The following is a 533,196-nucleotide window of genomic DNA, read 5'->3' as shown; positions in this document are numbered from 1 at the left end:
TTGAACACCTACTGTGGGCCTGCCTCATGTTAGATTCTTTCAATTGACTAAAGCATAAATCTAGGTTTCATTTAGCCATTTAGTTTTTTTAAAATATTTTTTTAAAGAGAGAGAGAGAATTTTAATATTTATTTTTTAGTTTTCCGCGGACACAACATCTTTGTATGGGGTGCTGAGGATTGAACTTGGGCGGCAGGCATGCCAAGCGCTGCGGCTTGAGCCACATCCCCAGCCCAAACCATTTAGTTTTAATTCTTTTCTATTAAAGTTCTTCCTGAGACCTTTATAATAGCAAAACTTCATAAAATGGAAACTTAACTTTGGAAGACACAATGATGCTCCATGAAGTTGATTTTGCTAACATTCTCTAGGCCTTCTGCTAGTCTTGGGTTTTTCTCTGAAGCCATTCCAAGGTCTGGGAAGAGATGGTAGTTTTAGAAGACATGTTTGGAAATGTTTAGTAATTCTGAGTTTACATTCCCAAATATGTAATGAGAGTGCTAAGTATTAGGGGATTTAAAAGTACTGAGAAGTAGAACCCAAGTGTTTGTAGGTGATTGGTACCCAAAGCATCAATGTTCAGAGGATTAATCTGATGATGAATTCATAATCTGAATGGACAATTTGGAGGTGGTAGAGATGGTAGGAGGTAGAACCTAACTGGAGGGAGTGGGTCCTTGGGGACTGTATCGTGTCCTAGGCCCCTGTATCTGTCTTTCTCTCTCCCCCCTATTGCCAAGAGATAAAGTATCTTTCCCCTGTCATACTCTTCTACCATGATGTTCTGCCTTGCCTCAGGTCCAGTGCAATGGAGCCAGTGTGGCTTGAAACCACTAGCCAAAATAAATCTTTACCTCTTTGTTTATGTTAGGTATTTTGGTCACAGCAATGAAGAGTTCACTAACACATTAACAAGTGACATAGTGGCAGAAATGTCCATTTCTTCTGTGTAAGAAAGATATTTCCAGTTTAGATTTTCAGCAAGAGCAAAAAATAAAGTTACTATTTACTGAATATTTACCAGGTGCTAACCATAGCGCGCTCTCTCTCTCTCTCTCTCTCTCTCTCTCTCTCTCTATATATATATATATATATATATATATATATATGCTTTATAGGGTTTACATAGTGCTTTATATACTTTAACTCTTTTTCTTCTCCATCAACCTTAGGGACTATTCTTCCATTCAGCAGTATTTGAGGAGCTGGGCCAATGCTAGAGACTGGGAACAACAGTGAACTAAACCAGACACAATCTCAGCTCTTGATGGAAACTACATCATAGTGGGGAAGAAATATACTGATCAACTTATCACCCCCAAAACTCCAATAGTTATGCATGAGGTAAGTGTTCTAGAGACATAGAACAAAATTCAAAGAAATTTTAAAACAAAGAAAGCTGACAGCCTGGGTGTGGTTAGTGGGTGAGGTAGTTCAGGGAAGTGACCTTTCCACAGAGGGAATGTTACTTTGTTATCTACTTTTTGCAGAAAATTTGGACAGAAATCTTCCCGACTTTGAAGCCCCTACTTTTTAAAAGATACTCTTCCTACTAATGGGGGACTCTATCCTCACATGAGGTGTGCAGACCCTCCATGCTCACTCAGGATGTAAGAGCAAAACTTGAGATAGAAGAAGCCATTTCTGGAGTAAACAAGACTAATACTAAATGAGACTTAAGAACTATTTATCTAGTAAAAGAGCCAAGAAACAAGAATGGTCATGCCATGGTAGAACAAATAAAATGTGACTCAGAGGAAAATCGAGGTCAACTGTAGGCCCTACTTACCCATAGGTCAGGCTTATTTTAACATCCCTTAAGAAAACAGAGAATGAAATTGGAGGCAGTTGAATGCCTTATGCTTTATTGTATGTATGTGTATATGTATTTTAAGGACCTAAATTTTCATTTCTCTTTATAGAACTGAGTTTCATGCACTCTACACACTGGTTTTACCATCCTGGTCTCTCAAATTCAAGTACCTTTACAACTTGATAATTTTTTCCTGATTTTAGAATCAGTATTTTGGTGTTCTAGCATCAGCTTCTCTCACAGAATTCTATCTTGGGTTTATTTCAGCGTGAATATGTACACATTGCAAAACACACCCCTAATGTATGGATTGACATTTGGGAAGGAGGTGAAGTTAAAAGAAGTGCATTTTTGGTAAAATAAATGAAGAGAGCAGCTTACTGAAGACATGATTGGATTGGAGGAGTATGGAAAATGATGTTAGGAAGTTTAGGTGATACCAGATATGGAGGGGCTGTGTAAAGGTATAAAGAGCTGGAACTTGATTCTTGATGTTAGAAGTAATGACGTCTTATGGACATAGGATATAACATGATAAAATATTTTAGTGATACATCTAGGATGAACCTACAGGGAAATGGCATGATGTCTTATGGGGCCTCCCTTCAAAAAAAAATTTTTTTCCAGTATATATTTGTAATTTGTAAGCTAAAGCAATTCTGTTAGGCATACTGGAGTGTTGCAGGAAATGTCATTTTTATGGTGAGATTTAACATGGATGTTTCAAAGAAATATTATTCAGTAATGCATTTTATTGCCTGTTTCTGATAAGTAATTAAGAAATGGACTGCTTTAATCCATCAGAGTTTGAAGAGTTGTAATTTTACTCTAAGAGAACTGAATCTATTGACTTTTTAAAAATGTTATTGCCACAAGAAATAATGATAAGAGAGGAAATTGAAGGGCACTTAAAGGAGAGATTTGAAGGAATAAAGGCTAAAAATCACAGAATGGCCATAACATCTAAAATTTGCATAGCAATATATTCCCTGGGTTAAAGAACTATACTTTGATTGTGTTATATGACTACAGAGTAGAATTCATTAAATTTTAAAAGAATGAATCAATTAAGGGCCTGAAAGAGTAAGGGACCCAAAACTGGGACCTTGTTTGATTAGGTAATATAAAAGCAAAAGAGAAGGGTAAATTTTGAGATGGTCAACACCAGAGAGACACAATCTGAATAAAGGCACCATGTGGTAGCCTGGGGCACCCCCAGGGACAGACCAAGAATACTTGGTGCCCAGGGTTGGAAGATGAGTGTAAGGAGAATGAGAAGCTAAGAAAAGTAGAAACTGGCAGTAAAATGCATAATTCAATAATCCTTCTTTGAAACATCCATATTATATCTCACCATGAAAATTACATTTCCCGCAATCCTCCAGTGTAAATGGGCAGAATTGCTTTTGCTTACAAATTGTATATACCTAAAAAACTTTTTTGAAGGGAGGCCTACTATATGACATCATGCCTGCTACACTAATTCCCTTTCTTCTGGAGGTATTTATTTTCAACTAACAGGTCACAGACACTTAGGAGATACAGTAGATTTTTAAATATAGGTTTTTTAAAAAGAGAGAAAACACTCAAAGATTTATAACTATTAAAATATTTAAAATCCAGCTACTTCTTGATTAGGTTTATAAGTACATTAAATATTTAAAAGTGAAGGAGTGTCACCATGTTTAGCTTAATTCACAAATAGTCTCAAATGGATGTTGGTCCTAACGTGATCATCCTGACAGACTCCCTGTTACTAAACTAAACTCTTTAAGGAGTTATGGCACTCAAGCTGCTTTGAGCTATTAAATAATAACAGGCAACACAAGTTTTTTGGATCAGACCAAGTAGAATGATTTAGTAATTGTTAGATTTTGGTTGCTTTCATATTGGGAGGAAGTTTCTGTTGGATACAAACAAGTAATTTATAAAGAAAAGAATAATGTGGGAGAAACTAAAGTTTCTATCATGTCTGTCTATAGCAACCAAAATAGCAAGTTTTTTGATATCAGAAACTCAGAAAATTTGAACTTTCGAAGAGTCCTTTCTTATATTCAACAAAAATCTTTATCTGAAAGTTAAATTTTAAAGAATATTTTTATAATGAGAAAACCTGATAATTTCTATAATTTAAAAAATTGGTTCCTATTGCTTAATTGTAAATTAAATTCTATATTATTATTTATATAGCAATTTTCTGTTTAGAATATCAATTTTTGAATTTGATCACCCATTATAATCCCTTAGTTAATTGACACAATCATTAGTTTTTCCTAATAAACTAATACTTCCCATGGGTAGTTATTATCTGTGAGTTAGAAACATTGATAAAAATAGAGCTCTATGGGGCTGGGGATGTGGCTCAAGCGGTAGCGCGCTCGCCTGGCATGCATGCGGCCCTGGTTCCATCCTCAGCACCACATACAAACAAAGATGTTGTGTCTGCTGAAAACTAAAAAATAAATATTAAAAAAATTCTCTCATTCTCTCTTTAAAAAAAATTAGAGCTCTAAACTGTTGAACATTGGACAAATGAGGCAGGGTTGAAAAGTAGGGTTATTAACCCATAATCTATAAAAATAGAACTAAATGTTAGAAAACCTAAATAAGCTACATGTAGAGACTTTATAAAGAAATGCATGCATTGATAGTGGGAGATAAAGAAAATGGAATCAAAATGTGTTTGATTAAACTATTTTTTCAAAATCGAGGGCTAAATATTATAAAGATTGTTAGAAGTAGTGAGAACCATGCTGTCTGCTTGCTAGCTAATAAATTACTTAATGACTATTTGCCTCATTTTTTTCCTCTGCAAAATAGGGGTAATAATAATACCTAGTTTATGGTGTGGCATATTAGTTAGCTATTGCCAATTAATGCTATTTAAAAACCTACCCCAAAACTCAGTGCTTTAAAGCAATGACAGTTTTGTTCTTACAAATCTGAGCATCGGGTCAGCTCTGCTCCAAGTGTTTCCCATGTCCTCCTGGAAACAGCAAGATAGACACATGTTCTTTGCAATGGTTGGAGCCCAAAAGAAAAAAAACCTAACTGAGGAAGTATATGGCAAGACTCAGTTCATCTGCTTACATTCCATTAAGCAAAGCAAATTATATGACTAAGCCCAAAACCAAGGGTAGAGAATAAATTTCTACTAGGATGTGTCCATATCAAATCTGTGGATGCAGGAAGTGGTGAAGAATTGGAACTGATAATTAAATCCACCATAGTTGTTTTGAGAAGTAAATGAGTTAATATTTGAAAAGCACGTGGAACAGTGCTGGGCCCATTGTAGACACTATTAATGAGTTTTATTGTTGTTGCTGGGTTTTGTTGTTGTTGTTGTTGTTGTTTTGTTAATGCGGCACTGGGGATTGAACCCAGTTCTTTGTGCATGCTAGGCAAGTGCTGTACTGTGGAGCTACTAATGTTTGTTTTAATTTGCCATTCCCATTATAATTCTTCCCAACTCAATTTATATTTTAACGTCCTTCTAATCACAACTTCAATCCAATGAAAATCCAGAACTCAATGTACAGTTGTTTCAAAAAGAAAAGTAGAATATCCCAACTTACTACATAGTAGAACGTAATAGAAAATAATAGTAAGACATTAATAAATGTTGATTAAGAAAGAAAGAAGAGACCAAAAATGGATCTGTCGCTATAAAAATACAATATGTGGAAATAATTTCAAAATGAAAGAAAGGACAAGCATTTCCAGTGATAAACATAATTAAATAAACATTTCCAGTAAATAGTTATGTTTCTACACTAAAAAAAAAAAAAATGATGTGTATCTTATAGAACAGGCCAAAAGAAAAACATGTTTAGTTAAAATTGGAGAGCTAAATGAGAAAAAATAATTTATATTAAATAAATCCAAGCAGAAGATTTAATTGTCAGATATTGTGGAGAAATGACTCTATTTTCAGCACTAAATTATATGAAATTTTCAATGGCAAAAGATTAATTATGAAATAAATTCATCAGGTGATTAGATCAGAAGTTTTAACTGAGGCATCAAGATTCAAAGCTGAGATTTTTCCAAAGAGCTATGTCAAAAGATGCCAGTTTTCAAGGAAGATTATTTAAAACCAGTTGGACAACTCTTAAAATTCTTACCTACACCTGGGGCTGGGGATGTGGCTCAAGCAGTAGCGTGCTCGCCTCGCATGCGTGCGGCCCGGGTTCGATCCTCAGCACCACATACCAACAAAGATGTTGTGTCCACCGAGAACTAAAAAATAAATATTAAAAATTCTCTCTCTCTCTCTCTCTCTCTCTCCTCTCTCTTTAAAAAAAAAAAAAAAATTCTTACCTACACCAAGGTAATGGATGGGTGAGTCACAGTGTGCGAAGATGGGAGAGGATTTGTTAAGAGACATCTTTTAAAAAGCCCTTGATGTGCCCTGCTTACAGGGCTTGAGGTGAGAGTTGCTGACTTTCTGAAAATCAGATGGTCTGGTGCCTGGCTTCTGACTGAGAAAGTCTCAGAATTAATAACTGGTGAGCCAGAGGAAAAGAGGTCACAGAAACTGGTCAGTTCTCTTTGTTAGGGTGAAGAATGCTTGAGTGTTACCTGGTAATCATGTGTGGGCCATGTGTGAAAGAAACCTGATCTCCATTATCTTTGATTCTATTCTCGAGGGCTTCTTATGGACTCAAAGAGACCTCTATAAGGAGCATTGAAGGTATTTGTGCTCTTCACTCAGAGGTGACTCTTAGGAATATGTTTGGAGATGCCTGATCCCATTTCAAGAGAAGATAAGGGATCCCCAAAGGTTGATGGTGGAGCCCATATAAAATAAAGCCATCTTTGAACAAGTGTCAGGCCTAGAGTGCATAACACTGTTCATTTAATAAGTACTTTGCCTCCCTTATCTTTTATTCCTCTCTGCCCACTAATCCTGGAGAAGTTGAGAATAACAAGCTGATGAAGGAGAAGTAGAAATACTAGGCAGGGAAACAGAGAAATACTCTAAATTTCCCAACTGAACAAGTGTTGATCTGGATAAAGGATAAAGGTTTGCTTTAACTGAACCCCAGACCTTAAGTTTTCATAGTTATTCATTATTGGGCACACTATTTCTAAATTGAGATCAGGTTTTGTGATGTATAGCAACCACAAGACTATTTGTTAGTTGAATGACTTCAGAAGTCTCAGAGACAACAGGTTAAGGCAGAATATAAAGGGTCACTGAGGAAAAAAAAAGAAAAAGAAAAAAAAATTGCCTAATGTTCTTGTTGTACTTCTTCAGTATAACAGATATAAAAGTTTTAATTGTGCATAACATTTTTAGTTGTATGAAAATTAACTACAAATTCAAATCAAAAATTAAAATAACCAGGAAAGTATTTTCAGAAATACAGCAAATAGTTACTGTGTATTTTATAAAAATAATTTATCCAAATTTATAAGAAAAATATCCACCAAAGATAAATATATTAATTGGGCAATAACTGATGAAAATAGAAATGGATAAAATAAAATAAAAATATTTTATTAGCAGTGAAAGAATGTAAAATAAGCAAATTGTAGATATTTATAACTATTACATCAAAAATAATGGTAATATTAGTAAGATTGGAGTGAAGTGGTAATTTTCTGAGGTGCTTTGTTCAATTCATTCCTCTTAAGAATAATAGAATATCATTTCAAATAATAAAACACCTCTACATAAGCTCAGTAAGATACCTGTGTGACATTTACAATAAGAAAATAATTCAGCAGAATAAAAATGAGCTATACTTACAAATGTGGTCATGATAATACCAGATATAATAACAAATGTGGAAATAACAATATTAAATAATAGGAAATGGTAAAAACATTATGGAGCATCAACATGATGTGATGCTATGATTAGAAGTGATCATTTGAATATAATAAAATATAATATAATACATAGAAAAAAAGAGAAATATTTTGTATACTAGACCTGTAGCAATATATAAAAATATATAATATATAAACTATATATTGTATAACTGTAATATGTATATGATAGTTGTATTAAATAGGCACATATATATCACCCATAGTTTAAAATGAATGATTTTAAATAATTGGGCAGAGGTAATGTTAAACCGAAGAGAAGTTAAGAAAATAAGGAAGAAAGAAAGAAATTAACTGGAGAGAGAGAAGACTGTTTTCAGGACACAGGGAAAAAGGAAGCCTGAGTTCTACATCTGGTTCTTACTTCCATCTGTGATTTAGGACAATGCACTTAACATTTCTGAGCTTCAGTGACCTCAAATAAATATAAAGAGATAGATGAATTCCAGCCCTATAGTTATGTATTTTGTTTCTTTTTTATATTCTTTTTTTCTTTCTCCTTAATAAAAGAAAGTACAGGATTTCTAGGGCAAAAGTCAGTTGGACCCCAGCTACAATGATGAAATTGGGAAGATTTAAAAGGGAAGCAACTAGAGAGGCTTTGTCTTTTCAAAGGCTACTACACCATCTTCTCATGATTAAATTACACACACACACACACACACACACACACACACACACACATATATATATATATATATATATATATATAAAATATTCACTCTATACATATCTTTTATTTAAAATTTAAAAAATTTTTCTAAATATATCACTTATTAAAAAAAATCAAAGGATTGTTGAAGACTAAGTTCAAGTTCTATTTATGCAATTAATCAAGGTTCAAACTCTTTGAATTTCAATTTTCTCAACTGTAAAAAGGGTAAAGAATAGCTTCCTAGCCAGGTGCAGTGGTGCAAGCCTGTAATCCCAGTGGCTAGGGAGGCTGAGGCAGGAGTTCAAAATCAGCCTCAGCAACTCAGTGAGACCCTGTCTCTAAATAAAATACAAAATAGGGCTGGGGATGTGGCTCTATTTGTGGTTGAGTGTCCCTGAGTTCAATCCCCAGTACCCGCCCCCACACAAAAAATAATATCTTCCCTATTACTTTATAAGGTTTTTCCAAGAATAAAGTTGAGGTAATATATATTACAATGTTTTGTAACCATAGGCATCCTATAAATTCTTTCCCCAATTTTCTCACTTTAGAAAACTCCTTTTCTATTGGATTACTCAGAAAATGAGCGACTCAGTTTTCATCTAAAGTGCGAGTGGCTGTGGAATAGTCAAATTAAGCAGCCTAGGCTAACCTCTAGTGAAAAATCTACAAAGTAGACATCCTGGCCAAGCTCCTAACATTGCAGGGTTGGTACCAATTTTAAGAAACAGAGGACTATATTATCAATAAAAATTTAGCTATAAATCATTCGAATAAATTGTTCAATAATTTAGGCTTTCTCCCCCTATTTTCTACAATGAATTCCTCTAGTTGGTTTCTGTGTGAAATCTCTCAGACTTCATCAGTTGAACTAATATGTAAGTGGTTTCTACCCTAGAAATCTTGCATTCTTTTGGAGTCAAGGGAGAAGAAGGAGTACACATGGAACCTAAGACATAATGGAAGAGCTGGGAGATACGGAAGATCTTTTTAATTTTCAAAATGGTCTGGAAGCCTGGCTCAATATGGTAATTCCTGGACTTGCCAGAGTTCCATGTCATTAGTTGGTGGTTTCTCTTTTCTTTCTATTCCTGCTCCCTCACACTAAGGCCCTTGGTTACAGGGTGTAAGATACCCTAGACCACATGTCCAAATTGTCCAGACCTTCCTCAGCCTCCTCTGCTTGTCTCTGTGATTCAGGGAGCATGCAGTTGCTGTGGGGTCCACCCTCAGGAGGATAGACCTGAAGAAGCATGCCCATTTCTCTTGCTTCAGAAAACTCCTCATGCATGAAGACTCCTGAGAAAAATCAAAGGCCAGTGCTTGTGGAATAGTCTAGTTAACCAGTCAATGCTAAACTGCATGTAGCAAAAGATCATTTTAGAATCATCTTGGGGTCCTAGATATTAAAAAAGTGCAAACTAGAAAAAAAGTATTCTCTGGGTGTTTCGCCCTTTGGGGAGAAACAGGACTGGATAAGTGACAGAGCTGAATGGTGAACACAGAGTGCTTCTACAGGGTAGGACATGGGCTTCTTAGTAAGCTCTTTGATTGCCCAACCTCCTACTTGGCTCCACTTTATGCACTGTTGGGTTTGGTTTTACTTTAGACCTCCTAATCCTGGAAAAGAAATGAATTCAATGAAGGTTTTTCCACTAGGATATTTCAAGGTTATTTATAGCATATTGTCCTAAACTGTCCATTTTTAAAGAAATTATTTTATATTAAATTTATTAGGGTTATAAACTTTATACCATCTTCATGATATCCGGCTCCAAGAGAGCTCTACTTACAATATAGCTCCCCCCCCCCCCGCCCCCGGGCCCCCCGCATTAATTGGTCATGGAGAAAGAAAAGATGCTGAGAAGGCATCATGCACCAGACCTGGCTGAATATGAAGTGCTTTAACACTTATTGAGTGGCTCATTGGTGCCAGGCATTGTTCTTTGTACTTTGTGTATTAACATATTTAATCCTTACATCAGCCTTAGGAGTAGGTAGTCTCTTTACTTCTACTTTATAATTAAGGAATCTGAGCCACCACAGGGAAGCCAAGTAATTAGTAACACAACTAATATATTGGGCTGGGGATTTGAACAGAGTCAGACTGGCTTCTCTCAAAACCATCATTATTGGGTTTTTTCCTGATTTTTCCAATTTTTTTAAATTATTTGTTCTTTTTTGATACACATACAATAGAATATATTTTGACATATTTATACAAACATGGAGTATATCTTACTCTAATTAGGATCCTGGTCTTGTGGATGTACATGTTGTAGAGATTCACTGTGGTATATTCATACGTGTACATAGAAAACTTGTGTCAGAATAATTCCGAATAATTCCGTCTTTTCTGTTCTTCCCCCTTCCTTCTCTTCATTCCCCTTTGTCTAATCCACTGAATTTCTATCCCACCCCCTGCCCCCACCTTGTTGTGTATTAGTATCCACATATCAGAGAGAACATTCAACCTTTGAAAACTATCCCCCCACCTTTTTTTTTTCCAGCACTTTTTCTTTCAGAAATTTTGCTAAGGTTTTTACATATAAAAGTCAAGTAATTCCCATAATTTCTCTCTCAGGTACTATTACTATCTGCATTTTATAGCAATTGCTTAAAGTGTGCTATTTTGGAGTCCCCCCTCTCATTTTTCTTTTAGTAACTTTCCCTTTCACCCTCCCTGCTCTGCAGGGACCAAAAGAGGACCTGCTTCTCTCTTGTGCCAGCCTCACTCCCTGAGCACTCTCACCTGAGCTGCCTGGCACCATCTGGGTGGGGTCTGGCTTGGGCCTGAGGCTTTTCTGATGGAACTGTCTCTTTGGCAGTATACAGGCTCAGCCAGGCCAAAGAGTATATTTATGCATCTTGGGAAGACCTCACCCAGGCTCATTAAACTTGAAAACAGATGGTAAATATTACTGTGTATCAGCAGATGCTTTTCAGATAAATAAAGGCAGGTCTTGAGTTGTTACTTGACCTTCTCAAGGTCACATAGCAAATCAGCATTTAAGTGGCAATAAAAGCAGCCTCTAGCCTCTGGTCTGTGCTTTTGTGCTTTCTTTTGTCATTACCTCATGCCTTTTTATTATTTTTTTAAAAGTGTATGTCTTCTTTCCTCTTGATAAATACAGTCCTGTATAAGTAAATTATTAATGAGGTTAGGTCTTATACTTAGTTCAGAAATAAATTGAATTGGCAATGTTGATGCTTTTGTATTATGATGGAAATCTTAGGGAGTACCCCTGTTCAGCTCTCGTGATGGTTAATCTTGGTTAGATTAAGAGATGCCCAGAAAATTGATAAAGCATAGTTCAGGGTGTTTCTGTGAGGGTGTTTCCAGAAGTGATTGACACGTGAATCAGAGAAATGAGGGGAGGGAGACCCACGCTGACTGTGGGCAGTACCAACAAAGAGGCTGTGGTTCCAAATGGGACAGGAAGCAGAAGGAAGGAAATGCACCATTTTGCAAACATGATTTTTTGAACAGGTACATTTTTGCTACTGTCATCATCCATGGTTATCAGACTTCAGATTCTTCAGCCCTTGAATGTGGACTTACTTGCTCCAGCAACTCTTCAGGGGGCTTCTAAGCCTTCTGCCTTGTATTGGTGAATCATCATTGTTCCTTCTATTTCTGAAGCTTCTTGAACTCAGCAGTTACTACTACTTTGCCTGATTCTCCAGCCTGCAGATGGCCATTGTGGGAAATCCAATGTTGGATCATGTAAGCCAACCTAACAAATCCCTGCTCACAATTACATATACGTTCTATCCGTTCTGTTCCACTGGAGAAACCTGATGAATAAAATTTCCCCCACCTCCACAAGCCTTTTAGAAGCATTTGATTTTTAAGTTCCTGGGTCAGCTGAAGCAATAAAACTGTCATTAGGCAACACTAAACAACACAAAATACAAATACTTTATCATATTTCTTATACAAAATGAGAAATGCTAATTTTGACAAGATTTTTAAAAAATTATTTTAGAACAAAACTGCAGATTTTAAAACATTATTTGTCAGATATTGAAATAATCTTATGAAAAATATGTTGAACACTTCAATAGTTTAAACACTACTGAAGTTGGTGTAATTTCTTTTTGAAATCAAAGATATGGCTCATAAAAATAAGATTTTATAAGAAATAGTTCTCCTCATGATTATTTTGTTTTCTTACCACATTACCACATTAAATAGAAAGACAGATTTTCTGCAGATGTTTCTCTTAGTATAAGAGTAGTCTGAGATGTAAAGTCTGACTTAAGTTTAATTAAAAGTTTGCATCCTTAAAAACTCCTGGAAATAAATTGAATATTTTTGTAAATAAATTGTATTTATGCATTGTATTTCAGTTTGATGCCATATGAAAACTGTTTTGTAACATTCATAAATTTCTTCTTGTATAAATTGATATAAGAAACCTGTGCTTCCTTTACAATGATATTTTAATAATTTTGACAAAAATAGTAAATGTAAATATATATTTACATAGTTTTGGTTAATTATGCTTTTCAACACTTCTGTAAACTTTGATGAGGTTTGAAATCAAAGAATGTTTTGCTTGTAGTCACTTCTATAGTGTGGTTATGGTTTGAGTGTGTTCCCAGAGGTGTCATGTGTTGACATTTGGTCCCCACCGTGAGACTGAAATGGTGGAAAGTTTTTCCTCTTATGGTGTTTAGAAGTGGGGTCTTTGGGAAGTAATTCGGATTAAAGGCAGTAAGGCAGAGCTCCTATGATTGAATCTTGGTGTATTTATAAGAAGAGGGAGAGAGACCAGCCCAGACACACAGGATTCCTGTCTCTTGTCATGTGATGCCCTGTGCCATCACAAGATGCAGCCCCTTGATCTTGCACCACTAGAACTTTGAACTGAAATACTCCCCCCTTTTTTGTTTAATAACTCATCAAGTTTGTATTACTGTGCTATTGACAACCAAAAATAAAGGCATTCAACTTGTAAAGAAGTAAGAGGTGGGGGCTGGGGTTGTAGCTCAGTGGTAGAGTGCTTGCCTAGCACATATAAGATGCTGGGTTCAATCCTCATTGACACATATAAATAAAGTAAAGATACTGTGTCCATCTACAACTAAAAATATTTAAAGAAGAAGAAGAAGAAGAAGGAGAAGGAGAAGGAGAAGGAGAAGGAGAAGGAGAAGGAGAAGGAGAAGGAGAAGGAGAAGGAGAAGGAGAAGAAGAAGAAGAAGAAGAAGAAGAAGAAGAAGAAGAAGGAGGAGGAGGCGACGACAACTAGTAGTAGTAAGAGGTCATAATGCAAGGAAAAGTAAAATCCTAGGCAGGGGAAGTGGTAGATGTCTCTAATCCCACGAACTTTGGAGGCTGAGACAGGAGGTTTGTGAATTCCAGGCTAGCTGGGCAATTTAACGAGACCCTATCTAAAAGAAATAAAATAAAACAAAATGGATGAAGGATATATCTTAGTGGTAGAGCACCCCTGAGTTCAATTTCCAGTTAACGGTTCCCCCCACCCCAAAGTCTTTTTAATGTTAGAAATCATCTAAATTTGAGATTGGATAGAAGTGGCAAGCATATAGTGGTGCTTCAGATAACTCCAGTTTAAATAGCAAAAAAGGAGTATTGGAATAATAATGGAATATTTAAGGACAATATATACAAATAGATGTAAAAGCAAAAATGGGAGATTTGTTTCATTATTGATTATGAAATAAATTTTATTTAAATGGCTTTTAATAAAATTATAATGTTTTCCCCATTATAACATTTTTTAAAGAGAGAGAGAGAGAGAGAGAGAGAGAGAGAGAGAATATTTTTAATATTTATTTTTTAGTTTTCGGTGGACACAACATCTTTATTTTATTTTTATGTGGTGCTGAGGATCGAACCCAGCACCCCACGCCTGCCAGGTAAGTGTTACCCAAGCCCTTCCCCATTATAATATTACCATTTCTATGTCCTATCTATTAGCTGAATTTCTTCAGCCAAGATTATTTTCTGGAAATTAGTAGGTAAATCTAGTATGAGGAGCCAATTTTGTGTTGCAGTTTCTTATAAGAATTCATATTGACCGAATCCTCTGACTCAGAAATAGAAAACAACCAGTTAAATCTGTTCTCACTGGTAACTGTATTTTGAAGCAAATAATTAGAGCAAGTTTAAACAAAGGGTATTTGCTTACCACCCACTCAGACCGTACTCTAGTTAAAACATGCATGAAAAGAATATACAACAAAACATCAAAAGCACTATGAACACAGGGAAACTACCACAACATTATTCGGTTTACAAGTTTCCCATAGAAAATACAGTTTCTTTTATAAAGCTCCAGACAAGTACACATAAAATGAAAATTTTTTTCTGTATACATTTTTATTAATCTAATATAAAAAATTGATTCTTTTTCAAAGTGACATCAGAATATTTTATTTCCTATTGAGTAATTCTTTGGCTTTTTTCCAATTGATTTTCTATACTCAGCAATTATATTTTTTAAAAACTCACACCTGCAATCATATATCTGTTCTGTCCTCTGTGCACCCCATATCTGTTACTTTAGAATGTTTATTTCAGTGTGTAAAAGTGATGTGGGCAATTCATTCACTCCTGCCTTCTCACAACATATAACAGAGAAGGAAATAGGTCAGGTTGGGTTTGCCATTCTATTCTCAGGGCCTACTACAGCACCTGTCCATAGCAAGTGCTTAATAATCAGTAGCTAAATGATGAAGGACCATGGAGACTGGCCCTGATGTTGGGTGGAACAGAATTCTTTAAACATTATGTCTAATTATCTTCTGTTGACAGGGAATGTAAAAGTACTGGGATGTTTAATATTGTGTCCTTGACTTCTCAAAATACTTCATTGAATACTCTCCTCTCCCATCTTTGAAAACCAAAGATTAATTGGAAAACCCTTGATGTTATTGCTATTAAACCCCATTAAATATCCGGCTGAAGAATGATTATTGTTTCCTTTGGCAGGCACACTGAGATAACTCCTAAATTCATTACTCTTTGTATTCAACAGATATTTGAGAAATATGTTCCACTAACCATTGGAGTAGAGGGAGTTAGAACTTTGACCCTTTAGTCAAGTCCCCTTTCACCACTGGCAATATTGCAGCAGACTGCTAAGGCATATTGACTCAGCGGCCACTTCCACTGCTTGAAGGATCCCCCAACTCAAAAGGACTGTGTTACCTTACTAGAAATGTGGGTTGAAAAATTAATGAGCAGTTTTACATGGTCAAAATATTCTTTCTTCTGTAGGAATATGTGACCCAAATTGAAAACAAACCAAAACAAACCCATTACTCCAACCCCTCCATCCCTACTTAAAATGAAGCCATGCTCAAATAAGCTTTAATGGAAACCAGTGCATGTATTTATTTCCTCTTATACACTTTGCTGTGCCCCAAGAGACTAATTTTCTATTAGGAATGTCAACCCTAACAATGAGGAGAGAAGCTGGAAAGTTGTTTGGGTGGGAGCCTTACTCCTTCCTGCTAAAGGCAGTCACTAGAATCATAAACAGACCAGACAGCATATTTGAGAAGGGGCTTAAGGATTACTTCACATTCCCTATAGCTCTAGAGACTAAAGAGTTTCTGGGGGAAATAAAACAAAAATCCAACCAACCAACCAAACAAACAAACAAACAAAAAACCAAGAATGTGAAAACTTCCATAATGTGAAAGAAATAAAAATCTGGCAATAGCAGCAAGAGAGAAGAAAATGTCTCTAATAATGGAAGATACAAGTAAATCGTCTAGTGGCCCCATGAAGAAAAGGGACTAAAGGTAACTGATAATGGTATGTCTCATAGGGTCCTCCTGAACGGTTGTGTACTGCCTTCTTTAAGCATATCTTTGAGAGGTAGGAATAGTGATGGAAACAGTCCAGTTCAAAATCAGATATATACAAGCCTTGCTCTATCAATTGCTAGATAAGACCTTGAATACTTTGTCTCCCAAAAGTCGTTTGTTGTAGCCCTGATAGTATTTAGAGGTTGGACTTTTGGGAAATAAGTAAGTTGGATGATGTCATGAGAGTGGGGCCTCCCTGATGGTATTAATGACCTTATAAGAAGAAGAAAGGCCAGAATGATGCCAGCAGTCACAGTCTCTCTCTCTCTCCCTCCCTCTCTCCTCCTCTTTCTCTTTCTCTGTGCAAGCCCAGGGAGAGAGAGCCTCTACCAGAGATGTAAGTCCATTGGCATCATGATGTTGGCGTTTCTACCCTCCACAACTGGGAGTAGTATTTTTCTGCTGTTTAAGCCGCTCAGTATGTGGTATTGTGTTATGGCTACCTGAGCTAAGACAATGCTTAACTTGTCTAAATGTCTCTTAGTCAATTTGGACTGCTATTACTGAGACTAGGTAATTTCTAAAGAATAGAAATATGTTTCTTGTAGTTCTGAAGGCTGGAAGATCAAGGTACCGGCTTAGCTTATAGTTAGGTCTAGGGTGCAGTCCAGAAAAGACCTGGTCTGGACTACAAGAGACCTTCAAAGGGAATTTTGAGGAAGACAGAGGCCTATACAACTGCAGCAGAGAGCATTGGCCTCTTGTTAAAGCAGGGTCAGGTCCAGGGCATAAATGGGTTTCTTGCTCTTCCCCCAAGATTTTTCATTCACATCTGAGAAAGGTCTGGCTCATATGTGGGTTTGTTCCTGTCTCCCAGCAGCAGGACCAGAAATTTGTATGTGTTTCTCTAGGTATTCCTGTTTTTCTCCTCAGTCTTTAGTAGATGTAATCACCCCTTGGTATCCATAAGGGATTGGCTCCAGGGCCCTGCAGATATCAAAATCTGTGCATCCTCACATTCCTTATATAAAAGTAAATTTATTTGTATCTAGTTATCTAGTTTAAAAATATCTTCCCATGTTTATTTTTTATTGTGGTGTTGAACATCAAACTTAGGGAGTCACACATGCTAGGCAAATGCTCTACCTCTTAGCTACATATTCAGTCCCCCCATATACTTTAAATCATCTTTAGATCACTTATAATATCTAATACATTGTAAATGCTATATAAACTTTTTTTAAATGTAATTTTTTAGGGAACAAGAAAAACAACAACAAAAGGAGTCTGTACATGTTCAGTACTGATGCAACTTAAAAAAAAAATCGATTTCATTGTTGTTGGAGCCAGCACTTTCAGAATTTGCAGAGGTGGAACATGAGGGAAGGCTGTCTGTACTTTGAACTTGGGTTACCCCAGGTTCCCTATCCTTCCCAGATCTTCCTTCTGGGCATCTGGAAGAGGCTTCACAAGCCTCTTATGGGGACCCAGAGATTCCAAACAGTCATGATAACTAATCCTCAACCCTCAATAATTTGTTAGACTTCCTCTGAGTTTTACTTTGGAGACTGTCACCTCTTTCTCTTGTTATGTCCATGCTATGGATTTGTTATAATTGGGATCTGCAATATCCCCCAAAGGCTCATGTGTTGAAGCCATGGTCCCCAGCTGAAGAATTTAATTTAGTGTTTTTTAATGATATCTGGTGACTAATTAATGTTGCCATCTTATATAAAATATTACTGCAAAACGTGGTATTTTAAAGCAATGAACACTTATTCACTTACAATGACTCTAAGAAATTCAGGCACACTTTGACTTCTTGCCTCAAGCAATTACAGTCTTTTTAGGTTATAGTCTTATCCTAAGGCTCATCTGAGGTAGAGATTGGGAGTGATCTGCTTCTAAGCTTCTAAGCTCAGGTTGTTGGCATGCCTTGGCCCCTCTCTGCATGGCCAAATTATGACATGGAAGCTTCTCTGAAAGAATGATCTAAGAGAGAGAGAGAGAGAGAGAGAGAGAGAGAGAGAGAGAGAGAGAGAGAGACTGACTCTGCAAGACAGAAGTTGCCATCTTTGCAGGACCTAATACTGAAAATGATAGTGCATCACTTCTCCCATATTCTCTACATTGGAAGAGAGTACATAGGTGCAGCCCTCTTTCAAGGGTGTAAGTGATGGGAGATGTGGATCAGAAAGGGCCATCTCAGAGGCTGTCAGCCATATCAACTGAATTTCTCCTTCTAACTACTCATGTAAGTAGCTGAAATTCCTATCACTTTCAGAAAAGTTCGATTTTTTTTTTAAAGTTGCATCAGTACTGAACATGTACAGACTCCTTTTGTTGTTGTTTTTCTTGTTCCCTAAAAAAAAAATCCACTTAAAAAGTTCACTGAAAATGTAGGGATGCCTTCAGCTCATTTTGACATATATTTGCTGAAATAGGTACATTTGTGGATTTAATATTCATTAGTGTATTTAACCTTACAGTGTATTTATTTACCTCTTATTGTTATAAATTCACTGCCTTTTTGCTATTTTAATGGCATTTTAATTTTAACATTTCATTCTTATTGGTAGGAGTCCTTCTCCACTTCCCTTGGAAAAGAGACCTCTAAAAAATGTTGGAGAACCACTGGCAAATAAATTGGATAGGAATTTTATTTCTGTGTTCAGTTTAAGGTCATGAGCAATAATAATAGCTTGAACCCCAAATATCTTTTTGTTGTCTAACTTTGAAAATACACTTGGTCAAATTTAGGGTAAATTCTCTCCTTTCCTACTGTGATTATAAACAGGCAACTCATTAGAGCAAAGATATTCAATTTCTCAGTTTTTCCTATGGATGAGATTTAAAGTTGGCAATAAAATCGAAGTAGATAACTGAAAGGAATATCTTAGAGATGATTTACTCATTCTCTTACTTTATAACTACAGAAAGTGAATCTCTAAAAGCTCCAGTTTCAAAGTTTAGTTCGAAAGAAATTACAAACTTTAACACAGGTTGAGCATCCCTAATTTGAAGATGCAAAACCTGAAACATTTTGGGTGGTGACATGATACTACAAGTCTGATGGCTCAATGTAGGCAAATTTGTTCCACGAACATGATAATTAAAATAATGTATGAAATTTCCTTCAAGGTATGAATAGAAGGCATATATGAAAGAAATTAATTTCATGTTTGGACTTGGGTCCTATTTCTGTGATATCTCGTTATGTATGTACAAATATTGCAAAATCTGAAATCTGAAACATTACCAATCTCTCTTTCAGATAGACACACTCATCATGTAGTCTAACAAACTCGATCTTTTCTTGCAAACCTATTCTGCTTTCTAGTCAATGGCAATGTGTAAGTACTTGTTGACAAGATCATTCACTATGTTCAGTCCCTCATGAAGTCCTTTCAGTTGTACTTCTTAAATAGAGAATATCTTGGATCAATTTACTTTTGTCTCTTCCTAATACCACCTCTTTGGTCCAAATGACCATAGTCTACATTCTAAAGGTATCATCCTTCTTTGGCTCTTGCCTTGGTGTAGTTTTTTCTCAACAGGTTGGGCACAGTTGCTCCTTTGAAATGAAAATCTAATGACATCAATTTAATTCTTTCCAATTTCTGTTGGCACTGAGAACAAGATCACAAATTTGTCCTACTAGATCCTGCAAGATCTGCACCCTCACTTCCCCCCGTCATATATGGAACTCTTTCTCTTACCATGGGGCTTATTCTATTGCCTTTGGCTTTTCCCTTAAAAAAATCTTTCCTCTTCTGCTGGAACAAATTTTCCTGTGCCTTTTATCCAACCTGTAGGTCCTATTTCCGGTTAGTTATCACCTCCTATAGGGAACATTCTTGAACCATTCTAATACAGTCAAATTCCCCCACATTCTTATGCACCTACCATATTTGGTCATTATATTTTTATTGCATAATTGATTACTTCTTGCTTTTCCCAACAGTGTCATGAAAGCAGGAACAATGAACATATTGTGCACTATATTATATCAGTATCTGGCACAAAATTTGAGATCTGGAAGCACTTGCTGCAGAATGTCTGAAAGAAGGAGCTGGGATGTAGGCTCAGATACATTCCACTTTGGTCCAGTGTATGTTTTATCACATTTTGCTGCCATTTCTCTTGTTAAACAAACAATTTTAAATTTTAATTGAAATGAAAGGAACATACAGTTTTTTTACCACACATTTTTAAAATGGGAGGTGAGTAATAATTGAAGTCTAAAAAAAGATAGACCATCCAAAATGGGATTGTTTAAGTAGAAAAATTAATCACATACAAATTTCAGAGAAAACCTACAGGAAGACATGGAAGCACCAAAAAGGAAAATTAAGGAATTTGAGAAAATGAAAGTGGAGACTTATATTGTAAGTTGATTCAGTTAAAAGAACAAGTTAGGAGGACACAGGGGATATGAAAAGAACACATAAAGTCACCATTGGCAGCACTCCTGAAGAGAGGTGAGCAAAACAGTGGCTTCTTTTTAGGCTCTAAAGTGTAACTCACAGACTTGTCAATTTTTTTCCAACTTGTTCTTAAAAACTATAGAAAGCAGATCTTGCTGACACTTGGTTATGTCATTTTTTTTTCCTCAACAAAGATGAGCTTAAAGTAAGGGTAAGGAATTCAGTGACCTACTAACCTAGTTAGATCATTAGAGACAGCAGTGTTTGGCTGCAAAACAGTTTCCTGTGATTCACATTCAGTTTGGAGTAAATATTCTAAACCTCTTGGCAGTAGTTTTTTAAAATCACGATTTCTTTTCTTTCTTTCCTTGTAAATAATGAAAAGACCTACCTTGAAAGTTATGGATGTATAAAATTCTCTGTAGAAGAAGCAAATAGAAAAGACTTCCAAAAAATAATGAAGCATTTGGAATGAATAGGCACCAAGCTCTCTCAGGGAACGATTGCACTGTCTCACACTTGGCTGAAGTGTGTGTTTTACTAACATCTTGAGAAGGACTGTGATCTTTTAACCCTGACAAATGAAAGCACTGCTTAGACCATACCCTATTGTAAAATGCTTATTAAGGATGATCACTTTAAACAATAAGAAATTGCTGTTATATAAGTATCACAGATGCCAATTGAATATATTTTGGATTTAATATAGAAGTAATGTCAATGAAAATAGTTTAAAAAACACTTGCATTTGGAAAAATAATACTATGTGTTTAAAGAGAAAAGAAGAAAAAAGAAAGATACCTGTATCTTTTTTTCTCTTCATGAGAAATTTTTTGCATTTATATATGGTGGAAGAAAACATTTCAAATAATAACGTGCATTTGTGTCTGTTAAGTTTTAATGAATGCAACTATCTTGGGTTTGAACCTAAACTCATAAGAACATTGTATCTAGTTGTTTAACCTCAAAGATGCAGAATAGATTAAAATAAAAATAATATTTTAACTTAAAAATCAATAATTGGGAAGAGAAATTCCTCTTGTTATTATATTACATGAAAATCATTCAAGAAATATTTGTGATATTTGGACAGTGAATGTCAGTGACATTATAGAAATATAAGGTAATAATACTAATTGTAAGTTACTTACACATTTTTGTGTTTCAGTTTCTTAATCTACAAAATAAAGACCATGATTCATTACCTCTTAGGGTTATTGTGAGGATTTATATACTATTTCAAGAATATGTTTACATTCTTATCCTGAACAATTTATTACTTGGTATTATAATAAGCATCCAGATAAAACTATAAAGGAAGGCTAAAGAAGCAGGAAATTAAACACACTCAAAATACACATATAAACCCACAAAGAAAATCACTCTCTAGGTTTCTCTGCCTTTATGTTGAAACAAAAGTAAACATAATGGTGGCTTCAGAGTTTATTTTGAAGGTATAACTTTACAATAAGCAAAAAGAAACAGTGATAAACCATCCAGAGCCAGGGAATAATTTGATGTGGGTTTCATAATTTTCTTAATAGATGTTTTCCTATCTGTAGACCCCTTTCTCTAATGCTTTATGAAACAGATCTCGGACACCCTCTGTCCCCACTCCCTCAGCACCAATAAAAATGGTAAAATCTATAGCCTGTGGTTGGGAAAACACAACAGATGAAATAGCCAATGTGTTTTTTGTAACTGGCATTTTTTATGGTGTTGGGAAATAGTATTGCTTAAGTAAAACAAGTATTTGATTCTAACTACTGATTTTCAGAGAAATCTTAAGCAAGACACTAAGTATAACTTAATGATCTGTTAGCTAATTGACAATAATCTTGAGATACTTTTTAGAAATGCCTTGTCAACTTTTCAAATTATAAATGTAAGATTTATAGAGCCATTTACTAAGTTGTTATGCAAAGAGGGCCATCTTTTGACAAAGTATAAAGCTCAGGGAATTCATCCAAACATAACAAATTAGACACATTCTCATTTTTCTTAGCTCTCCAAGGCATAAATAAACTAATTGGTCTTTCTTTTACCTATTAGATTCATATCTAATAACTTGCTCTGAGAAATATTAATATAAGTGACAAACTGGAGAACTTCTTGTTCCTTTTAAATTCACACGTTTCAAGGAAAGATATAAGGTAGGATGGTGCCATTTGGTAATATGCTCTCTTTATCTCCTAGCACCATCCTACCTTATCTGAAGTAAAAGATAAGTTAGCTGAATTTGAGTGAATAATTGTCAGAAATTCAACATAGCTTACATGCCAAATATCTTTCCTTGAAAATTGATGCCATTTACATTAAATCTTGAAATCTTTCTGTTAGCCTTTTTTTTTTTTTTTTTTTTGAGTTCACAAAAGGCATAATACCAAATAACAGGTCAGAGTTGAGAACACAACTTTTTCTACTAAAAGAATGCAAGAACTCATAGACAATAGATATGTCTTTCTTTATGGAAATTACCCCAGCGCCGTGTTTTATGGATGAAAAGAACAAGGCAGATGAATAAATCAGTAACACATAGATTTATCCAGTCTCAATCTCATCTCTAATGAGCATTTCCCAAGCAGGATGCATTTTTCTGGTTTCCCATCTTCTTGGCCCTCCTGATTTAGTGATATGTTTGACTCTCTCCATTCACAACCATCCCAATTCATTTCCTGGCTTTTACAACTCTTTCCTGGCATAATGCCTTCTTGGGCTGCCATCTCAGAAGTACTCTCTTCCTTCTTTGGACTTATTCCAAAATCAACTACATTCAACTCAGACCTTCTATGTGAAATCTTGACCAATCATTACTTAAATCCATTTACTTTGCTCTACACAGATGAAAATACAGGCAGAAGCAACCTAATTCCTTTGGTCTTCTTTACTTTGAACATTAAAGGTCAAATTCTAAATAATTTTATTGCCTTATAGGAAAAAAACAGTGTTGATCAAGAGGATTCTGTAGCAATGGGAAAGTGTTGTAGGAAGAGTGATGTCAGAATCACAAGGCTTTATTATGTCCAGTGAAGGGTTTTCAGATATACATCCTGGGTTTCTCCCTGAATCTTCCAGTAAACTGTTCACTGACTCAGAGGATCATTAGCTATCTCCATATCTCAATTCCATCCCTTATGTAAATGTGGGAAAAATCATGGTTTCAAACATGTTTGGTAAAATAACATCGTAGATGCTCTATTCTTACCTTTTTAATCCATCAGGCTGAAGATTTTCTCACTACTGTAAAACTTCTGGACTTTTTTTTTTCTTCTGGATGTTTTGATGGTACATCTGAATGAATAGTACAAGTAGCAAGGGAAGAAAATATAATCATTCTTTGTATCCCAGTTTACATTGAAAAAATTAATACTGGACTTCAAAATCTCAGAAGAAAGAATGAATGAATTTTGAACCTTGGTTTTAATTGGAATATACTGATAGAGTAAAGTACTTCCTTGTGTTATAAAAAATATTCATGGGACCTGGAAGATGGCGGCGGGAAGTGAGTGAGCCGCTCCGTGCTCCGCGCCACCGCGCCCGCAGCGTGTGTTGCCGCGTCTTAAAAGAAAAAGTAAAGATCATTAAAGGAGATCTGTCGACAAAGACTAAGGGGCCTAGGTGGAGTGAATCCATCACGACTCCAGCCAAGGTGGAGTGAGTCCGTCACGATTCCAGCGCGAGCAGTAAGGCTGCAGCCCCTGAGTTGCCCGGCTCCCTCGGCCCCTTTTCCTTTTCCACTCCGCCTTCCCGCTTTGCTTCTCCCCCGCCATCTCTCCTCCCACGCTCACTCTCTAAATCTAGATCTCAATTTCTTTCCCCCACCCCGCCCGCTCTCTGGCGTGCTCAGACACCCCGTGTGGGCCCCGTGGGGCTGCCTCCCCTCCCCCAGCCCGCACCCCCTCCCCGGGCGTGCCGACGGCCACAGCCACTTCCTGCAGAGCACCTTAGAGCAGACTCTTCACCACGTGAGTAAGCCACTGACCCGCCGAGTAAAATGGAACAGCTGATGAGTGACAATTTAAAATCTAAGTGATCCAAAATGGCGGCAGACGCAGAGAGATCAAGTCTCTAATCCCTTCAGCTGCGCGGGCATAGGGAGAAGTAAACTGTCAAAATGCTGTTTGCTCAGGACCACTAGGCAATGTACAGCTGAAGTGGATCTGGGGCGAACAGTCTGGCCTTCTCAGAACACACCGAGCCCGGATTGGCTGCATTCTAGCTCCAGTTTGCCTGCTTCTCGTGACTCAGCACTAATGATCCGCTGAAATAACTAATTGGCCCACCTGAACTCACAGAGGTAAAGGCCAACTGAGCACGATAGCCAGACCGAGGGAATCTGGAGTGACGCGGGACTAGCGGCGCAGAACTCCCGGCTACCGCTCCCACCAGTGCTGACAACAGAGGTCCCTTGCACCAGCTACCAGGGGAGTTGCTACCTGAGGGCAAACAAATTTGCTGGGGGTCCTCAGCCCCAAGCCCTACAAACTTAGGGTCTGAGGGAGGCAAACAGAAAGAGTGTGCCCAGGCATCCATGGAAACAAGGATCCCAGGAGCAGCAGACCCGGCGTGTAGCCACTATTGTAGTGAGTGTCACAGGTGAGCTGGGCCTGGCTTGAGGAAACACAAGAGAAGGCCCTAGGCACTCAGGATTGGAGACCCGCACAGTCTGGGAGGAAGAGCTGATGCACAGTGATTGGATCCCACCTATCAAGAAGAGAAGCCTGGCCCAGTGGGCATAGCTCCACCTACTGGAAGAGAAGTTAATCGAGCTCTATGACTGCATTTATTATTATTAATTTTTTATGATTATTATTAGTATTTTTTATTTTATTTTCATTTTTTGTTGTTGATGTTGTTGTTGTTCTTTAACTTTTTTATTAATGGTTTCAATTTTTTAATTATTTTTATCTTATTATTATTACTACTATTTTTTAAACTTTAATTTCCATTTTTTTATTATCATTATAATTTTTTTTTGGTTTTAAATTTTTGTTTTTTCATTTTTTCTTTCTTTCTTTTCACTTTTTTTCTTTTGTCTTTTCATTTCTTTTCAATTTTCTTATTCCCCCTTCCTTGAATTCTACCTGCCTACACTCATTCTCTTTAGTGACTTCTTCCCTTCACTTCTAATATCTCTCCTCCCAAGCATCAAATAAATTTATAAGAGTAAACAGTAACTCAGCAGTCAAACAGAACAAGAAGTAACATGAGCATTAAAAAGCAAGGAAGAAAAGGAGTACAAACAATGAAGGACAGCCTAAATATTCAGGAGGACCTAGAGTCATCAGAAAAATGGCCATATAAAGAATTCAAGGAATACCTTAGACAGATGGAAAGAAAACTTAAAGATCACATTGAAAATGAATTACATAATCAGATAAAAGAAGAAGTTAAGCAACTTTATCAGGAGATAGATTATAAAAAAAATCAAACAATAATTCTAGAAATGAAGGAAACGATAAACCAAATTAAAAACTCAATCGAGAGTATCACTAAGAGAGTGGAACAAGTAGAAGCCAGAATGTCAGATAATGAAGACAAAATATATCATCTTGAAAAGAGTCTAGCCAACTCAGATAGACTGGTAAAAAATCACAAGAAAAACATCCAAGAGATTTGGGATAACATAAAAAAAACAAACTTACGAGTCATCGGGATAGAGGAAGGTACAGAGATTCATACCAAGGGAATGAGTAACCTGCTGAATGAAATAATTACAGAAAACTTTCCAGAAATAAAAAAGGAAACAGATATACAAATTGTAGATGCATACAGGACACCGAGCACACAAAATCACAGTAGACCAACGCCAAGACACATTGTTATGAAGATATCCAATATACAGAACAAAGAGAAAATATTAAAAGCTACAAGAGAAAGGAGGCAGATCACATTTAGGGGTAAACCAATAAGGTTAACAACAGATTTTTCATCACAGACGCTGAAAGCGAGAACAACGTATTTCAAACACTGAAAGACAATGGATGCCAACCAAGAATTCTGTATCCAGCAAAATTAAGCTTCAGATACAACAATGAAATAAAAATATTTCATGATAAACAAAAGCTAAAAGAATTTGTAGCCAGAAAACCAGCATTGCAAAGTGTCTTGAGCAAAACACTACATGAGGAAGAAATGAAAAACAATAACCAAAACCATCAGTGGGAAGTGCCTCGGTAAAGACAGAGGATGGGGGGAAACCTTATCATGGAGAAACAAACAAAATTAGGAAAAAAAGAGATAAATTATCAAACATGGCAGGAAGTACAAACCATATATCAATAGTAACTCTAAACGTTAATGGCTTAAACTCTCCAATAAAGCGACATAGGCTGGTAACATGGACTAAAAAACCAAATCCAACAATATGCTGCCTCCAGGAGACACATCTGATTGGAAAAGACATACACAGGCTCAAGGTGAAAGGTTGAGAAAAAATATACCATGCACACGGTCCTCGTAAGCAAGCAGGGGTGGCCATTCTCATATCGAATAAAATTGACTTCAAGACTAAGTTAATCAAAAGGGATAAGGAAGGACATTATATACTGTTAAAGGGAACCATTCACCAACAAGACATAACAATTATCAATATTTATGCACCAAATAATGGCGCTGCGACGTTCATAAAACAAACTCTCCTCAAGTTCAAGAATCAAATAGACCACAACACAATAATTATGGGTGACTTCAACACACCTCTCTCACCATTGGACAGATCCTCCAAACAAAAGTTGAATAAAGAAACTACAAAACAACTACTAGAACTAATAAATGAATTCAGAAAAGTGGCAGAATATAAAATCAACACACATAAATCAAAGGCATTTCTGTATATCAGCGACAAAACTTCTGAAACGGAAATGAGGAAAAACACTCCATTCACAATATCCTCAAAAATAATAAAATACTTGGGAATCAACCTAACAAAAGAGGTGAAAGACTTATACAATGAAAACTACAGAACCCTAAAGAGATAAATAGAAGAGGATCTTAGAAGTGGAAAAATATACCCTGTTCATGGATAGGCAGAACTAACATCATCAAAATGGCGATATTACCAAAAGTTCTCTATAGGTTTAATGCAATGCCAATCAAAATCCCAATGGCATTTCTTGTAGAAATAGATAAAGCAATCATGAAATTCATTTGGAAAAATAAAAGATCCAGAATAGCAAAAACAATTCTAAGCAGGAAGTGTGAATCAGGCGGTATAGTGATACCAGACTTCAAACTATACTACAGAGCAATAGTAACAAAAACAGCATGGTATTGGTACCAAAACAGGCGGGTGGACCAATGGTACAGAATAGAGGACACAGAGACTAATCCACAAAGCTACAACTATCTTATATTTGATAAAGGAGCTAAAAGCATGCAATGGAGGAAGGATAGCATCTTCAACAAATGGTGTTGGGAAAACTGGAAATCCATATGCAACAAAATGAAACTGAATCCCCTCCTCTCGCCATGCACAAAAGTCAACTCAAAGTGGATCAAGGAGCTAGATATCAAATCAGAGACTCTGTGTCTGATAGAAGAAAAAGTTGGCTCCGATCTACATATTGTGGGGTTGGGCTCCAAATTCCTTAATAGGACACCCATAGCACAAGAGTTAATAACAAGAATCAACAAATGGGACTTAATTAAACTTAAAAGTTTTTTTCTCAGCAAGAGAAACAATAAGAGAGGTAAATAGGGAGCCTACATCCTGGGAACAAATTTTTACTCCTCACACTTCAGATAGAGCCCTAATATCCAGAGTATACAAAGAACTCAAAAAATTAGACAATAAGAAAACAAATAACCCAATCAACAAATGGGCCAAGGACATGAACAAACACTTCACAGAGGAGGACACACAATCAATCAACAAGTACATGAAAAAATGCTCACCATCTCTAGCAGTCAAGGAAATGCAAATCAAAACCTCCCTAAGATACCCTCTCACCCCAGGAAGATTGGCAGCCATTATGAAGTCAAACAACAACAAGTGCTGGGTAGGATGTGGGGAAAAGACTACTCTTGTACATTGCTGGTGGGACTGCAAATGGGTGCGGCCAATTTGGAAAGCAGTATGGAGATTCCTGGGAAAGCTGGGAATGGAACCACCATTTGACCCAGCTATTGCCCTTCTCGGACTATTCCCTGAAGACCTTAAAAGAGCGCACTACAGGGATACTGCCACATCCATGTTCATAGCAGCACAATTCACAATTGCTAGACTGTGGAATCAACCCAGATGCCCTTTAATAGATGAATGGATAAAAAAAATGTGGCATTTATACACCATGGAGTATTACGCAGCAGTAAAAAATGACAAAATCATGGAATTTGCAGGGAAATGGATGGCACTAGAGCAGATTATGCTTAGTGAAGCTAGCCAATCCCTAAAAAACAAATACCAAATGTCTTCTTTGATATAATGAGAGCAACTAAGAACAGAGCAGGGAGGAAGAGCAGGAAGAAAAGATTAACATTAAACAGAGACATGAGGTGGGAGGGAAAGGGAGAAAAAAGGGAAATTGCATGGAAATGGAGGGAGACCCTCATTGTTATACAAAATTACATATAAGAGGTTGTGAAGGGAACGGGATAATAAACATGGAGGGAAATGAATTACAGTAGATGGGGTAGATAGAGAAGATGGGAGGGGAGGGGAGGGGGGATAGTAGAGGATAGGAAAGGTAGCAGAATACAACAGTCACTAATATGGCAGTATGTAAAAATGTGGATGTGTAACTGATGTGATTCTGCAATCTGTATTTGGGGTAAAAATGGGAGTTCATAACCCACTTGATTCTAATGTATGAAATATGATATGTCAAGAGCTTTTTCCTGTTGTGAACAACCAATAAAAAATATTCATGGTTATTTTCTGGTAGAAAGATTTATTTAGAATGCTTAGTTTAAAATTTGATCTCTTTATATGAATAATACAATTACATATATTTCATATATTTCCCCTTTCTCTTTCCTCCCTCTTTCTCTCCCTCCCTCCCTCCCTTCTGTTTCTCTCTTTGTCTCTCTCTCTCTCTCTCTCTCTCTCTCTCTCTCTCTCTCTCTCTCTTTCTTTCTTTCTTTGTCAGTTATTGTAAAAGAGTGAGTTGGCACCTCACTATATCTTCCGCATGTGCAATGGCAATTTGAAGGCATCCTTATAATTGTGGTCTCATTGTCTTGGTTTTAATTCTTATGAAAGTGTGCTAGGCCCAAGGGAAAAAAAATCCTATTATGAGATTTAAATTGAGCTACTGGTATTAATTAAACAACTGCTTTTCAAATTGAGGTTGGGGTAGAATTAGCAGGAGAAAGAAGGAGGATAACACATAATCTAGAATGGTTAATATATTTATTATGTAAATAAACTAATATATGGAACACCTCTAAGTAAAATGTACATCACAAAACTGTAAGACTACCTTTCAGTTGTAAAGTGATTCTGGTTTCATGTCAAGAGTGTGATTGATGCCTTGTAAGAGAGGATACAATGGGGTAAGTGGCAACATGTGCAGCACAATGGGTCCCAAAGCTGGTTCACTGTTTGAATCCCTCAGATAGTCCTTATAATCCTTAGAATCAGACTTTCTAATATATGTCCTGAGAATCCTATTTTGGAAATCTCCTAGTATGTAAGCTACATTTGTAATGGCCAGAGTAGTCCTGAAGTCACAGAGGACAAGATCTAAATTTTTTAAGTCATGTTTTTCTTATCATTAAACAGGGTGAAACAATACCTGCTTTAAAGAGTGCCTCCAGACTAGTCTAAATCACATAAAAATACCTATCAAAATTTTTATTCAAGGCTGGGTGTTGGCTCAGTGGTGTAGCACTTGCCTAGCATGTGTGAGATGCTTGGTTGGATTCTCAGCACCCCATATGAATAAATAAATAAAATAAAGGTCCATTGACAACTAAAAAAAATTCTTAAAAATTTTACTCAGAGAATAACCACTACTTAAAAAATCAAGTTGCTTTAATCATCTTACATTTGTTTACACATACGTAAAGCTCAAGTTGTACACTGTAATAAATACAATTTTATTTGTCAAATATACCTTAAGAAAATTGGAGAAAAATAAAATTTAAGAAATCAATAATGAATGTTAAAATGTAAGATGAATAACTTTGACAAGGAGAAAAGGATTTGTCCAGTAGGACTAGAGAAGAGTTCAGAAGAGTGTTGAAGGTTAAGAAAAAATAAGAGGGCTAGGATTATAGCTCAGTGGTAGAGTGCTTGCCTAGCATGTGTGAGGCACTGGGTTTGATCCTCAGAATTACATAAAAATAAATAAAATAAAGCATTGTGTCTATCTACAACTAAAAATTAAAAAAAATAAAAATTAAGAAAAGAAAATGGGGGGTGGGGATATGGCTCAAGCAGTAGCGTGCTTGCCCGGGTTCGATCCTCAGCACCACATACAAAGATGTTGTGTCCACCGAAAACTAAAAAATAAATATTAAAAAATTCTCTCTCTCTATCTCTCCCTCTCACTCTCTCTTTTTAAAAAAAAAAAGAAAAGAAAATGGTAGATGAGGAAATTAATGAAAAATTAATAGTGATAGGGAAGGCGTTAAAGTGGGCATGCTTGAGAGAACCAAGGCATCCAGTAGTGTTGGGGAACACATCAGAGAGAACACAAATCTAGAACTCAGGGAAGAAATTTCCTGAACCCTAGATTGAGAACCAAGACAGGAAACCTGGGCACCATCTTGATCTTGATCCTTAGCTCAGAGAAGGAGGATCCACCACCAGCAAGTGTACAGTCTAGGACTAAATTACTGTTGGAACAGCCCTCCTAGATATAGGGGACAGTAATGGTAACCAGAACATGTGATTATAGATCAGGGTGAGCACAGGCAGTTCTGGACTATGGAGTCTAAAATGATACTCATTTCTCTCCATTTTTTCACATTCTATAGATATGAAGAAACTAATCAAAAGACTAAGGCAATCGAAATTCTTATCAAATTTGCAAAGAATCTGAAGAAAAGATGTATCTTTCATGACAGAAATATGACATCACATTTTGTTTTAATTCACATAGAAGATTTTTTCTCTCAGTACAAAAGTTAAAAAGATGAGAGTATTAGATCTGTTGAGAGAAAAGCAAAGACTTTCCCTGTGAGGAAATTAATGAAAAATTAAGAGTGAAATTAATGAAAAATTAAGAGTGAACTGAGAATTGGAGGCAAGAATGACAGTGTCATTTCAGCTAGAAAATTATTCTATTGAGTTGCCTGTAGACTGGAAGGAGAGGTAATGACTGAAAGTAGAACAATTAAAATGTTGCTATAGTGATTTAGGTGTGGCATTTATTGAAATTTTAGTATCTAGTCCAGATCATAAGACTATTGTGGATTAAAACAAAACACTCTTTAATTCTTTTTCCTTTTGATATTTTGCCTGACATTCTATTTCCTTGAATTTCATTAAAATTGTTCTTATGGTTTTAATCCATCTAAGTCTAAATACTAGACATAAAGATAAATTTGTTTGAATGTTGTATAACAATGTCATTTAATAGAAGCAAGGACTACTTATTTTAATGTTGCTTACTCAAAAGTTTTATCATTCTGAATACTTTGGCTGGGATGTGACCATTGAAAAGCCTTCATAGAATCTGGGGCTCTTGGAGGGTCTCTCTTATATTAAGTATGTTAAGATGCTTTCACATCCCACATTAAACATTGTTTATGTCTAGTTAAATAAACTGAGTTTCATTATGGAGGAATAGTTGACATAATGTATACTGTGTATTTTTTAGTGACCAGTTAATTATAATTTAAGTTTATAATTTTCTTTTCATATTTTTTGAGCCAATATTTTTAAAAATATTTATTTTAGTTGTAGATGGCCCCAATATCTTTATTTATTTATTTTTATGTGGTGCTGAGGATTGAACACAGTGCCTCACACATGTGAGGCAAGTGCTCTACCACTGAGCTACAACCCCAGCCCACCAATAATATTTTTGGAGACATAAATTTTTGGCAAACCCAGGATGCAATGCTTTTTTTTTTAACAACATGTATTAGTTGCACATATTAATTATCAACATGTGTTAGTTGCACATATTAATTAAGTGCAGTGTGATTTTTTAACACACACATATAACCTATACATATGATTCGATCAGGATAATTAGCATCTCCCTTTATCATTTTTTAAAATTTTTTTTTATAAAAATAGTTTGGGAGATTGTTTTATACATGTAATCTAACAGAAAAATCATGTCTACAGACTCATTATCAAAAAATTTGAGAGGATGTCTGTTGACTCATTAAGTATCTCAAAGTAATAGGGTTTACCAATTAGTCTCTTGAGATGGTATAGTTTGTATTTACCTTCTTTTCTGAATTATTCTGAAAACTCTTGAAGACCTCTTGTAACTAACTATTTTTAGATCTCCTTGTACCTTAGACTCAATCAAGTGATTTCTACTTAGTAGTTTATAGATGAATTGTCCTTTGAATTCCAAACACCTCATCATTAATTATTATTGTTGTTTTCATAAGTATTTTACCAAACTTTTGCTTAATATTATAAGTAAAGTTCTTTTGCCGGTGCCAGTTGGCAGAAATCATGAGAATGTATTACTAATAGATTGATTGCACAATATTTAAGAATTTACTGCTGATATTTCTGTGTTCTGACCAAAAGAAAAAAAAATAAAGGTCAGCATTTAGGTTTTTGTATTAAAAAAACCAAAAAACTCTCGAAGTTCATATCTTTGCACATTGAGTTTAATGCCATCCCTGAACTCAAAATTTAAGTAGGAAAAGAACATCTGCCATTTCATGGATTTGCCAATAGAAGTGTTACAAATTAACTGTTTCCTTTGCTGAGCATTTTCTAGTATAAAGAAAATACCTGATGAACTCAGTAAAACCCAACTCACATATAGCTCATCTACTTTTCCTTTTCAGCTGGCAAATCAACTGTGTAAAGTCAGTTGGTGTTGAAAAGCCTTGAACCACTTTGGAGCCTGAGAACTGCAAGTTACTTGGGTGGAGGTGCAAAACCAAAACAGTCCACAGGAAATCTATTATGAAAGGCCATGGGTACCATTCATACCAGTGACGCAGGGCAATCAGAAAGTCGCCAAAGGCTAAAATATTTTTCTCTTTTTATAGTTGAATAAAAAGATATAATTTACAAAATGGTAGAATAATGAGGAGAGTACAAAAGGGCACAAATATCTTAAATTACTATTATACAGTGAAACTGATTTTTATTTATTTTTTTCTATTTGAAATGGTACTTCTGTTTCTGTAATCACTTTGTGTTGTCACATTGTTATAAAAGGAAATGATCAAATCTCCTAAAATGTTACCTATTTGGAAAAATAGAGAAAATATGCAACAGCTGGCATCTACATAGACAGTGAGAGGGATTAATTAAAAATATTATTCTATAAGAAAGCATTTCAAAAAAGAAAAGAATAAAATCGTTTAACAGTTTTTAAACTTGCAAAAACAAGCAAACATATCCATCCATCTTAAACCATTAGAGATTGTTACAGCATATTTTTATTCCTAACCATCAAACCTCCAACAAATGAAAATTATAGAAGGCATATATACAATATTAGTCATAGCTTTCAATACATTTCCTTCACAATGTTTTTGTTATATTTAAATTCTTCCAAATTGAAGCACAAAAACTCATTAGATTTTTGCCTAAGTGTGCGCAGAAAAGCATTTTGTTTTCAGTTGCCTTATTCCTTAGAGAAAAAAGAAAGGAATGAAATAAGGAGCGTAAAGAGATGCAGGGATAAAAACATCTTTGTGGTCTAACAGAGTCATGTGATATGCAGACCTGCAGAGAGCTCCCTATGGATTTGGGAAAGTATTATTACTCTTGAAAAGAGCTTAGTCAGAATAAAAATAAAGACCTTCCCAAATGGAGGGACCACAGTGGTGGGTCCCAGAATATATTTGTTGAACTTAATCGAATAGCTTATGGTATCTTGGAAGATCTGGCTCCTGTTGCAGAGAGAGAAGGGAGGGGGGACAGGGGAGAAACAGAACAGCTAAAAATCTGTAGCCATTGCTGTTCTTCTTCAAAGCTGTTGCCACGGAAATCACTCTACTCCAAGCAAGTATGATTCTTTCAGTCCCGTGGGCTTAATGAAGCTCTTTGGGTGATTTTCAAGATGGTGGCTTTTCTTTCCCAAACATTAAAGCTCAGACTCTGAAGGAAGAAGTCCTGTGATAGAAAACAGTCCTCATCCACTCCTCAGGACTGAAGCTTTGAATTCTTTTGAGCAAAGGGAAAATGGTTTGCAATTATAAATGGAAGGAATTTTGTTGGATGAACAATTTAAGGTGGTGATCTGTGTGTGGGTGACGGCCTGCAGGTAGCATGCTATCTTGCCACAAGCTGGACTGTCCCAGCAGCAGGTTGGGGAAGAGTAGGGATACAGAAACAGTGTGTCCACATCAAAATGTGTCTTGGTACAGACTTTCCAGAGGAAGTTTAATTTCAAGGAAGGTAGTCTGGTTTCTCCAACTCTTGTTTAAAACTTGATCAAGACACTAAAGGTCTTAGAAACTTTTATTAAATGGAGATTAATAGTTGCTACCTGTCAGATCAGGCGAGGTGGCAGTGACCAAAGGAGGCAGATTTAAAAAGGGCTGCCAAAGGGGCTTTATTGAGATATCACTTCCGGGTGGAATTCAATCACACCCACAGAGTGGACAGGAGAATGGTCTGAGGAGAAACCGCATAGAAGCTCCACCGGACTGGACTTTTATGGGGCTTACAGCAGGAAGGGAAGGGCTCAGGACAGGAAAAGGTGTTTTTAGATTCCCTTGTCCCTTTGGAGTTGGTCAGAGGAGTTGGCTGAACTCCAGGATTGGCCAAGGGGTCCTGCTGATTGACAGGTGTTAGTCAGGAGATCTCCCTGTTTGGCAGGCGTTTCTGCTGCACCTGATTGATGTTCCTTTCCTGTGCGGGCCGCTTTGTTCTAAGTCGCCACCAAGTAGCCACCACCGACCTACACTACCTTTCAGTGTAACTAAAAAGATTAAGTCAAACAATATATTTTACACACACACACACACACACACACACAAACACACACATACACACACACACACACACCAGGGAACACAGGGGTGCTTGCCACTGAGCCACATCCCCAACTCTTTTTATTTTGATACAGAGTGTTGCTAAGTTGCTTAAGGGTTCACTAAGTTTCTGAGGTTGTCTTTGAACTTGTGCCTGAGCCCTGCCTCAGCCTCCTGATCCCCTGGGATTACAGGTGGCTTACCACCATGCCCAGGTAAATAAAATGATATTTTTAAATGAATTAATGTAATAAACAGGATTAAAATATTAATAACTATTATGAGCTAAGTTGCACACTTTCAAAATTCATTTATTGAAACTCTAGCCCACTGTTTTGAATATAGAACCTTTATAGGGGTGCAAAATTGCACTGAAGATGTCAGGGTGGGTCCTATTCTAAGCAGCCCCATCTTTGCTATTTTGTGATAGCAGCCTTAGAAAATTAAAGCAATGACTAATAGAGGTTGAGAGCATCCTATAATTTTTATAATTGGTATTATTCCTAGAGACAGTTGCTGATTTAATTTAGAGGGTGGATGAGGATGCTGAATGGAGGATTCTCACACCTTTGCCTTCAACATCTCAAAGGATTAGTAATTTATTATTTCTGTTTTTATTATATGAACAAAGAGAGACCATCTGCAATAGTAACTGAAAGATTCCTTCACAGTTTATCTTTGTTATATGACTTAGTTCTGGATGGAATTTACTTATCAAATTAAATCTGGATATTTTATTAAATTTTTATTTATCCTTCTCTGTATGAAAAAATTTCTTATAAATATTGTGATATTTTGAGCATGAAGTAAATAGACATAAAAATCCCTCCACAGAAGATATAATTTCCTGAGTTTTTTTAAGGCATTCTCTGTATTAGCCCAACTTGGAAGATCTAACATCTTTTCCCCTCTGAACAACTTTAGTCAGTTTTACTTTCTCACATTTTAAAATAAATTTCTCTATTCCAGAAAATTGAAAAAGTCTATTCTTTCTTTGTAAAAAGGAAGTCTGAATCATAATTTGGAATGTAAAGTAGTCTGTCAAAAAAGGAGGAATTACTATTAAATGAGCAGTAGTGTTTTGATGCTCTAAGAATGCCATCAAAATTTCTGTTGGTTATGATTTCTGTATGTGTGTAGTTATATAAGCATGTATGTGTGCATTGTCAACTATGAAATAGATAAGCTATACTTTGTGTTATCTAATTATCATCTATCATCATCTTCTATCATAAACCCTTTAACTTGGGACATATGTGAAGATCTAATAATCAACCTTTAGCAAATCACTAAAATGGGAATTCATTTGATGGGATTATATATACCTAAGAAAATAAGGACCAAGCTACATGTTGTTTTCTGTGTTGCTCTTTTCCTTTAAAGATCAAATTTAATTACCAGTTATGCGTTAATTTGTAGGCAGTTGTTTGACTAACATCTTGGCTCACTTACCTAATTGGGAGAAAAGAGCACAAATGAAGAAGATTCATTTACCATTGACTTCAAACTGAGATAATACTAGAGTTCTTAACAAAAATCGACTCTGTAAGATTTGGTTATACAAGTAAGTAATGCCTAGGGACAGCTTCAACTTACAGAATGTGTACATCTAAATTGTAATTGAGTAAAGCACATTTTTTACTTGCTTGTTTTAGTTTTTGTTAGTTTTTTCATGCTTTTTCCTATGGTTAACTATTTTTTTTAAACATGTAATCTCAAAATTGTGTAATAGTTGGAATAATTGTCTTTCATGGAATATTCTAGTATTACTATAAATTTGGAATAATTGCCTTCATAGAATTTTCTAGTATTACTAAAATTATCATCATTTCATGGACTCTGATCTCAAATCTCAAACTTGTATTCAATACTACTCATTGATCTTGCTGTTTTCTTCTAATGGGGTCATGTTGCCACTTTCAAGATGAAAATTTCATACTTTCTCTACTCTCTTCAAATCATCCATAACTTCCCCTTTATCCTAACTATGACTCATCATTGTGCTCTCACTTTTCCCCCTACCATTTGCTCCTCAGCACACTCAGGCCAGTCTTCTGAGCCCAGCCCTCTGCACCCAGCATTCCACTGAAAATCCTCTTAGCTAGCTCATCATTCACATGCTACGACTCTAGCCCATTCTGCTTCTCACCATTATAAGAAATAGTAGGTAATTCTCCCCCCATAACTTTTTAAAAATTATATCTTTAATGTTTGTGAGTATTGGTGGGGGATAGTATGACAATTCTACCCATGCATACAATGTGCAATGATGAAGTTTGAGTAAATAGTAGTTCTACCTCCTTATTCCTGTTTATGTGTTGAGGACCTTTGGATTCTTCTAGTTATTAAAATATATCATAAATTGTTGTAATTAGTCTACTGTACTCTCCTTTTGCTTTGTTGATTTTCTCTAACCCAATGGTGTGTCTTCATTTACTTGGCTGATAAGCCTTCTTTAATTAGACATGGAATGTCTAGACTGGCGAATTCTCAATCTTAGATCCACTTTGCTTCATCAACATACTTTTTCTAGGTGATTTCATTGATAGGCAATCAATATTTATGCTGATTGATCTTAAATGTTTAGACTTACCACTGAGTTCTTGACTTGCATTTCAAACTTTGTTGTTGTTGTTGTTGTTGTTTGTTTGTATTTGAGGACTGGAGATCAAACCTGGGGCCTTGTGCACACTAGGCAAGCACTCTATCACTGTGCTGCATCCCCAGCCCTTGCATTTCAAACTATTTGCACCACAGTTGTATGCTTTGTATACCTCTTAATATAATCTACCAGAAAGCATGAACTCATGATTATTTATTTTAAATTCTTCTTCAAACTCCTCTTTATCTTTGTCACTTTAATATATAGGATTAACATCCACTTACTTGTTTCTTTGGGAAGTAAAAGGGTAATTTTTTTTCCCCTTTAACCTACCATACCCATCCATCAGTCAGTTCTGTTTATTGTGTCCCCAATCTCCTAATCTAATTCTACTTCCACTTTCCTATCTAAATTCATTCAGATTACTAAACTTTCTTGTCTGGAATGCAGTTTACTAACTTGTTTCTTTATGTCTACTACTGTTTTCTTCAAATCATTCTTCACAAAGCAGCAAGTATGATTTTGATCTCAAAATTAAATCTATTCATACTATTCCTCTGCTTAAAACACAACATTGGCTTCTAATTATAGTGAGAAAAACAGACTTCGTTTCATGACCTACAAAATCATTGCCTGATCTGATCTCTGTCCACTTTAAACCTATTGCAGGCCCTTCTCCCAATTGTTCACTGTGGCACCCAACCTTATAGATGTTTAATGACCACACCAAGATTTTTCCCAGCCAGGTTAAATGCAGTCATTGTAGCATCAACATGAAAGAATTGTTTTGCAAACATCAATGTCAATGGTACAGGACTGTATCTCTGTTTTTCTTATTCATTGTTGATTTTTTAGCATCCAGAATGGTACCTGTCATAGAGTAGAAACTCAGTATGTGTTTGCCGAATTAAGTAAATGAATAAATTTTGCCCCTAAGTCTTATTTGATACTTCTCCTCCTAAGGTGGGCCTTCCCTAACCACTGTTTCTAAAGTAACCTCCATACCAGATGACATTACACTCTATCCCATACCATTTTAATATATCCCACATTATTTTAATTTCCTTAATTTCAGCCTTTACAGTGTGTATTAATATTATTTATTTGTTTGCTTGGTTTTTGTCTATATTCTCTTTTAAAATCCAAATTCAGTGAACTCACCTTCTTTCTTGCTTACCACTGAAATTCCAATACACAACATAATCTCCATACACAACAATCACTGTGTTTGTGGAAAAAAATGAACAAATGAGTAAATGAATGTGTTTATTAGCTTTTCATTACTGTGACCAAGAAAACTGACAAGAAAAACTTAGAGGATGAAAAGTTTATTGGGGCTCATGGTTCCAAAGGTTCAGTCTGTGATTGGTTGACTCCATTGCTCTGAGCCTGAGATGAAGTAGATCATTATGGCAAGAGGTGACAAAGGAAAGCTCCTGTGCCCGGGGCAGCCCAGAAACAGGTAGATAGATAGGTTACTACCCTATTAATTCACTGATTATGTTACACCTCTCATAATATAATCATTTTTCACTTCTGAACATTCTTGTATTGTCTCACACATGAGCTTTGGGGGGAGATCTCATACCCAAACCATAACAATGAACAAAAAGAGCAATACAGAGATATTTCTAAGGGAAAGATGAGGGCAGATTAAGGCAGTCTTTTGCCCTTTATCAAAGCTTAGCCAAAGTAAATGTAAAGAGTCTGTTGTTTACCCCATTAAAATTATTTATAAAAATGCCAGATTGCACAGGTTCTTATATTAACTTTTATTCTTATGTGTTTTAAACCAGAGAGTACAATTTATTCATTTCTTTTATTTTTTCCCCTTGTTCTGAGCCAATTCTTATCCTTGACAAATGTTCCCCCAACTCATAGCCATGTTGGTAAATTGTTTTTGTCTTTGATGTGGGAACTTTTCAGTGGTTTTTGAACATTAAAATAGTTTCGACTGTCAGACTTAAATTTTTTCTCTGTTAAACCATGAATACTTTTCTCCATAGTAATAGTTTTATTTATAGGCTTATTAATTCTATTTTTAACACACGTGTAAATTTATTTATTTATTTATTTATTTATTTTTAGCTGAGTATGGTCTCTTTTTAAATTTTTTTATTGATTTTATTTTTAAAATACATGACAGTGGAATGCATTACAATTCTTATAGAGACATGCCTAAACTTTAAAGTAATAAATCTGAAAAAATGTCTATATGATGTTTTATAGTTATCAAACTTTTCTTGAAAGTTATTAATTGGCATATTTTTAATTTAAAAAAATTATCAAAAAGTATACAAAATTTGAAGATAGAGATCAGTGAATTGTCCACTTTCTAGATCAAGAAATAGAGGATTTCCAGCACTATGAAAAAACTCTTATCTTATGAACTCTCAATTCCTATCTTTTTCCTTCTCCACTGTAGTTTAGTTTGGCCTAACTTGAAATTCACATAAACAGAATCATAAAATATGTTTTTTATGTGACTGACTTCTTTCCTACTGCATTATGCCTGTAAGATTCATCTATATTGTTATGAGTAGCAGTATTTTATTCTTTGTCACTGCTATTTATTGTTACACTAGAGATTTCACAATTTATCTATCCACTTCACTGTTGATGGAAATTGGGATTATTTCCAGTGTTTGATTTAGGAATAATGCTTCTATAAAAAATTCTTCTGTGTGTCTCTTGAGATACATGTGCAAGCAGTTCTGTTGGAGATAATCCTAGCTGTGGAATTGCAATGTTGTAAGGTATGTATATGTTCAGTTTGGGGATATTGCCTCTAGATTTTCAAATTCTTCATAGCAATTTAAACATTAACCAGTGCAGTACGAGAATTCCAGTTGATTCACATTCTTGCCATCTCTTGGTACTAAAAGTCCTTTGATTTTAGTTATACTTGTGGGTATGTGGTAGAATGTCATTGTGGCTGGAATTTAATTTTCCTGATGACTAGTACTGTTGAACATTTTTTATTTGTTTTGGGCATTCAGATTACCATCTTATGTTCATTTTTCTTTTTGGTTGTTCTTTTATTTATTGCTTTTTTTGTATGAGTATTTTATTTAGCCTGCACATAAACTCACTCTCAATTATTTGTATAACAAATATGTTGGCTTATTATTCATTCACGACTTGGTTTTTAGCTTAATCCATGCCATCATTTTGTTGAACAGAGCTTCTACACATTAAAGTGTGGTAATTTTTCATTTCCCCCATATTGGTAGGATTTTTTACTTCATATTTAGGAAAATTTAACTCAAGATTGTGAATATATGATCTGGTATTTTAAAAAAGTTGTAAATTGCTCTTCGTAGCATTTGCATCCCACTCTGATTAGCATTGTGCTTTCTGAGAGTTATGAGATAGGAATCAAGGTTGAATTTTTTTTCATATGGGCCAATTAAACCATCACCTTTCATGAAAAAGTTCATCCTTTCCCCATTGTGTTGTAGGACTGGTTTGACTTTAAATAAATAAATAAATATATATATACACTTATGATCTCATTATTCTGTTACATTAGTTTATTCTTCTGTCCTTGCACTAATACAATACTGATTTCATTATTGAAGCTTTATGATAAGATAAAACAAATTCAATTGATTTTTCTTCCAGATCATATAGCCACACTTGCCCTTTTTGTTTCCATATAAATTTTAGAATCAAATGTCTAGTCCCACAAAAAAAAAGAAAAGTAAAAAATGTATCTTTACCAAAAAAAAAAACTTATTTCAATTTTTATTGGGATTGCATTAACTTTATAAATAAATTTGAGGAAAATTAACTTCTTTATAATATTGATTTCTCTAATATATGATCATAGCGTTTAATTTATGTAAGCCTTTTAAACTACAATCTAAATTGTCCATTAGATGTAAAATTTTTGTTGAAGATCCTTCACATATTTTGTAAATGTATTCCTAATATTCATTATTTTTGGTGCTATGTTAAATGGCATCTTAAAGTTTTAAAAATGATTTTTCTGCTTGTTCTTGTTTAAAAATAAACATAAATTTCTGATAGTTAAGAAGCCCCTTTTCTGAAAATTTAATGGGAAATAACTGCAGGATTATGTAGGGAAGAAATGTAGTCCTGGATATTTTGAAGATTAAATTCACATAGTTTGAGATAGTGTTTATGGATAATTCATTCATTCATTCATTCATTCAGTTATTCAAACCTTAACAACTTTCTTTCATTTACTAGATACCATTGAGAGACACTGGGAACATACAAAACACAATGTATATACCTCTATGATAGAGGTATATAAATAGGACTATGAAATAAATAAATAAATATACATATATTATACAGTATATAGTTATATTATACCATTTAAAAATGTATAAATTGTTTTTTTTTCTCATGTGTACCATCTAATTTAATCCCTAAGTCAATCTTGTGAATTTAGTTCTAATACTCTGTAGTAGGAATGGAGACTTTGACAAGAAAGATACTCTTTTATATCATGACTTATAATTATGGGCCTAGGACTTAAACAGAGGTCCTTGGACCCTGAATCAGGAGCACACTGTACTAAAACTTGCATTGGCACTGAAGATCCCTGTTTGTATGGTGCAGTGTTCTCACTGATATATTCTTATGAATAGACATCATCGAGGAGCTGAGCATGTATTCCCTTGGGAAGTAAACTCCATGAGAACAAGAATTTTAATCTGTTTTATTCATGACTATAAATCTATTACATAAAGTAATACCTGCATCATAGTTAGCAATGAATGATTTTTATATGAAGAAAAATGAAGAAGTAACTTTACTTGGAAGTAGACAAAGATGAGGAAAGACACTGACATTACTAGTTTATATACTTAATCTAAACAGTTAAATTTGGTGCAAGAATTAGAAGGTCATGTGCAGGCAAGGGATTACCAAGATCCTGAATATAATCAGACAAATTTAAAAGCAAGAAGTAAATATTTTTGTTTTATCAATTCATTCAAGTCATTTGCTGTTACTCTGTTGTCATAGACAATTGACAGATAACTGGTTCTTCAACTCACCTATCTGACCCCTAATACATTTTAGAAATGTAAATAAATATGCAAAATCCATCTGAAAGCATATTGGATTATGTTCTTATGCTTGTCTATTAGTTTTTCAAAACCTTGAGGCTATAAGTTCTCTATTTTAAAGCAATGGACTACTTTTATTTGTATTTTTAAAAATTTTTTTTGTTAGTGATATATAACAATAGTGACTGTAAATTTAATTCAGAATTATAATAATTTAATTTACAAGTTTATCATAGAAATGTAATATTTTTATCAAATATAGACTTTTTTTCCCTAGGTTTTCTATTGTTTCATTGGAATGGTTATTTCTTCTCCAGTAACACCAAATTGTCATAATCATTATAACATTTTTCTTTTTTAAAAAATTAAGTTGATATTCACAAAACTTAAAATTTTTATTAAGTTTATAATTTGGTGGTATTTAATACATTCCCAACATTGTAAAACTATGATCTCTTTCTACCTTCAGAACATTTTTAGTGCCAAAAAGAAATCTCATTAAGCATTCAGCTCACATTCCCCTCTTGTCTAAGAAATTGGCAAGCACCAATTCTTTCTGTCTTTATAGATTTATCTGTTTTGGATATTTATATAAATAGAATCAAATAATACGAACTTTTTGTGTCTGGCTTCTTTTCCTGAGCATATTGTTTTCAAGATACATCCACATTCATCGATACTTGATTTTATGATTAAATAATATTCCATTGTGTGTGTATACATATATATGTCATGTTTTCTTTATCTATTTATCATGAGTTATTTTCATCTTTTGGCTGCTGTGAAAGACTGTGGTATGTTCTTCAAAGAATGTTCTTTAAACAATGTAATGTTTTTAATAGTTACTTTATGTCTAATCTCTTACCCACTGCACCATTCCCAATATTGATCAAATATATTTCACAGGAATCTCATAAGGGTACTGCATAAAAAGAAAGGTTGTTCCAGAATTAGTCAGCAGTAATTATTGTGCAATTGTTTACATCCGGCCCAAAATTTGTTTCTTAATTTTATTAAAATCACTTAAAATATATTTGTATATGTAACTCAAAGGATAAACTGAAAAAAAAGACATGTTTAGAATACTCACTGTACATGGTTATATTTTTTAAAAAAATTGATTTGTCTAGTGTCTTTCATTAATTAGAAAAACTTTAATTTCCTTTTACTTTAATCATTTGTTTATGCTATTCTATGAATTTTGATTTTGTTCTCTTCTAGTAACTTCTGGAAGTTTATATTCTTGTAATCAGGTACAATTTTTGAAAATTGTCTCTTTACTTGGAACTGAGAATTCTGAACTATCTCCTAGAAAATCCAAATTTTTGTGTGGAGAAAGAAGAATCAGGGAGTTAGGTAATAATTCAAATCCGATTATAAAAAGTCTATGCTCCTCTCTTCTAAAAATACATGCAGTTACCAAAACTAGTATTTTGTTTTTCACTCTGACCTGAATCAAGTGCATCATATTCTATCATTCACTAATTAGCATGATTTGTCATCATGGGACATTTCATTGTAGCAGTTATGTCCGAGTCAGTTTCTCTAATAGGGAATTTAGTTGGACATGATCTTACAGCAAAACTAAATTCTACTCTTAGGTGAATTGTATTTTTCTGAGCTGTTGAAGTAAAACAACAACAACAACAACAAAACAAAACAAAACAAAAACAAAAACAACTCTCCCCTCTCCCTCTTTGGAAGGCAATGCCTATGCATGTGTTTCTTCAGCAATGCTCTGTCATGAGTTTTTCAAGCTCTGCCTCACCAGGGGCAAAAGCATTTTATACATGCAGGAGAGATGCTTTATACAGCTAAATGAGTTTTCTGAGATTTCTGACACTGACCATTTTGTATAAAAGTAGATGCTGACCCTGTGTAGGAACATTAATAGCAGTGGTCTCAAAGCAATCATTGCTAGAAAGTTCTTTTTTTAAAGAGAGTAATATTATTTTCTTTTACTGGACTTTGTTACAAAGATCTTTTCCTTTGTTGTCATTATTTTTCCAGGCTTAGTATATTTGGATTCTGACCAAAGATTGAAGATGAGTTCTAAGATAGCCTCTGGGAAAATGGTATTTACTTTCCACTTAGTGTCTGCTATATTGTGACTACTGTCACTAAAATGTAAAGAATCTATTATTAACTCTCCAGTCAGTGCATTTGAAGGGCAGCATTATTTATGTTACTTAATTCTTCTCATGTCTGAAATAGTCTTATGTTTTCTTTGGTTAACATAAACCAACTCAGTGTTCTATGGTCTGGGCACAGGCATGGTGGGCATGTTAGGCATGGTGGATGAATGACATCATACACATCTATATAGAGAAACAGAGGGGTCTGGTACATGATGTAGGATTCTAGAAAGGGAAGAATCACTATGGATGAATTCCTTCCACCCTCACATTACAGTTGTGCAGAGACTTTTACAAGATCATAAGTATGTCCAATGACAATATTGGCAGAAACATCATGTCTACAAACCCCAAAGAAGTGTTTCCTCAAACAGTATCTTTGGCATTACATTGTATAGAATTATGTGGTGGAAAACAGGGTGAATGATATTAATTTTGATAGCTGCATCCACCAAGAAATAGAGAAACAGTGGTATCTGTTTTATTATTAAAAATAGTGTGAACTGTAATTCTTAATTTTCTCATAATCAAGGTCCTTTTAATTTATTAAAGAATTGAAGGAAGAAAAGGGAGAAATCTACATTAACTTTTATAAAATTAATGGTGATAGTTTAGCAGAAAACTATCATATACTTCATTTAAGCATCACTCTATTAGCTAATATGTTTAAAAACAAGAGGGATAGAATACACCATCTGGATTTAGGATGAAATCCTAATGTAGGAGAAAGAGGCTTGGTTGGAAGCTTGTACATTAAATGAAAATATTTATACTAGATGAACTTGATTTTTGCATGCATGGTGGCAGGCAATTAATTTCTTGACTAATGACAAAATCAAATGTTTGAATTGAAAGCTAAATATGTGGCATTTGAAAAAAAGTCTTCAAATGCAACACACATACAAACCTACCTAAAATATAAAACTGAGGGAACTGGGTGAGTTATGAAAAATCTATTTTTGAGAATCTTCATGACTTCTTTCTCTGACCTCAGTGCTCTTCCACCCCTTATGCATTTCTTTAGATCTCTTTTTGAGCAATCATTTGATGAGGTGTTACTATGTACCAGGTATTGTAGTAAGTAATCCCCATAGATTCTTTCATTTAAAACTCAAAACAACCCTGTGAGTAAAGTTTAAGTAATGGAATGAAACATCCCCCAGCCAGTAGGTAAGCAAAGTCACAGACTGAATGCAGGCCACCCCAAGGCTAAGATGGAATGATAACCAATACTTTCATTAATGTAGTGAAGAGTTAGGAATTTTACCCACCCACAGACAATCAGGATGAAGTGTCTTGAGGAAGGGTTTCTCCTCTGAGAAGAAGATAATCTTGGAAGTTCCAACTGGACTCAACTCCTTAGAGGTAGGGATAGACATTTGTTGGACTTTATAAAAGTCCATTAAGTTTACGACCATTTTTAGGAGAATAATCTAGACAGGAGATCAATTCCAAGAAAATTTCAGGAGAGTGACAGAAAAGTGGGTACTGCAAGCATTGCCACACAGTGAAAAGATATAAACACGACCCCCACCATGTTTTGGTGAGCCACTTGTAAAAAGACTGAGGAACTATTTAAAAAAAAAAAAAAAAATATATATATATATATATATATATATATATATATATATATATATAATCTGACTGTAAACATGACAGACTGCAGAATAGCTAGAAACATTGAAGGATTCCTTAATTGCAATCAACCTCAATATGGCGTTTTGGAAGAAATATTACTTCAGGAAACAAAGAGCAAGACCAATAGAGAATAGAGTGGTTGGTTCCCTCACCAGAGGTACAATGGTAACGTTTCAAGCTCTATAAAGTGCTGTCATTTAAGGACTAAATATCACTGAAGAAGAGTTGTCATGGCAACTGAAAATAACAAGGGAGGGCCAGGGGAGAGGAGGGATTGGGCCAAGGAAGAAGGGATGAAATAAATCGCACACCTAGTAAGTGCCGGGAACTCTGCAATGGATTTTATATTTACCATCTCCATTTACCTTTTCAGCTCCATTTACCTTACTAAAACTGCACTGCCACTATCTAAAGACTTCCAGTCTGTACTGTAGAACAGGATCCTATTCCACCAGCATCCCTATTTTCCTGAAACAGGCACATTCTCACTGATGGGATTTGTAAGGAGGATATTTACAGAAAGATAGAAGAACATCATCAACAGTGGTGTGGTAATGTGCCCTTAGGAATAGCTAGGAGCTTCTGCCATGACTAGATCTAAAGAGGCTAGGGAAGTAACAGTTAAAAGAATGGGAGGGATGTGGAAGAGGAGCAGGGTCTCTCAGTGTAGAGTGCTAATTTGGGTCAGAGGTGGCTGAGGGAATAGAATCTTGAAGCTTCTCCTCCTCTTGCATTACCAATCTCCTATCCATGCCTCTCTATCCACAGTAGAAACTTCTAATTCCACAAACTTTTTCTGAATCATAAGGTCTAAGTGTCTGCAGACTTTGTGTAACAGCCTGGGCCTGCTGCAAAGCCTCTTCTTGCTATGGAACCCTTTCCAAACTGACAGCTTAAACCAGGTATATCTTGGCCTAAATTCCAAAAAGCCCTCCTAAGCACTATGCCTCTTTTCTTTGCAGCACAATAAAAGGTATGGAAAACCTCTCTTACTTTCAAAGCAATAGTCTGACATTTCCAAGGTCACTGAATTCTTAGAGACTTCACTAAAGTGGAAAACTTCTGGGACATCCTGGGGTTTAGGTTTTCATCCTCTGGTAAGCTTGCATCTTAATTTCACATCTAAGGTTCTTAGTTCTGGATAACCAGAGGCATTTACTATCATATTATCAGCATTATGATCAAGTCAGTATATATAGCAGATAGACTATAAAGAACTTAAACATGAGAATGGCAGGAAAATTGCCTCGTCCACAGACAAAACAGTAAATATACACTTTTGTCTCTGAAGCTTACTTCTGATTATCTTTGTCAGATATTATTAATTGGCCAAATCAACGACTATATACTAACTACTGAGGACTGAAGTGATTTTTTTCTTTAAAATTTGGAATTACAGATTAAGTTTGAGATAATTCTGTAAGACCTAAAAGATTTGAGCACTATCCAAAAAGCTATTTAGAGGATGTATTAGTCAGCTTTCCATTACTATAATAGATACCTGAAATAATTAAGTTATATAGAGAAAAGATTTGTTTGGGCTCACAGTTTTGTAGACTTCAGTCTATGGTCAATTGATCCATTTGCTTCTGGGTCTGTGATGAGGCAGTATATCATGATGGGGAGTGCAGGGTGGACAAAGCAGTTCTCAGCATGACTAGAAAGTGAAAGAGGAAGAAAAGGGCTGGGGTCCCATTTTCCCATTTGGAGGCACACCCACTTGGGGCTGAAGATCTCCCACTTCTTAAATATTCCCCAATCTCCCAATAGTGCCAAGCTGGGGACTAAGCTTTAACACCTGGACCTTTGGGGGACATTTAAGATCCAAACCATGGAAGATGCATAAGTGATATAAACCATCTTCCCCTGAATTAAAAAAAAAACAACTTTTTGTTGTGGAGCTAATTTTTTGATTCACCCAGGCATGTATTGTCACTTTCAGACTGTTGTATTTTCAGAGTTGGGGAAAGAGCATTTCTAAAATAGAGAGAAGAGCTGTATGGACTTATTTTGCAATCAGGAGAGTGTTTAAGCAGCAAATATGATTTGAGATTCCCAAATATTTTAAGACACAATAAGCAGTCCGGCTGCGATTTTATATTTCAAATAGAGGCCCCTCACCAGTCAAATGTTATATGCAGACCACTGAATTTCAAAGAATGCAGAGGAAGTGTTGTTTCAAATAAGTGACTATCCTGGCAAGAATTCCTATGCTTTTTTGAATTTTCATAGAATAGAGGTGAAAAACTAAATGAAAATATAAAGGAAGCATTTTAAAACTTAAAAGTTTCTTCCTATATTTAGACTGAATAGAAAAAAAAAAGAATTAAAATCACTCTGGTAAACATCTGGTTGAATTTTGCTAGCTAGCTCTTTATGTTTTAAGCATTCCAGCTTTCCTCATGTGGATGAATAACATTTATGTGGTATATTTGTTACTGTTCATAACATTGATCTTTAAAAAAAGAACATGACATTGTTTGTGGAGCCTAGTGATGTGGGAAATTGTTGTTTGTCATTCAATTAGCTTGCTCATTTTTGGTGAACATTGCCTATCCTAGCAGAAATGAGGTGGTTTATAGAGTGAATTGTCTTGTTCTTAGTGACTCAACCATACCCAGGGTGGGACGTGTCTATTGGAAACATAGAGCTCTTGTCTAGCAAGAGACCCCTTCAGGAAGGGAATCTGGGCAAGGCCTGGCAGAACTATAAGTAAAACACAGTAATACCAGAGTGGGTTCCCACAGTAATTAAAGGCTCACTTATGCCTTCAGGGAAAACAGCAAGTTTTAAGGTCAAATGAATTTTAAGGCTGTTTAATGGAGAAGAATCTTCTTGTTTGATTTTATTATATAAGTATTTTGTTCTAACAAATGTAGGATTGAATAATTCAATTACTGTTAGTAGCAGTTTTTGCATATTTTTATTCCATTTCATAAAATAAATTCTGAAGATAACAAAGATCATTTCTGAATTACCACTAGTTTTTTTTTGTGTGTGTGTTTTAGTAAAAAATCAGCTGGAATATTGTTCTTCAGTGATAGAGGGTTTTAAAAATCTTTTCATCATGGCAAATTTTAATTGTAAGGGAAAGCAGAGAAAATAAAATAATGAATCCCATTATCCATCATCAAGCTTTTACAATCTTTATCATAGGAAAAATGCTTTTCTATCATAATTTCACAAAATATGAGCTATGAGGTCTCCAAAAGATCAGCCTGATAGACTACCAATATTTTACAGACCATTTATATAGATATTAAGGGTTTTGTAAGTTCTTAACAATTTGGATGCATGTGCAAAACAGTGCATCTGGGTCCTTGGAGTCTTCACCGAGAGTTTTTTCAAGGGCAGGAACTCTCAGGTTCCAATCAAAGGGGCTGGCCTGAAGCTGAGACATGCAGGTAACAATCTAGTTTTATCTAAATACATTAGATTCATTTCTCCACTGACTTCCTTCACACAGTAAACTGAAATAATATGCTAACTTCTATCTTTCTGTTATAAATTAGAAATCCCTATTTATACATTTATTTTTTCTGTATCTTTTTCCTGTTATATTACTCAGTAGATAATAATCTCTTTGGCTTGGCTTATATCTCCAAATTGTCTGATATTATGAAAACTGGATCATTTCTAGTCATGTTCCAGTTTCACAAATGAAAACCATAACATTTTTGTGCAATATCACTCAATAAAACAAAATTACTCAAAATGTGGTCAAATATTTCATTGATTTCCTTCTACTTTAGTACATGTGGATTTTATCAAATCTCAAATCCTGTTATAAGCCCTTGACATATATAAAAATGTTGAATTACAGATTTTATTTGGTCAATTGGTAGAAAATATGTTAATAATAAAATAGTTTGTTGTTTTAGAAACTTTAATCAGCTTATAAGTAATATTTCATTTAAAACACAGGTTTTTTTTTTTTTTTTCAGTTTAGGAATAAATCAAACCAGGCAACAGAATTTCTTGAGCATCAAAGTATCTGAAGTAAGACTTAAGCATTTAAAAAAGTTGTTTTTTATTTCTATACTTGAATAACTCAAAAACATGTGAAGTAATAAACAACCATTAATATATGTTTTGACATAGTTCCTCCCAACCCCAAGTAGCTCCCCTACAATAGCTCACTCTCATCGAAGAATAGAGAATGGTTTACAAGATGTTACATTTTATTTGGGGAAGAACTCTTCATGGATCAGAGAACATGGTTTCTGTTCATGCCAGTTAGCTGTATACTGCTTGTTGGGGTCTGATGGAGAGGTGGGGAAGCCATGGAGACAGACAAGTAGTTGGAGACAGGAAAGTACATGTGGTCCTGCCCACCCAGCTACCCCACGGCCTGGAGGTCCGGAGGAGTAGAGCTGGCTACACCACTCTGTGCCCATGTGGAAAACCACACTGTACCCACAATGCTGGGGTTCCTTATTCACCAAAGCTCCACAGCTCAACATCAGGGTACATATGAGCTTGAGGCTACCACAGCCACAAAACCGGGATATTGCTGCTTGTGTCAGGGGACAACAGTAAGGACCTGGTAAGATGTCACCAAGGTCCCTGGCTACACCAGAGGTTTCTCTACTAGGGGTGCTAACAGTTCTCCTGTTGCTGAGGTAACAGGGAGAAACTTGCATGAGGTTGCCTATCTCTTGTTTCTCCTACTAACAGTCAACTTCTTATGATTTCCCTCTTACTAGACATATAATCTAATATCTTCATATTCTCATATCCTACCTCATAAACATCTCAGCCAAGCCCCAGTACCTACTTCTACTATTGACTGTCTAGTAGAAGATAACCAAACTCATCATTTCTGATTACAGTGACAAAACTGTAATTGTAAAAACAAGAAGCTAACTGATATATGGTTGCACATTGGGCACATTGAGTGCTATAATATCGATCGCCTACTTAAAAGTGAGATATTGGTAACCCACAGGGACACTATAAGATAATAGGGCAGAAGCTGTAATACCTCAGATGTATGCTCCAGAGGAAGACACATAGACATCATGAAAAAACAAGGGAGGAAAGTGCCCCCAAACAAACCATGATAGTACAATAGAATCCCATAGATAGTGCAGTAGGTAAAATATCAGAGAAGAAGTTAAGAATATACATAACTAAAATGATTTGGGAATTAAAGAATGACATAAGTGACCAGATACAGGCAAAAATTGATCACTCCAACAGAAAGATAAGAGAACAAATACAGGTGACCATTAATCACACCAACAAAGAGGTAAGAGAGCAAATACATGTTGCAAGAGATTACTTCAAGAAGAAGATAGAGATGCTGAAAAACAAACAAACAAACAAAAAATCCTTGAAATGAAAGAAACAAAAATCCAATTAAAAAACTCAATAGATGGCATCAACAACAGACTTGGAAGACAGGACCTCAGATAATGAAGCAAAATATATAATCTTGAAAATAAAATTGACCTCACAGTGAAGAGGGTAAGAAACAATGAACAGAATATCCAAGAATTATGGGATACCATCAAAAGATCGAATTTAAGATTTATTGGGATAGAGGAAGGCTCAGAGATTCAGACCAAAGGAATGCACAATCTCTTCAATGAAATAATATTAGAAAATTTCCCAAGAATGAATAATGAATTGGAAAATCAAATACAAGAGGCCTATAGAACACCAAATGTACAAAACTACAACAGATCTACACCAAGACACATTATAATGAAAATGCCTAGCATACAGAATAAGGATAGTATTTTAAAGGCTACAAGAGGGAAAAATCAGGTTACCTTTAAGGGAAGATCAATTCGGATCTCAGCAGATTTTTCAACCCAGACTCTCAAAACCAGGAGATCCTGAAACAACATATACCAAGCTGTAAAAGGTAATGGATGCCAACAAATAATCTTATATTCAGCAAAATTAACTTTCAATTTTTATGAAGAAATAAAAACCTTCCATGATAAACAAAAACTAAAAGAATTTACAGCAAGAAAGCCTGCATTTCAGAATATTCTTGGCAAAATATTCTACAAGGAGGAAATGAAAAGCAACAGTGAAAATCTGAAAAGGGAAGAACTACAATAAAGGAAAAGCCAATCAAAGGAGAAACCAAATCAAGCTAAATACCAAAAATAAACAAAAGTGACTGGCAATACAATTTATGTCTCAATAATAACCCTAAATGTTAATGGCCTAAACTCACCAATCAAAAGACATAGGCTGGTAGATTGGATTAAAAAAGACCAAAAGACCCAACAATATGTTGCCTTCAAATGTCTCATCTCATAGGAAAAGACGCCACAGACTGAAAGTGAAAGGTTGAGATAAAACATTCCATTCACATGATCTACATAAACAAACAGGGGTTTCCATCAAATAAAGTAGACTTCAAGCCAAAGTTAATCAAAAGAGATAAAAATGGACATTTCATACTGCTTAAGGGAAACATACATCACAAGACATAACAGTTATAAATATATATGCCCCCCCAAATGGACCATCTATGTTCATCAAACAAACTCTTGTCAAATTCAAGAGTCAAATAGTCCACAACACAAGAATTGTGAGTGACTTTAACATGCCTCTTTCACCACTGGATAGATCTTCCAAACAAAAACTAAACAAAAAACTATAGAACTCAATAATACAATCAATAACTTATACTTAACTAACATATATAGAGTATATTATCCTCAATGAGTAAATACACTCTCTTCTCAGCAGCACATAGATCCTTCTCTAAAATAGGCCATATATTATGCCACAAAGGAAATCTTAGTAAATACAAAAAAGTAGAGATACTACTCTGCATTCCATCAGACCACAATAGAATGAAATTAGAAATCAATGATAAAATAAAAAATAAAAGTTACTCCAACACATGGAGACTAAATAATATGCTATTGAATAAGCATGGGTTGAAAAAGATATCAAGGAGGAGATTAAAAAAAATATTAGAGGTGAATAAGAACACCAATACAATATATTGAAATCTCTGGGACACTGTGAAAGCAGTTCTAAGAGGAAAGTTCACTGCAGGGAGTTCATTCCTTAAAAGAAGAGAAAGTCAACAAATAAATGACCTAACATTACATCTCAAAGTCCTTGAAAAAGAAGAACAAATCAACCCCCAAAGCAGTAGAAGATAGGAAATAATTAAAATCAGAACTGAAATCAATGAAATTGAAACAAAAGAAACAATTGTAAAAATTGACAAAACAAAAAGTTGGTTCTTTGAAAAAATAAATAAAATTGATAGATCATTAGCCATGCTAACAAAGAGAAGGAGAGATAAACTCAAATCACTAACATCCATGATGAAAAGGGAAATATTATGATGGACACTACAGAAATACAGAAGATAATTAGAAATTATTTTGAAAATTTGTACTCCAATAAAATAGAAAACATCAAAGGCATTGACAGATTTCTCAAGTCATATGATATACCCAAACTAAATCAGGATGATATACACAATTTAAACAGATCAATTTCAAGCAAGGAAATAGAGGACATCATCAGAAGCCTACCAACAAAGAAAAGCCTAGGACTGGAAGGATACACAGATGATTTCTACAAGACCTTTAAAGAAGAACTAACACCAATACTTCTTAAACTATTTAATAAAATAGAAAAAGAGGAAACACTTCCAAACATATTCTATGAGGCCAATATCACCCTGATTTCAAAACCAGACAGAGACACATCGAGAGAGAGAGAGAGAGAGAGAGAGAGAGAGAGAGAGAGAGGAGAAAACTTAAGACCAATATCACTAATGACTATAGATGCAAAATTCTCAATAAAATTCTGTAAAATTGAATACAAAACATATCAAAAAGATAATGCATCATGATCAAGTAGGGCTCATCCCAGGGATCCAAGGTTGATTCAAAATACAAAAATTAATAAATGTAATGTATCACATCGATAGACTCAAATATAAGAATCATATGATCATCTCATTAGATGCAGAGAAAGCATTTGACAAAATACAGCATTCCTTTATGTTAAAAACACTAGAAAAACTAAGGATAAAAGGAACATACCTCAACATTGTAAAGGCTATCTATTCTAAGCCCCAGCCAACATCATTCTAAATGGAGAAAAACTGAAAGCGATCCCTCTAAAAACTGGAAAAAGACAAGGATGCCCTCTGTCACCACTTCCATTTAACATAGTTCTTGAAACTCTAGCCAGAGCAAACAGATGATAGAAATTAAAGGGATACAGATAGGGAAAAAAATAAAATTATCACTATTTGCAGATGATATGATTCTATACCTAGAAGACCCAAAACATTCAACCAGAAATTTCCTAGAACTAATAAATGAATTCAGCTAAATAGCTGGATATAAAATCAACACTCACAAATCAAACGCATTTCTGTACATCAGTGACAAATCTGCTGAAAGAGAAACTAGAAAAACCACCTCATTTACAATAGCCTCAAAAAAAAAAAAAACATTTGGGAATAAACTTCATAAAAGAGGTGAAAGACCTCTGCAATAAAAACTATAGCAGGGTGAAGAAAGAAATTAAAGAAGACCTTAGAAGATGAAAGATCTACCTTGTTCTTGAATAGGCAGAATTAATATTATCAAAATGATCATACTTCCAAAAGCAATATACAGATTCAATGCAATCCCAATCCCAATCAATATCCCAATGACATTCCCCATAGAAATAGAAAAAGCAGTCATGAAATTCATCTGAAAAAATAAGAGACCTAGAACAGTCAAAGCAATCCTTAGCAAGAAGAGTGAAACTGGTGGCATTACTATTACAGACCTTAACTATATTACAGAGCAATAGAAATAAAAACAGCATGGTATTGGCACCAAAATAGACTGGTAGACCAATAGTACAGAATAGCGGACACAGAGACAAACCCACATAACTACAGTTATTTTATATTAGACAAAGGTGCCAAAAATGTACATTGGACAAAAGATAGCCTGATCAACAAATGGTGCTGGGAAAACTGGAAATCCCCATGTCACAAAATGAAATTAAACCTCTATCTCTCATCATGTATAAAACTCAACTCAAAGTGGATCAAGGACCTAGGAATTAAACCAGAGAACCTTGCACCTAATGGAAGAAAACGTAGGCCCTAATCTCCATAATGTGGGTTAGGCCGCAGCTTCCTTAATAAAACTCTTATAGTGCAAGAAATAAAATTAAGAATCAATAAATGGGATGGATTCAAACTAAAAAGCTTCTTCTCAGCAAAAGAAATAATCAGTGAGGTGAATAGAGAACCTACAGAACGGGAACAAATCTTTACCACAGCACATCAGATAGAACCCTATTCTCTAGGATTTATAAAGCATTCACAAACCTTAACACCAAAACCCCAAATAACCCAATTAATAAATGGGCCAAGGAACTGAACAGACACTTCTCAGAAGAGGATATACAATCAATCAACAAACATATAAAAAATGTTCAACATCTCTAGCAACTAGATAAATGCCAATCAAAGATTTCATCTCACTCCAATCAGAATGGCAGCTATCAAGTATACAAACAACAATAAGTGTTGGTTAGGATGTGATGAAAAAAGGAACACTTATACATTGCTGGTGGGACTGCAAATTGTTGCAGCCAATCTGGAAAACAGTATGGTGATTCCTTGGAAAACTTGGAATGGAACCACCATTTGACCCAGCTATCCCACTACTTGGTTTATACCCAAAGTACTTAAAAACAGCATACTACAGGGACACAGCCAAATCAATGTATATAGTATCACAATTCACCATAGCTAAATTATGGAACCTAGATGCCCTTCAGTAGATGAATGGATAGGGAACCTTTGGTATATATACATAATGGAGCATTACTCAACATTAAAAGAGAATAAAATCATGGCATTGCAGGTAAGTGGTTGGAGTTGGAGAATATAATGCTAGGCGAAATAAGCCAGTCCCCCCAAACCAAAGGCCAAATGTTTTCTTTGATATGAGGTTGCTGACTCATAATGGTAATGGGTGGGGGGAGTGTGGGAGGAATGGAGGAACTTTAGAGAGGGCAAAGGGGAGGGAGGGGAAAGGAGGCGGGTATGGGGTAGGAATCATGGTGGAATGAGTTAAGACATCATTACCCTAAGTACATGTATGAAGACACGAATGGTGTGAATATACTTTGTGTACAATCAGTGACTTGAAAAATGTGCTCTATATTGTAATATGAAAAGAATTACAATCTGACATCATGTATACCAAATTAGAATAAATAAATAATTTAATAAAAAAAGAAAGTGCATGTGGTATGCCCAAATAGACTTCACTAGATTCACATTTGTGCCTTTTACTGATCTCATCATGATAGTAACATTTTACAAAGCAGGCTCCACAATTTCCTCTGCACCTAATTTCCTATTCAACAGGCTTTATAATCAAGACATTTGTTCTTTAAAAAATTTCAACTGAGGGCTGGGGTCATGGCTCAGTTGTAGAGCACTGGCCTTGCGCTTGTGAGGCACTGGGTTTCATCCTCATTGCTACATAAAAATAAATAAGTAAAATAAAGATATTGTTTCCATCTAAAACTAAAAAATATTTTTAAAAAGTTTAACTGATACATAAAGCATAAAAGTTTTACATATTTCTGAGGTACCCTATGGGGACATTTATCCTAAGGCCTATTTGGAACTAACTTTCATAAATGTTTTTGTTAATATTTTGACTTTTGTTCTAACCCTAGGGGAATTGACCAACCTTCTCATTGTCACACTTAAAAAACACTTGTCTTTGTCTTTGCTTGAATGCATCCACTTTTCTTGCTCAAATTCATATTAAGAGCACATTAAATGTTTTCCTTTTGACTACTGAATGTTTTCAGATCTTAGTATATATTGGTAGTGAGGACAGAAGGCAAATTACATCACTATTTCTCTTGATCTTACAGTTTTGTTCCAAAGCAGGATGCGTATTCATGCAGGTAGAGTACGCCAAAAGGAAGGGTGGTTCTTTCTGTGGAAAACTGATAATCTGAGCTTTTCTTGGACTAAACTCTGATGATTAAATGAAGGTAAACATATATGGTACTTATAGTATGATGATTTTAAGCCCTTTTGGTATGTGTTCTATTCTTTATTTTGGAAGTTAGATTTCTGATTTAACTCTCTCTAGGTGACCAGGTATTTTGAGTTAGAATTTTAAAAACTAAAAATAGAAAAGGTACTCAGATTATAATAAAAACAAATAACCCGTATGCCACTTTTAAACATCATCCCTTACCTTTGTTTATTTTCCAAGTTACACATATTCACCAGTAATTTCTACATTTGCATTGATCTATTTATGACATTGAGAATTGGGACATTGAAATATTATCATGTTAGATTGTATATCATTAAAAAATATCGTAATAGCTTCCATGATGTGGAATGGAAGTACTGTCCTTTGACTAAAAAGCATTTCTAAATATGTCCTCTTCTTTGAGAACAACTAACAAACTTGGTATCTATATCATTGCTGTTTAGATCTGCTTCTTTTGCTGACATGCTTCCTCTGTATTTCTGTAAATATGTATAAATAAATATACATATGAAATATGTTAAATATATTATAAGTATTACAAATACATAAGAAAGAAAACATGAATTATATTTTATGGTTTCAAATCAATGTCAGTTAAGCATTTGAAATGCATCCTAACATGAATGTGAATTCAATGAAATCAATGGTTAAAAGGACCTCACAGCTTAGCAGAGTCAGTTCTGCTTTTACTTGTCTAATAAGTGAAGAGTACTGTTTCTATGGAAACTGCATTTGGAGAAAATAACTATTATTTTAAGCCTTAAACTATCCACAGTGTTATAAAGTCAGTAGCATAACGAACTCAATGGGAGAGAAATACTTTAACATTTAGAATATATTAACAATTCTGAGCAAATCAAATATTCTATAGTTTAAAACTAAATGTCAAGGGATTTTTTTCTATTAAAATCAGTGTGATAGACACATCAGGGAAAACTTAAGGGCCCCTCCCAGCTCTCTCGTAAGGGCCCCTCCCAGCTCTCCCGTGAGTGCGACAGCCAGCCCGAGGGAATCAGAGGTGGCGCGGGACCCGCGGCGCAGAACTACCGCTCCCACCAGGGCTGACAGCTGAGGTCTCTTGCACCAGCTACCGGGGGCGTGGCTACCGGAGGGCAAGTAAAATTCGCTGAGGATTCTCAGCCCCAAGCTCTACAAACTTAGGGTCTGAGGGAATGGCAAACAGGGAGAGTGTGCCCAGTCGTTCATGAAAACAGGGCTCCCAGGAGCAGCAGACCTGGCGTGTAGCCAGTATTGTGATGAGCAGCACCCGTGAGAGGGGCCTGGCTAGAGGAAAAGTGGGAAGTGACTAGACACAAGAGAAGGCCCTAGGCACTCAGGATTGGAGACTCGCCCAGTCTGGGAGGAGCTGCTGCACAGTGATTGCTTCCCGTATTGACAGGAGAAACTTGACCTGGTGGGCACAGCGCCAACTACTGGAAGAGAAGTTAATCAAACTCTAAGACTGCATTTATTAGTTTTTTTTTTTCCTTTTCTCTTTTTTTTTGATTTGGGTTTTTCTTTCATTTTCATTTTTCTTTCTTGTTGTTTTTTAAATTTTTTTTACAATTTTTTTAAAAATTTTTTTCTTCTAATTTTAATTTTAATTTTTTTATTATTATTTTTTCTTTTTTTATTTTCTATTTTTTTCTTCTTTTGTCTTTTCATTCTTCTTATTCCCCCTTCCTTAAATTCTACCTGCTTACTCTCATTCTCTTTAGTGACTTCTTCCCTTCCCTTCTAATACCTTTCCTCCCAAGCATCAAATAAATTTATAGGAGTAAACAGTAACTCAGCAGTCAAACAGAACAAGAAGTAACATGAGCAGCTTCAAAAAGCAAGGAAGAAAAGGAGTACAAACAATGCAGGACAGCCTAAATATTCAGGAGGACCTAGAGTCATCAGAAAAATGGTCATATAAAGAACTCAAGGAACACCTTAGACAGATGGAATGGAACCTTAAAGAGGATACAAGACAGCAAATTCAAGCAGCAAAAGAACACATTGAGAATGAATTGCATAAACAGATAAAAGAAGAAGTTAAGCATCTTTATCAGGAGATAGAGATTATAAAAAATAATCAAATAATAATTCTAGAAATGAAGGAAAGGATAAACCAAATTAGAAACTCAATTGAGAGTATCACTAACAGAGTGGAGCAAGTAGAAGCCAGAACGTCAGATAATGAAGACAAAATATATCATCTTGAAAAGAGTCTAGCCAACTCAGAAAGGCTGGTAAAAAATCACGAGAAAAACATCCAAGAGTTATGGGATAACATAAAAAAACCACACTTATGAGTCATCGGGATAGAAGAAGGTACAGAGATTCAAACCAAGGGAATGAGTAACCTGCTGAATGAAATAATTACAGAAAACTTTCCAGATATAAAAAAGGAAACAGATATACAAATTGAAGATGCATACAGGACACCGAGCACACAAAATCACAGTAGACCAACGCCAAGACACATTGTTATGAAGATATCCAATATACAGAACAAAGAGAAAATATTAAAAGCTACAAGAGAAAGGAGACAGATTACATTCAGGGGTAAACCAATAAGGTTAACAACGGATTTTTCATCACAGACACTGAAAGCAAGAAGGTCATGGAACAATGTATTTCAAACACTAAAAGACAATGGATGCCAACCAAGAATTCTGTATACAGCAAAATTAAGCTTCAGGTATGACAACGAAATAAAGATCTTTCATGATAAACAAAAATTAAAAGAATTTGCAGCCAGAAAACCAGCATTGCAAAGCATTTTGAGCAAAACACTACACGAGGAAGAAATGAAAAACAATAACCAAAACCATCAGTGGGAAGTGCCTCAGTAAAGACAGAGGGCAAGGGGAAAGATAATCATGGAGAAACAAACTAAATTTTTTAAAAAAAGGATAAACATTCAAACATGGATGGAAGTACAAACCATATATCAATAGTAACTCTGAATGTTAATGGCTTAAAATCTCCAACAAAGCGACATAGGCTGGTATCATGGATTAAAAAAACAAATCCAACAATATGCTGCCTCCAGGAGACACATCTGATTGGAAAAGACATACACAGGCTGAAGGTGAAAGGATGGGAAAAAATATACCACGCACACGGTCCTCGTAAGCAAGCAGGGGTGGCCATCCTCATATCGAATAAAATCGACTTCAAGACTAAGTTAATCAAAAGGGATAAAGAAGGTCATTATACACTGTTAAAAGGAACCATTCACCAACAAGACATAACAATTATCAATATTTATGCACCAAATAATGGTGCTGTGACATTCATAAAACAAATTCTCCTCAAGTTCAAGAATCAAATAGACCACAACACAATAATTATGGGTGACTTCAACACACCTCTCTCACCATTGGACAGATCCTACAAACAAAAGTTGAATAAAGAAACTATAGAACTCAATATAACAATCAATAACCTAGACTTAACTGACATATATAGAATATATCAATCATCATCAAATGGATATACTTTTTTCTCAGCAGCACATGGATCCTTCTCAAGAATAGACCATATATTATGCCATAGGGCAACCCTCAGTAAATATAAAGGGGTGGAGATAATACCATGCATTTTATCTGATTATAATGGAATGAAACTGGAAATCAATGATAAAAGAAGGAAGGAAAAATCCTACATCACATGGAAAATGAACAATATGTTACTGAATGATCAATGGGTTACAGAAGACATAAAGGAGGAAATCAAAAAATTCTTAGAGATAAATGAAAATACAGACACAACATATCGGAATCTATGGGACACAATGAAAGCAGTTTTAAGAGGAAAATTCATCGCCTGGTGGTCATTCCTCAAAAAAAGAAAAAACCAACAAATAAATGAGCTCACACTTCATCTCAAAACCCTAGAAAAGGAAGAGCAAAACAACAGCAAATGTAGCAGAAGGCAAGAAATAATTAAAATCAGAGCTGAAATTAATGAAATTGAAACAAAAGAAACTATTGAAAAAATTAAAAAAACTAAAAGTTGGTTCTTCGAAAAAATAAATAAGATCGACAGACCTTTAGCCATGCTAACAAAGAGAAGAAGAGAGAGAACTCAAATTACTAGCATACGGGATGAAAAAGGCAATATCACAACAGATGCTACAGAAATACAGAAGACAATTAGAAATTATTTTGAAAACCTATATTCCAATAAAATAGAAGATAGTGAAGACATCAATAAATTTCTTAAGTCATATGATTTGTCCAGACTGAGTCAGGAGGATACACACAATTTAAACAGACCAATATCAATGGATGAAATTGAAGAAGCCATCAAAAGACTACCAACCAAGAAAAGCCCAGGAGCGGATGGGTATACAGCGGAGTTTTACAAAACCTTTAAAGAAGAATTAATACCAATACTTTTCAAGTTATTTCAGGAAATAGAAAAAGAGGGAGCTCTTCCAAATTCATTCTATGAGGCCAACATCACCCTGATTCCGAAACCGGACAAAGACACCTCAAAGAAAGAAAACTACAGACCAATATCTCTAATGAACCTAGATGCAAAAATCCTCAATAAAATTCTGGCGAATCGAATACAAAAACACATCAAAAAAAATTGTGCACCATGATCAAGTAGGATTCATCCCTGGGATGCAAGGATGGTTCAACATACAGAAATCAATAAATGTTATTCACCACATCAATAGACTTAAAGATAAGAACCATATGATCATCTCGATAGATGCAGAGAAAGCATTCGACAAAGTACAGCATCCCTTTATGTTCAAAACATTAGAAAAACTAGGGATAACAGGAACTTACCTTGACATTGTAAAAGCTATCTATGCTCAGCCTCAGGCTAGCATCATTCTGAATGGACAAAAGTTGAAGGCATTCCCTCTAAAATCCAGAACAAGACAGGGATGCCCTCTATTACCAATTCTATTCAATGTAGTTGAATAGAAACACTGGCCAGAGCAATTAGACAGATGAAAGAAATTAAAGGCATAAAAATTGGAAAAGAAGAACTTAAATTATCACTATTTGCAGATGACATGATTGTATACCTAGAAGACCCAAAAGGGTCTACAAAGAAACTACTAGAACTAATAAATGAATTCTGCAAAGTGGCAGGATATAAAATCAACACGCATAAATCAAAGGCATTTCTGTATATCAGCGACAAAACTTCTGAAACGGAAATGAGGAAAAACACTCCATTCACAATATCCTCAAAAAAACTAAAATACTTGGGAATCAACCTAACAAAAGAGGTGAAAGATTTATACAATGAAAACTCCAGAACCCTAAAGAGAGAAGTAGAAGATCTTAGAAGATGGAAAAATATACATTGTTCATGGATAGGCAGAACTAACATCATCAAAATGGCGATATTACCAAAAGTTCTCTATAGGTTTAATGCAATGCCAATCAAAATCCCAACGGCATTTCTTGTAGAAGTAGATAAAGAAATCATGAAATTCATATGGAAAAATAAAAGTCCCAGAATAGCAAAAGCAATTCTAAGCAGGAAGTGTGAATCAGGCGGTATAGCAATACCAGATTTCAAACCATATTACAGAGCAATAGTGACAAAAACAGCATGGTACTGGTACCAAAACAGGCGGGTGGACTAATGGTATAGAATAGAGGACACAGAGACTAATCCACAAAGTTACAACTATCTTATATTTGATAAAGGGGCTAAAAGCATGCAATGGAGGAAGGATAGCATCTTCAACAAATGGTGTTGTGAAAACTGGAAATCCATATGCAACAAAGTGAAACTGAATCCCTTTCTCTCGCCATGCACAAAAGTTAACTCAAAATGGATCAAGGAGCTTGATATCAAATCAGAGACTCTGTGTCTGATAGAAGAAAAAGTTGGCTCTGATCTACATATTGTGGGGTCGGGCTCCAAATTCCTTAATAGAACACCCATAGCACAAGAGTTAATAACAAGAATCAACAAATGGGACTTAATTAAACTTAAAAGTTTTTTCTCAGCAAGAGAAACAATAAGAGAGGTAAATAGGGAGCCTACATCCTGGGAACAAGTTTTTACTCCTCACACTTCAGATAGAGCCCTAATATCCAGAGTATACAAAGAACTCAAAAAATTAGACAATAAGATAACAAATAACCCAATCAACAAATGGGCCAAGGACCTGAACAGACACTTCTCAGAGGAGGACATACAATGAATCAACAAGTACATGAAAAAATGCTCACCATCTCTAGCAGTCAGAGAAATGCAAATCAAAACCACCCTAAGATACCATCTCACTCCAGTAAGATTGGCAGCCACTATGAAGTCAAACAATAACAAGTGCTGGCGAGGATGTGGAGAAAAGGGTACACTTGTACACTCTTGGTGGGATTGCAAATTGGTGCGGCCAATTTGGAAAGCAGTTTGGAGATTCCTGGGAAAGCTGGGAATGTAACCACCATTTGACCCTGCTATTGCCCTTCTCGGACTATTCCCTGAAGACCTTAAAAGAGCATGCTACAGGGATACTGCCACATCGATGTTCATAGCAGCGCAATTCACAATAGCTAGACTGTGGAACCAACCCAGATGCCCTTCAATAGATGAATGGATAAAAAAATGTGGCATCTATAAACAATGGAGTACTATGCAGCAATAAAAAATGACAAAATCATAGAATTTGCAGGAAAATGGATGGCACTAGAGCAGATTATGCTAAGTGAAGCTAGCCAATCCCTAAAAAACAAATACCAAATGTCTTCTTTGATATAATGAGAGCAACTATGAACATAGCAGGGAGGAAGAGCAGGAAGAAAAGATTAACATTAAACAGAGACATGAGATGGGAGGGAAAGGGAGAGAAAAGGGAAATTGCATGGAAATGAAGGGAGATCCCCATTGCTATACAAAATTACATATAAGAGGTTGTGAGGGGAATGGGAAAATAAACAAGGAGAGAAATGAATTACAGTAGATGGGGTAGAGAGAGAAGATGGGAGGGGAGGGGAGGGGGGATAGTAGGGGATAGGAAAGGTAGCAGAATACAACAATTACTAATAGGGCATTATGTAAAATTGTGGATGTGTAACCGATGTGATTCTGCAATCTGCATTTGGGGTAAAATTGGGGGTTCATAACCCACTTCAATCTAATGTATGAAATATGATATGTCAAGACCTTTGTAATGTTGTGAACAACCAATAAAAAAAAAGATGGTACCCATTTTTTATGTTGTGAAGAAAATTCAGTGTTGAGACCTATTTGAAAAAAAAAAAATCAGTGTGATACTCAGTGTCCGTTCAGACTTCCAGTAATATCACTTTGAAGAAAAGTATTTGAACATATATGTACAATATTTGATACTATCATGGACAAAAATGTACCTTTGACCAACATTGGCTGTGTGGTAACACCATATATGAACCAAAACAAAAGAAAAACACATCACCACAAAAATTAAAGTAATAATAGATGAAAGAATTTCAGTTAGGGTAATTTCTCTCTCTCTCTAAATACACACACACACACACACACACACACACAAAGAGATTATATGTGACATCATTTTTTAAAGCTTTTTAAATTTGTTCTTTTAGTTATACATGACAGTAGAATATGTTTTGACATATCATACATACTTGGAATATAACTTCCCATTCTTGTGGTTGTACATGATGTGGAGTTAACACTTGTCGTGTATTCATATATGAACATGGGAAAGCTATGATCAATCCCTTTTACTGTCTTTCCCATTCCCATCCCTTCTCCCTTGCACCCATTCCCCCGCCCCTCCAGTGAACCTTCACTCCTCTTTGAACCTCCACCTATTGTGAGTCAGCATCCACATATCAAAGAAAACATTCAGCCTCTATTCTTTTGGGATTGGCTTATTACAATTAGCAGATAGTCTCTAGTTCCATCAATTTACTTGCAAATGCCATAATTTCATTCTTTTTTATGGCTGAGTAATATTACATTGTATATATGTATCACATTTTCTTTCATCTATTGAAGGGCACCTAGGCTGGTTCCATAGCTTAGTTATTGTGAATTGAGCTGCTGTGAATTGAGCTGCTATAATTCATCACTACAGTATGATCATTTTAAGTCCTTTGGGTATATGCTGAGGAGTAGGATAACTGGGTCAAATTATAGTTTCATTCCAAGTTTTCTGAGGAATCTCCATACTGCTTTCTAGAGTGGTTGTACCAATTTGGAGTCCCACCAGCAATGTATGAATATGCAAATAGTGCTGGTAAAACTGGAAATTCATATGTAAAAAAGTGAAATTAAACTCCTATCTCTCACCCTGCATAAAACTCAATCGAGGACCTAGGCACTAGACCAGAAACCTGTACCTATTAGAAGAAAAAGTAGGCCCAGATTTCCATCATGTTGGCTTAGGAACTGATTTCCTCAACAAGACTCTGAAAGCTCAAGAAGTAAAATCAAGAATCAGTAAATGTGATTGTATCAAAAAGGCTTCTTCACAGCAAAGGAAACAATCAAGAACATGAAGACACAGCCTACAGAATTGGAGAAAGTCTTTGCCAACTGTATCCCAGATGAGGCAGTAATCTTCAGAATTAGAAGGAACTGAAAAAACTTAACATCAGGACTGGTGTTTTGGCTCAGTGGTAGAGCGCTTGTCTCTCATGTGTGAGGCACTGAGTTCGATCCTTAGCACCACATTAAAAAAAATAAATAAAATAAAGGTATTGTGTCCATCCACAACTAGAAAAATTTAATAATAATAAAAAACACCAGAAAAACCCCACAATCAAATAATCCAATCAATAAATGGGGTAAGGAACTGAACAGCCACTTCACAGAAGTAGAAATGTGAATTGTCAAATGTGAAAAAAAATGTTAAAATGTCACTAGCAATTAGAGAAATGTGAATTAAAACTACACTGAGATTTTCTCTCACTCCAGTCAGAATGACAATTATCAAGAATAGAAGTTACAACAAATGTTGACAACATTGTTTTTAATGCAATTAAAGTAAATAAACTTAGTCTTTCATTTAGCTAGATATTAAGTATGATCTTCTGAAAAAATGATATATGTCAAAAAATTCTCAATTTCATCATTTTTTATGGCACTCAAGTGAAGTTAGCCAATCCTAAAAAAAACAATGTTTTTCCTAAAAAACCCATGGTGACTGACCCATAATGGGATAGGGAGGGGGAACATGGGAGGAATAGATGAACTCTAGATAGGGCAGAGGAGTGGGAGGGAAAGGGAGAAGGCAGGGGGTTAGCAATGATGGTGGAATGTGATGGACATCATTATCCAAAGTACATGTATAAAGACATGAATTGATGTGAACATATTTATATACAAACAGAGATATGAAAAATTGTGCTCTATATGTGTAATAAGAATTGTAATGCATTCCACTGTCATGTATTTTAAAAAAATAAAATCAATTAAAAAAAAAGAAAAAGAAAGTAGAATAACTTTATAGTCAGTGCAGGTGCATCTTTACAGTTCTGCCCTAAGCTTTTTATAGATCATATTATTCTCTTATGTAGTACAGTGATTAACAAATATTCCTTGTCTTACAATGGGGGGTCACATCCTGATAAACCCATCATGAATTGACATAAGTCACAAATGCATTTAACACATCTCCCCTGTCAAACATCATAACAACAAAATACATGAAGAGTGTCAATTTTTTTCCCCCCTGGTAATCACAGGGCTAACTGGGAGCTATGGCTCAATGCTGCTTCCTGCATCACTAGAGAGTGTGGTACTGTAGATTGCTAGTCCTGGGAAAGATCAGAATTCAAAATACCAAGTACAGTTTCTACAGAATGTGCATCACTTTTTCATCATTCCATAGTGAAACATTGAGGAGAGTGGCTCCAGAAGGCAGTCATGGAAGTCTCTTTTTTTGGAAGGCAATACTTGCTCCTTAAGACACTCTTCAGATTTTAAAAAGTTAAAAGCAGTCGGGATGGCTGACAAGACAAGGAGAAGTTTGTCAGTCAAAAATTGAAGCAGGGGGCCAGGGTTGTATCTCAGTGGTAGAGCGCTTGCTTAATATGTATGAGGCACTGTGTTTGATCCCTGGCACCACAGGAAAGTAAAAACAAATAAAATAAAGGTATTGTGTCCATCTACAACTAAGAAGGAGAAGGAGAAGGAGAAGAGGAGGAGGAGGAGGAGGAGGAGGAGGAGGAGGAGGAGGAGGAGGAGGAGGAGGGGAAAGAAGGAGAAGGAGAAGGAGAAGGAGAAGGAGAAGAAGCCGCCGCCTTCCTTTCTTTCCTTGGGTCTTCCCACTTGCAATAAGACTGACATCATGGAGTTAATGGGATCAATGGAGATTTTCAGTTAAAAGGCTTTACACAAACCTCTATGTTAATGTGAGACCCAATGTGAAAGCTGATAAGTCACTTGGTGCCACAGTCCTTTGGCCTAAAACACATGCATCCTTGCTGAAATAATTGTTAACGAACCATGCATTACCAAATTGTTATACAAAAAACAAGTTAACAAAACAAAGCAAAAAAAAATATTATATGAATCACTTACCTTCACTCATATTGTAAAATATTGATGGGAACTCTAGTTTCTCTTGATTTCTGTGTTACAAACTTTATTTTCTAGAACTGTGCCAAATTATAATTTTAAGTGGGATAGTTAGATCATGTCTGCTGCTAACTTATTTTTGATGCTGACTTCATTTAAATAAAGAGGTATTATGTAATATCACCAATAAGATGTAAAAATATATTTGTGTTAAAAAATACTGAAAAGTACAAAAAAAGAAGAGATTAGTTTTTCAGGGTGCCCCAATTCAGAGGCAAGGCATTCACTTTTGAGCTGAGATTATACTATGTGTTTTGCTGCATTCTGCTTTTTCCAGTCAACCTTATAACGTGAGATTTTTCTCAAATATTTTAAGTGTGTTTAAAAGTTAGATCATATTTAACATACATATGTTATCTTAACTCATCCAATTAGCAATAGATTATAAAATATTCAGATTTACTTTGATTTGTAGAATATACATGCCAAAACTATAAAAATACATTAGAAAGCAAGAAAACACATGAGGCAGGATCCGTATTTTTGCTCTCTTCTTTAACCTTAACACATAGAGTAAAGGCTCAATGCATATCTATTAAATGAAAGAAAGAAGGAATTCATATACTTGAATATTTCTTCTTAACCTGATTGAATAAGATTTCTACCTCTCATCAAAATGAAGTAAGACATTACAGATTCATAATAGACTAGTATCTAGTATGACCTTACTAACAGATCAGAAGAGTGCAGAATTTCTGCAAAATGAAAGGTGGCTAGTCCCCAATTAATGTTGAGACTCATCAGGGCAAAGAACCCACAACAGAAAGCTAAGGGCAGCAAAGCATGGGACTTTCCCCATCAGGCTTTTAGAATAATTTCAAGATTAGAGACTACCCAGTCTGGAGAAAAGTAACTAAATGAGATAAAATAGAATAGTCCTTTTCATGATGGCTGGTACCTGCTGTTTTAATCAGCCTTTCCATCACTGTGAGCAAAATACCTAACACAAGAACAACTTAGTAGAAGAAAGTTTATTCAGGGTTCATGGGTTTAGAGGTCTCAGTCCATAGATGGCTGAATCCATTGCTCTGGGCTGAAGGTGAGGCAGCATATCATTGACCAAGAGCCCCGTGGAAGAAAGCTGCTTACCTCATGGCAATAAAAAGTAGAGGAGGGAGTGTGGGGAAGGGACCACAGGGAAGATAAACCCTCAGTGACCTACCTCCTCCAGCCATGCCCACCTGCCTACTTTACTAACTAGTCAGTTCATTCAAACCAGGATGACTGATTAGGTTGCAGCTCTCATAATCTAATAATTTCAACTCTGAATATTCCTGAATTAACAGGAGCTTTGGGGAGACACTTCATATCTGGAACATAACACCTGTGTTAGCACAGAGACGAGAACAGTGCTCCAAGAGGATAGTTTTGGCAGGAGGACTTACAGTACTTCTGTAGCACTAGAGAAGCAGTTAAAATTGACTGGGGAATTTTAAAAATAATAAAATTCTAGAGGATGGTGGTGTAGCCTAGTGATGTAACTCTTACCTAGCATGCATGAGGCCCTGAGTTTGATCCTTAGCACTACCAATAATTGATTGATCAAATAATATAGTTCAGATCTGAAACCCCAAAATTCTTATTTAAGGTTTTGCTACAGAGGAAGCATTGGGATTTATACATTTAAGAATTATTGCTCTAGGGCTGGGGAGATAGCTCAGGTGGTAGAGTGCTTACATGTATAAGACACTGGGTTCAATCCCCAGCACCACAAAAAAAGAATTATTGCTCTAAATATTTACTGCTTGGTATAAAGAAGGTGGTAGAACCCTTCCACCTCAGAAATGACATATCCACTGAAATATTTAAAATGCAATCACTGAAGGGCTCTTGTAATCAGAACTGTATTATTTCTAAGTTAGCCCACAGGGGTTATGAGTATAAGAAACAAATCCCAGCTATAAGAAGTATTCAAGTGAAGGCCTTATTTATTTGTTTTACAAAGATGAACAGAAAAAACAGGAATTGTTAAATTATCAAAGAACAAATCCTCATGAACAGAATTAATAAAGGAAACAAGACATTAAGTAAACCAAATTCATCTCTCTATAGAAGCATAACAGGATATTATATCCAGAAGACAAAAAAGCCAAAACAGTTGCTTTTAAAAAACAATAACCAAAAAATTTTATGAAAGTTATTGTGAACATAAAAAATAATTATTAGATACATTATATAACTGGAGAATAACACAGAGAAAGTCTGAACTGAGGACAAGGAAGAGCAAGTCTGAGTAAGCCCCTCATCTGCCTTCCCACTTGATAAAGGAGAGAAGTCTGGGGAAAGCTCTTAGAAATGTGGAAGACAGATTCAGGAAGTCCAGCGCTTATCTGAGAGAGGCTCCCAAAAGAAAGCAAAAATAAACTGAAAGAAATTTTTCAAAACCATATGGACAATAGTATCCCAGATGTGAAGAATGATGCATGTTTTTAAGTGGAAAGTGCCCGCCAGGTGCCAAGCAAGTTTAATGAACATAAAGATATCCTGGTAAAGTTCCAGACATAACTTTCCCATGTACATATATGAATACACCACAGTGAATCTCCACATCATGTACATCCGCAAGACTGGGATTCTAATTAGAATAAGATATATTCCAGGCTTGTATAAATATATCTAAATAGATTCTACTGTCATGTATAAATAAAAAGAATGAATAAATTTTTTTTTAAAATCCCCAGAATTCCAAATATAAAGAGAAAATCCTAAAATTATGGAAAGGAAGATAGGTAGCCTACATAAATTATATTAATATTTTTTTTTAAAGAGAGAGTGAGAGAGGAGGGAGAGAGAGAGAGAGAGAGAGAGAGAGAGAGAGAGAGAGAGAGAGAGAGAGAATTTTTAATATTTATTTTTTAGTTCTCGGCGGACACAACATCTTTGTTGGTATGTGGTGCTGAGGATTGAACCCGGGCCGCAGGCACACCAGGCGAGCGCGCTACCGCTTGAGCCACATCCCCAGCCCAATTATATTAATATTATACAGAAATCATATAAAGAGGTCTGAAAGTTCTGAAGGGCAATTATTTTAAGCCTGAAACTTTGTATTTTTCTACAAATTAGAATATGACTGCAAAATAAAGATATTTTCATACTAAGGTTGCAAAACCTTGAAAGGAAAGGAGGAATTTTGTTATATTAAAAATGATAGCATATCCTCGCCAGCACTTGTTGTTGTTTGAATTCATAGTGGCTGCCAATCTTACTGGAGTGAGATGGTATCTTAGGGTAGTTTTGATTTGCATTTCTCTGACTGCTAGAGATGGAGAGCATTTTTTCATGTACTTGTTGATTGATTGTATATCCTCCTCTGAGAAGTGTCTGTTCAGGTCCTTGGCCCATTTGTTGATTGGGTTATTTGTTATCTTATTGTCTAGTTTTTTGAGTTCTTTGTATACTCTGGATATTAGGGCTCTATCTGAAGTGTGAGGCGTAAAAATTAGTTCCCAGGATGTAGGCTCCCTATTTACCTCTCTTATTGTTTCTTTTGCTGAAAAAAAACTTTTAAGTTTAATTAAGTCCCATTTGTTGATTCTAGTTGTTAACTCTTGTGCTATGGGTGTCCTATTAAGGAATTTGGAGCCCGACCCCACAATCTGTAGATCGGAGCCAACTTTATCTTCTATCAGACGCAGAGTTTCTGATTTGATATCAAGCTCCTTGATCCATTTTGAGTTAACTTTTGTGCATGGCGAGAGAAAGGGATTCAGTTTCATTTTGTTGCATATGGATTTCCAGTTTTCCCAACACCATTTGTTGAAGATGCTATCCTTCCTCCATTGCATGCTTATAGCCCCTTTATCAAATATAAGATAGTTGTAACTTTGTGGGTTAGTCTCTGTGTCCTCTATTTTATAACATTGGTCCACCCGCCTGTTTTGGTACCAGTACCATGCTGTTTTTGTCACTATTGCTCTGTAATATAGTTTGAAATCTGGTATCGCTATACCGCCTGATTCACTCTTTCTGCTTAGAATTGCTTTTGCTATTCTGGGTCTTTTATTTTTCCATATGAATTTCATGATTGCTTTATCTATTTCTACAAGAAATGCCGTTGGGATTTTGATTGGCATTGCATTAAATCTATAGAGAACTTTTGGTAATATCGCCATTTTGATGATGTTTGTTCTGCCTATCCATGAACAGGGTATATTTTTCCATCTTCTAAGATCTTCTTCTACTTCTCTCTTTAGGGTTCTGTAGTTTTCATTGTATAAATCTTTCACCTCTTTTGTTAGGTTGATTCCCAAGTATCTTATTTTTTTTGAGGATATTGTGAATGGAGTGTTTTTCCTCATTTCCATTTCAGAAGTTTTGTTGCTGATATACAGAAATGCCTTTGATTTATGCGTGTTGATTTTATATCCTGCCACTTTGCTGAATTCATTTATTAGGGTACACTTGTACATTGCTGGTGGGACTGCAAATTGGTGCGGCCAATTTGGAAAGCAGTTTGGAGATTCATGGGAAAGCTGGGAATGGAACCACCATTTGACCCAGCTATCGCCCTTCTCGGACTATTCCCTGAAGACCTTAAAAGAGCATGCTACAGGGACACTGCCACATCGATGTTCATAGCAGCACAATTCACAATAGCTAGACTGTGGAACCAACCCAGATGCCCTTCAATAGACGAATGGATAAAAAAAATGTGGCATCTATACACAATGGAATACTATGCAGCAATAAAAAATGACAAAATCATAGAATTTTCAGGGAAATGGATGGCATTAGAGCAGATTATGCTTAGTGAAGCTAGCCAAACCCTAAAAAACAGATACCAAATGTCTTCTTTGATATAATGAGAGCAACTATGAACAGAGCAGGGAGGAAGAGTAGGAAGAAAAGAGTAACATTAAACAGAGACTTGAGATGGGAGGGAAAGGGAGAGAAAAGGGAAATTGCATGGAAATGAAGGGAGACACTCATTGCTAAACAAAATTACATATAAGAGGTTGTGAGGGGAATGGGAAAATAAACAAAGAGAGAAATGAATTACAGTAGATGGGGTAGAGAGAGAAGATGGGAGGGGAGGGGAGGGGGGATAGTAGGGGATAGGAAAGGTAGCAGAATACAACAGTCACTAATATGGCATTATGTAAAATTGTGGATGTGTAACTGACGTGATTCTGCAATCTGCATTTGGGGTAAAATTGGGAGTTCATAACCCATGTCAATCTAATGTATGAAATATAATATGTCAAGAGCTTTGCAATGTTGTGAACAACCAATAAAAAAATGTAAAAAAAAAATGATAGCATATATAAAGAAAATATAAAAAACATTAATTTTTTATGCATTTATCATAATTTCAAATTTTATAGGAAATCTGAACATATATTTTTTGGACTTTGGCTGCCTCCCCAGATTTATATGAGCTTTTGGAATTTTAAGAGTTGTTTGCATATATTACCTATTGATAACTCTACTGCTCTTCTATTCTTTTTATGGGTTATTTTCTATATAAAAATTAATTTTCGGCCATGTGTTTTCAAGAGAAATGAAGTCCATAATCATGACTCAAAACTCAGAAATTTTAGACTCTTTAATCAAAATGCCTGCATTTAACTTAAGCATATCTGTGATTGCTTTCTAGTCAGGGCTCAGACGGCTACCTATTCCTTGTATTTTTAAGTCACTGCTCTTAAACTGCCTAATTTCAATTATTTGCTCTCAGAAGATGATAATTCTCTTAATACACATTAAGTATTTCTTGTGATTTTGATAAAACTCTTCTACTCACCATGGAATTGCACAATGTGAAAGAACTAAAGATTATCACTACAAATATTTCTATAAGACTGAACATGCTTAGTGCTATCAGCATTTTGGAGAAGACTGGGAAGAGTCTCAGTGATGGTTAATGCTGGCTGTCACAAAAACTTTCCTCAGCACTAAACTTTCTTCACTTAAATTATCTAAAGAAATACCATACTATATAATAAGACTTCTCCCCTCTATTGTTGTTTGAGATGGAAGAAGACTTTTGAATTTTGCCGATAACTAGAATGCAAGGTCAACCGTTGTTTGATTTTTATTCCATTCAGTTGACCATGAAACAAAGCCTTATGTAAACATTGATTTATTAGTTTATTATGGAAATTTTTAATAAAAGATATGAGAGCTCCCTCCTCAATAATAGGTATTTTCTCAGAAGGTCTTTAAGATGTTTAAGTTTCTCTATACACATTAGCTATTATACAAATATAGAATGTTTATAAAAGTTACCGCGTCAAGTACTTTACCTAGAGCTTTACAACCTTGTAGCAGAAACAGGGCGAGCTGCCAGTGTGTTCCATTGTCTCTTTTAAACTGAGAGTTTTCTTGTATTACATGTCTGATTAGGAAGATGTCTTGATGGAACTGTTATGTAGGAGCTTCTCCACTAATGAAATTTCTAATACTATGCAAATTCCAGTTCATACACAATTACGTTCATGAACTACCACCCAGTTCAAATCTCATTTTAAAATCCTCTCTCTTTGTCGCCCTACAACAATCAAAGTATTTCCAAACCCTGTTATTTAATATCTGTCTTCTATAGGAGACCACAAGTTTGTGGAAGCAAATATTTTTGTCTGTCTCTTGTGTCTAGGAAAGTGTCTTGCCCAGAGGTATTACTCAGACACTAATTGTTAATGTCATTATTTTCCTTTTTTCAAACCCTATATACACCCAAACATAACATTTTCTATACTTTTTTTTTTTGGTGGTGCTGGGGTTTGAACCCAGGGCCTTGTGCCTACGAGGTAAGCACCCTCCAACTGAGCTATATCCCCAACCCCTAATTTCATATATATATATATATATATATATATATATATATATATATATATATATATTTTTTTTTTTTTTTTTTTACCAGTGCTGCTAGGCTGGCCATTCAGCCTTGAGCCTTCGGCCTCCTCCTGTTTCTCCAGCTTACCAAGCACAATTCTGTTCCAGGGCCTTTACAGTCACTGTTCCCTTAGTAGAAGCACCCTGACTCAGAGCACAATACTTCCTTTCCCACCTTTTTGTGGTCTCTGCTTTGATATTCTCACTCCTATGAGTGAGAATAACTATTTAAACTGGCAGCCCCCTTGGTGGCTCCCATCTGACTCTGAAAAAGGTAGTTTTCTATTAAAAAACCCAGCTTAATTGATGTAGGGATACTTTGGGGATCACAGAGTTCATGTGATCAAAGAGATTGGGAGGCCAAACTGTATAAGACCCAGGAAACAATTTTGAGAATTCTTTTACTATGAATGAGATGGAGTCTATTGAGAGAGAGAAAAGTGATCAGGGAAATCAGCTTATAAGGGCGTTGACTACTCCAAGTGAGAGAGAGAAAGGCAGAGAAAATGGTGCCTGGGAATTATTGTAACAGAGGGGGATATAAATAAAAATTGCCTGAGAAATAGATGTTAGAGAAAGAAAGGAATAGAGGATGACCTTAAGGATAATGATTTGACAAGTTAGGTGGAATTTTCATTAACTAAGTTGAGGAAAACTTTGGATGAATGTTTTTGAATAAGAAGATCAGGTTTTCAACTCAAGATATGAAGTTTGACAAACCCACTTAACATCCCAGTAGAACATGATTTTAAAAAACAAAAAACAAAACAAAACAAAACAAAATTAAAAAAAGAAACAAGTAGAGGGATCAGGCAGTTGCATGTAAAATTCTGGCAATTAAGGGAGAAATAGTCTTTGGATATGAATGTAGAAGTTATTGATACAGTTCGTCCTCCATATCAACATGTTCTTTATCTTTGAATTCAAGTAACCAAGGATTGAAAATATTTTTAAATTATATTTGTAGTGACCATGTACAAACTTGGTTTTTATCATTAAACAATACAGTATAACAACTACTTACATAGTATTTACTTTGGATTTAGTATTATAATTGGTCTAAAGATGATTGAGGTATATAGAAGAATGTGTGTGGTTATGCAAATACTATCATATTTTATGAGTACTGCAGATTTTGGCATCAGTAGAGCACTCTGGAACCACCTGGCAGATACAGAGAGACAGCTGTAGGTATGTGGTACGTAACTCTATGAAGCTGGGTGAGGTCACTGAGGGCAAATAGAGAAGAGATCAAAGAGTGAGCCCTGGGATACTGTGATATGTGGTGGTTGTGGAGAAGAAAAAAAACAGCAAAGGAGATTGAGAAAGAACCACCCGTGTGAAAGGAAGAGACCAAGAGAATGAGCTGTCTCAGAAGACAGAGGGGGCATTTCTAGGGGGCATTTCCGATGACTTCAACAAGGTGAGGATTGTAAAATGACTTTTGGAATAGAAACTTGCAGGTCATTCTCAACCTTTAACTTTCAACAGTTTGGGTCACAGTGCCAAAATTCTGGGTTCAAAAGAGCACGTGAAAGAAGGGTATTCCAAGAGAAGCAAATGGTATGTGCAAAGAGGACAAATGCGTGAGAAGAGTTTAGGAGACAGATAGTTCCCTTTAAAAGAAGTAACGTCCATTCCTGGCTCCACTGAAGACTCCTATGAACTGCCTCAGGGTGTGTGTGTCTGTGTGGTATCCTGCAAAAGTTCATGTGTGAGATGATGGAAGAAAGTTCAGAGGTGAAAAGATTGGGAAGCTAAACCTAATCAGTACATTAATCTACTTTAGGGATTAACTGGGCACTAACTGTGGGAAAACAGGGTATGGCTGGAGAAGATAGGTCAGTGGGGGGCATTCCTTGGGGATATATGTTTTATCCCCGGTGACAGAAGCTCTCTCTGCCTCTCAGTTGCTGATTGGGCTGCTTTCAGTTGCTGTCACAAGCTGCCCTCCTCCTCCATATCCTTTGGTCATGGTGTTCTGCCTCACCTCGGGCCCAGAGCAACAGAGACCTCTGAAATCATGAACACCAAATAAATTTTTCCTCCTCTAAAATTGTTCTTTGTCAGGATTTTTGGTCCCAGTGGCAAAAAAGATGATTAAAATAGTGTGTGTGTGTGTGTGTGTAAATGGACCCTAATATATCCAAACAATACTGTAAAGAAACTAAGGAGGCATTATAATCAGCAATGAATTTAGAAGAGGTCCCTTTAAGGCAATAGGTATTGAATTAAAATTGAAAAAGACAAATTCAGCTTACCTGAACATTTAAATTGTTTCTTTTAGATTTTTACCCAAATGAGTAGAGTTGCTAAAACATACTCATGAGAAATTTGGATAGTGAAACAACAATTACAAGCAAATATTTTAAACATGGAATTAAAAAGAAAAACATACAAGACTCAACTTTATATTTGTATTTTTTTTGGAGAATCTTAAAATGCATAGAAAACATTCACTTTTAAATTGTGAGAAATTGTACTTTATGGCAGAGGTGGTTACTTGTTTGTGTGATATAAAAGTAAATGCTGGGCTGGGGGTTTAGTGTCGCTCAGTGACAGTGTTTGCCTGGAAGGTATGAGGCTCTGGGTTAACTCCCTCCACAGAACAAAGGGGGAAAAGTGAATGTTTCATTACAAAACAATTTCACATGTGGTGTAGTGAAACTGCTATGAAGCATTCGACCCGACCCTTAAAATACATTTGTATTTTTATCAAAAAATAAATCCACAAATCACTAATATAGAACAAATTTTTAATCAGTCCTTGTATATTTGGCATAGCAGCCATGAGACTGATGTATGTGTGATTATATATATATATATATATATATATATATATATATATATATATATATTCATATATATATATATTCATATATATATAAATTCATATATTCACATTCATATATAGAAATTGAGTTTATATAATATTAATGAAAGAGATGAGATTATAAACCCGACTTTCCAAGACCATAATATGGTAATTGAATATTTGATTAAATATCAGAGAAACTAGACCTGGATCTCTCCATCTTACTTCATTATCTCAGGAAAATAGTATTTACTGTGCTTTAAAAAATGGCAGGAAGGGTCAAAGTCAAAAAATAATAGATCTTCTTCCAAAATACCACTAGTATTCAGTAATATCTTATAATATTTCTATTTATATGTTAGATTAATAAGATATTAACTTTCATTAATATTCTCAGAATTCTTAATTATACCAAGAACATGTATTTTAGAGGGAGAAAATGTATATGTGTGTGTGTGTGTGTGTGTGTGTGTGTGTGTGTATGATTTAAAGAAAACTTCGTGGAACAAGAAAGGATATTTGGATAGAAGCAGTTGATCTTTCTTTCAAATGACTAATGATAAATGCATGTTATTTGTGCTTATATGTTGGCTAGAGTTCTTCCCCCCCCATATGTGTCCATACTAAAATTCAGTAATTTCTGCCACATTTGGGCCCAGATCTTCACTCCCCCACAAAGTTATAAGGCATGTTATTTGCTTATTAGTATATCTCACACATTCCTTCCCTCCCCTGTGGTTGAACCCCACTCACTAGTTGATGATTCATATTATCTAATAGGAAAGTCAGCTCCTAATCTCACTCTCTGTCTTCTTAATGTGTGGATACATTTGAAGATAATCTGTCATTTTTGCTCCTGATGGATGCTGTTTCCTAAGGCTAATAGACACATCTACTTAGGAAAACAGTCATGAAAAAAACCAAAACCAAACAAATCTACCCCTGGGAAGAAATAATAAAATATAGGTTACTTGCTACGGTTAAAAGACAATTCTCTATGGGTTTCTCACATTTTCCACTATCTCATGAGCCTTAGAAAAGAAAGTATTGCTGGAGCAAAGGGCAGGTATATTTACTGTTCACTATAAAAGATACAGATTCCTTGAACTAAAGTTTTCCCTTCAATAATGCAAAGCACTGCGTATTCAGGTGTCACCTGGCTCTATGCTAATCTCTGTGGGAAATGGGGTTCAAGGAACTTGTACAAATAAGTAGATACACTGGCTATTTGCTGTGCCATAAGTAATGATGTCATTTTTCTCTCAAATGCTGCCAAGCTACCTTGTTAGCTTGCAGGTGGGATAAAATATCCCACACCTTGGAGATTTGATGATAGAGATGCAATGTTGATAAAGACATTGCTCTCTGAAAGGGGAAGCCTCATAGGCCAACTACAGAGATTTAAAAGAAACCTGTAGGAATCAGTAACAAATGTCTTGACCAAGTTCTATGTCATTTGGGAAGTAAGTGTTCCTCTGCATTAGTGGCTGTCGATTAGGAGGAATTGAAGAAGATGATTGAAAGTCAGATGGTCCCCTGGTTGTTGGTAACTCTCCACTGGGTGAGAAGACTTCTGTACCAAATTGGCAGTCACTTTTAGTTCTCTCCTATTATAACAACCAGTTCAAAGATTCTTCCTGCATAGGCAGAAAGTTCTGTCACAATGATGGTTAATTTTGCATGTCAACTTGTCTGGATCACGGAACGCAGATTTTTGTTATATACTGGTCTAGATGTTGCTGTAAAGGTATTTTAGATATGATGTACAAGTAAACTTTGAGTAAAGTATATTAGAGGGAAATATATTCCTCTATAATGTGATGGACTGCATCTGACAGGTTTAAGGCAATAAGAGAAAAGACAGGTCCCCTGAAAATGAAGGCGTTCCCCCTTTAGGCTGCTTTCAGATTCAAGTCTGCAGTATGAACTCTTCCTTGGGTCTCAACCTGGCTAATCTGTTCCTGCACCCTCTTCAGCCTTCACAATACTGAGAGCCAATTCCTTAAAATAAATTTCTCCTTTTCTCTCTCTTTCTACATCTATCTATTATTCTGTTTCTCTGGGGAATCCTGATGAATCCAGTCCCTTTCAGTCAAGTTTGCAGATTCACACCTACACTGAATGCCACTGGAGGGAAATCAGTGACCTCTATTGTTAGAAGCCTGGTGAATCATTATAACTTTTGGTGATTCACCTGGGAGATAAGGAGCAGGCCTGTAATGCTTGTCAAGGAAGAGTGATAAGAACTGGGCAGTGTCATGTTACAGACTATTATGGCAAATTCAGGAGTGACAGCAGAAGTTCTCAAAGTTTTTCGTGTCTGCATGGTTGCTTTACAAGAATTTCAGTATTCTGAGTTTTCCATTAGATAACTAAAATACCTGGGAAATCATACATAAATCATTGACTAGTATTTGAGATCTTACTGTCCTGGACTGAGTTTATAAATCAGATGATAGTGAAATACTAGAAAATGAAATAATGACCAGAAGGAGCTAGGTAAATTTTTAGGGTTAGATTTGCTGCCCTCCTGTAGCTCTTATGTTAAAATGGGTGAAAATTAGAGATGTTATCATAAGGCCATAGCATTAGTTGATGTTATTTGAGTTCAGGCCAAGTCAGCCAAAGGACACATACTTGTAGCTCCAGCCAGAGGGTAATATGGCTGGGGCTGCTTAGTGAATGGTTCCTCAAAGCTGAAATAGCCTTGGTAATGAACTCACTGCCTCATCGAGGGGTTTGGGTAGAATGAGAATATTGCAAGTTTGATTGATCTGTGAATGGTAACAGCACTACTTGAAATTGTATACAGAGAAAGTGAATACAAGTGCACTGGCTTACTTGTACAGAGCCTCTTTCTTCCTCCACATCTCTGATCCCTCGCTTTTTCCTTTAATCTGACCTCATCTACTGTAAGAGAAAGATGATTAGGTTACTCCAAGGTCTTTTTGTCCCTAAAGGATTTCAAAGGCCATGTACAATTATACCAGGGAACTCAAAACATGGGAGTGACTCAGATACTATGGGTTTGCTGGAGACAGATAATCAAGTCTATATTCTAACCAGTATCAAGTTCACCTGATGTGATCTGGACAAGTTTTACAGTAGTGATAGGAAGCCAGAGTGACATTGTAAAACTTGTTCTTTGGGGCCAACTTAATGTTCTATTTCTATAGATTCCTATCTGAATGTGTAGTAGAAATAGTATGTCTTATGCTTACATAACCCTGTCCTATAAGTGCCAGAGAGAAGTCTCCCAATCAAGAAGAGTCACTGGTAGAGAAATGCTAACACCTTTGGGACTTAGACCGAGTGATCATTTTGAGATACAGGTTTTTGTGACTATTTTGAGGATTATAAACTCTGGCTAAGTGAGGTGGCCTTCATTCACAGACACCTTTTGGGGTGTACATTCGTCTCCTCTATGATATGGCTGTCAGGTAAACCCTTCTGAAGAGCAGCTATGAGCTCACTATAGGACCATAGGATCTTTTTATTTCTATTTTATTTTTTTTTGTACCAGAAATTGAACCTAGGGTGATTAACCATGGAGGCACAACCCCAGTCCTTTTTATTTTAAGAGAGGGTCTCACCAATTTATTTAGGACCTTGCTAAGTTGCTGCAGCTGACTTTGAAATTGCCATCCTCCTGCCTCAACCTCCCAAGATGCTGGAATTACAGGCATGCACCACCCCACCCATTTCACCATAGAATCTTATTGAAATTGAATGGCTGACCTGAGGAGGGACTCTGTGGTCTGATTCTCACTTTGTGATGGATCCCTTGGTCTCTGGCTAACAACTCTTTTGTTAGATGGAAATGGAATTGAACACAGCTCACGTAACTTGAACATCTTCTCATCTTCACATAAAAGAGTGATGATTACTCTTTTGAGGGAGATGTTATCTCTTACTCCTGAATTCACAGAGATTACTCTGAATGCTTGAGTCTCATTCACTGATGGTTATGGTGACTGCTATTATTGAATGTTTAATAGTTTTTTCTCAAAAATCAACTTGAAATTTCTGATTTTACCTCTGTCACCCCTCCTGGTTCACATTTTTTTTAATGTATTGCTTTTTTTTTAGTTATACATGACAGTAGAATCCAATTTGATATAATTATACAAACATAGAAGAGATATCATTTTAATTAGGACCCTATTCTTGTGAGCACAATGGTGGGATTCATTGTGGTGTATTCATATATGAACACAGGAAAATTATATCAGACTTATTCCATTATATTTCCTTTTCAAATCCCCTCTCCCTTCCCTTCATTTCCCTTTGTCTAATCTACTGAATTTCTATTTTTCTCCTCCCTCTTCTTATTGTGGGTTAGCTTCTACATATCAGTAAAAATATTTAACCTTAAGTTTTTGGGGACTGGCTTATTTCATTTAGCATGATAATCTGCAGATCCGTCCATTTTCTGGCAAATATCATAAAGTCACTCTTCTTTATGGATGAGTAATACTCCATTGTGTATATATGCCATATTTTCTTCATCCATTCATCTTCTGAAGGGCACCTAGGTTGGCTCCATATTTTAGCTATTGTGAATTGAGCTGCTATAAACATTGATGTGGCCATGTCACTATAGTACACTGATTTTAAATCCTTTGGATATATACTGAGGACTGAGATAGCTGGGTCAAGTTGTGGTTCCATTCCTAGAGTTTTGAAGATCTCCATATTAGTAAGGAGTTTGGTCACTGAGTGCAGCTGTCCCTTAATAGATGTTCTTTTCTTGCCTTCTTCCTGGGTACAGTAGGTTGAATTTTGTTCCCTGAAAATTCATATCTACCCAGAAACTCAGAATGAGACTTTATTAGGAAAAAAAGATTTTTTGCAGATATTATTCATTATGGATATTGAGATGAAATTATCCTGAATTTAGGATAGACACTAAATTCAATAACCAGTGTCTTTATAAAAGAAAGGAGAGGGTGATGTAGACATAGACACATGGGAAATAAGGCCATATGAAGGTGGAGGCCGAGATTAGGTTGACATTTCCACAAGCCAAGGAATGCCAGGAGTCACCAGAAACTGGAAGACACAGAGACATTCTCCCTTAGACTTAAGAGAGGACAAGGCCCTGCCAACACTTTGATTTTGTAAATTTTAGCCTTCAGAATCATGACAGAATAAATTCCTGCTGTCTTAAACCCCCAAGTTTGTGATAATTTGTTATAACACTTCTTGAAAATTAGCACATTGGGTAGTGATCAGGATGAAGGAGAAGAGGGTTCTATTAAACAGAGTCTAAGTTTTGAATTGCAACTTGATCTTCCTGGGTTTGATTTTTTTTTTCTTAATTGTAACCCCAGGTTGGCTTGGTTGGTATAACTTCCAATACATCTAGGCCAAAATGGGGTCTAGTACATTCAAGGTGATTGCTGGTTCTTCCATCTGGATTCTGATGTTGGATTGGCATGATTCTTTATCCAGAAAATAATGACCACTTGATTGAAGATATCTGCTGGATGACTTCTATAGATATCCCTGAGGGTCAAAGCAGGGAACATAAGTTTCTATAAATTTTGTAAAAATACTCTTGCCCCTCTTGAACCAGACTTTTCTAGATAAAAGGGCTAGGTATAATTAGGGGATGATTCCAAAAGGTAAAGTTATAGCTAATGGAATGGGACATATTGATTTTGTGGCAGTGGAGGGAGAATAATAACTTCGGCACCTGGAAAAGAAATTCCTCAGACCTTGGAATTTGCAGAGTAGGAAAGGAGATTAATGATCTCTTTTCTTACAGTATTGACCCTGAAGCTTTTTTCATGAAGGAGAAACAATTTGGTGTGGCTTTTCCAAATTTTACAATTAAATTTATGATACTGCTGTAGTCAAAGCCAGATAGCTTTGATTACAATTTGATCATTCCCCTAAATCTTACTCAGAAGCTTATTGGAAAGAGCAAGGGAAGGCCCCAGCTCCTGCACTTTCCACATAAAACATCTACCACTGCCTCTAGATGTTTGCCTCAGCTCCACTCCTATAGCTGTGGCTCAGTCATCTGTGGGGAACACAAGCTCTACTCGGTGGGTAGTGGAAGGGAAAATGACTGCATGGACTCACTGTCCTCACTGAAGCCCTTCATAAACCAAAGATACAGCTCAGTTATTCAAACCAAACTGGGAACCCCAAGGTCTATCAGCTGGGTTTGAAGCCACACTGGAAATACTATAAACCTGTGCTTCCCAAATGATATGAGGTTCAACAACTGTAAAAAACATATTTTTTCCCAGGGTCAGTATATGTGTCTCTAGGACAGAACTTCTTGTGTGAGGATGGACATTCATTTTTATCTCTCCTGAAAACACAGCTATTTGGATGCTCAAGGTTTTTGTGTGAGACCATCTAAGTATGTAAAAAAATACATCAGTTGACTGTGTCCTCAGATGACTGTGGAGTTTTCTCCAAAATCAGACTATCATTGCTTACTCTGGGGAGCTCCTGGGAGAGATCATTGACTCATTTTCATGTCTTCCTGTTGGCAGTATTTCCTGGAATGTGAGTCACTCACTTGGGGGGGGGGGGATGGTGAGAAATTGATCCCTGTCTTTAGCCAAAGGCCTGGAAGGTATTAGGTTTAGCCTAACTGGGTTTGGTATAGATGATGAGATTATCCTTGTGGGCTAGTGTGGAATCTATAATTCTTAATACATCCTGCTTTAGCTGGATTAATGCCTCAGACCAAGTCAAAAGATGTATTCAGAAAGTTAAGGAGAAACCTACCTCACTTTCTGTTAGAGACTAACTGCGTTACCACCAAATCCATGTGTTGAAGCCTAACCCTTAACACCTCAGATTGTGACTGTCTTAGAAAATATATTCTTTAAAAAAGTGATTAAGTGAAAATGAAACCATAGGGTGAACCATAATTCAATATGGCTACTGTCCTTTTAGAACAAGGACAATGAATACATACAGAAGATACCCCACGTGAACACCAGCATCTAGGGCTCTCAGAAGAAGACAACCCCATTGACCTCTTCATCTTGGACTTAAGATAAAAGACACTGGTGGTGAGGCTCTAATCCCAAATGGCTGGAGGAAGAAGAAGAGGAAGAAGAAGGAAGAGAAGGGGAGGAGGAGGATAAGGAGGAAGGGGAAGGAAAAGAAGAAGATAATGACACCAAGGAAGCATAAGCACAGAGGAAAGTCTATGTGAGGATACATCAAGAAGATGGCCATCTCTGAGACAAGGAGCAGTGTCAGGAGAAACCACACCTGCTTGTATCTTTATTTTGAACTTCTAACCTCTAGAACTATAGAAAATAATTTTTCTGTTATTTAAGCCACACCATCAGTGACACTTTGCTTTTCTTTTTTAAAAAAATTTATTTGTTCTTTTTAGTTACGCATGATAGTAGAGTCTATTTTGACATCTTTATACAAATGCAGAATATATCTTACTCTAATTAGGATCTAACCTTGTGGATGTACACAATGTTGAGATTCACTGTGGTGCATTCATATGTGTACATGGGAAAGTTATGTCAGATTCATTTACATTCTTTCCTATACTTTGTTATGTCAGCTTTAGACTATTTTTTTTCTATTTTTCTATTTTTAAATATACTTTAAAAAATAAATCCTAAAAGTTTATGGCATTTATCAAGCTGTTTCCATCCAAAACCTTAGAGGCCTGGTTGAGGTCAATATTGTTGGTTGCTCTAATTCTGTAATAATAGCATGAATTTAATGTCGTATGGGAAAAATTGAAAAGTTTAGGCTGGAGCCTTTGTTGGTCAGATTAATGAGAAGGATGAAATGATGTACTCATGAAAAAAATTCACCAGAAGTCAGGATAATACAGAAGTGAGCAGACGCTACCGTTGGGACCCAATAGGGTCACTTCATGTTTCTTAACATCTTGTGAGCAGAAGCACCAACTGACCATTGTTCTGGACTGTCCTCACAAAGTTGTTAGTGTAAGAATAGCCTTGAAGTACAGACAAAATCTCTCTCTCTATAGTAAAAGGTAGGCATGCTTACTGTTCAAAATAAAAGATAGGGGGTCCCTTAGCTCAGGTTTCTCTCCTGCATTGTAATCCACAGTGTGTGCAGGTGTTATTCAGTATTTGTGTAACCATCTTGACATGGAGCTTCAGGAACTGAGACAAAATGTGTAGATGCTCCTGCTGCTCATGGTGCCTTGAGTTGTCAAGTCTTTGTCACTGACACAGGAGGCTCATGCATTATGCCAACATCTATGTAACTGCAGCAGGCCAACTGTACATTCAGGGTGAAATAGCACACTCTCCATTACATGTAAAAATTGGAAAAAAAAACCATTCTCTTTATTATTGTAAAGAAAAACATAGGAGGTAACTAAAGTCTATTTGAAATAATCCATTGGCCAGTGGGGAGTTGCAATAGCCCCCTAATATCTGGAAAGTTTGCAAAAGGCAATTCTATCTTCCATTTTCTGCACATGTCTAGTCAATTGAAATGGATGCCTCCTGGACTACTAAATATCCAGATTCAAGCTCTGAATGTTCCTTTTATTAACTGGGGGGATTGTTTAGTGGGTACATAAACATGTCAAATCTTGTAAATTGTACACTTTAAAATATGCAGTTTTTGTAAGTTCATTATACTTCAATAAAACTATAAAAGAAAAAAAAACAAGATCTGTTGTGCTGTTTGGGCTTTCTCATTGGGCCATATGTCACAAAACCTACTTATCTATGTCTACACCTTCAATTAAAAAATAGAGATGTAAAAGCAATTTTGTATGAACACACATTCTTCCTTTTTATTTAATTTTCTGACTAAAAGGTGGGATAAATATAACTTATAGAAGAACACAACAAAAATTCAGAAGGTGAATCAGGTTAGGCAGGACACCAGAGGTGGCAATGTTTTTTTTTTTTTTTTCCTTCAATTTGTGAAGCACGACAAACATCACAATGGACACAAAGCGAGAAATCCCTAAATACACTGCTAATATTTTGGCTTTTGATACTCATTACCTTTTCAAAAATAACTGAAACTTCATAAGAACTTCTTCTAAATCCATCCCATTTTAACCATTCTTCTTCATTCCTCTCCATTGATCAAGATTTTCATCTGTTGTCATCTTTCTTTTGCACTCAAGTTCTACCACTAAGCTTTTGTAAATCCAGAAAAGTCTATTTCATTTTCTTTTTTTGGAAAAGTATTTTTCTTTGAGTATTATGGTTTAGATACGAGGTGTTCCCCAAAAGTTCATGTGTGAGACAATGTAAGAAAGCTTAGAGGTGAAATGATTGAGTTATGAGAATCTTCACATAATCAGTGCATTGGTCTCCTGCGGGGGATGAACTGGGTGGTCACTGGAGGTAGGTAGGGTGTGGCTGGAGGACGTGGGTCATTGGGAGCATGCCTTTGGACTACATATTTTGCCCTTGTTGAGTGGAATGCTCTCTCTCTCTCCCTTTCCCTCTCCTTCTAGGTGTGATGTCCTGAGCTGCTTCCCTCCACTGCATGTTCTACCTTTTCCACCATGACTTTCTACCTCACTGTGAGCCCTGAGGAACGGAGCCGACTGTCTGTGGACAGTTGAAATCATGGACTTCTGAAACCGTGAGTCCTAAAGTAAACTTCTTCTCCTGTAATTATTCTTCTCAGGTCTTTTGGTCACACCAATGAAAAATCTGACTAAAACACCGAGGATCAAATTTGGTTGATATTTTCTTTCAATATTTTAAAGATATTGCTCTACTATTTTATGGCTTGTTCTATTCTGGTATACAAATCTTCAATAATTTGTTTCTCTATTAGAAGTGACATGATGTTTTTTCCTGTAGCTGAATTTAAAATTTCTCTTTGTATCTGTTTTTAAAGCTGATTTTGATGTGCCTTGGTATAGTTTTCTTTGTTTTTATGCTTGAGATTTATTGGGATTTTCAAGATTTGGGGATCTATTGTTTCTATTTAATTTCCTAAATTTTAGGCCAACCATATTTTTTGTTCTATCTTTACCCACTTTCTTGGGGACTCGAGTTATACATAAATTAGGTCATTTGAAGTTATCCAACACTTTTTTTTCTGTTTTTCATTTTTGATAGTTGCTATTGGTATGTCTTAAAGTTTCCTATTCATTTCTTCTGTACATTCTCATTACTGTCAATGCAGTGATATTTAAAAAATTTTTTCCTCTCTCTCCTCAGATGCTATCTTTTCTATACAGTTTGATTTGGCTCTGTATTTACTATTGCTGTACTTAACATGCTTTTGCTACACTCTTTTTTTTGCTTTGAAAAATTTACAATAACTGTTTTTAAAACGTGTATTTTGTTTTCTTAACATAATAATTATACTTAATAATAGGATAACAATGTGGTATTTCAACACATGTATTGATCAAATCAGAATAATAAGCCATTTTATCTCCTTTTCATTTCTTTATTTGAAGTTTTCAAGCTCTTCTCTTTTAGTTCATCATAAAATATTTAATAGGTCATTGCAGTACATTGAGCTCCATAGAGACAGCGCCAGGGCAAGTGAGAGCCAGACGGGCACTGGGCGACTCTGTACCTCACTGAGGAAAAAACTAAACATGGGCAAAGGAGATCCTAAGAAGCCGGGAGGCAAAATGTTATCACTACATTCTTTGTGCATGCTTGCGGGGAGGAGCACAAGAAGAAGCACCCGTATGCTTCAGTCAACTTGTCAGAGTTTTCTAAGAAGTACTGAGAGAGGTGGAAGACCATGTCTACTAAAGAGAAAGGAAAATTTGAAGATATGGCGAACGAAAGTGGACAAGTCCTGGTATGAAAGAGAAATGAAAACCTATATCCCTCTAGAAGGGAAACAAAAAAGAAGCTCAAGGATCCCAATATAGCAAGAGGCCTTCATCGACCTTCTTCTTGTTCTATTCTGAATATCACCCCCAAATCAAGGGAGAACATTCTGGTCTATCGACTGGTGATGTTGCAAAGAGACTGGGAGAGATGTGCAGCAACACTGCTGCAGATGACAAGCAGCCTTATGAAAAGCAAGCTGCTGAGCTCAAGGAAAAATATGAAAAAGATGTTGTTGCCTACGGAGCTGAAGGAAAACCTGTTGCGGCAAGTAAAGGGAGTTGTCAAGGCTAAAAAAAGAAAGAAAAAAAAGGAAGAGGAGGAAGATGAAGATGAAGAAGATGGCATGATGAATAAGTTGGATCTAGCACAGTTTTTTCTTGTCTATAAAACATTTAACCCCGCTGTATACAACTCACACTTTTTTTTTTTTTAGTTCTAGATGGACAGCATGCCTTTATTTTATTTGTTTATTTTTATGCGGTGCTGAGGATTGAACCCAGTGCATCACATGTGCTAGGCAAGTGCTCTGCTTTAGCCTCGGATGTAAAACAAAGAAAAAAAAATTGAAATGTAAGACTGTGTAAGATTTGTTTTTTAAACCATACAGTTTCTTCTTTTATCTCTTTTCTTCTTCCTTTCTTCCTTCCTTCCTTTCTCTCTCTCTCTCTCTCTCTCTCTCTTTCTTTCTTTCTTTCTTTCTTTCTTTCTTTCTTTTCTTCCCACTACCAAATGTGTCTTTAGATAGCCCTGTCCTGGTGATATTTTCAATAGCCACTTACTTTGCCTGGTGCAGTATGGGGTTGTAAATTGCCATGGAAATTTAAAGCAGGTTCTTGTTGGTGCACAGCACAGATTAGTTATAAATGGGGATGGTAGTTTTTTCATCTTCCGTTGTCTCAGATGCAACTTATAACAAATAATTGTTCTGTTAACTGAATACCACTCTGTAATTGAAAAACCAAAGTTGCAGCTGTTTTGTTGACATTCTGAATGCTTCTAGGTAAATATGATTTTTTTATTAGTTAAAAAGTATTTAATAGGTTATTGTGAGCTGTAGTCATCTCACTGTGTTTTAGAACACTAGAACTCATTCTTTTTGCCTAACTGTGTTTTGGTACCCATTATCCAACTTTATTCTGTCCCATGCCCTCTACACTTCCTATACTCTAATAGTCACTATTTCTCTTTCTTCTACTTTGAGACTATTTCAGCTTTCACATATGAGAAAGGATAATTGCCTTTAAAAATATATTTGCCTTTCTTTTTCTTACTTTACTTAACATAATATTTCTAGTTCTATCTATTTTGCTGCAAATGATAGAATTGAATTCTTCTTTATGGCTGAATTATATTCCACTGTGAACAATTTTTTTTTTAACCAATCATCTGTCTGTGGGCAACTAGATTGATTCTATATCTTAGCAAATGTGAATTGTGTTGCAATAAACATAGGAATGTAGGGATGTCTTTGACACACTAATGTCACTTCCTTTGGATGTATACTCAGAAGTGGGATAGATAAATCATATAGTAATTCTATTTTCAGCTTTTTGAGGAATCTTTATATTGTTATTTTTAATGGAAGCAGTTTGGTTTATTTTTATTCTTTCTTCTTGTTCTCCTCCATCTTCTCCTTCTTCTTCTCTTTCTGTCCTTTTTTTCAGGTGGGACAAAGAGAACCTTTTGTCTACAGGTGATTTTGCTAGACAATTTAGGTGCTCTACCTTGTGAACTATGAAGATTTTCCAATGTGACTAGTGAGAATATAAGTCATCCCTTCACCTGTATGAATGTAGGGGTTGGTTTGGTGATTGGCTCTTTCCTGGACCTTGCTGATTCCCTCATTTGTGCTCATCAAAGTCCTTGGAGCTCTCTGTTGCAGACCTCACCTTTGTACTCTTGAAAATACTGGAGTGGACTTTCTGGACTCCCAGGTTGGTCTCTTCCTCCCAGGGATACCTTTGGGGACATCTACCTGAATTCCTCCTGCCTGGCCTGCCATATTGAAACTCTCTGCAATGAATAGTTGGGATAATTCTAGGGTTCTATAATAATTGATCAAATCCTTCTTTCTTTCTCTTTCTCTCTTTCACTGTCCTGTACTTCCTGAGAGTCCTTGTTTCTGGTATTTTTTTCCCCAGATTTTTACTTCTTTCTGAAGGGAGGCCAAATCTGGTCCCTGTTAATCTATCTTGGCTAGAAGAAGCAACAAAGCAATTTAAAATCTCACATTTTCTGTTCTTCGAAAGCTGCTTTCTGGCTTCCTTGCCACTGGAATTTCTTCTTATGGCTCCTACCTCAGCGTAGCCAGTTTTGTTCTTCTCTCTTTTTTATTAAAGTCCCTTCCCTTAGTTCTGGCACAGTTTCTCCTTTTCTCAAAATCCTTGATTTTAACTGGTCCTCAGAATTGCAGCCATACTCCCACCAATAAGTAGAGTCTAAGCAAAGTTGTTTTCCTAAGAATTAATTTTGGCAAAATGTTAAAAAATTCCACTTTGTAAATTCCTAACCAACATCTTCCCTGCCTCTCTCCTTTTTTTCCTCCTCCCCTTTTCCCTTTCTTCCTTAGGTTTATGTTAGATTTTTTTATTCCTTGATTTTTTAAAGTGAGAAAGGAGGAAGTAGAGATGCATTTAAACAGATGGAGAAGCCCAAGAATGAAGTAACAGTGATAAATTGCTTCTGCATGTTCCTATTTAAATCCAACCTCTGAATACAGCAAATCCCATCCCCATCTTGTGCACAAAGGACTTTGTCCCTACAATTATCTCTTCTCTGTTCTCCATGGGAGGAGAGACAGAGTAGGCATTCTCTCAATTTAAAAAAGACCCTCCCTTTCCCATGTGGTTTCAAGTTACTGACCCTTTTTATTGTTTCTTTTTACATAAAAGAGTCCTCAGAACTCACTCCCCCACTTCTTCCATTGTCTCACAAAAACAAAGCAAAACCAGCACATTCACATTAAAAAAAGAAAGAAAGAAAGAAAGAAAAAAAAGAAACCACAAATGATTGAAGGCAGCTCTTTTTTTTCTGCCATATTCCTCTTTGTTATGAGTCCTGTGCCCCCAAACTCATGTCAAAATCCTAAATCCCAGTACCTCAGAATTATAACTGAGTTTGTTGACCACTGTAATCTTCAAAAATGTAATTAGATTAAAGGAGGGTCTTTAAAGAAGTAATTAATTTAGGATGGGCTCTAGTCTGACTGGTGTTCTTATACAAAGAGGAGATTAGGACACAGACCATGAACAGAGGAAACATTATAGGAGGGGACTAGCTACAAACAAAGAAGAAAAGCCCTCGGAAGAAACTCACCCTGCTGACACTTTGATCACCCACAGAATTATGAGAAAATAAATTTCTTTTGCTGTTGAAGCCAACCGATCTGTGACACTATGTTATGGCAGCTCTAGCAAACCCATACATTCTCTCTCCTACTGTTACAACTATGTTGCCTTCTCTGAACACACTGAAATATTCCTGCTCAGATACTTACCCATTTGTAGAATTGTTAAAAAATCTCATATTCTATGTCAACTCAACAAAGTTGCAAAAGTTATCATGGTTAATCTTAAATTTGAGACAAATTCGTTCACACCATATTCAATAGGAATATGTAATTAATGGCACAGATATCACTCATTGAGAATTTATAAACACTGTTTCTTTTTTATGGTTGCTAATTTTAAAATTTCATATAACCTTTTAAAACAATAAATATTATTTAGGAGAGTTGAAGTTACCTTGCTCAGAGATGACAGGCAAGGAGACATAATCTTATTGTGTGTTAATATGTATGGGGCACTTGACGCAGGTTCCCACACTTAGTGCTTATAAAAGCAAGAGAAAATAAAATATGAACATCTATATTTTATAAAGAAATTGATGCTAATTGGATTAACTGCATTACACAGGGTCACAGAGCTGAAAGAGAAAAACTTAATTTTTCTACAATGAAACAATAAGCAAGTATCACTTTTATTTGGGGTCTCATGTTAGAAAAATAATTGTAAAGGTGTCACAAGTGGCACTATTAATACTTAGAGGTGGATTGTCTTTAAATGCAAGCATATATTCTATCACACCAATCTGCAAACACAAACAATTAATGCAAAAAGTGTTGAGTGTGCTGGAGCACCCCAAATAGCATTCTATGCACACTAATTAAACACTACAAACAAATCATATAATCCTAGGGTAATTAAACACTACAAGAAAATCACACAATCCTGGGGCAACTAGGAGCCCCAAAGTATCTCCGATGCCATGTAACTTGTTTTAGCCAAAGAGAAGATGTTGTAGATGTCCAGTGGTACTCTCCAGCCCACAGTTGGAGGTCAGGGAATGGTGGAGTTGATCTGGGGATGGACATCAAGGCAGCCAGTCTCACTCTTGTCCTCAGAATGAAGCTCTTTGATGTGGCAGGACAAGTGGTTTAAATATAGTTCCAAGTTGGTGGTGTTCCTTAGTGATTGGTTACACCCATTGAAAGTCAATGTCCATTGGTTATGTCCAGTGAGATGATGTAATTGCAACAGGGCATGTTCTTTGCACATGTCCATGGAACTGTGCTCCTTATCAATTGCAACCAGTTATTGCTAAGCACGCCTATGGCCAGTATCACTTATACCGCCTTATCAATTGCAACCAGACATGACTAAGCATGCCTATGGCTGCTGTTTCTTACGCCTAGCAAACTTCAAGAGTCCCTGCATGTCTATGATAGTGGTTCCTTATAACAGGGAATAAAGTTTTAGTTAGAAGGGAGAAATATATTTTTTTGAAATTTATTGCATAATATGGTGACTGATGTGTTATATATTTCAAATTTGCTGATAAAAAAGCATGCTTAATAAACTATCCCTTGTGCCAGGCATGGTGGTGCATGCCTGTAATTCTAGCGGCTCAGGAGGCTGAGGCAGGAGGATCTCAAGTTCAAGCCAGCCTCAGCAAAAGCAAGGCACTAAGCAACTCACTGAGACCCTGTCTCTAAATAAAATACAATATAGGACTGGGGATGTGGCTCAGTGGTCCAGTACCCCTGAGTTTAATCCCAGATACCCTTACCCCCCCCCAAAAAAGATCCTTTGCTTATGAATTCTTATGCTGCTTTGTTATTTTCAGAAATACTGGTGAATATCAAATCCATGTATAAGAATTATAGTAAACCAGCTGTTAATTTTTATTAACTACTGCTAAGTTACTATTCAACGTTTTTGCAAAGATTTGAAGGGAATGATAATTTTTCAAGATTCTCTTGTAAAACATACTGAACAAAGAACAGAAACCTTAGTTAATGACATAATCGAAAGGGAGTTTTAAAATGTAAAATAACATTTTAGGATTGATATGAGAAGGCCATTAGAACAAATGGAGAGTCTCATAACTTCCTTACTAAATAATTTCTTTGAACTAAATGCTTTTGGAGAAATGTTCTGCAATGTCCCTCAGAGATAATCCAATTTTTTCATACTTGACTTCAGAGAGCTGCAGTTTGCTGCTAATAGTCATGGTGTCTTACTGCTTTCAAGCATCTGATTTTGCTCTCTTCCCTGAAACCTTCTCTCATGGCTCTTCCCTAGCATTTGTCTGTTTTCCCAGAGCTCACAGCAAGTTCACAGTCCTCTGAGGTCATCTTTCATCATTAAGCAGTTCCTGCAAGGATTTCTTTTTTATATTTTTTATAAATGAGTGAATAAAAAAGGAAAAGAAAAACAATTCTTAAAAAACATATTTCCTTTTCTGCACATATCTAAAGTACATTAAATATTGTTCAATTTTTTTCATAAACCACTTGTTTTACACCGCGATATATAATGTTATTCATATAATCCATGAGCATGTACTTATTTTTTGTATCTTCTATCTTTCTTTAGGTGAATACCCCTAGTTTTTTTTTTGTCTGTCTCCAGGGTTCTGTGTTCATTTTCACCTTTCATTAGTAGGTAATTTCAAAATGCAATTAGAAGGAAATCCATTGAGAATAAAAGTTGATAAGTGACTTCTTTATGTTTAATTTTTACTAGAATTAAATTAAGAGCATGGGATGATGCTTTTAAGCAATATATTTAAGATAGAGGATAAAGAGAGAATTTCTGGATAAGTTACTGGCTATTTTGGCATTAATTAATTATAGCCTGTGAATAGAACATCAAAAAAAATATGCCCCTGCACTTGTGTTTTACATGGTTTTAGGAATAAAAATTAATCCAGTTGAAAGACAAGTTTTTGATCCCTGGGTTTTTATGAGTAAAACTACATATTATGTGTCAGGCTCTCTCAGTTAAAGAAGTGCCAGATTATTTTAATGTCTGTTTAAATGTCAGCATTGAGTAGAGTACATGAAACATGGCTCTTTAGACGAACTTCCCTGTACACCAAAGAATTCAGGATAGATTGATTACAAAATGCAGGAAGATTCCTCAAAGTACTCAAAAAATTACGAATTAGAATCACTTAGAGGCCATTCAAAATGCCTGTGGGATGTCCCAGGGTATAAAGGTCTGGAAGCCTCTAATCACCAACATTTCAATTTCATAAGGACAAATTATCCTGGTGAGAAATGAAGTAGAAAATTTAAAAGGCATGGAGATCTTTATGAGCATGTAAAAGGGCATCCCAGGGAAGCTGCTGATGGCCTTATTAATAATAAAAGGGAGACTTAAAACCAGACAGGTTCTGACTCTTAAAGCTGATCAGATCTTATGGGAAGAAGGTGGACAGTCCATTAACCAAAATGTTATTCTCCATAATTTTATGTTGAAAAGTTTACCGTATTTATGACATGATGTTGTGAAAGAATGGAGGAGTCCAAGAGAAGTCCTAGTAATTTGGCAGTGTCAGGTAGGATAACTGCTCTAGCAGTGATAACAGAGTTAGAGATTGGGTATCACCACCAGGTATCACCACCAATTCCAATATAAATTCAACACGATTCACCATTATGGAGCAAGTACCAGAAACTGGCCAGAGTAGTTAAGAGTACCAGATTTGCTTATTGTCAAACCTTAACTCTGCTAATTTGTAGCTATGTGATCTTGGACAAATTAATCATATCATCTGCTTCAGTTTTTTATATCCGTAAAGTGAAATCACAAGATCATCTACTTTTATATTTTGTTGTGAGCAGTACCAGAGTGCACAGACACAAAGTACTTAAAATAGTTTGGAAGAAAGTAATTAATTATTAATTTTTTATCTGTGACTATTAATTGAAATATACAGATCCAAAATATGATTCTTACTGCAATTTTTTCTTTCTTTTTTTTTTTTTTGAGCACATTTCTGAGTTGACTGGAAACAATTAGTCAACACACGTTTCACAAAGATTTCTCATACATTTCACCCTCAGTATGAGAAGAGGGAGGGTGGAAGGGACAGTGACATCATCCAGGAAGCTAAATTTTCCCTGGAGATACTGACAGGATCTCTTGTTGGTTGTATTACCAAAGCTATGGAGTATTTTGTCTCCTGAATCAGGAGACAAAAGACTTCAGTTCTAGTTCTAACTCTGTCAGTGACTACCTACTTAGCTTGAAATAAATTATGGTACTTAATTTTACTAAGTGATCGTTGTGGCCATAACAATCTATATAGCTTCTCATTCTGTGACATCGATCCAATATTTTCAAAAATATGATTTTTCAATGCTGACACTGAACAAGTCTTTGAAATTCTTTAAATAACAATTTTATAATAAATATATCTTAATTCTATTTAATTAAACTGTGACAACTCAGCTATTAAATCTTTATCCTTAAAATCTCTCCATCATCATTTGCTTTCAAGTAGAGGTGATCATTTTGCACTAATTCATTCATTTAATGCTTTAGTTTTATAACTCCCCCCACCTTCTCTCTCTTTTGTGCTCATTTAACACTGAATGTACTCTAAGGATCCAGAACTACAGTGTCATGTATGTTATTTTATTAAATATCTTCAGTTTTCTCAACTATGCCTGATCCTTACAAGGGTATAAGAAGTAAACAAGTCACAGAAGTTAACATGAAAACAAGAAAGAGGAAACCATCATATGCATTTTAAATAAATAAACTTGAATTGTGAATATGAAGGGAACTTTGAGTTTCTGTAAGAAAAAAAGAAGGTAACATTTTTACAGAAACAAAAGCAGGGAATAAGCAGTTACAAATTCTAATCACACTGCTATCCCTATGATTTTAAAGCTATAAAGCAAGAGCTCATTAAATGTTACTTGCAAGAGCTGATTAAAAATTGACACAGGCCATAGGCATTGGATGGTTGGCACACACACTACTCTTAATTTCACTTCTCTCTGAAGAATGTACAAGGAGGAAACCTCATTGAAGGAAATCTAGGCCGAGCAAACATATGGCAGTGGGATTTCTTTTAGATGAGGTCATTTTGAACTGAGATTTCTCAGAGAAGAGTTTTTTTTCCTTCCCTGAAGACTTTTATAATAGTATCCTTAAAAATCTGGTCATGACAAACTGGAGAAAATGATCCTCTAAAACCTGAGAATAAGCTCAATTCTATTCTCTGAAATTAATTCTGGGAAGATATCCATATCATTTTGAAATAGCAAACAGATTTGTCTGGTGGAATTTTGCCAGCAGAGAAGTAATGTAGACATGTTATGCTTTATTGTGGAAACATGAAACATCCCTCTCTGCTAATGATTCATGAACAGGAAGATGAGGCAACTTTTACCTCCCATTCTTAAGATGAAATATCATACTGTTTATATCACTGCCTACGTGTTCACAGCAGTTAAAACGTCTTGTCACTGTATATTGTTAGGTACAGTTGTTAGAATCCTATTTTGAACAAAATAAAACAAAAATGCCATTACACTGCCTAGCACTAAGTAATTTAGCTACTACATCAAATTAGCCCAAATCTCCCATTAATAGTGCCTTGGTAATATTGAACAGGTTAAATCTTATTAAACAAACAAGATTGGTTGCAATGACCTAATTCTCTGTTCATTTAATAGCCAGACATTGTTATTACAATGGATAACATTAGTAATTACAATGATCATATAATGGGAGATAGTCTTATTGTTGAAAAAAAAGATAGCCTTACTGTTCAATTTCTATTATAAAGTAAAGCACTTTGCTTCTATGATCTCATTTAATCTTTAATATAGTCCCGTAATGTATACATCATACTATCTTACACATAAGGAAAATGAAGCATAAAGAAGTTAAGCAATGTACCCCAAATCACACAGCTAACAATTAGCAAGGTTATGCTTCAAACTCAGGTCAACTGTAAATAGGTTAAAGATATAAAGGCTTGTTGAAGAAAATGGCACATAAATGTAGTATGCAATACTTTTTTCTTTGATCCCATAAGAGAAAGGAAGAAACAATCAGGAGCTAAACAAATAAAATGAAAATTACCTCCTTTTCATGTTTTTAACTTTATAATTCAGAATTTTATCTGGGCTTTGGTGCTTGTCCAGGACTTCTACATGGATCACCTAAAGCTATTTTAAAATATGTATAAGGTTAGAATGTTTACTAGTAATAATTATTATAAGATAGGATAGAGAAAATATAAAAAAAACAAATGTATTTTCAAGTTACAAAAGTGTGTGGTTGTCATTTGTAGTGGAGCAAGATATAATGAAAAGCATGTGGTATTGGACATAAAGTAATTAATGTCTATAAAAATTCTGGTTTGTGTTCTGGATGATGAGTGGATTATATAAACAGTATTTTTTATAGCAAAAGAAATATCATCATATTCCTTTTAAAAAATCTAATATTTCATCTATTTTCAGTTCCCATTCCAATTGGGGATGGAATTAAAAGATATATAGTCTACCAGTCCTCTCCCAATCTCTTTGGTTGTTGAATATTGTTATACTGTAAAATTATCAACATACGCCAGACCATAGGTATATATGAATTAGGTTAAATTATTCAGTTAAGAAAACTAGAATGGGGATAGACTTGCTAGTGCTAGGTGAATGGGTGAAGAGTGGTTAAACAGGAGGCAAAGCACCAGATCTGTTCACAAGAGTCAAAGTATAGCACTGACCCTGGATCCTAAGAGAGGAGACGCTATAATCTAGTATCAGAACCAAATATTGGTGGTGGGGGTGTGGCTCCACTGGTAGAGCACTTGTCTCCCACATGGGAGACACTAGAATCGATCCTCAGTACCACATAAAAGTAAATAAAAAAAATAAAACACTGAGTCCATGTACAAATAAAAAATATTTTTAAACAAAGAACTAAATCTTTTGATTTGTGATTTGTGTATAACCATGGAATAAATTATATATAATTCTTAATTAGACTGTAGGCCAACCCAGAATTAAAATATTTGTTTTTAAGTGAGGAGATGAACAGAAAGAACCCTCCCTAACTTTATAATGCAACAAGAGTGAAGATAATCTCTGTTAAGAAATAGTCTTAATGAAACTTTTTGCTAAGGTTGTCATTTTTCTGCCTCAATTTAAAAACAAAGATGAAGAAGGGGGTTCCAAGACTTATTTCCTATTTAATAACTGGTCAGATTACAATGTTTGTGAAGGAACCACATTCTCTTCTTGAATGGAATACCTGGTTGCTTGTGGAGTCTTGCATTAAAGTAAGTGTAGTCATTATTTTCGGCTACGAAACCTCAATTCATCCATCTTCTCTGACATTGAGTGGTCACATTAAGAACATTCTAGAAAGATGTATTCTCTAAGGCTTTCAATAGAAACAGAAAAAGAAGTCACAATGAACTTTCAAAGTCTGAGTTTAATATTTCTTACACTGTAAAGAGAAAACTGATTTTAGAGTAATTTTAGGAACTGCTAAAGTAAGTGGTTTATTTGCTATGAACTAACATAGAAAAAGTATGTCTTATGTAGTTTACAGTCATCCCCTTGCAAAATGTCAAGTTTATAGCATTTAAGTGCTGTAATTTTCTTCACTTGCAAAAGGTTTAATTATTCCCATAAAAGAAATGCAGGGAAGTTGAAAGAAAAAAAAATGTTCTCCAGTCTGAAAAATTCTATTTTCTTGCTAGACCAGATAAATTTATATGATACCACAGATACCAAATACTATGCATATGGAATACATACTGTGTGATAATAAAGAAATGACAGAAAATGTGTGACTATACTAGACATAAGGTTCTATTTAGTTTCATATCAAATATTTGGCTCTATATGAGAGCATGTGAAATAGGAATTATCAATACTGAGTTAGCGTTTCATCACTGTGACAAGAGTCTGAGAGGAGGAAAGTTTTATTTGGGCTCATGGCTTCAGAGGTTTCAGTTAATGGTTGACTGGCTCCATTGCTTTGGGCCTGAAGTGAGTCAGGGCATCATGGCACGAGGGCAGAGTGAAGGAAAGATGTCAGCTCATGGCAGACAGGAAACAGCATGAGAAAAAGATCAGAAACACCTTGTAGGCCACACCCTCAGTGATCTCCTTCCTCCAACTAGGCCCTGCTTCCTAAAGTTTCCACTATGTCCCACTAATATCACCAGATTATTAATCCATCAGTGGATTAATCCATTGATGAAATCAGAACCTGCATGATCCAGTCACTTCTCAAAAGCCCCACCTCTGAACATTGCTGCCTCAAGGACTGTGCCTTCAACACGTGAGCCTTCTGGGGATGATCTGTTAGGTAGTAGTTAGCAAAAAGCAGTGAAATTCAACCATTAACATGGCAGGGTCATGGGTTTTCTTTAAGTTACTTTTAAGGCTAATGAATAATCAAGTAACATATAGAACAACAACAGGTGTCCTAACCCTGAGAATAGATAGTGTAGACTAAGGGAGCCAATTAAGAAATGCATCAAAAAGGAAAGATCAATGGCTCCTGACAGGGTCTAAAGGTCATTCATTGTACAGTCAGGATTTATGGACATAGGTTTCTCAATGTATTTCAGAAGGGAAATTTCATCCACAGTGTAGTTGCACCAAGATGAAGTCTGTTTGATCATTGACCCCCCTCCCCCCATTAACATGGAATTGACTTGTAGATAAAGCTCCCCTGAATGGGGTGGTTGACCTTATCTAGGGTCAAAAACTCTCCCTCTCAGTGTGAAGTAGAGTTAAACAGTTAGAACACTGCAGAATGTGGAACCCAGTTCTCAGGGCAAACATAAAACAGAAATAAATTTAGAAGTAGCATTGTTTTATTTGTTCCTTTCTTCTCGGAGATGACTCATTCTCTTGAGAATGTTATTTGTTTGAGCCTTCCTTTTACTTTACTTTAACTCATAATCATATTCTCCTGCTTGACTTTAAATTTTCTTCAGAAAACAAGAACTGAACAGGGCGTGGTGGTGCATGCCTGTAATCCCAGCAGCTAGGGAGGCTGAAGCAGGAGGATCACAAGTTCAAAGCCAGCCTCAGCAAAAGCAAGGCACTAAGCAACTCAGTGAGACCCTGTCTCTAAATAAAATACAAAATAGGCTGGGGATGTGGCTCAGTGGCCAAGTGCCCCTGAATTCAATTCTCAGTTAAAAAAAAATCCCAGAAAGAAAACTAGAAGGTTTTAGAGCTTTAGAGCTTCAGCTCCTCACTCTCCTGTGACAAATCCAGATCCAAACCATAACAAATACAATATTTTATTTTAAAATATTTCTCTCTACAAATATGATTTTTAATTTATAAAATCAGCTGAAAGGAAAACAAAATAAGTGGATTTGTAATTGGTAAGATGCAGATTAAATGATGCATTTATTCTTGGCTTGAATATTTCACTACTTACATACAATGAAAGGCAATTGTCAGTATTTCTACTCATTATATTAACATTCTCTAACTATTCTTTTTCATTCTACCATAAAATGAAAGAGAGCTTTGCCCATACAGGTTTCTTGTGACCTTTTCAAAACAATTAGTTATTTCTTGCATTCATTCCTTTGTTAGATTTAAACAACCTCAAACATAACCAACCAACACATGCTTCCCTTATAGTTTAAAATGGCATTTACATTGGCAAAACATTCTATTACTGTCTACTGCATTTCATATGGTCCTCAATGACTAATGATGTGACCATTTTCTAATATGTACATTTACCAGCATCAATAATATCCCAGATGAAAAATTTGTGGTAAAATAACATGAATTGACTTGGGAAGAATTTCCATTAATCTTCATCATGTTTTTGTGTGCATGTATGTACACTCTCATTTTAACATTGATGACTTATTTCAATAGTGTGAAATAAAAATGCTTTTTTCACTCTGGTTAAACAATGTCCCAGTATTTTGTATTCTTTGAAGTAACCTTATATGTCTGTGCTTACCTCTGTTTAATGTACTTGGGAAATAGAGTAGGAAAAATGCTTTCCTTTTATTGCTAACTACTACTTACACTTTTCAAGTTTACTATAGAGGAAGCTAAATTTTTTTATTTTTTTTTCTTTAAAAATGACTGCTGAGATGAGAGAGAAATATCTTTAAGAATTTTCCTTATCTGAAAAATGTTTAGGGTATTTAATTCTAATTTTTAAAAAAGTCTATCATAAAAGTGATACAATCTTATTCTTAATGTAGACATCCATATATTTGAGAAGTAGTAAACATGGCATATGTAACTTAAAGAAAGGAATAAAAAATGTACATTATTTGTTTACTGTTTCTTTAATCATTTTCTTCACGAAAGGAGCTAGAGTTCAGAATCAGGATTTAATTCAGAGAGAAGATACAGAAGATTTTCAGTGGTGAAGTAATTGAGAACACTCCCATAATGCTACAGAATAAACATAAAACATGAATGTATTATTTAATCTTGTAAAATATTTGGTATTTATGTCTTCTTTATTGCTACCTCCTCCCTTACTCTGCAAAGCAAAACCAAAGACAAACAACATGAAATGATTAATCACTACAAAAATACTGTAAGCTGAAAGAAAATTGGGAAAAAAAGGACAAAATAATTTTAGTACTATATTTGAACAAATTTGGGAACACAAGCAAAATTAGTCAAAAAATATAAATTTATTCACAGGGGGTTGCCATTTGGGGATAATTCAAGCGAGTCCTTTCCCCTTTTATGCAGATGGGGAAAAAGAAATTGTCAGTTGACTTTGCATTAACTTCAAATTACTAATATGATTCTTTCAAAAATATGTTTACACCTTAGGAAACTAAATGCTTCATTAAAACTTATTTTGTGAAGTACTTTATTATGTATATTTTTAGGAACATGCTTTCTCAGATTGTTACCTGGCCTTTAAGTTGTGATAGAAACTTGTGCTTTGTAGGAATGCTGAAGGTCTTATTTGTTTCATATCCAAGTGTATGACTTGGTAAAGGTCATGAGGTTTGAGATCAGAAGCTTTTTGTAGACTCTTAATTTTTTGCCAGCAAAATGTGAGGTTTCCTTGTTCTTCTTTCTTCCTGTCTCCATTTAATTCTTTGCCACTTCTTCTGCCCTGCATGGGACAAACTGCAGATAATACCTTTGCCCTTTTCTCTAACCCTCATTTATTCTTCCCAATGGAGTGAAGACTGGCTATTACAATTGGACAAATCCTTTTAAAGCAAGTAGGAAATAACAAATTATTAGGGGTTACATATGACCCAATTTTTCAGTTTTTAGGGTGTATTGGCCTTCAGAAGAGCATTCTTTCTTGACTTCATGCAATATGTTAAGCTCACCAAGGCAGGATCTGTCAGCCCCTTAGAAATAGGTTTCCAGCTTCTTCAAGTGGATATGTTCAATGGGAAGGAGTAAGATGTTTATGTCCAATTGCCTTCTCCAGTCCAAGTTCACCAGAAACAATACTCAATCCCTACCAAACATCTTTGATCAATCAGACACTCCAACTCTGACCTCATAAGTTATAGATATTTTTAAAGTTAATTAAAAATTTTGACACAAAATATTGGTACATATTTGTGGGCTACAGTGTGCTGTTTGGATACATATATACATTGTGTAATGATCAAACCACAGTAATTTGCACCATCTCAAATATTTACCAGATAACCCCATCTTGTTTAAAGCCTAGGTCATTGATCCATTTTGAGTTGAGTTTTGTGACACACTGATTTAATTCCCTTTGGATATATACCCAGTGTTGAGATTGTTAGAACATATACTAGTTCTATGCCTGTAAACATAATTTTTGAGAAACCGACATATTTTTTCCATAGTTGGTGTACTAATTTATATTGTCAACAACACTGTATAAAGATTTCCTTTTTTGCTACATCCTTATTAACACATTATCCTTTGTTTTTTTTTTTTTTGATAATAGCCTTTCTAACTGTAGTGAGGTGATATTTTATGGTGGTTTTGGTTTATATGTTTCTAATAATTAATTATGCTGAGCATTTTCATGCAACTATTAATCACTTATAGATCATCTTTAGAGAAATACTCATTAAGGTCTTTTGCTCATTTTAAAGTGGATTACTATTCTTATTGCAATTGTTTCAGTTCCTTACATATTCTGAATATTAATCCTTTGTCAGATGTATAGTTTTAAAATATTTTCTCCCATTCTGTAGATTCTTTTTATTCTTTTAATTAGTTCCTTTGCTGAGTAGAAGCTCTTTACTTAAATATGTTTGTTTATTTTTGCCCACTCAAATGTTACAGAGCATTTTTGTATGTTTTCTTCCAGTAGGTTCAGTTTCAGATTTTACATTTATGTTTTTATTCCACTTTGAGTTGATTTTTGTATATGGTGAGAGAGATCTAGCTTAATTCTTCCACATGTAGATATTCAGTTTTCCCAGAATCATTTATTTGAGAACTTTCCTTACTCTATTATGTGTTATTGGCAACTTTATTGAAGATAAGTTTGTTGTAGATACATGGATTCTGACCTTCTTTTCTCTTCCACTTGTATATGTGTCTTCTGTTTTTATGTCAGTATCATGTTGTTTGGGTTACAATAGCTTTATAATACCTCCTAAAATCAGGAAATGTAATGCCTCAAACTATGTTCTTTCTGCTCAATATCGTTTTAGCTTTTGGGATGTTCTATGGTTGTGTAAAAATTGTAGGATTTTTTTTCATTTCTGCAAAGAATGCCATTGATATTTTGATAGAAATTTCATTGAGTCTGTATATGGCTTTGGGCTCTGTAGATATTTTAACAATATTAATTTTTCCAATCCATTAACACAGGACATTTTTCCATTTTGGGGGGTCCTCAATAATTTGTTTCATTAACGTTTTATAGTTTTTAATGTAGTATCTTTCATCTCCTTGGGTAAATTTACTTTCAGATGTTTTATTTATTTTTGTAGCTATTACAAAGGGATTATTTTTTTATAAATATAAGGGATCATCTGATACTAACAAATAATTATACATGGACAAACTTGGCAAGTTAGAATAAATGAATAAATTCTTGGACTCATTCAACATACAGACATAAAAAAATGAAGACATAGAAAATCTGAACAGACTAATAATGAGTAAGAAGGTTGAATCAGAAAAAAAGTTCCTATTCTAGAAAATTCCAGAATCTGATAGTTTCATTGATGAATTCTACCAAACATTTAAAGAAGAAATATTGTTAATTCTTTTCAGACTATTCAAGAAAATTAAAGAGGAGAGAATCTTGTTCTATGAGGCCAGCATTGGTATATGTGGAACATACATCTTATTCTATGAGACCTCATATCAATACCAGATAAAGATACAACAACAACAACAATAAAAGGAAGAAAAAAAAGAAGGAATAAATCTACAGGCCAATATTCCTGATAAACATAAATGCAAAAATTCTCAAAAAATGCCTGTAAATATAATTTAACAGTGTGTTAAAAAGGTCATTCTCTATGGTCAAGGAGGATTCATCCTAGAGATGAAAGAATGGTTAAAGTTGCAGAAATTAATAACTGTGATACATCATAATAACAGAAAAGACAAAACCCACTGATCATTTCAATAGATGCAGATAAACCATTCAGCAAAAGTCAACATCCCTTTATGATAAAAGCTCTCAACAAATTGAACATAGAAGGTACATGTACATCAACATAATATAATAAGTACCATATGTGACAAACCCACAGATAACATCATTTTGAAGGAGAAAAATTTGAAAGCGTTTCCTCTATGATCTGGAACTAGAAGGATGCTAACTTTCACCACTTCTATGTAATATAGAACTGGATTTCTAGTCAGAGTTTTAGGACAAAAAAAGAGATAAAAAGCATCCAAACTGGAAAGAAGGAAGTCAAATTGTCCCTGTTTGCAGATGACATGATGTTAATATAGAAAACCCTAAAATCCTACCCCAAATCTAGAACTAATAAATGAATTCAGAAAGATGAAGAATGTAAAATCACCATACAAAAATTAGTAGTTTTTCAATATACCAATAGTGAAACACAAGCTACAAACTTTAAAGAGTGAGATTGTGAGTTCTTAAGATTAATCATTACATTAGTTACATTAATCTTCTTTTATTATGTTCTAGGAATTATGGTAGATGTTTTTTATTCTTATCTCCTTGTTAATGGTCTCTGGGATTAGGAATTAATATAACTATTTTAAAGATAAGAAAACCAAACTATTAGAGTTCAATTAATTTGAAAATAATACTAGTAAGAAATATACATTGAACTCATTTCTGCTTATTTCTAAAGCCTGTTCTAGCCAATGTATTAAATGACACATGAAAATATTTAAAAATCTTTGGGGTTTAAAAAATTTTATATTAAAAAGTATTCATGAATGAGGTAGATATATCTTTAGTCCAGGCCTCTTTCCTGAATTCTGAACATCCAATGTTATATATTTATAATCCATGTTAATTTATGTAGCTACATTTCATTAATATTGAACATTCTTTTAATATGCATCAAAAAGATCATTTCATGCTCACATAACTTCTGCAAATAGCAGTATATTCTTTGCAATGGGAAAATATGTAGAGATTTTGTATACAAATTTAATTTAAAATAGTTGGAAGTTCATGCCTAATTAAAAAATAAAATAACAGAAAGTTTTTTTTGTTTTGTTTTGTTTTTTTAGTTTTTAGGTGGACACAACATCTTTGTATGTGGTGCTGAGGATCGAAACTGGGCCGCACGTATGCCAGGTGAGCTTGAGCCACATCCCCATCAAATCCATCATTTAAATATATATCCTTTTAGTAGAACATGCATTTTATAAAGAAAGTATAATAATAGCATCATAAGACATATTTTCCCCTCTCATTTATTTTTGATTAAATAAAATTTGATGTTTTCTTACATGAGAAAATGTTACAATATTCTAATATTTTCATACCATTTTATTGTAACATTTAGTTAATCCTTTAGTGTAGACATTTAGTTTGTTTTAGAATTATAAACAATGCAGAATATACATTTTGCTCCCTTTTCTCATCATTTTTGTTGGTTTAATTTTAGGAAAAAGAATTACTAGGAGGGGCCTAGCTGCCGCCTGCGCGGTAGACAAACCACCCCAACTGGAGGAGGGGCCCAGCTGGCCGCCAGTGCAGTTACCGGACTGAGCTCTGGACAAACATAAGGTCTCCCCAACATCTCCCACCTCATCAAACACCTTATTGGAAAAACTGATGGAACTCATCTTGGAAAATCCCACCAACCCTTAAAACCCACCAACTGGTGGGTGTGGCTACCAGCTCGGTTCTGCATCGGATCAGGCACCTGGTTTACATCTCAGAGAATAAGAGTAGAGAGGCCACAGGTGGAAGCTCAAGTCCTCTCACACTGACTACCACCACCACCCTGAACCCAGAGACTCAAGCTAGGAATAGACAATGCCACCAACTGGAAGAAAAGAAAACAGAGTTCTGGGAGGCTAGAAATTCCAAAACTAAGGGGCTAGCATTTGATGAGGGATTTCTTACTGAATCATCTCATGGGAAGACGGCGGAATATGGAAGTGCAAGGGAGAGTGAGAGAGCCAACTTGCAGCCCCAGCCCCTTATTATAGTTGGCATTAGTCCATTAATGAAGGCAGATCCCTCAAGATCTAAGTACTTCCTGTAGATCCTGTTTCCTCCCACTGTGGCATTGATTGTGCAAACCATTGCATTCCTTTTATACCACACATGTTTTACTGAAAACAAGAAATGGACTAATTATAAGTCTCTGTCCTTTAGATTCTGAATCAACTGCACATTTTAATTATATGTCATGATGACTACTTTGAACACTAACTTCATATGGTTTATACCCTCCTAAATTACCAGAAATGTTGCTAGATAAACAAGGCAGTTTTACCCTCTTCCCAGATGTTTTAGTCAGCTTTATTGTCGCTGTGACCAAGAGACCTGACAAAACAATGTAAAGGAGGAAAACTTTATTTTGGATCACAGTTTTAGAGATCTCATTCCATAAATGGCTGACTCCATATCTCTGGGCAGAATGTTATGACTGAAGAGTGTGGCAAAGGAAAGCAGCTCAGGACATAGCACCAGAAAGCTGAGAGGTAGTTCTGCTGATCAGGGACAAAATATAAACCCCAAAGGCATGTTCCTATTGTCCTACCACCTCCAGCCACACCCTACCTGCCTATAGCTATTTGCATCCAGTTATTTCATATCAGTGGATTAATTTACTAATTAGGTTACAACTGTCACAATCTAATCATTTCACCTCTGAGCATTCTTGTATTGTCTCAAACATAAGCTTTTGAGGGACACCATATATCCAAACCATAGCACCAGAAAAAAAAATTTAACTGAATTATTGAAATAAACTTAATAAAAATATATAAATATTAGTTTTACTGTGCTGTATTATTAACACTAAATATCTCATGAAGTCCTTATTCTTAGGTTGTCTGTACATCTTTATGAAATTCACACTGAGAACTTTGGAGCAGAGGTAAAGTGGGAATTGGATGATGCACTAGTTCATAACCACCCTGCTATGAACTTCCCTCAAGGTCATGTTCATTTTAATTCTTTCACATTCATTGTCTTGCCTCCTAATTGCAATGCAAATCTAAAAAATAAAATTGCTTTAAGTTTTTATGGCCACTATTATCTTCCATGATTTTCTATTCCTACCATCCTGAGTTCCTTCTTTGTACCTTTTTTTTGCCTTGGTAGAATCAGTTTTACAATTGTGTAAAGAAGAATTCATAATCTCCTTTCATCTTTTGAAAGTATATCAGTCATGGTCCAGTTAGGAAACAGAAATGACTTTATGCATTTAAGCAGAGAGAATTTAATAAGATGAATTCTTAATGAGGCATAAATCTAGTAGCTAAGCTATTGAAATGGTAAAAAAGAGAACTACTTTATAAGTGCTCATGAAAGTAGCAACTGTAAGACACAGCTACTACCCTTAGGGAAGAGACAGGAATCATTAAAACTTAGAAACATAAAGGGGCACTACATGGGGCCTAAGAACCAGACTTTGGAAGCAGCAGAAACATCAGCTACTGGTTGTTTGTGCCTCTGAGGAGGAGTGCCTGATGAAGTTGGTCCTATAAGTGCTGAAAAAAAATGAAACCTGAAATCAATATTTTCCAAGGGAAGGAGCTTCCCTTGTTCAGGTGAAACAAATGCCTTCCGAGGGTGGTACTCATGGAAGGAAGAGGAAGCCAGGGAGCAAATGGTAAGGTACAAGATTCTTTTCCCATTCTCCTGGCTTCTAGTTTCCTCTAGCTCCTCCTATTAGCAGTCTAAGGTAGATCCTTCTGGCAATGCAGAAATAATGTTGCAGCTCGAGCTTCAGTACCAGAATGCAGAGGGGAAAAAAGTCAGGGTTGGAAACTGTCTTAGGCTACTTGAGTTGCTATGGCAAAATTCATTAGAATGGGCAATTCATTAGCAACAGAAACTTAATGCTCACGGTTCTGGAGTCTGGGAAGTTTAAGTTCAGACACCAGCAGATTTGGTGTCTGGTGAAGGTTGGTTTTTCATAGGTGGTCACTTCTATGTGTTGGCACATGACGGAAGGGAGATTAAAAAAAATCTCTGTCAGGCCTCTTTTATAAAAGCACTAATTTCATTCATGAGGCTCAAGCCCTCTTGACCTAGTTACTTCCCATAGGTCCCGCCTTTCAGTACCAACACACTGGATATTATATTTTAACATAGGAATTTTGCAGATACTAAATTATTTACACCACAACAGAGTTCACAGGCAAATATCCCTTCTGCCACTCCATATTTCTTTATTAACTTTTTTATTCTTTTAAAGTCCTTATAACTGACTTCTAACATTCCTATCCACACAGAAATACCACTTCCATCCTGTTTTGCAGGAATCATGATTAGAGTAGTTTGCTTGTTAATTTTATTTACTTTCTAATGATATTTTGTTAATGTATTTGATAACCATCTGTCTTATAATACAAGAAAGTCAACTTTATCCCCATTATGGGATTAAAATTGGGCTAACATAGAGTTGATTGGTTTCCAATTTCCAAAATTCTTTGCATTACCAGGAAAATACCATTGATGTTATCACAGAATAAAGTTTTGAGTAATGATTTGGGGCAGAAAGAATATGCAACTATCAAGAAACTCCTTGTATTAGTTTACTGAACAAATTTTTTTTCTGTATGGATTAAAAACATGGATCATGTAAAGTATGTGCAAAATTTTCCCTCTATGTTGGGATGTCAATTTATTCTACCTAGGAAATTCTTGCTAGAGATAAAGAACCAGGGAGAAAATGAAATAATTTAGTCAGAAAAACATAATGTGTAAGTAGAAGCAGAGACCTTCAAAGAAAAAATGAATCCAAGCCCTGTACAAAGAACATAACCAAAGCCCATGAACTGTAATAAAATTATAAAATGTAACAAAGCCATAGCAATTATCATATCAATTTATCCATAAACTTTTCAAATCTTTTCATATATATTATTCTAGCAAAATACCCAGATGTAATAATTACAGGAAATTTCCAAGTCTGTTGGCAAAAACTTGAAATATTTTGGCCCACTGAAACCTGACTGCATTAGCAGAAGCTGTGCAAGTGGACCATTGTGTACTTACAAAGCAAGACCTATTGGCATTGCTTCAGTTTTTAAGTGACTGTAAGAGAAATTTCTGACTGGTTTTTATTGACTATGAATTACATTCCTGTTTAAATTAGTTTTTGTAAAATATACTTGAAGTATATAGCTTATCATTCATTATCCAACTTAAAAATTGGAATCAATATCTTTGCTTAACATAGGGATAAAATCGGACGCTTTCACAATTAAGAAAATGTTTAGAAGGAGAAAGATAAAGGGGAGGGACAGTGGGAGGAAAAAAGGGGGATCATAACTGAGATCGATTTTCATGCATGTATGAGTTTGTTGGGATGACTCCAACTATGATGTATAATTATAAAACTCTAATAAAAATGAAGACGTTTCATTTTATGAAAAATAGAAAGTGTAAAGATTATATGTAAACATTTTGTTGTTCAGAAAATAAGCAACACCATATGATTTAATATTTTAAAATTAGTGTTTCTAAAAAGCATTCAACTGTGGATTTATTGACATATAATCGATGACTTGAGAGTCTGTAACTTAATCATGTATAGATACTTAGTTGTTTAGTATTTATGTAAGGTAATGGACAGAAAAATAATTTTTGTGAAAACTATTTTATTTAGAGGAAAATTTCAAAAGTATTTCTTGGCCTTCTACAGCTCTTTAAAATTTAGGGACTGGGGGGTTTAATTCAGTGGCAGAGCACATGTTCAGCAAGAAGGAAGCCCTGGATTTAACCCTCAGCACCAGGGAAAGTAGGAAGACTCCTTCATAGGAAAAACAATATTTAATTTAATTATTTATTAGAGGAAGAATCTGAGAAAGAAGGTGAAAACATGCATTTATTTTCATTTTATTATTTAACCATTAATAGTATTAAATGCCCACTGGAAGATGGAACTCTAAAGAGTATCCTCTTTAGTTGGCGATAGCTCTATATACTAATTTAATGACTTGGGTATCATTCAGGGTATAACTAAGAAAAATGCTAGGAATTTTAAACAGAAGGAATTTAATGTAGATAATGCTTAGGAAGGTGATGAAAGAAGAAGCCCTTGGATGCTGTGAAAATTTAGAACTTAACAATTGTCAGAAACCACCAACCCTAGGCTGGAGGGAACAAAGAGAAGAGGCAGTTTTATCAAATCCCAGCGTGCAGGGTCAACTGTGGTGAGATGCAGTCATCACAGGCCAACCAGGAGGGAGTTGGAGAGAGCCAAAATGTATTGAAAATGCCACCCAGAGAAGGCCCAGAGAAGGGAAGATGCTGACTGTCTATTCCTTTCTCCCACTTTGCAATGTCCCACCAGTGCCTTCCTGTGTCAGAGCCAACCAGAAGCCAAGAGACACGGAATCTGGGATTAAATAGGTCTCGGTACTTCCCTCCCGACAGCCCCCTTCTCCTGTGATACAGAGATAAGCAAGGAAAAATCACAGGGATAGGCAATTAATGCAAATGGATTCAGGAAAAAAAATCATGATGATTAAGTAAACCATATCACTTATGTGCCAAAGGCAAATGTTTCATGCATTCCTCACATTTATTCATTAGTACCTGAACACTCAGAATATGAGAAGAGAGTATCTAAGAAATCTAACTTTCCCCTATAGATTACTTAAATTTAAAAAGGAGTAAATATTGATTTTACAAAATATGGAGAGGAAAAAATCATAAATTTCTTCTTTAAATTTTTATAATGCTCTCTACACTTTTTACTGACAATGTGATTTATTTCTCTTTGGTTGAAAAGAGAACCATCTTCTGAATGTAAGGACAAGGAAGACCTCAGCCTAAACATAGACATATTTCTGCTGTTCTATTAAAAAAGAAGCTGTAAGGGAAGGTCGCGGTTCCAGTAAGGAAACCCAGCAGGGTGATTCAGTTTCTCTTTGATCTGGCTGGTATTCTAACTGGAAAGTAGGGCAGATAGAATCACACTTTTTTACTTGACAGAGAGGCATGCACAGCAAAAATGTTGGAAAGTAACTTAGAAATTAGTGCTACAGCTTCATTAAAAAGAGGAACATGCCTATAGAGAGGGAGCTCCCCTTTCAAGCTCTGGCTTCTTGTTGAGGCTTCCAGGCTTACTGAACTGGGGAAGAGAAACTTTCTCAACCAGCCTCCAATCCAAGCTTTACATGTGAGAATAGTGTTGTAATAACACCCAGGGGGTCAGTGGATGGTTCCAAAGCATCCTCTGTCCTGTTTATGGCCAACATCTGGTCTGGATAAATCTCTCTAGAATGAGTCAAATGAGTCACCAAAGGGGAAAAAAAAAAGCCCCAACAAACCGAGGTCTATAGAAATACAGTTAAACATTAAAAGGACTATAATATAGAAGTCAAAGTGTGAAAAAATATGAACTTGAAAAGGTTTTTATGACATAAAAATTGAACTTTTCAAAACTTTTTACATTGAGCTAGTAAAAAAATTCAAGAACTCATGAATGTAAGGAAAACAGTGAGGGAGTATTCACTTAATATTAAAGATAGAAATTAAAAGGAAGCTTTGGGAAATAAAAAAAATAATGTCATTTTTAGTAAGAAACCAGAATTTTAATAGCAGAATTGAAATTTGCACAAGTCATAAAAAATAGAATAAATATTACAGGAAATTAAATAGTAATAAGACAAAATTAATTCCTTGACCAGATAGAAGGACAATTATAAGAGATATTATTATGGATAGAGAGGATTTAACTTAGTGATGTAATATAAGAAAGCTTTTTGTATTTCTAAATGAGAAAAAAAGAAAGGAAAAAAGTCAACAACCAAAATATAATAAAGGGTATATATTCTGAGATAAAGGAAAACTAGACATGATTTTTTAAAAAATTCCCCATTTATCAGAAAAATTAATAATAATAAAATAAACCTTAGGAATTGTGTTAGTGTTCCATCAATCTGATAAAATACCTGAGAAAATCAATATTCCAGAAGAAGGATTTTTTTGGGCTTGTCGTTTCAGAAGATTTAGTCCATGGTTTGGACACATTGCTTAGGGCCTGTGGCAGGACAGTATATTCTGGCAAGAGGGTTTGGCAGAAGAGGCTACCCACCTCAAGTGGGTCATGAAAAGAAGCAAAGAGGGAAAGACAGGAAGCAGGCCAGGGTCCCAATATCCCCTTCAAGGTCATGTCCCCAGTGACCTAACTTCCTCTAACTGGGCCTCACCTCTTAAAGTTCCGCCTTCCAATAGTGCTAGGGACTGGAGACAAATTCTTTAACACATGGGCCTTTGGTGAACATTTCAGATCCAAACTAAAACAGGCATATCATACATTTTATTTTTATTATTTATTTCAAGGATATTAAAAAATTAGCCAAGCACCAAGACGTTTAGGTACAAGATTTTAGACTTGTATCACCAGTGTCTATCACCTATCATCTTATCTCCATTATATAGACGGAAACACTGAGATTCAAAACATTTAAATAACTTTCTCATGGCACATACACTGCACAAATGTTAGTTTGGTAAAACTGGTGGGAAGGATCTATAATGTCAAACAAGTTGAGGAAGGATTCTTGCCATGGGAATAATGTGTGTATTATTAGACCCACAAAATGGGAGCTGAGATACTGTCCAGAAGTGTGTGAAGGAAAGTGAAGATGAAAGGAACACAAAGGTAGGTGTCTGGGTTCAATAAGAATGCCAGACTGCTCCAACAAAAGAAGGTTACTTGAGAATCAGTGGAAGGGAAGGCAAGGTCCTGGGAATTATTCATCAGCAATTAATGGCAAACATGAAGAAATAAAAGCATGGTTGGTAAAACTGTACATTAAGTAGTACACGATGATTTAAAAGAGAAAGCAATAGTTCCCTGCTTTTGTCCTCCTAATGACCAATTCTTTTATGGTAGGCAATACTTTTTAGCATTTTTATTTCACTTATTTAATCACATGACCTTTCACCCCCAATCAGGTGCTCCTAGACTTATGATAAGGTTACAGCACAATAAACCTATTATAAGTTGAAAATATACTAATTAAAACATGCATTAATTACATCTAGCCTACTAAGCATCATAGTTCTGCAACACAGTGTGCTGCAGAGTCCCAGTTGTTTACCTTTATGATCTTGTAACTGGGAGCTACCTCTCACTACCTCTGCCCAAGTATGTGGAGAGAGTATCATATCACATGCTGCTAGCTGAGGAAAATATCAAAATTCAAAACCTGGAGTATGGTTTCTGCTGAATGTGCATAACCTTTGTGTCACTGTAAAGTTGATAAATTCCAAGTCAAACAATTTTAAGTCAAAAACTATCTACATATTCACATGATTATAATAAAAAACTACTACTCTTTTTGATATCTATTTTAGTTAAGTTTAAATTATAGAGGGTAGTTAGATATTTTGAGATCATTAAACTAATATATTTTGTGTTTCCTCTTTTTTCTTTCATAGTAATTTGATCACCATAAGTCAAAAGAGAGAAGTCCAGTGGAATGTGGAGAATATGATGGAGAGTGATCTTTGCCTGGAAAGAAGTAGGATAAATGAAAGCCATTTTCGGCCAGTGGATTGTGGGCAGAAAAGAGAAAGAGAAGCTTCAGAAACATCCATTTCACAATGTTCCCTAGCTTCTCATGAGTTGGGTGAAAGTTATAGTATTTTGTGGTTAAGGGAAAGCCCTAAACAGGTGAAATCTACAGGAATACATTCTGGCACAAGCAGGGCAGGGTGACTCTGGAGGCAAAGTGTGGTTAGGAGAGAAAGGGTGGAATGGGTGACTTCAGTGGCTCCCTGGACCCCTGTGTGAAATAAAGTCAATCCACAAGTTCCTTATTGTCTGGTGGGAACAGAGAAGTAGCTAATTTGAAAACCAGATGGATTGCCATAGGTGTTACTATGGGGTGGCTTGGTGTGTGCGGACATGTGAATTGAGCAAGAGTCAGAGAAAGATTTTGATGAGACCTGGAAGAATGGGCTTGGATGGAGCCAATGTGGGTTTACATCAGAAAGGAGAGTTTACCCAGGTCTGCCAGAGCCCAGAGAATAAAATACAATTCTTCAACACAGCCATTAGCTAAGGAAACCAGGAGGATCACCAGGCACATAAGAATCAACCCTGAGGATCCCAGAGGACCTGAGGATGGGTTAGAGGAACTGATGTGAATTCCTCTACTGAGGTTCTTTTATGTTATTAGGGTTGGAGGGAAGAAAAGTGTTTTGAGGTAGAGGAAATTATTGTTTTCTTCTTATTTTTGTACCAGGGATTGAACCCAGAGATGCTTGACCTCTGAGCCACATCCCAAGACCTTTTTATATTTTATTTAGAGACAGGGTCCTCTAAGTTGCTAAGGGCCTTGCCGCGTCCGGCGAATGGACCGAGTCCGGCGGGAGACGTCGGGGTTAAAAGAGTTCACAGGACACCAAGGTTCTTCATCCAGGGGGAGACTGACTTTATTATCTCAGCTCATCCTTATATATTTCTTGCAGATAGAATGGAAAGTTACTGGTAGGCGGGAGCAAGGATGGAGGGGGACAAGTGGTTCTTGTCGACTCATACTAAGCCTTCAACCAGGAACCTTATCAGACCCAAGCAGGTCGGGACGTTCCCACATGACTGTTATAGGCTGAATATGAAAACAGAAACCACAAATCTTTCAAGGCTTTGGGAGCTGGCCTCTTTGGCGTGCACACAAGAAACCAGGGCCGGTACCAAGCCCCGGGGGCCAGGGGGAATCCGAGCCAGCAGGGCCTCACTAAGTTGCTGAGGCTGGATTTGAACTTGTGATCCTCCTGCCTCAGACTCTCAAGTTGCTGGGATTACAGGCCTGTGCCATCATGCCTGGCCAGAGGAAATCTTAAAGAAACTGTGTTATGTGGGATAAATTGAGATATTGGAAAGAAACAGAACTGGAAACAATGGATTTAATAGGAATTTTGTTAGAAAGGTTAGATCAATTTTAGAAACAAATAATTACATTATCTCTGTATTGCTGAATGGCATAATATTTACCTGCAGGTTTATTAATAATTAATATGAATATAAATTTCTAGGATAGAGTAATTTTTCTACATTTTCTTAGGCATTGATTCATTATGTCTTATCTATACTGTATTAGATGGAAAGTGAGATGCCATTGTGATTCTTGTTGATCTGGATATAACCTGTTCTCTCCCTGTTTCTGGATGATTTTATTGTTGATGTTCTTAAGTTCCAAATAGATTTATCCAATTTTGGGTCTATTTCATTTGTCCTTCTATTTCTTGGTAGTTCTTTTTAATCTGAAGGCTTCTTTTGTTTTCAGCTAGGAGAAATTTGATTAATTTTAAAATATTTCATTTTCTCGATTTCTTGGTTTTTCTTCTGTTGTTGGGACACCCAGATTCTCCAAAAGTGGAGACTGTCTAAGTACTGTCACCAATAGAATTTGTGTCACCCAGTGGAGAACAGTGGAAGTCAATAGAATGAGTGCAACATGAATAAATTTCAGAAATATGTTGAGTGACAGAAGGCAAGTATGAAAGAGCACCTGCAGAATAATTCTAACTATATGAGGTTTAACAAACAAACACAATGACCTCTGTTGTTATAAGCTAAAATATATATTATCTTCTTGGAGCAATGACGACTAGAAGGAATGGAGAGGTTTCTGTGTGGCATATTGTTCTGTTTCCATATGTGGGTGCTAATTACTTGGGTGTGTTCAGTGTATAAAGATTATAAGTGTGTGATTTATATATTATTTGAATTAAGAGTTTAAGAGCATAATAGCATACTGGTAAAATAATATTTGTGGTGTATTTGACACAAAATATTAGTTCCTTAACAAAGACAGCTCTTAAAATGAAAAAAGAAAAATACCCTTTAAAATGCATAAAGAACAAGATGATTTTTTAAAAATCACAAGTGAATATATATTCAAGTGACTAATAAACATTTAATAGGAAAAAACTCACTGGCCAACAAATGCAAAGTAAAACAGACATAATATATATGTTAAGTTGATAAGAATGATTTGGGAAATGCCATGCATTTTGTGAAGTTTGGGGGAAGATGAGCACTTTGAAATGTTGCAGAGGGGATGGATGCTGTAGAGGCATTCAGGGGATGTATTGACTCTGACAATGAAAATCACAAAAAAGGGGATTCTGTGGGGACTACTATCAAACTTTAGGGGTTCATTCTTTTTAAAAATATTTCTTAATTGTTGTATTACAGTCATACATAAAAATGGACTTTATTGGGACATATTCATACATGTACATAACATAGTTTGGTTCATTCCACCCCTCTTGTTCATTCTCTTTCTCATTTCTGTTCCCCCATCCCCTTTCTCTACACCACTGTTCTACTTCTATTTTCATGAGTCTTCCTTCCTTCCTTTCCTCCTTTCTCTCCCCCTTCTGCCTCTCTCTCTTCTTACTATAATTATCTGTAGTTTCACCTATGACAGAGACCATTCAACCCTTGACTTTCTAGGTCTGGCTTATTTCACTCAGCATGATGTTTCCAGTTCCATCCATTTACTAGAAAAAGACATAATTTTATTCTTTATGTCTGTATAAAACTCCATTGTGTATATATACCACATTTTCTTTATCCATCTGTCCATTAAGGGATACCTAAGCCGGTTCCATAACTTGACTATTGTGAATGACTATTGTGAATGAAGTTGGTGCCTGCACTAATTTGTTTAAGTGTTGACCAGGTGTTCATATAAACACTGGTATGTGTGTATCACTACAGAATTCTGATTTTAGCTCTTTGGATAAACACCAAGGAATGGGATATCAGAGTCACGTGGGGTTGTAGTTCTTGTCTTTTGAGGAATCTCCATTCTGCTTTCTAAAGTGGTTGTACAAATTTTCAGGCCCACCAACAATGTATTAGTATACCCTTCCCCCCATATCCTCTCTATAATTTATTACTATTCGTATTCTTTCTTGGGAGGGGCATACTGGGGATTGAACCCAGGTGTGCTTTACCATTTAGTTATATCCAGACCCTTTTATAATTTTTTTTTGTGTTGAGACAAAGTCTCTCTAAGTTACCAAGAATCTCACTGTGTTGCTGAGGCTAGCCTCAAGCTCAATCCTCCTGACTCAGTCTCTGATGTTGCTGGGATTTACAGGCATGTGCCACCACACCTGGCTCATTATTTGTATTCTTGATGTTTGCCATTCTAATTGAAGTGAGATAAAAACTTAGTGTAATTTTTATTTGCATTTTCATAATTCCTAAGTATACTGAACTGTTTCTTATACATTTGTTGGTCATTTGTATTTCTTCTTTTGAGAAATGTCTGTTTAGTTTTTTTGTTCACTTATCAACTGGGCTTTTTGTTTTGTTTTGTTTTGTTTTTTTGGTGTTAAATTTTTGAGTTCTTGTTTTTTGTTTTGTTTTGTTTTTACAGTGTTGGAGATCAAACAGAGAGCCTCATACTTGTAAGCAAGCACCCTACCACTGAGCTACATCTCCAGTCCTTGAGTTTTTTTTTTAATATATTCTGGATATTAATCTCCTATTGGAAAGCTGACAGAATTTTTTTCCCATTCTATATGTTCTCTCTTCATGCTCTTAAATGTTTCATTTCTTATGCCAAAGCTTTTTAATTTGAAGTTATCCCACTTATCGATTTCCAGTTTCGTGTCTTGTGCTTTAGTAGTCTTATTAATGAAGTTGGTGCCTGCACCAATTTGTTTAAGTGTTGACCTTGTTTTCTTCTAGCAGTTGTAAAGTTTCTGGTTAATTCCTAGTTCTTTAGTCCACTTTGAGTTGATTTTTATGCAGAGTAAGAGAGATCTAGTTTCACTCTTCTACATATGAATATATAGTTTTCCTAACATCATTTGTTAAAAATGCATTTTTTCTCCAATGTATGCTTTTGGCACCTTTGTCAAGGATCAGATGACTTTAACTGTGTAGGTTTGTCACTGTGCCTTCTTGTCTATTCCATTGGTCTTTATGTCTGTTTTGATACCAATAGCATATTATTGATCTTAGAGCCTGCTACTTTGCTTAATTTGTTTATCAGCTTCAGAAGACTTTTTGTGGAGTTTTTTGGATCTTCTAGATATAAGAGCATGTTATTAGCAGAGATAATTTGACTTCATCATTTCCTATTTGTATTTCTTTAATTTCCTTCTCTTGCCTGATTGCTCTGGCTAGATTTTCAGGAACTATATTGAATAGGAGTGTTGAAAGTGGACATCCTTGTTTTCTTCCTGAGTAGTATTTATTTTTTTGCAAGTAGGTGCACTGACATTTGGGACATAAATATTCACAATAACTATATCTTCTTGTTGTATAATCCCCTAGCCAGTGTGAAGTGACCTTCCTTGTCTATTTGATTAATTTTGTCTTGAAGTTGGCTTTGTCAGATACGAGTAGCTATTCTTCTTTGCTTTTGGTCTGCAATTACATGGAATACCTTTTTGTCAACCTTTCACCTTTAGCCTATGCATGCATTTCCCTGTACAGTGAGTCTCTTGTAAAAAACATACGGTTGGATCTTCTTTCTTAGTCCACACTACCAGTCATGTCTTTTAATTGGAGAATTGAGACCATTTACATTCAAAATTGTTACAGAGAAGACTGGGGATGTGGCTCAAGCCGTAGCGTGCTCGCCTGGCAAGCGTGTGGCCCGGGTTCGATTCTCAGCACCACATACAAAGATGTTGTGTCCGCTGAAAACTAAAAAAAATAAATATTAAAAAATTCTCTCTCTCACTCTCTGTCTTTAAAAAAATTGTTATAGAGAGATGATTCTTATTTCTTATCATTTTGATTTATTTCTAATGTTTTATTTGGACTTAGTTCTCCTGTATGAAGCTAATCTTCTAGTGAGATTCATTTGTTTGCTGGTTTTCAAGTTGGTTTTGTATTTCCTCTGCATGAAGTATTTCTGTAGTGCTGGTTTGGTGGTCATGAATTTTTTAGTTTATGTTTATCATGGAAGGGTTTTATTTCTTCTTCAATTATGAAAGATAGCCTTACTGTATAATGTATTCTTGGATGGCCATTGTTATCTTTCAGAGCTTAGTAAACATTATTGCAAGCCCTCCTAGCTTTTAAAGTCTGGGGTGAGAGATCAATTGTGATGCATATTAGTTTACCTCTAACTGTGACCTACTATGTTTTTCTTGAAGCTTTTTCAATTCTTTCCTTGTTCTGTATATTAGGCATTTTAATTATAATGTGTCTTTTTTTTTCATCTTGTCTATTTGGAGTTTTGAAACCTCCCTTATTTGGCTATCCATCTCATTCCCAAGGTCTGGGAATTTTATTACTTCATTAAAAAGTATATGCATCCCTTAGTTTGTATCTCACTTTCTTTCTCAATGTTTATATTTTAGCCTTTTTGTATTATTCCACATTTCCTGAACATTTTGGTCTTGCTCTCTTATCATGTTTACTTTATTTCTGGCTGTTTTCAAGATTATATACCTTGTCTTTTGGACCTAAAAATCTGTCTTCTGCATGGTCTTATCTATTAGTGATATTTTCTATTATAATTTTAATTTTTTACATATATATATATTTGTAAATTTATATATATATATATATATATATAAATTTTTTACATATATATTTGTAAAAAATAAATATATATATATATTTTACATATATATTTGTAAAAAATAAAATAAAATTATATATATAAATATATATATAAATTTATTGTAGTTGGATACAATACCTTTATTTTATTTTTTATAAATAAATAAAATAAAGGTATTATTTTATTTATTTATAAAAATAAATAATAAAATAAAGGATGGAACCTAGCACCTGGAACTTGCTAGGTGAGCGCTCTAACCGTTCAGCCAAAACCCCAGTCCCTATAATTTTAATTTGATTTATTGATTATTTTATTTCTAGGATATTTATATGTTTTTCAGAATACCTATTCTCGCCTGCGTCTTGCGCAGGCGATGGAAATGGCGTTTCCCTTGATACAGTGGACTGGCTGAGAAATAAAAGCTAAGAACAATGGAATGATGAAAAAAAACCACAGACTACAGAAAATAGTTTCAAAAGTGGGAGTGGGACGGGCAAGCCAATCAGACAATAGAGCTTCTGTTACTCTGGAAAAATGGAGCCAGTGCTTGCTTTATTTATATTGGGGTACATCAAAGGCAGGGATAAGGTTCTAAGGGCAGTGTCTTGCTTCCTGGTGTCTTTCAGTCAGCAGGTTGATTGATATCTTGGCAGGTCACTCCCATCTCACTTACTGTGTGGGATCTCTGGCAGAGCTTGAGGGGGAAGTTCACCTGCATCAGGTAATCAACTCCTTTAGGAGTGCCACGGGAGGTTCCCAATGCCAGACTTATCCCCTCATTAGGCTACTATGTGCAACACAGCCCATGGATGACTCGTGACTATCTATCACTTTATTTTAATGATTTTTACCAACTGTGCTTTTTCTCAGTTCATTTCTTAAATCTTATTTTAGTTTCTTGAACATCTAATCATCAACTTTCTGAATTATTTGTCTGAAATTTTACCCACTTCACTGTCTAAGAATTCAGTTGTTGGGGAAGGGGCATAGATTTTTGGAGGTATTTTGTTTCCCAGTTTTCTCCTGTTTTCTGTAGTTATGTGTTGAGATTTGCCAATCTGATAAAGTGGATATTTTCCCCACTGTTAGCTGGAGTACTCTTTAGTAGACTGCTTTCTCTTTACTATGTGATCCAAGCAAGGAGAGTATAAATGTGTCAAAGGATCCAGTTATTGTGTTTTGGTAATTGATAAATTACCTCTTTAAAGGGAACTGGTGATCACCTATAACTGCAAATACTGAAGTCCAAATCATATACTGCTAAGTCTTCAAACTGAGTAAAACATTTTCTTCAACTCTAATACATCCTAGTGGAACAGGGGAATAGTACTTCAATGCGCCAAAGAATGCTACAATATACGTTATGAAAATCAAAGAGAAAGAAGAGGCTGGATAAAAGAAGAAAGAAAGGAGAAAGAGAAAAATAATAGGGAGTTGGAAGGAAGAGAGATAGATAATGAAAAAGTGAATAGACGAAAAACAGAAGATGGAAATATAGAACATGGTAAGACAAAAAGGATGTGATATATAAATCAAATTAATGTGTTATGCTAAAGAAGATAGAAATGGCAAACAATCCCCAATTAGGAAGTAAAAAGCAAAATAATCCAAGTAAACAAAACGAAAAAAGACAATAACATAGAGAACAAAGCAGAATGGAGTTACTGTGGTCTAGAGACCATTGGAGTGGTGGTGGTGCAGCTGTTTCCTTCACATTCCATATTGGAAGAGGAGGATATTATATGTGGGGGGAAAAGTATTTCTTTAGTAAATCACACAAAAATCCAGCAGAAATTGTGAAAATTCTGAAAAACAATATTACCATTTTGGAAAAGCAAGACAAAAGACTGAAAAGGCTCCAGAAGAAGTGTCAAAATCTTGAAAGCAATGAAAGAAATTCTGTGTGGTACAAATAAGAAGGAATCCCAAGAGAAGCAGTGGCTCAGCTGGCATAAGAACTCTACAACAGGGGGCTGCTGGTGATGATAGCTGACCTACAGATGGTAGACTTGGAGGGAAAAAAAATGTGACCTAAATATTGAACACCATCCTGAGAAGACAGACACTCAGAATCCTGCTGTGGGGTATATTAGTGCACTTCCTCATATTCTGTTTACGTTCCTCAAGGGATATGAAGCCCCATGGATTGCCTTACATTGTGGGATTATGCTGAGAGAATGTATTCAACATGAAGCACTTGCCAAAACCATCCTATTTTTTCTAACCAATTCAGAGATTTCTTCAAGTATGTGGATTTACATTTGATATTGCTTTAGATGCCTTTGATATTTTTAAGGTACTTGAGGATTTTCTGAATTATCTAGGTCATTTAAATTCAGTTGGCCTCTAAAGAAACATTTTTTTTTGAGGTAGGGGGGATGGAACCCAGGAATTCTCTACCACTGAGCTACATTCCCAGCTCTCCTCCTCCTCCTCCTCTTCTTCTTCCACCTCTCCTCCTCCCTTCTTTCTTCTTTCTTTCCTTCTTCTCCTCCTTCCCCTCTTCCTCCTCCTCCTCCTCCTCCTCCTCCTCCTCCTCCTTCTTCTCATTCTTCTTCTTCTATTTTGAGACAGGGTCTTGCTAAGTGACTGAGGATGGGCCCACTCTTGTGCTCCTCTAGCCTCAGCCCCCTGAGTAGCTGGGATGACAGGGGTGGGCCACCATGCCCACCTGAGGCAATTTAACTTTAAAAAACCCACTTCAATCTAATGTATGAAATATGATATGTCAAGAGCTTTGTAATGTTGTGAACAACCAATAAAAAAAGTTATATTCTTTATATCTGATTGTAGCCAACCATATATAATGTGGATCACAAGAGGCATCAATAAATAAAATGCAGTCTATGAGGCCAGTCTGCACATTGTGGAAAAAACAAAGTACTTGTTACAAGCTCACACGGAATGTACTCTAACACATATAATTAAGTGACAAAAGGAAAATGTATCACTCTGCAAAGCATGTTGTCATATATATTAGAAGCAGATTAAAGGGTCTAAGCTTCCTCTTGAGGTGCATACGCACAAAATAACTCTGGAAAGGTATGTAGGAGACAGCAACAGATGCTACCTTCAGGGAGAGGAAGTGGGTGGTGAAAGGAAACGGAAAATTACATCTTGGAATAAGAAGGACATTTTATTATTCTATTAGTGTAATTTTTGAATTTCTACAGGGTAAATTATATTAGCATTTTGAAAATACAGTTGGTCACATGTATATATTTGTATTTTTGATAGCATAATTATAATCACCTATAATTTAATCATCTGTTATCTATTTTGTCATTATGTGGGAAATATATTTCATCTAACTTAATTTTTTAACTTAAAAAACATAATTATGGTACAAAACACATTACATTTACCATTTTAACCATATTTTACTGAAAATTTTAGTAAGGGTACAGTGTATTTATATTGTCGAGCATCCAATCTCCAGAATATTTTCATCTTACAAAATGAAAACTCTATCTCTTTACCTGTTAAACAATTCCCCATTTTCCCCACCCCCCAACCCCTAGAAACTATTTCACTGTTTGTTTCTGGTGTGTTTTACCTTCAAAAATAAGACCAGAAAGATTGTCAGAAAAAAAGTGTAGCTAGTTTGTGGGAAAAAACCCCATAACTTAACATATTTAAAGTAGAAACTTTAAGTCTTCTACTTTAGAAACCCTTTTTAATGCTTATAATCTTGTCATTACTTAATATATTTTGGTATCAGTGGGTGTGGCAAGTTCCTTCTGCTATAGTGGAAAATCTTCATCCTTTGAGAGCAGATAAGAAACAAGCTATCCAGGTTAGCTATAAGGCAAGTAGTAGTGAACTTAACTAAAACTGTTTTTGGTTTTGCAATAACAATAATTATGATTATAAAAATAAATTTTAAGATGATAAAGAAAAGAACAAAGCAGCCATATATAAATAAAAAATACAAAGAATAAATCTAAAATAAAGACAAATTTTTTTAAAAAAACTAAGGAACTAAACATATCAGTAAAAGAAAAACTGAACCAAAAAAGCAGAACCCATCTACACACACCCACAAACTAAAAACATGTATACTCATACACACATACATATTTAAAAAATAACCTGCAAAATAAAAAATAAGTCTGAAGCAGGAATAGAGGCAAAAGATGGAAAAGCAATGTGTGAGAAAAAAAGAGGGTGAGAGTAAAAGACAGGGTTGAAGAGAAACAGAATAGATAGGTCTGATTAGCACGAAATCTTTCATGAATTTAAAATATTTTTAAAAATCCAGGCGTAAAGACACTGATTTGGAACCCCAGCAATTCAGAGGATCTTTCTGGCTAGCTAGGAGGATCCTGTCCCAACACTAAAAGCAGAAGGGGCTAAGGATGTGGTTCAGTAGCTGAGTACCTGTGGGTTCAATCCGCAGCTTCACAACCATCAAAATGAAACAAACACAGTCAATTATCATAATAATCATAAGGCAAATATGGAGGAAAAAATAGGGAGTTGGGAAAGAGAGTAGATAGAAGAGATAATAGCAAGGAGAGAGACACGAAGGGCAATGAATAAATGAGAAGAACATAGCATAAATATCTCCAATTAACACTTAATAACATTACTGATAAAAATGCATAAAGATGGTTTATGGGATGCAATTTTCAATAGATTGGGGAAAGCTGTCAAATCAGTACATAAAGTTATACCAGTGAAATAGAAAAGTCTAACATTAAAAGGTCAAAAATTAATCTTTGCTGACATCTCTAAGAAGGAGGGAGTTCTTAGTGAGATTTCCTGTTTTGGATTAATATGATATTGGGCTTTGTAGTAGATATTAAAGCATCCACAGTATAACCTCAGAGCAACACTGGGTTTGGCAGCAAACTGCACTGGGCCACTCCACAGTATGTCTATTATTAGAACTTTCTAGATCAGACTTTTGTTTCAAAGGCTTCCCTACACTCAAGTCCTTCTACTTCATTCTGGCCTCTCATTGTCTTCCTCAAAAGTGAGCTTATTGGTTGCAGAGTTTTTATGGTGTTCTAAAAGTTCTGAGGATGGTTTGATGGAACCTCCCAAGTGTCTTCAACTTTGTTGTCTGTGGTTTCCTGTGGAAAAGCATCTTTGTGTTCTGACTGAAAGAGCTCATCCCAGGGGCTAACTTCAAATAAAACCCTCCTCCCTTCTTGAGGGCAGTTCTGCTAGGTCTGAGACACCTGCCCAGCTGAATCTCCTCAACTGAGCAGGGTGCCCTACCCTTCTATGGGAGACTCTTTTTGAAAGACACAGTAAATCCCAGAGGGTGTGGCAGGTGTGCTCACTTGCCCATTTCCCAGGACAAGTAGTCTGCTGGTATGACCCTGTTTGCCCACATGCTAATTCTTCACAGCTGTGGCTGGCTGCTCTGCACTGCATTTCGGTATCAGAATGGGTCTGAGAGTCTCTAATACTTAATCTCTGGCAGGTGGTGGCAGGTGTCTTGTTTGGGTGGGACTATTAAACTCCACTGCTTCAATCGATGTCCATGATAGGCAGTTCTGAAAATCCTGCATTATGTATCACTGTATGGCAGATGCCTGCCCCCCACTTGATAGCAATTCTTGCTCTCTCCACCCCTCTCCTGATGGGCAATATGACTTTGAGAGTCCTTCAGGAATTTTTACCACTCAACTCAGGACCTGACAAATTGTGCCAGACTGTGGGTGCTGCCCTGGGGAATTGTGTGGCACTAAAGCACCAGATTTTAGGGTAGGGCCTTTAGACTTTTAGCCTATTACAGCCCCAGTGGGGCTTACTTTTGGGCTGGGATCCACCAATCCATTTAGACAGAAGGAGAAAGGGAAAGGGAAGAAGAAGGAGGATGATGAGGAGGGGCAGGGGAGGAGGAGGAGGAGGAGAAGGAGTGCGAGGAGGAAGAGAGAAAGGGGAAGGGACAGAAGAAGGGGAAGAAGAAGAAGAGATAGAGACTGGAGTCTGTAGTATCTTTTGGATGTTGAAAACAGGACATTAAAAAAAAAAAAGTTATAAGACAGAAAGAAAATGGAGATCCCTGCTCCCCATACACAAAAGGCACCCTTTTAAAGATGGATTCTGGTTCCAGTGCTCACCCTCTCCAGCTGGTAGTGCAAGTCTGGTCCCCAGTTACACTGGCTTCTGTACTGTATTTAAATCTCCTTTCTGCTCCCAAGAATGATGGTGAAGTTGGAAGATCTTAAGACCTTTAGAGTTCCTCCTTTCTTTTCCTCCAGAGGATTTCCCCTCTCCCACAGAACACTCATGCTCCTGCCGTTGTGCAGAATACAACTTCCCCGGCAAAACTTTTAAACAACAGCAGCAACAACAAAAGCCACTGTGCCTGTGCTTCTGCTGATCACTGCTTCTCTGACTTGGGAATTCTGCTTGTCTCCCAGTGGCTCCACAATTGTTGATCCATTTCAAGTGGGGAGCAGCCAGTGTGCCAGGAATTTATTCTTAAAAATTAATTGTAGATAGTCATAAATATTTTACTATATTGATTATTTATTAAAGATGATTTTTAGAGCTCAAAAAATGTAATAGTTAATCCCAACAAGAGATGGGTAAATCAGTTTGTGTTAAGATTTTACAATGGACTCTTGTGTAGCCTTTAGAAATCCTGTGGTTGAATATTTCATGACATTGAAAGATGTTCAGAATATATTATTAAGGAAAAAAAATTCTCAAAGTATATAAGCTGTTTTTTAAATATGCATGTTTTCGTGTACTCTTTTTCCTCTAAAATGGAAATAGGATGGGAAAAAAACTCATCAAAATGTTAGGTTTATGTCTCACAGGTGGAATTTTAACTTTCTTGATGTATTTTATCTGCTGAATTTTCAATATTTATATAATTAACAGTGTTATATTAAAAGATAGCAGATCTTCTAAAAATACATTGTATTTTACTTTATAAAATAAATTATTCTGATTTATAGAACTTTAATTTTGCCTTTCTATACTAGTGTTTTGATCATCTACCTTCATACAGTGTCTGATGCTTAAAGATTATTTTAAGTACATTATTATTATTATTCCATTAAAATTTAAGTAGCTTTTAGAATGATTCCATAATAAGTAAAGACAGAAAATCTTATATAGAGAAAGAAAACCAAATTACATAATTCTAATACAGCAGTGAGTAGACAGATTAATTTTGGGTTTCTCAGCCATTTAAGCAGGAAACATAAACACTCCATTCACTTCTTGAGCTAGGTACAGAGGCCAGATACAAAACTGACTTAATCATAGGTAGGCTAAAGAAAAGCAAGAGTGAGACTTACCAGACTTTGGAGTCTTTCCTTCTTTCTTTCCTTCTTTCTAGATGATTTAGGATTTAATCAGTAGCATATGTCAGTTCTTGGAATGACATTCCTAACTAAAAGATGAAGATTTAGTTGTACAATCTTGGTAACAGTAGAAAGTGTGATATTAAAATTTAAGCATTATGATTGGAAGACTAATTTTCTTTCGATTTTTGCATTATATACATTTCTCCTAATTTTCCATTTATATGCAATAAAAGCACTGACATAAAACAGTTTTGCTATTCCATAGATACTTTTAAATGTGTACTACAGGTGCATAAAAATCAATATGGGAGAGCCAACAGAAAAAGTTCAAGAAGTAATGTTGATGAGGGCATTTCTTAGAAATTTCTATGTGTTCCAATAGCAGCTGAAATGCTAAATCAAGACAACCTTAAGCCATTTCCCCTGAATTGTCTTTTTTTCCCTTTAACAATATTAAGTACAATGATTATGTAAATGCAGTTTAATTCACCCCAACTTTGAGGTAGTTATTTAATTTCAGTCTGCATTTGCACAACAGGTGCAAATCTATGAAATGTTTCACTTCCTATATTACTTAATTTTAATTTTTTTCTCCCATCTTGATAGCTAAAAGAAATTTAATCTGTCAGTTCAGGGTTCACCAACTCCTTGGCCTGGGTTCCTATTAAGTTGCTTGTTGCTTACAGAGTGCCAAGTAGTGGGAGGGGAGGGCATCTGCTTCTCAGTGGCTCCTTTGATACAGATGGCACTGCTGTGGTAATCTTATTCCCATCTGGTTTTTAGCCATTAGTCTCTGTAGGATGCTGCTGAGTCATTCTTTGTCCCAACCTCTAGACCTCGTCAAATTTTGGTCTACTTTTCTGCCCTTTTCGTAGTTGATGGACCCTTAGTAATCTAGGCCTGGCTAAGGTTATCCTTACTTTGGTACCACTCTGGCATGTACAGATACATACTTCTCTTAGATTATAGAAAACTCTGCCTCCTATATGTTCATAAATTTTGCTCATAGGGATCAAACTGAGACTAATCAATGAGGTCACCTCACAGAGTTTTGTGCATATTTAAAAATGGTGCCATCTCCAAAATGAACAACACTGAGAGCAGAAATGTGCTTCTGTGGATGAGCTTCCTGCAGGTGGGTGTAGTACCACCCCAGACTTAGTGGGAAGAATGTGAGTTTGCTTTATGAGAAGAATGTGAGCTGGAATTCAATCTTCTTATCACCAGGCCTCATGATTCAAATACATTTCCTTTCTTGAATGCACAACATCTGCCTCTTCGTGTTTTACAGTGGTTTAGAATACAGCTGTTCATGCAGCTGTTTAGGCAGCTGTTAATATACTTCGTGGTATTATCATCAAATTTATATTTTTCAAAAAAATATATTTTTCAATTATTTTAAAAAGGCAATTGACACTTTTTTGTTAATTGCTTTGCTAACGTCTTTCTAATATCTTTGATATTACCCTGATTTTCAAGTCAAATATCTATAAAGTGAGACGAGTCTTCTGTGACTTTTGTCTTTATTATTTTTTGATTGATACATAATTGTGCACATTTATGGAGTATATAGTCAGGTTTCCATTATGGTATACACTATGTACCATTATAGTATACACTATGTAATGATCAAATCAGGGTGATTAGTATATTAATATCCTTAAAGTTTTGTCATTTCTTTATGGTGAGTACATTCTAAATCCCTATTCTAGCTATTCTGAAGTATGCAGTGAATTATTGTGAAGTATATTCACTCTACTGTATAATAGAACACCAGAGTTTATTTCTCCTACCTAACTGTAAGTCTCCATTAATCAAACTCTTCCTCTTCTCCTCCTACCCTCCTTAGCTTCTGCATGGAACCATAAAAATAAAACCTTGAAAAACCAAAGTAAAGCTGAGCAAAAAACAGAATGCATTTCAGTACATGACTTGAAATACACTGTAACACTGGTACCCACCATGTTATTCTCTACAACAATAAGACTAACTTTTTTAGATTCCATGTGTAGTGAGATTCCATGTGTGAGATCTTTGCCTGACCTAAGTCACTTTTACAATATACTACAGGTCTATTAAAGTTGTTGCAAATGACAGGATTTAATACTTTTTATGGCCAAATAGTACTCATACCGATCATAAACTTTTAAAATTCATTCATTGATGGATATCTAAGTTTATTTGGTATCTTAGACATTGTGAATAATGCTATAATAAATTTAGGAGTGCAGTTGTCTCTTCAACATGTTGATTTCCATTTATTTGGATGTATAACCTTGAGTGGGACTGCTAGAGTTTACAGTAGTTCTATTTTTAATTATTAAGGAACTTCTATACTTTCTTCATAATAGTTATGCTAATTTATGTTTCCACCAATAATGTACAACGGTTCCCCTTTCTCTGTCCTCATTTATTTTTTTGTCTTTTTGATAATAAACATTCTTACTGAAGTGAAGTGATGTCTCAGTGTTGTTTTAACTTGCACTTCCTTGGTGGTTAGTAAAATTGACCAATTTTTATATACCTGTTAGCCATTTGTACATCTTGCTTTGAAAAATGTCTATTTAGGTTAACTTTATGAAGAGAATTAAAAAAATTGTTATTGAGTTGTCTTATTTCCTTACACAATCTGATTATTAGCCTCTTGTCAGATGTATAGTTTGCCAATGTTTTTGCTCATTGTATAGGTTGTCTCTTCACTGAGGATTATTTCTTTGTTGTACAGAAGCATTTTAGTATGATGTAATCCTGTTAGTCTAGTTTTGCTTTTTTTATTTGTGTTTTTAGGGTTATATCCAAAATGTATTTGACTAGATAATGTCCTGATGTGTTCCCCCTATGTTTTGTTCTACTACTTTCATAGTTTCACTTACATTTAAGTATGTAATGTATTTTCAGTTGACTTTTTTTCTACCTGCTGTGAGATAGGGATCTAGTTTCATTCTTCTACATGTGGATACCCAACTTTCCCTGCACCATTTGTTGAAAATAATCTTCTTTTTCCAATTCATGTTCTTAACGCCTCTGACAAAAATCAGTTGACTACAGATGTGTAGTTTTAGTTCTAGGGTCTCTTCTATCCCATTGGTTTCTGTGTTTGTTTTTTATGACAATACTATGCTGCTTTGATTACTACAGTGTTACGGTGTATTTCAAGTCATGTACTGAAATGCGTTCTGTTTTTTACTCAGCTTTACTTTGGTTTTTCAAGGTTTTATTTTTATGGTTCCATGCAAATTTTAGGATTGTTTCTAGTTCTGTGAAGAATGTCACTAGTATCTTGATAAGGATTGCATTGAATCTATAGATCATTGTAGGTCTTATGGACATCTTAACAATGCCAATTCTTCCAATCTATGAACATAGGATGCATTTCAATTTTTTATCTTCAATTTCTTTCATCAATGTTTTATAATTTTATTATAACAATCTTATACTTTTTATTAAATTTATTGCTATTTTATGTCTTTTTTGATACATGGGATAGCTTTCTTGACTTTACTATTAATGATTTACTATTGGTTTATAACAATGCTACTGATTTTCATATGTGGATTTTGTATACTGCAACATTGCTGAATTGACTTATTAGTATAAATAGTTTCTTGGGGAGTCTTAGGGTTTTTTTTTACATGTAAGATTATGTCATCTACAAACAATGAAAAATTGACTTCCTCTTTTCCAATTTGGAAACTCTTTACTTCTTTCTCTTGCCTGATAACTTTGATTAGAACTTCCAGTATCATTTGAATAAACATTTTGTAAGTGAGTAAAGCTCCAAAATTCTGGAAGTTATTCAAGAGGTAACTCATTTGAGATTGATAAACTAAAAATTAGTCATTGATATTCATTATTTAGTTTCATTTCCCATAGTTATTTTAAAATTTTCTACTCCTTAGAAGAAAGTCTCAGAGAATGAAAAGACTGCAAGAGTGTTTGCAATTAATATATCTGATAAAGGATTTGTATCCAGATTATACAAATAATTCTCATAAAAAGTGCAAGGTCCTGATTTCAACTCTCAGCACTGAAAGATAAAATTCTCAAAAGCAAACAGCAAAATAAATAAATAAACAAATAAATAAAATTAAAAAAAATGAACAAAATATCTAAAAAAAACATTCATCATAAAAGATACAGATGAAAATTAGGACATGAAAAATTCTGCATAACTAGTCATTAGGGAAATGCAAAATAAAACTACACTTAATTGTAACCAAGATCTATTACAATATAGCTCAAATTAAAATGCATGACTATAACAAGTGTTGGTGAGAATGTGGAAGAAATAGGGCTCTGTTAACACCACTTTAGAAAATCAGTTTGCATTTTTTTAAAGTTAAACCTACGCCTACCAAATAATCTAAATATTCCAGTCTTAAATATTTACCTAAAAGAAATTAAATCCTATAGTCCTACAAAGGTATATAATAGAATATTTATAATAGCTTAATTAATAATATCTCCAAATTGCAAACAATCTATAAGTCTATAATAGGTGAATGAATAAAAAGCTCTGTTAGTGCAGTATAATGGAACTATACTCAGAATTTAAAAAATCATCCCTTGAAGCACACAGCAATATGAATGAACTCAATTATGCTAAATGAAAGAAGCTAGACAAGAAAAACTGTTTATATATGAATCCATACAAAAATCCTAGAAAAATTCATGACATAAAGAAAACACTTGTGGATGAGTGTCAGATAAGTGAATATATAGTATTATTAAAGGGCATAATGAAATTTTGGGGGTTAATATATTCATGATCCTGATTAAGAGATTTAAGGGATGAACATATGTATGTGATACAGACAAAGATATATTTAATTTTGGTGGTGGTGGTTTCATGGATGTCTGGGTGTGCAAATATATCAAACCGGACAAGTGAAATATGTGCAGTTTATTCTGTGTCAATTATGCATTAAAACAATTACTACATTTTTTAAAAGAAAGGGGGCTGTGGATGTCACTCAAGCGGTAGTGTGCTCGCCTGGCATACGCGGGACACTGGGTTCAATCCTCAGCACCACATAAAAATAAAATAAAGATGTTGTGTCTACCAAAAACTAAAAAATAAATATTAAAAAATTCTCTCTCTCTCTCTCAAAAAAAGAAGGGAAATTTAAAAATTGCATTTCATCTTAATCTCTGGTTTGAAATGCCTCCATTTCAAACCTTAGATTTCTTTTCACATGAATTCAGGTTGCTTAATGCCTCATTACCTGAACCAATAAAGCTACTTAATGTTATTTCAGGGTGGATTTCAAAGCTGAAAGAATAATTTAGTTAAGCCCTTTTACTATAAGTCTTGGCTTTCTTCTTGGAAATATAAGTAAATGGTCACTAAAAAGTTAAGAGACATACAGTGTCCATTTTTAAAATTTTAATATATGTTTGATTACATACCTTACTTATGTTTCCAATTGCTTTATAAGTGTAAAAAGCACATTTAAATAAACTGGTAATATTACTGTTATGAAACAGTCTCTTCAAAATAGACCTTCACAAAATAATAAAGAAGAGTTAAAATATGAATGTTAATAAAAAGTAAAGATAATTTTTTTCCACATTAACTGTTAACATTAAAAATTTTAATTCACAAGCAGCTATACATATATGAAATAAAGTCATTCTTGAGACATGAAAATAAATATTCCTTAGTTCTGCACTGGTACCTCTGTATGGTGGTGACTGCTTAAGTTTTAAACATTTTTAAAATGAATAATTACACACTGTTTTGTCAGGGAGCTATGCAACTACACACAAGTCAACTACACACAAGTCTGTGGCATTAGTAATTACAAATTTTATTTTGCTAAGTAAAGTTTTAACAAAAGTCCAGAATTCTATTAATTATAAAACACATGACTTTAAAATTATCTTAAAAGATAAAAAGAAGAAAATTTCTTCTTCTAGTAATAAATGCCGCAAACCACCTGCAAAACATTTCTATGAAATTTGGGGGAATGTCCTAGCAAGGTTACATTCTTACAAATATTTGAAATCTATATACAAGGGTAGATTTTTTGAATTCCAAAAATAGTAAAATTGAATTTATTTTTCATGAAGAAGTGAGGTCCTGCAAAGGATAGCAGGTGGTAATAAATAAAAGTTGTGACTCATGAAAAAAATAAAAAAGATTATTATGGAGTTGTGGGTCAGTGGTAGAGCACTTGCCTAGCATGTGTAAAGCCCTGGGTTCAATTCTCAGCACCTCATATAAATAAATGAATAAAATAAATGCCCATCAACATCTAAAACAATATTTTTTTTAAAAAAGAATCTTATGTTCTGGTTGTGTTTTATCATATGAAGGCGGATCAGTCTACCATGGTACCTCTTCTGTTTATACTGTTTTTTTTTTTCTATTTTATTTTGGATGAAGGTATCAAATGTTAGCAAAAATACAAGTCACTTGCACCTACTCACATTCCTGCTCACCTCTTTGATGACCTCTGTAACTACTACAGAGTACAAGAGGCCTTAAGAGAGACAAACTTTTGTTAGTAGAGCTATCCCAGCTATCTTCCAGATATAATTAATCATATTATGATTTAATGATGAAATACAGTCTATTGAATATTTTAAAATAAATATGTAGAACAAAATGGTAGAAAATTCTAAATCAAATAGTCTTAACTCAGGAAGTAAGTGGCTTGGAATGTAATCTTAAGCTAGTCATTTCATTAGCTTCTGGGAATGTTATTCTTTGAATGCAATTTCCAAATACTGACTTCCAGTTCTGAAACAAGATGCCACAGAATCATCTTCCTCTGTTTCTTCAAAGTACAACTAAACATGCTGAAGATCATCCAACAGTGACAGAAGGATTATCAAAGCTTGAAAGAAGAACAGGACTTCCTTGATACCTCATAAATTGAGGCATAACAACGAGGTAATCTATCTCCTCTCCTCTCCTCTCCTCTCCTCTCCTCTCCTCCCCTCCCCTCCCCTCCCCTCCCCTCCCCTCCCCTCCCCTCTTCTCTCTCTCTCTCTCTCTCTCTCTCTCTCTCTCTCTCTCTCTCTCTCTCTCTCTCTCTCTCTCTCTCTATAAAGCACTGGAGAGAACTGCAACCTGGAACCCATAAGCATAGACAAAAAAAAAAAAAAAAAAAATGCCCATGAACCAACAAAACCAAAGAAACCAAAACAAGAAAACCTGCTCTCTATATCCAAAGAAAGGGTAGTTCAACAGAGATTTATTCAGGTCCCATCCTCTACTCTAGAAGGCTATTGGGAAGTCCAGTCCTCTGAGAGCACTGTAATAAAGTCACAGGTCAATCCATTCCCTGTTAGTCTACATACTGTAGCATCAATGGGTGTTCCAGTAAGGTGACAGTAGGGGTGAGGCCAAGAAAGCCAGTGTCTCCTTCCCTTCTACCCATGGACTTGCAGAAACTCAAACCCAATTTCTTTTCCCTTCTAAGAAAGTTGCCCAGCAACAAAGGGGTCCAGGAATGTGACTCTGCCCCTGAAAATGGCCAAGAAAAGTCAAAGAAGAAAATACCCAACATTAGAAGTAAATCCTAAAAAGAAATAAAAGAGGCCAGAAACCACATTCTAGAATCAAATAGAATCAAAAGTCTCTTAACACAATAACCAAAATGTAGATGGTATAATTAAAAATCACTTGTTGTAGCAATAATTAGGAAAACCATTCAAATGAGAAAAGAACAGCCAACTGATAAAAGCACTAAGATAAATCAGATGTTATAATATTATAAAGAGCAGTTGTCATAAAAAAATGCTTGTGGACACACAAAAAAAGAAAAAAAATCAGTCACAAAACAGAGTTAAGTGGAAATTGTAGAATTAAAAATATAATAATTAAAATAAAATTATTGTATGGAATCAATGGTAGAGAGGGGAAGACAGAATATAGAATCAGAAAACTTGAACACAGATAAATATTTACTCAATTGTAAAAATAGGGATAAAACACTGAAAAAAATAAAGAGAACAAGCGTCTCAGGAACCTGTAAGATAACAACAAAAGCAATAATTGTATCACCAGAATTCCAGAAGGACAGGGGAAAGAGTGTGGTTATGAAAAAGTCCTTGAAGAAATAATGATTGAAACTTATAAATTTGGTGAAAGACACAAGCCATAGATAAGCTACATAAACCTCTTTAAAGGGCCATTAAAATTCTTTCAATTAGAATAAATCTGAAGAAATCATCTCCAAGATACAGCATAATTAAACTTCTGAAACTAAATACAAAGAAAAAGTTCTTGAAAATAGCTAGAGAAAAATAATATGCTATGCAATCATATGAGAATTCTCATATGAAAATATGGAGGATGGAGAAAGTGGAGGAATTTTCAAATACTGAAAGAAGAGGATTGCCAACTTTGATTCCCATGTTGGAAAAAAATAGTCCTTTGAGGAAGAAAGAAATAAAGACATTTTCGAAGGAAGGAAAAATAGAACTTGTTATTAGCAAGTCTTCCCTTCAGTAATGGCTAAAGGAATCTCTCTTGAACACAAAGACAATATTAACAGAATACTAGAAACTTTAGAAAGGAAATAATGATGGAGCAGGTAAAAATGGAAATAAACAAAACAGACTATCCTTTACCTTATGAAATTCTTTAATCATCTTTTAGTATTGAAGCAAAAAGTATAATGCCATCTGATATGATGCATACTGTCTGTGGAGAAAATGCCTAAAACAAGCATATTTTAGGTACCTAAACTAAAGTAAGTTTTCTATATGTTATTAAAAGTGGTAAAATACTACCACCAGCAGGTTGTGATAAGTTATGTATACATATGCTAATATCTATAGCAATAATTAAGAAAATTGGACAAAGTGATATAAACAAGTCATGAATGAAACTCAGAATTTTTCAAGTAACCCACAATAACACAAGAAAAAAAAAGAACTAGAAGAATTAAAAAAATTTGATGGAGTGAATAAATAAAAACTCACTTCAAACTTAACATCATTGGTAGGCTGAAAGTTAAACAATGAAAAATGCTGTATGATGAAAACATTATTATTATTTTAAAAAGCAGTAGTAAAGTAGTCTATCAGATAAAGGAGATTTCAAAGCCAAAAATTTTACTATGAATAAAGAGGGACATTGGTTAGAGGACCTATTCACATAATATATCAAAGTTCTATATTTTTATGTACCAAACCACAGAACATTTAGATATATATAGCAGAAACTGAATTGAAAGAAGAAATTGAAAAGTTTAAAATTGTAGTTGGGGAACCAAGGAAAATATTAGATAGCAAATCTGCAAAAATATAGAAAAACTGAAAATCGTGATTGTCACTATTTTCCAATAGGATACCATTGACATTTATAGAATATTTTGCCCAACAATAGCAGAACTAAACTTCTTTTGAATTCTGCCCATGGCACATTTACCATGGTAGACCATATCCTGAGTCATAAAACAAAACGGTAGATTTAAAAGAACAAAAATCTTACACAATAAGTTCTCTGACATTAAAAAAAAAAAACAAGCTAGAAATCAATACAAAAGACAACAGAAGAATCTCCATGCACTTGGAAAGTGAAGAGCACATGTTTACATAATTCATTAGTCAAAAAGGACATATATATATATATATATATATATATATATATATATATATATATTGACATATATTAAGCTGATTAAAACTATATTTAAAAACTTGAAAGACTTCAAATCAATAAGATCTTGTTTGAAGGAACTGAAAAACAAGAGAAAAAATAACCGCAAACAAGCAGAAACAAGGAGATTAAAAGATAGTGATATCAATGAATAACATTGAATTTAGAAAGTCTATACAGAAATAAAACTAAATGTTCATTCTTTAAAAATCTATATAATTGATAAGCTTCTACTGAGATTAACACAGATAATATTGGATTTTAAAGATTCATATTCATTTGTTTTGTCCTGAATGCACACATGAGGAATTCTGCATCAGAGAGAGATTTCATGTTAAATACCTTGCAGCAAGCACTAAGTGCAATGTTCCCTGACCCCACCCACTACTTTGCTCTAGTGCTTTAAGTCAAGAAAATGTGATAAACACACAACCTGTCTTGCATTAGTTGTTGGATTTCCAACAGAGACAAGGCAAATGATTTTTCACTGCTCAATAAAGGGAAAGGAGACAATTATTCCACTTGCTTCTTGTTTCAGTTCTTTATTATATAAATAAAATCATTGCAGAAACCATATAACCTCATTTCTCTAGGACCCACAGATGTCCACATTTCTGGACTCATTGCTTCTTGAAATATGAATACCTAAGGAGATACTATTTCAGAATTCCTGGTAGTTTGGAGCTTAATTCCGTAAACTAGTCTAGTATAATAACCATTGACCCTAGCCAGGAAATAAGTAGTTTTGTTTTCCCTTCTGGTTACTGTAATTAAAAAGGTAAATGGATACAGATATTATCCTTGTAATTTTCCAAAAAATCGTGAGGCTAAAGTTTTATTTTTTGAGTATTGAGAAATCCATGGAAGTTTTATTTCCTCATATAAAATAAGAAAATACAAATAGTCAATGTCAGTAATAAAACAGGACACCACAGAACAAGTTTTGCAGCCATTAAAAAGATATAAGGGAAATATTACAAATAACATTATGTTCATAAATTTGACAGCTTAGAAGGAACAAACCAATTCCTTAAGAACCACAAACTTTCACAACTTGGCCAAAATGAAGTAAATAACCTGAATAGTCCCATTATTATTAAAGAATCGAATTTATAATTTATAAGCTGCTGAAAAGCAATATTTGTGTCCAGGTGGTTTTAATGGAGAATTTTATCAAACTTTGAAAGAAGAATTAATAAAAACATTATGCAACATCTCCCAGAACATAGAAGTGGAGGGAACACTTCCAATTTCCAATTGTATATGGACACTATTACACTGTCAGAAAATAGCAGTATGTACACATGAATAACTCTCATGGGCATGAATGCGAAACTCCTCAATAAATTTTTTGCAATCAGAAGTGACATCATGGTAAATGGCAGCGTAAAACACTATAAAAGTCCCCTTGCCTATAAAAGCAACAAGAACACTGGCAAAATGGTCTAGATCAACTTTTAAGAATCCTGGAAATTTAACAAATCTTTCAACCATCTTGGTGAATTTATTCAAGAAAAATGGTTTTATTGACATGAGATTTGTGGAATTTTATTTTTCTTCATTTAATTCTATTCTCTCCATCACTGATCTGGTAATAGTCTTAAACACAGTCAACTGCCTGGCAGACTACAGAAGGCTAAAAAGAGCATCTGAAGCCTCATTTTCTAAAAAATGGTCATTACTTGACCTATCTGGAATTTCCCTGAAAATTTTTACTTATGAGAATTATCTTTATTTGATGTAAATCAAAATTCATCCACTGTTAACATCCTTTTCCTCCAGGGGCATTTGTTATAAACAAGCAACAATTATTTAACCTCACAGTTTACTGATATAATAAGAATTGGGGTAAACAATTAACCAAAATTTTTAAAAGAAAAACCTGGTGGATGAAATTTCCTTAGGGGTCTTTGAGAAGTTTTGACATATTCTTGGGTATATAAAAGGCCACTGTGTTATACAGCTCTCTGTTGCTGTGACAAAATACTTGAGATAAATCAACTTAAAGGGGAAAAAGTTTATTTTGGCTCCTGGTCTCATAGGTTTCAGTTCAGAGGATTCAATTCCTAGTCACTTTGCCCTATCACTGTGAGACTTTGGAAAGCAGAGCATCATGATAGGGAGTACATGGTAGATTAAAACTGCTTATTTTATGTTGGCCAGGAAAAAGAAAGAAGAAGGATAAGAAGAGGGTAGGAACAAGATATGTCCTTCAATGATATGACCCCACTGACTTATTTTCTCCCATGAGGCCCTACCTCCTAAAGTTTCTACAACCTCCCAATAGTAACACAAGCTAGGGACCAAGATTTCAACACATGAGCCTTTGGTAAACATTCCAGATCCAAATTACAACAGTCACACTGGTGTGCTGAGTTCTGAACATGCTCAGGAAAGACCTGAATTCTCAAGCTCTCACCTTTGGCTGATCATGAGGCTCTGTAGGAAGTGAAGCATAAGTCAGTGGAATAAACTGCATACAGGAAATGCTGATGGCATACTCCATCACATAAACAGAGCTCTTATCAAAAATGGGAGACCTATCAGTTCCATATGTTAAAAGTAATCTCTAGCCAAGAAGGAACTGGTTACTAAGCTAACCATGAAGAGGTTTCAGAGTTCACTCACAACAAAGAAAACAGTTCAGGAGAGTAGCTAGACAAAAGCAACAAGAAAAACAAGAGAGAGAGCAGAAATGGATTTTCAGATTGTCACATTATTAATACTTAAAACATCCAATTTACAACAAAGAATGATAGCATGCATAGAAACAAGAAAGTGTGACCAACATACAGGAACAAAAGAAGTAGTCACTAGAAACTAGCCCCGTGGAAGACTAAATGTTCAACTTAGTATTCAAAGACTTTGAATCAGATACCAAAGAACCAATGAAAAGAAATAAAACTATCTTCCAAAACAAAGAATATCAATAAAGTGGTCAATATTAAAAAAGAGAAAATATGGAGTTGAAGAATATAATAATTAAAATGAAAATTTCACCACAGTGGCTTAATAGCAGATTCAAACAAGCAGAACAACAACAAAAAAATCAACAAAGATCAGACAATGGAGGTTATCTACTCCAAAAAATAGAAAAAGAAGAATGAAGAATGAACGGAGACCCAGAGATCTGTGGCACACAATCAAGCATACCAAAATAAGCATAACTGGAATTAAAGAAGAATATAGGAAGAAAGGGGCCAAAAGAATATTTTAATATTGTGGCTGAAAATTTCTTAAAATTTGATAAACATTAATATGCACGGGGTAACTCAAAATGATCAATGCTGACACATTGTCATTATACAGTTAAAAGCTAAAGACAAAAGCATAATCTTGAAAGCAACAAAAGATAAAAAAAACCTCAAGTGAAATAAGCCAAACTCACAAGGCCAACAGTCATGTGTTCTCTCCATATGTAGAAGCTAGAGAGGAAAAAGGAAAAGAAATGGAAGGAAGATCATGAGAGTAGAGGAAAGGGAGGGAGGAACTAAGACAGGCAAAATACTGAGAGTACATATTCTCAAGAGTGTAGAGCAAAAGGAGAGAGGAGCTCAGGCGGAGGAAATACTGGGGAATAATATTGGTCAAATTATTGTTACTTTGTGTGCATGTACAAACATGTAACACATCCCACCATTATGTACAACTCTAAGTTACCAAAAAATTTTAATGATAAGAATCATCACATACAAATTAATTTAGTAAGATTAACAGCTAGTATAAAATCAGAAAGTATGGAAATCAGAAGCAGTAGAAAAATACAAAGCACTGAAAATTTCATAAAACTACATGTGATGAATTTCCAGACAGGCCCACAGACACACAGACACACACAGTACCTATTCACATTGCTAAAAATGTGTAAGCTCTGTGTCAATTTCCTGGTTTTGATATTGTACTTTAGTTATGCAAGATTGGCAAGAATATGTGGGAACTTCCTTTTATTCACTTTTGCAGTTTTATGTGAATCTGTACTTATTCCAAAATATTTTTTTTGAAAAAAAGTAAGAGTCTTATGAGTCTTTACTTGATAGTAAAGTATTGCTATTAAACTGATAATTCTCAAAGTTTCTGTAATGACTGTCATCAAAGCTAACATTAGTAATTCTAATTACTAATACAATCAACTGGTATCAAGACACTACTGTTACATTCCTAAATCTGTCCTAGAATTGTAATCTGATGTTCAGCAAGCTATTGAATTTATTATGCTTGAGAATCCTCAACTACTGCCTAAGTGATTTAATACCTAACATTAAGTAGCATATATTTTTGTTCTCCAAAAAGTAAGTGGTATTTTATTAAAAAATTAGTAAAATGATTTTCCAATTCAAATTAAATTTTTTAGTTACATTAGAAAATATGTGAACAAATAATGTTAACATGAAACAAAATATTTCATGAATTAATTTCTCACAATGACACTGGACTATTTCATTTTATAAATTATACGAATTTCAAATCTGTGGATCTTAAAAATCTTAGCTATCAATCTTTTATTAATACTTTTTACATGCATTGACTGCATAATTGCTTTCATCCCTAAATATCTCTCTTTCCTCTCTTTGTTTCTACTTCTTTTTCAGCATATGATATTTAGTTTTTACACTTTTTCAACTTAACAATATTTATGTATTATGTTAAGCTCAAGTGTTTTTTTTTATCATTCATTAGTCTCTTACCTTGTTCTTAAAGCAAATCTCAAGAAAACCTGCATTTAGTGCCTGATAAAGAGCATTAAAAATTGAGTGTTTACCTAGTGTCATGGACAGTATTTGATTTGCAGAGTCTTGGAAAAATTTGCTTTATATTGATACTTGAAAAAATTTTGTTGCTTTTGGAGATTTGGGGGATTTCCTTGATGAAACTACATGGCCATGCCTTAAGAATTTTAAGGACACTCTTGTTAGCATGTTTTTATTTTCCCCTTTAAGAATGATAAGACTGATATGATAAAATAATCTTAAAATTCTAGACTTAAAATGTACCTATGATATGACTCAAATCATTTTGAATGTAGGACAAAACAGATTACCTTCAATAGTACTCAGTCAGTGAAAAGTAACAGTGTTTAGAGAAATCCTCTGGTTCCTTGTCCTGTGGGATATCAGCGTCTTCCCCTTCCTTATGTAAACCTCAGCTTTAGACTACTCACTTCTCAGAAATCTTGATGAAATGACTGTTGTGAAAAAGTCAAATTTCAGTTTCAGAATCATAAAAGGAAAGAACTAGACAGAGGTGATTACCTCTAGGATTTTAATGGAGGAAAACTCAATATAAGGCATTATATTTTCCTGAGTCTTTAGAGCAAATATTTTATTTCATATGTTTAAGATTTTTTCTATGCTTCAGATTTGATTCATTTCCCTGACCACATGAGATAATTAGGACAATGATATAGTCATTTCTGGTGAATATGCAATCCAGATGTAGCTCAAGATCCGGGAGCTTTAATAGGTGGTCCTTGCAGGAAGCCAATTATGGAGAAGTTTGTGGTTGGAATCTAGTTTCAGGGAGCACAAGGGTTTGTTTCAGCTTAAAACAAAGATGGGCTTTTATGCACAGAATGATCCTGAGAATTAAGGAGACTGTATTTTTAGTAGGATACGTGTGAAATGTGGTTTCTTATAAAAAAAAATAAAGTGGGGGAGGGATAGAGAAAGAGAGAGAGAAAAAAAATCTGTGACCGCATTTTTTTTCCACCAGAATGACATTTTGTTATAGCATAAGAATGTGATCAGAATGTTTTGAGCCTTTGTTAGGTGGCTATAGGTGAATTGTTGCAAAGGCCTTTATGATTTTAAAGCAAATACATCCTCTTGTCTGGATAGCTACTCCTCTTTTGAGAAAGAGTTTTTGGCTTGCTGCTGGGCCTCAGTAGAGCCTTAACACTTAATTAGAGGCCATCAAATTACTATGAGCCATAAACTACTCATCATGGACTGACTTTTATCTGATCCACTGAGCCATATAGTTGGGCATGCACAGCAGTAATCTGTCATCAAATGGAAGTAGTCGATAGGAGAAGAGACCCTGAAGGTGCATGTAAGTCACATGAAGAAGCGACTCCAAAACCCATTGTTCCCACCCCATTACACTACTTTCTTTTTCCAAACCAATACCAATTGCTTAGAGGAGAGTTAACAATCAGCTAACAAAGGAGAAAAGAATTGGGCATGGTTTACAAATGATTGTGTGGGCATCAAAGGAAAGTGGGCAGTAAAAGCACCATTAATCTTTTCTAGGACATTACTGAGCCACAGTTGTAAAGGGAAATCCTGTGAAGGGCAGCATTTTTGAATAATCAATCTAGTTGTTCACCTTATTTAGAAGGAGAAATGTCCAGACATTCAATGACAGACCCATTCATGAGCTGTGACCAGTGGTTTGGCTGGATGGTCAGGAACTTGGAAGTAACATGATTGGAAAAAAAGGTTAGAAGGAAATTTGAGAAAGAGGGTATATGGAGAGACATTTCTGAATGGGCAAAAACTATAGATTTGTGTCTCGTGTGCATGCTCACTTAAGGGAAACCTCAGCAGAGGATGACTTGATAATTATGTAATAGGATGATCTGTCTGGATATCCAATATCCTTTTTCCTTAATGACCCCTGTCATTGCCCAATGAATTCATGAACAAAACAGAATCCTGTGGTAGTAGAAATAAAGATTATGTATGGCTTTAGAAAAATTTTAGCTATGACCACCACTGCCTGACCAATCTGACAGCCACAGAGATAGTGAGTCCCCAACATGGTGTCATTCCCCAGCAGTGACCAGATGGCTGGCTGGTGGCAGGTTAATTATATTTGACCACGTCCATCATGAAAGAGTACTTTTTGTTCTTACCAGAAAACATGATCACTCAGAATATAGATTTTTCTTCTTCTATGCAATATTGCCATCCATGAACTTCCAGAGTGCCTTCTCTATCATCATGGTATTTCACAGAGCATTGCTTCTAATCATGGAATTTACTTCACAAAGAAGAATATTCACAAGAAGTGCAGCAATGGGCCCATCTTATAGAATTCACCATTTTTACCATACAATCTTCCCTACAATCCTGAATAAGGTCATCTAGCAGCAGACTGATATGTGGGGTCATATATGATATATGTAGCAGTACCTTGCAGTTCTGGGGCATGGTTTTGTAGAAGGCTGTATGCATTCCAAATCAGAATCAAGCCAGGCTTGGTGGCAGATGCCTGTAATCCCAGAAGCTGTAAATGCTGAGGCAGGAGGATTACAATTCAAAGTCAGCCTCAGCAACTTAGAACCTGTCTCAAAATAAAAGGGCTGGGGATGTTACTCAGTGGTTAAGCACCCCCTGAGTTCAATACCCAATGCCAAAAAAAAAAAAAAGAAAGAAAAAAAAAGATAAAGAAAGAAAGAAAAGAAAAATCAATGTGTGCTATTAGTTCCTCCCTAGTCTGATTTACAAGTCCAGGAATCAAGGAGAACAAGAAGTGGGAATGATATCACTCACTATTATTCCTAGTGACTCACTAGAAAATTATTTTGGTTTCCATAGCCTTCATATACTCTGTTGGCCAAGGTTGTTTTTTTTTTTTCCAAAGGAAATATATACTTCCATGAGGAAACACAAAATGAGTCCATTGAATTGAAAGTTAAGCCTGCCTCATAGTCAGTTTGGACTCCTCATGCCTCTGAAGCAACAAAAAAGGAAATTGTTGCTGGCTGGGGTGATTGGAAAAATGCACTGCTGCTACTCTACAATAGAAATTAGGAAGGGATGTAGGAGATATCTCTGGGTGTCTCTTAAGTATTACCCTGGCCTGTTATTAAGGTCAGTGGAAAACTAAAAAATCCAAATCCAGGAAGTACTACTCTTATTCCAGACTTTTCAGGAACGAATATTTGGACAACCCCGCCAGATAAAGAACCAGCAGCTGAATGGTTTGTGTAAGGCAAAGGGAATAAGAATGAATAGTAGGGCTGGGGATGTGGCTCAAGCGGTAGCGCACTCACCTGGCATGCGTGCGGCCCGGGTTCGATCCTCAGCACCACATACGAAGATGTGTGTCTGCCAAAAAACTGAAAAATAAATATTGAAATTTTCTCTCTCTCTCTCTCTCTCAAAAAAAAAAAGAATGAATAGTAAAAGAAAGTAGTTTAAAATGCCAGACTCAAATTTGTGATCAGTTATAAAAACAAGGACTATAATTAACCTGAATATAAATTCTTATTTTGAATGTTATGTGTGTGTATTGTTTTATTACCTAGTTTATTCCCTTGTCATGTAACAGATGTATGGACTTTATATAATAGTATTTAAGAATTGTTAATTTTACAACAGACTATTTAAATTATGGAATAACAAAGAGTAAACATTGCCACCGGACTTTATCTCCTCTTCTGTGCAATAGGTTGTTAGATTTCTGGACTTAAGCAGGATAGTTGTATCATGTTAGGCAGAATTTTGACTTTAGTTTTTTTTTTTAATTTGTAAATTAAGTATGGTTTTTGAGATGTATCGGGGTATCAAGTTGACAAGTGGTAGGATTGTGACGGTTAATTTTGTGTCAATTTGACTGGGATACTAGATGACCAGATATTTGTACAAAGATTGTTCTAGGTGTGTCTATAAGCATGCTTTTAGATGAGATGAACATTGGAGTTGCTAGACTAAGTAAAGCAGATCATGAGACATAACTAAAGGAGTTTATTGCCACTGATATTAGTCTTTTTAAAGTAATTTTTGAATTTATATATGGCAGTGGAATGCATTACAGTTCTTATTCCACATATAGAGCACAATTTTCCAGATCTTTGGTTGTATACAATATATCCTTACACCAATTCATGTCTTAATACATGTACTTTGGATAATAATCTCCATCACATTCCACCATCATTTATGACCCCATGCCCTCTCCCTTCCCCTCCAATCCCTCTGCCCTATCTAGAGTTCATCTATTCCTCCCATGCTCCCTCTCCCTATCCCACTATGAATCAGCCTCCTTATATCAAAGAAAACATTTGGCATTTGGTCATTTGGAATTGGCTAACTTCACTTAGCATTATCTTCTCTAATTCCATCCATTTACCTGAAAATGCCATGATTTTATTCCCTTTTATTGTTGAGTAATATTCCATTGTGTATATCTGCCACATTTTTTAATCCATTTATCTATTGAAGGGCATCTAGGTTGGTTCCACAGTTTAGCTATTGTGAATTGTGCTGCTATAAACATTGATGTGGCTGTGTCTGTGTAATCTGCTGTTTTTAAGTCCTTTGAGTATAGACTGAGAAGAGGTGATATTAGTCTTGATCACCTAGCTAAAGTACTACTTACTCTTTCCCCCTTTCCACACTGTACTCTTTGCTAGGAAGTCACTATGTGCAGCCTGTATTTAAATAGTGATGAGTTGTGTCCCATCTCAGTGTCCAGGCAAGCATCTGCATAAATTGTTTTTAATTCTTCTGCGAGGGTGAGTATTTATTTCTTCTACCTCATTTGTCTGTTTATCCAAACATTTATTTGTATTGGTATGGACTTGTGAATTTGAACCTTGGGTTATAATCCAAAAGAACCTTTTAAAAGCTCTTTCAGTTGAGTGCAATGTCCCATGATTGTGTTTATTTTGAGCATTTACTTCCTGTCATTACAGATGATCCAAGGTCATCTTGCATATTCCCTGCCTCAGTCTTTGAAACAGCCATTTCCCCAAAGATCCCTTTAATTAGTGATCTTTGTTCCTTTTATTAGAATCCAAGAATGGTATCACAAATAAAGATTTAGGGGCATTATAGTATTGACTTTTAATCAGAGTGACCATTTGGAGAGAAGATGCGCTGTGATGTGTGATGTAAAATGTTTCTTCTGGCCACTGTTTTAAAACCAAACTACAGCACAACAAGAATGGAAGCCCGAGGAGGCTGCCCTAGATACCCAGCCCAGAGCTGATGGCTTGTCTTAGGGAAGGAGCAGTCTGAGGTGTGCGAGTGGTTAGATCATGACTCCTTTCAGTTCAAAGAAAGTTTATCTCCATTATTTTCTCTAATTTGTTTTAAATTTGATTTTTCCTCCTCTGGACTTTTACTATTCAGATATAATCTTATCTACGATTCTCCTATTTCTCAAATATTGTATTTTCATTTTCATCCCTTTCTACCATTTTATGAAGGAGCTTCTTAATCCAATCTTCTCACTATTTCATTCTTCAACCATATCCATTTGTTCACTTATCCTATTTTGTTTTTTGCATTTTCATTTCCCCAATTACATTTTATTTCCTTATTATTACTGCTTATTGAATTTCTATCACCACCTTATTCCCTATCCCTAAACCTTGCCATTTATCTTTCTTTATCAATTGCTACCATTTAATGCTGAGAAACCAGCCTCTACCTCAGAGCAAAGCCTGTCCAAGGAAGCGGGACATGACCCTTGACCTTGGAAAGACCCACAGAGCACTCCTAGGCACATACCCACCTGCTGAGTTGTTTATCTACTAATAACAGGGGAAATCTTGGGAGCCAGGTGTCTCTGACTCAGGCTAGGTGAGGATTCATAACAAACTCCTAGCAACCACCAATCAGCATGAGATAGGGAAAATACCTGGGATGCCAGATGACCCTCCCAGGAGTTTACGGTGGTTGACAACATGTTGGGAAACCATGTAGTTCAGCACGTACACCCCTGGTGGCTTAAACTAATCAATTCAAATGAATCCCCCTCTTGTACTAACCAATCACCTTACCCAACTTGTTCCCGCCAGTGACTGTGCTAATCATGTTTTAGAGTTGTTATTTGATTTTCCTGCGGTGTGTGATGATTTGGTAAGAGATGCTATGATGTATGTGAAGTCCCTGCCTTCCCCAAAGAGTGTATAAAACTGCTACAAACCCTGGGCTGGGGCCTCTCAGCTTCACTAGTTGCTGTGTTCGCAGGGAGGACAGAGCTAGCTCACAATAAACACCTCTTTGCTGCTAACATTGATCTTGGTCTCTGGTAGTCTTTTGGGGGTCCCGAATTCGAGCATAACAATGCATTTTATATTTTTCTTATTTTTATCATTAATCATTAATCATCTGTCTCTCATGAGAATATATATTCCATGAGAGTTAGTATCTTTGTGCTTTTTTTAAAATGGCTCTATCCCTATAATCTATCACAGTACTTGAATACAGTGGTGATATTAATGAATAAATTGATAGAATAAATAAACCTATATAATCTTGCAATTATGAGAGTGAGGACTTGATAATTAGATCATGGAACTTATTGGCTACTTTTAGCTTCTGAGGATATAATTTCTTTCTTGAGCTCCCTTGCCAACTATTGTTCAAACTTGTGCTTGACCTTAGGCAAGGTCACCCTTGGAATCTAGCTTTTACATAAAGTGCTGTTCAAATTCACCAATGTTTAAAAAAGGGTGCACAAAGAGAGTGAGCTGTCAAGCAGCAAGGGTAGTGAAAGCCTTGATTTTCTTAAGTGGTCTGTGCTTAACAAGGTCTAAGGCTGTGTAAATTATATTTATTGTTTGAGCACTTTCCAAAGTAGAGAGGAACAAAGAGTCTTTTGCCACTCAGCTAGGCACTATTTAGGGAAACTGGATGGGAAAATCTCTTCTGTTGTATCTTTAGTCTATCATTGATTGGGCTTTTTGTTGGTGGTGGTTGTTGATTTAGTTTTAGTTTTAGTTTTTTGCACCTAGAATTTTGAGAACAATGATAATTTCTTTTTTGTCTAAGAAGTGATTATAACAAGATTCCATTATCTAAGAGGAAAAAAAAACTACTAAAAAGGATGAAATGCTTTTCTGGAAGACTTCCTGCACTGTCCTCTTTTCTCCCCTCCCAGCTCAACTTCTGTGTTAGAGAAGAGCGTTGTGACTTCAGAGTATGCAACAAAATCTGGTTGTTGCAGACAATCAGTTTGTATGTAGGACAGTTTATATTGTGTTAATCTGTCTGATTATTTTGTAATCACACACATAAAGGAACACACAAATATGTATAAATCTATATTTGCCTGTCTTTAAATTTAAAATGGGCTTAGAAGGCTATTTATTCAAAAACTCAACAAGGTATGCCTCTCCTAACTTGTGTATTTATTGCTGTTTTTTGTATTATCACCATTTCTCTTTGATTGCCAATTTGCTTTCCTTCTGGCTTTGCAGTCCTAAAGATTGATACTGTTTTGGGGTCTAATTACCCAAGCCTTTGCCAATTAGCTTTTCAATGTATTTTTTTCTAAAATGCTTGCAGCTTATAGCACTGACCCAAATTGCTTGCTCAGCACAAATGCTTGCTCAGCACATCTTCTTCCCACAAGCATGTCACCTTCAATGAAGCCTCACTTTCCCTACAGAATACTTTTCATTTGCATTTACATATGTCAGCCAAATCCTGTCTTTCCTTTACACTTGGCATTTTAATTACGGTTTATTTTTTCACCATGAAGTGGCCATAATTCATAGAAAATTGGTCAAAGAATGCAATAGGAAATAAACAAGAAGACATTCTAATGTAATTATTTTTCTATTTTTATCTATTTCTGATTAAACTACATCATGCTTTTCAATATAAGAGTGTTATGTTATTTCTTATAACCAAATCTTCACAGATAAAAGATTTAAAATACTTTCATTGAAAATGTGGTAGAAATAGACTTCATTCTCATCTCCCCAGAGAGACAGTTAAAGAGATCCTCAGATATAATTCATAAATTATATTTAGGAATATTTGGGGAAAATTATATGAACAAGGAAAACATGGCCTTGAGTATAAGCTTAGGTTCTAGACTCTAGAAGGGGTTGTTCAAACTGTTCCTGACCAAAGGCACAATAAACAGTGCCGGTCCCCATTTCAGTGGCAATATGTTATAAATAAGAGCTGGGAAACTTTAGAGAGCTCACTCAAAAATTATCAAATCAAACAAATAAAACACATATAAACATATGGAGACTTAATATTAAGATCAATAAACTAATGCATTTATACTTACAAAACTGTATCTTTGTAATGCAACAAATATAGAATTCATATACATTTAAAACATACATAGATTATCCTTAAATATTGAGAATAATCTGCTCCTTTTCCAAAAGTCCCAATAATTTTCCAAAATGTTGATGTTCTATAGGCTCAATTCCCTAACCATAATGGGTAATAAATAGATACATATAAAACATCCTATGTAACGAGAGAGATATTTTTAAACCCAATACAAAACTGCCTAATTAAAGCAGAACTCAGTAGGTAACTTTTTCAATTTTAGATCTGAAGGGCAGCAACAACAACTATATATATATATGTATTTATGTATATATATACATATATATATATATATATATATATATATATATATATAATGAAAAGGCATGTCAAAACATGTGAAATACAATTTTAATGTAGCAGTTGTGAAAAACTGTATAGATCTGATGCAATTTTCAGATACCAAATATGATTGAGAAATGACCAGAATGTTCAAAGAAGACAAAAAGAGAGCAACAGAATAAATACCCCCCAAGAAGAATAAGATATATATGAACAGCAGCAGAGATATCATTTTCCATTAACTAGACTGAGAGAAAATTACTATGAAGTCGGATAATATAAAGTATTGGCAAGGATGTTGGCAAGAGGATGAACAAGGATGTGTTCACTGCTGATGAAATAATGCCTGTTAAAGAGATTCTGAAGAGCTACTTGGCAGTTATTCAGCAAAGCTATATATGTATATATCTTGCAATTGCTTCTTTCGTATAAACTGAAAAAACAAAATTCTTTCAAACATACATACTTAAAAATGTGCAAGAGTGTTCATTGCAGTGTTTTTTGGGGTAAGCAGTTAGAATGGAGTCTGGGAAAATAAACATAGATTTAAAGATCAGATATAAGACATGTTTTTCAGAATAGACAAACCTGAATAAATATATAGAAAATAGAGAATATTAGTAAAAGGTCAAACTGCATCACCAAAAGATTCAATTATGTGGAGACTTAAATTAAATCAAGGCTTTTTTTCTTAGTAAAAAACCAGGGTGTGAATAGTCATGTTCTGGTTCTAACAATTATTACTCGGCTTCCAAGGTTAACTACATCCTTCAGAAAGTAAGTATGTATAATTTCACAGATTTAAGATCACTAGCAGACATTTTACTTCTTTCAGAAGAATGTTTAAGCTTATTTATTGTTCATAAACCACAACAAATCTGTAATGTGCTGTAACAATTGTATGACTATCAATAATGCCCACCCAAGTATCCATTCTTCCATATTTGCTTTCCTATGAAAAACTAACATTAAAATGATACAAATATAATTAATCTGTAAGGCGTTAGAGTTTATGAGGCAAATTTTTGCACATTAACTCATTTGATTTGAGAATATGAGTATGCATGCATTAGTCATTTTGACTTAATGTGTAAAAGAAAATCTGCTACTTGTGCTTGGTCAGTCAGTATACCTCATCCTCCAGTTGAAATGGGGACTCTTGCTGTGACTGATGTTTACCTTCATGGGATAGATGCAACTTGAACAGAACTAAAAATGTACTGGTAATCATAGACATGTACACAATATATGTCATCAGCACTTAGGACTGAAAATGTGTTGTTTTGCACATGAAAAAAGAACCAAAAAGGAAAGGACCCCAGGATCTTTCATCTGCCGCTGTTGCTTTCTTGATAAGGCCAATTGCTATTCCTGTGAAGGAGCTGGGCCTGGCCTAAGCCACTGTGAGAGCACAGACCTGTGTGGGCGGCCATAGGGCTGCTGTGACAGTGACATCTTGCCAACTCCTTTAAACCTAGGGTGTGGATGTAAGAGGATCTGAACATTTGTCAGGCTTCTCCTGTAAGATTCTTTCCTTCAATCTGCACTGACAAAAGTGTCTCACCTGGGAAAAGAAGTAGACTATGTGATTTACAAGTGTAACCTCTCTCTCTCTCTCTCTCTCTCTCTCTCTCTCTCTCTTTTTTTTTTTTTGAAATGTTGAGCTGAAGGCAAGAGGTAACATTGTTCTAATGTAAACACTGAGACTCTTCTTCTTACAATATTATTTCCATTTTCATATGCAGAAACAATTGCTTCATTCACAAAGCAGGAGAGATGGGCTACATTAACAATGTGCCCTACACCTAGCATTGAATTTGCCTTAAAGTAGCCCTTGAAGTGTTTATCCTATGAATATCTGTGCCACCTGTAATAATGAACAAATATGTACATTTGCTTGTGCTTCCTGTAAAAAAGTGAGTTTTTTTCCATATGAATTGTTTTTTCACACATCTTTAAATCACTGATTAAATATACTCATGTTTTATATTTATTAATGACAACTCATATAAATGTTCCTATCATTTTTGACTCCTGAAATTGAGGAAGTGTGCAGATCTTTGGCTCTTCCCAATGTCTGAGAGCATTAGGACTCAGGCTTGGGTGAAGGTGGACTAAGTTAAATGAGAGGCCTATGGTCAGCCAGACCTGGCAGTAGGACTGTTGCTGTCAGCAAGCAGAGGGAGAAAGATGGGTAAGGGGAGGGAATCAGTGATGAGATGATGACAGATACAGGAGCTACTCCAGGCAGACCTGACAGGAAAAGCAGGTTGAAATCTTGACAGAGGAGACGGTGGCATCATGGAGTTCTAAGACAGAGAAGAAGCCACAGAAGCACCAGGGAGACTGTAAAGTGAGGTAGAATCTCAGAGGATCTGCAATACTAAGTATATGTCCAGGCCACTCACTAATACCCAAAGAAAAGTGAGAATGGAATGAGAAAGTTAGATTGGTTCTTCCCACCCCTAGCATACAAATTTAAGTTGAAGCAGAAAAAACCTTTCACTCTAAAACTGGGAAAGTATTGAAGTAATAAGTCATAGTTTAGGGGTGAAGCAGCAAAGGGTTAGAGTGAATAAGCCCCACTATTCTATAGATGAACTTAATGAAGCAACTCCCTCACTCTATGGTGGACACAGATATTTCATGAAGTCACTAGTATTTATTCTATCTATCTATCTATCCATCCATCCATTATCCATTATCTATCATCATCATCATCATCATCATCATCATCTTTAACTATGTCTCACTGCTCCCAGGGTGAGCAGTGAGACATAGTTAAACAAAATTCTTAAGCCCATTTTTTTTATATTCTGGGAGAGTCTTTTCTCATTGTATATTATCAGCTTCTCTTATCCCTGAGCAGTTGTTTCTGTTTTAAAATGTTATTCTCTATTTTCAAGTTGTGTCTCCTAATCTGTCATAGAAAGGGAAACCAGATAGCCAAACTCTGCTGACATATGAACAGCAGACACTCTGGAAATAGTTCAGCAGCACCTCACATAGCCAGAGATTTCTTAATTTGGAAGATATAACAATGTCACAATTGTTTTAAAATTCTATAAGAAAAACTCTCCTAGATGTTAAAAGAAATTTTAGAAAGACTATGCTCTGATCTCTTGTATTTTATTATAGGTGAATCTCTTAGACATATTCTATCCAGATGTCACTAATATTTATGTTTTACATTTTCTATATGTTTCATTGATTCAATAATAAACCCATGCCTTGATGTAATTCAGAATTGGTAATAGGAGAAAATCTAGCCATATTATTTTTTCAAGAAAATGCCTTCTGTTGTGTTTAACATCTAGGCTAATATGAAATTAATTACATCATTTGCCAATTAAAGTTCTGCTTAACTAACAGTAAATCTACATTGGATGCTATTTTAAAATTTGTAATGATAACACAAAGTTATCTAAAAAGACATAATATGTTGCTTGCATCCTGCAAGTACTTAGGATTGAGCCCAACAGAACAGAAACAGACAAAAATAACACCACTAGTGATGATTAATGAGACTAGAGATATTAGCACAAGGAATTACAAAATTAAGCAGTTAAAATTTATAATTAACAGTTTAAAATTTTCCTATCATTTTATTTGCTTTCTTATTTTCCAGTTTTTCTTCCTCCTATCATCCCTTGCTCTTGACTATTTTTCTGTCTATAACTTCATCCTTTTATATTTTCATTGTCCTCTGCCTTCTTTCTTTCAAATAACATTTCCTTTCAATATAGTTCATTCCTTAATCTTGTCCCATTGTACCTCATTTATATAACATTCTAGAGGCTTTTTGATTATATCTTTTCAAAAGCTGTACCATGGATCAAATAAAACAAAACTCAGCAGCAATTCAAAAGTGAAAAGTAATATATAAAAACTGCAAGCCTCAAAGAGATATTTTACATAAATAGGTCTGCAACCTGACCTCAAAGTCAGCCAACTGGGCATTTTGCCTAGCTGAGGGAGGCAGAGATTTGGAGGATGGGAAGGTTTATGACTGCATTTGTAGGCATATGCTTGCATTCTTTTAGCCCAGGGATAGCAATGGGAGAGGGTACACGTGAGACCAGTAAGAGTGGGCTGGTGAAAATGTTGGGAATTTGGTGAGGTTTGGTTTTATGCTTACCTAAAGACACCAATTTGAATTTCATTAGGGATACTGTGACTACCTCCAATGATTAGCATTTAGTTATAGGTATATTTAAGTCCCCAGCATGTCAATCTTGCTTACACTTTTATATTTACCCTTACACCATCAGTCAAACCCAAGATTTTTCTTGTAGACCAGAAAAGATTTTCAGTAAAAAATATGTTTAAAACATGACATTAATTTGGATGACAGAAAAAATGGTGGGAGTGTGAATATTGACTATGACCAAAATTTATTTTGAAGATAATTTCCTTCATGTCAGAAATAGGAGTGACTTGCCACATTGTTTGCCAAAAATATCCATTCAAATAATACCAAGTGCACTTCTGATGAGGATGTCAGTGATAATAAGGCATCATCAGTGGCCCACCCAGTCTGGTTCTTGTCCTGGACACCACTGTGCTCCTGTGCTCATAGCAAGTCTTACATGCAAAGAAGACAAGATGGTGCTGCTTGTGATGAAGTTGTGAAGCACAGGTGAAGAGCGCAGTGGTTATGCAGTCAAGTGGCAAGGAATCTTGTACAGGCTCTGACGCCAGAGGTGTACACATCTGTAAACCGAGGGATGATACCAGATGATTGCAAAAGTTCTTTCTAAATGTGGCATTCTGCAATTCAAATGCAGCAGATAAGAATGATGGAGTCAAGATAGTGTTGCTATCTTGTGTTTTTTAATTTCTAAAATCCTTCTTGAAAGTAAATTAGTACTTCTACTTCCTGAATGGTAGTATTAAGAGTCCTGTAGACTTGGGCTGGGCTTGTAGCTCAGTGGTAGAGCACTAGCCTAGCATGTGTGGCACTGGGTCCAATCCTCAGTGCCACCATAAATGCATAAAATAAAGGTATTGTGTCCATCTATGACTAAAATAAAATAAAATAAAATAAAATAAAAAGAATCCCGGGGCTGGGGTAGTGGCTCAGAGGTAGAGTGTTTGCCTAGCATGTGTGAGGCACTGTGATCGATCCTCAGCACCACATAAAAATAAAAAATAAAGGAATTTAAAAAAAAGAGTCCTGTACAGTGGCTTCAGTAAAACAAGAATAATTGGTAAAACATATTTAAAAAATCATCTAAAAATCTGGAAGTTACCATAATCACAGATAGCAAATGGGAAAACATTTATTTGTAAAAATAATAATAATAATACATATACCAAAGCATAATAATAAAATTGCGAGTCTTTAGCATTTGAACCAAAGAAAAACACTATTTTGCACTCACCCTCTGACTCACAGGCCCCAGCAGATTAAAATCCCCTTCTGGTGGATGTTCCTGAAAAGATGAGACTCTAGGTGCCTTCAGCTCCCAATCCAGGAATACAGTACCTCACCAAGAGGGGAAAGTCACCGGCATTGCTCAAGTGTTGACAAAATTCTGATGAGTGTGGTCATGAGGAGCAGATGAGGGATACTTCCTTGCTTCATTCATTCCCCATGCCTATAGTGGGGGCTCTACTCAAGGAATGGCAAGCTGAGAGTACTGGACTCTGATTGCCCTCAGCCCAGGTCACTAATAGGTCATGTGTTCCATCTTAGAAAAGGAAAGACTAGAGGAATAGATTCAAAAGACACTGTCAAGAAAATAAGAAGAAAATCCACAGAACAGGTAAAAATATTTGCAAACTAGATGTCTGGTAAAGGGAAAATTCTTTAATAATGCAATGCATAAAGACACAATTTTAAGTGGGCAATGGATCTGAATAGATATTTCTTCAAAGAAGATACATGGCAAGTAAACATATGAAACATATGAAAATATTCCCAGTATGATTAGCCAGTAAAAAATGCAAATAAAAACAACAGTGAGCTTACCTTTCATACCCACTATTCTGCTATATAATTCCTCTATATATTTAGAAACAATTGTGATAATGTCATATATGACATAATGTCATATATGACACCTTTGTACACCTTTGGGAGGAATGTAAAATGGTGCAGTCACTATTGAAGACAGTCTGTTTGTTCCTCAATGGTTAATAAAAATAGAATTACCAAAAGACCAACAATCCCACCTTTAGGTCTTTAGCCAAGATAGATGAAAACATAAGTTCACACAAAAACCTGTACAGAAATGTTCTTAGCAGCATTATTTTTAATAGTCAAACAGAGGAACAAATCCAAATTCCATCATCTGATAATGTATAAACAAACTGTGACATACCCATAAAATACAATATTGTTTATTCATTAAAAACAAATGAATTATTGATGCATGTTGAATGGACCTTGAAAACATTGTGCTAAGTGAAAATAGGGAGTCTCAAAAGACTACCTAAATTTGCCATTTGTATAGAATGCCCAGAAGGGGCAGATCTCCAGTCACAGAATACATGTAGACTTGGGCAGAGAGAGAAGTGTCAGGATGAAATGAGGAGTAATTGCTAATGGATGATGAAAATATTCTATACTTTTCATTATAATGATGGTTGTACCACTCTGTGACTATGCTAACTAACAATCATGGAGTCCAATTGTGAATAACATGGCATATGAAGCATATCTTAAAGCTTGTATGAAACATTGTTCTGACTAATATATTGTAATTTTATATTGTTACATTTTTTTCTGTTTTACTCTACTTAGTTTATGATATCTTTTTACCATATGAAATTTTATTTTGTTGAAATTTTCATTGATTTCCCTTAAGGCTTTTGCATATTATGTCTTGCTTAAAATAAATTCATATTGCAATATGAGATGCAAGTTTTTCCATTTTTTATTATGGTATACTTAGCAATTTTTAAAAGGCTAAAAGTGATTTATCTGAAATTATTAAAAACAAAACCCCTAAAAAACAAAGACATTTTTCTCCCTGATTTGCTATGTCACTTTTATCACATACTAATTGCTGACACTTAATTAAGAATATTTATATAAAAAAACTCATCTAATCTTGAAACTGAAGCACATTATTTTAATGACTGTGATCTACAAAATTTATTTTAATAGCGGGTAACCATAGTTATAAATTCTCTCAACTCTATCATTCCAAAATTTGTAGGGTTTTTTTTGTATGCTTATATTGCAACAAAACTTTAAATCAGTTAATCTGTTCAAAAAGTAGACACTGAATATTCTTTTTTTAATTTTTTAGATAAAAACCACTAGATTTCAGTTTCATCTTCATTTAACTGCAAGAATCAAAATGAACCCTTTTGTCTTCCCTGTCTTCTCTCTGATCATGTTGTTTGTCTTTCATTTTCTTATTCTTTGTTAACTGAAAGGTAAAACTAGCTTTGGATGTTTGCAAGTATTTTCTTTCTTTTTTTCTGTTTTACCTATTTCTTCACATTTAATTAAGGTTCATAGAGGGGACTCTGATTTCATTTCTCCATTTTAACTTAGAAATCTGAACTTTATCATCTTTAATAGATTCATGTTATATCATATAATAGATGTTCTGAACTCAGTTAAAATATACCTTATAGGTTGTTAGTTTTATTAATTATATAGGCAATCTTGAGTGGAGTATCTTTGTATCTGTACTTTTGTGTAATTATTCCTATAAATTGGAAACCTAGAAGTATAATTTTAGGGCCAGAGAATCTATCTATCTATCTATCTGTAGATAACTATCTATATGTATGTATAGATAGATAAATCACTTAGCCTTTTAATACCAATTGTTAAGGGAAATAAAAACAAAAGTTATTTTTATACTTATCAAAGTGGACATATCTTATAGATAGATCTAAGTGATTTATCTGAAAGTATTAAACATCTATTATTAAACTGCTTATATTTTTTCTGTGAAATTACATGCTACAAATAAATTGTTTGTCTTTTTAAACGTTGTATAGATGTTTTTGATCTAATATTTTAGTTGGTGTATAATAGAGCATGTCAGTTTTTGTTGTTTATGATTTTTTTTGATAAAATTATAGTTTTTAAGAGCTACCAAGTATCCAACTGACCTATTAGCACAATAAACCAAACTAAAAACTAATATTCAATAATTTATGCATTTTTTTTGATAGTGTAGGCAAATTGCAAAAAAATAGAACGGTTCTAGCACCCTTAATGCTCCATTTCTTCTCCCTAGAGTGGCAGCAGCTGAGGTCAGTCGGATAAATTGCAGTGCAGGTGGAGGGAATTGTCTCATTGTTAAAAGGGACTCATTTTACCAACTTGGAGTCCTCAGGGAAGGAGGGGAGAAGGACTAGGAAGGGGAAAGTATTGAGACATGGCAGAAGGTACAGAGATTTTTTTATCTCCCTCTCTCCCCACATGCCTACCCTTTTCTATTATCAACATCTCTTGTGCCTTTGTTACAACTGATGAGCCTCCATCATCATAACCCAAGTCCACAGTTAACGTTAAGTTCACTCTTGTGTTGTGCATTCTATGGCTGCAGCGTCTGAGTGTTCGTGTCCTCCCCAATTCATATGTTGAAACCTAGTCCCCAGTATGATGGTATTAAAAGGTGGGGCCTTTGGGAGGCGACTAGGTCATGGGGCTTGGTGTCTTGTAAATGAAGCCCAGGGAGTCCATTTGCTCTTCTACCATGTGAAGATACAGTGAGAAGGCTTGGTTCTTAATAAACAGGTCCTTCACAGACACCATATCTGCTGGTGACTTGATCTCAGACTTCCCAGCCTTAGAATTGTAAGATATAAAATTCTGTTGTTTGTAAACCAACCAATCTGAAGAATCTTTTTTATAGCAACCTGAATAGGCTAAGATAAAGGGTTTGGGACAAATGTATAGTAACATATTCACATTTTAGTTCACACAGTGTTGTTTCACTGCCCTAAACATCCTCTTTGCTCCATTTATTTATCCTCCCTTATCACCTTCTTATTTTTTATTGTGGATTTTGTATGATATGGGGAAGGACAGAGCATTCACTTTTGTCTCTTCAGTGAGCAGAGCCTCTAAAGAATTTTGTCCTGTCCTACATGTGTAGTTGTGATAGAATATCAAAATGCAGGGTGGTGTTTACCATATTTTAGTAAAACTTGACTGTTGGAATCAATTTCTCTCCTTTGGTGCAACCACAAGCAGATTGACTCTCCTTACAATGACTATAAAGACACGTGAAGCAAAATGCTTGCACAAGAATTGATCTCAGCTGAGCAAGCAGCCACTGTCTAAGAGACAAGAATCATGTACTGTATCTCTAATGATTTCCAAATGGATTCCTTGGAGAACTAGAAACAATGACTAGAATAGGACTGAATGAAACCTCACCCCAAAATTGGAGTAGACAGGAAAAGATGACGGGGTATAAGAACATTCTATTTTTAAGAAAGTAGTCTAAGCCAAGTGTTCAATGCAGTAGGTCCTATCAAGGACAGAGTTAGTTGAAAAGTAGGAGGCTATCTTGACTAAACTTTAATGTAAATTCTTAAGGTTTCATGACATGCCACAGTGGAGCAATCAGAGAACTATGAAATAAATGCAGCTTTAGAAAAGAGAACATGTTTTCCCAGCTTGAACTTTCAACAAAAAAACCTCAAAATTTACGTAAATTAAACAATTTTTTGGAAGATCAAGTGAAAGAAATTAAAAAATAAAAGACACAAATGAAAAAATCAGAGAGGCAATGGATCCAGGGCTTTCTAAAAAGACATAAGATAGCTGGGCAAGAAGAATGGTGGAATAGATAATGGAAGAAAACTTCTCTGAATAATAGAAAGATTTAAATTTTCAAGTAGAAAGACTCATTGAGTTCAAAATATGATTAATTTAGAAAGCTGTTATGTGGAAAATTTTTTGAATAACAGAAAAAGAAAATTTTAACCTACATATGGAGAGAATAGATTATTTATAGTAGAAAGATAATCAAAACAGCAGCAAGATTTTCATGTAGGCTAAGAAAACATATTTAGAGAAAAGAAGCTTGATCTGAGAATGGTATTCCTAGCAATTTTTAATTCTTCTACAGGACAAAAGACAGAGATGGGGGCAGGCAAGGAACCAAAATTATGCCACTTTTGTCTAATTAACTGAAAAGTTTAGCAGAGTGAGAATTATATCGGAACAAAGATGTGCATAAGAAATGACAAGCAGTGTCAGTCCCCTGAGATTGTCCCCATTGCTCCAGGGGAGCTCTAATTTCCACCCCTTCTTGTTTGGCTTCTACTAGGTATTGTGGATGTGTTGTTTTCCTTTAGCATAAGCATGAATTTTTTTTATGAAGCCTTTACGTCTAGTCTCCTGGAAAACTCCTGGTAGTTGCTGTTATCACAGGCTCACTCTCTGGTGTTCACAACTCTTTCTAGCACCTTGGTGCAGTGCTGGAGTGATGTGGTAAGTCAGATGTTATTTCTTGTATTCTGTTTAGTGCCTTAGATATCTGTTTCTTGGTCATCCACCAACATAGTCTTATTTATCATTTCTACTTTTTTTTTTTTGCAGTATTAGGTATTGAACACTGGAGTGCTTTACCACTGATCTACACCCCAGCCCTTTTTGTTTGTTATTTTGAGGCAGGGTCATGCTAAATTGTCCAGGATGTCCTCTAACTTGTAATTCACCTGCCTTAGCTTCCGGAGCAGCTGGGATTATAGGTGTGCACCATTGCATGTGACTCTAGTTAGTATTTTTTTAAAAGATGGTTTCAATTTTTAGGCCTCTGCATTCTATTTTGGTTGCAGAGAACTAATGTCCACTAAAATTCAAAAGCTTACTAAAGTGTAGTCTTCATTTAAGAAGACTATTGAGTAAGTAGATTTCTTACAGAATTAAAAAGAAAATCTTACATGAGTACTTATCTTTTTGAATATTTCCATATAATGAAGTAAAACTTGACAGATGATAGACTGCAATTTAGTAAAGATCCTCAGTAAGAAGGAATATAAATACAGGGTGTGGCCATAATCCATAGTCACCATGTATTAGAGCACTGCTCAGTATCTCTGGGTTGATGTCTTATTGGTGTTGAAGGATACTAAGAACCTCAGACTCTCTGAAATTGAGAATTAATTTCGGTGCACTTGATCTTTGATGTTAATTTTGTCTTGACATCAGTGACTGGTTTGGGGTGAAGCTCAAGGTGATGGGCTACCTCAAAAGTTGCTACATGGACGTTGTGGTGTAATACTGGTTATTGGGAAATTGTGGCAGGAGAATACCTTGAGCCCAGGAGTTGGAGGCCAGCTTGGACTACACAGCAATAACATGTATCAAAAAAAATTTTTTTAAAACACTGGAGACCACTCAAGCACAACTCCTGCAAGAATGCCTTCCACTCTAAGGCCACCTTTGTGGTGCTGTTGATCTCTTTATGATAGTAACCAAATTATTTTCTCCTCTATTCTCTTACACTTCTCAATACCATTGGTACAACCCCCAGTGACTGTAAGTGAGGCCCAGCTCAGTGACATATCCTTGGAAAGGGGCACTCTGATACTGTTGTGGAATGGATCATACCTCCTGTTAGGGGTTCAGTAGTACAGTCCCTGGAGTTTACACAGTCAAGGGGCTACAAGAAATATACTGACTGATGGGCAGAGGTAGGCATGAATATTGGGAACATGAAGATTCAAGGGTCAATTCTATAGATGGAACACACATGCTAGCTCCCAGATTGATTTTTTTTTTTTTTTTGTAAAACTAATTTATACAAAGTTACCCTGATGCTGCTCTGACTCAGGACAATAGGATGTCTGGCAATTCAGATGTTAGGCATGAGTAATAAGTGAGGAGTATGTGTCTTCTCAGATAAGGGAAAGATAGATTGCTCTGACTGGAGATTAGAGAGTTCAACAGCCTTGGGGGGGCTATAAAAACAAATAAGTTTCAGATAAAATAGGTTGACAATGGGCCAGGATGATCAAAAGATGCCTTCGGTCCTTAACAGAATCTTATTGTAATCATGAATTTTCACCTCTGTGTACGAAAATCCCTACAGGGATTTAGAAACCTGATGCAATCCATTCTCAATTAAGAGCTGGGAGGTAGTGCTTGGGTGGTATTCTCAAAAAATCAACCCCAAACCCCAATAAAAGTTGGGACATGTTATGGTTTAGACATGAGTTGTCTCCCCAAAATATCATGTGAGATAATGCAACAAAGTTTAGAGGTGAAATGATTGGGTTACGAAAACCTAATCTAATCAGTGCTTTACTCCACCATGTGGCTTAACTGCTGCAAGTGTGGGCAGATAGGGTGTGGCTAGAGGAGGTGGGTCATCTGGGTGAGCCTTTGAGGTATATGGTATATATTTTGTCCCCAGTGAGAGGAGCTCTCTGTTGTGCTCGGCGTGCTTGTTGCCATGTTCTGAGCTGCCTTCCCCCCTCCACATTCTTCTGCCATGATGTTCTGCTCAGCTTTGACCCAGAGCTATGAAAGTTAGCCATCTATGACTTGAGTCAAATAAAGTTTTCCTCTTCTAATTGCTCTTATCAGGTCTTTTGGTCACAGAGGTGAAAAAGCGGACTAAAACAGGACACAAGGAAGGGAGTTTTTAATCTCTTTTCCAGGACAACACACTTTCTCTCTTGAAACGCTCTTTATCCTCCTTCTGAATCTTCTAATAAACTTTGCTATACTTTTACTACAATTTGTGTCTTGCTTTAAATCTTCTCTTCAAAAACACAAAAGCCAAGAACAGAACACAACTTCTGATAACACTGACTTCTCTTAGAAAGATACTGTTATGGTTTGAATATGAGGAATTCCCCACAAAAGTTCATGTGTTTGACAGTGTTCAGAGGTGAGATGATTAGATTATGAGAAAGCAGTAACCTCCTCAGTGGATTAATCCATTTGATAGATTTATAATCTCAAGGGTCCATTGGGTGGTAACATAGGCAGGTGGGAGATGGCTAGAGGAAGAAGGTCACTGAGGGGAATGGCCTTGGGAGTTTTATCTTGTCTCTGAATCCTCTCTTTCTCTTTCTGCTTCTTGGCTGTCATGAGTTAAGCAGCTTTTTTTCTTCATCCCCTTTTGCCATGATGTTTCTGCTTTGGAGCCAGCTTGTTGTAGACTGAACCTCAGGGACCATGAGCCCAAATTAACTATCCCTCTTCTAAGTTGTTCTTGTCAGGTATTTTGGTTACAACAACAACAACAACAAACCCACCTAAAATAGACATTAAAAAAACAGTGGGGAAAAGATAATTACATTGAAAAGTGATTAGAGAAGATTTCAGTTATAAGAAACAGAATCCAAGGTATGTGAATTCAAGGTCAAATGCTAAATGGGAAAGATAATGGATTGTTATTTATGATTAAAAAACACTGTGCTTTGGAAATCTTTGGTGAGTATAGGAAAAGAGGAAAGTGTTACCAGATGAACGTGCTGCACTGTTAGGGATTAGCCAAACTTTTAGCTGTATGTATTTCTAACATGAGAGTTCCATAATCAGCTCTGGAAAGTTGTGCTGAGACAAATGCTGTGGTTGAGAGAAACTTGGCCAAAAGGAAAGGGATTAATAATTTACTGATAAAAAATTCACTTTCCATCTGAGTGAATGAGGCTAGCATTTTCAAGGGAAAAATATACCAGCTACCAGAAAATTAAAATGAGAGTGGAAAAACAAATTTGATAAGTGGAAGAATAAAGGTTTTTTCCTACTAAGTGAAAATGTAGCTATAGTTAATGAAATGTTGACCAGTTGGTAAAATAAAAACATTGATAATGAATACTAAATCCAGTAAAATAAGTAGGAGAAAAGAAATGTAGTTGACTAATAAGAATATTAGAAGCTACTCAGTTTCACATATAATTAGGGAAATGAATATAAAGCTACCATGAAATGTTATTTTAAAACTACCAGATTTACATGAAAAATTTAAAAATTTATTGAAATATTTATGCTAATAATAGCATGGGGGAATAAATACATCTATATACTGTTGATGAGACACTGTCAATCAAATTTTGAAGTAAAACTACATATATCTTGAAAATATTCCTTTCAGAAATTTAACAAAATTTTGATTTAGACAAATTTTAATTTGTTTTGTCTATAAGTATAAAATTTTAAAAGTTTAACATTTATTGGAAAAGTTGACATTATAATGATATCAATTCTACTGAAAATAATTAGTAAATTTGAAGAAATAATGAAAGCTGATAATTCTTTCCATAAACTTTAAAAACTTCTAAACTTCATGTATATGTGAAAATATGTAAGAAAAGCCAATAACTTGAAAGAATAACAAAAGAGTCACTACCCAGAATTTTAAAAATAAAATAAAGATGGAACTGAGGTGTTAAATGTTATAGTGTAATACTAGATGGAAAGACAAATAAAAAAACAAAATAGAGCCCAAGACAACCTATATTTATGTGGAGGTATAATTTATTTGAAAAATTACATTTGACATCAGTGAGAAAAGCATGAGATATTCAATTAGAAGCATAGAAACAACTGGTTATAAGTTTGTGAGAAAATAATACATTTCAATGATTCTCAGACTCACTTTTTTGAAACCTGACTGTAATCTTATAGTTAAAGAGGATCATAGTTTAAAAATTGGAGGATATTTTTTCTTTCTTAGAGGTATGTAAATTAAAATAATAATCATATAGTAGAGTTTTAAATATAGCACTATATGATACCTACTTAACACAATGTAGGAAAATTAATTCCAAAAGATGTAAAGAGCTAAATGTTTACACACACATGTACATACATACACACAAACACACACATAACATATAGAAGCAAAAATGAATGCTTAAGTAATCTGGATCCAGGCCAAATCCTGTATGATTGTTTTCCCACATGACACTGGGATTTGGACCCAGCAGCACTCTATGACTGAGCTACATCCCCAGCCCTGTTTATTTTTATTTTTATTTTTTTAGTTTGAGAAAGGATCTGGCTAGGGGCTGGGGATGTGGCTCAAGTGGCAGCACGCTCGCCTAGCGTGCGTGTGGCCTGGGTTCGATCCTCAGCACCACATACAAACGAAGATGTTGTGTCCGCCGAGAATTAAGAAAAAAATAAATAAATATTAAAATTATCTCTCTCTCTCTGTCCCCCTTTCTCTCACTCTCTCTTTAAAAAAAAAAAAGAAAGAAAGAAAGGATCTGGCTAAGTTACTGAGGCTGGCTTTGAACTTGAACTTCTGCTTTAGCCTCCTGAGTTACTGGGATTATAAGTGTGTGCCAAGGCGCCTGGCTAAAATCCAATGTCTTATATTTCAATCCTTATTTAAGAAATTGCAGAGGCTTTACCTTGCCATCTTCATGGGTGAAAATCTGCCCTTTCCAGTTCAAGCTTGGTGCATAGCTAGTGCATTGCTGTCTGTGGAAGTCTTTGCTGTCCAGGACTTGGCCCCTCATAACCTCCCCACCTTTATTGGCCAGGCTCGTATACAAATCTGCTTGAATGCCTCTATTCAGAGGATTCTGTTTTGGAACTTGGAGGAGGGTGTCAGACATTCTTCAGCTATTTCCACTGAGACCTACTTATTGGGTGGGGAAGGATTCTTTTGAAGGCACTTTTCTCCACTCAAATTAGCTGCGAACCTAAAATGGCTCTAAAAATAGTCTAATATAAAACATCATTATAAGAAAGTCCAATCATGTTGCAATCTTCTCATGAGGCCTTAAAACATATCATCAAATACTGTCAACATTTTAATTAATTATTTAAAATATGATAATATTTTAAGCAGGAATTCTGTAATCTTGCCATAAGCATTTGCTTTCTCTTACCAAGAAGTAATCTTCCAAAAAGGGCACTGTATGCATGCAGGGGTGGTTCATCTGTGTGTAGCTTAGGAAACTGCCTGGCATTCTGAACCAGAAAAGTCTAGTAGTGGTGAAATCACAAGTCTTTGCACAGATGCTACCAAGAAGGTATAAATTTTCTTCTAGGTCTGTGGCCCTGAGTCTTTCCGTAGAGAGGAAGTAGGGAAGTCCTGATGCTGCTGACACTGACTGTCCTACTTCTCTCTAAAACGGAAGCTTCAGATGTGCTTGGGAGACCTATGACTTTCTAGGGAGACCTCATTCAGAACACAAGATAAGCTGCCCCTGAGCAGAATAGGGAGAGAAAGTGAGTTTTATATATATGTGCTTAGGATTCATTGACTAAAGATCTATGAAAAAATATTTTCAATATAATTTTAGAAGATATCATTGTCCAATTTCCATAAAATATGATGAACAAAACTCATTTCCAAATTGTCAATTTTCTGTCCACAGAATGTTTTAACATTGCTTTTGTTTACTGAAAAACAAAAACAAAAACATAACCTTTTCCTCAACAACTAGAGCTGACACAGAAAATGATGTCACCTGGAGTGCTTTTTACAATTAAAAAAATGTTCTTCCAAAAAAAAAAAAATGTTCTTCCAGGACTAGATTCAATTAACTACATGGGTTTAATAAGTTCAATTCCAGCCTACCATCTTTGATGTTCAGAATTATATTGAAGTTATCTGTATGAAAATTGGTGGTTAGTATAAGAAATTCACTCTACAATGATTCAAACTCTTGAAATACCAAACTGAGAGTTTCTTTAGAGGTATGGATTAATTGCATACCTGGTATTTTGAATGCTGATTACTTTTTCACCAAAAATTATAAAATGAACATTTATACACTATTCTATCTTATCTATGTCTGCTTTTTCTTCAAACTGTTCATATTCCTATTAGAGAAGAAAGTGTGGCAGCAATGTTGGCTCCTTTCTGGGTTGGTCTCAGGGCATAATTTATCCACATCTGTCTTTTCTCCTTAGTTAGTAAGTTCCAAGTCAGGGTTCTGCACATCATGTCCTCGCTTTTCAGTTGAGTTGAAGGAAGTAAAACTTAACTTCTCATAAAAAAGGATGGGTTAAATGTTGACATTAGGGCAGGACTTTCAAAGATTTTGGCAAGAATTTATTCTCTATGTAGAGAGAACAAGTACATTTTATTCAGTACAATTGAGTAACCCAAATGAGTGAATAATAGTTCAAGAAAAGAGAGCAAGTATCATTCTTTTATTGCAGAGAGAATATTTTTTATGTGTACATTAGAGTACATTGCCTTTAAAATATCTGAGAATGAGATATGCATAATAAATAATCTCAAAACAGAAGAAAACACTTACTATTCATTCCCCATACTCAGTAAGAGGTAAATGAAATCACGTGCAATTCTTCAGTGTGGAGGGTCACTTCCAGCCACAATTATCTCCTAGAAAGAAAGATATCTTTCTGTACTTGGTGAGACTGAAGAGAAGTCATTCTGTGCCATGGCTACAGATCCTGGCTCTGCCTTTTCACTTACCTACAGATCACAGGTAAAACATAACCTCTCTATTCCAATTCCTAGGAAGTGTACTGTACCTTGAAATGAGGTAGGGTGGCTGGATAGGGGCCAGTGTTATGCTCCTCTGTGCTCCATCATAGTTGGCTGTGGTTCTCCATCTGTAGGTAAAGCAATTCAGTTCAACAAGACAAAAGTGAAAAGCCAGATATGCAACCACCCTGAGGCCTTTGCATTTATTGTTCCATCTGTTTTGGAGTTCTATTCCCCCAAATATCCTGTGACCTGTCAGGTGTTTGTTCACAACACCTCTTAGTGAGGTCTTTTCAGACCATCCTTTTCAAAATGGCAGTCTTCTTGCTAGCACCATTATACTTACTCCTCCTTGATTTACCAAAGATTTTATCATTTATTCGTTGTCTACTTTTTTTCCTTCCAACTAGGAATGTAAGACCCTTATAATGTAAGTTAACTGCCTAGTGCTCAGACTAGTTTTTGAAATAGATTTATAAATTATTTTATAAATAAATGAATTAAAGTTCCATTTTGGTCTCTGGATCAAGCTATGCCCTCAAAATCAGATTTATTAAGAAACCTGTACTTTTTAAAATAAATACAGTACCACATTTTAGTTCCTGTACAGAACCTATGTATATATCTCCAATTTGTAATCCCCATCAATTAGAAGAAATGTGATTAATGAATATTCTAGCATCTAGAAATTAATAGATGAAAATTGCAGATTGTGATAGTCCAAAATGGCAAGTTCTGTGGGAAAGTAATCAGTGGGCAAACTGAATAGCAGAATTTGGTAAGTTAACTTTAAAAGTATACATATATGCTATGTCTATAGCAATAGATATAATCCTTTAACTCTGAAATAGTCATTTAATCTGTCATTTGTCTATCTAAAAGTATTTATAATTATATAACCATGTCTGTGTGTATAGATATAAAGCCATGCATGCTCTGAGACAGTAGCTGTCTCAGAGTTGAGGGATTACAAGTTTGCATCTGCATATTTTTGAGGGGTTTATTTCTCCAACATGAACATTCATGATTATTCACTGTGCAGAGAATATTAAACTCTTTTGAAGAATAACTCTAAGGCAAGTGGAACTAGAAGCTTCCTTGGTAATAATGTGTACTATCTAGAATAATGGAGATATCTTTCTGTCTTTAGTTGATGGTGCTCCTGTTTGAATGCTGCTTCACACATTTAATAAAAACAGAACATCTGCCCTGCTAGATTTGAAAACAGTCCCAACAGGATCCATGTTCACACAGTATTCTTTCTCAGAATAATGCTTTCATTATCACATTGATTTACTATTTTCAAGCATAAGAAAGCCTTCTACAGGCAATACTTTGACTTCTAATTAAAGTGACTGAAAGGTTACAGTCTTTTCTTTGAAAGGATTTGACATGACTTAGACTGTACCCATACTCTGCAAAAGGTTTTAGTATCTCAATAGAATATCATGGCAGGTTTTTTGCACTGATTCTTGAAAAAAAATTCAAAAAATATTTTTGATCACCTAGTGTATTATTGGCACTCACTCAAGCAATTAAGCATGGTATTGAGCTCCAGTGGACATGAGTCCTAGCAGACAGTACTATTCTCAAGGGAGCTGCTTAATTCTCGGTTAGCCCTTCCCTCCCACCCATATTATATTTCCTATAGCCTTTTGGTCTTAAAAGTCCCTATGAAATATCCTGAAAATTTTATATTTCTCTTGTAGATTCATGTTCTGTATATTATTTCAGAGAAGCTATGCCAATTTTAGCTGGTTTTTAATGACTTTACCAAGAAAGGGATTTACTTATAAAGGAAAAGTCACTTCCTTTTTTGCTGTCACTTTTTATTGGATCCACGTATCCTTTAAGCACATGTACACATAAGTATCTTACTTTCAAACTGGGAGGCTTATGTTAGCACTTACCTTTGTGTGATGGTATGCTTTAACACTGATTTGAAATTTCTCCCTCCTCATTCCGTTTAATTTCTCTATATCTAATTTAACCCTTAAATCCCTTCTTCTTTCAGAATGAGTCTTCCCTGTTCATCCTATCTCAAACAGGTTCGTCTTTCCTATGAGTTCCTAATGCATTTATACTGTATACCATATTTGACACATATAGTCAAAAGACACTATTGCCTATCATGTTGCTGACAGTTGCTGTCTGTGTAGTGTGCAACCATGCATGGTATCTTTTTTATTTTTTGCAAATTTATTTATTTTTCTTACTTAAAATGGTTAGGAGGAAAGTGTACCTGGTACCTTTCAAAAAATAAATAAACTTCTTGGAAGAATCAATATTATTTTGTAAAGAACTTAAATGTGTTTAATTTTAAATCCTCAGAGCATGAGCAAATTATTTCCCTGATTAGAAAAAATAGCTCTGAAGAAACATAGTCATAATTTTTCACTATTTTTTTGTCCTTGATTATATAAAAGGAATGTTACAAGTTGTCAGTTTCTCCCTTTTGGAGAAACATAGCTAAAATATTTGCAAGAGCAGAGCCTATATAAAGGAAGAATACAGTGCTGCAGACAACCTGATTCATCGGGCTCTTATGTTGGGGCTGATCTGAAGGAGGCTCTAGGTGCTCACAATATGAGTTTCACATTTTCTCTACATAAGATGGTAGTAATCTATGGGGAATGGTGAAGCACTGATAGTGGTTGAGTGTAATGCTGCCTCTCCATGTACAGTGTCAGGAAGAATCTAACCCCATGTTTTCATTCACTGCTGACAGCTTTTAAACACCCTGCTTCTTCCTCCTCTGTCCAAGTTTTGGGCAAGCTGATAAGATATTTTGGATGTTCCCTCTGTCACTGGTGATTCTACCAGGCAAGTTTCATGCATGGGAACCTTCGCTCTGTCCGCAATAAAAATCCAGGATGTTTTCCTGCTTTCTAAAGCCATTTCAAACCTACCCTCTCTCCTGAGAAAAGCCTCAGTTATGAAAGTTATAAACCTTTTTCATATTCTCGTGGTAAATGTGATGTCATTAGTTTCAACATGAGCCAAATTTTGGTTGGGGACTTGCTTTTAAAACAAGCTGGCTATAACTCCCACTGTTTGAATTATAAATATTTTCCAACATTTGTTCAAAATGAATGACCTTAATCTTTATTATATTTTTAATAGTAACAAAGTGAGTTCTCAGTTTGTAATAGCTCTCACTGATTTAAATATATGAGGAAATAGATATGTGGATCATAAAACTCTAGTATATAACCATAACAGTGCCTACCAGATGACTGATTTTTGAACTGCAGTTTCCAAACTTTGAAAGAAATAAGTAGATTTATTCATATATACTCACCCTAGACACTCAAGCCAACACAGATGCTTAAATGTCATACTTACAACCTGGTAAATATTATAACTTGAAGGCAGAGCTCCTGTGAAAGTGCTTGTTAATGGTGAATCTAGAGTGTTAGTTCATACCTTTAAAAGTCACAGATAACCTAATTAATCCAAGGATCCCTGAAGGCAGAGGACCTTGTCAATTTCACTTCTGTATTCCCTAAGGAGAGTCAGTAGTACTTCCATGACTACTACTAGGTAGCATTTAGTATTTATCACTATGATAAACACCTTACATATATCATCAGGTGTAATTCTCTAAAAGTCCCATGTGGTAGATTTTAGAGAGATTACAACAATGAGGAAGGGGATACTTTTCCTCAGATATCTCCAACCCATGATCACACAGCTGGTATATGGAGCCTGGGCTTCACTACGTGCATCTATCCACTATTCTAATATGAGTTTCGTTTCAATATATTGGGTAATTATTTTTGCAAAAAACAACCATACAGTGAATCAAGGTGTGGCATCAAAGAAAGAGTATTCAATAGGTTATTTGTGCACTTAACTCTGAATTTCTACTATGCTACTAATCAAGTAGAAGCACCCCTTTAGTGATCATTTATTAAATTATAGAATTGTACTAAGTCAAGGGTTCTTATTCTGGGATTCAGACACTGTTGTAATTATGTGCAAATCTTATTTTATGTGTGTATGTGCATTTTTCTAGTAACAGTATCCATAACATATCTATTTCTCAAGGGGTTTCATAAAAAATGATAAGTATCTCAACTAGGATGGTTGTTAAATTCTCTTTTAGCTCTAAGCATATTATGACTCCAACTAACCTGAGGGGAGAACAGAAAGGATCAGGAAATGGCAATGAAAAAAAAAATAAGATTCTGTATTTTTTAAATTTAAATAACAGTTGAATCAAATCTTTTTGTCTGAACCCAAGATTTAAATTAAAACCAATAGTACTTTAAAATCTTTTTTCCAAAGTTCAAATCTAAATTTATATATGAATGAGAAATATAACAAATCTGGTCTAATCAAGATTGAAAGAAACAGGTTTCAATACTGTTATGAATTATAATTCATTCCAGAAAAAAATCCCCTAACTATTCCCTGCTTGAGTGAATCTGCAAGTGTCTTCAGTTTGGGAATAAAAAGTCAAGGATTGCACTACACTATCTGACCTTGAAACTTCTGTCCACTTGACTTTACAGCTTATATATACAATAATTAAAAAGCCATTTTCTTTTCTCTTTCAAATAAATAACAGGAAACTCTGAAGCTTCTGATCATGTAGAGCTGTGGAATTTCAGGGTAAATTAATAACTTATTAAGGTTCAATTCCTCATATTTAAAAATAATGATATCCTGGTGGGTTGTAACAGAGCACATAAATTCTGATCACATAACAAGATGACCACAGCATGGATACAGCAGGAAGCGCTAGACTAATCTCCTTGATCATAAAGGTACAAAAGTTTAGGGGAGAAAAGATCTGTTTCTTATTAGGAATTTTTGCAGTCAAATTTTATGGAGGAAAATTTTAGAAATGATAGGTAATACAAGATATTAATGTCTGTATTGTTGTGAGATTATCTGTATCTTCATGATACCTACTTATGAAATATATTTATTGAAATTATACTGTATTCATGTTTGAGAGAAAAACTATCAAATTAGAACCAGTATTACAACTAGTTTAAAGAAATTAAACCAAATATTCAGAGTTAACGGGTATTTATTTCTGAAGCCATTACCTGACACTCCAAAGCTTGTTGTAATTTGGCTCCTCTACCTCCAGCATCCCACTCTTATTTCTCCTTCTCTTTCCACAGCTGTTTTTCCTCAGTGGTGGTCAAATATTCTCATTTTTAACAATTTTTTATCAATTTTAACAGTTGTTTCTGAGTGGCTGACCTGAATATCTATTCAGAAGACTACTGATTTCTCTTTCTTGCAACTGTATCTTTCATTAATTTCTATGATTTTTTTTTAAAAAAACTCTCTGGTTCTTCTTCATCCTCCTCAACCTCTGTCTTCTACCCTCTAATTTTAGGGTTTTCATTAAGATAAACATTTTTAGTCCCTCTTTTATTCTCTCTAAATGTCCTCCTTGAATGGCCTCCTTAAAGGTTAATTCCAAGTGGAATATAACTTATTAGCTCCTCTAGGTTTACTAAAATCGTAAAATATCCTCATCGAAGGGAAATGTGGTGGTTATTGAATAAACAGGACTAAGAGAGTGAAGCAATTTACCCAAGATGCAACTAGTGAGAGGGGGAAATGAGACTCAGATCCGGGTATTCTGGTTCTAAATATAGTCCTGTTCCATTCTATTTGGAGCCAGGAGGCAACAACTCAGAAAGTAGAAATGGAGAAGGAAGCCAAACTCAGACCTAAGCCAAGATGGCTCAATATATTGCTTTGAGTTGAAAGCAATTAGTTAGAAAAAAGGCTGCCCTGGTGACATTTTTTTTTTTTTTAATTATGTGTCTTCTCTAATGAATATCCCATGTCACCCTTTGTTTTCCCTTTTGTAGTGACATTTGCTAAGGCTCAGTTTCTTTTGAAATACTCCAGAGGCCTTCCAGTAAATTTCCTCTGTGCTCTTTTTTAAGATTTATGCTGGTTTTAAAACATAAGCTACTTGCAACAAAGGAAACTTGCCCAAGATATTTATATTTGAGATTTAATAAAATGTACAACTTACTACCTAATTTACAATTCCAATTCCTTTGAATGGCACTGCTAATAAATATATCCTACTACCTACCCTCTCTTAGGATCCTTTACAAATTTCCACCTGGACTTGTTATTACATTACCTGAAATTCTCCATCCCTAATAGACATATACTCAGTCTCTTTATTAAAAAGTCACTTCTTCAGTAGCCTTCCCTGGCCAACTTTTCTAAAATTCCATCCCCCAGGCCTTCATATCCCCTTTCCTATTTTTACATTTCTATAGTAGTTTCTGCTACCTACCTAGCACACTGCATATTTTATTTATTCATTTTTCTTATCAGCTGTCTCCCCTTTTACTGAAAGATGCTGAAGGCAGACTTATTGCCTCCTCTATCCCCAGCACTGGGAGGTCCTAGATGCTAATGTGGGTTCATTATCTGTATTAATGTGTTCTATATGGGAACCAGTTCACCTCTGTATGGTCAAATGCTTCCAGAACAGGATGAAAGAAACTACATTTCTTCATTTAAAGAAAGCAATAAATAAGATCTCATTTTTGGAAAAAAATTAACATCTACCTGCATATTAAATAAAGTCAAATTCTGTCTTCCATGTCAAAAATCACTCACTTTGCTGACAGTCATTGCTCTCAAGTCCTGATTAACAATTCTGTTCTTACCTTTAGTTTTCATTTAAGAAAACCGAACACCTGAGATGGTAAATGTCTGTTTCCACTGCAAAACAAATGGCTTCTGTCAGTGGTGCCAAATTTCCAGAAAAACAGGAAGGAAACAATTCTTTTCTATACCTTTTTATGTTTCTTTTTGAAAAAAAAAAAAGCAAGTAACAAAGAAAGTGTGGGTTGTTTTCTGAATTCATTATCCAGGTATAAACAAATTCGGATGTCAGAAAGCCTTCACAAATCCTCTCCATCTTTGCTCAGCCCAGAGTTGGAGGACAAGGCCAGCTAGCTACTTTTATCATTTTTTTTCTTACTTTTCCCGATGTATCTTCAGAGGGAATGTAAAATATGATTCTCTTCCTTGAAATGTTAAAAGTAAAAATTTTCAGAAGATAAGAAGCACTGTCAGGATTGACTTTCACCTAAATCCAAACTGGAATTTGCAGAGATAGATTTTGATCTCAGAAAAGTCAGAAAGAATTCATGGTATTCGTATATCTTTGAACCCCAAACCTTATTTTCCTTAGTAGAGAAAAGAAGTATAAACTTTGAATCCAGACAGTCTAAGATTTCAATCTCAGCTGCAGAGTTAAATAGCTTTATCTCCATGAGCAATTGGTTTTACTTGTTTGATTCTTCTCCTGTTCTGTAAAATTGTGCTCTACATATCTCAAAAGGCTGTTTTAAGTATTAAATTAAGTGAATTATATTAACTCTGTGGTGGTACAAAATAGGCAAATAAAGTTGTAGGTTTATCCCTAGTGTACAGACAACACACACACACACACACACACACACACACACCTACCTTCTTATGACGTTAATAATTTATTTTATTCAATTACTAATTTAAAGAAAAGCGTTTCAAGGAGTTTAAATTTTGATTATGTTCTAGGCCTGTATTATTTATTTTAAACAGATATTTTGACAATTTGCTGACAATAGCAAAATAACTCTGACATATATTTAAAGGGGTTTTTGTAAGTTTAGCTGCAGTGACTGTGGTCAGAAAATTTGGTCAGTGCTCCTAAATTATTTTTTGTGGCTTGCTGTTGAAATTGTACCATGAATTTTTACAACATCTGTGCTTTTCCAAGATAAGTAAAATTCAATATGATTAAACATAATATCCTTAAGATTACTTCTGTAGTTATTACAAGTAAATTAGTTACCATTTTTTAAATTTTGAGTGAAAATGTTGTGCTTTATTTATTTAAAAAAAAAGATTTAAAATATCTATTCTTACTGCCTGCTATCTTAATTCTTTGGAAGCAGAAAAATGTAATTGCTATAAACCTCAATAATTTAAATAGAAGTCTCACATACAAATATAAGACTATTATAGGATTTCTGATTAAGATGATAATAGAGACTAAACTGGAAACAGATGAAATAGATGCTTTTTAATGCATTCATTATTTTTACTTATTCTTATATAGCCATTTAAATAAATTGTTTGCAGATATAAATATCCCCTACATATATGGTAATTTATGTAAATCTTTGGCTGTTAGGTAACTCTACATTTTATAACATATACACAGAATTCTGATAGGTAAGATTCAGCAACTGTCATGTGAAGAATGTGTTCCTACATTTATTAAAGCTCTAAAGTGTTTCCATCAACATCCTTGAAATAATTAAGTTTGGTTGTAAATTAGTAGTCTTGTCAAACTGTTAAAGGAATCCAAAGATAATTAAAGAAGAGGGAGAAGAATCTAAATATTTATCAGTCAGAAAATAAAAATCCCAAGGCTTATTTCAGACACTTAGTAGACTAAACTCTTTAACCTAGGAAAGATCTTAGAGGTTCTAGCTCTACACCACTGCATCTTCCACCACCATCTTGTACTTTCCCTTCTGTAGGAGTTTGTAGGTAGACTGTAGTGGATGCTGTTACATGGGGTCTCACGGGGATCCCCTAAGATCCCTATTCCAGCTCTGTGTACCCATTCCCCAGCTTCTGGGTGCTTTCTTACTGATGGCACTTTACTATGGTTTCAGAGACTTGCCTTCAGGCAATGGAGCCCCTCAACTGTAGTGGGTCTGGAAACCTTTGGAGTTCTTAGGATCTCTCTCTAGATCCCAAACCTTGTGCCTGCATGGTCAATGACTAGTGCAGAAGTACAAAGTCCTTCGCTCTTTTACCTCCATGTGTCTGACCAACTGTGAAGTATAATTCACCCTCTAGAGTTCCTGGTGGTATTAGGTTCTCTGGGAATTTGTTTTTTTCTGGAAGCATATAATATTCTTTTACTGGAATCTTTGCCTTAGGGTCAGCTTCTAAAAAAAGCCTCCTATAACCCCAATTATAGCATTATATTAAAGAAAAATACTAGTTACTTAGTATTTTAAGCAAGTTAAGTAACTGGATCCTCTCATAAAACTTGCAAAGTGTAAGAGAGAGGCAGCAATTGAATGGCACAAACTCTAACATTTAATGAGCAGCAAACTCCTCAGAGCAATAATTCTAACCTTGGCTATCCTTGAGAAAGAACCATAGGAGGAGTTTACAAAAACATCCATGACATGTGCATTGGAAAGTGACATGTGTATATATTCAATAAGAAACTTTAGATTTCTTATACTATGGCAGTGAGTCTTAAAGTGTCCCCTGGTGACTTCTACTGTGCAGCCATTGAGTTAGACACTTGGTAATATTTTTAATGGAAGTGGCTGGGTAAGGAATAGCAAAGAAGTGCACTTTGAATTTGTCAGTACTAGCATATTCTTTTCATTCTTCAGACTTTATGGTCAAGGGGAGGGGAATGGATACTTTTTTCCCTAGGCTAGGAATGTGTAAATGGATAGAGTATATGAGACTCTACTTCTTTTACTAAACTCTCTTTTACTGTTTGATGTTCAACATGTCGAGACATACCATATGAACTATAGGCTCTTTCCATCTTCATTCTCACTTTATTTTGAAATATATTCAATTTGTTGATCTTCATTTTCCTATTTTTGGCAGAATATGGGCACCAGAAATGTTTCATCTTTCAAAACACCCATCTATGGAAAGATTCCAGTTATCCTAGGAGTGGTCACTGACCCTTGTCCTGAGTCCAGCAGTGGAATGACCAAAGTGTCCTGGAGTCATGAGGAAAAACTGCAGTGTAGCTCCAGTTGATCATGGCCCTTTGGGAACTAGGGATGGAAATGTGATTTCTTGGAAGAGGCCAGGGACACAGATTTTATGAGAATTTAAATATATTTAAATGATAATAAACAATTTTAAAGTACTTAAGAAATTATGCTTGCCATGATGTAGGATAACTGAAATAAATTTGTGGAATGGGTTTTTTTCCAGAAAGTCAGCATTTTTTAACTTTAGGTTTATAAGATTTCTGGAAATCTATAATTTTTTTGAAAAGCACTAATTTATTTCAAAATCTTATTTCACATTGCTTCATCATCTAACTTTTAAATGGTCTATAAATTGTGATAGCTGTATATGATTCTTGCTTAACTTTCTCCTGTGTATTTATTAATGTGTCCTTATGTTATGTACATTTCATATGATATAACCCAAACATGGAAATGAGCAAGTACAAATATTATTAGTTTACTTAATCTAAAGATTAAAATTCTGCCAGTCTTTTGGAAGGGAAAAAACCTAATAACTCTTAAACAGGCTCTGCATAGGCCCAAATAAAAGGACTTTCTATGGGATTTTTTTCTTATGCCCTGTTCTTTTTGCCATTTTCCCTTTTTATTTCACCAAACTTGTTGCAAATCAGCAGTCTGATTAGCTGTTATATATTAGCAAAAGTTCTGGATTTTGTGAGGTTAGGAGTAAAAATAGGGAAAAGAAGGACCCAAAACGTTGAACATATATAATATCTATAATCAAAATGTAGACCAAGATTTGCATTTCTGAAGATAACTTACCTTGGTAAAAAATTTGAAAACTGCTTTCTAGACTTTGTTAATGTACTCCAGTATTATGGAAAAGTAATGCAGTGAATGAAGATCTTAGTAGCTACAGAAGAAAACTTAGATAATGGCTTTTCATGTGTGTGTATATATATATCATTGGAAAATAACTATTACAATATCAGAAAATTGGAGCTCTGTATAAAAACAAGATCAATATAACAGGTTTTTATAAGTTTATGACAAGAATGAATAATTTATCCTGTGAGAAAAATCTTGATGTTGAGGGAAAAAAAGATGAAGAAGATGAGAAAAGGAAAGGAGAAAGGGAAGCTTTCAAAAATCAGCTCTTGCTTAATTACCAAACAGAGAGGAACACAAAATATGAGGAACTGAATAATCTGGTGTGTCCATTAATAAATCTCAGAGTGGGATCAAAGTACAGAGATTTATGCAGCAGAAGGTGTATGTAGTTATTCTAGGCATGTTTCAGTACCCCCATGAAGAGCTTCACTGTAAAGAAATGTATAAAGTAGATGTGATAGTATTTTGTACATACATCAAATATTAAATAATATAATAGTTGATGAGATGTTCCAAGACAGAATATGATTTCTCTCTCTCTCTCTCTCTCTCTCTCTCTCTCTCTCTCTCTCTCTCTCTCTCACACACACACACACACACACACACACACACACACACACATGCAAGATCTATAAGTACCATGAATTCAAAAGACAAAATTGACAAAAGAAGGAGGGGTTGTACTCTATTCCCTTGAGGGACTTAGCAATTTTTAGGTCAAAACACTAATACTATACTTAATCTCTTATTGTTAATAACCTTGTTTGGGTCGGTGCTTCAAGTCTTTTTATACTTTTCTTAGTGGCTTGCCAATTAATGTATATCCCTCTCAGAGTTTTAGTGCTCTCTATTCCTGTTTAAAATAGCAGATCAGGAATCCTGATTCTTTGCTACTAAACACCTATTTATTTCCTATTCCTTTGCCTTCTTTATTTCATTCGTTTCTCCTCTAGTCATCTTCTAGAATTATCTTATAAAACGAACCTACTTAGGAACGAAGACCTGTTATTTCTAAGTGGTGTAGTAGAATTAAGCATTTAATCATGTTGTATAATTTTGGAGAAAAAGTAAGCTGTTGGAGTCACACAGTCAAGCAAGTTCTTTAACATCAGAAATATTTTTAGAAAAATAAGTATAAAATTATAGTTATGTAGTATTTAAATGAATATTAATTCTAATTTCATACCATTTCTAAAATACATATAGATCAGTAGCTGTACAATTTGTAAAACACGTTAACAGTAGACCAATAAACTTGCTATTCCATGTTTAGGCCCTTATATTCTTTAACCTTTAAAATGGCAATCCTTTTTAATTTTTCACAATCTTTTTAATTTTTAAATAATTACTTTTAATACTTAAAATGGCAAAGAAAAGAATAATACCTGATCACTATCTTTAAATTAGTTTTCATTCATATGATAATATACTAATTGCAAAGGACCTATAATTACTATCACAATCTTCTTTTCCATATTCTCTTCTTGTTTTTCTCATTCTCCTCTTTTTCCTCCTTTTCTTCTTTCTTTTTTTTAAAATTTATTTTGTCATCAAGTTTTTAAAATATCTGAGATATGTGGGGTCTACACCTAACTATAAAACATTTGTGCATTTGTCTGGAACATTCTCTGAGTAAATAAATAAATAAATAAATAAATAAATTTTAAAACTCTTTTACATAAAATATTTATTGTTTGTGATATTCACAATTAAAATATTAACACACATAAGTTAGAGATAAATTATGTTTTAATAATACTCATTGAATACAGAAGAAAGGATAAATTCAAACAGAGATAAGCAATAGGCTTTAGTTTGTGACCAAGAGAAACATTCCACAAAGAAGACAAACTTGTAAATGCCTAATGCATCTAATAAAAAATTGAGTGAGTACAGAAGTACAAACCTAATAATTCCCATGAAAATAAATTATTTTGGGATATAAATACAATAAAAACAGACATGAATTATAATTTGGCCTATTTGACTGATAAAACTAATTATACTGAATTATATTGATAGTACATTTATAAATTGAGTCTGTTTTCCATTACTATACTGATGTACCTGAAGCTGGGTAACTTATTTTTTAAAAGGATTATTTAACTCATAGTTTTGGAGACTGACAGTTTAGACAACATGGTTCTGGCTCTGGTAAGGGCCTCATGACGGATGTTATCACCATGACCAGAGCACCTGTGACAGGGAGAGATCATGTGATCAGACAGAAAGCTGCAGAGGAGAGGATCTGGGCTTGCTCTTTCTATAACAGCTCTCATGAAAGAACCAAGAACCAACTCAGAGTCCAACGATGCCCCCAGTGACCCAACTAACCCCCACCAATAGGTATCGCCTCTTAAACTCTCACTACCTCTCAACTCTAGGGGACAAGTTTCCAGCACAAAAATGCTTGAGAGACACACCACATCGAAACCATACCAATATACTTAACCTATCATTTACATATGTATGCATCACAATTCCTATATACTATAAAACCCCCAAATCACATTTTAATATTATAGTTAGTATGTCACTGCCTTTGAATATTAGGAAGAGAATTATAATAATGTATGTTAACTTCTCTTTACTATGGATATGTAACATTAAATTGCTATTTATGTGTGCAGCTGCTGAATTTGGCAGGTTGGATCCGATAGACAATAATATAACACACACTATCTTGAATAACACTCTCTTTATACAAGATAGCATTTATTTTATTAATTATCTGGAAGAAAGAGCAAAATCAAAAGCGATAGGCAACAGAGAAAGAAAAAAAATACATCACCCAGATCAGAGGAAAAGCCAATACCTGAAGTCCTGTAGCTGGGGATCCTTGGGGCAGAATTTCAGGGTCCCAACTGGGAAGTTCTGGGCAAAACATCCTCTCCATGGGTGAGACTCCAAAGACTTATTCTCAGTGGGACTCCTTAAATACAAGTTAGAACAACAACAACAACAAAAACCTTCCAGTTCTACCAGCATATATTACCTAGTGACCCCCTCAAGGAGAATTCATATCCTCAAGGATACTTTATCCCCTTAAGGACTAGACAGATCCCTGAAGGGAGGGAGTGTTTGCCTTGAGATAATTGAATGACTCCGAGTTCTAGTGAGTGAGGCAAACCCACCAGAGAAATCAGCATTCTATATATTTATTTATTTATTTATTTATTTAGGAACATGAGAGAAAGTCATATATTTCTATCAAGGAACAAGCAAGTTAACATGGAAAACAAAGCAAAAATGTAGATATTATCTCATCTAGTTTGCTAATTGCCTTCATTTACTCTCCCCTTGTTATTTTCCTTTGTGATGAATGCAAATGTTCAGAAGTCAGTAAGCTAGCTTGACTTGCTGTATCAAAGATAAGAATGCATAATTGTATTGATGACACTTGGAATTTATGTCATTTTATGGCTTTGTGCTCTAAAATTTTCCTTAATTAATTGGAATCTAAGATAGTAGTAGTAGTAGTACTCTTTTTAAAAAGTCACAAATTATAGCCAACAGCATCAAGAAACTCTGTACTGCTTATTATCATAAACAATAAATCAACATTCTTTAGATACTCCATCAAAGATGTCAAAAGGTCACAGCAGGCATGTGGATAGGGAAGATCTTTAGTATTTTCCTTAACCCTTTCAGTTGGCCCTTTTCTTCATGATAATGGTCATATTTCCATGTGATATTTCTAGGACCCAGTTTCACACCCCACATGGCAGTGTTGGTAAAAATAAAGAAGGAATCAATTTAATTTATTTGTTTCTATGAACTTAATTATTAACTCAGAGAAATACTTAGAGATAATTCTATTTGCAATAAAGAGAAGGGTGAAGCAGACATGAATTATTTAAACACAATAAGATGAAGAGACATTTGAAAAAATACCAAACACAGAACTTCACCCAGAGGGACAATGAATTTCTGCTGATGCAAAAGGAACAATACTAAAAACAAAGAGAAGATAATAGTATTTCCTATTTTTATGTGTTTAATGTGTCAATCCCCACTTTAAGCACTCTATGTATACTAAACAATTTAAGCCTCTCCACAGCTCTGTAAAGTAGATATATGATTATTATTCACATTTTAGGGAAAAGAAAACTGAGGGACAGGGTAGTTAAATGGCTTGCTTTCAATAAAACAGCTGGAAAGTAAAATACCAGTATTCAAAATGCAGTAGTAAAATGTCTCTAGAATCTCCCCTCTACAAGGAAACATATATCCCCATGTTTGTAGAACAAAGCTGATTAGTATAACTGAATTTAGAGAAGATATACTGAAGTTTAAGTTGCTAGCTACTTATATTAGTATTGCTCTAAAATATTCTTAAATAGATTGATAGCCCAGATCAAACAACTCTATATAAAGATGAGTTAAGAAATTAGAAAAATATTTACATAAGATACTATATAAATGGTGAAAACAAACTAAAAGAAATTAATAGACACATCATAAAAAGAAATCAACAAAAACACACTTCCTAAGCTATAACAAGATCTTTAATAAAAGATCTAATAATCAAGGAAAATAGGAAAGGATTAGAAGAAAAATGAAAGATAGAAGAAAAATAAATGATAGCTAAGTGGAAAATATGTTGCTGATATTATAAATACCAGAAGTTAAAATAAAGACATAAAAATAAAAGACTACCTTCAAGAAAGAAAAATAAAATAAAAATACTGGAAAAGTAACTAAGGAAATGGAGGAATTTTGTGGAAAATATTGTATTTACATTTATAACAAAATGAAAATAGCTACAGATGAATTGTGATATTTATGTGAATGATAGATATTAATTTTATATTTGCCCATTGTTTCTAAAAAGGAAAATGAAACAGATGCAAGATAATAGTCAAATATATTATAATATAAAACACTTCCTGCAATAAGACAATGTGTCACAGAAAAAAAAATTGATAAAGAAAAAGTAACTCCTAGGTATATATTTTAGTGAAGCTGTTGCACCTTTATGAAAGAGAAAATTATAAATTGCTAAGGAAAAATTACATAACATCACTACAAAGAGAATAATTAGATTGACCTTAGAATTATTCTTTCTATGCTAGAAGATAGTGGCATTCAAAAACAAGAAATGGTAATCAGATAATTATATAACTAGACCAGCTGTTGTTTACACATAAAGACAACAAATATTATGAAATGCAAAGAACTTGAGAAATTTAATCCACTTGGATCAAGACTGAAAATAAAAATTACTTGATGTTACAATCCATTTAATCAGGAGTTGCATTCAAATAAAGACTGGAATGGAAAAGCCAATGATATAAACGGAAAGGTGAAAAAAATTGATGATTCCTTTCTATACAATAAAGGCTAAGTCTTTAGAAAATAGAAAAAACTATTATAAATATTACAAAAATAAGTGATAAAAATATGGAGATTAAAGAGGGAGGAGACTTAGAACAAGCTAAAACAGTGCAATTAATTTTCTTTCATGTCAGGAATTCAAATGAACTCTCATTTATAAATGAATTGGTACCTAAGTATGTTAGCCAGAGCTACAAAAGAAAACACTGAAAGGAAAAAAAAAAGCAAGCTTTAATTTCTGATAGAAAACCAACATATTTTAGATGTCTAGGGGACACTGAGAACAAAAGAATGTTCAGGAAACTTATAGTCAAGAGACTTATCTCTGGCATGCCAGAGAACTGATAAGACCTCAGAATCTGACACAACTTGCCATAATGAGGAAAAAGTACTCAGCTCTGGCTTCTCCTCTGAGAGAGAAAGAGAAGAGTGAATCATAAATTCAACTTTCAGACATTGGGGCGTACTGTGAGGGTGGGTCCCTGTTGTCTTAACAGGAAAGCTGCATACTTTAGAATCCCAAGGATCACTGATAGAAAAGATAGTTTAGAGGTTGGCGGAGGTTCCAGACAACTTGTAGATAGACATGAGAAGTAGCAAGAAAGTATAAACTCCTGAAAGGAAACTGATAAAAACTCTCTAATATAGAAATTAAATATGAAAGCTAATAGAAGAGGTGAAAAGTTTGAGAAGTTTCTAAAAATTTCAGTTCAAATGATGGATGAAATGTGTTTCCCTGAATTAAGACAATCTGTGAAGACTAAGAAAGGCTTTTTTTTTCCAAATGCAAAAATTACAACAAAAAGCATCCAAAGATTCTTGGAAACAAGTTAGCAGAAGGAAGTAAATAAAGTAAGAGCAGAAATAAACTGATATCTGGGAAACAATAGAAAAAAAAATAACAAAGCAAAGAGTTGTTTCTTCAAAAAGACCAACAAAATTGATGAAACTTTAGTTAGACTTTCTAAAACACACACACACAAAGTTAAAGCCTCAAATAATAAAAATCTGAAATGAAATAGAAGACATTGCAATCGATACCAGAGAAATAAAACAGATTATAAAGGGGATATGAAAAATGATGTGCCAACAAATTAAATAAAGAAACTCATAAATTCTTAGAAACACAAAATTTATCAAGAATTATTGAAGAAATAGGAAATCTAAAGAAACCAATAACAAAGAGATTGAGTCAGTGATCAAAACTAACCAACAAATAATGCTCAGGACAGATGTCTTCACTGGTGGATTCTACCAAATATTTAAAGAATTAAGACCATTCTTCTGAAACTTTCAAAAATTGAAGAGGAAGGAACAGAGCAAGATTATTCTAGGAGGGATACCAAAATGGCAGAATAGAGAAGATTGCTATTCTGATTGCTCTGCGGCATGAAACCCAGAAAACAGACAGGCAGCTTCTCAGCAAGGTAGGACGGAAAAAAATGGTGGAGGGACTTTACTGGGAATTAATTCTGAACATTTAAAGCAGATTATGGACTCAGGATGTTGGATAAAATTAAATAGGAAATCTCCAGTGCTGCCATGCCAGTGGTGAAGCCTGTTGGAGTGTTCCCCCTGCCCATGAAAAAGTGGAGGAATAAGCCAATTAAAGGAATTCATAGTTTTAGGAGGCCTGAGGTGTGTCTGGGTATGGAGAGATCATAGATCAAAGACGTTGCCCAACTAAACTAAGGTGTGTTGAACAATATCCTCGTGTAGGAAAGAAGCCACATCTCTCCTGGATGCCCATGGAGGACAAGGGAAGAAACAGTTTTGCAACTGTGGTGTAGGGGCCTGCAGCTAAGGAAACTGATTCTGGGCAAACTGTAGTTGGCCTGAAATACAGGCCTGGCAAACCCACACCACAGGACACACAGTATGCCTAAGTAACTAGGAGAAAATCAGGCCTGGAGAAGGATTTACAAAGGAGAACACAGGTGGTCATGGACACTCATCAGCTTCCCTCCACCCCCTTCAGGCAGGCCACTTGAAGGACCAGCTGGGAGAGATGAGCTGGCTGGGAGTTCAGAGGGAGGGGTGCCATTGATTGAGTTTAGAGACTGAATCCAAGAGACCAGAAAAGACAGGGTCCACAAGTGACTGAGGGGATTTAGGATTTACTCCTACACTACATGGGTGGATCTCAGGAGAGCTCCCTGGGGGGCAGGATTGTTGTGCAGACCAAAAACTACTCAGCCCAGGAAGTGAGCTGATTTATAATCTTCGGACCCCATCACCATTCAAGGAATAATTGGGAGCCACCTAAGCCTGAACACAACCTCTAGGAGCTCTGCCTACATGTTTTCTTCTCACTCTTTAGCAACCTCACCTAAAAGAGCTGAGAAGGGAAGCCAAGACTCCTTTGAACTTCAACAAAAATGATTCTTTAACTTCTTATTGGTATCTTTTTTTTAAAAAAAATTCTTTTTCTTTTTTTCTTTTCTCCATTCAGCTGTGACCTGAATGGTTCATGGACACTTATATAATTCATATCTATATCTTTTTCCTCATTTATAGCATTTTGAAGGTGTTTATTTTTATAGATCAGTATTTTGAGAACTAGGATGTTTGATTAGTATAATTCGGTTTTGTTCTTGTATTTCTTTATTTTTTATTTTTTTAAATTTATTTTATACATTTTTCTCTCACTTTTTTCTTTTGCTAACAACCAATTTTATTATTTTCTCTTTCTTTTTTTATCTTAACACGACCATTTATATTTATTTATAAGATAAAGATATTATGAGAGGAGATCCAACATGGCCGCCGACGAGGAAGCAGCGATTCTAATGTCTCCATAGTAACGGGATCAAAAAGACCCTTTGGAACAGCGCCAGTCTACCTACTGAGGAACAAGCCGGGAACGCCGGGGGCGGAGAGAGTGACCGGGGCAGCGCTAGCAGTGGAGGCCGGCGGAGAGAGGCACGGGAGCCCGAGGCTGAGACACACCGGAGGGAGCGGAGGGAGAGCCCCGCCATCATCCCGAGATAGCGAGAAGAGGAAGATGGCGGCGGGAAGTGAGTAAGCCTCTCTGTGCTCCGTGCCCCGCGCGCAGCGTCTGAAAAGCTGAGACAGACAGCTGTGACTCTGCATTAATCCATCCAGCTGAGGCGGCTGGTCAGCCCTTCACATCCTACGGAGGTGGATGCCTGCCAGGCCTTCGTGGGTAGTGGCCACAGGTTCCAGGCGGGGCTTGGGAGTGACAGTGGGGACCCGCCCGTTGCGTTGGTCGCCCGGCAGGGGGAGGCGAACTGTCGCCGTTTGCGGGGGACACCACTGTGGCGGAGGGCTGACGTCGCAGGACTGCGGCGAAGAAGATAACTTAATTGAAGCCTGCTGCTACAGGTGTGTAACCCCCTAGCTTTCCCTCACCACGCATCGGGGAAACCTTAAGGGCCCCTCCCAGCTCTCCCGTGAGTGCTACAGTCAGCCCGAGGGAGTCAGAGGTGGGGCGGGACCCGCAGTGCGGAACTGCCGCTCCCGCCAGGGCTGACTGCTGAGGTCTCTTGCACCAGCCATGGGGGAGTGGCTAACGGAGGGCAAGTAAAATTCGCTGAGGATTCTCAGCCCCAAGCTCTACAAACTTAGGGTCTGAGGGAATGGCAAACTGGAGGAGAGAGCCCAGTCGTTCATGTAAACAGGGCTCCCGGGAGCAGCAGACACAGTGTGTAGCCAGTATTGTGGTGAGAGGGGCCTGGCTAGAGGAAAAGTGGAAGTGATTGGACACAAGAGGAGGCCCTAGGCACTCAGGATTGGAGACTCGCCCAGTCTGGGAGGAGCTGCTGCACAGTGATTGGTTCCCGCGTAATGACAGGAGAGACTTGACCTGGTGGGCACAGCGCCACCTAGTGGAAGAGAAGTTAATCAAATTCTAAGACGGCATTTATTAGATTTTTTTTTCTTTTTATTTTTTTTTAATTTTTTATTGATTATTTAAAGGATTACATAGCTCATGATATATCATCTTTCATACATTAGACTCAAATTGTGTTTTGAACTCCCATTTTCACCCCAAATATAGATTGCAGAATCACAGCTGTTACATATTCACATTTTTACATAATGCCATATTAGTGTCTGTTGTATTCTGCTACCTTTCCTAACCCCTACTATCCCCCCTCCCCTCCCCTCCCCTCCCATCTTCCCTCTCTATCTCCCCTGCTGTTGTTCAATTCTCTCCCTTTTTTTTCCCTCCCCCTTGCTCCTCATACCCTCTTATAATTTTATGTATCCTTGAAGGTCTCCTACCATTTCCATATGCTTTCCCTTCTCTCTCCGTTTCTCTCCCCCCATTCGTCTTTGTTTACTGTAGTCTTTTCCACATGCTCTTCCTTCCTGTTCTGTTCTTAGTTGTTCTCTTTATATCAAAGCAGACATTTGGCATTTGTTTTTTAGGGCTTGGCTAGCTTCACTTAGCATAATCTGCTCTAATGCCATCCATTTCCCTGCAAATTCTATGATTTTGTCATTTCTTAGTGCTGCATAATATTCCATTGTGTATAGATGCCACATTTTTTTTATCCATTCATCTATTGAAGGGCATCTAGGTTGGTTCCACAGTCTAGCTATTGTGAATTGTGCCGCTATAATCATTGATGCAGCCGTATCCCTATAGTGCGCTCTTTTAAGGTCCTCAGGGAATAGTCCGAGAAGTGCAATAGCTGGGTCAAATGGTGGTTCCATTCCCAGCTTTCCCAGGAATCTCCATACTGCTTTCCAAATTGGCCTCACCATTTTGCAGCCCCACCAGCAGTGTACAAGTGTACCTTTTTCCCCACATCCCCGCCAACACTTGTTGTTGTTTGACTTCATAATGGCTGCCAATCTTACTGGAGTGAGATGGTATCTTAGGGTGGTTTTGATTTGCATTTCTCTGATTGCTAGAGATGGTGAGCATTTTTTCATGAACTTGTTGATTGATTGTATGTCCTCCTCTGAGAAGTGTCTGTTGAGGTCCTTGGCCCATTTGTTAATTGGGTTATTTGTTATCTTATTATTTAATTTTTTGAGTTCTTTGTACATTCTGGATATTAGGGCTCTATCGGAGGTGTGGGGGGTAAAGATTTGTTCCCAGGATGTAGGCTCTCTATTTACCTCTTTTATTGTTTCTCTTGCTGAGAAAAAACTTTTTAGTTTAAGTAAGTCCCATTTGTTTATTCTGGTTGTTAACTCTTGGGCTATGGGTGTCCTATTAAGGAATTTGGAGCCCGACCCCACAATTTGTAGATCGTAGCCAACTTTTTCTTCTATCAGACGCAGTGTCTCTGATTTGATATCTAGCTCCCTGATCCATTTTGAGTTAATTTTTGTGGATGGCGAGAGAAAGGGATTCAATTTCATTTTGTTGCATATGGATTTCCAATTTTCCCAGCACCATTTGTTGAAGATGCTATCCTTCCTCCATTGCATGCTTTTAGCCCCTTTATCAAATACTTTTTTTTTATTTGGGATTTTTAGCCCCTTTATCAAATACTTTTTTTTATTTGGGATTTTCTTTCATCCTCATTTTTCTATATTGTTTTTATTTTTTTCTTCTTCTTCTTTCTCTTCTAATTTTAATTTTACTTTTTTAATTATTATTATTATTTTTTAAATTTTTTTTTCTTTTCTTAGTTCCTATTTCTTTCTTTTGTCTTTTCATTTTTCTTATCCCCCTTCCTTGAATTCCATCTGCCTACTCTCATTCTCTTTAGTGACTTCTTCCCTTCCCTTCTAATACCTTTCCTCCCAAGCATCAAATAAATTTATAGGAGTAAACAGTAACTCAGCAGTCAAACAGAACAAGAAGCAACATGAGCAGCTTCAAGAAACAAGGAAGAAAAGGAGTACAAACAATGCAGGACAGCCTAAATATTCAGGAGGACCTAGAGTCATCAGAAAAATGGTCATATAAAGACCTCAAGGAACACCTTAGACAGATGGAATGGAACATCAAAGAGGATACAAGACAGCAAATTCAAGCAGCGAAAGAACACATTGAGAATGAATTACATAAACAGCTAAAAGAAGAAGTTAAGCATCTTTATCAGGAGATAGAGATTATAAAAAATAATCAAACAATAATTCTAGAAATGAAGGAAACAATAAACCAAATTAAAAACTCAATTGAGAGTATCACTAACAGAGTGGAGCAAGTAGAAGCCAGAACGTCAGATAATGAAGACAAAATATACCATCTTGAAAAGAGTCTAGCCAACTCAGAAAGGCTGGTAAAAAATCACGAGAAAAACATCCAAGAGTTATGGGATAACATGAAGAAACCAAACTTACGAGTCATCGGGATAGAAGAAGGTACAGAGATTCAAACCAAGGGAATGAGAAACCTGCTGAATGAAATAATTACAGAAAACTTTCCAGAAATAAAAAAGGAAACAGATATAAAAATTGAAGATGCATACAGGACACCGAGCACACAAAATCACAGTAGACCAACGCCAAGACACATTGTTATGAAGATATCCAATATACAGAACAAAGAGAAAATATTAAAAGCTACAAGAGAAAGGAGACAGATTACATTTAGGGGTAAACCAATATGGTTAACAACGGATTTTTCATCACAGACACTGAAAGCAAGAAGGTCATGGAACAATGTATTTCAAACTCTGAAAGACAATGGATGCCAACCAAGAATTCTGTATACAGCAAAATTAAGCTTCAGGTATGACAATGAAATAAAGATCTTTCATGATAAACAAAAGTTAAAAGAATTTGCAGCCAGAAAACCAGCATTGCAAAGCATTTTGAGCAAAACACTACACGAGGAAGAAATGAAAAACAATAACCAAAACCATCAGTGGGAAGTGCCTCGGTAAAGACAGAGGGCGACGGGAAAGATAATCATGGAGAAACAAACTAATTTTTTTTTTAAAAAAAGGATAAACAATCAAACATGGATGGAAGTTCAAACCTTATATCAATAGTAACTCTGAATGTTAATGGCTTAAACTCTCCAATAAAGTGACATAGGCTGGTATCATGGATTAAAAAAACAAACCCAACAATATGCTGCCTCCAAGAGACACATCTGATTGGAAAAGACATACACAGGCTGAAGGTGAAAGGATGGGAAAAAATATACCACGCACACAGTTCTCGTAAGCAAGCAGGGGTGGCCATCCTCATATCGAATAAAATCGACTTCAAGACTAAGTTAATCAAAAGGGATAAAGAAGGTCATTATATACTGTTAAAAGGAACCATTCACCAACAAGACATAACAATTATCAATATTTATGCACCAAACAATGGTGCTGCGACATTCATAAAACAAATTCTCCTCAAGTTCAAGAATCAAATAGACCACAACACAATAATTATGGGTGACTTCAACACACCTCTCTCACCATTGGACAGATCCTCCAAACAAAAATTGAATAAAGAAACTATAGAACTCAATATCACAATCAATAACCTAGACTTAACTGACATATATAGAATATATCAACCATCATCAAATGGATATACTTTTTTCTCAGCAGCACATGGATCCTTCTCAAAAATAGACCATATATTATGCCATAGGGCAACCCTCAGTAAATATAAAGGGCTGGAGATAATACCATGCATTTTATCTGATCATAATGGAATGAAACTGGAAATCAATGATAAAAGAAGGAAGGAAAAATCCTACATCACATGGAAAATGAACAATATGTTACTGAATGATCAATGGGTTACAGAAGACATAAAGGAGGAACTCAAAAAATTCTTAGAGATAAATGAAAATACAGACACAACATATCGGAATCTATGGGACACAATGAAAGCAGTTTTAAGAGGAAAATTCATCGCCTGGTGGTCATTCCTCAAAAAAAGAAAAAACAAACAAATAAATGAGCTCACACTTCATCTCAAAGCCCTAGAAAAGGAAGAGCAAAACAACAGCAAATGTAGCAGAAGGCGAGAAATAATTAAAATCAGAGCGGAAATCAATGAAATTGAAACAAAAGAAACTATTGAAAAAATTAACAAAACTAAAAGTTGGTTCTTCGAAAAAATAAATAAGATCGACAGACCTTTAGCCATGCTAACGAAGAGAAGAAGAGAGAGAACTCAAATTACTAACATACAGGATGAAAAAGGCAATATCACTACAGATGCTACAGAAATACAGAAGACAATTAGAAATTATTTTGAAAACCTATATTCCAACAAAATAGAAGATAGTGAAGACATCGATAAATTTCTTAAGTCATATGATTTACCCAGACTGAGTCAGGAGGATACACACAATTTGAACAGACCAATATCAATGGATGAAATTGAAGAAGCCATCAAAAGACTACCAACCAAGAAAAGCCCAGGACCGGATGGGTATACAGCGGAGTTTTACAAAACCTTTAAAGAAGAATTAATACCAATACTTTTCAAGTTATTTCAGGAAATAGAAAAAGAGGGAGCTCTTCCAAATTCATTCTATGAGGCCAACATCACCCTGATTCCAAAACCAGACAAAGACACCTCAAAGAAAGAAAACTACAGACCAATATCTCTAATGAACCTAGATGCAAATATCCTCAATAAAATTCTGGCGAATCGAATACAAAAACACATCAAAAAATTGTGCACCATGATCAAGTAGGATTCATTCCTGGGATGCAAGGATGGTTCAACATACGGAAATCAATAAATGTTATTCACCACATCAATAGGCTTAAAGATAAGAACCATATGATCATCTCGATTGATGCAGAGAAAGCATTTGACAAAGTACAGCATCCCTTTATGTTCAAAACATTAGAAAAACTAGGGATAACAGTAACTTACCTTGACATTGTAAAAGCTATCTATGCTAAGCCTCAGGCTAGCATCATTCTGAATGGACAAAAGTTGAAGGCATTCCCTCTAAAATCCGGAACAAGACAGGGATGCCCTCTATCTCCACTTCTATTCAATATAGTTCTCAAAACACTGGCCAGAGCAATTAGACAGACGAAAGAAATTAAAGGCATAAAAATTGGAAAAGAAGAACTTAAATTATCACTATTTGCAGATGACATGATTCTATACCTAGAAGACCCAAAAGGGTCTACAAAGAAACTACTAGAACTAATAAATGAATTCAGCAAAGTGGCAGGATATAAAATCAACATGCATAAATCAAAGGCATTTCTGTATATCAGCGACAAAACTTCTGAAACGGAAATGAGGAAAAACACTCCATTCACAATATCCTCAAAAAAAAAAATAAAATACTTGGGAATTAACCTAACAAAAGAGGTGAAAGATTTATATAATGAAAACTACAGAACCCTAAAGAGAGAAGTTGATGAAGATGTTAGAAGATGGAAAAATATACCCTGTTCATGGATAGGCAGAACTAACATCATCAAAATGGCGATATTATCAAAAGTTCTCTATAGGTTTAATGCAATGCCAATCAAAATCCCAACGGCATATCTTGTAGAAATTGATAAAGCAATCATGAAATTCATATGGAAAAATAAAAGACCCAGAATAGCAAAAGCAATTCTAAACAGGAAGTGTGAATCAGGTGGTATAGCGATACCAGATTTCAAACAATATTACAGAGCAATAGTGACAAAAACAGCATGGTACTGGTACCAAAACAGGCGGGTGGACCAATGGTTTAGAATAGAGGACATAGAGACTAATCCACAAAGTTACAACTATCTTATATTTGATAAAGGGGCTAAAAGCATGCAATGGAGGAAGGATAGCATCTTCAACAAATGGTGTTGGGAAAACTGGAAATCCATATGCAACAAAATGAAACTGAATCCCTTTCTCTCGCCATGCACAAAAGTTAACTCAAAATGGATCAAGGAGCTTGATATCAAATCAGAGATTCTGTGTCTGATAGAAGAAAAAGTTGGCTCCGATATACATATTGTGGGGTCGGGCTCCAAATTCCTTAATAGGACACCCATAGCACAAGAGTTAATAACAAGAATCAACAAATGGGACTTATTTAAACTAAAAAGTTTTTCCTCAGGAAGAGAAACAATAAGAGAGGTAAATAGGGAGCCTACATCCTGGGAACAAATTTTTACTCCTCTCACTTCAGATAGAGCCCTAATATCCAGAGTATACAAAGAACTCAAAAAATTAGACAATAAGATAACAAATAACCCAATAAACAAATGGGCCAAGGACCTGAACAGACATTTCTCAGAGGAGGATATACAATCAATCAACAAGTATGTGAAAAAATGCTCATCATCTCTAGCAGTCAGAGAAATGCAAATCAAAACCACCCTAAGATACCATCTCACTCCAGTAAGATTGGCAGCCACTATGAAGTCAAACAACAACAAGTGCTGGCGAGGATGTGGAGAAAAGGGTACACTTGTACATTGCTGGTGGGACTGCAAATTGGTGCAGCCAATTTGGAAAGAAGTTTGGAGATTCCTGGGAAAGCTGGGAATGGAACCACCATTTGACCCTGCTATTGCCCTTCTTGGACTATTCCCTGAAGACCTTAAAAGAGCATGCTACATGGATACTGCCTCATCGATTTTCATAGCAGCACAATTCACAATTGCTAGACTGTGGAACCAACCCAGATGCCCTTCAATAGATGAATGGATAAAAAAAATGTGGCATCTATACACAATGGAGTACTATGCAGCAATAAAAAATGACAAAATCATAGAATTTGCAGGGAAATGGACGGCACTAGAGTAGATTATGCTTAGTGAAGCTAGCCAATCCCTAAAAAACAAATACCAAATGTCTTCTTTGATATAATGAGAGCAAATATGAACAGAGCAGGGAGGAAGAGGGGGAAGAAAAGAGTAACATTAATCAGTGACATGAGATGGGAGGGAAAGGGAGAGATGAGGAAAATTGCATGGAAATGAAGGGAGACCCTCATTGCTATACAAAATTACATATAAGAGGTTGTGAGGGGAATGGGAAAATAAACAAGGAGAGAAATGAATTACAGTAGATGGGTTAGAGAGAGAAGAAGGGAGGGGAGGGGAGGGGGGATAGTAGGGGATAGGTAAGGTAGCAGAATACAAGAATTACTAATAGGGCATTATGTAAAATTGTGGATGTGTAACTGACGTGATTCTGCAATCTGCATTTGGGGTAAAATTGGGGGTTCATAACCCACTTCAATCTAATGTAGGAAGTATGATATGTCAAGAGCTTTGTAATGTTGTGAACAACCAATAAAAATGTAAAAAAAAAGATATTATGAAAAGGCATCTAGAATTAGTAAATGAATTCAGCAAAGTAACAGGATTTAAAATCAACACCCATAAATCAAAGGCATTTCTGTTTATCAGTGACAAATCCTCTGAGAAGGAAATGAGGAAAACTACCCCATTCACAACAACCTCAAAAAAAAAAAAAGATACTTGGGAATCAACTTAACAAAAGTGGTGAAAGATCTATACAATGAAAACTACTATAGAACCCTAAAGAGAGAAATCAAAGAAGAACTTAGAAGATGGAAAGATCTACCTTGTTCTTAGATAGGCAGAATTAATATTATCAAAATGACCATACTACCAAAAGCACTATACAGTTTTAATGCAATTCCGATCAAAATTGCAATGGCATTCCTCATAGCAATAGAAAAGGCAATCATGAAATTCAACTGGAAAAAGGAGAGACCCAGAATAGCTAAAACAATCCTTAACAGGAAGAGTGAAGCAGGTGGCATCAGTATACCACACCTTAAACTAGAGTATATAGCAATAGTAACAAAAACAGCATGGTATTGGCACCAAAACAGACTGGTAGACCAATGATACAGAAGAGGAAACAGAGATAAAAATCCACAAAATTACAATTATCTTATATTATTCTCTTTAACTTCTTTCAATTTTTTACTTCTATTTTCTCTCCTCCTTCCTCAGAGTCATCATATCCTATATCACTTCTGTTCTCTCTGTTCACCAATTGAAATTATAAATCCCTAGGCAATAAGTGATCATATAATTTCTGTTTATTATGTCAATTAACATTGTAGATGCCAAGCAGGAACTACTTGGTTTAATGCTATCCATTATTTACATTGGTTGTTGTTATTATATGTCTCCCCCTAATCTGTGAGGTAGTGGAAACATTCAGGGACACTGTAATTGCATAGAGTAGAAACTCTACTGTCTCAGATCCATACTATTAGATAAGTAGACACACAAACAACATGAAAAACAAGGGAACACTTTGCCCCATTAAATATTAAATACTTTAATAACAGAATCTGTTGACAACACAATGGAAGCAAAGTCAGAGAAGGAGTTTAGAATGTTAATACACTGATAAAAGATGATGTACAGACGGACATCAGAAAGAAAATATAGAAAGTGAATGATTGCTTCAAAAAAGAGAAAGATTCTGAAAAAAAATCGAGCAGAAATCCTACTTTAAATAAAGCAATAAACCAACTTTAAAATTCACTGAAAATAATCACCAGCAGTATAGATCACTTGGAAGATGATATTTTAGGCAATGAAGACAGAATATATAATCTTGAAAATAAAGTTGACCATGGAGAAAAGATGTTATGAGAACCAAAAACAGAACTTCTAAGAAACATGTAATAACATGAAAAGGTCAAATTTAAGAAGATTCATTTGGATAGAGGAAGTCTCTGAAATACAAACTAAAGGAATACACAATCTTTTCAATTAAATAATATCAGAAAATTTCCCAAACCAAAAAATGAAATGGAAAATCAAGTATAGGAGACATACAGGACCCCAAATACACAATATTACAACAGACCCACACCAAGTCATATTATTAAAAAAATTCTTTCTTTTTTTTATCTTAACAGGATTTCAATCTGGATTTCAGCTAATTTCTCAAAACAGACACTAAAAGCTAGAAGATCTTACAATTACATACACTAAGTACTGAAAGAAAATGGATGCCAGCCAAAAATACTATACCATGCAGAATTAAGTTTCAGAATTGATGATGAAATGAAAATGTTCCATGACAAAAGTTAAAAGAATTCACAACTAGGAAGCCTGCACTACTAAATAAAATATTCCAGGGAAAACAAATGAAAAATAAAAGTGAAAACCAGCAAGGAAGGAAGTACACTAAAAGAATAGTCAATCAAAAGAGAAACTAATTCAGATTAAAAACCAGAAATAAACCAAAATGAAATGGAATAAATATCATTTATCAATAATAATATTGAATATAGATGGCCTAAACTCATCAATCAAAGGTTTGGGTTAAAAAACAAGACCCAACAATATGCTATCTCCAAGAGATTCATCTCATATGCAAAGATATCCATTGACTAAAAGTAAAAGGATGGGGGAAAATATATCATTCACATGGATTGCATAAACAAGCAGGGTTTCTATCCTCATATCAGATAAAGTTAAATTCAAACAAAGTTAATCCAAAGGGACAAAGAAAGTCATTTCATACTGCTTAAGAGGATTATACATTAACAAAATGTAAAAACAACAAATATTTAGGCCCTACACAATGGAGAATCTGTGTACATCAAACAAACCCTTTTTAATTTCAATAATCAAATAGACCATAACACAATAATACTGGTGACTTTAATACACCTCTCTCATCACTGGAGAGAGCCTTCAAACAAATACTAAGAGATCCAACATGGCCGCGGGCGTGGAGAGATCAAGTCTCTGACCTCTTCAGCTGTGCAGGCATAGGGAGTCGTAAACAGTCTAAATGCTGTTTGCTCAGGATCACTAGGCAATGCTGAGTGGACGTGGATCTGGGGCGAACAGTCTGGGCCTCTCAGAACACACACTGAGCCTGGATTGGCTGAATTCAAGCTCCCGTTCGCCTGCTCTACAGGGATACTGCCACATCGATGTTCATAGCAGTACAATTCACAATTGCTAGACTGTGGAATCAACCCAAATGCCCTTCAATAGATGAATGGATTAAAAAAATGTGGCATTTATACACCATGGAGTATTACGCAGCACTAAAAAATGACAAAGTCATGAAATTTGCAGGGAAATGGATGGCACTAGAGCAGATTATGCTTAGTGAAGCTAGCCAATCCCTAAAAAACAAATACCAAATGTCTTCTTTGATATAATGAGAGCATCTAAGAACAGAGCAGGGAGGAAGAGCAGGAAGAAAAGATTAACATTAAACAGAGACATGAGGTGGGAGGGAAAGGGAGAGAAAACGGAAATTGCATGGAAATGGAGGGAGACCCTCATTGTTATACAAAATTACATATAAGAGGTTGTGAAGGGGACGGGATAATAAACATGGAGGGAAATGAATTACAGTAGATGGGCTAGAGAGAGAAGATGGGAGGGGAGGGGAGGGGGGATAGTAGAGGATAGGAAAGGTAGCAGAATACAACAGTTACTAATATGGCATTATGTAAAAATGTGGATGTGTAAGCGATGTGATTCTGCAATCTTTGTAATGTTTTGAATAACCAATAAAAAAATACTAAGTAAAGAAGCTATAGAACTAAATAATACAATTAAGAATTTATATACCAAGAGCTACAGAAGACAGGAAATAATTGAAATCAATGAAATTGATACAAAAATAAATTTTAAAAATCAACAAAATAAAACTTAGTCTTTAAAAACTAAATAAAATAGATGAACCCTTAGCCAAGCTAATGAAGAGAAAGAAAAATCTCAAATTATTAAAATTAGTGATGAAAAATGAAAATCACCACATAAACTACAGAAATTACAAATGATAATTAGAAACTATTTTAAAAATTTATACGCCAATAAAATAGAAACTCTTGAAGACATCAACAAATTTCTAGAGATATACTCTACCTAAATGGAATCAGGAGAATCTAGAAAATTTAAATGGATCAATTTCAAACAATGAAATTAAAGATGTCATCAAAAGCCTACCAATAAATAAAAGCCCAGGACTGGACAGATTCTCAGCCTAAGATTCTAACAGACATTTAAAGAAGAAATAAAACCAATCCTCCTCAAATTATTCCATGAAATTGAAAAGGAAGGAATCCTTCCAAACTCACTCTGCAAGGTTAATATCACCCTGTTACCATACCAGAAAAAGACACATCAAAGAATGAAAACTTTAGACCAATAGCCTAATGAACACAGACACAAAAATTCTCAATAAAATTTTGGCAAATCACATAAAAAACATATTAAAAAGATCATGCACCATGATCAAGTGGGGTTCATTCCAGGAACACAAGGTTGGCTCAACATATGAAAATAAATAAATGTAATTCATCAATCAATAGACTTAAAGACAAGAATCACATGATTATCTAAATAGATTCAGAAAAAAAGCATTTGCCAAAATTCAGCATCCATTCATGCTCAAAACACTAGAAAAAAATAGGGATAGTAGGAACATGTTCAACATTGCAAAAGCTATATATGCTAATCCCAAGACCAAAATCATTCTAAATGGAGAAAAATTTAAAGCATTTCCTCTAAAAATTGGGAAAAAACAATGATGCCGTCTTCACTTCTATACCACATAGCTCTTGAAACTCTAGCCAGAGCAACTAGGCAAAAGAAAGAAATAAAAGGAATATGAATAGGAAAAGAAAAGTGCAAACTATACCTATTTACGGATGACATGATTTTATATTTAGAAAACCCCCCTAAAAATCCACCAGAAAACTTCTAGAACTCATGAACAAATTCAACAAAATAGCAGGATATAAAATTAACATGCATAAATCAATTATATTCCTATATACATATTAAGAATCAGCTGAAGCAGAAATTTAAAAAACTACCTCATTCACAATAGCCTCAAAAACCAAAGAAACAAAAAACATGGAAATCAATCTATTAAAAGAGGTGAAAGACCTCTACAGTGAAAACTATGGCGCACCAAAGAAAGAATGAAGAAGGTCTTAGAAGATGAAAAGATCTCCCATATTATTGGATAAACAGAATCAATATTGTTGAAATGGCCATATTACCAAAGCACTATACAGATTTAATGTAATTCCTATTAAAATTCCAATGATTTTCTTCATAGAACTAGAATAAGCAGTCATGAAATTCATTTGGAAGAATAAGAGGCCCAGAATAGCCAAAGCAATTATTAGCAAGAAAAATTAAGCAGGAGGCATCACAATAACAGAACTTAAATTATACCACAGAGCAATAGCAACAAAGCAGCATGGTATTCCAACCAAAACAGACAAGAAGGCCAATGGAACAGAATAGAAGACAGAGACAAACCAACACATATTCATACTAGATATAGGTGGCAAAAAGTACACTGAAGAAGAGATAGCCTCTTTAACAAGTGATGCTGGGAAAATTGGAAATCTATATGTAGCAGAATAAAATTCAACCTTATCTCTCACCCTGCACAAAACTCATCTCAATTTGGATCAAAAACCTAGGTATTAGTCCAGATACTCTGAACCTCCTAGAAAAATGTAGGCCCACCACTACATGTAAGCTTAGGAACCAACTTCCTCAACAAAACTCCTAAAGCACAAGAAGTAAAATCAAAACTCAATAAGTGGTGTGGTATCAAAATAAAAACCTTCTCCACATCAAAGGAAACAATCAAGAGTGTGAAGAGAGAACCTACTGAATGGAATAAAATCTTTGCCACCCTCAGATAAAGTGTTAACTTTCAGGATATACAAAGAACTCAAAAAGCATAGGAACAGGAAAACAAATAACCCAATCAATAAATGAGCAAAGGAATTAAACAGACACTTCTCAAAAGTAAAAATACAAATGGTCAACAAATATATGAAAAAATGTTCAATCTCTCTAGCCTTTAGAGAATGAAAATTAAAACAACATTGAAATTTTACCACTTTCCAGTCAGAATGGCTATTATCAAGAACAAATGCAACAATAAATGTTGGCATGGATGTGGGGAAAAAAATGTACATTCACACATTGCTGGTGGGACTGCAAATTGGTGCAACCACTCTGGAAAGCAGTAGGGAGATTCCTCAGAAAACTTGGAATGGAACCACCATTTGATCCAGTTATTCCACTCCTCAGCGAATACACAAAGGATTTAAAGTCAGCATAGTACAGTGACACAGCCATATCAATGTTTATAGCAGCTCAATGCATAATAGCTAAGCTATAGAACCAACCTAGGTGTCCTTCAACAGATGAATGGGTAAAGAAAAATGTGGTACTTATACACAATGGAGTACCTCTTAGCCATAAAAAGAAGGAAATTTTGGTATTTGCATGTAAATGGATGGAACTGAAGGCTATTCTGCTAAGTGAAATAACCCAATTCCAAAAAGACAAAGGTCAAATGGTCTGTCAGACATGTGGATGCTGACTCACAACAGGCAGGGGTTATGGAATGAGGAGATGTTCACTGAATTGAACACGGCAGAGTGGAGAGAAAGGAGTGATGATGAGAATGAGAAAGACAGTAGAATAAATCAGACATAATTTTCCTATGTTCATATAAGAATTCATGACCAGAGTAATTCCACATCATGTAAACCACAAAAGTGGGAAGTTATATTCCATGTATATATAATGTGACAAAATACATTCTGCTCTCATACATAGCTAAAAAGAGCAAATTAAAGAATTTTTTAAAAGAAAACAAGTCACACTAAGAATAAAATACAAGTAACAATAAATGTTGATGAGGTAGTGGGAAAAAGGGTATATTCCTGCATCACTGGTGAGACAGCAAATTGGTGCAACCACTCTGGAAAGCAGTATGGACATTCCTCAAAAACCTAGGAATGAAACCACCATTTGACCTAGTTATCCCACTCCTTGATATATATCAAAGGTGTTAAAATCAACATACTACAGTGACAGCCACATCAATGTTTATAGCTGTTTAATTCACAATAGCTAAGCTATGGAACTAACTTAGGTGCCCATCAACAGAAGAACGAATAAAGAAAACGTGGTTTATATACACAATGGAGTATATAAAAATGACTTTATGACATTTCAGGGTAAATGGATGGATCTGAAGACAGTCATGCTAAGTGAAAAAGCCAATCCCTACAAAATCAAAGGCTGAATGTTTTCTCTGATATGTGAATCCTAACCCACAACAAGTGTGGGGAAGGGAAGAATAGAAGTTCAATGGATTAGACAAAGGGGAAGGAAGGGAAGGGAGAGGGGATATAAATAGGAAATAAAGTGGAATGAATCTGACATAAATTTCCTAGGTACATATATATAAATACACCACAATGTATCTCAACACCACGTATATTCACGAGACTTCTCCTAATTAGAAGATATATTCCATGTTTTTATAAATATGTCAAAATATCCTGTCATGTATAACTAAAAAGAATTTTAAAAATCCACAGTTAACAATAGACTCAATTTCATAATTAATAATTAAAAGAAATATAAAGAAGAAATACATAGAAACTTAACCAATGTAAATATATAGAAAAGAAAAAAGTGCAGATAAAACAGATGACATAAATATACATTTGTCCCATATAATGCCCCTTGAGAGGAAAGCTAATGGATTCCACAAATGTCACTTCTATACAATGTTTTTTATTTTGTTCAGTAAATTTGACTTCTTTTGCTTTTTTAATAGAAGCCATAGGAATTTCCTAAGTGTGAATGTCAATATAGTCTTAGTTGCAATTAACAGAAACAAAATCCCATTATCACAGATATAAAGAATGTGGTTGTTTAGTTTGGCAGCACAAGGGCCAGCGTCCTTCTACATGTAATCTCTGCCTGTCAGTGTCTGCTACCTCCAGCCAGCTCCACTCATTGTGAAATATGGCTACCCAGTTTATATGTCACACAGTAATATTGCTGTCACATTAATATGAAGAGGCCACATAAAAGAAAAGGCTTTTCTCCCTAGTGTTCCTTTTTTAAGATTAGGAAAATTGCTTTCCATAAATATTCTCAGAAGATTTCTCCTAACATCTAATTGACTATAATTCTGTCATGTATATAGGACAAAACCAATAACTGAGTAGGTAAACAGGACCCCCATGAATGACTTATACCAACAGTACTTAACTATGAGCAACGAGGAAGTAAGAGAGTATGAAATAAGATTGTGGTTTTGTTACAGAAAAAAAGTATAGGTATTGGTAGGCAGATAACAGATTTTATATATTGTCATTCTTAACAAAATTCACATTCATCTGCTTTTGGCCAATATTCATTAGAGTGAATATTTTTACTTGACCTATTAGATTTATTATAACGTTCAAATGATATTACATAAAAGTGCTGATGGCAAACATCTTCAAGTCTGTTTTTAATGACTTTCACATTTAACCATTTTGAATGAGGTTTGTTAACATTTTTTTCCTTCATTATGTTTATTCTCTTCTAAATCTGAAATAAGAATGCTTAAAAGACTGATGAGATGCATAATTTTCTTTTGCTCCTGATGAGGTGAAAGAACTTCAAATGTTTGGATAAGTTGAAAGATATACCTAACATTTGGATAATAATTTTTAATGCAAAGATGTTAATTCTTTCTAAATAATATCTAAAATGTGTCATCCCAATAAAAGCAAGAGGTTTTTTAATATGATATGATTATTTTAAATGTTCAACTGGAAAGGTACAAAGGATGAACAGATAGGAACCTGCTCAAAAGTTGAGTAAAGGAGCCAGAAAGGATAGCTGAACCAGAAAATAAAGCCTTAAATAAAGCATTAGCCACTAGAGTATTATGCCCTGGCTTATGTTTTTTTCAGACAGAAAAACATGATTGAAAAAGGTCTAAACACACATGAAAAGTTTTCTGCAATGGAAAGGTGAATTATAATAATTATAAAAATAAATGTGATAGTTTGCTAAATATTAGGCAAAATTTAAGTGGATTGCCCATTTGATTCTATGAAGTATTTCTGATAAAAATAGATGTAAATGTTCAAAAAGAAAGACAAAATATACTGTAAAGTGCTAGTTTTATTATTTAATAATTTTGCAAGAAGAGAAAGGACTTCTAAGTGTGTGCCAAAATCCTAAGTTTACAATGATAACAAATAATGACAAGATTATAATAAATATATTTTAATTAAGGAGAAAGTCCTTCAGAAGTCAAAAGACAACTGATAATTTGGGGAAAGATTAGTTGCCACTTACTTCACAGGAAAAAATTGTGAATGTACAATTTTATAAAGTTAGCACAAATTATACAAAGAAATATGAAAATGTCTCAAAGACTTAATTATCTTATTAATGCAATAAGCAAATATTTTAAAATTAAAATTTTTCTTTTGGTATTTTATCTAACATAAAATAACTTTTAAACATCAAAAGGAAAATAAGACCCAATTTTAAAAATGGGCAGAATGACAAAACAAAGATGACAAAAGAAGTTACTAAGCAAAAAAATAATAAAAATATTCAACCTCATTCGAAATTAAGGGAATTAATAGATACAAAGAATAAATGAGGTCACTAAACAGAGACAAGAATAATAGAGACAAAAATAAACAACAAAATCACTAAAATATGAAGTTTGCTAAAACTTACTGAGAAAACTTACTATCCACAACATTGAAAAAAACTACTTGTTTAACTGTCTGGAGAGCTGTCTTAAAGGAAACTTCTTAATTTGGTTATACCAAGTAAATCATCTTGAAAAATCTTTATTTCTATATTTCTGCATTCTATTTCCTTATATTGCAGGTGTTTGCAGAAACAGTTTACTAATGTAATACTGATGCTACTTCAATTTCCTTTACTCTTATATCTTGTATAAAATAAAATAATTCCTGCTAATACCTTTTGTTAATTATTTAAAGATAAAGACTGATATGTAAAATCCCCAGTTTGTAAAAATATATTACATAATCTATTTTAAATTTTGAGAAATTATAAAATAATGATAAAATTACCACACATATTTACTTTCTATTCATAGGGTCTGTGAAGTTTCCACAGAACCTTCAAAATCATAAATTGAGAATGTTTTTCAAGTTTTTCTATTCAAACAAATACATGCCGATTAACACAGCATAACTGAATACAAATGTACAGACGGTTATGACTGTCATTATGAGTATCAGAGACATGGGCCTACAGCAATCTCTTCATAGTATTTTGACATTTGTTTTAAAACAATGTGAAAATTAGATGCTAGATTTTCTAATGATATTAACAAATTGAGGGACTTTCTAAAATCAAGAGGTATACTGACCTGGAAGACAATCTTTATGGCCAGCATTGAGGCTGCAACCATCAGGCAACTGAAGACTTAAGGAGTAGGCTTTATAATTGAACACAGATCTCTTACGTCTGCCTCCTGCCCCTTCCTCAACTTTTCACCAAAAAGTGGAATGCAAAGACAAAAGATGAATGAATACCTTTAATTGCTTTTCATATTACTGTTTCTAGCCTCTCTTAATTATTAAGCATGAAGGTCTTGGTGCACATTATTAATTTGGAAATGAATTCTGGAAAGTAGAAGGAGACAGGAATGGGTAGTAAAACAAGGAGAAAGGAAATCCTGAAACAGGAATGTGCTAATGAGTGGCTCCTACTTCAGGCACTGGTGCTGAATCCTCTAGTAATCTTATGAAGAACTGTAGGAAATAATTTCTTCCCAGTGCTTTGGGCCCGGGAATAAATTCACTCTTTTCTCCATTAGTAAAGAGTGGCCAGCAGACATTAACTCCCCTTTAATTGCAGACTGCTCAGTGAAGATTCTCAGAAACCACCAGAGCCTCACATAAACCTCATGTTCTGAAGCAAGAGAGAGGTAGGAAAGTCTGAATTGAGGTGTCACTGATTGTGCCAGAACAAAGCTGGTGGTGGTACCAGGAGTGACAGGTAGAGTTGAGGGGAATTTCAAGTGAGGCTGAAGCATTCAATAAAATTTCTAACTTTCCTTTAGAAAAATTATTTTAACTTAGATTTACACCATCAGAATATTTCAGTGTCAATATACATATATAAATGAGCACATACACAAAGTAAGATTACTGTATTAGACTTTTTTTGTACAGCTATAACAGAATACTTGAGACTGGGTAATGTATAAAACACAGAAAATTTTTCTCACATTTTGGGGATGAGGAAGCCCATGGTCAAATTCCTAGCAAGGTTCTAGTTCAAGTGAGTATTCTCCTTCTGGCTTGCAGATGGCCATATTTTTGTGTGGCAGAGAAAGACAGGTCTCTTGTGCCTCTTCTTCTTTTATAAGGACAATAGCTTTTAAGGGATTAGGTCTCTGCTCTTGTGATTGCTTAAAAATTAATTGTTTCCTTAAAAGAACTATCTTTAGTACAGTCACAAGAAGGGTAGGGTTATAAAACAAGAATGAGGGTAGGTGTCAGGACAATTCAGCTCATAATACCAAGATATCATTTTTTCCCAAATTAATAAGTTAATCTTTCAACTGATCTGCCCATATCCTATTTTGGATCCTTTCATTGTTTCCATTATAGCCGAAATCTGCTTTTAGAAGAGTACCATTCATTTCCACTGATAATGAGTAAATGACTTCCCAATGTTTTTAGGACTAAAAAATTCAAATTTTACCTATGTTTTACATGACTTTGTCCCTACATACTGTGTCAGCCCTGTTTTCATCATGCAGCCCATATTCTCCCTACCTCTTCTATTGGCCTTGAATATTCATGCTCCACCCCACCAAGGTGCCTTTGAAGATATTATTTTCTCTATGGAGAATGTTCTGTATCCTCATTTTTTTTTGGGGGGGGGGGAGCCTGGTGAATCTTTCATTTCTTCGCCTTAAAAAAATTAGTGCATTCTCACTAAACTAAACCTATTGAGAGAGAGGACTATGCACATTTTACTTACACTGGATTTATAGTGCCTATTAGAGAGAGTGCTGCTCAGTAAAGTCTTTCAATATATTAATTAATTAATGACACAAAAGAACAAAAGCCAAATAAAACATATCACTTTCTCCAAGTTCCTTTAAGCTGAAATTTTCCACAGTGTGACTCATTAAACACTGAAGATTTATTAGATAGCAATACATTCATTACAAAATAGAGTTTTTGAATTGTGGTATATATACACAATGGAGTTTTACTCAGTTGTAGAGATGAGTAAAATTATGTCACTTGCAGGAAAATGGATGTAACTTGAAAACATCATGCTAAGTGAAATAATCCAAACTCAGAAAGTCAAGAGTCACATGTTTTCTCTCATGTAGAAGCTAGAGAGAAACAGCGTCCTCATAAAAACAGAAGAGAGACCAATAGAGTAGAGAAAGATGGTTGAGGGAGGGAGGAGGTTATGAATTAAACCAATTATGCTATTTTCCAATACAAATATATCACAATGAAGCCTACTATCATGTATAACTATACATCACCGATAAAATTCACTAAGATAGTGGTAATTTGGAATAGTAGTACTACAAAACTAATACTGGGAACTTCACTGAAAAATCTGTGAAGATTGGATCACATTTAAAAAACAAATTTTTGAACACTAGAAATGCTGGGTTAAATGAGATTTTAAAAATATTAGTGGACTCTTTAAACTCTTTAATAGTTTATTATACAATGTGAATCTTCTAGAGGAGATTATACTGTTTAACATACCCTCTTGATCATAAAGCCTTTTACAAAATAGCCCTTAACATGGTTGGTGACACCAGTATTCCAAATGCATACTTTGGCACATAATGGCTAAGGGAATGTAGCTATAGGTACACTATGGTAATTTTTAAAAATACCATTTAGTTTAGAACCATTCATCTTTATCCATTTTATCAAACTTTCCTTTCCTGAGATTCTTTACTATACAGGTAACTCTTTTTTAAGGGCCTATGAATTTAATGATACATTTCACAGGCTATAGAATACCTTTACATTTTTTAAATTTTGAAACAAAGACCAAGGAAATAGAAGACAGAGCTCAGTTATTTCTTCCTAAATCTATTCATTTTGTAAATATGAAATGAAAATTACTTGAATAAAGATTTGGCTTTGTGGAAGATGACAATTTGTATAAGAGATGGCCTGTGTACATAAAAGTGATGTAAAAGGAGACATATTTTGCTCACAAATAACTACAGTACAATAAGCATGTAAGTTTATTATCATGAAACAAATAGCAATAATCATTTTTTTGAGAAACAAACCACCTCTTAAGAAAGAGGAATGCTTAACAAATTTTTTAAAAAGCAAATGATAGCATTTCAGTTCAACAGTCAATTTCAATATCTTCAATAAACAAGGAGGCAGAGCTACTTGAAGATCTAAATAGTGTAGAAAAGTTAGGCAAGAGAATTAGAGAAGATGAGAGAGAATTTAGAATTTGACTTGTAGGGAACTGCCTAATCTATCATCTGGAAATGAATAATAAGATTGTCAAACAGCTTTGAAAACCCAATTGGAAAGAGTCAGCAGGAATTTATGGTAGGTCAGTCAGCACGGTTATATGATGAGCAAAGTCAAATGAGAGAAATGCTCTTCTTAACTATCCATGGCAGACACTGGCAAATTTAACTCTTTATTTGAATGAAAAGTCAATTTTGAACAATAAGAGGTCATTAATCTTCATTGTTAATTCCTGAGATCATTGAACTTTTACAGAGAGGTTGATGTCAATATTAAAGATCTGTAAGTTTCAATTTGTGTTTCTACTATTAGTGTTGAAATATGAAACAGTGGAGAACTCAAGACTTTATCTCATGCTTGAGGTACTGTTGGTTTTCTATAAATATCATATAATGAGAGTGGGTAATGTCCTGTACAATCCTATTTTATTTAGAATACAATATGTTATGTTCCAAGTGGTTACACATGATTTATAATTGCTGGTAAGATGTTTCTGACAGGCAAACAATTATGGCTTATTTTCACTTATCACATCCAATAAATCACAATAAAACAGGACACAGAATACATAAGATCCTGCATAACATCACTTAAAGTTGCGTTTGCCTTAATATCATCTTATGGAGGGCTTCAATTTATTGGAAAAAATAAATAACTGTTTTCCCTCTAAAGATCAAGTACATATAACCAGTATATTTTTGGCCTGCTTCCACTCCAGTGATAAGAGAGCTGAACTCATAGCACATCATTTTATACTTTTATATTCTCTATCCTTGTTAGATATTTCCAATTCTTAGCACATATGCTCAAGTGGATAGCAAAACTCCAAGACATCCTGAAGAATAAGGGTCTTCCATAAGAAATTTCACATTTTTTTGTTATTACAGTTTTCTGTTTCCCTTATGTTCCCTTTCTATGTAAAGATAAAGTGAAAGAAAAGGAAGAAGATGTCAAAAAGGAAGAAGAATGCTTTTGTTCTTGCATCTAGATCTGAACAAATGATCCAGGTTCTATCTGAAAGTGATCTTTATCTAATATGGATGAAGACTATTTTCCCTGGTTAGTGATTACTAATTTAAGAATCAAAATTCAGTCTTTACTTTGCTCAAACAGCCTCCAAGTGCTTGGCCCACTGGATACACCACTGACCCTACACCTTGGGAACTGTGGTTGGTACATTTATAAGGTTCCCCCTCCATATAGGTTTATTTAGTAATTGGAAATTTTATTGGTAAGATGCTGAAAGAGAAGCAGTCACTTAACAAAAAAAAGTAGTTATTCAAACAAATGGCTATTGAACAGCATAATTCTTTCACCTTCAAGAGAAGCCCTCATTATCTTTGTAAGAAAAGAAATATTTATTTCTAAAAGCCCATTCTAATTGCATTATTTTTTTAAAGTTATGCATCACTTTTTTTTAATATCAACAGAAATCTAGTATGGCTAACTAGAACACTCCACTACATAGAGATAGGAATAAAACTGTAATCACAAATAACCTTAAGAATTCTTTTCCAGAGCTGGAGATGAAGCTCAGTGGTAGAGTATTTGCTTGGTACACATGAGACCCTGAGATCAATCCCCAGTTAAAAAAAAAGAAAACCAAAAAGAATTAACATCCTTTACTATGTCTATACTTCTTTAAAATCTTCAGAAAATGTTCATGACTAACATAATTTTGGTTACCAAGATGCTAATGTTTTTGATGTTGTTTTATTCTATCATGTTATACTAGAGGCAAATTCTTCAAATCACTTGTCAATTCATTTGAAAGCTATTATGAGGGTTAAGACTTAGGGGGATTTTTAATAAAATTATTGAAAAGTAAAATATCTTGTTTGATAATTATTCTTCATCATTGTATTTGTAAAAATTAGAGGATGTGGGGCTGGGAATGTGGCTCAAGGGGTACTGTGCTCGCCTGGCATGTGCAGGGTGCTGGGTTGGATCCTCAGCACCACATATAAATAAAATAACCATGTTGTGTCCACCGAAAACTGGAAAATAAATATTAAAAAATTATCTCTCTCTCTCTTATTAAAAAAAATTTAAAGGATGCATTGTATGTTTTATGACTGTCAAAGACTAACAACTCTCTGATTAAACACCTTACTGTAATGGACATTTGGTGTAAATATAAAATAAACATTTTGTTTAACATCGCCCATATTGTAGAAGCTACTTGTTACCATAGTATGACCATTCCTCTCTTGACTATGTTAATAGGCATACATGAGAAACTGGACTATGGATATTTTTGTTTAAGTTTTTAATTTCTGTGTATTAAAAACCATATGACTTGCTTCTAACCAATGAGACTCAGCAAGGGTGGCAGGATATGCATGATTATGTTACATAAGATTGTGATTCCCATCTTACCCAAGAGACTTTCTCCTTTCCTGACTTTGAAGAAACAAACTTCAATGTGGTAGGATGCCAATGGACACAGCCACACAGCAAGGAGCTAAGGGTAGTCTTTGCCCAAAAGCAGTCAAGGAACTGAGACCCTCAGTCTGGTAGCTTCCAAAAACTAAATGTTGCCAACAACTTCATGAGTTAGAATGTAGACTCTTTTCCAGTCACCTCTGGATGAAAACCCAGTTTTATCTCCCACCTTGACTGATGCTGCCGTGCAGAAGACTCCACTGGACTCTTGCCTCACAGATCCTGGGGTAATATGTGTATATAGGTTTTAGTTATTAAATTCATGGTGATGTTGTTATGCAGACACGAATAGCTAATACAATTAGGACCTCGTTCTATGATATCTTTCTAATTCAACAAGGAGATTCCATTGGTTTTGTTGCAGAAACCTAAAGAAATAATTAATCTAATGAAGGTAAATTGTGAAATAAGGTGATATGAATGCTCAATGAAGTTTTAAGAAGTTTCTAAGTCTTACATAGAATTTACTCAGAAGATATAGACAATGAGATGTTTTTGATCCTTTGAATAAAGTATTTAATGAAGAATGCTTTGGACTATTTGGTGATTTCTGTCCAGGTTCACTGTATGACTATGAGTACTTTACAAACTATGTATTTCCATGTGTGTATATTATCTTTAATAAAAGTGGAAAAAAGTATATCTATATTGGTTTTAAATATAATTATATCATTTGTATATTTCTTTTTATAAGATCTAAAATGAATACAAAGTAAAAGAATAAGGCAATTTTTTAGTTTATTTTTAAAAAAATATTCATTTTTTAGTTGTAGTTGAACACAATACCTTTATTTCACTTATTTATTTTTATGTGGTGCTGAGGATCGAACCCAGTGCCTCGTGCATGACAGACGAGCATGCTACCACTTGAGCCACATCCCCAGCCTCAAGGCAATTTTTGATATTACAGTAATTTTACTCCAATGTTCATATATTCTGACATTTTTTCTTGAGAAGTAAATGAACATCAGAAACCCATTAATTAAAATTATGGATAATAAATAGACAATGGATGGATAGATAATAGATACATGATTGATAGATTTTAAAATAACACATCTTTCCTTCATTTTTGCTCTTGAAAGTAGAGTTAAGGAACACTTTGACTCACAGTTCTTCATTTTGGATCTTCCAAGTTCATACCTGCTTTTCCAGTCTAGTCTCCTGAATTCTTGTGTTAATTTAGGGTATGGATTACTTAAAAATATGCTTTCTAAGTAAACCTGTCCATATGAACAATCTATCACTGGTTAATTTAATTGTATATAATCTCTTTTCATTCATTCATCTTTTCAAATATAAAATGCTGCTAGAGAATCACTGAATCTTGTTTTAGTACAGAAATGGGATCAAGATTTCATGTTTAGCAAAAGGGCTATTGCTCCACTATGTCTGATGTATGGTCTGATATATCTTCCCACAGTTCACAGAAAAATACCAAATGCATAATATATTATTGTGGGATACTGGAAAATACACATGAATCTATATCTATAAATCATTGGTCTAAAGTCTTTATCTCTAGCTTTCTGATTCATGTCATCAATCTCCACTGAACTATAATAGAGTTATTGTGCCATTGCCCTGGGTGAACGTAATTGATGACACCATTGGCAGGTTCGTAGCAGGGAAGAAGAAGCTGTCTAATTTTCAGACTTTGATTTCATTGGCTGTAAAGGGCAATGGAATGGAGTATATCTGCAAAAATTAGTGTGTTCTCTGTTCGGAGAATATGAGGTAGGTAAATCAGGGCTCACAGGTGTATACTCTTTGTATATTTTGCTGATGAAAAATTTCTAATTTTCCTTTTACCTCTATATAATAGAGAATTTTGAAAATCACTACCTACCTGTTCTTTAAAATACAACTTTTATTATGACTCCTTCATGTACTTTTTTGTACCTCATTGTCCTGTTTTTATTAATTATAAAATTGTTCATTTTAACCAAGAGAGTTGGAATTGGATGATACTGGCTCAAAGTTTTTCTTATATTTTTCAAAGGTATAAATCCCAAAATAATTTAAATTTGGGGGGAGATTACCTTTGTATCTATTTTATTATTTACATTAATTTCAAACATATTTACAGACTACTTTAGTATATGACTGGCCATTTTTTCTTTCCTTCATTCTTTAATTTTTGTTCATTCTATTTTCTTTCGTATTAATATCTATGGAACATGTACAATACGTGTCAGGCACAATGAGTAGCACATACAGACCAGTAGATAAATTTGACATATGTCCTTAAGGGATACTAGTATAAAGAAGGAAAATGTAACATATTTCATTTTCACAAACATCCCTCTGTTCCTTGGGAAAAATGGTGAGGAGGCTTGTGAGACTGAACATAGACTTTCAAACCAATGATGAATGTCCTTAAATGAAGAGGAAGCATTAGGGTACCCTAGTTTTATTTATTTTCTGGACAGAAGTAGAGAAGTAGAAACTTAGGGAACTAGTGAACTAGGAAAAATTCCAAATACATGTCCTGGAGTGTATAGAGCAGTGTGGTATCACTAATATAAATTTTAGCTCAGAAATTTAAAAAGGAAAAGCCCTAAACTTCTCTAGCAAAGACTTTGAAAGACTAACATGACCCATGGAAGAATAAATTATCTGCATTCTTTTTTAAAGAGTGTCTTAGCCTAGCATATAGATCTGAAAAGTACTTGAAGGGAAATTGCGCTTCCCAAGTCATAGGAGAAGGCACAGTGCCCACAGTAAAAGATTACCAGAGCAGAAGGGAGTCCCAGCAAAATTCTCAGAAATGAGGAAAGCCAGGGGTAGCATCTCTGAAGAAGGCACTGTCTCAAAGAGTAAGCCCATGGCCTACTTAGAGATGAAGTGAACAGAAGAAAGGGAGATAGCTAACACCTTTGAATACCTGCTATCTGACAAGCATCTCTTAAGCTCCTTCCATGTATTATGTTACTTCTTTTCTTAAACATCATCTAAAGTAAGCAGTATCTCCATATATATAAAGAAGAAGAAATGGAGGTCATACAGCATGGCCCAAAGTCACAGTCTTAAAATAACAATCCAAGACGTCTGGCTTAGTAGCTAGGAGGTTGTGTGCCCACCATCTGGTTCCTGCTCATCTTTCCAATTTTATCTTCTTGTACTCCTGCCTCACATTTTATAAGCTTCCTCAAAACCACTTCAAAAGGACAGTTTCATATCTCTACCTTTCCCAATATTCTTGCCCATGACAAAGTGATCCTGCCTATAATCTTTCTTCATTTGGCTAAAATCTACAGGAATATCTTCTGCATTAAATCTTTGCCCTTGGATTGCCTTAGCTTCTCTGAGCTTATTGATTACTTATGAATATTTCAAATACTTTATCCCCTACTGACTTGGTGGGTGGTACTAAACTGAATACAGTGACTGTGTCTTATTTTTCTGTGTATTAAGAGCTTGCCATGAACTGAATGTTAAAATCAGGAATAAAATCACATCTCTGTTATTTCAAAGCTTAAAAGATTAAGCATGTTCACAATAATTATGGCACAAAGTGGATAGTGAAAAGCTCCATTCAAACTAATTCAGATAAAACAGTGGAGGACTGTTTCATCAATTTCAGTGAAAAAATGCCACTGGAATTTTGGAAGAGATTACATTGAATCCATTAATCACTTTTAATAACATGGACGTATTAACAATTCCAATTCTTCTAATCCATGAATATAAGATTTTTTTATTTGTATCTTCATTTTTTTCACCAATATTTTATAATTTTCAGAGTACATATATTTCATCTCCTTGGTTAGATTTATTCCCAAGCATTTTATCATCTTTGATGTGAGTTCAAATTAGATTATTTTCTTAATTTTTTTTCAGATAGTTTACTGTTAGGTACAAAAATGTAAATAACATTTGTTCATCAATTTCACGTCTTATGAACTATACTGAATTTATTGGTTTTTAGGGTTGATACATAAGATCATGTTAAGTGCAGAGAAAATTTTACTTCTTCCTTCCCAATTTGTGAAACTTTTTTTTTCGTGCTTAATTGCTCTGGTTAGGACTTCCAAGACTATGCTGAATAGAAGTAGTGAGAGTGATGGACCTTGTCTTGTTTCTGATCTGAAAGGAAAAGTCTTCAGAGTTTCATCTCTGAGTTTGATGATAATTGTGTTCTAGTCAGATATGGTTTTAATTATATTGAGTTATATTCCTTCTATACTTAGTTTTATTGAGAGTTTTAATAACAAAAGGCTGTTTGTTATAGTTTAGATATGAGGTGTCCCCCAAAAGCTCATGTGTGAGATAATACAAGAAAGTTTAGAGGTAAAATGATTGGGTTAGGAGATCCTTCACCTGATGAGTGCATTAATACCCTGATAAGGATTAACTGGGTGGTAACTGTAGGCAGGTAGGGTGTAGGAGGTGGGTTTTGGGGTATGTGTCTATAAGGTATATATTTTGTCTCTAGAGAGCACAATGTTCTCTTTCTGCTTCTTGATGCCCTGAACTGACTTGCTTTCCTCTGATCTACCCTTCCACCTTGATGTTCTACCTCAGCTTGGACCTAGAGCTATGGAGTCAGCTGTCTGTGAACTGAGACCTCTGAAACTGTGAGACCCAACTAAACTTCTCTTCCTTTATGTTGTTCTTGTCAGTTCCTTTGGTCATAGTGATGTAAAATCTGACTAAAAAATGTTGAAGTTTGTCAAATGCTATTTTCTGTATTTATTGGAAAGATCATGTGGCTTTTGTACCTCACTCTCTTGACATGTTTTATTTAGGGATTTACCTATGTTGAAACCATCCTTGCAACCAGCGATGATGTATGATCCTTTTTAATATTTTATTTATTTATTTATTTATTCTAATTAGGTATATATGATAGCAGAATGCATTTTGATTCATTGTACACAATTGCAGCACAACTTTTCATTTCTCTGGTTGTACACCATGTAGAGTCACACTATATGTGCAGTCACACATGTACCTAGGGTGGTGATGTACATCTCATTCCACCATCTTTCCTGCCCTCATGCCCCCTCCTCTCCTCTCCCTCCCACTTGCCCAATCAAAGTTCCTCTATTTTTCCCATGCCCCAAATATGAAATTCTTCACAAATTTGCATATCATTCTTATGCAGGGGCCATGTTAATCTTCTCTGTATTGTTCCAATATTAGTATATGTACTGCCAAAGCAAGCACTGTATGATCCTTTTAATGTACTGAATTTGCTTTGTTAGTATTTTGTTGATAAGTTTTGTATTGATTAATTTTAAAAATGGTACTGGCACACACACACAATTTTATACCAATAAAACAGTGTCCAGAAATAAATTCACACACTAATAGTCAACTAAACTTTGACAAGTGTATTGAGAATACTCAATAAGAAAATAATAGTCTTTTAATAAATGCTTCAGAGAAAACTGGATATGTGTATGCAGAAGAATGAATTTGACCTTTTTATCAAACTATATCCAAAAATCAACTAAAAATAAAGACTTAAAAACATAAGAACTGAAACTCTAAACGCCTAGAAGAAAATAGATGGAAAAGCCTCTTGCATTAATCTTCCCAATAATTACAATACAAATTAAAAGCAAAATATCACTTTACATGTTAGAATGGATATTATAAAAAAAGACTAAAGATAAGTGCTGATGAGGATATGGAGAGAAAATGAATATTTTTAAATTCTTCATGGGAATGTAAATTAGTTTAGCCATTATGAAAAGCAACACAGAGATGTAAAAATTGTTAAAGAGGATCTTAATTGTTCATCATGAATAAGATAGGACAGTTAATGGATCCCAATTAAAGATTTTCTTTTTTTTTGTTTAGGCCATTGCACAAGGTTAACCTATAGAAACACTTCAAACATTCCATTTTTTAGGAGAGGTGAAAAACAGAAATAGGGGCAGACCTGAATGGAGGTTAGGGAAAGTTCAAACTCAAGGATTAAAAAGCCAGTCAGAAAATCATGAGATAGAACAATAGTGCAGGTACTTTTCCAAGATTTGATTAGCATAGATATAGATGTATGCCCCTACCCAGTAATTATATAAGCCCCTAGACTAATACATTTAAGGGGAATTCCCCGGTGGGTCCCCTCTTGCCCTGCAATTCTCTTTCTTCTCACTCTTTTCACTTTTGGCTTCATTATTATCTGTGGATTTCATTTTTCAAATTTGCAAGATGAGAACCTAGAAAGAAATTGGAGGTGAGTTGCTGGGATCTGCTAACACACTGTAGCACTGCAGGGCATAACCTGCCATTAAGAGCTGCAATACACCACTCAATAGTGATTGAGAAGAATCTGGCTTTGTCAGTTTGTTGAAGCCACTGCTGTGACCAGCTGCTAATGATACAGCAGGTGTTCTTGGCTGCAGAGGCCTGCAGTTTACACAGACCCTACCTTACCTATCAGTAGAAGCAGAAAATCGAGTTTCATCTCAGACTCTGGTTTCAACCACACACATATTCAACACAACATGGTAATTATGTGAGGTGATAGAAATTCTAATAAACTTGATTATAGCAATCATTTCACAATGTATAGGAATATTAAAACATGTCTGTGTATGTGAAATATTTATAATTTTTATTTGTCATTTATACTTCAATAAAATAAAATAAAATAAAATTGCCCCAATAAGCAAACAAAGAGACATACCGTCTAAATTTACATATAAAGATTCTTTATACATTGTTTCTCCAGAGGATTAAAAGAAAGTTGTCCTGTTTAAATGATTTATTTGTCTTTTTCTTATTTTTGTTTTTACTGTGGTAAGAACACTTAACAAGAGATCTACCCTATTAACAGATTTTTAAGTGACAATACAGTATTGTTAAATATAAGCAAAATGTTGAACAGCAGATTGCTAGAATTTACACACCTCGCATAATTGAAACTTCATATCAGCTGCACAACAGCTCTCCATTTCCCATTTCCTCCAGCCCCTGAAAGCCACTGTTTTATTCTGTTTCAATGAATGAGTTTAACTATTTTAGATACTTTATAAAATGAACTCATGAAATATCTGTCCTTCTGTAAGTGGCTTATTTCACTTCAGTTAAATATCAGGATTTTCTTATTTTTAAAAAAGTAAATAATAATAATTTGTGTATTCATCACATGTTTTATCTATTATGAACATTTTGGTTGTTTCTGTATCTTGGCTATTGTGAATAATGCTACAATGAACACAGAGTTTATCTCTTCAAAGTACTGGTTGCAATTTGTCTGGATATGTACCAGAATGGGATAGCTGGGTCATCTAAAAATCCTACTTTAAATTTTTGGAGGAACTGCCATACTGTTTTCCATAGTGACTGTACTATGTTACTTTCCAAAAGGGCTCCAGTTTTCCTACATTCTTACCAATTGCTATCTTTTTGTTGTTGTTGTTGTTTGTTTTGTTTTGTCAATAGTCATACTAACAGATGTGAGATAATATTTCTCTATGGATTTGATTTGCATTTGCTTAATGATTAATAACCATGAGCCATTCATATGTCTGCTGTGAAGAAATTCAAGTCTTATGCCAATTTTTAATCAGGTTACTTGGTGGCAATTTTTACTGAATTGTAGAAGTTCCATACATACTTTGGTTATTAAGTCCTTATTGTATATACAGTTTGCAAATCTCTTTTCTATTTCCATTGTGGAAGAAGTAATTCAATTATGGGTAAGCAATTCTTATCCCAAAGTGAAGAATTTTATTATCACTAACACTTCCTAGATATAGAAAGAGTGCATAAAGTTAGCCCCATAATAGTTGGCAAATATCTGTTCTTGAGTTGAAGGATATTTTTGAAGTCAATGGTAGAATCAATAGAATTCAAATCATTTTCTTACACAAAATGTATTCTTTGTTACTAGAGATAAGAGAACAGTTAAAAATTTCCAAATTGTACATTTAGATTGACATTTTGAATAATTATTTCTTTTATTGTCAAGGTTCTATTTTTTAATAATTTCTCAAAATATTATAGGTAATATATATTTATAAATATATTTTGTTATGTAGCATTCTAATGACCCTTGTACCAGTGTTTTTCTATGGATATTATGTTGATGTTATTGAAATTTCTTGGTTTTAAAAAGACTTGGAAAAGAAGATATTAGAAATTATAAAACTTCATTAGCTCGTTAAAGATAGGAAACCACCTGTTCCTAAAAGAAGAAGTTAGATCTTTATATCATGGTATCTTTTGGATAAACATTAGCAAAGATTCTGTACTTGACCAAAATTCAGTCATCATCTGAACTGTTCCTTTGACATTCTGCTTGTTTCCTTGTTAAATATAGTTTTAGCAGAGGATTTGCTGCATCAGCAAGGAACACCTGCCCCCCCAACCCCCCGCCCCATACCTACTCACCCTTGACTGTCACGATCCACCACCTCTCAGGTGGTATCTGCTCACCATGATCGTCCTCTCTTCAGTAAGAATCCTATTAGGTAGTTTAATCAGAGTTCCCCTCCTTGTTTTAGTCACCTTTTTATGCTGCTGTGACTAAATGATCTGACCAGCACAACTTTAGAAGAGGAAAGGTTTTTTTTTTTTTTTTTTTTTTTTTTTTTTTGGAGAGAGAGAGAGAGAGAGAGAGAGAGAGAGAGAGAGAGAGAGAGAGAGAGAGAGAGAGAGAGAGAATTTTAATATTTATTTTTTAGTTCTCGGCGGACACAACATCTTTGTTGGTATGTGGTGCTGAGGATCGAACCCGGGCCGCACGCATGCCAGGCGAGCGCGCTACCGCTTGAGCCACATCCCCAGCCCAAGAGGAAAGGTTTATTTGAGGGCTCATGCGGCTCCATTCCTTAGAGCTCAAGGTGAGGCTGAACACAGTGGTGTACTCAGAGAGTGTGGCAGAGGGAAGCAGCTCACATCATGATCAGAAAGCAGTGAGACAGACAGTCTCCACTCACCAGATAGAAAATATATACCCCAAAGCCACACCCTATCACGTTCAGTTAATTAACATTCAGTTAATCCCTATCGGGGGGATTAATTCACTGATTAGGTTAAGACTCTTAAAACTGAATCATTTCTCCTCTGAACCTTGCATTGTCTCACGTGTGAGCTTTTGGGGGACACCTCACAGCCAAACCATAACACCCCTCATGTTTCTTCTTAGTAATTTTCCATTTATTGACACCTATCCTGCTCCTTGACTATAAATCTTTACTTGCCTGTGCTGTATTTAGAGTTGAGCCCAATCTCTCTCCCACACTGCAGTGGTCCTTATACCTATTTGCATAGTCCTAAATAAAGTCTCTTTAGTGTGCTTTAGCAAGTATTATTGAATAATGTTTTCTTTCATATACAAAGAAAGGCTTTTCTGACTGTAAAGTATAATATGCATGAGAAAGTAATGACAGACTGAAGCTTTAGAGTCTCATTGTCATTAAAGAAATGTAGAAATTCCTATCAGCTTAGAATAACTAAATTTGGGTAATGTCTGCCAAAAAAATGGATGGGGTAAGGCATAAGGACTATTGTTATCTGAGTGCTTTTAAAAGAACCTTTCATGATGTTTGGCAGGGTTTATGAATTCATTAAGTGAATTGAACTTAAGTAATAAGGTACAAATATAAATTCTTTTTTTGTTTATTTCTTGAGAAATTTCTGGAATTGAAACAAGGGTTAGAGAAATTTGGCTCCTTCCTAGATACTTCCAACAGAAAAAATAATAATGAACAGTTTGTAGGAAAATAAATCAAAGGGAAGAGTTTAATTAATGTATCTAACCCTGTTCAAGGATATGGTATGTGCCAAATCATAAAAAAAAAAAAAAATCAGTCTTTATGACACTAAATGTTTTCAAAGTGATCACTGTCCATGTGTTTGGTGGGTCATATAATGGCCTCCCAAAGATGACTACACCTTTATCCCTGGAGCTTATGGATATGTTCCCTTACATATTAAAAGGGACTTTGCAGATAGAATTTAAATTTGCTAAGCAGTGTGTATTAAAATAGGGAGACCATCCTGAATTATGTGGGTGAATCCAATGTAATCACATCAATACTTAAAAGCAGAGATAAAGGCAGAAGACTCAATGAGAAGGATGTGATGAGGAGGGAAGAGGCAGAAGAGATGTGAAGCAGGAAAAGGAAGTGACCCACTGCTACAGGCTTGGAAGGCTAAAGAAGAGGGCCATAAGCCAAGGAATTCAAGTTGTCTCTAAACTGCAACTGATGAAACCAGTTGTCAGTTCTAAGATCACAAGGAATCACCTCCTGCCAAACAACCTCAATAAACAAACAAATGGATTCTCCCCTGGAGCCTCCAGTTAGGTATGCCACCCTGATCACACCCAGATGAGACCATGTCAGCCTTCTGACCTACAAAACTGGAAGCTTAAAATGTGTGTGTGCTTTTTTAAGTTGACAATTTGTGGTAGTCTATTTTGATAGCAATAGAAAACTAACATAAATCTACTGTATAATATTTAGTACTGATACTCCATGACATACAATACACACATGAAGAGCATCACACATTGAGTCTTCTGATTTAACATAGCTCAAATGAGAAGCAGAATGTATATATTGTCTCCCTGTACCAAGGAAAATGGAGCCTCTTAAGGACATATAGCCAAAGAGAGGACATGAGTGCTGAAGCTATTCCCAAACCAGAGGACACTTCTCCAACTCAGGGTTCCATTTGGCCTCAGTTTCTTCAGTCTGACTAAGAAATGCTTACACTGTAGTGTTAGCAGAAGAGAATGAAAAGGAAAAGAGAGAGACAGGATTGACCAACAAGATTTAATGTGCAGGCTTGGTCAGTGCCATTTATCAGAAAGCAGAAGGGTTGCCCAAATACCTACCTTTTAAATGTGTTTCTGATCTCAGAGAACTGTTGAAAGGTTTTAGTGAGAAATGGCACTAAGGTTGATTTTTCATATACCTTCAATTACTCCATGCCTCCTTTCACACTATTTGGCTTAACTGCTTTTTTTTTTCCTGTCCTTAGCATTGAACCCAGGGATGCTTTATCACTGAGCAACACCCCCGGTCCTTTTAACTTTTATTCTGAGACAGGGTCTCACCAAGTTGCTAGGGTCTCACTAAGTTGCTGAGACTAGCCTCAAACTTGTGTTCTTCCTTCCTTAGCCTCCTGAGCCACTGAGCTTGCAGATGTGAGCCACTGTGCCCTGTTGCCTTTGTTACCTCCTCATTTTGAGTTAGCACTTGTTTTCCTATAGTGTCATCTCCAATCTGACCCACTCAGTGGGAAAACCTGAGCTCCAGGCTACGTGGCATTGTAGGGCACCTGGGGCATGCCTAAGATAATAGTTGCTGAAAGATATGTGCACACAGATTCACACCCACTCTCTGTGCATTTACTAAGATGGCAAATGCTGGAATATACTTTTCTATGCTTAAGGAGTGTCCATGCAGATTTAATATTTGCCATTCTGGCCTGTTCTTTCTGTTCTTTAAGACAACTCCCCAAACAAAAGCAGCCACAGGAAAACATGCATACCAACTCCTGAACAGTAAGCCTCTGTTTTATATAAACAGATAAGTTGAAGAAATAATCCTAAACTATAGCTGTGTAAATTTCATGCAATAATACACAAGAATAAGAGGATTTCTTTCATTGCTGTGGCTGTTATAACTTTTCTTTCTAATTACCTCAGAAATTCCTTTCCAGAAAGATGCAACACCTAGAAATATTTCACTTTAAACAAACTCCACATAAATTTCCCAAGCATGAAAACAAAGGCACATATTGATTTGGTGCAGGAAAATGAGTGAATAATTCTCCACTGTAAAATAACTTGAATGGGGCCAAACAGGATTTATTTACTGCACTGCTGCAAAAAAAGAATCAATCTGCTGCAATATAAAAGACACAATGTTTAAGATATTTCCAAGAGTTTAGGTTCTATTGCAACTCTGCTTTAATACCATATTTCATTGCAATACTAAATACTTCAAAGGGATTTTAATGCAATATTAAGCATATGAAATTTTATGTTAAAATAACAAAGGTTAATAGTAGTTAGCTATTTAAGATTCAATTCATTTAAAAGAGAGCATGGAAATGAAGGTTCATTGAAGCCATTTTGGCCACCATATTGAGAAAATCAAGAAAAAGACAGAGACAATCAGAACTAAGAGTGAGATAGATATAAAATTAAAAGTTTATAGATGAATGGATAAAAAAATGTGGCATCTATACACAATGGAGTACTATGCAGCAATAAAAAATGACAAAATCATAGAATTTGCAGGGAAATGGATGGCACTAGAGCAGATTATGCTTAGTGAAGCTAGCCAATCCCTAAAAAACAAATACCAAATGTCTTCTTTGATATAATGAGAGCAAATATGAACAGAGCAGGGAGGATGAGCAGGAAGAAAAGATTAGCATTAAACAGAGACATGAGGTGGGAGGGAAAGGGAGAAAAAAAGGGAAATCACATGGAAATGGAGGGAGACCCTCATTGTTATACAAAATTACATATAAGAGTTTACAAGGGGAATGGGATAACAAACATGGAGGGAAATGAATTACAGTAGATGGGGTAGAGAGAGAAGATGGGAGGGGAGGGGAGGGGGGATAGTAGAGGATAGGAAAGGTAGCAGAATACAACAGTCACTAATATGGCAGTATGTAAAAATGTGATGTGTAACCGATGTGATTCTGCAATCTGTATTTGGGGTAAAAATGGGAGTTCATAACCCAATCGATTCTAATCTATGAAATATGATTTGTCATGAGCTTTGTAATGTTGTGAACATCCAATAAAAAAAATTGGGGGTTCATAACCCACTTCAATCTAATGTATGAAATATGATATGTCAAGAGCTTTGTAATGTTGTGAACAACCAATGAAAAAAATAAATAAAACGAAAGCTAATATCACAAAAAAAAAGTTTCTGAACAAAAATGATAAATTCTCTGGACCCATTCATTGTCTGAGATAAAGTGCTCTTCAAACTCTTCTTTGTGGGTCAAAACATACTAGTAGTTTTTTTGCACAGATTCATTTATTAGGTTTTTGTCACTTGTAATTAAATAGATACTGTTCAATATAAATTCAGATCATAGATACTGTGGTTACTTTCACATTTTTCTACAATGAGAAAAATGATACTAGGATTTCTTAAATTTTGTATTTTTCTTCTGATACCTCTGTGCAGAAATTTCTCTATGGTATAAGTTGAGGAGTTGAAATAATGGGTGATGGGGTGTATGATGATTCATTTCCAAGGAAATGTTAAATTGTTTTCCAATGTGGTTGTAACATTTTATATTTCTATTTCAGTGTATAAGTTTTTCTGTTAGTCTAAAAAAACTCCAAAGCATAGAACTGTCAAAGTAATTTTTTTTTTCTTTTGGTCTAGTACATACAGATCATTTTGTATGTACTAATTCACATTTCCCTAATTTCTGAAGTAGAATATCCCTTCATGTATTTATTCATCATTTCAGTTTTTCTTCCTTGAAATACCTACTCATTTCTTTTCTTTCTTTTAATTAAAATTTTTGTCTTTTTCAAATTTATTTGAACTTTTCCTCACATGTTCTTGTTATGATTTGAATGTGAGGAGTCCCCCAGAAACTCACATAAAACAATTCAAGGTTTGAAGGAGAAATGGTTGGATTATAGCCTTAGCCTAGTCCAGTGAGTTAATCCCTGATGAGATTAACTGAAGTGGTAGGCTGTGCCTGGAGGAGATGGGAATTGGGGAGAGGCTTTGGGTATATATTTGTATCTGAAGAGTGGAGTCTCTCTGCCTCCTGGTCCTAATGATGTGAGCTGCTTCCCTCTACCACCCTCTCCTGCCATGATGCTCAGCCTCACCTCGAGCCCTGAGGAATGGAGTCTTAAGGACTAAGACTTCTGAAACCATGAGCCCTCCAATAAACTCTTCCTCCTCTATAATTGTGCTGGTCAGGTCCTTTAGTCACAGTAGCAAAAACACTGAGTAAAAACCACTCTCGTTTATGACTCTGTGTATAGTTACATGTATTTCAAATACTTAGACCCTGTTTGTAGTTTATTATTTTTCTTTTCCTGAATTTTCGGAAAGACTTAAATTTAATGTAAACAAATCTTTAAAAATTTTAATGGGAAACACCTTTAGTGCACAATTAGGAAAAAACACTCTAATTTGCACAGTAAACAACAAAATCCATTCCCCCAACCGTTATATTTTCTTCTTAAGAATTTGGAATTTTGCCTTTAATATTAAAGTATTTAGGGCTAACATTTAAGCATTGGGGCTTTTTTTTTTTTTTTTGTATTCGTTGTAAGATTGATGTAAAATTTCTTTTTCCTAGTTAAAATTTTAGTCTTCTTGGTACAATTTATCAAATATTATCAAATATTTCTTCTTTCCCTACAGTGTATCGTTTATCCAAAGATACATGGAGCTTTTCCTATGCTCTTTTCCTGGTCCAGAAACTTCTGATCTGAGACTAAATATTATTCATGGTCTGTCTTGAGCATAGCTAAGACTTTCTTCCAACTCTGCATATTGGAAGAAAGTGTCTGCATATCTATTACCCAGAATTTAACTCAGTAAGAAGAGTGGTACTTTCAGTAATTAATTAAAAAAAAAAACTCACCTTGACTGGTTTTCTCTTGCCTCATATTCTATTTGTGTTTCTGTATGCTTTTGCACTCTCTCCTGCAAAGGTTGAACATGCAGGAATTCACCTAGGTCTCATGAAAACATGCTCTGTGAACACCTGCAAAAACTAAAGCCAAACCAAAAAAAAAAAAAAAAAAATATATATATATATATATATATATATATATATATATATATATATGCCTTGCATGGCACTGCTGATGAATGCCTCATGCTTTTTAAGTAGGAGGAATTTTACACTTCTCCTTGGAGTTAAGCAAAAAGAACCTGTCTTGTAGACTGTTTCCTAGGAGACTTACTCTGGTTCTTGAGAAACCCTTCATTATATTATGCTTTTCTATCTCTTAAGATGAATGTTTCCCAGGATGTGGCAGCTGCAATAAAAAGTGGATTGTGGAAAATTAATTGGTTTTGGAAAACATTGGTATAGAGTAACTATATAGACTAATTAGGACCTCCCAGAATAAATATCTATGAACAAAAACCTCTAGTCTCTGACAAAGTTTTAAGGCTGTAGTTTTATTTAAGGAATGTGGTCTGGCAAAAATTATTAATTTAGACAATTGTCTATTGCTTACCTTCTTAACTATTTGAAATGCATCTTTGAAAACCATAGAATATATTATTGTTAAGTATTCAAACATAAATAAAACATTTGCAAGCCAAGCTTTGAACTATATTACTTCAAGTATAAACTAGTTAAACAATGTGTTGTGATTGGCATTATCCTGAGTTCTCCAGGACTTTGTAACTTTCTCAGCACTAACTAATATTTATTCTACTCAAAATAAGTGCAGGCACGTTTCTTGGATATGCTTCAGCATTATTCAAGCTACTAACCCATAAAAAATTGAAACTAAAGCCCACAAATTAGACTTTATCTAAAAAGATCTCTACACTGAAATGAATTTTTTTTATCTTCTCTACCTTATAGCATGTTCCTTTCCTTTCATTGGAATTCAAGATTGATGTTCAGATTTTCCTGAAGTAACCTACCTGCTCACTAAAGCAACATATCACTGTGTTTTGCCCAATCATTCATCTTTGTTGGCCTGTGGAATTGTGTTCTGTGATTACAGTACTATCTGACCATATAGTTATCACTTTTACTTCTGCACATTTAGTGTCTGATGCCAAGAGCTTCATAAATTATGCAACATGTGAGTTCAAGCCATACTGCTATGTAATCTGTGGGTCTTTCAACCCTTTTATGTTGGATGTCATGCCAAAACCCACATGCATGACTATTATGTTGGCTTTACCAACCGCTCAGCACATCCAGTGAATTAAAACAAAAAATACCCAGCTTTGTTTCTACAAAAAGATTTTTCAAATGTGATAAATAGATACATTATTTCATTAAGTTCAAAATTTAAACTGATAAATAGTTTATTTTTACTCAAATTTAAAAATCAGTAGATGGTTGAATATGGCTGCGAGTCAGAAGGGAATCTAATTAAAATAAGGAAATAGCTTTGTAAAAGATGGAAAGCTTGCTAATCTTTTAGCCTCACTTAATAAACAGCTCTTGATTTATCCACTTATTTCGAATTTTTACAAAATCATTTTACATGAAATTTTACAGGTAGTTATGACACTACCACTAAATTTATGTTTAAGGAAATCATACAAAAATATGTAATACAAGTAATATAAGTGTTAAATATAGTATACAACTATATATGTGCATGTAAAATAATTTCCATTATTTTAAGAAAATACTCTGTATATTAAATAAATCCTGGAAGAAAATAATCAAAAGTTATGTTTTTCCATGGTGTATATGTGAATGTTTATTATTTTTATTTCATTCTCTAGAGTATACATTCTGTAATAGTACTAAAATTTATACAATGCATAAACTATATACAGTACATATAATATATACTATATGTACATATGTCTATATTTTATCTTTTTTATATATGATTTTAAGTAAAATGAAAGTCAAATAAAAATATCTGTTGGATGTAACAAAGTAATTTCTATATTACCTACTGTAACTTTTAATTATTATTCAGAATGGTAAAACCTCATTAAATGTGAATTAAAATTATTATTGTACAGAAGTCATTTGGATTATTCAGGTTTAAACATAAATGATAATTTGATGAGTCTGAAATTAAGTAAAAATTTATTAATACTTATAAAATATACAATATATTAAATTAGATCTTAGTTAAAATATATGGAAATGTTCAAAAATACCCAGAATATATATTTTAATGATTTAAAAAATCAATTTTATTGTCAATATAATGCATAAAATTGAATCCTGTTATAATAGATGTAGTATCAAAGTTGAAGTTCTTTAATTGAGTAAGAAATTTTGGAATACTCTAAGAATGTAAAATTTTCAAAAGATAAAACTTACCCATTACATAGAAAATGTTATATTATTTTACTAAGGTGGATTTTTCAAATACTTCCTTAGGTAAATTAATGGATTTGCATTTCATTAGACAACTTTGATCATATTGACCTAGAGTCCAATCTGAGAAAAATCTTAAAGGATTGATTGGGTTTTAAGTGGGAGATTAGTGGAGACAGGACAATAAAAAAGCATGGTGTATGTTAAGGAAGAAAGGTACTATCAACAGGCTGGAGCACCCAGGATGTGTGGAGCAGTTAATATGAGGAAATACACATGAAATCCAGAATGAGGCAAAGGAGTTTCCATTGTATAAATCTCCAAAATGAGTTTTCCACTGTGGAGAGCCAAATGTGCAATATACATCTAGTTATGCCAAATAGATGTTACAATCCATTGAGGAAGGTAGGCATTCAAGACTGAGCAGTTACTAGATACCATGCATTTTTCCATACTATGAATAGTGAGCAAAACAGAGGAGAAACATGTCTGACTTCATGGACCTTATGTGCTATAGTAAACATAAATTTTTTTTTTTTTTACTTGTGGCTAGGTACAGTGGCACACTCCTATATCCCAGCAGTTCAGAAGGCTGGGGAGGATTACAAGTTCAAAGCCACCCTCATCAATTTAGCAAGGCCCTGAGCGCCTTAGTGAGACCCTGTCTCAAAAAATAAAAAGGACTGGGTATGTGTCTCAGTGGTTCAGAGCCCCTGGGTTCAATCCCTGGTACCCTCCACCCCCAAAAAAATATCGCTTGTGATGAAAGTTTTGGGGGAAAATAAAGGAATGGAGAGTGGTATTGAACTTATAAGGCAGACCAGTGAATGACATGAAGAAACCCTTTCTTATTTTATGATTGGCTGAGAGACTAAAATATAGACATAGACATAAAACATTATTAACTTGATTTTTTGTTATTGATTAACTTATTTTGCAATATTTTCTTTTCATTTTTTATTTACATATGATAGTAGAATGCATTACAATTCTTATTACACATATAGAGCACAATTATTCATATCTCTGGTTGTTTACAAAGTATATTCACACCAATTCGTGTCTTCATACATGTACTTTGGATACATGATCATCATGTTCCACCATCATTTCTAACCCATGCCTCCTCCCTTTCCCTCCAACCTCTCTGCCCTATCTAGAGTTCCTCTATTCTTCCCATGCTCCCTCTCCCTACACCACTATGAATCAGCCTCCTTATATCTAAGATTCCTTCTCACTCTAGTCAGAATGACAGCTATTATGAAGACAAACAACAATAAGTGTTGGAAAGGATGTAGGGAAAAAGGTACACTCATACACTGCTGGTGGGACTGCAAATTGTGCAGCCAATTTGAAAAGCAGTATGGAGATTTCTTGGAAAATTGGGAATGGAACTATCATTTGACTCAGCTATCCCTCTCCTCAGTCTATACCCAAAGGAACTTAAAAACAGCATACTACATGGACACAGCCACATCAATGTATAGCAGCACAATTCACAATAGCTAATAACAATCTATAGCAGCCTAATTCACAATAGCTAAACTGTGGAACCAACCTAGATGTCCTTCAATAGATGAATGGATAAAAAAATGTGGCATATATTAACTTGATTTTGATAATGTCACTGAATTGTGAAAAAAATTATTTGGTTATCATGCATTCTCCAAATAACATAGACAAAAGGCAGAAGTTGAAAGATGGTTATAAGTTGCAAAGCATATTATTATGGTGTGAAAACTTTTATTCCATATCCCTAAATTTACTTGAGAATGAAAGAGGTTCTAGATCAGTCCCAACTTCCACTGATGTTGAGAGCCACAACCAAGTCAAGATGGCACCTGGCATTTTGCCAGAAGGAGTGGTTGAGGGATAGCGCCAGTGAGCCATTAAGATGATGATAATTAAGTTAAGCTGTGTATAATTATTAAGATAATGACTGATTGCTGTAACTGGATGATGCTAAATTGAAACAAGCTATGTATTCAGTTGTGTATATAAACCTCTGCTGTCCAGCAATAAGGCGGCTCCTGCTACCTTGGGTGCCCACTACTTTTGAGTTCTTGCAGAATTCCAGTTGAGTTCCCGTTGAGTTCTCGTGGAGTTCCCAATGGGTTCGCATGGAGTTCTCGAACAAAGTAGTTCCTGTTTGAACCTACAAGTGGCTCGTGACCTCCTGGTTATTTGTGCCCAGCCAGATTGCAACACACCTCCAACAAAGAGCTAAAAATGATGGAAGAATTCATAAGTACTCCCACCAATTGAAATATAATCCATTTTTCCCTTCTCCCATTTTGCAGAATCTTGCATTCATCTGTGATTCACTTGTGAGGAGAGAGACTATTACCATCTCTGTATGATGATATCTTCTAAATCTTTCCAATTTGTATCTGGATAGTGTACTTTGAAATTTACACCCACAAGAGGGCAATAGCAATATCATGTCTTTCAGCCCAAAAGGAAGTTTACAGAATCTTCCCCTGGTCCTCTAACCAAGTCTACCCTCTTTCTTTCACTGCCAATACATATTGTCTTATGTTTTCTACTGTTCTCATCCTCTGCTGTCAAAGTTCTCAGGGTGATGCTATTTTCAGGTCATTTATCCTAAAAGCATTCTCAACTTCTTACTGCCTGCAGAATAGTGTTTAATCTCAATGCTTGAAAGTTGAAAATACTAAAGTGATCAGATTTCCATTGCCTTCATTTTATTTTTCCACCGCTCTATTTAATTTCTAACTTCTTAGAAAATTTGAATGCCTTAATATTTTTCATATATATTATTTTTGTCTCTATGTCCTATTAAATGCCAGAAATACCTTTATGCTAAAATTTCACACATTCAAACTCTAATGAATTTTCAAGTTTCCCCAAATAGCCAATACTCTTCCCTTTCTCTCCCTCTTTTTAATGAAAATGCTGCATACTCATACTTCTCTTAGCTACTTACTCATACTTATTTAAATCCAAGTCAGCTCCCCATTAGGGTGAGTTTTAAGTTATTTAAATTAAAGCAATTTTCTCACTAATTTGTATATCCCCAAGAATAATTTATAATGTATAAAATATAAAATAATCAATATACATTTATGATAAGTGATTAATTTTATATTTGAATTATTTTCTGGATAGATTTTATTATGCATTACATCCCAGGAAGATGATTTTGGTGAGAATTTATTTTACCCAAGTCAGAATTTATTTTACCCAAGTCATACCCATTAGGTATGTTTGTATATATGTGCACAGACACAGAAAAATACATACATACACATATATGCATCACTGTAGAACATAAAAATCATTGACTTTGGCTTTAAATAATATCAATGTAGTCAACTATGTTCTGGTTTGGGTAAACTTTGTCTTGGGGATTGATTGAAAGAGACAATCTAGTATTCTCAGTTGTTGATTTGCTTTGGCTTTTAGAAGACAGGAGACAACTTCAATTTAATGTCTCCATTAATCAATTTTCAGGCCAGCCTCACCCTCACCATGTGCTGCATTCATTTAATTTTATTATCTAGCAGGCTGGCAATTTCAGGAGTGTTCAGCTTTGTCAGTCATCCCATTAGAAGGATATGGAAGAAGCAGTGCATACCATTTTCAAGGCATCTCCTTTCCAATATGGTTTCAGTTTATTTCTGTGCTCATGCAATTGTAATGAACTAGATTTTCACACTCTTTGACTACTAGAATTGGCCTAGGAGCGTAGAAGAATTAAATTGAGCAAGGTGAAAATGAAAATTAGTATTATGTATGCCATTTTATGTTTGAATATGTAATATAAACTTCACGATGTTTAGAATGATTTGCAGATTTTAAGAGAGTAAGAAGTTCCTGTAAGGAAAAGGAATGAATTCCACAAGGAGGGAGTAGTTTATTAAGCCAAGGAGGAACATAAAGAAAATGGAAGAATCGGTGTGGGGTTAGTCAATAACATAACTAAAAAGGGACATAATCAAGACTTTTAGAACACAATGAAAGAAGGAAAGCAAATTAGTGAATAAAGTTCACAGTAAGACCGCAAATGGTGAGGAAAGAAAAAGACTATATTTCTGGACTTCATAAAGACTCAGAAAAATATATGAAAGGTTGAGAATTCAGTGTATTAGACTTTTATTTTTGTTTGCTTTTAAGACAGTATTAAAATTACTGTTTACTTAAGTCATCTAGAAATTTAGTTCTATTACACTATACTGTAACCTCCTATATGCAATAAGGAGCTTAACCAGAGTAAGAAAGAAAGTAGATGAAGCAACCCTAAAAATTTTGTCTAAACATTTTTCCTTTGTTACTTTTAGATATACATGATACTAGAGTGTATTTTAAATGTTTTCTAGTTGTCAATGGTCTTTATTTTGTTTATTAATATGTGGTGCTGAGAATCGAACACCAGTGTCTCACACATGTGAGGCAAGCACTCTACCACTGAGCCACAACCCCAGCCCAGTAGAATTATTTTGACATGTTATACATTCCAATTAGGTTCCCATTCTTGTGGTTGTATATAACATGGAGTTTCACTGGTAGCATATTGTATGAACATAGGAAAGTTATGTTCGACTCATTCCACTGTCTTTCCTATTCCCTTTCCCTTCCTTCAATTAAAATTTTTGTTGTTTTGTAACTGTTGTTTGCCCCACCATACCCCCATCATATTTAGATTTTAAATATAAGAATAATCAGTTAAGGACTGTCCAGAAGACCTAATAATAACAGATTTCTTTACTATTTGTCTTGTGAGAACTTCCAAAAAATTCTCTCCATTGTTTCTCTTCATGGAGAAAATGACTAAGAAGGTCATTTTACCATACTGAACAGATGGTTGAAAATAATTAAATGACATTGAATATTTTATCTACTGGCTAAACTTAAAAAATTGATTTGATATCTCTATAGGACTTAAGGGGTATCATGCTATTTCATTGCTCATGTTTCTGGAAACTAATGTTTTCAAATATTTGACAGAAGTTGAAGTAGGCATTTAAAGTAAGTACTAAAAGGACATGAGGCATGTTCCCTGCTCTAGTGGGCAGCCCTCACTGGATCTCTGTTATTTCTTGGGTTCTAATATTGGGTAATTTTATTTTATGTCATCAAATCCTGTTTCAGTAATTTTAGTATGAACATGGCAAACCAGATTTAGAAATGTAAACTAAATGAACTGACAAGGAATTATGCTCCTGACATAGTAAATCATTACAAGGAATTTACGTAAGTGCTGTGGGTCACAATTTCCTACATTAATTATTTCTCTTTTGGTCAGATTTTTAAGACACAGGATAATTTTTGAGTATTTATGTTTTTTTCTTTACTCAGAAGTTTCCTGTAAAAGTTAGGCTTGTTTTGCAAAGCTATTCCTAAAGATGATTAACTCGGAAGGTGGCATGATTTATGATGTTATTACTTTTTATAAACAACTCTGTCTTATGAGTAATGCTGAGGTCATGATGTTTAAGCACTTATGGTTTACCTTAAAACCAATGAGCTTGACAAAACATACTTTAGGGAGAATTTAAACTAACTTGGTACATTAAAAGTGCTTTAAACTGCTAACATATTTATATATATATTAGTAGAATTCACACTGAATTTTAAAGAAATTTGAAAAGATCCTCCGGTAACAGGCATAGTGTCAAAGTTCAGTAATGAACAAGAGTTTTAGTCTTGTGTGATCTTGGTTTAGTCACTCCCTTGAAGTTCAGTTTCCTGTATTGTAAAATGAGAAGTTGAAGTAGTTAATGCATACAGCCTCTTACAGGCCCATAGAACAAAAACACAAGTTGTCTATCTATAAATATGGATTTTTAAATTTTTTAATGAATCGATTTGAGAATACATTTAGATTGTAGAAATATGTGAAATTAGTATAACTTGTTTCCCATTATTTTCATCTTGTATTAGTGAGCTACATTTGTCATAATGACAGTTCCTCTGAACTGTCGTAGCTTTTCAACCTTTTTTTTTTTTTTGATGGCTGTTTTGATAGTTTTGAGAACTAATAGGTTAAGTATTTTGTAGATTTTTTTTATGATTAGATTAAGACTATAGGTTTTTGGGAAAGGATCATAGAGGTAAAGTAAGCTTCCTGTCACTCATATCCAGGGCACCTACTATCAATACCACTATCAATATCACTATTGATGTTGATTCTGATGACCTGAGGTATGTGTTTTTCTTGGTCTTTCCACTGCAAAGTTACTCTTTTTTCTTCCTCCTTCCTTCATTCTACTAGGGAAGGAAGCCATTATATGCAGCCCATACTTTAGAAGTAGGAGTTATGCTGAGAGGGGTGGCACACACTTATAATCCCAACTACTCGGGAAGCTGAGGTAGGAGGATTTCAAGTCCAAGGGTCAGCCTTGGCAGTTTACTCTATTTTGAAATACAAATAAAAAGGGCTGCCAATGTAGTTCTGTGACAGAGCACCCAGGATACGTCCTTAGTACTGAGGAAAAATGAAGAAGAAGAAAAGGAAACAAAGAGGGGGTGATTTATGTGTTATGCTCCATCTTCTTAAGAATGGATATCTACATAAATTATTTACAACTCTAATGATTATAATTACATGTCCAGCTGTCCTGCGTGTGCCTCTGAATATCTGTTTGGACTTCATACATGTTTCTCAGTTCTTTCCCGTGGTATAAAATAACTGGAGTGGGTTGAAACTGGGTATTTCCCTTCTCCCAAGGTTGGTTATGCTAAAATCGTAGTAGGTTAGGCTTTTATAAAATGGATTCTCCTGAGTTGGTCTTGTTAAGTGCTGTTGTGCATCTCAAAATGGCCCCTTTCTCCTCCCCCTGATGGAAGCCTGAAGGGATTTTTCTCAGGTGAGAAGCAGGTGGAGCTCCTCAAGGTAAAACTCACAAAAGTGTGGAGGTCCTATAACTGGGTCGCCCTGGAGTTTTTAAATCTCAGACTTGTTTATGTTGAGCCTCCTGCAATTTGTCAATTACAAGTTGGGTTTTTCCTACTGGGATCCAGTTCCCACCAAGGTTCTGCTAGGGTCAGCCACAACCCTATATTTTCATAAACATTTCCTGCCAGTCTGCCTTGTTACTTTATCAAATCAGAATTTAAAGAAAACTCTTGCATCAGGATCTCACTAAAAGACAATTAAATCATATTGACAAAAAGCATACATTTATAAGCAGAAGAGGTGGTTTTAGAAATATTTTACCTTAGGATAGAGGCCAGTATGCAACTTGCACCAATGGGTTCTTTACAGTATAACCTCCTGCCTGCAGCATCAGCATCACCTGGGAACCAATCTGAAATTCCAATTCTCAGGCCTCACTCCAGGTCTACTAAATCAGAAGCTGTGAGGTTGGGGTGCAGGGAGACCCAGCAATAAGTAGTTCAACATGCCCCCCCAGGTAATTCTGATTCTCCTTAAATTTGAAAACTCTCTTTAGGGATCTAAAAGAAAACATTTCCCAAGAATGCAAAAGAATAAAGACCTGTCAGTGTTACATTCCACTGTTTCTTCCCCAATCCTGCTCCTTTCTTCTTCTCCTTTCTTGTTCTCACTATTCTCTGTTGTTTCAATAATAAATATTTCTTTTCCCATTAGATGTGGCCACTGCCGAAAATTTAGTAGGACTAATTTAAGCACCCAGCATGGATTCTTACCTCAGAAGGTTATGTTTAATTGGAGAGCAGATTAGCAATTAGCACTCAATTTCTTTTAAAAAGGTTTCATCTCAGTCCTGATTAAGTCATTCCAAGTAGTATTTTACAATTGATAGAAGGAAACAAGGGAAAGGACAGATTTATGTATTTCTGCTTTGCTCAAGATCCATAAAAATGTAGACTTTATTTCCTGCTGTTAATTATAGCATCAAATGTGTACTTACTTTAGCTTTTACTGTCATGATTACTGTTAAAAGGAGGAAATAACTAGACAATGTTTCTTCTAGGATTTCTCCCATGCTAATTTGTAACACAGGAGGAAGGGGAGGATGGGGGAAAAAACATAAAAAGAAATCTAAAGAGAAAAAAAAAACAGGAAGAAAAGCTTAAGAAGGAGGGGTAAACATCTTGGACTTGGGGAGACGAGATTTTTATCAGTAAAACAATGAGAAAAAAATAACACCATATTTGCAAAAATGCATCAATTGTCAAATAAACAACGTGCAGTCAGGACATCAGACCTAATCCCATCTCTGCTATTGATTAAATGAGTTAGTTCATATCTCTAATACCAGACAGAAATTCCCTGGTTCTTTTGTTCTTGAAGGAAAGATTTTAGAGGAGACACAGAAGTCATGTACTATGTGATCAAGGACCCTAATTAAAGAGGTAAAAGTACACTCTCAGGTTTGGAGAGCTGGACATTTTTAAATAGGAGCAAAGGCCCTAATTTGGGTTCAGTCTGTCTTTTATACTTGCATCTTATCTGAGTTTTGTTCCTCTCCTTTCCCATCATCACAATATTGGCCAACTTGATTGACAGGTTATGTTAGGTAACCCCATGCCAAAGGCACATGCAATGTCCCAGCATTTCCAGAAAAATCCGTAAGGAAGAGTCAAAACTGCAATTGTAATGCTATTACCAAGGCATGGTAATTTCCCAAAGATCACCTCTGGGAAATGTTGCAGCTGAGTGCGCATGCCCAGAGGACAAGTTGGGACTGATTTGATTGAACTGATGTGTTGTGGCAAGGTCTTCCTGTCGTCTCCTCTTGGGACTTATCTCCCTTTGTGCCTTATTTCTCTCTTTTCCCCCTGCTCTTGCTCATGTTTGTACAAACTACTTGACATTGAAATCTTTGTGCTTGTATTTGTCTCCCTAAAGAAGAGGGATACCAATACTGCCTACATGGGAAATACAGTGATAAATAAGGAGAAAACAGCTTTCTTAAGCTAGGGATAAAATAGAAGGGATTGCCTAACTTCTGTTCCCCGTATCTTACTGAACATTAAATACCCAAAATGACATGTGAGAAAAAAAAAAACAAAAACCTGTATTTCAAGAGACATTAGACAGTACACCTATTTTTCTGCTTTCAAATTCAGTGCAATCTTAAACCTCACGAAGTTAGCTTAAAGTCAAACACTAAGAACAAACACTAGGCTGGTTGAAGCTCCTTTAATACTCTTCCTTTTGGTGGTATCCTTCTTTTGAAGCTGGAAGCAAAAGTATCATATATTTAGCTATAGATATTATTTTCTTAAGGTTATGAATAACATTATAGTAACAAAAGATGAAAAGCAATAACAATATCTCTGAAAATACATTTGATTTGCTAGCGTACACACACCCAACACAAAACTTTCATACGCACTGTACTGCCCTGCTGAAGCCATGCCAGGCAACATCTAAGCACAATGTTGTCCTCAAAGAATTTCTAGCATAAAATTTTGAAAATAAAATTCAGTTCAACTCAATTAAAAAAAAATCCTCAAGCGCTCATAGAATTCTTTCAAATAAAATCCTGTATTTTTGGTAAGCAAAAGTGAATAAACTATGCCTTTTAGCCATAAGAAGCCCAATCTCATAAGGAAAATATAAACATTTGTGAACTATTATAATACAGGTAAAACTCTAATTGGTTCTAGGGTTAAAATTCAAAATTATACAAATAAATTATATATATTCATAAATTATATACATCTTTATAATTCATATTTAAAATATAACATATTTCTCAGACTAAAAATATTTCAGTAAGAAGTAGAAAGAGAAATTCCAGATTTAAATTCATTTAGCAAGAGTATAATCAATGTCATTGATGAAAGAGCATAATTGAGTAATGAAATTCTAGGTCATTCTCACTTTTGATATTTTGAAAAACATTTCCTCAGAGCTGGGCAAGATTTACATTGTCCAGACTGCTCAAAGATTTTAGATAAAGTAGAAAATCTAGATGAAGACTGTGTATACGCACAGACACACACAGACACACACACACACACAGTGTAAATGTTGCATAGGATTGAGACACATAGAAGAAATCATAAAGTGAAATAAATTTCTTGCAACCTATTTATTCTTTACAGAAATATCAAGTTTTGGCCAGTTAAATAAGTCAAACATGACCTCATAGGTAAATGCATAGATGAGAAGGGCAGTTGTACAGACCTGAATATAAGACAGTTTTTTTTACTTAATTGTCTTTGTGCAATCATGATTGAAAAATATTCACACATTTTCCAAGCACAACTCCTGATGCAAACGTTTTTTAAATTCTCTTATGTGAGATAATTCTAAATGTCTGCTTTTCTACCAACCACATATTGGTGTTATGTCTAGTTACCAGTACAAAACTTATGTGTCTGTAAGAAACTCTGGATTCCTTCCATATATGGTGGTAACAGAAAAGGAATTCCATTTCATTGCTTTGTAAATGGAAAATGCCATTTTTAGAATTTTTTTCTAAGTGTGCCAAGAAAGTGTATTATTTGGCCTGAGAAAGCTCCATGACACGCATCTGCCAATTCCTGCTACTGTTATGAGGTCATTGCTCAGCATTTTATAAAGTGCTTGTGCCAAGAGCTTTTCCATGCTGGCAATTAATAGGCCTTTCCTGAGAAATTTAATACAACTACTTCTTTCATTGATTATAGATAAATTACAGCTAGAACCATAGGTCAGTATATCCTTTTAACCAAGTATAAATACTCTGTTCTAGGTAATACATCAATATATGATTCAAACAGGCTTTGAAAAATCATTTAGTATGTCACATACTTTCATTCAATATAATATCCAGAATAACATTCAAAATATGTAACAACCAGTCTATTCATTATATCACAAATTAGTCCTACAGATCATGGACTAGAGCTAGTTTGGAGCTCTGGGGTGGAAGTCAGGTGAGCAAGGTAGTAGTGAAGCACTAGGAGGATAAAGGGACACTTTTTATCAACTAACATTGTTCACATATTCACTATAGTTCCATATTTTATGCACTGGTACATATTGGCTGAACATCAGTCCTGAAAATAACCGAACTAAGCATGAAAAGTCTTCTTTTCTTGGTGAGGGGGTGGGAGGAACAACCCTTCAGCTATGATCTGAAAGAATGGTGGAGAAATGAGAATCCGGACCTTTCTGTTTTTAAAGCTGACCAGTCAGTCTTTGTGCTGAATGTAATCAAGGAAATTTCCATATAACAGTGACATTCTATCTTCAAAGAGAAGCCTGTACTACTCCATGAGTTCACATCGGTATTCACAAAGATCTTTTTCTGTAATCTTATAATACTTTTTCTGAGTCATACAACTTAGGACTTAGTTATAGTATCTTCTAATTGTTTTATGTTCAGAATACTTATTTCTTTTAGCAAGATGTACTATGAATGTTATATTTTATATTTGTTTTGGACTCACCTATGCAAGTGAAAGATGTATAGAAAATAATATTTCTATTTATTATCTGTCACTTATGTTTGTTGTCATTTATTTTTACTGACACTTTAACAAATTATCATAAACTTAGTGGCTTAAAACAACAAAAATTTATTGTTTACAGTTATATGGCTCTAAAGTCTAACATGCATCTCACTAGACTAAAATTATGGTGTTGACAGGGCTAATTACTTCCTGAAGGCTCCATGAGAAATTCTGTTTCCTTGCCATTTCTGACTTAGCGCTACAAATATTCCTTGCCTCCTGTCCCTCCTCCATCTTCAAAGCCAGCAATAGTGAGTTGCACACTTCAGACACTGAATCTCTCTGACATGGTATGATTAACTTGGGTCCAAAAAGTCCAAAAGAGTATCCTCATCTTGAGATCTTTATCTTTTAATCACATCTGCAAGTCCTTTTTGGATATGACATCTCCACAAGTTTCAAACACCTTTGGAGCCTATTCTGCTTACTATATAGACTAATTAATTTATTCAGTCACATTCATCTTGTTCTGACCTCAGAAAAAAACAAATAACTGGTCAATAAATGTAACTAAAACTATCAAACTACTTTACAAAAATCATGAAAGTTATCATGTCTCTCCAGTCAGTAATAGTCTTTATTTTTTCCTTATTTAGATATAGTCTAGTAAATTATGAATCAGAGTTAATAGTTCAGATGATATCCAGAGATGTTTCAAGTATCTCTTTTCCACATGCACCTACCACTCATATGACCAATTCTATGATTAAAACAAACAAACAAACAAACAAAAACCCTATGCAGGTGATAGTATTTGGATAATAGATATTTCTTATGCCTTTCTAGTTCTGGGAACATTGTCAAAGGACTTTTCTTCATTCTTGTGTTCACCCAGAATATACCCAGCTTTTGATTATCACACTGTTCAAGTATCCCATGAAATGAACAGGATACTAACATGGGAAAAACCCAGAAGAATTTTCCAAGGCTGAGTTTTTGAGAATTATGCTGTGGTTCAACTTTGTCTTTCTATTGTATTACATTTTAATCCCTGCTACACTGACTACTGTTTTTAATACTGTAGACATTTCTTAACTGCTCTTTTAGTTTTCTCATACATAAAATAATTATCAATGACTGATATTCAGGACATATTTGCTCTTTTCCTTTTTCTTTCATATTTAAAATATTTTCAAAGAAATGGCCAATATTGGCAATGTTATTAACATATTTTTTTACCATTCACTTACTGCTTTACACATAAACACCCTTTAAGTTTATGAACACAACCTTTTCTTATGTTTTCAAACCAGTTGTGCTCATGAATGGCAGGCAGACTATTCACGAAGGCTGTTTAGAAATACCCATAAATAATATTTTTTCTTGGAATTTTTCTACATTTTGTGAAACAGAGAACATGCTTAATTTATATTTTTTCTCACATAAATCTAAGAATTACTGTGTATATAGTAGGTGTGTATGGGATGAACACTTAGTTTTTCAAAACACTTCTTCTATTTGATTTCCATGACTTCTGTGAGTTCAAATTATAACAATCTTATTTATGGATAATAAAATTTACATTTACATCAACTTTCCTCATAAGTAACCAAAGAATTTAATCTAAAGAACTTCTCTTTCTACCATCCAGGCCACTCAAAATCAATATGTAGGCACACCTCATCCCCTGACCTTTTTTACATAGAGATTTTTTTCTTTTTTCTTTTTTTTTTAGACTGTTGACTAAAGTGCTTCCAAATTACTTGAGCAAGTTGAAAGTAATTGCAATAAATGTAATGGTGTGTGTGTGTGTGTGTGTGTGTGTGTGTGTGTGTGTCTGTGTGTGTGCGCGCACACATTTCTGAATAATACATTTGAGAGTCCTAAAGATAATGTGGAAATATATGTCAGTCTATAGGGCATGTGGAATTCAGACAAGATATGGAAACTGTTCTGGGAAACTTTTTCCACTTTTAATCTCACTGGATTTCAATTCACAGAAGTCAATAGAAGTTTCACTCTTTACAGAGTATCTAAATGGATTCTATTGAACAAGTGGAGGAAAACTAAGATACCAGAGACTTCTAATCCAAGGCAAGCAAAAGGGATCAGAAGGTGAAATAATTTCATACATATTTGTTTGCCTTAATTACTTATCATTTATTACTCTTAACTACAACTCGGTACCCTTTAACCAACATCTTTCTGTTCCTTAATCCCCAGCCTCTGTGCTTCTCTTTTCTTGCGGGAGGGGTGTGGTTGAGAGTTAGGGGGAGTTGGGGGGCGAGGGGGTGGGGAGGTGTCTTGACATGGGCTCTGAGGTTGAGTGGAACTGTCATTTATTTGAACACCTCACATGGCACAAGTCTAGCCCTAGTGCTTTGCTGAAACAAGTGGTGGCCACGCCTTGGGGTGTGCTCCATGACCTCAAGTCCACTTGAAACTTCCACTGCAGAGTGACCCTCTGGGTTCTGTGGGTGAGGTATGCCTCTGGTAACTGATTGGTTGATTCTTTCGTCAGTTACACGGGTACCGCTAAGATCTGCCCCCTGGTCTCCGTGACATCGCCGCCTGCCTGGGTTTACATCTCATCCAGAGAGTTCTGCTAAAGGGTTGCACACTGCCCCACAAGTGTGAGGCCAGAGGCTTTTGGAGAGGCCTGGCAGTACATACACTAGGTACGTCTGCCTCTGTTTCTCTCTTCTATAGGCAATGTGGTACTCTGCCAACTTGGTGGGGCAGCTCCAACACTGTGAAAATGGGACTATTTTTCTTGACCTTCTAATGTGGTTTTATTTGCTTCTATGGTCCACGAGGGTCTCTCAGCCTTATTTCCAAGTTTTGAATTTTTTCATCAAGGAATGGTACTAGATGAACTTTTTGCTAGGGGCAAAGAAATCTGGGTTTCCCTATTTTGCTAAATTGCTGATATCACTCCCCAGGCAATCTGTATTTTAAAATATTTATTTTACTTTATTAATTTAATTTGCTTCTGTTGTTTTGCAAAGAATAATGCACAAATGTTTTCATAATTTTATTGGGTATATTAAGAGTGACATGGTTCTTTATTAGAAATAGATTGCTAAGGTAGTGACAAAATAGTAGATAAGGTTCAGGGTTATAGGATTGGACTTAGGGGCGTAAAGGAGGACAGTGGTTTCCTCCAAGCTTCTAAACATGTACATTCCCATTCCAAAATCCTATTGTCATTTCCTCCATTGCTAAGTCTTTGAGTGACAGCTCCATTATCCCTCCATGTCCCAATGTCCTTACTTATTTTCTATTTCTAAATTATTTCTATTATGTAAGCATAATGATAGAAGTAGCAACAGAAATATAAAAGCTATAATGTGTTTTGCCCTCGTCACTGAGCCCTCTTTTAATGATCTCAATTTCTAATTTACTTGTCTTCCTGCCATAAATTATTCTTTTTAATCCATAACAAACATCTACTTACTCTCATCAGAATTTAGGAAACAGATGAACCACTCTGCCCTTAAAAAAAAAAAAAAAAAAAAAGGCTTTCATTTTTAATCTCGTAGGACTATGTGCTACTGCATGAGAATGATAGTGCTTTCTCTAAACATTTTGAATAAGGAAAATAGCAAAAAATATCGAATTAGACATGAGGACTTGCTATTAACAACTGTATGTAAAATCTCTCAATATTTCACATGAAACCTAGATTTATCAAATGGATTCTAACTTTTGTCAAAGTAAATTTTTAATTCCTTAAACATATTTTTGGATTTTTATGAAACATAAAGGTCATTTCCAAAATTATTAGTTACTAATCTGCCTCTTACTTTATCAGCTTAGACTTTAGGATAATGTATTCCAATTTGTGCAGTCTCATTTTTTATGTAATATCTTATGCAATAAGAGTATCAGAATAGTGTATTTCCATTGCCTTGTGCCTAGAAGCAGTCAGTCAAATAAAAAAAGCCATTCGTTAACCACTGCAAAATTATTTAGGAACATTTAATGGTGTAATAATTGTCATTTCCTTAAGTGTTTGTTAGCCATAAACAGAAATAACCAGGCCACTTTAACTCACCTAGAAACATGCACAGGAGGCATTCATTAGGAGTTCAGATAACTAACTGTTCACGTACCACAATCAGGAATCCTTGTAGACCTGTTAACACTGGCCGACTGGGCTGATTTTGTGCTCACAGAGAGGTATTATAGCCACAGCCATGAATTAAGCACGGCGGATGTGACTGGCTGTGCTTCCACGGTGTAATTAGAGAGGCCAGCATGACACTGTGTCACTGTGATGCTTACTGAGATGCAGCTAATTAATGTTCTCTTTCCTCTTCCTCCTTTCCTGGGTTTCATTGATTTTTAAAGTTACAAAAAGAAATGATGGATTTTTATAATTAAGTTCATAAGAAAGCATCGTCAATACAGCATTACACATACGGCCAAGGGCCAAGGTTGGATTTCTTCTCATCAGAGAAAAGACCATAGCATGCTTGACTTTTTGTCATCCTTCATACAAACAAAACCCACAGATATCACAGCCACTGGGGCCATGCTGTGATTCTAGAGCTGGGCCATGCAATGGAATTTTGTTTGGAACCAGGTCTATCCTACATTTTCCATAGCAAGGTAGCCTAGGTCCTTCCTGGGCTTGGGGCACATGGAGGAAAGGCTATGCATAGTGAATGTTCTCAGAGCACTGTTGCTCTGCCTATTTGTTACCATTAAATCAGGACATGGGCATCACGGCTTCTCCCAAAGCATTTGTGTATTTATTCTAGCACATTATGCTTTTGTCTTCAGAAATGCTTTGTTCTTAAGTATAATACATCGCCAGATTTCATCATCACAAGCCTGCTTACATTCTTGTTCCATGTTCTGTTTTCTGATAGTTTACAATAACTATACAAAAAAAAAAAAAACTACCTTCATGATGCTGTCTGTATGTTAGATCCTAAGTTAAACACTACGTTCATGATATTGAAACAGCATCATAACCTTATAATAAAGGTACTAATATCAACCTAATGTTTTAGATAAACAAAAAAAAATGAGGCCTAGAGTGGTGAAGTCACTTACTTCAGGTCACATAGCTAGTGAGGCAGAACAAGAATTCTAACTCAAATATGTCCAATTTCCAAGTACCTCCTCAAAACCACTAAGCTTCTCTGCTTCCTATTGAATTCCACTGGCCATAGATAACACATAGTTATTTCTAAAAATACGAATATTATCATTTCCATGCTTCCTTTCTGCTACTTCAGGTTAAATAATTCTAAAATCTTATAGGCATAACCCTAAGTACTAGTTGTTGTCTTACAATATGACGTTTGAATAAATCACTTATGCTCACTAAATCTTCCAAAAAGATAAATAAAATGTCAGTTGAACAAAAGAGAATTTTAGTCAGCCTAAAGAGTTTTTATTAAAGGCAAAAAGGACAGAACGCTATGCCTTAATTCATGAGCAAGATAAACATGTTTTCAAATGTGAGTGACAAATGTTATTAAAATAACTGCCTCAGAATTTAAGCTTAGTTTAGAATATCTAAATATAGACCCCAGAGTAGGCATTTTAACCATTCAATATAACTATTCCTTTTTGAAAAATCTACTTATAATACATTATTGTGCTCAAAGAACAGAACACATTTTTGGTTTTCTGTAATCTTATTACCATGTTCCCTTCTTCCCGTTTACTCCAAAATTAAGTCCACTTATGTTTTTGATTGAATCAAAATGCATGATATTAAAACTGGGCAAAACATCAAGGTCATGAAGTAGATCCTGTTATTTTAGAGATAAGTACCGATTCCACAATGATAAAAAGTTCATGTATGCATATGACCACCCAGAATAAGACCACATTTCTCAGTCCCCTTGGAGCCACATGTGTCCATGTGATTAAAATCTGTGGAAGGAATGAAAGCAGAAGTAGATTGGGGTAGCTTTCAGAGATTTCCCCAAGGGACAAATGGAATGTTCCCTTTGCCCTCTTCTTTACTTTTCCCTTGTTTTGCTGCCTGGAGCTCAGGGTCCACCCATTCAGGCTGGAAGAATTGAAGGCTGTGGCCCAGGGAGACTGATGCTGACTGTATCCCCGGGGATTTGATGAACAGAACTGCCAGGTCTGTCCAAGACAACTTTCCCCCGGCCCTGGTGTGCATGAAACAGAAATTTCCTTCCTTAGACACTGCTGTTTTTTCTGTCACTCAGAGATAAATCTAAGTTCAACTAATACCTTACACATGGAATACAGTGAGTCACACATCTTGGAGTTATTTAAGGGACACCAAAAATCAGCTATCAATATTTTTATATACTATTTTATACTTAAAAAAATCAAACTGACAAGCTATGATCTGTAGCTATTCACCTATTTTTAAAATTTTTTTAGTTGTTGATGAACCTTTATTTTTTATTTATTTATATGTGGTGCTGAGAATGGAATCCAGTGCCTCATGCATGCTAAGCAAGCGCTCTGCCACTGAGCCACAACCCCAGCCCCTATTCACCTATTTTCACACAACAATCTGGAACCAGACCTTGGAATAGGCTGAATTGAGTAAATAGGGTCCTCCTGGAAGAATCATATTTTGTCTTTATTTAAAATTTTTATATTTTGTTCATCACTTTAAAAAATAATTCAACTCTTAAAAATATTGCATTATTATTTATCTTGATTAATTAGACTTGTTTTCCTCATCTGTACCCACTTAAATCCTGTGCCTGAGAATAGTGTCTCACTCAACTTCTCTTAGTTCAGACCTAGTATACATCTGTAAAACTATCACTACAATGAAAGTATTAGAGATATTTATCAATTCTCAAAATTTCCTCTCATCCTTTGTAATCCCTTCCTCTGCCACTACCCACCTAGACCCCTCAAAGTTACCACCAGGTAACCACTAATCTGTTTTGTATTACCATATGTTAGTTTGCATTTTTAGAATTTTATATAAATGGCAGCATTTTTCTCTTTTATTTGCTTCTTTCACTCAGCATAATTATTACCAAGTTGTAACACGTTCATTCCTTTTTATTGCTGAGCAGGATGCTATCTATCCTTTACCTGTTGATGAACATTTGCGTTGTTCTAGTTTTGGGGTCATATGGGTAAGGCTGGTTGAGCACCATACATATCTTGATATGAATATATGCTTCACTTTTTCCTATATAAATATCTAGGAGTGGAACAGCTTCATCAAATAGCAGGTGTATGTCTAACTTTTAAAAGACATTACAGAACTGTTTCCAAAGGGGCTGAATCATTTTGTATTTTCACCAGCAATGCAGAAGAATTGTAGGTCTACCACATATTCATTGGCATTTAGCATAAAGAGAAGTAGCAATGAGATGTGGCAGAAAGTAAAGCTGGAGAGGAATCATAAACTGCCTCTCCTGTGAGCCCATTCTCCAACCCATAACCAGATCTGCCAGCTAAAGGCATCAGACCATCAGCTCAGGACATTTAGTAAGGCACAATCTCTCACAAACTGTAGGTGACCACAGAGATATGTTGACAGGGAGCAACCCCTAGGAAGCCAATCTTAAAAATAAAAATAAAAAATAAAAATTATGAAACTGAGCAGAATCAGCAGTATTAGGATTCTGTAAGCTACCACCATTTACTTTAACTTGTATTCCTTCCATAGATTTTGGACACATGTGACTTCAGGAGACTGAGAAATGTAATCATTATTCTGGGTGGCTATTTGTACACATAAACATTTCATCATTATGGAATAAGTACTCACCCTATCCCTAAAATAAGGATTCATACCCCAAAATATTATGGTCAAACTATTGAAAGTCAAACACAAATTAAAAAGAAGATGCAAAAAATGAGAAAAATGAAAAAATGTATATGATAACCACAATAAAACTACAAGTGCTACAGAAACAATGGAAGTCAGATGTCAGCAGGACAACATATTTAAATCACTAAAAAAAAAGTATCAAATGTGAATTCTACATTCAGTGAAACTAAAAGTATAATAAAGGCATTCCTTGGTCAACAAAAACTGAGAGAATTTATGGTTAGCAGGCCTGTCTCATAATTAAAAAGCAAAGGAAGTCCTTCATACTAAAAAAAATTATACCAAATGGCAACTCAAATGTACCTGAAGATAATGTTAATGGTGAAGGTAATTAAAATGTATAATTTGAGAGAGAAAGAGAGAGAATAAATACATAAAGTATATATAAGAAGTATATATGTATACACTTATACATATATGTACACATACATATATGCCTATAAATTTTCTTGTTTAATGTAAAAGGCAGGTATATAAAATAATAACTATCCAAATATATAGTTTGCCTTACAAGAAATATATGACAATAATAACAAATTATATGGTGACTGGGGTGATGCTGTGTTGGAGAAAAGCTTCTATATTGTTGCACAACTTTATGAAATTTACCCAAAACCACTGAATTGTACATTTAGCATAGGAGAATTTTATGGTCTATAAATTTATCTCAATAAAGCTTGTAGAAAAAAAAATATCAGAGCTACATTTCTGCCAAGTACCTCTTTACACTTTCATAAAAATAAATACTTTGTCTAAAGTTCTAGTGCCTTCCTTATTGGTCCTAAGGGCACTACAAAAAGAATGCATGTAAATTATGCTTCTCCATAACTATTTACACTTACTTGGTTTCAATGAAATGAAGCCAAAGCATAAAATTCCAAGTTGAAGTTAGATCATATGTTGGCAGTGAAAGTCTGTGTAGTGATGTCTGAATACAGAGGAGGAAAATGTGAAGAATGGTAACAAAATAGGGACCCCAAAGCACCCTACCAAGCACTGGCTGCATTCTAGAGATATGGCATTGTCTTCATGGATGACTTGCCCTGGAAATCGGGATGGCCAGGGCTGTTTCTGACTGACCTCAAGGGAAGGTCACTCCGCAACACTGTGCTAACATCTTCCTGGTGTAGCATGCTTTTTATCAATAGAAAAAAATGTTTTGTAACATAATGTGTTGGAATATGGTTTCACTCTAAAGTGGATGTTTATTCCTTAGACTTATGCAGAAAATATCTTGGAATTTATACAATACCACACATAGTCAAATCATTAGCTAGAACAAGCATAAAACCAAAGCTAAGTAAAGCAAATACAATGTAAATCAGGAAATATCTGATTTAAACTGCATATGTAAACAGACCAAGTCTAAATCAAAACCACACAGATTTAGAGATTTTTCTCAAATAGAATTGTGAAAAATCACGTTTCCAAAATTCTTGACAATTAACTCACTTTCAAAAGGTTGTATGTTGAAAAATAAAGGCTGGGAAGTTTGAATGACATTTCTACGGTAAATGGAATATTTGTCTTAAACATAATCTTGAGAGTTAAACATTGGTTCAAACACTTGAGCACCACGGGTTTTTCTGTTTCTGGGATAAGAAAGAATATGTTGGGCTGGGATTATGGCTCAGTTACCAGCACTTGCCAAGCATGGGTGAGGCCCTGGGTTTGGTCCTTAGCACCACATAAGAAAGAAAAGAAAAGAAAAGAAAAGAAAAGAAAAGAAAAGAAAAGAAAAGAAAAGAAAGAAAGAACAAATAAGTAAATAAAGGCTAAATTCTTAAAAAATGTGTTATGAGAAACATAAAGATGATGATATTCTACTAATGCCTTGTCACTTGATGATGTCTTATGTTACTTGAACATAACACATCATCTCTGTATACATAACTTGAGCATTGGGCTCTTTATTCATTCATTCACTTAATTTACTCATTAATTTTTTTAAAGAATGAAACTGGATGGTTGATGGAAGTGAATGGTATATCAGTTCCAAAATTTATTCCTGGGTCTGGTCTTTATTTTTTTTCTTCAATCCTTTCTCTTTCTCTTCCTACCACTCTAACTTCCTGTTTCCACTTTTTGCTAGGGAAACGCATTTAAAACTGATAATAAAATAGAGGACAAAGGCTCTGTGGTTGCCTTGACCTTGGCAGCCATCATTTCTTTTTGCTTTGCTATTTTCTTTACTCTTTTAGAGCAAGTACTGATTTCCTGCAGCATTGAATCTGCAGTGGTTAGGAGTATGCCACATGTATTCCCATAGCCTTCAGGATAAGGGGCAATACAGCAGGAGAAAGTAATGCTATTTGCACCAGCCAGAAAGTCACCGCCACTTACCAGCAGATGACTGGACTGCTCACCCAGTTCTTTGCTACTCTGAAAATAGCCATCATTCACAAGGGAGACTCAGCTGACCAATTATGACCCAGATGCAGAGGGAAGTGAGGGGCCAGAACAGCACAGCTATGTTGCATTGAGATATCTTTCTTCCTATCTTTTCCCATCTCTATTCCAGACTGGACCTCATACTGAAAGGAGATGGGTTCCCATAGACCCAAGAAGCACCATAAAATCCTAGCAGGATGAAAAACTCAGGAAAGCTCCTCATGCCCATTTCTGAAAAATAGTAGAAATTCTAAAAATGCCCAGGCTGGGGGAAGGACTACATAAAAGATTTTGTCACATTCTCAACCTGCCAAATTCAGACATTGATGCTCTAACACCCAGAATGTGACTGCATTTGGAGACAGCATTTTAAGTGGTAAAGTTAAATGAGGTCACATGAGTTGACCCTACTCCAATCTGATGGTTGTACTTATCAGTAGAGGAAATTTGAACTTACAGAAATGTCAGGGAAATTTACACACAGAGAAAAGACCATGTAAGGACATGGCAAGATGTCCCCTTGCAAACCCAGGAGAGAAGCCTCTAAAGAAAATACCTGCCAACACCTTGACCTTGGACGTTTTTCCTCTAGAAAAATGAGGAAATACTTTTCTGTCGTGGAAGCCGCTCTGTGCATTTTTCATGTTCCCTAGAAAAGTAAGGCACAGGTTAGGAACAAAGAAATAAAGAATGACCCAGAACCAGCTCTTCATATCTGTAAAGGATAAAGAGAAATGTCTCAAAGATTGTGTAGCTATTTATAGCATAGGCCATTTTGAAATCGTGGAAGGAGAAGAATATAAATCATTGGTGGACTTTGGAAGCCATGAAGAAGGAGATCTTATAACTTGTAATCTTATAACTAGCCCAGCATTTTCTCAAATATGACCCTGTGGATATTAGTGCTCCAGAATGATAACAGGTTTTCTTTGGAAAATATAAAAGGCTTTCTGAAATATTATAATTTGCTACAAAGAAAACAGCACAAGGTAATATGCACAAATTTTTACTGCATTACCCGAAAACCAATAATATAATCCATATACTTAGAACTTGATAAATGTTCACTGGTAATATATGAAAACTGCGGAAAGGAAATATATTTTCCTCCTGGGCATGTTTGTATAATGCTGATTTAATCAAAAGATGGACCAACTTCAAATTAAATATTTGAAATAACTTTAGTAATTTTTGATTGATTGTATAATTGTGTATAATTGTGACCATGGGCAATGAAGTTGTAGGGGAGACAAGAACAGCATTTCTGCTTTAATTACCTCTACATGTATAATTAAGTGGGCTTTGAACCACATTTTAGAACAAGGGAAAAACAATTCCAAGAGGGACATATACTCCTATTTTGGCCTTTTAAGACCTATGAGGGCTTTACTGGTAAGTATTTTGCTGATAATCTCATAAAATGATTTCATGAAAAAATTCACAGTGTGGTAGTTTTATGGTAAATGGGGGTGTAAAAAGCATGTAAAAATTTCTTCTAGAATCAAACACAAAGGCCTGCTGGTTAATATACCTTCATTAAATTAGGCATACCAGCTGCACTTCTATTTTCTCAAATTATTATTTCCAAAGATCTGTGTTAGTTCTAAATTCTGTAGATTTTGCTTTTGTTGTGTGTGTATACCAACTGCTTTGAGGTTAGCATGCTTTTAATTCACTGTGAAGTCTTAAGGACTCAGAAGACTCCCACCCGGTGCAGAATATCAATTGTCTGTTCAAAGTGATCCCCATTTTCTTAAGAAAGAATATGACACAAATGACATGGTTTTTATAGGTGTCTGTTATGCTAATTAGCAAAAATAGTTCTGTTCTGCTAATAACTATTATAGAAAAAAATCAGACTGACTTTTATTTTTTAAAGCAGAGAAATATAACCATTTTATGTGAGTTTTAGTTTCATAGGGTTGCACTTTGTCCTGATTATTTAAATATGAATAGAAGTGAATTCCTTCAAGATTGATACAAAGCCAAATGCTTGACTTAATAAACAGACTTATGAACAGACTTCATCCTAAAGAAAACAAATGATGAGAGACGGGTAGGGGAGTTGAAATAAACAACAGAAAAAGTCCCTGTAAAGTCATAGAAAGTTAAAACTTTCAGTTTCCATAGAAACTTAGTTTTCAGATAAATTAACAGATAGCTAGATAGTTAAGTAATTTGACAAAAATCATTCAAGTAATAGATTCTGTGGGGTTATCTTTGACTTTGAATAATTTATGAGCCAAATAAACATACATAATTGATTTAATCTGAAGTTTATCTCAACAATTAAGAGCTTGAGCAGTAGAGCTTGTCATTAATGTTTCCTATAGCTCATTCCTCAAGAATAAGTGTGGAAAATCCTTGCTCATGCCAATACCCAAATTAACAAGATCATTTATTTATAAATGGTAGCTCTAGCCAAAAGGCTTGTTCTCTCCATGCAACAGCTGGCTTCAGAATGGTTTCTTACCAGTTTACTCTTGAGATTTTCCTACTCTTGTCTGAATTTCACAACTTGCTGCTAACTTAAAAAAAATGGGGGGAGCCTCAGTTTCCCCATTTGTAAAATGGAAAGCATAATGAGAAAGCTTCCACCCACAGGGCTGTTATTAAAATGAGTTGATCTTGTAGATAAAGCATTTAGCATGATGCCCTCGAGCATAAGTTCTTAAAATGTTTACTCTTAATTCTAAAAGTGATTTTGTTTAAAAATGAAGTAATTCTATTAAGAATTTATCTTATTTATTTCATTTACTCTCTTGCATCTGAGGGAAATAAGAAATAGTGGGCAATCAAGCATGCAGAATCTTGTCATTTTGCTTTGTTATGATGAAATATTCTTGTCATCAACTATCTGATTGTTTAATTAGAAATAAATAGAAGGGCAGAAAGGACAGAAAAATAATTTTTGTGTGAATATTGTCTCTTAGTGATGCCACAATATATAAAACACTAGAGTTGCATATCTTCTTTCAAATGTAAATGTTTGCTCTCCACTAAATGTCTGTTTGTTATGTATTCTGGAAGCACTGTTAGTACATGTGTAAAAATCTAGTTACCATGGTGATAAGTCTGTTTTTATCTCTTCGCTGTCACTGCTTTTCTTTATAAATTTATCCCATAACATTTTTCTAAATTTCAAATTCTAATTGTCTGACAAAATTTTTTTTCCAAATAATGAGATAAAAATTTATATAACTCCAGGGTAAGACCCATTAGGACTTTAAAAATTGATGATATTATTATAAATGACTTTCTTCCTCTTGATAGCCAATCTACTTGAATTTACAACTGATGGGGTCAAAGATTGAGGTTGCACTTAGTAATTTTGAACTGCAGCATAAAGACTACCAGTTGGGCAGATAGAAGCTAATGTAGCCATCATAACCTATTTGCTCAGTTATCACTTATTAAAAAGGAGATTATTATCCACTGGATTACCTCTGACTCGCCTACCCTTCACTAGGAACTTCCTACCACCAGCAAATCCTGAGTCCAGCTCCATGGCTGAGTCCAGATGGCTTCAGGAGTGGCATGTGACCAGAGAGGAGAATAACTCAAGCCTAACTGTGCAATGGATGACCAGGGACCAGTCAGAACTTCTTCCATGAGAATTTAAAATAAAGCATTCAAAGAATGTGGATTTATGGTCGCAGTGACCATTGTAAACCATGTGAATTATCCGGTGATTTATAGCAATGAGTAAATGGCATGCAAAGAAAAAAGAATGAGAAATAATGATTCCACAGTGATGGAAAGACCAGCTACCTCTGGCCTTGAGAGCTTCATGATCCATGACTTACTTCCAAGAAGCTCAGTTTTGCTCTCCCCTCACATTCTTTTGATAAATTTTCTTTTTATTTAAAAGCATCTCCATGTCTTACTTGAAGTGTCAATACTATATTTTTCTTAGTGATGCACTTTGCAAGGTGATCTAATGGAGCCCAAGAATCGTCAATGTTTTTGGCACATAGGACAAGATATTCTGCTCAGTGACTTAAGTCACGTTAGTTTAATTGCTGGAAAATCAGCAAAATGTGGTGATACTTTCTTAGGGATTAACTCTTGGAGTTGAGTAATGTTTTCAGGGCTTGTCTAAAAATATTCCTAATAGAGTATGATAATACTGCTTAAGATTTTTTAAAAAAATGGCATTCATGAGTGTGATTTTCCAATTCCAAATGGCTTAGTATTAAATACCAAAAGCTAATTCTGTATTCATACACTTCAATTACTCATACCCCTTTAAACAGAACGCAATTCTAATAAGAGACATAACTGTTTAATAAAAATTGAAGTATTTCTTTTTAATGCTGAATTGAACATAAACATGTCACACTTTCACCATGTGAGGATCCTCATTGCCTAGGTAGTAAAATCTAGGTGATAACATAAATGAAGGCATAGGTAACATAAGTGCAGGTTAGCATGCTTTTCTGGACTCATCATTCACACACTGGCCACCCTCTAAGCCACAATCACACGAAGCACTTGCCACTTGCCAAAATACCATGACTTGGGCATTTCAATACCGTCAAAATAACATCCAAGCCCATCCCACTTTCTACCTTCTCAATCTCCAGTATGGAGTTACATAGCAGTCAGTATTTGGGAGTAAATTTATTGTATAAGGAGATAAAAGATTTGGGAAGAAATATGACAGCTGTTTTTTTGTTGTTTGCAAGCACCATTCACTTGGGTACGATCAGTTATATAGGACCTTAAAGTAAGAAAACAAGGATCATGTCTCTGCCAGAGATAGATATTTATTTTCTTGTCCTTCAGAGATCCCAGAAATGAGAGAGAGAATGATTCTTGCTAATGAATGATTACACTCACCATAAAACATTTTCTAGTTCAATTTTTTATTTAATTTTTTTTTTCTTAAATTAACATTGCCAGGTCAAGAGAAATCTCTGAGATTAAGTGTGAAAAGATTTTTGGCATGTGCATTGTTAGTCCCTGGAATTGGTGTGTGGCATGGAATTGAAAGTCTCAGAATCTGTAGTTCTTTATTTTTAAATCTTATATGTGGGTTTCTTTTTCTTGCCTTTTTCCCCTTCCTCCCCTTTCCTACTTGAGACTAAGCAAATGATTTCATTCTTTGTTAGAAGTCAGATCCCACTATATTCAGAAATAAACAGAGAGCAAGGATATTACAATGCCTCAAGACAAAGTCTCTAAAAAGAAGCGGAAAGTCAATGTTGGAGTCATTGTTTAAAATTTGGCTTCTAATATACGGGCTTGAAAAATACCAAGAGCAATGTCTCAGGGCTGAGCAAAAGGCTTTGGTGACCATGACATTTGCAAGAAAAGCACATGGTCTATGTCTTATTGATTCTTAGTGAGCTGTAGAGGCAGAGATTGTTAAGTTCAACAACAAAAGCACAGAAATAGAAAGATCTTGGATTTTACAGGGCATGGTGAAAAGTATATAACAGTAAAATTGTTTAATAGAATTTCCTCCCCAAATTGAGTTTTGTTATGAACTTTGGACAACTAGTATGCACAGATGGGTATCCTGGACAATAATAAGCCAAATAGGTTTTTTTTTTTCCCCTTTTATCCTGTCTTTGTCCTCCACTTGCTCAGAAAACATCAAATATCTGATCTGATCTTTGATGTGCATGTGACATGTCACCCCCCAGGGAAGCTAAATCTCAGGCATTTTTATTTTAACTCTTAGGCAGAGCATATTCCTTTTTTATTGGAAATGCTACCACTAGTAATTATAGAACTTCAAGTTGCTGAGGACCATGCTGCCAGGCTTGCCTATGGATATAGGCTTCAGAGAAGAAAGCAGAGCCCAGGAGGTGGCAAAGGGGAGAAGCAGAGCAGGAGACTTGACGTCACAGATGGAGTCTCTACATCCAGGAGCATCGTAAACTGTTCTGACACATGGGACAGTCCATCTTATAGTTTTTCTAATAACCAGAGTTGAAGTCCTGTCTAATACCACCATTTTGCTTGAAATCCTTTTTTGTAAGAGCTTGCATTTTTCTCATGTTAAGGACTAATTCTGTGATAATTTTTTATTCTTGTACCATTTCAGGTGTTGAACAATAGGACAATATGAGACTTGAGATTGAATGAATCCAACTTTGGAAGTGCTACAGATGGTAGTTGATGCCTCTGGAGATACATACTGAATAACAAACTAAAATTCTACTAAGTCCCCAGAGTTAGAATCTGTTTGCTGAGAATGAGAAAAATTGGAGGGAGGATAATTTTAGGTTTTAATTTCTTTTTATTATAATCTGAAAAGGGAATTAATTTTAAATTTATTTTTTTTCTGTGAAACTTTAATAAGGAGAGGAGGGTTCCAATGTGGAGGCATTTTTCCTTAACTGCTTTTGTACCATGTGGTACTAATTGAAAAACCTCCCCTAGTGAATGTGGTGTAATAACATGGTTAGGCATACTTGGCAATTCATAATAGATTAGGGAGTGATTTTTCAATCTTGTGAATGCTGCAACATTGGAGATAACCTAACTAATGTCTATTCAGATATATGCATTTTCCAGGCAAATTGCCCCATCTCTTTTATCATGGGAAGGTATGAAAGCAGCAGTTGTGTTTATTTAGGGAGTAGGGAGAAGATGATGGGAAAATAATTATATACTTCAGGATCTCATCTCTGTGTGTTCTAAAAGCCAAATGGGTATAGGGGAGATGATATTTGTTAACCTTTCCACACCAGGTTCACATCTCTTAGCTTTCAGTGAATAATAAAGATGATAGAAATCTAATACATGGCATCCACTCTATAAGAGGCAGTGGTCTAAGTATTTTATATATATTTACTTATTGATTCTACACAAAAGCAAAATGAGGTGGGTAATTTTATTCTAAATTTATGCTTGAGGAAAGAACATAGGAAGGCTAAATAACTTGTCCAATGTCAGATAGTTCATAAGAGGCGGAGCTGAGGTTTGAACACAGACAACCTGGTCACCAAGTTCCTTAATCCTCTGAAGAAAATGGAGACCCCAATATGAAGGAGTAAAGTGTAAGATATTCGTTTTGGGATATGAAAGGGCTACGATCCTCTTTAATTGTCTCCGATTCACTGTAGCCGTGTTAAGTAAGAACACGAAGTCTTATGTGGAGCCCAGATATCTGTCTCTTTTATACTATATAGTGTCTCTCTCTCTCTCTCTCTCTCTCTCTCTCTCTCTCTCTCTCTCTCTCTCTCTCTCTCTCCTTCCCTCATCCACTGCCTCTCTGTTTCATCTTCTTTTTACTACTAAGACACAGCTGAACATGTTGGTTCAAATATTAATATTTAAACAGCAAATTAGAAATTCCCATCGAACTTTAAGCTTAAACTTGATGTAGATTCTGTACATGAATTATATCTTTATCAGAAATCTGCATTGTTCAGATATGAAATAAAAAACCCTTTTATCCCCCTTCTACCATGTTGTTTTTTTTTTTTGTGCATAACTGTATGGAAACCAGGTAGAATTGGTCATGATAGACTGGCAAGATATGATTTGAATACTTTTTTGTTATTTGGAGTTAAAATCATCAAATGGTATCAAAACTCCACTTGATCTCTGTTATTAACTTGCCTCACATTAATCAACCTTTTCTAAAGATTCACAACACAGTGTGAATAGTTTCATTCCTTGATCATCAGACTAGATCCCCAGCTGAATGTGAAAAATACCTGAAAGTATTTCTTGCACTAATTTGAGGATATGTATACTTTAAAATGACACAGGCAGCAGTTTCCTGAATGTCTTCTATTATCTTAAAGCTATGCCTTACTTCCTCAGTAATGTACCTTTTTCTAAAAAAAAATTGATTTAATTGCCTAATGTTTATAGATAAGATTGTTTCTTATTAGATCAAAGAAAACTATTGTATACATTATAGGCCAAAAATACAGTAATTCTACATGAAAAAATAAATCAGATAACAGAATTAAAGTTTGGACATCTTGAATCTGAATGTAGTACCTGGTTTTACAACTCTTTAGGTCATATGTATTTTTGGATTTAACCCAAGAGTGCTTTAGCACTGAGCTACATCCCCAGCTTATTATTTATTTGTTTTTAATTTTTTTTTAATATTTATTTTTTAGTTCTCGGCGGACACAACATCTTTGTTTGTATGTGGTGCTGAGGATCGAACCCGGGCCGCACGCATGCCAGGCGAGCGCGCTACCGCTTGAGCCACATCCCCAGCCCCCTATTTATTTTTAAAATTTGAGACAGGGTTTAATTAAGTTGTTCAGGGCCTTGTTAAATTGCTGAAGCTGGCCTCCCAACATGTGATCCTTCTGCCTAAGCCTGGGATTACATATATGTGCCACCATGCCTGGTAGATTACATGTCTTTGATTAAGTAGTCCTGAGAACTAAAATATGCTACACTAATGAGACTAATTCATGTCCATTAGTCAAAGACAAACAAGAATGAACCTGTGGTAAAAGTGAAATTTAAGGATGTTGGTGCAGCAAGAGAGACCCTAAAACATGGTAGCTGTGGGGTGCCTCAGTGCTATGCTTTGAATGTTTAGGTCATTTCCAAACTTCATGTTGAAACTCAATTCCTGATGCAATAGGATTAAGAGTTAGAACCTTTGGGGAAGTAATTAAGTCATGAGATCTCCATGTTCCTTTTATAATGGACTCTAAGGAATGAGATAGGACCTTTTTGTCCTTCTACCTTCCTCCATATAAGGATACAGCAATAAGAACCATCTATGCAGTAGAGGGCAGCCCCTTGCCAGTCACCAAATCTGTTAGCTCCTTGATTTTGGACTTCCTAACCTCCAGAACTGTGGGAAATAAAATTTCTGTTACTTATGAAATATCCAATTTCATATATTTTGTTTTAGCAACATGAATGGACTAAAGTAACTTGCTATAGGATTTGGGCTTTGTAGCAGGTGATCTCGAAAATTTCAAGAAACAAAAGTTCCCTGGAAAATTTGGAATGGAACCACAATTTGACTCAGCTATCCCACTCCTTGGCTTATCCCCAAAGGACTTATAAACAGCATACTACAGGGACACAGCCACATCAACATTTATAGAAGCACAATTCACAATAGCTAAATTGTGGATCCAACCTAGATGCCCTTCGATGGATGAATGGATAAAGAAACTGTGGTATGGAAACACAAGGGAATGTTACTCAGCATAAACGAGAATAAAATCATGGCGTTTACAGATAAATGGATGGAGTTGGAGAATATCATGCTAAGTGAAGTAAGCCAATGCCAAAAAACCAAAGGCCAAATGTTTTTTCTGATGTGTGGATGCTGATTCATAATGATGGGGGAGCATAGGAGGAATGGAGGAACTTTAGATAGGGCAAAGGGAGAGAGGGGAAAGGAGAGAGTAGGGGGGTAGGAAAGATGGTGGAATGAAATGACATCATTACCCTAAGTACATATATGAAGACACAAATGATATGATTCTACTTTGTGTACAGAGACATGAAAAATTGTGCTCTATATGTGTATTATGGATTGAAATGCATTCTGCTGTCATGTATAACAAATTAGAATAAATAAATTAATTTAAAAAAAGAAAATTAAATTTTTATCTGCTTGGATATCTTAATGAATTTTATCTTAGATGCCAGAGGAGTGAGACTAAAACTACAACTGGATGGAGATTTATAAAGTTGATTATTCATCTTAGCCGGGAGAAGGAAGTATTTGGTAATTTATGTGTTTTTACAGTGACCTGATTTGTACCCTGCTCAAGCATGGTTGTGAATGTGTTTATGTTTTTGTATCCCTTTACAGTCGTAGAGTGTCTGGTGGATGGATCAACAGAACACCATAGCCTCTGTGTGGGTGTAGGCCAGTTCTGAGTGTTCTTCCTTCAAATGATAAGAGTATAATAAGAGTAGAGATAGGGATTATTACTGTTTTCTTCTAAGAAAAATGTTTCAGTTGGCTTTTTAGTTCATCTCAATGAATGGGAAAATAAATGTTTGCTGAAGGATGATAATAGAGCTACCCTGATTTCAAGTTAGTCAAAATGTTGCCCCTTCCTTCCAGACAAGTGAAAGCCTCTAGCTTTGCACAACTAGCATTATAGTTACCTTTTCTACATCTTAGACCTCACAGTGCTCATTAGCAGGAAGACCATTGTCTTAGAGAAAGAAACGAATATAATAGGAGCCTTGTGCAAAATGTAAAATACTTCATTGAGTGACATCAGCAGTGTGGCATACAAATGTTCCAAAATCTTTTTTTTTTTAGTTTTCTTTATAAATCTCTATCTTTTGCCTATATGGATGGGAAAATTGAAAAACTTCAATGGTGACATCAATTTCATTGCAGAATAATGTGATTTATGATGCCTTTTGCACTGTTAGGTGAGGACACAGTCATGAGTCAATGTAGACAAACAGTTTATTTAGCTAAAAAACCAGCTTTTCTCCTGCCAAAATTCCATTTATTAGATGGATACATAAAAAGTTTTCTAAATACATGTTTCTATTTGTTAAATTGTTAGCTAGCTATTCAATAAGCAGTAAATAAATCTCATTGGTTAAATAGAATAATGGGTTGTTCTTTCTTACCTAAAACTAATTTTAAGATTTTCTCTTCTGCAACCCCTTTATTTGAATAGCATTTTAACTAAGGGCACATTGGTTGACTGAAAGCCATTATGGTACACCAATATATGTTGTTTTTTGACTGAAAATTTATTTAGACATTCATCTAGGATCTTTGACTTTCAATCTATATGAATGAAATACTGTGTGTCATAATTTACCAAAATAATATAATAGGATGTGGAACACTGTCATGTAATGATTTTAATGTGCTAAATTTTTTCTTCTGTTATAATCAACCTTTGCATGATAGCAGATCAAATGATTATCTGATTCATGGAAACTTTTTTTAATTTTTATTTTTTAATTTGTTTTAATTAGTTATACATGACAGTAGAATGCATTTATGCACTTTGATATATCAAACTTAGATGGGATATAATTTATATAACTGTAACATGAGTGTATGTGTTGTAGAATCACATTGGTCATGCAGTCATATATATACATAAACTAATAATGTCTGTTTCATTCTACTGTCCTTCCTATCCCTACATCCCCTCCACTCCTCACCCTTCACTTTCCTCTACTGAATCTAAGATGACTCTGTTCTTCTGTAGTGCCCTCCCCTTATTGTGAATTAGCATCTGCATATTAGAGAAAACATTCAGCCTTTGGTTTTTTGGGATTGGCTTATTTCACTTAGCATGATATTCTCCAAATCCATCCATTTACTGGAAAATGCCTTAACTTCATTCTTATTTAAAGCCGAGTAATATTCCACTGAATATATACACAACATTTTCTTTATCCATTCATCTATTGAAGGACACCTAGATTGTTTCCATAGTTTCGCTATTGTGAATTGAGCTATATAAATATTGATGTGGCTGCATTACTGTAGTATGCTGATTTTAAGTCCTGTGTGTATAAACTGAAGAGTGGGAGAAATGGGTCAAATAGTGGTTCCATTCCAGATTTTCTAAAGAATATTTACTGTTTTACATAGTGGTTGTACCAATTTGCAGTCCCACCAGCAATGTATGAGTGTACTGTTTTTCCCTCATTCTTGCCAACATTTATTGTTGCCTGTATTCTTGATGACTGCCATTCTGACTGGAGTAAGATGAAATATTAGTGTAGTTTTGATTTGTATTTCTCTAATTTCTAGAGATGTTGAACACATTTATATATATATATATATATATATATATATATATATATATATATATATATATTCATTAATTGATTGTATTTCTTCTTCTGTGAAGTGTCTGTTCAGTTCCTTAGCCCATTTGTTGATTGGGTAATTTGTTTTTTGGGTGTTTATATATGATAGAGATTAATGCTTTATAAGAAGTGCATGTGGTAAAGATTTTCTCCCAAACTGTAGACTCTTTCCTCACATTGTTAATTGTTTCCTTTGCTGAGAAGAAGCTCTTTAATTTGAATTATTTGTTGATTCTTGATTTTACTTCTTGCTCTTTAAGGGTCTTGTTAAGGAAGTCATATCTAGGCCAAAATGATGATGATTTGGGCATACTTTTTCTTCTATTAGATATAGGGTATCTTTTCTAATGCCTAAGTTCGTTTCATTCTACTGTCCTTCCTATCTCTACATTCCCTCCACTCCTCTCCCTTCACTTCCCTCTACCTAATCTAAGGTAACTCTATTCTTCTGTGGTGCCCTCCCCTTATTGTGAATTAGCATCTGCATATTAGAGAAAACATTCAGCCTTTGGCCTTTTGGGATTAGCTTATATTTCACTTTGATCCACTTTGAGTTAATTTTTGTGCAGGGTGAGAGATAGAGGTTTAATTTCATTTTGCTACATATGGATTTCCACTTTTGCTAGTACCATTTGTTGAAAAGGCTAACTTTTCTCCAGTGAATTTTTTGGCACCTCTGTCTAGTATGAGATAACTGTAATTGTGTGGGTTTGTCTCTGTGTCTTCTATTCTGTGCCATTGGTCTACATGTCTATTTTGGTGCCAATACCATGCCTTTTTTGTTATAATAGCTCTGTACTATAGTTTAAGGTCTGATATTGTGATGCCTCCTGCTTCACTTTTCTTGCTAAAGATTGCTTTGGCTATTCTGGTTTTCTTATTTTTCCAAATAAATTTCATGATTGCTTTTTTTTATTTCTATGAAGAGTGTCATTGGGATTTTAATAGGAATTGCACAAAATCTGTATAATGCTTTTGGTAGTATGACCATGTGACAATATTAATTCTACCTATTCAGGAGCATGAGAGATATTTCCATTTTCTGAGGTTTTCTTCAATTTATTTCTTTATTGTTCTGTAGTCTTCATTGTAGAGGTCTTTCATCTCTTTTGTTAGATTGATTCCCAGGTATTTTTTCAGGCTACTGTGAATAGAGTAGTTTTCCTAATTTCTTTTTCAGTAGATTCATCACTGATGTATAGGAATGTGTTTGATTTATGGTGTTGATTTTATATCCTGCTACTTTGCTGAATTCATTTGTTAGTTCTAGAAGTTTTCTTGTGGAATTTTTTGAATAGTCTAGATATAGAATCATATCATCAGTAAATAGTGATAGTTTAAGTTCTTTTTTACCTTTCTGTATCCCTTTAATTTCTTTCTTTTGTCTAGTTTCTCTGGCTATAGTTTCAAGGATGATGTTGAATAGAAGTGGTCAAAGAGGACATCCTTGTCTTGTTCTGATTCTTAGAGGAAATGCTTTCAATTTTTGTCCGTTTAGAATGATGCTGACCTTAGGTTTAGCATATATAGCTTTTATGATGTTGATATATGTTTTTACTATCCCTAGTTTTTCTAGTGTTTTGGACAGAAAGTGTGCTGCATTTTGTCAAATGCTTTTTTTTTCTGAATCAATTAAAATGATCATATGATTCTTGTTTTTAATGATGAATTATGTTTATAGATTTCTGTATGTTGAACCCTGCTTCCCTGGGATGAACCCTAAGTGACTGTGGCACACTATATTTTTAATGTTTTTGTACGTGATTTGCCAGTGATTCATGGAAACTCACTGGACTTACAGTGTTCAGAGTTACAAGGTGCAAAAACCAACCAAACAAGAAAACAAAAACCAAACAAACAAACAAACAAAAAAATTCCTGTAAGAAAAACAAGTTGTTCTTGTTCTCAGAGAATATTCACTTTGCCTAAAATAATTCATTTTTTTTAATGTTCTGAGTAAATTTTTTACTTGATTTTGTGTTTTATTTTTCAAACAGAAGCACTAAATCCATTAAAAAAGAAAGAAAGAAAGAAACTATGGAGTAGTAAGAAACATCAAGGAAAATATTGCACTTAATGTTTACTAGGGGTCCAAGGAAAGAACTATTAACTGGTAAATCCTCAGAGTATATTCTTCGATTTAATTAGAGATAGTCTGGGCTATTGTTCGTCTCTATTTTTACACTTGTATCAATAAATATTCAATTCTGCCTTATTGTGCTTTAGTTATTTTTTATTTGGGAATGATTTTGTTATCTTCTCATTTTAAGTCAGTATGATTTATGATTATTTGTGGAAAAGTTTTTAAATTTGAGTATTTTCCAGTCCTTTCTTAGAACCATTGCCAAAGGCATGTAGCATCTCTATCAGTTGCAGATGTTAGTGGAAAGATATACTAAGCTATTTAAAATGTCAGATAACACAAACTGTTTTTTAGAACCCTAAAATTCATTGTAATTTACCGGTAGACTTGAGAAGAGATTAAGCCATTTCTGTTAGGTTTTAGAATAGGATTAAGAGTTTGGCCTAAACATCTCAAATAGATTGTTACTTATTCATGCAGTGCTCTTTATTACTGTTAGCCTATTTTCCTCAAATATAAAAGAAGCATTCTCTTTAGGGATTGCTTGAAATAGTCAAGTTGTTTTCATTGTTAAGAAAAGATATTGCTATAACATTACCATTACATTTTTAATTTTATGAAGAATATAGTTTCTCATAAATATCATTATCAGAGACCAAAATTATAGAGGAAGTAGAGATAAAAGGATTAAATATTAAAGCAAGTTTTTGTAGTAATGAAAAAATCAAATGTATCAAAAATATAAACTGAAAATCAGAGAGAGAGTGAAACATTCACAGTTGCTAAAATAGGAAAAGACATATAATGGATAAGGGAAAAATGAAAAGAGTTTTGGATGGACAGGGACCTCTAGGTTAGTTCATTGCTAGTGCAGAACAGGCATTTAAAAGAATATTCTATCCCTATTAGTTACTTGGAATAAATTTCTCTCTGCTGAAGTCCTATCAGTCCCTGTTTGTGTTTCTGGTATCTTTGGATGTTGGCTTCTTACATAGACAGTGCACATCTATTACATCTAAGGCCATACAATCTCTAACCTACAAGCTTAGCTCTAGCTTAACCCATGGGATTATTTTGGCACAGAGAATTTAAAATACATATTCCTGAATTCATAGCTTGACAGTTCAGCAGTAAATTGACCTTATTGCTGTGTTGCTGGAATCCTCCTCATCTTGCATCCTTGTTCTGTTCAATGTATCACTTTACCTTGTTCTTTGTGACTTGGCTCAGCCAAATAACCCATGTCCACTGATTGGTTTTTGTCTTATGATTCATGAAATTACCTTTTAGCCAAAAGCATCAGAAAAATCAACTTACATTCTTTAAATAGTAATTGAGAATATTTTCTCTCCTAATACTGGAAAATTAAGGATAATTTGAGTTTCAAGGGCTATTTGATTCAGCAGCTCCATCATGTCATCAGGGGCAAAGTTGCCTTTCCATGTTGACCCTGTCTTCTCAGGGTTAGCTTAATTCTAAGGCCAGTGATTTAGCATTACAATAAATAAATCTTGAATTCCTAGAACCTTTACAAAATTAAAAAAAAAATAACTTCCTGCTCACATCATCATCCAATGTCAGTGTTTCTGGTTTAAATAAAGTCTGTATGACATCATTTAGGGACCCAAGTTCTTCTAAGTCCTCAGAGTTATCTCCATTTAGTTCTATTGTAGCAAAACAGAGCTGGGGGAGGTATACCTATTAACCATTTTCCCAAAACAATGACACAACACTTCTGTATATTTCAGGTGCCAGAATTTAGACACACAGATATGTTACATCCATACATGTGAATGTGGCATGGTTTGAATATTCCCCCCAAAACTCATGTTGAAATTTAATTGTCATTATAAGTATTGAAAGGTGGGATATTTAAGAGGTTATAGGCCACAGCCCTCAGTAATGGATTAAGGCTGTTATCAAAGGAGTGTGCTAATTATAAAGGGGAGAGGAATTCAGTCTCTTCCTTTCTCTTTCTCTTTCTCTCTTCCTCTCTCTCTCTCCTCCACCCTCACCCACATCCTCAAGCTCTCACTGCTGTAACTCTGCAAAACCAATTGATTGTGTCTTAACAGCCTACATATTTCTGGCTTTAATCTTGCTACTCCCAATCCAATTCAGCAGTTCAGACCATCTCCTAACTCTAGTACTGATATTCCCTGAGAATCAAGATGAAGATTGACAACCTCATTTCAGACTTACATAACTGAGAGCTGATTGTCCCCAATTTTGATAAGGAGTACAGTTAGAAAAAAACGTGAAGAGGAACAGAGAGGACTTTCTATGCCAAATAGTACTTGTAATCTTTTTTGAGCTCTTATCCGTCATTTTATGCCAGACAATGACATAAAATTTTATTTTACTGATTTTCATAACAGTCCTATATGATATAATGTGCTTTTGCTATTTCATAGATGAGAAAATGAAAGCTAAGAGAGGCAAAATATCTTTTTTGACCATGATCGGTGGGTTCAGGACATAGACCCAGACTCGGACTAAGACAAAAGGCAAGGAAAAATAGACCGGGAATCAAAAGTAAAATGTGATAACTTCTCGATTTTGTCTATTCATAAAACTTTTTTACTTTTTAAAAATCAAAATTCTGTTTAATTATTTACTCTTTTGAGATGCTTAATATTGCAAGGCATTCTGCAAAAAAAGTGTGAGTGGATAAAAACATGAATAATACATAGGGTGGTCTCAGGAAACTTCTTATCTAATACTGGAAAAGTGATATTTTAAAGGGTATATTAAAATACATGATTTAAATAAAATGTATTACCAATGAAATACATAAACATTTTAAAATATTTAATGCATGTCACATGTATATTAGTGGGCAATAAATAAAGCATAAATAAGTGGTGGGGAAGCAGAGAAATTGAGTGTAGGTGGTTTTACTAAGAATTTGGACAGGAAGATATGATGGTTAATCTTGGTTGTCAACTTGATTGGATTGAGAAATACGTAAAAAGTTGGTAAGGCTTACTTCTGCAAGTGATTTGGGGGTGTTTACAGAGATGATTGGCATGTGGATCAGTGAACTAATGGGAGAAAGATCTGCCCTAAATGTGGGCAGCATTGTCTAATAGTCTTGGGACACAAAACAAAAAGCACAAGTGGGAAGTTCAACCAGGCTCACACCGACTCTTGGGCACATGCAATTTTTGCTGTTCACATCACCCATGAACAGACTCTGGATTCTTCAGCCTTTGAATGCAGACTTGCACTGTGAATCTCCAGGAAATTTCAAGGCCTTCTGTCTCAGACTGGGGCTGCATCATTAGTCCCTCTTAGACTGAATCTTCCAACTTCTTAGACTGAGAAGCTACTGGTTTCCCTGACTTTTCAGCCTGAAGATGGTCATTATGGGACTAATCATTCTCTAATCATGTAATACAATCTAATAAATCCTCCTTTATAATGACATATACATTCTATTGGTGTATTCCTTTGGAAAACCCTAATGTAAAAGAGAATATACCTAAGATTGGCAAAAGTCAAGAAAGAGTTATTACATATGTTATTTTCATTATTTACAATTTCAGAAAATTGAATATGTGAATTGAGTGAATTAAACTCACATCAAACCATAGCATCATCATCATTAAATCCATGCAAGATTCTGCCCTTCATTCATTTACTTATGCAGTTTTTTCTTTCAAGTCCTCACTCCTGATTCCCATCTTCTCCTACGCAATAGGAGAAGTATTTGAATAGTCCTAGTATGCAGCTATTCAAATCAATTCAATACATTGACTTTTGCTTCATTGCATTGCTGAAAATATTGCCTGATTTGTGTGTGTGTGTGTGTTTATAATTAGAAGGTGTTAAAATGGTGTTAGTCTTGCTATTTAATTTTAATTTTCTCTAAATGTCTTTGTCTTTAAAATTATTCATGTTGCTAAGCATTCTCCATCACTTCTGCCTGGTGCATGATATCCATGGCGTGTCTGCCCCTCCTCTAACCCTATGGTGATGAAACCATAGAATTTCTCCCATTCTCTACTTCCATGAAAAAGACTGCAAAGGACAATCTCTCACATGTCATCTCTGACTTACTGTTATTATATATGCTAATAGACAAGTTTATTGATTTCCTAAAACAAGTCTATAGAACATTAGAATGAGAAAACCCTGAATATACAAATAAAAAAATGCATAATTTATATTTTTATACTATTATCCCATGGCAACCAAGAGTACAAAAAAATCTCTCCAATTAGTTTTTTTCTATAGATGTTTTATGTATACTTGATGTATGTATTGTTTAGGGCATTTAAGTGTTCTTTATATCACATTTTATTATTACCTGCATTATCTCACTTTTTATTGTGTTCTGAACTGTTATTGCTGGTGAAAAAATAATATGATTGATTTATATCATGAAATTTCGTTGACTGATTCTATTTGTTTATCAATTGATTCTATTTTTTCCTGCTAGATAATCATATAATCTTTAAATGAGAAATTACATCTTCCCTTCTAATATTTATAAATTTTTTGTTTATTTTTCATTATGGCTTTAACCTAGTTTTCCAGTGTTACTTTAAATGATATCAGTTAAAGCAGTATTTAGCTCCTTATCTTAAAAATAGTACACCATATGTTTCTCCATTATGTTAATATTCCATAGATTTTTTATATAGAATTTTTACTAAGTTAAAAAAGTTTTCTTCTCCTATTGGTTTGCCAAGAATTTTCATTATAGATACAAGAATTTTCATTTATATATATATATATATATATATATATATATATATATATATAGATACACAGATATATATACATACATACATATATATGTATATATAGATATACAGATATATATATACACATATATATCATACATACATATATTATATATAAACATTCATATACACTATGTTGATTGTTTCACTTTTTAGAGCAGCAATTTTTAAAATATTTTCTGAAAAAGATAAAAAACAAAGTAAATATTTTAGATTACAGATCACATACCGTCTCTGGAATACATTTCTTTTTTTCTTTGTGTACAATTCGCCAAAAATATAAAAGCCATTTTCAATAAACATTAAAAACAAACTATACTCTGAATTCAACCTATTGCTATAACTTATTGATCCCTACTTTAGTTTTTTTATTTGTTTTATTGGTTCTTGAGATTGAACTCAGAACCTTATGAATGCTAGGCACACACTATGCCACTGAGCTATACCCAGTCTTATATTATTAAAGTGATAAGTTACAGAGACAAATTGTCCAATATTGAAATATCCTTACATACTAGAATTAACATGATTACCTCATGTTACAATGTTTTTAAAATAGTTTGGTGAAAGTATTAAATTTTATATAATTTACATAATAGGTGTAAAATTTTACTTTCTTATCTTATTTGACTTTGAATCAGATCCACAAATCTAATGCTATGTTGAATTGTATGAGATGTCTAATAATAAAATTAGCTGTATAGTTTACAAGGTTTTTAGAATTATTTTTAGAACTTGTATAAGACAGAAATTGGGTGGTGTTTTATAGAGTGACTGAATTACTCTATAAACCACATAGGTGCAGAGTTTCTTATTTATTTTTAATATTTTTTATTATTTCTTACATACATTACAATAGAGAAGTGTATTACATTCATAATTTTTTTGCATTGCAATTCTTAATACACCTTTATACCACAATTTATCAAATCTCTGTATATAAGGTATGTTGACACCAAATTCACATCTTCATACATGTATTTTGTATAATGATGAGGGTCTCCTTTCACCATCCATGCTATTCCCCTTCTCCCTCCCTTTCTCTCCCACCCCTATTCCTTATCTAGAGGTAGTCTTCCTCCCTTGCTGTCCCTCCCTACTCCATTTTGAGTCACCCCCCTTATATCAGAGAAGATATTCAACATTTGTTTTTTGGGGATTGGCCAACTTCACTTGGCATAATCTTCTCTAATGCCATCCATTTCCCTGCAAATGCCATGATCTTATTCTTTTTTTAGTTCTGCGTAATATTCTATTTGTATAAATGCCACATTTTTTTATCCATTCATCCACTGAAGGACATCTAGGTTGGCTCCACAGTTTAGCTATTGTGAATTATGCTGCTATAAACATTGATGTGGCTGTGTCCCTGTAGTATGCTGTTTTTAGGTCCTTTGGGTATAGTCTGAGAAGAGGAATAGCTGGGTCAAATGGTGGTTCCATTCCCAGCTTTCCAAGGAATCTCCATACTGCTTTCCATATTGGCTGCACTAATTTGCAGTCCCACCAACAGTGTATGAGTGTACCTTTTTCCCCCGCATCCTCGCCAACATTTGTTGTTGTTTGTCTTCATAATGGCTGCCATTCTACTAGGGTGAGATGGTATCTTAGAGTTGTTTTGATTTGCATTTCTCTGATTGCTAGAGATGATGAACATTTTTTCATATATTTGTTGATTGATTGCATATCCTCTTCTGAGAAGTGTCTGTTCAGGTCCTTGGCCCATTTATTGATTGTATTATTATTATTTTTTGGTGCTTATCTTGTTGAGCTCTTTATATACCCTATCTGATGTGTAAGGAGTAAAAATTTGTTCCCAGGATGTAGGGTCTCTATTCATCTCACAGATTATTTCTTTTGCTGAGAAGAAACTTTTTGGTTTGAATCCATCCCATTTATTGATTCTTGGTTTTAATTCTTGTTCTATAGAAGTCTTATTAAGGAAGTTGGAGCCTAATCCCACATGATGAAGATTAGGGGCTACTTTTTATTCTATTAGATGCAGAGTCTCTGGTCTAATTCCTAGGTCCTTGATCCATTTTGAGTTTACTTTTGTGCATGGTGAAATATAGGGATTCAATTTCATTTTGTTGCATATGGATTTCCAGTTTTCCCAGCACCAAATTTTTGAAGATGCTATCCTTTCTCCAGTGCATGCTTTTGGCACCTTTGTCTAATATAAGATAGTTATAATTTTGTGGGTTAGTCTCTGTGTCCTTTATTCTGTACCATTGGTCTACCAACCTGTTTTGTGCCAGTACCATGCAGTTTTTGTTACTATTACTTTGTAGTATAGTTTAAGGTCTGGTATAGTGATACCACCTGTTTCACTCTGCCTGCTTAGAATTGCTTTAGCTATTCTGGGTCTCTTATTCTTCCAGATGAATTTCATGATTGCTTTTTCTATTTCTATGAGGAATGCCATTTGAATTTTGATCAGAACTGCATTCAATCTGTATAGTGCTTTTGGTAGTATGGTCATTTTAATAATGTTAATTCTGCCTATCCATGAGCAAGGTAGATCTTCCTTAAAGTTTACTTTTTTATTCTATTTTAAAATTCTTGAGTGGAATATTTAGCTCATTAATCTTTCTTAACACCTATCAAGAATATTTAAAACAATCAATATTCCTCCAAGTATGGCTTTAGCTATTCCCATAAATTCTGACTTTATATAACTTTACCTATATATAATTATGTATATGTGTTTTCATTCTCAAGTTGTAACTATCTTTATATCTCTTTTATAATTTTCTGTGCTTTCCAAGGATTACTTAATAATATATTATTTAGCTTTCTAAACATGGGTTTTCAGAATTTCAATGGCTTAGAAATGCAATTGATGCTATCAGAGCAGAGATGAAGAATGACAGGGAAAAAAAAGTGGCTCTTCAAGTCTCTATTGGGAAATGGCATGTGTCACTCATGCTCACACCTCATTGGTCAAAGTAAATCACATATATTTCTTGACAGGAACAGGGCAATGTAAATCTCCTGCAGAGAAGGCTAGAAAAAATATTTTTGTAACAATAAAGTTTACCATAGGCATTCTTATTTCTATTATCACAAGTAGATTTTTTTAAGTAACCTACCAATAAAATGATTACAAGAAGATGGCTCAATTTACAAATTAGAACTGTAATTTGTGAGAAAACTTTGCTTAACTATCCTATTGAGGATGACTATAATAGTGTCTGAAAATGGTAGTTTTTAATAAAAGTTTGCTAAATCATTATTATATACAAATTATGATAACTTAAAGACCTAACTGAACTAAAATGTCTTTCTTTCAATCTATTTGATATGTTAATGTAAGATTCAGTTTCTTAGGTTAATTGACAGAGATAAACTATCTGAATGCAATTTTGAGACTAGTACTTCATTTTTTTTCTTTTTGTCTTAGATTAGCTGCCATCAGGTGGATTGTTACATCTCAAGGATGATTATTTTGTGTCATGTACCTATTGCTACCAAACTTAAAAAAAAATGGGAAAATATGCAACTGATCTCTGACTATATTTTAATAATGTAATGCAATTTAGACAAACATTTTAATCAATATAAACATGGAGATACTATTGTATAAAAAACATGAATTTTACTCTTAGCTTTTCTTTATTTCTAATTTTATTTCATTTTGGAAAGAAAAAAAAACTATAAAATACTGATTCTTTAGAACTGATTTAAACCCCCTTTATGGGATCATGCATGATCTATTTTTAAAAACTGTTTATTATATTCTGGAAAACAATATGCATATAGCATCTGAGTACAGCAGAATGGATGAATAGACACACTAGCTCAAGAATTTTTATTGAATTCTTCAAGTCTGTGATACCTATGTTTATTTTTGGTCTACTTGTTTATATAAGTTTCTGAGAACAGTATTTTAGAAATCAACAACTACAATTGGCAATTTTTCTTTTTCCTCCTGCTTTTTAGTTTTTTGTCTCTTGATATCGTGGACTGCATGTTGTTAGATGAGCCTATGTTTAGTACAGAACTGTCATCATGTTCTATTGTATCTTATACAAGAACAATACCTTATGATACAAAAATTCTATTTTGTCAGATATTGGTATTGTTTCCCCAGCTTTCTTTTAATTTCACATTTTCTTGGTATCTCTCTCTTCATTCTATTTCACCCTGTTGTGGGGGTCTCAAGTAGATTCATGGAGAAATCATATTAATAGATTCTGGTTCTGAAGACAATCTAAAATTCTAAATTACTATATTTTATTTTTGCTCAATTTTAGGCACATTTTCTGATCAGAGTTTCATCTTTAAACCCCGAGGGAGAAATGGATCCAAACCTTAAGATATGGAAGGGGAGGTGGTACAGGAGCAAAAGACAAGACTGTATGTTTCCATTACCTCAGTGGGGATTTTTTCCTCCCCGTTAATTATTCCATCAGCACCAACATCAGCAGCCAGGATTTTGCTGCTAATTTCCAGTAATAAAGAGCAGGCAATAATTACCTAAAGGTAATAAAGAAAGGATCAAAGGCAAAAATCATAAAAGATTATTTTCTCACCTCCCTTTATTTTCTCACCACCATCTTCAGTGGACTCCTATGCCAATTTGCAGCCATTAGCCATCTAGGCACATACCATTTAGGTGTGGGATAGTCTTCAGACTCCAGAGTATGTTCTCATATTGTTGTTATTTATTTTTATTTTTTTTAGTTGTAGATGAACACAATACCTTTATTTCATTTATTTATTTTTATGTGGTGCTGAGGATCAGACCCACTGCCTCACACATGCCAGACAAGTGCTCTACCACTGACCCACAACCCCAGCCCCTGTTAATTCTTAAATTGTTTCTCTGTTGCTTTTATAATCCTCTCAAGGCTGATGGAAAGAGATGCAAAAGCCATGCTTGCTCACCATACCATTTTGACAGGTTTAAACAACTCACTTTAGTGTTTTAGATGAAAAATTAGGTCAGGAGTTCTTGGTAATTTGTAGACTCTGGCATTCACAGGTGTTGGCAGTAAAGTTTTGCTAACTTCACAGCATTCCCTCTTTATTATGATACAAGTAATTGTCATATATGTGCCTTTATTCTCGCCTCCTGCAATTATTTTGATCATGCTTATTATGACTACAGTAAGTTGATCAGATATTGTTTGCTACACAAAATGCTTTTCCCAGCACTTTTTATAGATCCTAAATCAGTACAGAATTTTGATGAGCCTTTGAATGTTTCAAATATTTTTAGTTTGCTTAAATAATTGAAAAATTGCAGTTTGATCGAGTTAATAGATCAATAAGAAAGGAACATACAAAAAATAAATCAGCTATAAACAGTGAAAGAATTATTGTTAGTAGAAAGAGTACAGAAATGGAAGAAAGGAAATAAACATGGCAAGGGGAAAAATTAATGAAATTTGTCCTCATATGAAAACTAGTAAAATGTATATGGTGCCAAAGTTTTTTACTAATAAAAATAGTATTTAGTGAGTGTTCTATGGCCCCAAATATAGAAATAAAATTAAAGAACTGCCTCATTTTCTGGCATTCTGGCATTCTATAAGGCAAGAACTTGGCGGAGTATGAATAGAAAAGAAATTGCAATTGCCAACCTCAAATATCAATCAGTGAATTAACGTTGAATTTTGAGTTTTATTTACATATGATAATATACTTCTATGACATTAGCACTATTGAAGTATGTGTATGTGCAAAAATCCCCAGGTTGAAAGTTATTGACTTCATAAGAGATTATTACAAAATAATCCCACATAAATCATACCTTTTGTAATCCCTTCCCAAGCAAATTCTGGTCGGGCAAGTTTTATGACTTACAAGGGCCGATGGAAAGCTTCCTTGTACAGAATGTTCAATAAATTATAGTTTTAATTCCTAGAAGAATTTCCTGCTTCTACATTCACTTTCTTGCTGTTGGACTCCTTTTAATGAAGCCTGGAAAAGTCTTTTAAGGATGGTAGAGAAATCTAAGATGAAAGAGAGAAGCAGAGGCCCGCCAACTAGCCATGTAGTCTAGCCATGCCAGGTCGGGGGTCAGACCATACTTGTGGTGAGGCCATCCAGGTTCCTCTAGCCCAGTCAAGACAAGAGCTGGCACCAGAGGAAGCAGACACAAGCAACCCAGCCGAGCCCAGACTTGATCAAGATTCACAAATGAACAAATATTGAAGTATTATGGACCTACAAAACTTTCATCTCTGTAAAAGGTAAAATTTATGAATTTAAATATAAGTATACAATTGTAATATCGAGAATAATCAAGACAGTAAGTATATCCTTTACCCCTTGCCCCACATTTCTCGCGTTCCTTTGGAATCTCTCTTCTCCCCGCCTCCCCACCTCATACTCCCATCCTGGGTAAACCACTAATTTCCTTTATGGTACTATAGGTTAGTTAACATTTTCTAGAGTTTAAAATAAGTAAACTTCATACAACACGTATGCTTTGGGGGAAGGCTGACTTTTCACAAATAGTTTAATTATTTTGAAATTTGTTGTGTATGAACTTCTTTGTATTGCTGAGTAGCATTCTATCATGTGGACATACTGCACTTTGTTTATAAATTTATAACAGGGACATAGAGGCTGCTTTTGCTAAAAGCTCTTTACATTGTCCTGCCGATGTCCAATGGGTAACTAAAAGAAGGATATAAGGTTTGGTATCTCTACCTTCATTTTGTATCTGTCTCTTTTATTACCTTAAGCTTTGGGTCAGATTCCTGATCAACTCTGTGCACATGGATGTTAATCTTTTAAAGAGTGTTCATCTGCAATTGGTAATCCTCCAGTTTCAAAGGTGAAGTCACCAAGCGTAACTAAGGTATTTTGACATCTTAATTAACAGATTGTCAACTGACAGTTTTGACAATGTCCTATTCCAGACCCCTAGAGCAGAGCCTAGATGTTTCCACTCACTGCTCTAAAACAACCAGGAACAGACACCCTGCAGACAGATGAGCCCACAATGAGACTGTCCTGGGAGAACAACTAACTACCCCACGACAGGAACTGAGGCTGTCCTGCCCCCCTAAATAGAAACAATCATCTCATGTTAACCAAATTGCTCCCCGAAGTGTTAAGACTTCTCCAGAACCAGACCACAGTCTGAACAATATTTCTTAATCATCTATACCTCTTCCTTCATCCTAATTCTTCCTCTATTTAAACCTTAAGCTCATGTCAGTACTCCAGGAGACAGAGCTGAGTGACACAGGTCCCTTTGTCTTCCTGTTTATAACTATACAATCAAAGTGTCTTTTCTGCCTTCACCACTGCAGCTTGGGATGTGTGGCAGAACCTAGTTTATTGGTACCTCTGGAGATGGGTGCCTTTGCCCTAAATGTCTGGTGACATATTTACCTGTTAATGGACACTGATACTATTTCCAATGTTTTACTGTTGCGCTTCAAGTTGTTCTGAACATTCACATACACCTTTTGTGAAGACATATACTTCATTTAAATAGCAATATGTGAAATGTCTGGCTTATGAACTAGACATGTTTAACTTCAGATAAATGTTTAACTTTTTAAGAACCATCAAACTGTTTTCAAGAAGCTAAACCATTTTACATTCCTACCAATAGTGCATGAGAATTCTAGTTGTTCTGCATTCTTGCCCGCAATTGATATGGAGTCTTTTCAATTTGGGACATTCTAACTTGTGGGTAGCAGTGTTTCATTATGGCTTTAATTCATATTAACATAATGACTCATGCATCATCAGTTAAGTAATTTCTGTTTAGTTTTTCTGTCATTGAGTTTTGAGATTTCCTTATGTATTTTAAACACAAATCCTTTATCAGACATGCGATCTGCAAATATTTTTCTTCCACTGTGAAATGTGTCTTTTGAAGAGTTATTCATTTGGGGTAAAGTTCAAAGTTTTAGTTTTCTTTTTCTTTTATGGATAGCATTTTACTGTTGAATCTAGAAAATGTCTGCCTTACCCAGTGCCATATATATTTTTCTCAGATTTTCTTCCAAAAGTTTTATTTTAAAAAGTGGTTGCACTTTGGTAGATAATTTGAGTGGATTTTTCATTATTTGTAAGACATGAATCAAAGTCAAATCTCATAAAAGTAGAGGAAGGAATGGACAGAAGGATGAGCCCACAATGAGACTAAAGGGGAGGGAATTAGAAAATACTAGGGAGTGAAATCTACCAAATTATGCTATGTCCATGTACAAATATACCACAATGAATCATGTATATTTGTGTATGTGTGTTTATGAACTTATAGCATTAATTCAAATAACAACAATGATAGAAGGGTGCTCAGTAGAGCAAGTAGATCAAGGAAGGGAAGAGGGAAGGAAAAGTGAAGATACTGAGGAATGAGATTGATCAAATTATGTTATGTACATGTATGAAAATGGCATAATGAGTCCCACTATTATGTAGAATTGTAAAGCACCAATAATAAACAAACAAATAAAAATTTATCTTTTTAAATTATGGCTAACTATTATCTTAGCATTATTTCTGGAAAAGGCTGTTCTTTTCCCCATTGAATCACTTTATCATCATTGTCAAAAATCACTAGGCCATACATGTGGGGATCTATTTCTGGATCCATTTTTTTTTACCTTATATCAATAACAACTGGTTATTTAGTTACCATATAATAAATCTTGAAATTAAGTTTTAAATCTCTAAGTTTTCTCTTTCAAATTCACTATGGATTTTATAAAATTTATTTCTGTATAAATTTTATAATCAGAATGTTGATTTCCATAAAAATAATGTGTTCAGCTTTTTTAGAGGGAGCCATAAATAACATTTAACCTATAGATTTAAAAGGGAAAATTGATATGATAATATTGATCTTTCTAATCCTGAAAGTGGTATATCTCTCTGTTTATTTAGTACATTTTATTGCTGTTTTGATTCTTGCTATGGATTGAATCTTTATGTCCACCCCAAATCTACACATATAGGTCCTAATCCCCATTGTGCTGAAGCAGGGCCCTTGAAAGGTAATTAAGGTTTAGGTGAGTTCTTCAAAACTCATCCACAATTGGAATCCCCATTGCGTTATTCAAATTTGTATCACTATGACCAAAATACCTGACAAGTACAAACTAAGATGGACTGATTAGGTTACAGCTCTACAGCCCAATCATTTCACTCCCTGACATTGTTGAATTAACACAACAGCTTCTAGGATACGCTTCACATCCAAACCATAACAACTGTGATGGGATCAATCCCCTATAAGACAAGTAAGAGACCAGTGTCCTCCTTCTCTCCACCATGGGAAGACACAGCAAGTAGGCACTGTCTGTGCACCAAAACAAGAGATAGAACACCAGGGAACAGAATTGACAGGTATCTTGCTCTTGCAATTCCCATCCTCTAGAACTGTGAGAAATAAACTTTGGCTATTTAAACCACCTAGTCTTTGGTATTTTGTTTCAATAGTCCCAACTACTGAGACAACTTTCTGTCTCAGGAATATTTTGTGTTTTTCAGTTTATAGGACTTGAATATTTTTGGACAAATTTGCCATCAAGAATTTCATAATTTGTGCTACTTTAAATGATATTTTAAATTTTAATTTCAGAGTTTATTATTAGTATATAAAGGAATACCTGATTTTTATATATTAACCATATATCATACAATCTTGCTATTCTTATGATTTATTTTTATAGACTTATTATTGCTTTCTACATAAATAGAATGTTCTCAAATATATTTTTACTTGATCATTTCCAATCTGGATACTTTTATATGTCTTATCTCCTATTGCACTGAATAAGATCTCTAATATAATGTTGAATAAATGAGTCAATATTTTTGCCTTATTCTTGGGATTCACACTTTTCTCACCAAGACTAAGAAAGTTTCTTTCTTTTTTCTTTTCCCCTCATGTTTGCTGATGAATTTGTCAAGAGGCTTTTCTGAATCTAATGAGGTGATTATATGGGGGTTGGAGATTAAGGTCTGTGAACATGGTGAATTACCGTGATTCAGTTTTGAGTAGTAAACTTGTATTCCTGTAATAAACCCCAGTTGATTATCATGTTTTCTTCTTGTTACAAATCACTGTAATAGATTTGCTGAAATGTTAACACTTTAGCATCTATTTTTATGAAGTATGTTGTTTCATGTTTTTTTTTTTTACTTGCATTGTTTTGGTTTAAGATCAGAGAAATGTTTAGCTCATGAAATGAACTAAGAAGTATTCTTTCTTCCAGAATTTTCTGGGTAAAAAAATCTGTGACGAGTGATATTATTTCTTTTTTAAATAGTTAGTAGGATTCATCAATGAATCTATATAGAAATTGAGTTTCCTTTGTGGGAAGGTCTTTAACTACAAATCTGAGAGTTTTAATTAATGTGGGGACATTCAGTTTCACTGTTTCTTCCTAATGAGCATTGGCAATTTATATCTACCCAAGAATTTCATCTAAATTGTCAACTTTATTGTCATTAAGTTGTCAAATATATTGTTATTAAGTTGTTCAGAATGCTTATGGTGATAATCTGTAAGATCTGTAGTTGGACCACCTCTGACATTCCTGACATCAGCAATTAGTGTCTTTCCTTTTTTCTGACTAGTCTGTCTAGACATGTATCAACTTGGTTGATTTTCTCAAAGAACCAGCCTTCTGTTCAACTGATCTTCTCTATTGTTTTTCTATGTTCTATTATATTGATTTCTCTTCTTTACTTTGTTTCTCCAGTAGACTTTGGGTTTAATTTGCTCTTTTCTTTTAATCTGAAGTCATTGATTTAAAAATCTTCTTTCTTTTCTAATACAGGCATTTAGTTCTATGAATTTCTCTCAGGAGTAGTGCACTGTCTGCATTCCACAAATTATTAAGTGTGTTTTCATTTTCACTTAGATAAATATTCTTTCTAACTTCTATTTTAACTTTTTCTTTGACCCAAGAATTATTTAGTAGTTTGTTAGATAGTTTTCAAATGTTTGGAGATTTTCTAAATATTCTCTGAAATTTATTTTCTTGTTGGAATTTATTTTTCTTGTTTAAAGTCACTGTTTTTAGTATGTTATATGGCAAATAAATTTTCATAAATATCTAAGAAAAAAGGGATGTTGTGTCAATCTGAATTTTGCAAAGAAAATAGAAAGAGATTTAACACACACAAAAAAATTACATGAATACTAAATCATTAGAAATGCAAGGAAAATCAAGGTCAGGAAAGGCATCACTAACTTCCAGGAAATCTGGAAGTTGCATACAATAGCAAAGGAAATGATAGGGGTCCTTGAACAACATTGCAGGTATCTCAGTTGCCTGTAGCACTTGAGCAGGTGATTCACAGCATACCAGAGGCCACGGGCAAAACATGTCTACCTTTTGCTTGTGCAGCCAGAGAAGAATGACTAGGATTCTCTTTCACCTTCCAAACACTGTGTGGCCCTCCTCCACCCTCTCCTTTCTCTTTCCCTCCCCTTCTCTTCTCCCCCCACCCACCTTTGAAAAAGAAATAGACATGTTTTTTATTGAGGTATTGAATAAGGAAATCTAATGGAGGATGTAGGAGATATAATTTTGTGGTTGGGATGAGCATAAAAGGAACTTTGATGTTATTTGTAACAATTATAAATAGAATTTAATAGTATTTTTTATTGTCATATATTCACACATGTGCACAACATAAGTTGGTCAATTTTGCTAACCACTGCCTCTCCTTTCGGTCCCCTTCTCCCTCTGCTTGTCCTCTCCCTCTACTCTACTGCTCTCCCTTCTGTTTTCATGAGATACCTACGTGTCCTTCTTTTTCTCTCTAACTTCCACATATTAGAGAAAATATGACCCTTGACTTTCAGAATTTGGCTTAGGTCTCTTAACATAATGGAACCTAAACTTGTATCTTGCTGAACAGGAATACTGGTAAAAACAGCTTACTGATTCCAACATGGCGGCGGGCGAGGAGAGATCAAGTCTCTGACCTCTTCAGCTGTGCGGGCATAGGGAGTCGTAAACAACCTAAATCTGTTTGCTCAGGATCACTAGGCAATGCTGAGCTGACGTGGATCTGGGGTGAACAGTCTGGGCCTCTCAGAACACACACTGAGCCCTGATCGGCTGAATTCAAGCTCCCGTTCGCCTGCTTCCCGCAGACAAACAGCTGTGACTCAGCATTAATCCATCCAGCTGAAACAACTGGTCAGCCCTTCTCATCCTACGGAGGTAAATGCCTACCGAGCCTTCATAGGTAGTGGCCACAGGTTTGAAACAGGGCTTGGGAGAGACAGTAAGGACCCACCAGTTGCATTGGTCACCCGGCAAAGAGAAACGAACTGTCGCCATTTGCAAGAGACACCACTATGGCAGAGAACTGACGTCATCAGACTGCGGCGGAGGAGATAACTTCGTTGAAACCTGCGGCTACAGGTGTGTAATCCCCTAGCCTTCCCTCTCCACACATCGGGGAAACCTTAAGGGCCCTCCCAGCTCTCCCGTAAGGGCCCCTCCCAGCTCTCCCGTGAGTGTGACAGCCAGCCCGAGGGAATCAGAGGTGGCGCGGGACCCTCGGTGCGGGACTACCGCTCCCACCAGGGCTGACAGCTGAGGTCTCTTGCACCAGCTACCGGGGGAGTGGCTACCGGAGGGCAAGTAAAATTCGCTTAGGATTCTTAGCCCCAAGCTCTACAAACTTAGGGTCTGAGGGAATGGCAAACTGGGAGAGTGTGCCCAGTCGTTCATGAAAACAGGACTCCCGGGAGCAGCAGACCTGGCGTGTAGCCAGTATTGTGATGAGCGGCACCGTGAGAGGGGCCTGGCTAGAGGAAAAGTGGGAAGTGACTAGACACAAGAGGAGGCCCTAGACACTCAGGATTGGAGACTCGCCCAGTCTGGGAGGAGCTGCTGCACAGTGATTGCTTCCCGTGTATTGACAAGAGAAACTTGACCTGGTGGGCACAGCGCCACCTACTGGAAGAGAAGTTAATCAAACTCTAAGACTGCATTTATAAGTTTTTTTTCTTTTTTTCTTTTCTCTTTTTTTTTTGATTTGGGTTTTTCTTTCATTTTCATTTTTCTTTCTTGTTGTTTTTTAAATTTTTTCACAATTTTTTTATTTTTCTTTCTTCTAATTTTAATTTTAATTTTTTAAATTATTATTTTTTAATTTTTTTCTTTTTTTAAATTTCCTATTTTTTTCTTCTTTTGTCTTTTCATTTTTCTTATCCCCCCTTCCTTGAATTCTACCTGCTTACTCTCATTCTCTTTAGTGACATCTTCCCTTCCCTTCTAATACCTTTCCTCCCAAGCATCTAATAAATTTATAGGAGTAAACAGTAACTCAGCAGTCAAACAGAACAAGAAGTAACATGAGCAGCTTCAAAAAGCAAGGAAGAAAAGAAGTACAAACGATGCAGGACAGCCTAAATATTCAGGAGGACCTAGAGTCATCAGAAAAATGGTCATATAAAGAACTCAAGGAACACCTTAGACAGATGGAATGGAACCTTAAAGAGGATACAAGACAGCAAATTCAAGCAGCGAAAGAACACATTGAGAATGAATTACATAAACAGATAAAAGAAGAAGTTAAGCATCTTTATCAGGAGATAGAGATTATAAAAAATAATCAAACAATAATTCTAGAAATGAAGGAAACGATAAACCAAATTAAAAACTCAATCGAGAGTATCACTAACAGAGTGGAGCAAGTAAAAGCCAGAACGTCAGATAATGAAGACAAAATATATCATCTTGAAAAGAGTCTAGCCAACTCAGAAAGGCTGGTAAAAAATCACGAGAAAAACATCCAAGAGTTATGGGATAGCATAAAAAAACCAAACTTACGAGTCATCGGGATAGAGAATGTACAGAGATTCAAACCAAGGGAATGAGTAACCTGCTGAATGAAATAATTACAGAAAACTTTCCAGAAATAAAAAAGGAAGCAGATATACAAATTGAAGATGCATACAGGACACCGAGCACACAAAATCACAGTAGACCAACGCCAAGACACATTGTTATGAAGATATCCAATATACAGAACAAAGAGAAAATATTAAAAGCTACAAGAGAAAGGAGACAGATTACATTCAGGGGTAAACCAATAAGGTTAACAACGGATTTTTCATCACAGACACTGAAAGCAAGAAGGTGATGGAACAATGTATTTCAAACACCGAAAGACAATGGATGCCAACCAAGAATTCTGTATCCAGCAAAATTAAGCTTCAGGTATGACAACGAAATAAAGATCTTTCATGATAAACAAAAGTTAAAAGAATTTGCAGCCAGAAAACCAGCATTGCAAAGCATTTTGAGCAAAACACTACACGAGGAAGAAATGAAAAACAATAACGAAAACCATCAGTGAGAAGTGCCTCAGTAAAGACAGAGGGCGAGGGGAAAGATAATCATGGAGAAACAAACTAATTTTTTTAAAAAAAGGATAAACAATCAAACATGGATGGAAGTACAAACCATATATCAATAGTAACTCTGAATGTTAATGGCTTAAACTCTCCAATAAAGCGACATAGGCTGGTATCATGGATTAAAAAAACAAATCCAACAATATGCTGCCTCGAGGAGACACATCTGATTGGAAAAGACATACACAGGCTGAAGGTGAAAGGATGGGAAAAAATATACCACGCACACGGTCCTCGTAAGCAAGCAGGGATGGCCATCCTCATATCGAATAAAATCGACTTCAAGACTAAGTTAATCAAAAGGGATAAAGAAGGTCATTATATACTGTTAAAAGGAACCATTCACCAACAAGACATAACAATTATCAATATTTATGCACCAAATAATGGTGCTACGACATTCATAAAACAAATTCTCCTCAAGTTCAAGAATCAAATAGACCACAACACAATAATTATGGGTGACTTCAACACACCTCTCTCACCATTGGACAGATCCTCCAAACAAAAATTGAATAAAGAAACTATAGAACTCAATATCACACTCAATAACCTAGACTTAACTGACATATATAGAATATATCAACCATCATCAAATGGATATACTTTTTTCTCAGCAGCACATGGATTCTTCTCAAGAATAGACCATATATTATGCCATAGGGCAACCCTCAATAAATATAAAGGGGTGGAGATAATACCATGCATTTTATCTGATCATAATGGAATGAAACTGGAAATCAATGATAAAAGAAGGAAGGAAAAATCCTACATCACATGGAAAATGAACAATATGTTACTGAATGATCAATGGGTTACAGAAGACATAAAGGAGGAAATCAAAAAATTCTTATTGATAAATGAAAATACAGACACAACATATCGGAATCTATGGGACACAATGAAAGCAGTTTTAAGAGGGAAATTCATCGCCTGGAGGTCATTCCTCAAAAAAAGAAAAAACCAACAAATAAATGAGCTCACACTTCATCTCAAAGCCCTAGAAAAGGAAGAGCAAAACAACAGCAAATGTAGCAGAAGGCAAGAAATAATTAAAATCAGAGCTGAAATCAATGAAATTGAAACAAAAGAAACAATTGAAAAAATTAACAAAACTAAAAGTTGGTTCTTCGAAAAAATAAATAAGATCGACAGACCTTTAGCCATGCTAACGAAGAGAAGAAGAGAGAGAACTCAAATTACTAACATACGGGATGAAAAAGGCAATATCACAACAGATGCTACAGAAATACAGAAGACAATTAGAAATTATTTTGAAAACCTATATTCCAATAAAATAGAAGATAGTGAAGACATCGATAAATTTCTTAAGTCATATGATTTGCCCAGACTGAGTCAGGAGGATACACACAATTTGAACAGACCAATATCAATGGATGAAATTGAAGAAGCCATCAAAAGACTACCAACCAAGAAAAGCCCAGGACCGGATGGGTATACAGCGGAGTTTTACAAAACCTTTAAAGAAGAATTAATACCAATACTTTTCAAGTTATTTCAGGAAATAAAAAAAGAGGGAGCTCTTCCAAATTCATTCTATGAGGCCAACATCACCCTGATTCCGAAACCAGACAAAGACACCTCAAAGAAAGAAAACTACAGACCAATATCTCTAATGAACCTAGATGCAAAAATCCTCAATAAAATTTTGGCGAATCGAATACAAAAACACATCAAAAAAAATTGTGCACCATGATCAAGTAGGATTCATCCCTGGGATGCGAGGATGGTTCAACATACGGAAATCAATAAATGTTATTCACCACATCAATAGACTTAAAGATAAGAACCATATGATCATCTCGATAGATGCAGAGAAAGCATTTGACAAAGTACAGCATCCCTTTATGTTCAAAACATTAGAAAAACTAGGGATAACAGGAACTTACCTTGACATTGTAAAAGCTATCTATGCTAAGCCTCAGGCTAGCATCATTCTGAATGGACAAAAGTTGAAGGCATTTCCTCTAAAATCCGGAACAAGACAGGGATGCCCTCTATCACCACTTCTATTCAATATAGTTCTCGAAACACTGGCCAGAGCAATTAAACAGACGAAAGAAATTAAAGGCATAAAAATAGGAAAAGAAGAACTTAAATTATCACTATTTGCAGATGACATGATTCTATACCTAGAAGACCCAAAAGGGTCTACAAATAAACTACTAGAACTAATAAATGAATTCAGCAAAGTGGCAGGATATAAAATCAACACGCATAAATCAAAGGCATTTCTGTATATCAGCAACAAAACTTCTGAAACGGAAATGAGGAAAAACACTCCATTCACAATATCCTCAAAAAAAATTAAATACTTGGGAGTCAACCTAACAAAAGAGGGGAAAGATTTATACAATGAAAACTACAGAACCCTAAAGAGAGAAGTAGAAGAAGATCTTAGAAGATGGAAAAATATACCCTGTTCATGGATAGGCAGAACTAACATCATCAAAATGGCGATATTACCAAAAGTTCTCTATAGGTTTAATGCAATGCTAATCAAAATCCCAATGGCATTTCTTCTAGAAATAGATAAAGCAATCATGAAATTCATATGGAAAAATAAAAGACCCAGAATAGCAAAAACAATTCTAAGCAGGAAGTGTGAATCAGGCGGTATAGCGATACCAGAGTTCAAACTATATTACAGAGCAATAGTGACAAAAACAGCATGGTACTGGTACCAAAACAGGTGGGTGGACCAATGCTATAGAATAGAGGACACAGAGACTAATCCACAAAGTTACAACTATCTTATATTTGATAAAGGGGCTAAAAGCATGCAATGGAGGAAAGATAGCATCTTCAACAAATGGTGTTGGGGAAACTGGTAATCCATATGCAACAAAATGAAACTGAATCCCGTTCTCTCGCCATGCACAAAAGTTAACTCAAAATGGATCAAGGAGCTTGATATCAAATCAGAGAGTCTGTGTCTGATAGAAGAAAAAGTTGGCTCCGATCTACATATTGTGGGGTCGGGCTCCAAATTCCTTAATAGGACACCCATAGCACAAGAGTTAATAACAAGAATCAACAAATGGGACTTAATTAAACTTATAAGTTTTTTCTCAGCAAGAGAAATAATAAGAGAGGTAAATAGGGAGCCTACATCCTGGGAACAAATTTTTACTCCTCACACTTCAGATAGAGCCCTAATATCCAGAGTATACAAAGAACTCAAAAAATTAGACAATAAGATAACAAATAACCCAATCAACAAATGGGCCAAGGACCTGAACAGACACTTCTCAGAGGAGGACATAAAATCAATCAACAAGTACATGAAAAAATGCTCACCATCTCTAGCAGTCAGAGAAATGCAAATCAAAACCACCCTAAGATATCATCTCACTCCAGTAAGATTGGCAGCCACTATGAAGTCAAACAACAACAAGTGCTGGCGAGGATGTGGAGAAAAGGGTACACTTGTACATTGCTGGTGGGACTGCAAATTGGTGCGGCCAATTTGGAAAGCAGTTTGGAGATTCCTGGGAAAGATGGGAATGGAACCACCATTTGACCCTGCTATTGCCCTTCTCAGACTATTCCCTGAAGACCTTAAAAGAGCATGCTACAGGGACACTGCCACATCGATGATCATAGCAGCACAATTCACAATAGCTAGACTGTGGAACCAACCCGGATGCCCTTCAATAGATGAATGGATAAAAAAAATGTGGCATCTATACACAATGGAGTACTATGCAGCAATAAAAAATGACAAAATCATAGAATTTGCAGGGAAATGGATGACACTAGAGCAGATTATGCTTAGTGAAGCTAGCCAATCCCTAAAAAAGAAATACCAAATGTCTTCTTTGATATAATGAGAGCAACTATGAACAGAGCAGGGAGGAAGAGTAGGAAGAAACGTGTAACATTAAACAGAGACATGAGATGGGAGGGAAAGGGAGAGAAAAGGGAAATTGCATGGAAATGAAGGGAGACCCTCATTGCTATACAAAATTACATATAAGAGGTTGTGAGGGGAATGGGAAAATAAACAAGGAGAGAAATGAATTACAGTAGATGGGGTAGAGAGAGAAGATGGGAGGGGAGGGGAGGGGGGATAGTAGGGGATAGGAAAGGTAGCAGTATACAACAATTACTAATAGGGCATTATGTAAAATTGTGGATGTGTAACCGACGTGATTCTGCAATCTGCATTTTGGGTAAAATTGGGGGTTCATAACCCACTTCAATCTAATGTATGAAATATGATATGTCAAGAGGTTTGTAATGTTGTGAACAACCAATAAAAAAAAAAAGAAAAAAAAACAGCTTACTGTCTTTCTGGATTCTGAAGAGACAGAAGCACAATTCTTCATCTCCCTTTGGGTAAATCCTAAAGTACAAGAAAGATGCTCCATTTCTTTATTTTCTTGTCGGAGGTTTTCCTCTGTGTCATTCTGGAGTGGTGACCATCACTGCTGGAGTGACCAGACAAAACATGATGGACCAGTATTGTCTTCCCAAGTCCCCAGGGTATGTCAGAGCATGTGCCCTAATTGAGTTCCCTTCCTGATATGTGTTTACGCAAACAGCATACCATGCAAGGACACAAGCTGTTCTGTAATACACAAAACAATAATCTGATCATTTATAAAGCACTGCTCAGAAACCTTATGTAACCCTTATAGCACTCCTCAAGTTTGGCTAGAAAAGCATGATTATTCTGAATTTGGAAACAGAAACTTGAAAGAGGTGAAGCGAAATTCTGAAAGTCATATGACTCATGATTATCAGGAAGATAAATACCAGATATAATGCCAATTCGGTACTCATGTTATTTTTAATTTTCTTATGTCTAATGTAAAGGAATGGGATTAACTGATAAAAGGTTACATTTCTAAAATTATATAGTTTCAGGATTTTCTGCCAGTAAGACATCTGGGAGATATCCTGAACAGGTGATAATTGTCAGAATGTATTTTGGGGAGCAGTTCTGGTAACTAAAATTACCTGATGTAATTATTAAAGGAGGTTTCATCAATAACATATGTCATACAATGACATATCAGAAATATTCCACCACCCCCTATAGTAGGCTATAATTTAGCCAATGTACTAGTATTGAGTTATTGATGGATTCTATGATTCTATTCCCTTTATTCAAAATTTAAACAGCAGGACATAGCTTTCAATGCATTTTTCCTTTAACACGATTATTACAGGTGATTACTTGCTAAAACCAAAGTGAGTATAATGCAGACCTATGGCTGATAAAGTAAAAAAAAAAATCCGGTGAAGCACCCTGAATTTAAGAAGAGTTTCAATACAATTCTGGTACTTTGGGAAGCATAATTTACTTCTGAAGATATTAGCTTAAAATGGTCTTCAATTATCTTAATGTATCTAGAAACGAACATCATTATTATAAGATTAAGAGTCAGACAAAAATGCGTTGTTAAGTTTTTTGTTTTGTTTTTGTAGCAAATGCCAATACTACTTTGAAACATCTGTATAATAAATGAGAAATTAAATTTGACTTCTATAATGAATGAATTGGTATCTGGAAATTAGTTTGGACTAAATTGATGAAAATCAAGCATAATGTTAATCTATAATAATTACATACTTAATATAAAAACACTTTTTAAAGATTTGCTGTTTAGCAGAACATGGCAGCACATACCTGTAGTCCCATTGGTTCAGGAGGCTGAGGCAGGAGGGTTGCAAGTTCAAAGCCAGCCTCAGCAATTTAGCAAGGCGCTTAGCAACTCACAGAGACCTTCTCTCTAAGTAAAATACAAAAAAAGGACTGGGGATATGGCTCAGTGGTTAAGCGCCCCTGAGTTCAATCTCTTGTATCAAAAAAGAAAAAGATTTGCTGTTTAAAATGTTATCAGATTTTAAGTCAAATAAATAGTAACTTTTATAAGATAAACATATCAAAATTTCCAGTAGATACTTATTAGAAATCTAACACGGGAATAATGATCAATATTTATTAAAGCCTTTTTACTCTTATTTTCTGTGCAATTGGGTTTGTGGTGCAAACTACTTTTGGCTAAACTTTTGGCCTAGAATCTAGAATCTGCGCCCTCAAATTTGTATTGACAGATAATGACCTAATTAATGTGCAAAAATCTAGATTTTAGAGGTGATGCCAATTCCTGTCATCATAAAATTTCTATAAATTCTGGAAGATGAATCTAATTGCATTTGCATCAGGCTAAGGTTAAAATGACCTCCAGGAGTCACATGGGCTTTCTCAAGGTTACTAGCCCCTGTCCCTCTGATGATTTAACTACAAAGTTCTGCTTTTAATCCATACTATTAAGAGTTGTTCTCTTGAGTATTTTTTAGAGTCTTTCATCTTGGTCACTGCTACCCAATATCTGTAATAGGGTAAGAAAAAGGAGAGTTTTCAGGGGACAATCTCATAGAATATGCATCCTATACTCTGTTACAAAAGTTATTGTGGAATTTTTGCTATTTTCTTTGCTCTTACTTTGTTTGATGTTTAGTTTTCTAATTAAAGTAGTTTGAATGCTCAAGACTATTATGTAGGCATTCACATACAATTTCAGGGATTCCATAGACCTCCTGTGAAGCCTAAACTTGCTCCATAGATTCCAGGTAAACACTCTTTCTACTGAGGCACTTTAAAATACACTGCTAATCTAAGAGACCTGCACACACTGACATGTTTGGATTCCTTTAGATCTTTCTCTGGTGCAAAGTCCTTAGACAGTATTGATAAATTATGTTAATTTCTGTAAGGGTGCCGGTGAGCAAATAGTATTCATTCATCATTCTTTTTCTAATGCTTTGAGGGAGGTATTTTGTGATCTCAGGAGAAACATGGCAATATGCACAACCTAAACAATAGGTTTTATCTCCTGGCAATTGATTGTGATTTAGTCTGGGAGTTTTCAGAAAGACCCACCATAATTGAGTAAGTAGTCCTTCACTTCATACCACTAATTTTGTGGAAACCCACAAGTTTAGTTTGCCTCACTGCTGATTGCATTTTACATTGATCCTTGTTTTTCTTTTGACACATTAAATTAAAAAAATCACACTTTAAATTAGAAGTCAGTGTTGTACACTAAAGGAAAATGAGTTAACTGATACTTTTTTTTAATGAAGTAGCAAAGTAGTGATAGAATGTGACAGTGGAAAATACACAGGCCTTGCCATCAGATGTGTCTGAGTTCAAATATTCTTTGTTGCTGTCAATAATCTTAAGAAAATTCGACAATCTCTGTGGGTGATGGTTTCCAAGCCTCTAAATGTAAAAAATTGCTACTAAATGTCTCTTATTTGTCATACATTATCTTAAGTTATTTATATAAAGATATCCATTATCTAATTCTCTTGATGATCTCTGAAGAATTTATTATTTATATGATGTAATTGTGGAAATTGAAGTTCAGAATAATTAATAAAAATTGCCCAAGATGAATAGAGATAAAAATTGATATCTAAGCCTAATTTAACTACAAAATCATGCATATTATTTCCTTTAAACCACTCTGACTTGTGAATACTAAACTTGTGAATATTCATCTAGAGTAATAGAATATGTACCAAAATTAATGAGTAAGACCCACAGATAAAAAATTTATGTCCTAAATTTAGAGAATCTCTAACTGTTAAGGCCACTCATTTCTTAATCCATAACTAGCATCACCCCTTCATTAATATAAGATGAATATTAAGAACAAAAGAGTGTGTCGCCTTGTTTCTCTTTTGGGTAGAGAGAATATTTTCCTTTCTGAAGAAAAAAAAAATATAGGACTCTAAAGAGAATCTTTTATAAATTTGGGATACTGTACACTGAGAGACCTATATTATGTTTTCAGGTTGAATGTTTATTCAACCATTAGATTCCTTACTCTGTAGTTCCAAACAGGGATAGAGAATATTTGTGATATTGATTTTGCTGGGGTTTCCAGGCTGAGAGAGGAAGAAGAAAAAGAGTGCCTTCTCAAAATGTAGTCCCCCAGTATTTGACCTTGGTGAGTATGAGACTCACCAAGAAGCTGGATAACACAGAGGCCCTGGTTTTGCAGGGGACCATAAAGTGGGGGTCACAGACATGCATTTTTTCAGAACAATGCTGGTAGATGAGCTGAAGTGTGTGAATTCAATTCACAAGGGAACACCAGTGCCCAGGTGAGATGCCTGAAAGAGAGCCCTTCACCTGCAGGGCCCCATGTGTCAGCTTCAAGCTGTGGACAATGAAAAAGTTGAGGGATATTTTTCACCTGTTTTGCCATGGACGGCATCCAAGGAACATACAACTTTTACCCCTCCACACAAATCTGTTTTCTGGAAAGACACATACTAGAGAACATGTAGGGTAGAGACTGAAGACCAGAACACTCACACACTCCCACCACTACCACACCCACATTTCCAAACTTCCAAGCCAATAGAGTTTAACCCACTAGGGATAATGTGGATAAGAATGTAAGAGTGTTTATTTTAATAATATTAAGTATTTGAAATTAATTGTGCAAGTGGATTGGGTTTTAGTCATGGGACAGGACTTCAAGATGATGGATGTTTAATCATAAAACTGTCAACAATGTAAACTCTCAACAAAGCTTGGTTAGTTTGGTCATTGCAAAAATATATATATATATAACATTTGACCCAGTTATCCCATTCCTCAGTTTGTACACAAAGGATATAAAATAAACATACTACAATGATGCAGCCACATCAATGACATCAATGTTTATAGCAGGTCAATTCACAATAGCTAAGCTATGGAATCAAACTGGGTTCCCTTCAACAGATGAATGGATAAAGAAACTGTGGAACATGTACACGATGGAATATCACTCAGCCATAAAGAAGAATGAAATATGGCATTTGCCAGTAAATGGATGAAACTAGAGACTATCATGCTAAATGAAATAAACCAATCCCCCAAAACAAAAGGCTATGTTCTATCTGATATGTGGATGCTGACTCACAATAAATGTGTGTGTGTGGTCGGGGTGAAAGTTCACCGGATTGGACAGAGGGGAATGGGGGGAAAGGGGTTGGATGGGAATGGGAAAGACAGTAGAAGGAATCAGTCATAAATTTCCTATGCTCATATATGAATACACAACCAGTGAAACTCCACATCATGTACAACCACAAGAATGGGAAGTTATACTCCATGTATATATAATGTGTCAAAATATATTCTGCTGTCATATATAACTAAAAAGAATAAAATTTTTAAAAAATAAAAAATATAAATAAGCCCATTTTATATTTATGTATCAGCATTGATGCTCCCCAATTAAATTAGTTACTATATATAAAGTGCATAAGTGGTTGCCACAACTAAGTCTGACTTGGTAATTAGTCACTAATGCTCTTATTTAATTCTAAATTCTAATCAGGTCTCAGAATAACACTGTTATGGAAAACCAGTCATTCTTACCTATAAAATATGAAAAGTAAGAAAACTGAGCTGAAGGTCAAATCCTGATTCAGAATTTACTTCAAATGGCTTGCTGACCTGAACCAAATCTTCTGACTTCCAGCAATATGCTCTCTGGTGGCCCTCAACCTATGTGTGTGTGTGTGTGTGTGTGTGTGTGTGTGTGTGTGTGAGAGAGTGTTACTAAAGATTAAATCAAAGGGTGTTCTACCACTGAGCTATGTACTACATCCCCAGACATTTTATTTTTTAATTTGAAACAGAGTCTTGCTCGGTTGCAGAAACTGTACTCCAATTTACATGTCTCCTGGTTGGTTGTTCAGAGTTCGTCCTCAACTATTTAGGAAGACAGCGAAGGTTTAGCACAAATATTTTTCTCCAGCCTAGACTACACTCAAATGACTATTTAAAAAAGGGTTATTAATCCTTTGATAAACTAATCCATGGCTGAGCCAGAGGAATAAAATTTGCTAGCATTTGATGATCTGAGAGGAGCTTGAGGGTAGAAAAATATTTCTAGTATGTAATATTGGAGAGCACTCAGCACTTAAAAAAAATTCTGTTGGTGCCTCAAGCAACTTTAGACTCTCAAAGATATAATAAATATATCTATTTCTAGCTTTGGAACTGATCATATAATAAATATTAGTAAGAACAAAAAATGAAATAGCTCATACACAATTTAACTGTCTCAAGTAAAAGTAATTAGGCCTAAAGAAGAGTAAGCATTCTTAAACACGCCAAACTACAATTTTATTTTAAAAACACACAGCAAATATAGTACATGAAATAAGTGACTATATTTGAGAATTATGGCTGTGCTAAGGTGTTTGAAATCTTTACAGTATGAAAAGCAGATATTTTACATTTTCTTACCCTGCAAAGAAAAGTCTTACACCGATAACTGCAAAATATAATCTTACTGTCGAAAATAAAGCAGAGGGTTCTTTCACCATTAAGTTGTGGTGCCCTTCCAGGCACATTGGCACATCCCTGTAATCTCAGTGACTGAGGAAGCTAAGGCAGGAAGATTGCAAGTTCTAGGCCAGCCTCAGAAGTTTAACAAGGCACTAATCAACCTAGTGAGACCCTATCTCAAAATTAAAAAGAAAAAAAAAAGGGTTAGGATGTGGCTCAGTGGTAAAATGTCTCTGGGTTCAATCTCCAGTGCCAAAAAAAAAAAAAACAAAGTTGTGGGATCATTCATTCTCATTAGGTTGATCAATAATCACATGTTCAATATCCTTCTTTTTTTTTCCACTGGAAATTGATAAGAAGTGAATAAAGTAAATTATTTTAGTATTAAAACATAAGGAGACCCATGGATCCCAGGCAGACCCAGAGCAGCTTTGCCAATGCCCGCAGAGCCACACTGGGTTTGAGCTGCATCTTTGACACATTGCCCAACACCATCACCCGGGACACCCCCACCTAACCTAGCACTCTATCCCTGAAAGCAACCACCTCCATCGTGGGACACAGTATTCGCCATCTTTAGTTGTGGCAACTCCCTGCTCGGAACACCAGCTGGACAGGAGAGGTATTAGAACCCTGCAGGGGCACTATAAGCCTAAAGCATAAAAAACAGTAATGCTATGGATTCTCAGGGCTAGAAGGAAAGACACATGAACAGCATGAAAAAAAAACAAGGGAAAAAATTGCCCCAAACAAATAAAATACTACATTGTAAGAATCCATGGCTAGCACAGCAGAAGGAGGGAGTTCGAGATATACAAAATTAAAATGTTCCTGTGAATTAAAGGATAATATAAGAGAACAAATACAGGCAGCAAAAGATCATTTCAATAAAGAGCTACATAAGCAAATACGGAAGCAAAAGCTTACTTCAATAAGGAGATGAAGGTTCTGAAAAAAATAAAAAGAAATCCTTGAAGTGAAATAAACAATAAACCAAATTAAAATTTCAATAGAAAGCATCACCAACAGATCAGACAATTTGGAAGACAGGATCTCAGACAATGAATAATGTCAAAAAGAATGTAGATCACACAGTGAAGACAGTAAGAAATCATGAGCAGAACATTCAAGTATTATGGGATAACATAAAAAGGCCAAATTTAAGAGTTATTGGGATAGAGAAAGGCATAGAGTTCCAAATCAAAGGAATGAACAAACTATTCAATGAAATAATATCAGAAAATTTTCCAAACATGAAGAATGAATTGGAAAACCAAATACAAGAGGCTTACAGGATGCCAAATGTACAAAATCACAACAGAACCACACCAAGGCACATTATAATGAAAATACCTAGCATACAGAATAAAGAGATAATCTTAAAGCCATGAGAAAAAGGAATCAGATTGCATATAGGGGATAATCAATTAGGATATCTGCAGATTTTTCAACCCAGATCCTGAAAACTAGAAGATCTTGGAATGACATATACCAAGCTCTGAAAGAAAAAGGATGTCAACCAAGAATCAAGCAAAATTAAGCCTTATATTTGATTATGAAGTAAAAACCTTCCATGATAAACAAAAGTTAAAATAATTTAAAGAAAGCTGGAACTACAGAACATCCTTGGCAAAATATTCCATGAAGAAGAAATGAAAAACAATGAGGAAAATCAGCAGAGGGAGGGATTACACTGGAGGAAAAACTAATTTAAGAAGAAACCAAGTCACGTTAAATACAAAAAATAAAAAAAGAATGGCTGGAAATATTAATCATGTCTCAATAATAACCCTGAATATTAATGGCCTAAACTCACCAATCAAAAGACATACCCTGGCAGATTGGATTAAAAAAAGACTGAACGATATGCCTCCAAGATACTCATCTCATGGAAAAAGACATCCATAGACTGAAGGTGAAAGGTTGGGAAAAAAGATACTACTCACATGGACTGCATAAACAAGCAGGGGTTTTCATCCTCACATCAAATGAAGTAGACTTCAAGCCAAAGTTAATCAAAAGGGATAAAAAGGATATTTTATAGTGCTTAAGGGAAACATTCATCAACAAGACATAACAATTATAAATATATATGCCCCCAACAATGGAGCCTCTACATTCATCAAACAAAACTCTTGTCAAGTTCAAGAGTCAGATAGATCAAAACACGATAATTCTGAGTGACTTTAACACCTCTCTTTCACCACTGGATATATCTTCCAAACAACAGCTGAACAAAGACACTGTAGAACTCAATAAAACAATCAAGTTAGATTTAACTGATATATATAGAATATTTCACTCAACAACGAGCAAATACACTTTTTTCTCAGCAGCACATGAATCCTTCTTTAAAATAGACCATATATTATACAACAAAGCAATTCTTAGCAAATATAAAAATGTAGAGCTACTACCCTGCATTCTATCAGATCATAATGGAATGAAATTAGAAATCAATGATAAAATAAAAAGTAAAATGTACTCCAACACCTGGAGACTAAATAATATGCTATTGAATGAACTATAGGTTGCAAAAGACATCAAAGAAGAGATTTAAAAACTCTTAGAGGTAAATGAGAACATCAATACAACATATCAAAATCTCTGGGACACTGTGAAGGCAGTACTAAAAGGAAAGCTCATTGCATGTAGTTTATTCCTTAAAAGAAGAAAAAGTCAACAAATAAATGACCTAACATTACATCACAAAGCCCTAGAAAAAGAAGAACAAATCAACACCAAAAGCAGTAGAAGGCAGGAAATAATTAGAATTAGAGCCAAAAATCAACAAAATTGAAACAAAAGAAAAAATTGAGAAAACAAAAAGTTGGTTCTTTAAAAAAATAAATAAACTTGATAAAACTTTATCCATGCTAATGAATAGAAAGAGAGAGAAAACTCAAATGACTAAAATCCATGAAGAAAGAGGAAATATCATAACAGACACTACAGAAATACAGAAGATAATTAGAAATTACTTTGAAAACTTGTACTTCAATAAAGTAGAAAATACCAAAGGCATTGACACATTTATAGAGTCACATGATTTGCCCAAACTGAAACAGGATGATATACATAATTTAAACAGAACAATTGCAAGCAATGAAATAGAAGATAGCATCAGAAGCCTACCAATCAAGAAAAGTCCAGTACCAGATGGATACACAGCTGAGTTCTACAAGACCTTTAAAGAAGAACTAATACCAATACTCCTCAAATTATTTCATGAAATAGAAAATGAGGAAACACTTCCAAACTCATTCTATCATGCCACTATCACTCTGGTTCCAAAACTAGGCAAAGACACATCAAAGAAAGAAAACTTCAGACCAATATCTCTAATGAACGTAGATACAAAAATTCTCCATAAATTTCTGGCAAATCAAATACAAAACCATTATCAAAAAGATAGTGCACCATGATCAAGTGGGGTTCACCCTAGGGATGCAAGGTTGGCTCAATATACAAAGATCAATAAATGTAATTCATCACATCAATAGACTTAAATATAAGAATCATATGATCATCTCAATAGATGCAGAAAAAAGTGTTTGACAAAATATAGCACCCCTCTATATTAAAAACACTAGAAAAATTAGGGATAACAGGTACTTATCTCAACATTGAAAAAGCTACCTGTGCTAAGCCCCAGACCAACATCATTCTAAATGGAAAAAAAGAATGGAAAGCATTCCCTCTAAAAATTGGAACAAGACAGGGATGCTCTCTTTCACCGCTTCTATTTAACATAATTCTTAAAACACTAGCCAGAGCAATTTGACCATGAAAGAAATTAAAGGGATATGGCTAGGAAAAGAAGAACTCAAATTAGCGCTATTTGACGATGATATGATTCTATACACAGAAGACCCAAAAAATTCCACCAGAAAACTTCTACAACTAATAAATGAATTCAGCAAAGTAGCAGGATATAAAATCAACACCCATAAATCAAAAGCATTGCTGTATATCAGTGAACAAATCTTCTGAAAAAAAAAAACAAGGAAAACTTCCCCAGTTACAATAGCCTCAAAAAAAAAATAAATAAAAAACTTGAGAATCAACTTAAAAGAAGTGAAATACCTGTACAGTGAAAACTATAGAATGTAAAAGACAGAAATTAAAGAGCACCTTACAATGTGGAAAGATCTACCTTGTTCTTGGATAGGCAGAATTAATATTGTCAAAATGACCATACTAACAAAAGCACTATACAGGTTTAATGCAATTCCAATCAAAATCCCAATGAAATTCCTCATAGAAATGGAAAAGGCAGCCATAAAATTCATCTGGAAAAATAAGAGACCCAGAATAGCTAAAGTAATCCTTGGCAAGAAGAGTGAAGTAGGTAACATCACTATACCAGATCTTAAACTATACTGCAGAGCTATAGTAACAAAAATGGCATGGTATTGGCACCAAAGTAGACTTGTAGACCAATGATACAGAATAGAGGTCACAGAGACAAACCCACATAAATACAGTTATCTTATATTAGACAAATGTGCCCAAAACATATATTGGAGAAAAGATAGCCTCTTCAACAAATGGTGCTGGGGAAACTGGAAATCCATATGCAACAAAATGAAATTAATCCCCTCTTTCTCACCATGCACAAAACTAAACTCAACATAAATCAAGCACCTAGGAATTGAACCAGAGACCCTGCACCTAATAGAAGAAAAAGTAGGCCCAAATCTTCATCATGTAGGATCAGGCCCCAACTTCTTTAATAAAACTCCTATAGCACAAGAATTAAAATCAAGAATAAATAAATGGGTTAGATTCAAACTCAAAAGCTTCTTCTCAGCAAAAGAAAGAATCAGTGAAGTGAATAGAGAGCCTACATTTCAGGAGCAAATTTTTACCACACACACATCAGATACAGCACTAATCTCTAGGATATATAAAGAACTCAAAAATCTTAACATCCAAAAAAAAATAGCCTAATCAATACATGGGCCAAGAAAGTGAACAGACACATCTAAGAAGATGATATACAATCAATCAACAAATATATGAAAAAATGTTCAACATCTCCAGCAATTAGAGAAATGCAAACCAAAACTACTCTAAGATTTCATCTCACTCCAGTCAGAATGGCAGCTATTAAGAATACAAACAATAAGTGTTGGTGAGGATGTGGGGGGAAAGGTACACTCATACATTGCTGGTGGGACTGCAAATTGGTGCAGCCAATCTGAAAAGCATTACGGAGATTCCTCGAAAAACTGGGAATGGAACCACCATTAGATCCAGCTATCCCACTCCTCAGTTTATACCTATAGGACTTAAAAATAGCATACTACAGGGACACAGCCACATCAATGTTTATAGCAGCACAATTCACAATAGCTAAATTTTGGATTAACCTAGATATTCTACAGTAGATGAATGGATAAAGAAAATGTGGTATAGATACACAATGGAATACTATTCAGCATAAAAAGAGCATAAAATCATTTACAGGTAAATGGATGGAGTTGGAGAATACAATGCTAAGTGAAGTTAGCCAATCCCCAAAAAACAAATGCCAAATGTCTTCTCTGATATAAGGATGCTGATTCATAATGGGAATGGGTGGGGTGAGCATGGAAGTTATAGATGGACTTTAGATAGGACAAAGAGGAGGGAGGAAAAGGGGGACATGGGGGTAGGAAAGATGGTGGAATGAGATGGACATCATTACCTTAAGTACATGTATGAAAACACAAATGGTGTGACTCTACTTTGTGTACAACCAGAGACATGAAATATCGTGTTCTATTTGTGTAGTATGAATTGAATTACAATAAATAAAATAAAATCTTTTTTAAAAAACAGAAGAAATGACAAGCTAGTGGTTTAAATATCTGCTCCGAAATATTTTGGAGTCAGCTCTGGAGCAATGAAATTATAATATTTAGTAATAAAGCTGCTCATTACCCATATGATGACATACAATTTCTTTTTTCTGCAATCTTCCAATTTTTACTACTTCTCTAGAGAGAAACTGCAAGCTAGTGGAATACTAATATTAAGACATTAAACTGGAAACACAGCAGGCAAACAATAAATAATAGTGATGCTGATGGGAAACATGAAGAAAGCTTTTAGCAGAATAATGTTGAACACAGGTTTTCTGTTTTAGAAATTAAATAAGAACTATTTAATCCAGAATTTGATAGTTCCTTCCACATTTACCCAAATTTCATAAGCTATTCTGTGAAAATTATGTTATTATTTTAAAAACAATGTTGTGACTAATAATTGTTTAAATGCTTTTCCTTTTTACATGACTACTTCAACCCAAAATACATGTTACAAAGCCCCAAAGGCATTTACTTGTATGAGGCACTATGCAATATATTCATACATCCTTTCAATTAATCCTTGTTACAAGCCTGTCATTCAGTCTCTGGGATAGAGTGTGGAAACAACACAGTCTCTGTTTCATGGAGTTTACATTCTAGTGGAGGTAGGAAATCTCAGAAAAATATATTAAGAAATATATAACATGTCAGTTGGTAATAAGCCTGATCCACAGAAAAATCAAGTGTTTAGACATTGGTGATGGTGGAAGGGTGCTGTTTTATATGGGGTGGACAGGAAAGTTCCCACTGATAAGATAAGGTCTTATGGGAGCAACTCCAGGGAAGTGAGGAAGTGAGCTTACAGACAGGGAGAAAGGAAATTTAAGATCCAGAGAAAGAACATGCTGGCCTGTTGGAGTAACAGTAAGAAGCCCAGTGTGACTGGAATCCAGAATTGAAGCAGTGTAGAAAATTGAGTTCAAAGCAGTGGGCAGGGATTTTCCAGCCTTTGCAGGAACATTGGCTTTTACATGCAAGAGATGATAAGCATTGAATTGTTTTGCACAGAAGAGTGAAAGGGTCCACATCATTTCTTAGGATTATTCTAGCTAGTCTTGAGGATAAACTGCAGTTGCATGAAGATAAAGGCAGAAAGACCACGGACAAGACTAATGTTACAGTCCAGGTGAGGAAAATGGTGATTTGTTCTTGAGGTGTAGTTGGAGCAATGGAGGTGGAGAGAAGCAGTAAAATATTGATTAGGTTTTTAAGGATGAGGTGATAAAATGATAGATTGAATATGAAAGTCAGAGAAAGTCAAGGATGAGGCTGAGGACTTTAATTAAGTCATCATGCCAAAAATTATTCCCCTAATTTAGCACATGCAAAGGATTTTACCTGAAAACTTTCAAAAAGTCAGATTGTCGTCTCTAAAATATCCAATGAGGGCAATTAAAGGACAATATTTTTCTTTTAAAATTGAAAAACTCTAGTGTTATAACCACTACGAAGGCTCATCCAAAGTTGTGTTGAGTAACATATGTATAAAAATGATAACATCTTCATCCTTAAAAGAAACATGGTAAAATAATTATGGGAATAAATATGAGATTTCTTTGCTACTGAAATGGAAGAGAAATTGTAAGAAAGAACTATCAAGTTGCTGAACTTCTGCATAAATAATCAAGTGCATCAGAAAGGGCCAAGAACATGGAAACATGATACTTTAAAAATACTGAGTTACTTTTGGAAATAGGGTTAGAAAAAAATTTAAATAAATTAAGGATGGAGGGGGGTTAAAAAGAAACTTTAACATGTATAGTAAATACCATGAAATTCTTGTTAAAATTATGAGCAAGATTTAATCTTATAGCAAAAAATTAAAATCAATACAAAGAGAAATGGCTCATTTCTGTTTCCTGATCTGAGTATTTTCTCATAAATAGTTCAATTCAATTGCCAATACTTTTTTTAGCTATAGTAACTAATGTAAGTAATTTCGTTATGTCTTTTACTCACAGTTGTATATATATATATATATATATATATATATATATATATATATATATTCATTTTCAAGCTGCTTATAATTGGCCTTCAGGAAAGGTCTTACTTAGAAAGCAGGTGAGTATTAAATAGAAACAAATATAAACCTATGGACAAATATGTAACTCATTCTACTCAAAGCAGTGAGCAACCAATATGTTATACACAATAACACATTTTAGGGTTCCCTTAATACCACCACGTGCTACTAGAACATAGACATATATTGATTCAGGTGGACAGGAAATTAACATTACTTGAATATTCAGGCTGGAATAGTCATATAGTCATATATTAGTGGACTAATATATTTCTTTTATTCTTTCAAGAAACTACTCTTGGAGGGCTGGGATTGTGGCTCAGTGGTAGAGTGCTTGCCTCACACATGTGGGGTACTGGGTTGGATCCTCAGCATCATGTAAAAATAAATAAATAAAGATATTGTGTCCATCTACAACTAAAAAAAATAATAATTCTTTTAAAAAAAAGAAAGAAAGAAACTACTCTTGGAAAAAAATCTCCAAGATATAATTATTTAAAAAATGCTTATATCCTTTCTGTCTAATCTATATCAAGAGCTAATCTAAGCAGAGTTATAAAATTTCAGTTGGAAACAAGAATACTGTAAGGTTTCTTATAATGATGTCATTACTTTGCTGTGACATATGAGTCATTTTTGCTAACTCATGGCACACTCTGAATTCACTTTTCTGATCTCCATTTTAATGAGTAGCAACATTAGAATCACTTTAGGTGGAAATGGTATTTTGTTGGTGCACCTTGTTAGATAATCATTTTTACATGTAAACATTGTGAAGGTCCTCACAATATACAGCAATCTGCAGACTATCATGTAAAAGATTGATGGAACATGCGTGGAACCTAAATAGATGGTAAATAGTAACTCCATAGGAAATTTTCAGGATGACTGGACTTCTAAAGAGTTGGCTTCAAATTGAGGAAATAAGCTTATCTTTTCCCAATGACAACTGAATAGTTAAAAATCAAAAGGAGGGTAGATAAAGAGAAAATGATTGTCTTCTATCTCATTTGCTTTTCCAAATAAACTTTTCATTATAAGTAGTGTACTCAGAAAACTTTCTAGTACTCAATAACTGATCCAGATGTTTGAAGTGGTTCTGAATTATTTCAAGGGATGATGGAGTGTTCTGATTATAAGTGCTTTTTAAGAAAAAAAAAAGAACTTGTTCTTGGATTGACTTCACATTAAAAAGCATTTTGGGGAAAAAACCATCATGACCTAAGTAGCATCATGCAGGAAAAAGGAAGTGATTTCTTTTAACACAAGTGAAAAGACTTCCCCTTGAATCCAGAAAAGAAACTCAGTGTTATGTGGGGCAGTTTCCCAAGGCAGAAGAAGACTTGGAAAAGGTAGAGAAATGGATTAACACCTTTCAGGGAATGCTGAGTGGCCCCGAGGACAGTTAACATATAGGGATATTCGCATATGAAGTAAACACCCAGTTCTGATAAAGTAATCAGTATTGTTAAAGTTAGACCCACCACTCTAGGCACTCTGGAAACCTGAGCTTGTTCTCTACCAACTGTCATCTGGCTTTTTAAAGTTATAGAACAACCCCCAACATCCCATCTCTGACCTTTTCTCCTCTATTTTCCTCTATTTTCTACTCAAAGCAGTGAGCAACCAATATGTTATACACAATAACACATTTTAGGGTTCCCTTAATACCACCATGTGCCCATGGTGGTATTAATACCCCATTGCCCACCCACAAGCCGAGCTCAAGCACAAATGTTTTTATTAAGGGGCACCTTCCACATATTTCACAGAAGAGCAACAAAAACAAAGAAAGCAACAGCATATGGCTTCCCAGTGAGCCATCACCTCATAACCAGCTATAGTCACTCTGGGGAAAAAGTGGTGCTGCCAGTTTCCATGAGATGTATTTTAGCTCTGTCATCTGCAATGAAGACAGAAGTGATAGTGATATTGGTTTTACAGCAACTTCTATTTATTGAATGGTATTTTCACTTCCTCCAGTTTTCTAAATAAAAATCATGATTTTCTTTGTGCTTGTATGAAGGGTTCTTATTTCCCTACAGTTGAATATAAGTTAAAATCAATAAGTAAAACACATAATCTGTTAATCTTTCATGTTCCTTTGCTACAAGAAAAAGTAAATGATAGCATTAAATCCATACTGAACGAAGAGTTACAGAGAACACTATTCAATGAACACTTACCACATGCCAGGTTGTGCCAAGAGCTTTAAATGAGCCATCTCATTTAGACTTGACAATGGCTATAAGTAGAATAAGTCTTTACTTCCTCTCGGCAGGTAGTGATGCAGGCCCAGTGAAGTTAAGGAATTGGTTGAAAGTAGACCACTACTGGGCACAGTGGTGCCTTGTTATATCACCTACTCAGGAGGCTGAGACAGGATTGAAAGTTTGAAGCCAGCCTAGAGAATTTAGACCTATAAAAAAAAATTAAAAAAAAAACGGAATGGGATGTAGCTGGATGTAGCATGTGTAAGGCCCTAAGTTTGATCTGCAGGAGCTCAAAAAAAGAAAATACTGACAAGTAGTGAGACTAAGATCTGACTAAAGGTCTTAACTCAGGATCTTTGCTTTCAACCTCTGTATTAGATGATTTTCAATAAAGAGGCTTGGGAGATTTTAAATGTGAAAGAAAAAGAGATAAAACATTCAGAAGGAGCAATGGTACCTGCCTGGCTTGACTCTCCAGCTTCTACTTTAAAAAGAATGTTTTTCTTTTACTTTGGTATTTCATTGAGTCTAAAACTACTCTCCAAATATAATAATGAAGATTGATTTATAATTCAGTATTGATGTTGCAATCTCTCTGGATTTAGAAAAATAGCCAATTCATTCTACCACTCTGTTCCTGATTTTGTTAGTTATATATACCCCAAATTGAAGGCTGTTGATTATTTTATATTTTCTAAGAAAGAGGCCCCTCCCTCTGCCATTACTGTGATGATTTTTGTCCTTTAAAATTTCCACAAATTTAATTATGCAAAATCCCTGACTTATGAATGTATTTTATTCTTTGAAAAATAAAATTTTGTTTGTAGGTCGGTTAGAAACTTGGAACATATTACAAATGAGAGTTTGATTCCCAGGCCTGTTATAAAAGCCTTGAAAATCCATAATGAAACTGCATTACACTACTCATATTATTGTCCTGAGTTCCAAGTCATCAGAGAATTTCATTAGTGATTGAAAGAAAAGAGCAGAAGAGAAAGTTGATTCAATTAAATGAAAATACTTCACAGTCAGTTCTCAGTTTACAATGAGAAATAATGCATTAAAATAATTTTCAAGAATACTTTAAATCCTTGTATTATAAAATTCTGCTCAGAAAGTGTGATAAAATGTTTCACTTCAAAAAATATAGATATCTACTGCCGCTAGAGATGGAGCAGAGAGAGGCACTTGAAATAACAAGAACTGAGGGATGAACTTGGTGAGACTGGCTACAGTGCTATCTATGTGGTATCCATACTGAATTTCACAAATCTCCTATATATACCAGTAGTCTACAAAGTGGACCATGTACTTTCCAGTAAGTGTGCAAAGCAATACGCTGGACTGAAAGAAGAAATCCTTATAGATTGTATTTTTAAAATACTGATATATGGGAATGTAAGCTAGAAAGCCCTCTTGATATTTAATACTCAATTTGTTTTGTGCCAATGAGTAGCATGTACTGGAGTCTGAATTAGAACATATATCCGTGCTTTCATAATTATGTCCACATAAATTCTCCTGTCATTTATAACTAAAAAGAACCAATAAAAATGAATTTAAAAAGAGAGCAATGGAACTAACAATGGTGTTCTTCTTTATAAGAAGAAGTTCTTTTAAAGTAAACTCTTTTTATTGAAATAGGTATAGCACGAACAAATTATAAACATAGAGTTTAGCAAAATGTTACACTATGAACACACCCAGATCTATTAGCACAACCTCACCAAGAGCTCAGAAGGCACTTCAAGTGCTTTCTCCTCAAAAATGAAATTGATTTTAAACAAAAACTCAGTAGGTAAATGCTTTTCAAACAAAAGCACAGAGATACTAAATGGATATGCATGTTAGGAAATACTTCATGTTTTATGATTTTGTTGAAAAAAAAATGTCATAAAACTTCTGTTAAAAACCATCTTAAGATATAAAAATCTGGCAGGAAGATTTTCAAACTTGTTTAAAAAATCTTATAAACAAATAATGTTGTTTAGTTTTGAACACGTGAACTACAAATATAAAGAATCTAATTACTTTCAAGTATAATTGATTAACATCAGGAAACATAAAATCTGTTATATGAGTTTCAGCAAAACCCTTTTCATAACTGATAGAAGTAAAAAGAAATAACACCATCTAGTAAGTAAGCTCAGCCAAGATTTATGTATCTTTGTGAGATATCTTCATCAACTATCAATGAATAAAGCCAAGAACCTAAAATAAGGTGAACTCAACCATATTTTTCTCTCTACAAGTGCTAAACCAAAACTTATTTTTTAAAAAAGCCATTCAATTACCTTATTCTAATAATGTTATTAATATTACTCTTATTTTTTTAATTTTTAGTTGTACATGACAGTAGAGTGTATTTTAGTAGAATATACATACATAGAATATAACTTACCCTATTTAGGTTCCCAGTCTTGTGGTGGTACATGATGTGAAGTTACTCTGGCCCTGTATACAAATGCAAGGCTAGGAAAGTTATGGCCAATTAATTCTACTGTCTGACCTATTCCCCTTCCTCCTCCCTTCCATTCAATTCCCTTCATCTAATCCGGTGGACTTCTATCCTTCCTCTCCCCACCCTCCCTTGTTGAGGGTTAGCATCCAGAAATAAGAGAAAACATTTGGCCTTTGGTTTTCAGGGATTGACTTATTTCACTTAGCAGGATATTTTCCAACTATATTCATTTATCAGCAAATGCTACAATTTCATTCATTTTTATGGCTGATTAATATTCCATTGTGTATATATACCACATTTTTTAATCCATTCATCTGTTGAAGGACACCTAGTTTGTTCCCATAGTTTGGCTATTGTGAGATGAGCTTCTATAAACATGGATGTGGCTGTGTTGCTATAGTATGCTGTTTTTAAGTCCTTTGGGTATAGACTGAGGGGTAGGATAAGAGGATTAAATAGTGGTTTATTTCCAAGTTTTCTGAGGAACTCAAAACTGCTTCCCATAGTGGTTGCTTCTATTTGCAGTCGCATTAACAAATGTATGAGTACCTTTTTCCCCACATCCTCGCCAATATTCATTGTTACTTGTATTCTTTATAACTGCCACTCTGACTGGAGTGAGATGGAATCTTGGTATAGTTTTAATTTGCATTTCTCTACCAATATGATTTTTTAATGAGGTATATTAGTTTTATATTGAAGCACAGCAAACTCCACAAATCTGGTGGCTTAAAACTGTAACTCATTGTGTGCCCTTGTTTTCTGTCAGGGAATGGCAAATCTAATCTATTAAAGGGTTGAGTGAGCTTGATTTCTGGTCTGGAGGCTCTGAAGAAAAATATGCTTCCAAGTTCATTCTTCGGTGATGGCTGTGGGACCAAGGTTCCTGTTTCTTTACTGGTAGTCAGCTGGGGGCTGGGGTCAGCTCAGAGAAAACCTTCCTTCCTTGTCTAACTAACAATACTAACGTAGATACAATGTGATATTTCTTAGTGAAAAGCCAGTGATCTCCACTTGTGACATTAAAGTTGTGGTATTGTGTTAACCATAATTCTGAGACCAATTTGGAACACAATATAACTAATGTGAATTAACATATGATATGAGAGCAGAGGACTGAATAAAAAAGAAAATATGTGGTCACCAGAAAGTCTAATAGCTTGACCATTACCTCTTATACGTTTCTGTAATTCAAGTTAGTGACTATCAGATGACACTGTTTTCATATCTTGTTAGTAATTCTGTTTTTAATTATTCAGTGCTCAGAGCATAATTAATCCACAGCTAAACCCTTATACATTTCTCTTTTTCAACAGCTCTCCAGAATTCCACAAAGTGTTGGTGGTGTTTTGTTTAATCTGAGACTCCAAAAATATCATCCCTGTAGTGGGAATACATTAGTGCTCAGAATAAAACCTCTATATTCACAGTCCATTATGTTAATAATGATGCCTCAGATTAGTTAGTAGATTCCTTGTATTCAAATGCATAGGGCATGTCTTCATTATTTATACTAAGGAAGGTTTTCTGGTTAAGTAAATATTATTTCAGTTCAAATGATAGAAATTCCTAATCTCATACATTTTCAAAATTCAATTACCTTCAGAAGAGGAAAGAAACAATAACAACAAAAATCTTAGATTGCTCAGAAAAAAAAAAATGTTTGTCCTCATGACCACATGATGAGAAGCTGTGAGATATGTAAACTTACTATCCAAAGAAAACTGACCAAGCAGCCTGAATCTCCAATGAATCTCTAATTCATGGAACTATTTGAGACTTCCATGGTCACATGTTCTCTGGAAAGGGAGGGGAAATGCATTTTCATTTAATTATGCATTATTTCTCAGATTCTATGTCAGCATTCCCCACAACATCAAGAAATAATAAATCATCATAAGAAGGCAACAAGCAACTGGATCTCCTTTTCTCACAATCATGATGATAATTTCGCTATGCATATGGACTAAAGGGAGATTATCATCATTGTATCCTAAGTCTAAGAATGATAATGAAAACAAACAAAGACCAAAAGATGCAGTTGTGTCACCAAACTGTCTTCCAATTTATTTAATCAGACAATGGGATATGCCATTACGAAATTCTACAATAATGAATTACATTTTGATGTGGAAAATGGAGAGGGAAAAAAAATAATGAGACAAAGAAAATTACCAGCAAAGTTCAATTGAACTTCCTGGGATGGTGGAAAATACTTGCCGTGTCCAATATGGTAGCAACTAACCATATGTAGAATTTGAGCACTTTAAATATGGCTAGTGTACTTGAGGAATTAATTTTTAATTTTATTTAATTATAATTAATTTAAATGTGTATTTAAGTGACCACATATGGCTGGATATTATGGCACAAACCTGTGATGCCAGCAATTTGGGAGGCTAAGGCAGGAGGATCATAAATTTGGGACCAACCTCAGCAACTCTGTGAAGCCCTAATCAACTTAGCAAGACCCTGTCTCAAAATAAAAAGTAAAAGGGCTGGGAGGAATTTAAAATAAAAGGCTACATGCAACACACAGCTGCAAACACAAAAACAGTAACACTGTTTTGAAATTTAGTTCTGAAGTATAAAACCTCAGAGATGCCAAAACTTTTGAGCTGATTAATTTGAAATTCTATTCCCAATAGAAAACAAATCCTTGTGTTGCAACTTCAAAATTGTCCTTCAATCTATTCTAGTTAATGACTAATAGTACCCAAGCTGTACTTCTCTAATGGGTTGTAAAAGCTTCCAGAGAGAAATAATATCATCTTAAAGTGTACCTCTAATGTATTGGAACCCACCTTAGACACTTAAATATTTATTACCACAATTTGCTTGGGAAGAACATGATGTATGCCTTTAGTGGATGAAGATAATTTAGACCAGCAGAGTAACTAAATGTGCATAATGTAAGAATAGGAAAATGGTTTACATTCTCTCTGAAGTCCTGTGTCTGCGGATGCGTGTGTAGTTAAAAGCTGTGTGGATCCCAGGCAGCGGACACTTTCCAGAGAAGAACAGATGGCTTGGCAAAACTGTATGACTATCTTGATACTTGTGGTGACCACTAAAACAATGATTTTTTTAAAATTATCTAACTTCAATAGATAAGAAATGAGAGAACAGTAGGCGGTAGGGGTAAAGGAGAAAAGTCCTAACATTGAAAGCTACTTTAAAAATGTTAAGTACTGATGTTTCTTAAATGAAAATACTTGCTCAGTGACTACAATAGTATATTTTTTATGCTTTTCTTCAATGTAACAATAAAAACATTTTTTCTGAGCAATCTAATCATTTGAACTGATCTTGTACAACTCATAAAACTAGTATAAATGTAATCAATAAAATAAATAGAAGCCATACAGTCTATTTACTTTAAATTTTAACTCATCACCTCTCCTTTTAAAGTTCATCTTTCTGAGGGATAGTTAGCAGTGGAAAAGACAAAGGGTAATTTTATTCCTGTGTTCGTTCAAACCAAGAAAACCAAGTGGCAGGTGCTTCTTGGTACTGCCTTCTCTCGGGTACTCTCTTGCGGACTGGAGTCACCACTTACTCTGATTTCCCCCCAGAACTCTAGTGCCACTGTCTTCCCATGATCACATTTTGATTGCAATTTGATGAAAGTCCTACTTCTCTTTACTGTCCTTCATGATTTCAGTAATACCACCAAGAACTAAATATTACAGACTCAATGAAGGCTTCATGGTAATAAGAAGGAATCTCAAACTGGAATAGCAATGTGAGGGATGGATAGCAGCAAAGACTGGACACTAGTGTCCAAGAGAAAGAGAGAAAATCTCCAAAGATCTTGCATGGGCTGACCTCAGTTGCTAGCCTGTTTCCTCCTGTAATACAATCTTGATTCATTCTCTGAGAAGGTGGCCCCTTTGAAAGCTTTCTCCCTAAGCTTAGGGTTGGTCTCAGGTTCCAAATTTAATTAGCTGTTCTGTATCAGGCAATTCTGTTGCCAATAACCCATAATACACAGAGATTTCACCTTGTTCCATTTAGAGTGGCAATCTCCAAGAATACATGCTGGGAGGAGGTAATGAGAAGGAATCTCAAACTGGAGGAAAAAGGTATATTTATACATTGTTGGTGGGACTGAAAAGTAGTACAACCACTTTGTAAAGCAGTATGAAGATTCTTCAAAAGACCAGTATAGAACCACCATATGACCTAGCCATCCCACTTCTTGGTATTTATTTAAAGAACTAAAATCAGCATACTACAGTGATACATACATATGGATGTTTATAGTAGCACAATTCACAATAGCCAAGTTATGAAGCCATCGTAGGTTTCCATTAACAGTGGTTAAAGGAAATGTGGAGATCTATACACACACACACACACACACACACACACACACACACACACACACGAGTTTTGCCCAGCCATAAAGATGAAAGGAATTATGTCATTTTCAGATAATGGATAGAACTAGAGAACATTATGCTAAGAGAATTAAGCCAGACTCAGAAAGTAAGGGGTCAAATGTTTTCTCTCATATGTGAAAGCCAGAGAGAGAGAAAAAAAGAATTGAAAAAGTGATTTTATGAAAATAAAAGAGAGACTAATAGCATAGAGGAAGCACATTGAGAAGAAGAGAGGAGAGGGAGACATGGGAAGTACTAGAAAACAAAATCTACCAAGTTATGCTAAGTCATTGTATGAATATGTCATAATCAATCCTGCTTTATCATGGTCTTGGCATGCTCTAGACCAGTGATATAATTTAAGTGGAAAGAAGCCATTGGCTGTAAAGTCTTCTGGCACGTAATAAAGCAGATAGTAGCTGTATCTTAATCCTGTGACTGATTATCACACAGAAACAACTTAGTTTCCTTGTGTGTCTTTGCTCAACTTAAAAAAAAAAAAAAATCTCCTTAATTTCAACATGGATGGGAAAATATATTTGAAAGAACTGTATTTGAAATTTAACCCACATTACTGTCATTTTTGTTATTTTAGATACACGAGAGAATATAGCTGTTGTCTAATGAGAAAAGGAGTTTTTTCCATAATTTTATTATCCCAAATCTTTTCTCACAGTAGAGGTGAGCAAAAGTATGGCTTCAAATCTTGATTGATGATTTAGAACTTCTTATCTTATGGAAATTCCACAATAATTTACAGAGATGCTGTCAGGAATTTCCTATTCTATATAAATTTCTAGGGGAAAATAATAATTCTCCAACTATATTGAAGAAAGTTTTCCTTGATTTTGCTTTTGGGGGTATATGTTTGAAATGGGGTATAATAAAAACCTGAGGGATAGAGAACTAAGATGTGATTATAACTTTATCACATAACCAGTTCAACAAATTTTTTTGACAATCAGATTCTGCTAAATCAGTGAAGGATACTACAATGAGTAACGTAAGACATATTGATGCAAAACTAACATCAGGAAAATGTTAAACAGTGAAATGGACTGAATTATTATTTCTACTTGAGGATAGAAGAAACCTTTTCTAATTGTGTATTATGAAACTATCTAGAAACTAAATAAAACACATACATATGTATATTTTCTTTATATGTGTGTGTGTGTGTGTGTGTGTGTGTGAAGGAATGAAAAGAGATAGCTTGTTCATGGAATCATGAGAATTCCATGGGTCTGGAAATTCAGCAGATTTATGAAGATCAGTTGTGGGAGGCAGCCTGGAAAGGTGAACCTAGGGGCAGATAGTGGAAGTATATTGAATGTCATTTTGATTTTTTTCTTTATTTAATAGGTAATGGAAAATATTGGCAATTTTTTATAAACAGGAACAAGATTTGTAGGTGATAAGCAGTTTGAATTTTAGTGCCTAAGTTGATTCCTGATTGAGGACAGGACAGGGTAAATAGCAATAAACCAACAGGAGACTGACTAGTGCTCTATTAATATGAGACAATGAGTATTATGGTTCGGATATGAGGTGTTCCCCAAAAGTTTATGTGTGAGACCATACAAGAGTTCTTCTGCTGTGTTCAGGTATACTTATCTATTAAGAAGCTTGATTTTTTAAAAATGGAACTGTTCTGAGTGCTGAAAAAAATCGATGGCATAACTGTATTTCTGAACTATGGTAAACACAGGTTTCAGAGTAAAAAAGTTTAAGGTGTTATGGGTTAAAATATTAAATCCAACAATATTTATAAGGTAGTATGAAGAAATATGTTGAAAATAGAGTAACATTTTTTACTAGACAATATTTTTTTAAATTTTTCATTTGAATCACACCCACCAAATTGTTCTCAAAACATCGTCACCAGAACAGCAGTAGCAGCAACACGAAAGTTTAAAATGAATCATCTTAGATCCAGTATCCATTCTCTACAAAATCAGAAACTATGCAACAGGAGCCAAAAATCTGTGTTTTAAGAAACCCAACTGGTAATTCTGATGCACACTAAAGATTTCAACCTTGATTGAACATTGAAGTCACTTGGAGATCCTTAAAACAAACTGATGCCTGGGCCCATCCACCTCTCAAGATTCTGATGTAGACAGGTGTGTGGTAAAGGCCTCAGGATGGGAATTTTGTACATTAAAATCACTTGGGGATTCACGGGGCTCCTCAAGTGATTCGAATGTACAGCTAGGACAAGAACCATTGCACTAAAGGGTAACAACATCAACAACAAATACCATGAGGACAATTCCTCCAATTTAAAGTACAAGATAATCACCTGGGACTACTCTTTTTTTTTATTGTTGGTCGTTCAAAACATTACATAGTTCTTAATATATCATATTTCACAGTTTGATTCAAGTGGGTTATGAACTCCCATTTTTACCCCGTATACAGTTTGCTGTATCACATCAGTTACACTTCCATTGATTTACATATTGCCATTCTAGTGTCTGATGTATTCTGCTGTCTATCCTATTCTCTATTATCCCCCTTCCCTCCCCTCCCCTCCCCTCCCCTTTTCTCTCTCTACCCCCTCTACTGTAAATCATTTCTTCCACTTGTATTATTCTTCTCTTACCCCACCTTTCCTCTTATATGTAATTTTGTATAACCCTGAGGATCACCTTCCATTTCCATGCGATTTCCCTTCTCACTCCCTTTTCCTCCCACCTCTCATCCCTGTTTAATGTTAATCTTCTTCTCAAGCTCTTCGTCCCTACCCTGTCCTTGGTTACTCCCCTTATATCAAAGAAGTCATTTAGCATTTGTTTTTTAAGGATTGGCTAGCTTCACTTAGCATAATCTGCTCTAATGCCATCCATTTCCCTCCAAATTCTATGATTTTGTCATTTTTTAATGCAGAGTAATACTCCATTGTGTATAAATGCCACATTTTTTTATCCATTCATCTATTGAAGGGCATCTAGGTTGGTTCCACAATCTTGCTATCATGAATTGTGCTGCTATGAACATCGATGTAGCAGTGTCCCTGTAGCATGCTCTTATTAGGTCTTTAGGGAATAGACCGAGAAGGGGAATAGCTGGGTCAAATGGTGGTTCCATTCCCAGCTTTCCAAGAAATCTCCATACTGCTTTCCAAATTGGCTGCACCAATTTGCAGTCCCACCAACAATGAACAAGTGTACCCTTTTCCCCGCATCCTCTCCAGCACTTGTTGTTGTTTGACTTCCTAATGGCTGCCAATCTTACTGGAGTGAGATGGTATCTTAGGGTGGTTTTGATTTGCATTTCTCTGACTGCTAGAGATGGTGAGCATTTTTTCATGTACTTATTGATTGACTCTATGTCCTCCTCTGAGAAGTGTCTGTTCAGGTCCTTGGCCCATTTGTTGATTGGGTTATTTGTTATCTTATTGTCTACTTTTTGAGTTCTTTGTATACTCTGGATATTAGGGCTCTATCTGAAGTGTGTGGAGTAAAGATTTGTTCCCAGGATGTAGGCTCCCTGTTTATCTCTCTTATTGTTTTTTTTGCTGAGAGAAAACTTTTTAGTTTGAGTAAGTCCCATTTGTTGATTCTAGTTGTTAACTTTTGCGCTATGGGTGTCCTATTGAGGAATTTGGAGCCCGACCCCACAGTATGTAGATCATAGCAAACTTTTTCTTCTATCAGACGCCATGTCTCTGATTTAATATCAAGCTCCTTGATCCATTTTGAGTTAACTTTTGTGCATGGCGAGAGAAAGGGATTCAGTTTCATTTTGATGCAAATGGATTTCCAGTTTTCCCAGCACCATTTGTTGAAGATGCTATCCTTCCTCCATTGCATGCTTTTAGCCCCTTTATCAAATATAAGATAGTTGTAGTTTTGCGGATTGGTTACTGTGTCTTCTATTCTGTACCATTGGTCCACTCGCCTGTTTTGGTACCAGTACCATGCTGTTTTTGTTACTATTGCTCTGTAATATAGTTTGAAATCTGGTATCGCTATACCACCTGATTCACACTTCCTGCTTAGCATTGTTTTTGCTATTCTGGGTCTTTTATTATTCCATATGAATTTCATGATTGCTTTATCTATTTCTACAAGAAATGCTGTTGGGATTTTGATTGGCATTGCATTGAACTTATAGAGAACTTTTGGTAATATCGCCATTTTGGTGATGTTAGTTCTGCCTGTCCATGAACAGGGTATATTTTTCCATCTTCTGAGGTCTTCTTCTATATCTCTCTTTAGGGTTCTGTAGTTTTCATTGTATAAGTCTTTCACCTCTTTTGTTAGGATGATTCCCAAGTATTTTATTTTTTGGGGGGATATTGTGAATGGAGTAGTTGTCCTCATTTCCGTTTCAGAGGCTTTGTCGCTGATATACAGGAATGCATTTGATTTATGCGTGTTGATTTTATATCCTGCCACTTTGCTGAATTCATTTATTAGCTCTAATAGTTTCTTTGTAGACCCTTTTGGGTCTCCTAGGTATAGAATCATGTCATCTGCAAATAGTGATAATTTAAGTTATTCTTTTCCTATTTTTATGCCATTAATTTCTTTCGTCTGTCTAATTGCTCTGGCCAGTGTTTTGAGGACTATGTTGAACAGAAGTGGTGAGAGAGGGCATCCCTGTCTTGTACCAGATCTTAGAGGGAATGCCTTCAATTTTTCTCCATTCAGAATGATGCTGGCTTGTGGCTTATCATAGATTGCTTTTACAATGTTGAGGTATAATCCTGTTATCCCTAATTTTTCTAGAGTTTTGAACATAAAGGGATGCTGTACTTTGTCGAATGCTTTTTCTGCATCTATTGAGATGATCATATGGTTCTTATTTTTAAGTCTATTGATGTGGTGAATAACATTTATTGATTTCCGTATATTGAACCATCCTTGCATCCCAGGGATGAATCCTACTTGATCATGGTGTATAATTTTTTTGATATGTTTTTGAATCTGATTCGCCAGAATTTTATTGAGGATTTTTGCATCTAGGTTCATTAGAGATATTGGTCTGTAGTTTTCTTTCTTTGAAGTGTCTCTGTCTGGTTTAGGCATCAGGGTGATGTTGGCCTCGTAGAATGTATTTGGAAGTTCTCCCTCTTTTTCTATTTCCTGAAATAGCTTGAAAAGTATTGGTGTTAGTTCCTCTTTAAAGGTTTTGTAAAACTCCGCTGTATACCCATCCGGTCCTGGGCTTTTCTTAGTTGGTAGTCTTTTGATGGTTTCTTCTATTTCCTCTATTGTTATTGGTCTGTTTAGGTTGTCTATATCCTCCTGACTCAATCTGGGCAGATCATATGACTTAAGAAATTTATCTATGCCTTCACTATCTTCTATTTTATTGGAGTATAAGGATTCAAAATAATTTCTGATTATCTTCTGTATTTCTGAAGTGTCTGTTGTGATATTGCATTTTTCATCCCGTATGCTAGTAATTTGGGTTCTCTCTCTTCTTCTCTTCATTAGCATGGCTAAGGGTCTGTCAATTTTATTTATTTTTTCAAAGAACCAACTTTTAGTTTTGTCAATTTTTTCAATTGTTTCTTTTGTTTCGATTTCATTAATTTCAGCTCTCATTTTAATTATTTCTTGCCTTCTACTTCTTTTGCTGTTGTTTTGCTCTTCTTTTTCTAGGATTTTGAGATGAAGTATGAGATCATTTATTTGTTGTTTTTTTCTTTTTTTAAGGAATGAACTCCAAGCCATGAATTTTCCTCTTAGAACTGCTTTCAATGTGTCCCATAGATTCCGATGTGTTGTGTCTGTGTTTTCATTTGACTCTAAGAAGTTTTTAATTTCCTCCTTGATGTCTTCTAAAACCCATTGATCATTCAGTAACCTATTGTTCATTCTCCAAGTTATGCATGATTTTTCCTTCCTTCTTTTATTGTTGATTTTCGGTTTCATTCCATTATGATCAGATAAGATGCATGGTATTATCTCTACTCCTTTTTTTGTCTAAGAGTTGCCCTGTGACATAATATATGATCTATTTTTGAGAAGGATCCATGTGCTGCTGAGAAAAAAGTGTAACTACTTGATGTTGGGTGGTATATTCTATATATGTCAATTAAGTCTAGGTTGTTAATTGTGTTATTGAGTTCTATAGTTTCCTTATTTAACTTTTGTTTGGAAGATCTGTCCAGTGGTGAGAGAGGTGTGTTGAAGTCTCCCATGATTATTGTATGGTGGTCTATTAGACTCTTGAACTTGAGAAGAGTTTGCTTGATGAACATAGCCGCACCATTGTTTGGGGCATATATATTTATGATTGTTATGTCTTGTTGGTGTATGGTTCCCTTGAGCAGTATGTAGTGTCCCTCTTTATCCCTTTTGATTAACTTTGGCTTGAAATCTATTTTATTAGATATGAGTATGGACACTCCTGCTTGTTTCCACAGTCCATATGAGTGGTATGATTTTCCCCAACCTTTCACCTTCAGTCTATGTATATCTTTTCCTATCAAATGCGTCTCCTGTAGGCAACATATTGTTGGGTCTTGTTTTGTGATCCCTTCAACTAGCCTGTGTCTCTTAATTGGTGAGTTTAAGCCATTAACATTTAGGGTTATTATTGAGATATGGTTTGTTCTTCCAGCCATATTTGTTTATTAATGTTACTAAGCCTGATTTGTTTTCCCCTTTGATTACTTTCCCCCCTTTACTGTCCTACCTCCCACTGTTGGTTTTCAATGTTATTTTCCATTTCCTCTTCCTGTAATGTTTTGCCAAGGATTTTTTGAAGAGATGGTTTTCTAGCTGCAAATTCTTTTAACTTTTGTTTATCGTGGAAGGTTTTAATTTCATCTTCCATCCTGAAGCTTAATTTCGCCGGATACACGATTCTTGGCTGGAACCCATTTTCTTTCAGTGTTTGAAATATGTTATTCCAGGATCTTCTAGCTTTCAGAGTCTGTGTTGAGAGATCAACTGTTATCCTGATTGGTTTACCCCTAAATGTAATCTGCTTCCTTTCTCTTGTAGCTTTTAAAATTCTCTCCTTATTCTGTATGTTGGACATCTTCATTATAATGTGTCTAGGTGTGGATCTCTTATGATCTTGCACATTCGGCATCCTGTAGGCTTCTAGGATTTGGGATTCTGTTTCATTCTTCAAGTCTGGGAAGTTTTCTCATATTATTTCATTGAATAGATTGTTTATTCCTTTGGTTTGGAGCTCTGTGCCTTCCTGTATCCCAATGACTCTTAAATTTGGTCTTTTAATGTTATCCCATATTTCTTGGATGTTCTGCTCATGGTTTCTTAGCAGACTTGCTTAGCTGTCTATGTTCTTTTCAAGTTGAAATACTTTGTCTTCATTGTCTGATGTTCTATCTTCTAAGTTATCTACTCTGCTGGTAGTATTCTCAATTGAGTTTTTAAGTTGGTTTATTGCTTCCTGCATTTCTATGATTTCTATTTGTTTTTTTTTTATTACCTCTATCTCCCTGTGAAATTGATCTTTTACTTCCTGGATTTGTTTATGTAGTTCCTTGTCAAAGTGATCTTTCATTGTCTGATTTTGCTGTCTCATGTCTTCCTTGAGACTCCAGATCATCTGAAGCATGTATATCCTGAACTCTTTATCTGACATTCCATCTGTTGCAGCTATTACCTCTTCTAAAGTTGAGTCGACCTGCATTGCTTGTGGTCCTTTCTTTCCTTGTCTTTTCATACTGCTCATGTTTCTTTCTGCTTGGTGAAACTGTTGTGTTTTTGAAAATTTCCCCCTATTTATTTATATTGCTCTTGTATAGTTGGTGAATCTCCCTTGCAGGGCGGGTAGTGGCTGTGCTCCTCCTCTAATTAGGGTGATCTGTCTACCACGCTGGTCGGTCGCAGGTCTGCCCACCCTGCGGGCGCGGGTGGCGGCTCTGCTCTGCCCCCACTCCAATTGTGGTGACGTAACTACCATGCCCTCGGGTCATTGGTCCTGATCCGGATGTGGGTGGCAGCTCTGCTCAACCCCTACTCCAATTGGTGTGACGTGTCTACCACGCTGGCAGGCCTCTAGGCCTGTTCCGCCGGTGGGTCGCAGGTCTGCCTACCTTGCAGGCTCGGGTGGCAGTTCTGCTCAGCCCCCACTCCCAGTGGTGGTACCTGACTGCCTCTCCAACGGGTTGCTGGGCCTTTTCCGGACACGGGCGGCGGCTCTGCTCCACCCCCACTCCAACCAGTGTGACGTGACTGCCTCGGTGCTACTTGTCCACCACGCTGGCAGGCTACCGGGCCTGTCCTGCCAGTGGGTCACAGGTCTGCCTACCTTGCAGGCTCAGACGGCGGCTCTGCACAGCCCCTACTCCAAATGGGGTGACTTGGCTACCACACCGTCAGGTCGCTGGTCCTGTTCTAGGCGTGGGCGGCTACTCTCTTCGGCCCCAGCTGCAGTTGGGGTGTCGTGATACCACGCCGGCGGGTCACTTGGCCTGCTCTGGGCGCAGGCAGCAGCTCCACTCTGCCCCCCTGGCCCCCACAGCACCCAGCAGGACCCGGACCGAGAAGCAGTCACCGCAGGTTCCCCAGCCCTGGGCCAAAGCAGCTTTGGGAGCCAGAACCCGGCCTCTCCGATCCCGGCCACGCTCCGCTAGGAGCAGGCTCCAAGGAGCGACCCCCGCGGGTTCCCCAGCCCCAGGCCAAAGCTGCCCCGGGAGCCAGAGCCCGGCCACTCCAAGCTCTCCGAGCTGGGTGCACGCTCTGCTGGGAGCAGGCTCAAAGACGCAGTCCCCGTGGGCTCCCCAGCCCCGGGCCAAAACTGTTCTGGGAGTCAGAGCCCAGCCGCCCCTAGCTCAGTGCACGCTCCACTCAACACTCAGTCTCCGCAGGTTCCCCAGCCCTGGGCCAAAGCAGCCCGGGGAACCAGAATCCGGCCGCTCAGAGCCTGGCACACGTCTTGCCAGGAGCGAGCCCCAAGGAGTATTCTCCACAGGTTCTCCAGCCCCGAGCCTGAGCAATCTGTCTGTGAGACGCAGGCAAATACCAGCCTGAAATCACCTGTTCCGTAGCTGAATGAGCTGAGATCAGTAGAAAACAGGGATGATTACATCAGCTCTCCAAGATGGCGGCTGCTGTCCTCCTCCGTGGTCCGACCGGTGTCGAGAATCGAACTGGACTGCTTCTCTCCTCTGTCTCAAAGCCGGAACTCAGCACTAAGCACGGCCATTGCACCACTGGCAGGAGCCCCCAGAATCCACATCGCTGCACTCCCGCTCCGGCACCTCGCCGCTTCCCAGTGCGCGCCGCAGACTCCTGGGACTACTCTTAAAAATGCAGATCCTGATATAGGATGTCTGAGTTAGTAACATAGACCACATTTCAATTGCAAAGCTCTAGGACACCTTTGTATTGTTATAGCTTCCATATGTGTGAAGAAACAGGGATTAGCTGGGGGCTGATTTGTCTGGGACATTAACAAGCTTCTCAGGAAAAGAGATTGGAGGTGAGAGTGGGAGTGTAGTGAGCTTACAAACATACCCAACTTTGTGAAAATATTTTGGGTAAAAATTGTCCAAAAATAAAAGTGCTTAAAAAAAAAACAAAAACCAAACCCTGATCTTTTAAAATGAAAATATGAGCCAAACTCATCTGAAGTAGTCCCCAAGAGAATCATTGGATTATTTTTATATCTGACCATGTTTTCCTAGAAAGGACATGGGTATAAATTCTTGGTGTAAATTTGACAGTCCTTTTATTATTCCAGAAGGTTTACCACATGGGCTTCTATCGATCTATTCACAGGTCAATAGGAAAGTGTTTTCTATTTATGTCTTAGCAGTAAATGTCAACCTATAACTCTGGAACCTAAGAACCAAGGGAGAAAAATCCTCAAAGGGTATTATTCAGGGTTTGGTTTTGTTTTGATACCATTTTCAAAGAAATATGCTTTTGTGGTTTCAATGAAGGTTCAGTTTTAAAATGTGATAGTTAAAAGAAACCAATTTAGCTACCTTCTTTTTATCAGTGACAGCAGTTAAATTATTGACCCAAAGAATTGGATCAGAACCTAAGGAGACAGCTACCTTTTATCTCTTGAATTCTGGTTACTCCATTAACCAAAACAAAAAGAATCTCACATTAGAATAATTAAATAAGAACTCTGCCTTTTCATGGAATCTTTAGGATTCTGAAGTTAGGAAATAATTCCTCTTGTAAATTACATTCTGGACTTGTTATAGAGGAACAAATGAGTAAACCAATATTTGGTAGGAAGAGATGAATTAATTAATAATAGTAAATGTTGATGGGAAATGATTCAGAATGGCACGGATGCCATGTTTTCCTATTAAGATAACCCACTACATAAGTCATCGTTCCCCAGGAGAAAATCCAAAAGGAAGTTTTATATTTGCACTAACTCTGCCACATTAACATTTAGTAAAGTTATAAGCATATTTTCAAAATCATGTATTATTTAATTTCCTTAAGACTATAGAAATATACTGGTTTCAATTTTACTGATACTATTTTACTCATGCTCTTCTTTGTGTCTTCAGAAATGTTCTTAAATATCATCAGAGTTTCCTGTTGAATTCTCTAATGCCCTGTCTACAGTATATCATTTCCTGTTGGACTACACTTCTAAGATGAAGTACTATTGGATCTATATATGATGTTCTCATTGAAAATGTATTCTGAGAGTATGCAATCATAAAACATTAATTAGTACTTTGGTTTTTATATTGTCCTATGGACATGTATTCATGATCTCCCTGGCATAACTACTTTTCTGCTTTGCTTTTAAAGTAATTTTTTTTTAGAAAGAGAGAGAGAGAAAGAGAGAGAGAGAGAGAGAGAGAGAGAGAGAATTTTTAATATTTATTTTTTAGTTCTCGGCGGACACAACATCTTTGTTGGTATGTGGTGCTGAGGATCGAACCCGGGCCGCACGCATGCCAGGCGAGCGCGCTACCGCTTGAGCCACATCCCCAGCCCTAAAGTAATTTTTAAAAGACTTGTTTACTTGAAATTGTAAAATCATAGTGACAGGAGGAATAAAGAAATATGTTTCTTGCTTTCTCATTAATTAGTCAATCAAGTATTCAATATTAACTTTGAGAGATGTGATTCTAGGTTAATGTATCTCCCCCAAATACTACTTGAAGAGCACAAATACGTGAACTGAGAGAGGAACAGCAATGAGTAAGACTTTGTAAGAAATTGAATATATAATAATTATTCCTTCTTTCATAAGAGTTAATATTTTAGGAGAAATTCTTTTTTCTTATATTTGAGCATGTCCAGCAATAGTCATAAGGTTTAGTTCATAGAACTTTGACCATTGTCTTGAAGGAAGTCCATTCTAATTATCATAACTTATGAAATTTATGAAATTTATTCAATTTTTTAAAAATTATTCAATTTTATTTGAATCTCAAATCTGTTAGGATAAAAAAAGATTATAGAATGCAACCCAGGAAATTCTCTAAAGATGTTCATGTGTTATATAAAGCATGCTATACACACTACATACTCTTTACTAGACCAAAGCCCCATGGAACATACTTTTGTGTTAGAAAGTCTTTTTCAGGGAGAAATAAATTAATAGGGTTTATACCTGGAAGTAAAATTAACTCAACAGTTTTAATTGAAGGAATTTTCCATAGCCATGAATTCCTAATTTAGGAACTTCTAAAATATTACCCTACTTAAAAAAAAAATCCTGTTTAGCTATATTTTAGCATTTACTGTGCAAACAAGCAAACCAAAAATTTTGTTGGCTTTTCACAAAACACATTTTTATGCATATATAACTTGAGGTTTACTTTCTGCAAAACTCCACTGGGTTAAGCCCACTCCATGAGTCCTATAACTCCTGGATCCCTTCTAAAGGGAGACTATCTCGGACGTGATATTCTCATGGCAGAGAATAACTTCTCATGTGGGACAGAGCTAATACAAGAATGGCATTAATGCTTCTGTTTGAACAGCTTCATGTCACAGCCACTGACACTTCCTCAGCCAAATCAAATCATATGGCTAAGCCCAAAGTCAAAGAGGCTTGGGGTAAATCCTCTGTCTATGGGGATGGCAAGAGTGGAAATCAAACAAATAGTTGTGAACTAAAATATAACCTAGCTTACCTTGTAATTGATAACTTACTTTTTGAGTGTCTTGTTATTTGTAAAGTCATTTCAGCATCATTAGATGTCAGTATATGTGAAGGCACATTTCTTTTGAGTTTCAACTACAGCCATAAACTTGGATGAAGATAACATGTGAAAGTTGAGTGATAATAGTGAATATATTTTCTAATGTGTTTGTAGAAATGATGCCATTAATAACCATTTCCTTTACGCTTTTTAACTTCCCAGAATGATTTTTCATGTCTAAGGCTGTCATTACAACATTCAAGTCTGGTTTCCCAGCTTTCAGAGAGTCTAAGAGATATTTAATTTGCTTTATTATATCTGCTAAACTAGCTAGACTAAACTCTTTTCTATATATATCCTATAGAATGGATGGAGATGCAGCTTCAAGGAAGTTAATGTGTAAGAAGGAGCAGAGCATATGGTATACACTAAAAAAAGTAGCATCCTTTGCAGTACTTATGAGTGCACTCTGAAAATGTTGATATATTACTTTCCTTTTAAAACACATTATTGATTTTTTTTTGTATAATGGCCTCAAATTCTTAAGAACTTCTTGCCCTAGTTTTTCTCATTATCTCTGTAAGACTAGGGGGATAGGAAAGGATGTGAAAAGAAAAACAATTTTTTTTATCAATTTCTGAGGATTTCTCCAAGCCATTCATGTCTCTGATGATCTGAAGCAGCTGCAATCTGAAGGTATAGCCCCATAAGTATACTTTTTTATGTGAGATATATGTTTCATGTTCTTGTTCACACACACACACACACACACACACACACACACACACACACACGATATCCTTAAGGTTACATGGTAGAATATTCAGGAAATCCAACTCCAATGTTTCTCACTTCATTTATTATTTGGATTGCATTTGGCTGATCAGGTTGACACAGTACATGTTTTTCCTGAAGCAACATCTTAAACACAGCAATGGACTAAAATATTGAAGAAATATGTAACCACGGTATAGAAATAACCATCCACCCAGCTAGAGTCCCAAGGTATATATATCTTATAGATTCAACAACCCAATGTGTTGTGAGGGAGGGAGGGGAAATGAGGAGATATGAAGAAAGGCTAGCTACCATGTTTGAGATCTGTAGTGCTGCAGCCCTCAGATATTCCTTCAGCATAGAGGTAAACATCGTACGTTGTTACAATTAAAATAATCATTCATGTTCTGTCAAATATTCCATAGTGTATAAGATATATAGTTTTATTTTTTTAAATTATAAAAGAAAGATCACTAGCAATTTCACCACTTAAGGAAAACTACTGTTAGTACTTTGGGTTGTGTATACTGAGTCATAATTTTCTATTTATGTACATTCATTTTTGTTACCCACCACTGTATCATGAATTTATTTCTCAGTCTACAATATTATTCTACTATAGCCTTATGAAGATGGCATTCAAATATTCTACCAAATGGAGATTATGCAACTTCCCAAACCACTTTGTTTATGTTTGTCTGATATTTCCCTTTCAATGTTTTTAAGGCAAACATCTGAATAACCTCTTTGGGCAAATGTAAGATTATTTCCTTAGGATAAATTTCTAAAATTGTAAATCTAAGGTCAAAGAGCATATATACTTTTCAATTTTGAAAATGCATTATGGAATCTTTCTCTAGAAAGTGTGTAACAATTTATATTTAATCCAGGAACAGTAATTAGAGAGCTTGTTTCTCCACTCCTCCATTGATAAATGAATATCAGCAGTTTTTAAAATGCTGACCAACCTGAGAGTTCTATAAGAATGAGCTGTATTTTAATTTGCAATCATGATCAACTTGCACATTTGTTGTATGCATCATCTTCTTATATTTTTTAATTGATACTGGATATTTTCCTATTTTTCTGTGGACTCAGTCTTTTGCTTAGTAAACTGCAAGCATCTCTCTTGTATTAGCTAGTTTAGCCACTAATCCCTCAAATATGTCACAAATATACTTTCTCAGTTTTTGGCTTCTGTTTTAAAATTGGTGAAGGCTATTTAGAGAAAAGAAAGTATTTTTTTGACATTTGACAAAGTAGTGAGATTGAAAATATATTTTCAGGAAAATTGATCTAGTGGTAGGCTTCTTTGAAAAGAGAAAGCTCAGTTAGGACACCATTCCAAAGATAATTGGATGAGAAGCCAAAGAGGGGAAACAGAAGCCAGACTTGGAAAAAGAACTTAGTGAACAATCCAAAGACAAAGAACCAAAGCCAGAGATGGAAGCAGAGCATAGTGAGTAAATGTCAGCTATCATTCAAAGGAAGGGTGGTAATAATTGCTTCAATACAGAATCTAAAATGATGTAAAAGTCACAGATTATTCCAAACCTTGAGACTGAGAAGAATGTGTGAGCATTCGAAATGTAAATATGGGCACACTGCACATTTATTTTTTTGTTGAAGTTTGTTTTATTTGACCTGAAATAAATTGAGTGTACGGCAATGATTCACATATCAGAATACTGGAGAGTTCTTTATAGTTTTATGCATTTTTATTAGTTCTCTTTAGTTATACATAACAGTAGAATACATTTTGACATAATTATAAAAGCATGGATTACAATTTGTTCTAAATCAGTACCCAATACTCCCCTTTCTCTCTCATCTTCACTCTCCCTGTTTGCTTCCCTCTACTGGTATTTCTGCTGTTTACTTGTAGCATGTTTTTATTTGTTCTAATTAATTATACATGACAGTAGAATGCATTTTGACACATCATACATAAAATGAAGTTAATAATTTGGCATTCTTCTGGTTGTACACATGTATAATCACACTGGCCGTGTAGTCCTTTGTGCTCATAGGGTAACAATATCAGGATCATTCTACTCTTGTTCTTAGCCCCCTATCCCTCCCCTCCCATCACTCCCCTCTGTCTAATCCAAAGTAACTCTATTCTTCTCTAGATTGCCCCTTATTGTGAATTAGCATCTGCATATCAGAGAAAACATTCATCCTTAATTTTTTGGTGATTGGCTTATTTCGCTTGGCATGATATTCTCCAGCTCCATCCTGCAAATGCCATAATTTCATTCTTCTTTAAGACTGAATAATATTTCATTGTGTGTATACCACATTTTCTTTATCCGTTCATTTGTCCTTCGATGACTAAGTTGGTTCATAGTTTAGCTAAAATGAGTTGAGCTGTTATAAACATTGATGTGGCTGCGTCACTGTACTATGCTGATTTTTAAGTCCTTTGGGTATAAAACTAAGAGTCAAATGGTGGTTCCATTCCACATTTTCTGAGGAATCTTCATGCTGCTTTCCAGAGTTGTTGCACCAATTTTGAGCCCTACCAGCAATGTATGAGTGTACCTTTTTACCCACATCCTCACCAATATTTGTTATTGTTTGTATTCTTGATAATTGACATTCTGACTGGAGTAAGATGAATCTTAGAGTAGTTTTGGTTTGCACTTTTTAAATGCTAGAGATGTTGAACAGTTTTTCATATATTTGTTGATCAATTGTATTTCTTCTTCTGTGAAGTGTCTGTTCAGTTTCTTAGTTCATTTATTGATTGGATTATTTGTTTTTATGGTGTTGAATTTTTTAAGTTCTTTATATACCCTGGAGATTAATGCACTATCTGAGGTGTATGTGGTAAAGATATTCTCCCATTCTGTAGGCTGTCTCTTCACATTAACATTTTTTCTTTGTTGCTATGCTTTTTAGTTTGAATCCATCCCATTTATTCATTCTTGATTTTACTTCTTGTGCTTTAGGATCCTTGTTAAGGAATTCAGATCCTAAGCTAACGTGGTGAAGATTTGGGCCTACTTTTTCTTCGATTAGGCTCAGTGTATCTAGTCTAGCACCTAAGTCTTTGATCCACTTTGAGTGGAGTTTCATGCAGGGTGAGAGATAGAGGTTTAATTTCATTTTGTCACATATGAATTTCCAATTTTCCTAGCACCCATTTATTGTAAAGGCTATTTTTTCTCTAGTGAATATTTTTGGCCCCTTTGTCTAGTATGAGATGACTGTATTTATGTTGATTTGTCTCTGTGTTTTCTATTTTGTACCATTGGTCTATATGTCTATTTTGGTACCAATACCATGCTGTTTTTTATTACTATGGCTCTGTAGTATAGTTTAAGGTCTGGTGTTGTGATGCCTCCTGCTTCACTCTCCTTGCTAAAGATTGCTTTGACTATTCTGAGTCTCTTATTTTTCCAAATGAATTTTATGATTGTTTTTTCTAGTTTTATGAAGAATGTCACTGGGATTTTATTTTATTTATTTATTTAAATAAATAATTAGCTGATTTTAATTCAATTTAGGAAGAACTTCCTATTAATTATGGAAGTGGACTTAATCAAAACAGGGCAATCAATTATCAAGATATAATAAAGTTACTAAATTACTGGTAAAAGTCTTGAGGTAATATATTTTCAGCTTATTTATTTATTTATATTAATTAATTAATTAATTTTAATTAGGTATATATGACAGCAGAATGCATTTTGATTCATTGTACACAATTGCAGTACAACTTTTCATTTCTCTGGTTGTACAGGAAGTAGCGTTACGCCATATGTGCAGTCACACATGTACCTAGGGTAATGATGTCTATCTCATTGCACCATCTTTCCTGCCCCCATGCCTGCTCCCCATCCATCCCTACCTTTTGCCCCATCAAAGTTCCTCCATTTTTCCCATGGCACCCCCACCCATTATGGATCAGCATCCACTTATCAGAGAGAATATTCAGCCTTTGGTTTTTGCGGATTGGCTTACTTTTCTTAGCATCATATTCTTCAAATCCATCCATTTACCTGCAAATGCTATTATTTTATTCTCTTTTAATGCTAAGTAATATTCTATTGTGTATATATACCACAGTTTCTTTATCCATTTACCTATTAAAGGGCATCTAGGTTGCTTCCACAGTTTAGCTATTGTGAATTGAGCTACTATAAACATCGATGTAGCCACATTACTATAGTATTCTGATTTTAAGTCTTTTGGATATAGACAGAGGATTGGGTAGCTGGGTCAAATGGTGTTTCCATTCCAAGTTTTCTAAGGAATCGCCATACTGCTTTCCAGATTGGTTGCACCAGTTTGCAGTTCCACCAGTAATGTATGAGTGTGCCTTTCCCCCCACATCCTTGCCAACACTCATTGTTGTCTGTATTCTTGATAACTGTCATTCTGACTGGTACAGAATAGAAGATACAGAGACAAATGCACATAAATACTGTTATCTCATACTAGATGAAGGCACCAAAAACATACATTGGAGAAAGCCTCTTCAACAAATGGTGCTAGGAGAACTGGAAATCCATATTCAGCAAAATGAAAATAAACCACTATCTCTCATCATGCACAAAACTCAACTCAAAGTGGATCAAGGACCTAGGAATTAGACTAGAGACTCTGTGCCTAATAGAGGAAAAAGTAGGCCCAAATCTTTATCATATTGGATTAAGCCCTGATTTCCTTAACAAGACTCCTAAAGTGCAAGAAATAAAATCAAGTATTAATAAATGGGATGTACTCAAACTAAAAAGCTTCTTCTCAACAAAAGAAATAATCAATGAGGTGAAGAGAGAGCCTACATTTTGGGAGCAAATTTTTGCCACACACACATCAGATAGAGTACTAATCTCCAGGATATATAAAAAAATCAAAAACCTTAACACCAAAAAAACAGAACAACCCAATCAATAAGTGGCTTAGGAACTGAACAGACACTTCACAGAAGAAGATATACATTCGATCAACAAATATATGAAAAAGTGTTCAACATCTCTAGTAATTAGAGAAATGCAAATCAAAACCATTCTAAGATGTTACTAGGATTTTAGTAGGAATTTCATTAAATCTGTATTTGGTAGTATGGCCATTTTGACAATATTAATTCTGCCTATCCAGAGCATGAAAGGTCTTTCCATCTTCTAAGGTATTCTTCAATTTCTTTCTTTAGTGTTCTGTAGTTTTATATTGTAGAAGTCTTTTACCTATTTTGTTAGGTTGATCCCTAAGTGTTTTTTTCCCCTGAGTCTATTGTGAATTGGGATAGTTTTCCTAATTTCTCTTTTAATAGATTCATCATTGATGTATAGGAATACATTTAATTTATGAGTTTTAATTTTATATCCTTCTACTTTGCTGAATTCATTTATTAGTTCTAGAAGTTTTCTGGTGGAACTTTTTGATCTTCTAAATATAGAATCTTGTCATTTGAAAATAGTGATAGTTTGAGTTCTTCTTTTCCTATTTGTATCCCTTTAATTTTTTTCTCCTGTCCAATTGCTCTGACTTAGAGTTTCAAGGGCCTGATGGGTGTCCCAAGATGGAGGTGGCCATATGCAATCAAACCTACTGTCACCCTGGAAATGGATCTCTGGGTGCTGGCAGCAGTGGCATTGGACTACTTATAGTATTTTTAAGACTAGCACCTTGTGGATGTACATGATAGTGAGATTCACTGTGCTATGTTCATATGTGTACATTAAAAAGGTCAGATTCATTCTCCTCTCTTTTCTATCCCTTCCCTTTTCCCTTTCCTTCATTCCACATTGTCTACTCCACTAATCTTTCTTCTATTCTTTTTATTTCCAACCTTTATTTTGGATTAACTTCTGAATATCAGAGAAAATATTTGACTTTTGACTTTGGGGGACTGGCTTATTTCACTTAGCATTATAATCTCCAGTTCCATCCATTTACCAGCAAATTCTATAAAGACATTCTTCTTTATGACTGAGTAATGCTCTATTGTATATATACACCTCATTTTCTTTATCTATTCATCTATTGGAGGGCACCTAGTTTGGCTAATTTGAACTGTCCTGCTATAAACATTGATGTGGCTGGTTCACTGTAGTATGCTGAGTTAAAATCTTTTTTTTTTCCTTATTAAAACAGTATTTATTTGTCTTTCCTCTGTCAAACCCTGAGCCAACCACTTTCCCCAGATTGCCTGGGGTGGTATAGGAAAAAGAACGCACAAGGCAGACAAGACACAGGAAAAAGAATGCAAGGTGGAAGTTGCTCTTATACATTGTGAAGAGGATGTGAAAGGCCACCATCAGGCAAAAGAGCCCTGTGGCCTCTGAGCAAAGCCCAGAATGGCACAGGAAAGGAAATGTTGCTTCAGAGAAGGCTTCCTGGCATAAGCAATAATAAGGCTTCCAATCCCAGCTTCAGCCCCAGAGCCAGCCACCCCAACTGTGACAGCCCTCCAATGAACTTGGCTTCTATGTTCATGTCCCTTGAAATGGTGCTGGTTTGGATGCTGCTGTCAGGGATAAGTGAGGTCAGGGGATGTGGTACTGCCCAGCTATTGAGGCTCTTGTATGTCAGCATCTCTGGTCGGTTCCCCTCTGCAGATGTGGTGAGCTCAACAACTGAGCTGTGCCCCTGACCAAGGAATGAGTAGAAAGTAACTTGAAGCAGGCATACATTTTCAGGAGATGAGGTCCATGGCAAGAGAGGTTGCTCCCAGTGCAGAGAAGACAGAGAGGCTTAAATGTTTTGGATTTATACAGATGAGTGGGATAGCTGGGTCATGTGATGGTTTCATTCCTAGATTTTTTAAGAAATTTGGGAGTTTTTAAAAATGCTTTTATTTCTACTGTATTATCATGCAGGAGCTCAGACCCAGGAAACAGATTTGGGGGTCCTGGCAGGTGGAAGAATATGTCAAAACTCAGGATTGTAGACTTGCTTTATTTAGAGTTGGTAACATCCTCCAGCTTCAGCTTTAACCTCAGCCAGTTCCATTTTAGTCCCTGTTTTAACCCTATTTAGCCCCTAAGTCTTTTCCATAGGCCCTTTTTATATGCAGGCCAAAAACAGCACACTGAAAACAGGTTACATCAGTAGGCGCATGCTCACAAGTTAATGTTTATGACCTGAGTCTACACACTGAATCAGAGTGTTGCTGCCCTTGACTAACCATGACATAGTTGGTTCCCAGCCCTGGCTACACACCAAAAACATAACATGGCACTTTGTAACTCTGGCCAAGGGAATCTAACTATAGCCCCAATACATATCTTTGATAATAATTTTGAAATAACCAAATTTATGTTTTGTTTGATTTATTGAACCAAAGTTTGTGCTTTCATCTAGAAGCCACCATGTCATGAGGATTTTTATCAGTGTTCCCTATAATTTTCTGCTAAGGTTGTGTTATTCCTACCATCCCAAGTTAATCCAGGGTCATAGGTGAGTGGTTTCAGTTATCTGCTGTGACATGAGATCCCAGTATTCAAATCTACTTCTGTCCATGTCCCTATATGTTAGATGCAACACTCACTGCCATGTATAAATCCAAGTTTGGTATGTATATGGAAACCTGGCTTAGCTAATTATGCTATATAAGAGAAATATTGGAAAATAAAGTTTAACAAATGGGAAGTAGAGTCATTTGAATAGATATATGAGAATGGTCATATATTTTGGTCATATATGTGACTTTATTTTTGAATACTAATGCCCACCAGTGATCTTCCACTATGAAGGAGGCAATAGCCATCCAGGTAAACAAAACTGAATTGGCCAGTTGACACAGCCAGACTCTGTCATTGCTGACTATTTGTCATGATGTATACATAAAAGAAGCATCCATAATGATAGTGATGGAAGCTATGCATGGACCATCAGCTTTGGCTCCTAATTTCCAAAGGCATGAAATCTCCAGCCTTCCAGCAACAGAAAATATTGCTGAGTTCTGCATATGGTGCTGTCACTTGACAATAACAAGACACTTGATGACCAGCTGAATACAATTGATCCTTCCACCTTGGAAAAGACCATGATTCATTTTGATAAAAATAGACACATATTACATTTATGGGATTTGATTTTCCTTCCATTATCTGAAGGCCAATGAAACCTAAGATCCATCCCTATATGATTCCATACAATATCATTTCAGACCAAAGGACCTACTTTATAGCAAAGTAACTGTGCAACTGAACCATTACACAAGACACACTCATTATGTTACATACTATATCATTCAGAAGCTACTGGTCAGACAGGGCAATGGAATGGCCTATTAAAGGCAAACAGCCTAAGTATCCATTACTTATAAATAGATTTTTTAAAATGTGGTATATATACATAATGGAATACTTTGGGGGCATTAAAAAGGATAAAATCCTGTCCTTTGGATAATGTGGAGGAACTAGAGGTTATTATGTTTAGTGAAATAAACAAAGTACAGAAAGATAACAATTGCACCATCTAACTACTATATGAAATCTAAAAAGGTTGATCTTTTTGAGGGTGTAACAGTTATGAAAGGCTGGATAAAGTGGAGGATTGGGAGGGATGAGGAAACTTGGTCAGTAAATACTAAGTTACTGTTAGGAGAAATAAGTTCTGGTGTTCTACTTCACAGTAGGGTGAACATAAATGATGATAATGTACTATTTCAAAAGAATCTAGAAGAAAAGTTTTTGAATATTTTCAGTGCAAAGAAATCACAAATGTTTGAAAAAATAAATATACTTACCTAAGTTTGAACATCTATAATGTACATATGTATCAAAACATCATGTTATCACATAAATATTCACAATTTTATATGCCAATATTTTACAAATGAAAACAATGTTTTAAAAAGAAAAAAAGCATAGCAAAAGTGCTATTTGGTGACTGCTGTGGTTTGGATATGGAGTGTCCTCTCCAAAGTTCTTGCGTTAATGAAGGAATATTCAGAGGTGAAATGATTGGATTTGGAGAGCTTTAAATGAGCCCATCCTAGTTTGAATGGAGTGAGTGGTTGATAACTGTAGGCAGGTGAGGTATAACTGGAGGATGTGGGGCACCGAAGGGTTGATCTTCCCTACAGTTCTCCCTCTCTAGTCTCATTCTCTCTCTCTCTCTCTCATTCTCTGCTTCCAGGCCACCATGATTGGCATAGCTTTCCTCCACCTTGCCCTTCTGCCACGATGTTCTGTCTCATTCCTGGCCCAGTGCAATGAAGTTGTCAGACTATTTACTGAACCTCTCAACTATTAGCCAAAATAAACTTTTCCTCCTCTCTATTGTTCTTGTCAGGTGTTCTGATCATAGCAATAAAAAGCTCATACAGTAGTGGTAATTTACCATGACACCATTTCTCCAGCACATAGTGTTCACTCTAATTCAAATATCTTTTTATCAATCTGGTCCCTGATAAGTAGAACACATGAGTCAAGGAAACAAAGTATAGAATCAGAATTAACTCCTTTTATCATCACTCTGGACGACTCACTTTGTGACTTCGGGCTTCCCATTCTTACAACTTTGGACTCCCTTCTCTCAAAAGGGAAACATCTCCACCAAGGTACACAGCAAGAGCTCTATAGAATTTTATAAACTAATGTTTATGCCTTATGTACTTTGTGTTCCTCCTGTAACTGACCAGAAAGCAAAAAGTGGAGTTGACATTTTGGCAGTAGTTATTGACTCTTTTGACCTGGAGAGGATAATATCTAGGGGACAGGGGTGTTTGTTTCATTCTCGCTTTATCACTTGGGCACATCTTGGTTCCATTAGTCCATTGTTTCTTCAATAGCAGAATGCCACATACTGAGCAATTTATAAAGAATAGAAATTGATTTTCTCTCAGTTCTGGAGGCTGGGAAGTCCAATATCAAGGTGTAACAGCTTCAGTATCTGGCGATATTGAAGTTCCTGCTTCCAAATTGTGCCTCTTACTGTATCATCATGTAGCAAATGGCAGAAAAACTAAAGGGAGCAGAAACTTAAACTAGTTCCCTCCAGCCTTTTCATAACACCATAATCTTTGCCCTCAGGTCTTAATGGATTCCTGAAAGGCTCCACCTCTTAATATCAACACAATGTGGATGAAGTTTCAGCATGAATTTTGGAGGAAAAAAAAACACATTTAATCCCAAACATACCGCTCTTCTAGTTTGTGTTGTCAAGGGGAAAAGTTCATAACATTTTCCTGAGAAGGACCTAGTGACTTGGGGCTTGGAAACCTCAGGAAGACAGTAGTCAAGGTCACACAGCAGGAATGAAGAATTAATTTTTTCAGCTGATGAGAGGGCTTCCAGAAGGCTTCCAAATGTCAGCCCTCTTCGGGCTCAAGAAAACTGCAATACTGGAGGTCATCCTTTTCTCCAGTAGTAAACTGATTCCAATATTTGACCACTTGGGGTTATGAAGCTCATTTTCCTCACTCCAATTTAGGACAATGTTAAAAACTGTACCAATCTAAGAAATTCCCATGGTGTGGCCTGAAGCCTATACTGAGAGCATATCAACATGTCTTCTGCCCAGTCCTGCCTCCTTAAACTCCTTTCTCTAGATGTTGAACCCAAGAGCATATCCTAATTAACATTCTTCCCTGAACTTGAAACCCAAAGTCTGAGTTTTGTAGCCTACAACATGTTTATGGAAAGGGTACTGCCTCAGACATTGTTTGAATGTTGTATACTATATAGTATAAATACTGTATTCCCTTTTAAATTTTTTAACTTTTTGAATTTCAAAGCATAGATGACTTCTGAGTTTTCTGATAAGGGACTGTGGACCTTTACACATCAAATAAGTAGTTCTAATAGAAAATAGATTCCATAAAGATGAGAGTACAAATCTTCTATATTTATCTATGACCAACACTTCCTTGTTTTGTGACTTCATTCCTCCTTGCAAATATCAGCCTCCTTCCCTCTGTCTGTGATTGACTCAAGAATCTTTTTTAGACTCAGCTCTCAAAAAAAAGTCCATCTTTCTTTCTTGTAATATCACACACACATACAAATATGTACCTTATATCTATCCTTAAATTTGAATAGATTATAATTTTTCAAAGTGCATTTGTGTACATGCCTGCTCATCAATATGTAAGTATCTCCCAAAGAATATCCTCCTCAAATTTTTCTATATGAAATGTAAACATAAGCAAATTATCCTATCAGCCCAAGATTATATAAAGTTTTCTCTTTGACAGAGTTATCTAAATTTCTTGGTGAGAGGACAGTAATCACTAGAACACTTTTAATTAATGATAAGGGTCATACATTTAATGTACATTTCTCAAAAGTGCTGTTTTCATGTAAATATAACAGATTTTTAAGAGATATCTGGCATGATAGCTCCATCAAGTGGTAAAATAGGCATGAAACATTAAGGTTGTATTCTTAGTTCCCAAATGTCTTGTTTAATTCTCAAAATGGATTTATAATCAAACATCTCCTTGCTTCAGAGCAGAACTTGGGTTATTTTTAATTTTGAAATTCTAATGATTTCATTTATGGACAGAGATAAACTTAAAGCTTTGTGGTAATGGAAATGGGAGAAGTCTCATTTTCCTACTACTTATATTTTGATTTTTTGAATGTCTTTACATTATCACTTGCTAGTGGAAATTGTTCCAGGTCCTCACTCACTTTTGGCCAGAAACACCAGTTCCTTGCCACAAGGGCTTCTCCATCTGGCTGCTCACAACATGGCACCCAGCTTCTTCAGAGCCACAGATTTGAGAGGAAGCAATAATAATGAAGGAAGAGCAAAATGAAAAATCAGTCTTTTCGTAACTGAATTTTAGAAGTGACACTGCAACACTTTTTCTGAATTCTCTGCTCATTGGAAATGAGTCTCTGTCCAACCCCCATTGGAGGGGAGAGGAGGATACTCCGGGAGGCAGGATCTTTGGGTCTTACTCAGAACATCCCTTCCACAAGTTGCTTTCCTGAGGTGGGTACTCAAACTCTGAAGTTCTCAGATCTTTATGAAAATTCAAAACATCATTCACTCTCAGAAACTAATAATTCAATTATTAATAATTTTAACTGGGTTCCAGGAACCATACTAAATGTTGACTGCATGTGTATTCATTAACTCTTGAATCCTTATAAATACTGTATTAGGTAGGCACTATTATTATTCCCATCTTACAGATGAAGTAATCAAGGCAAGAAAAGTTTAGTAATTGTCAGGATTTGAAACTCAGCAACCTGACTCCAGTAAAAGGATAAATTTAACACAATTTCTGTTTGCCATACAACAGAAGTATAAGTTGGAGATAAAGAATGCCTCTGAAATATAAGTAAAAACAGAATTCTAATGATAATTATGATTTCCATTATTCTAATCAATATGTTATAGAATACGAATACAGTGACCTAATTTCTGCCTTACCTGACAAGCCCCAGCTTAGTCTGGAATTTCACCATAATTGTTAATAAAGATTCTTGCACACTCAAAAGTGTTCAGATTTGGATGACAAGTTATATGGTTCCCTTAAATATAAGACTATCAGAGTGTCCCAGCGTGTCTGAGAAATATCACACACTTCATTATTTAGGAAAACTTACTCTTCCCACCATACCACTAAGTGATTGTGATGTGTTCCTAAAGACTGATAATTACCGTTCTATATGGTTGCATTAGATAAAATCATTAAGTTACTACTTCAAATTACAATTATTTGGTCTTAGGAAGAGGGTCATTATTATTCTTGGCTTTAAGATTCATCTCCAGTATCCTTTATAATAAAGGATACATAGAAACACTTGGATGAAAATTGTAAAGACATAAATGACTAAAAATAATAATGATGATATCACTGTGTATTCTTCATCAATAGTGAGAAACACAAATCACTTAGTTAACTCTCACACATATGTACAGGCAGAAAATTTTAATTAAAATAACACTATGTTTTGGGGGCTGGAGATGTGGCTCAAGCGGTAAGGTGCTTGCCTGGCATGCACGGGGCGCTGGGTTCAATCCTCAGCACCACATAAAAATAAAGATGTTGTGTCCACCGATAACTGAAAAATAAATATTTAAAAAATTCTCTCTCTTTCTCTCTCTCCTCTCTCTCTTAAAAAAAACACTATGGTTTAGAACTTATCTGTTATTTTGTCCTTTTAAAAATGCAATCTATATACCTGCAAATGCCATAATTTTTTAATTTTTATTATTTTTATTTTTTATTTTTTTTTTATTTTATTGTTGGTTGTTCAAAACATTACATAGTTCTTGACATATCATATTTCACATTTTGATTCAAGTGGGTTATGAACTCCCATTTTTACCCCGTATACAGATTGCAGAATCTCATCAGTTACACTTCCATTGATTTACATATTGCCATATTAGTGTCTGTTGTATTCTGCTGTCTATCCTATTCTCTACTATCCCCCCTCCCCTCCCCTCCCCTCCCCTCCCCTCTTCTCTCTCTACCCCCTCTACTGTAATTCATTTCTCCCCTTGTATTATTTTTCCCTTTCCCCTCACTTCCTCTTGTATGTAATTTTGTATAACCATGAGGGTCTCCTTCCATTTCCATGCAATTTCCCTTCCCTCTCGCTTTCCCTCCCACCTCTTATCCCTGTTTAATGTTAATCTTCCTCTCATGCTCTTCGTCCCTACTCTGTTCTTAGTTACTCTCCTTATATCAAAGAAGACATTTGGCATTTGTTTTTTAGGGATTGGCTGGCTTCACTTAGCATAAACTGTTCTAATGCCATCCATTTCCCTCCAAATTCTATGATTTTGTCATTTTTTAATGCAGAGTAATACTCCATTGCGTATAGATGCCACATTTTTTTTATCCATTCATCTATTGAAGGGCATCTAGGTTGGTTCCACAGTCTTGCTATTGTGAATTGTGCTGCTATGAACATCGATGTAGCAGTGTCCCTGTAGCATGCTCTTTTTAGGTCTTTAAGGAATAGACCGAGAAAGGGAATAGCTGGGTCAAATGGTGGTTCCATTCCCAGCTTTCCAAGAAATCTCCATACTGCTTTCCAAATTGGCTGCACCAATTTGCAGTCCCACCAACAATGAGCAAGTGTACCCTTTTCCCCACATCCTCGCCAGCACTTGTTGTTATTTGACTTCCTAATGGCTGCCAATCTTACTGGAGTGAGATGGTATCTTAGGGTGGTTTTGATTTGCATTTCTCTGACTGCTAGCGATGCTGAGCATTTTTTCACGTGCTTGTTGATTGATAGTAGGTCCTCCTCTGAGAATTGTCTGTTCAGGTCCTTGACCCATCTGTTGATTGGGTTACTTGTTATCTTATTGTCTAATTTTTTGAGTTCTTTGTATACTCTGGATATTAGGGCTCTATCTGAAGTGTGTGGAGTAAAGATTTGTTCCCAGGACATAGGCTCCCTATTTACCTCTCTTATTGTTTCTTTTGCTGAGAAAAAACTTTTTAGTTTGAGTAAGTCCCCTTTGTTGATTCTAGTTATTAACTCTTGTGCCATAATTTTATTCTCTTTTATTTCTGAGTAATATTCCATTGAGTATACATGCCACATTTTTCTTATCCATTCATTCATTTAAGGGCATCTAGGTTGGTTCCACAGTTTAGCTATTGTGAATTGAGCTGCTATAAACATTGACGTGGCTGTGTCCCTGTAGTATGCTGTTTTTAAGTTCTTTGGGTATTTGCAGGTAAATGGATGGAGTTAGAGAAGATAATGCTAAGTGAAGTTAGCCAATCCCCCAAAATCAAATGCCAAATGTTTTCTTTGATATAAGGAGGCTGATTCATAGTGGGATAGGGAGAAGGAGCTCGGGAGGAATAGATGAACTCTAGATAGGGCAGAGGGGTGGGAGGGAAAGGGAGGAGAGGAGGCATTTGGTAATTAATGATGGTGGAATGTGATGATCGTTACTATCCAAAGTACATGTATGAAGACTGGAATTGGTGTGAATATACTATGTATACAATCAGAAAAAAATGCAATCTAAAATGTGGTAATCTCATTAATTTTGTCAATAAAAAAATCCTAACCAAATAGACTCCAGACTTTTGCCCCCTCACCAAAAAGAAGAAGAAGAAGAGGAGGAGGAGGAGGAGGAGGAGGAGGAGGGAAGGAAGGAAGAGAAGGAGGAAGAGAAGAAAGAAGGAAGGAAATTTTGGGATAATTGTGTTAATTAAACTGATACAGCATGTGAATGGCTATATCAGAATAAAACATAAAACACATTCATTTTTAGAACAGATAAAGACTGGCTAATAAAAATTGCTGAAGCAGACACTACTCAGTAATATACTGAAAAGAGCTAAAAGTACAGGTAAATTTCCAGGTGATAACCATTTCATTGAGAAAGGTTGTGCTTTGATCTTTAGCCAGAAGAGGGCATTACATGACTGCCACATGATGGTATACTATTTGCTATTTTTAAAAATCCACAAAGAATAGATTTAGGGAGGAAAAATGTAGTTTAGGGTTAATGAATCATGGAATCTCAAAACTATACATTGAAATTTTTTAATTAAAAAAAGTCCAAATTAATCTGCTTAAAACACTCAGCTTTCTTTGCACCTGAGAATAAATATCTGATTTCCTTATACACATGGCATCATATTTAATTACAGCCAAGCATTTTTAAGATGGAGGAAAATCATTTATTTTTTTAAACATAAAGGACCTCAACAGCATCCTAGTTGATTTCTTCATTCCGTAGATGATGGGAACAGGGCAGGGACTATCATCGGAGTCTCCCAGCAAGGCTGAGTTTTCTGACTTCCCCTTTGAGAACAGTCTTTTTATCTTCTTCAGCTTCCCTCACTTTGGAGCATCACCCTGAGCACTAACATTGTAGTATTTACTGACTGAAGTAAGAATTCCTACAGAACGGACAGAACCTAAAGGAAAAGGGGCAACTCACTCCAGCATAATGAAGCCAATACAGTTTATACATGACTCTTCTTGTTTCCAGTAAAACACAATTCTCTCCTTTTCCAAACCAAATCCAATTATTCTCTGTGAAAAGGGGCATGCACAAGAGAAGATAGCAAAATTCTACACTGTTCTTCCAACTGGTCCATGCATTACTAGTCTCAGCCAAAATGACCGACTTACAGAAGTGGAACATTAGCAATTAGTTTGTCTCTCTTGGTTATAAATATTTTATAAATGAAGAATCTAAGGTCTTTGGAGGTTAAATGATTAGCTGAAGGGCACAAACCTGGTAAGTGCCAGAAGAGATAGCTCACTGAAGGTTTGTGGAAGACAGAATTCTATGAAGACCTTCTTTCCCCCGCATTATTCCCGTAATAGTATTACCATAGTAGCAAGAGATTTTGCAGGTCTAATTAATGTTGCTGATCAATTAACCTTTAAAGCAAGAGATTATCCAGGTGAACTTTGTCACATGAGTTCTTTAAAGGATGGTAATTTTCTCTAGCTTTGGGCAGAAGAGGACATCAGAAAATTTCAAAGTATAGAAGGGATTTGTTGCAAGTACTGTTCTCCATTTCTGAGAGAGAGGAGCCATGTGGCAAGGGTCCAGAAGCAGACCACCCTTAGAGACAGCAGTACTCAATTGACAGATGGCATGGAAACAAAGTCCGTCAGCTGAAAATAACTGAATTCTTCCAATAACCTAAATATAGTTGGGAAGCAGATTCATCCCCAGAGCTTCCAGAGAAGAGCCCAGACATAGTTGGTACCATGATTTCATCTTGGGCGACTGTAGACTGGGAACCTAGTCAAGATCAAGTGAGATTTTGACCTACAGCACTGGGACATAAAAAGTAGATGTTCTTTTAAATACTAAGTTTACATATCTTGGCACACAGAAATACAGACAGAATACTAGGTCTAACGTGAAAAACAGAAAACATTCAGGTTTTTAAGTAAAAAGACCACAATATAAGGATTTTGTTATACATATAATAAGTTGTACAAAAGACAGTTAAGCAACTCTGATTTAGCACCTGCAGAAATTTCTCATCACCCCCAGGTCAGAAGGACCATGGGAGGTAAGAGAACAGATCCACCACAGCAGTAGGCTCAAAACCACTGGGTGAGCTGACAGCTGCCAGACAAGCAGGCAGAGATGTGGGAAGGGGTGTTTCCCTTTATCCCAGACCAGCTGGATGCCAGCTGGTACAGGAGCCTAAAAAATGCACCCTTTAGGAGTGGCCACTCGTCACACAGAGCAGAGCAGGGAAAGGGCAAGGAATGGGTCCGACTACAAGGAAAACAGGCCCAAGATAAATAGGTACAAATGGCATCAGAACCATTAAGAAGACAAGGCAGCTGAAGTTGCAGGCCTTGTGTTAGGTCAATTTTTATCTATTTTGGTTCATAGTTGGTCTTAATATCTTCTGTTTGGTAAATCAAAGCCAAAGAAGGTTCATAGATTTGTTTCACATTATATTGCCTTAAGCAATAGGCCTTGTTTTAAATGAAGGTTTATATAATAATCAGAACCCAACTTGCATGGGCTCACTGCAAAACCCTGCAGAAGATTATCATTTTGAAGCAGTAGAAAATATTTTAAAAAGTAGAAAAATTACATGCAGTTTTAAATATTTTATTTTTCTAGATAAATAACTTTGCTTTTTACACAAAATATATTTTTAGGTCATTATTTTCAATAATTCATCTGTTAACTTTTGTACTCCCCTATAGAGGTTAAGTCTATGATTCCTCTGTCCACAATATAAGAAGCTTCATCTTATAATTACAGAATAAAATCTGCATGAAGCCTTGCAAGATTAGTTTGTGCACATATTTATAAAGTTATTTTCCAAAGAGCTTTGTTGCAATAATCTTATTTAGTGTGAAAGAACTACCTACTCCTTTTTAAATGTAAATTTAAAATACATTAATAATAAAATATGCATTGATAAAAATATAATGGTTGGAAAACAAATATTTATGCTTATTAGAGCAATGGTGAAGCCAAGTATAAAAATTGGCCTTGGTGGGGAAAGCATTAGAATTTCTACTTATATTTAATTTTACCTAAAATGAGAAATAAAACAGTCTTTTCTACTCTTCAACATAGGAATCCATGCTGGCACTTTCATCTGCTCTGCAGGACAGATCCTCGTGTAGGCTCAACATCACTAATGCCCCCTAATATCCCTACAGCAGTCAGGTCATAAGTACCTGTGGACAGTCTCATTCTTACTTTTTTTTTTAAAAAAGTATCTTATGCACCTTTTTCTGAGCTTTGGAGCTTTTGTGATCCAAAATAAATGTATTTATAGATAAATATTATATTATGTAAACTGTACTAGTATATACTGAGTAATGTGTAAATGCTAAACACTATTACAGGGGTAGGCAAAAAATACAGCAGTGACCAAAAAGGTATTTAATGCAGACATGAACAAGACCATAGGAAGGAAGAGGGAAACAAGGGACTGACCAAGAGGAGGGGGGTCCCAATGCTGGGTGGCAGGAATCCTATTCCCAGTTGTGGACAGAAACTGTGGGTTTTATCTGGAAACAACACACCTTCTTGGTAAAATTGATCCCAATAGACATGCACACTAAGCTACAATATGTCTGAAAGTAACTGCAAAATACTATGCTATTGTAATATCATTAGCTTTGCCATTTTGACACTCTTGTGGACTTTCGCCAGGGAATCCTGGGATGGTACATGAACTCTTCACCTGGAGTTTTATAACACAGTGTGTAGACCATGTTTGCCAATTCTGTAAGGCAGGGAAAGAGAAAGAACAAAACCAAGATAAGATGGGGGGGGGCAGGCACAAAAGATAGACTGAACTTTGTCACTGCTCCTGCTCAGGATAACTTCCTCCACCTCCACGTCTGAAAGTATATTTTCCCGTCTTGCTTAATGCAGTCTCCTTGCTCTCACAAAGTACTACTTCTGTGTCTCCTCTGAGATCTCTCTTCCAAGAACCCAAGAACCAAGGATCTCCAGGACCCTGCAACAAAAACAGATAAAACTCTGTCTTAAGTAACTTTTTCCCTAATATTACACACCAACATTTAGCTACCATGGCAAGAAAGGGAAGAAAACATACTAAACATAAACACAAGTGTTCTCTTTAATTCTTGCTTTCATGTACTATGTTTTAATCATATTTTTTGTTGCTATGACTAAAACACCTGACAAGTACAATTAGAGGAGGAAAAGATTATTTCAGAGGTCTTATATGGCAGATTCTATTCTTTGGGGCAGGAGGTGAGTCAGAACATCGTGGTGGAAGAGTGTGGCAGAAGAAAGCAGCTGGGGACATGGCACCAGGAAGCAGAGAGAGAGAGACTCAGCTCTCCAGATACAAAATGTATACCCCAAAGACATGCCCCCCAGAGACCCACCTCCTCCAGCCACACCCTACAGGACTACAGTTACCACCCAGCTAATTCCCCTCAGTGGATGAATGCACTGATTAGGTTAAGCTTTCATAACCCAGTTATTTCACCTTTGAAATTTTTTGCATTGTCTCACACAGGAGGTTTTGGTAGATACCACATGTCTAAATCATAACACACTATGACTGCCCCCACAAAAATAAGCCCACGAAAAACATTGGCAATGAAGAATTATTTTTGTATCAGTTGATTTCAATTCCCATTTGGCAAACTCTCTTTTCTCATTTTCCACAATTTCCAACCAAGGTGGCCATTTGTGGCCTTGGGCTGAGGGGCTGCCAAAGATACCATCACACCACTCCATTCTTGCTCTCTTTCCCTCTCTATCTTCTTCTCTTGAATCAATTCTAAATAACTTTCTATTCTAACACATTGATTTGATAAGGAAGTTATAAAAATAGATTCATACTAATTATTAAAAACCTAGGGTGCACTAGAAAGGCAATTTGTAAATCAATGGAAATGTAACTGATGTGACACAGCAATCTGTATACGGGGTAAAAATGGGAGTTCATAACCCACTTGAATCAATCTGTGAAATATGGTATATTAAGAACTTTGTAATGTTTTGAACAACCAACAATAAAAAAAAAAACCTAGGGTGAACATGCTTTAGAATTCTGATGTGTGTGTGTGTGTGTGTGTGTGTATATATATATATATATATATATATATATATATATATATATATAACTGATGTGTAATATATATGTGTATATATAACTGATGTGTATCAGAGCTGAGTATATTAGTAAACTCTACTCATATTGTATTCATAATTTATAGCCTTTTCTTTGTACAACAAATCTGTCCTAGTATCCTAGGAGTGGTTAATCTTCTGGAAACCAAAAACAAGAAATAGATTGATTGAGCAGAACTTTTCCATCCATTATTTGTGACAGAGTCACACAAGAATAGCTGCTTTTAAATGACAGATCAAGGATGCACTTCCATCATTACAAAATAGTCAATGTAATAAGAGAGACCACATCAAAACCAGTCTAGGATACAGAGAATGGCTTTTTGTATTGCATCACAGTGTGAGGAACTTATTTAGCATAAATGTATACAGGAAATATTTAAGCAGGATTTAATTTGCTAGTGTAGAAGATCTGAAAACCTTTCCCATATGGACCCTAAGGTCAGAGACTCATGAGACTTTTCCCCATCTCCCTTGATCCACCATGGCATGTAATTGTCTTTCCCACTGCCATCCAGCTTCATTCCGACACACACACACACACACACACACACACACACACACACGTATGTATCCTTTGCATCTTATCTGATAACAGAACTTGACAACTCAAAACACAAATCAAGTATAAGACATAATAGGAAGAAGCAAAGTGGTTAAAAGGATGATGAGTTGGGGAGAGAAGTCTATAGTAGAAGTGACTGCCCATCATCTCTGTACAGTTATAGGTGGTGCTCCAAACTTTTTAAACGGAAACCATATACATTTTGGATAGACTTTAGAACATCAGGACCTACTCACATATTTTACCCCTTTGTAGCCACAAACACAAAGTAAAGGTTTGTGTGTTTATTTCTGTTTCTCTTATTGATTTGGTCATATGACCATGCACTTTACACTCTTCTTTCCTCAACAGGGGCAAAAATGCTAGAATGACATGTGGCAGTGAAGCAGATGCTATTATCCAAGATTGTTGAATATGGCCTATAACTAAATCAAAATATTCATTATTCTGAGTGAAAGAATTATGTTCCACCACATCATCTAAATTGTTAATGGAATGGTGCCAACTGAGAAACAAAAGAGATTTAGCACAGATTATAACATAGTTTAGAAAACACCTTCCAATAAAGAAAAGTATACATAGCAGTGATTTTACAGCTAGAGCTCTTTTGAGAGAACAATTTTGAGATAAATCCCTTAAACAGAGACTCAGAATTATACTATGCTGCAAGTTTACTTATTGATTTCCTTCAAAACCCTCCCAAAAGAGATGTCACCTGTGCAGTGTTTGGGAGGTTCAAGTTGTTTGGCAAGGCAAAGATTCTTTAAAAATCTTAAAGAAATATAAATTGCATTGGGAAAAACAAAAGGTATATTCATGACTGACACAGTGTAGAAGGAGATGGGCCCAAGTTGATGAGGTTAGGAGGTCACTCTTTTGTATCAAGGCAGATGACTTGAAATCACGTAGCTATAAGTTTGTTGGAAACCTATATTGTTTGTTATCCCAAGTGTCAAAAGCTAAAGTGTTTCTATGTTTTCAAAGAGAGGTAGAAGTCTTGGAATGATGTTTTTGAACCATGAAAAATGTACTAGAAAAATATTTCAAAGTATGCAAATTGAGAAACAAAACAGAAGTTCTAGAGAGTTTCAAAAACATCTCTCTGTTAATGTCATGTGTGGGTTGAAAGTCTGGGATGTTTCTGTCTTGGTGTATGATTGCTTTAGAATAAATCTCTGAAAAAATATAATGTGTTGAGTATGCATATGTCAAGTCATCATCTAGTCTGTCTGAGGGCTTCAAGATTTTGAGTTAAGTGATGGGGTTTATAAAAATGTGCACAGTATAGAGGGAACCATGGCTCTTGACCAGAAAATTAATGTAGTTCAAGGAAGTGTTTGTGAGAGTGTTTATTACCAGGCCTTGTAAATTAAAATCAGGGATAATATTAACTTGAATGTCATCTTAAATTTCTCACCTACTGCAATTAATTCCACTTGGGAACTGGGTGGTAGAGACACTGAGAACACAGCAAACTTTGAAAGTCAGTGTGTGGACAGGAGTGGTGACTCAGCACCAAGTTTGTGCCTCGGTGACTGGGTACAGAAGTTTTCGAAGGAAAAAAAAATAGAGAGTGGTACTTGAGAAACTCCATGTCCCAGCTTTGAGAAGGGAGGAAAGGCATCAGTAAAAGGCTCAGTTTAAATTGCAGGCAAAGATCACCTGGCTCCTCTTCCTAACACGAGTATACTCCTGTAGTCTCCTAAGTAGACCTTTTCAGGTAATAACTCTTGTGTGGGAAAAGATGAGGGATGTTTAGAGCAATCTCCAAGTGGCCATGTGGGCCTCTCCTAGGGATATCTGGGTCCTACAGATCACTGGGTCCAATCTCATTTCATAGCTCTGGGAGTCCACCCTATCTCCACCCTTCCCTCAAAATTCCTTTCAGCAGGAATTGTTGAAGGTGCCAATTCAGATAAAAGGAGAATCTTTCTCTGAATAAGTTTTGTAGACATACCAAGACACTATGCATTTACAGTAATTTTGAGGTAGGATAGAAGAAATAAGGATAGGTAAAATGGAGACAAACAAGGAAGGAAGAGGGACTGTAAGTTTAAATCCCAAAGCTCCATGAATGCCTTCACCTGCATCCCCCAGATCTGTTTTTCCCCAGGTCTAAATTCTTAAACAATCTGACAAATCTTACAGTACTGTACCAGTTAATTAGTGCCTATATACTTTGTTAGTTTACAGAATATATTTTTCAGATTGATTGAAGGAAACCTGGAGAGAGTGATTATTTGAGACCCACAATATGGGTACAGTCCAAATGCCATATGTTAACTAGGTGGCATCCACTTGAAGATTGAGAAGAACCAGATCCCTATGACCTACTCTGTGGCTCACAAAATAATTGAGCTCATTGACTGACATCACCAACTTCTGCTTGTCAGGTTCACCATTTACAAGTTTTCCTTTAAAAGAAGAAGACCGAGGCCCGCAAAGCACGTCTCACTCTTAAGCAACTGTTCTTCCTTTGAATGTGCATTCTGCTCTAATGTTTGCTTTCCTCAATAAATCTCTATTTGGGCCTCCTTTTACCCATCCTAAAGTTAATTTCTCTCCTGTAAGACAGGAACTTACCAGGGCCAAATTGAGATCCACTTCTCCCTTCTGGGGACCTCCTCGGTCCTCATCCAGTGACATTTCTATCAGCCTATCTCTCCAATATCTCCTGCAGAACTTAATATGGTTTAGCCTCTGTGGCTTGAATAAAGTACAAGAGTTGATTTAGGTGGGCTTAGAATTTCCAAGGAAGGTTTTGAGAGTGGCAGAATGAATGTTGAATACTTTTGTGGAGATGTGGCCTTGGATGTCTTACTGAAGTACATCAATACCCAGCATTGATAGAATTTTCTTTACAGGTTTACCCAATACTATCATGAGCAGGTTATAAGAATGTAACCACTCTCTAAGAATACTCCAGAAGTGCTCAGACATGCCATATCTGTTAGAGTAAGGCAGACATGAGCAAAAGGATAAGGAGAGGGACAACAGGGCTCACCCCATCTTGGGTAATGGAGAACCCCACCTACTAATTTCCTTCTTCACAGCAAGATACTACTATCTTAAAACTGGAAAGAACTGGGTATGTCAAGCCCAACTTTGGAGCATGCACAGAACACTGAGGCACTATGCGTTGGGTAACCCTGCATGCATCTTAATATGATTTACATTTTGAGTTTGACCTCAATAGGTTTTTCTCAGATACTGATGGGAACTTTTCCAGCATGGCAAAACTCTCACAGGCTCATTCAGTCAAGGCAGGAATCAGGAGGAATTGCCCCAATTACATGATTCATGTGGAGGGAAGTTTCTGCACAAAATTTAAAAATCCAGAACATGGAAGATTCTAAGCAAACTTCATTCTTGGAAAGTGAATACAGAGCTGAAAAATATAGAGTTAATTTGGGTTGGCCAGGAATCATGACTAGCAATCATGGCCAGCAATCCATGCCTAGGGATGGATTGAACTTGATGAAAGAATCACGTGGACAAGAGGCAAACTATACTACGTACAGTTGGTGCTCTGCCAAATTTTCCACTGCCTAGTATACCCAGCCCACAGGTGATGTGCACATTCTCTGGAGTGTATTTTTACTTTGCTTAATCAGCCTGCTGCTTCTCTTTGTAACTTGGCTGAAATCTTTCTGGAAGACAAGAACTGAGGCAACCCTCACCTGATAACATATTTAGATACAGGAAGACAAAGGGAGTCCATTTGTAACTCAAAACAACTGATAGCTTGCACCTGCTCTCTCCTTCTGGGGAAGGGGAAACTGAATTTAAACAACTTTAATTTCAATGAATCCCCAGCTCCTGGCTTCTAAGGTGTTATCTCTGCATGGGAGGACATACACTGTGCAAAATGAGCGCATCGTTAAATAATATAAAATGTGTAATTCATATAGGCATGTTTAAGAGGATTGTATGCCAAGAGATCAGGGATTTAAGTTTTAAAAAAATTAAAATCCATAGCAGGCATTTCTCCAAGTCTGTGTTTTTTGTTCATTTTGTTTGTGGAAGAAATCCAGAAATCCAGAGAAGTATAGATGGTTGTGTTAGATATTTGGAAAAAAAAATTAATAAAGATCATTGTAATGCAAATGAAAGAGTTGCTGGGGAACCCAAACAGAATAAAAACTAGTAGCCCATGTCTTATAGAAGTTTTCCTAACAAGCAAAGCTAAAAGCAAGAATCATTTTTTAAATAATTCATTTAAAAATTTCCCTCAAGAGAAAGGGAGTTAGGAATGCAAATATGAGTTAAAAGCTAAAAAAGTTAAAAACATGATCTCAACTGGAGACAATCCTCAACCAGATCCCACAAGAAAGCTCCAGAACAACTTATTGAGATTATAATTTCACAGTCATATCTTGAGGGGGATAGATTAAGAAGGAATATCCAACTGGTGGTATTTAGAAAAGAACAATTGTTTGATGAAGGTAGCATCTGTTAACTGTTAACAGGCAACCTCATGTCACCTGGGGGCTGGGTGCACTAGTTGGCAGTGGGGAATTTGGCAAAGCACCAACTTCACTTACTATAATTTACCCGTTTCCGCATAATTCTTCCATTAAGTTCAATCCACCTAGCCACAGCTTCTCAAGGACTCAAATTAGTTACAATTCCTGGGAAAACTTTGAAGAAGAAGGTTAATAGGTTGGATTATAGTTATGCTTTAATTGGTTTTAAAATCATATTTGACATTCATCATCTCCCTTCCCCATGATACATTCTAAATTCCCTTCTTCTTTGGTTAGTACTTCTGCTAGCCTAGGTGACTTGTTTGTTATGAACTCAGACCTTCATCGTTCATCATGCAGCCTTCATTATCACATTCTTAGGAGATTGTGGTAGCTGAGCTTGTCTATCAACAGTTTCCACTAGACATAAAGTATTAAGAGACAGCCTAGTAGATCTTTAGTACCCAAAATATTTCTAATTATCACCATCAGTTAGCAGCAGCCCTACCTGATGACTAGGTTTATTATTATGCCAATGTGGCAACTCTTATCACTGTTTGTTTTTCTGCTGGCATGAGAAGTCCAAAGTGACCAGGCAGCAGCAAAAGCATGAGTTCACTGATACCCTAACTTATGTCCCCTGATAGAAGCATTCCTGGTCTAGGAATTGGGGCCCTAAATCCACAGAAACTAACAGTATGAGGAATAAAGCATAAATTCTCTATTTAGACTATGCAGACCTATGGTGGGTGGATCTATTCTTACTTTTACCCCTTGTGTGAAGGACAGTGTCCAAGGGAGTCCCCTGTGATCTCTACCTACTGGTGTTCATGTCTTGTGCAAGTTCCCTTCTTTGGGTAAGAGAGGGACCTGTGGCTTGCTTATAATCAAAAGAGAATATGGCATTGTAATAGGATGTGTTCTCATCTCTCAGGGTTGATATAATAAGTTACTACAAACTAGGTGACTTGAAACAACAGAAATTTATTGTTTCACAGGCCTGGAGGCTTGGAGTCCAAAATCCAGATGTCAACAGGGCCATGCTCCCTTTGAAACATAGAGAAGATGATTCTTCCTTGCCTCTCCTAACTTCTTGTGGTTGAGGGTAATTCATGGCATTCCTTGGCTTGGAGATGGATCATTTCAAATTCCATCCTTCATCATATCTTTTGTGTCTCTGTCTTCATATGGTTTTCCTATAAGAACTCAAGTTATTGGATTTAGGAACCCTATTTTCTTAGCCAGTGTGACCTTGTCTTAACTCTATCTGCAGAACTCCTATTTCCAGATAAGGTCACATTCTGAGGCTCTAGGTATACACAGTTTTGGGGGAGCCTAATTCATTTCTCATTTTCATGATTATATTAGAGATATTCTCTTTGATGACTTGATGAATAAAGTAGCCATTTTGGAAAAGCCCAAGGGGCAAGAAATTTCAAGAAGCCTCTAAGAACTGGGGAGACTTTGAAAGGCTAAATGCAGCTTCTAGCTGACAACCAGAATGAAGATGGGCACTTGAGTCCAGAAACTAAAAGGAAATAACTTGTGACAATAACCTGAATCAATATTTGGGGTTAAATTGTGTCCTCTTAAAAGATAGATTGAAATTATAAACCCCAGTGCCTCAGAATGTGATCTTATTTGGAGGTAGGTGATTGCAGATTAATAAGTTAAGGCCAGACTGGAGTAGGATGAGCCCTTAATTCAATATGACTGGTGTATTTATAAGAAAGACATATAGGAAAATGGCCATGTTACAACAGAGGTAGAAACTGAGCAGTATATCTACAAGCCAGAGAATGCCAAGGACTACTAACTACCACAACAATCTTAAAGAGGCAAAGGAGTATTTTCTTCTATACATTTTAGAAAGACCATAGCCCTTCTGACATCTCAGTGTTAGACTTATAGCCTCCAGAACTGTGAAACAATAAGTTTCTGTTGTTTTAAGCTATCCAACTTATGATATTTTATTATGGCAACCCTAAAACGTAATACTATAAGCTTTGGAACAGATTTGTTTTCCAGTTCAAGCCTCCAGATGAGGATATAGTCTGGGTAATACATTCTTTAAAACCTTATGAGATGACAAGCAGAAGATCAAGCAAAGCTGTACTATAATCCTGACTACAGAAACTACATGTTCTCTGAAGCAGCTAAATTTGTGATAAGTTGTCATACAGCAATTCTGGACCCATGTCATCACCACTTGGAGACGTAGTATCGGGCACATGTAGTGGTCATTTAAAATGTACACTTCATCCTGAAGGTCAATGTCTCATTATCCATGTGTGTTGTCATCAACCTGTTGCCTCCACTGGGCCTTCAAGAGATTGGCAACTTATAGATGTGTGGTTTGTGGCAGAACCAGTGGCTCCCATGGAATACCTTTGTTGTAAGGTGGTATCTAAGTCCACACCAATATTTTTTTACAGGACTTCTTTTATAACTGAATTTTTAGAATCTTTGGATAGTGTTTCTGGATGGGAAGTTGAGCAGGAAAAGCAAATGTATATGCACAGTGGTTGGATATGAGGTGTCCCCCAAAAGCTCATGTTAGGCAATGTAGAAATGTTCAGAGGTGACACAATTAGATTATGAGAGCAATAACCTCATCAATGGATTAATCTATTTGATGGATTAATAATTTGAATGTACCACTGGGTGGTTACTATCGGCAGGTAGGTCATAACTGGAGGAATTATGTCACTAGGATTGTGACCTTGAACTATATCTTTTCTGTCTGTCTCTCTCTTTCTCTCTCTTTTTCTCTCTCTCCTCCCTCCTTCCCAGCTGTCATGAGCTAAGAAACTTTCCTCTGGAATACCCTTCCATCGGATGGGCCTTAACTCACGCCCAGAGCAAGGAAGCCAGCAGACCATAGACAGAAACCAGTGAACCCAAGATAAACTTTTCCTGCTCTAAGTTGTTTTTGTCAGGTATTTCAGTCACAGCAGCAAAAACCTGACTAACATACAGAATTTGTGTCAAATTTGGCTGGTATGAATTTGTAGCTTTCTAGGTAGAAGGAGTCTGATGTGATTATCTTGGTAACAATTCACTTTTTGAGCTCCTTGGGGTATAATATAATTGGGGGAGGGGGCATTGGTAAAGTTTTCTGTTTATGGTAGAGCAGACATTCAGTAGTGGCGGTACAAAGGATCAGCCTTGGCGAGACAGATTATGCTGTGAGACCACACATGGCATCCATTCCTTATTCTGTCTATTCTGTAACTGAATGATTATAAACACTGGGTTGGTTGAGGACAGAGACTGTTTGACATTAAGTGGGTGAATTATCCTATCTACTTGTCTTTTCCAGTGACTATCAATGTATCTGCTATGTTCTGTTGTTGTTTTTAGTTTTTAGCCTGGATTCCCAGGATTTGCTCACATTTCTTTATAGATTAATGATCAGTGAACAGTTTGAGCTGTAAGGCTTTTCTACGCTGGCAACTCATCTATGTGAATTGATGAACAGATTCAGAGTTGAAGCTTGTTACAACTACTATTGAAGAAGAACATGAATAGCTAGTGTGTTGTTTGTCTTTACCTAGTAAAACGCATTCACATGACTCCATTTCCTTGGGCCTTTAGGTTCCTTCTTCCATAGTTTTCCTATAGCAGTCCTGTATCTTCACTCTATTTCCTTTGAGTCATTGCTTTCAAGAGTTATCACTGAATTATATTATAATCAATTCCTGAAATTCTGCCAAAATATTAACTCCCATAATGTTATGTTCTCTTCTAGCTAGTGCCTCCCTTAACCCAGCAACCTAAATATCTACTTCAAAGCATACTCTTCTCATCCATGATAATACAGGGAGACTTTTTAAAAATCTACTGTCAGTAATCATTGGCTGGAATCTACAGCAAGAATGAACATACTTCTTGAGCTACATGGCTTCCATTTGGCCAAGGTTAATTCTTTTAAGCAGAGGGTAGCCAACATCACTCCCAATGATGAATAGGGTGATGAGTATCTGTGAAAGGAGCCCCAAGGAGGGCAGCATTCACTTTACTATACACCATCTAATAGAGATAGGTGGAACATAGACACTACTCAGTATCCTTTCTTCTGTACACTATGTTGCAAAATTATTTCTGGAAGTTGAACTGTTTATACATTCCAGATTCCATGTTTATGCTTGCTAAATAAACACTAAATCTCTCTTGATATAAACTGCACTATACTCTCTTGAAATAATAAGTGTTCTGCAATAGTGTTATTTCAGGAGTTATCTATTGTTATTTTTTTTAAATCAAAATATAGTTTTCATTTAACCTATCTTGTGCCAGGAAATTCCCACTTAAGAGAGAGCTCCCTTTCTGACTTATGGAATAGAAACCACAATATCTAAGGATAAAACAGTTGATTGGTTATATGAAATTGTTATTTGAGGTAACTAAAGAGAGAGTGAGAGCGTGTGTGCGCGCGCGAGAGAGAGAGAGAGAGAGAGAGAGAGAGAGAGAAAGAGAGAGAGAAGCTTGTTTAAATCTCTCACATTTTTTTTATTTTAACCAAAACATATAAATGTACATTTTAAAATCCATTTGGAAAACTCAATTTCTTTGAGTGTGGGGTCTGTGTTAGTCTCTTTCATACAAAATATATCTGAAGGAGATTGTCTAATTTAGAAACTCTTATATTTTATAGATTTTCAACTTTTAGAGTTGCCTTTTCTGCCTTAATTTGAGAGCATCACTTTCAGCAATTCACTGTTATTTTTAATACATTGGTAGAAACAGCTCTCTTCCTTTATGCTAACTTATTTAATAATGCAAAATTTGATTAAATTACATAATTATAATGGCAATTGCAATGATGCAATAGATCTTGGGAAAAATATCTCTGGTTGTTGGTAAGTATATGATTTAACCAGCAAAAGCAAGAGAGTACAGTTCAACAGAGGTTATCCTTCTTGCCAAATGTATTTAATAAGTTTATACTATTTTATAATGTTTATTAATACCATGTGGGTGTCAAGAGAGAATCTGTATACGCTTGTTCTTATCATTTTGGAAACCAAAGGGAGTGCTTTGTACCAACCTTTCCCCAGCTAAGCCAGACTTCCTCACCCTCAGATCCCACATATGTCACAAGGGTAGCTAGCTCCTCCTTAACAAATGACTCTCCCAGGATCTTTTAAACTTTACTTTTCACTTTAGTAATAATTTTCATTTAATAATTGAGTCACCTAGCCTAGTGTTGAATCCTTTATTCAAAATCATGCGAGTCATCATAAGATGTTAAAAAGAAAATTCTTCTTTAAAAAGTTTCTGGGAAAGCTGGGAATGGAACCACCATTTGACCCAGCTATCGCCCTTCTTGGACTACTCCCTGAGGACCTTAAAAGAGCGTACTATAGGGATACTGCCACATCAATGATCATAGCAGCACAATTCACAATAGCTAGACTGTGGAACCAACCTAGATGCCCTTCAATAGATGAATGGATAAAAAAAATGTGGCATTTATACACAATGGAGTATTACGCAGCACTAAAAAATGACAAAATCATGGAATTTGCAGGGAAATGGATGGCATTAGAGCAGATTATGCTAAGTGAAGCTAGCCAATCCTTAAAAAACAAATGCCAAATGTCTTCTTTGATATAAGAAGAGCAACTAAGAACAGAACAGGGAGGAAGAGCATGAGAAAAAGATTAACATTAAACAGAGACGAGTGGTGGGAGGGAAAGGGAGAGAGAAGGGAAATTGTATGGAAATGGAAGGAGACCCTCAATGTTACACAAAATTACACATAAGAGGTTGTGAGGGGAAAGGGGGGGGGAAACAAGGGGCAGAACTGAACAACAGCAGATGAGGTAGAGTGGGAAGATGGGAGGGGAGGGGAGTGGGGATACTAGGGGATAGGAAAGGTAGCAGAATACAACAGTCACTAATATGGCATTATGTAAAAATGTGAATGTGTAACTGATGTGATTCTGCAATTTGTATTTGGGGTAAAAATGGGAGTTCATAACCCACTTGAATCAAATGTATGAAAGATGATATGTCATGAGCTTTGTAATGTTTTGAACAACTAAAAAAAAGTTTCTCAAAACTCATTTATTTGAATCCCACTTGCCAAAGAAAGTGACTGCTATGGTAGAGTTGCAAGAAATTCAGTGTTTGGGTTTTTTTTGTTTGTTTGTTTGTTTTTGGTTTTTGTTTTTTTTTTTTCAGTTTGAATACCACCACTATAAAGAATAACCTTTCTTAATTCATTCAGATATATTACATTGTTGTCTTTAGAATGCCATGTATTTTAAATGCCCATGATTCTTATATCAAAAGATTTTTTGTTCTTTAAATAAACTGTAGTGTGGAAGGATGATGGGTTGCTAGAAATCATATTTGAATAATTACTCACTACCTTAACTTCTAACCTGAACACAAGAATAACCAGAGAAGAATGACCACTCCTTTTCTGCATTGACTTTATTGTGCTAAGGCATCTTTTTTTTTTTTAATATTCAGTGTTTCTCTTTTAACTTTGGCCTTGAAATGCTCAATCTAAATGTCATAAAAAAAAATAGCGGTTCCAGGGTTGGAATCAGTGCTCTTTGAATCTTCATTGTCCTTTAGGTCTGAAACTGAGTATTTTATACCTTTACACTTGGATGGCCACAATTCTGACTGTATCAAAATTGGGTTATTGCGCTATATTATGAAAATAATAAGGAAGAAATAGCTTGAATTGCTATTAAAGATTTGTTCATGGAGACAGCAGTTGAGAAGGGCTTCTGGCTTTAGAAGAAATCTCAAGCTATAAAGAGCCTTAGAAATCATTGAACACCCACAGGGAGCAGGGACCTAACCATACAACTAGTCAATAGCACAAGTGTAACATGCCTTAGCTCTTTCCTTGATGCCAATGGGCCTCAACCTTTGGGCAGATTTTAATTCAATTATCAATTATTTTTAATTGATACATAAAAAACATAAAGAATCATATATATTAATGGAATAACCTGTGATGTTTCTGTACATAAACACATTGTATAATATTTAGATTAGTTTAAATCTATCTCCTCAACATTTAACAATTTATTTATGGTGAAAATATATTATATTAAATACGAGTAGTGAAAATGGACTTCCTTGTCTTATTCCTGATTTTAGAGAAAATACTTTCAGTTTTTCTCCATCCAGTATGATGTTGGCTTTGGGTTTGTCATATGTAGCCTTTATAATACTGAGGTAAGTTTCTTCTAACCCTAGTTTCTCTAGTGTTTTTTACATTAATTGATGCTGGATTTTGTCTAAGGCCTTTTCTGCCCCCATTGAGATGATCATATGGTTCTTGTCCTTAGTTCAGTTTGTATGGTGAATAAAATTTATTGATTTGTATATGTTGTACCAAACTTGCATCCCTGGAATGAAACCCACTTATCTTAGAATACTGTCTTAATGTGTTTGTGAAGGCAGTTTGCCAATATTTTATTAAGGATTTTTGCATGTGTGCTTACCATGGATGTTGGTCTATAGTTTTCTTTCCTTGCTGTGTCTTTGTCTGGTTTTGTTAACAGGGTCATAGAGGCTTCATAGAATGGATTTAGGAGTTTTTCTTCCCTTTCTTTCACATGAAATAAATTGAGGATGACTGGTTTTAGTTCTTCTTTAAAGATCTGGTAGGACTTGGCTGAGAATGCATCTGGTTCCAAGCTTGTCTTTGTTGGAAGGCTTTTAATTACTTCTTTAAGTACTTTGATAACTTTGATATTGGTTTGTTTAGGTTTTTACATGATCCTGGTTCAGTTTGGACAGTCTATATGTGTCTATAAATTTTTCAATGTCCTATAGATTTTCCAATTTATTGGAGTAAATTTTCAAAAATTTCGAATGATACTTTGGGCTTCAGAAATGTCTATGGAGATGTCTCCTTTTTATGTCAAATTTTGTTGATTTGGGTCTTCTCTTTCTTTTGGTTAGTTTGACTAAGGATTTGTTAATATTGTTTATACTTTAAAGGAATCAACTCTTTGTTCTATTCCTTTTTATTATTATTTTTATTCTCAATTTTATTTCATTCCATGCTGTTCTGAGGATTATGTCTTTTTTTTGTTGTTGTATTTGCTAAGACTTAGATTGTGACCTAGAACATGGTCTATTTTAGAAATGGTTCCACGAACTTCTGAGAAGAAGGTAAATTCAGATGTTTGGGGTGAAATAGTCTGTAGATGTTTGTTAGGTTCATTTGATCTATAGAATAATTTAGGTTTGAAGCATCTATTGATTTTATGCCTGAATGACCTGCCTGTAAGAGGTATGTTGAAATTATGCAATATTATTGTATTGAGTCTATCTGGAATTTAATGTCAAAAAGTTTTTTAGTTTTGTTTGTTTTTGTTTCAATGTAATTAGGTACACCAGTATTTGGGGTATAAATATTTATCATCATTATATATTCTTGTTGGATTGTTCCTTTTTTTAGTATGTTATGACTTTCTTTGTCTCTTCTGATCAAGTTTTGCTTTATTCAGTTTGCATGGAATCATTTTTCATCCTTTTACTTTCAGCCTGTGGATGTCTTTGCCAATAAGATGAGTCTCTTGCAAATAGAATATAGTTAGATCTTGTTGTTTTTAATCCATTCTACTAAGTTATGTCTTTTAGTTCAGGAGTTGAGATCATTTACATTCAGATTTACTATATATAAAAGTTTTTTAAATTTTCTTCTATTTTGATTTGTGTGATATATTCAATTCTATCTTAATTTTCATTCAATCAATTGCTCTTTTAGGTAGCATCATTCTTTTGGTAGCTTTGGGGTATGTTTCTGATTTCCTCTGTGATATATCTTTAAGTCTTTTATAGTGCTGACTTTTTATTAATGAAAGTTTTTATTTACCCTTTTATTTTGAAAGAGAGCTTTGCTGGATACAGCAATCTTGTATGGAAATTGATTTCTTTCAGAACTTGGAATATCTCATTCCAGGCCCTCTTTGATTTTAAGGTCTGAGTTGAGAAGTCAGAAGCAAGTCTTATTGCTCTACTTCTAAATATGACCTAATGTTTTTCTCTTGCAGCTTTTAATATTCTTTCCTTACTTACTACATTAGCTATTTCCATTATGATGTGTCTTAGGGAGGTTCTTTTTTTTTGATCTTGTCTATTTGGGTTTCTATATGAATTCTGTATGTGGTTGTTCATCTCACTTCTAAGGTTAGGAAAATTTTCTGCTGTTATTTTACTAAAAAATTCTTAATGCTATTACCATGTATCTCCATATTCTCTTCCCTCCCAATGAGTCTCAAACTCTCAAATTTGGTCTCTTAAAGTGTCCTCAGAATTCTTGCATATTCTGATGATGATCTTTTTTCTGTCTTTATTTTGTACTCAGTGTTCAAGTTCATATACTCTGTCTTCAAGGCCTAAAGTTCTATTTTTTATGTAATCTAATCAGTTGGTGACACATTCTATTGAATTTTTTTGTTTGATTCATTGTGTCTTTCATTCCTAGGAGTTCTAATTGATTCCTTTTCAGTATCTCCACATCTATATTGAAATGGTGTTTCACCTCTCATATTTGCTCTCTTAATTCATTCCTTAGATCATCTTTTAGATCATTAAACATTTTAATAATCAGTTTTTTATAGTAGTCCTCTGGAGTTTCATGCATTTCCAGATCTGTGGCTTCCTTTTTTTGGGAATTATAAATTTTGGGGGGAGATTTGTTTACCAGTTTTCTAATGTTTTCAGCAGTCTTGGACTTGTCCATCTGTTAAAATGGATTCCTTTCCTCTTGTATGTGTGTGTGTCCTTCAGTATGCAGTTATCTTGGTACTTCTCTCTGTTTTGGCCACTTGAGTAGATAACCAAGAGTGCAACTTGGTCATTGGTTTAGGATTTTGTCTCCCCAGTTCTATGTGTTGAAGCATTGTTGAGGCTCAAGTTCTTGAATGGAGTGAGATTTGCTTTCACTTCACTGAGTTGTGAGTGTAGCTCAGCAACAGGATCTCTACTCCATGAACTTGCAGTATCCCAATCACTTCCCAGCCTCTCTTAGGTAAAGGGGGAACAAGGAATAGAAACAATAGTAGCAACCAATTCAAAGTTTTAAAATAAGTGTCCTGTGCCTACTATGACACATATTAACACTAATTGCCACAAAAGAGGATTAGTGCACTGGGCAAGGTGCCATACACCTGTAATCCCAGAAATTTGAGAGGCTGAGGCAGGAGAATCCCATGCCAAATGCCAGCCTCAGCAACTTGGTGAGGCACTAAGCAACTTGGAGAAACTCTATCTCAAAATAAAAAATAAAAAGAACTGGGGATGTGCCTTAGTGGTTAAACACCACTGGGTTCTAGCCCTGGTACAAAAGAGAGAAAGAGAGAGAAATAGTGGGTCAGCATATTAACAACTGCACCAACAATAAACAGCTGTGAACTAGAGCTAACATTCAACAGCAGGTGTCAACTATATTATTACCATATTAATAATCACAATGACATGAATGGTGGGGGTAGGAATTATATAAACCAAACAGTTCTAACGTAGTAAAATTATAGTTGCCTAAGTGAAAAGAAAATGAGGTAGGAAGACAAGAGAAAGCTTTAAATATTTTAAAAATGAACAAAGGTAAAGCAGGAGAAAGGTAGCAGGTGATGGTGATAGAGATGGAAGAATGGAAAATAACTAAAAGTAATAAAATAAAATAAAATAGATCAAGGGAGGAAAAGAAAATAAGAGATTTGACTATTAGAGGAGAAAGAAAAGGAGTAATAAGAGGAACAAAAATAAAGGTAAGAAACAAAGAAAAAAACACTAAAGCAAACCCACATAAAATTTTACCCCTCCCAAGTCAAAAACAAAAATCAAAAGAAGGCTGAACCACACAGGGCTAGAGATATAGTTCAGTTGGTAGCGTACCTGCCTCGCATGCCCAATGGCCTGGGTTCAGTCCCCAGAACATGCTTGTAATCCCAGTGGCTCAGGAGGTTGAGGCAAGAGGATAGTGAGTTCAAAGCCAGCCTCACCAAAAGTGAGGCACTAAGCAACTCAGTGAGACCCTGTCTCTAAATAAAATACAAAATAGGGCTGGGGATGTGACTCAGTGGTTGAGTTCACTCCCTGGTACCCCCTAAAAAAAGAGTTATTAAAATGAAAGAAAATTATGTGAATACACACTAGAATCTATCAACACAGAATACACACACACATACAAAAAACAGAGAATGGAAAAATTTTTTAAAAAGGAAAAATAATGGAAACATTCTTAATAAAAAATGAAAGGCTTTTGTTCCTCTCAGGTGGTCAAAGCTGTTGGCAGGGATGGGTGTCCTTTACTTATGCTGTTGCCCCATTCTTTACCTTTCTTTTCAGATGTACCCCTGTGACCAAGGCCTTGGGTTGCTGAATCTGAGCTCTTCAAGTTTCTCTCCAAGCTGGCAGCTGGTGTACCTGGAACCTAAGCTGGTTACTGTAGCTCTCAGCTGCCTGCCTCACAGTGTAGGGTATGCAGACTGGGAGTTCCGACAGCTGGAATTTTGTCTGGACTGACAAGGTCAATGCACTCTCAGAGTGGGTCTGATGCAGAGTTCCCAATGGGAAGTTCCAGAAGCTCCTTTTGAGCTTTATTGGAAGATATTCAAGATTAGATCCATACCCCCTGTTCTTAGGCATTTGAGGATCTCTGCTCAATGCTTAGATCTCAAGGACATCCTGATAATTCCACTCTAAGAGTGGGGAATCCCCCGTCCCTGCAAGTCTCTCATATTCCACCCCATTGATGTAAATTTTCCACCATGGAACCTGAAGTGCAGATGTGCCCGTCTGCCCAGTTTCTGGCCTCTTCCCAGCTATTTGCATGGGCTGTCAGCAACAAAGGGAACTCAAGCCTCTCTCCCATTGGAATCCCCAGCCTGGACCTCCCCCAGCACAGTCTTGTCTGTGCCACTTCAGTCACACTCGTCCTGCTCACTCTGGATCCCTGTCAACTGGGACAGGATGGCAACACCTTTTACGAACTCCTGATCTCCTGTCTGCACACTGCCACAAGGCCAATTGCAGATGGTATCTGTTGAGAGCCACAGCCAAAGGGGCCCCAGCAAACTTCCAGCTGCCAGCAAACTTCCAGCTGCCGGCTGATGATTGGTTCACAGCGGCCCCAGCAACATCTAGCTGATTGGCTCCTCTTGGGTGATGTTCATTGGGCTGTTTCCCCGCCCTTCAGACTGCAAAGCTGATGATTGGCTCACAGCGGCCCCAGCAACATCTAGCTGATTGGCTCCTCTGCGGTGATGTTCATTGGGCTGTTTCCCTGCCCTTTCAGACCACGGAGCTGCTCATTGGGGGACTTCTTTGGCTCCACCCACACGACCCAGCCAATCGGCCTCAAGAGCAGGAGGATTATGGGAGGTGGTGAGGCTTGTGTGGGTGAGAGGCTTGTGGGAAGCCGGTGGTGGCAGTTGGGCTCTGAGGGTTTTTTCCTGAGGAGCTGTTTTGTTTGGTGTTTGTAGTTCTAAAAATAAAGTTCATTTCTTTTGACAAGTGGCTCCTGAATTGTGCCCAGCCAGACTGCGGCAGGTATCTGCTGCAACTCTCCACTGGACAACCAAGAGATTCTGATCACTTTTACATTGTAAACTTGCAACAGTGACTCTGGGTCAGTTATGATTAGCCTCCCTTTCTGCTCCAAACCAAATTTATTCACAAATTTGTTTTCCTCTCTTTCTGCCTGTGTCACCCCATACCTCTGCCATGGAATGGCAGTACTATCACTGCCAGCAAAGCTGGCATACCTAATGTACTATTTCTTATTCTATGTTCAAAGCTTTTTAATTTCTGCATCTCTATGATTATTTTACTGTGCTGAATTTCAGTGAATTCCCTCTGCCACCAACTCTCTAAGAAGCAATGTTACTGCTGCCTGAATCTCAAGCTGAGGAGAGTGCTGGAGAGTGCGCCTTCATCTAATCTGCCATCTGCCAATTCCCTGAATGCTATTTTATATGTGCTCTTGGATTCATTTAGCTAGTATTTTGTCAAGGATCTTTGCATCTAGGTTCACTAAGGTCTGTAGTGTCCTTATCTGCTTTGGGTATATGAGTAATGCAGATCTTATAAAATATGTTGGGAAGAATTCCTTCTTATTATTCTTCTCCTTTTTTATTTTTTGTAAATTATTTAAGGATAATTGATATTCTTCTTTAAATTTTTGATAGAATTCAGCCATGCAGCCATCTGGTCCTCAGCTTTTCTTTGATGGGAGAATTTTCATTACTGATTCAATCTCAGTTATGATTTGTTCAGGTTTTCTATTCTTTTATGTTTTAATTTTGGTAAGGTATATGTGTCCAGGAATTTTTTCATTTCTTCTAAGCTATCAAATTTGTTAGCATAGAGTTGTTTATAATAATTCCTAACAATTCTTTAAATTTTGTGGTGTCTGCTATAAGACTCATTTTTCATTTCTGATTTTATTTATTTGGGTCTTCTCTCAACTTTTCCTTCTTTTCACTAATTTTGTGTTTGATTTGTCCTAGTTATTCTAGTTGAGATGCAGTGGTTAAATTGTTTATTTGAGCTCTTTCTGCTTTTCTGATGTAGGTTTTGATTGCTCTAAATGTCCCTCAATACAACTTTAGCTGTGTCCTATAAGATTTTTTTTAATGTGGTTTCTCCATTTTTATTTTATTATATTGAGAAAAAAATTAAATATCCTTCCTGATTTCTTTCATGATCCACTGGTGGTTCAAAAGAAAGTTGATCCATTTTCATACATTTTTATAATTATTAAACATTTTCTATAATAGATTTTTACCAAAGTTATTTTCTAGTTATCAAAGTGTGGCTACTCCTGCTTTCTTTCCAATTCCATTTGCATGGACTGTCTTATTCATTCTCAGTCCATGCATGTCCTTAGAGGTGAAATGATTTTCTTGTAAGCAACACATGTAGTTGGGTCTTGCTTCTTTTTATACATTTAATCACTCTACATCTTTCAATTGGAACATTTGATCTATTTACTTTTAAACAGAAATGTTTAATCCATTTACTTTTATGCTAAACATGTTATTGAGTGTAATAAATCACATGAAAACAAATCTCTCAAAGTATAGTAGTTCAAACAATAAAAACATTACTTTACTGTATAATTCAATGGCAGGTGAGTTGATAGATGGGAAAAAGGGCAGTGAATGGTTAATGGGGGTGTCCTGTATGCTGTATAACTATTTAGTGACCTGGTTGATGAATCCTTTGTTTCTTCATCATCCTTGCTTTAAAGTTGTCCTATAAAGGGTCATGCATGGGAGGTTCTTCTCAGCCAGGCCTATTGCTGTTTATAAGATCCAATTAAAACAAATGCATAGAGTAAAGTCAATTAATTTCACTTGCTTCATTTCTGAATTTCGTTATTTGGGGCTTTTCTCTCTTTTTTTCCTTAGATGATCTTCTCGGCAATTTACTTCTTTTAATTGTGCTTTCAAAGAATTAGTGTTGGAACTTATATTCTTCACTCTTCATAATTCAATGTAAGAAAAGTAGTAAGGATTTAAGGAGGGTTTGCTGTCCTTTTTTTCTAAACTTCAGAATTCATTGTTGTTTTTTGTGAGGGGCAGTCTACCACTGAACTACATACTCAGTCTCTCTCCCCTCTCCTCTACCTTTGGTTTTCTATAAATTGCCCAGGCTGGTCTCAAATTGTGATCTTTCTGCCTCAGCTTCCTGAGTCACTGGGATTACAGGATTGCCGCACCCCACTACAGTGTCTGGCAATCTGGTATTAATTATATTTTAATTGTGAATATGTAGTTAGTAACTGTTAATGTATTAATGGTTATTTTTCATTGTGAAACTCTAATAAAAAGGTATGCATATTGTTCATAGAGACAAAAGAAAAAGACTAAACAGCTATTATTGAAGCATGTATATTTTCAGCATTTTACACATACTGTTTATCCTCCTAAACCTTCTCATATCTCATATTTATTCTTTTTCCCATTATTACCATTATTAACTCTTATAGGAATCAGAGTGTTAAAATGATCAAAGGGAGAAAGTAAAATAATCATAAAGCAAGTCCTTGGGTTTGAAAATAGGAACATGGGAGAGAAATGGAAATGTACACTGATTTTGACCTATAAAGCTGTTAAATAGAACCAAGGTTGTGTCTGGATGCTCCCTCATCTATAAAAATAAAATGAAAGAACTTAATCCAAAACTCCATTTTCACATGCATTTCAAACACATGTCATACCTCTTAGTTATAGTGGATGGAGTTGCAACACAACACAGATGTATTCAGCTGTATTCAGTTTTTGATCAGCTTTTTTTTCTGCACCATAAATCTTAGAAAATAGATCTGATTGCCTAAATGCAGCATTAATTAGATACATGTGTGTGTGTATGTGTGTGTGTGTGAGAGAGAGAGAGAGAAAGAGAGAGAGATTTCTGACAACACATTGTCCTTTCTTTCTGCCTCTTCTAACTTTAGAAATCATGGTTTGTAATAAAAGTCCAAAAATGCAGAAAACACACACACACACACACACACAAAAGTTGGTAGATCAAATCTTCTAAAATGCTGAAACTACAAAATGATATCCAGCATGATACAAAGTGATACATTTCACAGGGCAAATATTATCAAATCTCTTTCTGCTCTCTATCAAACCCCTGGCCTCCCCCCCCCCAAAAAAAAAAAACCTAACAAAACCCAGTAAAAACACTTTCCCCCTCTTTTCATGCCCAGGGCACCTAAGAAAGAAAACACACTTAGAAGCATTAGATCAGCCATGGGTCATGTAAACTACTTAGGTTTATTTTTGCTTTTCCATCTCTCCCTTCCCCAGCAAAGGCTTCAGGATTTGTCTTAAGAATGGAGTGAAGCCTCCCTTGGCTCTGCTGTGCTCTGCTCTGCTCTGCTCTGGAGTGCTTGTGGAAATCTACCAGCTGAATTGCACATAATAGGCTTAACACCTCAGACACTTCAGAGGATAGCTGTGGGGGGCGGAATACTTGCCTTTCTAAGTGAGAGTTATCTCCTGTCAGCCTATAGAAATCTCATAGAAAATAGGAAGTGTCAATAGGTATGTCATTTAACCAAGCTCCCAAGATGCTAACTATTCTGTAAATTGTCTCTGACACTTGGTTATGACCTGTTATGCTTCAGTGCAATCTGCAAATGCCCTCTCTTTATAAAAATCTTCTCACCAGCGCACTTTATTCCTGCAGGTACATCCTATTTTACATTCAATTTGTAAAACCATTCTCCGATGGTCTATACTAAATTGAGCCAGATAATAACTGCTCACTTGGAATAAATGCTACTATGAGTTTTCTTCTAACAAGTCTATGATTTTCTTATACTCACAAGTTCAAATTTTTATATGAAAATCTTCAGAAAGGTCCCATGATAAAATAAGTTTGCAAAATGATCCATTAGCTAGCTCTCACTAATATAACATAATTAAATAGTATAAGAAGTAGAAAAAGACATTTGTTTAATTATGTTATTACAGATATAGTTAACTAAAACTTTCCCCTTACACTAAATACCCCAAACTAAACATATTAACATCATTTGCCATTGAATTTTTAGTAAACACACTTTGGTAAAAAAATTCATGCTGTTGAAAAGTTTCTAAAATAGATTGTAGAAACTATTTTTTATTATATTATCTGATTTGATACTGCCTTATGGTAAAATGGTGATGAAAAATTAAAACACGGTTGCATAACGGTTCTGCTCATTATGTGTATCCATTGAAGAGCTAAAAATTATGATCGGGACAAAACTCTGTAGAACATGATGTAGATGGCCCATTTAGAACACAGAAACATGGCAGACTTATAATGATAAGCTTAAAGTAGAAAATTATTGAAACATCACATTTGATTTATATGTTTCTGGAATCACTCAATGCTGTAACTAGTGTGCTCTTCTGCAAACAGCATGAAATGATATAGACTAAATGTGAAAGAAGAAAAATCATTATACTTTAATTTATAATATTATGTTTAAAATAGCTGAAGACTGGACTACTTATAATTGCTAATGAGAATGAAAAATGGTACACTCATCCTGGGAAATATTTTTGATAATTTCTTACAAAATTAAACATACATTTGCGGATTCCAACATGGCGGCGGGCGCAGAGAGATCAAGTCTCTGACGTCTTCAGCTGTGCAGTCATAGGGAGTCGTAAACAACCTAAATCTGTTTACTCAGGATCACTAGGCAATGCTGAGCTGACGTGGATCTGGGGCGAACAGTCTGGGCCTCTCAGAACACACACTGAGCCCGGATCGGCTGAATTCAAGCTCCCGTTCGCCTGCTTCCCGCAGACAAACAGCTGTGACTCGGCACTAATCCATCCGGCTGAAACAACTGGTCAGCCCTTCTCATCCTACGGAGGTAAATGCCTACCGAGCCTTCATAGGTAGTGGCCACAGGTATGAAACGGGGCTTGGGAGAGACAGTAAGGACCCACCCGTTGCATTGGTCGCCCGGCAAAGGGAAACAAACTGTCGCCATTTGCAAGAGATACCACCATGGCAGAGAACTGACATCATCAGACTGCGGCGGAGGAGATAACTTCATTGAAACCTGTGGCTACAGGTGTGTAATTGCCTAGCCTTCCCTCTCCACACATCAGGGAAACCTTAAGGGCCCCTCCCAGCTCTCCCGTAAGGGCCCCTCCCAGCTCTCCCATGAGCACGATAGCCAGACCCAGGGAATCAGAGGTGGCGCGGGACCCGCAGCGCAGAATAACCGCTCCCACCAGTGCTGACAGCTGAGGTCTCTTGCACCAGCTACCGGGGGCGTGGCTACCGGAGGGCAAGTAAAATTCGCTGAGGATTCTCAGCCCCAAGCTCTACAAACTTAGGGTCTGAGGGAATGGCAAACTGGAAGAGTGTGCCCAGTCGTTCATGAAAACAGGGCTCCCGGGAGCAGCAGACCTGTCGTGTAGCCAGTATTGTGGTGAGCGGCACCCGTGAGAGCGGCCTGGCTAGAGGAAAAGTGGGAAGTGACTAGACAAAAGAGGAGGCCCTAGGCACTCAGGATTGGAGACTCGCCCAGTCTGGGAGGAGCTGCTGCACAGTGATTGGTTCCCGCGTATTGACAGGAGAAACTTGGCCTGGTGGGCACAGCGCCACCTACTGGAAGAGAAGTTAATCAAACTCTAAGACTGCATTTATTAGTTTTTTTTCTTTTTTTCTTTTCTCTTTTTTTTTGATTTGGGTTTTTCTTTAATTTTCATTTTTCTTTCTTGTTGTTTTTTTTAAATTTTTTTTTTTACAATTTTTTTTAATTTTTTTCTTCTAATTTTAATTATTTTTATTTTTTTTAATTTTTTTTCTTTTTTTATTTCCTATTTTTTTCTTCTTTTGTCTTTTCATTTCTTTTCAATTATCTTATCCCCCCTTCCTTGAATTCTACCTGCTTACTCTCATTCTCTTTAGTGACTTCTTCCCTTCCCTTCTAATACCTTTCCTCCCAAGCATCTAATAAATTTATAGGAGTAAACAGTAACTCAGCAGTCAAACAGAACAAGAAGTAACATGAGCAGCTTCAAAAAGCAAGGAAGAAAAGGAGTACAAACAATGCAGGACAGCCTAAATATTCAGGAGGACCTAGAGTCATCAGAAAAATGGTCATATAAAGAACTCAAGGAACACCTTAGACAGATGGAATGGAACCTTAAAGAGGATACAAGACAGCAAATTCAAGCAGTGAAAGAACACACTGAGAATGAATTACATAAACAGATAAAAGAAGAAGTTAAGCATCTTTATCAGGAGATAGAGATTATAAAAAATAAACAAACAATAATTCTAGAAATGAAGGAAACAATAAACCAAATTAAAAACTCAATTGAGAGTACCACTAAGAGAATGGCGCAAGTAGAAGCCAGAACGTCAGATAATGAAGACAAAATATATCATCTTGAAAACAGCCTAGCCAACTCAGAAAGGCTGGTAAAAAATCATGAGAAAAACATCCAAGAGTTATGGGATAACATAAAAAAACCAAACTTACGAGTCATCGGGATAGAAGAAGGTACAGAGATTCAAACCAAGGGAATGAGTAACCTGCTGAATGAAATAATTACAGAAAACTTTCCAGAAATAAAAAAGGAAACAGATATACAAATTGAAGATGCATACAGGACACCGAGCACACAAAATCACAGTAGACCAACGCCAAGACACATTGTTATGAAGATATCCAATATACAGAACAAAGAGAAAATATTAAAAGCTACAAGAGAAAGGAGACAGATTACATTCAGGGGTAAACCAATAAGGTTAACAATGGATTTTTCATCAGAGACACTGAAGGCAAGAAGGTCATGGAACAATGTATTTCAAACACTGAAAGACAATGGATGCCAACCAAGAATTCTGTATCCAGCAAAATTAAGCTTCAGGTATGACAACGAAATAAAAATCTTTCATGATAAACAAAAGTTAAAAGAATTTGCAGCCAGAAAACCAGCATTACAAAGCATTTTGAGCAAAACACTACACGAGGAAGAAATGAAAAACAATAACCAAAACCATCAGTGGGAAGTGCCTTGGTAAAGACAGAGGGCGAGGGGAAAGGTAATCATGGAGAAACAAACTAATTTTTTTAAAAAAAGGATGTATAATCAAACATGGATGGAAGTACAAACCATATATCAATAGTAACTCTGAATGTTAATGGCTTAAACTCTCCAATAAAGCGACATAGGCTGGTATCATGGATTAAAAAAAACAAATCCAACAATATGCTGCCTCCAGGAGACACATCTGATTGGAAAAGACATACACAGGCTGAAGGTGAAAGGATGGGAAAAATATACCATGCACACAGTTCTCGTAAGCAAGCAGGGGTGGCCATCCTCATATCGAATAAAATCGACTTCAAGACTAAGTTAATCAAAAGGGATAAAGAAGGACATTATATACTGTTAAAAGGATCCATTCACCAACAAGACATAACAATTATCAATATTTATGCACCAAATAATGGTGCTGCAACATTCATAAAACAAATTCTCCTCAAGTTCAAGAATCAAATAGACCACAACACAATAATTATGGGTGATTTCAACACACCTCTGTCACCATTGGACAGATCCTCCAAACAAAAGTTGAATAAAGAAACTATAGAACTCAATATCACAATCAATAACCTAGACTTAACTGACATATATAGAATATATCAACCATCATCAAATGGATATACTTTTTTCTCAGCAGCACATGGATCCTTCTCAAAAATAGACCATATATTATGCCATAGGGCAACCCTCATTAAATATAAAGGGGTGGAGATAATACCTTGCATTTTATCTAATCATAATGGAATGAAACTGGAAATCAATGATAAAAGAAGGAAGGAAAAATCCTTCATCACATGGAAAATGAACAATATGTTACAGAATGATCAATGGGTTACAGAAGACATAAAGGAGGAAATCAAAAAATTCTTAGAGATAAATGAAAATACAGACACAACATATCGGAATCTATGGGACACAATGAAAGCAGTTTTAAGAGGAAAATTCATCGCCTGGTGGTCATTCCTCAAAAAAAGAAAAAAACAACAAATAAATGAGCTCACACTTCATCTCAAAGCCCTAGAAAAGGAAGAGCAAAACAACAGCAAATGTAGAAGAAGGCTAGAAATAATTAAAATCAGAGCGGAAATCAATGAAATTGAAACAAAAGAAACTATTGAAAAAATTAACAAAACTAAAAGTTGGTTCTTCGAAAAAATAAATAAGAATGACAGACCTTTAGCCATGCTAACGAAGAGAAGAAGAGAAAGAACTCAAATTACTAACATACGGGATGAAAAAGGCAATATCACAACAGATGCTACAGAAATACAGAAGACAATTAGAAATTATTTTGAAAACGTATATTCCAATAAAATAGAAGATAGTGAAGACATCGATAAATTTCTTAAGTCATATGATTTGCCCAGACTGAGTCAGGAGGATACACACAATTTGAACAGACCAATATCAATGGATGAAATTGAAGAAGCCATCAAAAGACTACCAACCAAGAAAAGCCCAGGACCGGATGGGTATACAGCGGAGTTTTACAAAACCTTTAAAGAAGAATTAATACCAATACTTTTCAAGTTATTTCAGGAAATAGAAAAAGAGGGAGCTCTTCCAAATTCATTCTATGAGGCCAACATCACCCTGATTCCGAAACCAGACAAAGACACCTCAAAGAAAGAAAACTACAGACCAATATCTCTAATGAACCTAGATGCAAAAATCCTCAATAAAATTCTGGCGAATCGAATACAAAAACACATCAAAAAAATTGTACACCATGATCAAGTAGGATTCATCCCTGGGATGCAAGGATGATTCAGTATAAGGAAATCAATAAATGTTATTCACCACATCAATAGACTTAAAGATAAGAACCATACGATCATCTCGATAGATGCAGAGAAAGCATTCTACAAAGTACAGCATCCCTTTATGTTCAAAACATTAGAAAAACTAGGGATAACAGGAACTTACCTTGACATTGTAAAAGCTATCTAAGCTAAGCCTCAGGCTAGCATCATTCTGAATGGAGAAAAGTTGAAGGCATTCCCTCTAAAATCCGGAACAAGACAGGGATGCCCTCTATCACCACTTCTATTCAATATAGTTCTCGAATCACTGGCCAGAGCAATTAGACAGACGAAAGAAATTAAAGGCATAAAAATAGGAAAAGAAGAACTTAAATTATCACTATTTGCAGATGACATGATTCTATACCTAGAAGACCCAAAAGGGTCTACAAGGAAACTACTAGAACTAATAAATGAATTCAGCAAAGTGGCAGGATATAAAATCAACATGCATAAATCAAAAGCATTTCTGTATATCAGAGACAAAACTTCTGAAACGGAAATGAGGAAAAACACTCCGTTCAAAATATCCTCAAAAAAAAAATAAAATACTTGGGAATCAACCTAACAAAAGAGGTGAAAGATTTATACAATAAAAACTACAGAACCCTAAAGAGAGAAGTAGAAGAAGATCTTAAAAGATGGAAAAATATACCCTGTTCATGGATAGGCAGAACTAACATCATCAAAATGGCGACATTACCAAAAGTTCTCTATAGGTTTAATGCAATGCCAATCAAAATCCCAACGGCATTTCCTGTAGAAATAGATAAAGCAATCATGAAATTCATATGGAAAAATAAAAGACCCAGAATAGCAAAAGCAATTCTAAACAGGAAGTGTGAATCAGGCGGTATAGCGATACCAGATTTCAAACTATATTACAGAGCAATAGTGACAAAAACAGCATGGTACTGGTACCAAAACAGGCGGGTGGACCAATGGTATAGAATAGAGGACACAGAGACTAATCCACAAAGTTACAACTATCTTATATTTGATAAAGGGGCTAAAAGCATGCAATGGAGGAAGGATAATATCTTCAACAAATGGTGTTGGGAAAACTGGAAATCCATATGCAACAAAATGAAACTGAATCCCTTTCTCTCGCCATGCACAAAAGTTAACTCAAAATGGATCAAGGAGCTTGATATCAAATCAGAGACTCTGCGTCTGATAGAAGAAAAAGTTGGCTCCGATCTACATATTGTGGGGTCCGGCTCCAAATTCCTTAATAGGACACCCATAGCACAAGAGTTAATAACAAGAATCAAGAAATGGGACTTACTTAAACTAAAAAGTTTTTTCTCAGCAAGAGAAACAATAAGAGAGGTAAATAGGGAGCCTACATCCTGGGAACAAATTTTTACTCCTCACACTTCAGATAGAGCCCTAATATCCAGAGTATACAAAGAACTCAAAAAATTAGACAATAAGATAACAAATAACCCAATCAACAAATGGGCCAAGGACCTGAACAGACACTTCTCAGAGGAGGATATACAATGAATCAACAAGTACATGAAAAAATGCTCACCATCTCTATCAGTCAGAGAAATGCAAATCAAAACCACCCTAAGATACCATCTCACTCCAGTAAGATTGGCAGCTATTAGGAAGTCAAACAACAACAAGTGCTGGTGAGGATGTGGAGAAAGGGGTACACTTGTACATTGCTGGTGGGACTGCAAATTGGTGCGGCCAATTTGGAAAGCAGTTTGGAGATTCCTGGGAAAGATGGGAATGGAACCACCATTTGACCCTGCTATTGCCCTTCTTGGACTATTCCCTGAAGACCTTAAAAGAGCATGCTACAGGGATACTGCCACATCGATGTTCATAGCAGCACAATTCACAATAGCTAGACTGTGGAACCAACCCAGATGCCCTTCAATAGATGAATGGATAAAAAAATGTGGCATCTATACACAATGGAGTACTATGCAGCAATAAAAAATGACAAAATCATAGAATTTGCAGGGAAATGGATGGCACTAGAGCAGATTATGCTTAGTGAAGCTAGCCAATCCCTAAAAAACAAATACCAAATGTCTTCTTTGATATAATGAGAGCAACTATGAACAGAGCAGGGAGGAAGAGTAGGAAGAAAAGATTAACATTAAACAGAGACATGAGATGGGAGGGAAAGGGAGAGAAAAGGGAAATTGCATGGAAATGAAGGGAGACCCTCATTGCTATACAAAATTACATATAAGAGGTTGTGAGGGGAATGGGAAAATAAACAAGGAGAGAAATGAATTACAGTTGATGGAGTAGAGAGAGTAGATGGGAGGGGAGGGGAGGGGGGATAGTAGGGGATAGGAAAGGTAGCAGAATACAACAATTACTAATAGGGCATTATGTAAATTGTGGATGTGTAACCGACGTGATTCTGCAATCTGCATTTGGGGTAAAATTGGGGGTTCATAACCCACTTCAATCTAATGTATGAAATATGATATGTCAAGAGCTTTGTAATGTTGTGAACAACCAATAAAAAAAAATATACATTTGCCATTAGATTATGCAATCCTATTCCTATACAGTAACTTTAGAGAAAGAAAACTTAGAATCACAAAAAAAAAAAATACATATGTTTATAGCAGCTGTTTTCATAAGGCCCCAAACTGGAAATAAGCCAAAAGTTCTTCGATTGCTGAATGAAAACAAACAAATGATAGACATATGATGGATTTCAACTCAGGAATAAAAAGAAAATAATTAGTGATACAAATGATAACTAGGGTGGCTGTCAAATGCATTATTTGAAGAAAAAAGTAGTCAAAAGTTACATACTTCATGATTGCCCTAAATGATGGAGAGAGAAAAACTGTAAGGATGGAGAACAAATATAGATGGTTGCCAGAAGTGAAGACTGGGGATACATTTGATGAAAATTAAACAATTTAAAGGAATTGGGGGCAATAAGGGGCCTAACCTATAGCCTTTTGTGGTGGTAGTTATACAACTCATTTCATTTGTCATAGCTCACAGAATGATTAAGAAAATGGTTTTGGGGTTTTATGTTGTATAATTTTTTAAAATGAGTATATTAGATGAAATAAATAACAAAATACTAAGAGAATGGAAATCTAATATTAATTTAAAAATCAACTTTACAACAGGTGTGGTGAGATCCTATTAAACACAGTAAGACTCTATTTCAAAAGTCCACAATAACATATAACTTTTTATAAATGTATTTTTATTAGAAAAGCATATAATTCAGACCATAAAAATGATGGGAATCAAGGAGATTACAGGCAGAGTTTACTTCAGTGAATGATAGAGAAATGTGAGAGATGTGTGCACGTGATTGGATGAGGATTATTGCCAGTTTCCTGATCTTTGTTTCAAGTCGTGATTTGGGGGGTGCATATTGCATTCTTACATATTTCTATAATATATACTGCTTAAATATATATTATCCTAAATGACAGTATTAAATAGGCAAGTATATACAACTCAGCAATAAATCAGTGAAATAGAAAATATAATTGACAAATTCCTCTCTTAGGCAGTTGAAGCAGAAATTATATAAAACATAAAATGAAGCTATTAAGGAAGCAGGAATAAGAAGCTATGTATGTCTGAGGTAATGCCAAGGATTTAAGGAAAGATCATGTCTACTATAAAGACATGTTAATTTCTGTGGGGTTTTTATATCCCATTGTTATTTTGCCCCAAACTGTTAATGAAAGAATTATGATGCATTGGTACTTAAAAGAGAAAGTCAATGCATGCATCTTGGGAAGTTAAAGTGCTGTGTGTGGATAGAGTTTAGAAATCATAAGAAGCAATAGGGAGAGAGCAGCTGAGAACTGAAATCTTAGAGCAGGTATTTGCAATACGAATTAATGAATAAATTCCAACAGCCTGCACCCATGTTATCTTCAGAAGTTCAGGCAACCATTAAACTTCCCATGGGAAAGCAATTGGAGCTACAAAAACATGCTCAGCTACTGAAAGCATAATTGTTCACAGAAGGCTGTGGAATGGGAGACATCTGGGAGAAATTTGGACTCTCATATCAGTAGACTTGTTGGATAAAACATAATTTTAAAAGGACAAATATTTGTCATTTAACATACAATTTTGAAGTTCTGGGGTCTTACAAATATCCATAACCAAATTATCTCTATATATGGTTTCTCTGCCCTGGTGAAGAAAATGAGTCATTCATATTCTTTGTGGACTTTGTAACTCAGGTCATCATTTCTTATTTCTGCAAAGTGCAGAAAGTTTATAGAAGTTATAAAAAGGTTTATAAATATCATATTTCCTAATCCTTAAATATGATACTCTATAGGGCGCCTTTTCTTTTCATCTGAGTTCTGAGTTTGTAAAGACTAACATCATTTTGTGACGACTAATCATTTATATTTCATGGGTTTGGAAGCCTTGTTGACCATGGTTCTTGAATTGCAGAAAGGTGCATACCTCTGATCTCAGTGTTCTGAGCAAGGTCTCGTACATGTGGTGTTTATTATTTAAAGAAGGTAATAGTGACACAGCAATGAGACAGGTCCAGGTTGTTTGAAGCTTAAAGCTTCCTGAAGTTTATAAATCCATCCTTAAGAAAAAGAAGTTTAAATTGCCAATTCAGAACTAACGACAGGGAGCTGAGGACCTCTAAGTTTAACCTTCCTTATTTTCACTGGAAAAGGACCCCGATGGCAAATAGTATTTGTATTTAAAATGTTTCCTCCCTTAAGACCACACGAGGGCGCCATAACCCCAGTAGATTTAGTTTTGTCTCGAGTGCTTTTATGGGGTTAGGCTGAAAGGAGAGCTCATTCCCATCTGCTTATCCACCACATAATTTGTCAGAATCTTGCCCAAGGGGATTGAGTTTTCTTTTCACTTTTCTATAGCTTATCTACAACATATCAGGAATTTAAAATTTGTATTATAAGGTTTTGTGTCCCTTTTTTTTTGTCTTTTGTTGTACTGAGGATTTAATGGAGAAGCAGTTTACCACTGAGATGCAACCCCAGTCCTTTTAATTTATTATTTATTTTTGAGACAGGATCTTGCTAAGTTGCTGAGGGTCTCCCTGCGTTGCTAATGAGGCCTGGAACTTGCAGTCCTTCTGCCTCAGTCTCCTGAAGTCACAGTCACTGAGTTTATTTATTTATATATGAATAATAATCTTGTCACTAAGCAAACTGATCCAAGATAAACCCAGTCTAGAGTTAAGAACCCTTATTACGACAAAAGATATTTACTTTTAAAATTTTTTAATTTATTTTATTTATTTTTAGGTATCAGGGATTGAACTTAGGGGCACTCAACCACTGAGCAACATCCCGAGCCCTATTTTGTATTTTATTTATATATTTGCTTAGTGCCTTGCCCTTGCTGAGGCTGGCTTTGAACTCAAGGTCCTTCTGCTTTGGCCTCTCAAGCCATTGGAATTACAGGCATGCACCACTATGCCGAGCAAAACGATATTTATTGTAATGTGTAATTAAGAAAAAACAAATATGATAAGAATTTCCCTTTCTTTATACTTCATGTAACACTTCTTCTTTAACTATCACTTAAAATCTAACATATGCTTTGAACAATTAAGAAGGGGAAAAGGACATATAATATAGTGGGTCAGAGAAATAATAACCACACCCCAAAAAATGTAAATTTGAAAGTGTGACAATTGTCACAAAGGAAAGTGCCTGTTGTTTTGAGACCCTATATAGGAAAATTAGTCAGAAATTATTTGCTTCAAGAAATGCCTAAAGCAGGTAATTTACTGAAATATTAAGGATTGGGTAACACTATGTAGCTGGAATCCAATGTGAAGAAGAATGGAAGGTGGAACAGCAGAAGGTAAAGTCCTATGCTTATACTGACAGTGGTTTTCAGAAACCAGTTGTTTTAGTCAGTTATTTCACTGCTGTTACTAAATGACCTGACCAGCACAACTGTAGATAAAGAAGAGTTTATTTGAGGGCTCACCGTTTCAGAGGTCTTAATCCATATATAGTGGGCTCCATTTCTTAGGGCTCCAGGTGAGACAGGAACAACATGGTAGAAGAGTGTGGCAAAGGGAAGCAGCTTATGTGATGATCAGGAAGCCGAGAGAAAGGTATCCACTTGTCACATACAAATATATACCCCAAAGCCATGCTCCAATTCCCACCTCCTCCAGCCTTACCCTGCCACTCAGTTAATCCCTATTAGAGGATGAAATCACTGATTAGGTTAAGAATCTTATAACCCAATCATTTCTACTCTGAACTTTCTTGCATTGTCTCACACAATGTGAGCGTTTAGGGAACACCTCAAATCCCAAACACAACACCAGTGCTCTTGGAGCATGCTCAGAACCCTCCTCCAAAATAACAAGTTACTTCAACTTCTACCATCCACCATTAAGGAAAAAAATGTACAATGATCACTATGCCTCCCTGGATTTTGGAAGAAACATATTCAAAAACTTGGAATTCTGATAAATCTAGTTTTGAACCAGCCCCAGGGCAAGAAGAGGTTTATAGCAGGTCCCAGCTGTGATCGAGCTACGGTCTTCTTTGGCAATATGACCATGCACATCAGGTATCTTGAGTAAAGACACTAAACCATAATGGGAGAGTTTTAGTGCAGATCCTTTGCTTTAGACAAGGTCACAACATTTGTAACAGAGTAACATCTCTTAGCATACTAGGGTGTTAATAGAAACAACATCTTTAACCACTGAATATCAAATGACTATGTGGCCAGAAGATCCAATTAAGAACACATACTATTAGACCCACCAAGTCAGACAGACCCAGAATGATCTCATGGTAAAATAGGAGTAGGATCTGTGTGGTCCCAAAATGTCCAAGGTCAAGGTTAGCTGAATAAATAAATGACCAAGACTCTCATGATACTTACCTCCTTTGTACTGATACCTAATCCTTGGCACAACTTATCTATATCTTCATGGGGGTTTCTTATTACTAGCGACTAGAGGAGGAAAAGCAAAAGCTAGGTACACAATTTGGTTGTCAGAAGGGAACAAGTTGAAAATTGCATCGATATCCCACTGTAACTCTCCAGACCCTTCTGGAGTACACATGAAATAATCAGGGCTTCCAGTCATCCTATTTGTGTACAGACAGAAGTGGCCCAAGGAAAAAATTTACATTGACTTGTGCATATCAGAAATGTTTAACCAATTGGCCAGAATTCTGGAATGATCAAGATTGACTGACAAACCAAGTATACAAAGAGGCATTATGGGAGTTGGAACAAACCATGAGGCTGTTTAATCACGTGTGGTTCTCACGCAAAGGAAATTCATTTCAAAGAGGCGTTACAAAAACAAAGTGGTTAGGATATCTGGGGGAGTAAATTCCAGCTCAGCTCTCCTCTGACCTTGGTGATGCCAGCCCATTGAGGGGCTAATTAGAAAAGTAAACACGGGGCTGGGGATGTGGCTCAAGCGGTAGCGCGCTCGCCTGGCATGCGTGCAGCCAGGGTTCGATCCTCAGCACCACATACAAAACAAAGATGTTGTGTCCGCCGATAACTAAAAAATAAATATTAAAAATTCTCTCTCTCTCTTTAAAAAAAAAGCAAAAGAAAAATAAACACAGTTGCAGAGGTAGAGACTATGCCAACAGCATGGACTTCCTCTCACTGTCCCTACTTCCTGTTACTCAATCTGATCTAGCTACTTCTGCAGCTAAATGTCTGACCTGCCCTCAAAGTCAACCAATACTGAGTCACTAATATAGCAAAATCCTTCCAGAAGACCTACTAGATACCTGGTGGGAGGTGGATTATATCACACCCATCAATTCTAAAAAGGGCCTTGATTCATTTTGACTGGAATTGACTTATGTTCCAGGTATAAATTTTCCTTTATTGTCTCTAATATTTCAGCCAGCACTACTATCTAAGGGCTTGCAAAACATCTAATGTACCAAGATAGGATCTGGTGTACAATTGCCTCAGACTAAAGGATTTACTTTTTAGTAAAAGAATCATGGTGATATTCTATGAACATGGGATGGTGGTTTTTTCTTATACTGGTTGTGCCACTTACCACACCTTTCCAGAACCCACCCAGCTTCATGGAATGACGGAACAGCTTTCTGAAAGTACAGCTGAGATGCCAACTTGGAGATGACACCCTAATGAATGGTGCACTATCCTTAAGTGTATGGCATATATTTTAAACCAATGGCCATTATATGGTATCATGTTTCAAGCAGTAGAATATGTTGTTCCTGAAATCAGGGTATGGAAGTAGTATTGGCTTTGACATCATAAGCCAAAATTTTTGCTTCCTTTCCAGAAGTTTAGGCTCTGTGTGTTTATTAGGCCTGGATTCCACATGAGGAATGCTTCCACCAAGAAATATAACAAGAATTACTTTAGAGACCAGATACCTATAGAACAGCAGGCAAAAAGGGAATCACTACTCAGGTAGGGGCAGATGATTGACATTGATCATCATGAGGCAGTGAAGGAGAGCTGGGGAGGAATACATGTGGATTTCAGTTGTCTCCCTGGAGTATCCCCTAATACTCTCATGCCAAACTATGATTGTAGATGAACAAGTACAGCAGCCTTGTCCTGACAAAGGCATGAACTCAGAACCCTTAGGGTTTAGTAAATTTACCACAATTGCAAGTCATAGGGGAAGAGCATTCCACAGGAATGACCATAAACAATAGACTCAGACACAAAAGGTATGACTCTGCTTTGTATACAACCAGAGATATGAAAAACTGTGCTGTCTATGTATAATATGTAATATTCATTCTGTGGTCATATATAACAAATTAGAATAAAAAATAAATTAAAAACAATGGAATCATGACAAAGATAAACTTTTTATTGACAGTATAATACATGATATCTTAAATAACATCATGTGGCATGCTATGAGTTTTTACTTGTTAACCATGAAAAATTTCTACCAATACCTGTACATGTAGCTGTGATGTGCTACCTCACTGATTTTGAACTAAAGGAAAAATAATGTGCTCTTATTACAGAAGTAAACAACGTGATATGAGAGAGAGAGAGAGACAGACACAGACTATTATTTCCAAATTTTATGGCCACCAAGCAATATGGGTGGTGGAGATAGAAACTGATAGTATCAATTATAACCTTAGAACTACCTGCAACACTTGGTGCTATGTACTTCAACCCACTAGCCTTCTCTCGTAGATTTTCCCAGAAAGAGTAACCAAGAAGAATCCTGGACAAACTGTGTTTGGATGAAGTAAACTTAACATAAAGAAGCATGTACACCCAGGTAGTATGAGAGATGACCTATGGTAGGAATGACAGACTTCTTATTCTTTTCCCAGCAGTGGCACCCATCCCCCAGATGCCTCCAAGGTTAGCTAACAATGATTCACAGATGTGTCTTTCACTGGAGAACTGCTCTCAGGTAAAACCACTTCACCTGTCAAGCTATAAATGATCCCATGCAGCCCCACTTCCTCTTTAGGGGGCAGACCTCACCCAAAGAGTGAGTGATCCAGGGTATGAAAGGCCATTTGCTTCAAAAGGAAACTAACTCTGGGATGTGATTTTTGTCCCACGACTTCTCTCTGGAAGTAAATTAAAATTACACTTTGCTGAGACTATACTTGTTTAATATTTTAATCCTTACCCACTCCTGACTCACTCAGTCTTCTTCTGAGGCACCTCCTTTCAATAAATCACTTGATCTTATCTGCCTCTGCTACCAGGAGAACCAAACTAAGACATTTGGTAAATTCAATGCATTTCATGTATTGATACGACAGATATTTGCTCCTAGTTCTGTCATATTTTATTTATGCGTTCTGGTTTTAAAGATTTTTGTTTGTACAGGTTTTGCTACATAGCTTGCTTTACTTTGATGTGTGAGCTGACAATCTAAAAGGTTGCATTTTTATTGTAATGGGTGGAGGTGGGTTATCATCCTAAATTTTACACTTAATCACCTATTTTGTTAAAGAGTATTTATAAGGTAGTATCAAAATGTGAATATATTTTCTTCACCATCTCTTTTCAATTTTCTTCTCTCATAGCCACTAATTTTTTTTTAGTCCTATAGTTAGTTAAATCTATGCACATAGCCAGTATTATTGCTTTATTTTCTGATTGGTTTCAGGATTTTCTCTAGTAACTTCTTCATGAAGGGCTCACAGAAACTAAATTTCTCAAGGCTTTACATATTGGATGGTTCTTTTCTTTATATGAAATTGTCGAGGAGTGGTATATTTTTATCTTAAAGAATTTATAGGAATTGTTTCATTGTCTTCAAGAACTGAATGCTGCTCTGAAGAAATCTAATTACAGCCTGGTTCTATTTTCTATTATTGGTGATTTGATCTCTGTCTAGATACAAAAGAGTCCTTGCTTTCTGTATGAAGCTAATCCAATTCTTCTAGGACCTGCCACCACTTACTCTGATCTTGATGGCTTCTTGTTATTTGTACTCAGTATGTCCTGCCAACCTGAAGATTCAATTCTTGTTTTATTTCTAGGTTTTCTTAGGACACACATGGCACATGCACATGTACACAAATATGCAGGTGTTTCTTTTAACCATTCTTGTCTGAACTCTCACTATCTGAACTCAGGAATAAAAGAGCAACATTTAAAAAAAAAGTTTTTGGCATCTTAATGTGACATTGTAATTTATGGTGATTATATATCTTCTCTGACTTGTCCTATTCCTGACATATAGCTCCTGAAACTCTTGATATGGGCTGGAGTGTAGTTCCGTGGTAGCACTTGCCTAGCATGCACAGATCCTGGGTTTCATCTCTAGCGTTGCAAATCAGTGTGGGGAGGATAATTCCAGCATGAGATTTTTGGAGACTAAACTCCCAAAATGTTAATGAGATGACTAGTTACTGGCAGCCCTTAGATGCTTCAGAATGAGTCTGGCCACCTGATAGACCAACATATAACTGGACTCTTAGGACTTTTGATTTCACTGTCCAATCTCCAGGGAGGAAGAAGAACTGAAGGTTAAGTTGATCACCAATGGGCCAATGATTTGATCATTTATGCCTATGTAATAAAAATTCCATAATACCCCAAAGAACTGATCTGGGGAGCTTCCAGACAGCTAAACCTGGAAGTTGATGTGCCTGAACAGGACCTGGAGCTCCATTCCCCTTCTCCTGTACCTCATGCTGTGTAGTTCTGTCATTTGATTATTCACCTGTATGCTTTTTTTTTATATCCTTTATAATAAACAAGGAAGTGTAAATTAAATGTTTCCCTAAGTTCTATGAGCCACTCTAGCAAATTAATCAAACCTGAGGAGGCAGTCATATGCACCCCAATTTATAGCTGGTTAGTCATAAGCACAGGTTGCATGCTGTACTTGCCATGGACATCTGAACTGGGGACAGTCTTGCATGGTGGAGCCCTCAACCTGAAGGATGTGACACTATGTCCTGGTGGAGACTGTCCGCATTTGAAGCGAAGTAAATTACACTGAGCTGGTATCCACTGGAGAATCTGCTACAGAATATGATGCAAAATTGTGTCTGGTTGGGGGAAGTCCCATTGTACATTTTGGTGACCGCAGAGGAAACAATCTAAGTGAAATACATTCTTAGAATTCAGTAGGAGACACAGTCTGGTGGTAATTTTTCTGTTCACTCAAGAACAGAATGATTTCAAATATTAATTGTATAAACACACATTCTCATATAGATTTATTTTGTTGTTTATTATTTCCTTCAGGGGTACTGAATTATAAATGTGAAATTTCTTTTATCGTTCATATGTGACATCTTTTCTGTATAACTTTCAACTTTCTGTAAGTCTCTGTCTTATTTTGCTCCTGTTTCTTAGTTCTAATCAAATGACCCTTATGTGTGTTTAGAAGCATCACTCCTTGTTTGTGTTTATTCTGCTGCATATGAAGAGGGTTCATGATAAACTGGCTTCAAACCTGCTTTCATCCAATGAGACAGAATAGCACCACACACAATTTACAAGAACCAGGTTGCTTACAGATAAGCATCAAGGGTCAACAGAAGCCTATGATTCATTGTGAACCAGTCCCCTAAGGTGTAGGGAAGCTGCCTGGGTTAGATGAAATCTCACTGGTGTCTGTCCCATTTGCTAAGGAATCCAAAAGAGCAGTCACCCTGGGTTTTATACCCCAGAGATATTGACCGCTGGGCTAAAACATTGCAAACCATCCTGTTCTAGGGGGGACTGAAACAAAACCAGGGTTGTTCAGACCAGTCTCTCTTTATTTCAGGATGTTTCAGTCCGGCACATTCTACTGTTATTCTTGAGCAAGGAGTAGGGAGAAATGGGTCTGTCTAAGTCACCTGGAGAACTGTCCTGCCGTAGTTTGTGCGATTTTATTAATTTTCCCTTCCATGTCTTTCCTAAACCCCTAAGAAAGGATTTAAAATCCACCCCCCACTACACACACACACACACACAAAATGAAACAAGGTCACAAAAAAATTCTTTAGCCAGGGAAAGTTGGGGCGTGAAACTTCAGTCACTGAGGTCACTCTGGGGTAGCAGGGTGGGTTTCTGCAGACTCCTTGATGCCATAAAGATAACAACCCCAGTAAAAGCCTCTTCCTTCTTATCACAATTCTTACCTAAAACCAGTGCAATCTTAATAAACTGTTTCAAACTGTTTGCTGTAACTTTTTTCTCTATTCTTTTTTTTTAATCTACAGAAATTCAGATCTCTAGGCTATCATTGGAGAGAGCACTAATTCTAGATGATAAAATTTATTCCTCACAGAAGATCATCCTCAGTTTGGTTCAAGTAAATGGTTTTCCTACTGAGTGTGCCTCAACTTTCCTACACTAACAGCTTGAAAACCCTATAGCTTACATTTCACCTCCCTTTGCTATCAAAACATCTAACTCCTTTTTCTTTGCTTTGAACTCTTGTTCTAGAATCAAAACTATTTCTTTTCTGTTACTTATTTTGGACTTATCTTTCTTTCTTTCTTTTTCCTTATTGGTACCAGGGGTTGAAGCCAGGTCACATCCCAAGGTCATATCCCACTGAGTCATATCCCAAATCCTTTTTATTTTTTTTATTTTGAGACAGGGTCTCATTAAGTTGCATAGGGCTTTGCCACATTGCTGAGGCTGACTTTGAACTTGTGATGATCCTACTACCTCAGCCCCCTGAGTCTCTGGGATTACAGGTATGTGCATGCCAGTATGGCTGGCTGGACTTATTACTATTATTATTATTATTTACTTATCTAATTCTTTTTTGGTAGAATCTTAAGTCACTGATATTTTTTTTAAACATAAGCATTTAAATTATTGACTTTTCTCTTAAGAATTACTTCAATCATATTCCAGGAAATTTCTCATGTTGTATTAACATTATCATGTAGTTTGTAAAATTTTCTGATTTTAATTGTAATTTCATGCATTGTGGGTTACTTAGAAATATGTTGCCTAATTTTCAAATATTTGGAGGGTTCCTAGATATCTTCTGTTATTCTCCAGTTCCATGGAGGTCAGAAAGCATACACTGTATGGTTTAAATTCTATTCAATTCATTAAGTCTTTTTTTTTGTATGACTCATTATATGAGCAACATGGTAAATTTATAATGCATTGAATGTAAATTTACAATTTTACATTAAAACATATTTTGTAGTTGTTGGGTATAGTAATCTGTAATCATTATCTAGGTTGTAGAATATAGAATAATGACCCTTAAAGATGTAAATTTCCTAATCACCAGAATCTGTGCCTATGTTAAAGGAGAATTACTGATGTTTATAAATTAAGAATTTGGGATGGGAAAATTAACCTGAATTATTTGTTTGGGTTCTATAGGAACACAATGATGTTTATAAGAGGAAAGGCATAGGATCAGAGAGAGGAAAAACAAAACAATCTGATGACAAAATCAGAAGAGTCTGAATATACCAAATTGTTGACTTTGAAAATACAGAGAAGGGCCTCTGGAATTTGGAAAAGATAAAACAGTGCATTGTCCCATAGAGCCTCTAGGGGGAAGCACAGCCCTGCTACTTGATTTTTGACCCAGTAGAATCCATTTTGGTGTTCTGTCCTCCAGAACTGTGGGATAATAAAACCAATAGTTTTAAGCCACCAATTGGTGATAATTTGTATAGAAGCAGTAGAAACTAATACACAGAGCAAGGTGATTGTAGTGTTGTTCAGATCATCTGTAGTTCACTCTGTTTTTGTCTGGTTCTCTCAATTGCTCAAAAGGAGTGCCAAGATCTAACTGTGGTTGTAGAAGTGCATTTTTTTTCATTTGTAATTCTGACAATCTTTGCTCTCTGTATGTGGAAGCTCTGTTATTAAGTGCATACATATTTGTGTATTTATACTACAGACTCTATCTTGAATAGTAACTTGTGTCTCAATTTAATTCTCTTAGTTTCACTAGAGTTTTTCCCATCCACGCATGTTTTGGGGGATAGCCAGAGAAGTATACAACATATACGAACAATTTGGCGCTTCTGTTCTCTGGCTTTCTCCTTTCCAGGATCTCCACCTCAATTTTCAATGTCTGTGGTTGCTCTTTTTACTAGCACCCTAGGCCTGCAACCTTGCTGATGTTCTGACAGGATTTGGTTGTCCACCCACAGAGGAAATAAGTAAATGATGTATAAAGGAAAATTTAATTTAATCACAGTTTGCACAAAACTGGAAAGTTTGCTAACCTACTTTCCTCAGTTGTATAGGAATGGTATGATTTATAGAAAATTTATCTATACAGATTTAGCCAGACTGTGCTGACAAAGGTGTTATAATTTCAGTTTTTTCAACCCTTGCTGACACCTGTCCAGTTTGGGGGGCCAGTTCCTCAGTTTTCTTTTTTAGCTTGAGGAAACTCATTTTGCAGAAAAAAAAAACATTTATCTGGAAACTGGGGGAATTGAAGTTTTTAGTTATAAAGAGGCTCCTCTCTGTTATAACCTGGACACTGTCCTCTATTTTTCACCATACAGGCTAAGCATTTTGGATAAAAGTCTTAATCTCCCCCATTGAATGGTGAAGTCTCCTATATCACCTTGGTGAAAATCCATTAAAAATGGGTTCTTGGGCTGGGGATGTGGCTCAAGCGGTAGCGCGCTCACCTGGCATGCACGGGGCGCTGGGTTCGATCCTCGGGACCACATACAAATAAAAATATTGTGTCCACCGAAACCTAAAAAATAAATATTAAAAAAAAAATTCTCTCTCTCTCTCTAAAAAAAAAAATGGGTTCTTGGCCCATTCTCTGTCCTTTGGCAACCACTGAGCGGCTCCCCTTCAGATCTATCCGTTCATGTGACTTAATCATAAGAATGCCCTCTTGTGATATACCAAATTCTACCCAGGAGAAGACTGGATAGGGTGCCTGTAGCAGCAGGTGGGGATATAGAGGGACATCTCAGAATTCTATCTACCACAAATTGTTGTGCAAAAAGTAAAATGAAATTTCCTTTACAAATACCTTCCCCCTCCATTATCAGAAACAAATCACAAGCTTCATTTCCTTTTCTCCATATTATTATCAAGGCTGAAGATAAAGTGATATTTAGAGGCCCCTGCTCTTAGGGGAAAAATATTCTGCTACTATTGTATTTAGTTCTTAACTACTTCATATTTTTTAACTCATGGCATTTTCTGTTTTCTTTTCTACTATTTTCACTTATCTTCTCTGCTCATCCCCAACCACATATCACTGACTTGTTTTATTGCCTTTCCTTTGTTGTCTTCTCCTATGAAGAGTGTTTACATATTATAGTATTTAAACTTGTAAAGGAAATTTAAGTGCTTAGTATTATATAGAGCCAAATTATGTTCGCTGTATGAAATTAAAAGCATAAACTTGATTACATGATTTCTAAGTTACTTGAAAAAAAAAAAAAAGAAATGTCTAACTGGAGACACTCTAATAGTATCTACAACAATTTCCGTAATTATTCTATGATCTGAGAGAGCTGTATACAATTTACATTGTTTTTTTCAGGAAGGTTTTTGAAGGGACTTAGCATACTGTAGCTTTTCACCCTCTGTGGGTGTTCACAATGCTGTATTATTGCACGGGGATAAGCTTTGTGGTCCTCAAGAACACAAGATAAAAATCCTCTTTAAGACTGTTTATATATTAGAAGTCTTCAAAGATATTGTTTCAAACTAATTCTAGAAGATTAAAAAAAAAAAACTTGATGTATTATCAAACCTGAGCTAATTTACAGGGCTCCATTTCCAGGAAATATAATCAAATTAAAAAAACTTTCTTGATTTTCATATAAAAATCCTTATGCCAGACCTAAGGTATTTAAAAGAAATGTAAAGATTTTTTATTAAAAAAAAATGTATTAAGAAAACACTCAAATTAGTAGATATGTGTAAGTTCTGACTTTCTTGTCTATGAGCGTTGTGTTCTTTAGGAATGACAGATTCACTTCTTTGACTAAAACTTCAATAAGGCTTCTAATGTCAGGCTTCCTATCCTATAGAATCTAGTTTGAGCAAGAATCCTGCTAAGCAAATTTACTAAAAATCCCCAAATTTACTGAAAATCTTTCTGATCACCTTGACCTGCCATCAGTAATAATCTTGTCAACCAGTTTAGCTAGAAAACCTGATCCATGATGTTTCCTCTTAGTAATTTTCCATCCACTGGCCTCACCCTGTTCTTTGGTTATAAATCTCCACTCATCCATGGAGTCAGTAGAGTCCAATCTCTCTCCCCGACTCATTGCAGTGACACTTGTACCTATCACCATGGCCTCCCTAGAATAAAGTCTGCTCTAGCATCTTCAACAAATATCATGAATAAATTTTTCTTTTAACAGTAGGTCCACAGCCTTGTATCATTGTAGAGTTGATAATGACAATTTTTAAGGTTAGAAAACTGAGTAAACTTGGAATTTGATGGAATTTTTAAAAATTAAAATATTTTTATCAATAGAGTTGCCTTTTGTGTCTCATATATTTAATTTTTTTGGCAATTTACAGATTGATGTTTATTTGAATTTGAATGACATAATAGATGTTATATTCTCTTTGAGACTAAAATATGACAAACTACTTTATGATCAAGAGCAACGGTCTTCACTATAATTTTACAGTGTCCCACCTAAAATAGGTAGGAGAGTATATATATCTAACAAAATAGGTAGGAGAGTATATATATCTAACAAAATAGGTAGGAGAGTATATATATCTAACAGTGTTTGTCTCTGTAATACAACATCCATACCTGCTCAAATTTCAGTCTCATTGTACTACAGTAATCATAATATAATTCATATTTTAGTTCTTGTCCCTAAGCAAAAGAGTGAAATATTTAAGGAATTAATCCAAATTAGTGAAATATTCGAGGAATGAATGTGATGAGGACAATTGTAGATATTTGACAAAGATATAATGCCCAAAGAGTAATTAGGCTCTTTGAAGCTAATATATTCCTTTTATATTCCACAAAAGGAGGTTTTCTTTGCTTAGATTTTAAGGGAAAACTTTGAAATTAATTTGAAAAGTAGATTTAAAATGTTAAAATCTTCTAATTTTTTTTCTAAAAATATACTTATATACAGAAAAAAGCATTTGAAAAAGATAAATTTGATACAACTTACTCATAGAAAAGAATTCATTAAGCACCATTTTTGCTGAGATATCATTTCTCATTTTTTTATCTTCTGGAAATATTTCAGTCAAGTCAGTCAAGAGACTAGACAGAGAAGTATAGTGGGTTTATTTGGTGAAAAAGAAGACTGCTCAGAGATGCATGGAGCAGGTAGCCTCCAAAAAAGGAAATGGTCTGGAGTTTTCCACCCAGGGAGTTTCTTTATTTGGTCTTGGAACCTCCTCCTCATGTGTTATAAATTTGTGGCAGTTTCCCCACCATAGGTTAGTGTGCTTGCTCTGGTTTTGCCTTGTGGGAAATTTGTATCAATACCTCACTGAAACCTATGCTGGAGGCAATGTGTGTATGGGGGGGGGGGCAGTAATAAAAATTACAATGAATCCAGGTCTCCCAAATTAGAGAGCCGGGAAGCACTATGTCCATGTTCTGAAGTTGGAAAGTCTCTTAAGCTGGCTACATCTGGCTCTTTTAGTTTAATAAAATAGTGAATGACTGCAAAGGAGGTGGGTTTATGAGCAGGGTTTCCATCACCTGAAGTGGAGTGACTTTTCACGACTCAAGATGGAGTGAGTCCTCTGTCTCTCCTCCCATCCCCTTGCTCATGTCTACCTGTCTGCCTACCTTACTCAGTCCTAGATTAAATACTGGGGACACGTGGAATAAATGCAGGTTCCATGCCATATAATTATGTCATATAATTAAATAATATAAGTAAGACGTGTATGAATAAATTCTGAAATTGTATAATTCTTTATAAATATTAAATTCTGAGTCATAAATTCTGTAATTTAGGAATGCAGAAAAGAGTATCCAGAAATTGCAGTGAAGAAGTTGAGGGAGTCACATTTTTCCATGGAGTCCTCCAGATTCTCAAGTCTAACTTTCTAATGACAGTGCTCCCTGTGAAAAGAAATGAAGAAGAGATTTGTTTAAGAGATTTTTTTTTCCTTCAGCCTAGAGTACATATTTTGATGGAGTCATAATTTTCAGTGGAGTAAATACAACTGTCAGGAATGAAGAGAGTAAAGGTCAATGGGAATTTTAACCTGATGAGTTAGACCTGGCTGTCATGGCCATTGAATTTAAAAGATGAAAATAAGTGTAATTTCAACACAAATAAATTGAATAAATAAGAATCTTTAAAATGGTAATTATTCTAAACTACTTCTGTTTTTCATCAAACACTAATTTTTAGGACCCGAATTCTTCAAACCACAATGATGTGTTGCCTTAGGATTCTCAGACCTCATTTTGTTTCTTGGTGATGAATCCAAACTCATCCATAACAAAATGCCATAGACTGGGTGATTTGAGTAATAGATATTTATTCCCCACTGTTCTGGAGTGGGAAGTCTAAGATGAAGTTGGCAACAGATTCAGGTCTGGATAAGGCTCTTTTCCTGGCTTGCAGACTGTCCTCATATGACAGAGGGAAAACTCTGGTCTCTTCTTCTTCCAAGGACACTAATCTGTTAAAAGATCAACTTGGTCCCATTAAAATTTTAACAAGCTTATTTGAGCATTCAAGGCTCATGAATCAGCACCAGAGTGCAGACCATTCAGTGTACCACTGAGAGGGAGAGAGGAAAACTGCTTGTATGATGCTTGTATTAGTCAGCTTTCTGTTACTATGAGAAGCACCTAAGATAAATAACTTATAAAAAGGAAAAATTCATTTTTCTCATGGTTTCAGAGGTGTCAGTTCATGGTCACTTGGTCTTGTTGGAGCATGGAGTGGAGGTGGCTGTTCACCTCATTGTGGCTGGAAAGGAGAGTGCTAGAGTTCTAATAGAACTCTGGCCAAGAGAAGGGCCAGGGTCTTAAAATCCCCTTCAGAGACATGCCCCCAATGACCTCGCTTGCTTCCAGAAGGCCTCAACTCCTAAACATTCCATCATCTTCCAATAGTGCCCCAGGCTGGGGACTGAGCCTTTAAAAAATGGCCCTTTGAGAGACATTTCAGATCCAAACTATAATAATCTTTATGAAAGTAAGACAGAAAAATATATTTGATTGATTAAAGTGGAAAGTCTCTAGTTGGAGGTTGGTTCTGTAGTTTCTATCTGCTTACGCTTAAGTTTCCTTTTAACTGTTTACATTGAGTTGCACTTTGGTTTACTTACATAGGAAATGAAGTGGTCTATTGAACTCCCAATTAATAATTTTTCAGCAAATCTCATCATAGAGGTTCTACCGTCATTACTTCATCTAAACTTAATTATTTTCCAAAGGTCCCACCTTGAAATTCATCAAACTCCCAAGGGGCTTCGAAATATGATTTGGGGGAGGTTGGAGCACAGACATTTTGTCCTCAATATATGTTAAAGAATGGTGACTTCAGTATCTGCATAACTGGGGAGACTGTAAAATTATGCAATTGTTTGTGCATAGTTATATAAGTAGGAATCCAAAGGTTTCTAGGGTAAGATGCAATTTGTAAACTTTGACTCTGGAAATAGCAATTCAAAATTCCTCAAAATTAAAGCACAAATTTTATAACCCCTAGTATTTATAAGGCTTTCATAATATTTCTTCTTATCAACTAAGTCTTGCATATAAATGAAAGCTGAATACAGACAGTTCCTGGCTTGCTATAGTTCAACTGACCTTTACCCTCTTCATTCCTGACTGTTGTATTTACTCCACTGGATAATATGTCTCTATCAAAAAGGCTGAAAGAAAAATATCTCTTCTTCATCTCTTTTCACAGGGAGCACTGTCATCAGAAACTTAGACTTGAGAATCTGAAGGTCTTCATGGAAAAATTTTACTCCCTCAATAGTCTATCAAATTTATGATGGTATGAAAATTAAATGTACACAGTAGACACCATAATTTGGGTTTTGATCTTTTCTGAGGCTAGCAATATGCAGTGTAATACTTTCTTGTGATGCTGGGCAGCAACAGGAAGCCTTAGTTCCCAGGCAGCACCATCACATGGATAAACAATCATACTGTCTTACTAATATTCAATATGTGATCATAAAATGGGTTTTACTTTCAATGATTTTGCCCACCCATAGGCTAATATAAGTGTTCTGAGCACATTTAACATAAACTAGGATAAGCTATGACATTTACTAAGTTAGGTAAATGCATTTTTGACTTCACTAAATGCATTTTTTACTTCATGATGATTTTGACTTATGATATTTTCAATTTGATTTAATCCAGAGTTGAAAATATCTGGATATAATCTTATTATAAGATGAGAAACCTCTTCATCTTGAGAACTGAAGAACAGAATTACTTTATACAAATTTGAGCTCACCTCTGTAAAATTATTTTTGTGGAACAGTAATTCCATAGGAATTTATTTCCTGATGAAGGTAAATCCTAAAGCACACCTCATCAAGCAACTGAGACCTTAAAATGATCCTCTTCTGCTGAATAGCCTAGAAATCAATGTCCTTAGTAGATCCTGGTTCAGGTAGAGAGGTCAAGGATAAGCTAGAATGTCCAATGTGTAATTGCTAGACCTAATCCTGATTCATTCATTTCTTTTATTGTGTTAAATCCATCTTCTATTTGAATAATTCCATTTCAATTTTATAATCCTGGCAAGGAGAAGATTAAGAAAATTATATAAATATTAAAACAATATAAAAATATTTTATCTTTTTCTCAATAACTTAAAAAAAAAAAGACTTGCTTCTCATGTGACACACATCATTCCTTAAAAATAATGGAATATCTGTCCAACTGCAAATTGTTTTCTTGGCTGGAATTTAGTGTAGGGTGCAATGCCCTTTTCTTCTCTGCCAAGAAAAATATATTAAAATTAGTACTTTTATTTTTCTTTTAAACTTTAAACGTGATTAAAAAAACAGCTTAAGACAAAATGAAATCAACCTAGAATGTGGTAAAAATCAGGCTGTGCTAAAAAGTCCAGTTTTGGGAAAGTGTACCATTTATTCTTCAATAATAGTTGCTACTTTATGAGCCTCTCCATTTACTTAGGCTAAGTTATGAATGCTATCTACTGTGGGTGTCTGAAGTATTTACTGTGATAGATGCCAGATAAACTCATTTTGATTTCATTTAAATTATTCTTAGGGTTGCCCTAAGCCAGTAGAAGAATGAAGAATTGTAATCCTAAAATATCTAATAATAATGATTTTGAGAAATATACATCCTGGAGCACATGATGAAATGCTGTGCTGACTTGGTGATGAGACATAGCAGGACCCAGGATAAAGCCTGCAGGATGTTTTTACATTCCCTGCACTGCTACTGCCTCTGAATTTTCTAGAAGTACTCCTTAGGCTAAGCCATCCTGGTAAGTTCTAGTAAGTACCTTGCCCAGTAACTGATAGACAGTTGGTAATCAATAAATGTCATTTCTCTTCCCCCGGATTTATGTAATTTAATCAATTTAGTCACTGTTCAAATAGATATATTAAAATATTTGTTCTATACTGAAGATGTATAAGAATAAATTTTATTTAAAATATTTTTAACAAGCAATATTAAGCAACTGTGAGTAAAAACCTTACCCTTAAAATATGACGTGAAACAGCCAGCATCAGACTTACAAGAATCAATAACACACCTATGAGCATATTCCCTAAAAGAAAGGTTCACACAACATCGATTCATAACAAAAATGTAATGTGCTGTTGAAGAAATACTCAGATTTGGCCCAGCATTCTTCACATGAAGTGAAATCTGTGCAGAAGATGAGCCAGGTGACTAGAATCAAAATCGTTGCTGCAACATGGGCCTGCTGCTACAGTTGCTTAGAGGCCTTCCGACAATTTTTACTTTACTGCAAGAAAGAAAAGCCATTTTTCATACAAGTCAGAAGGCACAGAGGCTGCATGCTAGTAGAGAGTAAGATATGAACATACTTTTGCTTAAGCTTGTCCTATGCACATTTTCAACTCATTCATGCAAGGCAGCAGTATAGGCTATGCACTTTTTTTTTCTATTTTCTATGCTTTTAACAATCTCAGAGGTGAGTTCAGCTTATCCATATGTGGATATATTCTTACCTACTCATTATTTGAGGAGAAATATTCACAACTCACACTTCAAATTTCTGAAATGCTATCAACCCTTTTTTGCATCTGTTTTGGTGCAATAAAAACTTTTCTTTGACATCTGATGGTTCCGTCAACAAATTGCAATGATCTTTTAAAGTGAATTTCAAACTTGACCTTCATTTAATGAATTATGCTTCCTGTTTGGCACTAGGACTTCCCCTCCCCTCATTTCCAGAAACACTTCACATCATAGTCCTCCACTGGGACAGGGAAGAGCCTGGGAGCCTCCAGGGCTTCTCTGGGATGACCACTGCTCCCCTTAAAATGGGGGGTTTGCACAGATCCAAAAGTCAAGCATTTTGCCAAATAAAGTTTCTAGGAATCTTTACGATACCTAAGGTGACTTCTGAGTAACCATAATTGTTACTAGTAATTTTTGAACAAAAGACATTATAGATTCCTCCTTTGGTTTGGGTTTTTGACAGATTATACACAAAAGAACAGTTTTCCCATTAAGAAATATGTGAGACATAAAACAATTACATCAATAACATAAAAAGTATAATGTTAGGAAAATGTTTATAAGTTGTAATAAATGGATCTGAAGTATTTTAGACTGAACTATACCAAAACAAAAGTGTTATTGGTCAAAGAAGAGTAAAATATAGAGACAGTAGAGAATATTGAGTAGCTTACTTGAGCAGAAGCTGTGGGGAGCCCGTAACTAGTAGAAATGCTTAAAAGGATAATGAGTTCATGCTAGGGGCTAATGGGGTAGACTATTTTGAGAGTTAAAATCTCCTGTTATCCTGTCTAAGAGCTGCCCATATTTTCTTGGGTTTATCCCCCCAAAAGCCTCACCAGGTTCTTCAAGTAAAAATCAGAGAACAAACAAAAATCTTGAGTTTGTCTGGAAGGAGGTAGAAAATACCCATTTTGAAAGAAGCCCAAAGAGTTTTCACATCAAAAGCCTGTCTAGCAAGGGGAAAGACTGCACAAACAGGACTACCTAACCCCAGCTTCCTGTAGCTTTTCTGTCTCACTTCACGGGAGAAATGAAGGGCTATTAAGAACCTATGAAGGTCACAACCCCACAGAGAAATTTCAGAAGGTGGATAATGAATTAAGACTTAGGTTGAGTTTTAAGCAGCTGTGAGACACCCAAGTACTGCTTAGGTTGTTGTACTTGGGTGTCTCACAGCTGCTTAAAACTCAACCTAAGTCTTAATTCATTATCCATGAACAGAGCAGGGAGGAAGAGCAGGAAGAAAAGATTAACATTAAACAGAGACATGAGATGGGAGGGAAAGGGAGAGAAAAGGGAAATTGCATGGAAATGAAGGGAGACCCTCATTGCTATACAAAATTACATATAAGAGGTTGTGAGGGGAATGGGAAAATAAACAAGGAGAGAAATGAATTACAGTAGATGGGTTAGAGAGAGAAGATGGGAGGGAATGGGAGGGGGGATAGTAGGGGATAGGAAAGGTAGCAGAATACAACAATTACTAATAGGGCATTATGTAAAATTGTGGATGTGTAACCGACGTGATTCTGCAATCTGCATTTGGGATAAAATTGGGGGTTCATAACCCACTTCAATCTAATGTATGAAATATGATATGTCAAGAGCTTTGTAATGTTGTGAACAACCAATAAAAAAAATAAAAAAAATTTTAAAAAAATTAAAAAATTAAAAAAAAAAAACAACCTAAGCAGTAAGTTTGTATGCATAGGCATCTCAGAGAAGGAATCAGAATGAATATGTTCACTTGGGAATAATCAGGATAAAGGGAGTAGAGAATACTGAGTCCACTGAACCATGCAGTTGGTGTGATCACACAGGGCAAGTGTATGGAGGGAGAAGTTGAGCATGAATGGAGTGAGGCTGGAACCTCAGGTGACACCAGCTCTTCAAGGACTTACAGAGGAAGAGAGTTATATGGAGACCTAAGAAGAGCATTCTGTGGAATAAGAAGCAAGAGAGGCTGACTTTGGGGGGATGAAGGAACGTGCCACAATGTTATTTTCATACTTGTTGATGGACAAGTGGCAAATTGAGGGTATTATTAAGAGGCGAGTTAAAGATAGTCTAGAGAAGGGAGAAAACACTAGAGAGGTATGAAGATGTCAATGAACAAAAATTATGCCTGAAGAGTGTGATATGATTTTGAAGTTTCAGTTTACGTGATACTGAATGTTTCCCTTCCAATGAAGAGCTACATAAGAACAGAAATGAAGATGATTGGAGTTGGAAGGACGGAAGAACTATAAGCCAGTAGTGGACCCTGCATTGATAATGACACCACTGGGGGAAAAAAGGAAGAAGAATGTAATATTGGGAGAGTTGATACGGTTCTGATATTTGTAAAGGACACAATAACAGATGTAATAGGATCAGTAATAAAAGAATATTCTGTTCTCACTTTTCCTACATAAGTGACTGAATTTCCAGCTTACAACCATATCTTTTAAATAATGTTATATGAATAATTTTCATCCTTAAATTTATAAAATTGCTCAAAAATAGAGTGCTTTTGTCAATGGTTGACTTATATCTTGTGTAAAAGAACACTCAAAATATGAATATATACCAGAAACCCTTTTTATTAGTCTAATTTTCTAAAGTATGTTCCCCGTGACTCAACTGATAAATATTTTGAACTTCAGGAAAAACAAGAATAGCTCTTTGGTAACAAATTAGAACTTGTTACTTGATAACAAAGTGATGTGATACATCTTAAGAAGAAAAATTTTGAGGAAACTTGAAAAGAAATTTTAAGCAAAACTCATTTAAAAACAATTGTACTTTTCATAGTTTTCTCACTAAATTATTATGTTTTTATCTATACTTTGAAATGGAATATATTCATACTCAGATTGTGCTTAGTATGGATTTTTTATAACATTGCCACAAACACTAGTTAGCAAACACTAAACCACTGCTTCTAAGGGAAACACAGGTATGGTCCTATGAATTTCTAGTCACAATATTTTTTACTTAATCAGAAATAACCTTGTTTATGTGTGTTTCTTTTTAGACATCTTATTTAATATATGTTGTTAATATATTAACCTTAAAATCATAGCTAACAATATTTTAATTCATGCCTGAATGAATTATCTAATGTATATTTTCTCTACGGAGTATACGACAGCCTTCTTATATCTAGAAAACATTAGACAACCCTTGAATGCTACATTTGGGGGTCCTTTTAAATAACAAAATTGCCAACAAAAAAGTATAAAAATGTGAAAAACATGGCACCCAAAGACCACACAAAGGACATTGGTTTATCCTGATGAAAGCTGAAACAGGAAAGCAAAACATCACCTTGTTCATCATGCAACTCAATATTTTTGCTATTGTACATATCCATGAATTTGTGAGAAAGCATATGGAATATTGGTTTGGGTTACAAACAATTTTAATGAATGAGCAAAGTTGCAAATATGGGATCTATAAATAGAATATGTATACATGTATGCAGTATGCATATGTATAAATAAACACATATGTAGAATCAGTGTTCTATTTAACTTGTTTTCAAGATTTTTTTGGCTTAATGAGTTCATTTGTTTATTTTTTCACCAAATATTTCATCAAATTTCCTTTCCTTTCCATGTGTCTCAGTTACTTAAGTCATTAACCAGGAATAATCCTTGACTTTATCCATGTCACTTAATGCAATTTATCATCAAGAATTCATTAGAATCTTTGGGATTATATGTAGTAAGATTTCAACATGAATTAATTTAAGAATAGAGAATAATTTGTTGTAAGGACTGAGGAATGATTCATGGAATTCTTGGAAACCAAGGTAAGAATTAACTGGGCTTTAACATTGAACTGGAACCGAGGATTTGACAATATTCAGCCTATTTTTCTACTTTTCTTATTTCTAATTCTGTCTGCACATTCATGTCATTTCTGTCTTTCATTAGTTTCCTCTACAGTGAATGAATGTAACAGAATTTAGCCACTCAAGTTTGTTCTCTACAGTGAATATAACAGAATATAGCCACACAGTTTGTTGAATAAACAAAATTTGTAAGATTACATGCCATGTTTTTTTCCCCAGATCAATTTCCAGAAAACCATGGAGTATAAATTTTGTGGTTATCAGAATGTGTCAAACTGCTTTTGAATGAACTTTCTAGAATGGAATGTTCTTCATCAGGCAGGATGAATTTTATTGAAGGAATGTAGCATTAACAGGGTTTCTTTGTAACCATATTTATATAACCATATTAACTTGAACCAACTGTGACCCTGAAATTATTTATGGGACATTTAGACAAGGCAGTTGTTAAATGTACTACTACACATACTTAGAAATGACACAAATAATTTTTAATTATTAAAAAGTGACTCAGAATAATTTTTAGTTAATTAATGTTTTTATTTTTTTGCTACCAGGGATTGAACCCTGGGGCACTTAACCACTGAGCCACATTCCCAGCCATTTTTCATAACTTTTTAGAGATAGGGTCTTGCTTAATTGATGAGGCTGTCCTCAAATTTGTAATCCTCCTGCCTCAGCATCCAGAGACACTGGGATTACAGGCATGCATCATTGTACCTGGCTAGAAATATTTTTTTAATTAATGTAAACTATAAAGTAAAAATATATAATTACCTAAGCCCTTTATTTAAAAAATATAATTCAATTTAAATATACCTTATTAGGATATACTTTTATTTAGGGACAAAAACCTAAAATTGTATATGGTAAAATTCTGAAGTGAAAAAAAAGAATAAAGTTTTAGATATAATAATATCAACTAATCTTACATAACAATTTAAACTCAATTACAACAATTATAGACATTTTGCATATGAATGAATTAAAGTATGAACTTTTCTCAAATTTAGCCACCTAAATTATAGGTCTAATTATGCACTTTGATAAACCATACTATGTAATTCAGTTAGTGCATTACTTTTTTCCAATTTATGCACACACATATTTATATCTATACCCCAATCTCAGGTTGGTTTATATAATCACAGATTCTCCTCTTCTAAATTTAGCTACCTAGCCATTGTAAGTATGTGTTAAGAGAATCAAACTAATGTAAATATTAACATTTATAAAAATACACATAAGCAAAAAAAGTACCACTTAGCAAGTAGGTTAGTAATATCTATATGATTGACCCCTTATTCTATCCAAATATATAGATACATTACTAGGTTATTATCAAAAATAAGTTCAAATTATTGATATTTATCTATATTTCCACTCATCAACATGCCTAAAATTCAGTATTTATGAATGAGCTTTACAAGTTATAACACAAGCCTTTTTCTACCACCCATATAAACAAAAGACCCAGGATCTGTACATTCTCTCTAATATTGGATGACATCTTTTCATCAACCTGTATGCCAGCATACCACATATTGTTTTGAAATTAATTTTCTCATGGGTGACTCATTCCAGTCATTTCAAGTACAAGTGTCAAATTTTAACTGTGCTTAGAGAAGGAATTTTTACCAAAGGAGAACTTCAGCAATATTTGCAAGTGCCAGAAATTTTCCCAGGAATATCTGTGTTGTGAATTAAAATTCTGCAGCCAGACTAGATTTGAAATGCAGGGAAAAACAGATAAGAGAGAGGAAGGGCAAATAATTCTCCCTGACAAGCACTTAATTAGCATCTTAATGGGGTATCTAACTCCTGAGAAGAAGTTGTGCTGATGCATGACCTATCTTATAAGGGCAAGGAACTAGGGTTTCTTCTTTCTTTTACAAGAGGCCCTGGATTCTAAAAAAAACAGCAACTGATTGCACAAATAGTATTTAGATAATATCCTGACAGATGAACTCCTTTGCTGCTCAGTGCCTGCAAATAATTAGAAATAAACTGTCAAGGTATATGGAGAATTAAGTGAAGTAAAGCTATGAAGAAGGACTTGTCATTTCTATGTTTTAGTTCTATGCATTATATTAGTTGAATAACAACTTCACTAAATTGAAGCAACCAAAAAATCCCTTGCAGCTGTGTATGTACCCAGATCTATCTACAATCCCTTGCAGCTGTGTATGTACCCAGATTTTTTAACTTCTCTCCTGTTTCTGAGTTTTAAAGAACTCTCCATGCATCTGCTTTAGTCCTATCACCTATGTTCCATTCAAGGTCATTGCTCCAGCAATGATCTCTCTTCTCTCCTGCATCATTGATTTTTTTCTTCTCTAAAGCATCATAATAGCACACACATATACTGTTATTTCCTAGCTTAAAGAACAAAAAGGCCCTCCCAATGCCCTCTCTTATTTCTGCTCTGTCTTCTAGATCCTGTATCATTCCTAATAACTCCTTTGAAGAGTTCTCTATACTCCCTATGTCTCTAAATGTTCCCCTCTGATTCTCTCCTGAACTCACTTCAATTTTTTGTCCCCACAACTTAATCAGAGCTATTTTTTATCGAGGTCACAATAACATCCACCTTGTTAAATCTTATAGTCATTTCTCCATACTCAACTTTCCTGACTAGTCAATAGCAATGGACACATTGTCTCTCTCCTTTTAACATTTGCTTTACTTGGTGTGCAGAACAATACATTGGCCTTCTTCTGCCTTCTCAGTCCCTTTGTTGGTTTCTTCCTTTCTGTCAGACATCCTAATTCTGAAAGCCTGTTTTCTTTGTCTTCTCTCCATTCCCTGTGATTTTATTGAGTCTCATGGTTGAAAATACCACCCATATGATGACAGCTCTCAAATTAATATCTCTGCCTTATATTTTTTTCTCTGAATTTCAGACCATCTGCCTTCTTGACATCTCCATTTGACTGTTCAGTAAACATCTCCAACTTAACATGACCACATTTTGTTTCTAATATTTACCTCAAAACCAGTTTCTCCTGCAGTTTTCCCCATCAAAATTTATGATCACTCCATACCTTCAGCAGCAAGGGCCAAAAAATTTAGTATCATCTTTGACTCCTTTCAGTTTCTCTCATCCCATATCTTTGACAAATCCTGTTGATTCTACCACCAAAATATATCTAGGAATCAAATACTTCTCATCACCCTTCCTATCACCATCGGAGTCTAACCAACCATATTCAGTCTGTAGTATTCTAATAGCCTCTGAACAGTCCTTCTTCCTTCTAACTTTGACCTCTATTCATCTTCAGCCCTTTAGTTTGTTATTGAGAAAGCAGCCAGAGAGGAGAGCATGGTGGAGCATGCCTGTCATCCCAGCCACTTGGGAGTCTGAGGCAGGAGGATCACAAGTTCATAGATAAACTAAGCAACTGAGCAAGACCCTGTTTAAAAATTTAAATATATATACAAAAGATTGGTGATGTAGCTCAGGGGTAAAGCACCACTGAGTTCAGTCACAAGTACCAAAACAAATAAATAAAATAAAGCACTAGAGATCTTGGTAAAAAATGAATCCTATCATGCCATTCCAATGCCAAAAAACTAATAATGGTTTGCCATTTCAGTTGGAGTATACACCAAAGTCTAATATGACCTACAAAACTTCTCCCCTCCTTTCTGTAAGTTCTTATCCTATTTCTTTCCTTCTCCATCTGTTTCTGCCATGTTGGACTTCTCAGAGTGCCTTTTTATTTATTTTTTTTACCATTGAGAAGTATAATTAGGTTTAGATTCAATTATCAGTTTCATTTCTATTGATTTGTTTTCAATGAGCAAGTTGACTTCAACACCAGTTTCTTAATTTTCAAAGTAGGGATAAAATATTACATCAACATATTACAGTATTATATATAAGATGTGTGTATATATATATATATATATACACACATCTCATATATATATATTTTAAACACTTAGTAATTCATGTTTCAGAGAAGAGGTAATAATAATCAATAATAACACAGGTTATATGAACATTTTAGAAACTCAATCATCACATATTATGGGTTCTGAAAAATCAAAGCAACCAGGCACATCAATAAAAATACGCCATTTAAAAAACTATTCCATAAATAAAACACATTTACATATTGCAGGAGTTGTACCTACCTAGTTCTATCTAGAGTTGTGCCTACTACCCAAATAACTTGGAAGTAATGGAGAGTGTTATCAACTAAAATTCAATCATAAAAGTCAACATAATTCATCAGTTCAAAAACCATAACAGAAACTGCCTGAAATTCTTTTTATATCATTAAATTATTTATTTATTCTAATTTGTTATACATGATGGCAGAATGAAATTCATTTCATATTACACATAGAGAGCACAATTTTTCAAGTCAATAATTGTATAAAAAGTATTTTCACACCATTTGTGTCTTCATACATTTACTTAGGGTAATGATGTCCAATTCATTCCACCATCATTTCTACCCCCATTCCCCTCCTTTCCCCTCCCTCCCCATTGTCCTATCTAAAGTTCCTCCATTCTTCCAGTGTCCCACGACCCCCCCCCCATTGACATCATGAGTCAGCTTCCTCATATCAAAGAAAACATTCAGCCTTTAGTTTTTGGGGATTGACTTGCTTCTCTTAGCATTATATTCTCCAGCTTCATCCATTTACCTGCAAATGCTATGATTTTATTCTCTTTTAATGCTGAGTAACGTTCCATTGTGTATATATGCCAAAGTTTCCTTATCTATTCATCTACTCAGGGGTATGTAGGTTGGTTCCACAATTTAGCTATTGTGAATTGTACTGCTATAAACATTGATATGCCTCTGTCCCTGTAGAATGCTGTTTTTAAGTCCTCTGGGTATAAACCACTGAGTGGAATAGCTGGGTCAAATGGTGGTTCCATTCCAAGTTTTCCAAGGAATCTCCACACTGCTTTTCATATTGACTGCACCAATTTGCAGTCCCACCAGCAATGTATGAGTGTGCCTTTTTCCCCACATCCTCGCCAACACTTATTGTTGTTTGTAATCTTGATACCTGCCATTCTCATTGGAGTGAGATGAAATCTTAGAGTAGTTTTGATTTGCATTTCTCTAATTGTTAGAGATTTTGAACATTTTTTCATATGTTTGTTGATTGATTGTATATCCTCTTTTGAGAAGTGTCTGTTCAGTTCCTTGGCCCATTTGTTTATTGGGTTATTTGTTTTTATGGTGTTAAGGGTTTTGAGTGCTTTATATATTCTAGAGATTAGTGCTCTATTTGATGTGCTTGTGGTAAAGATTTGCTCCCATTCTGTAGGCTCTCTATTCACCTCATAGATTGTTTCCTTTGCTGAGAAGAAGCTTTTTAGTTTGAATCCATACCATTTATTGATTCTTGGTTTTAATTCTTATACTATAGGAGTCTTATTAAGAAAGTTGGGGCCTAATCTGACATGATGGAGATTTGGGCCTACTTTTTCTTCCATTAGGTGCAAGGTCTCTGGTTAAATTCCTAGGTCCTTGATCCACTTTGAGTTGGATTTTGTGCATGGTGAGAGATAGAGGTTTAATTTCATTTTGTGGCATACAGATTTCCAGTTTTCCCAGCACCACTTCTTAAAGAGGCTGTCTTTTCTCCAATACATGTTTTGGCGTCTTTGTCTAATACAAGATAACTGTATTGGGTTAGAGTCTGTGTCCTCTATTCTGTACCATTGGCCTACAGGTCTATTTTGGTGCCAATACCATGCTGCTTTTGTTACTATTGCTCTATAATATAATTTTAGATATGGACTACTAGTAATGCCACCAGCTTCACTCTTCTTGCTTAGGATTGCTTTGGCTATTCTGGGTCTCTTATTTTTCCAGATGAAGTTCATGATTGCTTTTTGTATTTCTTTAAGGAATGCCATTGGGATTTTGATTGAGATTGCATTGAATCTGTACAATGCTTTTGGTAGTATGGTCATTTTGACAATATTGATTCTGCCTACCCAAGAACAAGGTAGATCTTTCCATCATTTTTTTTTTTATAGAGAGAGAGAGAGAGAGAGAGAATTTTTTTAATATTTATTTTTTATTTTTTAGTTCTCGGTGGACACAACATCTTTGTTTGTATGTGGTGCTGAGGATCGAACCTGGGCCGCACACATGCCAGGCGAGCGCGCTACCGCTTGAGCCACATCCCCAGCCCTCTTTCCATCTTCTAAGGTCTTCTTTAATTTCTTTCTTTAACGTGTTTTCATTGTAGAGGTCTTTAAGCTGTTTTCATTGTAGAGGTCTTTTGCATTTTTCCTTAAATTTATTCCTTAGTATTTTTTTTTTTTAGATATTGTAAATGAGGGGGCTTTGTGCAATCTCTTCAGTGAAATAATATCAGAAAATTTCTTATATTTGATTTTCCAATTTATTCATCATGCTTGAGTAATTTTCTGATATTATTTAATCGAAAAGATTGTTTGAATTGGTTTGAATCTCTGAACCTTCCTCTTTCCAATAAATTTTAAACTTGGTCTTTTGATGCTATCCCATAAATCTTGGGTGTTCTGTTCGTGGTTTCTTACCATCTTTACTGTGAGGTCAACTTTATTTTCAAGATTGTATATTTTGTCTTTATTTTCTGAGGTTCTGTCTTCCAAGTGGTCTGTTGGTGATGTTATCTATTGAATTTTTTAATTGGCTTATTGTTTCTCTCATTTCAAGCATTTTTTTTGTTTTTCCTCAGAATCTCTATCTTGAAGTAATCTCTTGCAACCTGTATTTGCTCTTTTATTTCTTTGTTGGTGTGATCAATGGCTGCCTGAATTTTTTCTCTTATCTCTTTGATGGACTGATCAATATTTGCCTGTATCTGCTCACTTAGGTTGTTCTTTAATTCCCAAATCATTTTAGTTATGTATGTTCTGAACTCCTTCTCTGACATTTCACCTACTGCACTATCCATGGATTCTATTGTTGTAGTGTCTTGGTTTGTTTGGGACACTTTCCTCCCTTGTTTTTTCATGAGTCTATGAGTCTTCCTCACTTGAGTATAGATTTGAGGTATTACAGCTTCTGCCCTATTGTCTTATAGTGTGCCTATAGGTTACCAATACCTCACTTTTAAGGGAGAGATCAATATTATAGTGCTCAATGTACCCAATGTACAGCCAAATATCAGTTAACTTCTATTTTTACATTTACAGTTTTGTCACTACAAACAGAAATGATGAGTTCAGTAATCTTCAACCATATAGTCAATAGGTTTGCATAATGGTTTACAGGTTCTGGTGGTAGAAGGGGTGTCTGGGAGGTTGGCTGAGATGTTTATGAGGTAGAATGCTAGAATATGGAGGTATTAGATTATATGACTAGTTAGAGGGTAATCATAAGAAGGTGGCTGTTAGTAGGAGAAATGAGAGAGAGGCAACAACATGCAAGACTCCCTGTTACCTCAGCAACAAGATAATTGTTAACACCCCTAGCAGAGAAACCTCTGGTGCAGCCAGGCCACAGGGACCTTGGTGACGTCTTACCAGGTCCTTATTGTTGTCTCTTGATAGAAGTGGCGATATCCCAGTTTCATGGCGGTGGCAGCCTCAAGCCTATATGTATTCTGATGTTGGGCTGTGGAACCATGCTTTGGTGAATAAGGAACCCCAGCGCGGGGTGGCTCCCCATGGAGGGGTTCTGCCTCAGAACTCCGGGCCCTCAGGGCCTTTGGTTCTCCTACTTATAATGCTCTTTGCTGAATGTCCACATGGTCAGTTCCCTTACTTCATTCAGGTCTCTGCTCTGGGGTCACCTGTTCAAGAAAACTTTCACTGACCACTCATCCACACTCTTTTTCTAATTTTTATTTGTTCTTTTTTAGTTCTACATGACAGTAGAATCTATTTTGATATATTTATACAAGCATGGAGCATATCTTATCTAATTTGGATCCAATCTTGTGGACATACACTATATTGTGATTCACTGTGCTATATTCATATATGTACATAGGAAAGTATGCAATATTTTAATATTCCCCCACCTCATCCCCTGAACACCCAGTTCTCCCTCATTGCTCTCTTGTTCTTCTTCACATTTATCACTATATTTATTTATTTATCTAGTTATTGGGGACAGATTTTTTTTTCTACTATATTGTACAAAGCTTGGTACAGTATAGTAGCACAATAAATTTTTTTTCAAATAACAAAGTAATGTTTGTTGTTACTTATTGGCTTGTGCATGTGATAAAGATAACAACAGCTTAATCTAACAGCATTAAAAAGTTCTTGATAAGGTAAGTTTGCTTGCTTGCATTCTATAAATTAGAACTCTAGCAATATTAAGATATAATTAGTCAAATGACAACAATTCTAATATCCTTATTATGTTAAAAATAAATAGTCCCTAAAATACAATAGTCCCTAAAATCAGTCTCAACAACAGTTTTAGAAAGATTCAAATATAAATCTCATACATAAAGTGATGATCTTGACTCAGCAGAAGAGAACCAATATGAACATATTGACATAGATGTTTTTGTGAAGGATGGCTTCATTAGAAAGTAGGAACTTCCCAGTTCTCTTAGAGAATGGTAAGATGTTATCACATATGGTAAAATGTTTCCTAATGTTGCCTAAAACTCACTTCATGTATCCCCCTTGAGTCATGGTCCAGATTATTATTGCCACCTGCTTTTTACCTTATTTCCTCTCTTCCCCAAAATTCATGTGTTGAAAACTCATTTCCCAAAGCAACACTGTTAGCAAATGAGACTTTATGGAGAGTATTTATGTCATGAGGGCTCCACCTTCATAAATGAATTCATGCTGATAATAAAAGGTTGTGGTCTGGGGCATAGAGCTCTTGCCTAGCTTGCATCAGGAGCTGGGTTTAATTCCCAAGAGCAACACACACACACACACACACACACACACACACACACACAGGGCTTAATAAAGCACATTCAATTTCTTGCATGTGCATGCTCTAACTCTCTCTCACACATCATTTTGATGATTTCTGCTGTTATAATGCAGCAATGAGTCCTTCACCATATTACAGTCTCTTGGACTTCAATTCCGCAGCCTTCTGAAATGTGAAAAAGAAATTTCTACTGTTCGAAATTACCCAACCTATAGTGTCCTGACATAGCAGCAAAAGAAGCAGTTTAAGACAGCGCTGGAGGTAAACTTTAACTCCTGCCTTCTTACCAGCTCATGCAGGATTCATTCTGGAGATTATCTCTTTATTTGTGAAAGCAAATGGTGCCTTAATTAATTTTTATATTGTGCATACTTGTCCTAGTATCATACCTGCTCATAACCCTAGTGCTGCTATCTGGTGTGAGAGTCTGCTATTATTCTAGTAAACTCCTTTATCAGTCCCACTTTACACTCTTTTATTTGATGATTCAAAAATTTAAGCATTGCCTTATAAATAAAAAGCACATGGTAAAGCTTAGAGTGTTTGATAATAATATCCTCAGTGCTATGGTTTGAATCTTAAATTCCCCAAAAAACTCATGTATAGAAGGCTTGGTCCCAGGGTTGGCAGCAATGTTCAGTGGCAGGACTTTTGGAAAGAGATTGGATGGATCATGAGAGTTCTGCCCTTATCAATGGTCTCAAAATCTAATGTAAAATTGGGATGTGGTAGAAACTTTAGGAGTAGGGCTTACTTAGAAGAAGTAGGTCATTGGAAGGCACTTCTTTGAGGAATATATCTTGTCCCTGGCCCTTTTCTTCCCCCTCCCACTTTCTGTTTCCTGGTTTCCAGAAGGTGGGCAGCTTGCTCTGCCACACCCTCTTTGAAATGATGTTCTGCCTCAACAGAGGCCTAGAAACAAGAGACAAATGAGCTTGGATTGAAATCTCTAAAACTATAACCCAATCTAGGTTTTTCCTCCTTTATATTGTTTATCTCAGGTATTTTGTCACAATGGTAGAAAACTGACTAACATACTCAGCTAAGAAGAACCAATGAGATCAGTTACAATTTTTAATTATAATAGTTAATGTTAAACCCCTCAGGTTATAGTTCAGAGCAGGAAGCTAAAACTAAAATAAGCTTGGAATTAAAGCCTAACATAGTTTTCACTTCTTTTTCAGCTACTTGTATGTTCATTTTAAGCTTTATTGTCCTTAATAGAGTGGCCTTTACTACATTCATATTTGATTTAAATTTAAATTTTCTCTGCAAAGCTTCATAAATTAAAAAGCCAACATAGGTAGTGCTAAAATATAAGTAAATGCAAAATTATAAAGTGAATGAAGTAAAATTTCTTCATCATGTGAGATTAGTCCCCAACTTCCTTAATAAAACTCCTATAGTGCAAGAATTAAAACCAAGAATCAATAAATGGGATGGATTCAAGCTAAAAAGTTTCTTCTCACCTAAAGAAACAATCTGTGAGTTGAACAGAGAGCCCACATCCTGGGAGCAAATTTTTACCCCTCACACATCAGATAAAGCACTAATCTCTAGGATATATAAAGAACTAAAAAAGCTAAGCACCAAAATAAATAAATAAATAACCCAATCAATAAATGGGCCAAGGACTTGAACAGACATTTTTCAGAAGAGGATATGTGTGTGTGTGTGTGTGTGTGTGTGTGTGTGTGTGTGTGTGTGGGTGTATACACAATCAGTCAACAAATATATGAAAAAATGCTCATCATCTCTAGCAATTAGAGACATGCAAATTAAAACTACTCTAAGATATCATTTCACTCCAGTCAGAATGGCAGCTATTATGAAACAAACAACAATAAGTGTTGGCGAGGATGTGGGGAAAAAGGTACACTCATACATTGCTGGTGGAACTGCAAATTGGTACAGCCAATATAGAAAGCAGTATGGAGATTACTTGGAAATCTGGGAATGGAACCACCATTTGACCCAGCTGTCCCTCTCCTCGGACTATGCCCAAAGGACTTAAAAACAGCATACTACAAGGACACAGCCACATCAATGACTATAGCAGCACAATTCACAGTAGCTAAACTGTGGAGCCAACCTAGAAGCCCTTCAGTGGATGAATGGATAAAAAATAAAGTGGCATATAAACACAATGGAATATTACTCAGCAATAAAAGAGGATAAAATCATGGCATTTGCAGGTAAATGGATGGTATTGGAGAAGATAATGCTAAGCGAAGTTAACCAATCCCAAAAAAACAAATGCCAATGGTTTCTCTGATATAAGGAGGCTGACTCATAGTGGGGTAGGGAGAGGGAGCATGGGAGGAATAGATGAATTCTAGATAGAGAAGAGGGTGGGAGGGAATGGGAGGAGGCAGGGGATTAGCAAGGGCGGTGGAATGTATTGGACATCATTATCCAAAGTACATGTATAAAGACTCGAATTGGGTATCAATATTTTATATATAAACAGAAAAATTGTGGTATATATGTGTAATAAGAATTATAATGCAAAAAATAAAGTGTATGTATAAAGGTATGTATTGGCGTGAACATACTCTACATATAAAGATATGAAAAGTTGTACTCTATATGTGTAATAAGAACTGTAATGTATTCTGCTGTCATGTATTTAAAAAAATAAAATCAATAAAACTAAAAAAAAGATATTTTAAAACATGTTCAGCAGATTGAATATTAGAATATAATACTATTACCAGTGTGGTGATGCACACCTGTAATCCCAGTGTCTGGGGAGGTTGAGGGAGGAGGATCACAAGTTTAAAGCCAGCCTCAGCAACTTGGTGAGGCCCTAAGCAACTCAGCCATTTCCTGTCTCTAAATAACACACACACTTATATTATATATATAATTTATATTTTAATTTGTAACCCTATTCTATGAGGAAAAGCTATGAAGTTCTTACCCCAACACACACACTGCTGGCTTTCTCAGTATTAAAGGACAATGTCGGAGGTCCAGGATATTGGTTTCCTATTGCTGCTGTAAAAAAATTTCAAGAAAAACATTGATTTGAAACAACACAGATTTACTGTCTTACAGGTCTATAACTCAAATGTCTGACACAAATCTCCCTGGTCTAAAGTCAAATCATTGGCAGGAAAGCATTCTGTCCTGGAAGCTCAGGGGGAGAGTTTACTTTCATACATTTTTCATCTTTCAGACATTACTATTAGCGGCATTGCTTGACTCAGAATCCCCTTCCTCTATCTTCAGAGCCAACTGTAACAGATCCTTTTCACATCACATTACTATGTCCTTATTTCCATTATCAAATATTTTTCTTCTACTTTCTGTTTCTATCTCCTTTCACAACCTCTAAGGAAACTTATAATCACCTTGTGTCCACCCAGTACTCCAAGATAATCTTCCCATTTAAAGATGGCTGATTAGCAAGTTTAGTTCCGCTTTACCACGTAATTTAACACAGCCATTGGTTCCAGGGATAGGAAAAGATCATCTTTGGGGGAAACCTTATTCTGCCTCCATAAATATTATCTTTGCCAAGTTCATTTTGAATGAATGGAAACTCAAAACACACAAAAGGAATAGAAAGCAAGTGAGGATTAAGCTATAAGACAGCATGCATTTTCTCAGTGACAGAGTTTAGACTCCCAAGAGATAATGTTATTTTTTCCAATCATTGAATACATTGAATCCAGATTTATCCTACTCTGCAACCTTTGCTGTTTCCTTTAGCTACAGTACACTGTGTGGAATTTGTTGCATATAGAATAGTGCTGAAGATGCACTGGTGAACATCTTGTTTCCTTAAAGCTTCCTTTGAGTTCAGAGGCGTCTATGACTTCATAATAGTAATGCTTTCTATATGGTTCGTCTCCGTGAGACCATTGGGTTTGTATAAGATGCTTTCTATTGGAAAGCATGGATTCAGCCTCTGTGTTCTACCATGATAGAGTTATAACATTTTAACGCTGTCACATCTATAGCAGGAATGTTGTATGAAAGAGCACAAACTCCCCCTGACATTTTTCTTGGGGTGAGAGTTAACACCCTCTCTTCTTCATCTGGGGCTAACTTTAATCACCCAGTTAATGAAGATTTTTGTAGATCTCATTTGCTGATACATAAGAAGCAGGCACTTGTTTGCATAATGCATCCTGCCAAGTTCAAGTTGTAAGGGTCCGGCGAAACGTCAGAGAAAGAGACCACGAGACTAGCTTCATGCAATTGCAAGGGGGATTTATTGGATCCGTTCCAGCGCGCTGGGACTCTGTGCTCACTCAAGAAGGGAGAGCAGCCCAGAGCCCAGAGCAGAGGTCAAGCAGAGCTTAAGTACACTTTTTGGAGAGGGTGGGGGGCTTTGCATACATCAGAACAAATCATCATGAGGCGCGGGAAAATTGAACAACAACTCTGATACATGATTAGTCCATTCATTGGCGGGAACAGGCTGGGCAGGGGTGATTGGTCACTTCTAAACTGGGTACACATTCAAACTGATTGGTTCGGACCCTGTGACGAACTGCACAGGGCCCTAGGCTGAATGGCCAGTAGGGCGTTGTCTTAACTATCTCAGGAATCTGGGTGTAACAGAGGAACTTAATAGTACCTAATCTTTTACATTTCAATTCAAGCTTTCCAGCTTAGAAACTTTACCCTTTCATTCCCCACTCCTTTTTCTGACTACTTTTAATCTTAAAAGTAATGAATCATAATTATTGGGGAGTCTCATTTTTCATCTCTGTCGGTGGAGCATATTGCCTTCTGAATACCATGGGTTGTCCTGTGTTTCCTGGAATCATTTTTAGCATGGCCTCCATTTTAGATATTAGACCCCGATTTATCTAACTACACTGACTACCTAACTTTAAATCTGGCTTCATTCCCCCCTCTAATTTGGGAACTCCTTACTGCTGTGAGGAAGGGGGACAAAGAGGATCTCTCTGGCTTCTTCAGGCTGAAAAGGGACGGTGTGGGGCAAGCAGTTTGGAGTCCCCCTTAAATATATCGGGTCTATGGAGTGGTCCATGCTAAAAGTCCAATTGAGAAGTAATAGGCTGGAGGGCCATTCGAGTGGTAGGTGGTCTATAAGAGAAACAAGAATTCATTAGTACTGGAACCAGATTGATGCAGCAAGAAATGCCACAGCACAGAAATATGCCAATGAGTATAATGGCCAAGACAAAGATTAACAATGTTTTCCAATAAGGCAGTACCAGGAACTAGGAGCTAAGATATTGTTTTCACAACAAAGTTGCTGAGGACATGGCTTCCATCTGAGCATGTAAATCTTTAAGGATATTTTGTCACATTGTCAGAAATGTCAGGGATGTCAACACAACATTTAGGGTTCCTTTTACTAGTATGACCTCTGTGTCTAATAGAAAAATCTTTAATTCTGCTACTCAGGGCTGGATAACCACACTAGCAAACATCAAGCCTACCTGCGTTGGTTAGAAATAAAGGCCTTAGACTAAAACTACTCTAGCAGTCCCTTTGACAGTTATCAGGCATTTCTGTCTAAGATTCTCTTTTGTAGCCTCCAGTCTATTTATTTATGGGAGTTACATTTAACTATTATTATCATTTAAGATGTCCAGGAACAGCTGTGCTTTGGCTTTGACTGTCTTTGCTAAGTGTTTAAGATGAAGCAAGTCAAACTGACTTATGTTTCTACCTATTGTTAACAGTCAGCTGAGTCTCTGGGAAGTCCTCGGGAACTTCACAGCAGCTTCTCAGTTCTGCTAGTGCCATTTGCGCTAGGATGGGTCCAGGCCTTGCTTGACCATGTGGCTTCCCTCGGAAGCATCAGGGATATCTCCCTTTTCTGATGACCCTCCTCTTCACAGCAAATGCACTGACTGGCTTCCTGTCCTCCACTGGTCTCATTAATCTCCCTGATCGGGAGGTTATGTGGCCTAGAGTTGCAGAGCCCTTTGAAAAAGTTCCCTATCCCCTGATTCATTCTGACTCAGAGGGCAAGAGCCAAATTTTTAATTTTAAAACTTAATCTTAAACATCCAGCAAAATAAGTTAACAGCCTTATATTAAGGGTACTGGGCTTTAATGTCTATCTCTCTATCCTGTAGGTGGCAACTCCCTATAACTCATTATCTTAAATTAACCCAGGTTGTGTTCTTAAAGCAGTACCTCTTAAAAAAATTAACAGGCAATCCTTAGACCATCTAAAAGCAAACTTCAAAACAAAACTAACTAGGGTAAAAACATATTTAGTTTACGTAATAGCTACCTTGAATTCTGGCAGAGTTATACATTATAATCCCCTGTTTGATATCCTGGCAATCGTGACAAAAACCAACTTTTGGGCACAACTTTAAATGCACTGAAATCTGGCCTACTTCTTTCATAGTCACTTTCACATGCAGTGAGATGTGACATAGAGCCTTATCTCAAGTAAGGCGGGGCTCTTCATAAGTCTTAAATACTATAGTTCTAAAGCTGATCTTTGCTTTTTAGACATCATTTTACAAAGTTTACATAAATTGTTGCTCAAGTTCACATGAATATTAGCTAACACAACATAATATCACATCTAAAACATGAATTAAAAAAAAGGCTGAAAGCTTTTAACCTCTTGTAGGAAAGTAGCAAAGCACTTTTGTGTTTTACAATAAAACCTTTACCCAGATTAGGCTCTCATTAACTTAAAAATACATTTAAATTGTGTCTCAGTGTAGAAAGCAACATAGAACTTTACATATCCATATCTTACTGATAACAAGTCCAGTTATAGAACACAAATGATATAATTGAATCTCCAACATGTTTGGTTTTTTTTTTTTTTTTTGAACCTAAAATTACCATACAACTTTAGAACACCAGCTTGTAAAGCTTCTACCTTACAGACTTGTATACCTGAAAGATATGAACACATTAGTAACATCACAATTACATTGATGATTTTATGCTAACCAAGTAATCACATAGACTCTCTTATCCAGAAACACATTTTTCCTCTATTAAATCCATACCTAGAACCTTCTAGTTTCTCTTTTCTATCTGTTAACCTCCTTCTGTTCACATCTTGAAACAATACTTGTAAACTTTTTAATTTAAGCAGATTTAACATTTTATTAGGGCCTTTTTGAACACCTAGAAAAACTTATAAGCTTAATTTAAGACCTCCTTTTTTATCTGTTTACCAAATTTAAATTGAACCATTTGAATCACGTGAATCAAAGATATTTGGATCCATTTTTAATTTTTTTATGAGTGCTCCTCATCTGTTAATTGTCATATCACTGCAGGATATATGGACATACACACATACAGACATACCGACATACAACACATAACAAGAGTGTGCACACATAACAATAATAAAGGCCTCGTAGTTTTTCGCAGATGAAATCTCCATTGCAATGTTTTAAAAAAAAAAACTCCAGTTGATCAAAAAATAGAACTTATCAGAAAAACATTAACTTGTCTGTAGGATAAAAATCATGAGCTCAAAAAAACATAGAATCTAAGAAAAGGCAAAAGTCCTTTAATCTAGTTTGAGTTCCCATAAAAAGATACCTTTACCTTTTTTTTCCTTGGGCCTGAGTTCCAAGCTGCTTCTGTTTGCATATCAGCTTAAGCCCTGGCTAAGGTCTGGAAGGAGCAGGGAAAAACTGCTATTTTGAACAGATACTTTAGGCCTAAGGCATTTTAGCCATAAGTCATATTTCCAGGTTTGGATGTTGAAAATTATGATACAAATTTAAGAAGCAATTCCCAAAATTTTATATCTTTTTACATTAGAAAAACTTGCTTACATAAAACTGGAAATAGGATCTCTACCATCAGAAGAAATTTCTTTAAGACCTCTAAGCCACTTTCCTTGTTCTGAAGTTCCTAAAGTAGCATTAAGTTACATTAAATTTGCCTAAAAAATTTTAGAAAGAACCACACACTACCATGCATATCTGAAATTAGGCTTTGAAAATTCCCAAGACTGTTACTAATTAATGTCATTTCAATAAGCTAGACCAACGTTTTAATTCAACACTTTTTTCCTAAATCTTACACACAGAGAAACAGATACCAAATCATAATTTACTATCCTTGCCCAAATCAATGCACTGTATACCTAGTGAAATCTCCTTAGACTACCCAGTTCAAAATTGAAACTCTTTAGAAGTATCTGAAATCAAACTAAACAATTGCTTAAACCCAACTTTTAACTGCAAGATAGTGCAATGCTTTAGAAACCCATTCAGATACCAGATTGTTACAATAAAGAAATTATTTTTTTAGACACACATTTAACCTAGTTTATCTTTAAGAAACAATCAGACAACCAGATAAGAATATATCCCTCCAAGTTTTGAACTTTCATTTAATTATGACTCCCATCAGTGGCACCATAGTTTCCCACGAGTGGACCAGATATTTTCACGTAGGGGCAACTATAAGTATAAAATCAAGGGTCTCAGTGTGACTGGCTTTACTGCATTCAGTGTCCCTTCTTTTTAAGTAAACAAAGGTGGCGTAATCCTTAAGATGCAGATAAGGACCCAGGGAACTCCCCAGAGCTAAATAGCTCTGGCAGCTGCTGGGAGTCCCTTAATCTTATCTTTCACCCACAGGATCAGCTCCTCCAGTTTGGTTTGACCTTAGGCACTAGGCTTTTTTTTTTCCTAACTTTTTAGTAGCCAGCTCCCAAAAAGCCCATCCTCTGCTTACAGTTATTTCGAGTGCTAGGCTTCCCCAATAAAACATCTCTAAAGCCAATTAACACCAATTTAATAATGAGGACAGGGCTTTGAGAAAAGTCAAAGCGAGATGTCAAAGTTGTTAAATCTCCAGCAAGCATCTCTATTTGCACTCAAGCTGATTACGGGAGGGAGAGAAAACATCGCTTTCCTAGTCTCAGTATTAACCTTAGATGGAATTTATCATCCGGCCTTGGGCAAGCAGCCCGACTCTAGGAAGACCCGTTCGCTTCTTTTGCCCCGGGATTTGGTGATCACTGCAGCCAGGGAGGGCTATAACACTCGGGGGGTTTGGGGACCCGGTCCCTTTACCCCCACAAGGGAGGGAGAGGGCCGGGTGCCCCCGAGCCGCTTTTTTTCTGCTCGCCAGCTGGACGGAGGGGGGGGGACGCAGTCCCCTGCGGGCTCCTACTCCAACCCCACCCGCCCCACTGTGGTGGAAATACGCCCGGTGGCAGCCGGTTGCCGGCAGAGGAGGGGGAGGAGGGGCGGTCCCCCGCCGACCTCACCCCCATTCCGTCTGCCCTTCCACCGCGCCCGCTGGAGCACCCCTCTCCCCTCCCGGGAGGGGAGACGGCCAGGGGGCGGAGAGGATAGGTGGGACAGGGACAGGACAGATCCGCCATACCGCCGGACATACCCAGCGGACTACGTGGACCCCACCCATGCAGGAAGAGATTCCCAGAGGTCCTGAAAGGTTAGATCACCATGATCTGGATGGCCATGTGGCCCCGGCTGAAACAGGAGTGACTCTCCTGGGGGCCATTCAACTCCGAGGGTGGGCCACTCTGAAGCGCAGGGAGACAACACAAACGTGACGCAAACGTGGACACACAGTAAACGTTTAACACAAATTCAGAAGCAAAAATTAAAGACAGACAGTGAATTCAACAGAAAGAGTTGCCGGCAAAACCAGACGGGTTGGCAGTAAAATACACCGACGAGGGTTCATCCGCCCCTCTACCTGATGGGGAGCACCTCCGTCCCCCCGAGTCCCCCAAAGCGTCCCTTGGGGGCGTGGCCTGTGACTCCTGAGGCACGTCTGCCAGTCACCGCCAGGGGGAGCTTACGCTCTCCACTGACAGCCACACACACACACACTGCCAACCCCACCCGAGGCTCTGAGAGATTATGCCCTTTGGGGACTTACACCCACCATTGAGCCGCCAGAGACCAAACCTGAGCGATCGCACCTGAGCCAAACCTGAGCGATCGCACCTGAGCAATTTCGAAAGAAGAACAAGGGGGAGAGAAGGAGAAGAAGGAGAGGGGAGAGAGAGAGAAAGAGAGAGAGAGAGAGAAAGGCACCTTACTTACCCCCGAAGCAGTTCGTAGGTCTCCCTGTCCGGCGATGCGCAGTTCCCGGCCAACGCACCAAATGTAAGGGTCCGGCGAAACGTCAGAGAAAGAGACCACGAGACTAGCTTCATGCAATTGCAAGGGGGATTTATTGGATCCGTTCCAGCGCGCTGGGACTCTGTGCTCACTCAAGAAGGGAGAGCAGCCCAGAGCCCAGAGCAGAGGTCAAGCAGAGCTTAAGTACACTTTTTGGAGAGGGTGGGGGGCTTTGCATACATCAGAACAAATCATCATGAGGCGCGGGAAAATTGAACAACAACTCTGATACATGATTAGTCCATTCATTGGCGGGAACAGGCTGGGCAGGGGTGATTGGTCACTTCTAAACTGGGTACACATTCAAACTGATTGGTTCGGGCCCTGTGACGAACTGCACAGGGCCCTAGGCTGAATGGCCAGTAGGGCGTTGTCTTAACTATCTCAGGAATCTGGGTGTAACAGAGGAACTTAATAGTACCTAATCTTTTACATTTCAATTCAAGGTTTCCAGCTTAGAAACTTTACCCTTTCAAAGTGAATACAATAGTGTATAGAACATAATTTAGTGACATAGGAGCATGAAGAAATCCAAAAGAAAAAATTCTGTCAAGAACGCATTTTGTCAATTCTCAAAAGAAACAGCATTTCTTAAAATATACAGTTCTTAGAATTGTTTATGGTAATTAAACAAAATTGTTTAAGTATTCTATAATGGGCCACTTTTATAAACAAATAGTATGTCTCATATAAGCCAATCTTTTTTAAAATATGAATTTAATTAAGTCCCAACATCCTGGAAAAAAAACTAACCTACTCCTTTGTGTATTATAGGCACTCTATAAATCCTTGTTAAATATAAATACTCCTTGAAGTGAGGATTAATACCTGATTTCAAATTATAAGTCTAAAAAAGCAGATGTTCATATAAGACCAGTTGGGTGATAAATTTACAAAAAATTAGCGTAATTGTTACTCTTATTGAAGTTAAATGTGTACACCTGTTAGAGAAAGTAAAAGACACAACAATATTTTAATAATCAAGTGATTTATTTTGCCAGCAGATGAAATTCTCAACCTATAAAATGCCTCACATACAACTATAGAATTTTTTAGGACTTTCACTGATAGTGATATTGACTTTTGAGTTTTTAAAGATTGTTTAACCAATTTTTTTTTAAAGTTACTGTTGTAGCACAGTTAGACTTAACTTTGAGTTATGTCCATCTGAGCACTAAAGCAGAAAATATCCATTAGAGTAAGAGTGAAATGCAGGTGCCCATTGTGAGACTGGACCATGGTTGGGCATCTACTTTAAACAATACGTTTTTTAAGTGACACTTCTTTGACTAAATGCTTTTCCACTAAAATAAAAAATCCATAAGTTAGACTACAATATAAAAAGAAACGGAAAGTTATCATAAGGAAGAAAAATGGCTATCAATTTAAAATGGAGAAAGTGTTTCAAATAAGTTAATATTTATAGAGAAGATCTCCATCAAATTTTATAGACACATAGGCTGGGAAAAAATCTTCACTTCAGCTTCTTTTATCGTAATCATTCATTCTTCAAGGAAAGAAGAGACAGATGAGGCCACATTAAAGAAAGCATTATCTATGTGCTGGGTATGGTCTTTCCACAAATATGTGTAGATCACCTACAAAATGACAGACATGAGTATTTATTAAAAGCCTTTGATTTGCTAAGTGTGAGAAACTGATGTGACTCCATTTTTTAAAAACCAGCCTGTACTTCAGAGCAGGGCCTGTCCAAAGGGGGATGACCCTTGTCCTTGGAATACTGGTTCCTAGGCACGTAGCTACCCTGCTGAGTCATTTGCCCAAACCAGACGTCCTTGACTCAGCAAATGCAAGTTCCTGAAAAGACCAAAAGAATGCTTGAGGCCTAATTCAGACCATAGCAACAATCAATCAGAGTGAAACAGGGAAGATACCTGAAATACCTAGCGGCCCTCCCAGTAGTTTCAGTGATTGATAACAGGATTAGGCAACCCTGCAATTTTAGCATGTACACTCGTGCAAACCCTCGCGGCTTAAATCAATCAGTTCAAAAGTATCCACCACTTGAACTAACCAACACCCTTACCCAACTTGTTCCCGCCAGTGAATGTGCTAATCAATGTTAAGAGTTGTTTAATTTTTCTGTGGTATGAAACGATTTGCTGTGTGATGTTGTGAGTATCCCAAAAAGACTATAAATCCTCACTGAGGGGCTCACTCCTCGGGACTGCTGCATTGTAAACGGTTCTGAGTCCAGGCTCAAGCTTGCTATAAAGACTCTTGTGTGGGGCTGGGGATGTGGCTCAAGCGGTAGCACGCTCGTCTGGCATGCGTGCGGCCCGGGTTCGATCCTCAGCACCACATACAAACAACGATGTTGTGTCTGCCAAGAACTAAAAAAAATAAATAAATATTGAAAAATTCTCTCTGTCTCTCTCTCTCTCTCTCTCTCTCTCTCTCTCTCTCTCTCTATCACTCTCTCTTAAATTAAAAAAAAAAAGACTCTTGTGTGATTGCCTCCAATTCTACTCCTGGAGGTCTATTGGGGTCCCATGAATCTGGCATTACAAGTGATGTATTAGAGGCTGGGTATACAACAACAAAGACCAGTTCCTTATCTCAAGGAGTTTATAGTATACAGATACACTACTTGAGCACAAGATACAGAGATAAGCATGTGCACTTCAACTTCCTGTCCTTAAGGAATCACCTTGAAAGGGCTCCAGGAAGCTTTTAATATGGTTTTCTTTGGACTCCCAAGCACATATTGTAATATTCCAAATGGAAGCATCTGACAACTTCTCTATACTTTTCTCCTCTATGCCTCCACTGAAACCTGGCTGACCTCCAAATACCTGACTTCAATTTAGTCCTTTCAAGATAAGCTTATTCATTGCTCCACACCCCAATTTTCTAAAGCAATTGAAACTTCATCATCATTTCTCTGTTAGTTCTAGATTATTTTTCTTTCATATTCATGCAAGAAAATCCCATTCATCCTTTAAAACTTATATCATCCAAATTTGTCACCTTCTATATTACCTGTCTTCTACTATTTTCCTGACAAATAAGTCCTTCCCACATTCAATGAGAAGTTTGGTCCATGGTTTATATTTTTCCAGTACTCTCATTCCAGCTGCTGCCCCGCTCTGTTTTCAAAGATTTCCATATGTAAATAGAGGTTCTGTCTAAATAGCTAGCACACTTGTTGGTTGTGCTCTTCAAATCCAATGGTTCCCCTGTCTGCTTTGCTTCACTATTCTCTCTCAAGGCAGCACATCAGAAGATATTATCTGAACGCTCCCCAGCCCTGGATTTTTAACTCCAACAACTCCATTCATCAAACCTCCTTCTCTTCTGTTAAAATTTTTCCCCAGTATTCTTGCTCTCTGATTGATCTGTCCCTCATATTAACTTCTTTCTCTACATGTTGGACATTTTAAGGTTAGTAATTTCTATACTTTCTCTGCTGTCCTGAAAGGGTAAAGTTTCTAAGCTGGAAACCTTGAATTGAAATGTAAAAGATTAGGTACTATTAAGTTCCTCTGTTACACCCAGATTCCTGAGATAGTTAAGACAACGCCCTACTGGCCATTCAGCCTAGGGCCCTGTGCAGTTCGTCACAGGGCCCGAACCAATCAGTTTGAATGTGTACCCAGTTTAGAAGTGACCAATCACCCCTGCCCAGCCTGTTCCCGCCAATGAATGGACTAATCATGTATCAGAGTTGTTGTTCAATTTTCCCGCGCCTCATGATGATTTGTTCTGATGTATGCAAAGCCCCCCACCCTCTCCAAAAAGTGTACTTAAGCTCTGCTTGACCTCTGCTCTGGGCTCTGGGCTGCTCTCCCTTCTTGAGTGAGCACAGAGTCCCAGCGCGCTGGAATGGATCCAATAAATCCCCCTTGCCATTGCATGAAGCTAGTCTCGTGGTCTCTTTCTCCGACGTTTCGCCGGACCCTTACAGTCCTAAATCCTTTATCCCATTTATTTCTTCTCTGTGGATCTGCTGATGCCCAAATCATTAATCTGCTCCTGACCTTATCAGTTCATATGATTATTGGCACTAAAAGTGCCAGCACTCTAGCTCAGGTCCTTTGGTACAAACCAACAGGAAGCATCCTTGGTCAGCTTCTTCTCCCATTTCTGTTCTCTTTCCAGCTCCAACAGACAGTCTTCCGCCCCTCTCATCTTACTCCACGCTGACTTGGCTTTCTAATTAGGTGTGACCCTCTTGCTTTGTACTTGGATGTAAAGTAGCCATTCTTCATCATCGTCTCATTTGGTCTTTCAAAAGACCAATAAAAGCAAAAGAAATAAGAATAATCTGAACCAATGCATCCTATGTCTAGAGGTGCTTTTTTTCTATTATCTTTTTATGTTTGGGTCTTTAAAGCATATAAAAATGCTCACTGCTTCAATTTGGAGGAAAAAAAAAATCTTTCTTAACACTTCACATCATTATGACAAACACTTTCTTTCTTAATAATCAAATTTATTAAAAGAATAATTTATATGCATTTATTTTATTTATATATATCTCATTCACTTCTCATTTCCCAATAATGTGGCAAAATGCACCCACATTTTCCCTGGGGTCTTTGCTGTACCTGGAATACTTTTCTATCACCTACTTTTACTATGACCATACTTTGTATTAAAGAGTACTTACTACACTGCTTTGTAATTTTCTGTTTTTTTCTATATGTCTTCACAAACATACAAAACTAATTTTTCAAAACTAGTTTTTCAGACTAACATTATACATATATCATAGCAGGTGCTTAATTAATATTAGAACAAATGAAAGACTAGTACTGATAATAAACTGAAGTATATTAGTTCTACAAATTAATAGAAATCTATCACTGAAAGGATGTTATGATCATTTAAACTTTCTGATTTTCTAAGATATTCTAGAAATATTACCTCTGCTAATAACTTATTAGTAACTTTATAAAGTCACCTTCCTAAGTGTCCTCACAGGTCATATAAAAAGTTCGGAAAAGAATTATGGTCCTTTATTATTCTGAAATGTTCTTGCTACAAGTGTAATTTCCAGACACACAAACATGACTGACTGGGTACTAATAAACTTGACTGAAGAAGGTCAAGGTGTTCTCATTTACTTAGATTATTTTAAAGCAGTTGTCAAAGAAGGGATTAATGAGTAAGGACAAGTTAGATTTTTCTGTCAATTCAGAAGAGTTCTAATTTTTCCTACCTCATTTCATGCTGAGTTAAAGTAGGGCTGAGAAAAAGAAATATTTAAACCCTCTGTAATTCTGTGAGGAAGAAGGAGAATGATAAGGAGAGATGTTAGATACTGTAACCAAAATAATATTGGTAAAATGATTATGTTCTAGTGAAAGGTTTTAACTTTATACAAATACATCAAGAAGTTTTTTAAAATATGCCATACTGTTTTGGACTTATACATTTTTTTTTCCCCTGAAGATTGGACACTGTTCTATTTTTACTGCTCAGGCTATCACTTTCCTAAAGCAGTTGAATAAGCCTCAGAGGACAAAGGTATCACTCTGAAGGGCGTGAGCTTCACAGTAGGGAAGCTATTAGAGTTCTATTCTGTTGACTCAGTGTCTCCTCAAATCAGAAGAGTGAGAGAAACTGGGCCTGTCAGCAGATTGACTGCCACTTCACATACTCATGCCAAATCAAGCAGGTCAATAGTATCTCCAGACTTTGCTACGTAGAGACAATATCTCCAGCTGGAAGACAAAACTGAAAACACCAGTCAATCTCTTCCAATTCTCCTGCTTTTAAATATGGATATTCATAGGAGAGAGAGGGGGGAGGGATATGAATATGGTGGGGAGGGGGCTTGAGGCAGTGTAGAATAGTTAATAGGTTCCATGCTCCATAATAGGGAACCCAAAGAATCTAAGCCCATCATTAAACAGAACCATACTCAAATGTCAAAAATCTTTCTGGATGGATGGCACACACCTATAATCCCAACATGTGGGGAGGCTGAGGTAGAAGGATCTTGAGTTCAAAGCCAACATCAGCAAAAGCAAGGCACTAAGCAACTCTGTGAGACCCTGTCTCTAAATAAAATACAAAATAGGGCTGGGATGTGGCTCAGTGGTCTAGTGCCCCTGAGTTCGGAGTTTTTGGTGCCCTAGTATCACCAAAAAAAAAAAAAAAAAAAAGTCAAATATCTAAAAATATGGAATTTAAAATTAGAATTCATAAACATCATGCACCACACATTCATGAAGCTCCACTGAAATTGAAACTATATTCTAGTGCTATATTCTATGAAATATCAAATGCTCTAGTAAGCTTTAGAAAAGCTTTAAGAAAGCCTTTTTTTCAGCAATAAAAAAGGCGATATAATCATCCACACACACACCCCCCAAAAAACGTTTTCTGCTTAAGCCTTGGTTAGTCAGACAAATAAATTGACACTACATTTTCCTGGCTTTCAAACTATGGAGAATTTTACTGTACTTTTCAGCTTCAGTAATATCAAGTCTGAGACTTTGTGTGGCTAGGGTCAATAAAATGAAAAATATGAAGTTGATTGGGGCTGAATCTACAGTTTGTACCTTACAGGATCATTCTTTCCACTTCAGAAAGAATCTCATATGAATTATTCAGAAAAATAGAAGTTTATACTTACTTAAAATTTCTGTAGAAGGCTCCAGGAATTCACCCCACTGAATAACTGGAATAAAAATAATAACTGAAAATGCTGGGGAGTGAAATTGGCCCACTTACATTGTTATTATGTACATGTGCAGATTTGTGATAAATCTCATCAGTATGTACAACTGTAATACACCAATTAAAAATGTAGAGAAAAATAATACATACATTAAATAAGGTATGTGAAGCATTTTGTAATAATGAAATGCTAGATCGATATAATTCTTAAAACAATAACCTATTAAAACACATGAAACAAAAAATAATAAATAATAACTGCTTTACACATTTCATTCTCCATAAGATTCTTCATCCCTCTGCATGTAGTTGGTGGACTACAGCAAGTCATCATTTCTTCTATTGTACCCTTGGCTTTACATCTTTAATAAAGTTACCTTTACTCTCCTCTTTATTCCCCTCAAAGTGTCCACATTTCCACAATGAGATCTTCCTAATATTAGTTTCTGATTTATCATTTTTTTAAAAGTGACAAGCAGATGTAACAGACTAGCTATTTTTCATTCATACTTTTATTTATGCTTTCCTTGAATTCTTCACTATTTTAAGTACTTTATTCATTTTGTTTCCCTAAGTGGAATACTTTCATTCAACCTGTTGAATTTCATTTTCAATTGATTCTTTCGTTAACTAAGGTGATTCTTAGTTCTGAACTCACAATGCTACCTATATTTTCTAACCTGGAAATCCATGCAAACTTGTTTTCTATTTCATCACCATACCCTACTCCAAAACAAGGGCAGATAGAATAGTTAAGACAATGATAGGGTAGTTAATAAGACCCATGCAGCACAGCATGCAATTCAGAGTATCTAACCCCATCATATAAATAGAATGATTATGTTTTATTCAGAATATAATTATTTCTGCTTTTCATTCAGAACTTATTTATCCTATCCACTACCAGATACATAAGCAGCAGCTTGGCAGGGTTTAAAAAGGCAGGCATGGATACTAAATTACAATTTCTCTTCAAACTAGTATAGGAAATAAGTATGTGCATGCAAATAAAGTATGCAACAGAATAAGATTCATACCATAAAAGTAGTGACAGAATAAAAGCAGGAACAAGTCCTTCTTATCTGGGTAGATCAGGACGTACATGATCCACAGAAGAGTAAAATTTAGTCAGAGGGGATAGGATTTGTTAGGCAAGTGTTAGAAAACACTATAGTAAGAAAACAAGCAGATACACAAAGGGATGAGAATAATGGTTGTTGGGCGAAACAGTATGTAAATCCTTCAACTTGTCTTTAACACAAAATGTATAGGTTAAAAGAGAGGTTAAAACAGATGAATATTGGCTTTTTGATGGAAACATACTAATATAATGATAAATTTCCTTCAGTGCAAATCTGTATGAAGAAAATATAAAATGCAATTTCTGGTTGTTTTCCTAAGACAAATTCTCAGGAAAATTATTTTCATTTTGAGATAATTAATTCTGATTACCTGAAATAGGACAAATATTTTGACACTAAGCTTTTTTTGAGTATGAGGAAAATTAAGTAGAATTCTTCAGTGACACTTAGGAAAGCAATAAAATATTTAGCATTCCACTTGCGTTTGAGTGCTAACAGTATTCATATAATTTGCATCTCTTGATGATAATGGTCTATTCAGTTTAGGTATCTAGTTTAAGGATCAGAAGACAATTAACTATTAATAAAGAGCTCAAATAGCTCACCTGATATTGTTTCTTCAGTATTATCTGCTTGTTTCAGCTACTTTACCTCAATGCTGCTAAATCAAAACAAAGGTTACTAAACTAATAAAGAAAGGGACAAGGGTGCTTTTAAAATACACAATATTGGGTTTTTCCCCTTCTCTTTAAATTCTTTTCCAAGTTATAGAAGTGAGCTATTGCCCTAAAAATATTTCAGTTCTACAAATGAAATATATCTTGTGCAGTATGTAAATTTAAATAATTGGAAAGGGGATTTTTTTTTTGCCAATATAATGAAATCACCTTTAATGCTGAGAAAAATAGATCCCTGAAAATATTTTCTCCACTTTTGCTGCTCAGAACAGAATTGAAGTTAATGTTAGTATTTTGTAATGTTTTTTTTTCTTGTCTTTCTAACATACTGATAAACAGTTGTCAATATATTTAATATATCCTAGGGCATCCTTATCTAACTTCTTCAAGTGATTAATCATCTGGACATAAATATTATATATTCACTAATGCCATAACTTCCATTTAATTAAGCAACATTAGCTTTTTAAAAAATGTTTTCACTGGACTTTAACTTCTGGTTCAGGTAGTTTCTTCACAGACATGAGTCGATCAGAACTCAACTTATGGTAGTCTGCTGCAGATCTCTGAAGCTCTCATTCTTTGCACTGTTTCCTAAAATTCTTCCTGGTATCATCTAGACTTCATGCCTCCTTTCTCTATCAGACTCCCTGTTCCATCTTGTCAACCCTGAAGAATGCCAGGTTCCCCCTGGCTTTAGTCTCCTTCCTCTGGGGCATAGATCTATGCATAAAACTAAAATATCATGTTTGAAAACATTATCTATTTTTTTTCAATTGTTTAAGGTGGTATGGCAAATCTAGTGCCTGTAACATATCTTATATGGAGTCAGAAGTCGTTCAGATTATTTTTCTCTTTCTTTCCCTTTCTTTCCCTTTTTTAATATTCATGAAACATCATTGACCATCTTTTATTTTAATCCACTTGTATGTTCAGAGTGAAGATTTTTTTGAATAGCATCATTATATCCAGTGTTTTTATCCAATCTGACAATCTCTGCTCTATCATTGGACTGTTTAGACCACTTATACTTAATATAATTATTGATATTATTTATTCAAATCTATCACCTATTTGTTTTCTCTTTGTGTTTATTCTTTTTTTGAAATATTTGCTTCATTTCTTTTATTTTTTTTTTAAAGAGAGAGTGAGAGAGGAGAGAGAGAGAGAGAATTTTTAATATTTATTTTTTAGTTCTCGGCGGACACAACATCTTTGTTGGTATGTGGTGCTGAGGATCGAACCCGGGCCGCACGCATGCCAGGCGAGCGCGCTACCGCTTGAGCCACATCTCCAGCCCCATTTCTTTTAAATTGTATAAATTTTTATTCTATTTTATCATTACAGATGGAATATTTATCTTTTTAAGTTTTTAGTTGTTGCTCGATGGGTTACATTATACTAACTTTATTTTATTATGATTTATCTTCAAATAATAGTAGTGTATTTCACACATAGTTAGTAGCAAAATTTTATTACAGTATATTTTCATTTTTGTCCTCTGTCTTTTGTGGTATATTCTTATACTTTTTTACTTCTTAATACATTAAACACTGCACAATAAATTATTATTTTTATATAGATCAAATTATTACTTTATGTAGATCAACTAATAGGTAATAAAACCTTTTAAATATATTTATATATTGACCATTACTAATTTTATTTATTTATTTATTTTGGTGGGGAGATAAGGAGATTGAACTCAGAGGCACTCAACCACAGAGCCACATCCCCAGCCTTATTTTGTATTTCAATTAGATACAGGGTCTCACTGAGTTGCTTAGCACCTTGCTTTTGCTGAGGGTGGGTTTTACTTCACAATCTTCCTGCCTCAGTCTCTGGGGCTGCTGCGACCATTACTAATATTTTTGAGTGGTTTACAAGTGTGTTTGTGTATGTAGATCCTAATTTCACTTAGTAATATTTTTCTATTCCCTAAATGTTTGGATTGTATTTTCCCCCAACCTCAACTTCATGTATTAAAGTCCTAATTCCAAGTATACCTCACATATTTGGAAATATGACTTTTGAAGAAATAATTAAGACTCAATAATATCAGTGAGTGATCTTTACTCCAATATAGCTGTCATCTTTATAAGAATAGTTGATTAGACCACATGTGGACACAGAACAAGAGTAATTAATTGAGCCAAAGATTGAGAACTCAGAAGAAACCAAATCTTCTTGAACCTTGATAAGAGACTTCTGGTCTCCAGATCTGTGAGTAAATAAATTCCACCACTTACTTAATCCTATCTGTTTATGATATTTTGTTATAGCAGCTTTTACGAACTAATGCACTAGAAGCTCACTTTATTCTTTTTTAAAATGCATATGTACTGGAAATTAAATCTTGCTTTGGTTTATATGAAAAGTTTTTTTTTAAAGAGAGAGTGAGAGAGGAGAGAGAGAGAGAGAGAGAAAGAGAGAGAGAGAGAGAGAGAGAATTTTTAATATTTATTTTTTAGTTCTCGGCGTACACAACATCTTTGTTGGTATGTGGTGCTGAGGATCGAACCCGGGCTGCACGCATGCCAGGCGAGCGCGCTACCGCCTGAGCCACATCCCCAGCCCCTATATGAAAAGTTTTTTATTTCTTCATTTTTTGAAAAAATTCTGGGTGAATTTTTTTCTTTCTTTCTTAATTACTTTAAAATCACTATTTTTATCATCTTGTCTTTCATAGGTTTTATTATCTATGTTTCTTTTTTATTTCGGCTGCTTTTGATATTGCCTTTTTTAAAAAAAATATTTTTTAGTTGTAGTTGGACACAATATTTTATCTCTATTTTTATGTGGTGCTGGATCGAAGCCAGGGCCTCACACATGCTAGGCAAGCGCTCAACCGCTGAGCCACAACGCAGCCCCGATATTGCCTTTTAATCACTATTTTCAAGCAATTTGTGATGTGTGTTCTCTGTGTTAATACTAGTTGGGGTTTGTTGAGACTCTTGAATTTACAGGTTTATATGTTATATCAAAATTAGAAAATATTCAACCGTTAACTCTTCAAATATCTTTTATTCACCTCACACATTTTCTAGAGCTCTAATTATAGATCTCTAGAATAATTAGATAATTATACTGCAAGTTAGACTACTTGACATTGTTCCACATTTCACTGATGCTCCCATCCTCGAAATCTTATTTTCCTTGTTGCACTTTGAAGTGTTTCTATACTGTATCTTCACCATCTTTTCTTCTGCAGTGACTAATCTATTAACATTTTTCTACTTTGGATCTTTTTATATCTTCTATTTCTCTCCTTGTCATAATCACATTTCTCTCTACCTTCTTGAACATATGGAGCATATTTTAAAAGCTATTTTAACATCTTTTATTTTTATTGCCTCTTTTTGTTTCAAGTTTTCTATTGATTGATATTCTTTTCCAAATTACTGGTGATAAATTCCTACTTTTTAAAAGACTTGTTACTTTTTAATTGGATGAAGTACGATGTATATAATATAATTCCAATTGCTGTCTGTTGGGGAAAAAAATAACCCTCAGTCCTATTGTGCTCTGGATATTAATTGGTCTATCATTTTCTGTTGGTTATTTCTCTTGTCTTGGATAATTTTCTCTTACAGATTAGTATCCATGCAGAAACTCAAGGAAACATTTATGTATGTAGATTCATAAATTTCCTCTGTGCACAGTTTTAGACCCAGATATTCTGATATAAAATACCAGCTCCTTGACCCCTACAATTGCTATGCTCTTTCTTTTCTATTTATTAAGATTGCAAGGTTCTGTTTGTGTTCAACATTCTTTGCTATGGCTTGAAAACTTCCTTGAGGCAATCAAATGAGTCACTATGTATATTTTTCTCCTATCGTGGATCATTGTTTTGTACTGCCTATTGTTCAGTATTCAAAAAACGTTGTTTCATGTATTTTGGAAGGATACCAAAGACTTGCAGTTGAGCTGAAAGATGAATTACTATAAACCACAGATGAATAGAGCATGATAATTTGTGTTTTCCATTTGAGTAGGAGCAACAGCATGTCTTTCTTGTGCAAGGTATGATTTCTTTCAGGTAGGAGGAAGCATATCATTGTTACTGATTTTATCTGAAAATTGTATATGGAAAAAAAGAGGTAGTTACAGATGCTCAGATGATAAAAGTTTGGAATGTGTACTCTAGAGTTACGCATCATCTACATGCTGCATCTTTCCACTTGAAGAGCTGATTTTCCAAAAAGAAAGCCATTGCTAGTCTTATAGCTTTATTCCAGCCGAGAGTTTTCTTCTTCTTCTTTTTTTTTTTACTTTTTTAAAAATTTGTTTTAAATAGTTACACATGACAGTACAATGATCTTGACATATCATACATTTGAATCAGATGGGGTATAATTTCTCATTATTCTGAGTGCACAGTTTGCAGAATCACATTGGTTATATAGACACATATATACATACAGCAATTCTAGTGTCTATTTTATTCTGCTGTCCTTCCTCTCCCCACTTCCACTCCCCTCCCCTCCCATCACTTCTCTCTACCCAATCTAATGTGACACGCTTCTTTTTTTTTTTTTTCTTTTTCCTCACATCGTCATGCCTGTATTCTGTGTAATGATGAGGGAATGAGAGTTTTCTTAAGGGAAAGCACATTAAAGGTATTCAGAGTTTTGGCATGATCTTTTACTTGGGAATTTTTTCAGTTTCCTTATTTTAAGATAATGAAAACAAGTAATAGTTTCTAGATACCACAAAACTAATAAAAACAGGAAGCCTTTATATTAGTAGCTAAAACTCTTCCTCTAAAGATAACACCAAAATTAGTTTTATTGCTCAAAGTTTCAAAGAGAAAATTATTCAATTCTTAAACAAAAATCTTAGGAAAATAGAAAAGATATATATATATTTTTACATTTGTGGTTAAATGATTTCACAGAAAAACAGGAATAGTGTGATAAGTAAAATGTATAGCCCTTTTTACTTTCGAATAAAACAACAAACCAGAAATGATTAACACAAGCCAATACCTTGTATTAAAAATGATACATCATGATAAAATCAGATTTTTGCTAGAGAAATGCAAGCATAATTTAATATTAAAAAGCCAAAATTTCATTCACTATATTTACATTTCAGTATTATTACTTCAAAAGATGTATAACCATAAATAAAATAAAAACAAAACCCAATGTTTCAAGTTTAAGAACAAACAACAAACTGAAAAGCCCAAAATCCAAGTACATGAAATCAACAATAAAAAAATTTACTTAAATCTTAAAGGGATTTTTAAGTTAAAAATTATGAAAGAAATATCAAACTGAAAATACTACATATTCAAACAATGTGATCAAAGCTCTGTTTAGAGGTAAATTAATGTATATAACTTAAATATCCTGGCAGTTACAGGTTAATATGTGTTTGTTATATCTTGATAAATAGCACAAATTGTTTATAGTAGGTGATATTAAAAGAGTAGAAATCTTCAAAAAGTCTTATTCAGGCAAATAAAATTGTTAAATGAATCATGGTAGCACTGAGATATTGGTCTATAAAGAAATAGTGAGAAGAATCTAATTCAAAATATTATTTTAAAAACCAGGTCAAAAATCAAAGAAAGTAATTGAGTTGCATATGCTTATTTTAATAAAGCCTTTTGTATTATTAAGCTAGACAACTGAAAGAAATATTTCTATTGTTTAGTTAGACTACTGTGAGAAAGCCAGGTAATGCATTTCTGAAGGCATTAAAGTGTAGTTAATTAACTTTAACAGGTTATAGCTGAATCATTAACCCTGTGAACTGCAAGGTCAGGTAGTCCTCCTATAATTTCAGAGGAAAAACCCTAAAGGGAAAGATTTCCTTTGTTAAGCTTTGTGAAAATAAACTACTACAAAAACATAAGAAAAGGACTTTTTGTACCAGATTTTCCTTGGATTGTCAACTAAAAGCATAATTTGAAAAAAAAAACATTATAAAATTAAATATGAAAACTTTTTTAAAAAGTTAATTTTGATATAATACAACGGTTTTGTTTGCTAATTCTCTCAGTTCAATGTCATAAGTGCTGAGACAAGAAATGAAGAACGGACATATCACATAACTTCTAGTATTCTATCAGATCGATGTCATTAAAATCAAGTGAAAATACCCCTGTTTGCTTTAAATTCTGATTCACAGTGATGAGAATTCATGAATGACATGAATATAGACCACTCTCAAATGGATGTGTGCTCTCATCAAGTCCCGTGATTTATTTTCCAGATACATAGCTTCATGCAGATCATATACTCTTTCTTAGGCTCAGATCTCTTCCCAAAGTGGGTAAATGTGTAACTGAATTTTATATCTTCCTGTGAAAATTAGGTTAATTAATGTTTAAATCTCCTGAATGTGAAGATAGGACAATATGTAATAATATGTTGAATATTCTTGACATGTAATAGGAGTTTTAAAAAGGGGAATTAGAAATAATGCTGTTTTGTTCGGATCCTGCCTTACCATTATAAGGGTAAAATACAAAAAGGAAACAAAGATCTAATGTTTCACAGCTATTATTTGTGAGTCAAATAATATTAAAATATTAAAATACATAAATAAATGAGTTAAATTATTATAGCAATAGTCTAATAAAAACTGAAACCACATATATAATCTAAACAAAATCTCAGCCCGATTTAGTGTTTAGCATCTTATAGTTCCGATTTCATAAGATTCTTGAAAGAAAATGATATTCCTTAAATTTAGCCAAGTAATCTTGGCATGGATCTAATTGGAAAACCTGTTATTACTGCAACTGGTTTTAAATTATTCTGAAAATTTCCATTCACTAGGATTTTAAAAAGTTAAAAGCACGATGTTTGGGAGATAATGCTTTCCTTTAGGATAGAGATATTGAAAAATAACTGCCAGTTGTTTTTCTCTTTTTTGCGGTGGGGAAGGTTTACCGGGGATTGAACTCAGGGGCACTCTACCACTTATCCATACCCCCAGCCACATTTTGTATTTTATTTGGAGACAGGGTCTCACTGAGTTCTTAGAACCTTGCTTTTGCTGAGGCTGGCTTTGAACTCTTGATCCTCCTGTTTTGCCTCAAAGGTGCTCGGACCATAGGCATGCTCCACCGCACCTGGCTTTCTCTTCATTTTTGATAGGGGAATTGCTAAGGATTTAACAAAATGCAAATTTAATTGTATTAACATTCATATTTGTATTATGTAACAGTTATTCCATATAACCTTGAAAACTTTAAATTCTCATTGCATATTCCTGATATTTACCTGGCAAGTCACATCATTTATGAATTTTCATAATCATATAACAGGAAAAGTAAAAACAAACCAACAAAGTGGATTAAGATATGTTTATTTTTATTTATGAAAATGTGCCTTTAAACTGTTTTGTACTACTGTGATAGACTGGGTAAAATTTGAAGAACAGAGGTTAATTTGGCTCATAGTTCTAGAGGCTGAGAAATCCAAGAGCATGGTACCCGCATCTGGTGGGACCTTTGTGTTGTGTTATCTCATGGTGGAAGGCAGAAGAGTAAGAGAAAGAGTGAGAGGGCAGATGGGGGCCACACTCACTTTTTTTTTTTAAGAGAGAGTGAGAGAGGAGAGAGAGAGAGAGAGAGAGAGAGAGAGAGAGAGAGAGAGAGAGAGAGAGAGAATTTTTAATATTTATTTTTTAGTTCTCGGGGGACACAACATCTTTGTTGGTATGTGGTGCTGAGGATCGAACTGGGCCGCAGGCACGCCAGGCGAGGGCGCTACCGCTTGAGCCACATCCCCAGCCCCCACACTCACTTTTAAACAAGCCGACTCTTGCAATAGCCCATTCCCACAATAACTGCATCACTCCATTGATAAAGGCAGAATCCGCAAGATATAATGACATCACTTAGACCCTGGCCCCAGTACAGTTCTATTAAGTTCCCAGTACATGAACATCGAGGAACACATTCAAACCATCTCATGGCTTTTCTGCTACTATGGAAAATCAAAGATCGTCCTAAGGAGAACTGGAAACATCTTTGTCAATGTGTCTTAGTTATATTTTCTTCTGAAAAATAAAACAAAACCTCACCCAAAATAAGACTAATCCAATAAACAACTTTACAGTTTGCTTCAAGAAATTCATACAAATCAATTTATCAGAGATAACCAATTTGTTCGATTCAGTAAAGAGATCATTTATGAATAAGGGTTTTACTTAAGACTTCAACTCCTTCACCTTTATGCATCTGCTAATCCTAAACAATTGCATCATGAATTTTGCCCAATTCTATTAATTTCTCTGCCTTAAAAATCTGCTTTAAACAAAGTTGTGTCCAGTCTTCAAACCCTCTAAATTTCTTGCAACACAAAGAAAGCCTTACTACAGGGAGTTTGAGTACATTCACTTTGTCTTTATTAACATGTCTGAAGATACTTTTGGTTTTAAAGTCAGGCATTTCTTGCCAAAGCCCTAGATAATAGTTTGTTTGTTTATTTATTTTTGTTTTTTACTTCTATGTATTACCCTAGTAAATAACAGGAGATAAGGCCCAAATTATATATCATTCTTGTAAGTAATAGTAGTAAAATGTTAAGATGACAGGGAAATTTCTTTTCTGAATATCTTTAAGGCAGGTTTCCCTTTAGCAGTGGAGAAGGGAACAAAGCTCTGAATTAGTTTGTGTATATAGGTGGAGGCACCATGCTGGGGTAAGTTTTTCCCTTGGACTCTGGCAAGAGCCATAATTAGTGTATTTTTAAATGAATTCTCCTGCTACATCCTACTGTCTGCCTATTCTCTCTAGTTTTGCCTGTACCTTCAGATCAGAGCCACTCACCAACTTGTAGTGTTGTGTGGCATTAAGGGAACAGATAGTAAAGGATAGTATTGTCTTCCCAGAATATGTTCTACCGAAGCGAGGACAACAATACCTTCACTGCCTTGAGTGGGGTGGTCAGCAAATACTGCCCAGCAGAGCAATGACCAAGGCTTCCTGCAGAACTAACTGCACTTCAGGACAGGCAGTAGTGGCTAAATGGACAGGCTCCGAAAAGGATGACAGACAGAAGAAGTATTTTCACAAAAGGAAGAAGCAGAACTTTGAGTCACAGTCACAAAGGGTAGTTAAAAGCATTATGCTTTGTTGGTAGTCTCTTGTTTCTTTGTCCAAAGAAATAGGAAACAGGAGATCACTGCATTTCTTCTCTTAACTTCTATCTTAGTCAGGGATGGGGCGAATAGAGGAGACACTGCATTCACTCCCAAGGCAAAAGTGGAGAAAGGAGGCGATGAGCAGGAAGAGGATGTCCAGAGGATGCTGGGTGGTTCTAGAGTTTTAACTACTAAGGCAAGTTCTTTATCAGCTCCTTCAACCAGTGGTACCAGGCCAGCTGCTATTTTGATTGAACAATTTTTTATCCTGACAAGGGCGGACCATGTGAGAAACCTCTGAGCAGCAGAACGCATTTCTTCATTTTAAAGCAAGATGATAAATTATGACAGAAAAGCATTCTTATTTGCATCTAAGAATATATGGGCATATTAAAAATGTGTGAAGTACAACATTATATAGTAGCTTGAATATTAACACAACTCTAAGTAGAAATAACTGATTTTTAATCCAGGGTATAAATAATCTTTGCTACCTAATTAATTATTCATTGTCTGATAATCCCTGTTTCAAGAGCCATTTAAATGTTGTCCTCTGTAGTGTCTTTGTCACCAATGCTAGAAATGCAGTAGACCCTAGAAAAAGTGTAACTTTCCTTGTCTTTCATTTATAAGATTAACTACATATTTTACAGCGCTAGGTTGCTTATGCTATAATAAGAATAGTATTGGTTGGCAAAGGAATCAATGTTCTTGCCCTTGCTAGGCAATAAATTTCTGTGGCCTTGGAAAAATCATTTTTCCTCTGTGAACAATTCCTACTTTTCGAGTGCTCTAGATCAGGTTCGGAAAATATTTTTTTTTTGTTTATGCAGTAGTAAGTACTTCAGGATTTGCAGGCCATTCAGGCTCTGTTGCAACTTCTAATCTCTGACATTATAGTGGGAAAGGAGCAATGGACAATATGTAAGTAAATGGGTATGGCTGGCTTCTAATAAAACTATATGGACACTGAAATTTGAATTTTATATAATATTCATGTATAAGAAAATATGATTTTCTTTTTATTTTTTCCCCCATTTAAAAATGTAAAAGTCATTCCTAGCTTTAAACTATACAAAATCAAGCTGCAAGTTAGATTTAGCCATGAGTCCTGGTTTTTGCTGAGCCCTAATCTAGATCTCAAGGATAAATGACCCTTTGTCTTTCTTAGGTCTGAGATGGGGAAAAACAGGCCAATCCTTAGGTGAAGAATTAAAGTAGTAATCAAGAAACATTTAGGAAGTTGAAGAATACAGCAAATGTGTATAAGCTGGTGAAGTGATGCCCTTGGAAGTGATGGTGAAGTGACCCCCCTTAGAAGGGTATAAAAAGTAACTAGTTGAGGTGAGAGATGACACAGAACAAAGAACCAATCAAAAACAGTAGACTTGCCTGGTTAATGAACAGAATATCTAAGCTCAGTATCTCTTGTTAGGGTCTGTAAATGGCTTGAACAGAAATGAGAGAAAAATTATAAAAACCTTTAGGAACAGATAGACATGACAATGGGACATTCTATATGAATGCATGCACATTTGCATGTGTAGCAGCCATTAATACACAGAGATACACAGAAACCACTGACTGGGGAAGGTAAGTCATGTCTGACAATACAGATAGTCCCCAACGTACAGTGACTCAATGATTTTTCAACTTTGCAATAAAACATGTGAAAGATTCTATACTTATTACAAGATAGACTTTGTCATATGATTTTGCCCAGCTGTAGGCTAACATGAGTATTCTGAGCATGTGGAAGGTAGGCGAGGCTCAGCTATGATAATTGATAGGTATATTAAATACATTTTCAACTTAGGCTATTTTCAACTTACTGTAACTTCATCAGGACATAACCCATTGTAAGCAGAGGAGCTTTCAATGTGGGAGAAAGATGAACAAGTACTTGAATAGGATGAGTGGGAATAAAAGCATTTTAGGTGAGCTTGTGTTTGAGTTGCATATTGTGCTGGGATGTAATCTACTTAGGAAATAAATTACATGGTAATAAGAAGTGTAACAGGAATGGGTGGGAATATGGGATACTTATTCATGCACATGTCTAGAGAGAGCAAAAACAATCTATTATTGTTTAAATAGATAATACAGCAGAATTCAAAGCAGATGTTGATTTCACATACTGACTATATAGGACCTAACTTCTGTCACTATCTGCATAAAGTCGTTATGTTTTGATAGAGTATAATTTGGAGAGGATACTGGGATGAACCTAGAGGTACTTACTACTTAGCTACAACCCCATCCTCTTTTATTTTGAGATAGGGTCTTGCTAAGTTGCTGAGGTTGGCCGTGAACTTGCAATCCTCCAGCCACAGGCATGTACCATTGGGCCTAGCTATAAAGTTATGAAATTTTTAATAAGAATATGGATTTTTAAATTTTTTAAGAGTGGTATGGGTCAGTGATGTACATTATTCATTCAGGTCAAGTCCTCAAGGGATTTATTCTGATACACATGTACACAGATATTAATTTATTTTTCTATCTAGTAGCTATGGGTAAAGAAAGTCCATAAAGATTACTTGCTTTGGTCACATATGAAGATAAACAATATCTCAAAGGGTTGACATAGCTCCTAACCAATTTTGCAAAACTGTATTCACTATAACATTATATTATGGAAGAAAATGTAGACCCACTGGAAATATTTTATAGGCCTATCTCATAAATAAAAGTAATTAAGAGTAGTGGCATGTGCCATGAAGAAGGTTATTTCGGGTAATAAGTAGGATTTCACTAAGTGCAGATTAAATGAAGAAATATTAGCAATCTTCATGAGTCATAAACATTAATTTGTTTCCCCCTTTACTCATTAAATATCCTCAGATGTATAATAAGAATTTATACAGCCCATTAACAAAAGAAAAATTATTTTAATTTCACAGGGAAAAAGTGCTGACACTGGTTTTTGTCTTAAAATGGGAATTCTTTTGATGGATTTCTAAAAAAACATTCATCAAGGAAAGAAGTCACAGTTCTTTTTTAAATAAATGCATTTGTTTTCCCATTTTAGAACTGCTAGTAAGATTTAGTGATATGACACTCTGTAGTCTTTATTTTTATTTCACAATGAGCTTCTCGCCATCATCTGGATTTAACATGTAAGGGAGCTCAATTACAACAATGTTTGCCAAGGCACACCTCATTCTTCAGCACCAGCAGAGTGAAGCAGCACCTATTAAGTTGCTGAGACATTAATGCTCTGGGAATCCTCTTTCGGTATTAGAAGTTACAGAAACCAAGTTTCCTGCCTGTGGTTTCTGTTAACAACACCTGACAGCCATTCCTCCTTCTCATCAACATAACATCTGTTATGTATGACCAACAGACGGAAACTTGGGACACTCCTTTGTTTTTCCTCTCCAGTCTACTAGATATTGATCATTCCTGTGATATTTGATTTAAAAAAAATCACATTACAAGGGAGTAATTTATAACCTCCTGATCTTTAAAACATCTATCAATCAAATGCAAACAGATGTGAAACTGCAGTCTCTTCGTTTTACATGTGGCTTAATTGGTCAATAATTTTTCTTGTAATGTCTCTGACATTTTTAGTATTGGGGTTTTTCCATCCTCATAAAATAAATTGGTGTGTATGATTTCAATCTTTATTGTAAAGAAAAAAACTTACATAAGACCTAATTATTTCTTCCTTAAATGATTAAGAAAAGTCTAATGTTTTCTTTGTGGGAAGTTTTTGGAAATGGATTCAACTTCTTAAGATATGGAGCTATTCAGATTTCCTAGTCCATCACTTGTCAGGGTGAATATATTGTGTTTTTGGGTACTTTTCCTTTCCCCAACTGTTTATCTCTGTGTTTATCTCGACATATTTATCACTGTGAAGCTCTGTAGAATATTCTCATATCTTCTAAATATCTTTGAGCCCTGTAATGATGTCACTTCAATCATTGCTATTTAGATCACTTGTGTTTCTTTACTTTTTAATTTTTTGACCAATCCTTTTAGGAGATTATGGGTTTTCTTAATCATTTCGAGATATTGTTTGTAGCTTTGTTAATCATGTGCTCTACCATCGGTTCATTTTCCATTTCCATTTCTATAGCTTCTTTAGATAAAAACTATTACACTGTGTATTTTTTTAAATTTTTGAAAAATTGGGTGGAACTCACATAACATGAAATGAACCATTGCTAAGTGTATAATTCGGTGACATTTGGTACATTTTCAATGATATCTGGTCAACATTTCTTTTTGCTGAAAACTAGTTTCTTCATTCCAAAGGAAACCTAGTACTTAGAAAGCTGTCACTACCGATTTCCCTCTTTCCCAAATCCCTGGCAACCACCAATCTGCTTTTTGTCTCTATAATTTTACCTATTCTGTGTATTTCATAAATAAAATTATACAGTGTGTGATCTTTTGTGTCTGGCTTCTTTTAATTATCATGTTTCTAAGGTTTATTTATGTTTTAGCATGTATCAGTATTTCATTCTTAAATAATATTAAATAATATTCCATTTTTATGAATATATACTGTACTTTATTTAGCCATAAATCAATTGATGGAAATTTGGGGTTATTTCTATATTTAACTATGATGAATCATGCTGCTATGCACATGTATAACATGTGTTTAAGTACCTGTTTTGAGTTCTTTTGTGGTGATAAGGTAATTCATTGAACTGTTGGGGAAACCACAAAATAATTTTCTACAGTGGCCACACTGTTAATAATCTCACTAGCCATATATGAAGATTCAAATTTTTCCACACCTACACTTGTTTTTAAATTATAGTCATACTAATTGTGTATAAAGTAATATCTCATTGTGACTTTTATTTGGACTTACCTAATGACTAAGATGTTGTGCATCTTTTCATGTGCTATTTGGTTACTTGTGTATCTTTGGAAAAGTATTTATTCAGAATCTTTATCCATTTTTTTTAATTTTTTGTTTTTGTTGTTGTTGAGTTGTAGGAATTCTTATTCTTTTTTTTTTTATTCTTATTCTTACTAGATATATTCTCTTACTGGGTCTATGATTAGCAAATATCTTCTTCCACTGGTGGTTTGTGTTTTATTTCTTTTTCTTACCTAATAGTTCTGGCTACCACTTTCAGTACAATTTTGAATGAGTGGTGAAAGTAGGCGTTCTTATCTTGTCCCTTATCTTAGTACCAAAACTTTCAGGCTTTTATAATTGAGTATGATATTAGCTGCAGGTTTTTTACAAGTGTCTCTCATCATGTTGAAGATCCCTTCTATTCTAGTTAGTTAAAGCATCTTTTTAAATTTTATTTGTTCTTTTTTAGATATACATGACAGTAGAGCATATTTTGACATATTTATACAAACATGGAGTATATCTTATTCTAATTAGGATCCCAGTGGTCATGGTAAGCATTTTTACCACAAAGACTTTGTTGAATTTCATCACATATTCTTTCTCTACCAATTGATATGATAATGTCATGGTTTTTCTTTATTCTATTAATGTGGTACATTATACTGGTTGATTTTTACATGCTAAACCACCCTTGAATTCCTGAGATTAAAAAAAAAATCCCACTTGGTATTTTTGTTGCAAAATCTTTTAAAATTTGCTGTTAGTTTAAGTTGGCTAGTATTTTGTTGAGGATTTTCACATCTGTAGTTATAAGGGGTAGCAAACTAGTTTTCTTGTGGTATCTTTGCCTGTAGTATCAGTAGAATGCTGGCTTCATAAAATGTGTTCTGCTTTTTGGAAGTTTAATTTTGGTGTTCCCTTTGCATATATTTCTGACAAGTTTGCTGAGATTCTTATCATGTAGATCCATTCATTTTAACAAATTTGAGAACATTTTGGCCATTGTAACTTAAATATTCTTTATGCTCCATTCTCTTCTGCCTCTCTTTCTGTGACTACAGCTGTGAGCATGTTGGTACACCATCCAGTCTGTATTTTTCTTCACTCTTTTTATTCTTCCAGCCTGTTCTAAGACTGAATTATTTCAAATATCCTACCTTTAAATTCACTGAGATTTTTCTTCTGCCTGTTCAAATCTGCTGTCTAAAGAATCTAAGGATTTTTTTTTTTTCATTTTAGTGTTGTACTTTTCAACTCCAGAAATGGTTTTGTTTCCATGATTTTTTTCCTTATTGATATACTATTTTAGCTGAATAGTTCTTCTCATTTAAAAAATTTAAAAGAAAGAAAGATTTAAAAAACTAATTTCATTTCTTTCTTCCAATTTTCCTTCCCATCTTCTTCCATTTTAAAGTTTCTCTGTTTTGATTCAACACTAACCTTCTTTCTATAAACCTATTATGATTTCCCAGAATTTTGTCAATTGATTCTGATAGTTTATGCTTGATGTTTCAATTTTTGTGGAAGGGCAGGCTTATTATCGTGTTTTTTTTTTTTTTTTAATTTGGACTTGAGCTCTTCCTGTTAGAGTGTCCATAAACCCAGATAGTCATTCGGTAAGAGTCTTTCCAGAGGCCAAATTTAGGTTCTGGTGGGTCAGCCAGGTTATACACATTGAGGAACCAAAATACATGAAATAATGGACACCTATTTCCTGAAGAGGTTAGGAGTATTTGTGCTAGGCTGAAAGGAAGTCTAGAGGTAGCAGGTAACTCAATCAGTGGGGAATGAGAAAGAGAGGGGACAGTGGGGCTGTTTTTAATGTCCATGGGCATTTTTCTTTAAGCCTCCCTGAGGGATTGTAATGGCCTGTTTAAGTTATTTACATTATTCTGGTGTTGACTAGTAGGTTTTATTCATAATCAGCAGCTGTGGGATTTGTAGGGTTTTAAATCTGTGTCATGAGGAATACTACTGCGGAAGGGAAGTTTAATAAGGATAAACATGTTGGGTTCTGACTATCTTTTAAACAATTTATGTCAGGTCTAAAAATGCACGCTAAAGCAGAAACTATATTAAATTCATGACAAGGATATCCTGGTTGCTTTTTGGCAATTGTGAATAAAACTGTTGTAGGTATCCAAGTGCAGATTTTTGTGTAGACAATATTTTTCAACTCCTTGGGGCTAATACCAAGTAGTACAATTCTTGGATCATACATCTAGTTTTGTGTGGAACTGCCAAACTCCCTTCCAAAGTGGGGTGCAGTTTATATGCCTGCCATTAATGAATGAAATTTTATGTTGTTCCACATCCTCCCCAGCATTTAATGTCAGTGTTCTGGATTTAGGCCATTTCAATAGGCATGTAGAGGTATCTCATTATTGTTTTGTCTGTATTGTTCATACCACACTGTCCTGACTTCTATAGATTATGGTAATTTTTGAAGCTGGGTAGTGTCAGTCCTCCAATTTTGTTCTTCTACTTCAATCTTATGTTTGCTATTTTGGATCTTTTGCTTCACCAAATTAAATTATAATTAATTTGTTGATACCCACAAAGTAACTTGAGAGAATTTTGATTGTAATTGCATTGAATCATTAGATCAAGATGGAAAAAAATTACATCATAACAATATTGAGTTTCCCTATCCATAAAGTAGACAGGGTTTGATGTGGAGGTCTTTCCAAAGAGAATTAATAGAGGGAGGAGGCAAAGAGAACACCTGGGTACAGGAGAACACTTAAGGAGCAATTCAACATGGGACTATGGGACAGATATTCTCTCACCATATTTCACTACTTCTGGAGTCAATAATTGTGGTTAAGGGTATATAGAAAGATGATTTAGTTCTTGTACTTTTATATCCCTTTATCCAGGACTCAACTCTCTTCTCCATAATAGTCAGATTGTAATATCTTTATCTTTCCTTAGAATACACAATTTACAAAACCTGTTAGTTGATGAACCTATGCAGTGGTGTGTGCCTGTAATTCTAGTGACTGGGGAGGCTGAGAAAGGAGAATTGAAAGTTTGCAGCCAGCCTCAATCACTTAGGGATTCTATCTTAATATATATATATATATATATATATATATATATATATATATATATGAATGAGACTAGTGATATAGCTTAGTGGTTCCCAGATACCCCCCCCCCGCAACACCCAGCAAAGTATAAGATGATAAAAACTTTCAATTTCTTCATTAATGAAAAAATATACATAGAAACAATAAGCATATTCCTTTTTTTTTGGCAAGGAGATCAGATCACTTATCAGAGGTCAGGATTAAAAGCATGATAACTGTGAAACTGGGAGATATTATGTTAAGTGAAATAAGCCTACACAGGAAAAAAAATACTGCATAGTCTCACTCACATGTGGAATCTAGAAAATTTGAACTCAGAACCAGAGAGGAGAATAGCGGCTAAAAGGATAAAGGGATATTGGGTAGTTGTTACTCAAAACATATAAAATTTTAATTAGGAGAAGCAAGTTCAAGAGATATGTTGTACTCCATGATGGTTACAGATAATAACAATATATTGTATCTTTGAAAATATGCAAAGAGCAGATTTTAAGTCATCTTACCAAATAAATGATAAGTATATGAGGTAATTCATATGTTAATCAGCTGAATAAAGGCATTACAGTGTATAGATATTTCAAAATAATATATTTTGCAAATAAACATGAATATTTTTGGTCAATCAAAAATTTAAATAAACTTAAATGATAGTCCCTAAATCCTAGATGACAACTTAGGGCAAAAGATTCATTTTTTAAAAAATACGTCTGGGAAGAGTAATGTTACAGTCTTAAAAAATAGTTTGACATTATATATACGAAGGTTTTTAATTCTGTCTACTGCTAGCAAATTATTCTGAGGAAATACGTATGCAACTTTAAAAATATTAATCTTAGCTATATGTATAACAATGAAAATTAGGAAGCAAAGAATATTAATCTAATAAATTATCATATCCATATAATACTATGCAGGTATGAATGTAATAATGAAAAAACTATTTTAATTAATATAGGAAGTAAAATATTCATGAAAAATTGTTAAAATTAAAACCAACTTAAAATTTGAAATACAAAATTAGCATAGTGGGTAATTTCTTAATGTTAGATACTAGTGACTAAACATCTCAGAAATGTGTCAATGAAAATAGGAATTCAGTTTTTTATAGAGTTCTAATTGAGAGTCTAGGAAAATACCAATAAAATGGTTTATTTAGGATAATTCTTTATTTATCTTGTCTCTTTATGTGGAAGTTGATAAGATAACCAGAATGTTAACAGTAGTATTCTTTGAGTAGGGGAATTATCAGTGATATGTTTTCTTTTAGCATAATTTATATTTCTTCAAGGTCTTGCAATAAATAGGTATTATTATATAATAAAAAGTTTTAAATTACATTACATAATCATATAACTTACCTTTCTTTCTTTCTAATCTTTAATTTATGCCTTTTCTAATCACAGGAAAGGTCAAGAAACTGAAAGCAGTGTTTAGCTGAAGCATAAGAATCCTAAGGAAGATCAATAATAAATCAGGGAGAAAAAGTAAGTGAAGGAGTCTAAACAAATAGTATAACAAATTAGGGTAAACTGGCAATATGAATTGTTAATGGAAAATTTTTATTCTCAAATAAAATGGTTATAGTAGGAGAACCAAAGGCAAATGATTGAGAGTATAGAGTTCTGCATTGTAATTGCTTTGCACATATTTCTGTCTGGTTTTGCACACACACACACACACACACACACACACACATATAGTAATTTTGAGTTTAAAAAATATACTCAGCATAGTGGGTAATTTCTTAATGTTAGCTACTAGTGACTAAACATCTCAGAAATGTGTCAATGAAAATAGGAATTCAGTTTTTAAGAGAGTTCTAGTTGAGAGACTAGGAAAATACCAAAAAAACCTCTTCTCTTTTGTGCATGTTATGTTTGATTTTGAGAGCTTTGTAGTTACACAAGCCTTGAACAATTTCTTTCTTAATTGGCTATTAAATTCTTAACTGTAACCTTCTGTCTACATCAATAATTCAAATTAGATCTTGATCCTGCATCTGAGTTCCTGGTTCCATGCTTCTTTCTTTCCAGGTATGAAAAAGCCATCGACTTTCACTAGGCAGGCTATTTTCTAGTCTTACTTGATTCAGCAGGTTTGCCTGAGCATGAATAAATGAAGCATGAAGATTTAGATGAAACTATCTAACTCAAGCACATGTTATTATATCATTAAAAAGGAGAATTAAATCATTGTCCCTGTTGTTTCACAGGCTTCAAAGTCAACTTGCTTTTTTTGTACATAACTAAAGAGAGGAGTCAAATGATAAATTCACACCAAGAGACATCATGTCATTTTCTGCATAATAGGTCCTCTGTGTGGAGGAACCAAAAGAGGTCACCTTCTAATATATTGTAATAATGAAAATTATTAACCATTTCATATGTAAAACATTATTGGGGAGATATTATAAGAATTACAAAATAAAATGGATATTTTCCTATAAAGGGAAGTAAATTATCCTATCATTTTGGATTTTTTTTAACCCTTGCTTCTATTGTCAGAATACTTTGGACTTATATAATAAGAGAAAGACTGGAGGACTCTAGGATATCATCATACTTGAGGGTTTTCTATAGGGGACAAGAAATTATTACTTATCTAACAGAAATATCCCACTACTTAGAATTTACGTTCAGGCAATTGAATTATCAGCAAGTTTAGTTTGGTTCAAAGACCAACACTTCATAAAGATGGTTACATACTACAGGAATAAATATAAATAATTTGGGTAGAACGGAAAATAAATTTGGGAGTGGTCTATTAAGATCAATGTAAATTCTGCACAAAGGAGGGTGCATTTTGCATTCACCAATGTACTTCACTATTGGCTTTCATTAAACTTTATACTGCTAAGGAAAAAAATAAAGAGCATTTAAGACTTCAATGTGGATGCTAGGCTATTAAAGCCACTTCAAAGTAATCATCAAGATTCCATTGAATAATATGCTGAGTAGAAATGAGCCCTTAGTGGGCTATATTTCATGAGATCCCCCAACACATTTATTTTCCTTCTTCCTTTCTAGCTTCCACATAAGATAAAGCACATGATCCTTGACCTTCTAAGTTTGGCTTATTTCTAGTTCCATTCATTTTCCTGCAAATGGCATAATTTAATTTTTCTTTGGTTGAATAAAAACATATTGTGTATATATAGAACATTTTCTTTATCTATCCATTCACACATGGACACCTAGGCTGGATCCATAATTTGGCTATTATGAGTTGTAGTCGTATAAACATGGTTATGCATGTATCACTATAGTATGATGACTTGAATTTTTTAGGATAAGTACAGAAGAATGGTCATATGGTGGTTCCACACCTAGTCTTTTGAGGAACCTCCATACTGATTTCCATAGTGTCTATACTAAATTTAAAATCCCACCAATAGTGTGAAAGTGTTCCTTTTTTCTCCACATCCTTTCCAGCATTTACTATTATCTGTATTCTTGATGACTGCCATGCTGACTGGTGAGAGATGAAATTTCAAGGTAGTTTTGATCTGCAATTCCCTAATTGCTAATGATGTTGACCACTTTTTCATGTATTTGTTGGATATTCGTATTTCTTCTATTGTGTCTGTTTAATTTGTTTGTCCATTTATTCATTGAATTATTTGATTTTTGGTGTAAAGTTTTTTGAGTTCTTTATATATTCTAGATATTTATCTTCTGGCAGAAGAGTAGCTAGCCAAGATATATTTTTTCTATTCTGCACATTCTTTCTTGCATTCCTAATTGTTTCCTACGCTGTTCAGAACCCTTTAAATTTGATCTCATCCTACTTATTAATTCTTTGGCATTATTTTCTGAGTTGTAGGGATCCTATTGAGAAAGTCACTACCATTCCTATATGCTTGAGTGTTGACCCTAACTTTTCTTCCAGGAGTTCATAGTTTCTGATTGAATTTCCAGGCCTTTATTCATTTTAACGTGATTTTTTGTGCAGAGTGAGATATAGAGGTCAAGATTTATTCATGTGGATAACCAATTTTCCCAGACCCGGTTTTTTCAAAATATTTGTTTTTAGCAATTTTGTCAAGGACCTTTGTAGGTATATAGGTTTGTCTGTGTCTTCTATTGTCTACCATCAGTCTATGTATCTTTTTAAATGCCAATACCATGCAATTTTGGTTACTATAGCTCTGTAATATAATTTTTTAAAATTTTTTTTTAGTTGTTGATGGACCTTTATTTTACTTTCTTATTTATATGTGGTGCTGGGAATCGAACACAGTGCCATCGAACCCAGTGCCCTGATGAACTTAGATGCAAAAATATTTAATAAAGTACTAGTAAATTGTGTTCAAAACATATTAAGATTATACACCATGACCAATTTTGTTTTATTCCAGAGATTCAAGGATTAATAACATACACAAATCAATAAATGTAATTCATCACATAAATAGAATTAAGAACAAAAACCATTTAGATATCTCAATGGATGCAGAGAAGGCCTTTGACAGAACTCAGTACCCATTCATGATAAAAACACTGAAAAAAACTAGAGATTGAAGGAAACTTCCTGAATATCATAAAGGCTGTATATGATGAACCCAAAGCCAACCTCATAGTAAAAGGGAAAAAACTGAAGGCATTTCTTTTAAAATCTCAAAGAAGACAGGGATTTCTACTCTTACAACTCCTATGAAATATAGTGCTAAAAATTCTAGCCAGAGGAATTAGGTAAAATAAGGGATAAAAATGGGAAAGGAAGAAGTCAAATTATCACTGTTTGCAGATGATAAGTTTCTATACTTAGAAAATCCAAAAACCTCCACCAAAAGACTGAGTGCTAAGAAACAAATTTGACAAAGTAATAGGATGCAAAATCAGCAAACAAAAATCAAGAGTTTCGAATGTACCAATAATAAATCTGATGAGAAAGAAATCAAGAAATCCTTCCACTCATAATAGCCTAAAAGAACAATTGTGAATACATCTAACCAATAAGATGAAAGACCTCTACAATGAAAACTATAGAACATTGAAGAAAGAAACTGAAGAAGACCTCAGAAGATAGAATGACCTTCGATGTTCATGAATAAGCAGAATTAATATTGTTAAAATGATCATGCTACCACAAGCAATATACAAATTCCATGCAACTCCATCAAATTACCAATGACATTCTTCACAGAACCAGGAAAACAGTCCTAAAAGTCATTTGGAAGAATAAAAGACCCAGAATAGCCAAAGCAATTCTCAGCCAAAAAAGCAACACATCACAATACCTGACTTAAAATATATATATAATTTTATTTCCTTTATGTGTTCTTATCTGTTTGGGGGATGAGTGTGATGCTAGCTTCATAGAAAGAATTTGGAAGTGTTTCATCCTTTATATTTCATGGAATAATTTGAGGAGTTTGGGCATGTTTCTTTTTAAAATATCTGGTAGAACTCTCTGAGAATCCACTTGATCCTGACTTTTCTTTGTTGGAACTCTTTTTTAGTGCTTCTATCTCAATACAAGTTATTGGTGTGTTTAGGTTTTTGTGTTCTCTTGATTCAATTTTGGCAGATCATATTTTTCTAGGAATATGTCTATTTCTTCTAGATTTTCCAACTTATTCGAGTATAAATTGTCAAAATAGTCCTTAAGAATCTGCTGGAATTCTGTGATGTCTGTAATGATTTCTTATTTTTCATTTCTAATTTTGGCAATTTGAGTCTTCTCTCTTTTTCTTTTGTTTAGTTTGGCAAAGGGCTTATCAATCTTATTTATTTTTTCAAAGAATCAACTCTGTTTCATTAATTGTCTTTTTTTTAAATTCTCAAATTCATTGATTTTGGCTCTGATATTAATTATTTCCTTTTTAGTACTGGTTTTGGAATTGATTGATTTTCCAGGGTCTTGAGACACATCGTTAGATTGTTTATTTAGGAGTTTTCTGATTTTCTTATGTAGGCAGTATAAACAGTCCTCTTAGAATTGCCTTCATAGTGTCTTAGAGGTTCTGGTATGTTGTATCACTCTTCTCATTTGAATTTAAGTATTCTTTAATTTCTCCCATGATTTCTTCTATCACCTATTCATCATTCAAAAGGATATTGATAAATATCCTTGTGTGTATATACTTTCTGTAGGGTTTTGCTGTGCTTCTTTCTAATTTTATTCCATTATGATTTGGTAAGATGAAAAGTAAAGGGAGCCCAACTGGCTTCTCCTTTGAGTTTAGTGGCAATGTGGCCAACTGAAGCTGGCCACAAATCTGAAAAGGAGGGTATGGATGCACTCAGGGATTAATTCTGGGAAAGCTGTGTTCTTGGGCAGCAGAATGTGGAGAGGATTGGCTCCGCTGGACCATAGTAGATTTCTTGGGAGATTTCTGAGATCCAGACCTTCAACAGAGAACAACAACTGCCTGGCACTATGGGTGTGTTGAGACAATCTCTCCAGAGCAAACATTGCCCAACAAGCCGCTAAGATCTTATTTGACCTAAGCCCCAGCTATTGGAATTCCTCCCACAGAACTCTACAATAGCCTCACCCTGGAATGCATCGATCTAGTGTGTGCAAACAAAACTCTCACTGTACTTTCCATTCCATATTGCCTTATACCGGTGACAAGATAAGCTGAGAGTTATTTCAATCAACTTTAGTCTTAGGCCACTCCAGTTGGCAGCTTAGTGAACAACACTAGGTGAAGGAGTTGGGCTCCCTTCACTTTTCCGACTTGAATTCTCATGGGTACAGTCTCCTCTGTGCCTGTTTCAGTCATGTTCTGCTAGGTACAACCTAGGCCACATGGTGAGCACTTACTAGGACAGTATGACAGTGTTTGCTGTGACCTCCTGTCTCTGCAACAGCAGCAAACAGCTGCAGCATGGCTGCCTCAGGATGGTCCCACCTCAACTCTAAGTGGCCAGTTGAGAAACTGCACTTTCAAAACACCAGTGCAAACTGCAGCCTCTAAATGTGCTAAATTCAGGTTGGTTTTCTAATCTGCTTTTTTAAATTAAATTTTATTTACTTATGTGTTATACCAAAGCTGCCTGTTGTGTTTAACTCTATGTTGTCCTCCCCTCTGTGGTGAAACCAGTCCTTCTTCCACTGCCGCAACCAGCTTGGCAACAAGGTGGTCTTTCTTCTTTTGTTCAATGTACACAAATTCCTGAATCTCTAAGACACTCTATCCAGGGTTAAATATTAAATATAAAATAAAACATTAAACTTCAGTGAAATTTCTCTTTCACCCACCTCACTGAGAAGTGGTATTCCCATTGCTTAAATTCTGAGCCATGGAGCAACTAGGTAGGCAGCATTCCTTTAATCTGCCATATTGAATTCCCTTGTCTAGTACTTTCATCATTTCAGTTACTTGCCAAATTCAGCACCTTATACTTTATATCCATGCGCACATTAATTATAATCATTCCACAGTATTTCTTTGTTAACTCAATTATCCAGATACCCTGTTGGCTTTCCCCCATTGCCTACTGTATCTTTTTGTGTTGGGCACACTTTTATTTTCTGTCTGGTTATTTTTACGCTTAAAACCAGACACTTTATTTGAAAATTTTTATAAGTATTATAAGACTTAGGACGATGTTAACTTCCTCCAGAAACTACTTATAGTTTTCAATTTGTCTGTTTTGTTTTTCTAGTCTAGACTCAATTTCAGACCATCTTAATCTAGTTTTGAAAGGGAATTGATTAAAAGTTCAAGTGAATGTAAAAGCCTATTGGTTTTGCTTTACCCTTCCTTATTCCTAGTGCTTAACTCTTTGGGGTAACTATTCAAACCAGTAAATTTGTCAGTACAGTTTTACCACTGGCTCTGAACTTAGATTTTCTTCCCAAAGTTCATTGATGGTGTAGATTTCTTTGTTTACATTCTGATCCTCTCATTTTTCTCTTGGAGAATCTGTATACACCCCTTAGGAAGAACTGGCTTCCCCCTCCCCCGCCCAGGCTCACATTTCACCATTTCCTTCCTTTCCTTCACATATCCACATCTTATTTCCATAATTTCTCAGTGCCCTTTAATATGCTCCAGTGCCTTTCAGTGTGTCTTTGTGTTAGTTTTTTTTTCCTAATGATTCTCACTTCAAGGGTGGAGCATAATTATCTAATCTGCTTCTGCTAATATTTCTTATCATTATTTCTTTAATATTTCTTCCTTTATATTTTCTAGCTACAAGAAAAACTATAGAAGAGAAACTTTCAGCAAAAGGGAATGTATATTTATCAAGCACCTATTACATATGTACCATGAGAATACATTTTAATTAATTGTTCCTAATATCTGTGAAATCATTGTGATTAATTTGTTTCTAGAAATTAAAAAAAAAGAATAAGACAAAAAAAGCAACAACAAACAAAAAAGCCCAAAACAGTGACTAGAAGACTCTATTCTATAAGTGGAATCACATGTGGTTATTGTAAAGTGCAGATTCTGATTCAGGAAGCTCATGGTGTGGTGCAGATTCCATACTTCTAATGAACTCCCAGGCAAGGCTGATGATGTAATTCAGTGCATCACACACTGAGTAGCAAGGCACAACATAATACCACTAAAACATCCTTTCATCTTTACCTATAAAGGCCTAGTAAAACTCCTCAGTACTCCTCATCTTCCGAGAATTGTATCTTATCCTGTTCCCATTCCCACAGTCTCCTTCTTTGCGCTGTAAAACAATTGCCCTTTCCCTGTATTTACTTGTAGTCATGTTCTGATTATTCCTCATTATAAATCATCATTTTTAACTTGCCATATTTTATTTCCACTTCTGACTTCTTATAATGCATACAAATCATTGGGTCTGTTTCCTCCCTTGCCACCTCCAATTCTTCAAAATTTCCATCAGCTGCTATGACCTAAGCCTTAAGTCCAGCTTTGTCAATGGATTTGAAGCTTCATTCTTTGCAGATGTTTCTCAACTTCTGCCTTTTCATTCTTTATTGTCCCATAGATGAGGAATGTGTATTTGCATACAAAACACAAATGAGGAAGATCAATCAGACCTTAGTACAGAAATCAAATTGAATAAATTCTGAATGGTGTGTTCCAAGTGAAGATTAGAAATTTGAAGAGAGAAAGAGAGATGAAAGAGAGGTTGATGGAAATAGGGGAAATGTTGAAATAAGTGTATCTGGGACTTATTATAAATAGAAAGCAAGTAAGAGAATTGACATGGAGAAGACAAAAAAGGAACAGTAGAGATTTATGTTATGTGAGTCACTACAATGGGAATTTGGTAAAGGAAATTAGTTATATTTATTACGGCCTCTTCAGTGAGCAGGATTTCTGAGATTCCTTCTGTCTTTCACTCCCCAACAAAACACATTCTTAAAACATGGTAAGTATCATTCAAAATTAAATGAAAAATAAGACAATTATGTCAGAAAAAAACAACACAACTTTATATGATCTCATAGCAAGTCCTCTTATCTTGCAGTATCTAACTTCTTTATTTAGCCTCGTAAGTAATGTTAAGTTTACCCTCCTGATGAAAATATTGAGTTTTTAGCACTTAATATTAAAATTTAATTCACATAAAGTTTATTTTGAATTAATTTGATTATTTAGGTAGTTGTTAATTTTAGTGCTAATTTGCAGCACTTCATCCATTCAAGACTTCTAAATCTTGCTGGACTCACAATCTTCAAATATACTGAGCAATAGTTTGTGTCAAAAAAAAAATGTTAATAAAATTTCCAGCCCACTCACTTAAAAATATCAGAAGGCACTCTTTAAAAAAAAAATGTCCATTTTCCAGTTGTAGTTGGACATAATACCTTTATTTTACTTGTTTTGCTGAAGATCGAACTCAGGGCCTTGCATATGCTAAGTGAGCGCTCTACCGCTGAGCCACAACTCCAGCCCCTTAGATGGCACTCTTAAAGAGATATATGGGAGGAGGTTGAGAGGGTAATAGCAAGTTTTTAACCTTTATTATAGTTCATATCTTTGTGAAATCCATTCCTACAAGAAAATCTGTATATGAAAATGATATCACCTACTAACAAGTTATTTATTAGGAGCAAGGTTGATTTTTTTCTTTATAAAGTAGTTAATGAAAAGCTTACTTTGTTGTGATTACATTTTGTAAATTCATATTATTAATATCTGTAACACTACAAACAGTTGAATAATAAGCTTAAATACTTTAGTGGTCTTACATTGATTAGGTCAACAATTAATGGTATTCAAGGAGGGATGGTTAAGAAAGCAATTTAGGAGTCAGTCAACCAAACATATTTAAGTTCCCAGTCATTGGAAATTTCTGACTTAATCTTGCATTAATTTTCATTGCATTCTGAATGACATTGCAATTTTTCTGGTAATACACATTCACTAGAAACTGTACTTCAACACTGATCTTTTTCCAATCTAGCAATATGTAAGAACATACTCTCATGATACTAGGAAGCAGCAGCCAGCCATAAATCCCAGTTATCCTCATGATCAGAAGAGTCAAAGGCATCCTGGTGATGGCAGGCACTCAAAACCCTGGTAAGGTGGGAAACCTGTAGCTCAGTGGCATGGGGGAAGCATCATGGAAAGTACTGGACATTCATAAGGAATGTATTCTGTAGACAGATGAATCTAAGGAAATGATGTTACTTAGCCTTTTTAAAAAAGTGAATAGATGAAGACATGACTCTTCTTTGTGTTTATTTTTGTCTCTTTCCTCTTCTTCATCTCACAGGAAATGAATGAAAGCTGGATGGCAGATACCAGGAGGATTTGGAGAAATTGACTCAGATTATCTGGGAAAGAGACCTGGGTAAGCACCAAGACTGATTTTCAGACTTCTCTTGAAAGCTCTTGGCATTTTCCACAGTGCTAGAGCTGAGCCATCAGATAAATTCAGTTTCCAAGTTTATTGTCCTTCTTTTCTGAGTTTGTTCATTCTTTTCTGATTTTCTCTTCTACTTCTCCTTCTGAATAAGCTAAATTCAAAACTTGCCAATTCCCAAGGTCTGCCTGTTCCCTGCTAGTTCTCTCTCTCTCTCTCTCTCTCTCTCTCTCTCTCTCTCTCTCTCTCTCTCTCTCTCATTAAAAAAACAAAGGTACAGGGCTGGGGATGTGGCTCAGCGGTAGCGCGCTTGCCTAGCATGCGTGTGGCCCGGGTTCAATCCTCGGCACCACATACCAACAAAGATGTTGTGTTCGCCGAGAACTAAAAAATAGATATTAAAAATTCTCTCTCTCTCTCTCTCACTCTCCCTCCTCTCTCTTAAAAAAAAAAAACAACAACAAAAAAAACAAAGGTACAATTAAATGTGGATGTAGGGATTATTAGCAATGTTAAACTGATGAAAATCCACCTTAGGGTATAAATGTCTGTATCTATCATCCTAAAGGTACAAGTGTTTCTCTATCTCTTTCTGTGTCTTCACATCTACTAATTAACAGGAGAAAAATATCACCATCAAGGACAATTACATCTTTGCCTACCTTTCTCAGTCTTATGAATTCATGATGGGTGATAGTGACAATAGGAGGATAACATGTAGCATGAGGGGCACAATAAGATGGGAAATTTGAAATTTTTACTCACCATAACACAATATTAATGAGTACCTATTATATCAAAAATAGGGGCACCTGATAGTTGAAATAGCCCTGGGTTTATCCCAGACCCTCACCCATTCACCTTAGGAACAAAAATTTTCTATGGAAGTAATATGGGAATATGCAAAAAAAAAAAAAAAAAAAGACAAATTCTCCTTTTGGCCTGTTAGATTTTTGTTGAAAACTTAACAGATTTAAGTACAGTGTTATAAATTATGTAAATATAGATGATGTGGTAAAAAAAAAGTCAAATATTACCTATTTAATCCAAAGACTCTTCAAAGAAAGGGATCCCTGGGGAAAGCACTTGGACTATCCAAGCTATTGCAGATATGTCTTCTGTGAGAAAAGATGAAGGTTCTGATGCTTTTAAACATTCATATGAAATAACCAGGTTTTTTTCTGTTATGAATTTTTTTTCAGGATCTCTGCTTGAAATGACACTTTCCTGTAGTTTGCTTAAAGGGAGACAATGCACTGACTGGGGAAATTCAAGTGTCTAATTCTTTTAACACGTATGCTTATCATTGTACATTATAAAAAATTAGCATTTTAATTTATTATTTTTGTCTCATGAACCTAATTTTAATTATTCAGATTCTTCAAGTCTAAGTGAGTCTGGAACACCTAAGGACATATTTAGATTGTGCTCCTTGGAACAAAATTGTGCCAAGAGTTGCAAAGAGGCTGCCTATGATTTAGATATGGTTTGTTTCTGCCAAACCCATGTTGAGACTTGATTGACAATGTAGGGGTGTTGAGTGATATTGGAACCTTTAAGAGGTAATTAGTTTGTGGGAGTTCCATCCTGATGGGCTGTCCTTCTTGTGAATTAGTTCTCACAGTAATAGGTTATTTCTTGAGATAAAATGTTATAATGAAGTAAGATTGGCATCTCCACACCCTTGCACACATGTGCCTGTTTGCATGCACCCATTTGCCATTCCGCTTTCTACCATGAGTTGAAATAGCACATAGCCCTCACCAGCTGAGACTGCCCAATCTTGAACTTTCAAGTCTCCAGAACTGTGAGCCAAGATAAATCACTTTCTTCATTAATTACCCATTCACATATATTTTATTGTAGCAACAGAAAACAGATAAAGATAGAGGTATTTCTGATATTAATGTTTTATGCTCAGAAAAATTTGGAACTGAATGTAAATTCACATATCTACCTATTCTCTATCTATATGAATTGCATCAAATACTTAGCTCTTTTATAATCTGTAAAGATAATCATATAATCATTATATAATCATTATATCTATGTAAGATGTTGTGAAATTAAATTTAAAAATAAAAGTGCTTAGCTACAATATACTTATTAATAAGTGCTATGTGAATAGGAACTAATAGCTACAGCAATAAATAGAAGAAAATAGGCTTCAAGTTTCTATTTTTATTTATGTCATGGGAGTCATTAATATTTTTATCACTGATCCAGTTTTATATGATATCTTATTAATTCATACTTATAGTTCATATACATGTGTGTGTGTGTGTGTGTGTGTGTGTGTATATATATATATATATATATATATATATTGGAAACTAATATGGGATGTGTTCAATTTTATATATATATATATAAAAGAAACTAATATTAAGCTGATTTCCATGAAAATTCTGCTCACAACAGGTTTCAGTTCATCATGAGAAAAACTTCCAGGCAATTAAAGACATAAATGGTAGAAAAAGTTACCTTGTGAAGCATATTAATACATATTTAAAGAAACATGATTCACTGAGAAGAGCAAACACAGCTCCATTAACTTCTAAATTACAATGATAAAACTAAATGACAACAATAAAACAAGCCTGGAGTAATATAACAGCATTTATTAGGGAAATTGTACATTCATTCAATGATAACAGAAGCAAAATATTAACAGAGAATATGGGCAAAGATTACAGCTTCTAAATATGAGGATTAGAGAAAGTTCTAAAACATTCCATTAAAACATTTCTTTCACACTGAAATGTTTTTATGAAAAGTTAGTTTGTGAGCTGGGGTAGTGGCTCAGCAATAGAGTGCTCCCCTAGCACATGCAAGGCACTGGGTTCAATCCTCAGCACAACATAAAAATAAATTAATTAAATAAAGATATTGTCTACCACGCGGCCTGCGCAGTGGTTTCATTAATGAGGTTCTAGGCATAAAGTTAGTTAGAAGAGATTGAAATAAGACACACAGACAGTACCTTATTTATATTGCTAGGTCCGAGACGGCTCACCTCTCTGGTTCCCACCTCTAGCCGCCCAGCAGGGCAGCGAGGATTACTCAGGGCTAGCAGGAGAGAGAGAGAGAGTGAACACGCCGGGGAGTAGCCTTTTATTGGGGAACAAGAGATTCAGGGGAGAATTCCATCCAATGAAGGTTGGGGGGGGGGCTGCACTCCAAGGTCAGGGTCAGTGATTGGGTCCCCGTGGTCAGTGGTCAGGCACACCCCCACACGGATGGGCTCTCTCATCAGGAAAGGGTCGGGAAAGCTTCGACACAGCCAAAGCGCCTCAGGCCCTTAACAGGAGTCACCCAATCACATGTTAGAATGGCTTCCCACATATTCCCCCTTTCTTTTCTTAACAATGAGGCGGCGGTTCACTCTCTGGAGTTCCTGGATTCTTGATTGGAAGAATCGCCATCCTATGGTTACAATACAAAAGAGAATTAACAGCAAAGAGAATAATCCAATAATGTACCAAACGGAGTGTTTAAGAATATTTCCAGGGTTGAATCCATTTAACTCCTTCAATATTTGGTTAGCCAAAAATGAAGGATCTGAAAAATCAGCTCTATTATTTTGAATGTCTTGGATATGGTGATGAAGTTCCAGAATATCCAAGCTATTATTACTATTTTGCCAAATACCTAATAAATGGTTTTTAACCTTCTCCCAATCCCAGAGAGAAGCATTGTACTTGGCAGCTGTAACACATATATACTTATAATTAGCATGGCATTTAAGCCTTTCCTTAAATTTTAAGGCTGAAAGTTCATTACCTATGTTTATAACAGTCGCCTCTAAGGCATTTAATTTAGTCTCAATCCTTTCATCAATATTTACTTGATTACACAGAGCCTTGGAAGTATTTTGAGCTAAATTATTAAGAAACTTTCCATGCTGAATATTCTGAGACAATGTCAGAGATGCAGAGACAGTTGAGGCAATAAAAGAGACCAGCGCTAAAACACCAACAATTATGACTCCAATAGCACGTCTAGGTCTTGTTAGCTGGGCATGAACCCACTGCAAGACCTGCAAACCAGCATCAGCATACCATGGCTCCGAAATATTAGCAGGCAACAAAACGAAAGAGGGCTGATGAAGTATCAACACTCCCCTTCCTCCACTATACCCAGCAATACAATTGGTTAGGTTACATTTGTTACATGTGACAATATATCTGTCATCTATCCATTTAACTTTTACATTTCCAATAATTAAAATATAAGGAGATTGGACACAAGCTCTTAAGCCATAGCAAGATCCCTCTTTACAGTTCTTGCCGACAAATTTTGGTAAAGGTTTATCTGTAAAATGTAAATACTCTGAGGCAGCGATTAAACGCCAAATATGTCTTTGAACACCTCCTTCACTATAAGTCAAAATATTACTAACAAATCCTGCAGGTGTCATAGCCGAATTTCTTCGTAATTGTCTCTTATGAATTTTTGGAGACCAGTCTAAAATATACCCACTATCTTTAGACACCTTATGTTGTACAGGAAAGGTATTTACACAATCCATCCATCTAGGAAAGGTGCCAATCTCAATTGTAGAACTATTTGGACACTGGGGTATCGGTGGAGGTTTTGCAGAAATGACTGGCTTGTTATGGGAAAGTCCCATCTTAATTACTGATCTAGTATTAGGTTTTAAGTCCCCATAAATAGAATTATTTGTCAGTCTAGGTTTACCAATCGCTGTCTTTTCTTCGAATGATACTTTCAGACAGCAAGCATGTTTATCATGTGACCAACACAAAGGTAATTGGGCACTGTAGCCAGAATAATTAAATCTAGTCACACGATTGGGAGTAAAGTGAGTATCTGTAAATCCTCCCATCATGAATGAGTCATTAGTAAATACTGGAATAGATTCTCCAGTCCACACAGCTGGGTGTACCAGGGATGGATCTGGGAAATATGTCCAATAAGTGTCTACTTGATTCCCTTTTACCTGACAGCCCAGTAGGGCAATTACTGTTGTTACCATCAAGACTGGGGTCCTGGTCTTTCCTAGGCGTTGAAGTATTCTCCTCCTTCTGGGTAGTGGCTCCTCCGGGTCGATCCTCAGTCGCTTGAATCTGGGTTCTATCTCCTCCATGTCTGATAGCACGTTCAGGCACCCAAATAGGACGGAAAGCACCTTCTGGGAAGATACAAGCATGGCCTTTTCCCCACATTATTACCGGGTCCGGACCCTTCCACTGACCAGTCTGTAAATCTTTCCACAGAACTCTGCCTAAGGGGCCTGTTACAGAGGGAGACATTTGTCTCTCAGCAGCAGTGTGACCTTCTGAGTCACAGTTTAAAAAATTTAAAACAAATAAGGCATGATTAAGGCTATTTTGGGGAGTCACAATCCTATTCCCCCCTTTTAATTTTTGTAATTGAAGCTTAATAGACAAATGAGCTCGTTCCACAATGGCTTGACCTTGGGGGTTATAAGGAATTCCTATTTTATGATTAATTTTAAACTCTTGGCAAAATTGTTGAAAAGAAGAGCTTACGTAAGCTGGAGCATTATCTGTTTTAATCTGCATAGGACACCCTAAAACGGAAAAGGCTGCTAAGCATTGAGAAATTACATGTTGAGTATTTTCCTTAGTACGTGCTGTGGCAAAAATAAATCTAGAATAAGTGTCCACTATGACATGCACATAACATTGCTTACCAAATTGAGGAATATGAGTTACATCTATTTGTCATATTTGATTTGGTTTTAATCCACAGGGATTTACCCCTGATGGCAGAGATGGAGTGTGAATAACACACTTAGGGCATTGGCTTACAATCTGACGAGCTTGTTCTCTAGTAATATTAAATTTTTTACGTAAGCTAGAAGCATTTTGATGATGTAAGGAATGGGAAGCTAGGGCACAGTCATACAAAGACATCTGTTGACAAAAAGCTATTAACTTATCAATTTTGTCATTACCTGAAACTAGAGGTTCAGGAAGATTAGTATGGGCACGTATGTGTCCTATGAAACATGGGTACTTTTCGCATTAGCACTGTCTTTTGTAAATTATGAAATAATTCAAATAACTCCTGTGATGAAGTAAACCCAATAATTGAAGTTTCAATATTTTTGGTAACTCCGACTGCATATAAGCTGTCAGAATAGATATTAATAGGCTCATTTGAAAAATAATCTAAGGCACAAATCAGAGCTTGAAGCTCTGCTCTTTGGGCAGAAGTATAAGAAGTTTGTATTACCTCTGTGTGAACACGGCTGAAGAAACCTGCCTTACTGGAGTTGGAAGCATCCGTGAACACCGATAAAGCTTCCTCTATTGGATAAGAACGTACAATCTTTGGAAAGATAAGTGACGTTAATGATGCAAATTGTACAATCTTATCACGAGGATAATGGCTATCTATCTGGCCGGGAAAATCAGCAAAGGCTATCTGCCATGAGCTAGAAGTTTGAAAAAGCCAATTAGTCTGTTGAACAGAAAATGGAATAATTATAATATCAGGCTCAGATCCAATTAACTGTAATACCTAGTTCTACCTTTAATTATTAATTGAGCTATAGAATCATGAAAAGGAATTAATGTTTTTTGAGGGGAGTGGGATAAATAAATCCACTCAATAACTCCTAATCTTTGCCATATGGCTCCTGTTGGGGTATGCTCAGTTGGAAATATTAATAAATACACTATTTCTTTATGATCTATTCTAGTAAGCTGTGCATTTTTAATTGCAATTTCAACTTTTCTTAAGGCTGTCTTAGCCTCCAAGGTTAGTTGACGTGGAGAGGTTGGAGAAGGATTTCCTTGTAATATCTGAAATAAAGGACTTAACTCAGAAGTAGTTAGTTTTAAGGATGGTCTTAGCCAGTTAATATCTCTTAATAGTTTTTGAAAGTCATTAAGGGTACGTAACTCCTTAACTCTTATCTGAAGATTTTGAGGATGGACTGTGCGTCCTTGAATTATCTGACCTAGATATTGAAAAGGAGATACTTTTTGAATTTTTTGAGGAGCTATACATAAACCCATTGCTGTAAGCGAAGTCTCTGAGTAAAAATTTCTGAAAGTACTTCTGGATTAGCATGAGCCAATAATATATCATCCATAAAATGAATAATATATGCATCAGGAAAGCTATTTCTTATGGGATTTATCACCTGGTCAACATATTTTTGGCACAGTGTAGGACTATTACGCATTCCCTGGGGAAGTACCTTCCAGCAATATCTTTTAACAGGTTCCTTAAAATTAATTGCTGGGATAGTGAAAGCAAATCTTTCACAATCTTCAGGATGTAACCTTATAGAGAAAAAGCAGTCTTTTAAATCTATTACCATCAAGCTATAATCTAAAGGAATGGCTATTGGGGAGGGAAGTCCTGGCTGTAATGATCCCATAGGCTGAATTGCATGATTTATTGCCCTTAAATCCTGTAGTAATCTCCAATTTCCTGACTTTTTCTTAATAACAAAAATAGGTGTGTTCCAAGGACTAAGCATTGGTTCAATATGACCAGCCTGAAGTTGTTCCTCAACTAATCTATGAATTATTTTAAGCTTTTCCCCTGAGATGGGCCACTGAGAAATCCATATAGGCTCCTCTGTGAGCCACGTGATTTTTTTCAGCTGTCTTAGGGATCGGGGAAGTACTCAGGGCCCCTAGTAAAAATTTTGGTTTGGAGCATTTATTAATCTTTGTCGTGGAGACTGGCTTGTAAACAGATACTCTTTCTGAAGGGTCTCCTTATCATCTCCAGGAAAATACCTCTGATTAACTTCTTCAACTGACCTTATAGAGTTTGGAGTAACTAATAACAATCCCATTTTGGCTAAAATATCTCTTCCCCATAGGTTAGCTGGTAAAGACTCTAACACATAAGGCTTAAATACTCCACTGTTCCCATCGGAATCTTCCCAACGGAGATAGTTGGCACTTTGAGCAGGCTGTGAAACCTGTCCTATTCCCTCTAGGTTAGCTGGTGCCACATGCAAAGGCCAGTTCCTAGGCCAAAACCTATTGGACAATACCAAGATATTAGCCCTTGTGTTTATTATTCCTAGGAAATTTTTATTATTAATTTTAAGTTTTAATAAGGGGCGTTCTTGCCGTACTAACTGTGACCAGTATACTTTGTCCGGCAGTTTAGAAACTGAATCTACTGGCAGGTGCCTTTCTGAGACACAAGGCAATAATATTAATTGAGCAAAAATATCCTTTGGGGTGAGCCTTAGGGCATAATTGGATTTTACAGTAACGTATAACTGTCCTTTAAATTCTGAATCTATCACACCAGGTATTACCTCAATGGCTCCCTTTAATTCATTACGTCCCAAAATCAAACCTACAGTATTATCAGGAAGCGGCCCGAAAATCCCAGTAGGGATTTGTTTTGGCCCCGTTTCAGGATCTAATTCAACTGTCTTTGAAGGTCTTAAGAAAACTGTCTGCGATCTCTGTCCCGGTAAAAATCGCGGACTGTCCTGGTCGGCGCCAGTGACGTCACACTGTGTGACCTCCCCTGGAATTCCCAGGTTCCCGCTAGGAGGGAACGATGGCGGCGAGAAGGCGGGCTGATCCGCGTCATCTGAATCCTCCGCATGGGGCTGTGAGTTTAAGTTCATATTTCTAACCTTTGGCTTGGCCCCTAGTGCCTTTGTTTTTAAACGGCTTAAGGGAAAGGGAATTAACTTAGCCTCAGGCTGATTTTCCATTTGAATAGACTTAACAGCTCTTTGAATGCCTTTTAAAAGGTCTTCAGGGGGCCACGAACTTTGGCCCATATATTCAAAAAGACAAACTTCTAGGGCTGTCCAAGTTTTCTGTATATTTTCTATGCCTCCAGGTAGTTCATTAGAAAGACAGACTCTCTGTAACTTCCTTCCTAATTTCTCCCAAGTAAGTAAATTTGGAGATTCTTGGTCACAAAACCAAGGACAATATTCACCTACAATCTTTAAGAATTGTAATAACTGAGTTTTCTTTATCTGTTTTCCTTTCTGATTAATTATACTTTCTAAAATAGTCAGATACATTTCCTTATCCGTAGAAGTTGAATTTCACATTTTAAGTAATTTAACGTCTCTTTCCTTCAATTTCTCCAGGTACTTTTGTGACCCAATTGTCACCTCTTCCTTTATCTTTATTTTTATTCCTTATCTTCCTTTATCTTTATTTTTTCCTTATCTTTATAGCGCTCTCCCACTCAATCTAACTAATCTAGAATGCCCCCCTCATGGGCGCCAATTCTACCACGCGGCCTGCGCAGTGGTTTCATTAATGAGGTTCTAGGCATAAAGTTAGTTAGAAGAGATCGAAATAAAACACACAGACCAGTTACCTTATTTATATTGCTAGGTCCGAGACGGCTCACCTCTCTGGTTCCCACCTCTAGCTGCCCAGCAGGGCAGCGAGGATTACTCAGGGCTAGCAGGAGAGAGAGAGAGAGTGAACACGCCGGGGAGTAGCCTTTTATTGGGGAACAAGAGATTCAGGGGAGAATTCCATCCAATGAAGGTTGAGGGGGGGGCTGCACTCCAAGGTCAGGGTCAGTGATTGGGTCCCCGGGGTCAGTGGTCAGGCACACCCCCACACGGATGGGCTCTCTCATCAGGAAAGGGTCGGGAAAGCTTCGACATAGCCAAAGCGCCTCAGGCCCTTAACTGGAGTCACCCAATCACATGTTAGAATGGCTTCCCACAATATTGTATCTAAATACAACTAAAAAAAGTTAGTTTGTGTTCCAAACAAATAATTACTTATCAATAAACATTTCTCCAAGAATACACCCTGTGACTTATTATGCAAATCATAAATATACATATATAATCAAAACCAGATTGTTAAATACCAAAGGAACCTTTTTCATACTTTTCAAGATTGCAATTTATTAGTTTTTAATAGCCTCCATTGTTTGCATCAATAAATAAGACAATGTGTTAAATTAATCTGAATTCAAACTCTTAAACAACCAGAATATATATCTATGTGTGCATGTATAGATGACTGATAGATAGATATTCTACAAGTTAATAAGAAAAGTATCAAAACCACAATAGCAATAAATGACTAAAGGACATAAACAGACAACTGTCCCACAGAGATACATAACTAGTAAACAAACAGGAAAGTATCTTCAACCTTGTGATATCAAACTGAAAATAAAAATAAGATATTCGCTTTCCTATATTCACTCAGAAAAAATGACTTAAACTTCTATTTCATATATTCACTGGTACCCAGGTAGAGTACAAAGAACATAAACTTTAATATGTGACAGTTTGAATTTAAATCCTGGGTCTTTCAGTTTTGTGTGATCTTTAATAAATTCTTAGTCTGCCTGTGCCTCTTTTTCTTTTCTGCAAACTTGGGGATTAAATTAATAAGAAGTTAATAAAATAAGAATTTCTGTCTTTTCTCAGTAGTGAGTATCAGTATCAGTCATACAACTGATATTCACATTCAATATTTGTTAAATGAATAAATGGATAAAGCTACAGATTGAGTGTATGAATCCACCAAAAATGAAGAAGTTAAAACCTAATCACAATCTAATATTAGGAGGTGAAACAGTTTGGGAAATCAGCAGGTCATGAATAGCAAAAATGTTTTGATAAAAAGAGCCCCAGATAGTATAGTCTTGCCCACCAGGTGAGAATACAGTCAGAAGGAGTCATCTATGAACCGGGAAACAAGCCTTCGCCAGACATAAATCTACTTACATTATGATCTTGGATTTCCTGGACTCTCCAACCATGAGAAATTAACAAGTATTGTTTACAAGCTACCAGTTTGTGACTGTCTGGTTTAATAGAGTTGCTGCCTCAGCAACCATTTTTAGATCCAACATAATTTATGTGAAACACAGTCATACCCTGTCATCTTTGGCCTAGTTAAAACTTCCCCTTCCAGGGAGCTGTCTGAGAATTAGCCCTGTTGCTTCTTACCTCACTTACCCAAAATTCAACACATCCCACAGATGATGACCGCGATATAACCTAACGGTCAATACAGGGGTCATGTAAATAAGTTCCCTCTTGCATGTTTTCTTTAAAGTAGCCAATCTGTGGCATTCATTGGGAAGCCTCACAGATAATGACCATGGATCTTAATAAAAGCATAACCTCGAAGGTACCACATCCCAATCTACTGGTTAAGCTCCCTTCTACCTCTAGATTTCTTGTGGGGCTCCTCAAGCACTCTTTACCTCACTGTGGGAGAGGAACTATGAGTAATAAATTTATTTTGCTTCATGCATCTTTGCTTCATTTCCTCATTGTGACTTACGTGATTTATACAATCCAAACTTAAATTTCCTCACATAAGGATTCTCCTAGAGAATAGCTACCTTGGTTTATGGCCACTCTCCAGAGACCTCAAGACCAAAGTAGAAAGGAACCATTACAATAATAATCACAAGAATCTTATTTTGTTAAAGCAACCTGAATGTACAAAGACAGATGAATAAACATAAAAAGAGGTTGTAAGATCAATAGGAAAGAGATACCTCATAAATTTTTATCCCTACCCTTTTTTTGATGCTACAGTAATATTTTATGTTGCTGATGACAGTGCAAACTAATTCAACCTTTTAGGAAATAAATTTTAAAACTTGTTATAATTTCCATAAAATTATTATAAGAAAAATAATTTTCAAATTGAACAATACTTCCTTTGAGAGCTTTCATTTAAAATTTATTCCTTTTTTTGTGTGTGATGCTGGAAATTGCAAGGCAAGCACTCTATCAACTGAGCTATATCCCCAGCCCCATAAAATTTATTCCTAATAAGACAGGTGCTTTAAGTAAAATATTCTCAATATAATGCTAAAAATAATAGTGAAAAAAGTTTAAGCAACTTGTACACATATCAACTGAGAAATTTGAGATCTCATATATGCAATCACCTGAATATTTTACACACAATTTAAAAGATATGTATGAAAGTCATATAAAATGGATGATATATTTTGCTTAATCCTGGTCTTCTTTGTTCATCTTGGTTGCATCTTTGGTAAATTATTGTGCTCTATCTTTTGATTTTTTTTTTATTTTTTTAATTGATTGTTCAAAACATTACAGAGCTCATGATATATCATCTTTCATACATTTGACTCAAATTGTGTTTTGAACTCCCATTTTCACCCCAAATACAGATTGCAGAATCACATCTGTTACATATTCACATTTTTACATAATGCCATATTAGTGACTGTTGTATTCTGCTACCTTTCCTATCCCCTACTATCCCCCCTCCCCTCCCCTCCCATCTTCCCTCTCTACCTCCCCTGCTGTTGTTCAATTCTCTCCCTTTTTTTCCCTCCCCCTTGCCCCTCATAACCTCTTATAATTTTATGTATCATTGAAGGTCTCCTACAATTTCCATATGCTTTCCCTTCTCTCTCCCTTTCTCTCCCCCCATTCGTCTTTGTTTACTGTAGTCTTTTCCTCATGCTCTTCCTTCCTGTTCTGATCTTAGTTGCTCTCTTTATATCAAAGCAGACATTTGGCATTTGTTTTTTAGGGCTTGACTAGCTTCGCTTAGCATAATCTGCTCTAATGCCATCCATTTCCCTGCAAATTCTATGATTTTGTCATTTCTTAGTGCTGCATAATACTCCATTGTGTATAGATGCCACATTTTTTTTTATCCATTCATCTATTGAGAGGCATCTAGATTGGTTCCACAGTCTAGCTATTGTGAATTGTGCCGCTATAATCATTGATGCAGCCGTATCCCTATAGAGCGCTCTTTTAAGGTCCTCAGGGAATACTCCGAGAAGTGCGATAGCTGGGTCAAATGGTGGATCCATTCCCACCTTTCCCAGGAACCTCCATACTGCTTTCCAAATTGGCCGCACCATTTTGCAGCCCCACCAGCAGTGTACAAGTGTACCCTTTTCCCTACATCCCCGCCAACACTTATTGTTGTTTGACTTCATAATGGCTGCCAGTCTTACTGGAGTGAGATGGTATCTTAGGGTGGTTTTGATTTGCATTTCTCTGATTGCTAGAGATGGTGAGCATTTTTTCATGTACTTGTTGATTGATTGGATGTCCTCCTCTGAGAAGTGTCTGTTCAGGTCCTTGGCCCATTTGTTGATTGGGTTATTTGTTATCTTATTGTCTAATTTTTTGAGTTCTTTGTATACTCTGGATATTAGGGCTCTATCTGAGGTGTGAGGGGTAAAAATTTGTTCCCAGGATGTAGGCTCTCTATTTACCTCTTTTATTGTTTCTCTTGCTGAGAAAAAACTTTTTAGTTTAAGTGAGTCCCATTTGTTTATTCTTGTTGTTAACTCTTGGGCTATGGGTGTCCTATTAAGGAATTTGGAACCCGACCCCACAATATGTAGATCGGACCCAACTTTTTCTTCTATCAGACGCAGTGTCTCTGATTTGATATCTAGCTCCCTGATCCATTTTGAGTTAATTTTTGTGGATAGCGAGAGAAAGGGATTCAATTTCATTTTGTTGCATATGGATTTCCAATTTTCCCAGCACCATTTGTTGAAGATGCTATCCTTCCTCCATTGCATGCTTTTAGCCCCTTTATGAAATATAAGATAGTTGTAACTTTGTGGATTAGTCTCTGTGTCTTCTATTCTGTACCATTGGTCCACCTGCCTGTTTTGGTACCAGTACCATGCTGTTTTTGTTACTATTGCTTTGTAGTACAGTTTGACCTCTGGTATCGCTATACCTCCAGATTCACACTTCCTGCTTAGAATTGCTTTTGCTATTCTGGGTCTTTTGTTTTTCCATATGAATTTCATGATTGCTTTGTCTATTTCTACAAGAAATGCCATTGGGATTTTGATTGGCATCGCATTAAACCTGTAGAGAACTTTGGGTAATATTGCCATTTTGATGATGTTAGTTCTGCCTATCCATGAACAGGGTACATTTTTCCATCTTCTGAGATCTTCTATCTCTCTCTTTAGGGTTCTGTAGTTTTCATTGTATAAATCTTTCACCTCTTTTGTTAGGTTGATTCCCAAGTATCTTATTTTCTTTGAGGATATTGTGAATGGAGTGGTTTTCCTTATTTCCATTTCAGAGGTTTTGTTGCTGATATACAGAAATGCCTTTGATTTATGTGTGTTGATTTTATAACCTGCCACTTTGCTGAATTCATTTATTAACTCTAGCAGCTTCTTTGTAGACCCTTTTGGGTCTGTTAAGTATATTATCATGTCATCCGCAAATAGCGATAATTTAATTTCTTCTTTTCCTATTTTTATGCCTTTAATTTCTTTCGTCTGTCTAATTGCTCTGGCCAGTGTTTCGAGAACTATATTGAATAGAAGTGGTGATAGAGGGCATCCCTGTCTTGTTCCAGATTTTAGAGGGAATGCCTTCAGTTTTTCTCCATTTAGGATGATGCTAGCCTGAGGTTTAGCATACATAGCTTTTACAATGTTGAGGTAAGTTCCTGTTATCCCTAGTTTTTCTAGTGTTTTGAACATAAAGGGATGCTGTACTTTGTCAAATGCTTTTTCTGCATCCATCGAGATGATCATATGGTTCTTGTCTTTAAGTCTATTGATGTGGTGAATACCATTTATTGATTTCCGTATATTGAACCATCCTTGCATCCCAGGAATGAATCCTACTTGATCATGGTGCACAAGTTTTCTGATATGTTTTTGTATTCGATTCGCCAGAATTTTATTGAGAATTTTTGCATCCAAGTTCATTAGAGATATTGGTCTGTAGTTTTCTTTCTTTGAAGTATCTTTGTCTGGTTTTGGGATCAAAGTGATGTTGGCCTCATAGAATGAATTTGGAAGAGCTCCTTCTTTTTCTATTTCTTGAAATAGCTTGAAAAGTATTGGTATTAATTCTTCTTTGAAGGTTTTGTAGAACTCCGCTGTATACCCATCCGGTCCAGGGCTTTTCTTGGTTGGTATTCTTTTGATGGCTTCTTCTATTTTTTCCTTTGTTATTGGTCTGTTTAAATTGTGTGTGTCTTCCTGTCTCAATCTGGGCAAATCATATGCCTTAAGAAATTTATCGATATCTTCACTATCTTCTATTTTATTGGAATATAGGGTTTCAAAATACTTTCTAATTATTTTCTGTATTTCTGTAGTGTCTGTTGTGATATTGCCTTTTTCATCCCGAATGTTAGTAATTTGAGTTCTCTCTCTTCTTCTTTTCGTTAGCATGGCTAAGGGCTTGTCTATCTTATTTATTTTTTCAAAGAACCAACTTTTAGTTTTATCAATTTTTTCAATGGTCTCTTTTGTTTCAATTTCTTTGATTTCTGCTCTAATTTTAATTATTTCTTGTCTTCTACTACATTTGCTGTTGTTTTGCTCTTCCTATTCTAGGTTTTTGAGGTGTTGTGTGAGTTCATTTATTTGTTGTTTTTTTCTTTTTTTTGAGGTAAGAACTCCATGAAATGAATTTCCCTCTTAAAACTGCTTTCATTGTGTCCCATAGATTCCGGTATGTTGTGTCTGTATTTTCATTTGATTCAAAGAATTTTTTCATCTCCTCCTTTATGTCTTCTATAACCCATTGATCATTCAATAACATATTGTTCATTTTCCATGTGCTGTAGGATTTTTCCTTCCTTCTTTTATCATTGATTTCCAATTTCATTCCATTATGATCAGATATGGTGCATGGTATTATCTCCACGCCTTTATATTTACTAAGAGTTGCCTTATGGCATAATATATGGTCTATCTTTGAGTAGGATCCATGTGCTGCTGAGAAGAACGTGTATCCACTTGATGATGGTTGATATATTCTATATATGTTGGTTAAGTCTAGGTTATTGATTGTGCTGTTGAGTTCTATAGTTTCTTTATTCAGTTTTTGTCTAGAAGATATGTCTAATGGCGAGAGCGGTGTGTTGAAGTCACCCATAATTATTGTGTTGTGGTCTATTTGACTCTTGAACTTGAGGAGAGTTTGTTTTATGAATGTTCAGCTCCATTGTTTGGTGCATACAAATTGATGATTGTTATGTCTTGTTGTTGGATGGTTCCTTTTAACAGTATATAGTGTCCTTCTTTATCCTTCTTGATTAACTTAGGTTTGAAGTTGATTTTATTCGATATGAGTATGGCCACTCCTGCTTGCTTCCAAGGGCCATGTGAGTGGTATGATTTTTCCCAACCTTTTACCTTCAGCCTGTGTATGTCTTTTCCTATCATATGAGTCTCCTGAAGGCAGCATATTGTTGGATTTGTTTTTTTGATCCAGGTTACTAGCCTATGTCTCTTGATTGGTGAGTTTAGGCCATTAACATTTAAGGTTACAATTGAGATATGATTTGTACTTCCAGTCATGCTTCTTTATTTATTTATTTTAGTTTGGTTAGTTTTACTTTTTGGTTATTTTCCTCCCCCTTTACTGAGATACCTCCTGCTGTTAGTTTTGGGCACTATTTTTCAATTCCTCTTCTTGTAGTGTTTTGTTCAAAATGCTTTGCAGAGCTGGTTTTCTTGCTGCAAATTCTTTTAGCTTTTGTTTATCATGAAAGATTTTAATTTCATTGTCAAATTTGAAGCTCAATTTTGCTGGATACAGTATTCTTGGTTGGAATCCATTATTTTTCAGCGTTTGAAATACATTGTTCCAGGATCTTCTCGCTTTCAAAGTCTGTGATGAAAAATTGGTCGTTAACCTAATTCGTTTACCCCTGAATGTAATCTGCCTCTTTTCTCTCGTAGCTTTTAATATTCTCTCCTTGTTCTGTATGTTGGCTATCTTCATAATTATATGTCTTGGAGTTGATCTATTATGGTTTTGAATGTTTGGGGTCCTGTAGGCTTCCAGGATTTGGCAATCCATTCCATCTTTCATCTCTGGGAAGTTTTCTAGAATTATTTCATTTAATATGCTGTCCATTCCTTTGGTTTGAATCTTTGTGCCTTCTTCTATCCCTATGGCTCTCAGATTTGGTTTTTTTATGACATCCCATATCTCTTGAATAGATTGCTCGTGGGATTTAAGCATCTTTTCTGTGTTGACTATATTCTTTTCAAGTTGATAAACCTTGTCCTCATTATCTGATGTTCTGACTTCTACTTGATCAAGTCTATTTGTAATATTCTCGTTTGAGTTTTTAATTTGGTTTATAGTTTCCTGCAATTCTAGGATTATTGTTTGATTTTTTTTTAAGATCTCTATCTCTTGGTAGAGCTCCTTCTTTGCCATTTGAATTTGTTTGTTTAATTCATTTTCAAAATATACTTTTATTTCTTGGACTTGCTGTCTCATGTCTTCTCTAATATTCCTTTCCGTTCGAGTTAGGTATGCCTTGAGTTCTTTCCCTATCCCTGTTTGTGATGTTTCTATGTCCTCCTATAGAATTGAGTTGTCTTGCATTGTTTGTAATCCTTTTTCCCTTGTTTTCTCATGTTGTCCATGTTACTTTCCAGCTCTATTTGATTGTCGTGTTTCTGCTCTCTTCTATAGATTTGTTTTGTTTCTGTATTACTCTGATGTCTCTCCTTTGTGTTGTTAAACTATGCCTGCTAACGTGGATTCCGCTGGGAAGGAATTCCGATGTCCGAGCTCCAGTGATGACACTACTCTGCTATGACGGGCCCCAGTCTCCTTGCCGGGGTGCCCTAATGGGGGGGTGTGACTGGACTGTCTCTGTTTGGTTTCAGCTCCCGGTCGCAGCAGGTGGGCGGTCTCCAGCTGCCCAGTATCACAGGCCGCGGGCAGGTGATCAGTCGCCAGCGGGCGGGTGTTCTCCTACCGCCCAGTTACGCGGGCACTGGGTGAACTGTTGCCGGCGGGCCTGAAGTTTACAGCCGCCCAGTCGCGAGGGCCTTGCCTCTAGTCCCCTGGTTTCTCCTGCTAGTCTTGGTTTCTCCTGCTAGACCAGATTTCCCCTGAGTGATGGTTCTCGGCAGTTCAAACTGTACTCTGGGCCTGCCGTTTGTTGGGTGTGGAGGGTGGCTATTGGGAACCCCAGCACTCTATTGTTTTGTTTCCCTTGTGGGGGATAGAACTGTACCGCTTCCTTCCCCATCTGAAATCCCGTACTCAGCCCAGGGGTCAGTGCGGCTTGGCTGGCGGGATTCCACCGTGTCGCAGCCACTTATCTCCCTGCTTGCTAGTTAATCCCTTCTCTGTGGCGCCACACCTTCTGTAGCCGTGGGGCAGGCCGAGCGAATCAGACCGCCTGGATCTCCGGGGTCACACAGTTGGCTTTTGGGATCCCCGGCACTCTATGGTTTTGATTTTTTCTGCTTGCCCTTCCCCCAGTGCTGGCTAGACAGGTTTTGTTTTGGCTGCTGATGGGAGGGGGGGGTTGAAGGTCAGGTGCCTCTAGTTTTCCCTTAGTCTTTATGCAGGCTCACTCTGATACTCCCTCCCCCGGAAAGCCTAGGAGAGATTTTATGCGAAATCCCCCTATGTATGGGGGCTGAGCTGAGTGACACACACCTGTTTTGTTGTTGCAATCTGTCGGAGAGTGGCGGTGGATACTTCAGCTCTCCAAGATGGTGGCCGCTGATTGCCTTAGTGGAGTGTCCCTTGTGGGGGATGGGACTGTACCGCTTCCTTCCCCATCTGAAATCCCGAACTCAGCCCGGGGGTCAGTGCGGGCTTGGCTGGCGGGATTCCACCATGTTGCAGCCCTGCTCTATCTTTTTAATTAGAAAAATATAGAAAGTGCAAATAAAGTTATAAATGTAACCATTCACAATCCACCCATTTATAAAATTATCATATAAAATATAAAGTGAATTGCTTTTCAAGCATAACACATCCAACACATTTCCACAGGAGTGGTTGCTGTTAAAACTTAAGATATTCTTCTAACTTTAAGAAAGATCATATGAGCCAGACATGGTGGTGAACACCTATAATCCCAGCAAATCCAGAGGCTAAGCAGGAGGATAGCAAATTTGAGGCCAGCCTCAGCAACTTTGTGAGCCCCTCATGAACTTAGCAAACCCCTATCTCAAAATAAAAGAAATAAACAGAACTGGGGATATAACTCAGTAATAGATTCAGTCTCTAGCACAAAAAAGGAAGAAGGAAGGAAAGGAAAGCCAAGATCACATGAAATATATTAGTTGAAATCATCAGGGCACAAAGTTATATATGTTCCAAATTTATGACTCTTGATAGGGCTTTATGTATATATGTAGGCATTTGAAAGAAGTGAATAATAAAATATTTTCAATAAATATTGGGATCACGTTGATTTCCAAACATTCTTCAATACAACTATGATGACTCTATAAAGCTGTACACTGTAGAGTGAAATACTTGCTTCCTGCACACTTAACCGAAGATTGATAAAATAATTAAATTATTATTTCACTAATGGGAACATGATAAACATTATCACATACCAGTGTTTGATGAGTCATTTTTTATATGAATGTTAAGATAGGTACATCAACATTGAGTCGTACAAAATGGCAAACGTAACATAATAAAAATAATATGCTTCACTTGCATGACATCATAATGCCCTTTCTCTGGATAAATTTGAATCACTATAAATTTGAATCACTATGTTACCCAAGAGAGGTGAAATCTAGCTGCAGCATTATGGAAAACAATCAGATGAACAAACCATAAAAATAATGATGATGGTGGATAGTTTATCTATTTAATATGTCAGATAACTTATACAATAAGAAAGCAGGGTCAAAATGTTGACAGATTCAACCAGTAAACATCTTAAACAACTATGAATATTTTTCTTATGTAGCCTTGTTTGGAAAAGGTTTCTGGGCACATATTTTATAATTAAGTCATAATGCATTTTATGTAATATAATCTAGGATAATTTTAGCTAGAACTAATTAAATAATTGTAACTGATTTACATAGTAGGGAAATGTATTGACTAATACAACTGAAAATCCAAAGGGAAGGCAGGCTTTTGAGTTTGGCTGATCTAATAATTTGAGTCAGCAAGCTCCATCTTCTTCCTCTCAGCTATGACTTTCATTATCATCTTCCTTCTAAGATTAATCTCTTGCCCAGACCTAGGGTGGCCTGGTCCTAGGATAGCAACTAAAGAGATGTGCCTATTTTTTTCAGTGAATATAAGAAAGGAAGTCCTCTAGAAGTTCTCCCAGAACAGTGAAAATTTCTCACCAACTTCCTGCAAACACTGTCAGACTTTCAACATTCTGAACGTCCCACGCCTGCCTCTTAGCCAAAAATTAAAACAGATGTGGTGTTAGCATTAGAACTACCAAGCTCACTCTTGGAACTTTCTATGAGGCACTTAACCTACACAAATGAGGTGAAGGTAACTAGATTCACTTTGGAAGGAAAAGGGAATAATAGATAGTAAACAATGTATTCACTGCAACATACCCAAAGGGAAAGGTTTATATCAATGTTCATGCACATATAAAGAAGAATACAAAAACCATTAGTCAAAGGACACTTTTAAATGATATAATTTATGGTCAGAAGTTGTCATCAAGGTGAAGATATAATTCAAAAAGTTCAAAGGTATGCCTGTAAGTGGGAATTTCCTGCCTGACACACCTCAGTGGAACAGTCAGGATGTCGTAAGCTGCCCTCCAAGCCTAGCCTCATTTGCCCTTTTGTTTTGTACAGGACCTACCCATTTTCTCTGAGCAAAGTTCTCCGTCTGTTGACATAACCTCACCACTCTCAAACTTTTAAGTGATTGAATCATTTTGGAGCAGAAATAATGACGTTTCTCTTAGCTGAGTTAAAGATTTGGCCCACTGGAAGTGCATGCCCTACCTTTTTTAATTTATTTTTTTTTTAGCAGCAATGCTTAATGGATAAAACTTTACCTAGCTTCTTATAAACTCTAGTCATAAATAAATAGTCACTGGCTTTCAGATCATTCAATGAAATTTATAAAATTTTTCATGATTCTGTTCTGCTATAATAGTCAAATACCTAAAAACTCCCTATTAACAAAAGTAATCAGAATTATTCTAATATCAGGAAGGAAGGTAATGTCTAGAGAATTTTAAGTATGAAAAAAATTTCACCTATAAATATTTCAATTTTAAGGGAGTTTTATTGCTCTTTGAACATAACTATAAAGCTCACACATCATTTATCAATTCCAAATTAATTACAGTGATTTTTACATATATCATATATCATACATATATAGTGATTTTTACATATATCACTCTTATATTTTTACATTAAACACATGGAAAGCCCTCAAATGGAGTTGTTGTATTGTTTACACAACATTTTTTTAGACTGATGCAGTGCTTTTTCCTAACCTCAGCTAATTCTGAACTTTGCCTGTTTCTAACCAGCAAGGTTAGTACAAACCAATAAATGATTAAAGTATAACAAGGATGCCTCCAAGTTAGTTAACCACTTGAATCATATCCAATTCTGCCAATATATAATGTCCTACTCTGAGAAAACAAAATGCCTAAAATAAATTTGTATTAGTCTTCATTTGTGTTAGTTGTATTTGCATTTCTTACTTACATGTCGATAAATGTTTAGGAAGGGTAAGTATACTTGAGTGTATGATGTTGTCCAGAGACTGACTACCATCCCAGGATATTGTTCCCATCTGCATATTGAGGCTTAGTTACCACAATGTCCAGTTTTCCCCAGTGGAAAGGAGGAAGAGTACTGAGGAACACCAATAATACAGTGTCATAGGGCCTTTCTGATCACATTCTACCTACGAGAACTCAGCAAACTCTGGCTGAATGACTAGCTTCTAATTATTTGTTCCTAAGGAGGAAGGGCAGAGGTGATTCTAGAGGACACACTGTATCAGTACTGATATCTTGAGTTTATTTTCTGATTTACCAAAATGTGAGAAATCATTGAATTTTGAGAGAAAAAGTCAAAATGAATTCAGTATTGGATTATTGTTTGTTAATTTCTGATCATTTATTCTTACTTCTAATTGCACTCTGAGGAATAAGTTCCGAGGAAGAAAATCATTATTATTTCTCAAAAAATAACTCAAGAGCAGGAAAGATGGCAGAATAGAGGAAAGGTGCATCTTCTAGATACTCCATGACTCAGGATATAAGCAGTGGGAGTATGGCTTCCCATTGAAATTCAATATCAGACACTAAGAACAGAGAGAGAAATTCAAGTGCTTTGAACATAGAATGAGAACTTAGGAGCCAGGCTGGTTCCTCAGAGGGGAAGGTGACAGAGGCAGGAAGAGAGAAAAACACAGCTAACAAATCTGGCATGGGAGAGCCTTTGGAAGACGAAGGCAGTCTGATTTTAACTGAAACAGGGTTTCACAGTAAACTGGTGTTTGAAAAGCTTGGGAGATCATAGAAAGCATTGACAGACTGTCCCAGAAAATACCAGCCATGGACCTAAAATGTCCCTTCTGGGGTCCAACTAGAGAACAAGCATAGAGAGCACAAGGCCCAGGAAGATTTAGGTGGGCAATATCTAGGACAGTGTGGCTCACTTTCCCTTTAGGTCTGGGGACCACCAATGGAGAGTTTAGAACCTGTTAGGTGTGCACAATTGCCCTTGGGGTCTGATGCAGGGAAGACCACATTCATGGGCAAGGGAATATGCATGACTTGTGGAATATTAGTTACCTGACCATATGAATGGACTCCTGAGATCTTCATGCCTTGCAGAAATCAAAATCTACTCAGCCCTACAATGTGTTGGTCGACTATTTCTGGAGGAGGTGCAACGAGACAGAGTTCTGAAGTTCCCATCAGAGACCCCAGCTGCTGGAACTTCCCATTTAGAACTCTGCATCAGCCCTGCCCTGGGAGTGTGTCAATCTTGTCTGTTCAGACAAAACTCTAATTGTCAGATACTTCCTATTCTGTGTTACCTTGTATTGGTAAGAAGGGAAGCTGAGAGCTATTACAACCAGCTGCAGTTTCAGGCCCCTCTAGCTAGCAGATTGATAAGAAACACTAAGAAGACAGGATTAACAATCCCCAAACCCTGCTTTTTCTAAGAAACACACAGCCATAGAAGAACTGGAAAGGACAGTATGACACAGACCATGAACTTCCATCCTTGTCAATATCTTTGCCCACCTCAGAGGAGGCAATTCCTTCATTTTTCATTGATTTTTTTAAACTTTTTTCTTTTTCCATTTTGACTGTGTGTACAGTCTATCTCTCTCTCTCTCTCTCTCTCTCTCTCTCTCTATATATATATATATATATATATATATATATATACACAAATTTTCTTGTTTTACTAATCGCTTTGTGAATATGTATATTAATTTTTATTATTTTTTCCACCCATGTCCTATTTCACCTTATTTTGTCTTTGGAATGTTAGGGTTATTTGACTGTTTGTTAGGGTTTGAATTTTTGTATGTTTGTTTTTGCTCTCATTTTTGCTTCTCTAGTTACTATGTCCCTCCTTCCTTCCCACCTCTGACAGCCAAATTCGCTTTTCTTTCTTTCTCTCTGTTTAGTTGGTTTCTTTTAGTTATTTTTTACTCTTCTCTCTTTATAGAAGTGAAGTGCTACTTCTCTTCTGTTTTCCCTCTGTCTATCTACTTTTGGAGCATTTTAAACTTTCTTTTGCCTTTCTACACCATTTTGTTTTACTTAATGAGTTATAATCTTATTTTCTGTTGGAACTATTTTAGTTTATATAATTGTTGCCCCCACCATTCATGTTGTTGTACTCATGGATGGCATAGTTGACACCTGCTAGATTAATGCTAAATTTAGTTCAGAAGAACAGTTAAGGAAATGAAAACTAAGACAAAGTTAAATAGTGAAACAAATGAAAATGGCAGAAAATAATAAATATCTCCCCATAATAATTATAAATGCAAATGATCTCAGAACACAGACTATCATAGTAGATTCAAAAATAAGACCCAGCAAAATGATGCTTATAATTGTTGTTATATGGTGACCCTGCCTTTCTTCTTTTTGTAATAATTATTGTTGTAGATGTCATACTATGCACAGAGCATTTATTTTAATGCTGTATATTGCTTTCAACTGCTGCTGTTGTTCATTTAGCCTTTTCTTCCTTTTATGCAGAGCTGGGAAATGACTGGGTCACTGAGTTCACAAGGTAGAGACTTTCCTGCTGAACTACACCCACAACACAGCCAAATGACAGCTTTGCTCCACATAGAAGCTACTACTACTCAAGTTTCAAAAATAGTTTAATACATAAAATTGGCAGGGGGGGGCAAAAAAATCAATAACTAGGCACAAGGTAGGAATAGCTAAGGGGGACATCAGGTCCCACTCTGAGACTTCTGTTACTACAGTAATAACAGGGAGATATTCCAAAGTGATGGCACATAGAAACCAAAGTGTTGCAGTAGCTCTTTAGTACTGAAGTGGCAAACTGAGAGACAATGGTGGTTGAAATTAACATGTGGATTACACTGACCCTAGGTATTGAAGCTAAGATGTATCAACAACAAAGAGATACCTGCATACCAATGAGGCTACATAAGGGCAGCCTCATAAAAGAAGAATGAAGATATAAGGAAATGGGTAAATAAGTCTTCCCACAAAATTTACAATTTACAATTCTCCAATAAAATAAACAACATGAAATGAATGATATTCCAGACAAAGATACAAAACAATTGATTATTAACAGGATTAATGAGCTAAGAGAAGATTTAAGGAACAAATTAAGAGAACAGATACAGGTCGTGAGACTATTCAATAAAGAGCTAGAACTCTCAAAAGAAACTAAACAGAACTTCTACAAATGAAAGACACAATAAATTAAATTGAATATTAGATTGAAAGGATCACCAACAGATTAAATTACCTAGAAAATAGAACTTCAGGCCTATAACACAGGGTACATAAACTTGAACACTTAGTTGCAAAAAAGAAAAAAAAAACATGATTGGAAGGTATACAAACTCTGAGACAACCTTAAAATACCAAATTTAAGAGTCATTGAGATAGAAGAAGACATGAAGATACAGGCTAATAGCATTAAGAAATGAGATAATTCAAGCTCTGAAAGAAAACAATTCTCAACCAATGTTGTTATATCCAGCAAAATTATCATTCAGAATTAAAGAATGAATAAAAATTTTCTACTGTAAAGATAAACTAAAAGAATTCATGAACACTCTCACCATTAAATAGAATACTTAAATAAATACTAAACACAGAGGAACTCAAAAACAAACTCCTCCAGAGCCCTCAAATGGATTAAGATCACTAGAAGAGCAGTTAAGAAAATGAAAACTAAGACTAAGTTAAATATGTGAAACAAACCAAAATGGTAAGAAACAATAAACATCTCTTCACAATAATTGAGAATGTAAAACACACAGACTTGCACAGTGGATTCAAAAACAAGACCCAACTAAGTGCTGCTTACAAGAGCCTCGTGTATAAAGACATTCACAGGCTGAAAGTAAAAGGATGGACAAAGACATTCCATTTAAATTGAGTCCAAAACCAAGCAGGGGTAGCTATTCTCACATCAACAAAGCAGATTTTAAGAAAAAGAAAATCTGATCAAGAGACGATAAAGTTCACTACATAGTTGTAAAGGGAATAATTTAACAACAAAAAGAAAAATCATGATGATGGTAAATATTCATGCCCCAAATTTCAGTGCACCTAATTACATAAAACAAATGCCTTTTGATGTTAAGTACCAAATAGAACATGATAAAATAATACTAGGTAATTTCAACATACCCCTCTTGCCAATAGACAAGTTATCCACTCATAAAGTCAATACAGACACTTCTGACCTAAACAATATTATAAATCAAATGGACCTAATGGACAACCATATATTATTTCATCTAACAACATCTGAATTCACTTTCTTCTCTGCAGCTAATGGAAGTTTTCCCAAAGTAGACATATTTTAGATTGCAAAGCAAGTCTTAGCAAATACAAAATATACTCAATATAATCTCTTGCATTGTATCAGATTATAATGGAATGAAATTAGAAATTAACAGCAAGAGAAACTTTAGAAACTAAACAGAGATTGAAAAAAATTAAATGAGGAATGAATCATAGGAGAAATTTTAAAAACTCCTAGAATCAAATTAGAATAATAATACAATGTACTCAAATCTCTGAACACTATGAAAGTAGTTCTAAGAGGAAAATTTGTAACACTGAGCGTTCACCTTAAAAAAATTTCTCTAACAATCTAATGCTACATGTCAGTGCCCCATAAAAACAGATATAAAATATGCAGAAGACTGGAAATGATTAATATCAGAGCTGAAATTAATAAAATAGAGATTTTTAAAAAATATTTAAAGATCAACATAAGAAATAGTTGATATTAAAAATTGCAATGCAAAAAAAATGAATGTAATGCACTCTTCTATTGTGATGTATTTAAGAAATAATAAATAAATAAATACAGATTTTTTAAAAATAAATAAGTTGATTCTTGAAAAGATAAACAAGTTTGATAAACCTGTAAAACGTTTGACAAATGTCTAGACACAAATTATCTACCCAAATTGAACCAGAAGAATATACAAAAGCTAAACAGACCAATATTAAGCAATAAGATTGAAATACTAATGAAAAGCCTTCCAACAACAACAACAACAACAAAGCCTAGGATGAGTTGATTCTCAGCTGATTTCTTCTACATCTTCAATGAAGAACTAATGCTATCTTCCTCAAATTATTCCATAAAGCACAAAGAGAGAGAACACTTCCAAATTCATTCTATGAAACCAGATTACCCTGATACCAAATCCAGGCAAAGACACATCAAGGAAAGAAAACTACAGACCAACATATCTTATAACCATAGGTGCAAAAAATTCATTATAAAATATTAGTAAAAACACATTAAGAGACTGTATCACATGATCAAGTTGGATTCATCCCAGAGATTCAATGTTGCTTCAATATATAAATCAATAAATATAATCAACAAGAGAAGGAAATCAAAAGGATACAAAGAGGAAAAATAAGTCATGCTGTCTATTTACAGATGGACATAATCCTATAATTAAAAGGCCCCCAAAAACTCCACAAGAAGACTTCTAGATATATATGGTAAACAAATTTGGCAAAGTTGCAGGATACAAGATCAACACACAAAAATCAATAGCTTTCCTATGTACCAAATATCTGCTGGAAAAGAATTCAAGAAAACTATTGTATTCTTAAAACCTCAAAACAAATTTTGAAAAAAAAAGTCTAACCAAGAAGGTAAAATGACACTGCAAATGAAATTATAGAACACTGAAGAAAGAAATTGAAGAAGACCTTAGAAAATCAAAAGACCTTCCATGTTTGGAGATTGCTGAATTATTATTGTCCAAATGGCCATATTACCAAAAACAATCTACAGATTCAATACAGCCCCTGTCAAATACCAATGGTATTTTTTACAGAACTAGAAAAAGAGTCCTAAAATTTATGTGGAAGAATAAAAGATCCAGAATAGCCAAAGCAAGTCTGTTAGTAGACTAGAGGGAAGGGAGCAGGGAGAAGGAGGAGGGGAGGGAAAGAGGAAACACTGGAGACTGAATGAGAACAAATTATATTCCATTCTTTCATAATTATGTCAAAATGAACCCTATTGTCATTATAACTAAAAAGAACCAATAAAAAAAGGAAAAAAATCAAAGTGGATCAAAGACCTAGGAATAAGACCAGAAACACTAACTGTTGGAATACAACACAGGGTCAACACTCTGACATATTGGTCCAGGCACTGACCTCCTTAAAATTCAAGAAATAAAACCAAAAATCAAGTTAAAAAGCTTCTGCTCAACAAAGGAAACAAGAGTGTGAAGAAAGAAACTACATTATAGAGGGATATCTTTGTGACTACTCTTCCAATGGGAAATTAATGACCAGAATCTATAAAGAACTAAAAAACTCAACACCAAAACAAACAAAAATAAGCCAACCAATAAGCGGTCAAAAATCTAAATGGACATTTCTCAAAAGACGAAATACAATTGGCAACAAATACAGTAAAATAATAAAATGTTCAACATACCTAGCAATCAGACAAATGGAAATCAAATCTACACTGAGATTTCATCTCGCTCGAATTAGAATGGCAATTGCCAATAATGTGAGGAAGCGAGATAAAAGGTACGCTTATATATTAGTGGGACTGCAAATCAGGACAACCATTTTGGAAAGCTGTATGGAGAGTCCTCAAAAGACTAAGATGGAAACATCATATGACCCAGAAATCCTGCTCCTTGGAATTTCTCCATAAGAACAAAAATAAGCATACTATAGCAATACATGCATAACGATGTTTTTAGTAATGTAATTTCCAATATCCAAATTATGGAACCTATCTAGATGTTAATCAACAGCCCACAGATAAAGGAAATGTGGTGTATATATACATAAAAAAGTTTTACTCAGCCATAAGGAAAAATAAAATTATGTCAATTGCTGGTAAATGGATGAAATCGAAGAACATCATGCTACTGAAATAATCCAGACTCAGAAAATCAAGAGTTAGATACATTCTTTCATATGAGGAAGCTAAACAGAAAGAGACAGAGATATTGAAAAGCAATACATTTTTAAATAGTGTGGGATCTTAGGAAAATAGAAGGAACAGAGTAGAAGAAGGGAGATCAAGAAGGGAAAGAGAAAGGGAGGGCATGAGGTATTACTAGGAAATGAAATCTACCAAATTATGCTATGTCTACCTATGAATATACCATAAGGAATCCTGCATTCACGTACATACATATATGTATATTCACACATATGCATAAATATGTGTATATATACTTATACATTCATACACACATATATTATAATGCATTAATTAAAATAACAAGAGCAGTAACGGAGGGGAGATCAGTGGAGTGGAACAGACAGATCAGGAGTAGAAGAAGGGAGGGCTTGGGATGTGGCTCAAGTGGTAGCGCGCTCGCCTAGCATGTGTGCGGCCCAGGTTTGATCCTCAGCACCACATACAAAGATGTTGTGTCCGACGAAAACTGAAAAATAAATATTAAAAAAAAATTCTCTCTCTCTCTTAAAAAAAAAAAAAAAAGAAGGGAAGTAGAGAGGGTGTTGGCGAATGAGATTGATCAGATTACCATGTGTGCATGTATGAATATGGCATAATGAATCACACTATCATGTAAAATCATACTTCATCAATAAAAATAAATAATAAAAATTTTAAAAAGAAATAATTCAAAATTTCCTTTAAGCTTAAAAATGAAATCACTCAAGCTACTAAGCAAAACGAAATGAGTAATTTGTCTAACCACTCAGATACCCACCATTACTCTAAAGTGTGGATCCAGTCAGATGTGGTAATAGCTTCAAGGCAAATACTCTGGAGGCACAAACCATTTCGATTTTCCTGTTTCTCTCACTTATTGCTTTATAAATCTCTGTTTTTCCAGATAGAATTTAATACATGTTTGAATTATTATATCTATGAAAAACATGTTTCACTGATTTTGTAATTCAAAAGTAAACTACAGCAGATGATTCCCTCCACAGAAAGATTAACTAAGGAAAAAGGATAAAATAAAAAGGAAATAATTAGGAAAGTATAATGAATGGAAAATTCTGAAAACACAGCATATGTGTGTTTAGAGCAGGGATAGTTAGAAGCATCAGAGATGACCAAGTCACTCCCAAAATGAAGGAAAACACATCTTTTTAAACAATAGCAAACCATCCAAACTAATCCAAATAACATTAAAGTTAGCTAGAACTCTTAAATTTTTTAATAAAATGAGGATTAATAGGGACTATCCTATCTCAGAACTTCTTCAGTTCTGTAGATCTGGAGATTATCTAAGGGTCTCTTAGACCTCTGTTAGCAACTTCATGCTTTTCAGTTTAGCCTGAAGCTTTGGAAAATATTAACACACATACATGTGCATACAAAGACATGTTTACTATGCATATTTCATATTTTTTACCTTGCTGTACTTTGCTAACATCAGTTCATTGAAAAAAAAATTTTATCTCTTTAAAGAATAGTAGCAAATAATTATATCTTTGTAGTTCAGAAGGCTGTTGATGATTAAAAATAATAAACTAAAAAAGAGTTTAAAAAAGAATAAGCCAGTCTTCTAGAGGAAAATTATTATTATTCTTTCAAATTCTGTGTTATAGAATCACAGAAAGGAAGGAAAGTTACACTACTAGTAACATGTTTTTCTTTGCATTTCACATAGTTCTTATATACTGATTAGTGAGTAGTTTTCACCTTTATAAGAAGCTGCCTATGTTCCATTCCACTGTTAATACACCTATTAAAAAGCCATTCAGTTTTCTTCAGACTAAACAACTTCCTTTTGTTGCATGGTGTCCTTATTGTCCAAATAATTTGAATACCTTTGTACCACACTTACAAGTTTCGTGAAGTATGTAAGAACCCAAGTTATTTTACATGGCCTCCAGAGAGCACATAATACTTTCAAAAATCTATTTTGAAGAAAACTTATAATTCCTTGCACTTGGTCCACAGTGAAAGGACAAGAGGGCCAAATTGTTCATGATCTGGCATAATTTTTGAAAAGTAAGCATCTTTCTGGTTAGAGATCCATCTTTTTTTGCCCAAGGACATGCCCACAGCCAGTTTTAGGCTTTATAGAAAACACGCACATCCTGGTTGTATTCCAAGATGTTCTAGAAATTCTGGGATACCCAGTTAACCCTAAGTAAAACTTCAGGAACTGCTTATGGCATTTAAAATCTTTCCCCACATCTTCATTCTGTCCTGCATCACATTGTCCTCTCTTATACTGTGTCATCAGTCAGAGGCTACTTTGCACAATCATATTGAAAAAGGAATAGCAAACAAAAGATAGCTAATTTCAGTGACTGCACCATTTGCTGCCATACTTTGTAAAGGCAACTGTAATGAATAAAGATCTATTGCTACATTCAGAATAATGAACGTTAGAAGCAGAATTTTAGACAGGTAAAGCAGAATTTATAAGCAGATAAAGAAGCACTTCAAGGTAGGGCTCCTTTTCCTTGTCCTTTCCACCTAACCTCATAGACTCGTCATGTAGGCATATAATTGATGCTCCTGCCAGGAAAGGTACCTGACTGACTGAAGGTGTGGCTGATATCTTTTGTCACCATTTTTTACCCACATTAAGCAAGCTACAGGGACACAGGAACTCCATTAACCCCTGAGACACCTTCCTGAAGTTCTAAATACAGAAAAGATCCTGTTGCAAAAGAGTTATCTTGGTAAGCCTGTGAGAATACTGATTAATTGTCATGTTGAAATAGGCAATTGCTGGGGTATATAAAACAATGACTTATTTATGGCCTTATAACTCAATCAAGTGCATAGATTCAAGATGATTATTTAGGTGCCATTCTGGGTGCAGATCTAAGTGAGTTATTTGTGACAAAAATTGGAGGGTATTTTTTGATTTGGGGGGTAGGTTGTTTCACAGATTCAATTTTCAAAATTTATTCAATTATTCAATTTATTTGTTTTATGTATTTATTTTTTACTATTTACTCAATTTATTCAATCTCTGTAACTGTAAGAAACTCAGAGAAACCTTTTTCCAAGAAAAAGTTTTGTCCAAGAAAAGGAGATTTATTAAGCATTTCTTTTATAAAAGCAGACTGCAGATCATCAACAGGAGGTTTATCTGAAATAGAAGATGTATGGTCATTGCGAAGAAAGTTCTCTTTGTTCTGATCACTAATTTTTCTGAGTCCAGTGAAACAGAACACACATATATGAAACAAATGATATGAAGCAGATCTATTAAATACAGAGAAGCAACAAGGGACAACAAAATCCTAGAATTCATTGTGAGTTAGTCCCCTAAAGCTGCCTAGCTGAAGCTTTGAAGGACATTCTACTTGGAAGGGGTGGGCCTAGGCTATTTCTGCCAGTCCCTCCTTATCTCAGAGTGTTATCTTACCTGCATAATCTACAGTTAATTTTGAAAATTACAAGTGAGAAAGGGGGGGAAACTTGGCCAGTCTAAGGCCACCCAGAAAGCTCTCCTACAGTGTCTATTTTTAAGATTTTTGAAAATTGGTGTACATATAAAAATGCGATGCAAAGGCATACGTAAAACTGACAATTATTAAAACTAAACTGAAAACTTTTCTCAATAACTTCTAAAATGGAATTCATTTGAAGTTAGAGGAAATAGGGGTCTCAATGTAGGAAATGCTGTGATGTATGAAAGGTGACTGATATAAGAAAGAGTAGTATTTCCCAAAATGCTATGCTGACATCTAGAAATTGAATGGTCTAATAGACACTATACGATTACTCCTGCACTTTTTTTTTTCTGCTGTCAAAATTTCAAGACAATGTGGTATGATGTAATGCACAAAGAAGTGAGAATTAGGAAACTAAATTTTAAGAGTTTTGCAATTCAGTACCTTTGGTTCTTAGGCCAAGGACTCAAATGTTTAAGAAACTTTTAGCTCTACAACTCCGCAATTTTGTGAATATGATTTACATAAAAGTACCCAAAATACTAATATAAATTCATAGACTATTAAATGAGTGTATTATTTTAAATGATTCATACAGTAAATTAATACATTTAAAAACGTGTTTGGTTTGTGGTTTTTTTTCCTCAATAAATGTCTAATAATAACTGGAGATTTCACTTGATATTTTAGTTTTCTACCTTTTGTCAAAAGAAAACCAAATATGTCTTGCTACAAAGCTAAGAAAAGTGGCAAATGAGTATTTGAGGCAATCTGAGTCATAAATTCATCCTGGGAATTGAAATCAACTCTATGAGTGGGGTATAAATCCTGTGTCAGGAGTGTTATAGAACATGAAGAAATGAAGGGATGTTTTTTCCATGCCATTTTTCTACACAAAGTTGCTAGTTAGTCTGGGACAAGGGCCTCATCTGGCTCTGTTACCTTGTTAGGGAGAGCCGTAAGGTCAAATTGCTCAAACAGCCCAGGTGGACCACTGCAACCCCGCAAGCCAGAAGTGGGTGAGCACACTGCCCCTGCCCTCAACACAGTGTGGCCACTGATGCTTGTTAGTCACAAAGCAAGGGACTAACAGTTTCCAGGATGAAGCAGGTTGGCTACATGCCTAACACCATCGTTCTAAGAGTATCACTTTAAAACACTGCTGAATTGTTTGTGTTACATTTTAAAACAAATTTTTAGTAATTTAATGTAGCTTAATGGGTAGGAATTCAAAGCCAATTTGAAGTCCACTGCCTGGGCTCAAAATACATTTCACCATTTACTGTGAGCAAGTTATTTAACATTCCTGGGAATCAGTTTTCTTTTCAGTGAAATGCAAATTAAATATTATATACTTCATAGGAAGGTGAGGAGAATAAAATGAAGAATTAGAGTCTATCAATAGAATAACTGATATTTATTAGTTATTATTAGTGTTATTTTATGTACCATCACCTCTATTATATACATTTCTTTAATTAAACCTTCAAAAAGCTGGTAAATATATTTACAACACCCATACTCAACCAGCAATTCATTATTATCTGTGGGAGGCCATCCTCGCACGTGATTTGAGTTATCTCCCTGGCTGGGCGAGAGGTGCTTAGGCACATCTTGTGTCCAGAGCTTTCCCCACCCTTCTCAGGTCCCAGGGCTTGTCCGTGTGGAGGCATGTCTGGCCACTATCCCGAAGACACAATCGTCACCCCTGACCTTAGGACACTGCCCCCCTTAATCTTCATTGGATGGGATTTTCCCCAGAATTTTTTTCTTCCCCAATAAAATTCCACTCCCTGGCGTGTTCTCTCTCTCTCACTAGCCTCTTCAGTAAACCTTGCTACCATAATAGGTGGCTAGAGGCTGGAGCTAGAAGAAGCCACCCTGGAGCTGGTTTAAAGGTAATTAGAGTCTGTCTCTTTAATTCAAAAACTCCCTAAGGATTTCTCACGTACTGAACCTTCATTTATGAAGCCTGTGCTGGCCGTGGGCTAAAATTATCCATTTTCTCTATAGTCCTAGTTAGATCAAAAATATTTTTCCAGAAGCTTTTCAAAATTCTAATTGCTCCCAAGGCCATGCACTTTTGTGCCTGTCATTCAGTTTTCTATAAATGGTAATGCTCTCTCTCTCACTGCCCTGAGCAAAGTTGTCCAATGAGTGAAGTCAGTGGACATTAACCCTAACCCCATTATCTCATACTACAAGTTGTTAGTTTTAAGATGTTTTTCTCTGCCTGTCTTGGTTCTTTACCAAAGTATCCCACCCAAAAACCTTCAAATGGTCTGGTATAGACCTTCTGCTTTACTTTCTATTATTATAAATTTATCTGGTTCAGGAACTCTTTAAAACAAGGACTACAAAACTCAAAATTTTAAATCTTTTTATAGACAACCAGTTAGAACCCCCAAGGAATTGATAATTACCCTCAAAGCCCCCCAAATATTTTCTAGCTAATGCTACTGTTAGATAAACTTCAGATCTTCTGTTTTTTAAATATATCTATCTATCTATATCTATATATATCTATATCTATATCTATAGATATATATACACACACACACACACACACAATACCTTTATTTTATTTATTTATTTTTATGTGGTGCTGAGGATCGAACCCAGGGCCTCTGATGTGCCAGGCGAGTGCTCTATCACTGAGCCACAACCTCAGCCCAGATCTTGTGGTTTTTGTTAATTTCTATTATTAAGGCACAATCTCTCATTGCTTATTCTAGCAAAGAATTATTAGCAGTGAGTGGCTTTATCAAATGAGAAATTAAAATATCTCCAGGTTATCTCTTCTGATAGAAACAATGCTAGATAAAAGAACACAGGATGATTTCAACCTTATGGTAGGCAGAGGAATGAATGACAGATTTGGAATCTAAGAGTTTCTGTGGACAATATAAATCTTTATATGCAAGCACTACTTATTTTAAATTGCCTCTGAGGTTAAAACATGCTCCTTGTTTAGATCAGCTCTACCTGGCATGATATTTTACACAGCTTTACGAAAGACACTGCTAACACAAGCAAGCTAGTTTTAACTTGGTATGATTTTTTAACTGCAACCAATTCTTTTAGTGGATTTTGCTAACATACACTGAATGTTAACACAAACAAAAATCATTTCATTATTTTAGAATCACTTCCATTTTTATACAAGCTTCTGTAAAGGAATATTTCACCTATAACTTCTTGCTAACAGCAAAATTGATATGAAAAAGACAAAAAGAATGAGAAATATGATTCCTCTTCTGTTCATCATATATTTGTTCAATAAATATTTTAAAAATGACTATTACACACTAGGAACTGTCATTGGCACTAGAGATATACATATAAATAATATATTCTCCTTGAAGTAGTTTATAATCTATTAATGGAAATTTAGAATGAACTCTCCATGAAAGAAAATAGCCCTGGAAGAAATCAGGAGTCCAATTCAGAACCTTTGGCAGTATAATGGAGAAAAATATGAAAAATAACCATAAAAAAAGGATAAATGGGGAGGTTAGGAAACCTGATATATGTGGAGATGCTAGGAATGAAGAAGTGCGGAGTCTATCAATATCAGCCACATACCGGTTGCCATGTTGGTCCCAGTGGCCTTCCCTGAAGAGGATAGTGGCAGATATCAACACTGAGGTAACCAACGGCAATGACTACCACTGCTGGACCCCACAAGCAAGAAGAAACCAGAAGAAACTGCTGTTGTTCTACCCTACACTGAGTCACCCTACTTTCCTCCATGCATACTCTGCACCTTGGAGTTTCAACTGCTCTGCACATGCCCACACTCCAAGGCCAGGTTCAGTGGCCAAATTGAAGGTATCTTCAACCTCCAAAACACCAGAGCTACCACTACTGCATGCTAACCCACTCTTTAGACCCTGATGACATGTTGTTCTGTATACACCCTAGTTTCCAGAGTTGCTGTCGCTCTTTCTGTGCATGTCTGCCTATAGACCCAAGCTCCACAGTTATTCCACAAACACTCACATTTCACACATATTTAGTAAAGCCATAGTGGTAGTACCTTCCCACTCAGGCACTCATTTACTTGGATTTCAGAGGTATGATCCTTCCACAGGAACCCATGCACTAAGAAGGATCTCTTTGGCCATGAGTTGCCTTGTGGAAAAAAAGAACATTTTGAGAATTCCCAGCATTTTCTTCATCAAAGATCCCAATAGACCTTGCTGTTTCTTGCAGATACCCTCTTCCTTGGCTATGCTCCTCATACTTACATTTATGGTAGCAGTATTTTTTATTCTTTATTGAAACCTTTTTCCGCTGTAAAATAAAGGAAATGTGGGCTCACAGTCTCTTTTCCAATTCTCTTTCTAGCATGGAAGCTGATCCTTAAGATCACAGAGCCATCCCTCCCTTGATTTGAAAACTACTTTCATTGTCACGTGGTTTTTCACAGCTTTTTTCTTCATCAAAGACCCAGAATTTTTCTTCATCAAAGAAAAATGCTGGAAATTCTCCTAATGTTCTTTCTTTCTGATGTCTGATGCATAGCATCTGTGGGATAGCCACAAAGTTAGTGTATGGCCAAAGCAGGTTAAAACTAAAAGGTGCAAATTAGTAACAAAAATTTATAGAAATATAAAATTTACTGGGTACAAGTGAGTATGCAGTCAAACTCTTAATACTCTAATGGTGCTATAATATTATAAAAGGATAAAAGACAAAAATATCAAAAACAACTATAGCTATGTAAAAAGAATTAAATAATATAAGATATATTATGGCATGCAATTATATATTATGGGCAGTGCAATAAAAGCATACAATTTTGTATGTAATCGAAGTTATTAGCTTTATTTTACTTATTTATTTAATTATTTTTGCAGTATTGGGTATTGAACCCAGGAGAACTGATTATTAGTTTTTAAAAGACGATTATATCTATAAGATGTTTTATGTAAGCCTCATGGTACTACAAAACAAAAACTTATAAAAAAGAGAGAAGCACAAAGATAAAGTAATCAAAGCATTAAATCACTCATAAAATTATTAACTTACCAGGAAGACAGAAAAAGAAGGAAAAAAAAAGTCTAGAAAACAATTAACAAAATGGCAATATTAAAGAAGTACAAAGATCTTAAGTGATACTGTGAATAATTATACATCTAGAAATTGGAAGAAATTAAAAGAAAGAGATAAACTATAACATATCTATTAAATCTTAATCAGGAAGGAAAACAAAATCTGAAAAGACCAATAACAATAAGAAAACTGAATCAGTAATCAAAAATTTTCAATTGAAGAAAATCCCAGGATCTGATGACTAAACTGGTGAATTTTATCAAGCATTTAAAGAATCATTGCCAAACTTTATCAAGAATGTGATGATCGGGGTGGGGATGTGGCTCAAGCGGTAGCGCGCTCGCCTGGCATGCGTGCGGCCCGGGGTTCGATCCTCAGCACCACATACCAACAAAGATGTTGTGTCCGCCGAGAACTAAAAAATAAATATTAAAAATTCTCTCTCTCTCTCTCTCTCTCTCTCTCTCTCTCTCTCTCTCTGTCTCTCTCTCTCTCTCTCTCCTCTCTCACTCTCTCTTTAAAAAAAAAAAAGAATGCGATGATCATTATTATCTAAAGTACAGGTATAAAGACATGAATTGGTGTGAATATACTGTGTATACAACGAGAGATATGAATAATTGTGCTCTATATGTGTAATAAGAATTGTAATGCATTCCACTGTCATTTATAAATTAAAAAATAAAAAAAATATATGAAGAGGAGTAAATACTTGTAAATTCATTTTACAAATCCAGCGTTACCTTGATACTAAAACCAGAAAAGGACATTAGGAGAAAAAAAAATACATGTAGGACAATACCCCTAAGGAAAATAGATGCGAATATCCTCAATAAATACTAGCCAACCAAATATAATAGCATATTAAGAGGAGTTATCTCTAGGATATCGTCAACAACCTGTGCAGATGAGATGAACTGGGTTCAAAAGAGCTGACTGCAATATTAAGCTAAGAAAGCTGTGGAAAAACCATGCATCAGTGAGTGTAGTTTTCAAATCAACGGAGGGATGGCTCTGTGACCTTAAGGGTCAGCTTTCACACTGCAAAGAGCACTGGAAAAGAGACCATGAGCCCACACATTTCCCTCATTTTATAGTGGATAAGGTTTCAAGGATAGAGTCTTGTTTAATGATGTCTCTCATGATGTCTCTGATGTCTGGTGGCCCACAGATTGATTGACATCTTGGAGTCACATCCATCTCAGGTACTGTATGGGATCTGAGGCAGAGCTACAGGGGGAGGCACACCTGCATCATGCGTTCTATCCTGACAGGGAGTCCACAGAGCCAGGCCTATTCTCTCAAAAAGCTACTATGCACAACACAATCCACACACAGTCCACAGATGGCTTGTGACATTGGGATGCAAGGATGTCTTAATAGTCCCAAATGAAAAAGGTGAATTACTACATTAACAGAAAGAAAAAATTCATATATCAATAGATGTAGAAAAAAATTTTGACAAAATTCAACAGTATTTTCCAATAAAATTCAACAAATTACATATAGAAGGGTTTTACTTCAACACAACAAAGATTATATATTTCAATTAACATCATACTCAATGGTGAAAAGTTGGAAGATTTTTCTCTAAAATCAAGAACAAGACAAGGCCACCCACTTTTTCTCTCCTGCCAATTCTATTCAACACAATGCTGAATAGAACAATTATGTAAGAATAAAAAGTAAAAGGAATTACATAAGAAAGGAAAAAGGTAAATTGTCTCTGTTTACAGATGGCATGATGGTATTTATAGCACACCCTCAACAGTCACCAAAAATGATTTCAGTAAAATTGCAAGGTCCAAAATCAACATACAAAAATCAGTGGTATCTCTATACACTAATAATGAACTCACTGAAAACTAAAGTAAGAAAAAAAAATCTCTGCCCTTGCAATATCAACAAAAAGAATGAAGTGCTCAGGAATAAATTTAACAACAGAGATAAAATATCTCTACACTGAAAAGTATGAACTTTGAAAAAAGAAATTGAAAAATATGCAAATAAATGTAAAGATATCTCATATTAATGGGTCAGGAGAACCTGTTATCAATAATCCATATTATCCAAAGTGAGCTACAGAACCAATGCATAACTATTAAAACCTGAATAGCATTTTACACAGAAAAAGAAGAAACAATATATGAAGAAACATTTATATGAAAACACAAAATACTTAGAATAGCTATAGCTATCGTAAGAAAATAGAAAGAAGCTGGAGACATCAGCATCATGCTTCTTGATTTCAAATTCTATCACACATGGTACTGGTATAAAATCAGACATACATTCCATTTAAATAGAATAGAAAGCACAGACATACACACAGTCAACAAAAGCTCCAAGAACACATAATAGGGAAAGCTTAGTTTGTTCAATAAGTGATGGTGGGATATTTGGATATCCACATGGAATAAAATGAAATTGGATATTTATCTTACACCTAAACAAAAATAAACCCAAAAAGGATTAAACATTGAAATATAAGACATGAAGGTATGAAACTCCTAAATTTAAACATGGAGGAAAAGCTCTATTAAAATGGTCTTTATAATGATTTTTATGGATGGGACAACCAAAAACATACATAAATAAGGCAACTACATGGAACTACATCAACCTAAAAAATGACTACACAGCACAAGAAACCATCAAAAAAATGAAAAGTCAACCCAGATATGGGTGAAAACATTTGCAGAAAATGTATATTGTGTACATGTCTGAATATGTAACAACAAATTCCATCATTATGTACAACTATAATGCGCCAATGAAAAATGTAAAAAAAGATGGAAAAATGATATTTTCTCAAGGCAAATATACAAATGGTTAGCAGGTGTATAAAAAAGTGCTGAACATCACTATTCATTAGGGAAGAAAAAATCAAAATTATAATGAAAGATCACCTCACACCTGTTAGATTGGCTATTCTCGAGAATTTAACAAGTGTTAGTGAGGGTGTGAAGAAAAAGAAAACCTGTATGTTGTTGGTGGAAATGTAGATTGGTACAGCAATTATGAAAATAGTATAGAGATTATTTAAGATATGGAACTATCATATGATCTAGGAATTCTATTTCTGGGCATACATCCAAAGGAAATAAAATCTGTATCTTGAAGAGACATCTGCACTCCCATGTTCATTGCAGTATTATTCACAATAATCAAGATATTGATATAACCTAGGTGTTGACAGATAAAGGGACAAAGAAAATGTTGTGTAAGTATACAATAGAAAATCATTCATTCTTAAAAAAAGAAGAAAGTTCTGGCTTGGGCACAGTGGTGCACACCTGTAATCCCAGAAGCTCAGGAGGCTGAGGCAGGAGGATCTCAAGTTCAAAGTTAAGCAACTCATTGAGACCCTGTCTCTAAATAAAATACAAAATAGGGCTGGAGATGTGGCTCGGTGGTTGAATACCCCTGAGTTCAATCCTCATTACCAAAAAGAAAAGCAAAAGAAGAAGAAGAAGAAGAAAATCCTTTTATTTTATACACCATAGATAAACTTGGAGGACATTATTCTAAGTGAAATAAACCACAGGGAAAAACATCTTGCATGATCTCTCTTATATGTGAAATCTAAAAAAATAAACTCATAGAAACAAAGAATAGAAGGATGGTGGCCAGGGAAAGAGCAGTGGATAAAATAGGAAGATGTGGTTGAAGAATACTAGTTATCCTGATACTAGCTATAAGATGAATAAGTTCTGACTAACTATTGTATAGCATAATGACTATAGTTAATAATAATATATTAATACTTGTGATCTGCTGAAAGAGTAATCTTAAATATTCTCATCATGCACACACACAAAGTTAAGTAACTACATGAAGTGATGTTAATTAGTTAGATCATGGTAATCATTTTTTAATGTTACATATATAAGAACATCGAATATATCTTACCAAAGCTGAAGTAAGGTACATACAACAAATAATCACGTAAGAACATAAGTGTGCCCAAAGTACTACAGGATTTTAAGCAAGAATCATTCAATTTTGACTAAGTGCTAGAAATGTTTTCCAGAGCAGGTAACTTTCAGTGATTTTTACTGGGTCTGTGGGGAGGGGGCAGAGAGAGTGAAGGGGATAAAGTGCTGGTGAGAAATTAGCTAGGCAAGAAAAAGTGGCATCTCATTCCACGAACAAGATAACAGAACACAGACAGATAATTGCATTATATATGAGGAGAGATAAAAAGTTTAAATTCAATGGTTCCAGTACCATCAGATGTCCTTTTTTTAAAAAAAAAAAATTTAACATTATTTCATTATATATCAGATATTGTCTTTTAGAAATTTGTAACAAAACAGAGAAGGAATAATAGCCATCCTTCCAATTATTTAAAACATTGTTCAACTTTATGGCATAAAATCTTCAATAATAAAAAGACTTTCTTTCTTAATGGTATTAACGTAAGACGGAAAGTTGTGCTTCTTTCTGTTAATTGTTTTATTTTACTTTATTTTGTTTGTTCGTCTTAGATATACATGACAGTAGAGTTTATTTTGACATATTTTACATACATGGAGTATGATTTATTCTAATTAGGAACCCATTCTTGTGGTTGTACACGATGTGGAGTTTTACTGGTGGCGTACTTATATGTGAACATAGGAAAGTTATGTCAGTTTCACTCCACTATTTCTATCCTCCATCGCTTTCCTTCATTCTCCATTGTCTAATCCAGGAAACTCCTATCCCTCCTCCCCTTTTTGTGTGTTAGTGTCTACCCATCAGAGAGAACATTTGGCCTTGGTTTTTTGGTGGGGATTGGCTTATTTCACTTAGCATGATATGTTGAAGGCCACAGCCGAGTTTGGATGACGCCTGGCATTTTGCCAGAAGTAATGGTTGAGAGGCGAGCCATTAAGAAGATGCTGGATTGAAACAGGTTGTGTATTAAATTGTATATAGACCCCTGCTTTCCGCCTCCGGCGCAGGCTAATTTGGAATTCTGGCGTTCACGTTGGTTGGTGAAATTCCAATGGAGGGAGTTCCGGTGGGTGTGGTGTTCCTGGAAGGGCCACGTGGGTGGCATTCGTGTGAGTTCAGAAATAAAGTTTTTTCCTGCTTGAGTGGCTCATGATTTGTGCCCAGCCAGACTGCGGCAATGATAGACTCCAGTTCCATACATTTACCTGCAAATGGCATAATTTCACATGTTGTAATATAGGCTATGGAATGAGGAAAACAATAGAATGGAACTAACACTCATTAAATGTCCATAAATACTCAGATTAATCATGCAACAGTAGAAAAAGCATCAGTAAAGTTGTGAACCAGTCTCACTATCATTGCTCCTATTGCCCCCTCTGTCTTTGCCTCATTTCCTTCTCCTCAGTTCCAGGGACCTCAGTCTCTACAGAGATTTACAATTTTAAGTGCCATCCTTGGTAAAATGTCTCTCTTTAGCATTCTCAGTAGTATTTGGAATTATCTTGGGCTATGAAAAGAAACAGAGACAAATTATAGAAATGCAAATCCCTAAGGATTTTATCATGTTGCTTTCTTTCTCTGCACTATGTGGAATCTTTATAAATACATAGTTCTTTCATGTCCTGTTGGAAATGTGAATCCACTGTGACAAACATTATATTTAATATGGTTGTTGGTTCTCCCTAAATGTTAAATATTAATGAAAGGAGATGGTGTGTTGCCAGAACAAGAAAGTAATAAAATTAAAGCCCAGCTGGTTTGGGTTGCATTAGAAACATGGGTGGAAAGTGACTACTTCTCATCAAAATAGGTAACCTAGGTGCTATTTTAAAATTTTACACAGTTTTAAACCTAAATTCCTTAAAAAGGCACAAAAAAAGTAGTTTTCAAATGTCCTTTACATTGTCTCTGAGAACATAAAAATGGGTTTCACTTAGAATTTGGATTTTTAAACATTTCTCTATGATCATATTAAAATGTGAAGCTTTACTAATCCCATTGTTTTAAATAGTCTTTTAGTCAGGTACTGAATAGTACATGGTACTGGAAATATATATACATTTTAATTTTAGCTTTTCTGAAGCCCCATTGTTCATGCCCGCCCCCTTTACTGAGACTCCTTGCACTAAACGCCTCTGGTTGCATTCCACTCCAGACAAAGGCATGTTTTAGGGATGTACCTCTCACAAAGAGGTATTGATGGACAAGGAATCAGACTTTGGACAAATGCACATTTCATTATAACACAGCCTAATTGTTTAAGTTCTTCTTATTGAAAAGAATAAAAATTTCATTAGTCATCACAGAAGCACAGCACAAACTCCTCCTCCTTTTCCCCACAATGCACAGAAAGAAGGCAGTTTTCAGCTTCCCGTGGAACATTTGGGACGTTGGTCCTTCCTTTTTTGTGCTCTATGGACCCTGAGAAGTATTTTGGTAATAATTATAAAATTGTGATTATAATTTTAAATCAATTTTTATAAACATTGTTTTTTTTTTTTTTTTTAAATAAAGCTCAGCAGTCATAGGCAAATATTGCTAAAGTTAAAAGCAGCCCAGAGAGGTGGCTCTCCCTTGTTCAGGGCCTTAGGATCATTCTATTTATAAGGCCATTCTGAGGCTAGCCTAAGAAAAGACAAAAGTTCTTTTAGAGACTCTAAAGCCTATATAAATTTAAAGAAATAAAATTTGCTTTAGTGATCCTCATTGCCATACCAGCTTTGTTTTAATATCTTTTCAGCTTCTGGGAAAGATGCATTGATTACTGTTCTAAGTAATAAAAAAAAAAAAAAAAAAAAAAACTGAAAGGGGGAAAGGTCTACATACAATGAGAACACTACATACAATGAGATCATACAATCTACATACAATAAGATCACTAATCTGGGTTTCACTTAGAATTTGGATTTTTAAACATTTCTCTGTGATCATGTTAAAATGTGAAGCTTTACTAATCCCATTGTTTTAAATAGTCTTTTAGGTAATGAATAGTACATGGTACTGAAAAATATATATACATTTTAATTTTAGTTTTTCTGAAGCCCCATTGTTCACATAATATCATCAGAAGTTCTGATATTAATTAAGTCATGATATTGGAGGAGTCAAGTAACCTGTTGAAAGTTCAGCATTTCTAAATGGCAAAAAAGGCAAAGGTAAGACTAGCTGAGGACCATAAACACAAGACAACATACCATTTACACCAAGGCAAGCATTGCTAATTGATCGCACAAGTGTTTTTGACAGAGACAGGGTTCAGTCTCATAATCTTTGCCAACATTCCACCCCAAGCAGAGTTGGCTCTCTAAGTTTATATCTTTGGAATTAGAGATTATCTTTTAGTCTTCCTGTCATCTGTGACAATAGGCAAATCACATCACTGCTGTACCCAAAGTTCTCCAATGGCTGGACTTTTAATTCAGAGTTAAAGTCAAGACCTTAGATGACCTACTGTAATTTTTGATAATGCAAAGGGGTCCTGAGATCAAAATTTTGAAACTGATATAAGGCAATGATTTGAAAATGTGTATTCTTTAATTCAAACTATATTATGGTCTCTCAAACTTTTGGGTAGCTTATTTTCTCTTTTCGCTTTGTTATGCTCGAATTCGGGACCCCCCAAAAGACTGCCAGAGACCAAGATCAATGTAAGCAGCAAAGAGGTGTTTATTGCGAGCTAGCTCTGTCCTCCCTTCGAACACAGCAACTGGTGACACTGAGAGGCCCCAAGCCCAGGGTTTGCAGCAGTTTTATACACTCTTTGGGGAAGGCAGGGACTTCACATACATCATAGCAAATCATCACACACCGCGGGAAAATCATAAAACAACTCTAAAACATGATTAGCACATTCACTGACGGGAACAAGTTGGGTAGGGGTGATTGGTCACTACAAGAGGGGCATTCGTTTGAACTGATCGGTTTAAGCCAAGAGGGGTGTTCATGCTGAACTACATGGTTTCCCAGCACCATAAACTCCTGGGAGGTCATCTGTCATCCCGGTATTTCCCTGTCTCATGCTGATTGGTGGCTGCTACGGGATTGCTATGGATCCCCCCCAGCCTGACTGAGTCAGGGACACCTGGCGCAGCAGATCTCTCCTGTCATTTGTAGATAAACAACTTAGCAGGGTGGGAATGTGCCTAGGAGTGCTCTGTGGGTCTTTCAAGGACAAAGGTGATGTCCCTTCCTTGGACAGGCTTTGCTCTGAGGTAGAGGCTGGTTTTTCAGCTTTTTGTTTGTTTTGTTCATCTGCATTTGAGAGGTAATTAAGAATTTGGGAGCATGGGGGCACAGCTCAAACATGAGCAATCTCATGGATATTACCTCTGCTCCCTTACCTTCCACTTCCCCTTCTCAACCTACTCCAGATTCACTGTCTGTTCTTCCAACACAGGAGCATGTCCCTTTCTAAGAATCTTTGCAACAACAGTTCCTGCTGCTCAGAATGCTGTTCTCCACAACATCCACATTCTCACTCTTTTATCTCCTTCAACTCTTTACTAATCTTAACCTTTCAGTGGTCTACACGAAGACTGAAAAAATACAAACTAAAGGCAAAATCCAGCCCATTGCCTATTTTGGGGTAGCCACAAGGTCAAAATGGTGTTTATACTTTTAATTGAAAAACTAAACATCAAATGAACAACCATATTCTGTGGCACATGAAATTTCTGTGAAATTCAAACTTCAATGTTCATTAGATACAGTTTTACTGGAACATAGCCATATCCACTTGCCTGAGTCTCTTCCTACTTCTATAAGAAACTCCTTAGTCTGGATAATTTATAAATAATAGAAATTTATTTCTTGGTTACAGAGGTTGGGAAATCCAATATTAAGGCAGCTGCAACAGATTCTGTGTCTGAGGGTCTGTTCCTCATAGATGGTGGCTTGATACTCTATCTTCACTTAGCTGAAGAGATGGAAGGACCAGGCAGTTCTCTGAAAACACTTTTATAAAGCCATTCACATCACTGAAGAGGGCAGAGCCCTCATGGCCTAATCACCACCCTTGTGGTTCCACCGCTTACTAACATGACCTTGGGGATTAAGCCAAACATATGAGTGTCAGAGGGTCACCTATTCAAACCAAAGCACCCTTTGTTGGAATAAGGGAGTTCCAGGTGTAAGAAAGAGCTAGCACAAATCACCTTAGGAGGGAATAAATCCAGTCAATCCATCAACAGTGCTCTTAAATGAAGGAAAGAGGAGAAAGTTGTGGAGTCATAGATATATTTTCAAGTAGGAGCTCGAATCACCAGCTCCTCAATATAACAGGAAGTTTCAGAGATTACTTCCATTTGCAAATGCAAGATTTTAATTGAGTGTCCTAGAAAACTTGAAACTCTTGCTCTACCTAATTATGTAATTTATTTATTTAAAGGATCAGCAAACATTTGTGAACAAATAACAAGAACAAAAACCTTCAAAAAATTTAAGCCATAGGAGAGCTCAGAAGCTAGGTGTAATGTAAACAGAGAAAGAGCACGCTGGGCAAATCTGACAAGGTTTTGTGATCAAGTTGGTATTTGAGCTCAAATAGGTGGGTAGGGTTTCGACCTATAAAATATGATGATGTTGAGGCAGCCCAGTAGATGTTATAGGAAACGATATGAAGAAAGGCATAGAGATAAGTCATCCAGGTAATAGTGTGTCATTTGAAATTTTAAAATAACTTTGAGTTTTAAAGTTCAATGGCTCATAGCCAAAGCTAAATGTGACCTTGTCACATTTTTGTTTCCCAATTGCCTTAGCAAGAAATTACACTAGAATTCTGTAAGCCATATCACAGTTCTTGAAGATGTACTGAGCAGTAGAGAAGACGGCATGAGTGGGCCATTCCTCTTAACCTCACCATATAGCCATGCTGGGTGTTCTGCATCGGAGTAGAGTGAAACAGGGGAGGAGAAAAGCCTGGAAAAGTGAGAGCCACTAACTACAGAGTTCCACAGCGTTCCAGGGGATTGCTGAGGCTATGGGTTACAGGGCAGGATGGTGACCTCCTAGCTTAATAAACCAATAACTGATATAAGGGAAATGAAAACAAACTGGTTTGTATTAATTTGGTTAAGCTATTCTCAATAGGTAGCATGATTTGCATCTGATGGTCTATGATATACCTGGATTCCCAAATGAGGTGATTAGGTTATAAACTTCATCTATTTCCTTTTAAAAAACTGACTATCAGCCCATCTATAAAGGAGCCTACCTAAATCTTACCACAGAGCCCCTTCAACTATTCACACATATCATTTCACAAAGTTATCTATACATTTCTCTATAATATTACAATTGTTCTTATAATTGTCACAACCTTTAACATAGTGTGTGATTCTGCATTTTTATGATTTTTAAAAAATTCTATTTCCCCACTTTCTGTTTTGTTTACCCTCACGTTTTTGTGACATACATTAGGCAATAAATATTTGTTGAATCAATAAAAAAAATAAATGGATGAAAGATTAAGGAAGAGTATAATGGGGAAGACTCTAGTTACCCAGGTGACAAATAAAGCAGAGGATTCTTAGCTATAAGAAGTTCTTCACTTCATCCTAAAGTAGGGGAGATGGAGAAGAGCTTATAACTGTGGTTTACATTTTAGAAAGATGGTTTTTATTCCAACGTAATGAAAAGAGGCAATCTATCAGTTTTCAGAGTGAACAGGGATTATACTATTGGGCGTGGTATGATAAAATAGGAAGACAAGATAGTGATTGGTTGGATAAGGAAGAGGTAAATAAGGAAGCCCTCCAGGATGATCCATATGTTTCTGCATTGGACATCTAGATGAATCATGAAGAAAAGCAATGCTTTGACCTTATTTCTGGTTATGAAGGAAGAGATAATATATTCGATTTCGAATATATTAAGTTTAAAATGCCTATGTGTCAACTAAGAGAGGTCCAGGAGAAAGTTGGAAATATACCTCTGAAGCTCATGAGAAAAATCATAGTTGAAAAAAGAGATGTATGAGCCATCAAAAAATAGGTACTAATTACAATTGTTTTTCATTTCCAAATTGCAAATTCTCAGAGGACTCTTCTAGGCTGACTTTTAACCAGCCCATGAACTGAGAAATAAATCACAGAGGCAGTTTATAAACCTGAAATATGACATTGTCATCTTTTCAGACATTGTATGGGCCAATTTGATGGGAGAGGCAACAAAGTGACAGGTAGATTCTGTAGGTCTTTACATGCCAGTACAAAGTTCACCTTCAGCTCCCTCCTAGGTAAATAATTTGTGCCACTATTTTTTTTTTGGGGGGGGGTCTTTGACTAAGAAACACACATAGTAGACATTGTCATCGTAAAATACCAAACTCATCATGTCATGTAGTATTTACCAGTACAATTGCCTTCCACCTCAATTTTAAAGCAGTTTTCGGATGGGCACACCTTAACAGCTGAGCTTTATTCACTGCTTCTTAATGATGAGCTCTCATTTTACTTATGTGTGATCTATGTAGAGAGGAGGAACATGTGTACCTTTCATGGTATTTCTGGCATTTTGCTTTATGCATGCCTTCTGCATGTATTTGGCTTGTTACCTCTACCCTACAGCACTGAGATTAACAACAAAAGCACATACAAAGAACATAAGTGGAAATGAGGAAAAAATGAACTGATATGTATGTTGGGCATTGTAAGGTGTAATATTTTTGAAAAGGTTTAAGATAATAAAGATGAGTTTGCCATTTTGTCAGGTAGACCTGGCAGAAGGAACAACATAATCAAAGGCAAAACATGGTTAAGTAAAATATTTTAAAAAATGTACAGGTGGGATGGTGGTAAGTGTGTAACATTTGCAGCAATGATGAAGGTCTCTATATACCGTGGAAAGGGTTTAGACACACCTTAGGTAACAGGGGGTCAGAAAAGTGTTTGAGGCCACAGAAAAACATAATCAGGCTTTCGTTTTAGAAAGAGCAACTTGAAATAGTACTGTTATGAATTTGAAGGAAATACAACAAAAAAATAGGGCATTTTGATGGCATGGTTATTTACACAAATTTAGACTCTACCATACTACTCAAACCGCTATTTACTGACATAACTGAAAACCTCCTGCTTTCAAGTCTCCAAGTAAATCAGCACTCAAAATTCCTTTCAGGACCAATACTCACCATCTTTTACTTTGCCCAAACTTCCTTGGCTTCCCTTCTACCACTGACTTCTCTTCTACTCCTGTTCAGCCTGAAACACATGATCAACATTTCTTTTCTTTTTTTTTTTTTTTAAAGAGAGAGTGAGAGAGAGGGGGACAGAGAGAGAGAGAATTTTAACATTTATTTATTCTTAGTTCTCGGCGGACACAACATCTTCGTTTGTATGTGGTGCTGAGGATGAACCCGGCCCCACGCACGCTAGGCGAGCGCGCTACCGCTTGAGCCACATCGCCAGCCCCCATGATCAACATTTCAACCATGCACTCAGCAACATCTCAGAATCCATTTGCCCCTTGACCTCATTCCAACATTTCTTCCAATTCTTATTCAACATACACTCAACTAAATATACCTGTCTTTTGGCTCCAAAGGTAGCATCTTCTTTACCCACTAAAGTTCTCATCTATTTTTACAGCCATTAAATCCATCTCTTTATGAATTTTCCCTTTTTACCAAGTTAAAATAATTCTGTAGGCATCTCAATCATATTTCATTTATACGGGGCTGGGGATGTGGCTCAAGCGGTAGCGCGCTGGCCTGGCATGCGTGCAGGCCGGGTTGGATCCTCGGCACCACATACCAACAAAGATGTTGTGTCCGCGGAGAACTAAGAAAAAATAAATAAAAATTAAAAAAAAAAATATTTCATTTATACATCCTTTTAAAATTTATTTTGTCAAGTATTCTATTTATTATTTGTAAATCTATTTCCTCCAATAGGAAAAAAAAGAAGTGAGCATTGTTGTTTAAAATAAATAATGGCTTCCACTGCTATTTTTCAAACTTGATAAATGGATGTATTGGTAAAATACCATGTATAATGACATAAATTTTATTTAAATATATATAAATGTAAATCATGTGTAAATGGATTTACAAATTAATTACAAATATGTTTACAACCCCTAAAAAAAGAATTAGCATTTTATATGACAGTACTGTATCTTGCTGAAACCAAATCACCACTGTTAGATTTAATGAAAAAATATATAAAACATTTTAAGTGTTTTTCAATTTCAATACTACTAAAATTTTTGGACAATTTACTATGCACAAATTACTATTTTAAGTGTTTTTTCTTGAGTCATGAATTTAACAACAAACCTATGAAGTAGAACTCATTATCATCATCACTTTACAGATTAGGAAATAACACAAAGATTTTCCATAACTTGTCTAGTAAAGTTATCTAGACGGAGATAACAGATTTGGACCTCAGCTTCCTGATTCTAGGGCTTGAGTCTTTGACCAGGAAGCTTTATTCAATCTCTATGTTTGCTAAATCTGTATAATCAAATCTCATACTGATCTAAAAACTACTCACAAGAAATCCCCAAATGATAATTTAATGAGGTGTCAATTGATAACCTCAGAAGACTGTCTTGTTCATTTAAGAAAAAGTATCATAACAAGTATAAAATCTATAATAGAAAATGTATCTGATGATTACTAGAATACAAAACAAAAATGTTTTCGCACATTTACTTTTTAATTCACAAGTAATTCTGCAAGAAGATTCTAGAACAAGATAGAGGGAAATTTTCAATAAGATTTCTTACACTTATAGTCATAATTTTACTTGTTTTGCACAGAGATGTGGATCCAAGCCAGCAAAATATCCAATTACTATAAAAATATAACCTAACTACTAAGGAGTTCATACTATCTTGTATTCTTTAATTCAATTATCCTCCCATTTTTCTTTATTTGTACTGCTACAAAGCTTTTCTTCCTGCATTATCCTATGTTATTTGATCTTCATTTAATGAAATGCACCCATGAATACAAATATAAATGTGGGCATTGAAACTGAGTTGTGGTACTAGGATAAAAGGTTGATATTCAAAAGCTATAGAATGCACTAAATCCATTTTAATTTCTCATGCATTACTCTAGAATACTAAAGAATATATCCGAGTTGGAGAATGTCTAACCTAGATAAATAAAAAAAAACAGGCCATCCCTACAAAATATACCCAGTCATAACATCATGGAAGCCATATTAGAAGCAAGACAACCAGAAGGAAAAGAGGGTCAAAAGAAACACTAGAACACAGCTTAACCAATTGCTGATATCCTTAGCTTTCTAACTTAGGCTCTGATCTTACTCCCAAATAACTCAAGGAATGGACAGATGGAAAAGTTGCTCAAAGGGCATAAAACAAAGACTTTAAGACCCTTCAGATTCACAACAAGAGCCCATCCTCAGCACTGTATTATATATTTGATTTTTGCCATCTTAGTTCTCCCCTTCCCCAAGCTGAATGAGGAGGAGTATTAGATCCCTCAAAATTACTAGAGTTTAGAGTGTTTAATAACAACTAGTTTAAAGGTGAGCTAGGGAGAAGATAGGAGGAGGAGACATGGAGTATGTATGTGTTGGGAGAGGGACTGAGTTAAATTGTGAAGGCATGGAAACTAGCCATCAACTTGTGTGACTTGATTCAAATCAGTACTTTCTGTGTTCACTAGTTTTCTATCAAATGTGGCAGTTGGACTAGACCAACTAGAGCTCTCTGCTGTTCTGTTCTTATTTAAGGGTAGATGTGAGATGACTGCAGAATATGATGGATTTTTCCTTGCATGGAGCCACAGTGACAGCATATTTTCTATGTTGCTGGATTTTATGGAGGTGTTTGTAACACTTTGTCTTGGATAGAATTGAAGAGGTAACCTCTCTGTGTTCTACTGCCCTCATAGAATCTACATTGTGCTCCCATGTATGTTTTTTTAAGAAGGTGGGGTAGTACTTTTCCACTTAGGAACAAGTTGCTTCATTTTGAATTTTAAAGGGCTTGATGATGGTGAATAGTAGGTTTAAATCAGGAAAAGCAATTAATTTTTTTTTTGTAAATGGACATAATACCTTTATTTTGTTCATTTATTTTTATGTGGTGCTGAGGATCAAACTCAGTGTCTCACACATGCCAGGCCAGTGCTCTACCCCTGAGCTACAACCCCAGTCCCAAGAAAAGCAATTTTAAACCCACACTCTGAAAATTCATGGGTCAGGGAAATAACGTTCCATCACATTAGTAAAGTGGCAGTAAATTTTATTAAGATAATAATGAGTCATTTGTATGTTAGTCTTTATTTCACAATATAAGTGTATAAATGCTTTTACGTCAGTCTGTTCTTCTACCTATATATCTATGGACAATTAATTTATGAGTAGACTTGAATGGATTAAGGGATGGCCAGATAGCTAGTAAAACATCATTTCTGGTGATGTCTACTGTGAGGGTATTTGGAAAATATCAGCATTTGTATTGATGAACTGAGAGAAGCACAGGGGCTTCCCTTCCATAGATGGGAATCATCCTATCAGTGGAGGGCACAAATAGAATTTAAAAAGACAGAGAGGTGTGGAAAACAAGTGTAGCAGCTGCAAAGATCCAGTAATTGTAAATCTGTAAATAGAAAATATACTCACAAATTTCTTTATGATATTTATTCTAAAAAGAAAGCACAAATATTCTAATTTTGCACAAGACCAAATCAGTAGACATCTAGCTAGATTTCTCTATCATACCCTCTATCTATGGCTATATATAAGGTATATGATTCAGTGACCTCTCTCTTTGAAATGAAAAGATTATTTATTTATTTTTGGTACTAAGAGATTGAACCCCGGGGCACTTAACCACTGAGCCACATCCCAGCCCTTTTTATTTATTTATTTTTATTTTGAGATAAGGTCTTTATAAGTTGCTTAGGCTCTTGCTCAGTTGCTGAAGCCGATCTCAGACTTGCAATCCTCCTGCCTCAGTCTTCCAAGCCACTGGGATTACAGGCATGTATAACCAGGCCCAAATCTGAAAAGATTATTTAAAGAAGTACATATGTGGCTTTGAATTCCTGATCCTCCTGCCTCAACCTCCTGAGCCACTAGGATTACAGGTGTGTGCCACCGAGCCCAGCTGTCTGCATCCTTAAAATGGAATATGACTGCTCTTATCCTCACCCACCTCCAAATAGGAAAGCCATTGCCCTTCAGCTGGATGAGGAAGGGCTGCACCCCTACCTCACACTCACTCCCCACCAAGAAGACCAGCACCCACTACTGCACTCAGCTATTTCAACTCCCTCATGAAAGTTGACAAAGGGGAATGAGGGGCAGGGAGGGGATTGGAATAGGAAAGACAGTGGAATGAATGGGACAGAACTTTCCCATGTTCATCTATGAAAACACAACCAGGGAAATCCACATCATGTCCAAATACAAGAATGGGAAGTTATATTCCATGTATGTATAGTATGTCAAAATACACTCACTGTCATGGATAACTAAAAATAACAAATAAAAAATTAAGAAAAAAAAATTTGAGCCAACTTTGTAACCAGATCCCAAGGAAACCAAGAAGAACGTGGCTCAAGGGAGAAAGGTTAGCAGAGGATGCTCCATCCCAGAGAAGCCAGAAAGAGGCAGAATGTCCGAGTGAGACTCCCCTGGGGAGAGGCCAGACTCCGCTATCATGGAGCTGGCAAGGGACTGGATTCCTCTGAGCTGCAATTTTGCTCTGTGAAATGGGTACCTCATAGTGGAGTTGGAAGGAATCAAGGAGATCCTGCTTGTCAAGGGCTCAGCACTCATGGACCTCTGCTGGAGCTTTGTACTGTCACTCACTCTTTGGGACACATGTGCAAATGGGCCTCCTGTTCCCTCCATCCATCCAAGGCCCTGATTCCACAGTCTCACCCATCATCTCACCTTCAGGAGTGATCCATCAGAGACCCACCAGATTGAGAAGCCAATACTTGAGGCCAACCATCATCTGGCAGAGGACACGCCCCAGACTGTGTGTCCACTCCCTCCCACCACCCTTCAAATCCAACAGCAGAAGAGAGACGACCTCTGTGGGAAGCCGTTCTGGCACCTGATTGGGCACCTCCCTGACTGGGTGTGAGGCGTTCCAGCCAAGCTGTGTCAGAACTAATCCCCACCCTTTTTAGGTGCGGGAGCTGGTCTGTGTGGGGGTGTGACTGACCATTGACCCTGAGACAAATCACTGACCTTGACCTTGGAATGCTGACCCCCTCGACCTTCATTGGATGGAATTTTCCCCTGAATTTCTTGTTCCCCAATAAAAGGCCACTCCCTGGCATGCCCTCTCTCCTGCTAGGAGCCAGAGGGGGCCGACTCTGACCTGGTCAATGAAAAAGGTAAATTGAGTTTATGTGTCTTTATTTTGATCTCACTAGTTAACTTCTATGCTTAGGACCTCTAGTATGAAGCTAGCATGCTGGTCTTGTAGCAGAGACCTCCCCAGAATTAATGGGATGAATAGCACTGTTTTTGTTTAAATGTCGATGAGGTGATGTCTGCTTTCTATTAAATATCATAAGTAAATTATTAATTCATACCAGAAACCAAAGTGTAAATGTGGCCGCATAATAAACATTGGTACTAAAAAAAAAAAAAAAAAGAAAAAAAAAAGAAAAAGTATATGATTGCATGGCCAAATGTAGATTTAAATTTGACAATCTATAGGCCTTAAACTTTGTCTTTGTGAGTTTATTTCACTGTTGTTCCACTTTTTACTATTATTATTTATTTAGAAAAAAATGATAAGCTAGTGGAATTTCACATAGATTAGCAGAGTGATAAGAGTATTCCACAGTAGAGGTGTGGTTGATAGACTGGCTTAACTCTAGTTACTGACTTTAATCACTTAATAGCTGCATATATAACTTCCTAGGGGTCAAGGTCCAGTCACATGAGATTATCCTTACGTATGAAGCAATTAATTAGGTCAATGAAAGGGAACTCTGGATTTTGTAGTGGTTATAACTGCAGAGATCAGCCCTCATCCATATTTCTAGGGAAATAGAAGGATTTATTCAAGTTTAGAACTTTAGGGGAAGTGATAGACCCAACCTGATCTTTTCTTAAAATTGGGCATCTCGCCATAAAACCATGAAAAGATAATTTCGGCTTTACTATAAATTACCGCAAATTCTGAACCTACTTGGAATGCCTGCCCATGCCCTGAAATCACCCATGTCCAGTTTTCCCTGACCAGATAACAACCCTTTCCTAAACCTTAGTGACGCCTCATAAATTCTGGCCTTCCCTGGCGGGATAACGACCCTCTCTGAGTCTCTAAAATCTCCATAAATTCTGATGGCGGGGCCAGCAAAAATGTAAACTTGTGTTATGCTCCTCAGAGTGTTGTTATCTGTAACCCCCCTTTGTGCAACTTTTTGGGCTATAAAACTGGGCCACAAAGAAGCCTCGGGGCTGTCTTGTTTTGGGAGGGAGAGGCAGCCCGGCCGGTCGAAATAATAAGCTTGCTTTAATTTGATTTTAATTGGAGTCAGTGGTCTTTTCTTGCGTCCTGGTCTAACAGAAGGGCTCCATGGGTGTGGAACCTAGCCCTATGAGGATGAAGTCTGGAGGAGGCTGCTTTTGGAAGTGTTTGAGAACTGCAAACTGGATTCTCATGCAACTAGAGAAAGGACTTTTGTTTTTTGAATGCAAAACCATGCAGGCTTTATGTCCTGCCCAGTGAAAGCAAAGCAGACTGGAAGCCACAGGAAACAAGAAAGGAAAAGGCACTCCTTCTCCAACTTCTTGAGCCCCCTTTTGAAAATGTGGAAATGTGTCTTTCCTACCTCAGAATTCCAAAGTAGATGGAAGAAAGGCAGTTTGAAGCTGAGAGAGAAGGTATTAACCAGTGCAGGTAGCATAGTAATAAGTACTCATGATAGAAAAGCTGGGGAACATACAGAAGTATGTGACAAATGCTAACCAGTTGTTAGGCTTTGGATGTGAGGTGCCCCCTGTTAACGCAGGACCATTCAGAGGTGAAATGATTGGACTATGAGAGCTGTAACCTGATCTGTCCATTCTAGTTGGAATTGACTGAGTGGATAGTAACTTTTCCTAAGATGTGGCTGAAGAGGTGAGTCAGTGTGGGGTATGCCTGGGAGGGTTGTTCTTCCTGCAGTCCCTTCCTCCCTCCACTTTGCCTTCTGATCTTGCCAATAGCTGAGCAGTTTTCTTCCACTAGGCCTTTTGCTCATGATGTGCTGCCTTACATTGGGCCCAGAGGAATAAATAGCTATGGACTGAGACCTATGAAATGGTTAAACCCAAATAAGTTTTTCTTCCTCTAACTTGTTCTTTTTATTATTATTATTATTGTTATTTACATATGACAGTGAAATGCATTACAATTCTTATTACACACATAGTGCACAATTTTTCATATCTCTGGTTGTATACAAAGTATATTCACACCAATTTGTGTCTTCATGCACTTTAGATAATAATGATCATCACATTCCACCATCATTTATAACCCCATGCCCTTCTCCCTTCCCCTCCAACCCCTCTGCCCTATATAGAGTTCCTCTATTCCTCCCATGCTACCTCTCCCTATCCCACTATGAATCAGCCTCCTTATATCAAAAAAACATTCAGCATTTGGTTATTTGGGATTGGCTAAATTCACTTAGTATTATCTTCTCTAATTCCATCCATTTACAAATGCCATGATTTTATTCTCTTTTATTGCTGAGTAATATTCCATTGTGTATATATGCCACATTTTTTAATCCCTTCATCTATTGAAGGGCATCTAGGTTGGTTCCACAGTTTAGCTAGTGTGAATTGTGCTGCTATAAACATTGATGTGACTGTGTCCCTGTAGTATACTGTTTTTAAGTCCTTTTGGTATAGACCGAGGAGAGGGATAGCTGGGTCAAATGATGGTTCTATTCCCAATTTTCCAAGAAATCTCCATACTGCTTTCCATATTTGCTGTACCAATTTTCAGTTCCACCAGCAGTGTAGGAGTGCACATTTTTCTGCACATCCTCACCATCACTTATTGTTGTTTGTCTTCATAATAGTTGCTATTCTGACTAGAGTGAGATGAAATCTTACACTGGTTTTGATTTGCATTTCTCTAATTGCTAGGATGATAAACCTTTTTTTAATAAATTTGTTGATTGATTGTATATCATCTTCTGAGAAGTGTCTATTCAGGTCCTTGGTGCATTTATTGATTGGGTTATTTGTTGTTTTGGTGCTTACTTTTTGAGTTCTTTATATACCCTAGAGATTAGTGCTCTATCTGATGTGTGAGGGGTAAAGATTTGCAACCAAGATATAGGCTTTCTGTTCACCTCACAGAGTATTTATTTTGCTGAGAAGAAATTTTTTAGTTTGAGTCCATCCCTTTTATTGATTCTTGATTTTAATTCTTGCACCACAGGAGTCTTACTAAGGAAGTTGGGACCTAATCCCACATGAGGCAGATTAGGGCCTACTTTTTCTTCTATTAGACGCAGGGTCTCTGGTTTTATTCCTAAATCCTTGATTCATTTTGAGTTGAGTTTTATGCATGGTGAGAGATAGAGGTTAAATTTCATTTTGTTGCATATGGATTTCCAATTTTCCCAGCACCATTTGTTGAAGAGGCTATTTTTTCTCCAATGCATGTTTTTGGCACCTTTGTCTAATATAAGATAATTGTAATTTTGTGGGTTAGTCTCTGTGTCCTCTATTCTGTACCGTTGGTCTACCAGTCTGTTTTGGTGCCAATACCTTGCTATTGTGAATTGTACTGCTATAAACATTGATGTGTTTTGTTACTGTTGCTCTGTAGTATAGTTGTGAAAGGGTAAAGTTTCTAAGCTGGAAACCTTGAATTGAAATGTAAAAGATTAGGTACTATTAAGTTCCTCTGTTACACCCAGATTCCTGAGATAGTTAAGACAACGCCCTACTGGCCATTCAGCCTAGGGCCCTGTGCAGTTCGTCACAGGGCCCGAACCAATCAGTTTGAATGTGTACCCAGTTTAGAAGTGACCAATCACCCCTGCCCAGCCTGTTCCCGCCAATGAATGGACTAATCATGTATCAGAGTTGTTGTTCAATTTTCCCGCGCCTCATGATGATTTGTTCTGATGTATGCAAAGCCCCCCACCCTCTCCAAAAAGTGTACTTAAGCTCTGCTTGACCTCTGCTCTGGGCTCTGGGCTGCTCTCCCTTCTTGAGTGAGCACAGAGTCCCAGCGCGCTGGAACGGATCCAATAAATCCCCCTTGCAATTGCATGAAGCTAGTCTCGTGGTCTCTTTCTCCGACGTTTCACCGGACCCTTACAGTTGAAGTTCTGATATAGTGATGCCACCTGCTTCACTCTTCCTGCTGAGGATTGCTTTATCTATTCTGGGTCTCTTATTTTTCCAGATGAATTTCATGATTGCTTTTTCTATTTCTATGAGGAATGTCATTGGGATTTTGATCAGAATTGCATTAAATTTGTATATTGCTTTTGGAAGTATGGTCATTTTGATAATATTAATTCTGCCTATCTAAGAGCAAAGCAGATCTTTCCATCTTCTAAGGTCTTCTTTGACTTCTTTCTTTAGGGTTCTGTAATTTTTTCAGCTCCTCTAACTTGTTCTTGTTGGGTATTTTAGTCACAGCGATGAAAAACTAACTAAAACACTAATGTACATTTAATTTGCATAATAAAGCAAGATAGTGTTCTCCCTCCCCCCCCCCTTTTCTAGCAAAAACTTTGGACTATAATGTGGCTGTCTACTTGTGAAACTTCAATACTTGGGAAATTTTTGATGCCTGAAAATTAACGTGTACATTCCAAACAACGGTATTCTGAAAGTGTACCTACTATCATTCATTAGTCCATCATTTTCTCATTAGATATCATGTTGCTGTCATTGTAAAACTTGAAGTTTAGCAAAGGATACAGACAATTGTGTAATTACAATAAATTAGTATAAGGGCCAGTTAGAGGAAGTGTTACCAAAACCTAGGTCCTTATCTTGATGCCAATTTAATAAAGAGGACACAGTTTTGAGGGGGGCGGGGGTGGAAGTTTATTGCTTTGCTAACAAAGGAGAAGCAAAGGGGACTCCAGTTCCAGAGGCTGGGATTCTATCCATTAGGGAGAACAAAGGGCTTTTTAAAGAAACTAAAAGCTCTTCCCTATAGGCGGATTGTGATTCATTTATTAATTTGGGAGATAGTCACTTCCTAGATCTGGGGCCATCTCCTTCCTGCTGTGGGTGTGTGCTCAAGGACAGATGAGGCCTAAAATGGAGGAAAAAAGATAACTCTCTCCCTAATCCTGTTAGGGAGGGAGAAAGGGAAAAGAGAGAGAAAAAATGTCCTTCAACCTTTTTTATATAGAAACAGAGATATGAAAAATTGTGGTATATATGTGTAATAAGAATTGTAGTGCAAAAAAAAAGTACATGTATAAAGACATGAATTGGCATAAACATACTTTATATACACAAAGATATGAAAAATTGTGCTCTATATATGTAATAAGAATAGTAAGCCTCAGAGCAGGGAGGGCTATTTGAAAACATGAAGTGAACCATTGTTATAGAAGTTAGTGGTATAATAAGCATAGACAATTGTTACTGCTGTTTACTGGTGATGAGTCCTTGTTTCCCCAATGCTGAAGTATAACACCAGAGAAGCACACTGAGGCAAGTTTAGAGTGGAAAGTAGAATCTTTATTAAGGACAGCAGAAAAGACTTCTCCCTGGAGGAAGAAGGGGACCCAAGAGGTGGAATCCGTGGAAGGGCGATGTCTTCCCCTTTGTATAGCTAAGGTCTTCTTTCAGCTTTCCCACATTCCTGTCACATTCCTGTCCTTTTTCTGTTATCTTTCAGTGATGCAATGTAGGTGGGAAGGAGAGAATTAGAAGGGCCTGAGGAGTAATCTTGGGCAGAAAGGACTTTTGGATTAGCATCTCCCTGTTTGCTGGGAACTGCTTCATCTACATTTCCTTGGGATGGGCTCTGGGCCTTGGGAACATTAACATTCCAAGGGCTGCTCTGCTTTCCGGGGCTCCATTCTCAACAAAGCCTTCATTTTTTATTTTCCTCCATTTACCTAACTACACTAACTACCTATCTTTAAATCTGGCTTCACAATCAAGGATCAGATAGTATCCTCTGAGGAAAAGAAAAAAAAAATGAGACCTAAGTGGGCAAAGTTTGGTGAGGGAAACAGTGCATACTTTTTAAAATTAAAAATGAAGAATTTAGAAGAAAAGCCTTGGTGACATTATTGTTACTGAAGATACTAGTACTGAAAGAATATGTTAAAGAATAAATTCAGATTATATAGTGAGAATGTTCAGTCCTATTTCTTGGAAGGGCTAAGGCAATTCACATACTTCTATTAATTCTTCTAGAGAACTCAGTGGAGTGCTGAAGCCAGAATTAGACAGACAGATAGGCAAGGGTAGGATCCTGAGAATGGAGTAATTGACAATGTTAATTCCTTCAGAGTCCTTCTTCCACCCTTCTCATGATAACGTGACCCTGCTCCAACCTGTAGCTAGGGTAACCTGTCCCCAGGATTGTTCCTCAGGGTTGTGATCACTCCTCTCTGGGCCCTCCAGCCCACTTGTCTCTCACCTTTTAGCCATCCCATCAAGCATTTTCTGAGCCTAGTCACGTAGCAGGCAGGAGAGAGATAGGGAAGAAAAGGAGAAAACAAAAGAAGCATCAGACATATAAAAAGGCAGAACACCCTCACTTCTTGGAATACCAGGATACCAGCTATGGCCCCCTTCTCCCTCCCAGTGAAGCCAGATTTAAAGATAGGTAGTTAGTGTAGTTAGGTAAATCAGGTCTAATATCGAGTAAAATTGAAAATGAAGGCCATATTGAGAATGGAGTCCAGGAAAAGCAGAACAACTCTTGGAATGTTAATGTCCCCAAGGCCTAGAGCCCATCCCAAAGAAATGTTAATGAAATAGCTCCCAGCAAACATGGAGATGCTAATCCAAAAGTCCTTGGTGGTTTAAAACATGTTGGGAAACCATGTAGTTCAGCACGAACATCCCTCTTGGCTCAAACCAATCAGTTCAAAGGAATCCCCCTCTAGTAATAACCAATAACCCCTACCCAACTTGTTCCCGCAGTGACTGTGCTAATCATGTTTTAGAGTTGTTTTATGATTTTTCCTGTGGTGTGTGCTGATTTACTAAGAGATGCTATGATGTATGTGAAGTCCCTGCCTTCCCCAAAGAGTGTATAAAACTGCTGCAAACCCTGGGCTGCCCAGATTACTTCTTTGGCCCACCTGCGCCCCACCCTTTGGGCCTTCCCACCTACATTCCATCACTGAATGTTAACAGAAGAAAGGACAGGAATGCGGGAAAGCTGAATGAAGACCTTAGCTATAAAGGAGGGGAGACATCGCCCTTCCACGGATTCCACCTCTTGGGTCCCCTTCTTCCTCTGAGGAGAAGTCTTTTCTGCTGTCCTTAATAAAGCTTCTACTAAACAGCGGTAACACCATGAGAATTCTATGTTACCCCTTTTTACATAAACCCTGCTTTATATGGTTGCCTCAGTGTGCTTCTCTAATGTTATACTTCAACATCGAGGGAGCAGAACTTGTCACTGGTAACCGGTGGTATCAGGGCCATTTCAGGGCTCAATATATACTTGTTAGGAAGTAGAGTTCTATAACTTTACATTATTATGGCTCAGAGCATGCATGGTGAAATTAGTATCTGTCATACATTGAAGTCTTGGGATTATCACAGCTAAGTACCTTGATATATTGGAACCGCAATTACAGAGTGGATAAGGAAATGAATTGTATTCTATTAAACTAGCTGTGTGTGTGTGTGTGTGTGTGTGTGTGTGTGCATGCACACGTGCAATACTTTTATATTCTGTCATATGTCATAGGTATGTCACATATATTATATACAGCATGTTAATTAATAGCTGTGAACTCTTAAAAGGGTGATGAGGTGATTCTTTGAAGCCTGTTACATTTTTCCCCCTCTGGTTTTTGGCTTTGATTAGGCATCCATTGTGTTACAGAAATAAAAGAACTATTATTATGAACATCTCTGCAGAGTGACCATGTCAGAGTGAAATGACTCTAATGGCTCTTGACTTTTATCTTTTCTTCTTTTTGCAATTGAAATAAATTTATAGATAATAAAATTTTTATATTCAGGTTTCACACATTATACTATTTGGTGTATGGAAGGAAAGCAAGGAACCTGGGATACAGATGAGCACGAGCGTGGTATGAAAGATGGAGACCAAGCAGAGATACACACAAGAGTTTATTTGTCAGAACTGACAAATAATGGCCATCGGATTGGAGACTTTTATGGGAGAGGTTCAGAGGCTCAGGGATTAGAGCTGTCAGGTCCTAATGTGGGCAGTTAAGGGTGGGGTTGGTGTGAGGGAGTGGTGAGCCTTTCTCAGAAAGGACCCTGGGTGGGAAAGAGAAACTTTTCCTTAAACTGGTGGCTGTCACCCTTGGACGGGAAAGAATGTGGGGAGTGAAGTGTTGGGTTGGTATGAGAAAGTGGTAAGCCTTTCTCAGAAAGGCCCCTGGGTGGGAAAGCGAAACTTTTTCTTAAGCTGGTGGCTGTCACTTAAGATGGCGGTCCAGATGCTAAGCAAGAACCTTACAGTGTATCACATAATGGTGAGGAAATGTAGCATCTTAGCTTAATTCCAAACACACCTTTAACTATCTCTTATTCTCTGGGCCAGTAAATTATGTCCCAGAGTTATCGTTAGTTACCAGTGATGACAAGTTCCGCTTCCCTACAAGTGAAGATTGAACACCTGGCAAACGTGGAGTCAAGCATAGGAAACTGAAAGACCTAAGCAATCTCATTCTGCTTGGGACCTCATTTTGCTCTGAAACTTAACCTCTGACCTACTGTAGTCCTAAAGTCAGGAAAATACTACAGAAAAGTTCTGTGGAAACAGTTCTCAGAAAGCCAGAAAAGCCGCAGATGGTGCTCACCTAAGATAGGCCAAGATAACCACATATCTGAAATTTCAGATGGCCCCCGCCTAGGTGTGGTGATCAGTATCTAAACTAGAAGCCCTGCAGTTTGGCACATACTCACCTTGCGACATCCTCATGATTTAAACCAATCAGTTCAAATTAATTCCCCTCTTGTAGTGACCAATCACCCCTACCCAACTTGTTCCCACCAGTGAATGTGATAATCATGTTTTAGAGTTGTTTTATGATTTCCCCGAGGTGTGTGATGATTTGCTAGGAGATGCTATGATGTATGTGGGGGTCCCTGTGTTATGCTCGAATTCGGGACCCCCAAAGACCACCAGAGACCCAAGATCGATGTAAGCAGCAAAGAGGTGTTTATTGCAAGCTAGCTCGGTCCTCCACACACACACACAGCAACTGGTGACGCTGAGAGGCCCTGAGCCCAGGGTTTGCAGCAGTTTTATACATTCTTTGGAGAGGGCAGGGACTTCACATACATCATAGCAAATCATCACACACCGTGGGAAAATCAAATAACAACTCTAAAACATGATTAGCACATTCAATGGTGGGAACAAGTTGGGTAGGGGTGATTGGTCAGTACAAAAGGGGTATTCATTTGAACTGATTGGTTTAAGCCAAGAGGGGTGTACGTGCTGAACTACATGGTTTCCCAACTTGTTATCAACCACCATAAAATACTGGGAGGGTCATTTGGCATCCCAGGTATTTCCCTGTCTCATGCTGATTGGTGGCTGCTAGGGGGCTGCTATGGATCCCCACCTAGCTTGACTGAGTCAGGGACAACTGGCACAGAAGATCTCTCCTGTTATTTGTAGATAAACAACTTAGCAGGGTGGGAATGTGCCTAGGAGTGCTCTGTGGGTTTTTCCAAGGACAAAGGCATGTCCCTTCCTTGGACAGGCTTTGCTCTGAGGTAGAGGCTGGTTTTTCATTCCCCCCTTTGTCTGGAAACTTGGGAACCAATCATGGTTCCCTCAGTTGGGGGCCTATTTGGAAAGGCTCTATATCTTGGTAAACAGTAATCCTCAGGGGACAGTCTTCAACTTCCCAAACTCACTTAAAATTGGCCTTTTAGATCCAACCTGACTCGATTTACCTATCTTCACTGCCTAACCATTTCTGGCTTTATTTCCCCTAATTTTAGAAACTTTATTGCTGTAAGGAGAAGGGGTGAGAATGGGCGACGGATCATTCTGGCTGCTTCAGGCTGAAAAGGGGTGTTGAACATGAGGGGGCTCGATGACTTGGGGGACGATGGACGATGTGGGGGATGACGACATAGGGGACGACGACATGGGGGACATGAGTTCCCTCTGAGAACTCAGTTCCATTTGAGGTCTGGTTGGGGAAAAACAGGTTGTCATCTGGGGATGGGTACTTCTATGAGAGAAACAAAAACCTTGAGTACTGAATAAGTGTTGCAACAGCTGGAACATGTCACTGTACATAAGTTCCCTCACCAGGCTTTAACATCCCCAGTTACCAGGACTGTAAACATAACATTTAACTTTTAGGGTTACAGATGTCCTTCCCCATAATATACAGTTTAATAATTTAATGTCATCTGATCTTGCAAAATCCGTTTACTAGTATGACCTGTGTCTAATAGAGAAACCTTTAATTCTGTTCCTTAGGGCTGGATAACCATACTAGCAAACATTAAACCTACCTGTGTAGGTTAGAAATAAAGGCCTTAAACTAAAAACTACTCTGGCAGTTCCTTTTGATAGTTATCAGGCATTCCTGTCTGAGAATCTCTTTTGTAGCCTCCAGTTTACTTATTTTGGGAGGTTACATTTGACTATTATTATTATTTAAAATGCCCTGGAATAGCTGTGTTTTGGTTTTAACTGTCTTTGCTAATTGTTTAAGATGAAGCAAGTCAAACTGACTTTTGTTTCTATCTATTGTTAACAGTCAGCTGAGTTTCCCTGAGAGTCCTCGGGGAACTTACAGCAGCTTCTCAGTTCTGCTAGTGCCATTTGCGCTAGGATGGGTCCAGGCCTTGCTTGACCATGTGCCTTCCCTTGGAAGCATCAGGGATATCTCCCTTCTTTGATGACCCTCCTCTTCATAGCAAATGCACTGATTGGCTTTTTGTCCTCCAGCGGTCTCATTAATCTCCATGATGGGAGGTTATGTGGCCCAGAGTTGCAAAGCTCTTTGGAGAAGTCCCCTATTCCCTGATTCAGACTGACTCAGAGGGCAAGAGCCAAATATTGGTTTTCTTGGCCCTTTTAATTTAATTTTAATTTTAAAACTTAATCTCAAACATCCAGCAAATAAATTTCAATAGCCTTATATTAAGAGTACTGGGCTTTAATGTCTATCTCTCTATCTTATATTAACCCAGTTTGTGAGTTCTTAAAGTAGTACCTCTTCAAAACAGGCAATCTTTCAATTATAAGAAAACTACAAAATAAAATTAACTAGGGTAAAAACATATTTAGTTTATGTAATAGCTACCTTGAATTTTGGCAGAGTTATACATTATAATCCCCTGTTTGAGATCCTAGTAATCTTGACAAAAACCAACTTTTGGACACAACTTTAAATGTACTGAAATTTGGCCTACTTCTTCCATAGTCACTTTCACATGTAGTGAGATGGGACATAGAGCATTATCTCAAGTAAGGCGGGGTTCTTCATAAATATTAAGTACTGTAGTTCTGAAACTGATCTTTGCTTATTAAACATCATTTTACAATGCCTACATAAATTGTTGCTCAAGTTCACATGAATATTAGCTAACACAATATAATATCACATCTAAAACATGAATTAAAGAAAGGCTGAAAGCTTTTAACCTCTTGTAGAAAAGTAGCAAAGTATTTTTGTGTTTTACAATAAAACCTTCACACAGATTAGGCTCTCATTAACTTAAAAAACACATTTAAATTGTATCTCAGTGTAAAAAGTAACATGGAACTTTACATAACTTATTGATAACAAGTCCAGTTATAGAACACAAATGATATAAATGAATCTCCAACATGGTTTTCTTTTTAAGCCTAAAATTACCATACAACACCAGCTTGATATAATGCTCTTTTGAAGCTTCTACCTTACAGACTTGTATACCTAGAAGATATAAACACATTAATAGCACCATAATTACATTGATGATTTTATATTAACCAAGTTTAGCTTTTAAAGAAATAACATTACAATATTGAAAAATAACAGTTGTTGTTTAACCATAGTTGTATAATTTTTAATTTCTTTAAGATTACTTGCTCAAAAACTTACACATATAACCCACTTACACAAACCTTCTTTATCACTTACTTAAACCCTCTTAATTACTTAATCACATAGACTCTCTTATCCAGAAACACATTTTCCCTCTATTAAATCCATACCTAGAACCTTCTAGTTTCTCTTTTTCATCTGTTAACCTCCTTGTGTTCACATTTTGAAACAATACTTGTAAATGTTTTAATTTAAGCAGATTTAACATTTTATTAGGGCCTTTTTGAACACCTAGAAAAACTTATAAGCTTAATTTTAAAGACATCTTTTTTAATCTATTTACTAAATTTAAATTGAGCCATTTGAATCATGTGAATCAAAGATATTTGGATCCATTTTTTAATTTTTTTATGAGTGCTCCTCATATATCTTCCAATTATCATATAATTGCATGATATATGGACATACACATACAGACATATAGACATACAACACATAACACAAGTGTGCACACATACATAAGGCCTTGTAGCTTTCTCAGGTGAAATCTCATTGCAATGTTTAAAAAAAATTCAGTTGATCAAAAATAGAACTTATCAGAAAAACATTAACTTGTCTGTAGGATCAAAATCATGAGCTCAAAAAAAAAAAATACAGAATCTAAGAAAAGGCAAAAGTCCTAGAAAAAATTGACCGGCCAGTAATTAGTAAATGCCATATAGTTTACTCTTTGGTTTAATCTTGTTTGAATTCAGATAAAAGACACCCTTACTTTTTATTTTTCCTTGGGCCTCAGATCTGTCTCCTACTGAACTCCAGGCTTTTTCTATTTGGATTTCAATTTAAGTCCTGGCTGAGGTCTGGAAGGAACTAGGAAAACTGGAATTCTGAGTAGAAACCTCATGCCTTAGGCATTTTAACCATAAGTCATAATTTCCAGGTTTGGATATTGAAAATTATGATACAAGTTTAAGATACAATTTTCAAAATTTTATACCTTTACATTTTCCTACACTAGAAAAACTTGCTCACACAAAACTGAAAATAGGATCTCTACCATCAGAAGAAATTTATTTAGGATCATTAAGCTACTTTCTTTGTTCTGAAGTTCCTAAAGTAGTATTAAGTTACATTAAATCACCTGAAAAAATTTTAAAAGAGAATCACACACTACCATGTATATCCAAAATTAAGCTTTAAAAATTTTAAGACTGTTGCTATTTAATGTCATTTCAATAAGCCAGACCAACGTTTTAATTTAACACTTCTTTTTTTTCCCTGAATCTTACACACTGAGGGGAACAGATATCACATCATAATTTATTATCCTTGCCCAAGTTAATGTACTGGTATACCTAGTGAAATCTTTTCAGGCTACCCAGTTCAAAAATTGATGAAAAAATAAAACTAAATGATTGGGAGTTACTTGCCAACTTGGAAGTAGAGTTCTTTAATTTTCCATCCAAATATTTAAGTTTTCTAGCATGAACTATCTGAAATCACAAACTAAACAATTACTTAAACCCAACTTTTAACTGCAAGATTGTGCAATGCTTTAGAAACCCATTCAGATACCAGATTGTTACAATAAAAAAATCATCTTTTAGATACACATTCAGCCAAGATCATCCCCAAAAAACAATCTATAATATCAACACATTACTGCATTCATTGTCCCTTTTTTAAGTAGACAGAGGTGAAGTAATCCTTAAAGTGCAGGTAAGGAAGAGGGAGTTCCCCAAAGCAAAATCGCTTTGGCAGCTGCTGGGAGTCTCTCAGTCCCCCCCTTTACTCACAGGATTAGTTCCTCTGGTTTGGTCTGACCCCAGGCACCAGGCACTCTCCATATCTCCTAACTTTTCAGTAGTCAACTCCCAAAAAGTTAATCCTCTGCTAGCAGTTGTCTGGAGTGCTAGGTTTCCCCAAGAAGGCAGAGTGGGGACTCCTCTAAAGTCCCCTCTGGGGTGCCAAAATTTATGACTGAAAGTTTGGTTCCCATCCCCAAAGCCAATTAATGCCAATTTAATAATGAGGACAGGGTTTTGAGAAAAGTTAAAGCGTGATATCAAAGTTCTTAGATCCTCAGCAGGCATTTTCCTCTGCAGTGGGTGCACTCAAGCCAACTACGGGAAGAAAAGGAAACACTGCTTCCCTAATCTCGTTTAACAAATGGGAGTAAAGTTTATCAAAGTTCTTTAAAACACAGCTAAAAGGGGTGTAAAAGGTGAGAACAGAAAAGCTGGCGGTTCTATTGACATTTGGTCCCTTACAGGAGAAGCATACTAGGGACAATTTAGGCTAAAATTTAGCTAAAGTTACCTCCACACATCTAAGGCAGATTGGAACTTGGGACTCTGCATCTGCCCAAAGTAAAACAATGCCATCACACTTAACAGAGACACAGACAAAAAGACACACAAAGACATAGATTCCCTCTTCAGATTGTCAAAAAAACCAAAAGTGGGTGCTGGCCCCAAGCCAACTAGGGCCTTCCCTTCAGACAAACGGATTGGGGGAGCATGCCCTTCAGACTGGGTCTGATGACCCCAGAGTGGGAGATTAGTTCTCTTGCCAGGGTGTTGGGGTGGAGACAGACAGGACAATAGAAACAAACACACATAACACAAAATTCGTAGCCTGTCCACAGAATTCGCAGCGCGTCATGAATTGCTACCCAGAAACTAAAGGCTCAGGCGGACCGCTGATCTGTCTGCTACAAAATACTTTACCAAATACTTCACAAAATACTTTACTACAGGCAATCCACTCAAAACCCAGAAAGCGGCTGGGGACGTCTTCCACAAACCCCGTTGGCTGCCCTTCGGTGCGTCCACCTGGACCTTTTGCCGACCTCACAACACAAAACCATGAATCCAGAGTACATTTTCTTACACATCAGCAATGCCTTTACTTACCAGCCGGGTTTTTATCACCTCTTGATCGGGGTGTCTGGGTAGGCTTATTAGGGGGATTCCGGACGAGCCCCCATATGTTATGCTCAAATTCGGGACCCCCAAAGACCACCAGAGACCCAAGATCGATGTAAGCAGCAAAGAGGTGTTTATTGCAAGCTAGCTCGGTCCTCCACACACACACACAGCAACTGGTGACGCTGAGAGGCCCTGAGCCCAGGGTTTGCAGCAGTTTTATACATTCTTTGGAGAGGGCAGGGACTTCACATACATCATAGCAAATCATCACACACCGTGGGAAAATCAAATAACAACTCTAAAACATGATTAGCACATTCAATGGTGGGAACAAGTTGGGTAGGGGTGATTGGTCAGTACAAAAGGGGTATTCATTTGAACTGATTGGTTTAAGCCAAGAGGGGTGTACGTGCTGAACTACATGGTTTCCCAACTTGTTATCAACCACCATAAAATACTGGGAGGGTCATCTGGCATCCCAGGTATTTCCCTGTCTCATGCTGATTGGTGGCTGCTAGGGGGCTGCTATGGATCCCCACTTAGCTTGACTGAGTCAGGGACACCTGTCACAGAAGATCTCTCCTGTTATTTGTAGATAAACAACTTAGCAGGGTGGGAATGTGCCTAGGAGTGCTCTGTGGGTTTTTCCAAGGACAAAGGCATGTCCCTTCCTTGGACAGGCTTTGCTCTAAGATAGAGGCTGGTTTTTCACCTGCGTTCTCCAAAGAGAGTATAAAACTGCTGCAAACTCTGGGCTCGGGGCCTCTTAGCGTCGCCTGTTGCTGTGTGTGCGCGGGAGGACCAAGCTAGCTCGCAATAAACACCTCTTTGCTGCTTACATGGATCTTGGGTCTCTGGTGGTCTTTTGGGGGTCCCAAATTCGAACATAACAACTTTTATTTAAAGAATAGTAACATAGTCTTCTCTGCAGAAAAGGGGTCCCAGAGTTGGGTGTCTGTGAAAGGGAGCAAATCTTGTGTTGGTAAAGATGGCGCCTGGAGCGCTTCTCTTCCAGGAGCTCAGGTCCATGATGCACTGTATGGCCCGCGAACCATCACCTCCAATCCCTGTGAATGGCACAAACTTTGAATGGTGCACCTCCAATCCCTGAAGTGGCACCAACTCTCAGCCAATGAAGAAGTAACAGCCCACTCGCCCTGGTCCTCCTCATCCTGTGTTGAGCCCCTAAATATCAACACCCTGTTAGTTCTCTCTCTCTCTCCCCTCTCTTCCTCCTCCTCCTTCTTCTTCCTTTGCTCTCTCTCTCTCCCCCTCTCCCCCCCCTGCTCTCCCTCTCTCTCTCTCTCTCTCTCTCTCTCTCTCTCAACCCCCTTCTCTTCTGCAACTTGCTGCCACAGTCCCATTAATAAAATCTCAGACAGGTAAATGGTTGTTTCGGCTTGTTGAGTTTAAGGAGTTTTTCCGCCATTTCATTTATAATTTTCAGACTTTTTACTTCTCATCCTCCTCTCCCTTTATCCCACCCTTGAAGTGAAAAGAGGAGGAGGGGAAATTCAGGGGGAGCTGCCCAGGGAATATTCATTAATAATTCTCTAACAGGAGGGACAATCTCCCTGGAGGCAAGTGATTTTTTTGGTTATCAGTTAATAGAGGAGGAGGTGTCCAGAAGGTATTAACATTCCAATACCCCAGAAGCTGGTGACTTTGGCCTCCAGTTAGGGGGTTGTGTCTTGAAGGTAGTAACATTCCATTCCCCTTTGAACCAGCTTCCATCTTCCCAACCATATTCAGTTTCCATCTTCCTGACCCAACCCAATTCATCTGTCTATACTAACTGGCTAAGTTTGTTCTTGCTTCACAAGGCCACTGTTTCTTTTAAAAATATGTGTAGTATTCATCACCAGGCCACTGTCAAGGATTCTACAAGTGATCTGCGAGACACCAAGACACCGGTGTTCAAAGCTTTCTATTCTCCTTGGGGGACCAGATTGTTGCTTCAGATCAGCACTGAATAACAGAATACATTCATATATAAACAAGAAATAATGATAGTAATCCTATACACTTTGTGCATTTTTAAACTCTTGAATATAGGAAGGTAAGAGTATTTTTATAATTTCCATTAAGAGGAAAATATGTCAAAAGGTGTCTGCATATGTGTGTGAGTACTTGTTGAGCAGAAAATAGCTTGAGGGTGGATGACTAGAAGACCCAGATGTTTGTGTTTAAGTGATGTCTTAATTTTGCATAGATAGTCTACAATTGCAAAAAGGAACTAATCACAACACTTACAGAGTAAACATAAATTGTTTAGTTATCAACTAGAAGGAGAAAAACTCAAAAAGAAGAAGTCATTTTTCCAAAGTCACACAGAGATCATCAAGAGAGGTTATTTATCTCCCAGCTGACATAAATTTAACAAATAATCAGGAAATATAGGAATAAGGCCCCATTCCTCAGAAATTTACAACTTAATATAGTTTTCAACTCGTCATAGAATTATACTAAGGAAATAATGTGTAGGAAAGGCAAAAATTGAGGTTATTTGTAATAAAACTACATCATTCTGAAATACTCTGAGTAACATGGTGTGTGTGTGTGTGTGTGTGTGTGTATGTGTATGTGTGTATACGTGTGTGTGATTCCTATATAAATAGAGAGTTAAAATAATAACTCTTGGCAAAACAAAGTAGGAAAATGTAACAAATTAAAAGTAAATAAAATCTTCTATGGAAAATTTTTGTACTGGTGTAGGATAAATATTTATATTTATCAAATAAATTATATCAAATTAATATAAGCAGATACCTTAAAATATTATGACGAGCATACTTCCAAAATACATGATCATCTTCCATGAATTTATATTTTCAAAAAAAAAAAAAAAAAAAAATATATATATATATATATATATATATATATATATATATATATTCCTAGTTCTTATCATGTATGTAAGTTAAAGGCAGAAATAACTTCACATCTGGGAGGCATATTCAGTGACACTAATATCTCTTTCTTGATGGACTAATTTTCCTTCTTAGAGGTAAAAAGTTAAATCCAAAAATTTTGTTAGATAGATTATATTTTTTACTCCTGTAGTACATAAATAGTATCAGTGAGACTTATAAGTAGATAGCTAAAGTTCTAAATGAAGATAGTTTTCTTATTGTTTATTTCAGCAATTAAACATCTATAATGGACAGCAATATACTTAAATTGTAAGGGCTGTGCCAAATATAGTGGTTATGTTATGTTCGAATTCGGGACCCCCAAAAGACCACCAGAGACCAAGATCGTTGTAAACAGCAAAGAGGTGTTTATTGCCAGCTAGCTCTGTCCTCCACACACGCGCGCACACACACACACAGCAACTGGTGACGCGGAGAGGCCCCGAACCCAGGGTTTGCAGCAGTTTTATATACTCCTTGGGGAAGGCAGGGACTTCACATACATCATAGCATCTCTTAGCAAATCATCACACACCGCGGGAGAATCATAAAACAACTCAAAAACATGATTAGCACATTCACTGACGGGAACAAGTTGGGTAGGGGTGATTGGTCACTACAAGAGGGCCGTTCGTTTGAACTGATCGGTTGAAGCCAAGAGGGGTGTTCATGCTGAACTACATGGTTTCCCAGCACCATAAACTCCTGGGAGGGTCATCTGTCATCTCAGGTATTTCCCTGTCTCATTCCGATTAGTGGCTGCTACGGGATTGCTAAGGATCCCCCCCAGCCTGACTGAGTCAGGGACACCTGGCGCAGCAGATCTCTCCTGTTATTTGTAGATAAACAACTTAGCAGGGTGGGAATGTGCCTAGGAGTGCTCTGTGGGTCTTTCCAAGGACAAAGGTCATGCCCCTTCCTTGGACAGGCTTTGCTCTGAAGTAGAGGCTGGTTTTTCATTCCCCCCTTTGTCTGGAAACTTGGGAACCAATCATGGTTCCCTCAATTGGGGGCCTATTTGGGAAGGCTCTACATCTTGGTAAACAGTAATCTTCAGGGGACAGTCTTCAACTTCCCAGACTCACTCAAATTTGGCCTCCTAGATCCAACCTGACTGGATTTACCTATCTACACTGTCTATGTATTTCTGGCTTCATTTCCCCCCTCTAATTTTAGGAACTCTCTATTGCTATACGGAGAAGGGGCAATAGCTCATTCTGGCTGCTTCAGAGCTGAAACGGGGTGTCGAACGTAAGGGGCCTGACAACATGGGGGATGACGTGGGGGATGTGAGTTCCCTTTTAGAAGTCAGTTCTATTTGAAGTCTGGGGAAAAACAGGTTGTCATCTGGGGATGGGTGCTTCTATGAGAGAAACAAAAACCTTGAGTACTGAATAAATGTTGCAGCAGCTGGAATATGTCACTGTATAGAAGTTCCCTCACCAGGCTTTAACATCCCCAGGTATCAGGACTGTGAACATAACATTTAACTTTTAGGGTTACAGATGTCCTTCCCCATAAGATACAGTTTAATAATTTAATGTCATCTGATCTTGCAAAATCCTTTTACTAGTATGACTTCTGTGTCTATTAGAGAAACATCTAATTCTGTTACTTAGGGCTGCATAATCATATACTAGCAAACATCAAGCCTACCTGTGTAGGTTAGGAATATCTGTAGGCCTTAAACTAAAAACTACTCTGGCAGTTCCTCTTGATAGTTTCCTTTGATAGTTATCAGGCATTCCTGCCTAAGAATCTCTTGTAGCCTCCAGTTTACTTATTCTTGGGGGCTAACACAAGGTGTATACCTTAAGTTACATTCAACTATTATGATTATTTAAAATGCCCAGGAATAACTGTGTTTTGGTTTTAACTGTCTTTGCTAAGTGTTTAAGATGAAGCAGTCAAACTGTATCCCTTCTCTGGTGACCCTCCTCTTCATAGCAAATGCACTGATTGGCTTTCTGTTCTCCAGTGGTCTCATTAATCTCCCTGATCGGGAGGTTATGTGGCCCAGAGTTGCAAAGCTCTTTAGAGAATTCCCCTGTTGCCTGGATTAAGTCTGACTTAGAGGTCAAGAGCCAAATATTGGTTTTCTTGGCCCTTTTAATTTAACTTTAATTTTAAAACTTAATCTTAAACATCCAGCAAATAAATTTCAACAGCCTTATATTAAGAGTACTGGGCTATCTCTCTTTCCTGTAGGTGATTCCTCATTATCTTAAATTAACCCAGGTTGTGTGTTCTTAAAGCAGTACCTCTTCAAAACATTAACATGCAATCTTTAGACCATTTATAAGAAAACTACAAAATAAAATTAACAAGAGTAAAAACATATTTAGTTCGTGTAATAGCTACCTTGAAATTTGGCAGAGTTATACATTATAATTCCCTGTTTGAGATCCTAGTGATCTTGACAAAAACCAACTTTTGGACACAACTTTAAATGTATTGAAATCTGGCCTACTTCTTCCATAGTCATTCTCACATGTAGTAAGATGGGACAGAGAGCCTTATCTCAGGTAAGGCGGGGCTCTTCATAAATCTTAAGTACTGTAGTTCTGAAGTTGATCTTTGTTTTTTAGACATCATTTTACAAAGCCTACATAAATTGTTGCTCAAGTTCACATAAATATTTGCTAACACAATATAATATCACATCTAAAACATGAATTAAAGAAAGGCTGAAAGCTTTTAACCTTTTATAGAAAAGTAGCAAAGTACTTTTGTGCTTTACAATATTAACCTTTACATAGATTAGGCTCTCATTAACTTAAAAATACATTTAAATTGTACCTCACTGTAAAAAGTAACATAAAACTTTACATGTCTTATTGATAACAGGTCCAGTTATAGGACATCAAATGATATAAATAAATCTCCAATATATTTCTTTTAATCCTAAAATTACTATACAACTTTAGAACACCAGCTTAATATAATGCTCTTTTAAAGCTTCTACCTTACAGACTTGTATACCTGGAAGATATGAACACATTAATAGTACCACAATTACATTGATGTTTTTATATTAACCAAGTTTAGCTCATAAAGAAATAACAGCACAATTCTCTAAAACAACAGTTCTTGTTTAACCAGTTGTTTAATTTCTTTAAGATTACTTGCCTAAAAAACTTACATATATAATTAATTTACAGAGACCTTCTTTATCACTTACTAAAATCCTCTTATTTACTTAATCACATAGACTCTCTTATCCAGAAACACATTTTCCCTCTATTAAATCCATACCTAGAACCTTATAATTTCCCTTTTCCATCTGTTAACCTCCTTTTCTGTTTATATTTTGAAGCAATCCTTATAAATTTCTAAATTTAGGCAGATTATTTCATACATATCAACATTTTATTAATTTTTTTGAACACCTAGAAAAACTTATAAGCTTAATTTTAAAGACATCTTTACTTTCATCTGCTTACCCAATTTAAATTGAACCATTTAAATCATGTGAATGAAAGATATTTGGATCCATTTTTTTAAATTTCATGAGGCACCTCATATATTTGCCAATTGTCATATCATGTGCATGACATATGGACATACACACATACATACAACACATAACACACATGTGCACACATAACACAATAGTAAAGGCTTTGTAGCTTTTCTCAGGTGAAATCTCCATTGCAATGTTTAAAAAAAAACTCCACAGTTGATAAAAAATAGAACTGATCAGAAAAACATTAACCTAGGTCAGTAGGATCAAAATCATGAACTAAAAAAAAAAAAAAATACAGAATCTAAGAAAAAGCAAGAGTTCTAGAAAAAAAATGATTGGCCAATAGTTAGTAAATACCATACAATTTACTTTTTTGGTTTAGTCTAGTTTGAGTTCAGGTAAAAGACACTTTTACTCTTTTTTTCCCCCCTTGGTCCTCAGATCAGTCTCCTACTGAGCTTGCAGGCATCTTCTATTTGCATTTCAATTTAAGTCTTGGCTGAGATCTGGAGGGAGCAGGGAAAACTGCAATTCTAAACCTCATGCCTAAGACATTTTAACCTTAAGTCATAATTTTCTGGTTTGGATGTTGAAAATTATGATACAAGTTTAAGATACAACTCACAAAATTTCATACCTTTACATCCTGTTTTGCCAAAGAAAAAAATTTTCCTACACTAGAAAAACTTGCTCACACACAACTGAAAATGGGATCTTACTTAATAATATAAAAGCTACCATCAGGATCATTAAGCCACTTCCTTTGTTCCTAAAGTAGTATTAAGTTACATTAAATCACCTGAAAAAAAATTCAAAAGAAAACCACACACTACCATGTATATCCAAAATTAAGCTTTAAAAATTCCCAAGACTGTTGCTATTCAATGTCATTTCAATAAACCAGACCAACGTCCCAATCCAGCACTTTCCTTTCCTAAATCCTACACACTGAGGGGAACAGATACCATACCATGATTTACTATCCTTGCCCAAATTAATAATGCACCTAGTGAAATCTTCCCAGGCTACCCAATTCAAAAATTGATGAAAAAATAAAACAAATGATTGGGAGTTACTTGCCAACTTGGAAGTAGAGTTCTTTAATTTTCCATCCTAAGAATTTAAGTTCTCTGGCATGAATTATCTGAAATCATAAACTAAACAATTACCTAAACCCAACTTTTAACTGCAAGATTGTGCAATGCTTCAAAAACCCATTCAGATACCAGATTGTTACAATAAAATATCATCTTTTAGACACACATTTAGCCAAGATCATTCCCAAGATTCAATCTATAATATCAACAAGTTACTGCATTCACTGTCCCTTTTTTTTTTTTTTTAAGTAGATAGAGGTGGAGTAATCCTTACAGTGCAGGGAAGGAAGAAGGGAGTTCCCCGAAACAAAATGGCTTCGGCAGCTGCTGGGAGTCCCTCAGTCCCTCCTTTTACTTACAGGATTAGTTCCTCTGGTTTGGTCCCACCCCAGGCACCAGGCACTCTCCATATCTCCTAACTTTTCAGTAGTCAGTTCCCAAAAAGTTCCTCTTACATCCTCGGCATGTTTTTTGGAGTGCTAGGCTGCCCAAGAAAAAAGAGGGGAGGTCCTCTAGAATCCTCCCTGGGGTGTCAAAATTGTAACTGAAAGTTTGGTTCCCATCCCGAAACCAATTAATGCCAATTTAATAATAAGGACAGGGTTTTGAGAAAAAGAAAAAGCGAGATATCAAAGTTCTTAGATTCCCAGCAGGCATTTCCCTCTGCAGTGGGTGCACTCAAGCCAGCCAACAAAGAAAACTGTTGCTTCCCTAATCCCATTTAACAAAGGGGAGTAAAGATTATCAAAGCTCTTTAAAACATAGCTAAAATGGGTGTAAAAGGTGAGAACAGAAAAGCTGGTGGCTCTATTGACTTTTAGTCCCTTACAGGGAAGCAGAAGAAGCATATTAGGGACATTCTTAGGCTAAAATTTAGCTAAAGTTACCACCACACATCTAAGGCAGATCGGAACCTGGGACTCTGCCTCTGTCCAAAGTAAAACAATGCCATCACACTTAACACAGATACAGACAAAAAGACACACAAAGACACAGATTCCCTTTTCAGACTGTCAAAAAAACTGAAGTGGGGTGCTGGCTCCAAGCCAACTGGGGCCTTTCCCTCAGACAAACAGATTGGGGGAGTGTCCTCCTCAGATTGGGTCTGATGACCCTAGATTGGGAGACTAGTCTCTTGCCAGGGTTTTGGGGTGGAGGCAGACAGGACAAACACACATAACACAAAATACACAGCGCGATCACAGAATTTGCAGCGCGTTGTGGATTGCTTCTCAGAAACTAAAAGCAGAGGCACACGGAGGATCCGTCAGCTACAAAACACTTTACCAAATACTTCACAATATACTTTACTAAAGGCAATGCACTCAGAACCCAGAAAGGGGCTGGGGGCGTCTCCCACAAGCCCGGTCGGCTGCCCTTTGGTGCATCCACCTGGACCTTTTGCTGACCACACAATACAGAACCAGAACCTGCAGGCAACCAGAGTACAGCAACTTACAGATCGGCAATGCCTTTACTTACCAGCCGGGTTTTCATCACATCTCGATCGAGGTGTTTGGGTAGGCTTATAAGGGGGATCCCGGACGAGCCCCTGTATATTATGCATGAATTTTGGACCCCCAAAAGACCACCAGAGACCAAGATCGTTGTAAACAGCAAAGAGGTGTTTATTGCGAGCTAGCTCGGTCCTCCTCGTGCACACACAGCAACTGGTGACGCGGAGAGGCCCCGAGCCCAGGGTTTGCAGGAGTTTTATACACTCTTTGGGGAAGGCAGGGACTTCACATACATCATAGCATCTCTTAGCAAATCATCACACATCACGGGAAAATCAAACAACAACTCTAAAACATGATTAGCACATTCACTGGTGGGAACAAGTTGGGTAGGGGTGATTGGTTACTACACCAATCTTATTATTTATTATGTTGTTTTCATTATTCCTACTACCATTGCATGCCAAGTCCATATTCATATATGCAGTCTTCAATCTATACTGTTTCTAAAATCCTAGGCAATTTTTCTACTCAGGAATGTATCTTTGACTACAACAAGTAGAATGAAAAAATATAGGTTCCATTATGATACACTTACATAGGTGCATTCCCATTGCTAAATTTCTAAATAACTAAGTCAATGGGAAGACACTTACTACCTGAAACTATAAATTTTTATTTTCAAGCAAGTATTTTTTAACTATTAGTTATTTGATATTGACATCATTCAATTTAAAAAATATCTTTGAAGTGATATATTCAATTTTTAAAGACATTTCTTCTAAGTGCTTAGGACATAAAAGACAGTTGATGCATGCTGTTGTATAATTGTGAATCTCAAATAAGTAATAAAGAATACTTGCTTGAAAATAGGAATTTATATTTTTTAGAATAAACATTTTATAGACTAAAGATTAGTGGATAATATTATTAAAAACTGGCCTGGTTTGAAGGTAACTGTACATACAGTTGACCTCATAAATAATTTCAAATGTAACTGCATAAAAGGATATTGTCCTTTAACCATATTTTGGGATGTGATTTAACTGTTTTCCATTTCCAAAAATAGGTTTAGAATTTCGCATTTCAAATTGTTTCTAGAGCATGTTAACAAGCCAGAGTAAGCATGTAAGATGTTTCTTAGTAGTCATTATTTTTTCATCAAAGTATGTCTTTATCAGCTTAACTATCTATCCAGTTTTCTGGGTGTGGCTCAGAATGGCATTAGGTGCTAGCAAATCCATTCACAAAAGACAAATCTTTCTTGTTAGTGAAAATACTTCTAAGAATGGTACCACAGGCCCTGACAGTAACTCTTCATGATTACTTTCTGGAAACAGTGTGGTGGTGCTTACCTGTTCTTCTAGCTACTCAGGAGGCTGAGGTAGAAGTATCACCTGAGCCCAGGGTTTCAAGTTCTGCTGGGTAGTATAATGAGACTCTCTCTCTCTCTCTCTCTCTCTCTCTCTCTCTCTCTCTCTCTCACACACACACACACACACACACACACACACAAACAAAACTTCTGACTTTCTTTAGCTCATGGCTTCTATGGAAGTGTACATTTTCAAGGTAAATAGAAAAACACTCATTTGGATGTCTAAGTTCTCGTATTTTGTTAAAACAATGTTTCTTTAATCTGAATTACTTGATATAGGTGTGGGGAATTAAAATGTAATGTTTTTTTTTTTTCTGTTATTTACAGGTATTTACAGATGCTACAAATGAACATAATCCACTTTACCCATGCCTTGAAGAAATGATTTGAAACTTAATATTAAAGCAATAAATATTTCAGGGAATTTTACTAATCAATGAAATCAAGGTCAGCAAATGTCTGCATTCTACCGTCATAGTGATTACACAGACTATCCTTGTGTGATGGGTGGGCACTAATGGTTTCCTCTTCAAGAGTTATTTGTCTTCCATCATTGTTAACAGAATCTTGATTTTGTTAAGTCTCTGGTGAATGATTTCAACTGGTATAAGCACATCATAGCAAGACCTTTCCTGTGAGTGACAGGTGTCTTTAACCTCACTTGGCCAATGATATGTAAGAGGAAGTCTGTTGAAAATTTTCTTCTAAGAAAAGTATTGCCTTTTAAGAAAGAGGTGCTCAAGAAGAAAGTCTTTTTTATGTCTGCTCCTACCTTCTTCTCTGGGATACCAGATGTGCAGCTCTCACATCCATATTACAGCCATGAAAGCAGAAGGTAGAAAAAGCTTAAATCCAGATGGCACTGTGGAGTCACCATCCTTCATACTTGTTAGTATAGGAGATAAAGATCCTATTGTTTTGGCAACCATGCCCAGTTAATGCAATATTTACACATGAAAGCATCCTTACTTTTTTAAAAATTTGTTTTAATTAGTTACACATGACAGTACAATGATCTTGACATATCATACATTTGAATTAGATGGGATATAATTTCTCATTTCTCTGAGGAAAGCATCCTTACTGATATAAGTGAGAAATAGCACACAATATCTCCAGGTGATGATCAGGTATGGTAGTGCACACCTGTAATTACAATAACTTAGGAGTTTGAGGTAGAAGGATTACAAGTTTGAGGCTAGCCTCACCAACTTAGCAAGACCCTGTCTCAAAAAATAAGAATACTAGGGGCTGGGGATGTGGCTCAAGCGGTAGCGCGCTTGCCTGGCATGCGTGCGGCCCGGGTTCGATCCTCAGCACCACATACCAACAAAGATGTTGTGTCCTCCGAAAACTAAAAAATAAATATTAAAAATTTTCTCTCTCTCTCTCTCCCCCCCCCTCACTCTCTCTTTAAAAAAATAAATAAATAAAATAAAATAAAAATAAAAAGGGCTGGAGTGTTACTGAGTTCAATCTCCAATTCCACCAAAACAAACAAACAAATAAATAAATACATTTTGATGATGTGACAAAGTCATTGCTTTTAAAACTATCAGAAGCAGTGGTATAGTTTTCCCTAAGTTCCAAGATCTAATTTTGATGAAATATATGTCTACCAGCATCAGAAAGTGTACTTAATGTTACATCATGGTTTATATTTCACATTTTAAATTACTTTTGTTTATTTTTTAGCTTGTTTAAAACATTTTACATTGCCATTATAAGCCTTATGTCAGTATTTCTTTATAGATCCTTCCTTATTTCAGAAAATGTCAAGTCTGTTTTTCCCCTAAGTATATCAGGTTACAGTTTTATGTCAACATTCATTCAACAGGGCTGGGATTATGGCTCAGTAGCAGAGCACTTGCCTAGCATGTATGAGGCACTGGGTTTGATCCCCAGCACCATATAAAAATAAAAACAAATAAGTAAAGGAATTGTGTCCATCTGCAACTAAAAAAATATTTTTTAAAAAAGCATTCATTCAACAAATGTTTGAGTGTATATATGTGTGTTCATAGGAACGTAAAAGATAAGGGTTCAGTTACAAGAATGAGAAGGTGTCATTTAAGGCCCCAAGGAATTTATATTCTAATAGGAAGTTGAGATACACTTGTCAGTACAGACTGTATGGATGTCAGGAGGAAGATCAGATGAAAGAGCCATGGGTGCGTGAAGAAAGGGAAGATCAATTCAAGAATGCTTCATGATGGACATGACATTTCAAAGACAAAATTTATTTAAAAAAAAATTGATGGGGAAGAGTATGTTCCGCAGCTTTTTGTCACATGTGCCCAAAACTTGGAGACTCTGAAGTCTTGCTGTAGAGAAGATTCTTTCATTTCAACTGATCTAAGAAGTGATTCTTTTTTTTTTTTAAAGAGAGAGTGAGAGAGAAAGAGAGAGAGAGAGAGAGAGAAAGAGAGACAGAGAGAGAATTTTAATATTTATTTTTTAGTTATCGGCCACAACATCTTTGTTTGTATGTGGTGCTGAGGATCGAACCTGGGCCATACGCACGCCAGGCGAGCGCACTACCGCTTGAGCCACATCCCCAGCCCTAAGAAGTGATTCTGTATACATTTTTAATCATCTGACATAGGCTTTGCTAAAATTTTGGTCCAGCCCAGCAAGCCATGTAAATGCATATATTTGTGGGGAATTTTAGTGGAAGAAGTATATCTACTTGCCTTTTTCTCAACTTCAGATTATTATCATTAACATTTTTAAGTTATTTTTTCTTTCTAT

The 533,196-nt window shown here is 35.7% G+C and overlaps 1 pseudogene across 1 annotated transcript; it reads left to right on the top strand.

The window, feature by feature from the left end:
- Positions 1-88,822: 88,822 nt before the first annotated feature.
- Positions 88,823-338,324, top strand: LOC308654698 (high mobility group protein B1-like; annotated as a pseudogene). The gene is made up of 2 exons: positions 88,823-89,410; positions 338,215-338,324. The product of its transcript is annotated as a high mobility group protein B1-like (transcript).
- Positions 338,325-533,196: the final 194,872 nt, after the last annotated feature.

The sequence above is a fragment of the Spermophilus citellus genome (genome assembly GCF_964194105.1).
Source record: "Spermophilus citellus genome assembly, chromosome: 8".
Taxonomy (NCBI): Eukaryota; Metazoa; Chordata; class Mammalia; order Rodentia; family Sciuridae; genus Spermophilus; species Spermophilus citellus.
The sequence above is the reverse complement of the archived record's forward strand: the minus strand, read 5'-3'. Positions and strand labels throughout refer to the sequence as shown.